The 576,716-nt window shown below is 38.8% G+C and overlaps 4 protein-coding genes and 1 long non-coding RNA gene across 12 annotated transcripts in view; 3 read left to right on the forward strand and 2 right to left on the reverse strand.

The window, feature by feature from the left end:
• Positions 1–4,499, reverse strand: part of SSBP2 (single stranded DNA binding protein 2) — a 302,155-nt gene extending 297,656 nt beyond the window's left edge. For all 5 annotated transcript variants that reach the window (XM_060295971.2, XM_060295972.2, XM_030846973.3 and 2 more), the window contains exon 1: positions 4,335–4,499. In XM_060295971.2, coding sequence (XP_060151954.1) covers positions 4,335–4,396 — 62 coding nt within the window. In that variant the 5' untranslated portion in view covers positions 4,397–4,499. The remainder of the gene's footprint in view (positions 1–4,334) is intronic.
• A 77,604-nt stretch (positions 4,500–82,103) lies between these two features.
• Positions 82,104–91,305, forward strand: LOC138842605 (uncharacterized). The gene is made up of 3 exons (XR_011377307.1): positions 82,104–82,195; positions 88,001–88,035; positions 91,282–91,305. It is a non-coding gene; the product is annotated as an uncharacterized lncRNA (long non-coding RNA).
• A 96,304-nt stretch (positions 91,306–187,609) lies between these two features.
• ATG10 (autophagy related 10) lies at positions 187,610–412,229 on the forward strand. 4 transcript variants are annotated; one of them, XM_030846998.2, is made up of 8 exons: positions 187,610–188,126; positions 202,919–203,038; positions 245,398–245,505; positions 319,108–319,246; positions 333,253–333,350; positions 407,836–407,933; positions 408,602–408,717; positions 409,042–412,229. In XM_030846998.2, exons 2-8 carry the CDS (start codon positions 202,931–202,933, stop codon positions 409,077–409,079), a joined length of 705 nt encoding a protein of 234 aa, XP_030702858.2. In that variant the 5' UTR covers positions 187,610–188,126; positions 202,919–202,930; the 3' UTR covers positions 409,080–412,229. The 4 variants fall into 4 exon arrangements, with proteins under 4 accessions (XP_030702858.2, XP_060151956.1, XP_030702867.2 ...); XM_060295973.1 differs by having other exon boundaries at positions 202,919–203,037; positions 245,379–245,505; XM_030847007.2 differs by having other exon boundaries at positions 187,610–187,883.
• A 14,519-nt stretch (positions 412,230–426,748) lies between these two features.
• Positions 426,749–428,694, reverse strand: RPS23 (ribosomal protein S23). Its single transcript, XM_030847040.3, has 4 exons — positions 428,487–428,694; positions 427,865–428,024; positions 427,068–427,188; positions 426,749–426,943 (listed from the first exon to the last, which is right to left on the reverse strand). Exons 1-4 carry the CDS (start codon positions 428,488–428,490, stop codon positions 426,797–426,799), a joined length of 432 nt encoding a protein of 143 aa, XP_030702900.1. The 5' UTR covers positions 428,491–428,694; the 3' UTR covers positions 426,749–426,796.
• Positions 428,695–429,646: 952 nt separating this feature from the next.
• Positions 429,647–486,024, forward strand: LOC115847330 (V-type proton ATPase subunit S1-like protein). The gene is given in 17 exon segments (XM_030847055.2): positions 429,647–430,348; positions 432,562–432,601; positions 439,997–440,096; positions 443,947–443,997; positions 450,736–450,782; positions 451,024–451,085; positions 452,594–452,620; positions 452,622–452,827; positions 458,046–458,096; positions 463,851–464,091; positions 468,508–468,519; positions 468,521–468,608; positions 468,611–468,680; positions 468,682–468,984; positions 476,683–476,774; positions 479,934–480,097; positions 485,245–486,024. Coding segments are annotated over 14 exon segments (1,164 nt in total). The 5' UTR covers positions 429,647–430,288; the 3' UTR covers positions 468,791–468,984; positions 476,683–476,774; positions 479,934–480,097; positions 485,245–486,024.
• Positions 486,025–576,716: the final 90,692 nt, after the last annotated feature.

Here is a 576,716-nt window from a genome sequence, read left to right on the forward strand (position 1 = left end):
AAGTTACTTTTCAGAGTCCCAGGTTAGATGCACAGTTGGATTTCTGTAGTTTCTGACAAGTTTACTTAATATCACTGTTCAGTATGTGTACCTTATGTTCAATGTTGCTTTACAGCAGATTCATCTTTCTGTGCTATTACTCAACTTTAAAGATGAAATTAGTTTAAGAAACAGCAGTATCACAACTCATCTATTTGCAGGTGCCAGTTAATCTTTCTGTGGCAGTGTGGCATACAGAGTAGCTTAAAGTTCAGCAACATTTCATACAGAAATTGTTCACAACTACAATGTCTAATTTCAAAACTTAAGTGATAAAACAAATTTCCGGAAGGAAAAATCTCAAGAAACAAGGCTTCTCCATTATTTTAGGCTCCCAACTTTCCCTCCTGAAGTTTGTCTTCCCCACACCACACACATATCTGTAATCTGTTAAAATGGAGTTTATAAGCATACGGTGCACCAATGGTTAAAACTGCATATCTGATCAATCTTTACAGTCTGTTATACCTGATTATGTAATGCTGTTCCCTAAATCTGTAGCATTCTACCCTAAATCAAGAAAGCAATCTGTGACAGTGAAAAAAAATGCATCTTTCATCTTCCACTACAGGTTTTAAGCAGAGATATCTTTGTTAGAAATCCAGCTAGTAGTGTAACCCTGGGCAAAGTTACTTAACTACTCAGAATTTTCTTATTTCTTTAATGGAGAAAAAAAAAATCACTACCTTGCAGAATTGTTGGGAGAATTAGAGAAAATATATATAAAGTGCTGAACACAGTGACTGACACATAGAACGACAAATAAATAATGATTACTGTTTTGTTGTTGTCGGTTATTTTTGAAATACACCTAGGCTAGAGAATATGGAACTCAAACTTCCAAAGTTCTTATTTTGGAGGTCATTGAAAAAAAAAATTTCACACTGAAAAAATGCCCTTGAGTCTAACATCTTCATTTATTCAACACTATTTGATGCTTTTGACATTTGAAGACACTATTCTTAATGTCAAGGATACCTCAGAGAAGAAATTGGCAGTATTATCCCTTGCCCTCAAGAAACTTACATTTTAGAGGAAGACAGACATTAACCAATTCCACAGTTACCTAATTGCAATTGGGATTACAGTGCAGTGTTACAAAGAAAACCTGCTAAAGGGGTAAATGACCTAACAGGATCAGAATTTAAATTTCTACACAAACATCCCTCCTCCCTCCAAGGGTTTTCAATCACTCTCTCTATAATTAAACCTAATCCAAACTTTTGTATAGACTTGATCTGTCTGGCTTTTAAAACAACAAAATCAGTAATTAACCTGACTTCAGCCATTTTTATGTTCAGAACTGTATAGTGAAAATATAGAACCTGTGCAAAACCTACAAATTAATTTCAAGTATTTCATATAATGACTTCTTAACAAAAGAGAAAGCAAAGATATAATATAGGTAAGGGTCTGTCTGATATTTACTATGAACTCACTGGAAAATACATTTCTTGACAGATTAGAAAACCAATATTTTTATTTTATGTGCATGCCATTATTTTTAATAATGACTCCGTTTTCAGAATGTTTTTATTAGAGTAAAATAAATATTTACATATTCATTACTGAAAAACAGTTCTGTGACTTTTAAGGCCAGTACAATTCTGATTTGCTTACTAACAGAGCATTTGTCTTCACTCAGGTACCTTTTAAAATCTGCCACCTTAAAAAAATTTTTTTTTTTTTAAATCTGGGGGCATCCATTTTAAAGACAACTTCAAGATTCCTATCTTCAGAACTTAGTAGGTTGTTTGTTGTAGAATACTGCCGTTAAAGTCCCAAGTACACATACAGGGAAAAAATGAGTGATCAGATCAACTCTCCCAGCAAAATGAAACTAAGTCTATCCCATAAAACAGAATCTATCTCAATGTTTGTCTTAGATTCAAGCAACATTCACCTAGAAATTAATGCAACGACAATTAACCCAGAACAATCATTGTCAATTCTCCAAAAGTGGCCTCTTCACCTGTATTTAGTTCATAAGGCAAACCAGTCCAGGATTCCTGCTGCCAATTATAATGAATGGAAGAAATATATTTAAATCAAATAGCACCATCTAGCAGAACCGTCACCACTTTGCTTACAAGAGTAGATGTTACTTGGTGTTCAGTTTGGTAGATTTGACAGCAAAATGGCAATATCACAGAATCAGAGCTGGAAAGGACTACAGACACACCAGGTTCAACTTCCTCATTATTGTATTAGATACTTAAAAAAAATTTTTACAAAGTTATCAGAATATAGATTAAATTCAGCCATTCCTGGAAGTTCAAGTAAAATACAAAATTATTTTAATTCTCAAATTCAACCACTCCCCAAATAAATAAGACCTCAATACACATTTCAATTCCTTCACTTCCAAAAATGTGAAATCCAAATACTCTGTAATCATTAAAACATCTTCCCTAAATGTCTCTATTTTCTCAGATATATTGCAACCAAATAATAAATGCACACAGATTAGGCTATTTCAAAACTTCAATTCCAGTAACTTGCTGTTTCTTAACCAAGCTATAATGCTAAGCCTTTTACATACTCCTTGTCACAGCAACAAGATCCTGAATATAACTCAGAAAATACCTCTGGGGGGGGTGAATACCTCTCCGTTAATTTTTTTTGTTTTGCCACATCAAGGCCTGCCTCCCCTAAATCCTATAGGAATTATGTGTGTTGCTGCCAACACGAAGATTAGGAAATGTTCCCATCCCTAGGGCACAAGAAACTTTCAGGAGACGACTACTAACTGCCTCAAGCTAGGAGGGAAACTCGGTAGTTTGCACGTTCGGTTTTTATTTACGCAGCTATTTCCGCGCGCAAGGTAACTAAAGCAGCTTTTGAGAGATGCTCTCAGACTTTTACCCAGTCTGAACCCCTAGGAAAGGCAGAGCGCGTCCAATGACAAGGATACACTTCACCCTCAGAGTGGAGGTTGTTACTGGGAATCACTGTAAGATCTGCTGTACAGAAAAGAGGGGTTCTTCCTCAGTGGTCACAGTCACTATTCGCTCTCATTGTTAGTAACAAGCAAATCACAGTTACAAGTACATAAGAATAGCAGCAAACAACCCTGCCTCGCAGCTTGCCGTGACCGTGGCATCCCAGGCCGGGAGGGGCTCTTTTCTCGCCAGCCTCCTCTGGGCTCCCACCGAAGTTAACACCTGTATCTCCCCGCCACCCCGACCAAACAACTAACTCCTCCCTGCATCCACGCTTCTACCCTTCCCGCAAGTCCCCGTTCGGACCACTGCCCCCTCCCCACCGCAGACCGCCCTCCTCGCGCCGGCCGCCGCGGCTCCCACGGCTACCCCTCCGCGCCCCGCGACCCCCGCCCGGCCCGCCGCCCGGGCCGCCGAGGCCCCCAGACGTTTGGGAGGTTGCAAGTCTCCAAAAAAAGTTCTCCAGCCGCCGCCGCCGCGGAGTTGGGTCGCCTGAGAGCGGCAGAAACGCCAGCCTACCCCAGCAGATCCCGCTTCTCGCCAGCACACTTTTCCTCACAGGGAACTCGGTCTTAGACTCCCAAACTTCAGCGGCGCCCCTGGCGCCCCCTGCCCGGGCTCCGCGAGGCGCGCGGGGATGAGAATGCCGCGTTCCTCCGCCCGCTGGAGAAAGCCCCGACGCCCACCCGACCCACGGCCGCACACGCCCTCCGCGCCCCGCGCGCGTCTCCGCGCCCGGCGGGGCCCCGCTCGGCCGCTCCGCGCCCGGCTTCCGCCCGCCGCGCGCCCGGCACCGCCGCCCTCGCCTTGCTCGGCGCACTCGGCGCACCCGGCCCCGAGTCCCGGCGCCCGAGCCCCCGCCGCGGCGCCCCTCGCGCTGCCGGCCGCTCGCGCTGCCCTCCCCGCCAAACACCCACATTCCCTCCGCTTGCCCTCCTCCACGCAGCTGCCCTTTCTCCCCCTACCCACGACCCATGTAGTCTCTCCGCTCCCCGCAGCCCCGGACCCCAGCTCTAAAGTTACTTTGTGAGAAGATGAACCCGCGGGTTATTTCCCTCAATCACCCAAACAAGTTTCCAATCCCCGCCACCAGCACCGCCGCCGCCCCCCGATACACTCGCTCCCTCCCGCCGCCAGACCCCAGGGCCGCCCGCCCCGCGCGAGCCCCTCCTGGGAAACAGCCGCTCCCCGCACCGCATGCCCCACCTCGCGTACCCCTCCCCCTGCCAGCCCACCCCAGGCTCTCCCCGGGCGGAGAGTGTCTGTGTGTCTCCGAGAGAGTGTGCGAGTGCGTGCGTGTGTGTGTGTGCGCGCGTGTGAAGGCGGAGGTGGGTGAGAAGCGGAGACACTTACTTCTCCCGGGCCTGGCTGTCGGACGGGACGGCGCTGCTGTTACTCTTGCCTTTGCCGTACATGCTTGTGCCGAGAGCAGCTCCCACTGTCACGCACCTGTCAACCCATCACAGCCTCCCCGGGAACAGCCCCGTCCCCATGGCGACCCACGCAGCTACCCCCACTATTGGCCGCCCCACGCCAAAGCTCCGCCCCCTTCGCCCAGGCAACGCATGAGACTGACAGGCCTCCCCCCCTCCCTCCGGCCTGCCGAAGCGCGCGGCGGCGGCTACAGCCTAAGCGGCAGTCTCCTCCCTCCTTCCCTCCCTCCCGGGTTCCCTCCCTCCTTCCCTCTCCGATCTCCTCCCTCCACCCGCTCTTCTATACCCCCCTCCCCCCTCCGAACCCCGGCGCAAGGGGGGAATTAGAAACTGCTCTAGAAGGATTTTAAACAACTGGCTGTTCTCTCCGTCGCCGCCCCTCCCCCCGCGCCGCCCGCGCTCGGCTCCTCACTAGAGACAAGGCGCTGGGAGGAGGGGAAAGTGCGGCCTGGAGTCTCTGGCAGGAGCCGGCGGAGCTGGAGCCTTGGCGGCCCCAGACTTCTGGGCGCCCGCCGAGTACACAGGCAGACCTACGGCCCCAGCCGCCGTGGGCCCCCCCCCGCACCAGCCCCTTTCTCCCGCTCCTCTCCTGTCTGTGACCCCGCGCCGGTACCCAGGATTGATCTCTGCCGCCCTCGGCCCTACTCCCTGTGGTGTCACCCTCCGCCCTGCTCCCAGAGGGCCGGCTGGCGAGGGACACGCGCGCCGTTCCCTCGACCTTCTGGCTAAGCAAGCGGGAGGGACTCGCCTTCCTCCCGGGGAGGGAGTGAGCCTCCGGCACTTGGCGCCGCTGGGATGGCGTCGCCTGGCCCCTGGGGCCGCGCCCTGCAATCTGGGGGAGCACTCTGCTAGGGCCTGCCTCCCAAAGATGGCCCGGTGACTCCTGGGGACTCAGTGGCCTCCACCCTGTCCCCCTAAGACCGGAGGCCCGCGGCGCACCACGCACCAGCTTCCCTGCCAGATCTGCTGCAGAAAAGGACTCCAGGTATCCCCACCTGGCCTGCTTTTCCAGCCTTTGTCGTTAATGCCAACTCATCCTGACCTTTGGAGTGGAAAGGGCCATAGAAGGCCTTTAAAGACATCCCTGTCCTTTTCCATCAGCATAGGCCCCAGCTGCGCTCCAAGGTGTGCAAAGATGTGCCAGAGCTGAAAGGCTGCCCCAGAGTATTTCTGGATCCAAGCCCCTAATCCCATTTCAGGAAATGCGCAAAAGTTTCTAAAACACACACAACCTGGTTCCCAGTTGAACTCCATCCTTTATCTCGTGGAGATCCTTGGATGTAAAATCAGACAAAGTGCAAATAGGGTTAAAAAGAAGAGATGGGCATCAAACAGGGAGTGAGAAGGGAAGAGTGGTGCAAGTGGGGGTTGGTCGGATGGGGGAAAACATCAGGAAAGGATGAAAAGACATGGAACAGCTATGGGAGGGGAGAGGAAAGGATTCAAATGGAGGAAGGTACCTTTCTATTCTGCACATACAGCTTTAAGCTTTTTGTAGTAGGGTCATAAAAATGTATATGGAGAAACGGAAATAGATGGAATTGAAAGAAATGGGCTTGTGTGGGCATTGACAGCAAGTGATAGGAATAAAACATCAACAGAAGGTTAAGGAAAGGCAGTCAGTAAAAATGAGAGAATCAGAAAAGGTACTGGCAACCAGACATAAATCAAACACTGGGAAAAATGAAGAGAAAGGACCTGCCATACTGGTGTCAAGGAAAATGGAAAAAAAATTGGAAAAAGTGAAGTGTAAAAGATAGGTAAGAAGAATAACAGAAACAGGATTAAATGAAGTAGCCATAGAATATGATAACAAAAGATGACGAAAACAAAAGAGGATTGACTGATATAAAAGATATAAGAAAAATAAGCATGCTTTTTTTAAAAGGACAAAAATTCAGCCAATAGAAGTGAAGGTAAAGTGATAAAAGTCACAGTGGCTTAAATTGATTGATTTTCAAGAGAAGTAATTTGCCATTCCTTACTCAAAATTCTCTGTTTACAATGACCTGCAATGATTTGGTGTTGGGGACATGGCATTCATGGGCTCTGAAGAACTGGAAGGAGTAATAACCTCTCTTGATGAACTTTTGTTCAAAATGCTCAAATGTTATTAGGCTGCCACTCTTTACAAACTCTACCTTCAAGGTTAGCACTGTGTAATTTGTTGTTCAATTATCTACTTCCATTAGCTTTAACCCAGAAAATTATTAGCATCTCCAGGCTCTATCTCCCATAGAATGTTCCCTATAAGGTGCTGCTTCGAGAATATTGTCAAGGAGGGAGCTCTGGCAGCTGCTGCCCACACCTAGAATAAGGTAAGGTTTCCATTTAAAACCAAGAGTGGGTTTTATACTATTATCTAAAAAGAAATTCGATATTATCTTTGCACTGGTGTTGGGATTCTCTCTGATTCTCAGTCACGGCACATTAGAATTGCCTTAGGAGAACTTATTTCTTTTTTGTTGGTTTTTGTTTGTTTGTCCCAGACTAACTAAATCAGAAACCTTGGAGATGGACCCAGGCATCTGTATTTTTTATAAGCCCCAAGTGATTCTTATATGTAACTAGGGCTGTTGAACTCTGCTCTTCAGTATCCATTTAAAGACAGCCAATGGGCACCATCTCTCAGAGCAAGATATTTATGTTGTGGCTATACAAAGCAGATGACCCTCCCCATTTTGGTATTAAGACATCTTTACAGTGGACTTTACTTTCTACCCACTGAGCCAACAAATTTGTTTTAGGATGAAAATGTATGTGTTCTTATAGTACAAGACCACAAATAGTCATGGTTTAATTTGCTGTTTCCTGAAGAGAAAGGAAAATGAAGAAAGAAAACAAGAAAGGCTGTTTGCTGTCTACAGCTGTAAGTTATTCGTTTGATTGGTCTTTACTCAGATTTGTTACGTGGAAGAGTCTTGAGTAATGGCATATTTTCTGATATTTAAAAAATAAATAAATTATAGATCTGCACAGTGGGGTATGGAATTCAAAACAATTTGGTCTTAGTATCTGGAAATAATAAAATGCCAAAAGGTCTTAGTTCAGAACTTGCCAAGTTAATGTCAGAGTTACCTTTACAAGAATGTTATCATGCAACAAATATACAAAGTGAAAACATGACTATTCCTCCACATGGTAACCTTACAGCTTAAGTAATCAAATCAATTATCATTAAAATATCTAAGCAGCTACCTGAACCATCATCTCTGTTTTATTTTTCTCTTAATGTTAACACATGTAAATAAAATGCTTCTTTGCCCTTGTTCAAATTATTTTGAGTATAAAGAGTGTTCTTTGCATCAGCAACTGTATCTCATGGGGCCAATATTGTAATTAATGAGATTTGAAACACATATTCAGAGCCAAATTTGAGATCCCAGACACAGAATTGAAGATCCATGTTTTGTTTGTTTTCATTTTTAAAAAGGGGGAAGAAATAGGAGATTTAAAGCTTCCTAGTGTAAAGAATCACAATATAATTTTTTTATAAGTTTTGGGGCTTTTTAAACCTCAAATAGGCTGATTAATTTGGGGGGCTAGATTTGGGGTAGGGGAATACTGACCACCTGAGAATATTTGCATTTGAGGTCTATTTTTTCTAAACTTTATTCTGTCAGATATAGAACACCACAGTTACTCAATCATTAGGTCTTTTTTCCCTCCCATTTTGTTTGGGCACATATGCACAATTTTCTCTTTCTGGAACCTGCATCTTATTCTTGGAAGTCCTTATCATTTTAAAACAGGCAGTTTATTATACCACCCTGCTCAAGCTCTAGATTGACTATACATTCCTTTGATTCTAATTTTTTCTCTAAAACATTAAGGTTAATAATGTCTGTATTCTTACAGTGCATGGAACATTAGAAAAGATTTCCCTTTGCTATATAGAACAAAGAGACTACCTCTTTATGTTTAAATGGAAGCTAATCATGAATTTAATTATTTGCATCACATAAAATACTTAGCATGTTAACTTAGAAAAGAAAAACATTTAGAGTAGAAAATATTTATTTAAAAAAATTAAAATAAACTATTTACACATAAAAATGGATTTTCTTGTTTGGGGTAATTTTTCCAAAGGACAAAATTATACTATTATTTATTTGTTTTATAGAACTATTTAGTTTAAGAAAATAACGTCTCCCTACTTACATTCATATCACTTTTCATTTGAAGTCATTTAGCAGAATATACCCCAGTTAATTAGATTTTCCTGACCAGCTTTTTAAATTGGGTAAACTGAGTCCTAGAAAAATTCATTAGCATGATCTGATCCATAAAGAAAATAGAACTAGTTCCAAGATGAGAACTCTGTGTTCCTGGCTGATGGTCCTGTTCCCAGACCACGAAGCCGCACCTCTTTCTCTTAGAAGTGACTATTCCACAGAGGAATGTGAGCAAGCTCTGAGATGTTTGTCACTCAAATTACCGTATGAAACTTCACTCCCAGGACTTCCCTGGTGGAGCAGTGGTTGAGAATCCGCCTGCCAACGCAGGGGACACGGGTTCGAGCCCTGGTAGGGAAGATCCTACATGACATGGAGAAATGAAGCCCGTGTACCACAACTACTGAGCTTGTGCTCTAGAGCCCACGAGCCACAACTACTGAGCCCGCATGCCACAACTAGTGAAGCCTGCGTGCCTGGAGCCCGTGCTCCGCAACAAGAGAAGCCACTGCAATGAGAAGCCTGCACACTGCAACAAAGAGTAGCCCCTGCTCGCTGCAACTAGAGAAAGCCCGCATGCAGCAACGAACACCCAAGTCAGCCATAAATAAATAATAAAAATAAAAAATTTAGAAAAAGAAACTTCACTCCCAAGCAGAACAGACCAGCGTGCTCATATTCGCAAATATGTTCACATGCCACGTTCCAAAGTAGTGAAATGAACAGAGTCATCAGAATTATAATACGATGCAACATGGTCTCTCATACCAGAATAATAAATGAAACGGGGCCTCAAATTAACATTATTTGACACACTGCTATTGGTTTAACATCAGTTAATCTGAGGCAATGACTGTTTTCTTAACCTATTGCCCTGGATTTTTAAAATCCCAATTTAGATATTCATAAACACTTACCAGTGGGTTAGGAGAGACAGTGTGCAAATCTACTGGTTCTAAATAGTTCCATCTCTAGAGTGCCTAGTTTTTTTAACACTATCAAGAATTGGAAATTTAGGAACTTGGAATAATTCTGATCCAAAGAATTGTGCATAAGCTGAAGACGAATAAAAATTTAAGAAAAAAAAAAACTGGGCTATCGTGTATGGCAATTTCTCACACTTTAGCACATTTTGCAAAACAAATTCCAAGTGTTGCAGTGTTCACTGGCTGGATTTTTATCATTAAATGTTGAAAGTTATGTAATAGGTAGCATGCCAAAGAGTGTTCTTTATTCAAAAGTATTACTATATATTTTTAGTGCATTCCGAAATCTTCACAATGGTTTTTCACCTGCTAAGGTATGCCAATATGATGTCTTTGCACTCTTGGAGTTGACAAAAGCCCCAGTCTCAAGAGGCAGGCTGTGCAACATTCCAGGTGGTATCATTTCCTTCTGTTGGGAGTGGAAATGCAGGGAAAAAAATAGCACTACGTTTGCTTTTCATAATTTTCCAACATAACTGGGTCTTCTAACCAAGTGTGGCAGAAAAGGAAGATAAAATATATCACAATTGTATTTTATTTACCTTTAAATAGTTTAAGAACAGTATTGAAAATCTGTTTAAGACAAGTGCTGAATATTGTCATTGCCAATAGTCAGCCATAAGGAATTAAACAATCCTATCAGGGTCATGTATACTTCCCAAAGATATAGAGGGCACTTTAAATATTTTATTTTGGGGTGTTCAAAAAGTCTTTGAAATCAGTTGGATTCCATCCTATATATTGCAGTAAGTTCCCGAAGATTTTTAAGTACTCTGGGGACTTCTCTGGTGGTCCAGTGGTAAAGAATCTGCCTTACCATGCAGGGGACGTGGATTCGATCCCTGGTTAGGGAACTAAGATCCCACATGCCATGGAGCAACTAAGCCCGTGCACCACAACTGCTGAGCTCATGCGCCTCAACTAGAGCCCGCGTGCCGCAAACTACAGAGCCCACGTGTTCTGGAACCCATGTGCCACAACTACAGTGCCCATATGCGCCCTGGAGCCTGTGCGCCACAACTAGAGAAGAGAAAACCCGCACGCCACAACTAGAGAGAAGCCCGCGCACCACAACGAAGAACCTGCGCACCACAACGAAGAACCTGCGCACCGCAACTAAGACCCGACGCAGACAAAAATAAAAACAAATAAATATAAGTACTCTGTGGTGGTAATTACTACCTGCTAGCATCATCATCATTAGATTATACATGTACAAACCAGATTTCTCATCAGATGAATAATGTTATAATCCAATTATCATCAGCTTTCTAAACTCCTCAGGTCTTTTTCCTTGGAACTAAATTTTTGAGGCAGAGGAGAGAAGGATCTCCCTGCCACATGTTGCTGAGCTATTGACTACTACAAGGCAAATCCCCATTAGCCTCACTCAGCTTCTAAGACAAGTTGTCTGTAGTATTGGGGGCCAGTGCTAAGAAAGTTAAGAAAGAATATATTTTTGACTTATGGTCTGCTACTCTGAGCTTACCTCCTACCCTGTAACACTCATGGGATTTTAATTCTTTGAGGAGAAACTTAATGTGTCCAACCCTGTGGACACTCCTTAGGGCTAAAGTTGTTGCTATGTTAAGGAGAGGTGTTTTTTGTTTTGTTTTGTTTAAGTTTTAAATTTTATTTATTTTTTTATACAGCAGGTTCTTATTAGTTATCCATTTTATACATATTAGTGTATGTATGTCAATCCCAATCTCCCAGTTCATCCCACCACCACCCCTCGACCTTGGTGTCCATACGTTTGTTCTCTACATCTGTCTCTATTTCTGTCCTGCAAACCAGTTCATCTGTACCATTTTTCTAGGTTCCACATATATGCATTAATATACAATATTTGTTTTTCTCTTTCTGACTTACTTCACTCTGTATGACAGTCTCTAGATCCATCCACGTCTCTACAAATGACCCAATTTCGTTCCTTTTTATGGCTGAGTAATATTCCATTGTATACATGTACCACATCTTCTTTATCCATTTGTCTGTCGATGGGCATTTAGGTTGCTTCCATGACCTGGCTATTGTAAATAGTGCTGCAGTGAACATTGTGGTGCATGTGTCTTTTTGAATTATGGTTTTCTCTGGGTGTATGCCCAGTAGTGGGATTGCTGGGTCACATGGTAATTCTATTTTTAGTTTTTTAAGGAATCTCCATACTGTTCTTTAAGGAGAGTTTTGACCAAGGATACTGACCTCTGGAAAAATCTAATTAGATTCTGTGTTTGATGCGGAGGTGCCCAGAAACTAGAGGCTTCAGGAGCACTATATCCATTTGCCGTAGCTTTTCAGCCTGGTCCAGTTTCTAGGAGGGTGGCAGACAAAGAGCTCACTCTTGTGATGGATATGGGTCGTCTGTGGAGAAGGGTAGTCATGGAAGAACCCAGCTCTGGGCACTTTCTCCCACCCCTCTGGAAGAGTTACCCCTGTACCCCAACGTTTCTGTACTGCTTCCTTTGTTTTTGCCTCGGCACTGTGTCCTTTTAGGAGCTGTCAGTTCTATTCTATGGTTTGGGCATTTTCTTTATTTTAAAGGAGCATTTATCATGTGTGGCACAAGGAGACACATCCATGTCTCAGGAATTTTCTAAAGACCTGGAGAGTTCACTAAAGGGTTGTGAGAGTGGTTGAGGGGAACAGGACTGCATCTCATCACCTCGGCTTCCAGTCTGTGAAGGTTCTTCAAAGGGCTTTACCACGTAAACTCCTACCTTCCCATATTCCTTCTTTTCCCTGTTCTTCCTCTCTCTCTTCCCTCTTTCCTTTATTTTCCCTTAACCCCTGACAAAAGGACAAAAGGTGAGAGAAATAGGGAAGTTTTGTGGGGACATATTAGATTGAAATACACGAGACTGCTATTTTTGCAAGTCAAATATGGTTGACTGTTGGCAATATTATATGGTTCAACCGTACAAGAATTTCAGTGCTTGCAAAGCATGCCACAGTCTTCTTATGTATTAACAACACTAATATTTATCAAGCCCTTGTAGTGTGCCAGGTACTATCTAAGTGCTTTACATAGAGTATCTCATGCAATGCTCTTCACAAGCATTTGAGGTAGGTGTTACTATTCGCAAAATTTTCTAGTTTATACAACTACTGAATAAGAAGAGTGTATTTCTCTCTAGCTTATACGACTACTGAATAATAAGAGTGTATTTCTCACCCAGACAGCCTGTGTCTTCAGGCCCTCTTAGGAATCTGATACATGCATCCTTCCAACCACCCCTTCCCCTTAACACTTACTCTTTCATGTACCATGATTCTGCAAGGGCAACTTCTCTATGAATTCAGGTTGGATTAAATATAGGTGGGACCACTTGAGCAGGGCTTATGGGATCTGGCTTCAGCATGGTAAGCAGCAATGAATTCTGTTCTTAAAGCCAACCCTCTGATTAGATAAAATCAGAAACACCAAGCCACGTCCTGCTTTATTATAGCCTTGTCCTTATCAAGTACATCATTTCTCCCCATTTTGACTACTGCGAAGTGAATCCCTTGGCTCACTATAGGTTATTAAAAGGAGAAATGATGTAGCATGAATCTATTTCTTTTCTGATTTTTAAAAGAGGTAAGGATTCTCCTTACTCCGACTAAATTGGTCAGTTTGTGTCTTCTCTCCAGTCTTGGCCTTGTTCATTCCTCTGGGAAATGTCAATCACATTTCCCAGATCTAGGTGGCTGTGTGATCTATGGAAGATAAAACCCCAAAACCAAGGTCTTTGTTTTTTTAATTCACATTCTGCTTAGGAAGAGGGAGACCTGGATCACTGGATCCCATCACCATCCATTCATTGATCACTGTAAATAAGTGCCCTACCTCTGCAAATGGTCAAAAATTCATCCGCTGCATCTAAATCAGCAGATTGCAATTCCCTTTGTTTTTTTTTTTTTTTTCCTGTGTGGTTTTCCTTTCCTGGTGAATTGTTGTAGTTCACTGCTACTTTTCCTTCTTCTCTTGTTTTTTTGGCTTCACTTCCTCCTTCTATTGTTGTAGCTGTCTTTTCCTCTCATCACTTTTCCTGTTGCCTTTCCAACTGGGTGGGGCCCCCATCCAGCCCACTCACTGTCTGGCTCTAGACTCTCTTGGTCCCAGGGGAGAACAGACTTGTGCCAAATAGTCCCAATCTCTGGGGCATCAGAAGAAAGATCCTAGAGACTTAAGTACCTCTAAAATTTTCTTTTATTGATTTATATTAAAATGAAATCCAAAGATGCCTAATTAGGGAAGAAAAAATACTCATCCTCTTGGCCTCCCAGCCCCAGACCATTCTGAACTCTGACAGCACCAACATCCTTCAAATCAAACAATGAAATCAACTTTGGTTACTTAGCATAATAGAAATAAACTTGTAATATTCTATTAGTGAAGGATCAATGTCTCCTGTCTTGAAAATAAGCATCAGAGCTTGGCCTCAACATTTATGTAGCAGCAGGAGACCGTTATTTTGTGGCAACATTCGATTACATTGACATCAAGACAGATTTATTAAATTAATAAATAGTACATGATTTTCAGCCTTTCATTTCCAACCCTCACCACCACCCTTCTCAAGGTGATTCTCTGAAACCCTTCATCCTAGTTTGGATTCCTCATTATCTATCATCTTTATTTCTTTTTTGTTATTTGTCAGTTTATACTCAAATTAATTTTTTAAAATATCTACTTTTTTCAGATGGAACATTTTACATGGTTATTAAGAACAAAGTTAATAATGAGAATCATTGAATTGTTAATTGTTAAAATATTTCACTGACACAGTATTTGAAGAAGTATTTCAGATATGCTTTTCAAAGCTCTGAATGTGGCTAATAGCAAAAGGCCCCGGTTCTTGCTGCTTCTTCTTCTAACTTCCAACCTCAGGGCCTTTGTTCTGGCTGTTTCCTCTGCCTGGAATTCTCTTTCCTCTGCTCTTTGTATGGCTGGCTTTTCCTTATTACTCAAGTCTGTTGGAACATCAGAGAGGTTTTCTCTGAGAGTCCTCTTTAAAGTGCTTACTCTTCTATCCTGTCATTCTTCATCCTGTTGCTCTGTTTTATTTTCTTCAGAGTCACATGTTTATGGTCTGAATAACCCTATTGGCTTGCATACTCCATGAGGGCAGCTGTCTTATTATACTTCTTCTCATACTAGACCCCTATGTCCCAAGACCTAGAACAGTACCAAGAGCCCAGTGGCACTCAATAAACAAATACAGTTGACCCTTGAACAACACGGGGGTTGGGGGTACTGGCCCCACAGGCAGTCAAAGATTTGCATATAACCTCCATATACATGGTTCCTCCATATCTGCAGTTCTACAACCAACCTTGGATTGTGTGGTACTGTAATATTTACTCTTGAAAGATATCTGTGTATAAGTGGACCCACACAGTTCAAATCCATGTTGTTCAAGGGTCAACTATATTCATTGAATGACAGACCCACTGAATGAATGGATAACTCTAAAAGGATCATACATGAATGAACTTATGTCCTAATTCTCTTATACGTTTGCAACAAACAATCTTTCCAGGCCTGTACCCAACCCCTACACCCTGAGGGCTCCTTATATTCTTAGGAACAATAGTGACTGAACAGAAAGCATCAGCATGTCTTCAGATTTTAGGCTTCAGCTCTTACTCCAATTTGTTATTCCAGCATCTAAGCCAATTTAGCAGAACTTTGGTGAGCAGGACGAGAGAGACAGAAATATTTCCTCCTCTTTTCTATACCACAGATCTAACTTACTTGGAGTTCCAAGTGGCTTAATGTTGCTGACAATGAGGAAACAAGTAGCACAAGTCAGCAGATTAAGTTTTCAGTAATAAGCTTTCATCATGTCACTCCTACTCAAAAACCTCAATTCCTCCACACTGCTTATAGGATAACTTTCTCTCCCCTCAGATTTTATTCAATCTGATCCTTCAGTACCTATAGCCTTCAGTACATTGTAGTTATTTATACATGTCTGTCTTCCCTACCAGAGTATATACTCCTTGAAAATAGCTTTTTCATTCACAGACATTTACAGTATACCTACATGTTGAGCTTGATATGGGGGAATATACTTTTGAAGACATTTTCCTACTCTCAAACCCTACAATTCCTACCTCAGTTTGTGCTTTGCCTCTGGGAAGTGATACCAATGTTTCTGGAATTAAGGTTTAGCCCCAGTAGCTGAAGTCTGACAACCTGAATTTGAATTCCCTGCTCCATCAATTGCTAGCTGTGTGATCTTAGGCAAGTCACTTAACCACTCTGTGCCTCCATTTTATCAACTGCAAACAGAGATAATGTTTCTAACTGTAAGTTAGAGTTATCATGAGGACTGAATGAGAAAACGCAGGTACTGGGCTTAGCATAGAGCTTGGTGCTTAGTGAATGTTTACGGGTGTTTTTTCTTCAGTAGAGCTGGTCTATGCCCAACATGGTCTGAAACCATACACAAACCTACCTGACACATCTGTCAATAATACTGTTTCGCGTTGTGCACGCTGTTCCCCTTGCCTTGAATGGTCTTCCCTACTCTGGCCCCTAACTCCTCTGAAATCCGCTCTCTGCTCTTGTAATCTGTATCACACATAAGAAAAAGCTGCCTTTGACTAGAACTTAACTTTTCCTATGTCTTGTCTCCCCAGTGAGATATAAGCACAAGGAGAATGCTGTGATTCTTCAGCAGAGCCTAAGACAGTCCTACATGCATAGCATGTACCCGCTAACTCTTATCTGAAGGCAGTGACGGAAGAATGTAATGCCGAATTCAACAGCCTCTTTTTTTTTGCAGGCTCAGCGGCCATGGCTCACGGGCCGAGCCGCTGCGCGGCATGTGGGATCTTCCTGGACCAGGGCACGAACCCGTGTGCCCTGCATCGGCAGGCGGACTCTCAACCACTGTGCCACCAGGGAAGCCCCAACAGCCTCTTTATTGGTGGCAGTTGGTCACTGCGATGACATCATTTCAAATTTCACAGATTCAAGGGTGAAAATGAGGATTTTGATGTCATCTAGTCACGTCTGCAAAGTAGGAGTTCCCACAGTATCCCTTAATTCCAGTGAAGAGATTCTTTCTTTACTGATACAATGTAAGTACTTTTCCTCACTGAATCAGCAACAACAATGGGAAAAAAATTAGTCATCCTCCTCCTCATGATAAGCCTACATATACTTCAAGACAGTCATCAAATAATCCTCTTCTCCCAAAGGAACATTCAAAACATTTATTTGCACAGCTAATATCACAAATGGTCTAGCAAACAGACAAAATCACTCTCCTGTTAAGAAGTCAAGCCCAATGTAGGCCTGATTATGCCTCAGCCAATCTGGCAGAGATCTCTGGAGCAAATATTATCCATCAGAATGTCCTGTGTCCTGTGAAAGGGCCTGATTTTTATACTCCAGTCTCACTCATCAGATGCGTGCTGCCTCAGAGAGGGCATAATCTGTGGAGACGTTGTTCTTAGCAGCTGCAGCAGCCCCTGAGATGCTGACACTCCCCACGGCTGGGTAGCGTGTCCTCTGAAAGGGTGTCTCTGTGTCTCCCATACCTGTACACTGACATTTGAACGGAGCTCAAAGGCAGAGCCAGGCTATCTTCCTGGCCTTAGCAGAACTAAATCTACACCACTCCAGCCACACAACTATATCTTCTACCCTTAGAAGTGCTATATTCAGAATTATAGAAATACCAAAATGGTGTTGAGAAAAGAAGAATTCAAAACTGAGTTTAAAATCATTTTTAAATAATAAAATACCACTGGGAATTAAAAGAAGAAAAGCAGGAAAAAAATATTGATTGTTCTTTTCCTTTTCGTGTGTATGGTGGAAATCACAGAAATAATACAACCTACAAGGCAATCACGTAGCCTTCATAGAACTAGAAGGAATATTAGAAAGCAACATAGAGTACTCTGGAACATAGGAGAAAACTGTGGTTTCCTTCCTCCATCCTGTCAGCTATAGCCTCATCTGAGGGACCTCTACCAAAACATTTAAACTCTCTTGGCCTGAATCACTGATAATTGAATAGTACTTGTAACAGGAATACTATCATGTAGAAATCATGGCACAAGGTACAGGATGGAAGGGGAGACAATTTTAAAAACCAACAGAATGACTAAAGAAAGAATGGCTCATCAAAGTTCAGAATATCAGTCTTTTTCAACATCATGGCAAGAACAAGGCATAGAAAATAGTGAAGATCTTTAATTGTCATTCCTGTAACTTAGTACTATGTACTGAGTTCATAAATTCCTCATCCCTTGGAATTTGTCTCTGTGGCTAAAACTCATTGATTAAAATCCCATAAATTTGTAATGTTACAGTAATACAGTTGTAGTGTGTCCTTATGGCTAAGAAAACATGGTTTATTTCTCTGAAAATAAGGGGCCTACTAATATTCTCCAGGCATGTCTTCAAATTCTGGGTCCGGCTATTATTTGCATAAAGTCAAGGGTGGTAATGATCCACTACCATGGGCCAATAATGATTTGTAATTTTTAAACAAGTTCACCTATTCTTAACAAATACTATTTTTCTTATATTATGCAAATTACTTGTAAAATAATAAATAGCATTTACTTCAAAAAAATTATTTTTCACTGATTTGGATGAGGTGTTCTGCTCCACTTTTACCCTAGGTTTATTGTAGTCCCATTGTAACCCCTCTCTCCAAGCCAACTAATGCGGTGCTGTGTTCCCACCCAGATGCCATGTGTGTACCAGAGAACCTTTTTCTACCTCCCAAAAATCGGATTAGTGCAATAATACAGATGTGAGGAGAGAGTGGAGGAAGAGGGAGAAGTTAGCTTAAAAATGGGTAAATGATAATATCCAAAGTAAATATAAACTCACATGTATCCCCAAAATATCTGAATATCTGAAGGGCAACTTTGCCACACCAGTTTCCCACAAACACTTTGGTCTTTGAGTTTATTTATCACAAGTGTTTTATTGCCTATGGAAAATAATGCACTTTAAAGTTATCTTATGAATGGATAAAGAAGATGTGATATATATATATGTATATTATGTATGGATAAAGAAGATGTGATATATATATATATATATGCAATGAAATATTACTCAGCCATAAAAAAGAATGAAATAATGCCATTTGCAGCAACATGGATGGACATAGACATTATCATGCTAAGTGAAGTAAGCCAGACAGAGAACAACAAATACCATATGCTATCACTTATATGTGGAATCTAAAATATGACACAAATGAACATATCTATGAAACAGAAACAGACTCACAGACTATAGAGAACAGACTTGTGGTTGCCAAGGGGGAGGGGGGAGGGGAGTGGGGGAGGGAAGGACTGGGAGTTTGGGATTAGCAGATGTAAACTATTATATATAGAATGAATAAACAACAAGGTCCTACTGTATAGCACAGGAAACTATATTCAATATCCTGTGATAAACCATAATGGAAAAGAATATGAAAAAGAATATATATATATATGTATAACTAAATCACTTTGCTGTACAGCAGAAATTAACACAACATTGTAAATCAACTATACTTCAACAAAATTTTTTAAAAAGTAATCATCTTAACTTTTTAAAAATTTCAACAAATCAAGTTAAACATTTTGATGCTTTGATTTTCAGAGTGTATGTATCTTATGAACAATTACATCAGATGCCTGTAATTTTTTCTTTTATTATTGCAGAGAGGATCTTGGTCTTAGGCACTGCATCCATCACAACTGCTACAGGAAGACCCCTGTGGCCCCAACCCCTTCATCTCAGTGAATACTGTTAGGACTGGACACCACATGCTGGAACTTCCACACTGTCCCCCTCCAAAGCCAGAAGGCTCCACTGCCACCATTGCCAGGAAATGGATTCTGTGAAGCACCTACTTCCTCTCTCATTGCTCTCTTCCAAAACAATCTCTCATACAAGCAAGGAGGACCGCCGGCTGAGCCTAGGTCCCAAATTTATGCTCTTGCTATAAGAGAAGATGGGAAAGTACATTTGGGGCTTATACAATGGGAGGCTAAGACTCAGGCTATGGGGAATTCCTCAGAGGTAGAAAGGGTGTTCAAAAGGTGGTAAGTGGCCACAAAAACCTCAGCGTGAAAGGCAACAAAATACAGAGCTCAGAACATCTCCATCAAGTGACTGAGAGTGCCTTTGAAGTTTCCCCAGTCACAGACCTGGGGGAAATACTGGTCTTCCCCGGGGGAGCTGGAGAGGAGACGTGAGTGCTTCTTGCTGACATCTTTCCTTGTGCTCCAGACTGTTCCAGATGGCAGGAAGTCCCTGCTCAGGCCTCTGGCTGGGCCTTTCTCCAAGAGCTGACCCTCAACTACTGCACAGAGGCAAGCTGCCAGAGCAGCAGGGAGACTCACCTACACAGGCACAGCCCGTTCTCCATAACAATTTGGAAATTTAACTGACACACAGTGGGGAAAAGAACAGGTTTTAAAGCCTCGTTACTATGCGTATGCTAATTATTAGACAGAGGGGAACATTATAATTGAGTTATGAAACAACTAAATAAAAACAGAATACCTGACAGAGAGCTGCTTTACGTGACGTTTTTATACAAGAATAAACAATGTGTTCTTTGTTGCGCTTAAAAAAAAAAAAAGATACAGGGTTAGTTTTATTCTGTAAACTACAGTCTCTTGTTGTAACTAGACTAGTGCTTGTGTTTGTTGACATCTTGATTTATAAAAACCTGAACAAGTTCAATTTCAACAATTCTTTTTGTTCAAGCAATACCAGAGGAGGGGGGAAAAGATGGATGTTCCCCCCTCCCTCCTAAAAATGGCATATGCAAAAGCTTTAGAATTCTCTTTGTTCAACTCTGGGTTAGATTTCATGAAAAAGTCATTGAAATTCTTTTTGCTCCCCATTCTTCCATGAATGTATGGAAGCTTTTGTTCTTAATGAGCACCGAGAAGCTTCCTTCCACAGAACTTATTTTTGAAAGATGAAATCACCTGTACCCTCAACTCTTCTCAATGTTGTTTCTCTGTTTTATTAACACCCCCTTCCTCAACCACAACAAAGAACATGTGCTAATTAATCCACTGTTGAAAATGTCAATCTAATGCCTAGAATTGGTGCCATGTGCTAATGGTCAAAGTAGAACCAAAAGCAGAGAAATAAAGGGTACTAGGTTCTGTTATTTTTTAACACCGAATCACTTTGGGTAAAACCAAGAGTAATTGTACCTATGAAGTGGCAAACAAGTGGTTCACCATGTATACAATTAATGAATTTGTTTGTGTAACATGTCTTGAGATCTTTTGTTAAAAAAGAAAGATAACAAATAAAGATAATAATATATAAATAAAACAATTTGGAAAAAGTCCTGTGTAAGCCATACTTATTCATAAGATGTTACTCTCTTCACGTAATATGATAAAAGCAACAAAAGAAAGGAATATTCAAAGTACAGTTGCTGGTAAGAGAAAGCAACCAGATGATTTAAAGAAAATGTCTCTAAATTAGATGATAATATGTGATATCCACAGAGAAATTCCCCTTCTCCAAGAGCCACTAAACCCAAATACATATATGACTATAAGGCAGTGCCCCTCCTTATTCATCCTTATCTGTATAATTCACCTTCCTAGAATCATCCCTGACTTCTACCATTAAAAAAATAAACAATGGAGATTGCTTTAAAAATATACTTGTCAGTATGACACATCTACTTTTGCTACAGGTTCTATTTTCAAACAAATAGAGCAAGGAATTAAATTGAATTGCTGATCCAGGCTCAACATACCAGGATCTACCAGACAAATGATACTTTATAACAGGTTATCTAGAGTCTCCCTCTTCTAAGTCAGTTCCTGAACCAAAGAGGTTGAATATTGCACAAGAATACCCAGAATGCTGTGATGTAACTTAATAGATAGCTACAATCCTGGAGCTGAAAGGGCCAAGGTACAGACCCTGTTGCTGTTGCCCATGACCCACTGGCATGTTCTCATGTGTCCATCACATAAGATGGACAATGGAGAAGTGTGATAACTGATACTTTCTGCTCTTTTGTGAAATGAAACTTATTCCTGGTGTCACAGATGACATTTTAGGCTTTTTTTTTTTCTTTTGCGATACGCGGGCCTCTCACTGTTGTGGCCTCTCCCGTTGTGGAGCACAGGCTCCGGACACGCAGGCTCAGCGGCCATGGCTCACGGGCCCAGCCGCTCCGCGGCATGTGGGATCTTCCTGGACCGGGGCACGAACCCGTGTCCCCTGCATCGGCAGGCGGACTCTCAACCACTGCGCCACCAGGGAAGCCCGACATTTTAGGCTTTGTCAATCAGAGTCAGACTCTCAGGTTTTGCCAACGGGAATATTAACTGTCAGCTAATAACTGGATCCAAAGTTACCTGAAAATCTGAGGATGGAATTTGCCCCTAGTAGCACTGTTTCCAAATCAATCAGACCCTACTTGAAGCTCAAATGTGACAATGACCTGCCTTATCCTGATTATCCAGTTTACTAAATGTCCAGCTTCTATTCCTTCCTTCCTTCTATTCCTTTCCCTTTGTCTTGGCCACTGCACTGTTCCTCCACCAGCCAGAAGAGCTAGAAAGAGAAAAGAAATAAAATTGTAATTTGTGAATTATTCTTTATTACCAGTCTGGCAAAAATAATTTGAATTGAAATGTTTTACAATCAATCAATCGATAAGGTTTAGAGGTTATCTATGGGCTTGAATCATTGATCCTAGTATAAAACCAAGTTAATTAAGAAATAATATAGTATTTTTTCCATACACTTACTAAGAAAAGCCTTGCTCTTTTTTTAAATTTAATTTAATTAATTTATTTTTTATGCAGCAGGTTCTTATTAGTTATCTATTTTATACATATTAGTGTATACATGTCAATCCCAATCTCCCAATTCATCCCACCACCACCCACCCCCCGCTTTTCCCCCTTGGTGTCGTTTGTTCTCTACGTCTGTTTCTCTATTTCTGCCTTGCAAACCGGTTCATCTGTACCATTAAAAAAGCCTTACTCTTTTTAAAGTGCTTTCATGTCATCATCTGTGAAATTCCTGTGAAATATTTTAAGCAGTTATTATTTATTTTTATTTTAATATTACCATTAAGCCCTCCATTTTATAGATGAAGAAACTGAGGCAAAATATTGAAGGTTGCTCAGGAGTACCCACCTAATAGTGATAAAATTGAGATTAGACACCAGCTCTTCTAACCTATGATCCCAGATGCTTTCTACTTGGTCATCTGCCTCTGCTTTCTGGGCAATCACCCAGTCCTTAGCTGGAAGGGTCTTGCATGCAGTTTTCCACTTCACAAACTACTGGGTTCCAAAAAATGCAGTTGAAGAAGTTAGAAAGCATTGTCCCACCAGAACAATAATGACTATATCCCTGTGTCAATTCACAAGAACCTACGCCTGACCCACAAGAGGGTTACTTTAAGACAAAAGTTATGTTACTTTAAGACAAAATATGTTTCACAGAAGAATATTCTCTCAAGAAAGCTTCAAGGAAAAAATTTTTTCAAGGAAAAAATTCCAAGGTCAAATAAGTTTGGGAAACACTGCATGTCGTATATCCCACTCAGAGATTCATAATGTACATTTGCATATTAAAAGCTTTAAGAAGTTCTGCAGGAAAGAAAACTGCTTAAAATTGTTCCATTGAGAATTCATCAACCTTCTTTGCCTTTGAAACCCTTTTATTGAGTAACAGATATTAACACCCAAAACTAGAGCTCCCCAAAACACATTCTGAAAATTGCTGCTGTAGGAAAATATGTTGAGTTGCCATTTGAGATGTTAGGAGCATCTCTGCTGCTCTGAGATTGGGGGTAACCCTGAATGTAAGACAGATACTGGTCATCACTCCTGTGAAATCAGTCTGGGCCTAAAATCGGTGATGGATGTTGGGACACAAAGCAGGGTCAGACATTGAAGGATAAGGAACAGAACAATAAAGGATGGGAATGATGCCTGGGAACACCGAGACGAGACCAGGATGACAAGGCTGGGGGCACATGAATGGTGAGCGTGATAAGAGAGCAGCTAACTTGGGGATTTCTTCTGTCTTCCTCAAATTCTGCTACTGCAGATGCTCCCCTAAAACAAACCAAGGGTAGGAAGCAGTGAGGCTGAGAGAAGGAGGGGTAGACACAAGCATTAGTGGCTGCCATGGAAGGAAGAGACAGAGAGGAGAGGCATGCCAAACAGTGAGCTAACATCAGAGTGCCCTCTCCCACATTCCTCCCTAGACTCTTGAGGGCAGAGTCCATCTCCTTGTCTTTTCCAGCTTCCAGAGGCCACCCACTCACATTCCTTGGCTCATGGCCCCTTTCCTCCATCGTCAAAAGTATTAGTGGTAGATGGAGTCCTTCTCATATTGCATCTCTCTGACCCCCTCTTCTGCCTCTTTCTTCCATTTTTAAGGACCCTTGTGATTATATTGGGCCAACCTGAATAATCCAGGTGACTCTCCTTATCTATTGATTAGTAACCTTAATTCTCTTTGCCATGTTGATTAACACATTCACAGGTTCCTGGGATTAGGATACGGACATCTTTGGGGGGCTATTATTCTGCTTACCACAGCAACCTAGCAGTCAGGTACTTCCACGATTTTGTTCCTCTCCCCACTCCCCTTTGTCCCAGGTACCTCTCTGACCCTCATTGTTGTGTATAGTGAACTTTTACTGAAGATTTGTGAATCGTGATGGGTGATCACAGTACAGTATAGAAAAGCACTTAAAATCAAATATAAGACGTCTTTGTTTCTAAAGTTTTGGGCCACCCGGAGCCTCTTTTTAGCCATTTTCTCCTCTGGTCTGCCCACTCTGTCCATCTACAGGGATCTTTTTTCCCCATTATTCTCTCTTTTCCAAGTTCTTAGCCTGTAAAAACACCTTCCTCTCAATTCTCACTGAAAATGGAAAATTCTTCTTACTTTATTATTTAAAGCAAATTAGTTTGTTTTGTCTCAGCCTTTTCCATCCAGGATATGTCCTGGGCCTTCCCTTTCATTACCAAAAATATCCATCAGCATTTTCAGAGACAAATTCTGGGTCTGCAGTTCATTTTACTTCTTTATAATAGTAATAATTTTCTTCTCCCTACATGCTATCAAAGAAGCCTTTAATACCAATTTTAGAAAGAACATTCCCTTTCCATTACATGTGGATGACCTTCTGCGGTTCAGGGACTAAGTGGACAGTGGTTTACAAAGAAATGAAACCAACTGGCATGCTGTCACCTGGGATGCTGAAATCAGCCTGGCTCTAGGGATCAGGAGACCTGGCTACTAATTCTGGTTGTGCTTCAAATGGCCTGGTGACTTTGGGCAAAGCCACAGCCTCTCTGAGTCACCATTTTGTCATGCGTAAAACAGAAAAGTTGAATTAGATGTTCCCTGGGTTCCAAAATTCTAGTTCTCTAGAATTCATACTTTGCACTTGTTTGGTGTAGACAGAGTGTGGCTCTTGGAGAAATTAGCTCTAAATGATCTGGGTGATGTGCAGCCAGTGGGTCACTCCTCAAAATTTAGAAGACTTTGATGACACGATGAAGCTGGAATTGTATATTAAAGACATCCTTTCTAGTGCCTCGGGGATCTCTGATCATAGTGTAAATACCTCATTGAATAAGTAGAGTTTATGTCTGTAGCCTGGGGAGTTTATATGACATAATAAGCAGAAGCAAACCAGTGTCACAGGAGCTCTGGGGACTCCCAGAAACTCTACTACTGTGCTATCTGGCTTCATCTTCTGGGATTACATTCAGTCTGGGGACCCTGAGCTTTTCCTTTTCTTTTTGAAAGGGCTGTTGGGATGGTAGCCAACCTGCAAAAGCCACAGTGATGGACTGAAAAGAAAAATATGACAAGACCAGTGTCTTTTGAGAAAGATTAATCTAGCTGTTAGGTATGGGATGAAATGAAATAGTGGGCCATAGGCAGCAGGAAAACCAATTACGAGACCGTTGTAAAAGTTCAGGCATAATAAAAATGTAACAGGATGCTGGATGGGACTTTTCCTGTTGTCTCAGAGTTTCCGCCAAAGCGCCCCAGATGAGGACAATAGGCAGTAGAAGTCCACACATTGTAAAGACAGTTGCTAAACACATCCAGCTAGCACTTGCTAATTGGTTCTTTGACTGTCCATTCAATTATGCTCCCATCCTACATAACGGAAGTTAGTGAATCATTATGGGAAGAATCTGGGGTGCAAGTGGAAAGCGCTACAGTCTGTGTCTCTTCTCAAATCACATATTCCCTGGAGTTTGGGAAACAGAGAATCTGATGCCTGCCTCTCACCTGGAGGCGGACAGGGACACAGAGAACAGCAGTGGGAGAGCCTGGCTTCCAGAAGGTGATAGAAAATGTGGCTAAATTTCCCATAAGCCAAATAGCATGGGAGGTAGCTGAGTTCCAGGGCTGCTTGCTGGGCACAAGTATCACTTTCTTGGGAGAATAGAGCACTGTTTGACATTCTTGACAGCAGGGAAGTGGAGGGATGAGAGTCCCAAAGAACTGGCAAAAATGCTCCTTCAAGGAAAGGGCCAGCTTTGGACATTTGCTGGGACTGAGGCCATTTGAGAGAATCTGTCAAGAGAGAATCAAGAAAGAAGTACAGGGAGCAGCAGCTACCACCTCTTCTGGTCCCCTCCACCCCTTTCACCCTACGCCCCACCCCACCCTCCAGCCTGAGGGAGCCAGAAGCAGGTGACAGAAGAAAAGAGGGCCAAGCAACAGACTCTGTGTTGCTCCCTCCACCGATCTGTGGGCCCCATGGCTGGGCCTGAACTGTGGGGAGGGGAGAAGATTTAAACTAGATGGGAAATGGATGTTTTGCTTTAGACTGGACTAGACTTTTTAAATTTTGAAAACGAGACTGTTGTCTAATATCTTAAAGTAACAGGAAAGTACACAGAGTCTGGCAGAGGTATCATCCAGGGGCAGGAAAGGGAGATAAGACAGAACATGTTTAAAGGCAACGAAATTTAAAAATAAAGCTATTTCCTGTTTGTACCTCATAGAGCCCAGCTCCTATAATATATTGGTAAGACAACAATAATAAACAACAATGATCGTAGCAGCAACAATAATAACAACCATTTGTTAAATGTTGGCCACAATGTGCCTGACTCTGTGTTAGATGCTAAAGGTGCATTATTTCATTGAATCTTTGCAACCTACCTCAAGAGGTAGATACTGTCAAATTTAATCCCACTTAACAGATGTTAAAAGTGAAGCTTTGAGAGGTTAAGTAATTTGCTGCAAAATACAGTTAATAAGTAGCTGATTTTAGACTCCACAACAAAATTAGGGCTAGAATAGCGTGGCAATTATAGAAGGTGATAGAAGCAAGGAATGAATGAATGAAATAATCTGTGTTTATCATTCTAACCCAAAAATCAATGACATAATTGATAAAAAGCAATGACACAATTTATGTACATTGATAGTATGTCAGTTATCATACAACCCACAAATAGCATTTGTTGTTAAGCATAAAACTAGTAAAGGTATACCTTAAATAACTTGCTTTTGGTGGGTTATTTCGGTTTTTTGTTTTTTTTTTTTTAAAGAAATGTTGCCTGGTCATTTTGAAGTTAGTTCTCTGGAATACAACCAATGCAGTAATCAGTCATTTATGCCACGGAGATGTTTTACTATGCTTAAGATATTTTATGGATATAACCGAGTGCATCTTCATTGTTTCAGTGATGATGTAGCTGCTTAAAACAGTCACCTACGGCTTCCCTGGTGGCGCAGTGGTTAAGAATCCGTCTGCCAATGCAGGGGACACGGGTTCGAGCGCTGGTCTGAGAAGATCCCATATGCTGCAGAGCAACTAAGCCCGTGCGCCACAACTACTGAGCCTGCGCTCTAGAGCCCGCGAGCCACACCTGCTGAGCCCACGTGCCGCAACTACTGAAGCCCACGCACCTAGAGCCCGTGCTCCGCAATGAGAGAAGCCACTGCAATGAGAAGCCCGCGCACTGCAACGAAGAGTAGCCCTGGCTTGCTGCAACCAGAGAAAAGCCCGTGCGCAGCAACGAAGACCCAGCGCAGCCAAAAATAAAATAAATAAATAAATTTATTTTTTAAAAAACCCCAAAACAGTCACTTAAATTCAAGAATATCTTCTACACTGTGTAGTCCTTGAAGCAGGGGTCTTATCTTACTAATTTTTGTGCTCTAAACCCCACAATCACAAGATAAGTATGTGGGCAATTGTAGATACTCCTTAATCGAGAACATTTTTATTAAGCACCTACTAGGTTCCAGGCACTGAGGTGAGTGTTACAATGTGTAAGACAGAGCAAACCTTTTCATAGTGTGTGTCCACAGCCCTAGCTACATCTCTGCTGCCCTCTGAAGAGAATGCTGGCTTTTGCTCCACAGCGTGTATTCTCTGCCCTCTGAGCGGAATTAGACTTTTGCCAGATTCCAGGACATTTGTAACACAGAACTGAGAGACTGGGAGCCAGAGAAACAGAACTAATGAGGAGGAAGGGGGAGAGAAAGAAAGGATAGCTCTATGAAAACAGGACTTTGAGAAGAAGACTAGGGGAGAGGTTATTCTAGGGAGCGCTATTGTAGATTACAAACAGGACCTCCTTCATCGTGCTCTGAGAAATCCAGGTAAAGGATATCATTTGCTTCTAACTGCTCCTAGCTGCTGTTTCTTCTCCAAGGTAGGAACATGGGGACCCAGAAAATATATATATTATTTCTAGTCCTTAAAACACCCTGCCAATGGAGACATTAGTGTCTTTAATTTCCAGGCGAAGAAAGAGCTTTGAGGCAGCTAAGTCATTCTCTCAGGGCTGTACAACTAAGGCCAGGACTTGAATCCTCCTCCGGTGGGCCTGAAGCCTGCTCTCTTTCTATATTGCCACACTACGTCCCCATAACCATCTGTTGAGCTAAGCCGAATCAAAAGGCTTCCCCTGTGCGGGACCTCTGTTTATTTTGGTATCACAGATAAATGGGAAAGGCTTATTTCTGATATTTGAATCAGAGGAGAAAAGTTTAACTCTTAGCCTGGAAAGCAGGCCTGCTTGCTGTACTAAGCTTGCCTGTGGGCTTGATGGTTCATTTTGAAGTCCAATCACTCAGCACCCAGGAAATTGCCTTGTTTACCGCAAAGGTTCAACTAAAACTGTTACTAAAATTGCTCTGTGGCCATTCATGCTTCTGGAAATCAATTTTCTGACCAGGTAGCTGCCTGATGCAAAGAATGAGGAGTAAAAAGTTTCTTCAAACTGCCAACCAAGTTACCCCAGACCTTTCAATGACCAGGTAGTAAACAAAATTGTATACACTTGTTTTGGCGAATTATCGTTTTAAATGGCTTGAATTAATGTTCTCATTCTCTATCACCATAGAAACTGTTATAAAATTTCTTATAAATACCTCAGAAACTGGACTACCTACCCTCATGGAAATGGATAGTGAATACAATGGACCTCCAAGGAAATAAATGACTGCTTGGCAGAAAATAATACAGCCCATTAAAAGAAATCTCTTTATGATTCAAGTTCCAATGGACAAGCTGGAAAGGGTCTGAAAGTAGTATGAGATGGTTTTGGAATAGTTTTCCGATACCACTTTCCAAAGTTGAATAAACTTTCTCACTTGTTGAGGGAACATCCCACTGAGCTGTTAACAGTGGAGTGATTTCATCTGTATTCAGAGAATACATGCCACAGAGCCATTATGGACCAGATAGGAGTTGTCTACAAATGACTTGACAAGAAGACATAGCCAGTCTGCTATGCCAAAATCCAGAGTGCTCTTCTTCAAGGTGAATCATATTCCCTTCCAAAATGTCAAGTAGATTTAGTCATTTTAATCTTTCTATTGGATTAAAACTTGATACGTTTATAACAGCTAAAGGAAATGACTGGAATATAGGCTCCACCTCTGATAAATTGTGTGATCTTGGGCAAGTTGCTTGGCCTCTCTAAGCCTCAGTTTCCCCATCTCTAAATTGAAGGTGGTGCTTAGTTTATGGCAGAATTAAATAAAATAACCCATGAAAAGCACTCAACACTGTCTTTAGCACTTTAGTGAGCAGCCAATGATAAATGTTAGAAATTATTATTTATCAAAAGGAATAATAAAAGTAATGACTGATAATAAGTTTGCTGAAGTCATCAACATATATTGTTAATTTTTACATTTTCTCCTTCCCTTGGACCCATAGACAATATGTAATCTTAAATAATTGAAAAGAGTGTGCCAAGGGGTAAATAAAGAAAACATAGATCTTAAAGGCAGAGTCGATGCAATCTCTGCACAGTTCTGACCATTCCAGTATCGATGGATCAGGAAGTCCACATGCCACGGGTGTCCTTCATGAAGTATTTCCTCCTGATGCTCGAAAAGAAAGTCTGTTTTCATAAGACCTTGGGCGTGATTTCCAGTGGGAAAAGGGCTGAAGAAATTTGGCTTCATTTCCAAGTATCTTTGCACTTTTCCCAATTGCACAGAACCTCCAAGCTTCCCCAGATTACCTCGTTTCGATGACATCCAATCTTTCAAAGGGAATGTAATAATTCCACAGAGAACTTAGCATTTCTGACAGCCTACCTCCCACTGTCCTCAGTGCTTCATAAATTATGCTGCTTCTGAATGTGAGCTGGGCATCAACGTTTTCCCGGTCCCTCATGATTCATGGTTTCTCTTAACTATGTCAGTGCCTCATCAGCAGAGCTGTTCCTTTTGGACAGAATGTGATGTGCTCTGCTTCTTAGAGGGCAGCTTGCTAATTATGCACTGATTTTATATACTGATGATTTTTTTTTTTTTTACAATTTCAAGGTAGCTAATAACTATTAACTTTAGGAATTACTTCCAAACTCAGAAAACGTTACCATTTAATTAAAAATCTGCTCTCTGCAATACACTGTGACCTGAGAAGTCACTCTGGTGGTAATATGGTGTTATCATTAAAATGAACTAACAAGCCAGAAGAATGGTGCTGTTCAGGTCAGATATGGAGAGACCATAATTAAAAGAAAGTGAAACTAAAAACAAGTATCAGACCAAAAGATCAACACAGCATGGACAGCCACCCTGCCAGCTTCCCTGTTTTGCACTGCCCAGCAATACCCTTCTGACCTGCGGCTCCCCAGGAATCCCAAACCTGGGTCCCCCTCAAGCACAGGACTGAGCCAATTTCTTGGGCAGTTTAATAATGGAGGCGCAAAGGAAATAGGAAGAAAATTTCCTGAAAATGACTTGCTTCTAGAGCACCTTCTCATGTATCTACTATCTTTACATGTAAGCATTAAAATCCATTCTTTTGGCTGTCTCATCTTTCCCTAGCCTCCAGGAATTCCCAGAAGTCTTTCCAGTTAAACAGGTTCTTCCTAACTTAGGAAACAGATGCTCAGGGAGAAATGATGGAAGTTGGTATGTGGAGCCCTTCCCAGCATTTCCCTTACCCCACCCGCCTAGCCCCTCAAACCCCCATCTACTCAGAAAGGGTTCTGCCATTGCCAGGGTGCTTCTCTGGGCTTAGGGAATGCAGAATTAGGAGAAAGGGGGTGGGAGAAGAAGAAGAAAAAAGTGCATGGGATGTGGCTAGGGAGAAAGCTTTACAGGTTTAGAGAAGGATATTCTAGAAAAACTATAGGATGAAGCCAACAGGAGAGCAAAAGGAGATTTAAGCCAAATACTTTTGTGGACTATGTATTGACAACACTGTGTTTGAGAGAGGCAAGTATTTAAATTATTTTGAGATCATCTTTTAGTTGCTGGGCCATGTTTCTTGGATAGCGTGGTGACCCTGAGATTGGATCTCTTGAATTTCAGCTTCAGCAGAATTTCTTTGAGAATGTAATGCAGACGTTAATGAATGTTAATACAGGTAAACTGCTGCTACTACTCTGTCCTCCTATGGCCAGAGCCCACCTGACTTCTGAAGCTCACACAGAAGAACCCCAGAGTCAACACTGGTACAGACTCCCTTCAGGACTCCAGCCTCCTGCTTTTTCTAAGCCTTCTCCATCCTCACGCACCAGCTCCATCCTGTGTCTCTCTCCTTACAGGGTTTTAAGAGATCCAAAGCTTATGTAGGGAATGAATGTGTGGGGATTGTGTTCCCTTAAAGGAGTTGCAGGTCAGAGGGCTAAAAGCCATAATGGGCTAAGTAGGTTTTGTTTTGTGGGCCTGAATTGATAACCTGTCATTTGAACATTGTCTCTATGGGGAAACTGTGTTCTGATTTCCAAACAATGAGTGTTTATAGGGATTTTAGAAAGACAATTCAATGTAAGGCTCCCTTTTAATGCTTCTTGGGTTATACTGGTGTTAGATTGAATTTTTAAAGAACAGACTCCCCATTTATATTTTAAAAATATGTGTATGTAGGTATGCATATAAATAAGACTATTGGATATTCACCAAGGTGCTAATAATAATTATCTTTAGATGGTAGTATTATAATTGATACTTTCTTCTCTATATATTTTCCAAAGTGAGAAAACAGTGAGGATTTTTCAATGCAGTTAGGAGGCTCTTCCTTGTCAGACCCCTAGCTACCTGTCTATTGTCGTCTTACATAAATCACCTTGTCCTTCCCACCCTTTCACTTACACTCTCAAAACACAACACTCTCTCTCACGTTCATGCCTCTAAAAAGTACAATTCCATCTGCCCAGAATTCCCCCTCCCTCTACTCCTGTTCTCCAAGTCCATCCTCCCAGGATCAGTCTGCATTCTCTGAGTTGCCTTCCCTCATTCTTTTCAATCTTGCTTGCTTTCCCTTAGGAACCTTGAATGATCATGCTGCATTACAATCTTTTATGTGCATGTTCATCTTCCCCACTAGCTCATAAGCTTCTATCTTCATATATCTCTTGCACCTAGCATTACGTCTATCACACAGTACATATTAAAAGAAAATTTAAGGGCTTCCCTGGTGGTGCAGTGGTTGAGAGTCCGCCTGCCGATGCAGGGGACACGGGTTCGTGCCCCGGTCCGGGAGGGATCCCACATGCCGTGGAGCGGCTGGGCCCGTGAGCCATGGCCGCTGAGCCTGCGCGTCCAGAGCCTGTGCTCCGCAACGGGAGAGGCCACAACAGTGAGAGGCCGGCGTACCACAAAAAAAAAAAAAAAAAGAAAAAATTTAAGTACATGCCAGAATCTAACTTATGTTGCATTTAATACTGAAATATATACTTCTCATTTACCTTTATTTCCAAATGCAGGTAAGTTTCATAATAATGCTGCCAATTCAATATTTTCCCTGGCACGAGCCTCTACACCCTAAGCAGTGCCTGTAGGAAAGTTGAATAAACAGTACTGCGATGCTATTAGTACTGTGCCAATTACTACAAGTTCTCATTGAATTTTACCTGTTGCTCTTAGCCATTTCAATTTTTAACGATTTACATGCTAGTGGAAGATTCTTAAGTAGATGATCCTCTGAAAAGTGTGTTTTTGCTTTTTACAGTGGCCTTGGCATGTAGGTTCTTAGTCAGTTATAACCTACATATGTCCAAAGGAAATATCACCTTTCAATAGCAGATACTGTTCAAAAGATGGTTTCTTTGTTGTAGAGGGCTGTGCTGTGTACTGTATGCAATTCAGTAGCATCCCTCACTTCTACTCATTAGAAGCTAGAAGCACCCCCAAATTATGGCTACCAAAAATGTCTCCAGGCATTGCCAAATATCACTTGAGACACACCATCACCCCCAGTTGAGAACTACTGCCCTTTAGTTTAAGAGAAGTGTTCCTGGAATTAAACAGACCTTGGTTCCCATTTAAGCTCTATCACCAAGGGATCCAGGTTAGGCTATTACCTCTCTAAATTGAGATTCTTCATCTGTAAAATGTGAAGTGCAGGTAAAAAATTGTGAAAGAATTTAAAAGGTTGCTGGGTGTCTTCATTTGAAAACAAGGCATGTGGTCTTACACATCCTTCTGGGTTATCTGATTCTATGGGATCTCTTACTTTTCATTGCCTTTGAGCTACTGTAAACTGTAACTTGTAGAAAAGTGATAAAAATGTAATTCTTGACGGTAAAAGCCCAAATTGTATCCGGCAGAATGCAATCAATTATTTACCTGTGGCTATTAGTCCATTTTTCCTGTTTTTGCATCTCTTTTAAAATTCATTTCAACATACATTATTTGACCACAGATGTGTGGTACCGTGAATTCTCCTTTGAATCTATTGTAACATCTTAATGGTTCCTTTATTAATTAATGAATTAAATGAAATCTTTGACATGTGTTAAAAAAAAAAAGAGATGGCTGCTTCTACAGTGATCCACTTGTTCTTTAGGAGATGAAAACATGAGACACTTGCCTAAAGACCTTCGGGAGGAGAGGTTTTCAATATGCAAACTACTCCAGCCAAATCACTCCTCTCCTGATTCCTTACAATGCCTATAATTTTTGTATGCATTAATCAAATAAATGAGGGGAATAAAGTGAGTGCTTTGGAAGCAATGGCACTGTCTACAATGCTACCTAAAATCTCTAAATTCCTTGTTTTTGCTGTAGAAATCTACTAGTTCAGATGTCAATCTATGCTATATAACACCTAACCCAGCTGGTGACAATATCTGGAAAATTATCCCAGACATCCAATAGGGGCACAACTGCCTCATTATTTGCAAAACCAAAATGTATTTCATAGGTTGATAGAAGTCATATTTCCTATAGAAGTTATTATTTATAAAAACCAGTTTTATTATTAACCATACCATAGTGTTTCATTTTAGCCTACTTATTGAAGTGAAGTGTTCCAACACGAGCCCACAACTAATAGGGCTTCAAAAGTGTAGAAAATTTACTGGAACACCAAAGGCACTGTCTTGAGACCCAGGAGAAATTGACTTTGGTTCTTTCTAGCTCTCTGCCCCTAGTTTGTATGTGACTTTGGGGAAGCTCTTGGATCTTCCTGAATCTCACATTCCTTGTCTCTGGTTGGACTAGAAAGGCTTAGGTTATTTTTAGCTTCAAGATTCTATGACATCATGGTTCCTTCTCTATGAGTGTTTTCTTGAGAACCAAGCAGAATCAATATTTTTCAGGGGAACACAAGTACAGTAAAAGTATGTTGTATTGTCAAGTCCTCCCCCTCCCAGGTTATGACTCCTTCTGTTATTTTTGGCTGGGCTCTACCTTCCTTCTTTGGTCCAGTACCAGGGCTACCATTTGGGAACTGATACTCAGGCTCCAGTTCCTCTCCAGGAACAGCCTCAGCAAGTCATTTTACCCTTTGCTGCTCACTCTACATGGGTGAGTCTCTTTGAGAACATCTTAATGAAATATTTCCTCATCACTGTGGACAAAGGGGTTTTTATTGTTGGTGTGTCCCATTATTTTCAAGCTCAGGGATTCCTCCTTTATTGTTTCCCTTTCCTCTAATTCCTTGTCCACCATCTGCTTCTCTTTCATGGCTGCATGTTTCTTCTATTGGTGTTGCAGGCTAGGTCAGCAGCTGCAGGAGAACTTGATTAGTGCCTTGCCTCTGTGCAGACGCATTTCCCTGACAGCATCGATCCTGGGTGCTTTCGCTTGGCAGGCAGCTCCACAGAGGAGGAGCTTGGACTGCAAAGGAGGTGGACTGTTGTCTGTTCAAGGTGAGTTTGGGGCAGGCTACTAATTCATTCCTCTTTGCTCAGCTGTTAACTTTGCTTAAATAGGAACTGCTTGCAAATTTTTATTTAAAATCCACTGCCTGACCGAGACCTTGTGATGTCAAGATTCAGACAATTTTTATTGCTAAGTTATTAGTCCTTTGAAAGAAGGAAAATTTGATGTTTAATATTTAAGCAGTTTCTATTTTGCTGAATTCTTTGATATCTGAATGTTAACTGTGTAACTGTTTAAGGTCCATTTCTAGAGACTCTTCCAGACATTTAGAGCACTACAGGAATTTACGTGTAATGCTCTTGCATGAAAAATTTCCATTCATTTCTTGCCATGGTGGTCATTGCCAGGAGATATGTTCATTAGGGATGAAATAAAGAAGTATTTTATATTTTGATGCATTTCAATTTGTCCACTATACTAGACTTCTCTTGAGGACAGGAATAAATTCCTTTCATCTTTAAAATGTTATCACTTCTTTAGATTTTGGAAAAATTAACAGCATTTAGCACAGGGAAATTGCATTATCTCTGGGCAAAGAGGATAACTCCAAGCATTTTTATTCATTTTTTTTCTTGATTTTTGGTTTGAGGTTCAGGAGTCATTAAAAAAAACTGGCACAAATGTGCCTGGGTATAGATGTGACTAAGGGTTCATTTCTCCATGCATTTTAAGGACATTCCCACCTTTAGGGAGTCTATGACTCCCTTAACCAAAACTCTAGCTCCACAAAACTGTCACGTGACATTTCAAAGGCATATTCTATTACTTGTACAAAATTGAACTACAATTACTCAATAACCCAAAACAATCTATTCAACTTATTCTTTTCATGGTATCCATAATTCCTATAAGTTTGTACCATATCAATATAAGAAAATGTATTCACAAGCTTCCAGCGGAGTGCAGTACTAACCATTAGGTACAACACAAAAATGTGGTATTGTGAAAGGAAGCTAAAACCCGCTGTGGTTTCAAATTAGCAAATTTATTCATGGGTGCTAATTGTGAATTAAACTGTAGATGTAAAACTGCCACAACAGCAACTTTCTTCCATAAGCTGTGTCCATTTCCATGGACAAAGAGGCAGCCTAATATGGTGGAAAGAACTGGGGCTTTGGTATCTAGTCTTGGGTCCTCCATTTACTTTGCCAGATGACAATATGGTGGAAAGAATTGGGGCTTTGGTATCTAGTCTTGGGTCCTCCATTTACTTTGCCAGATGACCTTCCCAAATCATTCAGCCAGTTGGCTATAGTTTCCTTAAGTGTAAGGTGGTGATAGATAATTCCAGATCAAAGGAGACTATATGAAAATATTCCCCAAACTATAAAGTCATATTCACATACTTTTTATTTATGGTTGGAGGTATATGTGGAATGCCTGCTTCACTGAGGGCCCTATTTTCTAGGAATCGCCCATGCTCCTAACCTTTCCTAAGGAGGTGGGCATAACAATCACATTTGTGCCTCCCTCCCTGGTGACTCTGGTGGACATGTGATCAAGGACACAAATGGCGGTGAGGAATCAGATCTATCAAAATGAAAGAGAATCAAGAGTGCCCTTAGATAGCAATCTGGTGATCATGAGGAATTGGGATCTATGGTGGCCATTTTCGACCATGAGCACACTGATGAGTAGGCAGGGAATGCTGGAGAATGGAGGAAGCAAAAATAGTGCATCATGTGGTCACAGGGGAGACAGAGGAAGTACCTTGGTTCTAGGTCTCATTCTTAACCCAGTGTATGGGCTGAACACTGATTTTTTTTCCCTAGGATGACCAGAAGATGGCCTGTTTTTACCCCACAATAGACTCCCCTTGAGTGGCTTTCTCTTCCTGTCAATAAGTAGAACTTTGGCTAAAACATTAATACCTCAATTGAAAGGTCGTTACCAAGAACACCATAGATATTATTGTACCAAAAGCAGAAATTTCCAACTGTAGCTACCAAGATGAACTTTGTAGCTACCAAGATGAAATCTTTCTAGATATGTTTTTCCAACTGTAAAATGCAGACTGCGACATAGAAGATGCAAGAACAAGTTCAATTTGCAGCACATAGATTTACTAACTAGATGTGAAAATGTAACTCAAACAATATGATGTGTTACCCTCCAAATGAATTCTGTCCTCTGGTCCTCCCTTTATGAAGCTTCACAATCCATGGAAGGTACCCCAGTATAATAAAAACAACATAAATTTTAGAGTTAGACTCAGATGGAAGTTCTGGCTCCTCTAAATATGAGCTCTGTAAATTTGGTCAAGTTATTTAACCTCTCAGCCTCAGTTTCCACATCTATACATTAAGAGTAACAACAGTTCCCTTTCAGTTTGTTGTAAGGAATAAATGAGATCATTTATGGGAAGAGCTTAGCACATGTCAGATACTCAGCAAATGTTCTTCTCCTCCTTCCCCTCACTCACCATGTAAGTCCTTTTTTATTTTTTTACAACAAACCACATATTATAACTCCAAATTAATAAGCAGGGTGTGGAAACTAGAAGGAAGACAAGCTCTTTTTGATTTCTTGGCCTAGTCAGTCAGAAAGTTTCTTACATTATTGTCAAAAAGAGGAAATACATAGGGCTTAAAATCAGACTTTAGGCAGAAGGGACTTTATTTAATTCAGATATGCATATTTCAGTCAGCAAATTACTCTTTCGGTGCAGTAACATGTGATGCCAATACATGTCCAAGCCAGTGCGTGCGTGTGTCTACATGCACTAGCAGGGCCCAGCCAACAGACTGGCTTTGTTTATCCCATAAACTCAAGCTTGATTTGTTAAGCATATCTGCTCATTTGCATGAAGAAAGCTAGAAAGCTTCACAAACCGGGCACACTGCTTCAATATTCAGTAATAAAATCTATTAAGCCCATAAGTTATTATTTAGCTTAAAAGAGGAATATTCTTGACAAGGAAGTCCTATGAGAAATGTAGTACATGATATCACAGGAAATGATTTCTGGAGGACGGCGATGAGTCTAACCAAATCTTTTTAGATTACTCCAGGCCTGTCAGTCCATGTAATGCTATAGAAAACCAGGTGCATTCATTAAAATGTCTGATTCCCTATGTGATAGATAGAGCAAATAATCTCCTAGAAACCAGACCTCAGTGACTATGATCAGTTTGCAGCCTAAGGTTTAAATTGCATGTTTTCAAAGGAGGTGCACAAAAAAGAGAGCAGGAGGACCATGCACTACTAGCTTTACACATGAATAATTATTCCTTAAGCAACCTAACAGAAAACATGGAAGAATCGCAAATACTTTTCTTTTTTTTTTTGCGGTACGCGGGCCTCTCTCACTGTTGTGGCCTCTCCCATTGCGGAGCACAGGCTCCAGATGCGCAGGCTCAGAGGCCATGGCTCACGGGCCCAGCCGCTCCGCGGCATGTGGGATCTTCCCGGACTGGGGCGCGAACCCGCGTCCCCTGCATCGGCAGGTGGACTCCCAACCACTGGGCCACCAGGGAAGCCCCACAATACTTTTCTAAAGGTACTCTCTCTAGCCTCTCTCCATCCATCTGTGTCTAGTCTCGGTGCCAGGCCCAAATAACCTGAAAGTGGACAGAAAATATAGAAAAATATTTATATTCTAAAAGAAGAGCTTTATTAAAAATGAGTTACAATATCAACTATATTCTCATACTCTAATTATTCTTATGTTAATGTTCTTTTGTGGTTGTGGAAACCATAATTTCATAAAGAATAAGAACAAAGCACTTCTATTTATATTATTATTCTTATGCTGTGTACATTACATTCTAATTCAAAACCCAAAGGAGAGGTATCACCAATGACAAATCAAGTTTAAACAGGTTATTTAAATTGGGAAATTTGATAGCATACCAAAATTAATAAAGTATAATCCACTAGTCCATAGTTTTATAACAGCCTCTATTTAAAGTCAATTTAGAAAAGTTTTCAAGCAACTACTCTAAACCTAACTCCCTTTTCCATTTTGCTATCTGATTAGTGTTTAAATAAGTTTATGATATAAGCATTATTACTCTCTAAAAGAGCACTCCTCCTCCAACTCCCCCCAACCCCTCACTAATTTAGGTTAAAAACAAAGTAATGGCAGCAAAAGTGTCTTTAAGTTTTGCAATAATCCTTCCAGTACTTTTGCATCCCAAAAGGCTCCAGATGTGACCAGCCACTGCAAAATGGTAAGTTGTTTATCAGCATTCTACACTGGGAACTGGCACCTGTAATTTTACTCTTATTTTGCATCAGCATTATTAAAACACCTAAAAAATGACCAAGTGAAGGTTTTGTGTAATCACACATACACCTTCAGGGTGAGATGCCCTGTGGGCTGCCTGCCATCCTGAAGGTGCTGGCTACAGCAAGCAGCTTCTTTCTCTGTTGTCTGCAAGCAGCTTCCTTCTCTGTTGTCTGGTTAGCGGCTATGAGCCTCCTTGGACAGAGAGTTTCTGCTGGTAGCTGGAGCTGGAAAATTATGGTGAAATGGTGTTCTGGCAGTCTTTAAGGAATCGATTGTTGATCACTTTTGATAATACAAATACAATACTTTTCTTTCATTCAGTTTTCTCTTTTTCTTTCTTTCCCCTTATTTGTTGTTAATAGTCATCTATAGCTAAAAAAGGAGGCCCCTTGCCCACCTCAGTCTAGGGTGAAGGTTTAAGAAATAAACATATCTGAATCACGTGATGACAGTTAACCACTCTGTTGAGCCATAGAGCCCACTTCCCCCTTACCTCTTCTTTTTAACCCCGGGGCTCTGTTACATCCTGCCTATGGTTTTCCTAGCTGCCTGTTTCAGCCTGCTCCCATCTTCCCAGTGGTTTAGAAACAGGACAAGCTACCTTTCGCTTGCTGGCACTTCAACAATGCAGATTCTGGGAACTTAACTTTCGCTCGACTGCTGATTTCTAACCCTGTATGGCAACAGATTGCAATTTGGTACTGATGTAAAGTCAACCCAGGCTAGAAGTTTGCTTTTCAAAAAAAGTTTCTTTTCTTTGAGCCTATAAAACGATTTCCCACTTAGATGCTTGAAAATGGGTGATTTTTAAAAAGTCTTCTTCTGCCTGGTCTTTACATACATGTTCAAGGGAGATGAGCGAGGAAACTGAAGAGTAGAGGGTTTAAGGGACTCAGGGGATTGCAGAGTGAGTCATCACTAAGCTGAAGTTGGGACTCGGAGTTCCTGACAGTTGATGGTCAACACAATATATTTGATTATGGTACTTTGGGAGTTAAAGCTCCATAAAATTCTCCTTTCTGGTTTAACTTGGGCTTTGACTAGTTTTGTTTCAGCTCCTTATTCATGGAAATTAAACATGTATTGATACATTAAAATAACCCCAAGACCAAGGACAGTCTAGATAAGGTCATGCGGGAACTTCTAACTGCTGTTCCCTGAAGCTTAGAGTACCTAAGAGTAGCCAGCAAAACCTAGTGCTATTTTTATTTCCCTGAGTTCATTGTTTAATTATCTTTAGTGTCAGTGATGGTCAAAATGTTTATATCCATCCAAATAACTTACTGCCAAACAAATCTTATACCCAGCAGTTCACCCATTGATCAATGTTAGGTAAGTCTCTTATCAAATATGTAAGACCGTGAAACGTGTAGGTGTATGGGAGGACAAAGAGATGTGGATTGGTTACACTCCTGCTCTAATGGAAGTAAGATCTCATGCATGACCACCAGAGTGACCATGGTGCCCCAGTGAGGGCTAAATCAGGACCCATTAATGTTTCATAACTTATGATATCCATCACTAAGCATGCCTCTCCTCAGTAGAGTTTGGGGGTTTGACCCTGGTCATCTGCATGTCACTTCATTTTAAAAAGCTATTTTTCAAAATTGGGGAAAACTTCCATCATCAGAGGTCTCAAAGTAAGTTATTTAATGGATGATAGAGTATTTTCTAGTAACGTTAGTTATTTTAAAGTAATAAGGTGAGACTCTTAAGAGCTGGAGCCAAAAGGTCCTTCTGATTTGGGTGCAGATGCAAAGACCCTTACCTTCCCCATCATAAGCCCTCTGTGTAGGAGAGTCCTTTGGGGGCAAACAGCAGTCTAGAGAGCACCAGGATCTCCCCCTGAAATCAATCAGAAGCCCTTGGAGGAGTCCTAGAACCACCTGTCTCTAATTAATCTCCTCTACTGTATTCCCTCAGCACTTACACACTCATAGTTATACTTATGATTGTAATTGTATTATATTACAGTTCAGATCCCCTTACAATATATACCATCATAATGAAAACTTCACTATTATAAAACAAATTCTCAGCCTTAGCCAGCAACTTACTTATTCAAGCATATTCAATACCATAAAATTCTAGTGAAATGAAATAATTGGGATGTCACGTCAATTCTGTTATAATGGAATTTGACCTTGTAACTATAACTTTGTCATATGAAAGTGTGAGGGCTCTTCTACTTGATCACAAGATCCAGTAGAACAAAATATACCCTAACACAAAGTTTCATACATAGTAGATGCTTAAGAAACACTATAACGAGTGAACAATTTACATTGTATATTGTATTTGAATACAATACAAAATATTTTGTATTGTATTCAAGATACAAAATATTTTGTATTTTGAACAATTTACATTGTATTTCAAAGCCATTATTGGTTATGAAATGGAAACTAGTTTCCTTGGTATACAGCAATGGCACTACTAGAATTGTTGAACTGCAATTAGCATGACCTTCATTCTTCATCACCATTTTTATCACTATTTGAAGGAATTAAGTGTGAAACTGCAGCCTGTGATATGAAACCTTCTAGACTCTTTTGTTCGTCCCCGATGCTTCCTTCAAAAAGTAACCAGCTTATTATCATCCAATAACAGAAGGGCTATTTGTGCTACCATAACGCTGTCTGCAATGACATTAACTGGCTGGTACTCATCTGGCCTGGGATATTTATGTTTCCATAAATCTGTAATTGTACCATTGACATACATCCTTCATTACTAGTGGAAAACAATTCTACATGGATACGGTTGGCCCATAGTATTATTTTTATATAAAAACCATAGCATAGGGCTTCCCTGGTGGCGCAGTGGTTGAGAGTCCGCCTGCCGATGCAGCAGACACGGGTTCGTGCCCCGGTCCGGGAAGATCCCACATACCGCGGAGCGGCTGGGCCCGTGAGCCATGGCCGCTGAGCCTGCATGTCCGGAGCCTGTGCTCTGCAACGGGAAAGGCCACAGCAGTGAGAGGCCTGTGTACCGCAAAAAAAAAAAAAAGCATATTTTGTCTATTTTTTCAAAAATCTACATCTTAAAAAGATAGTGCCATAGTGCCTCCACTGAAAATAAAACACTTTAAATGTGAAAAGATTAATAAGAGAAGTAAAAAGTAATTAGATTTTACCAAATGTGAGTGGGATCACTAAAACAAGGAAGCAACATGAGTACCTACACTTCTACCTCTACCTGACAAGAAAAGACAATGTTAGAAGGTAATGGAATTGTGGGGGGCTTAAGTGTTACCCTCTGGAAGGATATTTTTCTGGGTCTATGCTATACATACTCATGAAGGAAAGAATTAAACATGTAGGCTCTGCGTATTTCACAATCATTTCTTTCATCATTGGAAGTGGAGAAAACATCTAAATAGAAAGGAATATGCTTACAATTCATATGCTTACAATTCAAGCATATTCATATGCTTACAATTCATCACAATTAATATGCAAACTAAAGTGGCCTGAAGAGTAGAGCACTGCACACAGAATTCTGGATTTTTTTGCACCAGCAACTTATTTAAAGGTAAATAGATATTCAGGAAAAGTTTTGGTTTTCCCTCAGGTATATGTATTTGGACAAGTCAGAATCACTAGGTCTAGTGGTGATGGTTGTACAACCTTGAGACTATATTAATAACCATGAAATTGTACACTTGAAATGATTAATTTTTTGGAATGTGAACTGTACCTAAAAAAAGAGGGAATCACCAAGTCTTTTAGGTCATCTGGGTCCTACTGTGCCTGGGCAGGAGTAATCACCAGTTCCACAGATTTCCAGGGAGGGAGGTCTGGCTGATCCTGAGAGAAGCCTTGTGTCGTAAAAATCATAAACCAACAAACAAGGGGATAAACTTGTCATTTGTCTGAGTTCAAATGTGTGTTATATTCAGATCCTTGGCATTGTGCCTAAAAACCAACCAGCTTCCTGATCTGTAAAGGCAGATATCACTGTTAAGCACGGGTTCAAGCAACAGTGAACTGACTGAGGCCTCCAGGATTCTAGCAAACGACATCCTACTAAAAAACCACCCAGTTCTGAACATGAAACAGAGCCAAGTGGGCATCTGATTCTGATAGACACATTTTATAGGTGGCAGTTGGAGCCAGTAAACCCTACCCTCTAATCATCACTACCAGAATCACTTGTCATCCTTTTAATCAAACCTTTTCAGAAAGGTTTCATATATAATACTATGTAAGAAAGAAGAAATATTTGTGAACAAACTCTGCCAGAGCTGAGAAACCTATTGCAATAGTTTAACCTGTGGTAGCATTAGAGAAAGCAGGTTTCACTATAAGTAAAGCTGTTCTTGGCAAATGCTTGACAGGTGCCTGCAGATGTTAAGTAATCAAATCCTTAAGAACATTGCAAGGTAGGTCTTATGGGCCCCATTTTACAGATGAAGCAGCTGGAGCTCTGGGAAGTTTAATTTATCTAGGCATATACAGCTAGTAAATGACAGAGCTAGAATTCAAAGTCAGAGCCGCTTTTCACCATGTCCTATACTCCTTGCACTATAGAAAACTATCTTCCCAACAAATGAAAGCAATTCATGTTGGGAGAAGTATTCAGTCCTGCTTAATTAATAATGGCCCACAGGTTGATGAGAATAGAAAATAACTCAATAGGATAGAATTGTAAATCTAGGACAAATAAGAAATTTTGGGCCATACCCCACAGGTTTCGATAAAGGTGATGGTGATCTTGAGAGAATGGAAGGCTCTGGAAGTTAACATTAAAATTAAATTACTGGATCGCTGATGGAATTATAGGCTTATTAAATACAAGTTATCCTTTCTGTACTAGTCTTCTTCTACACATATGCTTATACTCTAGCCTTTTGCCAAGCTGGGTATCCAATATCTAGCCCAAAGGGAGGAGCTAAGATCTCCAAGATCTCTAAGCAGAGGGACTGTGGTAACAAGAAATAAAACATAACCTCTGGATAGAGACCTAGGTCAAATCCCAGCTCTCCTGCTTAATAACTATATGGCTTTAGGCAAGTTGCATAGTCTTTCCGAACCTCTGCTTCCTTGTTAGTGAAATGGGGATGATGGTACTACTAGTATGGTTCATAGGACTACTTTGAGTATTAAATCACAAAATGCAAAAATCACATTTGGCACATAGCAAGTGTTCAACATTATTTAGCTATTATTTTCCACAGTTCTTTTGTTGACAAATTAAAATCTGACATCTATTTCTATCAAATTATTTTCCTTTTCTACATGCTCAAATCTCTCTTACTAGATTCATGTTTTTTATTATATTGCTCTCATTAGAGAAGAGAAGCTATTTTCTTTTGAAAAAAGAAATTAGTGATCACACAAACTCATTCTTCGACCTTTTTGTAGGATTTTGTAGATCAGTCAGGAAATAACACTAAAATTAGATTAAGACTCCTAACATTATGATTGTAGTTGGTGATTTTCCTCGAAGTTGAAAATGTTATAATAATTTATTCAAGGAAGTTATCTTCTGGGCTCTAATATTCCTTCAGATTCATATCCCTGACAAGAAAGAAAGCCACCAGGAGCTTCAGATAAATAATAAATGGGACTGGGACCTTAGAAGATATTTGAGTAATACTGTCTTCAAAGTTCTCAAGAATTAAAGGATGTGCATTGGAATAAAACCAATACATTTAGGAGGCAGGGTATTTGCACTGCTGAAGTGTCTCCTCACTCCCCAGACCACCTGTTCTAGAAGGACTTCCTGAGCCCACCTCAGCCATGGGAGTTACCCAGCCCCTCACAGCACTTTCAAAGCACTTTGTACACAATTCAAACAGCAATGATCACACATATACTTTGTTTTGTCTTGTTTTGGTTTGGTTTAGCTTACATTTCATCCAATGAGATTTTTTTTTTCTAAAGAACTGAAATCTAAATATGCAGACTGCCTGCTCAAAATCTCTCCCACTAACTTCAGGCAAACAAACAAATGAACAAACCCAGACTCCTCAGTGTGGCATTACAGGCCATATATGATCAGCCATGCTTCCTTCTCCAGCTTCATCTTTTCCTCACTTCCCCTCCTCACTCTTTGTGCACTGCAGCCACAGTGCACTCTCCCAGCCTGGGGCAGGCTGTGTTCCTTCTCCCCTCGGGGTCTTGGACCAGTTGTTTCTTAACTGGAATGCTGTCTCCACCCTCCTTCTCCTCCCCAACACTTTCTCTGCAAAGCCTTCCTAGACTTTCCTTCCTCAGGATGCAGTGGGGTGGCTCTTGAAAGTGTTCCCCTAACAACCAATATATCCCCCAATATCACTCTGAGTCAAAAGGTGTGTTTTCTTGTCCTTCTTCCCTGCTAGACTGTAAGCTCATTGAGGGCAGGTACTGGGTCTTGCTCACTGCTGTAGCCCCAGCTTCTCACCCATTGCCTGGCAGATAAAAAACCCTTAGTAATTATCTGTTGAAGAGACGAAACTGAACCTATGTGCTGAAATTCAATAAACACAGTATTACCTTTCAAATAATAAAGGATACCTAACACATGGAGAAAACACTACCTTCTTGCCTGCTGGTGTGAGAATTTCTTTGTAGGAAGAGGCTTGCTTTGCTATAAACACTCTGATAAGTCTGGTATGGGGTAGGAGCAAGGCTTCTGCTGGGGTCCAGGCTTTCTGCAGATGATGAAGACTCTGCCTAATAAAGGAAGGAGAGCAGGCGGGTACAAGGCCAAGGGCTTCTTGGAGGAAGAGGTCAAAGAAAAGAAGATTCCAAATGTTTGCCCACCTATAAAGGGACTTGGGAGAGAATACACGATGGGGGCTTTATAAATTGTTTCCTGTGTGGTATGCAATTAAAACTCTTTCTTCTTTCCTCCTACTAAATATTTATTAAGTCTACTTTGATAATGCTTTGTGTAAAAAGTTTTGTGATTTGGGAAGCTCAAGGAGGACAAGGGGAACATGTTACTACATGTTATTACATATCTTTTTTTTAAACATCTTTATTGGAGTATAATCGCTTTACAGTGTTGTGTTAGTTTCTGCTGTATAACAAAGCGAATCAGCTATATGCATACGTATATCCTCATATCCCCTCCCTCTTGCATCTCCCTCCCACCCTCCCTATGCCACTCCTCTAGTCGCAAAGCACCGAGCTGATCTCTCTGTGCTATGGGGCTGCTTCCCACCAGCTAGCTATTTTACATTTGGTAGTGTATGTGTCCATGCCACTCTCTCACTTCGTCCCAGCTTAACCTTCCCCCTCCCCGTGTCCTCAAGTCCATTCTCTACGTCTGTTTCTTTATTCCTGTCCTCTTCCTAGATTCATCAGAATCATTTTTTTTCTTTTAGATTCCATATATATGTGTTAGCATACAGTATTTGTTTTTCTCTTTCTGACTTCACTCTGTATGACAGACTCTAGGTCCATCTACCTCACTACAAATGACTCAATTTCGTTTCTTTTTATGGCTGAGTAATATTCCATTGTATATATGTGCAACAGCTTCTTTATCCATTCATCCAATGATGGACACTTAGGTTGTTTCTATGTCCTGGCTATTGTAAATAGAGCTGCAATGAACATTGTGGTACACGACTCTTTTTGAAATGGTTTTCTCAGGGTATATACCCAGTAGTGGGATTGCTGGGTCATATGGTAGTTCTATTTTTAGTTTTTTAAGGAAACTCCATAATGTTCTCCATAGTGGCTGTATCAATTTACATTCCTACCAACAGTGCAAGAGGGTTCCCTTTTCTCCACACCCTCTCCAGCATTTATTGTTTGTAGATATTTTGGTGATGGCCATTCTGACTGCTATGAGGTGATACCTCATTGTAGTTTTGATTTGCATTTCTCTAATCATTAATGATGTTGAGCATCTTTTCATGTGTTTGTTGGCAATCTGTATCTCTTCTTTGGAGAAATCTCTATTTATGTCTTCTGCCCACTTTTGGATTGGGTTTATTTTTTAGATATTGAGCTGCATGAGCTGCTTTTATATTTTGGAGATTAATCCTTTGTCAGCTGCCTTGTTTGCAAATATTTTCTCCCATTCTGAGGATTGTCTTTTCATCTTTTTTATGGTTTCCTTTGCTGTGCAAAAGCTTTTAAGTTTCATTACATCCCATTTATTTTTGTTTTTATTTCCATTTCTCTAGGAGGTACGTCAAAAAGGATCTTGCTGTGATTTATGTCATAGAGTGTTCTGCCTATGTTTTCCTCTAAGAGTTTTATAGTGTCTGGACTTAGATTTAGGTCTTTTATCCATTTTGAGTTTATTTTTGTGTATGGTGTTAGGAAGTGTTCTAATTTCATCCTTTTACATGTAGCTGTCCAGTTTTCCCAGCACCACTTATTGAAGAGACTGTCTTTTCTCCATTGTATACTCTTGCCTCCTTTAACAAAAATAAGCCCACACACATATGGTCACCTTATCTCTGGGCTTTCTATCCTGTTCCATTGATCTATATTTATGTTTTTGTGCCAGTACCATACTGTCTTGATTACTGTAGCTTTGTAGTATAGTCTGAAGTCATGAAGCCTGATTCCTCCAGCTCCATTTTTCTTTCTCAAGATTGCTTTGGCTATTTGGGGTCTTTTGTGTTTCCATACAAATTGTGAATTTTTTTGTTCTAGTTCTGTGAAAAATGCCATTAGTAGTTTGATAGGGATTGCATTGAATCTGTAGATTGCTTTGGGTAGTACAGGCATTTTCACAATGTATTCTTCCAATCCAAGAACATGGTATATCTCTCCATCTGTTTGTATCATCTTTAATTTCTTTCATCAGTGTCTTATAGTTTTTTGCAGACAGGTCTTTTGTCTCCTTAGGCAGGTATATACCTAGGCATTTTTTTGTTGCAGTGGCAAATGGGAGTGTTTCCTTAATTTCTCTTTCAGATTTTTCATCATTAGTGTATAGGAATGCAAGAGATTTCTGTGCACTAATTTTGTGTCCTGCTACTGTACCAAATTCATTGATTAGCTCTAGTAGTTTTCTGGTGGCATCTTTAGGATTCTCTGTGTATAATATCATGTCATCTGCAAACAGTAACAGTTTTACTTCTTCTTTTCTGATTTGGATTCCTTTCATTTCTTTTTCTTCTCTGATTTCTGTGGCTAAAGCTTCCAAAACTATGTTGAATAACAGTGATGAGAGTGGGTAACCTTGTCTTGTTCCTGATCTTAGAGGAAATGGTTTCAGTTTTCCACCATTGAGAACAATGTTGGCTGTGGGTTTGTCATATATGGCCTTTATTATGTTGAGGTAGGTTCCCTCTATGCCTACTTTCTGGAGAGTTTTTATCATAAATAGGTGTTGAATTTTGTCAAAAGCTTTTTCTGCATCTATTGAGATTTTCATGTGATTTTTATCATTCAGTTTGCTAATATGGTGTATCACATTGATTGATTTGCATATATTGAAGAATCTTTGCATTCCTGGGATAAACCACACTTGATCAGGGTGTATGATCCTTTTAGTGTGCTGTTGGATTATATTTGCTAGTATTTTGTTGAGGATTTTTGCATCTATGCTCATCAGAGATATTGGCCTGTAGCTTTCTTTTTCTGTGACATCTTTGTCTGGTTTTGGTATCAGCGTGATAGTGGCCTCATAGAATGAGTTTGGGGGTGTTCCTCCCTTTGCTATATTTTGGAAGAGTTTGAGAAGGATAGGTGTTAGCTCTTCTCTAAATGTTTGATAGAATTCACCTGTGAAGCCATCTGGTCCTGGACTTTTGTTTGTTGGAAGATTTTTAATCACAGTTTCAATTTCAGTGCTTGTGGTTGGTCTGTTTATATTTTCTATTTGTTCCTGGTTCAGTGTTGGAAGGTTATGCTTTTCTAAGAATTTGTCCATATCTTCCAGGTTGTTGGAACTATATTGACATATAGTTGCTTGTAGTAATCTCTCATGATCCTTTGTATTTCTTCAGTGTCAGTTGTTACTTCTCCTTTTTCATTTCTAATACTGTTGATTTGAGTCTTTTCCCTTTTTTCTTGATGAGTCTGGCTAATGGTTTATCAATTTTGTTTATCTTCTCAAAGATTTTAGTTTTATTGATCTTTGCTATTGTTGCTTTCATTCCTTTTTCATTTATTTCTGATCTGATCTTTATGATTTCTTTCCTTCTACTAACTTTGGGGTTTTTTTGTTCTTCTTTCTCTAATTGTTTTAGGTGTAAGGCTAGGTTGTTTATTTGATATGTTTCTTGTTTCTTGAGGTAGGACTGTATTGCTATAAACTTCCCTCTTAGAACTGCTTTTGCTGCATCCCATAGGTTTTAGGTCATCGTGTTTTCATTGTCATTTGTTTCTAGGTATTTCTTGATATCTTCTTTGATTTCTTCAGTGATCTCTTGGTTATTTAGCAATGTATTGTTTAGCCTCCATGTGTTTGTATTTTTTACAGTTTTTTTCCTGTAATTCATATCTAGTCTCATAGCGTTGTGGTAGGAAAAGATACTTGATACAATTTCAGTTTCTTAAATTTACCAACGTTTGATTTGTGACCCGAGATAGGGTCTATCCTGGAGCATGTTCCATGAGCACTCGAGAAGAAAGTGTATTCTGTTGTTTTTGGATGGAATGTCCTATAAATATCAATTAAGTCCATCTTGTTTAATGTGTCATTTAAAGCTTGTGTTTCCTTATTTATTTTCATTTTGGATGATCTGTCCATTGATCAAAGTGGGGTCTTAAAGTTCCCTACTACAATTGTGTTACTGTTGATTTCCCATTTTATGGCTGTTAGCATTTGCCTTATGTATTGAGGTGCTCCTATGTTGGGTGCATAAATATTTACAATTGTTATATGTTCTTCTTGGATTGATCCCTTGATCATTATGTAGTGTCCTTCTTCGTATCTTGTAATAGTCTTTATTTTAAAGTTTATTTTGTCTGATATGAGAATTGCTACTCCAGCTTTCTTTTGACTTCCATTTTCATGGAATATCTTTTTCCATCCCTTCACTTTCAGTCTGTATGTGTCTCTAGGTCTGAAGTGGGTCTCTTGTAGACAGACAAGCGCATATGTATATGGGTCTTGTTTTTGTTTCCATTCAGCCAGTCTATGTCTTTTCATTGTAGCATTTAATCCATTTACATTTAAGGTAGTTTTTTTGTTTGTTTGTTTGTTCGTTTTTTTGCGGTACGCGGGCCTCTCACTGCTGTGGCCTCTCCCATTGTGGAGCACAGGCTCCGGATGTACAGGCCCAGTGGCCATGGTCCATGGGCCCAGCCTCTCCGCAGCATGTGGGATCCTCCCAGACCGGGGCATGAACCCACGTCCCCTGCATCAGCAGGTGGACCCTCAACCACTGCGCCACCAGGGAAGCCGTAAGGTGGTTGTTGATATGTATGTTCCTATTACCATTTTCTTAATTGTTTTGGGTTTGTTATTGTAGGTCTTTTCCTTCTCTTGTGTTTCCTGCCTAGAGAAGTTCCTTTAGCATTTTTTGTTGAGCTGGTTTGGTGGTTCTGAATTCTCTTAACTTTTGCTTATCTGTAAAGGTTTTAATTTCTCCATTGAATCTGAATGAGATCCTTGCTGGGTAGTGTAATCTTGGTTGTAGGTTTTTCCCTTTCATCACTTTAAATATGTCCTGCCACTCCCTTCTGGCTTGCAGATTTTCTGCTGAAAAATCAGCTGTTAACCTTATGAGGATTCCCTTGTATGTTATTTGTTGCTTTTCCCTTGCTGCTTTTAATATTTTTTCTTTGTATTTAATTTTTGATAGTTTGTTTAATAAGTGTCTTGGCGTGTTTCTCTTTGGGTTTATCCTGTACGGTACTCTCTGTGCTTCCTGGACTTGATTGACTATTTCCTTTCCCATGTTAGGGAAGTTTTCAACTATAAACTGTTGAAATATTTTCTTAGACCCTTTCTTTTTCTCTTCTTCTTCTGGGACCCCTATAATTCGAATGTTAGTGCGTTTAATGTGGTCTCAGAGGTCTCTGAGACTGTCTTCAATTTTTTTCATTCTTTTTTCTTTATTCTGCTCCCTGGAAGTTATTTCCACCGTTTTATCTTCCAGGTCACTTATCCGTTCTTCTGGCTCAGTTATTCTGTTATTGGTTCCTTCTAGAGTATTTTTAATTTCCGTAGTTGTGTTGTTCATCACTGTTTGTTTTCTCTTTAGTTCTTCATGATTCTTCTTAAAAGTTTCTTGTATTTTCTACATTCTGTTTCCAAGATTTTGGATCATCTTTACTATCATTACTCTGAATTCTTTTTCAGGTAGCTTGCCTATTTCATCTTCATTTATTTGGTGTTGTAGGTTTTTACCTTGCTCCTTCGTCCTTAACAAATTTTTTTGTTTCTTTTTTTTTTTTTTTTTTTTTTTGATGGGTGGTCCTGTATTCCTGTCTTACTGGTGGTTTGTCCTGAGACGTCCAGCACTGGAAGTTGCAGGGAGTTGGATAGAGCTCGGTCTTTGTGCTGAGATGAGGACATCCGGGAGGCCTCACTCCAACTGATATTCCCTGGGGTCTGAGGTTCTCTGTTAGTCCATCCATTTGGACTCGGAGCACCCACCACAGGAGCCTGGGCCTGACCTCTGGCCTGGGAACCAAGATCCCGCAAGCTGGTCGCTGGGGGTTCCTCTCATCCCCCTAGGTGTCTGTGGTCCTCCTCCAGTGCCTGGTAGGTGCCCTGGCACCAGGCTCCAAGGGCAGACTGGGCTTCAGCTGGTGGGGTCCAGCCGAGTGTGGCAGCAGTGCGACTGTGTGTAAGTTGAAGGTCGCACCACCCTCCCCTCAGGCTCTGGGGCGGCTCAGCCGTGGTGGAGAGAAGAGACACCAAGCCAGGAGTTTGGGCTCCGTGGGGACCTGGGCTCAACTGCAGGTGTCGGCGGGGGGTCTGCTCGGCCCTAAGTCTCTAGGGGAGGGGGGTGGGAGCAGCAGAGAGTGTGGGGAGTCAGAGGGAGGAAGCGGGGCCCAAGTGGGCGGCGGGGCACCACGCCTCCGTTAAGAGTTTCCACCTTCTGAAGATCCGCTGGCTACATATCTTTTTAAAGTATACATCTTCCTGTGTCTTTCTTTGGACTTCTAAACAAATTAGACTCCTAAGAGCCTATTATGTGAAGGTACCAGTAACCCATATTGTCTGTAGATCTATCTTCCTTCCTTGGGAGACAGGATTCAGCAAGAATCAGCGGGCTCAACTGGTCACATCTTGAGGAGATAAACCAGCCCCAGCCTATCATACAAGAGTACATAACTCAGGGGTACTTTGAAAGAGTTATTTTCCTGCATGTGACTAGGCAAGTTTGGAGAAAGTGGAGAAGTTTGGAGAAATGGTGATGCATAAAACAGTTTTAAGAGATTGGGAGAGAAAGGGTGGAGTTTGGAAGGCTGAGTGTTACATTAGAGTAATACGTTATTGTGGGGGAGGGGCAGAAAAGAAATGATGGTCTGCTGTAGTGTGGGTCTAAGTGGCATGCCAGAGAGACGTGGGCAGAGAAGCACTGCTGAGTAGAAAGAGGGTTTACAAGAGTGTATCATATGCAGGGTGCGGTGTAAAACATTCCTTGATCTCCCTTCCAAAAACTTTAGTAAATTTTACAAGACTGGCTAATGTTTTTGGTTTGAATGGATTATAGCTCATACCATAAGTGACTTGAGGGTGACTGTCAGCACTATACAGAAAGCTTTGCGAGGGGGCAATTGAAACAATTTACATAATTCCTTTTAGTTCTCAGATGGCTTACTGCTCAAAATTCCCCACTTTTTTTTTTTTTTTTTTTTGTGGTACGCGGGCCTCTCACTGTTGTGGCCTCTCCCATTGCGGAGCACAGGCTCCGGATGCGCAGGCTCAGCGGCCATGGCTCACGGGCCCAGCCGCTCCGCGGCATGTGGGATCCTCCCGGACTGGGGCACGAACCCGTGTCCCCTGCATCGGCAGGCGGACTCTCAACCACTGCGCCACCAGGGAATCCCCAAAATTCCCCACTTTTCAACTTCTTTTTAAGACTTTTTGGGGAAGAGCTCTGATCATCATCACCCCAGACTTTGCACTGGGGCAGTTTCAGAATCAGTACTGTTCTTCCTCCCATATCTAATACAGCATGGCTGGGTAGCAGCTAGCAGAGCTTTGATGCTGGAGTCCCTTTAGGCACAAGAGATGTATGTGCTAGGACTCGTCTGCTCTTGAAGAGGAAAATGATGCTGAATATTATGGCCTGACTTGGAGTCTATTGGCCATGAGCTTTCTCATACTCCAAATGCCCTCGAGAAGGAAGAAAGTAGACACTAACATGTTGAACATTTACAAGCCAGCTATCAGGCTAAACACTTCATACGAGTTATCCTCAGTGCCATGTATTTCCAAAGGTATTCACCAAGGAGACAAGGGGCTACGGAACTTTACCTGATTATGGGCCATTCAGAGTATTGCCTGATTCTACAGCATTCCAGACATAAAGATTTGCAGGCAGATTATTTGAGGCATGAAGACTGATTTTGTTTAGGATGTTTAAACAACCATATTGATTTAGAGATATCCTAGAGGACCCAGTTCAAGTTTGCACCAGTCCCAGAAATTCAAGGAACAGGGGTTTTCTTATTAAGAACTTCCTAATTGACAGTTATAGACTAAGTACCTTAACAATCATCTTGAAACCCACCCCCAGGATTTTAATCTATTTAGCTTGGTATCTGGGGAACAGGAAGTGTTTCACAGAATAGCACTTCTCCCTGAATTATTTGGAACCCCTGGTTTTAGGACGGGGGAAGGATAATCTAGAATTTTTTTTTGTCTTCTCGAGTCAGAAGAAATCAGCTTGGGTGTTTCCAACTGCAATAAATTGTCTAGAACCAACACCAAATGGGTTCAAATTCAAAACATCCCCATATCACCAAGTTAGTAAACAGGTCACAGGAGGTCAGGACATACTCTGCCCTCTGTGGCTGCTAACTGTATTGGTACCACTTAGGGACAAACTGATACTCCAATTTATAGAATTTGTCCAATTTATAGAATATCACGTGTATGACTTCAGTGGCAAATGCTGTTCAGAAACCAACTGAGATTTAGATTCAAGGCATATCTAGGAATGTTGAAAAAATCTTTTACCTTTCAAGAAAAAAAAAGATTACACAAGGGTTAAAAGGCTTATAAGTCGGGAAATAGCATTAAAACATAGGTCAACGTTACAACCAGGTGGACATTTACTGACGAGAAACCTAAAAGTATAAATGGTTTTGTTGCTCATTACCATTTGGGGTGAGTAGTGTTCAAAATAATTTTAATTCTTAAAGACAAGGAACATTATGCATCCAGGGTAAAAATAAAATATGATCTACTGGGCTTCCCTGGTGGTGCAGTGGTTGAGAGTCCGCCTGTCGATGCAGGGGACGCGGGTTCGTGCCCCGGTCCGGGAAGATCCCACATGCCGCGGAGCGGCTGGGCCCGTGGGCCATGGCCGCTGAGCCTGCGCATCCGGAGCTTGTGCTCCGCAATGGGAGAGGCCACAACAGTGAGAGGCCCGCGTACCGAAAAAAAAAATCTACTAAAATAATGGTTTAATGAAAGGTTGTTCGTTTTTATTTTAACATCTTAAAGCACATAGTAACCTTACCTTCAATAAACATTGTTAATACTCTTCAGCTATAAAGTGATTTTCAATCATCAGAAGAGGCATAATATCAAAGAAAATTTTCTAATACAAATAATAATGTTTAGAGAGACTACATACAAGGTGAAACTTCTTCATTGAAACAGGCCAAAGGAAGCTGCAAATTAAGAATTTACCAAAAGTAGAGTAGGAACCCATTTTATTAGAAGTAAAGCAAAATGAAGGCTTCAGCCACCCAAAAGTCTCACACCAGTGATTAAATTGGAGAGATCATTCCTTATAAACAGGATTAATTCCAGTTAATGGAAAATTCAAATTATGTTTATAAACACTAACAAAACGCTATCATTCCATAGCATATTACTCACATGGCACCTAGCCTATAAGACATTTTATAAAAGACAAAGCTTCGTTAATTTTGCTAATTCTCCATTTTATAATGAAGAAACTGAAGCATAAAGCATTTAGAAGACAAGCCACTGCAAGTTTCCAGAAAAGCTGAAAAAATTCCTTTTCTTCATGGTATTCCCCCAAGGAAAAAAAATGAAAAGCCAGCCCCAAGTAGCACAAAAATTGAAAAAGGGAAAATTTTATAAGCGTCTATAGCAGCAATCCAGAAGAGAGGTGGACCTGAAAGTAAGAAGTAATGATTTACAAATTGCAAAGACTTAAATTCCCTTTTCTCTGGCCCTTCTAATAAGATAGGAACCCAAAGTACTGCCTTTGTATCAAGGAAAAGCTTCTCGATAAAAAGCTCTTAGCTTTGTAGCTCCTGACACCCTCTTTTTTAGCACTTGGCAGACATTAGCATCCTTGAGCAAGCACAGTTTGTGCCATTGTTGACACCACCAGCCATAATATGACCTGGCAAAGTGGGGTTCCTCTATGGAGTTTTCCCTCGAGCCATAGGGCCAGCTCAGCCCCTGGCCTGCTGCACTAGGACTGAGATCTCAATTAGAAAAAGCCCACAGCCCAGCAGGTAGGGGCAAAACCTGTCTGACCAACCAGCCGAGAAATACACCTGCTGAGATTGTCTATGAGAACCCAGAAGCCATTGTTGTAAGTGATTGACCCAGGCTGTGTGTGTGTGTATGTGTGTGTGTGTGAGAGAGAGAGAACAGAAAAAGCAAACCCAAGGGACCTTTGTTGTTACTACCTGCCTGTCCTCCAGAGGACCCTCTGTTGTTAGTTACCCAGCAGAGCCTAGGGCAGGAGATGAGCACCAAAAGATGTGGCTGCAGAGCAAGGAGGAGCCAGGTCACGGGGGGCACGCACTGCTCTCCATACTGAAGAGCTCAGATTTCATCCAGAAGGCATTGGAAACTGATGAAGATTCTTAGCAGAGAAATGCACTTGAGAATGATCCTTCTGGCCAGCTGCAACATGGAGTGAAGTGCGCAAGAACTGCCTTGTTCATCACTGGAGCACAGTGTCTGGTGCAGAATAACTCTGTGGATGCTCAATATATATCTGTTGACTGGATGAGTGAATGAATGAATGAATAATTTTAGTTGGGGAGAAAGAAGAGCCTGGCAAAGAACTTACTTTGCTGAAGGTTGCCAACAATATCTTAATCATAAGACAAATGAGATTTCTTAATGTACAAGGCGGGGGGGGGGTACACTGTCTACTTTATAGGATTGATTTTGCCTTTTGGATGCTTTCATTATGGTAGAGGAAGCAGAAACAAAGACAATTAAGTAAACTATTAACAAATTATGGTTGGTATCATGAGAGAAACCAAGGGCCAAGATAGAGAAGAACAAAGGAGACCTACTTTAGAGGATATGATTGAAGAAAATCTCCCTAAGAATGTGGTCTCTAAGCTGAGCCCCTTAATTCTTCTTCTACGGGAAGAATCAAGGGAAGGGCTGTACAGGAAGAGGAATGGCTTACATAATGGCTCAGAGGCAGGAAAGAACTCGTTTTGTTCCCAAAACAGCAAGAAGACCAGAGTGGCTGGAGCTGAGAGCCTGAATGGGGAAATAACGGGGGCAGGGACCAGATCCTTCAGGGCTGGGAGATCGGCTGGGACAGCTCTGTCCTGCCAACCCCCTTCCCTGGCTCAGCAGGAGAAATGAAAGGAATCTAAGAGAGGCAGCTGAGCAGATGAGCAAATGGAAGCTTGAGGGGGATTTCAGACCACTTTTATTCTAGGCCTTCCCCAAAGGAATCACCACATTTTAGAAACACTCTGTATGAAAGGAAAGGAGTGCATGTATGAAAGATAAAGACTTCAACTCGGTCAAAGGAGATGCTTGGGAAGTCCAATTCCTGGGCACCAGTCTTTCTCCAAAGGAAAAGTATCACTCACCTGCCTGGTGGAAAGAGAGGGCTTTTTTGGTTTTTGGTTTTCCTTCGATATTTTAAATAACCCCAAAGTAAAATGACAAGAGGAAAAATGTGAAAGAAAGAAACAAGGAGGAGAAAAATCTTCCAGGGAGTTGCAAAGCGAGGGGCGGTACAGAAGCAAGTCAGCAAAGGGAGAGTTGCCCTTTGCGCCCCTGACTGAGTGCGCCCCATCATCCTCATCCTGATGGAGTCTGGCCTGGCTGGGTGTAGGATTAGGTGGCCCTAGGGAAGAGAAGTTTTTAACCTCCTTTTCTCCCTGAACTTGGTGTACGTTGTATTTTTTCTCCTGAACAAGGTATACCTGCATAGGAAGTTCCCCTTACCGTGGGGAGAATGGCCTTTTCTTTTATTCTCTCTGGTAATTGCTGATTAAAGTTCTTCAGATTTTGCCTGCAGCCCCATAGTTCCATAACTTGTCTAGGAAGAAATATTTTGTAGCTGAAAGCAGATAGGATCCCAGTAGTAGGTAGAGAAAGTGTGCATCCCATATGAACTGGGAAAGTTTGTGAGATGAAGACTGGTTGTATCTTGGGTACCTCTGACTGATGGATGGGGCTTTTCCTTCCTGGGGCTCCTTCATGCTCAGCATAATAAGTGTGGGGTAAAACCCAGATCTACCATTTACACCACATGACCTTGAGCAAATTACTTAGGTGGGTCAAAAAATAACTTTTCTATAGGTCTGTGTTCTTCCAAGATTGGTGATCATTAATGGGTCATGAAATCAATTTATAGGCTCAACAAACATTTTTTAAAAAGAAATAGAACAGAATAGAAAATAATAGCATTCTTTGCAAATGGTAAGGGTTAAGTATTTTCCATGAAGGTTGTTTCAGATGTTTGTGATGTGTGTGTGTGAGTGTGTGTGTGTGTGTGTGGTGTATGTGTATGTGTGTGTGTGGAGGGGTGTATACACACACTCATGTGTTTACTGGTTGCAATGTCAGATGTATTGCTTATTGAGGGTAGCGATTAACTTAATTTCTATCTCCCATTCCTACTCAGAATTAGGAAAAAAGGTTAAAATTCTACATTCAACACTACTCAGCATCTTTCAGCTTCCAATCGTCTATTTGGGGAGTTTTTATGTCCATTCTCCCATCCCCTTTTACTTCCTTCTTCTCTCACTTGTGTCCCTCCCCGCTTCCTTAGGCTGGTCAGTCTCCATCTTGGTTTCAATGGAATTAGAGCTTCAAGGAGACAAACTGACCAACAATAAACCTCTAACTCACCAATAGGGGGAAAGAGAGCAGAAAATGCTTTTAAAATAACATTCCACACTACATATAGAACCTATCCAAGACTCAGTTCCTTTATCTGTTAAGTGTGGTGAAGATCAGATAAGTTTAATATTTAACTGCCTGTCACATTTTAGGTTCTGGATAAACATGAAGTTGTTCCCTCTTTGGACACTTATTTGCTCAGAGAATTTCTCTAAGTTTCTCCAGGAACTTAGGCTGGGATATGGATGTGTGTGGTACATAGGGACAGCAAAATGAAAACAAAGCAATACATCAATAGAGTGGAAGGTATTTATATCATACTCGGGTCAAGTGCATTTTATGGCCCATGGCCAAGGGTCTAAGATGCCTCAACTGACGAATCCCCCAGAAAACTAGTTCAAACATATTTAGATTTAAAGACAAATACTGAATTACAACTGCATGGACACAGGCAGAGCTAACCAATCCTAAGCAAAAATGAGAGTGGTGAAATATGTGGTCCTGAGCCCCCTGCCTGCCTGCCCTGCGCCCTCATTCAGAGCCTGGGGACAGTCTTCTCACCGAGCATGTGGTTGTCCTTATGCTCCTTTCACAACCCAACCCTCAACCACCCTGAGAAGATTCTGACAGCATGTAAAATAACTGACACTCTAACAAACCCCAGTCTCACTGAAGTGTTCCTATGGAATTGTATATATATATACACACACATTTTTTTTCCCTAAGGAAATTTCCAACAGAATCAAGGGACCTAAGGAACCTTAACATAGCCCCTTAGTGTGGCACAGCAGGTGAGGAGTGGTGTGGAAGTGGAACAGAGCCCCAGTCTGGACTGCCCATAGAGCATGATCTCCCCAGCTAAAAACCCTCTGACCTGGCCCTGAAGCAATTGAGACAGAGTAAGATACCTCCACCCTCCAAAGACTGAAGTCTTGCCCACCTAATAGAACTAAAAGGCCTCAACCACCGCCCACCGCCCACCGCCCCCCGCCAGGTCTGTCCTCAACTTTACTGCTGTGTTGGTCAGGGTTCTCCAGAGGAAAAATAGAACCAAACAGAACCAAAGAAGGAGGGAGAGAGAGACAGAGAGAGAGAGAGAGAGATTGAATTGAGATTTATTTTAAACAATTGGCTCACATGCTTATGAAAGCTGGCAAGTCCAAAATCTGTACAGTTTGATTTATTTTAAACAATTGGCTCACATGCTTATGAAAGCTGGCAAGTCCAAAATCTGTACAGTGGGCCAGCAAGCTGGAGACCCAGAAAACAGCTGATGTTACAAATGAAGGCTGTCTGCTGGCAGAAACACTTCTTGTTCAGGGGAGGTCAGGCTTTTGTTCCATTTAGTCCTTCAACTGATTGGATGAGGCCCACCCACATTATGGAGGGCAATCTGCTTTACTCAAAGTCCAGCAATTTAAATATAAATTTCACCCAGAAATTTACACCCTCACAAAAATATTCAGGATAATGTTTGACCAATTATCTGGGCACCTGATGGCCCAGCCAAGTTGATAAAATTAACCATCCCAACTGCTAAAGCCAGAGTGGGCCTTGTCCAACACACCAACTTTAATCCAACTGTTTTTCAACTCAGGCACTCTTTCAAAATTCCCAGATTCAAAATGCTCTATTCTAGCATATTTTAAGTTATTAAAGAGTCTAAAGATTGTTCATGGTTGTAATTCCTTCCTCGTATTTGATGTACAGAAGCATTGTAAAGTATTGGAGGGCAGGATGTTTTCATATATACATACAGTTGTTCTCAAATTTTTTGGTTTCAGAATGCTTTTACACTTTTAAAAATTAAGAATGTAAAAGAGGTCTTGTTTTCATGGGTCATATCTCTAGATACTATGCTTTAGAGAAATATATATATTAGAAATAAAAAGTGAGACATTTAAATATATATTTATGAATTTCATTCAAAATAAGCTAACAAAAAATATGTTACCCTAACATATTTTTATAAAAAATAGCTGTTGGGCTTCCCTGGTGGCGCAGTGGTTGAGAGTCCGCCTGCTGATGCAGGGGACATGGGTTCGTGCCCCGGTCCGGGAAGATCCCACATGCTGCGGAGCGGCTGGGCCCGTGAGCCATGGCCGCTGAGCCTGCACGTCCAGAGCCTGTGCTCCGCAACGGGAGAGGCCACAGCAGTGAGAGGCCCGCGTACCGCAAAAAAAAAAAAAAAAAAAAAATAGCTGTTTTCCAAAATAAAAATAATTGGTGAGAAGTGTGTCACTCATTTACATTTTTGTACATCTCCTTAATGCCTGGCTTAATAGAATGTGGTAGGATTCTCACATCTGCATCTGCATTTAACCTGTTGTGCTATGTTGTTTTGGTTAAAATGTATGAAGAAAACCTAGCCTCATACAAAGATGTAGCTGAAAAGGGGAAGACTTGCCCAGGACTCCTTGGGCCACATGTTGAGAACCACTGGTTTTACAGAACTACACTTACTGTGAGTTCTGACTGTGGTCCCAGGTCCTGCTCTACCAGTAACCAGCTGTGCATCCTTAAGCAAGTTCTGAACTGAAGCTTCCTTACATAAACAAGGAAAGGAATTAACATATTGTTGAACACCTACTATGTGCCAGGCACCTTTCATTTAACTAAATCTTTGTAACAACCTACAATGTGAGCAGTTGTGTGGTGGTGAATGCTTAACTCTGGGGGAGGAATTAGTTCAAAATGCTCCCATGGATGTGACTTATGTTGTCGAATGGGACATTGAGCCCCATTTACCAGTTTAATCTACTGCCTGGGTGGACCAATGCCCACTCTGATTACTTCTTTCCCACAAAGGATTGTGGGGTGGTGGGGGAAGAGATGCAGTGCAAGAGAAGAACTAAAATTAAATTTGAATAATGATGTAGGGTGTGCCAGAAGGGAAGGGGAGGGGCTAGGGTTAGCCACACCATGAAGGCCAGGGGGTTAGGGTTAGCATGCTGGCCTAGGGGAGCCTTGATTTGCAGTATTTGCCAATTTCCATGGTATAAATACATACACCATGGCCAATTTAAGCTACCAACCTGACATTTGAACAAAGAGTTAGAAAGACAGGTACACCACTGGCTTTCAAGAGCCAGTCCAATAAGAACCTCTGCTTCTTACAGCAGAAATAAGAAACTGAGGCTTAAGTGATTAAAGGACTTGACTGAGAACCTGCAAGCATCCCTGGTACAAAAAAAAAAAGTAAATTTCAGATTATATTTAGTATGAACTCAGTCACATAAAAAAATTTTAAAAATACGTCTGTGTATAAATTACCTGGTTGTAAATGATAGAAAAAGTCCAGGCAGCTATACACCAAACTATACATACTGATTTATTTGGGGGAAAGAAATGAAACAGGAATGAAGATGATAAAGAATTTTTAATTCTTTACTCTCTATATTTCTGTAGGTTTTAGGGTTTTTTGTTTATTTTTTTTTTACAGTTAGCCTATAATTATGTGTTCCTTATATAATCTAAAATAAAACATTTTTCAAAGAGACTTAGGGATATGATTAAATATTTAATTATATAGCCTTAACAAGAATGATTCAATAGGCGATTTCAGAGGGGACTGGTAAGAATCAGAGAAAGAAAAAGAGATTGAGAGAGAGAGAGAGAGAGTATATATATTGATGTAGTGCCTCCTCTGTCAGGTTCCTTAGCAATTCTCTTTTCAAATAATTTCTCTCCAGTGGCTAAACTTGAAGTATTGAACATAAAATGTCTTATATTCTCTGGCTAATTGGAAAGCCCAGTAGCTTTTTGTGTAGACAAATATTAAAATGAACCTTGAATCCCATATATAAGCCAGGGCTCAGGTCTCAGTTTGTCAATACTTAGTGAACCACTTAGCTCAATTGGCTAAATCTGGGGTCAGCACACACAAGCTTCAAATTGTTAACCTCTTATTCTCCAGGGTGTGTGTGTGTGTGTGTGTGTGTGTGTGTGTGTGTGTGTGTGTGTGTGTGTGTGTGTGTGTGTGTGTGTGTTGTATGCATGAATATTAATATGTGTTGGTGGGAGTGCTTTTGGTGACTTGAGCTAAGGAAGAATAGAAAGGCACCCTGCCAAGATTGTTTTCTCACATGTTCCACAAATTAATGATTTTCTTGACCTGACAAATTCTTCTTCTAAGGGTAAGGGTCATCAATATCATAGCATAAATTAATTTAGTTAGGCAATTGTCTTGCTTTTTTCCTTTACAACAAAAACTTAAAGAATAGGAAAATTAATTAGAGAGGAGGAAAAAAGTTTTTTTGTAGTATGGGGCACTAAATTTGGGTGGAGGGAAGGGCCCCCAGAGTGGTTTGGTAGAAAAGGCAGCCTCGATATGAATCTGGGCTTTGTCATTTGCTGGTATTACTTCCTAGGGCACATTTCTTAACCTCTCAGATGCCAAATTTCCTCTACCATAAAATAGGGATTATATAAATTTCAGGATTATTGTAAAGACATATATGGATGTATATCTATATATAAAGCACTTGCACAGAGCCTGGAACATAGGGACTAGGCAAATGAATAGTAGTTATAATTTGGACAGCAAGAAAGGATAATCAAAAAGACTTGCGGGTAAGCTCTCTGAACTTCAACGCCATAAATAACTTTTAATTTAAGCACCTACCATTTAGACTGTCATTCAGGCATCAAAAGTTGGAACCAGACACTTTCTGAAAATGGGGTACTTAGTAATAGGCATACCAGGAGCTGAGAGGTACAGAAAGGGCTGTAGAAAGAAGCCAAAGGAAACCACTATTCTGGGGTGATGGAAGAAACGTACAATACCTGTTTCTCAACTGTATGCCTATGGACAAGAGGATGTAGGAGATCATGGGTGATGGCTCATCCCCATTCTCCTTTAACTCAGAAAACAACTCCTGTGGGCAGCCTAAGACGGTTGGTCTCCAATGCCATCTTTCTAGAGCAAGAACATGGCATTAATGTCTACTGTGCCTCATCCATAAACTGCAGTGATGGTACTGATACAGTTAGATGAGGGAGGCTAGTCTTTAGGAACTCTTGATTCAAAGAGAGGGCATTTACGCTGAGAAGAATGGAATATATGAAAGGCAGAAGCCAACAAACAGCAGGGAGAGAGATTAGTTTCTGTCATCAGTCATCGCTGACACTGGACATTTCTGAGATTGTTGATGGTTAAGGAAAAAGTCTTAGAGGAGAAAATGAATCTTTTGGAAGAGGTGAGGTTGCTTAATCTGGAAGACAGAGGAGAGGTTTGAAGGAGAAGAATAAGATGGGAGTGATGGGAGAGAAAGAATACTCAGAGAGGATTTTGAACTGACTGGATCAAAGAGAGAAAGGAAAATGAGTTTGCAGTAGTTGAGGTACCATGACACTGGGGAAGGCGGCGTGGTGATGGCGATGACAAAGATTTCAGAGATTATAAGAGTGTAACATTAAACTACCTTACAGCTTCCAAATTACTTTCACATTCATCCTTTTACTTTTTTCTCCCCATAATGCCCTGGGGGTAAATAGAGGTGGTAAACAAGTCAGAATTCATCCAAAAAGCTCTCAATATCAGAACTGGGAGACAGAGGATGTAAAATACCAAGTTTCTAACTACAGGTTTCCCTTGTATGTGAAAGAAGAGCGTTCCTATGAAATCTTTCATAAGCTGGAACAACATGAAGCGAAGAAGCAATTAATTACCTTTTTTAATAAAAGTGAAAATCTTTTCTCGGTTCGTGAAAACAGGTACTAAAATAGGTCTTTCCTAAAAGAGAAGTGGTGTAAATCGAACTTTTAAAAGAAAAATGGGGGATACCTGTCTTTAAGATTCATCACAACTTTAAATGTGCTCTTCAGTGTCTGAGGAAATAAAGATTTTGCTCTTTTTTTTTTTTTTTTTTTGGCGGTACGTGGGCCTCTCACTGTTGTGGCCTCTCCCGTTGCGGAGCACAGGCTCTGGACGCGCAGGCTCAGTGGCCGTAGCTCACGGGCCCAGCCGCTCTGCGGCATGTGAGATCCTCCCTGACCAGGGCACGAACCCGCGTCCCCAGCATCAGCAGGCAGACTCTCAACCACTGCGCCATCAGGGAAGCCCCCAAAGATTTTGCTCTTAAAAAGAAGAGTTAATTATATTCTTTTCCTAGGACTATGAATTAGTGTCACAAAAAGTGTCCCTTAATATCAGTCCCTTAGTATTAGTATCACAAGAAGCGTCCCTTAATATCAGTCAGGTAGAAGCTCCACATTCCAGACAGTGATGGTGAAAATCCAACCCACTCAACAGTGTTCATCCAAACTAGGAAAACTGTCTCTGTACACTGGGCATTTCCTCCCTCTACTAAACATTATTGTAAAATACTTGAAAATCTAACTTAAAATAGTTACTGTAAAAGCAGACATAAAGGATTAAAATAAAAATGGCAAGGACGACGACTAGCAAAAGCATTGTAGGGCTGGCAAATATTACATTTAACTCCACGTGAATTCTCTGAAGGAATTTAACACCATTTTTCCCATTCTAAATCAAAAATTAATTTCTGTATATTGTCCTTGAGATTTGGATTGGGAATGAAAAGGAGAAAACTGTTGAAAGTGTGAAGATTTTATATGAATTAATCAACCAAGGGTTCCGACACTGGGGAGTGAAGATTAAACTTTATAGTTTAGAAACCCAAGGACAGTACTTTTGCTTACGAGTGTACCTCACATCAAAAAAATCTCAACTGAAATATATGTCTCATTTACAACATTCAAGTGAAGAGGTAATTTTTATGACATCCCAATGAGAAGATACAAAGAGGTTAAACATTTTATAGAAAAGTCAAGGGAGAGTCAAAATTAGAACAAAATGGCCTCAGTCCTGGCACTGTCTGTATTCCAGATGAAAAGATAATTTTGTCCCTCTGTCTCTTCACATTAAAGCCTAAGCAAGTGAGACAATTCAGCTTTAATGAATCAGAGAAAGAAAGTTATTATCATCCATGGGGTATTGGTATTCAGAAAGAAGCTGCTATGTTATTTCAGGAGTAATGGTGGTGTCACAGCCATTGACCATCTCTGTCTACTGCTGACAGCTTGTTGAAGCTGTCAGTCACTGCTTGAAAGAATTCAGTCTGCAAGATAAGATAGGGGCAGGTGCAAGGTTTGCACATAGGTTCATCTGGCCTCGTCTTCCCCAGGCCTATTCAGAAGTACTCTATGGGACTAAGATATGGGTGAGCCTACATGCCTTACTGTGTGGTGAAGAGCTTACTTTTAAGAGTTGCCTATTCCAGATATCATAGACTATTTGAGCCTTTTCTAGAGAAAAAAATCTAAAAAGAAATGTATGAGCAAATGAACCTATAGGATCGGCCAGCTTTCATTGCTTTCCAGCACCAGCTGGCTTATGAAACAGTCCAGAATACCACATGCTAAAATGAGGAGTTAGGTTCTGTGTCCCATAGAGTGAGCAACCTTTTCATTTGTTTCATACAAAATCAAGTTGGTGAACTTGACGTAAAAGGTATGCCAGGGTAATTCATTCTATGCTAGACTTTAAGGCCACTAAGAACATGGTGATTTCTTTTCCCTGCACACTTCTCTAAAATTCCCGTATAGCCTGGTCTGTGGTAGATATTCTTTCGATGTATTCAATCAACAATTATTAGACACCTCCTCTGTGGTTAACCAGTTTGAAAAAAAAGTATAAGATGTGGTCTTTATCGAAGACTTCACAGTGGAACTGAGCTTGCAAGAAAAAGCTAAAAATATGTGCTAAGTATAATGTATACAAGGAAACTAGGCATCTAAAGATTAAGAGAGGGTCAGAATTACTTTAGAACTGGAAACCTTAAAAAAAAGTAGCTTCCTCTGCTTTTTAGAGCTTTCCAAATAGTCTATTCCTTCATTCTTCTTATAGGTAGAAAACCCTAAATAAAACAGAATTTGTTCACACTTGAAGATACTGAGAAATTTCCACTTCTGAGAAGATGGAGCAGACATACTTTTCCCTATTCCTCCCAATAAATACAATTAAAAACCCTGGACATTATATGTAAAACAAACATAAGAAGACTCTGAAAGGCTGAGAGAATAGGCAAACTTAATAGGGACCACAGGATCCGAGGAACGTTGCAGGGGTGATTGCCCTGGGTTTCCTTTTGGTTCATTTATCCCACACTTAGAACTGAAGAAGCCAGCAACCCAGAAATGCCAATGGGCACAGGTGAAGAAAGCTCCAAAAAAGTCTGCTCTCTCTAGCAAAAGGGCAAGGAGTGGGGCAGCCAGGAAAGAAAGAAAACTTGTGGACAGTAACTGCTCTCCTCCAGTGAAACACCAAAGAAGAACTGTGGCCCCAGCGACACTCACACAGGCAAAAGACAAGTGGGACCCTAGATTTCCACCCTCAGGAGGCTGTGATAAGCAAAACTCTTGCCAGGTGGGATCAGAGAAGACAAATAGGGAACCAAGACTTTCATCAGGGCAGATGTTCCCCTGTATCCTGGGTAAGAGATACATGGGATTTCTGTGTTATTTCTCACTGCTGCATGTGAAGCTACATGTTTCTCAAAAAGTTTAATTAAAAAAATTAAAGGAATCGAGTCATTTTTGACACTTGAGGTGTCTCTTTTGGGAAAGAAAATTTCATTCATAGGGTAATCCAAAATTGTAATCTAAAAGTTAGGAATGTGTATGTTTCCTGTGGCTGCTCTAACAAGTCACCACAAACTTGGGAACTCAAAGCAACAGAAATTTATTCTCTCACAGTTCTGGATGCCAGGTCTGAAATCAGTATCCCTGGGTCGGCAGCTTCTGGTGGCTGCTGGCACTCCTTGGCTTGTGGCCACATCATTCTAATCTTCAAATCTCTTTCTGCTTCATCTTCATGTTATCTTCTCCTCCACGTGTATGTTAATTCTCACTCTGCCTCTCTCTTATAAAGATACTTTGAGTGACCCACATACCTATAGTCAATTAATCTTCCACAAAGGAGGCAAGAATATACATTGGAGAAAAGACAGTCTCTTAGGCAAGTGGTGTTGTGAAAGTTGGACAGCTACATGTAAATCATTGAAGTTAGAACAGTCCCTCACACCACACACAAAAATAAACTCAAAATGGCTTAAAGATTTAAATGTAAGACGTGATACCATAAAACTCCTAGAAGAGAACATAGGCAAAACATTCTCTGACATGAATCTTACTAATATTTTCTTAGGTCAATCTCCCAAGGCAACAGAAATAAAAACAAGAATAAACAAATGTGGCCTAACCACACTTATAAGCTTTTGCACAGCAAAGGGAATTATAAACAAAATAAAAAGACAACCTATGGACTGGGAGAAAATATTTGCAGATGAGACAGACAAGGGGTTAATTTCCAAAATATACAAACAGCCCATACAACTCAACAACAACAACAACAAAACAACCTAATCAAAAAATGTGCAGAAGACCTAAATAGGCATTTCTCCAAAGAAGACATACAGGTGGCCAATACAAACACATGAAAAGATGCTCAACATCACTAATTATCAGAGAAATGCAAATCAAAACTACAATGAGGTATCACCTGACACCAGTCAGAATGGCCATCACAAAAAAATCTACAAATAATAAGTGCTGGAGAGGGTGTGGAGAAAAGGGAACCCTCCTACACTGCTGATGGGAATGCAAATTGGTGCAGCCACTATGGAAAACAGTATGGAGGTTCCTTAAAAAGCTGTAAGATAGAGTTACCATATGATCCTGCAATCCCACTCCTAGACATATATCCAAAGAAAACTCTAATTCGAAAAGATACATGCACCCAATGTTCATAGCAGCACTATTTCCAATAGCCAAGACACGGAAACAACCTAAATATTCATCGACAGATGAATGGATAAAGAAGATGTGGTACGTATATACAATGGAATACTACTCAGCCATAAAAAAGAATGAAATAATGCCATTTGCAGCAACATGGATGAACCTAGAGGTTATCATACTAAGTGAAGTAAGTCAGACATAGGAAGACAAATATATGATACCACTTATATGTGGAATCTAAAATATGATACAGATGAACTTATTTACAAAACAGAAACAGACTCACAGACATAGAAAACAAACATGATTACCTAAGGGAAAAGGGGGAGGAGGAATAAATTAGGAGTTTGGGATAAGCAGATACAAACTACTATATATAAAACAGATAAACAATAAAGTCCTACTGTATAGCACAGATATTCAATATCTTTAATAAACTATAATGGAAAAGAATATATATATATATCATACCTGAATCACTTTGCTGTATACCAGAAGCTAATACAACACTGTAAATTAACTATACTTCAGTAAAAAATAAAATAAACTGCAAAAAAAAAAAAAAGATATTTTGTGCGATAGCATTTAGGGCCTACCTACTAATCTTGGATAATCTCTCCTCACATTCCTTAATTTAACTGTACCTGTAAGATCCTTTTTCCATATAAGGTTACATTTACAGGTCTGGGATTTAGGACCTGATTTTGTATTATCAGAATGTATTATTATCAGAATAAAATATTATTGTGCCTACCACAGTATGCTAAGCAATCCATCATGTGAATGTGGTGTAATTTAACAAAATCTACAATTTACAGAATACTCAGGGTGTTTTGTTTTCCTTTACTATAAAGATAACAAAGGTACTTTTGCATTAACCAATTTTTTTTGAGCATTTGTGTGTCAGCTTCTCTTTTAAGTACTGGGGATAAAGCAGTGAACAAAACAGGCAAAAATCCCTCCCTCATGAAGCTTGTAATCTAGTGGGGGAGGAGGAACATGGTCAATAAACGAATGAGGAATAAGTGTAGAATGTTAATTGATGATAAGTGCCATGGAGAAAAATAAAGCCGGGAAGAGGATAGGAAGTATTAAGGAGCTGCATGTTGCAATTTTAAATAGGATGCCCAGGGAAGATCTCACTGAGAGGGTGACGTCTCAGTAAAGACTTGAATGGGACGGGAGATAAAGCCCTATTTGTTTATTTTGAATTGCAGCATGACCAGAGCGACAGCAAGGGCAAAAGCCTGGAGAACAGCAAGAAATCAGGGTGGCCAGAGTGGAGTGAGGGGGAGGTTAATAGGGGCTAAGATGTATCTCTTAGAACCCTTTTCTATTTATTTTTAGATAAGATTAAAAGAGGATTATTAATTTATGAATGTTCCCATTCTTTACCTCCCCGATAATTTCAGTCTCCTTGGGTCCTCTGCCCTTAGGAAACATACATTCTTGGTCTTCTTGGTCCAAAAGGAGAGAGGAGAGTCGCTTGAGGCTGGGGCAGAAGGAGTACTTTGGGCAGAATATTTGTGGGTCACAGCTTCAAAGTACAGGGGCAATGAATTAGGGGAGACGGTGAAAAGGGATCTAATATATAATTCTGGGAGCTCATCCTTTCCACAATGTTTGACACAAACAAGTAAAGGGTGTGAGTTATTTTGAAAGAGCTTTGAACTGTGAGTTTACTTTTCTGCATGAACTCTATATTCTACGACACCATTCATGGGTCATAGTCTTTTTTCAGGATAAATAAATTCCTATAAGCAAAATTTCTGGGCCAAAAGGAGCCCTTTAAATTTTGATACACAATATCAGATCCCCCCACTAGAAAGGGTATGTCATTTTAGATGCCCAATAACAACTAGTTCCCCACAAGCTCACCACACTGAGTATCAGCATTCTTAATCTTTGTCAGTATGATATGAGAAGAATGATTTCTCAACAATATATGAGAATTTTGCATCTTGGAAATGTGAGGGCAAAGTCTTTCTCTACGTTTATTGACCAAAATATCTTTTCCTAAGTTTATTTCCTTGTTGGTGAATTGTCTGTTCATGCCCTTTGCCCTGTTTTCTATTGGACTGTGCATCTTTCCTTATTGAATTTGTTAGAACCATTTGTATTTTCAGGATATTTTGCTTCTGCCTGTAAAATGCTGTAAGTAGGTTTCCCAGTGTATTGTCAGGGGTTCTTGGGTGCATGCAACAGAAACTTGACTGGCTCATTCCAGCAGAAAATGAATGTTTTGAAAGGATATTTGCTAGATCACAGAATCATTTGAAAAGCTAAGAAACTGGACTCTGAAAATAGAGCAGCACTAAGGGAGGCCGGGCAGAGGGCAGCCCAAGCTAAACTTAGGAATGACTGGTGAGGACCCTGCCAATACTGACACTAGATGCTGAAAGCCACTCCAGCACATTTGCCCGCACTGGCCCTGGAGTGGTCTGTTCTCTGTCCCGGATTCAGAGTGTCTTATTGGGGAGCCCCTGTCATAGCCTGCATCCTAGTTGCCAGGGGGCTGAAAGAGTGAATATGGGGAGTTTTCATCTCCTGAGTTGGAAAGTAGACCCTGTGTTTCACCTAGAGTCATACAGTGGAGAATTCCGCAAACAAAAATAGGAAGTCAGAGGCTAGGCAAAGAGATAGGGAGAGACAGAGATAGAAAGAGAGAGACCCCTATAACCAGCTTGTTGTTTAACTTTGTTTATTGTGCTCTTAGCTTTACAGAGAATTTAATTTTTTGGTGAATATAATCTGAAAATACCTTCCTTTATGATTTCTGATCTTAACAACTCTGCTCTGACCTTCACTCTCTCCAACTTTCTACACACTCTCCCAGTTGAACCAACCAGGGCTGTGTTTTTCCTTTTAACGACTTCCTGTGCCTGTATCCAGGGCTTTGCAGACTATACTTTGAGTCTGTAGGCAGCTCTGATGTCCCAGGTCTTCCTCTCATGTCAGGGACATCCTTGACTCTGAGACATGTGTGTTCCTGCTCCGGAGGCTAATTATCTTAAGTGGTGGCCCTGTCACCTTCTACTTTGGGAATCTACCACCTCTCAAAATGTTTAACATTCTGACTTTCAGACAGGGGAATTTTTCTGACCTGTTCGTCAAATATGTGCCTTCATGGCTAAGGAGTCCCTTATTTTATTACTCAGTTAGTTTCCATTGGCCTAACAAAACATCAGGGGATACTTGACATTTTGATATCTCAGACATTAATAGAAAAGCGTCCAGCTGATCATTTTCATACAGTAAGCCTAAGTTCCTCTTTCCTACTCCAAGGAAAATGTTGCAGTCTAAGGACACACTGAATACTTTTAACTGGTCTTTGAAGGGCTCAGTCATCTTCTCTCTTCTTGTCTATACCATTAGAAGCCTGTCTACACATGTTGAACAGACCGGTAACCCTAACACGTGCTAGTCCAGAGGAACTTCTGGAAGAGTCTCTGCTCAGGCAGTGTACCTTGAGAAAGCTCAGGTGCTGGCTCCCTATAAAAGCCCCTTCCAGACTCAGCTGTGGAAGGAGGGGAAAGAATTAGCGGGTGTAAAAATGATGTGGTCACTTTCTTTGTCACTCTCTTCCACGGCCAGGGCACTCCTTGCAGAGAGAAGCCCCAGCAGATCACCTTCAGGAATGGAGCTTGGGCCATTGTAGTTGGAACTATTCCTGGAGTTGCTGGAGCCCAGATGTGGAATGTCCAGTGTAGGTGAGTGAGGGGCTTGGAGACCAAAGTCGCCATGGGTGAAGGAGGGAACCCAGCCAGAAAGGCAGTATCTGGAATTTTCTGAGACAGGTATTAGGTAGCATCCTGAGTAGGGATCCAGGGCAGAGAGGCCTAAAATTGGGTGGAAGGAGCAGGGCTACTGCCCTAGGACTCAGGGTCAGCACTCCAGCTCCTGAGGACACTATGGTGAGGACCTAAGACCCCAGGCAGCTCTTCACCATAGAACTCAGGCAGACAGAACAAGTTAGAGTCATGATATTTAGAATGGGAGAACAAGCTGCAGTCTGAGACAGAGGAATAAAGGAGAAGCTTATTAGGGGGCAAGTAGTTAAGTACGTGGCCTGTACAGCCAGCCAGCCTGGGCTCAAATCTCCATTCTGTCACTCACTACCTGTATGACTTTGATCAAGTTACCTAGCCTCTCTGTGCTACCATTTCCTCATCTGCAAAATGAGAAAAATAACAATGCCTACCTCATAGGGCTTTTGTGAGAAGCAAATGGAAAACATAAAGTGCTTAGAATAGGGCTAGCACAGAGTAGGTGTTAAAAATATTAGTTATTATTGTTCATATTATCCTTACTAGAACTGGCACAAATAAAGCCAAAGAAACCACAGGGTGGCCCTGAGGTAGAATCACCAAAGTTGCTCTTATTCTTCAGTTTCCTCTGAATAAGAACAAGATTGGTCACAGGCCTGGGATGAGGCTAAGCTGACGGAGGAGGGTCAAGAGGTGGAAAAGAGCTGCAGAGGAAAGGAGCCCGGCAAATTCTTGCAAGGGCAGTTGGGAAAGGGGCATTTTCTCCTTAGGTGGACTCTGCCACACAGACATGTGCCCCCTGGCCCATCCGGCATAGGCATATCGGGGCTCTCTGGGGCCTGTGCTGGAGATGTGAGCAGTGAGACAGAAAAGCCTGGAAGGTCCTCTGCTATCTCGGGGACTCTGCCATAGACGGGCTCCCCTAAACCTCCAGGGTGTGCAGTGACCATGACAGAGATCATGCACCTCTGGCCTCACGCTGGCCCTATCTGTGGGAGTGAACCTGGAGTTGGAGGCATTAAAGTACAGACTCTCTTCCACAAATCATGCCCTTGTGGATCCTTCCCCATACATACGTCAACAAAATAGTGCCTTAAAAAAGAGTTCCTGGGGGAGGGAGAAGGGGAGGGATGGGGTGGGAGGTAGGGGTTAGCATATGTAAGCAATTATATAGAGAATGCATAAACAATAAGGTCCTACTGTATAGCACAGAGAACTATATTCGGTACCCTATGATAAACCATAAGGGAAAAGAATATTAAAAAAATAATGTGTATATATATGTATAACTGAATCACTTTGCTGTACAGCAGAAGTTAACGCAACATTGTAAATCAACTATACTTCAATTAAAAAAAAAGCGTTACTTATAATACAGTTGACCCTTGAACAACATGGGTTGGAACTGCACAGTCTACTTATAGGCAGACTTTTTTCAACAGTAAATACTACTTTACTGCATGATCTGCGGTTGATTAAATCATTGTGGATCGGTAGGAGCTATGTACTTGGAGGGCCGACTTTGAGTTCCAGCCCTTGTGTGGTTCGAGGCTCAACTGCAGTAACAATGGCTACCACTGCTGGAAAGTTTAGCATGTGCCAAGGCACGGTACTTGTACCTGAGGGCCACATATCCACACCTTATTTAGTCCCCACTATACCACTCTGAGGTAAGTCCTATTATTGTTTTGCAGATGAGGAAATGGGCTCAGGAGGGTCAAGTAACTTGCTACGGTCAAACAGCCAGCATATGGTAGAACCAGAAATCCAGCTGAAGCAGTTCAGTGCTCGAGTCTGAGCTTTTAATGAGAAGAAACAAAGAATGCTTTGGAGTTGCTATCCGAAAGGAAATACTGCATTTTTGACAGAAGTGAAATATGTGCTATTTGCTCCCTTCCTTGGTGAGCTGACACCAACTTGAACCATTTGCTCCCCCCAGCAGCATCTGTTTTGGTTCTCCAAGGACATGGATTCACTCTGTGGAGACTCTCTCTGTGAGAGGCAAAGTTCCTTATAGCTTCTGGGATCACAAAACCCTTTTCAAGAAGATTCCCTCAGGCCCAGCCCCCTAAAAACTATGTAATAAATTTACCATCAAAACAATCTCACTTGGTCCCTCTCAGACCATTATGCTACAAACAAAGGTAACACGATATTCCAATAAATATTTCTCCTGTGAAGTCATTAGGGTTTTTTCTCTCATACACTAAACTGTATTCTTCAAATTTAATATAATTTCATAGTTCCCCTAAATCATTCATGGATATATATGAACAACATTCAAGTGTTCCACATCCTGTCATTTGAATAAGAATGATTATTAAAGTTTAGGCTGAGTCTAAAATGCAAAAGCATTTTACTGTTTTTATTATTAAAAATGCCGTAATGAAATATTTTTTAATGTTACAGCAATTATCTTTTCATTGCACAAAACTGCATTGTCAACTATGCCACATTAAAATGTTAAGTCACTATTTTAATATCAAATTACAGAAGAAGCGAGAGAGAAACTACTAAAATTCATCTTCTGTACACTGCCTTCCTCTGCAAAATTCTAGTACATGTGGCCTGTCATGGCGGAGATGTGCTTCATCATACAGCAAACGCCATGGATTCTGGAGACCTCAGAGTTGAAATAATGAGGAGGTGTAGGGAATGTGTGATTCTTCACCATTTTAAAACACTGGGATATTAGGAGCTTGGGATTAACATATACACACTACTATATATAAAATAGATAACCAACAAGGACCTACTGTATAGCACAGGGAACTCTACCTAATATTCTGTAATAACCTATATGGGAAAAGAATCTGAAAAAGAATGAATATATGTATATGTATAACTGAATCACTTTGTTGTACACCTGAAACTAACACAACATTTGTAAATCAACTATACTCCAACAAAATAAATAAATAAATAAATCCCCCCCCCCAATAAATAAACACTGGGATAATTAGCTATTTTTCTGAATCCCCAAACCCAAGCCTGCAGGACATACTGGAAAGTGAGCAGAACCTGAACAGCTGGGCTTGCAAAAATGAGATGATTCACGGAACCCATTCTGCAGGTTATGTGCTTTGGGCATCAATGCTGTGGTCTGCCGTCATGCAGCCAGGCCAGTGTACTGGGTTCTCACCAGGGGAGGTAACGGCAGAACTTTAGGGCAGCTCTTGATGAGAGATGCTACACTCAGGCTCTTGCCTGCGTGCTTCTCACAATATTATCTATAAAACTGAGCTACCTGTCTGGATCACACAGAATATAGTCATTTCACGGAGGACTTTGACCTGGAACTTTGTCTATTAGGTGATTAAAAAACAAAAAGTACGTTTTTGATAGATTTCATGAGGAGCTGGTTGTATGTGACTCTGGTTGCTTACGGGAAACTACCAGATGAGGTCCACCCTGGGTCAATAACTCACTTTTAAGTTCTTGAATTTACATGGTCTTATTTTCTATGCAGTTTTAAAAACTGGGCTTGTTATCAAAACTCAAAATCAGGGCTTCCCTGGTGGCGCAGTGGTTGAGAGTCCGCCTGCTGATGCAGGGGACATGGGTTCGTGCCCCGGTTTGGGAAGATCCCACATGCCACGGAGCGGCTGGGCCCGTGAGCCATGGCCGCAGAGCCTGAGCGTCCGGAGCCTGTGCTCCGCAACAGGAGAGGCCACAACAGTGAGAGGCCCGCGTACCGCAAAAAAACAAACAAACAAACAAAAAACCTCAAAATCATCTGAATAATACCAATAGGTTATGTTATAAACAAACTGCAGTATTAATGGAGATTTTGAGTGAGAAACTAGTTATCTTATGGGTGCTTAGTAAATACTTGACTCATTGATTCATACTGGTGTTATTTACATTAATACATCAAATCAGCCTTGAGGGATACTACAGATTCAAACCAGAAAACCTAAAGGAAATTTATTAAGATAAATTCACTTGTAGTGAATTCACTTGTAGTGAAGAAGGAACTCGTTTCTACATCTCTTTCCTACCCTCCCTACTCTATATTAACATCTTTGTTTAGTTCCTTTTATAGTGTCTTAGCTTTGATTCCTCAGGAAACAGACAGAGATGAAGATAGGTGTGTAATTTTATGAGGGAAAGCAGAATGGGCAGAAAGACAAGTTGAACTATTGGTGCAGCTGGAACAAGGCTTCAGCCAGTCCCACCGTGAGTCTGAAAGTGGATGGTCCCTCAGAGAGGCCGCCAAATTGAGGCAAGGGAGCCAGGACTTGGTACCACCTCATTAAGCAGTCACTGGATGTGGGCTACCCCTGTGAAAGAAACATAACTTAGGGCAAGACAGTGCCTTTTGGCTACAGGCAATTGCTGGGGAGGGACTCAGCTGTGAGTGGTAAACATGGAACACCCTGATAGCTGGGGAAGTAAGTGCCTTGGTCCTGTCCATGGAATTTGGGTGGCACACCACAGTGCCCACTATACTGGGTAACACCACAAAGTCACCATGTGGGAACTAAACTCAGCCTCCTATTAACATGTTAAATTTTCCTTCTTACTTTCCTCTCTTTGTTATCAGCATCACCATTTTTCCTTACCCAAGGTAGCAGAAAAGAAATCTGAAGATTTCTAAAAATTGCCTTGGGTGATTTTTAACAGTCTGTCACATTTAATTTCCAGCATATTTATCCTTTTAAACAATTTTAAATAATTCACTACAAAGTGAAATCTGGCATAGGTCCTATCTGTCTTTTACTCCCTGAATTACTGAAGAAGCCAAGACAACAGATTTCTAGGCAGTTTCTAGGGCTTGGGTTGGGGACTGGTGGTATAACTAAGGAACGAGGAAGTGGCTGTCTCTTCTTCCTACTTCAGAGAAGAAGGCTTGAGTCATTGGTCAGGCAAATAAATTCTCCACTATTCTCTGGAAGTCCTACTCTGTCTATAAGAATGCAAATGAATGCCCTTGACAAAGAATGTTATTTCATGTAAAAAAATGTTTTTTCACACGAGCTAAATGTTTTCAGAGATTGAGATTAAAAAAAAAAATCTACCTAGTACTTGTGGGTACAACTTCACCTTCCACTAGTATAACTATGCTGTCAAAGACCTAGCTGCCACTCCACACACTGTCCTCAAAGTACTTGCAGAGAAACACAAGGGATATTAAATTATCATGTAATTAAATTAAATTATCACTTTGCAATCCCACCAATAAGGCTGAGATGGCACTTCTGTTATGAATCCTTGCTTGCAAATCCTTTTACTCTGAGATGAGAACTCCTTCCTGGCAGAAGCAGTTTCAGCTTAAAGGTGAAGTTGTGGATTAGATGATTGTACAAGGGTTCTTGAACCCAGAAGATTCTAAGGACAAAAACTAAAAGTTGTTTGTTTTTAAGATTTATGATCTTTAGTTTTTGAATAATTTAACTTGTCCATAACATGGATCTATATTGTACATATCGATGACTTATTCTAAATATAAAGCTTCTTGAAATCTTCAGAATGCTATATTTTGTTTAGTAGTAAAGTGGGATATTTTAATGTTAGGAACTTTGGGATATGCAAAAAAATATCTATTTCTGAGTAAATGGGCCAGAAGCCATAACTGATGGTTTGAAGCAAGAACTATGGGAGCCATGAGAGTCTGTCATCTCCACACCTACTGTATGCACAGCCCTTACGAGATACTATAATGACGACGAGCACAGTGCGGGGGAAAAACATGATCTCAGATTTCTAACAATATAAAAAGGAAAACAGGGCAGGGAAACACTTGGGGCTCAGTTTTCCTCTTTAAACCCATGAGGTTTCTTAAGCAAGTTCCACTGGGTATGTGGGAAAGATGAGGTTCATCCAAGAACCACCCTAAAGTCTCTGGGGCCACAAGGAGCCTGTATGGCTGACACCAAGTGCCCCCAGTACCTTTTAGATGTGTGTGTGTGTGTGTGTGTGTGTGTGTGTGCGCGCCTGTACAGGAAAGGGCACATTCTCAGTGCAGGAATGCTTTGCCATGAACAAGCCATATGAAAGAACAGCTTCATCTGCCCTCCCCTTATCCTTTAGACTCTCTCTGGGATCTATCTGGGGGATGCGGGTGGCGATGGATGGATGCATGGTGGCATAATGCATGGTGGCCACACATATTGGACACAGAGAGACATGTTGGGATGATGGGCCAACATCCTTGGACTCAACAGTCTTCCTTCAGTAATGTTTTGGAGAGATCACCTGAACAAGGGGCTACTGAAATGATGGCTTAAAGGAGAAATTCTCAAACTTTAACCTGCTTCAGAATCACCTAAAGTGTTTGGTTTTGGGGTTTTTTTTTTTGCGGTACGCGGGCCTCTCACCGTTGTGGCCTCTCCCGCTGCGGAGCACAGGCTCCGGATGCACAGGCTCAGTGGCCATGGCTCACGGGCCCAGCTGCTCTGTGGCATGTGGCATGTGGGATCTTCCCGGACCGGGTCATGAACCCGTGACCCCTGCATTGGCAGGCGGACTCTCGACCACTGCGCCACCAGGGAAGCCCCAAGGGTTTGTTAAAACAGATTCCTGGGCCCCATACCTAGAGCCTCTGATTCAGCATGTCTGGGGTAAAGCCTGAAAACATGTATTTCTAACAGATATCCAGGTGACGCTGATGTTGCTGGTCCAGGGATCCCACTCTAAGAGCCCATGGTAGAAAGAAAAGAATCTCTACTGTCCTTTTCTGAGGTCCTCAAATTCATTCAAGTTGCTGAGCCTGGTGGTGAGGATGACTACCAAGTGGAGGTGAGTCAATGTCCTAGGTAATGATTCTCATCCCTGCCATGAGCCAAAGATCTGAGGTGAGAGCAGGGAGTGTGGAAGAGGTCTGTATGAGGACCTTGGGAAATCAGACAAAGAGTCCATTTGCTCTTCTGCTCCTTTGTAGCAGAAGATGATACAGCCAAGTTGTATAGCTACACCTCTCGTCACAGACGCACTTGTTCTGTCTGCACGGAGAGGCATTCCTGTTCCCTTGGAGAACTGCTCTTCCCCCTTTCCAAGCATATATTTCTGGTGGGCTTAGAATCAGAGCATTATGCTCCATGACCACAGGGACGTGTGCCCTTCCCTTGGCAAATATTCGTTTGGCACATGACCAGAGCCCAGCCAATCAGAGTTCTTCCTTGGGAATTTGTAATTTTACTGATGGGGAAAGTTCTCATTCATTTCTGGTCACAGAGCTGTAAGAATGTGTCCAAGAGCTGCTGTCAGCCGTACCCTCCACAGTGTAGAACAGGCAAGAGAATGAAGAAGACGAAAGCCAAAAAGAAGGAGCAGAAGAGAACCATGGTAGCAACAAGTCTCTGCCTCTAGTCACTAAGGGCTCAGAGCTATTTGGGCTCTGCAACAATTTCTTCAGTTCTGTGGTCTCTATCAGTATCTTTCTCACTTCCATACTTCTCCCATTTCTCCATCCCACCCCTGTTTGTTTGCTGTTTGATGGCTTGCTTGCTTAAAGTAATTTTAGTTGGGTTTCTGTCACTTGCAAAGGAAAGAATCGTGACTAGTATCCCTCCTATAACCAAACCATCAAGGACAGAGGTGGAAGAAAGAAGCCTTGGAAGGGTGTTAGTGGTGGGATGCTCACATGTGCTGTCGTAGCTGCAAGAAACAGAGCCCCACTCAGGTCTCACAAGGACACATATGTGGAGACTGAAAAGTGGAAAGCCACCAAGAAAGGAGACAGGTCAGGGCCAGCTACTCTGTAGGTCTCTCTCTCTCTCCTGGCCTCTTCTCCATGTCAACTCTGCTTCTCAGAGTGTCTGTGCCATTCTCCATTTGCTCCTCTCTGATCAACACCCTCCCACTTGTCAGTTCAAATCCCAGGAGGTCAGCTAGTGACACTGCTGTTTCCACTGTGCAGAGCTCTTTTTTCCCGGCCACTGGTGAGTGAGGCACCATCTCTAGTACCATCAGGGTATCCTCTGAACAACAATAACAAAAGCTGGGGAATTTAGGACGAAGTGGACACTCCATCATGCCCATGGTAGGAGACGTGTGTTCCAGAACACCAAGAATGAAGAGTCACAGTATGAAACATCGAGCAAATACTACATCAAAATATTTGCACCAGAAAATCAAAAGTGTACCAGAGAGGTGGATATGGAGAAGACGCAGAGCAAGGATTTGATGAAGTGATCTGGACTAGAGCCAAGGGCCTTAGGCCCCAGAAAAAACAGCGAGCCCAGGGTGGGCACTTTCCAGATCAGAAGTTTGAGGCCTCCCACAGCCCCAGCAAAGTCACGGGCCTCTGCTTGGCTTGACTTCCACTACTGACTGGGGGAAACTGGAGATAGTCCCACACTGCCTACACTTGCCATCATATCTCAAAGAAAGGTCACACCCTGAGGGCTCACACACACCTAGGATGGAGTCCTAGTAAGTGACCTTGGGCAAGTTTCTTAGCTTCTGAAGCCTCCATTTCCTCATCTAAAGATGGCATTATCTGCTTTCATAGGGTTATTGTGAAGAGCAAGTAAGACAAAGCCAGTGAAACACTTAGCCTAGTTCCAGGCAAAAAGTGTTCTTGATCGCCAGTTATTGTGCCATCATCACCGTTATCCTCAGTTTCCTTATGACACTTTGAAGGTGAGTGAGTGTAGTATGACTCCCCAGATACATTTGTGAACAAAGCTTATCTCTTTGCCTGTTTGCAGATACAAGTCATTTCTCTAACAAACACTCCCCACTTACAAATAAAATTAAAATCAGAATATATTTTAATTGCACAGCTATTTGTGTAAAGTGAACACTACTTTATACTATTTAGAAGGTTTTTATTTTAAAAAAAGAAAGAGAGGAAGGAAACAAGCAAGCGGGGAGGAAAGATGGGGAGGGAAGAAAATTGCTTGTCAATGTCCTCTTTCACTTGTGAGATTTTATACTTCACTATAAGAGATGCCTATTGTTAACTGAGGTATCAGTACAACAACAACTACTAAAATACAGCCAGAAGACATACCTAAAATCATTTCACTCTGTAATACAGAATATCTGGGTATATTTAGGTGATGTAAAATCATTCATTTGGTCTGACATTCCCCTAGTATTACCAACAGTTTACTTGAAAAGGATATGAAAAGGTTGGGAGGGTGTGGTTTAAATATAATCTGCAATTTTAAAATTTAACTTTACATATTGCCATGCTGTTTCATTATACATGCAGGAAAGGGAAGAGCAGTGTTCTTCAGACTTGAAAAAATTAATCCATGTTTCTTGGCATGGACAACCAATGTTATGTTTAAAATATACATGTATAATGTGAGACATTATCTAATAAAAGTCATGCAATCTAGCTTGTTCACTTTGTAACATATAATAACTGGAAGTTGATCAGAGAAAACTACTTCCACTTTTATTACTACATTGTTCTTATTTTTATGGACAAAATTTAAAATGTATGATAAAAATCCAATATACAGTAATTGAAACATACAGTCTGACCTCACAGTGCTCTGATAAATCTGTTCATTTCTGGCCGTTTTCAGTGTTGCTATAGTGAACAGTGTTGACAAGTGGATGAAAAAAAGCTTATAAATGGAATTCTGATCATAGATAAAACTGAACATAAACTATCTCCCAACATTTCTGCATGTTGGGAGGCCCGGTTTGTGCCACAGATGGCCATCTCCCAATAATACATAAAACATTTCTTGCTGGGGCTCGGCTCACGTTGTTGAATTCACAGGTCATTTGAACAGAACAATAATTCAATTCACTTAATAATGACCTCACTGGGAACAAACACAGACACAGGATGATGCTGTTAGAAGAACAAAATCGTACTAGAGTTTTAAAAATGAAATTCTTAAAAAGCCGCCATGCTCTCTTGTCGAAATAGCACTTAAATGTATTCAGTGTTTAGCAACCAGGCAGGCTCACTGAGTTTATTTTAGTCTCTTGAATTTTACTGCAGTGTCTCTGTGCCATGTTTTCTCCATTTTCAGGCTGGTAGCTTTCCTGGGAAGGTCAGTGGTGCCCACTGAACCCTCTATTGGGTTATTGGCTGAGCTCATTGATGAAGAAGGCTTGAGTACATCATTTTTTTCTTCTCAAATAGCTGAGATGGCAGTCAATGAAGAATGACTGCAGAAAGTTTCAGAAGGACACATGGGAATCATTTAACCAGAACAGTAAAATCAGCTATTTATGTAAGTAACAGTTATTATAACCTTAACCATCCAGGCCATACTTCTCTAGAATAATTCCTAGGTTTAGGGCTGATTATATTTCTAGCTTATAAGGCTTAAATTCCAGGATTCCCTGCATTGGCAGAAATGAATGAACTGAGGAGAAATCAGAATCTAGGGTGACCTCTTTCTAGCATCTAGATGCTTGCTAACAAGATAGCATGTATTGATACCACTGGTATACACGAGATCAGGTCTCACCTTCTCAGAATTTTTAGCTATCATGTTCGCGTCTATATTAGAAAACTAAGCCCAAGTGCCACTGAAATTAGGCCCTTTACTGTCGCAGTTTTAACTATTAATACCATGTTCTCCTTTGTCATCCACATTTACTATAAAAGCACACTTAACAAACAGCAGGGGCTTTAACTATGTTTTTGCTTAATATATTTTATTTAAAAGATTTTTAACTTTTAAGATTCAAATTATAAACTTGCAGAATAGAGGGATTTTGTTTTTAAAAAGCAGTGAATGGAGATACATTCTATTCAAATTATTACTATTTTAATGTTGAACAGGGAAAAAATTTGTGTAGGACTTCCGTCAACAATCCTATAGTTGTTTATAGTTTAGCTTTATAGTTTAATTATTTTATTCTTTATCCTCCCCCACCCCTCAACTTCTATCTTAGCAGGCTTGAAAAAACTAAATCTACTTTACCACAGAGTAGTGCTTTTATGCTTGGAAAACACATTTCTTTATAGGAAATAACCCATTAGTTTACGTCTGTACCTGCCTCATCAGTATCAGCTGGGAATACCCTGTAATCGTGACAATTTATTAACCTCTGCTGTAAAAGCAGGAGAAAGAAGACTCGTGCTATTTTTCCGTGAAAATGGTGGTTAGAGGAAGGGGTGTTGTAGGGGTGTGAGGGGAAAAGAAGAGAGAGTTAAAGAAACAGAGTACATTTCCAAATACACACATGTAAGTTTCTAAAGCTTACAGAGGTATCTATAATCCAAACAAGACATCCCTTTTTCCTTCCTCATCTTCCCCTCCTTCCATTTACTGATACTTCTCCCAGAAGACAAAGTTCTCGTCTCTAAAAGAACTTACTGGGTGAAGGAAAGAAAACACAGACAGCAGATACATGGCAGCAGGTAATTTAGGGACTGTGTTGATATTGTAGGTGTTCAGAGAAATAGAGATCAGGAAAGGCTTCTTGAAGGAACTGCAAGGCATGTGACATATAATATGTTGTCTCTCAATTCCCTGTGAGGCAGAGGGGCATTTCCCTTCCTCTCCCACCCCGAGGGCTCCTTTCTCCTGCCACCTCCCGACAGGCAGGAGGTTCTTCTATGTCTACGTCCACCATTTCGGGGTAACAGCTCAGCTCCCCAGCTTACCTGAGGGCCAGCAGGGCTTGTTGAGACTGAGCAGGATGCTGAAGAGTATATGTACTTTCCTCTCAAGGGAAAAGGAGGAGGGTGGGGCACAGGAAGACACACGCCTCTCGGGGTTTAGGCACTTGGAAAGGGGGAGGAAAAATCCAGCAAATGCTACTAATAATCACAATAGTAACATTTACCCAGCACTTACTGTGCAGGGAACTGTTCAAGGAATTTACATGGGTTATTAACCCAGGTGATCCTCACAACACCCCCATGAGGAAGTACTATTAATATCCCCATTTTACAGATGAGGCACAGAAAAGCTAATTAACTTGCCTAAGATCACAGGATACTTAATTGGCATAGTTTGGACTGGAGCCCAGACTCAGCTGGACTCCAGCACCTCTGCCTTTACATGGTTGACAACTCAGGCTGCACTTGAAGAGCTGTTAAACATTATTTATACCTGGGCCTCCATCTCAGAAATACGGATTTCATTGATCTGTAGTGGGGACCAGGGCAGGAGGACTTTTGAAATTTCCCCAGGTGATTCTAATGTGCAGCCAGGATCGCCAGCCATGCTATTCCACCTCTCACCACCCTGCTGCCTCATTATCTCTGCACCTCTCCCCTCCTCCCTGTTACTCAGAAGATTCTGCCCTGACCTTAGACTCTGCCTTGGTCCTTTTTTTTGGTCCCCCACAAAATGGCCCTGGAGGTGGTTGGAAAATATGTCCACAAGTTCTTTGACATTCCTTTCTTCAAAAGGTGGAGCCTGACCCCCATACCCTTGAGTGTGGGCTGGATGTAAAGACTGGCTTCTAATGAATGGGATTTGGTGGACGCAATGGTCTGTGACTTCCAAGACCAGGTCATAAAAGACATTGCAACTTCCTCCTTGTTGTCCCTCGTGAATTGTAGATTGCTCACTCTGGGGAAAACTAGCTGCTATGTGATAAGAACGCCCAAACAGCTCTATGGAGCAGACCTCATGGCAAGAAACTGTGGATTCCTCTCAACAGCCAACGAAAAACTGAGGCCTTCCAGCCAACAACCATTGAATGAGCCAAATCGGGAGTGAATCTTCCAACCCCAATGAACCCTCAAAATGACTGCAGCCCCAATTGACATCTTGAATGCTGCCTCCTGAGAGACCCTGAGCTGGAACCATCTTGCTAGAATGCTCCTGGATTCCTGACCCTCAGAAACTGGGAGATAATGAACGTTCGTTGTTTTGTGCTGATAAACTGTGGGGTGGTTTGTTATGTAGCAGGAGATAACTAATTCAGGCATCTCCCTCCCCACCTCACGCCAGACCCTCCCAACCTTGACTTGGAGCTGGGGAAGTTGCCAGGGCTGCAAGAGAAAAGTGTGCTGACATCCCAAGGTGGAATTCTGAATGTCTTTACCATAGAAACATAGCTCCATGCATATTTATATATGTACATGTATGTATGGAAATGCATAGGAAAAGTCTGGAAGAAAGAAGCCATGCTATTAACAGTGTTAGAGGCAGAGATTGGAGAGGGAGAGGGATCAGTGTTGGAGGAGAAAGCCAAGGGGAATTTTCCTTCCTGCCTCGTAGGCTGCTGTGTTGTTTGGATATTTCACACTGAGAATGTATCTATGCATCACCTGGGTAACTAAACATATTTTTCCTATATAAAAGCAAGGGAAGTAAATAAAAAAGAAGCATAATCATACCTGAGGATGGGTTCTGTTGGAAGTTGAGTATTAAGAATATAGTTCTGGGCTTCCCTGGTGGCGCAGTGGTTGAGAGTCCGCCTGCCGATGCAGGGGACATGGGTTCGTGCCCCGGTCCGGGAAGATCCCACATGCCGCGGAGCGGCTGGGCCCGTGAGCCATGGCCGCTGAGCCTGCGCGTCCGGAACCTGTGCTCCGCAGCGGGAGGGGCCACAACAGTGAGAGGCCTACGTACCAAAAAAAAAGAAAAGAATATAGTTCTACAAGTACATTATGGATATAGTAGTACATTGCAGCCTGTTCAGACTGCCTTAGCACCAGGTAGAACACCAATCATAGGTACTATGGTGATGAAGAATTAAGAACAGCAGGGCTTGGGGCCTGATGCTCATGTGTTCTCGATTCCTGGCTCTGACACTTACCAGCTTGGCAAGTCATGCAGCTATTCTGGGCCCATTCTTTCCTCATCTGTAAAGTTGGGAGAATAATGTAAAAAAATTTAAAGCTAAATATATAAGGGGCCTCAGACAGTAAATGATCCAGAGACAGCACTCATTCAATGGTAGCTATCATCCTATGGGAGAATATTTTTCTAGTTTCAAACACGTAATGGGGATTTTTACACGTGAGTAAGTTGAGGACTCCATGAATTATATATTTTTGTCAATTCACCTCATTGGGGGGACACAAGAGGTTCATGACACAAAGCACGTTTTCCAGACACTTTTACTGTGTGAATTTTGCAAACATTGCAGTGGTCAAATGTTTGTTTTCTATGGAAAGTGGTAAAGACCTGAACAACTCATATTCCACATTTACAAGGGAGAAACTGAGGACAGTGGGTGTAAGCATATAATCCCAAAGAGTTGAAACATTGCTAGATCTGAATTCTACTGAATTTTAGCACCAAAGAGTATTGGACTACCCCATCCTATACACATACATTAGAGGTCACATTTGGGGAGCCAACCTATAGACCCCAGAAGTCAAAAAAGCGTTTTGTTTGACCCACACAGTATTGTTGAAAACATTTGAATTTGTTGCCTGCATTTAATTTTGGAAGATTTCACATAAAAACATGGATTTCAGACTGCTCGTAAAAAACTGATGTATCTGGCTATCTTGGGCCAGTTGGCTACCACTGAGTCATGGACTCCTTTTTTAGTCAGGATAAGCGTTCTCTAGGAGGTCACAATTCCTTCTTGGACTGGCCTGTGTTACTCATTGGGGTTACTTTCCTGCCCCTGTAGGCACTGAGTTTGCCCCTCTGAAACTTTGGATGTTTACTTCACTGCAATAAGAATGTTATTGGATAGGATGATCACATGTTTCTCTAATTATAAAAACTGCCTCTGCTGCAATGTAGAGATCCCAGAAACGAAGGCCATCTCTCTCTGTTTACTTTTTAATGAACCGAAGAAAAGGAATGTAGAGCTCTCTAAAATGTTTCTATGAGGAGATGAAGAGCTGCTATTTATAATCTGCTATACTTCTGCAATGAGCTAGTATTTATCAGGAGGACCTCCAGTCTCTCAAACACTGTAGAGTTGCATGTCATCATAGCCAATCTATTTATGTCACCTTTTCCATTTGACTGAGTAGGCTGGGGTTCTTTCCCTCTGCACATGCTCAAATCCTACAAATGGAAGAAAAAGCTGAACCATGATTCTTACCTTTGATATACAGAGATGCTTATCAACTTTGGCGATATTGAGTTCTTTTTTTAATATCATGGAGTCACTTGTGAATCAATACCTGTCCCATACTTGTTTAATAAATGTTTCTGTCTCACCGTTATTAAAAACAAACAAAAAAATAAGTCCTATTTCTTTAAATCTGCTTGAAGATCTCTCCGCGGCAAAATTATTCTCCATAATTAACAAAAGCAAAATGTGAATTTGTGGTGAAAAGAGTCCTTCATTTGCTAGTTATTTTTTTAGCCTAGATCATTTCCCCCAAACATTTTATTAAGAAAACTTTCATACAGAAAAGTTGGAAGAATGGCACAGTGAACACCCATACATTTACATTTTACATTTGCTATATTTACTGTATCACATATTCATTCGTTCCTCTATCAATCTGTCAATTCATCTTCATTTCTTGATACCTTTCAAAATAAGTTAAAGACATCAGTACATTTCACCCCCAGACACTTCAGCATGCCTATCATTAGAGTTCAATATTTGTTTTTGGATTTTAAAACATTTTTTTAGTGCGGTAACATATCCATAACATAAAATTTAGCATTTGAACCATATGTGAGTATACAGTTTGGTAGCATGAAGTACGTTCACCTTGTTGCGCAATCATCACCACATCCATCTCCAGAACTTTTCATTTTCCCCAACTGAAACTCTACACCCTTAGACAGTAAATCCCCACTCTCCCTTCCCACTAGCCCTTGGCAACCACCACCCTACTTTCTGTCTCTATGAATTTGACTATTTAAGGTACCCATATAAATGGAATCATATAATATTTGTCTTTTTGTGACAGGCTTATTTCACTTAGCATAGTGTCTTCAAGTTTCATCCACATTGTAGCATGTGTCCGAACTTCCTTCTTCAGGGTGAATAATATTCTGTTGTATGTACATAGCACATTTTGTTTATCATTTCATCCATCAGTGGACAGCTGGTTGCTTCCACCTTTTGCCTATTGTGAATAATGCTGCTGTGAACCTGAGTGTACAGTTATCTGTTCAAGTCCCTGCTTTCATTTTTTTTAGGTATATTTACAGAAGTAGAATTGCTGGATTGTAAGGTAACTCTATGCTTAATTTTTTGAGGACTCTATGGTTTCTTTCCTATGTAAAATTTGCACACAGTGAAATGCACACATCTTAATTTACCATTTGATGGGTTGTGACAAATGCACACTCTAGTGGATATTTTTTGTTTCTTTTTTAGGTCCTCCATATACCTAAGAAATTTTCACTTAGAATGCAGCCACTTTCTTTGGCCAAAATCCTAATGGAAAGAGTATGGGTTTGGATAACATCAGGCATCTAGTTTCAGGATCTACTGACCTCACCTGTTCACATATTTTAAAATCTGTAAAGGAACTCACAGTCCTGCAATCAGGAATTTGCAAAAAAAAGGTTATCTCCATCTTCTATTACTGACTATAAACACTTTACCCTGTGTGAGCAATGACTATAATAGTTTCAAAACGAGATTTTTTAAACAGATGAATGCATGGTAAGCTCATTTTTTTAGCTCCTGCCCATTCATTACCAGGGCTGAGATGATCTCTCCCTGCATCTCTCATGCAGATTTTCCAGAGTCTATAATGAGGCTCTTTCTAAAGATTCTAAGCAGGCAGTAAGCAATGTTTATCTTGCACATCAAGAATTTATATTATTGAAAATGAAAACAACAATGGACATAGCGTGTTTTTGCAATCAGATTGGCAAAAAAGTGATAGTAGTCCCTTTGTGAAGGGTGTGGAGAAACAGGCATTCTCCGATACTGTAGGTGGCATTAAATGGCAGGACAATTTGCTAATGCCTATTAACATTTTTAATGTTAAATCTTTTGCCAAGCCCTGGAATTTCACTTCTAGGAATTCTTCTTACAGAGATGCTTATACAAGTGCACCAAGTTGTGCATTGCCACATCGGTTCTAGTAGCAAAAAATTGGAAACAACCCAAATATCAGTGAGTAGGTAACTGCTAAAAATAAATCCTGATATACCCACATTTAACTGGTATAACTTGCTTTACCAGCTTGGACACAAATAAGGTTACATCTTTTTTATTTTTTTCAAATTACATTAGGCCCAAACATCAATGTGCCGGATTAGTGCCAGAGGAAGTCCACTGCCTGTCTCCTTTCTTAAGGCCTATTCCCTCCCGTGAATTATCCAACCACCCTGGGGCTTCACTTCTTGCAAAGTGGCCTGTCCTGCCTCTAAATATCTCATGGAGACAGAAGTAGGGAATCTGATTAGTCTATTAGGAGCCTTATTTTCAGCGTCTGTTTCTTTTGTTTGCCATTATATGGCTGATGAAAGCTGCAAAAGTAATAAATAGAGTTTAGCATTGTAAAATGAAGAATGAAAAAAAAGGTTTTGATTGAGACTTTGTTTTGAAAAAATTAAAGATTATCTTATCTTTAAATATGATTTATCTTTGAAGATATACATATAACAACTCTAATTGCAACTATGCTCTAATTTTTAGAATAAACAAAGGATAAATCAAGTGTTGATTTGGTGAGGGGCTTAATTTTTCTAGCAAAATTACTTGATAGCAAATTTTGACACACTTTACTTCACACTGACTTTTATAGCAGAATCATACAAAGGTCATTTTGAAAAAAGATGTGAGGGCTTCATCAATTTTCCTGAGAGCCTCTCTTAATCCTTTGATATTCAAATAATTTTCCTTTTGAAGAACTTATCCTCTTATCATCCTTGTTGTTTTTCTCATCTTTAATTGTTAACTGGTCTAACACTGCCGTATACTCATTTTGTTATGGAGAAGTTCTCCAGAATCACTTTCAATGACTTCATAAAATCCTGCATCTTTTGCAAGATTAGCAATTTTGCATGGCAGCTGAAATGCATTTTATTTACATTGTATTGTTGGATGTTTATAACATCTACAATCAGCAAAATTGGCTGAGTGGGGATAAATGCTGGTATTAAATCGGGAGGGCTATTTGAGTAGGGACTAATTTAGTAAGTGACCAGTTCATTAGTGGATATTTTCCTGTTATGACCTATTTCTGCTTTCCTATACAACTTAGCAACTACAGGGCTTCAGATAGTGATAATGAATAGTTGGATCACAAGAAACTTGTACTATGCAGCTCTAAAAAAGAATGAAGTGTGTGTTGACATGGAGGAACATTCACAATGCATTGTTAAATGAAAAAAAGCAAGTTCCAAAAGACAATGAACAGTGTAACCATGTTCCTATGAAATAATAATAAGTGTTAATACGTGCATCAAAAACATAAATAAATAAAACAACTTGGAAGAGTATGTTCCAAAGTATTAGCAATCATTTTCTAACAGGTATGTGGAAAATGGGGAAAGCCCATCTATGTAGACTTTTTTTTTTAAATTTTCATTGAAGTATAGTTGATTTACAATGTTGTGTTAGTTTCAGGTGTACCTAGCCTTATTTTTAATGAGAATTTATTGCACTTTCAAATATGATAAAAACCAATTAAAGGTATTTTAAACTAGTATAGTTGAGACAGGGCCAGAGTGAAAAAACAAAGGAAAAGAAAAGAAAAATGAGCTGTTACTACATTACTGACCAAACAGAATTCTCCTTGAGAAAGCCTTTATAGGCCTGTTTTGAACCTGTTTCTTCAATCTGAACCTGTTTTGTTATAAACACCCCAGAACTCTTTCTCAAAATAACCAAACCACAAACATTTGCTGAGAATCTGTTATTTTCAAAGTACTGTGTTGCACTTAGTACCCAGAGGGATACAAGGACCTATGAGACTGCTAGAGCCTGTAGTCAGAAAACTCCCAGTCTAATTGAGAAGATGAGAAGCTGCTCAGTGAATGAGGTTGGCAACAACACCTGGTCATCATTGACCACTGTCTAAGCAACTGCATACAGCTGTCTGATGGGACATCTGAGAAACTGGCTGTCTGACTTCTGAGCCTTTGCTTAGGTTTTGATGGGTCAAACATTAGATGAGAGTATAAGGTATTACACTGAGTGTAAGGTATTAACTTTTAGAGAGAAATGCGATCCTTTAGCTGCCATGGGAAAGGAAATTCACAGACTGTTCCAAAGGCCAGTTAGAGGTCCATCCAGATCTTATGAGAGCTTCGGGGTGCATTTGATGGGGATACTAATGAAACGAGATGGTGAACAATGGGTATGTATTTTTTTTTATCTTCTGCACTATTTTATGAATGAGGAACTTAAGACTGACTCAAGGTTACACTGCTGCTAAGACAGAATCAGGATTTGAACCCAGCACTGTGACGACTGAGCCTGCATTCAATTTTTATGACCGACTCCTTCCTCATTGCAGATTATAGGCTAATCGTCACCTGGAATGAAGAAATGTTCCGCATGGCACTAATTGATGTGTATATTTACTGTGAAGTTTACCCCAGGAGAAAAGAGGAAACCAGCTGCATGAATGGAATTTGGAGGAAGGTAATACCTCCTGGCAAACAACAGCAAGATCCATGAAATCTCTATAGTCCTCCTGAATAAGAGTTTGCCAAGATTTCTGTAGGCTTGGTCTTCCTACCCACTCCTGGAAATAATCCTTTTAGGGGAGAGTTGAAGCACATAAACACAGTAACACTTTCTCTTCTGCCTGTATTCTGCCTAAGCAGTGGATAATCAGAAGGGCTCTGGGTTCTGAATTCAGCTGCAACAAAAATCACTTTTTAAACAGTTGTTGTTGAGACATCTGAATTACAGACTCACTTTGTATGGCATCTTCAATATCTAGGATGAAAATGCCTTATATGTGCTATATAACATAACCTAGAGTGATAATGTAGTGTGCCATAATATTTACCACTTAATTACACCAACTTGTTCTTTAGAACTCTTTGAAATACATGGAAAGTACTTAACTATCAATTAGAGTTTAGCTTGGATTTATGACCCATTTCAGAAGAGTTAAAAACTTTAAAGAGTGTACACTGTTCAAAGAAAAAAATCATTTGACCTTTTAGGAAAAGCTTATTTGTGTTAACTTGCAAAATTGTATCATAGAAGAACCAAATATAGAAAAAAAGGTTTTAGTTCACTACTGTGGTCATTATGAAATGCAAGACAAATTGTTTAGGTCAATTCCCTTGTTGCAGAGTGAAAACAAACTGCTTCTTACATCCACTCTTGGGATAGTACATGAAATGCAAAAATACCCCTTTTATGGAGAATGGCTGGGAGTCATCGCCTTGAAAAATTTCTAAGAAGTATTCTCGACATCCTGAACTACAGGAAAATAACTTGTGGATCATGAGCTACACATTCTTTCTCTCCTTCTTTGCCTTCTTTCTCTCTGAAAGTGTGAGGATTTGGCATTGAACGTTGCGGTGACTTATGGACAACCTCAAAGCTCTATGAAAAAAAATAATTTGCAGCTTTGCTGAGGGAAGCATCAGAATCCCAAACATGACTGTCTCAGAACCAATCACCTTACTAGTGAGTGGGCCCAGCCAACCACCTGGTAGTCACATCTTAAGCACGTTCTTGTGGTTCTAATTGTCACATCTGCAATAAATCCTGCCAAGAGACAATAATTTTGTTTCTTTGTGAAAATTTTTCCTGAAAAGAAAGTCAAATGCTAGTGCAATGCTGAAAAATGATGGCATTTGTTAATTGGCATCATTATATTTAGATAATTCCACGATTATATTTAGATTATAATTAGATGCATGGTGTTGAAGACCTCTTGATGTACTTTTAAACTTGAAGACTCCCTGTGTATTTCTCTGCAGACTGGCATGTGACTTCTTTGAACAGAAATGGGAAGACACCTTCATAGTAATATTATATTGCTATGATCTTTTGGGGGCAAACACATCTGGAAAACATAGGTACTGTGTAATTGCTTGGGTCTGAGATGGCTATTTGGCAACAAAAGCTCTCTTGGGTCAGTGAAGTGGTTGCTTTCCCCTAAATTTTGCTTATTTATTTATTTATTTATTTTGCGGTACGCGGACCTCTCACTGTTGTAGCGTCTCCCGTTGCGGAGCACAGGCTCCGGACGCGCAGGCTCAGCGGCCATGGCTCACGGGCCCAGCCGCTCCGCGGCATGTGGGATCTTCCCGGACCGGGGCACGAACCCGTGTCCCCTGAATCGGCAGGCGGACTCTCAACCACTGCGCCACCAGGGAGGCCCCATATTTTAATGTTTTTTAAATTTTTTTCTTTTGGCCACACCATGCGGCATGTGGGACCTTAGTTCCCCGACCAGGGATTGAACCCACTCCCACTGCATTGGAAGTGCGGAGTCTTAACCACTGGACCGGTGGGGAAGTCCCTAAATTTTGCTTTTTTAAAAAAAAAAAATCCTCTGTGGTTGACCTTGTTGTTCACCATCTGCAGCTGAGAAAGGGCTCACTGTTTTCAGCTGAGAGTCCTATATAGTAATCACAATATCCCAGAATTTTACAAACCATAGAATTAAGGTGGCTCACAGCCAGGTATCATCAGGCTGTTGACAGGTGAAGAGCTGATGCCATCTTTGATACACAGTCCCTATGCCCTCTTCCAGGGAATGTTATTAGGCATGTTAGGTTGTAACTGGGACACTAAAACTTGAATCACTTATTATTCGGCACATGCCCCTTACTGGTAGTCAGCAAAACTCAGACGAGAATACCCTATCCAGGATCTGATTGTGATGACACATGGCAAGATGTCAAGCATCTCCAGAGGTCTTAGATGTTTGGCCTATTGCCATTTGAGAGATAGCCTCCGCTTTTGCAAAAAATTATTCTCATAACTGGTTCTAGGTGCAATTCTTAATGTTTATCTTGGGAAGGTGGTAGCATCATATAGTTGGGCCTATAGAGTCTGAAGAATATTTGCTGTCTCAGAAGAACTTAAGGAAACTTAATTTTCAGACCTGGAAGTGATCCACTTTTTAGAATCACTTGTTTAGCCTTGTTGCCTTGAGTCAAATAAAGTGAGGTACTTGGACTTCCCTGGTGGCGCAGTGGTTAAGAATCTGCCTGCCAATGCAGGAGACACAGGTTTGAGCCCTGGTCCGGGAAGATCCCACATGCCGAGGAGCAGCTAAGCCTGTGCACCACAACTACTGAGCCTGTGCTCCAGAGCCCATGTGCCACAATTACTGAAGCCCGTGCGCCTAGAGCCCATGCTCCGCAGCAAGAGAAGCCACCGCAATGAGAAGCCTGCGCACCGTAATGAAGAGTGGCCCCCACTCGCCGCAACTAGAGAAAGCCTGCGCGCAACAACGAAGACCCAACGCAGCCAAGAAAAAATAAAGTGAGTTGCTCTTTATGAAGCATGAACAATGCCAGAAACACATCATTAAAATGTTAATTTAATTTGGAATCCAGACAGTTTGGTTCACCTAAAAGTGACTGGGATTTATGATATTGTTTTTGATCTGGAATAATTCTGGTCACATGAATGAGAGTTCTAAGGGAAGGAGATTGGGCATAGTTATGAAGAATCATCACCTTTGCTGCAGGGTTCGGGACCAAAGTATGAAGCATGTTTTCTTCAGAGTTGTTGACTTCGTACTTTTGGCAAACAATAAATTCACTTTTAAGAGGAAGGTAAAAGTTAAAATCTATCTGGCTGATATGTTTGATTTTGTGACCATGGGTTTTTTCATCTGTTCTTTACTTCCCTGCCAGCTTCTCTGAACTGAAATGGGAAGAGCTCACTCTCAAGTGATACGAACTTATTTCGCCAATCACCAGCAGTTCCACAGTAGAAGTTAAAACTTTGCAGGCCCAGATATCACAAGAGTATTCTTTTTCTATTTGCCAAGATAAAATTCCAACTTTTGGATTTGGATCATGCTGTAAGATGTAAATAACATTTTAATGAGTGCTGCGGAGGAAGAGTGTGCTGGGTCAGTTGCCCACCACTGAAGGGCTGGATTTAGTGTAACTTGGGTCATAATGAAACTAGTTTGGTGGTCTTTGCCTCCCCAGTTGACATTTTCCCACATTAGAAAACCAGCACAGGAGTTCTTGCTATTCCCTACAAAGGACAATTGCAGTTCTGCCCAAAACCAGAACTGGAGTGTGGATGGGATAACTGGAGGAGAAGCTAGAGGAGAAACAACACAAACACTTTTAATCCTAAATTAAACTCTTGCCTAGATTTAGAATGAAAAGGAAAGGGGGAAAAATAATTGCATGTGTATTTTTATTTCTGTCCATATTCTGTAATCTCAAATACTATGCAAAGACATCTTGTTTCCATTTCCTTCACTGTTCATGTTCTTGACTCTGTGAGAATACATTTTCAGAAACATTGACTAAAAGCATGTGTTAACTTCTCTGTACTAATAACTCCAGCTCCTCGGGCTATAGGACTGAATGCCCACATCTCAACAAGATTCCATGTGAACTGTACTTGTGACTTTCTTACCTCTCCCTGATTTCAAATTCATCTTCTCTAATCAGCTATAACTCACCTGACTCTTAATCCAGGCACAGTCCCAGTTCTACAGGGAGTCCTCTGTCATGACAAGTGCACACCTTCATCTCTTCCTTTTTGCACCTGTCTATATGGAACAGTTAAGGCCTAATCACATACATCTGAATTTCCTATTACTGTTTCATTTGACTGATTGAAATATAAGTGAACATTTAAAAGGGAGAGAGAGAAAAAACCCTTCAAACATAAAATGCTACATTCCCGACCTCACTAAGGACCTAAGAGGATTCTTTAGGTCCTTTAAAAAAATATATTTATTTATTTATTTTTGGCTGCATTGGGTCTTCATTGCTGTGTGTGGGCTTTCTCTAGTTGTGGCGAGCAGGGGCCACTCTTCGTTGCGCTGTGAGGTCCTCATTGCAGTGGCTTTTCTTGTTGTGGACCATGGGCTCTAGGTGCATGGGCTTCAGTAGTTGCGGCTCGCAGGCTCTAGAGCACAGGCTCAGTAGTTGTAGTACATGGGCTTTGTTACTCCTCGGCATGTGGGATCTTCCCGGACCAGGGCTCGAACCTGTGTCCCCTGCATTGGCAGGCGGATTCCCAACCACTGTGCCTCCAGGGAAGTCCCTAGGTGCTTTTTTTTCTTTGGAAAGAGACACTAGCTCTAAATCCCTTAATAATTCTACCTGATTTAAATCTGACTTTAATCCTACATGATAAATTAAGATTCTGTATCTTTTCACCTTTGCTTTTTGGAGTAATTTGTCTAACCCAATACCTGTATGAGTAGATCAGATCCTCTAAGTGATAGAAAGGCATTGGGAAGGGTAGCATTAGCTTTAAGAGGAGCTCCCTTACTAAGGGGCACCCTGACCTGGCTGGTGCTTGAGGGCTTCAGGAATGGTTGCATTTAGAGACCCACCCACTGAAGGAAGGACATCTGATTCCTCTGATTGCATGTAGAGTTCACTGGACAGCCACTACAGGTATCCTCTTACAGTACTATTCCCAATTCACCAAAGTCCCCCCCAAAAAAATTCTACTTAGAGGAAGAAAGCATTGTCCCTGGGAGGATGCCAGGTAGCCAGCCAGAAGGAGGAATCCTGAGGTCTGTCCCAGCACAGTACTTCCCTGTGGCAGGATAGTGTGCCTTTCCTGGAGCTGGGCCGACTTTGCCCTAAGGTTACATTTCCACACAAAGAAGCCTTTAAGGGTGCTGTTGCAGGCCTCCACACTGGAGGTTTATGTCTGTCAATCTCAGAAAAAAAAAAAAAGGAGGCCGTAATAAAACTGCAGGAGCCAGCAGTGGGGAATTACAACTCCAGGATCGGTGGAGGTCTGCCTTACAGCCCTGCTAGATGCTAAGCACTGGCCTCTCTAAGGATGGAGAACAATAAAGCGGAAGGAATTTAAGTCAATTGGCTGCTGGATTGCATGAGCAGGACTCAGAAAAGGGGGCACTTGCAGAGGGTGGGCCACTGATTCTTGGCCGCTGTTATCATGCCAGTCCAGCTGGGCGATCCAGAGTCTGAGAGGAGAAAAGTTTACCCAAGTCAAGCAAACCAAGGAGGACTACAGACACACAAGTTGGAGGCTCAGTGTGTGCGGCAGCCAAGGCAACTCCAAGTGTAATTCAGCTGATTCAGTTAATAAGAACAAATGCTAATTAAGGTCTCAGTGAGTGACCACGATAGACAGAAAAACAGGAAATACATCAGAAGATGGACTGAAACACTTTGCAAAGAGACACAAGGAAAAACAAAGGTGGTGGCATCTAGGAGCTAGGCAGAGAGAGGTGGGGAAGCCACTGAGTGTACCTGACTGGCTGGGGGGTGCGAATGGGTTATGGTGCTGAGAATAGAGAGGGCATCACTGCCACCTGTCCAGCATCTCTGCAGCCCTCATTTTGGCAGTATGGCCGTGATTCCTGCACGGAAGGCTGGTTGGACCCAGCTTGAGAGCTTCCTAAAATATCCTTGGGTCTGATGCAGTATCACTTTGTGATGGCACTGCATTGCGATACAGTGACAGGATAACCTGGTGGTGGAGTAGGAAGGCCTTTTACGTCTTCATATGACTGTGTCTGACAGAGGCCCATGAGAGCAGCGCGTTCCCAAAGGAGAATGCGGCAGGTGGAAGAGTGGTTAAGCTTCCTGATGTGGAAGGAAGAGTTCCCAATCACCCACTCACTGCAGAGACTGGCCACCTGTGGAGGGCTCAGTCAGGGGATGGAGACTCAGGCAGACAACAGGGCACCCTAAACAGCACAGTGAGCAGAGGAAGGGCTGTGCTAAAACCAACCATCACCCCGAAAAAAGCAGAAAAAACAAGGTAGCTTCCCCTAGAGTACGCCCTCTGGCCCAAGGTGTTGGGTTGGGTAACAGGAGAGGGGACAGGCCTAATCTAGAGAAAGCCACCAAGAGCTGCAAAGAGCTGGCAGAAAGGTCCAGGTTGGCCTAGGTCTCCAAATGAAAACAATTTGCCTAGCTCTAGGCAAGTCCTTGTTCTGCATAATGATATGAATTTCGAAATGTGAATTAAACCTTGCAAAGGAAGGCAACTCTTTTCTCCCTCCCCCAGGCCATTCTACCATCCTTAGAGGGGAAGAGGTGGGTCAGAAAGAGGAACGTTTAACATTTTTGCCCTTTTACCAAAACGTGGAAAGTGTCAACCACGTCTCCCGCCATCCCTGCCCCCAATGCTCAAAGTGTTCAAAACTAAAAGCTGCAGCATCTTTTCAGCAAGTAATCAGCACAAGTTGAAAGGCACATGCTGTTGCATTTCTGATCAGATTGTATGTTAAGCAGGAAAATAGCCTCCCTCCCCCCCCACCTTTTTTTTTTTTTTTTTTTTTGGCTAAATGCTTGTCTGTTTAAAGAAGCCACCAGGCAGTGCCTCTCACTTTGTCTTGGCAGGGCACAACCATCAGACGAAGTGGGAGGAAGAAACATTAACTTCAACAGCTGTTTCTTGACCCCGGCTGTCAGTCTTCCCAAGAATAAATTTTGGAGAGTCCTATTTGAAACAAAGAGGGAGTTTTGGGGGAGAGAAAAGTTGGTTGGTTCCAGGGCGGCCGCCCAAAGGAGCAGAGACCAAGATGTTGGCAGTTACGACGCGGCCTGCCAGCCTCTGCCGGGTGTAGGGATGGAGCAAAGTAACTTGAAAGCTCCCCTCTCGGCGCCCTGTGCCTGCAGCTTCCCCCCCTAACGCGCGCCCAGATCCAGCGCCGGCGGTAAGAGCTGTAGCTCGACTACAGTAATTCCCCAGCTCGGGCGGCTTGAAACTGCTCGGGCTGAATAGCATTTGCTGTTACGTCCTGCGGCCGCCTCCCGCCGCCGCTGCCGCGCTCGCTGCAAAGCAGCTCTCATTATCCCGGAAGTTGTGCTGACACAGTCTCGCTGCCACCAGAAGTTTGTCAACATCAAACTTCTCCTGTGTGGGGTATGTTCACCTTCCACGAGTATTTAATCGAGCCAACAAGCAAACAAACAAACCCAAATAAACCTGCCCGTGATGTCATGGTCTTTTTTTCTTCTTTTGCTTTTCTGGAAGGCTGGGGCTGTTAGGAATTTGCTGGTGGGCGCTCCGAGCGCCGGTAGGTTTCGGGAGGAGATAAGGGACTGCCCCCGGGTGGGGAGTAGGGAGGGGACCGCGCAGGGCGTGCGGGAGGTTGGGGCCTGGGCGCGGGGCAGGGGGCTGGGACCGGGGTTGGCAAATGGGTCCTGCAGCCCCTGGGCTGCGGTTGGCTTGGAGGACGCACGGACGTGGTCGAAGGTTGTTGCTTTTGCGGCCCCGACCCCGCAGCAAAGGTTACCTAGACGCGGTGGCCAGGCGTATACGGCGGGAGGTGGGAGGGTTCTACGCTCCCACCGCGGTCTGCACTCCTGCAGGACGTTTCTGCAAACACCTCGGGATCTTTCGGAATAAAGGGCATTAGGGTCATGAAATGTATTTTGAGGCTTCAACTGCAACCTAAAAGAAATCCTTGCTATTTGAGGGCACAGATGTACCACCTTTTCTCTTCTGATACCTTCATTAAGCCATTTGGTCTAAAACTCCTTTCCCTAAGCCAGGTCTCCAGGTTTAGTTTGAGTTGCTGCTCGCCAATTTGGGCGTTTGTGGTTTCCAGTTGCTCGTCTGCTGAGATACTGCAGGCGCAAATGGGGGTGGAGTGGGGTGACGGGGGTAGGGGGGAGAGGAGGAAGAGGAGGATTCTGATTAACCCTTTCCGTTCCGTACTTTTATCCGGGTACGTTCAATCCTGCTCAGACTGCAGAGGACAAGGCCTGACTCGCTGAGTTGTGACCCTAGGCACTCGTGAATTAGTGCCACTTGGGGGCCACAGGTTTTTGTGGAGGAGCTGGAAACCTCAGACACTGATTAACTTTATATCTAGTTTGGGAGGCCACATACTGCCTTCAGACCCGGGAAATCCGAAAGTGGGTTGCGGTATCCCCCGTGTAATGTCAAGTCAGGTATGGGCGTCTGAGAGAGTTCAGTATCCTTAAAGCGACAGCCCGAAGTCTGCTCCCTTGAATTGGAAATGTGTCCACTTGTGGATGCAGCAAAATTTTTCTATACTCTTCAAAAATAAGTCAGAGTGAATAAATATCTCTGAAGAGAATATTACCCATTATCCCACTATGATCTTGTGGGGAGGCTGATTTAATCCATTTAGGGCGCCAGGTACTGCATTTACTCTTGTTGGTAGGCTGATATTAATCATGTTTTTAGAAAAATTATATCTACAGTCATGTATCTTTGATAACAAGAAGCAAGACGCTTTCTCCTATTTTTCAAACTACCCTAAACAGGAAAATTGTTCTAGTCCCAAGGGGCTAGCTTACCTTAAACACAAAACAAAAACAAAAAGCTAAAAATAAAATCCAAAGAAAACACACTGAGGTGTTTATCTGGCACTGGAAGTTACTTTTGACAAACACAAATCAAACTGATTCAAATACAGTTACAGAGCAGGCAGTCCTAAAAAAAATAAAAGTCACACACAAAGAAGTGTGTTTTCTTGAAAGTTTAGCTATTCACTACAGTGAATTTTCCCTTTGGCCATGCCTCAAAAAATGTCCCTGAATTATTCAGACTTCTTTTCTTTGGATGGTACTTTAATTTCTATTTATTTATTTTCTTATAATCCACAAAGTACTACTCAACATTGTTGTACCTCAGTGTGGACATGAATCAAGAAGGACATGTGGAGGATTCCATTTCCAACTCCACGTGCATGAATTTTTTGCCTTGGTTGTTAATCTGTCATGGTGTAAAAAGCCTGATTTACAAAGGCTGGAGGGCTTTTGCAGAGCAAGATTTTGTATGGTTTCTATGGCTGGGCTTATATACAAATAAAACTATTTTGCATTTCTGTCCACAATTTCCTAGTTGCACAAGGATAATTTTCAGAGTTTTCAGTTTCTAGTCCCTGAATGGGAGCAGCAAGCATGAGGAAACAATTTCTTTTTACAGTGATGTGAGCTCTATGCTCATCTGGATTTAGTTACTTCATAAGGTAAATATCACTAAATGTGCACTGAGATCTTTGGGGATCTAAGGTGGTGGACGGGTGAAAACAGTCTACTGTGAAATGCTAAAGAATGTCAAACAACAGAATTCGTTTACAGAGCTAATTGGGTCAACTATGGTACTCTTTAAAGTGGAAAGTAATTCGAACATTTAAAAAAAGTATTTTCAGTTTACTTTTGGTTACACTTAGATTATGTTAGTTACTATGAGTTTCAGAATTTTACCCTAGGAATTCGATTAAAACAGACCCTTCTGAAAAATATACACCCTCCAATGAATAATGTCTGCTAGTGAAAACGTAGGTTTTAAATTTCACGCTAATTACATTTTTAAATAATGAAGTTCTTGTAATTATTTTTATTTAAAGGCAAAAATATCTGATAGATAATGGCCAAAGCTAACCAAACAGCTTTTAAAAATAATGAATATTAATGAAGTTCATGAATAGCACAATACTGCCCCTGCCTGCCTCAGGAAAACAAATGTATTGACTTCAGTCTCCTAAAATAACAACCCTTAGTTATGGAGGGTTAAAATAATTTTATTGCTAAAAAGACTGTACATAATGCAGTTTTTGCAGTTCATAAGACTTGGCCCTGTTTACTGGACTTTACTGGATCTCTTCCCCAAAACTAAGCATATTTTATCTTTTTACATATCTGAATGTTATTTCTTTTTATTAATTTGCCGCCTCAAGACATTTTGTTTTCACTTTTCTAAGTTCCCCTCCTCTGTCATTTTAGTAGCTCACATGAATGACTCAGGATTTTTAGGCCTTTACTTATATTTGGTACATAGATAATGGCATCATTAGTCAGTGCCTCCATTCATCTACATTTGTCTAAGCATATTGGAAGCTACCCATGAAATTTTCTAATGAAAGTGACAAATGGATGTCAATCAAGTGACCCCATCCATTTCAACCTCATTTTGTATGGTGTGTAAATGTTTGTGTATAGTTCTTCCATAAAAATAGGCTATTTTTTGATCTGGACATCTGCCTGCTAAGGTAGGTTTCCCAGATCATTGATTGGCATTAGACTAAATTTGCAAAATTTAACACCAAATGAATGACAAAAGAAGAGAAACAGTATATAAAATTAATTAATGGCAGAATCCATTCCCTTAAGATAAATACTTTCTGATGCTCTAAATTTCAAGATTCTACAGTTCTACTTCAAATGAATTTATAATGAGAAAGGTAAAATCATTTTGAGTAAGCCAGCAAATTTGGGTCAAAATGAAAGCAGTTCTGAGAGAGAAAGAGAGAAAGAGAGAAGTTCCTACTTCCCAAAGGGCTGGTTGGGATTTTCTATTTTAAAAAATGTATATATATATATATATATATATATATATATATATATATATATTTTTTCTGTATGTGTGTGTTTAAAAATACGCACACACGATAGTATACTCTGGTGTCCTCCTTGTTTTCCTTTGTTTTTAATAACCAGTCCAATTTCTAGTGCTGGTAGGTGAATGCTTATTAGAACTTGATGCCAGTTTTAATCTGAGATTACTTTGCACTTGAAATCAATTGCTATTTTATAATCTGTGACATGTTTTTACATGTTTAGAAGTGCTGCTGCTGCTGCTATAAAAAATTCTGTGTTCATATCATAATGAGTTTATGTGTTTAGCCAAAAAGTATTAGTACAGTATGCTAAGATTAGACAGTAAAGATTCTAAAATCCTAAATGGTTTAGTAAGCCCTTGATAATAATTGTAGTTTTATGGATAAAAAATATTTCGAACATTTTAATACTGCATAAAAGTGCATTTTTTTTCCTAAAGTTGTTATGGAATTTCTTTGTCCATAAGGAATATTTTTTAGAAGTTTATCATTTGAAGTTATTTGATTTGGAAATGGTTTGGAGTGAAGCTAATCCTTACAGCCAGGACCACAGATTGCAATTTCACTTACCATTATCCATGGCTGGATATTTAATTTTACTCCTGTGACCTAAAGAATTTTTAGTGACTTTTTAAAAGTGGAATGTGGAACGTAGCTCCAGCTCTTTGTGAACGTGGGAATTTGGTAAATAATGGTCTAAATGACCATTTACTCTGTGACGTTGTATAATGAGTAGACATGAAAAAGAAGCTATCAACTAAACTGTGGATTTAAAGTTTAGAATATTTTTTGACTGCGGCTGTAAGTCAGAGTCAACATGGCAATTACATTTGCCATGTAATTGGCAATATGTTTTTTGGTCCACCAGTGCTTTTTTCCCCAAATTTGCTGTATATTCAGGTACAAATGAGATTTTTCTAACTGCCTATTCTGCAAACTAAACTTGTTTTCTAAAAACCAGACTGGGCATCTCTTTCTGTTTACATATGGAAACAAAGAATCCTGAATTAGAGAAAAATCTGGCTCTCTTGCTTATGATTTTGGAAACAAGAGTTTTTAAAATATAGATTTATATTGAAGGGCTAGCTGTCTTCTTTTGGGGGGAAAGAAGAAGCCTTGGTTTTGTTAATAAACAGTACAAACCCAGCTCAGAACTACTATTGGGAATTAGATATGGAAAGGTTCAAGCTGTTCTGACTTAAATTTTTAGATATGTAACATATGTGATGACCACCCACCTAGTGGCTAAATAGTATGTTTACTTTGCTACAATTTTCTGAACCCATTCAACTTTGGAGATTTAAATATGGCATAAATCTCTGTGCTCAAGAACCTGGTATGGGAATTCTGATGTAGCAGGATCCTCCAGCCTTGACTCTGGTTTGTGTCAGTCTTTTCTCCAAGGCGGTGGTTCTGGCTCCATCCCACACACTTGACTCTTCTCTCACTCTGAGCCATCCCCCTGTAGTGTGCCCCACTGGGTCTGGCTGGAATGCCCATAAGGCAGCTGCTTAAAGACTGTATAGCATCCTAGGGGTACAGTTTGACAGATTTAACCTCACATTCAAGCTCTTTAAGGCTAAAATTAGCCATGTTTTCCTGCCTTCTTCCAAAAGGCTATATTTAACCAAAGGATCTTAAGGATGGAGAAGTTCTAGAAGAGGCCTGTAAGCTGAGGTGGTGTTCAGGTTCTGGTTCCTGAAGAATCCATAGCCCGGGGCCCACAGGCCCTTTAAAATGTTTTGTGATCACTAGAGGGCTCTGAAGGAATCCCTTAATGCCTTTAGAAGTCCCAGTGCCCTCCCCCATCTGGCCAGGGCTTGCAACCACACTGGGCCCATTGCCTCAACAAGGGCATGAAGAAGTTTGGAAAGCTTGGGTAGGCTTGGAAAAATGACAAGGATGGATGCTTCTCATCCCACTGTTCCAAGGAGAAGATTGGAGGACAGGCGGCTGAAGGGACAGATACCCGGTGCAGACACTTGACAACTCCTGGGCGATGAGCCAAACACTGGGCCAAGCACTGGGCACAGCTCCAGAGCCCGGGCCCATGCCCAGGGCACTCAGTGGTTTAAAGCTGGCACAAAAAGGACACTCCTGCCGGCAGGAAACTGAGTTGAACAGATTGGGAAAGAGCAAAAACAGGCTGCCCAGGAGGCTGTCTCCTGGCCCAGAGTTTCCAGTTGTCAGCGGCAACCTAGGGTAGAGCAGATTTTGGGTTTCCTCCTGCCTAGGGGGCTGGTAGAGGTGGGATTGGATCCAGGGTGGGTGCAGTGTGCCGAACCCAGCACGGGAAGGTACAGAGGCACATATCCACCTGGGGAGAAACCCTTCATCAACGTAGGATTCCCAGTCCAGCTTTGTCTGGGTTCTGGAGTGTCCTCTGAGAGTGAGTTCTGATGCTTTAAAACTTCTGTAAAATGTCAGAACTTCCTTGTCCCAGATTTATCTCAGGAAGATTTTTTGAAAGGGTTAGGAAAAGAGCGAAATTTTCTTAGCCTTTTTCATTTCTCTTATTTAGTGCTTACCCTGTATATAAGAAAAAGGAAAATTGGAGAATATGATCAATCCTCCTCCTGTTGCTATAGTAGACTCCTTTTTTTTTTGCGGTACGCGGGCCTCTCTCACTGTTGTGGCCTCTCCCGTTGCGGAGCACAGGCTCCGATGCGCGGGCTCAGCGGCCATGGCTCACGGGCCCAGCGGCTCCCCAGCATGTGGGATGTGGGATCTTCCCGGACCGGCGCACGAACCCGTGTCCCCTGCATCGGCAGGCGGACTCTCAACCACTGCGCCACCAGGGAAGCCCCAGACTCCTATTTTTGATATGTTAAACCACTGCAGCTATCTCTTAAGGGCTAAAAGTTGGTAAGTCAGTCCCACTTCCCTACACTTGGAGAAAGGCAAAATAGTTCTGAGTTTTATTAAAGAATTTTAGACCCTGGAGAATCCAGGCATTATGTTGGAGCCAAGAGAACAAGAAAGGGAATGAAGCTTTGGGTCTGCAGAAATCCAGATGGGCTTCAGGTTAATACCAGGGGGTTGCAGCTGGTGGTTCATATAATTAGCAGAAATAAAAAAACAAAAGCAGAAAGACATTTTTTTTTTCTAAGTAATAAGCAGCACTAACACCCAGTAGTCACCTCAGACCTCCTGAACCAGCATCCTACATAGGTGTTCCGGAATCAGAAGTTTCAACAAAACTTTCACAAGTGATTTTTATACATGCTGAATTTTGAGAGCTATAGCCATACAGCTTAAGAATAATGCCATCCTTCTATGATCCCAAATCATGAAGGTAAATAAAGACGCCATCTGAAGTCACTTACTTCTCTGTTGTTTTTCTTCTTCTTCTTCCTTTTTTTTTGCGGTACGCGGGCCTCTCACTGTTGTGGCCTCTCCCGTTGCGGAGCACAGGCTCCGGACGCGCAGGCTCAGCGGCCATGGCTCACGGGCCCAGCCGCTCCGTGGCATGTGGGATCTTCCTGGACCAGGGCACGAACCCGTGTCCCCTGCATCAGCAGGCGGACTCTCAACCACTGCGCCACCTGGGAAGCCCTTCTCCGTTATTTTTGAAAGCACTGTAATCATTTTGAAGCACATTTTTCCTTCCCAGTTGCCTTCATCTAGGACAAATTTTTTTATTGGTTAATACTTGGCAGCAGAGGGTTACTGAGAGGTTCTAATCTGGCCATTAATAATCATAACAGGAAAAAATTATGCTACCCACTTTTCTGAAGTGCCTAGATACAGTAGCCCCACTTTACAGATGGGGAAACTTGACCATCAAGAGGTCAGACAACTTTCTGAAGATCAAGATGGGTGGCAGAGCCAGGTTTCAAACATAAGCTTGTGGCATTATAATCCCTGCTCCTAATCACTCTGTTCTGGGAAAACTACTTAATCTCTATAAAATGTAGTTTTCTTGTGGCTACCATAGGGACAAAACCTACTTTAAGAAGGTGTGAGGGTTAGATATTAACATAAGTAAAGCTCCTGACACATAATAGTCACTCAATAAATGGTTGCTCTTATTATTACCAAGTAATGGAGTAAACCAAACAGTGGATAATCCACATAGAGATAACCAGTGATTGACTGGGTCTTCTCAATCAGCTTCATGGTTACATTTCATGAGGCGTGCACACCTACTTCATCCTTATTTTGTATAAGGAAGTCATTTCCTGGTCTCTACTCAGTGCTCTAATTGGGGACCACAATATATGGGAGGTGAGCAAACCACAAGGCTAGAACTATATTGCTGGTTTATCTAATGACAATCTAATGAAATTTAAAAATCATTTCTAAACACTCAAGATGACTGAATTTTTCTTGACTAATGTATACAACATCTAAGGAATATTTCTTAAAGCAACTATGATGCCACAATGGAATCTCCAGAGCTTTGAAAACCCTTTCAGAAATTGATTTGGTTACATCATTGCTTTGTTAAGGCCATAAAGTCTGTCTGCCTTGCCTGGTTCATCTCCCCAGACAGACTTGCTAACACTTTCCAACATGCCTTCCCATGTGTTGTTCTCTGTGCTGGAATATACCTTTTTTTCCTCTCTTCCTGGAATGCTCCAATTCGTTCTTCATGGTCACATCTCAAATGTTACCTTCTGTGTGAAGTCCCTCCACTCCCACTTCCCCAGAAAGAATTACTCTCCTCTGTGCTTCCACAAAACACAATTACACCTCAGTTATAGCACCGTCACAAGATATTACATTGAACTGATTTGTCTTGTGAACACTTCCAGGCCAAGGACCATGATTTATGCATCTTTGTATATGTCAGCACATCATCACAGCTGATGGCACATCTTAAGTGCTACGTAAATGCTTGTTAAATGAATGAAAAGTTTTAAGTGGTACAGGCTTTTTTTTTTTTATTATTAAAGGGAATTTGATTGCACAAAGTCACCTGACTGGTTTTCAGTGGGCTGACCTAGGAGTTCTTGGTCATTCATTGTGATGGAGGAAATGAACATGAAGAAATGAACCTGCCTTCATACATGTACATACTCTCTGCTCTCATAAACTATTTTTTCCCAAAGACATTAGACATAGGTGACCCCTGAAATGGAAGGCAGCAGATAACTTGGGTTCCACATCCATTCACTGAGTCCCTCCAGTGTGCCAGACGCTGTGCTAAGTCTTAAGGATATATGATGAATGGGACACTGAGCATTGCCCTCATGGTTTCTTTCTTTCTTTTTTTTTTTTTTTTTTTTTTGCGGTACGCGGGCCTCTCACTGTTATGGCCTCTCCCGTTGCGGAGCACAGGCTCCGGACGCACAGGCTCAGCGGCCATGGCTCACGGGCCCAGCTGCTCTGCGGCATGTGGGATCTCCCCGGACCGGGGCACGAACCCGTGTCCCCTGCATCGGCAGGCGGACTCTCAACCACTGCGCCACCAGGGAAGCCCAGCCCTCATGGTTTCTTTAAATCTTCTCTTAACTATGTATAAGCTAATTATAGTGATGATGACAATGATGATAATAATGTAAAAGTGGTAGTGAATATGTGTAGTAGATTGAGCATCTACTGTATACCAGATATACTACAAGGTAGGTGCCTTATGTTCATCAATTCACCTGATTTTTACACAACGTATGAGGTAGGCGTTTATCATCTCTAGTTTACAGCTGAAGAAATAGGAGCATCAGAAAAGTTAAATTTCTTGCTCAAGATTACTCATCTAAAGCTCAAACTCATCCAGAGACTCTGGTCTAGATGACTTTTAAGACTGCATTTTTAGATATTAGAGACAGAAATGAAAGTCAAGCAGAAATGAATCTGAAATCCCCCTAAAATCTCAAACTCCAATATCCTGCTCTCTGAGTACAATGTCTTTCCAAGTCTCACTCCCAATCAACCTCACAGAGACTCTCAGAACCTCAACTTCTTACTCTGCCTATTCACTGGCCTCCCTTCAGCCCCACTTCCATCCTTAGCTTTCACAGAGGCTTGATCCCCTCATAGCCCTCTACTTTTATTACATCCATCGGTGAAATCTCAATGCCATGATCAACCTCCTCTACTCATACACAATTTGATCCCTACATCACGCACATGGAGTTGTGAAGATTAAATGAGTCAGTACATGCACTCTTTAAAACAATTCCTCACACGTACTTAGTATTATTTTTATTTATTCCTGAGTAGTCAAGCACTGTTCGATAAAGTCTTTTCTGTGATGATTTAGACAACTTCAGGTGGATCCTTAATGTTTCTGTCAACCTTCTTATTTGGCAAAGTTTAAGCTCCCATATATTTTTAAGTAATCTTCCAAATCTCTATTCTTCACAAGTCTTTGACGCAACTCCCAATAGAGTTGCCTTCAGCAAATGACCTTGGCAGTGGACACCTTTGTTGCCTGCTCAGCATCCATTCCCCTTTTATTCTGGCAATTACCACCACCCTCCTCATTGACCATTCTCATGTCTGTGGTTTGGGTGGATGACCATATCCTCTTGGCCATAGTGATCCGTTCAGGAGTAGGCATCTGATCCAATGTGAGCCAAACAAAAACTTTCCTAAGACCTTAGAAGCATGACCGTAAAACACATCTTTAGACCATTGGTAAATAGACTTCTCTTTTACTTTTGACGATGTCTATCACTTCACTTCTCAAGCTCTCTATCTAGGTCCCAAGATGAGACAGCTTTCTCTCCATCCCCCTAAAACCATTCTTCTCTATTTCCCTTATAGTTTCCTCTTCTGTTCACTGGTTTTCTCATGCTACATTCTCCTTGGGTGATCTAAATACTCCATAGTTTTCATTCTTACTCTATGCTGTTGACACTCAAATCTATATATACCCAATTCAGTGTCCTACCTGGAACTTCAAATGTTTGCTGTATATTTACACCTTGATGTTCCAAGGGCATCTCAAATTCAACTTACTAAAAACATAACTTATTATCTTACTTCCAAATCTGCTTTCCCTGCTATATTCTCTGTCTCCGTTTATAATACCACAGTCTCCCAGAGGTGCAAGCCCATTTTTGTCTTCTGACCTTCACCTCACCTGACCTGACCCAACACATTGTTGGTCTTCTAAAATATTTACTGAGTAGATTCCCCCCTTGTAGCAGATGCTGATGGCCACCTGCCCAACAAACATTCTCCCTGCCTCCTTCCCTGCTAACAGAATTCCAGTTTTGCTCAGGTATCCACGTGATTCTGTAAAGATATGTGCTTGAGGGAAAACTGGCATCAGTCTCTGTCCCAGCTCCAAAGGATGAGTCTTGATTTGTCTATTCTAAGCCAATCATGATAATTCTTGTCAAAGAATAACTCAGAAATATTTAGTTAGTTATCTGCAGAGAAATATTTGACTCATATATGAGACAAACAGTCATTAGATTGTTGTCAATGAACAAAGGCAAAACAACAGGAATTATGGGAGGAGAGGAGGAAAAAACCCAGACATTCTGGGCACATTAAATCTTGTTTTATATGTTGGATAAACTGATTAGGCAGCAGCTGCTTTTGTTCATTCTGCTGCCACTTTTTGCAAAATCCTTTTACCCTCTCCACCTTCCACTAGCTCAGCAGGTATCACATTCTCTGGAAAACCTCTCTAGTCAACTCCTAACCCCTGCTACACACCAAGTATACTAGAAACCCTTCCTTTGTTCAGGACACACACACACACACACACACACACACACACACATACACACACACGGCATTGCACGCTAGCTGCTAGATTACTCTTTCTCTAGTTAGATGGGGGGAACTCTACAGTTTAGGGGGAAAATATGTGCTGGACAATAAATATAGATCTACTTGGGTAAGGTGGGATTTTGAAAAAGGAAAGAAAAAGCCACATTCATTGCTTCTGATCAGTTGTGACTAAGGACCCTTGGTGTTCTGCAATTCTAGAACGTGGATTATCTGATGTACATCATTTCTGAAATGTGTGGTTACTAAACTCCTAAATAACTGGAGAGAGATTCCCTTAGGAAACACATAAAACTAGATGTCATTTATAGAGCATTTTTTTCAAGTGTTATAAAGTGCTTCATAATAACCTTGTTAATAGATGCTTGCCCAGGACAAGTAATAATTTACTGGACAAGGTATAAAAGTTCCTGTTTTATTCATTTCCAACTGTATATTTTGTATGAAGGGAAACAACTCACAGCACTTTCAACTTTTCCTGCTTTTTATTTTGAAAATTTTTAAGTAGAATGAAAAACTCATTATATCTTCCACCTAGAATCACCAATCATTAACATTTTGCCATATATGTTCTCTCCCTTCTTCCCTTCTACCCCTCCCCAACACGAACACACCACACTTTTTTACAACCGAACAGTCTGAAAATAAGTTGCAGACATCACCATGTTACCCCTTCATCCTTCAGCATGCATCTCCTAAGAAAAGGACATTCTCTTACACAGCCACAATATCTTGTCACACTCAAGAAATTTAGCATTAATACAATGAAATTATCCAATACATAGTCTATATTCAAGTTTCCCTAATTGTCCCAAATCTGATTTAGCTTTTTTTCTCACCTGGATCTTATCAAGAATCATGCCTTACATTAGGTTGTTATGTCTCTTTAGTATTCTTTTATCTAAAACAGTCCCTCAACTTCTTAAAAATCTTTCAGTTACAATTGGTATTTCTAAAGAATCCAGACCCATCATTTTGTAAAATGTCCCACAGTACATCTGATTGTTACCTTATGGTTGGATTCAGGTTAAGCATTTGGGAGAAAAATACTACGTAAGAGATGTTTCCTTCTCAGTGCAGAGCATGAGAAAGTAGTTTCATTATTGGTGATGTGCAGTTTGATCACTTTTCTCTTTTTTTTTTTTTTTTGTACACTTCTCAAGTGAATCATTTATTATGGGAACCTCATAGAGATGAGACCAATATATCCATTTATTGAGCATTTAGTAAAGCAAAATGGTGAATAAGGTAATTATTTCAAAAAATACTTTAAAGGTAAAATGGTCAGATTTCAATTATCTGGATATTTTCACTGAAACATTTTTAGCATCTTAGGAAACAGAATTATCTGCACAGTTGTTTCAAATCTGCAATTCTCTTTGTTCACACAGATCTGGCCAGCTAATGGCATCTATTATCTCCAATTCGCAGATCAGCACAAAATTCAAATGGCTTAAAAGCAGCCCCATATAGTGGAAAAAAGAGATTCATCTAGAGTCCAGAGTAGTCAAACTTGTCTCATAACCTTAAGCAAATCACATGCTCTTCCTGGGCCTCAATTGTCTCCTTTGTGTACTGAAGAAATAGGACTTTAAGATCTTTAAAATTCTACCATTTTAAAAGCTCATTCATATCTGTAGTTCACTACCAAATATACCGTGAATCATTGTGACTCCTAATTATAAATGCTTATGACTTGGGTAAGATCAAATTAACTATAATATTTTTTCCTGGTGGAAATAACAGAATTTTAAGAATAAGAAGGAGTTATGGAAATTATCCCATCAACCTCCCACACGATGTGGGAATCCCATCCTATTGGGCCATCCGGACAGCACTTGAACACTTTAGGTGATGTGGGAGTGATCACGAGAAGCAACGTTTCCTATGTGGACTCAAGTTCTGCCTCAGTCATTTTATGTTCTACCTGATAATTGGCGATGTCTTCACTATCTTAGTCTGTTTGGGCTGCTCTAATAAAATACCACAGACTGGGTGGCTTATAAACAACAGAAATTTATTTCTCACAGTTCTGGAGGCTGGGAAGTCCAAGATCAGATGCCAGCTTGGGCATGGCCTGATGAGAGCTCTCTTTCTGGCTCTTAGCTGGAGCCTTCACTGTATTCTCACACAGTGGGAAGGGAGAGGATCTCTCTCAGGTCTCTTTTTAAAAAAAAAAAAAAAAATTATTTATTTATTTATTTATTTTGGGCTGTGTTGGGTCTTCGTTTCTGTGCGAGGGCTTTCTCTAGTTGCAAGCGGGGGCCAGTCTTCATCGCAGTGCGCGGGCCTCTCACTATCGCGGCCTTTTTTGTTGTGGAGCACAGGCTCCGGATGCACAGGCTCGGTAATTGTGGCTCACGGGCCCAGCCACTCCACGGCATGTGGGATCTTCCCAGACCAGGGCTCGAACCCGTGTCCCCTGCATTAGCAGGCAGATTCTCAACCACTGCGCCACCAGGGAAGCCCCTCAGGTCTCTTTTTTAGGACACTAATCTCATTCAATAACTAAGGCACTGCCCTCAAGACCTAAGCACCTCCTAATACTATCACATAGGGCATTAGGATTTCAACATATGAATTATTTTTCACTTTAAAATATAGACTTTAATTTTTTACAGAAGTTTTAGGTTCGCAGCAAAAGTGGACAGAAAGTACAGAGTTCCCATATAGCTCCTGCCCCCTCACATGCATAACCTCCCCATTATCAACATCCCCCAACAGAGTAGTATACTTGTTACAATCAATGAACCTGTACTAACACATAATAATCACCCAAAGTTCATAGTTTACATTAGTTTCACTCTTGGTGTTGTACATTCTACTGTCAACATATGAATTTGAGGGAGAGACACAGATATTCAGCTTGTAAGCATTCACCTTCTCTGGACTTCAAACATTATTTCCTTCACTCTCCTTCAACAACGCACCTGCGTGTCTGTAACTGGAACTCATAGCCCAGCTCTTCTCTGCGTCTGAGATCCAGACTTCTGGTTTTCTCCCCTTTGACCACCCCTTTTCCCCTTCTCATTGCTTTTGAACAACAGCTGGATGTAAAATCCCTGGACACTTTCCTTCCTCCCCATTTAGTCCACCAGTTCCCTAAAACTCTGTTTATCTTCTGCCCAGCCTGGGCAATCACTTCAGCATTGCACTTACAACTTCCTCAATACCCATAGCAATTCTAATTATACCAGGTGTACTTGAATGTTTATTTGTATGCCAAATACTGCACAACACACTTGCATAATATAGAACAGCTGTGCAGGGAAACAAAAAATCAGCTTGTGAAGAATGCTGTAGGTTTGAGTGTACACTTTCTAGAATAAAGATATGTATTTAACTATACTGTAACCTAACCAAGCAAATATCACTGACCAAATCATAAATTATTCACATAGAGTAATAATGGCAACTTTTCCAGGTGAAAATGAGACACCTGCCAATGAAACTGAAAATATTACATATGTAATCTTTAAAAAAATAATAATTAATTAATTAATTTTTGGCTGCATTGGGTCTTCGTTGCTGCACGCGGGCTTTCTCTAGGTGTGGGAGTGGGGGCTACTCTTCGTTGCAGTGCACGGGCTTCTCACCACGGTGGCTTCTCTTGTTGCGGAGCACAGGCTCTATGTGCGTGAACTTCAGTAGATGTGGCACATGGGCTCAGTAGTTGTGGCGCACGGGCTTAGTTTCCCTGTGGCATGTGGGATCTTCCCAGACCAGGGCTCAAACCCGTGTTCCCTACATTGGCAGGCAGATTCTCAACCACTGTGCCACCAGGGAAGTTCTACGTATGTAATGTTAAGGGTCTTAAAATATTGAGGGCTGCAGACATGTGAGGTAACAAATATTCCCTCTGATGTATAGTGATGTTCTGTGGTTTAAGTTGGAGATGGAATACAGTGATCGCAGATGAAGAAATGTGACCCTGAGGGTTTGAATGGGTTTTTATTATATTTTTCAAGAGTAAATAAGTACATCATATTTCAAAACTATGTGCTTTTAATGCTAACATAACCCATGGGTGCCTTTCTTCATATTCTACTCCCAATAGATTTCTTTACAAAGTCTTTATGTGAATAGTTATATTAGAAATCAGGATGAAATATTGGCACAAGAAGGACTCTTAGAGATCATTCAGTCTGTTAGTGAGGGAATTGAGGCCCAAAGGGGCAAAATCACTTTTCCAAAGTTGTACAGCTCTGGTGATCCAGCCAGATCTAGAGCCTGGTTTTGAGGTCAAGCTACTTTCCGAGTGATTTTCAAGCCTGTCTGTCTGGGGGCTTGAGGAGTCTCTCCCTTGAAAGAGAGAGTTGATTGTTTCTCATCTTCTTCAGCTAGAACCCACTACTTTTGAGGATTTTACATACTGTGGTTCTACTTAAAAATTTGAACTAAAGAAAAGGATTCTAGTATTAAAACGTGTATTTTAAAAAATTGGTAACCAGGCCTTATTCTTCCAAATGGTGATTGAAATTTTCCCTGTAGATAATTGAATGCTAATAGTCAATATCAGTATGAAGTTCTAGATTATATGCATTTCATATATTTTAATTTAAATTGGTTCTTTAAGTAAACGCATCAAACATGTTTCTACAGATAAAGATGCAGACCAAACTGGATAAAATCTTCTCTTTTGCTCTCTTCACATTCAGCAGCCTTCTCCTTGATTTTGCCAGTATACTACCTAGCTCTTTCAAAATGAAGAGAAATAAAATAGATACCATAAGATGAAAAAAAAAAAAAAGCAAGTTTAGGTTTCTACAAACTACCCAGCACTCACCTGGTGGGAGTCTGACATGTTATGTATAAATGGCTAGAAACCTATCAGATTCATACTATTATGTAACAAGAAATTTATTTTCACAGCTCTATTCCTTCTCAAGAATTTCTTCCCTAGAAATACAAACGTTGATTGATATCAGATTAATAACAGCACACATTTTCCTAAGTTTTTTGCACGTTATGATTAGTAGTAAGAGTTCCCTTTCTAACATTATGGTGACTGTAGCCATGTTTTCCTGGGGTCATGGAATGGCCTATATTTTAGTTTCCCTGGGCTCTCTGGATTTCTAGTTAACTGATATTTCAGTGCCTGAAATTTTTCAGTGATCATTTCATCCTTCCTTAATCCTAAAATATATTTGATTATGGAATTAAATTTGAATAGACTATTAAAAAAAAATCCAAGCATGAATATTTCTTGAAATGGTCATTCTCCCGATTAGAACAAACTCAGTTTGCACAGTGATAATTCACAAGCATTTTGAATTCCAGTTATGAGCTTCTTTCCTTTATTAGAGCAATTCAGATCCATGAAAATGGAAGCACGTTTCAAAAATATCAGGAGCACAGATTTCCCTTAAAATTTTTTTGACTTTCACAGAAAATTAAGGTTTTCTGGGCTATAATTTCACTTTTTTTGACACTCTGATAGGTGTATGGCTTTCCTCAATACAGCTGTTTTCCTTCACTACCTGTGGTGATGTGGTTGCAATGTTAAAAACCAAAGGCATGCACTAAACTCCTGCAATAATATTTCTAAACTAATCCAACATGAGGAGAAAAGTGATTAGAAAGGTGACAGTTCCCAGTGGAAGATGGATAAGCTATTTCTAGAAACTACCATTACTACTGAAAAAACTAATTGCTTTCCTCCTGTTTTTGGATATTTCCACCAGTTCAGGAAGGACAAAGTGTGAAGAAACTTCACCTTGCTGCTACTTATAATGTTTCTTTCCTGAAACTGCACAGAGCTTGGGTCTCCAAAGCAAGTTTTTGAGACAATAGACTAATGTGCTTAAGAGAGAAAAGATGAAAGTGTTCCTGTGTCTATGAATGAGTAGATCAATAACTCACTGTTCATTTGATAAATATTATGGAGTGCCTACTATGTGGCAGGCACTGAGCTGGACAAAAACAAAAAATATAGAGTCTTTGCCCTGGATGGGCTTATATATTAATTCTAATGTGACATTAAGTAGTAGTAGTCAGTTGGAAAAATTACTACGGTAGTCCCAGAATAAGGAATGCCTCAAATACCACCCCGGTGCCCTTTTACGGCCTTGCAAAATTTGTTTTAAGCCAGTTCTACCAAAACTTACATTAGGCTAGCAAATAATTATGGGTGTGGCATATATATTACCTTTTTTTAAGTTCTATAAAACTCAATAAAATATACTAATAATACATCGTGAGATCTGGGAATATTTGGGCTGACAGCTGAAAGCAAGAGCCTCAAGAGCTGTCCTAGTGACTATTCTCCATGGCATTGTATTGTGGAAAGAACATAAGCTTTGATCTAAATCCAAGTTCTTCAAGTTATTAATTGAATTAGCAGGAGCAAGTCACTTAGTTTTCCTCAGTCTTGGTGTCCTTATGTGTAGAACAGAGCTAAAAATAATTTCTGCCTTGCGAGATTATTGTGAGAATGAATTGAACTAATATATGTGAAAGCACTCTGTAAAATTTGAAGTCCAGTAAAAAGTTGCTTTTTTATAGCAAATTCACAACAACGCCCATTAATCAACATGGAAACAATATTGCTATAGTCATAGTACCAACCTTTAAGATGAAGGATGCTTGTTACATCTGTCAGAAACCCTGATCATGGTTAATATTACCATATGGCTAGTTAACATTTTTAAGTAATAGCTATTTGATTTCATGGGAAGAAAGATCCTATTTCTTTTCTTGAGAAGGTTACAAACTATTTAAACGTTATATAAAACTGTACTAATAACTCAAAAGGGCAAACCGAATGAGAATCATTTCCATACTCACATGACAAAGTGATAAGAACTTATGTCCTAAAAGGAAAGGAATTGTATTGGTTGGGATGGTTTTGGTTGAAAATAACAGAAGATCTAACAAACACTAGTTTAAGTCAAAAGGATATTTATTGTTTATTTAACAAGAGTCTAGTTATACGCAATCCCAGGGCTCAATGATGTTAGGGCTCTGGGTCAGCATCTTTGACATTATCTTCATCTTCTATCATGTTGCTGCCTTATGTGCAGTCACAAGATGTATGTTTCCCTTCCAAGCATCAGTCCTTTACATCAATATCTCAGACAGGAAGAATAGGAGCACTCCAAGGAAATCAAACTATTACCCAGAAAGCCCCTGGAGATTCACTCTTACATCTGATTGGCCAGAACTGGCTCACGTGACCACCACTAACTCTAGGGGAAGCTGAGAAAACAAATATCCAGCAAAAGACCTTATGGCCATACTGTAAGGGCCTTAGACCAACCATGATTCATTTCTTGGGGCTAGGCACATTGTGACCAAACAAAATCAGGGTTTTAATAATTAGGGTAAAGCAGAGTGGAGAAAGACTGTTGGAAAACTCCCTGATGGTATCCATCTGAGATATTTTAAATGTGTGTCTACAACTAGTTAATGAGCTAGACCCTATACAAAAGAAATATTGTCCTTGCCTTTTAAGAGAGATTCTAAGAACCATAGACTGAGTTGTAACGTTCTGGTAAAGAAAGTCCAGTAAAGCAGCAAATAAAATATTATATATCATAGCAAAGAAAGTCAGGCTAAAAGCCATTTGCCTCTATCCCCCCTGAAGCATGTCGAGTCTGTGACTCAGTGGTTGCTTTCTCTCTCGTGAACTACTGATCTTCTGAAATGGTTATTTTAGTGTTTTAGCCAACAAGTTCTTACCCATTTAAGTATGAGTTCTGTGATTAATTACAAGGTGTAGAGCTCTCTTCAACCCATCAGCCTTTTCTGTTAATTTGTTTAAAATTTTGTTTCCTAGGCTGGGCTTTGATAATACAAACAGAAACAGTTAAGAACCAACTCCCACCTGCTAACTCAAATGAGGGCTGTGCAATTTGCCCTCTTTTCATGTTCTATCTCACTGATAGCTGACTTTACATCATTCCCTGTTTTGCTAAAGCTAGATCTAAGTTGTGACAAATTACTTTTTTATAAATGCTATCTCTTCAACTCCCACTGTATCTAGCCAGAGACACACCACCTTATGATTCCACTGAATATCCTCTGAGAAGGAACATTAGTTTCAGAAGGAACATTATCTGAGGACAGCCTAGAAAGGGGATGACAATGTGTATTAGTTCAGACTTCGAATCCCTACTAAATTTTATTTTTATTATTTTATATATTTTTTGCGGTACGCAGGCCTCTCACTGCTGTGGCCTCTCCCGCCTCGGAGCACAGGCTCTGGACGCGCAGGCCCAGCGGCCATGGCCCGCGGGCCCAGCCCCTCCGTGGCATGTGGGATCCTCCCGGGCCGGGGCACGAACCCATGTCCCCTGCATCGGCAGGCGGACCCCCAACCACTGTGCCACCAGGGAAGCCCCCTACTAAATTTTAAAAAGTGATCAGTCTTAGGGTTTATTTCTTTTGACACTTAAAAAAGCTTGCTTTTTCCTCCCTTACAATCTTAATAAATTGTAATAGCATTTTTGTCATACCAGATATCAGATGAAATGAACCCACTGGCAAAAAAAAAACATCCGAAATAATAAATTTGTACAATTACGACTTCTCTCTGCCCTCCTCCCATTCAGCTTACTCCATCTTTCAGTCTGGTTTCAGATATTAGTAAGTAATGGAATAATACACAGGAAATGAATAGCCCCTCCCCTGCCCTGTAAATCAGAAAAGTCATTTACAGGAGCTGAGTGATGGAGGGAGAGATATGTGGCAAGGGAATTGAACCTTAATGGCCACTCAAGAGCTATAACCATCTACCTCTCTGCCAGTCTGTCTGTCTGTCTCTCTCCTTCCCTCCCCTCCCCTCCCCATCTTTCTCAATATTGCCCCCTCCCCCATTTTCTTTCTTTCAGTTTCTTTCTTTCTTTCCCAGTTTACAAATCTCTCAGGCCTGGGAACCTATTGTCTTATTGGGAGGTGGTCTGTGTGTTTTAAACATTGAATTCTCCCAAGTGCCTAAAGTCACTCCTTAGGATGAACTTTCCCTTGACAATGGGATGCTTGGTTACTGGTGCTCCCTGGTGGACCCTGTTTTTGATCTGTGTGGTTTTCTGCAAGATGTTAATTGTGTGGTTCAACCTTATATTGTCATGAAAGAAGTCAGAGTCATGAAAATAATCAAGATTTGAAAATAAAAAAGTCATCATAACATTGTTTAGAATGTACTTCCTAGTTATATGCAAATATGGCCACTCTGAGAGTTTTCAAAATTCAAGCAAGAAAATGGATAGTTGTATCAGGTTCTGAAGCAAGAGATATAAGGAGTTACCATTCTTTTTTATCTACTTTCTAATATTTCTTTTCCTTCTTCCAACTTCAAGCTAGGAGTGAACTCTGTCACTTCTCAAGACACCAGCAGATCATCTAAACCATCTTCTAAACCTTGATTATACATTTAGAATCACCTGGGAAACCTCAAAAAATTTTAATACTTGAGTCTCTCCCAGAAATTATTATATCATTGGTCTTCAGTAAGCCCTGGGCATCAAGATTTTTAAAGAAGTCCCAGGTGTTATAATACCCAACCAAAGTTGAGAACCATTGATGGTTAGGGAAGAAGTTGTAAAACAATGATGGAAAAACATGTTTGGTGGGCAAGTCACTTTGTGAAAGACTATACAAGTTATGCTATAGGTTTGGCTGCTGTGATAGAAATCCAAAATAACAGTGGCTTAAACACAACAAAAGTTATAATCTCTCTTATATTACAGACTGAGCTAGTGGGCATCTCTGCTTTGAGAAATTATCAGAGGCCCAAGGTCTCTTTATTTTGTTGCTTTGCCCTCAATCACATGGTTCAGAACAACTTGCCACTATGTCCACATTCTAGTTAGCAAAATGGCACACTCTTTCTTTTCTTTTTTCTTTTTTTTTGCGGTACGCGGGCCTCTCACTGCTGTGGCCTCTCCCGTTGTGGAGCACAGGCTCCGGACGCACAGGCTCAGCGGCCATGGCTCACGGGCCCAGCTGCTCCGCGGCATGTGGGATCCCCCCGGACCGGGGCATGAACACGCATCCCCCGCATCGGCAGGCGGACTCTCAACCACTGCGCCACCAGGGAAGCCCAACACTCTTTCTTCTTAAGGAAACAATCTAGAGATTGCACATGTCACTTCCATGTCCCATCTAACAAACCAGAACTTAAGTCATAAGCCCACACTGTTGCAAGGAAAGCAAAGAAATGTAGCCTTTAATGTGAGCAGCTATATAGCCTGATAAAACATGGGCTTCTATTATTCTGAGGACAAAGGAGGAATACTGGAGGAAAACTGGCATTCTTTGCCACAAACATCTTATTGTCTTTCCAAGGTGAAGTCTTAGAGGTTCTGAAGTAGTTGGATTCAGCAGGAGGGAAGGAATGAGAGAAGAGGAGAGAACTCTGTGGTTAGAGAGAGTGAGTTCAGTGTTCAAGGTATTGGAGTAGGAGTCATCCAGGAGCTGGCTTGGGTGAGTCAAGTAGAGATAGATGAGATTCCCAGAGTAAAGGAAGTGCAGGGACGATGGGGCTACAAGTCTCACATGTGGAAGCCACTGTACAGAAGGCTGTTGTCACCTGATCCTCTGCTGTGAATGCTATTGCTTTTCCCACCCCATGTATTTAATAATGAAAATAGAATGGGGCTATTTATCAGGTCATATTCTGATCCGTGGAAGGGCTTGGAAAGAAATGATTTTTACAGCATAGGATTGCAAAAACTTATGCTGAATGAGGGATTTACACTTTTCTTTCAGACCCAGGCCACTGTTGGTGGGCATAGAACACTGGGTGTGTTGATTGCTAACATGATTTATTGCTGTCCCTGTGTATTCAGCTACATTCTATGACCTTTCTTTCACAGTGTCCTCTGCCTTGATAAAATCACTCTATTCTATGTCAAGTCTTTTTAATTCTTTTTCTGAATCAAGTAAGAAACAATTTCTAATGGATTCAACTCTAACTTTTTTTGCTCATTGTTTATTCCCTGAAGACTGAATAATACATTTAGAAGTTGAAGAATTGTAAGCTGCTGCTTTGTACACAGTGTCTTTAACTTTTTTGTCCAGGTTTTCAGCCTAGCCTCTGATGAACCTTTTATTTTTTTCTTTTTTACACATGAACTTTGGGTGTCCAACGTTAATCACTTGTGTCTGTGACTAACCATTTGTGTCCCCCAAATCTATGGAATCATTTAACTGGGCACATGGGGGGGATAATTGTACATACAAGAAAGAATGGTAATTAAGCAGTTATGCACAAAAGTAGTATTGCAACAAAAAAAAGGGGGGGTGTTGGGAAAGGACCTGAAACTTTATCCTCTGGTGGTCCATCCATCTACCCATCTACCCATCCATACATCATTCCATTAAAAAAATCTTGCAAAGTGTGAGTCTCTATAGAACTTACTAAGATTCAAAGATTGTTATAAAATGTTTCCAGTCTTTGAAGAGTTTATATGTCATAACTTGAGCAGACCCAGTTTTGAGAAAAGAAAGGAAGTTTGTCAGGAAGAAAGGAAGGAAAGGAGATTATGTACCAACTGTGTTCTAACTACTGTGCCAAGTTTTACATACATCATCTAATTAATCATCAGGACTAAGAAAGACAAAGGCTATATCACAATTTGGTAGAAGAATATAAATGCATAAATAACTATAACCACATGTCATTGGTACTGTAATAAGAGTAGGAGCCCAGATAAGGGACAGGCTGATTCTGCCTAGGATGGACAAAGAAAGCTTCCCAGAGGAGCCCCAATTTCATATGGGTCCTGATGAATGATCGGGAGTTGCCCAGGTAGAAAGATGGGAAGGACACTATAAGTGAAAAGAACAATGTGCACAAAAGCATAGAGATGTGAGGAGTAGGGTGGGTTTGGACACTGTTGAGTGGTTGAGTGCTAAGAGGAGAGATTGGAGAGGTGGGTTGGGATTCTGTTTGCCAAGCTAAGGCATTTGAATTGTATTCTGTACGTAATGGGGAGCTACTGAAAGTTTCTAAGCACGGGAGTAACATGATCAGATTTATGTTTTGTAAAGATGACTGGAAAAACAAGCAAAGGAGGAAAAGACTAAATACACTCATTTTCACCTTGCAAATATTTATTGAGTACTTACCATCTTCCAAGCATCTTCTAGGGGCTGAAGATATAGCATTGAGCTAAATAATCAAAAATTCTTGCCCCCATGCAGCTTTAAGGAGGGAAACAGTCTATAAACAAATATATGCATATAATCACTGAGGTGGTAAAAAGAGCTGTGGAGAAAATAAAGCAGGAAAGGAAGATAGATACATTCTTTGCAATTGGGTGAACACTTCACCCTATATATTGTAAATCCCACTGAGAAGGAAGGGAACATTTGAGCAAAGACCTGAAGGAAGAGAGAGCAAGCCATGTGGCTATCTGTAGGAAGAGAATTTTAGGCAGAAGGAATAGTGCAAAGCCCTCTGTATTATATGAGAGTTCTGAAAACCCTAAAATGACAAAAGAGAGGGATTTAAGATTTACATTCCCATATTTGTATGAAGGAGACACTGAGCCAAATAAATACTGATCATTTCTTACATATCATTCAGAACTTCTACTCATTTGTCTAAAAGTATTTGAGTTTGACAGGATCTTCTTTTATAGATCATTATGGGGCCTGAATTTTAGACAGAAGTAACTAAACTGTTTCCTTCTATCACTCAAGACCAGCAATTTTGCATTTAAGCGGTGAAGCTCAGTTATCATGCCAAAGCCAAGAGAATAGTTCTTTGTTTCTTTTGTAGTTTTAAGCTATTCATTTCATTTTCAGATGCTCAAAATCTGTACTTGATGACCACATTTAAGGGAACTCTCCCCCAAACCTAAGAGAGACACTGATTGGATGGCACATGTAGAAACCCTTCAGCAAACAAACAAGATGAGTAAAATTGGGAATGTGTCTGGCTGATCATGGTCTAGCTGAGTGCATTGCACACACGGAGTTAAAAATGAAGTCAGAATCTGGAGTGATATCATTAGTGTATACCATCCTGGAACTGTAGTCAGACCACACACATATTTAATGCACTGAACCCACCTTGAAATGCCCCTCAGCCCCTAGAGAATGAAGTATTAGAAAAACTCAAGGGGCTGGCGGGAGGATGCTGAGTGATCCATAATGCTGTCAATGTCACAAGTCATCCTGAACAGCAGAATAAAGTTAATAGGGGAAGTTCTTTACTGCTTGTTCAGCTGCCTGCCACCCAACTCTGTGGCAGAAAAGCAAGGAGGAAATAGATATATCACTATAGAATGCATCAATAATAAATTATAGAAATGTCTTATATATAAGGAGTAGTTCCCTATATTTATTTGAAGTATCAATCTTTAGGATTGTGTATTTGACCACTCAACGCCAAACAAAACAAAACAAAACAAAGTCAAGTCTTTTTTTTAAGACTATTGATATTTTAATAATAAATTAATAGTATGAGTCAAAAATATTGAAGACAAGAATTGAAAAGTGTCAAGAAAAAAGAAGGGAAGTAATATATTTTCTAGTGTTCAATAAATAAAAAATTGGAATAAACGTATCTATTTATAGCGTACGTAAAGAGCATCTCTGGATGTCAACTCTTCTATCTGAATTTTAAGTGTTATTTTTCAGCTCAGAGAATTTCATGGTTTATAGTAGAATATTTTCATTCCAAATCTATGTACCTTTACCTCTTAAAAATATTTCCTAAACTCTACCAGCATTGCACTACTTGGTTATGGAGTCAAGAACTTACACAATTCAACTAAAAGCTATCAAACATTTATTTAGAGGTTGAACACCTCCTGTGTTGAAGGTGCTGACTGGGCAACGTACTGCAGGAAATGCAAACTGAGTAAAATCTAGTGCTTCCTCCCAAAGACCATAGGAGGTAAAGTAAAAAATTATAGTAGATGACACAATATGTTCAGTGCCCTAAGGGTTCAAAGGAGAGAGAGAAGACCACGGGTTAGAGAAATCAAGGAAGGCTTCCAGGAAAAGCGACATTTGACCTAGAACCTTAATGGATGGATAGGATTTCAATAGGCAGAGATGAGGTTGGTTTGAGCAGAGTGGGGAAAACAATTCAGGGGAAGACAGAACTTATTTGAGACGAGAGTTTCCTGTTTTGCTGGAGCATGATGTATGTATGTGGGAGCAGCCAGCCTAAAGCTGGAAGGTGGGTGGCAGTCATGGGGTCTCTGGACTTCGATATCAGCCTGCAGTCTGGACTCGATTCAGTCAGCAGTGGGGCTCCATCGAAGTCGCTGGATGTGACATGATGTGACATGACACCACTCTGTTTATGCTCTGGTGCCCATGCTTCTGTACTCAGTCACATTCGCCTGCTGAAAGGGTGAGGCTGGTTCTCCAGCCCTGGGGGACAGATTGGTTCTGTACTACAGATTTACTTAGAGGGCAGAGCATGGTAGGAGGTATTTGGGTAAGTTCCTCCCACTCCCCCAGGGATAATCTAGCTGCTGAATGCGGACTGTGACCTGGCTATTTAAGTGTCGTTTGAGCTCCTGAACATTTTCAGAAGTGAGGGAAAAAAACAGCGTCATCCACAAATATTTTTTCAGTGTAAATTTAAAATAAATTAATATAAAATAAATTAATTAAATAAAAATTAAAATATTTTAAAAGATATATTTTAAATTCACCTACTAGATGAACAGCAGCAGTTTTGCCCTGTTCTAGATTGGTGGTAAAATAGCAGTCTTAGCCAGAAGCAAAATAAAAGCTTGAACTCAGAATAGGAAAGGGCTAAGGCTAAGGTTGGTGCACCCAGTAGATAGGCTATGGAATCTTTGCCTTTGCAATGCTGTTCTATTATATAATAATTTCTCAGATAAGTTTTTTACATTCTAATTTAGGAGAAGCAAAGATAATGTTAGGTATTTAGCAAGATACAAAAGAAGTGACAGCCATTCCAGAAATACAGAAATTCAAAAGAAACTTTAACCTGTTAATAATGTGCATCATATAGGGCTCCCCTGGTGGTGCAGTGGTTAAGAATCTGCCTGCCAATGCAGGGGACATGGGTTCGAGCCCTGGTCCGGGAATATCCCACATGCCGCGGAGCAACTAAGCCCGTGCGCCACAAATACTGAGCCTGCGCTCTAGAGCCCATGAGCCACAACTACTGAGCCCGCATGCCACAACTACTGAAGCCCACAGGCCTAGAGCCTGTGCTCTGCAACAAGAGAAGCCACCACAATGAGAAGCCTGCGCACCACAACGAAGAGTAGCCCCACCCGCTGCAACTAGAGAAAGCCCGTGTGCAGCAAAGAAGACTCAACGCAGCCAAAAATAAATAAATTAAAAAAAAACTCACTTAAAAAAAATAATGTGCACCATATAACATGATATGTAGTAGAATATAAAGTTCCAGAGTGTTTTCCTCTGGGTTATGTTCAGCACCTATAAACCCTGTTTAAACATCATCTTGCCAGGGGGCTGTTTGCCCTGTTTGTCCATTCTGGGCACCAGAAGATAGGCTGCAGTGGTTAGTTGGGTTTGTATTCCACATACAGACTTTTAACAGTACCTAAAAATGGTTCTTTAATCGAGATTTTTTAAAGACACAGAAACCTTAATTAAGAATGGCTGAAACCCTTGTAGGATGAGAACTTTACAGTACAAACTCTTATTTGACAAGACCAAAAGCAGTATTGTGTCAATTAATCAAAAAATTTGGTTAAAGTCCCAACTCCTAAAAAATAACAAAACATGCTTTGGCAATATTTTGATGTAGAGTCAAGGTCTTTTTTCCCCCTGAGTGCAGATCTGTGTTTTAAAGACTTTCTTACATAAATCACAACCACAATGCATCTATTTCTAGTTTCAGTTTATTTAAAGTAAAGCAGACATTTCTGAGGCAGTCTGAATCTAGAACCTGAGGGGACTTTTATGATTCCTATTACAGTCTTTTAAACATTGTTTTGCTCACCCCTATTGCAACAATAATTTTTTTAGTGGTTTGGGGTTATTAAGACTTTCCAATGCAGTCAACTTAATTTTCAGAATAACAACTACTCTCTTTTTTGCTATCCTAGTTTGTCGATTTTCATAATATTTAATTAAAATATGCTTAATTTAATTAAATAAAATACTACAATCACAATTCTAATTAACCCAAACAGGCTTGGGAACAAATACAATGAACTCTTGGTTAGTAAACCACAGTAGAAGTGGGAGCAGAAGTCCTTGGATATATTGGAGAGTAGTTACTGCCCTCATGTGCTCAGCCTGTTGTGCATATCAGAAAATTTAGTCCACAGAGGGAATGGAGAACATCTGTGAATCTGGCAAGTTAGTTAAGTGGAAGTGGTTGAGAGTTTCTACTGTATACAGTTAGTTAAGCAGTTAGTTTTTGTTAACTACTCAGAATAGCTATGTGATTCTAGATAAATATTACTAAAGAAATGGTTAAACACACACAGACATACACATACCTAAAGCAAAGGTATTTTTCTTAGGTGTGGGGAAAGGAAATGTTGGCTCTGGCCCTATTGTGAGCTTCCGTTTATATGTTGTTGGTATTCTTAAGTGTTCTACCCTGAATGTTCATCTGTACTGTAATTTCTATATATCAGGGATTTTATATTAATTACATAATTTTTAAACTCCTTAAAATATAGATAGTGATTATTTTATAGGCTTTTCTAAGAATTAGTGAAACAACGCATGTAGAGTGTTAATCACTGAGCTGATGAGCTTTACCCTCCCCCGTCATCTTCTTCCAGTTTGAATGCAATTGTCCAAAATCCGGACTTTGAGTAGAGTCTTCTTCAAAAGCATATTGACCAACTTGAAGGGGTTCCCACTGGCCAAATTTGGAATAATCCGAGCATCAGAATGAACAATGACAGGAATTAATTAAACACATTAAATTTTAAACATATCTATGAATCCATACACGTAGGAAATAAATTTAAAAGAGAGGGGAAGAAGGGAAAGCTCTTCTCTAGAAAAAAAAAAAAAGCCAATTAGTAAATGTAGAAGAAATAATAGAAATCATAAATTACCATTTTACAATCACCACAGTAATTACAATTATTTAGTCAAAAATCGTCAGTGGATGCTAAAACAATTGGGTGAAAGAACACTGGGGAATGGGATGTTCAAACAATTTTGCCTCATAGATTCTCATTTACTACAAAGGGAAAATACAGCTTTAACAATGGAGAAATCTGGTTAATACTACCTTCAGCAAGAGACTATACATAGCATCACCAATGAGGTACAAGCTGGCATCATGAGGTCCCTAATTTGTTGCACACAAAGTCATCTGTGTAGTATTCCTGCTCTGACTCCCCAAGTCCCAGTTTAGCCTGAATCTAATTATGAGAAGGCAGTCAGACCCATCCAAATTGAGAAACATTCTGGAAAACAAAACAGTATCATCAACAACAAAATATGTAAATCGATGTGGCGAAAGAGAGAAAGGCTGGGAAATGATTTAGGTTAAAAGAGACTAAAGGGACAATTGGGGAAATTTGAATATGGCCTGTATAATACATAATGTTATCAAATCAATGTTAAACTTCCAGTTTTATGGTTATGTAAGAGAATGTCTTTATTCTTAGGGGTAAAGTGTCAGAAAAACAATAATAATAATAATTGTTGTGTTTATGTGTGATGTATAAAAGCATATAATGAGAGAGACGGAAAGCAAATGTGACAAAATAATTGGGGAATCTCCATAAAGGTTATATGGATGTTCATTATACTTGGAAACTTTCTGTAGGCTTGTAATTTTTCAAAGCAAAAGCTGAGAAAAATAAATATATCTCTACAGCTCTAGGTACTGCCCTTCCTAATTTGCTATTACACAGATTAGTGCAATGTTGGATCATCCAGTGCAAATTGTACAATTGTCCTCTGTCACCCATTTATAGGTTTGCTCTGTTACATGCATTCTCTCCCATAGCCACCACTTATAGCAGAGCATACAGAACCAAGGATTTCCTCTTGCACAGTAAAGCAAAAGCATCTCCAATATCTTGAAGTAGATTATATGCAGATCTTAGTGAAACTTGATAGTGGAAGAAGACATAGCAAAGAGCAAACCTTCTGACAGGGCCTCAGGGGTGCTTGCTAGAATTCCCACTAACTGCATAGATTATTAACCTAGTCACCAAGATGCCCTATGCAATACTTTAACTTGAAGTACACGTAACTGAGACTGTTAGGAAAAATAAACAGGCCAAAAAACTGACATGAGAATTACCAGAGAAAATAAGGTAGATGGCAATCATATGACACAAGTCTCTACTAATCCAGTTAAAACTCAAAAGTTCAGCAGAAGTTTTCTGACCAAACAGGTCCAAATGGAGGCCCAAGTGGAGGAAGAGCTTGCTCCACTGAAGGTTCCCGAAGGAGATTCCAGTGAGCAAAAGCGATAGGGTCGTCCCTGCCACTCAAGCACAACAGAATCACAAGGTGTAACTCTGTGACTGGAGCAAGATAACAGCACTGTGGAAACTTTGGTCTCTTTAAGAAAGGTGTGGGCATTTTCTACGTGCATGTCACAAAACAGTCCTGTCAGCAAGATCCAAGTATAAGAAAGGGAAACTCTAAGGTACAATCCAAACAACAAGATGAGAATATATACACAGGCAGGAAGGTGTAACAGAGAGGTTAAGGGTGACTTTCCACCGATAGGGTTAATTAAGACATTCAACTCTTCAGCAGAATAAATGAGAGTGACTGTTTTAAAGACTGGCCAAGTTTGTGTGTAATAATTCTCTTCTTCAAACTAAGAACTTCCTTTGGTGGTAGTAGAAAAGGTCATATTTGTTTGAGCCAGATGTTAGTAGCCTGGAATGGGAAGACATTTTGAACAACAACAACAACAACTACAACAAAAGTATTAGGAGAAATGTGAAAACCAAAGAGCTAAAGCAGACTGGCCATGGGAATTAGGGAACATACATACTGTTGCTTCACCTACATGGATTTTCTGACCCTAGGATCAGGTGCTATAGGAATCACAAACATTCTAAAGAACATAAAACATCAGAAAATAAAAGGGGCTTTAAATATGATAATACACATGGGATAATAACGTCTGAACTTTTGAAGTTCTTGTCATGGACCAGGCAGGCAGAGTTCTAAGTATTCTAACTCATTTACTCCAATTCTCTGAGTTAAGTGCCACTATTCCCATATTACTTATGGGAAAATGAAAGCACAGGGCAGTTAAACTACGCAAGGCAGAACCAGGGTTTGAAACCAGGCAAACTGGCCCACGTGCTCTTAACTACTGTTCTTTGCTGAAATGTTATTAAACCATTACAATAATCTTTTTGTAGACCCCTTAATGCATGGTAAAGTGTTTTAAAAAATTAAAAACAGTGGCAAATATGTATACGCAGGATGCTCCCCATTTTAAAAATATGATGATTAAAGGAGAGAGAGAAACTGAGGGAGAAAAAGCAAGCATGAGGAACACCGAGAGAGAAGATAGGAAGGCAGTATGCAAGAAGTCAGTGCTAATCTCTCAATGATGGTTTCTCAGTAAATTTTATCTTCTTATTATTATGAAATTTAAATTTTTTCTATGGTGAAAATGTATCATTTTATAATTTTTTTAAAAAGCTACATATAAAATAAATATTCTGGAACTTAAAAAATAATCATGTCAGATATTCATAGAAGCAGACCTAGTCATCGACTCACTGTTCCTCGAACTTCACCATGTACCTGCCACTTTCACAATTTTTGCCATACGAGTTCTACCTCCACTCTGATTTACTTAATAATCCTTTCAATTAAGTCACTATTTTAATTTAGCATCCTAAGTAATATATATGAAATAATATTTTTGCTATTATATGGGTTTTTTAAATGTAAATAAACATGTAACTCTTACAATGTCTTGGGCCACCACAATATGAATGGCCACTTTGGGAAAGACTATGCTCCTCCAATACTGGCTTCAGAATCACTTAGGTGTACATGACAAAGAGGCAGATTCCTGGTTTATGGAAGCCTGGAAACCTGCCTTACAAACAGACTCTCTGAGAGATTTTCATCAGCCTAAAGTTAAGAACTGTCATATTATGGGTTCCCCAAGAGGATGTATAATGGTCAAGGATTTGGTACTGACTCTGAGGTAAGTAAAGAATTTAGCAAGATAACCAGGATGCCATCCAGAACTGTACCATCAGACCACCCCAGGAGACAGATTGTGTACAGCATTAGTGATAACCTGGTGATGGTAGAGGGGAAAGGCTAGTTATTGCAAACTAAATGAAATCCCTAGTTTCTTTTGTTACCAAAAACGACACCCTAGAGAGTGGCTTTGCTGTCTTGTTTTAGTGACAGTTCTTACTGCTGACAAATCTTATCGCAAAATGTATTAAGTATGTGACAGTTCAGATTAAGGTTGAGGTAGACCTATAAAAGTAGAGACAGACAGCTGCCCCAGATCCAAAGTCCAGAAAGGAGTTGCTGCAGCAGAGGGAGCAACAGAAGCTCATGTGAAGGAAACAGTTAAAGAGCTGGACACTGTGGGCAAAACAGAAGTTGGCCAACCAGTGAGAATCTTAGGTATGAGCTGATCTGAAGAACTGAATGAAGAAAGTTTTCAGTTTAATTTCCATGTTGGAAGAGACCAGGCTTTGTTGAGAAGGTACTTTGATGATCCCTCTGCAGAGTGGAAAGAAGCCTCAGAGCCTGGAGAAGAAAGCTGCTCTGCATAACCAGGAGACAGAGCTGGAAACAGCCTGAAGGGAAGGGGCTTTGTGGCAGCTGCCAGCAGGAAGAGCCGCTTGAGGCTTGGGAAGAAGTGTCTAAAAGGGGTGTCTCTGTTGAGATGCTGTCATTGGGTGAGGTGACCCTTCTCCATAAGTTACCAACAAAACCACACATATCACAAGGTGTGCAGACCAGACTCCTGGAAGCTAGTGAGGGAGGAGCTGACAGCTGCTATGTGGGTTATACAATTAATGGAGAATTTGCAGATGCGTAAGACCAGAATAGAGAATGGAGATGACTTTGTTCGAACACATAACAGAGGTCTGTGGGGTGATGAGGCCCGAGTAATCTAGTCCAGGTAGATGTGGGCTAGGAGAGAAGCATCATGTAAGGAGACATTCTTGGAGGGATTTCACACAGTGACAAAGGTAGAACCTTCACTGGGTTACTGCCAGGAGCACTGGGGCTAGGGAGTTTGTAGTTTGTTAGTATTACAAAAATCCAGAGGAAGAAACTTTGCTGTTAAGATGGACAAATACTTAAGCAATTGGGAGGAACATTCTCTGGTAACAAGAGAGGCATGTATGAGTGCAAAATCAATGTAAATGAAATCATGCTGTAATCAGAAAAGGGTTTGATAAAGATAGCAAAGAGAAAACGTGGAAAGAGGACCTGGAACAAACACTGTCCTGTGACTTGTATTCTGTTCTCCTTCTGTTGCGAGCATAGCCTGGGGCCCTCAGGACCCACTGACCTGGTTACCTCCAGCCTAGCAGCCCTTGGCTTATTGGTTTAACTATATTTCCTATACATTCTCTGAGTCTGTTATTCCTCTTCTGAAATGTGTAATTGCTATTTATTTCTAACTTTTTTTCTATTATATACACATCATTTTGAAACCTGATTCCATTCTTAATATTGGTGGTTCTCAAGAATTTTCTGGTCCTCTTGAATTCCTTTTCCCTTAATGTTCACATTAAACCTTTTATAACTGTATCTGCCCACTCCCCTGCCCCCTTTCCCGACATGCAAAAAAAAAAAATACAGGATAGCTGACCAGCAAGGTGATTAGAAAAAGAAGGGAAGGGAAGCTAGTATTCTGTGGAATTGGGGGCTCCAAGCATGGGTTAATGGATGGTTGGGACCATCCACTGTGTCACATAACACTCTGCAAATTGACTTTGCCCTTTCATATTTAAATGATACATGTGTCAACGAACATATGAGATGGTATCAAGTTTGTCATGATTCAATGAATGTGCATCTGTCTTCCCTCGTTCCACCAAGGGAAATGCATTAGGCTGGTGATGGTCAGCTGTCCAGCTAGGCTGGACAACTAGGCTGAGGGAGCACCAAAAAGGGGCTTTCACTGCATTTTGTGCCCCCTACCATTTCATCCTAAGACTCCAACCAAATTACTTTACATGGTGGCAAGAACTGCTCTGGGCTAGCCACATCATCTGGACCTAAAATTCAGATGTCAGAAACAGTTTCCTCTAGGTTATAGAACTATGTTGCCAAGCCAGCCACAGATTATAAAATAACCTCTGGGCATGTACATGAACCGTCACACCACAACACTGTGATGACGACCAGTCTGTGGGCACATGCTTTCATACATCCAGTGGGCCTTGGACCCAAGGAGGCACTGAGCATAGCAGGTCTGAACTGGCCACCACTAGTAGCTAAACCGTTTGAGGAAGGTGGGGCCTGGGCTTGCAAAGGAACTTGCAGCAGTAAAGAAAAGGGAGGCACTGGGCAATGCAGAGTTGGTGGTGTAGAGCAGCTGCAGTCGGTTCTGAGATACGTTGCAGAGAGTGTGACCAATACTGCAGGGAAATAGCCTGACTCATACCCTCAGCACCTGAGCACTCACAGTCAGAAGGCCACTCTCTAGCACCCCCATGCACTCTGCTACCATCAGCTGAATTCTATACTTACTAAGATTCAGGTTATTTGTTCCTCAGCCTGTTCCATGCCAGTTAAACGTGTCGTTATTAATAATAAATAAAATATATAAATATATGAAATATGAATGCAAAAAGAAAAGTTGTTTCTATGAAAACTTGGTTGAATATTTTGAAAACATTCAATAAAAGTAAGTTGCTGGGCACTGGTTAAAGTGGAAAAGCAATTATAAAAATTTAGATGGACTCTGCATTCAGTTTGTCCAACAGGTGTCTTTAAGTTTTTGCTTCCTTTTAAAGAAATTATAACTGGAAATAGTACTGGATATACTATGGGTGCAGTTTATGCATGAAAGATAAGGTAGAACTCCAACCAACTGACCAACATTCAAAGAAAAAGCCTTTATATCAAAAGCTTGGCAAAAGAATGCAGTTATTTTAATTTAAAATACAAATTTGATGTGTATATCCACGATATTTTTATGATTCATCTCTTTAACATCTTCCATTAACCAACCAACTCCCTGTCCTGATTGCATTTGATTAAAGGGTCTCTGTGGAACTCCCTCATTCATTATTCTGTTGAGATCCAAGGAATAATGGATGAGGAATGAATGAGGAATTCCCATGATCAGTCTCTTCTTCAAGGTACAGGGCAGTAGCATTTCATAAAGGAGGAAGTTTTAAAGATTTTGTGTAATTCAAAGCTTTAATTCCAGCCTAATCATGAACAAAAAAAGGACAGGTATTCCTAGTTATCAGCTAAAAGTGGCACCATGATTGTGTTACTGACCTTCCAGAGTGGGTCCCCAACAAGAGTCCTTCTGCCTGGTGTTGTTCGCGCTGATAGAAGGAGACTGAGTTTGGTTCAGAAGCGAAGGAAAGTTTTATTCTTTGATCAAAGAATGGAGAGGTGGGAGCTCCCGCTCTGGAGTATACACTCTCTGAGACGGGTGGTTGGCGGGACAAGTTTATAGGGTTCATCTGCGGAGGGAGGGGCAGAGTCCTTGCCCGTTGGGGCAGGTGTGTTGCGCAAGGCACACCATATCTCAGTGCCAGCATCTCTGCACTGGGAACTCCAATCCCATGTCTTAGGTGCAAGGCCTCTGCAGGGCCCCGCTACAGGCAACTGAAACTAGACTAAGCACAAAAGAAGTGGTTAGACCTTATATTGTATCATCTAGATTCCATCTTATTTTTCCCAGGACCCCAGTGGGCTTTGCTGGTGACAATAGCGATAGCAAAACCCAATTTATAAAAATCCCTAACATACCAGCTTTGAAATTGAGATTCTTGATAAATTTAGAAGCAGTTTCAGAATTTGCATTCTTTCCATTTTGTGCACAAAGACGTTACTATTTTATACTACATCATTTCAAATTGTCCTGTATCAGAAGCAACTCTCTTTTTCTGGGACAGTAGAAGTAAGCCTCCTAAAGAAGATGGTTCCAGGCAACACCTCTCTTCTTGATGACGCAGGTCTCTCCCCTTGAGCTTCGTTTTGGCATAGAAGCTTATGCTCATTACAAGCGTTGACCTTCTCTGAGCTTTTCCCTGGAATAAGTCACTTTTTTAAGCTCTTCTCTTTCTTCAGATGCTATGAGTCTCTAGCAATATCAGTGGGCTTCAGCTCATTTAAGTTCTTCTTGAAGCTTGTGAATGACTTTGCAGGTTGTTTTATTTTAAAGTATAGGACCGAGATATTTATCTACAAATAAGTTTAACATATCTAGGCAATTTGATTTCTTCAACATGTCTTTCTCCATCGCTAGGTCTCTGACCAGAATGTCAACTCTAGTCCCTTAATAATACTTTCAGATGACCTGTTAGCGTCCTTCAGGTTAAATATGAGGCACTGATACACATTATCTTGGCTTTACCAAATGGCTTTGACCAGAGCTTCTCATACTGAATTCTAGGACCTGGAAAGGTCAAGAGGCAGTTCTGAGGGCATTACAGAAATCAGAGGAGCAGAGACAAGGACTCCAGCAAAAGGAACTGTTCTCTTCCTCTGTGCCTTCTGTCTGAATTTCCCAATTTTATTCTGAAATAGCTCCTTTACCTGGAGCCCCCTTATGCAGTTACATCAATCAACTGACCTATGTGTAATGCCCAGAAATTGAGCAGAAACAAGGCCCCAGCCCCTAAACTCCCAAACTTGTTAAAAGGACATGCACGATGTTTAGGCCCTTGATTCTTTTTTATAGCAGCTTTTCTGAAAAGTAAGTCACATATCATGAAATCCAATCTTTTAGATGTACAATTCAGTGGTTTTGAGTGTATATATATATACTGTTGTGCAACCATCACTATGTGATTTCACAGCATTTTCATCACCCCAAAAAGAAACCCCAAACTCACTAGAGTCACTCCTCATACCAGCATCCTTTCAGCTCTAGACAACTACTACCTTTGTCTATATGAATCTGTTTATTCTGGATATTTCATATAAATGGAATCATACAATATATGACCTTTTTTATATCTGGTTTATTTCACATAGCATAATGTTTTCAAGGTTTACCCATGTTGTACCATATATTAGTATATCTTTTTTTTTTTTTTTTTTTTGGCGGTACGCGGGCCTCTCACTGTTGTGGCCTCTCCCGTTGCGGAGCACAGGTTCCGGACGCGCAGGTTCAGCAGACATGGCTCACGGTCCCAGCCGCTCCACGGCATGTGGGATCTTCCCGGATCGGGGCACGAACCCGGCAGGCGGACTCTCAACAACTGCGCCACCAGGGAAGCCCAGTTAGTATATCTTTTATAGCTGAATAATATTCCATTGTATGGATATATCACATTTGTTTATACATTCATCTTTTCTTTGCTTTTTTTAAACATCTTTATTGGAGTATAATTGCTTTACAATGGTGTGTTAAGTTTCTGCTGTATAACAAAGTGAATCAGCTATACATATACATATATCCCCATATCTCCTCCCTCTTGTGTCTCCCTCCCACCCTCCCTATCCCACCCCTCTAGGTGGACACAAAGCACCGAGCTGATCTCCCTGTGCTATGTAGCTGCTTCCCACTAGCTATCTATTTTACATTTGGTAGTGTATATGTATATATATTCATCTTTTGATGGACGTTTGGGTCTTTTCCACCTATCTGCTATTGTGAATAGAGCTGCTGTGAACACTTGTGTACAGATTTTTATTTGAACACCTGTTTTCAATTCTTTTAGGTATGTGCCTAGAAGCAGAGTTGCTAGGTTATATGATGATTTTATGTATAACTTATTGAGAAATTGCCAAACTGTTTTTCATAGCAGCTGCACCATTTTGCATTCCCAACAGCATTGTATGAGAGTTCCAGTTTATCCACATCCTCTCCAATACTTGCTGTTTTCTATTTCAAAATATTATTATTATTATGGCCACCCTCATAGATATGAAGTGTCATAAGGTCAGTCACCTTATTGGTGTTTTTATTTGCATTCCTGGATGACTGACAATATTGAGCATCTTTTCATGTTCTTATTGGACATTTGTATACCTTCTTTGAAGAAATATGTATTCAAGAAGTTTGTCCAAGAGATATGGGAACATATGTATATGTATAACTCATTCACTTTGTGATAAAGCAGAAACTAACACACCATTGTAAAGCAATTATACGCCAATAAAGATGTAAAAAAAAAAATTGCATAGTCTGTTGTTTTGTTCTTGAGTTGTGTGATGGTGAATTTTATGTGTCAACTTGGCTAGGCTATGGTACCCAACTGTTTAGTCAAACACTAGTCTATGTGTTGATATGAAGGTATTTTGTACATGTGATTGCCATTTATAGTTGACTTTAAGTAAAAGAGATTACCCTTGATAATGTGGGTGGGCCTTAATTCTATCAGCCTTAAGAGCAAAATCTGAGGTTTCCTGAAGAAGAAAGAATTCTGCCTCAAGACTAGAAAGCTTGCCTGAGTGTCCAGCCTTTAGGCCAGATCCCATAACATTGTGAGCCAATTCCTTAAAATAATCTCTTCATATGCATGTGTGTGTGTGTGTATAACTACATATATAATATATATGTATATATGCTTATATATATTTATAAATAAATATTATATATTTATATATATATATGTGTATACACATATATAATATGCAAACACGCTCACACAGTATACATATACATCCTATTGGTTCTGTTTCTCTGAAGAACTCTGACGGATAAAAATTGCTAAAGTTCTTTATACATTTATATATTCTGGATACTAGACCCTTATCAAATATATGAAAATAGAATCCATGTTTGGTTAAGCCACTTCAGCTGAGTTTGTTACATGCAGCCGTAAAATCCTAAATGAATCTCATAAGGGTTTCAGAGAATCACATAGGATAATGCATGTAGAACAATTAAAACAGTGCTTAATACATAACTCAATGTTATTATTATTTTCACACATCTGAATTCATTTAGAGAAATGAGCCCTGCTCACTGAGGCTTAAAGATATTATTCATTATTCAGTAAATGCTTATGAATTCCTATTATGTATAACACACTATATGATGCAAGGTCAGCTTCATAGCATGCGGTCTGTGCAGTCATACAGGGCCCTGTGCCTGGTTTAATGCTCTGTTGTCATCATCTTAAAATTCTTATCAAGTCTTGAACAAGAGGCTCTGCATTTTTATTTTGCACTGGGCCCTACAGATTATGTAGCCACTCCTGTTATAATGAATAGAAAATTCTTTTTGCTCAGAACAGTAACTGATGTTTCTAAAAATTACCATGTGTTATTCAGAAAATAAAAATTTTTGCTGAATATACTCTGTTTCAGAAGACTGAGAAATATACAGAAATACCTTACCAAACACAATGTAAATAAATGAAGTTTTGACATGTAACAGGTAAGCTTACATTATCTGAAAAATTCACTTATTTAGAACAGTCAAGTGCCTGATAAATGAAATATCAATATATTTTGCAATAACAAGAAAGAGAGAAACTGTAGGTTTTGTTATGGTAGTAGTTATTAGGGGTTGGGGAGTTTACACTGCTGAGGTTTTGGGGGTTATGAAATAAAATTTTTGAATTAGGTATCTTCTCCCCAGTTATTATTGGTTACATACAGGAGCTCGCTGAGAGACATTGGACAAGTTGCTTAACTTCTCTAAATCTTAGTTTCTCTTTCTGTAAAAATGAGGATAACATACAGCTCACAAGTCTATGCAGAGAATCAGATATTTAGCACTGTGTCATATGAGGTACAATAAATGTGCTTTTCTCTGAATTTTCTCTTTCAAAGATGTATTGAGCACGTACTATGTGCTATGCCTCATTCTAACCATTCTGGACGTGTAGCTGGGTAAAGGTCCTTGTTCTCAAGGAGATTATATTCTAGTAAAGAAGGACATGATAAGTATGAAGAGAGATAAATATAATCACTTCAGGCTGCAATAAGTGTTAATGAGGGTTAAATGGGTGGGGGGCTGCTCTAGCTAAATGGGGGGGGGCGGTCAGGGAAAAGCTCTCTGGGAAGGTGATGTGTGAATTGAGATCTGAAAGACGAAAACGAGGAAGTCAGGTGAGGATCCCAGACAAGCACATTCTTAGCAAAAGGCACGGCAAGAACAAAGGTCCCGAGAGTGAAATGAGCTTGGCTTTTGTGGAGACAGTGACCAGAGCACAGGAGTCAGGGAGCGGGGTGGCCTGTGAGAGCAAGAGGACAGACAGGTGCCAGGTCAGGAAGGGCTTTGAGGACCAAGGACAGCAATTTGAATTTTATTCTGGTTCACAGAAAAGCCTTTGGAGGGTTTCAAGCAGGGAAACTCTATAATCCAATTTTATCCTTCAGGAAGATTCCTCTAGCTGGCTGCTCTGTGGAGGACTCAGAAGGACTGAAGGTTGGCAAGAGTGGTGGCAGTGACCACTTACTGGGGGTGTTGCATTAATCCAGGAAAAGGAAGATGGGGGCTTCGACTATGGTTGTGGTCTTAGGAGATGGTAAGAGGTTGGATTTAGGATATACTTCGGAAGCAGAACTGACAGGACTTACAGTTGGACTGAATATAAGGGTTAGGAAAGGAGAGAGCTTTTCGTTTTTCCCTGATGAAAAATTTAATACATGTTCACTATAGAGAACTTGGAAAATTCAGGAAAGTATTCAGCAGGCTACCTGTTTTAATATGTAAACTTAGCTTTTTCTTGCACAAGAAGTCTATTATTATTGTTACCCTTTTGAAGATTTCAGTGTACCTTAGCTTATTAGAGGCATGGGGGATTATTCAAGTTAGAAAACAGAGAGAGAGAGGGAGAAGGAGAGGGAAAAAAAATACCTGTTTCACCCTGTTTAATACAGACTTTCCTAACCTTAGTTGAACTTTTAATTTTTTTGGTGGTTGTTTTGTATAACATCTACTATCAGCTCTATCAATGATCACCAGAAAACAAGATTTAATACTACACTGGATCTTCTCCTCTCATTTCTCACTGTTTCTCTTATGTATAGAGTTAGATTTGCAGGTTCTAAACTCAGGACCATTTACTGAGTGCACCAACACAGTTCTTGCACTGGCTTTATTCCTTCTCTTAATATTCTAGGAGGCAGGGACTTCCCTGGTGACACAGCGGCTAAGAACCCGCCTGCCAATGCAGGAGACACGGGTTTGAGCCCTGGGCCAGGAAGATTCCATATGCCTCAGAGCAACTAAGCCTGTGCACCACAACTACTGAGCCTGTGCTCTAGAGCCCAGGAGCCACAACTACTGAGCCCGCGTGCCACAACTACTGAAGCCCACATGCCTAGAGCCTGCACCCCGCAACAAGAGAAACCACCATGAATGAGAAGCCCGCGCACCGCAACGAAGAGTGAACCCCGCTTGCCACAACTAGAGAAAGCCCGTGAGCAGCAACAAAGACCCAACGCAGCCAAAAATAAATAAAATTAAAAAAATATATATTCTAGGAGGCACATGGTGTCTGGATTACATTGTTCTATAGTATTTTCAACTGTCTTGCTAATCCACTGCTATTTCTTCTAACAGTTATTCTTACAAAAGTGGTAGGGAACTTGTATAAAATTATGTTTAAAATTGACATTGTCTTCCAAATATCTTATTTTTCTCTTAATGGAGAAAGTGACAGCCAGTGGAATATGAACTACATTGATAACATACAACTAGTAGCAATGAAAGAAACTGAGTTTTAAACTTGAGAATGCACATCTAAGGTGTTTATAAATTTATACTGTCAAATGTCCTTAATTTAATGCTCTATTTAATTTGTAATTTGGGAGCGACAACACTGGGTATTTAGTGAGGTTCCAAGTATCCAGGGCAGGGGTTGGGGGAGAGGGAGATGGTAGAACAAAAATATTTCCTTTGTCTTTTATGACTTGAAATTGTCTAAAATGTGATGAAGAAAAAATACCTCATTTAAAAAATATATTTTGGGATAGGTATTGGTAATAATAATTAATAATGAGTGCTTTTATGCCCCAGAAGCAATTGGTGTTGCTTGTCCCATTAAGGTGGACATGGTGAGCCTTGATTATACTCAGCTTAATTTGAAGATTTTAATAAAGGAAAAAATTTGTAGGAAGTGTGGTATATTATCATACTTAAAACAGCCAATTAAATTAGTCTCCTGATACCGGCTACTTTATAAATTCATGTATCACACAAGTTATTCTGACCTTTCCACCTCTTCCTGGATAAGGATGGTAGCAATTTCCCAGTAGCAAAATTATTGATTTTTTTTTTTTTTTTTTTTTTTACAGAGCTTCTTTTCCAGTTTGAGTTTCCTTTCTTTCTGCACTTCTATTCTTGAATCCCCTTCTGAGAGACTGGAGTCCCATTTACACACTGGCAAGAAAAATGCTGTTTGGAAGGATATGGGAAGCTGCATCTTAACGTCCAAGCTAATTAGCCACACCTAAACAGTTTACGAAGGCATTTTGCTCAATATGGAGTATTTCCCTTATTCAATAAACAGAAGAAAGTGTTGATCATCTATTGAAGCTTGGCATACTCGCCAAGCAAATGTCAATCCTTTTTTACACCATTCAGTTTCATGGGCTCTAATACCTTTTTCCTAAATTTTAATGTTGATTCCTACATGTTAAATGATGATCCATTTCTCACATGCAATATTGACATAGATCATTCACTCAGCTAATTGAGAATGTTTCCCTTTATCAACAGTTTTTCATGGTTCAGGGGCACGACATCTCTTTCTAAAAAATAATTAGAAGGTGACTCTAGCCTTTTACCAGATTTGAGAGATTTGAAGAAAATAACTATCTTTGCAAAAATTGCATTTGAAGTCAGTCTTTCTAAAAGATAAAGAATTTTCCAGAGAAATAAGGGGGGCAGGGGTCATGGATGGAAGAGAACTTCCATTTACTGAGTACCCATTATAAGCCGGAAACTGTGCTTGGAGTTTTACATGAGTTTTTTCCTTTAACACCATGAGGTGTTTATTTATTTGCATTCTGTGCATTCTGAGGCCTGGAGAGGTCAAGTAACTCATGCAATCAGCTGATGGATGCTTGGTCTGGGCTCTAACACCAAGTCTGTTGGACTAGATGCCATGCTCCTTCCATTTCACTGTACTTTGCTGCTTCAGTTGGCAAGATCAATGGGGTCCCCATACTCTGAGGGTTGCAGCAACTCAGTGATCAGAGCTGGTTCAGATTCAGAGTTCCTTTGACTGTTTTCTCGGTGGTGTTGATAGAGGCGTGGGAGGCTCTTATCCCATGTAACTTTGATCTCTCACCCATGGTCAAAAGCAGGCAGTCTCTTAGCGTGAGGCTGAGATACTGAAAAGCTCCGTGCGCTCTTACACAAAGAAGCAAGACTATCACTGCTTCCTATCAGTGTTGCTCTTTGTTTTCTCTTGGTAGCTGGGATTTTGTTCTAAGGAAGGACACTATTATACATTTTCCTCTGTGCTACTCACACATTTGCTGATAGCTACTCAACCAAGTACATGAATTACTGAAAGGTTCAATCACCTATTATTTTAGACTATTACTCATAGTAATAAACTTTTGGGATATCTACTGAAGAGAGTCCAACAAAGCATCATAAAAGCAGCATTCCTGTGCTTATACACATTCATAAAGATCAGCGCTAAGAAGAATTTCCGTATTGCTTTGGATGTTAAATTTCCCTAAACATACATAGTCCAATTTTCTCAGGCCACCCTTCAAAGGACTATCTAGTTCTTTTAAAACAAATAAAAAATATGTGTAGCTCAGTATTGAGAGGGAAGACTGGTCTCAGGGATTCTTTTGTTTTTACAAAATATACTGGCATTTCCTCCTACCAAAATACCTATGACTTGTCCAGGAAGAAGCATCTTGATCCAGAGCTATCTGAATTATTTTTCTAGCTTCAGTTAGCACTCTTCAGGAAAAAGTCAGCCTCTTGAGCTCCAGCCTTCATACCTTGGGGCACTGTCTGAGATGACCTAGATAACCTGAGTGAGGCAGGATGGACTAGAAAAGGCAGGTTAAGGAGTTACCTCTCCTACAGGGTGAGGCAGGCAGTGGGGGTACAGGCCCAGCTGCAGGCGCTGGAAGTGAGTCCAGTCCAAGAGCAAAGGAAGTCTGCATCTGACCTGGTTGTTGTCTAGCCAGAAGGCTGCCAGCTTGGGGCTTGATGCCAAAGGAAGTATCCAGAAGCTGTCGGAGATTGAGAGTTCCAGACCTTTGCCTGAGGTTCAGGAGCAGCCTGGGGACTGAAAAATAGGATCAACGTGAGCTTTAGTTCTAGAAGAACCCATAATAGTTAAATTACCAAGGAGAAGAAACAGAAAAGGGCAGCAGTTACAAGACCAATGAATACGGTGGGAACAGGTCTTCCAAGCCTGGGTGTCAGACCTAAAGCAGACACTGAATTCCAGGCTTAATTTCCTTAAGTCAGTCCTGAATAATGTTGGGCCTGGGGAGTTCGGATGTAGGGAAGGGGTTGTCAGAATAGCTGCATTTGGAGCCCAGGGACCCCCTAGGAGGACAACATCAGGGACTGGGGAAAAGGCCATGGGGACAGGCTGTATTCACTGAGGTTGTACATCTGTGTTTCAGGAAGTCAGTCTGGAAAGAAAGGGCACAGGTACTCCAGATGAGGGCTCTGGGAAAAACATGCCTTCTTTCTATTGCTGTTGGCTCTTCTGAGGCTGTGGAGATCTACCTCTTTTGTTCTCCCTGGGACCCTATTAAAAGGTTTCTTGTGTTCAATTTGTATGTGGTTTTCCCATTCCTATGGGTTTCCTGAAAATTCGAATACAGGTTTCAGATGACCCAGTAATAATTTATAGATACCATGGCTCAATGACTTTGCCCTGGAGACTCCTACCTCTTAGAGAGTCTGCTACTTGTTGAATGTTGAAGGATCCAGCAGAGCAACACAGAGCCAAAACCACATATGGAGTTAGAGCCCCATATGGCACTAGAGTGGAATTAATTGGAGTAGCAATTGCCATTCTATTTCACATAATTTTGTGTTTTTATTCCATGGAATTTTAGCCACAAGAACGTTATTCACAGGATGTGTCTGTGGCATGTTTTGCACTGACGAACAAAAGGGAACACTGCATCGACCACGATGCAATTACACTTCCTTCTGCACAACTTCATCCATGCCTGACATGTGGAATCTGCCCAGGACTGGCTGTGAACCCTGCAAAACCGCTGTACGATAAATTATTGTCATCATGCCTCAGAAGGCTGTGTCACATTTGCCTGCAACCATTGTACAGACCTACCTTTTAAAAATAGATGTGTTTTTGCACTCTTGAAACTACTTATTTTCTTACTCTTTGTCACAACCAGCCTAGTTTAAGCTGACGGTAAAAAGAGGTTTTGGAGGTTTTCCACCACAAGGTTATTTAAAGTTCTTTGAGCTGCCGCCAGACCTTCATTTAGCATTTTAATAAACTTCCTGGGCCAAGGAGTAATTTTCCTGTATCCTCTTTGTCCTCAGCATGAAGTAATAGTACAAAAGAGGGTCATCATTTTTAGGCCAGTCATCTGCATGAATTATAAAATTATCCTTACGAATAACCAGATATAAGGTCTGGGATAGAGAAAAGGCGATCAGACTTTTTTCTGTGGTTAACATTAAAAAGGGGTGGTCATAGACACATCAAGGGTTTAAGAAAGTGCCAACAGAAATATTTTTCACACAGATAGTTAGAAGGGACTTTAAAAGAAACTGCACATACAGTCAAGTTACAGGAAGATAACTAGAATTAAATTGCCTAAACTTTTGCTTGCTGGTGGTGTCCTTATCTGGAGCCTCTCTAAAGGCAGAAGTACCAATAGACTCCCATGTTTACATGGTGATATGGAAATCGGCCTCCAAGACAGTTGTAAGGCTCCCCAGAGAATTTTTTGGAAACTGCATCTCTGGGTGCGGTGTGATGTCACTTTTCAGTGTTTCTAGGCATTGTGCCAAAACTCAGTTTCAGGAAAATAATTGCAAAAATGTTTAAATAATTTGCATGATGTTTCTGAAAGCAAAGGAAAAGCTGCCTGCTCCATTCCCAAAGGAGATTTCAAGACACAATCAATGTTGGGCCACAAAAACACTGTTTAGACAGAATAATTATCAGCCCTTCCCTTCTCTTTCATTATTAAACTGAGGTCTATTCCCTCTGAGGGTTTCACCTGGCATATGGAAAGACTGTTTTGCTAAGTCCCCTTTATGGATGTTCAAACAGGCTAAGTAAATTCAGAGTTCACTAAATTGGCTCTTTCATGTACATCATTTGACATGAAGTTGCTTCTACGTCATGATTAGCTTTTTTGTTTCTATTTCATGTTATAATCAAGTATGATGGAATTATATAGGATGGTTTCAAACTACCAGAATTCTTGAAAAGGTATCCCAATGCTGAGTTCATTTCATTCATTATTGACACCTTTAAACTGAGCTCAAAGAACCCTAAGTGACAGGGTCATCAAAACAACACACAGAAGGATGCAGTGGGTGGAATCGTATGAAGACAAAAAAGTGAAGTCGTGTTTAAATTGTGTTACAGCTTTCAATGCCCAAATTACAGTACAGTTATTTCTTTAGGGATCTACTTAAAGTACTGTTTGAATTGAATCAAAGTTATTTTTATAGAGATTCTTGAAATGACATTTTGTGATTTAAAAAGACATGGCTATTCTTTATATTGTAGTTTATTGAATTTGATAGTTTAGGAATGAATACATTGAAAAGTGGCACTGTTAGAGTGCACACCAATACAATTTTACTCTCTCCCCTACCCCCATACTGCCTATTCAAACGCACTCTGTGCAACCAGTTTTTCCCCTGCCTTGTAGAAGGCACTACAGTATTAGGATAGATAGATAGATAGATAGATAGATAGATAGATAGATAGATAGATGATAGATAGGTGATAGATAGATAGATAGATGTATATACATACTTAGCTAATAAAATGTCTTTGGACACTTTTAATCTAAAAAGGCTAATGTTACTAATTAATGCCTAGTTCTGTGTAACTGTTAAAGATATTAATTTGAAGTTAAGCACCTTTTCTTACTTCGGGCCTTTAGCGGAAAACAGGGTGAAGTTAGCTTCTTCTCTTTTGACTCTGCCTTCTTTTCCTTGCCACTCACTGTGATTTCTGACCCCACCAGAGCTGGGATGTGAGTGAGGGAAAGACGTAAGGAAACAGGCAAAGATTTACTTGACTGGTACACTCTTTTTTTAAATTTTATTTATTTATTTATTTATTTTTGGCTGTGTTGAGTCTCGTTGCTGCGTGCAGGCTTTCCCTAGTTGCAGCAAGTGGGGGCTACTCTTCGTGTGGTGTGCGGGCTTCTCATTGCGGTGGCTTCTCCTGTTGCGGAGCACAGGCTCTAGGCGCGTGGGCTTCAGTAGTTGTGGCTCATGGGCTCAGTAGTTGTGGCATGAGGGCTCTAGAGCACAGGCTCAGTAGTTGTGGCACACGGGCTTAGTTGCTCTGCGTCATGTGGGAGCTTCCCAGACCGGGGATCGAACCTACGTCCCCTGCACTGGCAGGCAGATTCTTTTTTTTCTTTTTTTCTTTTTTTTGCGGTACGTGGGCCTCTCACTGTTGTGGCCTCTCCCATTGCAGAGCACAGGCTCCGGACGCGCAGGCTCAGCGGCCATGGCTCACGGGCCCAGCCGCTCCACAGCATGTGGGATCTTCCCGGGCTGGGGCACGAACCCGTGTCCCCTGCATCGGCAGGCAGACTCTCAACCACTGCGCCACCAGGGAAGCCCATGGCAGGCAGATTCTTAACCACTGCGCCACCAGGGAAGTCCCTTGACTGGTACACTCTTGATGTGTTGACACTCTTCAGACTTGGTGAATGTTTACACCTGACTTTTTCCCTCATGAGCTCATTTATAATTTTTTTTTTTTTTTTGAGACTCCCACATCATTGGGTATCTCTCACCTGGAATGTCCAGCAGAAATGTATCTCCTCAAAGTGGTCTTTTCTGATGCCTCCATTAGCTCTTGAGTATCTAGCAGAAAACTTGTACCTCTTTATGCGAGGTCTCCTCACTCTCCAGGTGATCCTTCTGGGCAGAACCTTAGACAACTCTGGCCTGTTTTGCTCATCCATAGCTTAGTCTGGTCCACAAAACACTGATCTGGTGTCAGTTATACTATAGTTATTCCCCTCTGCATTGTGGCTAAAGGTAGCTTAAAGCTTGAGCCAGTTTATATTTTTTCAGACCTGTATCAGACATGCAGTCCCAATACTAGGAAACACATAGGATACTTTCTGGGTGGTCCCAAAAGAGGTCCTCTCACATTTGAGGTGAAGAAGTATCTCCCATCCTACCTAGTTTTTAGACTGTTAGATTCTCAGCACAACTCTCTCCAAATACATCCTCTCTCTTGACCTCTCTAATCTCTTTTTTCAGGGTAGAGTTGGTAGTTTTTACCAACTCTTTTGGAAGTTCTTCTTAGGTGGCCTCAAAACTCACTTTGGAATGTTGCTGTAGGAGGAATCCAAAACTACCGCAAATGACTATGCAGTTTGTACCCCACACAAAGATATCAAGCTACAGGGATGAGTGAGTGCTGAATTACAGCCATTCCTCCTCTAGCAGCACAGGGTGCCAGAGGGGCACTTTACTGCAATTCACCTACCCAGTGGGATTGCTTTTCTGCTAATTTGCACAAAGGCACCTATTGCCTTGGAGCCCTGGTTGAAACTGAGACAGAGTCCCATGTGAAATCCCATTTCATTTAGATGAGTTACAGGATTAGCGTTTTCTTACATGAAAACCATCTACAGATATTGATGACACCTGTGACAACTGTTCAACAGCATGTCAGAAAATTACCAGGAGGCCAAAGATGTCATCCTGCCACTTTTCATTCAAACAAAATATCATATTTTTAGAGTTTTTTTCAACAAGAGTTCCAAGATACTTCAATGAGGAAAGAAAAGTCTTTTCAGCAAAAGGTGCTTAGACAACTGGATATCCACATGGAAAAAAAAATGACCTCTACCTCACACTGTGTACAAAAATTAACTCCAAATGGGTTATAGACCTACATGTAAGAGCAAAAACTATACAGGTTTTAGAAAAAACATAGGAGCAAATTTTGAGGCCTTGGATTAGGTAATGGTTTCTCAGATATGACACCAAAAGCACAATCTACCAAAGAAAACATAGATCAAATGGACTTAATCAAACTTCAGAAGTTTTGTGCTCCAAAGGACACCGTCAAGGAAGTGAAAAAGCAATCCACAGAATGGGAGAAAATGTTAACAGGTCATAAATCTGATAAGAATATATGAAGAAGTCACAATAAAAAAAAGAGACATCCTAAAAATGGACAAAGGATTTGAATAGATATTTCTCAAAAGAAGACATTCAAGTGACCAATAAGCACATGAAAAGCTGCTCAACAACATTAACCATCAGGAAATGTAATCAAAACCACAATGAGATACCACTTCACACTCATTAGAATGGCCATTAAAAACAAAAACAAAAAAGAGATAATAACAAGTGTTGTGAGGATATAGAAAAATTAGAACCCTCATACACTGCTAGTGGAAATGTAAAATGGTGCAGCCACTTTGGAAAACAGGCTGACAGTTCTTCACAAAGTTACATATAAAGTTACCATAGATCCAGAAATTCCACTTCCAGGTATAAATACAAGAGAGTTGAAAACATGTCCACACAAAAACTTGTACCTGAGTGTTCATAACAGCATTATTAGTAATAGCCCAAAAGTGGGAAAGAACCCAAATAACTATCACTTGATAAACAAAATATGGCATATCCATACAGTGGAGTATTATTCAGCAATAAAAAGGAATGAAGAAATGATTCATGCTACAAGATGGAAGAATCTTGAAAACATTATGCCAAGTCACAGAAGTCAGTTGCAAAAAACCACATACAATATAATTCCATTTATATGAAATGTCCAGAGTAGGCAAATCCATAGAGACATAAAGTAGATTAGTAATTGCCTGGGCAATTTTAGTTTTGGACAGTTCATTGCTAATGTATAAACAAAAAATTGATTTTTGTATATTGATCTTGTATCCTGCAACTTTGCTGCACTATTTTTTTTGTTTGTTAGTCTTTTAGTGGATTTCTTAGGATTTTCTTGAATACAAAAATATTTCATCTGCAATAAAGACAGTTCCACTTCCTCCTTTTCAGTCTGGATGCCTTGTATTTCTTTTGCCTGCCTGACTTCACTGGCTAGAACCTCCAGAAGTATGTTAAATAGAAGAGGTAAAAGCAGGCATCTTGCCTTGTTCCTGACCACGGGGGGAAAGTGTTCAGTCTTTCACTATAAAGAATTATTTTGCTGTGAACTTTTTGTAGACATTCTTTTGTCAGGTTGAGGAAATTTTCTTCTATCCCTAGTTGGTTAATAGGTTTTTAAAAAAACCATGAATATATGTAGCATTTTGTCAAACACTTTTCTATGTCTATTGTGTTGAATATATGGTTTTTGTCCTTTATTCTATTAATATAGTGTGTTACATTGAATGATTTTCATATATTAAACCAATCTTGTATTCCTAGGGTAAATTCCATTTGGTTATGGTGAATAATCCTTCTTATATATTGCTGGATTTGGTTTGCCAGTATTTTGTTGAAGATTTTTGCATCTACATTTATAAGGCCTTTTAAATTTAAAATTTCTCTTAGCCTGTTTGTCCACTTAACTGACCATTGTGTCTTTAGCTGTGCAAAATTTTCCAGCTTTTATGCAACCAAACTAGTGAATTTTTTCCTCTATGGCTTCACAGTATTTTTTTCTTGCTGAGAAAGATTATTCCTACTCCAAGACCATAAAACTATTTATCTGTGTTTTTCTTTAATATGGTCATTATTTTATTTCTTTTAATGTTTAGAGTGTTAATCATTGGGAGTTTACATTTATATAAGCTTTAAATTGAGGACCCAATGGCCTGTTTTTTTTAATCATTCCTTTTTTAAAATTTTTAAATTTTATTTTATTTATTTTTTTATACAGCTGGTTCTTATTAGTCATCAATTTTATACACATCAGTGCATATATATCAATCCCAATCGCGCAATTCAGCACACCACCATCCCCACACCACTGCGACTTCCCCCCCTGGTGTCCATACATTTGTTCTCTACTTCTGTGTCTCAACTTTTGCCCTGCAAACTGGTTCATCTGTACTATTTTTCTAGGTTCCTCATATATGTGTTAATATACGATATTTATTTTTCCCTTTCTGACTTACTTCACTCTGTATGACAGTCTCTAGATCCATCCACTTCTCAACAAATGACTCAATTTCGTTCCTTTTTATGGCTGAGTAATATTCCATTGTATATATGTACCACACCTTCTTTATCCAGTCTGTTGATGGGCATTTAGGTTGCTTCCATGACCTGGCTATTGTAAATAGTGCTGCAATGAACATTGGGATGCATGTGTCTTTTTGAATTATGGTTTTCTCTGGGTATATGCCCAGTAGTGGGATTGCTGGATCATATGGTAATTCTATTTTTAGTTTTTTAAGGAACCTCCATACTGTTCTCCATAGTGGCTGTATCAATTTACATTCCCACAAACAGTGCAAGAGAGTTCCCTTTTCTCCACACCCTCTCCAGCATTTGTTGTTTGTAGATTTTCTGATGATGCCCAGTCTACCGGGTGTGAGGTGATACCTCATTGTAGTTTTGATTTGCAATTCTCTAATAATTAGTGATGTTGAGTAGCTTTTCCTGTGCTCTTGGCCATCTGTATGTCTTCTTTGGAGAAATGTCTATTTAGGTCTTCTGCCCATTTTTTGATTGGGTTGTTTGTTTTTTTAATATTGAGCTGCATGAGCTGTTTGTATATTTTGGTGATTAACCCTTTCTCCCTTGATTCATTTGCAAATATTTTCTCCCATTCTAAGGGTTGTCTTTTCATCTTGTTTATGGTTTCCTTCGCTTTGCAAAAGCTTTTAAATTTCATTAGGTCCCATTTATTTTTGCTTTTATTTCCATTATTCTAAGAGGTGGATCAAAAAAGATCTTGCTGTGATTTATGTCAAAGAGTGTTCTTCCTATGTTTTCCTCTAAGAGTTTTAAGGTGTCCAGTCTTACATTTAGGTCTCTAATCCATTTTGAGTTTATTTTTGTGTACGGTATTAGGAAGTGTTCTCATTTCATTCTTTTACATGTAGCTGTCTAGTTTTCCCAGCACCACTTATTGAAGAGACTATCTTTTCTCCATTGTATATCCTTGCCTCCTTTGTCATAGATTAGTTGACCATAGGTGCGTGGGTTTATCTCTGGGCTTTCTATCTTGTTCCATTTGATCTATGTTTCTGTTTTTGTGCCAGTACCATACTGTCTTGATTACTGTAGCTTTGTTGTATAGTCTGAAGTCAGGGAGTCTGATTCCTCCAGCTCTGTTTTTTTCCCTCAAGACTGCTTTGGTTATTCGGGGACTTTTGTGTCCCCATACAAATTTTAAGATATTTTTGTTCTAGTTCTGTAAAAAATGCTATTGGTAATTTGATAGAGATTGCATTGAATCTGTACACTGCTTTGGGTAGTATGGTCATTTTCACAATATTGATTCCTCCAATCCAAGAACATGGTATATCTCTCCAACTGTTGGCATCATCTTTAATTTCTTTCATCAGTGTCTTATAGTTTTCTGCATACAGGTCTTTTGTCTCCCTGGGTAGGTTTATTCCTAGGTATTTTATTCTTTTTGTTGAAATGGTAAATGGGAGTGTTTCCTTAATTTCCCTTTCAGATTTTTCACCATTAGTGTATAGGAATGCAAGAGATTTCTGTGCATTCATTTTGTAACCTGCAACTTTACCAAATTCATTGATTAGCTCTAGTACTTTTTTGGTGGCATCTTTAGGATTCTCTATGTATAGTATCATGTCATCTGCAAACAGTGACAGTTTTACTTCTTTTCCAATTTGTATTCCTTTTATTTCTTTTTCTTCTCTGATTGCCATGTCTAGGACATCCAAAACTATGTTTAATAATAGTGGTGAGAGTGGACATCCTTGTCTCGTTCCTGATCTTAGAGGAAATGCTTTGTTTTTCTTCATTGAGAATGATGTTTGCTGTGGGCTTGTCCTATATGGCCTTTATTATGTTGTGGTAGGTTCCCTCTATGCCCACTTTCTGGAGAGTTTTTATCATAAATAGGTGTGGAATTTTGTCAAAAGCTTTGGCTGCATCTATTGAGATGATCATATGGTTTTTATTCTTCAGTTTGTTAATATGGTGTATCACATTGATTGATTTGTGTATATTGAAGAATCCTTGCATCTCTGGGATAAATCCCACTTGATCATGGTGTACAATCCTTTTAATGTGTTGTTGGATTCTGTTTGCTAGTATTTTGTTGAGGATTTTTGCATATATATTCAACAGTGATATTGGTCTGTAATTTTCTTTTTTTGTAGTATCTGTCTCTGGTTTTGGTATCAGGGTGATGGTGGCCTCATAGAATGAGTTCGGGAGTGTTCTTCCTCTGCAATTTTTTGGAAGGGTTTGAGAAGTATGGGTGTTAGCTCTTCTCTAAATGTTTGATAGAATTCACCTGTGAAGCCATCTGGTCCTGGACTTTTGTTTGTTGGAAGATTTTTAATCACAGTTTCAATTTCATTCCTTGTGATTGGTCTGTTCATAATTTCTATTTCTTCCTGGTTCAGTCTTGGAAGGTTATACCTTTCTAAGAATTTGTCCATTTCTTCCAGGTTGTATGCTTTATTGGTGTAGAGCTGCTTGTAGTAGTCTCTTAGGGTGCTTTGTATTTCTGTGGTGTCTGTTGTAACCTCTCCTTTTTCGTTTCTAATTTTATTGATTTGAGTCCTCTGCCTCTTTTCCTTGATGAGTCTGGCTAATGGTTTATCAATTTTGTTTATCTTCTCAAAGAAAAAGATTTTAGTTTTATTGATCTTTGCTATTGTTTTCTTTGTTTCTATTTCATTTATTCCTGCTCTGATCCTTATGATTTCTTTCTTTCTGCTAACTTTGGGTTTTGTTTGTTCTTCTTTCTCTAGTTCCTTTAGGTGTAAGGTTAGATTGTGTATTTGAGATTTTTCTTGTTTCTTGAGGTAGGCTTGTATAGCTATAAACTTCCCTCTTAGAACTGCTTTTGCTGCATCCCATAGGTTTTGGATCATCGTGATTTTATTGTTTTATGTCTCTGGGTATTTTTTTATTTCCTCTTTGATTTCATCAGTGATCTCTTGTTTATTTAGTAATGTATTGTTTGGCCTCCATGTGTTTGTGTTTTTTACGTTTTTTTCCCTGTAATTCATTTCTAATATCATAGTGTTGGGGTCAGAAAAGATGTTTGATATGATTTCAATTTTCTTAAATTTACTGAGGCTTGATTTGCGACCCAAGGTGTGATCTATCCTGGAGAATGTTCCGTGTGCACTTGAGAAGAAAGTGTAATCTGCTGTTTTTGGATGGAATGTCATGTAAATATCAATTAAATCTATCTGATTGTGTCATTTAAAGCTTGTGTTTCCTTATTTATTTTCATTTTGGATGATCTGTCCATTGGTTTAAGTGAGGTGTTAAAGTCCCCCACTATTATTTTGTTACTGTTGATTTCCTCTTTTATAGCTGTTAGCATTTGCCTTATGTATTGAGGTGCTCCTATGTTGGGTGCATATATAGTTATAATTGTTATATCTTTTCTTGGATTGATCCCTTGATCATTATGTAGTGTCCTTCCTTGTATCTTGTAACATTCTTCATTTTAAAGTCTATTTTGTTGACATGAGTATTGCGACTCCAGCTTTCTTTTGATTTCCATTTTCATGGAATATATTTTTCCCTCCCTTCACTTTCAGTCTGTATGTGTCCCTAGGTCTGAAGCGGGTCTCTTGTAGACAGCATATATGTGGGTCTTGTTTTTTAATCCACTCAGGAAGCCTGTGTCTTTTGGTTGGATCATTTAATCCATTCACATTTAAGGTAATTATCGATATGTATGTTCCTATGACCATTTTCTTAATTGTTTTGGGTTTGTCTTTGTAGGTCCTTTTCTTCTCTTGTGTTTCCCACTTAGAGAAGTTCCTTTAGCATTTGTTGTAGAGCTGGTTTGGTGGTGCTGAATTCTCTTAGCTTTTGCTTGTCTGCTTTTGATTTCTCCATCTAATCTGAATGAGGTCCTTGCCGGGTAGAGTAATCTTGGTTGTAGGTTCTTCCCTTTCATCACTTTAAGTATATCACGCCACTCCCTTTTGGCTTGTAGAGCTTCTACTGAGAAATCAGCTGTTAACCTTATGGGAGTTCCCTTGTATGTTATTCGTCGTTTTTCCCTTGCTGCTTTCAATAATTTTTTTTGTCTTTAATTTTTGCCAATTTGATTACTATGTGTCTTGGTGTGTTTCTGCTTGGGTTTATGCTGTATGGGACTCGCTGTGCTTCCTGGACTTGGGTGGCTGTTTCCTTTCCCATGTTAGAGAAATTTTCGACTATAATCTCTTCAAATATTTTCTCTGGTCCTTTCTCTCTCTTTTCTCCTTCTGGGACCCCTATAATGTGACTGTTGTTGCATTTAATGTTGTCCCAGAGGCCTCTTAGGCTGTCTTCATTTCTTTTCATTCTTTTTTCTTTATTCTGTTCCACAGCAGTGAATTCCACCATTCTGTCTTCCAGGTCACTTATCTGTTCTTCTGCTTCAGTTATTCTGCTATTGATTCCTTCTAGTGTAGTTTTCATTTCAATTATTGTATTGTTCATCTCTCTTTGTTTGTTCTTTAATTCTTCTAGGTCTTTGTTAAACATTTCTTGCATCTTCTTGAGCTTTGCCTCCATTCTTTTTCCAACAAACTGGATCATCTTCACTATCATTATTCTGAATTCTTTTTCTGGAAGTTTGCCTATCTCCACTTCATCTAGTGTTTTTTCTGGGGTTTTATCTTGTTCCTTCATCTGGTACATAGCCCTCTGCCTTTTCATCTTGTCTACCTTTCTGTGAAGTTGTTTTTTTGTTCCACAGGTGGCAGGATTGTAGTTCTTCTTGCTTCTGCTGTCTGCTCTCTGGTGGATGAGGCTATCTAAGAGGCTTGTGCAAGTTTCCTGATGGGAGGGACTGGTCCCAATGGCCTCCTTTTAAAATTCATTCAGTAATTCACCAATTTATTAAAATTTGTTCAATAAATTTATTAAACACCTGAGAAGTGCTATACACCATTCTAAGCATTGTAAATACAAGTGTAAAAACAAAAAACAATCAAACAAAAAAAACAGGGTCTCTGTTCTCATACAGTTCTCATACAGTTGGAGAAGAGATTCAACAAAAAATTAAACAGGTAAACAAGGTAATTTCAGATAGCTAGAAGTGCTATGAAGGAAACAGAACAGGATGATATGATGGAGAATAATAGAGCTTTGTTAGATACTATGGTCAGCGAAATCTCCTCTAGGATGGTACATTTACCACTTTAATGATGAAGATCTAGTCATTGGAAGAGCCAAGAAAAGAATGTTCAAGTCAGTGGGGAAAGCAAAGGCAAAGGCTCTGGGCCAAAGCAAACTAGGTGTATTCAATCAGCAGAATGAAACCGCTGTGGATGGAGTGAAGGGAGTGAGATGAAGAATATTACCAAATGATTCTCAATGGTGAAAAACTGAAAGAATTTCCTCTAAGATCAGGAACAAGACAAGGATGTCCACTCTCGCCATTATTATTCAACATAGGTTTGGAAGTCCAAGCCACAGCATTCAAAGAAGAAAAAGAAATAAAAGGAATACAAATTGGAAAAGAAGAAGTAAAACTGTCAGTGTTGCAGATGACATGATACTATACATAGAGAATCTTAAAGATGCCACCAGAAAACTACTAGAGCTAATCAATGAATCTGGTAAAGTTGCAGGTTACAAAATTAATGCACAGAAATTTCTTGCATTCCTATACAGTAACAACAAAAGATCAGAAATTAAGGAAACAATCCCATTCACCATTGCAAAAAAAAGAATAAAATACCTAGGAATAAACCTACCTAAGGGGGTAAAAGACCTGTACTCAGAAAACTATAAGACACTTTTGAAAGAAATCAAAGATGACACAAGAAATCAAAGATGATGGAGAGATATAGCATGTTCTTCGATTGGATGAATCAATATTGTGAAAATGACTATACTGTGCAAAGCAATCTACAGATTCAATTCAATCCCTATCAAATTACCAGTAGCATTTTTTATAGAACTAGAACAAAAAATCTTAAAATTTGTCTGGAGACACAAAAGACCCTGAATAGCCGAAGCAGTCTTGAGGGAAAAAAACGGAACTGGAGGAATCAGACTCCCTGACTTCAGACTATACTACAAAGATATAGTAATCAAGACAATATGGTATTGGCACAAAAACAGAAATATAGATCAATGGAACAGGGTAGAAAGCCCAGAGATAAACGCACACACCTATGGTCAACTAATCTATGACAAAGGAGCAAGGATATACAATGGAGAAAAGATAGTCTCTTCAATAAGTGGTGCTGGGAAAACTGGACAGCTACATGTAAAAGAATGAAATGAGAACACTCCCTAATACCATACACAAAAATAAACTCAAAATGGATTAGAGACCTAAATGTAAGACTGGACACCTTAAAACTCTTAGAGGAAAACATAGGAAGAACACTCTTTGACATAAATCACAGCAAGATCTTTTTTGATCCACCTCCTAGAGTAATCAAAATAAAAGTAAACAAATGGGACCTAATGAAACTTAAAAGCTTTTGCAAAGTGAAGGAAACTACAAACAAGATGAAAAGACAACCCTCAGAATGGGAGAAAATATTTGCTAATGAATCTACGGAGAAAGGATTAATCTCCGAAGCATATAAACAGCTCTTGCAGCTCAATATTGAAAAAACAAACAACCCAATCAAAAAATGGGCAGAAGACCTAAATAGACATTTCTCCAAAGAAGACATACAGATGGCCAAGAAGCACATGAAAAGCTGCTCAACATCACTAATCATTAGAGAAGTGCAAATCAAAACTACAATGAGGTATCACCTCACACCCGTTAGACGGGCATCATCAGAAAATCTACAAACAACAAATGCTGGAGAGGGTGTGGAGAAAAGGGAACCCTCTTGAACTGTTTGTGGGAATGTAAATTGATACAGCCACTATGGAGAACAGTATGGAGGTTCCTTAAAAAACTAAAAATAGAATTACTAAAAATAGATTGTACATGTATACAATCCAGCAATCCCACTACTGGGCATATACCCAGAGAAAACCATAATTCAAAAAGACTATGCACCCCAATATTCATTGCAGCACTATTTACAATAGCCAGGTCATGGAAGCAACCTAAATGCCCATCAACAGACTGGGTAAAGAAGATGTGGTACATATATACAATGGAATATTACTCAGCCATAAAAGGAAACAAAATTGGGTCATTTGTAGAGACATGGATGGATCTAGAGACTGTCATACAGAGTGAAGTAAGTCAGAAAGAGAAAAACAAATATCGTATATGAATGCATATATGTGGAACCTAGAAAAATGGTACAGATGAACTGGTTTGCAGGGCAGAAATAGAGACAGATGTAGAGAACAAACGTATGGACACCAAGGGGGGAAAGTGGGGTGGTGGTGGTGGTGGTATGAATTGGGCGATTGGGATTGACATATATACACTAATATGTATAAAATAGATAATCTTCTGTATAAAAAATAAAATTAAATTAAAAAAATAAAAGGTTATTACCAGATGAGGCAGAGAGTTGGGTTGGGGCTAATTCATCCAGGGGATTTCAGACCACGTTCAAGAAGGCAGTGAGAATTATTAAACAGGAGAACATCTGATTGTTATATTTTTAAAGGGTCCCTTTACTACTGTGTGGAGAACTAATTGTAGTGGGACAATAAAGTGGGGGGATCAGTTAGAAGGGATGATGGTGGCTTGAAGTCAGGAGGTATACATGTATACGGAGAGAATTAGAAGATTTGAGATGTATTTCGAAGACAATAATAATAACTGATATTTATTGAGCACATAATGGGCATCAGCTATTGTTCTAATTTCTTAACAATTTATTAATCCCTACCATTATCCTATGAATCAGATAATGTCATCATCCTTGTTTTATATATGACAACTTGACCGAATGTAGGTAGGTTACGCAAGGTGATATAACTGGTCAATGATAGAACTGGGATCTGAACCCAGATAGCTTGTTTCCAGGGCTTATGCTCTTAAGCACCCATTTTTAATTTCTCTTGAGTAGAGCTCATGGACATGCTGGTAGAGTAAATATTGGAGGTTGAAGGAAAAGCAGAAATCAGAGATGACTTAGGTTTTGGGAAGGTTTTGGGATTATGCATTTGGTGGATAGTGGTGTTATTTACTCAGATAGGAAATATGAGGGAAGCTATAATCTAGGAATGGGTATGTATGTTTGGTGGTGGTGGTGGGAGGGTGGTAGCAGAAGAATTACCTGTTCTGATTTAGAAATATTGTGGGGGTTTTTAACATCTTTATTGGAGTATAATTGCTCTACAATTAGTAGAGCAATTACTTTAGTTTTTGTTAGTAGTTTTAGTAGTTAGTAGTTTTTGTAGTAGTTTAGTAGTAGTTAGTAGTTTTTGTTAGTTTCTGCTTTATAACAAAGTGAATCAGCTATACATATACATATGTCTCCATATCTCCTCCCTCTTGCGTCTTCCTCTCACCCTCCCTATCCCACCCCTCTAGGTGGATACAGAGCACGGAGTTGATCTCCCTGTGCTATGTGGCTGCTTCCCACTAGCTATCTATTTTACATTTGGTAGTGTATATATGTCCATGCCACTCTCTCACTTCGTTCCAGCTTACCCTTCCCCCTCCCCGTGTCCTCAAGTCCATTTTCCATGTCTGCGTCTTTATTCCTGTCCTGCCCCTATGTTCTTCAGAACAATTTTTTTTTAGATTCCATAAATATGCGTTAGCATACGATATTTGTTTTTCTCTTTCTGACTTACTTCACTCTGTATGACAGATTCTAGGTCCATCCACCTCACTACAAATAACTCAATTTCATTTCTTTTTATGGCTGAGTAATATTCCATTGTATATATGTGCCACATCTTCTTTATCCATTCATCTGTTGATGGACACTTAGGTTGCTTCCATGTCCTGGCTGTTGTAAATAGAGCTGCAATGAACATTGTGGTACATGACTCTTTTTGAATTATGGTTTTCTCAGGGTATATGCCCAGTAGTGGGATTGCTTGGTCATATGGTAGTTCTATTTTTATTTTTTTAAGGAACCTCCATACTGTTCTCCATAGTGGCTGTATCAATTTTCATCCCCACCCACAGTGCAAGAGGGTTCCTTAAGGTTTATATCAAGTAGGCAGTTTAATGTATGATGCTAAGGTGTAGGAGCTAGGTAAGGGCTAGAGAGAGTAATTTAGGACTCATTGGTAGAGAGCTGGTATTTAAAGCCAGATTCCTAGATAATGTAGATCTAAAAAAGAAAATAATAAGTCCATGTTCAAGTTTTGGTGCACTTAGATGTAGAAATAGAAGCCAAGAAATGAAACAGAAAAGGAGCAGCCAGCAATGTAGGGGGAAATCTAGTAGAGTGAGGTGTCTTGGAAGTCACGAGGCAACTATTCCAAAATACGATTTATTGAACAACCAATGCCTTTCCTCATTAATCTGAAATGCCACTTTTATCCAATTTTTCCCCATGTTTACCCAGGTTTATCTCCAGACTCTTCCACTCTACTTGTCTATTCTGCCCTAAGCACAAACAAGGTGCTGAATCAATCACTACCTTACCTTAGGCTGTAATTTTCAAAAAGATTCTGGCTGTTCTCACATATTATTTTTTCTGCATTTGCACCAAATTGTCATACTCCAAATAATCCCATTGGAATGGCTTTGAATTTATACAAGCATGTGGAGGAATATTGACATCTTCATAACAGTCAGTTCTCACCAGGAAAAATTCTTCCATTCAGGTTTTTTCCTATATCCTCAGCAACGATTTATAGTTTTATTCCTGGAGGTCTAGCTTGCTTGCTCGTAAGTTTATTCCTAGATAGTTTATGGTTCTGGTTGCTAACATATACCAGCTTCTTTTTATTGCACTCCTTAATTGACTACTGCCAGGTTTTCTTAGAAGTCTTTGTTGTAGCCCACAGACAGCAACTCTGACCAACTTAAGCCAAAAGGGAACTGAGTGGAAGTGGATGGGGGAGTTTATTTGATTAAAAGGAGATTAAAGAACCAGCCTCAGAATATGTAGTACTTTTTATAATAATAAGAAAAGTTATTTTGATTTATACATTTTATAAAACTAATAAAGTTAAAATGTAGTAAAGAAGTTTAAAATGGGAACATATTAATATCTTTATTATATAAATAACTCCTAAAACTATAAAACACTATGAACCTAAAAAGTAAATGTATAAAGGACAAAAATAAACACTTTACAAAGTAGAAAAAAAAATTAACAAATATATGAAAAATTATTCAGGCCTCACTAGTAGTAGAAGAAATGTCATATAATAAGGTATTACTTTTTGATATGTCAAATTAACAAAATTTTGTGGGTTTTTTTTTTTTTTGTAAATGATTAATTCTGGCAAGGGTTTAGGAAAATTGTATCCTTATCCATTACTGGTAAAATGTAAAATGGTATAAGAAGTGTCAAAAGCCTTAAAGATGTTCACAATTATACTGTCATCGAATTAATGGTTATATTTTCAGCGTTCTATCTTTTGAAAGTGATTCTGAATGTAGAATACATTTTATGTGTGAAGATGTCCAGTTCAGCTTTATTTATGAGATAGCAAAAAACTGGAAGCAGCTCAAACGCAGGAAATGGTTAAGGATATTATAGCACATCCACTTGGTAGAATGTTAAATGAAATTTAAATGTGAGGTTTATGAAAGCTAAATAATAACTAGAAATGCTAATGTTAACATGTGAAGGGAAAAAAACCACCCAGTTGTCTGAAAGGAATACACTCTAGTGGTTATCTTTGTTTCCTAGGACTTAGGTACCTTTTTTTCTACTTTTCCAAAATTTTTCCAGATTTTCTATTGTGAGTACATTTTGTAATATAACAAAAACACAAAAAAGTTTCCGCTGGGGCCTGTGTCTACTTTGAGGTGATTGCTCTTTTAATTCGTATTTCCTAACGCCCAGGAGCTCATACACGAATTTTTCCATTTTTCCTACTCCTTGCCTCTAAACATCAGTCTCTCTGCACCCTCTTGGGTGTCTCTCCCTTTTCAAGGCTAACTTCTCTTCTCTGGAATCATGCTCTGTCAATTTCCCTCAGTCTTCAGCATTTTCAGTCTCTTCTTCTTCATAGGCTCCTTCCCCTCAAGCAACACTATACACAGGTCTTATCTTTATTTGAAACAATCGTTACTTGACCCTTTTGCTTTTAATGCTCACAATCCATTTTCTTTTTTTACCATCACACTTCTTTCATTATAATCGTGTTTTTGCCTTTCTCACTTCTATTCAAAACACATCCTGGAGGGTCACTATCACTTTTCTACTTTGTATATATTGAAATGACAGAAGTAGAGTTTCTCTTCTGCCCTTACATTTCCCCCAAAGCGCAATCCTAGCCCTGTGCTCCCCTGGTTTGCTCTCTCCCTTTAGTCTTACTGTGTTCTGACTTCGTCTATTTCCTCCATGTGCTAATTCCCTGCCCTGACCAAGACTGCAGCTTTATATAACTCCAGGGTCGTCAAGTACCTCCTAGTCCATGTGAATGCCACCCACTGCAATTATGCAGTACATGGCCTGTGTGTCTATATGCTGTGATTCTGGCCTTGACCTCTCTCCTTAGTTGCTACCCAACATGTTAGACTGCACATCAGACATTTCCACTCAGATGTCCCATTGTCACCTCTAATTTGTGTGTGAAAAGTGATTGCCTCACCTTACCTTCCAGACTAGTGGGTTTTCCACCTTTCTATCTTCATACAGTGAAACTCCATTCAACCAGTCCTCAACCCTAGGTCCTAAACCCCAGGATCATATCCTCCCTCCTAATGTCTTATCTTTCATCCCCACCAAACTGTCAGGCAACTGAGTTCTGTTTTTGAAACCAGTACAGACCTAGAGAGAATTCTGGTTGCAGTAGCCTTAGCTGGTCCTAGAGAAGATGCTCCACTGGGTGTGAGGCAAGGGGAGTGGTGTGAATGGTAGTGATGGAGAGAATCAGAGGTCAGAATGAGAGCCATAGTGTCAGAGGGTCAAATCCAAAGTGAGAGGGATAGGTGTACAAAGGCAAGGGATTGATGTTGAAGACATCAGGAACAAGTGATGAGAACACAGAACGTAAGACTAAGTGAAAACTCAGGCTGTGAGGGGTTGGGGTCTAACCCTGAAAGGTACTTCTTATGTGGCATGGGGACTCATCCTTTAAAAAGTGGCTAGCCATTCCCACTGCCACTATCTTAATTCACTGCTTCAGTGCTTTCACATCCTATTGGATCTTCTCTATGCCTTCTCCCACATTAGGTTAATTTTCTCTATTCCTTGCTTTGAGCACCTGTCTTAGTCTGTTTGGACTGCTATAACAACAGCACCATAGCCTGGGTGGCTTATAAACAACAGACATTTATTTTTCACAGTTCTGGAGCCTGGTAAGTCCTAGATCAAGGTGCCTGCAGATTTGATTTCTGGTGGAGACTACTTCCTGGTTCAGAGACAGCATCCAAACGTCATATCCTGGAGCAAATAAACCCAGAAGGAATGGGGCCTGCTAAGTAGATAAGGGTGGTGTGTTTGTGTACTTGAGGATTTGTTTGAGATTTGCGCAGCAGCAGCCTGGACAGGCAGTGGGGTCCTGGGTGGGTGCTCACATAAGAAGGCCTACCAAGTCATTCTAGATGGGGGTCCACCAACGGGGGAAACCAAGTAGAGAGCCAGAGGGTTTATCCAAAGAGAAGCCAGTCAGAAGAAACTATATCCCAGATGAGATCAGTGTGTGAGCAAAAGTGGGAGGGAGGAGGGTCAGGCACCCTTAGTGAGGGATTTCAGGCCACTGCTGCTGTCTCAGCGGCCTTGTACAGTCACTACAAAACACACAGTGACCTTCAATGAGAATAACACCTAAGTCTGCATCTCCTTGTAAAGCAAGGGTCAAAAACACCTGGCTTTGGGCTTTTTGTGCTCTTCTTTAGGCCACCCCCACAAAAGAAAAACAGGACTTATCAATATCCACATGCCATAGGATGAACGCTCGTGGAGGTCAGGGTCTGAATCTTTTAAGGAATCGTGAGGCATATGGGAGAAGCAGCATCATCACTGTCCAGATGATGCTTTGTTAAATGCTTCCCTTTCACCAGGTCCCTGCAGTGCAGTCTACTGCCTTAGACATTCCTGGCTAAACCGTGGACTTGGATGGAAGCCAAGCAGCTGAGGGTGAGTCTAGGTAAGATGGAAGGTGATGCTGCTCAGGGGAAAACAGCTGGCTAATGGTGTTCAATTTATCTTGGCTCTTCTACCTCAGTAATTTTCCATTTTTATCAAATCTCAATATCTGATATTTCAGTATCTGGGATTGTTTCTGAGGTCTCAAATGATAGCTCAAAAGGTCAGGAATGTGATACCATGATGAGAAATGATATTAGAAGCATCACATACAAGGTCTTATGTTTGTGAGAAAGCCGGTATATATGTATATATACAGACAACTGTGTATACTTCAGGTCACCAAACCTTAAAAAAGACAACATGGATTAAAAACAAAAAAGATCCTTACAAGGACAACTAAAAAGACTAAAAGGTGATGGCAGTTCTTGTTATGAGAACAGACTGAAAAGATTAAGGCTCTTCATCCTGCAAGGGACATAGACTGCAGCCTGTAAATCAAGAAGCAATGGGAAGGCTAGTGAAAACACCACTTTGTCCATCAGATCCCATGACGCAGCTGCTGAGAGGGCCACTTAAAACTCCGCAAGGCTTCTGTCTCCTTTCAGGACACAGAAAGGTAGGTGAAAATTTACACATTAGGTAATAAGAACTGTGTTATTTCATGGGTTGTGCAGACTGATAATATAAATATGTATGCTTGATGAGAGTTTATAAGCATTGATCAATGATTCATAATGTGCAAACTAGTGAAAAATGCTCCTGTTGTAGACATTTGAGGTTGTAGAGAGGGATAAATCGGACATTTTGGCTTGGGCAGATCAAACATATGACCTAGTATGGCATTTCCTACACTATTTTGAGGCACCTCACTTATCATCATCTATATCTGTATTTTTATTCCTATATTTTTACTCTATTGATAAAACTGGTGTGCTGTCTCTTTTTTTATAGTAAAATGGTTTAAAATATATATACTTCTTTATGCCATTATGATGGCTTGGGGAAAAATGAGGTCATCTGCCAAGTAATTGAAAAGTTGTGTTTAAACAGAACGTGGGAATTGCCTGGTGGGAGTTTGTTAAAAAATGCAGATTCCAAGGCCTGCCTCAGTAGTCTGAAGTGAGATCCAAAAATCTATATTATTAAGTCAATTCAGAAAGGAACTGTGAAAAAGTAGTTAGTCCCAAGACCATGATTTGAGACACAATGAAGGAAGAGCATTTCCTTCAGCATTGTTTCTAGCCTATACAGTGCCTTAGTGATTGAATCAAACACTTGATTTCCATCTGCCAGAAATTAAATATACAAACTACAGAGGTAAACAGCACTCCAGAGCTGTGCAGTTCACAACCTGCACACACGTATGCAGCCTTGTTTTCTTTCAAGCCTTCAGTTTAAAGCTTAAACGTCCTTTGTGCACAGGAAGCACGAGAGAGCAAGTGCATCTGTCCCTGGCAGGAGGCCCTGGCAAGAGGCTTCTTATTGCCTTTTCACCCTTGTTATCATAATTGACTTCCAGCCAAAGCACGGACATGAGGAGAGACACCTCAACAAAGCAAAGGGTAGGTGAACAGAGAGGTGGTTTTAGTATGAGAGAGGTAGTTTTTTCATGAAAAAAAAAAAAGCTATAAATAGTAAAATTTATACTGATAATTTAAAAATAGTAACAAGACTGCAGATTTGTTACGTTATGTACTTTATAAATTTATTTATTTATTTTTGGCTGCATTGGGTCTTCCTTGCTGCGCACAGGCTTTCTCTAGTAGCGGAGAGTGGGGGCTAGTCTTCGTTGTGGTGCGCAGGCTTCTCATTGTGGTGACTTCTCTTGTTGTGGAGCATGGGTTCTAGGCGCACAGGCTCAGTAGTTGTGGCTCGCGGGCTCTAGAGCACAAGCTCAGTAGTTGTGGCACACGGGCTTAGTTGTTCCACAGCATGTGGGATCTTCCCGGACCAGGGATCGAACCCATGTCCCCTGCATTGGCAGGCGGATTCTTAACCACCGCACCACCAGGGAAGCCCACGTTACGTATTTTAAAAAATGATTCCAATAAAGAACTTCAAGTCTGAGTCACAAAACAAGTTGCCACTTTTACTTGACATTTCAGAATATTTGTCATTTTACATTTAAGATTTCCATCTACAAAATAGCAACTTTCAGTACGATTTCAAATACCTTATATTCTAGGCTCCACACAAACAACCAGCAGTTCACATCTCTAGATGCAACTATCCCTTCTTACAATGCAAGTTTCATCATTATCTCATCCACTTTCTCTCTCCTGTCTTGTTTCCTTCTACTCTTTGTGTATTTCTCCTTTCTCACTAGTGACACATGTTACAAGCCATGTGGCAGTTTCCCAACACTGTCACTCAGTTTCACCCACTTTTCTCCATCCCTCCAGTCGTCACCTCAGCCATCTGCCATAATCCTATGCTTGGATTACAATGTTCAGCTCTTTTTGGTGTCTCTGCCTCCAGTTTCTTCTTCTAATCTATTCTGGACATCACAGACGAAACAATTTCCTAAAATAAATTTTTCAGAGTATACTTTTCCTTGTTTAAGAATTAAGTGACCCAATCAGTTGACCCATACCTCACCTGTCCAGGTTTTCTGTTGCTATTTCTTTCTTATTGATTTCAGCACCATTTACCATGTAAGTGATTTTATCACTAGCTCAGTTCCTTTGCTCAAATGCTCTCCCTGTGAAGACACCTTAGGGAAAAGAGCTTTTCATATAAATGCATTTAAGTACACCCTTCAATGGCGGTTGCCTAACTTGGCTATGCTTTGGAATCACTGGGAGAGATTTGAAATGACACAGTACCGTTCACCAGCCCTACAGGTTCTAATTGGGTAGGGCTAGGTCGGGCCTGGACTCAGAGATGGTTTAAAAGTTCTGCAGGTGACTCTGGTCAGCAGTTTTACTCAGTGCTGGATACACAGCAAGTGTTTAGTAATTAGGGAGAGAGTGAATACATTCCATTCCTTGCCTTAAAATCTACCAATGTTCCCCATAGCTCTCAGGATAAATATCAAACCCTAGTTTAGCACACAAGACTCTTCATGATCTGGCCCTTTCCTACCTCTGTTGATTCATCTTCTGCCGTTTCCCCCATTCAGCTTTTGCCACACTCATACTGAACATTCCCTCTCCTCAATTCTTAACCATGTTCAATTTGTGCTTCCTATGGTATAGCACATCTTATTTTCTGAGTCAGTGTCTGTGCCCTTGCCTTATCTCTCCTACTGGATTGTAAACCTCTTGAGGACACTTCTCTCCCTAACGCATCTTTGTCTCTCCCGCTGTGCCAGCACAATATCTCGCACATATGTTTGTTGCTTAAATGAATACATTTCACTAAAGTCATCGCTAATAAAGCCTTGTTGTATGAATGAATGCATTTCTATTTTCCTTTCATTGTTCATTTTAGATCAAAAGTTATTGTGGAATGCAAATGTTCTTTACACCTTTTAAAAAATGCCCCTTCAGATGGCGTGTTGACATGATTTTTAGCACATAGTTTGTGTGTGAAACAGTAAATGAAGTTAACACATAAAAACTTTTCATTAAAATTGCCATTGTTGAGGATATAACTGAGAGTGAAAAAAGGAGGGCCCACGTTCGTCTCAAAGTATAATTATACTCATGGTAACATGTGAACAACCTTAAGTATGTTTCCATTTCAATTTAGGATAAATTGTTCTTCATATCTGCTTGAAATCTAGAATAATGATCCTCCAAGTGTGGTCTAGGGACTGCCTAGTCACGATTCCCTGCGGTATATTTTAAATATAAAAGGGGTAGCCCCACTCCAGATACCTCCCAGGTCAAAATTCCCAGGGTATGGGAACCTAGAATCTGTATTTGTAACAAACTCCATACATGATTCTTAATGCCACAACAGTTTGATACCAGCCTGTCTAGAATTAAAATAAATGCTCCATTGCATTTATTTAGTATAGATAATGGCTTGGTTTTAGAGCATATTCTTTTTTCTTTAATTTATTTTTTTAAAATAAATTTATTTATTTTATTTTTTTATTATTTTTGGCTGTGTTGGGTCTTCATTGCTGCACACGAGCTTTCTCTATTTGCGGCGAGCGGGGGCTACTCTTTGTTGCGGTGCGCGGGCTTCTCATTGCGTGGCTTCTCTTGTTGAGGAGCACAGGCTCTAGGCATGTGGGCTTCAGTAGTTGTGGTGCACGGGCTTAGTAGCTCCGTGGCATGTGGGATGTTCCGGGACCAGGGCTCCAATCTGTGTTCCCTGCATTGGCAGGCGGATTCTTAACCACTGCATCACCAGGGAAGCCCTGGAGTATATTCTTATTAATGAAAACTACTTAGGTGAAGATGTATTAAATTAAGGGCTAGTTTGAATACAAGATAAAAGAACAAGATAAAAAATCTCTTTGGTATTCATTAGAATGATATCTACAGCTAAAACTTTCTCCTTCTCTTGAAATTTCTGAGGTACTTTCTCAGCAAGAAAAATTTTAGAAAGGTCCCATGGAACGTATAGGTACAACAGTATGGATACAACAGTTATATTTTCAAAATATTCTCAGGAATGAGAAATTTACAATTCTTGAGTCTTTGACTGTGCTGTTGACTTCTTTAGTAGTTCTGTGTCACTGCTAAGACATCAGGATACAGTCTCCATTATGTGATGTCACAACAGCAGCAGCAGAAGGCGGTTAAAGACCCACTAAAGTGGTTTTATAAACTCTTTCTCCAGAATCCCTTTTAAGGGTTGGACTAGTCTGCCTGGACTGCCACAATAAAATACAGTCTGTGGTATTATTAAGCAACAGGTTTAAACAACAGACATTTTGTTTTATCACAGTTTTGGAAGCTCGTCCATGAGCAAGGTGCTGGCAAATTCAGTTCCTGGTGAGGACTCTCTTCCTGGCTTGAAGATTGCCACCTTCTTGCTGCATCTTCACATGGCCTTTCCTTGTGCTCACTGAGGGGTCATGGTGGAGACAGAGGTCTGGTCTGATGTCTCATCCTCTTCTTATAAGGACACCAGTTCTATCCAATTAGGGCCCCTTCTTATGACCTTATTTATCTTTAATTACCTCCTTAAAGATCCTATCTTCACATACAGTCACACTAAGAGTGAAGGCTCAACATATGAATTTGCGGGGGACATAATTCAGTCTATAACAAAGGTGTTTTCAGTGCCATTGACCTTGTTATTCAGTCTTCCAACTCTAGGCATTCACAAATATATTCCATTCATTTCCACAGGACTTTTCTTTCAAATATCAGTTCTCAGTGACCATAGGATCTTGTTGGGATCAGCTCTAGCCTTTACCTAATTTAGCTGTTTATGCTAGCTCTCATAGCTGAAGCCACTGTGTGATAACGTCTGTTGTTAGTGGGCTGTAAAACTGTTTTTAAGTGGCCTTGCATTGTAGGCTTCTTCATGGTGAGCCTTGTTTTGAAGTCAGTGCAATGATAAAATGTTGGCCTTATCTGTGGTGCAAGTTACTACGTATTTGCCTCATAGAACACTAAGCCCAGTGACATTTGCTTATGAGAATAACCCTGTTGGAGGTGGTATTAGTGGACATCTTATCTAAACAAAAAAGGGCCAGCTCCAGGTTGTTATCTCTAAATACAATAAATACAGTTATATCTAAAACAGTGCTATCCAACAGAATTATAATGCAAGCTGTAAATGCAATTTAAAATTTTCTAATAGCCACATTTAAAAATGAAAAAGAAATAGGTAAATTTATTTTTTAAAGCATATTTTATTTAACCCAGAATATCAAAAAAAATTCTGATTTCAACATGTGATTACTATTTTAAAATATTGATGAGATCTTTTACATTGTTTATTTTATTTTTTTACGGTACGCGGGCCTCTCACTGTTGTGGCCTATCCTGTTGCGGAGCACAGGCTCCGGACATGCAGGCTCAGCAGCCATGGCTCACAGGCCCAGCCGTTCCGCGGCATGTGAGATCTTCCCGGACCGGGGCACGAACCCGTGTCCCCTGCATCGGCAGGCGGACTCTCAACCACTGCGCCATCAGGGAAGCCCATACATTGTTTATTTTTAATAAGCTTTTGAAATATGATGCACATTTTACACTTACAGCACATCTCAATTCAGACTAGCCACAGTTCCAGTGCTCAGTGGCCACATGTGGCTAGTGGCTACTGTGTTGGACAGCACAGGTCTAAAGTATCCAAATCTGGATATAAATCCCACAGTTTCAGAGCTGAAAGAGAAATCCAGTATGTAGATTTCATTTTTTTGTCATGTTAAATGTATCCATCTGGTATACATTTCCACACAGTAGGAAACTTCCATCATGTTTTTTCTCCCTGTGGTATTAAGTGTCTTTCTTTTAGGTGTCAGCATTATGACTTAAGTTCCTCTTGACAATCAGTTGGTCAGGTGTCCATTCTGATATGAATCATTTCTTTGTCTACAGTGATACAGACCTCTTGTCATCTTCCATCACAGGACATCTATCTTGTCATCTGCCATCACAGGACAAGGTGATAAGGTACGCTCATTAGGGGAGCCATGTTCTTTCAGTCCTAGCCATTTAGTGCTCGAGGCAGGAACTTATTGAAAGAATTAACACAGCTTCCAAAAGTTTCTATTGACTTGGTAGTAGCTTAGGCACCAGGAGATTATGGCTCCTCATGTATAGACATGTATTTGATTTAAACTGCTTTGAATTTTTATTCATCTTTCTGAATAATAAACCTCACCATCATTCATTAACCTTTGGAAGCAATGTAGGCTTTTCTTTATTTGGCTTAGCCTCCCATTGTCCTAAGTCAGATTTTTAAAGGTCAAATTTCAAAATGTAATGGGGTTGATATTAGGATTGGTGAAATTCTTTAAAAGAAGATACTGACACTTCCCTGGTGGTGCAGTGGTTAAGAATCTGCCCGCCAATGCAGGGGACACGGGCTCGATCCCTGGTCCGGGAAGATCCCACATGCCACAGAGTAACTAAGCCTGTGTGCCAAAACTACTGAGCCTGCGTTCTAGAGCCCGTGAGCCACAGCTACTGAGCGTGTGCCACAAGCACTGAAGCCCGCCCACCTAGAGCCTGTGCTCCGCAACAAGAGAAGCCACCTCAGTGAGAAGGCTGTGCACCACAACGAAGAGTAGCCCCAGCTCGCTGCAACCAGAGAAAGCCGACATGCAGCAACAAAGACCCAACACAGCCATAAATAAATAAATAAATAAATAAATAAATAAATACACCACAACTGAACTCCTTGGCCATTGGTTTCAGGTGGAAACATGTCAATCTCATACCTGAGTAGCTGCCTCTAACTCCCCGTTGTATTTGTCACAGCTTCTAACGTACCACCCTGCATGTAACAGATGCTCCACAGATGTTTTTTGAATAAATAAGGAAATGTTTTATAGCTAGATATTCCAGTTGAGTCTAAACTGGAATGCATGCATCACTTTACCAAGTGATATGAGTGGAGAGTAAAGAAGTCCTTTCTATGTTTCGGGCCAGGGACCAAAGCAACACTGAGATGGAGGGGACAAGGAGACATCTGATCATCTAGGCCTGCTCAGTACTCAGGGCCCAAGACTAATCCCTGTGGAAAGGTCATTCTCCCCATTTCTACATCTAAAGAGCCTGGATCCAGCGTAGAGAGGATAGAAGGTGTCACTGAGCAAGTAGCCTGGCAACTACTGAATTCTAAAAGGAATTCAATTTTAGCACTAATGATATATTGAGCTGCTTGAATAATGAAGTTCCATAATAGTCATCAGAAGAGCTATTAACTTACATCAATAAAACACACTCACACACACACACACACACACACACACACACACACACATATATGTTTTTAATAGTAGAACTGAGCATGGCTAACCTGAATTGAAGGTACATTTTTCTAGTGAGGATTTGCCTTTGCTTCTGCCAGATTCCCTGGGGCATTATCGAGCTAGAAGCATTTGGCACAAACTTTCCTAGACCACACAAATTAATGTAAATACCAAACCCAGTGTGGGCAGGTTTGTGCTTTTGAATTCATCATGTAAAAAATTTTTTCTCCCTCAGCCCATAATAAGACCTGTGAGAGACAGCTTTTCTTTATGGTTCTTTTTCTCAGCAGAGCTTTTTCTCTCTCATCCTCTCACTGTAGCCCTTCAAAGCATCTCGGCTGATGTTTGTAAAGGCCTCAATTCAAACTCTCCATTTCTTGGTCAAGGTTTCTTCTCCAGTCTCCTACATCGCTTTCAGTCATGAGGCTCTAGGTTCCTTTTATTGGCAACTCCCTCAGAGTAGCCTGTGATATTTCCTTACCACTCTGGTTTCAGCTCTCTTTTCCACTTTGGTTATGGTGGATTTCCCTTTGTTATACAAAGAGGCTCAAGGTGAACACCAGCCACAGTACCTGACAAAGGCAATCACAAGTACATAGGTCCCCTGTCTCTCGCTATCTGGTGACAAGGTAAACTTGGTCTGGGGTGTGGCAGGATGCACCATGAGGCTGGGCCACAGGCAGGGATGTGGCCTTCCTTTATACCAGTTAGTGTGAAAATAGCCTTTCACAGGGTGGGGTGGGGGTGCTGCTTTAACTTGAGAATTATATTTATCTAAGTACAGAATTCTTGGTGGCAAGTTATTTCATCTCAGGCCTTTAAAATTATTATTATATTGCCTTTTGCCTAATATTTGTATTATCTCCGGCCAGTCTACACTTTATTCCTTTGTAAGTCATCTGTTTGTTCTCTCTGGTAACTCTGAGTAGTTACCCTTTGTTTTCGAGGCTCTGTAGTTTCATTATGATGTGCCTGGGTATATTTATTTTTATTTATTTTTCTTAGTATCTACGATTCCTGAATCTTAAAATTCTTATTCTGCTATTCTTAGAACACATATCCATCAATTCTGGAAAATTCACATTGGTATCTTTTCAAGTATTTCTTCTCTCCCGTTTGTAATATTCTTTTATCTTGGAACTCCTATATTGGCCCTCTTCTTCTAGTCTTCATATCTATTAACTACGGTGACCAATCATCCAGTTTGTTCAGGACTGAAGTGTTCCCCAGGATGTGGGATTTTCAGTACTAAAACCAAGAAAGTCCTAGGCAAACCATGATCTGTAATTGTAATTGTATTCTCTGTTTCAGAGCTATCTTCCAGTTCATAACCTCTCTTTAGCCATGATTGTTAAAAATTTTAGTGAGTATATTTTTCACTTCTTGAACTTTTATTTTTCAAATAACTTTTTCTTCTCAGAGTTTTTCAATTTTTAAAATAGAATTTGGATTCTAAAATATCTTTAGTATGATTATAATTTTATATGATAGTCTCTATCAGAATTTCTGTTACATAAAATTCTTAGGATGATATCTTATTATTTAGTGTGTCTGCTGACTCTAATTCATGGTGGATTATTTTCATCCATGTTTTGTAATTTTATATTTTTAAGCTCATTTTCAGAGATGTTTATTCTGTATAATCCTGGACAGTCTAGTTAAAGTGTATTTCTTCAGAGAAGTTTTGTATTTTCCCCTTTGAGATACCCTAGGTATATCAATAGCCTAGGATTAATTTTATTATAATTTCTTAATTTGAAGGGCTCCAGGAGCAGGCAATAGTATAAATTTGAACTCTATAATCGTGGGAGTCAAAGACCTATGGTTATAAATTTTTGAGGGAGACTTTTCTACCCAGAACTCAGTCCAAAGTAAACAAACTTTCTTATCCAGTAAGTGGAAATTCTGTTGACTCTTTTACAGGGGATAAAGTTTTAGGTAGATCTTTCTTCATAGGCATAAAAACCCAAGTCCTTAGATTGCTAAGACCAGCAAAGCACAGTGCCTGGTCTGGTTTTCTATTCTATTTTAATTTGAACACCTGTATATTTCCCATATTTTCTTGGAAGATAACAATATAACGATAATAACAACAATAATAAAAGCTAACACTTCTATAGAGCATATATAATGGGCCAGATATTTTCTAAGCATTCTACATTTGGTCCTCATATAACCCTTTATATAATATGTAATAATATCTTTCCAACCTTCCAGATGAGGATACTGAGCCACAGATAAGTTAATTAACTTGCTTAAGGTCACACAGCTATTAAGTGGCGGACCTAGGATTCAAATCCATACATTGTGACTCCAAGTTCTGTATTTTAATCATTAAAAACACTACCTCTCAATTATGGATTTAAAGTAATATTTTTTCCAGTATTTCTCACATAGTAGTAGCAGAGTTTTCAGTTTATTTCAACTGTCATATTTCCAGGAAAGGAAATCCCGAATCTTGATTTTAACATTTCATCATTGTGCTGGTTAATTTTATGTGTCAACTTGATTGGGCCACAGGGTGCTTAGATTAAAGCTTATTTCTGTCTGTGAGGATATTTCTGGGTGAGATTAGCATTTGAACCAGTGGACTCAGTAGATTGTCCTCCCCACTGTGGGTGAACATCATCATCCAATCTGTTGAAGGCCTGAATAGAACAAAAAGGCAGAGGAGGGAGGAATTTACCCCTTTTGCTTTCTGCCTGCTTCCTGAGCTGAGACATTGGTCTTCTCTTATCTTTGGACTAGAATTTACACCATCAGGCCCCCTGATTCTCAGGCCTTCAAACTCAGACTGGAATTACACCACTGACTTTCCTGGGTCTCCAGCTTGTAGATGGCAGATTGTGGGACTTCTCAGCCCCCATAATCTGTGAGCCAGCTCATCATAATAAATTTCCTCATATATATCTCCTATTGGTTCTGTTTCTGTGAAGAACCCTGACAAGTACAATCATACTCTATTTTTTAAAAAATAAATAAATTTATTTATTTATGGCTACATTGGGTCTTTGTTGCAGTGCATGGGCTTCTCATTGTGGTGGCTTCTCTTGTTGCGGAGCATGGGCTCTAGGCACGTGGGCTTCAGTAGTTGTAGCTCATGGGCTCTAGAGCACAGGCTCAGTAGTTGTGGTGCATGGGCTTAGTTTCTCCGTGGCATGTGGGATCTTCCCGGACCAGGGATCGAATCCATATCTCCTGCATTGGCAGGCGGATTCTTAACCAATTCGCCACCAGGGAAGTCCCAACAATCATACTCTAATTTTCCTGATCTTTCAGCTTCCTATTTATTAAGAAATTTCAATAAAAATGTATGTTTATTGCAATGGTCCATGCTATTTGTATTTCAGCATTTCTAAGGGATTCCCAAAGAGAGAAGTTTGTAAAAGAAAATCTTGAATTTTTTAAGATGAGGAGAGATGTTTAAATTTGAATGAAGAGTTGAGGGATATAATAAGTGAAATCACTAAAGCTATGGTAAAAGGTAAATGATTGCTGTAGTCCAGTTCTTTTCAATGTGCAGCCTCCCAAAGGCAGCATCAGCACACTTGGGAACTTGCTAAGAGCTACAGATTCTTGGCCTCACCCCAATTTTACTAAATCAGAAACTTTGGGGGAAGGGGTAAAGGCCAGAAATCTGTGTTTAAACAATCTGGATAATTCTGATGCACCCTAATGTTTGAGAACCATTGGTATCACCTATTTAGGATTTAATTTACTGCAAACACCATTTTTTTTTTGTAGTTGGATGTTGTTTTCCATGCGATCATGTAAGTTTCTGTGCATCATAAAGTATTAACCCTCAAGCTGAAGTTTACTGCCTCTCCAGATAAAATAGGGATATTAGATTCCTTTTCAACTTCTCCTTCCTATTATATTGCAGCATTGTAGTACTACTTCCCTTTAAACATGTGTTTTGTTTTTGTTTTTTTAAAGAAGTTTTGTCATTAGATGGAAAAGTAAACAGTTTGGAAGTTAATCCTTTTTTTTAAATGTAAAAAAATATATGAACACCACTAATCTTTTGCATTGTTATTTAGTAAGCAGTAGGTGAGTCTTTGGGTCTTTTACAACAGATCAAAGATATAACCCTAGTTTTATGACTTGACTATCCTAAGTACTGACTAAAAGTAAGCTATAGTAAAGCTGCCTCTGAAGTTTAACAGTATATTAACTAATTGTCAAGATTGGTTCTCCAGGGACTTCCCTGGTGGTCCAGTGGTTAAGACTCTGTGCTCCCACTGCAGGGGGTGCAGGTTTGATCCCTGGTCAGGGATTCTACATGCCGTGCGGCCAAAAAAAAAAAAAAAAAGATTGGTTCTCCAGCAATTATTTCTATGTCCATGTTTAAAATGTTTTGATGTTGTTCTTCCCTTTAGCAAACATTTATTTGTCACCCTGTGCTAGGTACTGTGCTAGATGCTGAGAATACAACCATGACCAGGACTGACACGGTCCCTATCACCACAGAGCGTAAAGGTTGGTGGAAAGATAAACAAGGGCACAGGTGATTACAATACAGCATGATAAGTGTTATGATAGGTGAAGTACAGGGTGCTATTGGAACTGTTCTCGATTAAAATGCAACATAACTACTGTCTGAGTGACTTATTGCTCTTGATTATAAAATATGCTCACAAGACCGAAGCTAGCTCCTACTCATCCTTTAGAAGACAGCTCAGATTGTCATATCCTCACATTCTCCACCCTGCTCCCACATTTGAGATCAGGGTCATTCCTACATGCTTCCATCAAACTCTGTATATGTTTCTTACAGTACTTCTCACAATATATTCCAACAGGCTATTCAAATGAGTCACTCTATTATACTCTAAACCCTTGGAGGGCAAGGGCTCTGTCTTATTTGTCTTTGCAATTCTAACACAGTGCTCGCACCCATATCCTTTGGTACTCTTCTTATTGCGTGATTTAGGTTTGCCTTCTGCTAGGGATCGCTGTTATATTCTTTATCATCTTGGAAAAAGAATGCACTTTTTAAAAATTGATATCTTCGTTGCTAGGAATATGAGCTCATTATAATCCCTTCCTCCCAATACTGATTGTTGTATAGAAGGTATACCTTAATATTACCCCAAAACTGATGTTTTGAGGTAATGAGGGTAGAGGGAGTGAATAATGAGAATATTATGTGGTACATCATCCCCACCCCTCCTTAATAAATATGGCATACTGAAAAGATGCAACAGTGATGGCCATAGAATCTCTTTGGGGAAGTATGGGGAAAAGAGTATATGTTGGATGGTCGGAGTTTGGACTGAAGTCACCATTTATAATTTCTTTGGCCATTGAGCATCCAAATGCTCCCCCTATTTGAGAGAAATTCCCCATTGTGTGAGTCTTGGTGAGCATTATGGTTCCAACTCCCTCTCCAAAAGCCCAGTTAGCTAGATATCCCCTCTTCCCAAATCCCAGCAGTGAGGGCATGAGCAAAACCAGGGCATGAAACCTGGTTTTGGCCAATCAGACTTGGGCATTTGAATCTGAAGTGAATCATTTGGAGGGTAAGGATGGTTATGTTCCCAGGAGCCAGTGGTTCCAGCATGGTGTCTAGCAGTATCTTTACTTTGGCGGGGTCAGCAGAAGTATCCTAACCAGACTTGACTGTAACCCTGTTGTGGTTCCTACTGTCTGATTGCCCTTGGTTCCTGCCTGTTTTTTCAACCTGGTTCTTCAGTCTTCTTGTTGATTCTATGAGCTCTTTGGTATTCTGCCAATAAATTCCCTTCCTGCTAAAATTAGCCAGTCAGTTTCTATTGCTTGTGAGCAAGAACTTCATCTTTATACTGCTTTTCTCAAAGTGCTTTGTGTTTACTGAATAAGTAGTTGTTGAATGACCAAGTGGCTGTCATTTTTTACTCCTTGACCAAGTATGTTTTCTGTGGGACCATGTTTCTGATTCTAACATAAGTCAGAAGAACTTTTATTTTATGAAATATTAATAAACATTTCCTGGAACACATAAGTTCTATAAGACAAGTGATACCAATGACAAATTTGCAGTGCAGCAGGAAGGTAGGGGGCCTCTGGCACAATCCTGTGGATGTTGGGGAGGCAAACACAGGACTGAAATCCCTGAACCCATTCTAAGCCAAATCCCTCCTCCTAAGGGAAGGTCAGCTTGTGTTTCAGCCTGGTATCTGTTCACTGAGCCTTATCCACAGTGAAACCCAAGGTGGCAAGCCTCCCACAGGCTTTACTCAGCCCTAAAAGCTTATGCTCAAGCCTCAGGTTGTGAGGATGTGCTGGGAAGGCTAAAGGGAATGGTTGGCTTCAGGATTTGAGGCTTGAACAGTTTTGTACTCTAGGAATATGAGTGTATTGTGAAAGTTTTTGTTGCTTAACATTCTTCTTCTTTTTTAGTCTCTCTTCTCTCCCACAGCGCAAGTTACAATTGATTTTTAAAGGTTTTGATGGGTTTTTTTGTTTCTAATATTATATCTTATCATTTCATTACATTTATTTATGAAAAATTTTACCTCTGATAACTTGACATTTTTAGTTTATATTTTATATTCCCGATACTATTTTTATAGAAAATTATTAATATATTGATTGTATTTATAGATTTGGTGATGTAAGAATACTTTTTCGAAATGGATCTAAAAAAATTGAATGTTAAAAAGAAATTAGATGGTTGAATGTTTATCTCAGGAATTTACTGATTATAATTGAAAAAACTATTATTGGGTAAAGCTTGCCAAGTGAATAATGATCTTACATGTCATTTACATGTCACATGTTATCTAGTTATAATTCATTTGTAGTTCTTTTCACTGCTCTTATCATTTGGTACTCAGAGTAACAATCCACAATAATGTTTCTAAAAACATCTAGGAAATTTTCCATCTTGCATGCATATATCATTTAAATTTAACTTTCATGTATATCTTAGGTATTATGTTTTAGAATAACATACAGCTCTGCAGTTGTTTTGCTACTAGAGCATTCTTAACTGATTTCCATATCAATTGATTCTACGCCTTGTTGTGATGTAAATAAGCCCTAAAGATAGAGTAAACTAGTGTTTGCTCTTTAGTAAACAGCTCTATCAGTGACTTTCTCAAATACACAGGAAGGCTTATCAACATTATCAATATCAATGCCTGCCAGACTGTGTACATATCTTTTTTTCATGTGAAAGCTTCGTTGATTTAGCCTTTAACATTCCTCCAACAACAGATCTACACAGCCTCACAACATGCTCAGGCTGAAAAGTTTTTTTCTGCTTATCTGTCTAGGCTCTTGCTGACTAAAGACTCAACTCTATTAAGGCAGGGGCAGTGCTTTGTCTTCACTGTATTTCCAGCACCTACCACGGGACCTGGCATATAACAGATTCTTGATAAATTTGTGAAAAGAATGGATGAATATTAATAGGCTTAATAGTTTCCATTTTTCATAGAAAGAGCCAGTATGAGGTAGACCTACTTGTGAAGGTTAATTTTATGTGAACTTGATTGGATTAAGAGGTGCTTAGATTGCTGATAAAGCATTATTTCTGGGCGTGTCTGTGAGGGTGTTTCTGGAAGAGATTAGCATTTAAACCTATAGACTGTGTAAAGATCACCCTCACCAATGTGGGTGGGCATCATTCAATCCTTTGAGAGCCCCTGAATAGAACAAAAAGGTGGAGGAAAGGTGAATTTGTTTTCCTTGCTTGAGCTGGGACATTCATCTTCTTGGCATCAGCCTTTAGACTCTTACTGGGACTTACACCATTGGCTCCCCTGGTTCCCAGGCTTCGGATTTGGACTAGAACTACACCACAGGTTTCCTGAGCCTCCAGCTTGCAGACAGTATATCGTGGGACTTCTTGGCCTCCAAAATCATGTAAGCCAATCTGTCACAGGAACGGGGACCCCTTCCAGGGCCCAAGAGTGAGCTCTTGTCTAACACATGGAAATGAATTGTCCGAGGAGACACACGTGCTGACAAAGCAAGAGACTTTATTCGGAAGGGGCGCCTGGGTGGAGAGCAGCAGGGTGAGGAACCCAGAACTGCTCTGCCACGTGGCTCACAGTCTCAGGTTTTATGGTAATGGGGTTAGTTTCTGGGTTGTCTCTGGCCAATCATTCTGACTCAGGGTGCTTCCTAGTGGCGCACACATCACTCAGCCAAGATGGATTCCAGCAAGAAGGATTCTGGGAGGTTGTTAGGCCATATGGACTGGCGTCTCCTCTCTCCTTTTGACCTTTCCCAAATTATTCTAGTTGGTAATAGCTTGTTAGTTCCACATTCCTTACCAGGACCTCCTGTTGTATGATAACTCATGCAAGTGGTTACTATCGTGCCTGGCCATAGTGGGCAGTTTCGGTCAGTGGTTCCCCTAACAAATCCGTCATAATAAATGTGTTTTCTACATATCTCTATATATTCTATTGGTTGTTTCTCTGGAGAACCATGACTGATATACCCACTTGTTTGAAACACAGGTCTCTTTGAGGTCCCCACTTTATTTTAGCCTGGCTCCTTTACTCACAGCCTAGAAGTACTACTTGCATTCTCCTAGATACAGAATGCCAATTCCAGATCATTTTACTTTCCTATCAAGCAAACTTTCTCTTGAGTTGGTTCTATACCACCCCATCTATACCATTTCCCATCCTCTTCATCACCATTTTTTTCTTAATCCTCCATATTCATCTAGGTTTTTGGTACCAGGCTCACTGTCTTTCTCTCCAACCCAACCACTGCAAAAATGTCAAGGCCTTCATGAATGACCCATCAACTACCACACTCTCATAGTTCTGTGGTGTATTCAATGCTAATGGCTTCACTTCAGTCTACTTCAGCAACCTACGTTGCAATGAACTTTTGGTCTTGTCTTCACCTGGAACTAACTGATATACCTGGATTCTCACACATCAATTTCTTCCTCTCCAAACATACCCTCCTATTCTGCCAGTCCTCTCCTGTTTCTGTAAACCTACTCTCTTATTGACACCATGATGATCTTTAGTTCCTTGATTCCTCTTCTTTTCCAACTCTGTTGGTCCCCTCTCAGCATCACTTCCTTACCACCCAGTTCAGACCCCAGGGAATCTCACTTTTATCACTCTCCTACTAGCAACTTTAATTAACCCTGCTCTTTCAATTCTCTTCAGCACCTGGCAAGCCTGCAATTCTGGACTCATTCACTCATCTGTGTTTTATACTTCTTCACCCAAGCAGGATGGGTGGTATTGAGGAAAAAAAAAAAAAATCACAAAGTGTAGTGTAGGAACTAGTATCTCCACAAATATAGGAATCTAGTCTGAGCTGTACTCTCAAATCCTATACATCCTTTCTCAGCTTCTCTTTTTTCCTTTAAAGACTATTACAAACTTTTGTTTTTTAAGCCCTTTTCCTCACTTTCGAAAACTGGCTCTGCTAACTTCCCATTTCACAGAGAAAGTAGAAGCTACCAGAAATACTTTCCTCGGGGCTTCTCTGGTGGAGCAGTGGTTAAGAACTCGCCTGCCAATGCAGGGGACATGGGTTCAACCCCTGGTCCGGGAAGATCCCATATGCCGCGGAGCAACTAAGCCCGCAAGCCACAACTACTGAAGCCTGCGTGCCTAGAGCCCGTGCTCCACAACAAGAGAAGCCATCACAATGAGAAGCCCGTGCACCGCAACAAAGACCCAATGCAGCCAAAAATAAATAATAAATTAATTAATGAAAAATAAATAAATAAATACTTTCCTCAACTTGGCCTCCACAGCACCTCTTTCCTCCCAGATACAAAAGCATCTGTTTCCACTCCTAGCACTACATCTTTCTCCTTTGCCCTCCTTCTAGTTAATGCATATTATTATTTGGGACTCAACCCCCTTCCTTTCTCCTCAGGGGCTGTGTTGCCTCAGTTATCTCTTTTCCTTTTAGTTCTTGGCCTATAGACTGGATCAACTCATACCCCCTTAAAAAGTGAAATACCAAAGTACCTTCCTTTGGCTCTGATTCTCTGCTGCCTTCCACCCTATCTTTGCCTGCTCTTCATAGAAAAGCTTGACATCTCCACTTCCTTGCTGCTTCCTTTTGCTGTTGTTGTTTTAAAAGACCCATATACTTTGTAATCCATCAGAAACTGACTTAGACCACCACCATAACAACCAAGATGCTTTGCTAAGTGATCAGTGTCTTCTTAAGTTCCAAATCCAACGGTCACTTTTCAGTATTTATCTTCCTTGATTTCTTTGCTTTATTTTTGATAGTTAACCACTCTCTAGAACCTCTCTTCTTGGTTTTTCCTGTCCCCCTCCTAATTCTTTCAGATCCTTGTGGACCCTTCTACTATTTTTAAAATATTGATGTTCTCTAAGATTTCACCCTCAGATCTCTTCTCACTATATATACTCTCTCTTGAATAGTGCCTTTTGTTAACATAGCTGCAACTATCACCTGTATATCAGCGACATCCAAATACAGGGGAGTGATTTTTTTTCCAGTGGGAATTACGATTTAAAGTCAGCATGAAAGGCAAAAATAGAGTAGAGTTAAAATTACCTTTGAAAAGTCTCCTAAAATACTGCATACACGATTTTAAATATATGTATACTACCCACCAAGAAATCCTACACAGCCAGTTTTCCTCTGCTATTGGAACAGAAGGTTGTTTCTTTAGTTGAACACCAGATGAAGTTGTTGGCTTGCATTTAAGGGGCCATGTTATAAGGAAAATATGTTTTTGTCTTTTTGCCAAGCACGTAGAGTAGAGCTAATATGTTAAGTAAGTGTAGGAGATAACTCCACTGTATATATTTTCAGCCTGACTTCTTTCATGAGCCCTGGACTTATACACCAAACTACCTACTGAATATCACCTTTTGGATATGCCAATCCAGCTTGTTTTAGTTAGAGTTCTAAAAGCTGAAGAAGTGAGATAAGTCACATTCAACTTAGCAAAGGCATTTATTAAAATGATAACAGTGATGTGACAAGGGTTTAACTCACATGTGGAGTGCTTTCCTATCTTCTGGGTTGATGTTCTTATTCCAGGCAGGTGTCCTTTAGCATTACACAGCTGCCGCAAGCCAGTCTGTCTGGCTAGAGCCATAGGCAGCTTCAGATTGGTGGAATCTCTAGGCCAAGCATCACACAAGCCAGTAACCTCTGGCTGAACACCTTTATTAAGACTAGTGGAATTCATAAGCATCAAGGAAGGCATTTCAATTCTTTACTGGCCCTTTCAAGTGCTGTGCTTCACCCATATATATATCACCTTAAAGACCATCCTCATGAAGCCATCATGACCCATCAGCCAAGCAAAATTCCAGCATTTCCCCATTGACTGGACTGAACATTTATAACAATTTGTATGTATTAAGAGCCAATTTTAGAGACAAGTCTATATATAGGGCAATAAGCATCACCTCCTCGAAAAGGGAACCCTCCTACACTGTTGTGGGAACGTAAATTAGTGCAGCCACTATGCAGAACATTATGGAGGTTCCTTAGAAAACTAAAAATAGGGTTACTGTATGATCCAGCAACCCACTCCTGGGCATATAACCAGAGAAAACTCTAATTAGAAAAGATATATGCAGACCAATGTTCACAGCAGCACTGTTTACAATAGCCAAGACATGGTAGCAAACTAAATGTCCATTGACAGATGAATGGATAAAGAAGATGTGGTATATATATACACTGGAATATTCCTCAGCCATAAAAAAAAGAATGGAATATTGCCATTTGCAGCAACATGGATGGACCTAGAGACTATCATACTAAGTGATGTAAGTCAGACAGAGAAAGACAAATAATATATAATATCATATGGGGAATCTAAAAAAACGATACAAATGAACTTACTTAACAAAACAGAAATAGACTCATAGACATAGAAAACAAACTTATGGTTACCAAAGGGGAAAGGAGGGGAAAAGGGATAAATTAGGGGTTTGGGATGAACAGATACACACTACTATATTTAAAATAGATAAACAACAAGGATCTACTATATGGAACAGGGAACTATATTCAATATCTTGTAATAACCTATAATGGAAAAGAATCTGAAAAAGAATATATAACTGCATCACTTTGCTGAACACCAGAAACCAACACAACACTGTAAATCAGCTATACGTCAATAAAAAGTTGTTTTGAAGAAAAAAAAAGCTTCACCTCCCCTTCATCATACACATCAAACAATATAAAGAATTAAAAGCATCATAATACAAAGCAGTCAGATATTACAACAAAAATGTAGCAACAACTTTGGCCTTTTTCAATCCATATTTAGCATTCTAACAGCACATCACTTCAATGGGACTGGACAGCTTTCATGGTGTCCTCCTTCCTGTCATCATTCATGTTCCATTATACGGTTTTTTTTTTTTTTTCTTTTTGCGGTACGCGGGCCTCTCACTGCCGCGGCCTCTCCTGTCGCGGACGGAGCACAGGCTCCGGACGTGCAGGCCCAGCGGCCATGGCCCACGGGCCCAGCCGCTCTGCGGCACGCGGGATCCTCGCGGACCGGGGCACGAACCCGCGCCCCCTGCATCGGCAGGCGGACTCCCAACCACTGCGCCACCAGGGAATCCCCATTATATGCTTTTTATTAGCATGCCTTGAGTATATATAGAATAAGGATGTCTCTTTACATCCTTCTACTATCTATGCCTACGTCTTTCTATTATCAGTACCTTAATTTGAGGAAGACTGAACCATGCAGGGACATTCAACACAGTCAACTCTGGGTTGCAGAAGGTGGGGAACTGCACATTTGGAATGTCCCATTATTATCCTTTGCTGGCCATCACATTTTAGCTTTCCTCCCTTTGAAGTTGACCTCTTTACCTCCATTGTTATTCTCTTTAAGAACAACAGGATATAATCTATATCCAGATAACATTCCTTTCTTTGTGTCAAATAGATATTCAGTAAAGATTATAAATAATTTGTTCCCATCTAAAATCACAGACATCAATTTTAATTTTTTTATTGGAGATAGCATTCTTTATTTTTATTATAAAAAGTAACATATCGATAATACATTATTTTTTCTTAAATCTGAAATAACAAAAAAGTATGAAGAATAAAAGTCATCCATAATACACTTACATAGGGATATCCATTATTAATTTTTGGTTATAATTTACCATTTTTCATTAGGACCATAAATGAATTCATACTTTAACACACTGATTTGTACCTGGTCATTTTTCCATTTTAGAAAACACAGATTACATGATTATATTAATGATTGTATTATTCCATTGCTTCTATGTATCAATCTCATAAATTTGAAAATGTATATATTTTTGTTCTCCACAGCCCTGCAAAGCTGGGATTATTACTAATTCCCTTATATAGAAATACAGATCCTGAGGTTCAGAGTGGGTAAGTGACTGCTGAAAATTTACATACCAAGTAAATGGCAGAAATAAAGGTTGCTCTAGGACTTCTTGACTCCAAATTGGTGCCCTTTCCACACAGTGTGTCTCCTGTCTCTGTAATGAGATAATGCAGATGAAGGGGCTGGGCAAGTGCACCCTATTGTTATTTATTTAAAGAGACAGCCTAAAGGGAGTCATTGCCTCAGGAACAACTTCTGATTTGGTCTGAATCTAGGGCAACTTCCCGAATTAAAACTGCGCAAAGGCTTCTAGGGCTGCAGATTGAACTCTTCTTCATGCAAAACATCATTATAACACAACAGTATCAATATGCAGTTGAGTCCTACAACAAGAATTAATTCCTGATCAGTGAACATAGCCATACAACATTAAAGAAAACAGGTCATTATTGAAAAAGGACATTCAAATCTGCAAGCTTAGCAGCAGACCCTAGGTATGTACATTGATCTTGTCTCATTACCCTTTTCCCCCCTTATTTTCTTCACCGAATGACAAGTGGAATGTCTAGCAGGGGAGGGCATCTTGCTACATTGGTCTAAGGAATCTAACCTGGAGCCTAGAAGGCAAAGGAGGTTGAACCAAAAATTTTGAAGAGTTTATGAGATTCTACAGTTCTCTATTCTCTATTCATTGCTTGCCAAATCAATGGATTCTGGAGACACAGTACTGCAAATATCCTGTTGAACTCTTTTTTCCCCACATAGTCCAAAGGTGTTACGCATTCTTTTATCACAGATAATTTGCTATTGATCTATTTTCTCATTTATGTCTTCTTGGCCCTCACACTACGCAGTTGGTCAAGATTTTGGTTTCCCTGGGGCAGCTGTCCTCTTATGCCTCCAAAGACTCTGGATTGACTTTCCCTTCAGGGTCCTGGACACTTCATTGAGACTTGGGACTAAAAGTCCACAGTGAGAACTTATTCCTATGAGGTTTTTGGGTACAAATTGCCAGGCCTTATTAAAATATAATTTTCAGAAAAAGATAAAATGATGACTTTCATACAGATATAAAAAAGGGCACATGTTAAAGAATTCATTTTACTCATATAATATGAGAGAACCAGGCAAAATGGGACAGCACTGATTCTTCCATGGGTAGGATGGGACAAATAAAATCACTACCGGAAGGACAGAAGTTACACATTTATCAATTACCCATGACTTACAAAGAACAGCAAAATAGCTCAATGAATAAGGCTAGAATCTAATAACCCAGAAGAATATGTTATAGACGCGCATAATTTTTTTAATATCCCTCCTTCAAAAATGAAAGAACATAGGGCCATCCCAACCAATTCCAGTGGAATAAGACAAGTAACCTGGATAATATCAGACCACTGCCAGAGAGATCCCTTTAGAACACTGAATTTCCCTGACAAATTTAAAACACAAGTTATAATTCCAAAATGTCCTCAAATGTTTAAAAGATAAAAATGTCCAACCAAGAATATTAGAAAATGGAGTAAATATCAAAATTCACTAAAATATTCCATAATTATTCATACCAGCTTTATTTATAATAGCCAAAAGCTGAAAATAACCTAAACGTCCTTCCCAGATGAATGGATAGATAAACTGTGGCAACCACCAATTTTTTTACTGTCTCTATAGTTTTGCCAACTATAGTTTTTTTCCTCTCATTCTTTAAGGTAAGTGCTATGTACACAGAGCTTCAAGATAAGTTTCTTATCTCTGTCGTCCAATCAGATTAGCTCCTCTCTTTCTTTTATGTAATTTACCTTTTCCTGAGGACCTCCTGGAAGGTGGTAGAGGACATCTGCCTACTACAGGCTGCAGCAGAGATAGCTATTCTCCCCCTGTATCTACTTTCCCCTTCTTCATTTTAATAAAACAATCCCACTTTGTCAAGGTTTGACTGAGCCCTTGGCTACCTAGCTAGAGACTGCATTTCCTACTTTCCATGTATCTTGGTATGGCCCAGAGGATATGTGCAGAAAGAATATGTATAAAAGTATTCATTGATTAAAGGAAAACACTAAATATAATACAGTTTGTATAACCCTATTTTGGATTTTTTTTCCCACTTTACAGTGTCTCAGCAAAATAAAATAAATGAAAAGCCAGAAGTCTCAAGTTCTATGAGGCCCTGTGGGAAACATGGACATTTAAAGTGGAATGGACAAACAGAAACCTGTGAGGGTGAAAACAAGAATGGTCAGGGAGCTAGAAGGAGAATCAAGGGATTATGGTTTTATGGAAGCTAAGGGAAGCAAGACTTTTTTTAGAAGTGATCAACATGTCCAAATGAAACAGAGAAATCCAATAAAATAAGGAATGAAAATGATTAATGATTCATAGATAATTACCTTCAGTCTCAGTTTCATATCAATAAAATGGGTATCTCATGTGGTTATTACAAGCTTAAACTAAACATAAGCTTCTGGTTTGTGGTAGGTGCTCAATAAATTTTATACCTTCCTTTCTCTCTTTTTGTGATTAACTCATTGTTTTATTCTAATACTAATTACTAGTGAGAAGCCCTGCTCGAGGCTGGGTAGGCACTGATGACAGACTGCACTAAAGTACTGTGTAGTGTACAGCCTGCCAGTACTATCCCTTGCCTGGAAGTTACCTGATTTACTTTTAGTTTCTTTGGTTTTGGCAGGTGAATCATGAAACTTAAAAACATCTCAAATGCAAAAAAAAAATTTGTTAACATGGTGTGTTGTTAATGCATGAAAAGTGTTTGTAAATTACTGAATACAATGTAAAGCAACACATTCTTATCATTGTATTAAAGCTTTATGTTTTTACTTATTTCTATTTTTTGGCCCTGCCACACAGCTTGCGGGATCTTATTTCCCTGAACCTGGGTCAGGGCAGTGAAAGCACGGAGTCCTAACCACTGGACTGCCAGGGAATTCCGATAAAGCTGTATGTTGTAAAGATAACTGCTTAAAGTTGGAGACACCCACCCACTGAAATTCTCATTGCCCTGTGATTTTTAAAAAAGCAAGTGGATAATTTTAATTGTCAGCTGTCTGATTAATTTATACCTATAGTTGCTCAAACATGTTAGGACAGTTCATCTTTACTAGCAGAATCTTTTTTAAAATTGAGTTTTAAACTATTTTACATGCAGTAAAATCTATCCCTTTTATGAGTTTTGGCAAACAAAGATCTAGAACACTTCCATTACCCCTCAAAACTTCCTCAAGCCCCTTTTTAGTCATTCCCTTCCCTTGGTCACTACTGATCAGTGTTGTCCCTTTTTCAGACCCTTTTACTTTTAAATAATTATAGGCTCACAGGAAATTCCAAGAATAGTACATAGAGTCCTGAGTACCCAACACCTAGCTTTCTCCAGTGGTGACATCTTACATAACTGTCGTACAAGATCAAAACCATGACCTGCATGTTTGAAGGCAGATTTTCCTTTCACTTCTTTGCCTGTTTACTCTTTTCTTTTGACACAAATTTAATTGTTGTGTTAAGAGGAGCAGATGCTAGTTTTCCCTTAGATGTCTGCAGTTGCATTTTCAGTATTTCAGTTGGATCACCGCTGTTACTCCTACATCTTTCTCTAGTCTTTTCATTATTCCACCTTTTCCCAATTTAATTCTCCTGCTAGATTTTTTTTTTTTCCTGAGCTTTGTGACACAGATGGTACTACTGCCAATTCCCGAATCCCTAACTTTTAACCTCGGTCTTTAAGTTTCAAAGGGGATGGTGCTTGTGCCTAATTGTTGTGTTCACAGTAATTTTGCAGCTTGCGTTATGAGAGCCGGCACGGTTCTCCAACCCCCGAGAGACGTTCTAGGGGCACTAAACGGTTCAGCTCCGTTCTTGCCCTACCTTTCACCATTGGTCATCCTTTTATTTTCCAGATACTTGGCTGTTTGTTAGAAGAGAGTATGCAGTGTCTCTCGAAACCGCTGGCAACCCCCCCTCTCCCTCAATGCGCCGCCTTTGTAATGCGCTGAGGAAACAGCCGCACTTCGGCTCTTTAGGCCGTTGAAGTGCGGGGCGGGGCCTCGGCGGCCGCCGTAGCAAACTGCAGGGAGGTCACGCCTTCCGGCCTCCGCCCCACGCACGAGGCCCACGACGTCAGCCGCCCGCGCGAGCCTAGTCCTAGGGTGTGCGGGAGGTCCAGTGCGCATGCTCTGACTGGGTCGCCTCTGGCGACGGAGGCTGAGGGAGGTGTAGAGAGCGGTCTAACTAGTGGGCGTCTCTGCTGGCTGGCTCTGCTCCTGTGCCACCGCCCTCTTGGCCCCCGGGGGCCCGTTGCTCCCCTCCCTGCTACCGCTGGCTCGGCGGTACCTCGCAGGGTGAAGGCTCCCTCTCCCCGGCTCCCCTTCCCCCCACCCCGTCGCCCCGCCCACTCTGGGCTGGGCGGCAGGGTCAGGGGCCGAGCGGAGCCGGGTGAGTATTCCCACAACCTTTGCCGGCCGTTTCTTTCCGGCTCTGTTTCCCGCACGGTCCTCACCCAACTGCCGGGGTAGAGAGGAAGGGCGGGCGCGGGTGGGCGGGAAACAGCCCAGCCCCGAACAAAAGGCTGGGGAAGCGGGGCTCCCGCCGGTGAAATGCAGGCCGGGTCGCGCTGGAGCCGCTGGCGGGTGTGGATCGCACTCCTGGGCCACCATGGAGACCTCACCCTCGATTTAGGTAGTTACAGACCTGTGTTTAAAGCCTGTACCGAGACAGAAATTCTTTGCCTCGTAACCTTGAAACAGAGGATATGAAATTACTGGTGATTCCAGTGGTTAAGTGCCACTTAACTTGAAGGAGTTTCTAATCATCAAGAATTAGGAGATTTTCTTCCAAATAACGTATCTACTCAGCATTTGAAATCACGAATGGGGGGTGGGTGGGATAAAGGAATAGTTAACTGATTTGTAGAAACAAACTTTTATGATGGTAGAAATTATAAACATCTCTGACAAGGCGAAAGGATAGCTACATGTCTTTTCAAAGTCAAAATAGAGCCTTGTCTAATAGGCCCACCTGCGAATCAATTAATTATCTAGGGGACTATACTTTTGTTTGACATAGTATCGATTAGGGCCCAAGCTTTGCAGTTACTTTTTTTTTTGTCTAATGGAGCAAATTATTTCTGACTGGGAGAAAAAAATACTACTGATGATTATAGTTTTATTGCCCTATTTCCAAGATTTTTATAATTTTTACCGTTGAGCTTGCTCCTTCATTATGAGTTCAGTAAATCTTTGCCAGAGGCTCACTTTGTATGAATCATGTTTATAACGTTTCAAAAATGACACTTCGACAGTGGCCTCACTCTTAAGTGGCAAAAGCTTAGTTTATACTTTTCAGAAGTGGAAGGCATAGGCCCTATGTAGTGTTCAATTACATTATTAGAATCCTGCATAGAATCCTCCTTGCTTCTGAAGGGTCAAATATGGACAAGAGGGGACATTTACAAAATGAAAACTTGGCCAAAAAAAAAAAAGTTGAGTATTGAGAAAGTCAAATTAAAGTTTTGCAATTACAAGGTTTAAAAATTGATATTTTACTTGAAACTAGTGGAAACAGTCTTTTCACTGGTTCTAAACTGGATTCATTGGATATACAATAGAATGTTACAAGATTATGCTTTTAAGTTTCTGAGAATGATAAGCAACCCCTTAGGAAAAACAAGTAGGGTAAAGTTTATCTAAGTAGTTTCCTTAAGACTGGGCTTGATTTGGTTATTAATATCTTTGAAGCCTAGAGACCGTTTGGGACCCTAGAGGCAGTGTTTGAAACATAAACATGCTCAGGGAACCATAACAACAGAATGCCCTAGAGATTATTTGGTGATTAACAAATGTCTTCAGAGGCCAAGTGCAGCTGCGTATAAAACAACTGGAAAATAGGGAAACAGAGAAGAAACCCTATGTAAAAGCATCCAGATTAGGGAGAGGCAGCTGAAAACGATGTAGACCCAGAGGCTCCTCTAATGTACCTGGCACCCCAGGCCTTATTGAACTTGTAGGTTTATAGGACCCAGAAAGAGTATTTACTAATATGAATTTAGCTTTGAAGTTAGGGTTATTTCATATCACTGTCATGTAATAGCTTTTCGAGAAAAACTTTTTAATCATCTTTTCTGAGTTCAAGAACTTACAATAGTTTCCTGTTGTCCTCTGTTTTAAATAGAATCTCTTTAGAGTTTTAAGGTGATTTAGAAACTGCTCCACTCCCCCTTCCCACCCCCAGTATTCCTATATTCCTTAATATTCCTAACACTCTCTATTTAGGCTCTTTACCTGTCTACTCTGCCTCATTTCAACCTGTTCCTAGATTCACTGACTGCCCCCACTCTTCATCATTTTTTGTAGCATCTCTGCCTTTCAGTATCCTTTTATACTTCTAGGATTATCTGAAATGTAACTCTTCTAGAGCAGAGGCTCTGGTTCCAGACTGACTGCCTTAGGTCAAACTGCCACATTTAACAGCTGTTACCTTGGACAAATTGCTTAACCTCTCTGTCCCAATTTCCTCATCTGTAAAATGGCGAAAATCACAGTGACTACCTCATAGGGTTGCTGTGAGGATTTAACAAGTTACTATAGTTTTGGTACATAGTAAGAGCTGAATACATGCTATTGTAATGATTATTTAATCCATAGTAATTCTTTAGACAGCGGTTGTACAATTTATCACTAATTTTTACTGTCTTTTATTGTCTAATGTTCTTTTCAGTTTGAATCTTTTCTTATAAATTTGATCTGTTGAGGGCAAAGATCATATAATCTTTTTAAAAAGTCTCTTAAAGTTCTCCCAGGATGATTCTGGGGGCTCGATATATTTTTTCCCTATCTTACTATCTAGTTTTCTATTTTCTGTTTTCCATTTTACTTCTGTTGCTTATATTTTAAAATGTATACCCTATTTTGCTCTAAAAGTACTTACAGTAGATTATAAACTATATATAATATAAAAACATACAAAATAAAGGTAAATCAGTCATGAAAATATGAAGCTTGAATAGAAAGGTGAGGTTGGGGTGCATTATACTCAAATATATACTGTGACCATTTGTATAATTGTTAGTGGTGGGATACAGACTGAGTTATGAGTTTCATGATGGTCAGAGGAAAGAAGGAAACATATCACTTGCTGAGGAAAAACATAGCTTCCTTGGAAGTATTTAGTGAGTGAAATGCACATTGTGATCACAGATTTCAAAGATATGCATGCAAAGTCATACTAAGAAACCCTAGGGTTAAGTTCTCCAACCTTGTTAAGCCTACTTCTCATTTTTTCTCAAAGGGGGCTCAACTGCCATTTTTATGGAATTGTTCCATACATTGCAGGATGCTTATCATACTTGGTCCCTGAGCACTAAATGGCAATAGCAGACTACAACCTCCACCCACCCTTTGTGACAACCCAGTGTGATCCTACTCATTTCCAAACAACCCCTTCAAGAGTGGTTCCTCCTGATGTTGGGAACCATTGGACCTTATCTGCCCATACTTTATACAACCTATGCTTCAACTACTGCCTTTTTTTTTTTCCCTTTTAACCTAGCATATTCTTTTCAGGCCCTGTCTTGCTGGAGCACTTCCATCTTTTTGACATGCTTTTGTCTCCACTTGGTAGGCCCTTATTCAAATTTCAAAATTCAATTCTGCGTTTTCCAGACTCCCTGTTTTTTTGGAGTCTTCTCTGATTTTCCCAGAAAAAAATTGACACTTCTTCCTCTGAGGACACACACATAGCAAGTGCTAGGATATTGTAGGTGCTGAGTGAATGAATGAAAAGCTTGCGGAAATAAGAAGGCACATTAATCTAGCCTTTAATGGAGACTTTGCAAGAAGAAAAATTTAAAGGGACTGTCTCTTCCGTTACAAAAAAGTCCAAGAGCTTTTTTTTTCCAAAAAATAATGATACTTGGTAATATATTTTAAAAACACATTGCTCTATCATATATTCAGACTATTTAGACCAGCACTGAGTCCATAACCTCTGATACAATGTTGATCTTTTTGTACCTTCTTATTTGTTGAATATCTTTGGCCAAGGTCATAAGCCTTTAGTTCCTGGTTCTGGTCTAATGAGCATATGTGCTGACTAGAGTTAGTTCTACAAGTCCCACTGTTCAAAGGCAGCAAAAGAGTTTGAGCTGATGGATCAGTTCAAATCATCACTGTCGGAGGAACAATTTCTCTCATGTGCATGCAGAGAAGTCTTGGTTTATGTAAAAAAATGATAATCTTCTTATAAAAGTAATGACACCGGTATCAGAAAGATTAGATGTCATATAAATCTGTTGTTTGAATGGGAAAAGATCCAATTGATGAATAGGCTTAAAAGTTTAGTTGAAGAAAGGTGCTGTAAAGAGGTAGAGATATGTAAAATAAATTCATTTAAAATTTTGAATTTTCCTTTTGTTCCTTACAATTTTTACTTAATATTTACCATGTGCTTAACTCTGTTATAGGTGCTAAGATATAAAATTATAAGTCACAGGTCCTCAGCAGTTTAGACATTGCTCTATCATCTTCCGATTTTCCTTGCTGTGGAAGAGATGGCTGAGGCTACACTGATTTTTGTTCCTTTGTAGATAAACTGTTTTTTTCTGCCTGCATTTTTGTTTTCCTTTTTGTTCTTTAAATAAAGATATTCCATAGACTACCTGTAGGCACAGGTTTCCTTCTAGCAGTTTCCTCAAACATACTGAGTCCATTCAATTTATAGAAGTAAATCTCTTTAATCTTTCTTTTACCCAGATCAGGAAAAATTTTTCAATGGTATGTTTGCTTATGATTTCAATTCAGAAATGCCAGTTATTTGTAGGTTGGATCTGTGTTCTTTGTCCTTTCTATCAATCAGTATGCATTGTTTTCATCTTGGTTCTTTTCCTTCTGTGTTTGGAGATCACCTCACGTGTATATGCTAAAATGTTAATGAGATTCTTTTCCAGCTTCTGTACTTCTCTCTTTTGCCTCTTATATAGAGTTTGTCTAATATTGGGTTGGCCCAAGTTCGTTCCGGTTTTTGCATAACATCTTATGGAAAAACCCGAACGAACCTTTTGGCCAACCCAATATTATTTGTTTGAATTCCCTTCCAGTTTTTTCTTCTTCAGTTTCCTTTTTAACCTTAGCTGTCTTTTTCCTTCTTATCTCTTGCTTTCAGTGGCTGCGTTTTTATTTTTCCTTTTTCTTTTTCAGTTGGTAAATTAGATAATTTCTAAGTTTTTCTCCTGATTCCCAGTGTAAGCCCATTATAGGAGCAAGCTTTCTCTCTTCCTCTTTATGGCAGTGCTCCTCTTTCTTATGGTGCACAAGCTTCATCTTGGCCCTGTGCTATTATTGAGGTTTTTGGTTTTCTTACCTTGACAGAAGAGGGACTTGTGTAGGGATGTTGTTGCTCATTCTTGTCAGAGTGAGTAAGCTACCTTCATCCTCCTCACTACACTTAGATGCTGGGGACTCTTCTTCTCAGTGTTAGGTTGGAGAGCATGTTGATAGATACAACCCAATTTATGAAGGATAGATCTTTCTGTACTCAGGAGAGGTCTTATTTTCCTATTGTCTAATCTTTCAGTCCTATGTCTCTAATGAGGGGAGTATTTTTCTGTAATTTGAAGTGGTTTATAGTTTTTTTTTTAATAAATTTATTTTATTTTTATTTTTTTTTGGCTGTTTTGGGTCTTTGTTGCTGCATGTGGGCTTTCTCTAGTTGCAGTGAGTGGGGGCTACTCTTTGTTGCAGTGTGCGGGCTTCTCATTGCTGTGGCTTCTCGTTGCAGAGCATGGGCTCTAGGTGCGCAGGCTTCAGTAGTTGTGGCACATGTGCTTCAGTAGTTGTGGCTTGTGGGCTTTAGAGCGCAGGCTCAGTAGTTGTGGTGCACGGGTTTAGTTGCTCCACGTCATGTAGGATCTTCCTGGACCAGGGCTCGAACCCTTGTCCCCTGCGTTGGCAGGCAGATTCTTAACCACTGCGCCACCAGGAAGCCTGGTTTATAGTTTTTTGAGTTTAGTGGTGAGACCGTATTCTTCTGAGGGCTCATACTGTTGCCGCAGCTACCTATTGCTGACACCTTCCACTTCTGGCCATGAACATTATATCATTGGTAAAGAATGTTCTTCAAAGAGAATTACTAATGGGTATTAGAAGCCAGTTGTGGCATTTGCCAATTTCTCTGGTGTAAATATTCCCACTGTGGTCAATTTCAGGCTGTCAACATGATGTCAACTGGCTCCCCAAATTCCTGAAAACTTAACTATTGATTGACTCTTTGATATAATCCAGCTCCAGCATGCCATGGCATAAAGTCCCACTGAAGGAGATGTTCCCTAAACTCTTGGAAGATGGTGGGGGTTGAGGAAAGGAAACGGTCTCATGAACTCTGTCCTCAGCCCCAAGCTGTGGGGCCACTGCAGCCTCTTTTTTTCTGAAGGAAATACAGAATTGAGAGTGAGATGCCTTCTTACCCTCTTCCTAACTGGACCTTTTGCTGCAGAGGCCATAGCAAGCATCAGCTACCAATAAAGCTACCCCACATCCCTCAATTCTAGTTTAGGTACAATGTTGTATCCTGTTTAAAGTTTGATTTCAGATGTGTGTTTCAGTGGGAAGGCAAGGAAGGAGTGCTGAGCCTGCTGGCCAACTGCTGCCAAGCCTGAACCAGCTTCCTTTCTTTTGCTGCTTCCTGTGCTATTTATTGGATTACTGGGGTCACACCTGCTGTGCCCTGCCCAGGCTGCCAAATGCCTTGAAATCCAGGCCCATTAATACCCCTATTAAAATGATCTATCTTTTGTCTCAGTGTTCTAGCATGAATCCTCCTCAAAAGTATCTCTGGTGCTAATTACAAATGCTTATTTTGGGCCCTTCAGAATCAGGTAGTTTCTGGTCTGAGCCTAGGATTCCACATTAAAATTTGTACCCTGGGTGCTTCTTTACTCTCTAAAATTTGAGGACCATTGCCCGAGGATCCTGCTAGGTAAGTGATTAACTAATCTAAATTAATGCAAGCCAAGTTCTCATAAAGATAATAGGTTGAATTCACTTCCCTTGCTAGTAATTGCATGTTTTTTTAGGAAAGAGTCTAAATCTAAAGTTAAAATGCAGAATTGCTGCAGGGAGGGACAAGTACAAGTAGGCAAGGAAGTTGCCTACTTTTATTAGTTAAAAATGATCTTTAGGGCTTCCCTGGTGGCGCAGTGGTTGAGAGTCCGCCTGCCGATGCAGGGGACACGAGTTCGTGCCCCGGTCCGGGAAGATCCCACATGCCACGTAGTGGCTGGGCCCATGAGCCATGGCCGCTGAGCCTGCGCGTCCGGAGCCTGTGCTCCGCAACGGGAGGGGCCACAACAGTGAGAGGCCCGCGTACCGCAAAAAAAAAAAAAAGATCTTTAATGTTTAAAGGTATGCATAGTACAATATGTTCTGTGATAATCACATTTTTGTAAATGATCTAAGTTCTGGGGAAATTTAGTTATATGTCTTAAAGTGTTTTAGTCTTGTTATGACTCTAATATATATTGATTTATAGATTCATCAAAAGAAATGTCTCTGACCAAAAGCACAAAACAAACAAAAACAAAGAATCAGTTCCCCACACATTAGATTAAAAATCCTATAAAAAAATGTGGAGAGCTGTAGTGAAAAAAATTGTTTTTAAAATTAAGAAGGATCATTTGAACAATGATTATATACACAGTGTTAGAATTCGTTGGGGCCGCGTTTCTGAAAAGATATTTAATAGCAGCAGAATAAGCTTCTTCACACTGTCTACTTTAGGGCTAACCTATAGTTTAGAAAGACTTCTTTCACTTGGTGAGGAAAAAAAATTATTCTACCTTTCCAATCTTTAGCCTCTGTTGGAGCACTTAAAATAAGGTTTTGATTGTTTGAGCTTAAAAACAAACAAACAAACAGCTGTTCAGCAAGGGTGAAAACTCAAGCAAAATAGATGTATTAACAGCTTACACCTTATGACATGAAAGAGCTCTGACTCATTTCTGACTTTTCCTTATAAGAGATGAGAGGTTCATTGTTTAGGATAAGATGAGAATTGGAAGTAGTCTTTTACTGTGAGTTCATCTGTGTTCTGTTGTCACCTCTGGTCTGAAGATAGCTTAAGTCTGGAAACATAGGCAGTTCACATGTCTCAGGTTTTCCATGTGCAAAATAAGGATTATTCTTGCCATTATTGCTTAATAAGCTGCAGTTGTGGTTATTTCCATTTTTGACCATAATTTCAGCCATCTCTTAATAGAAAGTTCTTAAGATTCTAATTTCTGTCTCTACTAGTCTAGGAACTTGGTAAAGGACCAGAGTATTACAACTTGAAAAGTACATATAAAAATGTTAATTGAATTATATTTTCCTTTTTAATGAGTTGAAATATTCTAACTTGAGCAAAGAGGCAATAATTACTCAGTGATATTTCATTATACCATATTATGATGATTTGAATTGAGATGGATATCATTTTAATATAGTATAATTCCTAATTTTGTAATCAAGCCATAAGTGTTTTTATTATTGTATGTAACATCCTTCAGCAAAGCCCGGTCCTTAGATAATTTTAAAAGTATTCAACCAAATATTAATTAGTGCTTTGATGTTCAGTCATCTTGCTAGTGGCACAGTGCTGTTAATTAGATAAACTATGGCTATTGAGTGAAATTTTATGTTTCGACTAACATTTTGAAGAGTTCAGTAAACCTCAAGTAACTGGAGGGCTTAGGGAATGGAGTGTTTTCACTTAGTTCAATTTTATTATTAAGTGAGGGTTTGTTTGGAATTTATAGAATGTTCCAAAATGTATTAGTATTCTTTATGAATTAAATTCAATTTTTCTTTGATTTAGTATCTCTCAGTATATGTCACAGTCATCATATAGTCGGAAAAATGATTTCTCTAACCACTTTGTTTTGGTCTTCCTATTCTCGTTCTCTATCCTCTCCCTGAGTGATCAAATGTGTTCTGTTATCTATGAAATGCTGATTTAGAATCAATATTTCTAGCTCAGATTTCTCTTTCCTCTTGAGTTCCAGATCCATCTCAAAATCCCTGCTAGATCTCTTTGCTGGGTATTCCATAGGTATTTCAAACTCAAACTCCGTAGCGCTACATTAAACCCATCTCACTCCCCAGACCTGCTTTTCCTAGAGGGATCTGTTTCAGTCAGTAGACCACCACTTAAGGCCAAGAGCTAGGACTCTTTCTTGAACCTTTTCTCCCTTCAATCCCTTACATACCAAGGTCAGCCAGTTGTTGTGATGAGTATACTACACTATCAAAATATCTTTTGAATCCGTCTCTCTTCTACCCTACTGCCAATCTTTGGCTCTGTTTAGCATTATTTCGTCTCTCCTAAATGATTGTAAGGACCTTTTAAGGGGTCTTCAGTCTGGTTAGATCTGTAGTCCCTTTTGGAAACCAGAATGCAAATCTGCTCAGTTTACTACCATTTCAAAACCCTTTAGAGCCCTCAGGCTACAAGGCTGTTTTGTCTTCATCAACTGTGGTTTTCTCAGTACCCTTCCTCTACCTCTGTATTTCAGTCAGACAAGAGTTCTTCAATTACTAGACCTTCTCTTACATTCTTAGGCTTTTGCACAGTCTTTTCCCTTTACCTCCTCCTTTTGCTGTTAGCTTCTGTTCTTCCTTTTACAGACTTCTTAGATGTCACTTTCTCAACTTGTATCTGCACTGAAGCACCTTGTTACCCAGAATTCTTTGTGTAAACTGGAGATCTCACTTACACCTTGAAACATTTGACTGCCTTTGTAGAAGCCCCTAGAGTTTATCGACTCTTCTGTACTTGGTTCTTGTACTTGGTGCTTTCTCTTCCCAAACTTGTTCTCCCACTGTTCCCCTGTTCCTCTCCATTGTGATCTCAGGATCACACATCCACAGCAAAAAAAACTTGTCTAAACCCTTAATTCATTATTTCCTTTACTACATTCTGTGGAGTAAGATGTTAAAAAGTGTTCCCAGGAAAAAGAATTTTGTGGTCAAAAGAGTTGGGAAACCCTGAGTTAATAGTTTCCCCATATAAATGTGCATTGTGAATCTCCAGGGTGGGAGTGGTGAGTGGATGTAGTGTGGATGTTTCTACACGTATCTTACATGATGTTAACATCTGCACAGGTTAGTGCTTCCACTAACTCGTTTTAAAGGAAACTTGACTTAAAAAACAAACAAACAAACAAACAAAACCCAAAAACTCTTTGAATGGAGGCTTTTTCCTCCACTCTACAAAGCTCAGTGTACTGAGATTTCTGGTAACCCCACTTCTGAAGAGCCAACTTTAGGTTACTGCTTCTCCAGCCTCATGTAAATATTCCTGCTCCTCTGAGGCTCATGAAATTCAGCTCTACCAGGTATGGCAAGGTAGACTTTTTTCTCACATGCTGTCTGTCCCTAATCACTGGTAGTTGCTGCCTTGAGGGTCATCTTGAGAAGGAATCCAAGGCTGTGTTTGGCTATCATGAACACAGGTATTGGTTTTTAGTGATTATTCTTGATGGACTTGGCATTATATACCACATATTACTTACCACCTCTGTGCTCTATTGTCTTCTACCGTTTGCCCCTTGTCATTTCTAAATCTCCTAGTTTAACTTACATATTTTTTAAAGAGCTCTCCATTCCCAGTAGCTCTCAGAATAATCCTAAATGACTTCAGTGTCCATGTGGAAGACAGTAAACATTACACGTCTTATAGTTGTTTAAACCTCCTGAGCTCCAGTGACCTCCATCTCCAAGCTACCTTATATACTTATTTCCATGGCCACAGCTGAGACCTTCTCAATTTCTAAATCTCATAGTCTTCCCATCTTCCATTTCCCTCCTTTCACTGCAGTTGTCCTTTACCCTCTTTCATATGCAGTATTTCTTGATACTGCCATATTTTCCCAGCCCCTTTAACCTTCTCTTGGCATCTTTTCTTTTTCTACATAATCTGGACCACTGAGCTGTTCTCACTAGCATATTCTGTTTCCTCTTTCATCCTTATCCTTCCACTGACTCAACCCAGCAAAAAACCTCAACTTGCATGCATATTCATTGCAGCCCTCTCTGCTTGTTCTGACACTTCAGGAGCTGAGGACTGCCGAAGGCAACCACAATACCTCACAGAGTGTTGCACTACAAATTCAGGCTCGCAACCTGTGCTGGGCCTTCACTTGTACCTGCTCATCTTAAAATGTTGTCCTCTCTTCTTCTTCACCATCAATTCCTAATCTATACTCGCTTTCTCAAACACTCTGCTTTTATCATTATCCTCTACCCCTGCATCTGAAAATCTTGTGATCATCAGACTTTGTCTTCCTTAATTTGGGGTGCCATTGAAAAACTTCTCTAATTTTTATGTTCATCCTCAAATGCCTTTTCTCTGATTGCAAGGGACAAGGTGTTAATTGTGTTGTTCAAATCCATCCTGTGCTGATGACCACATCTCCTCCTAGCCCCTTTAGGATATTGCTTCATCAGTCACTTTCTCTCTTTGGTATTTTCAACTTTTACCTCTCTCCAACCCCCTTTGCTCAGCTTAAACATATATTCATATCTCCCTTTCTTAGGAAAAACAGTATCCTCCCTTAAGCCTATGTGCTGCTTCTGTTACCAATTTGTATCACTTTTCAATCAAATTTTTTGAAAAGTAGTCTACAAAGTTTTTACTTATTTCCTCACTTGTAGTTTTCTCCTCAGCCCACCACAATCTGGCTTCTCTCTCCACCATTCCTGAAACTGCTCACTAAGGCATCAATGACGGCTTCATTTTCAAGCTCCATGGATGTTTTCAGTCCTTTTCTTAATGGACCTCTCTTTTTCTTTTGACATTGTTGGTTCTTTGTTAGCTATTCTCTACTCCCTGGGCTCTGTGGCACTGCTCTTGCTAGGATCTCCTAATGCCTGACTCATTCTCTAGCTCTTTTGTTCATTCCTCTTCCTCAGTAGGTCCCTTAAATGTTGCTGCTCTGAAGGTTTCTTCCTCAACCCACTGCTCTTCTCACTATGCACAGAGGTTCCTAACTTTCTGGTTAAGACCCCTCAAACAATCTGTTGAAAATTATAGAATCTTTCCTTTCCAAAATATAGATAGGCATATACATACAAAATTTAGTGTAAAATTTCATGACCCACCAGAAGGCTTATTAAGAATTTGCTGTATGCATTCCAGCTGGGCAGTATTCACCCTCATGGTTTCATTTGTCTCTTTTAAACAGATGACTTGCAAATCTCTTAAGTTCATTTTAGCTTGCCTCCATAACTTAAGATGCATATTCTTTCCATTTCATTTCCATTTCATTGCCTGGCTTTAGATCCTCATGACCTCTCATCCAGCAACAGCTTCTAACTCTCCTCCCTGCCCTCAGGCTGTACCCTTCAGATCCATCTTCCACAGAACCACTGATGATTTACTATTCTGACCTTTTCAGCTCCAACGTCTGATTCTCTGTTTCCTGTGGAGACAGTCCAAACTCTGGCATGGCACACAAGTGACCTTTCAGGAAGTTCATCACTATTCTATCTGGTATCTTTGAGGCCCTTCCCATCCATTTCTCCTCCACTAGTGAGGGCAGACAGATTTAACTTGCATGGGATTTGACTATCTCTGTCTTACTATACTCTCTTTATCATGTTGGTGACATCAAACTTGCGGTTCTGTACACCCTTACTTACCTTGGTTCACACTGTCCTCCCCGCTTGGACCACTATTCTAACCCTTGTGCTTCACTCACTGACAATTTGCCCTGCAAAAACTCCTACTTAACCTTAAAGGTTCATCTCCACCCTCACCCCAGACACTTTCCCACACCATCCCCTCTTTGTAAGGAACTCTTCTTGTGCCTACCATAATCTGTGCATCACTCCATTGTATATACTTTAACTCGAAGTCCTCTTTTGCATTGCTGTCAGAATTAAGAATTGAGCTGTTAATTGAGAAATCTGACTAAAGCTAGAGTTAAAAAAATACATTTGTACTTAAAACATTTTATTTCAACTTAAAACATATAAACATTCATTTGCGAATTTTCTCATGTATGACCAAGGCATTTTCTTTGAGTATGGGTACTTGATTGGAATTCATTGTTCATTCTTAATTATACTGAACCTGGAATGCATCCTGTAAATTTCTAGTTTTGGTTTAAAAGAAAGAACTCAAGCCACTTGTGCCGCAATCTGAGTGCATAATCCTTGATTTGTATGATTTTTTCCCCCTCAGCCAGTCTTTTCAGTTGTATTGTCTATAACTAGTTCAATAGTAGTTTGTTTTTTCTTATGAAGACTTACCTTTGTAGTCTTTCCAAGTCTTTATAAAGTCTACGTCTTAGAAATAACAGTTGTGTTTCTTTTTTACTTACATTTTATTGGTTTGGTTTGTGTTGCATTTAATTAAAGTATGTATTTATGATACATGAATATGGTTTGTGAAAGTACACTCAACTGATAGGAGCAGAGATGCTTCATAAAAAGCATGCTGTAGACATCAGTCATTGTTTTACAGAGGGAATAGATGCTGTGTCAGTTAATCTGGCAAGTTGAATGGAGGTTGGTCTTATAAGAGAGTTTCTGCTGTAATTATTGTTACTGGTTATCTCCCTTCATTGCAAGATAAGTTCTTTTTTTTTTACAGTTCATACTTCATTTACTTATTCATTCATCCAACAAATGTTTATCAGGTTCAGTCTAGAGCCAGGCACTAAGCTGGGTGCTGGGGGTACCAAGATGAATTAGACTCGAATCTTGTCCTCAAGATGTTCATGGTCTAGTGGGGGAAACAATGTACATCTTGATGGAAGCATCCTGGAGGGACACCTGTAGAATGTGTATGAGTTTGCCAGGTGGGTAAACGCTTCTGCAACCACGAAGGACAGAGAAGTAAGCAGCTGTAGAGTGACTGTCCCCCAGGTAACCTTTGGCAATGTCTGGAGACATTTTTGGTTGTCACAACTGGGGAAAGGGACGCTACTGGCATCCCAGTGGATAGAGACCAGGAATGCTGCTCAACATCCTACAATGCTTCATTCAAGATAAGTTCTTACAAGGCAAGAACTATACACTTTTTCATTTTTGTGTATCTAACCTTTACCTATGCACAGTGCCTACTACTTACATACAATATGTATTTGTTGGATGAGTGAACAAATTCTTATGTAGGTCATACTAAATTTGAATATTCAGAAAGAACACTGGACTGAGAATCAGCTAGTATAGACAGATCATTGGCCCTGGAGCCAAACTGGGGTTTGAACTTTTCCTCATTTGTATTCTTGAGCAGATTACTTACTCTTTTTCATTTGAGGAATGAGGGTAACAGCAGCCTTTGGGTTTTGTGAGGATTAAATGGGAATGTGAAGTGTCTAGCATAAGCACCTGACATAGTAAGCAGTTAACAAGTGCTAATTGTCCTGATGATGCTTATCACTAATGAGGAGAATGTGGGAATTCACTTGGTCCAACTTTTCTCATCAAGAGACTTGAACTATATAATCTGAGTTTCCTTCCAGCTGCTCTAAAATTTTCTTTCTATAAACAATGTTTCATGTTTTAGATAGATTTATATAACAAATATGTGGGTAATCCTTGATTTTGGCACACTTGTAAACTCAATAAAGTAGGTAATTAATTAGGTGATCATCACCTTACACCTTGCAAAACAAATACTTTCAGGCTTTAGAACATCTTTTGTTAGTGAGTTGAACTCTAATATAAGGTGTGAAGAACAGCCCAGCTCCACTAATCACTGTGATGCTGCCTATATAAGAGCTAAGGTAGGAGATAGAGAAGGAAGCGTGAGGAGGTTGTTTGGAAGCATTAGCTTAGAAGAAGTGAGATAATGAACACTTGAAAGTTAATTTATGGACAAACTAAACTTTTTGAACCATAGATACGTATTTGTTATCAATACAAAGCTAGGTTTTGGGTTTTCATGTTTTTTTTTTTAAAAAAAAATAAATTTATTTATTTATTTATTTTTGGATACATTGGGTCTTCGTTGCTGTGCACGGGCTTTCTCTAGTTGCGTGAGCAGGGGCTACTCTTCGTTGCAGTGCGTGGGCTTCTCATTGCGGTGGCTTCTCTTGTTGCGGAGCACGGGCTCTAGGCACGTGGGCTTCAGTAGTGCGGGCTCTAGATCACAGGCTCAGTAGTTGTGGTGCACAGGCTTAGTTGGTCTGCTGCATGTGGGATCCTCCCGGACCAGGGCTTGAACCCGTGTCCCCTGCATTGGCAGGCGGATTCCCAACCCCTGTGCCACCAGGGAAGTCCCTGGGTTTTCATGTTGATCACATTTTCTTCCTGATTAAAAAAGGGGGATAGGGTGAGAAAGATGGAAACAAAACACTTTTTTTTTTGGAGTGGCTCTGAGGTTATTTTCCAATATACATCCCAAATTTTTGTTTGTTTAAAGAAATAAGTGAATTAGCTGAATTCTTTTTAGTATTCATTCCACAGCTGATGCTAATAGTTTTTATGTTTCAGTTGTTATTTAGTATGGAAGAAGATGAGTTCTTTGGAGAAGAAACGTTCCAGCATTATTGTGCAGAATTCATTAAACATTCACAGAAGATAGGCGATTGCTGGGAATGGAGAACTTCAAAGGTAAGAAAATTTTATTTTCTATTTCAATGGGGTTTTTTTTTTGTTCCCCTCCCACGAAAACCTCAGTAATTGAAAGTAATGTATGAAAGCTAGTTTGATTTAGTAGAAGGCTTAAATTGAAGAATGTTTTAAAACAGATGTCCATTTTATTACTTCAGCTATATATACTCATTATAATTAGGCTAATGAAGTATTATCTACAAAAGTCCTTAGGTGAACTGCTTCAATTTAATAATAAGAGTTGTTAGCATATTAATTATCTGAATGTAAACAGATGCTTCTGTGGTGCTTCAAACCATTTGCTTACACTATTAATTTTCTTAGGAAACTACTTTTGTCCAGAGAGTGGAAAGATAATCCAGAAACCAAACCATAGTCAAATAATCACAAATTCTGAAATATTGAAGACTGTATTCACTGGGAATTTCTTAATAATATAAATACTTCCAAAACATTCTTTCTTTTGATTCTATTCAGTAGTAAAAATGTAAAAGGTCTATGTACTCATTTATTTCCACACATACATTTGGTAAGGTTCTCTGCCAAAAGCTCTTTAAGAGTTCCTTGAAATACTGTTCTTAGAGAATAAGTAAGTTTTCTCTACTTGACATTTTATCTGATCCGTGAAAAAGTGGTGAATCCTGATTCTCTGCTGATTAGCTGTTTCCTATATGAAATCTGAGAAATGAGAACAGTTTTGAGCTTATTCCTATGATTCAGATCTAGAGGCTAGGGAAATGCAGGCCTTGATCAGATCTAGATTGTCACTGGGAGGAGAAGCCATGATTCCTCTTGGGTCGTATATCAGCTAAGCTTTGACAGGGGAGCTCATGTGAGGGTTCAGAGGTATAGAGTCAATTTCTTGTGGTGGATTCTAGCCCCACTCTCTAAGCTAGTGATGGGACAGTTCATAAACTTTTAAGGCATCTCTTGCTTTAGGATAACATGACCTTACTAGCATCTTTTATTAATTTTGTTCCTGAGTATTTAAAAATTTTGTTTGCTATTGTGTTTGAATTTTTATTCATCTTATTTCTTCTATGATTATTATTGACATATAAAAGAACTGCTAATTTTTGTATATTAATTTTGTAACCATTCAGTCATCTTACTGAATTCTCCTGTTAATTTTCATAATTTTTCAGTGATTTCTCTTGTGTCTTCTAGGTAGAGTGAGGTTATCTGCAAATGAGGAGTTTTTTGTTGCCTTCTTTGTAATATTTCTCCCTACTATTTATGAACTGAGTAGAAAAATGTTAATAGTAATAACAGCTCTCTTTGTCTTCTTCCTGACTTTAATATTAATGCTTCTGATATGTAATGATTAAAACGTTGGTTGTTTATTCATTGAATGAGAATAGGTTTCTGACCCCTTTTGTCCTGTAATAATTTGTGTGATTATTCCTTGGGAACTTTCCCTTTTCCCCAGGTTAAAAAAAAAAAAAAAGAATTTTTCTTTTATCTTAAGTTGGAAGCAGGATAATAGAGATTCCTGTTACCATTTCAGTGACCTAGCAGAGTTGGGGAGCAGAAAGGTAGGAAGTTGGGTCTGTGTGTGTATGTATGTGTGTGTGTGTGTGTGTGTGTGTGTGTGTGTATGTATGTGTGTGTGTTGGGAGACTCTGGGGAAGATCTCCAAGAGACAAATTTTATGTCAGAAGTTTCTTCACTGAATTTGTTGAAACTAGTGCCATAAGAACCAGTTTTCAGGATTTGTTTTTATTCTGGCCTGGCCTCTACTTCACGGATGGGTATGGCTAAGTCTAGTTTCTTGTTTGCTGCCACTTTCTGCTGAGTTCCCTACCCTTTGGAGTAAGAATTGCACCTTTAATTAAGGGCTGTTCTCTTTAATGTGGGGGTAAGCCTGTAGATAGTATCAAAACAAAACAAAACATTCATCAGAGAAAATCTTTATAGCCTTAGGGTAAGGACTGCAAACTCAAAAGTCTGTGAAGACCTGGTTGGGTAATGTAAGTGGGTCAAGCTGCCAGAGACAAGACAGAATGGACACTGAGTCTTGGGGCCTGTGGCTGACCAGAGTGCTTGGCCTGAGACCAGGTTGGAAACATGGGCCTAGGGTTTTACCAGATCTTCCAAGAAAAGTAAAAAAGATTTGGGGGTAAAATCTAAATTTTTAAAGGTTGGCAACTAATTAAAAAAGATATTTTTTAAACACAGTGAGGACCAAACCCAGCATGCCAGTGATGTATAATATGTGGGCTCTGTGTGGCCAGTGGGTGACTTCTGGGACTGGATGTCTGCATGGTGTTGACTGTGGTTTCTCACCCAGCCCTGCCTCAGTGCATGCTGTTGATCTGAATTAGGAAAAGGGACTCCAGCAAGGAGATCCCTCTCTTCTGTATTTTGGAATATTAGTATTTTTACTACTTAATTTCTGCAGTTCTGTACCCAGTTTAAGAAGGAAATTGTGAATCAGTCACTTTATTTCCTTTAACCTTCCATCTGTATTACATCTCAGGCTTTGTGGGACTGTTTGGAGACAATACTTAGAATATTCTTTTACTTTTTAGGCTCCAGAAATTAATTTTTATATTAAAAATAGTTGTATTGATGTATAATTGACAAACAATAAACTGCACATATTTAAAGTGTATAATTTGATCAGTTTTGACCTATGTACGGACCTTGAACCTTCACTACAATCATGAGAGTGAACATATCCGTTATCCCCAAAAGTTTCCTAATACAACTTTTTAATGCCTCTCTCTGCCCCTTTTTGCCCCTTATTTTTTAAAAAACCTTTGTTTATCCCTGTATGTAGAGGCTCCTTTAAAGAGTACATATATTGTCACTCATACGTTCAGGTTTGTTCACAAATCACTTTGGTACCACCCATTTTATTTTTTAATTTTAAAATAATTATGACAATGTTTAGAGAATTGGTATAATTCAACTTTTTATATAAGGCAAAGCATCATTTTTTCCTGCAAAGTTGATGAGAAAAGCAATGTGAATTAATGAAACATGTAAATAATTTAAAATTTTTGAAAGGAAGAAGTTTCTTAAAATAATCCAAATAGTCCTAATTTTTATATCTGGAGGTATGCAGATTAAGGAGAATACTTCTAAATCAGTATTTTTTCAGTGGGGCTTAATTCTATTGGCATCTGGGCAGGATAGTTCTTCTTGTTCTCCTAGCCCCATCATCTCCAAACCCTTCAGGAAGGCGGTACACTTTTGTTGAGAGCCATTGTTTAACATGATGGTCTGTCAGATATTAAAGATAGTGGTTAAGAGCATGGGCTTCAGAGTTAGATAGACCTGAGTACAAATCCTGACTCTACCATTTACTAACTGGATTTTAGACAAATTACTTAATGTCTCCAAACTTCATTTTCTTTATCTATAAAATAGGAATAATAGTAATACTCACCTAACATGGCTATTGTATACGTTAAATGAGATTTGCATTCAAAAAGTTTAGCACAGTTTCTGGCACGTGGACAGTTATATTGTGGTTATAATTTTTAGTTGGTTGTTTGAAATTTTCAGCATCTTTTGTTATAGAAATAAAGCTATGAATGAAATTGTAGTTAGGTTTTCAGAAACCTTCATGAAAATCTATTAGCACCAAATATACCGTAATTGTCTGTAGTGTATTGTTCTGAATTCTCTACAATAAGGGGAGCAGAAGATGGTAAATAACAATGAATGCAATTGTTTGAAACACATTATAGGGTTACGTTGTTTTATTGCACTTTGCTTTATTGCACTTTATGGATATTGCATGTTTTACAAATTGAAGTTTTGTGGTAACCCTGCCTCGAGCAAGTCTATTGGTACCACTTTTCCAACAACATTTGCTTAATCGTGTCTCTGTGTCATATTTTGATAATTCTCACAGTATTTCAAACTTTTTCATTATTATATTTGTTATGGTGATCTGTGACCAGTGATCTTTGATGTTAGTATTGTGATTGTTTGAGGGTGCCAGGAATCCTGTCCATTAAGACAAAGAACTTAATAAATGTGTGTGTTCTGACTGCTCCACTGACTGGCCATTGCCCCATCTCTGTCCCTCTCCTCGGGCCTCCCTATTTCCTGAGACACAGCAATATTGAAATTAGGCCAATTAATAACCCTAAAATGGGCTCTAAGTGCTCAAGTGAAAGTAAGCATTGCCTATCTTCACTTTGAATCAGAAACTGGAAATGATTGAGCTTAGTGAGGAAGGCATGTCAAAAGCTGAGTAGATGAAAACCTAGGCCTCTTGCACCAAACAGTTAGCCAAGCTGTGGATGCAAAGCAGAAGCTCTTGAAGGAAGTTAAGTGTGCTACTCCAGTGAATATGCAAATGATAAGAAAGTGAAACAGCCTTACTACTGATAAGAAGAAAGTTTTAGTGGTTGGGATAGAAGACCAAACCAGGACAACTTCCCATAAGCCGAAGCCTAATCCAGAGGAAGGCCCTATCTCTTCAATTCTATGACAGCTGAGAAAGGTGAGGGTGTTACAGAAGAAAAGTTTGAAGATAGCAGAGTCTGGCTCATGAGGTTTCAGGAAAGAAACTATCTCCATAACATAGAAGTGTGAGGTGAAGCAGCAAGGGCTGAATGTAGAAGCTGCAGCAAGTTATCCAGAAGATCTAGCTAAGATCATCAATTAAGGTACCTACACTAAACAACAAATTTTCAGTGTAGACAAAACAGCCTTCTATTGGAAGAAGATGCCATCTAGGACTTTCACAGCTGGAAAGGAGAAGTCAATGCCTGGCTTCAAAACTTCAAAGACATAAAGGCTGACTATCTTGTTAGGGGCTAATACAGCTGGTGACTTTAAGTGGAAGCCAGTGCTCATTTATCATTCTGAAAATTTTAGGGCCCTTTAGGTTATGCTAAATCTACTCTGCCTGTGTTCTATAAATGGAGCAAAAAAGCCTGGATGATAGCACATCTATTTATAAGTGGTTAACTGAATATATTAAGCCCACTGTTGAGACATACTGTTCAGAAAAAAAGATTCATTTCAAAATAGTACTGGTCATTGACAATGTACCTAGTCACCCAAGAGCCCTGATGGAGATGTACAAGATTAATATTGTTTTCATGCTTACTAACACAACATCCATTCTGCAGACCATGGTTCGAGTAATTTCAACTTTCAAGTCACATTTTGTAAGAGATACATTTCATAAGGTTATAGCTGCCAAAGATAGTGATTCCTCAGTTGGATCTGGGCAAAGTCAATTGAAAGCCTCCTGGAAAGGACTCACCATTCTAGGTGCCATTAGGAACACTGTGATTCATGGGAAGGAGTCAAAATGTCAACATTAACAGGAGTTTGGAAGAAGTTGACCAATCCTCATGGATGACTTTGAGGGGTTCAAGACTTCAGTGGAGGAAGTCACTGCAGATGTAGTAGAAATAACAAGAGAACTAGCATTAGAAGTGGAGCCTGAAGATGTGACTGACTTACAGCAATCTCATGATAAAACTTGAACAGATGAGGAGTTGCTTCTTACGGGTGAGCAAAGAAAGTGGTTTCGTGAGATAAAATCTACTCCTGGTGAAGATGCTGTGACGAACTGACAACAAAGGATTTAGAATATGACATAAACTTAGTTGATAAAGCAGAAGCAGCGTTTGAGAGGACTGACTCCAGTTTAGAAAGAAATTCAAAATGGGTAAAATGCTATCAAACAGCATTGCATACTACAGAGACATCGTTGGTGAAAGAAGTGGTCAGTTGATGTTGCAAACTTCATTGTTGTCTTATTTTAAGAAATTGCCACAGCCATCCCAACCTTCAGTGACCACCACCCTGATGAGTCAGCAGCCATCAACATCGAGACAAGACACTCCACCAGCAAAATGATTATGACTCACTGGAGGCTCAGATGATGGTTAACATTTTTTAGCAATAAAGTACTTTTTGTTCATACAATGTGTTTTTAGACCTAATGCTATTGCACACTTAATATAGTGTATACATAACTTTTATATGCATTGGGAAACATAACTTAGTATAGTGTAAACATAACTTTTATATGCATTGGGAAACCAAAAAATTCATGTGACTCGCTGTATTTTGATATTTGCTTTATTGTGGAGTTCTGAAGCCTAGCCCTTTATATCTCCAATATATGTCTGTGTATATCTTAAAAACCCATGGGCTCATAATGTTAGAGAAGGAGGGAGGGATGGGGGGGGTGGGGAAAAAAAGAGAGAGAGAGAGGGAGGGGGAGAGAGAGAGAGAGAGAGAGAGAGAGAGTGAGTGGAGCAGAAGAGACTCCAAACCTAACTCATTGAACACCATTGGGAGTATCTAGGACATCAACTCATCAACTCCTTGGTCTGAAAATTGTTAGTCAAAAGGAAAGAAATAAGCATTTATCCTGTCTTTCCTGCATGAATTATATCTCATAGTAACTAAATAGCCTAATTTGATAAGGAAAATTGTTTTTTCCCTGAGAATTCCATCTAATAAATATGGAAAGGATGATAGAATTAGAAAGTCACCACTTTTCAATCCCTAATGAAATGAATTAGTCAACAATAATCAGTAGATGAAAATATAAGGTGAAAAATTGATGTGAAATTTACAAAAAAGGGATTGACTTATAATTACCTGAACCTAGCATTCAATCTTATCATTACTAAAAATAGAATATCCAGATATTATGTACTTTCTGAAGTTTTATAACCTGAATCACAGAGCACAGTCTATGGAATATTCTTGCCCCCAAAGATGAACCTGAATAGAACCAAGTAAGGAAGACAAGTGATAGAGGACCAAGTTAATTGACACCACAGGAAGCAAATAGAAAAATTCAGAAATCTAAAGGACATTTGACCCAGTTTCCTTAAAAAGTTAATGGTAGGATAAAGAAGTGAGGAGGAGGACTGCACTTCTAACTATTTAGAATTAAGGACCAGTTTTTTGTTTTGTTTTGTTTTTAAAATATCCTTGGGGCAGCGACCAGTAAGCTGTCCCGGTGCGCAAAACTAGTGTGCAGCTCAGATCATGTGAGACTCAATCACGGGAGGGTGAGATTACCAGCCTGGTTCACTAGATGGGTCCACTGACCATGCACTTGGGTGTGTTGGCAGTGTCAACTTGCTATGAAAGTTTCCAAGTCCTTACTTTCCTTTTCTGAATTTATCGTATTGACCCATAACAAAGAGTTTGCAGATTGAGAACAGTTTTGGGACTGGTAATTTACAATTAGTTCTTGAATTGGCACCAGTTCAGACCACATTTTGAATAGCACTACTCTAAATTAATAGAAATCAGGAGGCATAGCCTAATGTGATGTGTGAACCTTCTTTGGACCCTGACTCAAATCAACTGTAAAAGGACCTTTTTTGAGACAGTTGGGGATATTTGGTTATGGACTAAGGTATAAAATGATACTAATGATGTTAGCAAAGAAAAAAATATACCAGGGATAGATGAAGCAAATGTGGCAAAATCATGACATATATTGAATCTAAGTAATGTGTATATAGGTTTAATTTTGGTACTGTTCTCTCTACTTCTTTGTATATTACATATATGCTTCCTTTTCTTCCGCGTCATCACAATTTATTCTTCACCCTAAACTTTATTCATCATAGCATATGTTCTTAGCCTTGTCTTAGATTCAGAGCCCTTTTGGGAATTTGTGCAGTTTAAAACTTCAAAGCAACTTGCCTTCTAAAATTTTTTCTTTTGTTTTTGTGTTTTTACTCACTGGATATGAGTACATTAGTTCTGTGATATCACCTTTTACAGGTTATTGGTAAAATAATTTCCCATAGCTTTTCAAATATATTCTCTCACTTTTGTATAGCAGAAACAGGAAGAGAGACCATTCAGGTACTGAAAACAAAATATTCTATTCTATTAATACTAATTTTGAGATTAAATTTTATACAAATAACACTAGATTATTTTGTATGTTACTCGTTTTTTTAAAAAATTTTAAATTGAAGTATAGTTGATTTACTTTGATTTACAATGATATGCAGAAGAATTGTTTATTTTATTTTATTTTATTTATTTTGGCCGCATTGCACGGCATGCAGGCGGCATGAGGGACCTTACAAGACCAGGGATCAAACCCATGCCCTCTGCAATGGAAGCACAGAGTCTTAACCACTGGAACGCCATGGAAGTCCTGTTATTCTTAAAGAAGAATTAAAAGGCCTCTGCTCCCCACCCCCTATTAATCCCTGTCTCTTCAGTTAAACGTACTTGATTATATTTTGAAATTTCATAGCAGCACACTAGAAATATTTTGATTATTTCCCTGACAGCTTAGGAACCCTTCTTGAAAGGGCTTATTTCCTAATTTATATAGAGTAAAAATTTTAAATTTTATTCTTAGAAATTTAAACAATTTAAATTTCTTTTTGATTCCTGATTTTTTTTTTTTTTTGCGGTACGCGGGCCTCTCACTGTTGTGGCCTCTCCCGTTGCGGAGCACAGGCTCCGGACGCGCAGGCTCAGCGGTCATGGCTCATGGGCCCAGCCGCTCCGCGGCATGTGGGATCCTTCCGGACCGGGGCACGAACCCGTGTCCTCTGCATCGGCAGGCGGACTCTCAACCACTGCACCACCAGGGAAGCCCTTGATTCCTGATTTTTAATTCCGTTTTAATTCCTTCCTTTCAGTAGTCTTTCACTATGATTAATTCACATTGATTTTCTTAAAACCCTTCAACATTATCCTAATTACATCAAATTCATATTTTTAAAATAGATTCTAAAATATTTCCATATCTTACTTCATTCCATCTTTTAACACTATCTTGTTAGAAAACCCACCCTACCCTTCCCATCAATCCTGCTGCCGTGCTGAATTTCTCACTTTGTTTATTTGCACAGATATCTTTTTTTTAATGTCTTACTATGAAAAATTTTAAGCATACAAAAGCAAAGAGAATAGTATAATGAATTCCCATGTACCTATCACTTAGCTCCCACAATTACCAACTCACAGCCAGGAATATACTGTTTTAAAGCATATATCATGAAGTGACATGATATATTTCAATTAAGTTGACTTTCTTTTTTCCCCTTCCCCCATATGTCTTAAAATTATGGGTTTTTCAAGTGCACTTTAAATTTATTTATCATTAATATTAAAATTAATAATCTCAGAAAAAGACTCTAGAGACATAAAATATTATTTCTACAAATTTTTAGTTATTTAAAAAATTATGGTAAAATACATATACATAACATAAAATTTATCATCTTAACCATTTTTAAGTGTATAGTTCAGTAGCCTTAAGTACATTCACATTGTTGTGCAACCAAGTTCCAGAACTGTTTTCATCTTGCAAAATCAAAACTCTATACCCCTTAAACACTAACTCCTCATTCCTCCTTCCCCAGCCCTTGGCAACTACCCTTCTACTTTCTATGAATTTGACTACTCTAGGTAGTTCATATAGGGGGAATCATACAGTATTTATCTTTTTGTGACTGGCTTATTTCACTTAGCAAGACATCTTCGAAGTTCACCCATTATTTCTACAAATTTTGACTTAGGGATTTATAAAGTAGAGAACTAAACAGAGAATTGGGGGGTGCATTTCCGTTAGATTATGACATCTTGAATTACATAGCCTCATTCTGTTAAGAGATTTCATTTCTTTTATTTTGAAGCACGACATTATTAAAGAGAGTTAAAAGTGCTTTCTATGTGTGTCTAGTAAGACTAATTTTTCATCATGTCTCCAATTTGCTGATACTGTATAAATCCTACTGGCTAGTTCTATCAGAAACATAATCAAATTCGAGAGTAAATAATGGAATTAATATCTTAAATACGGTTATTTTACTTTGCCTATGCATTCATTTTTGTGGTATTTATACATTGAGTTGTTGGAAGTAAGGCTTTCTATTTTAAAGGTGAAATATTAACTATCCTCTTATACTTTTTGATCTCTATGTACACAATATCCTTAGACAGATTCTTTGCTAAAATTTAGTGACAATTTTAAGGTTTATGAAAAGAATAGACGTTTCCCACAGGTTTCTTAAGTATAATATTGCTTTATGTGAGTAACAAATAAATACATTTGTTGGCCTGAAATACTTAATTTTGCTTAACTTTTATTCTTCTTCCTCCAGCTTATTAAAAACATTTTTTATATATCCCAGTATTAATCCTTTTTAGGGTGGCTGTGAGCATGTTATTGCTATTAGTTTTAGTGTAATGCTGTATTTGTTTAAGTCATCTACTGTGAGTTAATGAAATATCATTTCTGGCCCCAAATGTCACTAGATAAAGATTAAATATATTGCATTCACATAGTCTCTTGATTAGACTAAAGTAGAGTTTTTTTAGTTTATCTTTGGAGATTAGGAGAAAAATGCACTTGGAGCAGCATGCTGTGTTTTTGTAACAAACATTGACTCATAGTTACACTAGGTTTTTCATTCATAATTTATTGTGTGTTATGATATGATCTGTCACTTAAGCATATGCAAATCTTAAGCAATCACTTCAAGAAGAACAAGTTGTATTACTTGTGAATTAAATATTTTTGAACACCATTTTTAAAGACTATCAAGAGTATCAGAAAGGAAAGCTGTAATACTTTACAAGTTTATCAATTGAACTTAAACAGTGATAGTAATTGTGCACATTTAACAATTAAAAGCACATTCTTGGCTGACAGTGATGTTTGGGTTCATTGAGCAGGCTGGCAGACTCTATTTCAAAAAGTCTCCTAGGGAGTTAACACTGGTAAGTTTATCAAGCCCAGGATCTGACCCTCAGATTCAGATAGAATAGAATGGATAGAATGGAATTCAGATAGAATGTCTCTCAAAGAGGGATCCACATCGAGCAATGTCAAATTATATATATATATATGTATATATATATATATCCTTTGACATTTGTATCCTGATATATATATATATCAGAGTCTAATTTATTAATTTATAATGAATAGAATTGTCAAATGAACTGGAATGCTCCTGTCATTGTGATGATTCATTTTGTTTTGTAAGTGGGCAAATCACAATTGCGTGAACACAGAATGAGTACAAATTCTCATGTGTAGTTATATGAATGAAATATTTAGTGGCATAATCTAAGAGTGGCATCATACATCTGGCTCTGCAGTAGGGATAATCTTACCATTTGAGGCCAAGTTGTTTAAAGTAATGATATGTAGGGTAGGAAATCTCTTTCTTGAATAGTGTAGTGGGCAATGCTAATGTTTCCTCCACTGATCTCATTTTTTTTTTTTTTTTTAAGTTTTAATGACTGACCAGTCTCTTTTAGTCACCATTTGATTATAGCCAAATCTTGCAGACTGGGGAGCTATTCTGTCTCTTTAGGGTAATTTGCCCATCTGCTCTGATCTATTATGAGTTAATTTCATGCTTGAACTCGAAAAATGCTTATTTCTAAAGCCTTGGATTGGGCCTCCAGTTACAGACAGCATTACCCTGATCTTGAATGTTTGTAGAAATAGAAAAAAAAAATCATAAAAGAATCACATTACCCTAATACAATTGTGGTTGTTTTGGTGAATTTCCCTCATGTGTAGGCTTTCATTTTTAGGTCCTCTTAAACACGTGTTGCTAAATTTCCTAAATGGGATTTTAATGGTTGTTCTTTTAAATTTAAAATATTGGAGTGAAATTACATATCTAAAACATTATCTTCCCTTTTAGGAACAGAATAGGTGTTCACTTTAAAGACTGATTCTGCTAGGTATATGTTGTAACTGGTTACCTAAATGAACTGTCATACTACTTCTAGTGCTTTTAAAAATAATTATTTGGTGCTTTCCATGTCATCTGACATAGCAAAAATATGGTTTCTTTTCCAAAATATATGGCTTCATTTTGGTCATATTGTTTTAGTGACAATTTCCAGAACTAATTGCATGCTATAGCAGCAATCACATGTATTCTTGCTTTACAGCATCCTTTTTTAGGCTGACAACACTTTGTAAGTATATGGGGCAGTCTTGTTTTCTTCATTTTGTGTCAAGATAACTTAAATAAATGAATAAACTTGGACACCGAGATAACAATTGACCTGCCCAAGTCTGAGCTACCACTGGAGCAAGGACCCAGGTCTTTGGACCACTACAGTCCCGAATTTCCATTTATTTATCTGCTTCTAAATAATAGCCTTTGTACAAAGTTTAATCACATAAGTGATCTCACAGATTAGAGTTCGGTAACCTCAAGCTCCGAAAATTGAGCTCCTCATCTTTCAACCTCCTGTCAGTTGACTTCTTTTTTTTAGTAGATGGCTCTACCATCCTTCTGGCTCAGGCCATAAACCTGAAGGCTTTTACATTCCTCTGTCTCCTCAATACCTAGACCTGATGGATCATTATATCAGTTTATTCCACCTTTAAAAATCTCTCACATTGGCTTACCTCTGCCTCCTCTGCCCTCCTTTCCCATTGCCACTGTCTTGGCTCAGGCCATTGTTTCTGCTTTCTGTCTCTGATCTCGCTCTCCGCCAATCTGACTTCCACCCTGACAGAGTGATGTTATAAAACGCATTTCCAATCCATTACTCCCTGGTTAAGACCCTTTAGTTATTCTCCATTATTTCAGGATATAGTTTAGGGTCTTTAGCTAAGCATACACAGCTCACGTCTAAAAAAGATGCACTATTTTGAGTCTGGCTTTGTTTGCTCAACATTCATTTATGCATAACTTTATGGTCAGTGATTGGTCAGAGGTTATGCTTGGACACCTGAGCATGATGGATGGAGTAAGACTTCCACCCTTCCCAAACGATCTGTATGTGGGTTGGGGAGCACATTCAAAGTTCAGGCAGGTTTCTACTCTGCCCTGCCTTCTAGTTTCTTCCATGTCCTCTGTTCATGTGAGCAGCTCCACCATCAGCCCAGGACTTGAGGACAGTATGGTTTTCTTGAGGCATGTGGGTGGAGGCAGCCAGGGTTGTTTGCAGAGTTCATGCCCCTCTGTGGTCTCTCATTTCCAGGATCTACCTATTACCTTTATGGTTTTGTTGTCAGGAGGTTGCTTGTCCCAACTGGAATGGCTACCTCAGACTTGCTCCTGAGATTGCTACATTTGCTGGCGATGCTGCTGGACTGCATATTTTCATCTTTGGCTCCAGATCAATTGAGCCTCTCTGGCCTTGAAGCTGCCCTAGCCTACGGTCCAGGGAGAACCCTATCCCTGACCACCTGACCACAGGGGAGGAATGGCAGCAGCCCCAGGCAGGAGTGTCACAGAGTCCCACTGTTCTTACCCTAATTTCAACAGTGTTTCATTAATAAGTACTTCTTACTAAGTTATTTGACTTTGGTTGATTACCAGAATCCTGAAATGGTTTTTTTTTTTTTTTTAACAATTTTGAACAATTTCCAAGTTGTTTTTTGGAGAAGATTTGAAGTCCTGCCTCCTGACGCCACAGGATGATTTTAATTTGCATTTTCCTAAAAACTAGTTCATTTGAGCACCTTTTCATATGTTTATTAGTTTATTGTACCTTCCTTTGTGATTTGTTTGGTTAAGTCTTTTGCCCATAATCACTACATATTTTTCTGAGATTAAATTTAAGCAGATAGGTAACCCCACCCTCAAGTTTGGCTTAGAAGCCTGCCCCTTCTCTGTAGTTTCATATAATTGACGCACAATTTTGTATGGTGGTTATCTGTATACTTGCCTGATTCCCCACAGTAGTCTGAAAGCTCCTTGACTGCAGGAATTTTGTTTCTGTGCCCTCACTTCTATATCCTTGGTGCTTAGTGTAGTAAGCACTCTATATGCATTTCTTTTTTTTTGAAATTTAATTAATTAATTAATTAATTTTTGGCTGCATTGGGTCTTTGTTGCTGCGCATGGGCTTTCTCTAGTTGAGGCGAGCGGGGGCTACTCTTCAATGCGGTGCACGGGCTTCTCATTGCAGTGGTTTCTCTTTGTTGCGGAGCACAGGCAGTAGGCGTGCGGGCTTCAGTAGTTGTGGCATGCAGGCTCAGTGGTTGTGGCTTGCGGGCTCTGAGTGCAGGCTCAGTAGTTGGGGTGCACGGGCTTAGTTGCTTGGCGGCATGTGGGATCTTCCTGGACCAGGGCTCGAACCTGTGTCCCCTGCATTGGCAGGCGGATTCTTAACCACTGCACCACCAGGGAAGTCCTCTGCCAGGTTTTTTATTTGTGTAAATGCATCTCATTGTATTTCATTTCATTGTATAATATATTGTTTGAAATAAATGGGTCATTGACTAGTAGTTAAAAACCTATTTGTTTTACAAGAATTTTCATTAAATAGTAAAATTCCTTTTTAGTAGAATGAATCATTGGGTCCAATGTTATTATGTAATGTTATCGGCGACCTCTAAATTTATTGCTGCTAAGCTCACTGGTAAATTCTTTGATCTTTTAGTAGTATTTGACAAGGATTGATCATTCTTTTCTCCTTGAAATACTTTTTTCATTTGGTGTCCTTACTCTCAGTTTACCGCCTATATTACTCTTCACTCCTTTTCATAACCTCATAATATTAGGGCAGCCAGGCACACTGACTTTCTTGCTGTTCCTCAAACACACCAGACAAACACTGCCTCCTGGGGGCCTCTGAATTGGCTGGGCCCTCTGTTTAGAACCCTCTTCTTCCAGATATGACTAACTGCCCCCATCCCTCTGTCCTCCCATCCCATGTGTTTCCTCACGTGTCACCTTCTTTCTGAGGCTTCCCTGACCACCCTATTCAATATTTCAAACTACTTGGTCCACCTACCTACAGCCTCACTCCTGATTTCCCTTATCCTCTTCTACATTTTCTTTTTCTCATACTATTATTCAGCTTCTAACATGCTCAGTAATTTACTTATTTATTATGTTTATTGTTTAATGTCTCTCTTTCCCTGCTCAGGCTATGAGGACAGAGATCTTTATTTTGTTTGCTGATATGCCCAAAGTAACTAGAATATCATTGGGTATAAAGTAGGTACACAAACAGGTATTTGCTAAATCGATGATTGAATATCTGATTTTCTGGAAAAAAGAAAAACCTACACTTTGTCTGAAGAATTTTATTAGACAAAAAGTTTTATTTGAAAAAATATGAGAAATTTATAAAAAATGCCAATGTTCTTCTTTTATACCTTAATTGATGAATTAGGATCCATGAAAACACCATAAAATTTACATAAAAAGTTAATAAGTAGCATTCAAATAACCTCTTCAGGGCAGTCTTTTTAATAAAACTGGCATTTCTGTAAAAATGGAATTCTTCTATAATTATATGCAGTATAGTAGAATTTAATGCATACTTTAGATTTTAAAATAACCATATAACAGTGTGTTGAGTGGGACCTTTTTATCTTGCTTCTGAATTGCAGCTAAGGCCCCAAGCCGAGGACAAAAGACTTTTGAGTAACTGATTTTCTATATTTGGATTGCTATGAATAATCTACTAGCCACTGGGGTCAGAAACCTGCCTGCAGAGACTGCTCAGAGGAACCATTCCTGAAGAACTGGGATCCCCCACCCCACCCCAATATGAGAATAGGATTCAGCGAGCAGAAGTGCAGAGTTGTACTGAGAAACGATTCCCTCCCTCACAAACCTCTCTTTGTTCTCCAAAGAACCACTTGTAAAGTATGGAGTACTTTACAGTTGGGAGAGGGGACATTTCATTGCCTAGTTGAGCATTGCCTTATCCATGGATTTGCTGATCTGCTGTTTTCTGCTGGAGCAAGGCTAAAGGGAGTTGAGAGTAAGAGTGGGAAGCAGGGGACACTGTTCAATCTGTTTAATATGGTCACTTCAGAGAATAGCTGTGCTGGACCTATTTTTCCATTGTCCTGCTCAAGCCAGGAGGTGTAAAGGGACCTCAGCAGTGGTAGAGGGTGGATGGTTACTGTCTAGATCAGATAAATGTCCCTGCAGGATATTCTGAAGAGCCCATTTAATCACTCATGAGGGAGCCAGCAGCTGCATGCCTGCCACACGCAGGAGCAGTCAGTGTCAGCCAGAGAAGCAACAGCAAACAACAAGGAGAGGACTGTGACTGCAACCAGTTTAGCAAGGGGATGATTCTCCTTCCTGCTTCCAGTTCTCAAGCCATGGGCTCCTGGAAGAAGTAGTGAGGGGCAGAAGGTTTCTCTGAGCAAGACAGTGCTTCATTTCTCCATTCTAAGCAGCAGAGAGTGTGGGTTGAACTACAGGGAAAAAAGAACTTCAAATTGATTTTGAGTCTGAAATCTTCAGAATAACAAAAAGGGCTCCCCCGGTGGCGCAGTGGTTGAGAGTCCGCCTGCCGATGCAGGGGACGCGGGTTCGTGCCCCGGTCCGGGAAGATCCCACGTGCCGCGGAGCGCCTAGGCCCGTGAGCCAAGGCCTGTGAGCCTGTGCGTCTGGAGCCTGTGCTCCGCAGCGGGAGAGGCCACAACAGTGAGAGGCCCGCGTACTGCAAAAAACCCCCCAAAAAACAAAAATAATATAAGCTTGAGTCTTAATTTTCTGAAGTCTTGAGTTCTAAAAACTGAAAGCATCTAAAAAGTTATAGATTGGGACCAAGTTGTTGTTTAAGGATCCCTAATATATCAGTTAGGAATTGCAGCATAATAAGTCATTATAAAACTTAGTGGTTTAAAACAATAACCATTTATTATTTCTCAGAAACCTACAAATTGGCTGGACAGTTCTGCTGATCTGTGGCAGGCTCAGTTGATCTCCATAGGGCTTACTTATATATCTACAATCCAGCCGAGTATTGGCTGGGAGCTGGCTAGTCTAAGAGGGCCTCATCTAAGAGGGGTGATTCAGTCTGCTTCCGTGTTCCAGCAGGCTAGCCTGAGCCTGTTCTCTTAGCAGTGGTTAGGGTCGAAAGGAAGAAAGTAGAAACACTCAAGCACTCTTTCAGACATTTACTTGAGGGGCAAGCTCAGAGTCAGTGTGGAAAGGCACTACCAAAGGACAAGATATAGGGAGGTGTGAAAAATTGGGGTCACTAATGCAATCAATCTGCCACACCTATCAGGTGGGAAAGGAGATTCCACACAGGAAAGCTAAGAGCAGTTATTGGAAAAAATAAATTCATTTCATATTTCTGCTCTGAGGAGTAGACCCCTTAATCACAGGTTACAATTGATTTGGACTGCATAGGCTCTTAAAACAGAGACTGTTTGTTCTATATATTCTTTCTAATATGAATTTACCCCAGAAGTCATTGTTTAAAGATCCTGGTTTTTAATTTGGGGGTCACACTGAATTTGAATGTATATAATCTACATAATATATCAATAGATAATATCTAAATTTTATGTATCAGGAGAAAGCTATATACAGAAAACATGGAATTTGGAGATGAATGGCAGAAGATATAGCAAGGAAAGTTACAAGAGGTTGCCTCTGGGTAGGCTGACCAAAGTATGGGGAGGGGTAAGAAAGGGGCTGCTGATTTTTGTCATAACTGCATTCTAGTGCAGTTTGACTTTTTAAATTATGTACTAAATTACTTTGATTAAAATCAGTAAAAATTTTTTTCTATAGAGGAAAGTCTATTTTCAAAGCACCATCACTGTGCTGTTATTTACATATACCTCATTTAATTTAATCCTTACAATGTCTCTATGAGTTAGCTGTTGTTATGTCTACTTCAGATGAAGCATGTGGGACTAGAGAAATTAAGTGACTTGTCCAAGGTTACCTGGTCTTTAGGTAAGAGTCAGGGTGAAGATTGGAACCAACGTGTGTCTGCTTTCAAAGACTGTGGACTTAACCCCCAACCTATAGTTTAATATTGAATTCATCGGGCTTCCCTGGTGGCGCAGTGGTTGAGAGTCCACCTGCCAATGCAGGGGACGCGGGTTCATGCCCTGGTCCGGGAAGATCCCACATGCCGCGGAGTGGCTGGGCCCCGTGAGCCATGGCCGCTGAGCCTGCGCGTCCGGAGCCTGTGCTCCACAACGGTAGAGGCCACAACAGTGAGAGGCCCGCGTACAGCAAAATATATATATATATATATATATATATATATAGAATTCATCTACTTAGTTAGAAGCTGAAGTTTAATCTGCTCTATACCAGAGACCCATGCTATTTTGTAGCCAACACAAAAGAACTGGAATATATGTATTTTTTTCCTGCTATCAAATTTTAGTTGCTTCTTAACAGCATCTAGGATTGAAATGGAAAAATAGCAATTGAGTAAATTCTTTCAGTGGGAATATGATGAATATCCAGCATGTAGAAATTTGCTCTGAGGAAAAAATATTTACTTTTATTTAATAATTTGAGTATTATATTAGATGCTTAGATTTTAGATATTGGATTATAATAACACCTATATTTAGATTTTTCTTGAAGGGTGTATTTATAGTATAAGAAAAGCATTTATAATTAGGAGTTTGATTAAGATGAACTGTTCTGTTTTCATGAATTTTCCAAGTTATCAATATCCAGCTATATTATCTTTAGGTATTGAATTTGGTACAAACTTCATACACTAATTGCCCTTAACAGTTGCTGTAGATAATTATTGCAAAATGTCATTGAAAAGACAGAATTAATATATTAGTTTAGTGCACATGGTGATTTAAAGATTAGAATATGTTAAATAAACTGTGTCAGAAATTATAAATAAACTAAAATGAGTAAAATTATCCTTAAATTGCTAGACAAGTCTTCACATTTAATGTTACATTAATGAGTTTTGTAGAGACTGTTTAGAATAAAATCCCTTTTTCATCAGATGTTGCACATATGCCTTCACTGTTTGTTTTTCTTCAAAGTAAAACTTAATGAAACAGCTAATAAAACCCAATTTTACTCCTGATCCTCAAAAGAAGCAAGCCCTTGAAGTGTGCCCACTGTTTATTCTTTTGCACTGGTTTTTGCTACTTTTCAGCATGTAAATTTTCCAGTAATGGAAAACAGTCAAAGGCCATTAAACCGTTTCTTCCAAGTCTTATAAACCCAGCGTTTATTTCTTATTTGTAAAGCAGTTGCACAATGGAAACATGCTTTGCACACATACAGAGAAGTTTGGTCTCAGATCTTCATGTTCACCTCCTGCTGACTTCAGGAGGATATAGTGCATGTGCATTTAAATGGATCTTTATTATGTAAATAATCAAGAACCAGAATAGGGATTTTAACTACCCTAAAAAAATGAGAGGTTTCAAAATGAAAGGTGTATATGAGACACCTAGACTGTGTTACTCTCATAAACCTGAAAGTGTATTCAATTGGTGAATGGCTTATGAAAAAGGATCATCTTGCATGAATTAGAAATCTATAGATGGCAGATGTGTGTATATCCCAAGTAGCTTTTTCACTAACCATAGCATATGGCATCCTCTATCTTCCTGCTTCTTTATGGAGAGGATTGTTTGGTGATAGGATGGAGGTAGATATTTGGGTTGGGATGAGAGAGCATTGCTACTCAGTGTGGTCCTAGATTGGCACCAATGCAAGGAGATAAGTAAAGAAATTGAAAACAAGTACTTAGAAACTTGTTAGTAATTTGACAGAGTAATTTTATGTCTGTCAAATATAAATTAAAAAAAGATACTGACAATGGGGGAGGCTATGCATGTGTGGAGGCAGGGGATATATGGGATATCTCTGTACCTTCCTATCAAATTTGCTGTGAACCTAAAACTACTCTAAAAAAAGTTCTTTTTTTTTTTAATTGGGGCTTGTATTTTGTATGTTTTGGATTTTTAAATTTAATTTTTATTTTTTCTAGTAATCCATTTTTAGTGTTTTTCACAAAAGTATGTCTATGACAGATTGGAAATAAAAATCCTGATATTTCGCCACAGATGGCTTGAAAAGCATTTGGTCTAAGATGAGATTTTCAAATGTTGATTTATGTCCTTTTGCCCCATTACATAACATTAGATATTAAAATTTGAATAAAAAGGAAAGACCATCATTTATAATTCCCATACCCTAACAGAACAGCTTGATGGTATTGAATGGTTAATGAGCTAAGGGCTGCATAGTAGAACCTGAGGTGGAGATATTCTGATTCCCATTAAGTGCAGGTCCATATGCTCTAGTGACCACTGAGTGAGAGTTGGTGTTGACATTCTCATAAGAAAATCTCATAAGAAAAGCCTGACTAGGATCTTGTGTCCAAATGGAAGTGGGCCATTGCCAAATAGATATCTTTTAAAATGAGGGTAGGTTTTAGGTGGAGGAAAGGAAAGAACAGAGAAAGCTGAATTACGTACTTTGTGGCACTTTTGAAGGATCAGGAATTTTGGACCACCATGGGACATTATGTGGGCCTTGACAACAAAGGGGAAGTAGAAATGGGAGAGCATCAATTGACAAATTTCATTTACTTTTCAGTTTTACCTAGCGTATCTTAGTGCTACTAAAAATCATCACGAGGCATGCCTCTTTGGTATGCATTTTATTCATTGCTGATACCTGGACAAGCAATCAGAGTATAAAGCTGAGATTTATATGTTATATAACCTCGAGTCATAAAAATGTTCATAAGTCATAGAAATAGAGGCTTACAGTTAGGAGGTCATATAATTCACCTTGTTCCGAATACTGCTTCTACTAAGGCTGCTTATGATGCATTAGTTGTTTTGTAGCCACTCTGTGGGTTCTGCCCTTGAGGGTAGGGTGTGCCGGAAGGGAGATATCCTGGGTTTATCATGCAAGAAGCACAGGTCTCAAGCCCTGGTTGAGCTGGAATGAGACTTACCCAGAGGATTGTCCAAGAATATGCTGAGCTTGGGAGAGAGATAAGCTGATCCAGGAGAAAGCTGAAAGTTGACTACTGGATCAGAGCTTCCTAATTGCCATGCCATGCACATTGCTGTGCCACACTGCTGTGCCGTGAACAGGCTACAAGGGGCCTCAGGATACTACAGTAATAATTCATTAACAGTGTTTTGTACCATCATTCAGAAATTTATAGTAGTTGAAATGATATTTGAGTATTATTTGAATGGCTCCCTATGTAAACTAAATTCAGTAATTATTTTGGACCAAAAAGCTTTAGGTGTGGTACTTGTGGCCTGGAGGTTCTCTGTAGTATCCACGTCACATTGCACCTACCCTTGACATTAGACCTTGAATCATTCCAGTATGTCTGATTACACACTTGTGATATACTTGTCATTAGTAAGCTTTTTTTTATTCTTAAAATTGTGATAAAATATATACCACAAAAATATATGTAAAACATAAAGTGTACCATTTTAAGCATTTAAATTAAAATATTTTAAAATTATGGGAAAAATACATAAGATTTACCATCTTAACCCATTTTTAAGTGGTTCAGTTCAGTAGTACAGTTTAGTAGTATTCACTACATTCATATTGTTATACAGCCATTACTAGCACCCTTCTCCAGAAGTTTTTCCTCTTAGTAAACTGAAACTCTTTACTCACAAAACAACTCCTTCCGCCCAGTCCAGGCAACCACCATTGCACTTTCTGTTTCTATGAACTTGACTGCTACCTCATACAAATGGAATCATATATTTGTCCTTTGCAACTGGTTTATTCTACTTAGCATAATGGCTTCAAGGTTCATTCATATTATAGAATGTGTCATAATTTCCTTCCTTCTTAAGGCTGAATAATATTCTATTGTATATATATTACATTTTATTTATTCATTCATCTTTTGATGGATATTTGGGTTGCTTTTATCTTTTAAAATTTTGTTTTTTAATGCATGTAAAATATTTGTATTTTAATTTCAATTTAATTTTGCTATCACCATCATCATTTTATAATTTTTCTGACAGAACTTATGTATGATTGTTTTTATTACTTTTATTATCATTTTCTGATACTAAGTGTTGCTAAATAAAACATTGAATTTTGTTGCCTTTTGATTTATTTACTTACTTATACTTAGTTTTTGCTTTTGGTGTTAACAATTAGCCAAAGTCACATTCTTGTTAGAATTTTGTAATGAATTATTGTTTTTGGAAATTATTTGTTTCTAAAAATCAAATAATCATTGAATGTAATTTAATTAAGTTGATTAATTAAAAGGCTTTCTAGTTTCAGGAAATAAATTGTCAAAATATTTTAATCATATATCTACCAGTTTATGCATTACATATATTCTGTGAATATTTCAAAGTTTTAATTTTTGGAGTGATAAATAACTATTTGTTTGAATTTTCATGAAATTTGTTTTTAAAACATTTTAATGAACACAGATTTCTCATTCCTGTAAACAGGTTTTATGTGGTTGTAAAAGCCTATTGGCCCTATTCTTCATATTTAACAAATACTTAAATTTTACAGATATTGTACTTACTTTTCCATCTTAATGGATAACTTTTTATTAGAGCTGGAAAGCCATCAGTTTCACAAAGAAACACAGTATGAAAAAACGTTGAAGTCACTAGTTAGGTAATGAAATGAGAATCATCTCAAACTTTGATGTATGTGCCTGTGACTTTTTTCCCCTTAGCCTAAATGCCTTCCTGGCAGGAGAAGTTATGAGATGAAGACACAGTACCAAGCAAACTGCACTGACACCTCACCCCCAGCTATTTCAGTTTATTTAGATTAAGCTAAATAAACCAGTTACATGGTCACATCATTAAAAGCTGAAGCCGAACTGCCTCCCACAAGGATGGAAGCCCTCATTTTACCAGCCAGGCTAGAAACTTAGGCCAGTAAAGCAAAAGAGATGGAGAAGGTGGCACTCTCAAATAATACTTGTAAATGTATTGATGATATGTCAGATGGCATAAAGACAAAATTAATCCAGATTATTATTAAATCAAACAAGCTTTTATTTCACATTGGTGAATCTACACATGTTAGAAACTGCCAAATTCTGGCACAGGTAGAATTCCTAAAGAGAAACGCTAGGAGGAATATTGGTTCTCTGTAAAGAAGTACCAAAACAAATTACCGGGGATGAAATATTGAAGGTGGTAAATTCATACTTTGAAATAAATAAGGTATTATGGAAACATGCTTGAATTTGTATTACTGGTAGAGTGACTGCAGTGACAGGACGGCATAACGGCCACACATCAAGAGTCGTGAAAACACTGAGATTCAAATAATACGATGTTTTATTCACAGAAAAACTCTGTTGTGTAAGAGTTTGCCTGTATATGAGTTTCACATAGTCTCATATATCAAAATGGTGAATCTAATGTGACTGAAGCTGCTTCACTCACATTTGTTTTTGGCTTCATGTGAAGAAATGGGATTGGAATACAACTTTCCACTGAAGGGCAGAGGATGTCCAACAAAGAGTTTTGTCAAAAGTTTATGAAAGAATTAGAAGTTGTTTTGGTAAGCAATTCTTACTTTGAAGATTTGTTAAAAGGTAGTTACTTGGCTTTAAAAAATAGCTTAGGGCTTCCCTGGTGGCGCAGTGGTTAAGAATCCACCTGCCAATGCAGGGGACAAGGGCTCGAGCCCTGGGCTGGGAAGACCCCACATGCTGCGGAGCAACTAAGCCCATGCGCCACAACTACTGAGCCTGTGCTCTAGAGCCCTCGAGCCACAACTACTGAAGCCCACACGCCTAGAGCCCATGGTCCATGGCAAGGGAAGCCACCACAGTGAGAAGCTTGTGCACCACAACGAAGAGTAGCCCCAGCTCGCCACAACTAGAGAAAGCCCACGCACAGCAATGAAGACCCAATGCAGCCAAAATAAATAAATATTTTAAAAAAAAAAAACCTTAGAGAATTCCTTGGTGGTCCAGTGGTTAGGACTCTGTACTCTTCTCACTAGCCATGCGGTGTAGCAAAAAAAAAAAAAAAAGAAAAACATAATTAGCTGAATGAATGAACCTAATTAATAGAAAATTGCCAGGACCTCATGATAACGTATTCACATGTACTGATAAAATTTATGGATTCAAGTCAAAAATTCAGCCTTGGAGGTGCTTCCCTGGTGGCACAGTGGTTGAGAGTCCGCCAGCCGATGCAGGGGACACGGGTTCGTGTCCCGGACCAGGAAGATCCCACGTGCCGCGGAGCAGCTGGGCCCGTGAGCCATGGCCGCTGGGCCTGAGCATCCGGAGACTGTGCTCCGCGACGGGAGAGGCCACAACAGTGAGAGGCCCGTGTACCGCAGACAAACAAAAAATTCAGCCTTGGAAATACGGAGTTAAAAAAGATTCACTTGTGGTATTTAGTCTGTGTCACAGTTTGAATAGTAAAGAATGATTATGAAGACAAGTAGAGCAACATCTTGTATACTTAAGGAAAAGCTGCTTCACTGGTTAAAGCAGCTTTTCATTTGTTTTTACAATTATTCATACTATCATAAGAAATTTTCACATTTCATTTGTTGATGAAAGTAAAGGAAAATCTATTTGTTTTACTGAATGATGGCACTTTTGAAGTACAGTTTAGATTTGAATTATCCAAGTTGTGGTTAGTGATGAGAAAGGAGTTTCCATCATTTGGAGAAAAGTGATAAATACTCCTTGCTGTAGAGACAGAAAGTAGATTAGCCTGGGGCTGGGAGTAGGAATGGGAATTGACTGTAATAATTGTATAGTATAAAGAAAATATATTTAAGATTTTTTTCACCAGCTTTCATATAGACACCACCAAATACCCTACAGTTTACTCCATTATACTGCTGTTCAAATATGAATTTTTATGTGTCATGATGTGAAAAGGGTTAGGAAGCACTGGACTGAATCATATGACAATCTGGAAGGCTGAGGCAGGAATGCTAACTGTGATGGGTCCCAAATTCAATAACTAAGAGATATCAGAAAATGGAGTAAAAAGCAAGGACTGGGAGAGGGTAAAGTTTCAGGAAATATATTTACCAACTGGGCATGTGTAGTGTCTTATGTCTTACTGATATGGGGGATAAGGGCCAGCAGTAGTGGGATGCATAGATGGCAGGAGGGTGATGAACCAGACAAAGCTGGATTAAGCCAGATAGCTGTACAGATGGTTTCTGAACTCTGGCAGTGTGGTTTTCAAGTCTGTGTGCTTGACTCTATGCCATACTGCTTCTCAAGTCTGTAGTAATACTAACCACCCATCTCCTTCTAAACTCCCACCCCTGGTCTCAGGCAGATTGTTCTTATGACTTGGGCCTTCTCCTGTAGAGAATGTGGCCTACAGTGGATGCTATAGTAGGACCTCCTCCTAGACTGTGACTCGGATGTTGCTGGGTCCCACTTCAGTTGCTTGTTTGGGGGAAAGCTAAAGAATATAGTCTGATCTTAAAATGTTATCAGAACATTTACTCTGCAGCAGCCCATCATTTATGTGCTGTGCCGTAGAATATGGTGGCCACTAGCCACATGTGGCTATTCAAGTTGAAATTTAAATTAAGTAAAGTTAAATAAAATGAAAAATGTGGTTTCCTAGTTGCACTCGCTGCATTTTAAGTGGCTACTGCCTACCATTTTGGACAAAACAACATTACCATCATTGCTGCTGGTTTTGTTGGACAATAGCATTCTCACTGGTCCCCTTCTTCACGTATGCTCCATCAGAAGTGAGAGCTCAATTCCTATTGGCTTCTAACTCTTCAGGCTGCCTTACTTCAGTGGCTGGCCCCACTATTTCTGTCTTTCCTCATATTGTGAAAGACAGTGATACCAGAAAATAATAGATTTCTGTGGTCATTAATTGCTGGTTCATACAAGATTTACTTTCTTAAAACAGTTCTGCGATACTGTTGACCTTGTTCTCCTTACTTTATCTTGCAAGCATAACAATTACAAACTGAGTTCTAAGAAATCCCTTCATGACAGCCTGTCACACTTTGGCTCCTATTGAACTTGAAGGCATCTATATCTTGTGGCTTAAAGGTGTGCTTTGCTGCTAAGCAGAGCTCCTGTATTTGTGTAGCTGGATTTTTGAGCCTAGCTTTAGGATTTTGCTTTTATTCATGCCAAATATCATCTCATTTTTGCCTGACTGAGATTTCTTTTAAATTAAATCTTGATTTGATCATCTGATAAACCATTATTATTATTATACCTAGCTTTTATAAGCATACCTTTGTAGGCTGGCTAAAAAGAAGTCATGTCAAACTAATCTATTTCCTTTTGAGAAGGTTACCAGATTGGCAGGATGCTATAGAAGGAGTGAGTTTGGTCTCAACCAGATAATTTAGAATGTTTTCAGGGGTGGGCCGTTAGGTGGATAAGGACTGCAGAAAACATCGAATTTGAAAAACCTGAGAATATTTAGTCTGGAGAAAAATAAACTATTTTAGATATTCAAAGGACTGTGTTGAGTGAGCACTGTTGATCAGAAGGAGAATTTATTGTTATCAGAGGAAGTTTTCAGGGTTAGTTATGAGAAATATAAAGTGTTGTTCGTATGTTCAGGGGAACACAAAGGTTCCCAAGACCTTGGAGCAGCACCACATAAGAAGGGGTAACTGCAGGATATTTCCATTCTTGCGACCACAAAAGTGAAGTGAGCCAAAAAACACAGTGGGAATTAAACGAAGTAGGGTTAAGTTTTCATTAAAGGCTGTGCTGTGCATTCACCACTCCTGGTTGCCCTGGCAACCAGGCTCCCTCACATGCTAATGACATTATAATGAGAAAAAACACATGCAAATGCAGTAAATAGTAATTAGAGGCACAGCCATACATGGAGTAGTGAGCTCTACCTTGGGAAGGTCTGAGAAGGAGCTGGTGAAGGGTTTGTACTGAAGACAAAGAAAGAAGTGATGAAAAACATTGAGTTATGTACAAAAGAGTTAAGTTGAGCCTGCATAGAGTATGCTTTAGTATTTGTCTCCTGCAAATACATGTTGTTTCTCCAAGCAGAATTTAGTCAAAGTCAGAAGTCATGCAATTGTACATCCACATTGTCTTAACAGTCTACCTGTTGGCGTCATTAACTCGAAAGAATCTTAGCTGTATTTGCTTTAGATTTGGAGCAGCTGTAGCAGCCTGCTCCTTGGAGTGCTCTCTCTGCCCACACTGGGCAGGGCTGGGCTCGCCCAGACAAGGTAGTGGAGCCAGAATATGTAGCCAAGAGTCAGTCTTGGTGAAGAGAGAGTCTTAAATGTGTTACTTCGGATGAGACAAGTAGGATCAGTGAGGGACTATATTTGGTTAATATAAGGTGACACATGCTGTCTGTGTCACTGGAAATGTGTCAGGAGACACTGGGTGACTGCCTTTCTCAGGTGTGATAGGTAGGGCTTTTGTTTGCCTGAATGGTTAGACTCAGAGTCTGTGAATCTGTGCTTGATTTCATTCTCTTCCCTTTATTTCATTATTCAGGCTCTTCTTTTCTGTCTTTTCTATTTTTATTGCCACAGTCTGTCTGTGTATCTTTCTTGGAAATGGCTAGAAAATGTTACATTACCTGCTTCACATTATCCCAATTCTTTGATTTATCTTTTTTGGTGTCAGCTGAATAGAAATTGCAATAGCTTTTGAGGTCCATAAATGTTTACTGTTCTTTTCTCTTCTCTAAATTAAAAAAAAAAGTTTAAAAATTTCATAAGAAATGCACGTATACTTTTGTAAAAATCTGCACTAGTATATTATTAAAAATGAAAGTAATTTAGACATACATGTCAAAATGTTTTAAGTGCCTTTCAGCTACCTCTCATCCCCCTGCCAATTCCCAGTCCCAAACTTCTCCTTGGAGAAAACCAGTGTTAACAGTTTGGAGAGTAAACTTCAAAATCTCTTCCTATGCACTCATATATATGGTTATTATATATTATAATGTACACTATTAAGACATTATTCATATCTAACACTTATTGAGGGATTACTATATGCCAGACACTGATCTTTTTTGTATATTAATTCATTTAATCCTTAGAACCGCCATTTGAGGGATTTTATAGAAGAGAGGAAGGTCAGAAAAGTTAAGAAATTTTTTCACGGTAACAAGCCAAATTTATATCTGAGGAAGTCTGATTTGGAGCTCATGCTTTCTCTCATCACACTGTCCTACCTGCCCTGCAGGTAACATATACATATATGTTTTCTTTTTCCATATATGTGGAATCAATCATTTCATATGATTGTTTTTAAAGTAGTTTTTTAACTTAATATCCAGAGGTTATTCCATATCAATAACTTCTATCTGCCAGGTTTTTTTAATTGTTACATTTTGTTCTCTTGTTCAGATGCACTATAATTTAAGCTTTCCTCTATTGATGGGCATTTAATTTTCTATGGCAAATGATACTTTAATAAATGTCCATGCAAAACAATTTTCATGTGTACTTATTCTTATTTCTGTAGAATAGATAAATAGCATTATTGAATGAGAGGGTATGCTCACTTGACATTTTGACAGATGCTGAAAAATTGGCACAGCTATCACTGCCTTCTTGAACTACTCCTCGGTGCCTGAGACGCTGACCTTGTGGTTTCCTTCTACCTCTCAACTATTCTTAGTGGCTTCCTCTGCTGCTTCCTCCTCATCTCCCAATAGCTCAACTCTGGAGTGCCCCAGGGCTCAATCTTTGGACTTCTCTTCTCCAATTAGACACTTTCTCTAGGAGATCTTACCCAGCTCCTTGGCTGTAAATACTATATATGCACTGATGACTCTTGAAATTGTATTTTTAACACCTATTATGTCCCTGAACTTCAGGCTTTTATATCCAGCAACCTGACATACATTTGAGTGTCTATGAGGCAGCACATTTAACTCACTTTCACTTATCCTTCCCCCTCTCCCTCACAACCTACTTTTTCCACAAATTTCCCTATTTCAGTAAATATTAGCTTCTAGTTGCTAGGGACAGGAACCTGGCATTCCCCTTGACTTCTCTCTTTCTCTTACATCCCATGTTTAATCCATTAATAAATCCTACTAACTCTATCTTCAAAATATATCCATAATCAACCACTTCTCACCACCTCCACTGCACCACTGTAGCCCAGGCTGCCATTATTTCTCGCCTGGCCTGTTGCAATAACTTCCTAACTAATGCCCATTAGGAATCTGGTCTCTAAACAGCAGCTACAGTGATCTTTTAAAAATGTGAGTACAATCATAACAGTCTGTGCCTCAGAATCCTCCAGTGGCTTCCGGTCTTTGTCAGAGTAAAATCCAAAGCTCTGACCATGACTTGCATGGCCTAAATTGTTCGCACCCCTTTCCTCTCTAGTCTTAAATTCCATCATTTTCATGCTCCTTCACTCTGCTCCAGCCATATACTATCTCTGCTGTTTCCACTATGGAGTCTAAGTGCAGCTCATTCCCACTGTCTAGTGTGTTCATAAAGGTAGCTTTATGACTTATTCCCTACTTCAGTCAAATCATCCCTCACCTTATCAGCAAGGTCCCCCTGTCTGTCCACCATATGTAAAATAGCATCTTCCTATCCCTATCACTTCAGTCCCCCTCACTCTAATTTATTTATTTTTATTGCACTAAAACCATCTACTGTACATATTCAGTTGTTATCTTCTTCGCCCTGCATCTGTTCCTCCAGAGTGCAAGCTGCCTGAGGGCAAGAACTTCTGTCTGTTTGGTTCACTGCTGTATTCCTAGGGCCTAGCACACCATGTTATATGAACTAAGTGCTAATATTTGTTGAATGAATAAATGAGTGAAAGAGAAAGGCAAAATTTCTCTCCTGACTGGAGCAATTTATATTCTTAAATAGTATACGAGTATGCCCATTTTCTCATACTCTCTAGACTATGAGATATTACTGATTTTTAAAAATTTTCATTCTAAAAGATGAAAAATGATATATTGTTTCAATTTGCATTTTCCTCATTACATTGGTATTGAGCATATTTTTATATGCTTATTGGTCACTGGTATTTCTTCTAGGAATTTCTTGTTTATGCCCTTTGTCTCTTTTACTGTAGTTGTTTATCTTTGTAATAGTGAATTGTAGAAGTAACTTATATATTACGACTATCAATCCTTCATTTCCTATATGTATTGCAAATATTTTTTCCCAGACTGTCACTTCTCTTTTGACTTTGTTAATAGTATCATTTGTCAAACAGGAGTTTTTTAATATTTAATAAATCTGCCAGTCTTTTGCTTTATGGCTTCTGGGTTGGTGTTTTGCTCAGGAACTCTTTCCTAACTTCAAATTAAGAAAATATTCTCTTATATTTTCCTTTAGACCTTTATTAGTTTATTTTTTATGTTTAGGGCTTTAATCCATCTGGAATTTATTTTAGAGATTGTGAGATGTGGTAATGTAGTTTGTTTATTTTATTTAATGGTGAACTGCTTGACTTCATTTCGTTATTGACTCATCCATTCTTCCATCTGTGATCCAAATTCTCTTTTTATCATATATTAAATTCCAACATGTAAATGTGTCTATTTCTAGACTCCATACTCTAATCCCTGATCTATTTTTCTTTTCTGTCATAATAACATAGATTTTAATTATTACTAGTGCTCTTTAGTTGGTTTTGATATCTAATAATCCTATCATTCATTGTTTTTTAAAAATTAATTACCCCATGCATTTTCTTTTAAAAGTAATTTTAGAATCATTTTACAAGTTTCATAAAAAGCTTGTTGGGATTATTTTCATGTCCTACAGTACAGTTATAGAGTTTCCTTGACATAATGATAGGTATTTTCCTGGATATTTGACAATTTGTGTTTGTACCAGGAATAGTGTATTTTATCTTTATGATTTTAACTGATTATTGCTACAGTTGTAAAGTTACTGATTTTTTATATATTGATCGTTTTCCTGGCCACTCTCTGAAACTCTCTTATTTTATTGCTTTTTCTGTTGATTCTCTTAGATTATTTAAACAAACAATGAAATCATTTGCCATTTTAATCTTTTTCTTTGAGAACTTTCTTCAGGCAGTGAGCTGGGACATTTGTAGAGCTTACCTTGTTTATTTCCTTTTCCTCAGAGATCACTGTCCTACACTGCCTGTGTCCAACATCTTCAAACCCCAATTTCATATATTTTTTGTTTGGTTTTCTAGTTGTTTAAGATGGGAGAGTAGATCTAGTCTCTGTTATTCTATCATGGCTAGAAGACCAAAGAAACACTTAGACGAATGCAAAAATTCTTGAAGGATACCAGTCTATCGCCTTATTATATGAAATGTAAATTTAATGAATACTGGTTTTAAGCTAAGATTCTGTTAGATACATGACCATCAATTCAGCTGGTCTGTTTCTAAACCTATGGTTGGGAACACAGCATGGCGAGAACATGATTAATTCATGGAAATGAGGAAAGACTCTCTAAGATTTGTAGCATAAGTGTGGGGTGAGGTGGTGAGCTTCTCCTCCTTCTTGTGTCCACCTGGCTTTCACACAACTCCTGCCTTGATGCAGAGGCAACCTGCTAATGTCAAGCTATGGGAAGCAGGAGTTCTGATGGAAGATACAGAAGGAGAGGGAATCAGTATAAGAGCTTTAAACACGCACAGGCTTGGAATGGAAATGACTATGAGGGCAGAGATTGTGACTAATTCTGGAAAATATGTCAGGAAACTTTTGTTACATCAATAAAAAAGGCTGAGTGGACAACATCCTCCCTCTCTCCTTCCTCCTCTTCACTCTTCTTTGCCAGCAGTTTGAGTTTGCCACGTTTCTGGTTTTGATCCAAGTAGTGGATATTGAATGCTCTTTTTGGCACGTAGGATGACTCCAGTAAAGTCTTCAATCTCACATTATCCAGGTCCCATGCATAAAAACAGTGAGTGTACTACTGTGCAGCCTTCTGTAAAAGCTGTCAGTACTTTCATCCCCGTTATTGGTCAAAGCCCTTTTGTTTTCCCGCAACAGCCGTGAGAATCTGGCCTAGTATCTTCAGGTTGAAACAGCTTCTGAAACACTGGCCTCCCTCAGCTGTTCTGGGCAACTACCCCTGTGTTAGGTGCAGGAGCTGTGGGACTGCCTTTCTCCCACCTCTTCCTGCCTCTTCACCTGTACTGGGCTGAATAGTGTCCCCCCAAATTCATGTCCACCCAGAACCTGTGAATGTGACTTTATTTGAAAATAGGGTCTTTGCAGATGTAATCAAGTTAAGACGAGGCCATACTGGATTAGCGTGTGTCCTCAATGCAATCTGACTGATGTCCTTCTAAGAAGAGGGAAATCTGGACACAGAGATACAGACACACAGGAAAGAAGGCATATGAATACAGAGGCAGAAATGGGAATGATGTGTCTATAAGTAGGCAACAACCAGTACCTAGAAGGAGACAAGGAAAGATTCTCCCTTAGAGCCTGAAGAGAGAGCATGGCCCTGTCGATACCTTGATTTCAGACTTCTAGCTTCCAGATCTAGACCTGTGAGAGTAATCTTTTTTGTTTTAAGCCAGCCATTTTGCGGTATTTTGTATGCACCCATGCCAGGAAGGCCTTTCTCACCTTCCTTTCCTTCTTCCCACCCACACAGCAGGATCCTTTTCTCAGTAAAACTGCTTAAGATCAGGCATCCTTCATTTCATGAAAAAATAGGAAACTTAATAAATTATTTGTATGGCTTTGCAAGGACAGTGCTTTGAAATGAAAGTGACAGTTTGCTACCCTGATAATTTGCTACTGTCTATAGAATTTCTTTCAATTTATTTTATTAAGTACAAAATTACTTTAATACTCTTAATTTCCTTGAATAATTCCCTTATAACAGGTAATTTTATAAAAATATTATTTATTAGAGGAATAAGATTTGGAGTAACTTTAAATTTAGAAATCAAGATGGAGAAGCTAGAACTTGGGTCATCTTTGTTTTCTTATTTTATCTATGATATTAGAAAAGCAGTGATAAACCTTTGAGAACATTTCATCTAGAGCAAACAAAATATGGTAAAATCTCTACAAACTTAAATTGAAAGTAGAAACAAAGAGAGAAAAAAATTTTTTTCTATAGCAGGCCCCCATCTCCTCTCCAATCAGTTATAGCATTTGTTGGCCAATCCTTGGGCACAAATAAGTAGGAATGCTCTTGGAAGCAGAACCAAATTGTTCAATATAATAAAAAGTATGAGGGTACACATGGAGGTCCCACATTTATGAACTGAAAGTTGAAAAATCAAAATGGGCAGTTTGGAAAACCTGAAAAAAAATTATTAAAATGTGAAAGAGGGAAAAGAGAATGAAATTCCACAAAAATGCTTAATAGTGAAACAACATTGTAGAGATATCTGTTGAAAGTGTTAATAAAGAAAATGGAACCAATGTGATCTAAACTAACTTTTGATGCTTTGGCTCCAAGAAAGAGAGGGATTTAGCATTATTTAAACTATAACCACTTTTTAAAAATTTGCATGAAATAAGCAGGCTGTGCAAGTACACATCAACAGGTATGCGTGTGTGCTCATCCCTGCCCCCTCTCCCCAATAAGGTCATCAAATTGGTCCAGTAACCTCCTTTTCTGGGCTAACAAGTGGCTGATTTTCTTCTGCTCTTCATTCCCTGGGGTCACTGCACTTGCTGTGCTTTTTTTTTCTTCTAATTTTTGAATTTTATTTTATTTATTTTTTTATACAGCAGGTGCTTGCTGTGCTTTGACCTGCCTTTGGGGAAGGGGAGAGCAGTGCGTTCTACTGCTCATCTAGGAAGTCAGAAGGGGTTAGAGGTAAAAAGCAGAGGGACTTGGTAGGGTAGGTCTAAGAGTCCTGTCAGGGAAAGGGAGTTGGACTATTGTAGGAAAACTAACTAAAATGAGCACAGTGCTGGGGTTTTCAATATGTCTTTATTGAATGGAATTGAAAATTGAAGGCCCTAAGTGGTATAAAACAATGTCCACTTGAGAAGCAAAGTGAAGGTATACCATAATTAGGTAGTGACCTAGGAAAGAAGTATTGGCCTTATTTTGGTTTAGCAACTAGAGGGTAAGTTTAAAAAGGAGAGAAAATAAAAGTTAATATTGTATGCAAGAACATTTTATGGTTCTTAGAGTATTATTGATTGCAGAGAGTGGAAGGAAAGCACAGTATTACATTTTTCTTTCATGGATTGGATTTTTATATTTAATTAAATAACTTTTACAAGGTAAAACAATACATGATCATTGTAAAAATTCTAATAATATATAGATATATAAAATACAGATGAAAATATTTCCTTCCCTCTCCTCTGACTCAATTTTGTAGTTTATTTTCTATGCACATGTAAATATACGTACGTTTATAACATATTTACGAAAGTGGGATCATTGTTTTGTAACTTACTTTTTCCACCTAACAGTACATAATGGACATCTTTCTTTGTGAGCATATATAGAACTATCTCATTATTACTGATAGCTACATAGTATTCCATCATATGGATGATTTAAATTTGTTTAAAGGAACCCCTATTGGTGACGAATAACTCAGTTATGCTCACAGTGATCCCTGTAACCTTTAACAATATATCAATACTTTTAATTCCTGATTTTTCATTTTTGGATAGTAACTATTGATTCCTGCTGTGATAGATGAGGAATTTAGAGTACTTATACTATATCCCACATTCCTTTCTGTTCCTCCTTCTGATTTTTAAATTAATTATATTACTATTTTTACATCATCAAGATTTATAATATTTAGATTCTGTTCAGTAACTATAATTAGTCCTCTGTGCTTTGTTTATAGGTTGATTAGAACTTTAAACCTAATAAGAGTCTGTAATGAGTATGCTAATGTAAACAAGAGTAACTGCTGAACTAAGTATTGTAAGAGAAGGCCGTATAACCCTCTGACACATGGCTGCCTTAGAGAGAATATTTCAAGTTAAAATCCCACAGATTCTCTTTTAGTTTCATACCATGACCATGCTAAGAAAAAGCTCTTTTAAACTGGGCAGAGCCAGAGAACCTCCAATTAAGGACCAATGGTCACCATGTTTTGTGGTTTAATTCCCAGGTAGTGAACCAATGTGTTCAGTAGTCATTCACACCTTAGGTCACACAGATAAAGGCAATAATCATAACGGGTTATGTTGTGCAAATGGTGAAGCAAAGGGGTATGGGCCTCTGTTGGATGCGACCACACATCCAGAAGAAGATTTAATTCTTTCCCAGAAGGACAGCTGCTGCTCCCTCAGCTGGAATTTATTATTATCTGAGGTGTATCTCCAACCCTCTCCCCCAGAAAGTATGGAGAAGGTATTGGTGGACTATTCAATAAATGGCTGTGTCATGTTTAATAAACTCCAAAATACTACAAGACCAAGGAGAAGACCAAGGTCTTTTTCAAAGGTGAAATATGTTATATACCTACTTTTACTTTTGGGTTTTTGGTTTCTTGAGTTTTTGCTCTTTTGAATTTTTGCCTGAGTCAAAGGCTGGCAGTTACCCATGAATCACTTTGACTGGATCTGGTCACTCTTGATACTGACTCAGAGGCATCAGAGTCAGCCATGGTCAACATCCACAAACATATTGGGAAGGTGTAGCAGTATCGGTTAGTGAGATTGGGTGGGGGTTGGGGCACGAGGAGACGTTTTAATATATTCAAAATTGTGTTCTGGAGGATCTCTAAATCCTTAACAGTTACCTTCATACACCATCTAACTTTCAGGCTTTAAAAAAATGAACAGATATTAGTTTAGTGTCTGACTTACCCAGTGTAAGCTTTGCTTTTCAGCAGCAGTTTTTCTTTTTTTTTTTTGACCCCAAGATTAATTAGCTCTGGGCAGTTACTGGTAGTATTGGTTTGATCTCTTACAGAGGAAAGAATAACCACTTGAGATCTGTGGCTTAGGTTTGGCCTGTTCCTCAGGGTTCCATTGGCCTTGAAGGTCCTGTTGTTTGTTCAGTGCCAGCAGTGACGTAGAAACTTCCTCTTGTCTTAATTCCTCCCCAGTGGCCTTGACAAGCCCTTCCTGCAGCTGATCATTATGGGCAGTTAACTTGAGTTTACATCCTATATGCAATCCTTTATTCCAAAGCAGGGCTGAGGCTCTTAGATAACCACCTAATTTTTTAGACAGCAGTGTTTTTCTAGAGTAGATTGTTAAAAGCTTATTAAAATTCAGCTACAAGAGCCCCATAGTTATTTGGGTAGCTCGATTCCAGCAGGCATAACATAACTGTCTGAGTGGCATAGCTTTTGACAGCTTGTAGGAAAGCAGACCTAAACATGTTCTGTTAGGAAATCCTTAGTATGCAGTCAGTACTACACTAGAAAACTTGGTTGTCTCTCTAGGGTTCTATAAGGCCTCCAGAACATTTTCTCCTGAAAAGTTCACGTTGGAATCCATTTCAGCATTGCGCTGGCCTGGAGGCATATGTTCAAAAGGCAATCAATGAAGTATTTGTTTAACATGAAGTGTTTTTTGTATATAGGCACAAAAGGGTTTGTACACTAAAAAAGTAAGTTTCCTTCCTAACCTTCCCACCCTCCTTACCCAAACCTCAGAGGTCATTACTCATACCAATGTCTTGGGTGTCCTTTCAGATATCGTCAATGTACACAAGCATATGCGTTTATATTTAAACAAATGGTAGGATGATATACATATATACATGCTGTTCTGCATATTTTTAACTTAATGATCTATTTTGGTTATTATTCCATATGAATACTTATAGTCACTTTTTTATGACTGCATAGCATTCTATTATTTGGATATACTATAATTTATTTAACCAATCCTCACCTATGGGCATTTAGGTTATTTCCAATACTGTGCTATTAAAACAATACTTTAATACATATCATTGCATGAATTTTACTTTCTACATATGCAATTGTATCTGTACGATAAATTCCTGGAAGTAGCATTTCTGGATGGAAGGTATGTGCATTTTAAGTTTAGATAGTTATTGTCAACTTGCTCTACAGGGAGGTTATACTAATTTAAACTACCCTGCCCTTGGCAATGTATGAGAGCGCCTGCCTGTTTTATCCACATCTTTGTCTACAGAGTGTATTTCACTTTGGCTTTCTGATCTTTGCCAATCTGATAGGTAAAAAATGGTATCACATAGTTTTAATTTGCATTTTTCTTATGGGTAACATTGAACATATTTTTATATGATTAAAATCCATGTATACTTCCTGTTTAGTGAACTGTCTATTTATATCATTTGCTTATTTTTCTATTGGGCTGTTCCTCTTATTGGTTTGTGAGAACTATTAATATGCTGAGGAAATTAAAGCTATTTATATATTGAAAAAATTAGTCCTTTTCTATGATTTGAGCTACAGATCTTTTTTTCACATTTTAATATTTGCCTTTTGACTTTATGGTGTTTAGAATTTTTTCCATGCAGTAGAATTTATCATTATTTTACATGACTTCAAGATTTTTATTTACTTTTTAAATATCCTTTAAAAACTTTTAGGGAATTCCTTGATAGTCCAGTGGTTAAGACTGTGCTTCCACTGCAGGGGGCACGGGTTTGATCCCTGGTCGGGGAAATAAGATGCTGCAAGCCTCACAGCCAAAAATAAAAAATAAAAAAATAAAAAAAAATAGATAGGGCTTCCCTGGTGGCGCAGTGGTTGAGAGTCCGCCTGCCGATGCAGGGGACGCGGGTTCGTGCCCCGGTCCGGGAAGATCCCACATGCCGCGGAGCGGCTGTGCCCATGAGCCATGGCCGCTGAGCTTGTGCGTCCGGAGTCTGTGCTCCGCAACGGGAGAGGCCACAGCAGTAAGAGGCCCGCGTACCACAAAATAAATAAATAAATAGATAGATAGATAGATAGGAGTTTATAATCTTCCAGTGTTTTCATTGTGAACACATTTATGGTATTGTTTTCCTCATTTAAATCTTTATTCCTTGTTTTGGCATAAGGTGAAGGGCATTCCATCTAGATGACCTGAGGAGTTTTGACTGTGAGGATGTGTTCTCTTTTTATTAGTGGTGTCTGGGTTACATACAGCACCTGCATTTCCTATTAGTTTCTCTTCTACAGTGACATTGTGGAGCAACCTGCTTCGTGGCAGTGGGCAGCAGGGAGTCCTGATGGCAGAAGTGTAGTTGGACATGGGAAGGTTTTAAGTTATGAGATTACTGGCTGTTACAGATGACCAGGTCAAGGCTGGGCAAGTTGCCAGAGAGTAGGGTTTGAGGTGGTAGTGAAGACCATATAAAAAGCAGTCTCAGCACAGTCGAAGCTCCAAGATGAGCATCCACAGAGGCAAGTTTAGTATGTGGAGTGCTCCGAGTGAGCCCTGGAATTCCTGAAAGTTGGGAGCTGTTTGTGGCCTTTTCTGCAGAGGCAGCTGCAGAGTCTGTGGTTGGCTCTGTTCTCAGAGTTCAGAAGGGGACTCCAGTGAATTTAGTGCAGTGGTTCTCTACCCTGGCTTTTCATTAGAGGCTACTGGGAAGATTCTTACTTCACCAGTCTGAGGGTGGACCCCAGCAACAGCATTTTGAAAACTCCTCAGATGATTCAGATGTGCAGCTAGGGCTGAGAACCACTGTTTAATGCAGTCAGTTTGCTGTCCCGCAGGGATTGCAGTGCTCCCTGCCTCAGTGCTTCCAAATGTGCACACAAATCACCTGGGATCCTGTTAAATACAGATTCCAATTCAGAAGGTCTGAAGTGGGACTTGGGATTCTGCATGTCTAACAAGCTCCCAGGTGACCCTGAGGCTGCTGGTCCCCAGACCGCACTTTGAGTGGCTTGAGCTTGTTATTCCATGTGCAGAGCCTGGCGTATACCAGTCCGCGAGCATAAGTAAAGATCTTTCTACCATGATCCTGCTCTCTGGCAGAACTTGCTTAGTGTAGTAGAAAGAACACAGGCCAAGAGGCTTGCCTTCTACTTCTAGCTCTGCCACTAATTAGCTGTAAGGCAGCTTAAAAGTGCTTCAGTCCTTCACCTTCTTATCGCTAAAGCAGGAGGGTTGAACTGGGTAAGCTGTAAGGTTCCTTTTGTTCCACCTCCTCCCATGCAGGTCCGGGGTGTTTTCAGACTCTGTGGGGATGAGGTTTTTATGTGGAGGACAGTCTAGATTCTAGAGTAAGGACCCTGGCTTCCCTTTGCAGCCTTTCTTTCTCTAGGGATGGGGACTAGGCCCTGATCTTAGGATCAACTGGAGGAAGTAAAACTAATCAATGTTAAAAAATTAAAGGAGGTTAATGTTAAATTGTAAGTAGAAAAAGAATGCAGGGAAGCTAGAGCAGAATGTCCACTGGAATTTTCAGGGGGAGGTTTGAGTTCAACTTTGTTTACTGGCCTTGATTTACTGTAGTGCCAGTTCAGAGGGCAGTTTTCATACCTTTATGTTTGTTGTCTCTAAAAAAGCATCCTTCAACAGCGAAGAATAAAACTTTTTCTGCCTTAAATTAAAATGATGTGGGAGAAAGGCCTACTTATGTGGAAGTAAATGTTTGAAATGCTATAAAACTCTCCTTTTTCTATATTTAATTTTTCAAGGCTAATCTTGACTATTAAGAGATTGATACTGAAAAGAAAATCACCATGACCAAATATAGGCTGAGTCAAAAACTCTTTTGCACCTCCCTATAGACACTAATAAATAGTATCAGAAATTGCCTAAAACAGAGATTTAAATTGCTTAAATTATAAATAATACTGAAAATAATGTCTCTATCTTAAAAGATACCAGATAATTTATTTAGATTTTATAACATAGGTATACAGGAATTTCTGACTCACCTCTTTGATGTCAAAGGAGGTGTATTTTGCATTGTAATTAGAGTTTTACTAAATTGTAGCTTCCCTTAGGAAGAGGTTGTATGACCAGCACTCAGGTATAGAAAATATGAAATAGAACATTTATCCTCATTTGATGAATTATACTCAGTACACACAGTTTAGCTCTGACTTTTCTCTGAATATCCTATGATTTTTTTTCTCTGTTGCTAGATTATTTTTATTTTTTTAAAATTTTTTTTGGAAAAGAAGTGAAACCATCTTTTTTTTTTTTTTTTTTTTTTTTTGCGGTACGCGGGCCTCTCACTGTTGTGGCCTCTCCCGTTGCGGAGCACAGGCTGCGGACACGCAGGCTCAGCGGCCATGGCTCACGGGCCCAGCCGCTCCGCGGTATGTGGGATCTTCCTGGACTGGGGCACGAACCCACGTCCCCTGCATCGGCAGGCGGACTCTCAACTGCGCCACCAGGGAAGCCCTGAAAACATCTTTATTAATGGATGATACAAATATTATAATTATAAAATCAAAAATAGTCTATAAACAAACTTAGCAAAGTTGCTGGCTACAAAGTCGCTAGATTATTTTTAAATTGCAGACTGTGAGTACTTTTTCTCAGAAACACATACTATTATGGTTTTATTGTATTTGGTAAATCTTTTATATAATCAGGTATTGATTATCATAATGAGAGTGATAATATAATACAGTAGAAAGTCTCATTTTAAACTACTAAATGCAATATAGGTCACTTTATAAAAAGATTATTTTGGTTACAAGTGACAGAAAATCCAACTTAAGTTGGGTGAAGCAAAGAAGGGACTTTTGGGGTCCATATAATTGAAAAATTTGAGGGTAGAGCTAGCTTCAGGTATGATTGGTATAAATAGTGTAATCAGGATCTGGTCTCTGCATATTATGGCCTTGCTTTCCTCTACATTGGCTTTATTCTCAGGCTCCATTTAATCACATGATGGCTGCCAACACTGCCAGGGTTTTATCTTTCTGGTTCAAATCTAGTAGAAACGAGAATAGCTTTCACTAGAATTTAAAACAATAATTCCATCTACAAAATGTAGAACTTTAGTGAAATAATAGAAGATGATAGTATTCGATGCCTAATAGCTTACTTTACAGGCAGGAAGGATATTCAAAATATTTAACAACCTATGGTAGTGGCATCAACCAGTCTGAATGAGTTGGCTGCAGTCAATCAGAACTAGTGTTGATCATGACCAGACAGCAGGGCGGCCCCTGTGTGAGTCCTGGCGGGATGACAGCCTAACTAACTGGGAGGTATTAAAAAGATGCCACCAGATTTCTCAGAAAATATAGTTTCTGTATTAGTTTCCTAGGGCTGCCATAACAATGTACCACAAACTGCGTGGCTTAAAACACAGAAGTTTATTCTCTCACAATTCTGGAAGTTGGAAGTTGGAAATCAGGGTGTCAGCAGGGCCATGCTCCCTCCAAAGTCTCTAGAGAAGAATCTTCCTGTGCCTTTTCTAGCTTCTGGGTAGTTGATGGCAATCCTTGGCATTCTTTGGCTTGTAGTAGCCAAATGTTCCTCTTCTTATAACTACACTAGTCATATTGGATTTAGGGTCTAGTCTATTCCAGTATGATCTCATATTAACTTGATTACATCTGCACAGACCCTATTTCCAAATAAGGTCACCAACAAAGTTCCCGGTGGACATGAAATTTGGGAGGATACAATTCAACCCGGGATAGTTACCTAATATCAAATGCTCTTACATAGTTGTCATGACACAAATTTTAAAAAATACTCAATATTAAATAGCTCACAAACACTCTAAAATTGTCTTATTTTATAGTTAAAAACTGGGTATTTTAATCTTAGTAAAAGTATTTAAGTAAATTATGAATTTTTTAGTTTGGATGCTATTTTGTATTTTTTTTTTTTTTTACTACGTCAAATTAAGTAACCATGTTTTTCTTAATTATAATTATTTTAATTCTGTTAAAATATGAATGTTAGTGTGACATTTTGGTGGAGAATTAATAATATTCATTGATATGTGAGTATGTTTGTGCATGACAAGTTATTACATTTTTATACAACTTCATTAAGTTCAAACAAGTTTTGCCTTAAAAAAAATGAAACTTACCACAATTAGATGAACATCATCCATTAGTGTATTTAACAGCAAGTATAAAAAACAGAAGAGAAATGCAACTGGTGAAGGGCTTCGAAATCATATCTTACAACAAACATTTGAAAATGGTGGTAATTGTCTTCAACTCTTTGAATAATGGCTCTGTGGAAAAGAGTTTAGACTCTAGAGGGCAGAACTAGAACCAGTGAATTAAGGTTAAAGGGAAATATTTTAGTGCAATGTAGAACTAAACTTTCTCAATGAACAATGTGTCATATGCCAAAATGGAGGTGGTAGTCATGTAAGGGAGTGAAGTGCAGGCTCCTGGAAGTGCTTAGGAAGGTGCTGAATGATTACCTCTCTGGGACCTTTTAATAGAGATCTTCCCTTGAACAAGAAATTGAAATAGAGGGTCCCTTCTAGCTTCAAGATGCATGTCCTCCTAAAATTTCTATTTCTGTATATGCCATGAACATCAGTATTAATTATGTGACAAGATATTTCTATAAGTTTAGATATTTTTAAACAGCTGCCAACCCATTGTGTTCTATGAATTCTATGCTTTGAAATGCTTGGGGAATAAAAGGGATTTAATCTAAGAGAAGAGGAAACATCATTAATAGGTATGAAAAGTAGGGGATTAAATTTTCTATTTATTGATTACGTACTATGTACAGGGATATTGGATGAATTTCTTTATCCGTATTATCTCATTTAAATATACTTAGTTTTTCATTGCTCGGTTTGGAACTTACGAGATGCTGTAGATCTTAGAATGATGAGTTCTTACAATAATTGGCATTTTCTTATGTATTGTTTGGTGATGGAACACAGGACTGTTCTGATGGCTACATGTGCAAAACACAGTTTCAAATTAAAAATGGGACTGCAGTGTCACATCGAGGAACATCTGCCCGTGTACAAACATGTCTTCCCATGGAGGTGAGTGATTTTACATGTCATGTTTTCCTTTTCAGTCTTTGTAAAGTATAAAGTAAAAATTTAAACCTGATAAATAATATATTTTAAAAATTAACTGCCATCAGATCCTGGACCTGCTGTAGGGGGAGAAGTGAACATCATTTGTAGGAGGTTATTTTCGATAATATTGAGAGCAGGAACTGTGGTAAAGTTAAGATTCACTCCGGGTCTATAGAGATTGTAGTAAGCCTTCACCCTTTTGGTTTCTCTTGCATCTAAAGACCACAGATGCCTTCTGTTGCCTGTTGATTTTTTCCCAGTAAAATCCCACCAGGATAATACAGGCCTATACCTCAGCTGCTTAATACATGGATGGAGATCTCTTTACCTAGTCTGCCTTTAATTTTTCTCCTATGTCCTTTAAAATATGCTGGATCCGGGTCTCATTCCTTAGGCAGCTTTAACCTTGACTTGAAAATCTTGCTAAATTAAAATTTAATAAGGTGCTAATAACGGCTTAATGGTTTTCTGGGATATTTTCAATTTTCTTTTTATCAAAATGCAAATAGCCTTATTGTACTTTATATTGTTAATAAATTTTTTTATATATCTATTGTAAAAATAAACAGTAGAGAAATATATTAAAAGAGTAAAAAAACTCCCATATGTCCTTCAACTGGAGGTAACCACTATTAATATTTTAGTAAGTATCCTTATACATATTTCTGTCATACACACACATACATACTTGTGTTCTGCAATGAACAAGCATAGCATGGATATCTTTTCATGTCAGTAGATGTAGATATCCATAGTTCTTTTTTAATATCTCCATTGCATTCCATCCTATGGATGCACCATAATTACGTGGAACCCATATTGAAGTAAAATACTTGAATTTTAAAATTGAGGGGCTTCCCTGGTGGCGCAGTGGTTGAGAGTCCGCCTGCCGATGCAGGGGACACGGGTTCGTGCCCCTGTCGGGGAGGATCCTACATGCCGCGGAGCGGCTGGGCCCGTGAGTCATGGCCGCTGAGCCTGTGCGTCCGGAGCCTGTGCTCCGCAACGGGAGAGGCCACAACAGTGAGAGGCCTGCGTACCGCAAAAGAAAAAAAAAGAAAATTGAATCAGTGGGAATCTAATTGCTTTAACATAAAGAAAGAACTCTAATGCTTAGAATTCTGAGTATCCTGGTAAAATGGGAAAGGAGACTTTTTTGTGAAGTAAGAGTCCTTTCTTAGGACCTGTTAAATCAGTTCCCTTGGACAATCCAGCACTAACCCCCTCTGACTGTGTATGATGCTGGCCTGGAAGTAACTCTCGCCTGTACAGTTTAGCTTGCAAGTTATTCCTGAGGGTAGGTAATAAGGTAAGTGCCCCCGAGTAGGTGTTCAAATATTGATTACTGTTTCCTGGTTCAAGTAACCAACATCCTATCTGAAGCCAAGCATGTTGGGAAGCTTTTCAGTTCATTATATATTAGCTTTAAAAAATACACATGGAGATGATGATATAAGAGATAAATTACTAGTTTTTGCCTAACAAGTTGTCAGACATTTGAAAAGCACTAAAAAGTGGTGTTGACAGTGTGAGGGAACTGACACTTTCTGGTTGATGTTTTAACTTTACAAAGTTTGAAGACGTGCACATACTATGAACAGTCTATTCCAATTCTAGGAATTTAGCTTCATAAAATATATTTTTTCAACATTTTTTATTTTCAACATTTCCCAACAAATTTCAAACACATATGAAAAAGTTGAAAGAATTTTGCAATGAACATCCATGTACTCATCACCTGGATTCTACCATTAACATTTTGCTGTGCTTGCTGTATTACATATCCATTCCTGATTCATGTATCAATACATCTTCTTTTTTGATGCAGTACTTTTACATCAAAGTAAATTGCAGACAAATACTTATAAAATAATCAGAAATGTACACAAAGTTTTACATGCAAGTATATTCATTTTACCATTATTTATAATAGGAAAAATAGAAACTAAAATGTTCAACAGTGGTGGATTAGTTACTTACAGCACATCTCTGTGATGGAGTTTGTGATTCAGTAGGTTTGGACTGGGGCCTGAGAATTTGCAATTCTAAGTTCCCATGTTATGCTGATGCTGCTGGTACAGGAACCACCACACTTTGAGAAACCACTGCAGTACTTTATAATACAATTCTTAGCATATTTGAGATGGTGTACAGCTGAGATGGTTAGCTAATATGATGTATGGTAGAGTTGATATTGCAATAATCTTGATGAGATAAAAAATGTCTTAGGTTGAGCCTGATATGGAGATTCCTGTTAAAATGATTTATTAGGGATGTGTTCTTAGGAGAAAAAGAGTGCCAGAAGCAGGACAGAACAAGGGATAAAAGCTAAGGAAGATTATGGTCTCACTAGAGACTAACTTTAGTCTGATCTCCTTGAAGCTCCGGAGTACGGATACTCAGAATTAGTCCTACTTTGTGTCCTTGAGGCTGACCTTTTGTACTCTGTAAGTTATTGGTTTGTCAGTCAGTCACTGGCTGACGTAGAGATAGACATAGCTTCCCAAGCAAGATGGCTCCAGTATTACTGAGAAATTCTTCAGAGAAGGGGGCTGCTGTGTGTTATCAGCCAACAATTACACCGGCCTTAAGGGGACCTGGGTAGGGCACCAACAGCGTCTACTACCAAAGGGTAATCTGAAGCCAACAAAATGGCAGCTGTAGGGAAATTTATGTATAAGGTCTGCATTGACATGACGGAAATTTGTTTGAGAAAGAGCGAGTGATTTTAGTTGACCATAAGCTCAAGATAAGTGAAAAGAATGCCATGGATGCTAGAGAAAATAACTGGAACCTAAGCTACACTAATGAAAGCATTTATAAATGGATTCCAAATATTGTCTGGGGACCCCTGGAGGGTCCCTGAAAGAGGGGCCCCTGGAGGGACCCCTTTCAAGGGGTCCACAAGGTCAAAACTATTTAACAATATTAAAGTATTATTTACTTCCATTCTCCCCGAGTTTTCCAGAGGCTACCTATGTGTGATATTGCAACAGAATGAATGCAGAAATAGTTATAGGAATCCAGCTGTTTTTAATTGAGTCAGACATTAAAAATATTTGCAAAATGTAAAACAATACTGCTTTACTTACTCATTTATGTTATTTTGGAAAACATTTATTTTTCATAGAAATTTGCTGTTATATTACTATGTATTTTTAAAGTGAATTAACAAATTTTTTTAAAAATTCAATTTTAATTTCTAATATAGTAAATATCCATATATATAACTCTCAAACAAAAGTTCCTTGGAATCCTCAATGAATTTTAAAAGTATAAAGGAGTATTGAGACCAGAAAGTTTAAAAATCACTGATCTAAAGGAAATATTACATTATTACATGTGAAGAGCAACATTGATAGCTAGAATGCATAATGAATGAATCCATAAATAATAGCTGAAAATAAATCATAAGTAGGGTTTATCCATTCAAAGAAGCATGCCGTGGGTGGGCTTGAAAATATATTATTATGAGGACTATTTGGGAGCTCTGAAGACCTAGGAAGGTTAGTTGTCTTAAGATATCTAGAAGGCTTTCCTGTGGAAGACAGAGTAGACTCATTTTGTTTCTGAGGATAGAATTAGTTTGTGTCTGGAAATTATTCTAGACAAGTCTCTCTACTGTTTAGAGTTGCCTATAGTGAAATTGGTCAACTTGCAAAGTTGTGAGTTCCCTTCCCTTTCATGGAGATGTTCAGCCACAGAGTAGATAACCCTTTCTCCATAACAGTAGTCACTGATGGAAATGTTCAGATGCTTAAAGCACCAGGCAGATGATGAATGAGTGAAGTGGGGTGATGGGAAGTGGTGGGAGCTGTGGAGAAGTGGAGAGGGAATGGCTCATCCAAAGGGATAGTAGAAATGCAGCTCCAGGTGGGTTTAATTGAAAAACAAACAAACTGTGCAGGCCAAATAAACCATGTGTATGGGTTCAAATGGTCCTTAGGCCACCAGTTTATAACCTAGCCTCTAATATTATAGAAAGGAGTCCTGCATTGTGTAGAAGACTGAGCCAGGGGACCTCTGAATTCTCTTTAGAATTTAAAGCCTGATCCATATCTGTATATCACCTTTCCTATTTATTTGAAAGAATGCCTCTACTAATAGTTGCTTTAAAAAGATTTTTTAAAAAATTGGCCATGTATGAAGTGCAAAGTCAACTCACTTCTTTGTTCTAACCAGAACCGGCAGTCTTGACTGTAGAAGGGTAGCTGGATTCATGATTTTTATGCCTGTGAGTTTAAACCTTTAATAAACAGGATTTTAAAAATCAAAGTGAAATATAATGGAACATATAAGTGAAGTAATTTGTGAAAATCATAAACTATGTCTTTTTTGAATTTTTAAAATATAATTTAAAATGATACTTGAAAGAGTGAGATGATATTCAGAAATCTACTAAATATATTGGGGTAACTTAGTTCTGGTTTTGGGGAGCAGGAGTTCTTATAGGTTAATCATTAGATAAGACATTTATTGTTGAGAGTAGTTTATATGATTTGCTTGTGACATTTCTGAGTTTGTGAAATAACAAGACTGTGGCAATTTTTGAACAAGATCTTTTCTTTACCAGTGACCAAGAGAAATTCATTGCTTCAATTTAAAATCTTATAAATGTAAGTGAATATTTTCAACAGGAGCCAACATAATCAACACTGGTTCTTGAATATCTTATTATACGTAACACTAATTTCTTTTTTTTTTAATTTTTATTTATTTATTTATGGCTGTGTTGGGTCTTCGTTGCTGCACACGGGCTTTCTCTAGTTGTGGCGAGCAGGGACTACTCTGTTGTGGTGCACGGGCTTCTCACTGCAATGGCTTCTCTTGTTGCAGAGTACAGGCTCTAGGCACACGGGCTTCAGTAGTTGTGGCATGCAGGCTCAGTAGTTGTGGCTCGTGGGCTCTAGAGTGCAGGCTCAGTAGTTGTTGCACACAGGCTTCGTTGCTCCGCGGCATGTGGGATCTTCCCCGACCACGGCTCAAACCCGTGTCTCCTGCATTGGCAGGCGAATTCTTAATCACTGTGACACCAGGGAAGTCCGTAACACTAATTTCTATAAGTGAATGTTCGTGCTAATACTTCACTTTATCAACTTAGGACTTTTTGGATTTAACTGAAGACTTTTCTTAGAGAAATTAAGATATCATTTAACACTAGTGAAAAACATGATTTAACATGTTAAATGCTTTAACAAATATGAGCTTATTGTGGAAAGTCTTATCAAAGACTTATTTACATAAATAAAACAATAGTTTGAGAATGGAAGTGGGAGCAAAGGCTCTATATTCATGTTAGACAATTTTTTGAGGAAAATTAGTCATTAACCTTTAAAACTCATGTGAATATTATTGCAAAATAACTACTAAACTTTAAAAATATTTTGTGGGCTTGCCTGGTGGCACAGTGGTTGAGAACCCACCTGCCAATGCAGGGGACACGGTTTTGAGCCCTGTTCCGGAAAGATCCCACATGCCACGGAGCAGCTAAGCCCGTGTACCACAGCTACTGAGCCTGCGCTCTAGAGCCTGTGAGCCACAACTACTGAGCCCGCGTGCCTAGAGCCCGTGCTCCACAACAACAGAAGCCACCGCAATGAGAAGCCTGTGTACCTCAATGAAGAGTAGCCCACACTCGCCACAACTGGAGAAAAGCCCGCGTGTAGCAAAAAGACCCAACACAGCCAAAAATAAATAAATAAGTAAATTTAAAAAATGTATTTTGTAAGGTTCTAAATTAACTCACTGGCCAATAAAGACTACAATGACTAGAATGAAGAAACAAGGTGTAAGTTTTTTTTTTATCATGTTTAACATTAAACTACTCTAAATAAAAGGAAACAATGAGATGAATATTCAACATGGATATTGATTGTTAATAATGAGTAGTAAAAATTATTAATGAATGCTTAGAAGAGGGAAACGCCTGAAAGTCCTTCCTGTAGAGCTAGCTTTTGTCTGACATTGCTTTGCATTTTATTTTTATCTCTAACTTCTTCATTTATGAAATTCTGAATCAGTTTCATAGAATAGAGATGGCCCAGTTTTTGCCCTTTGATTCATTCAATTTAGATACCCATAAATATTTACTTTAGGTTGGTCAGTTATTTTTTTATATTATTGAAGTTTGGATTCTTCTGTCTGAAGTTCCATTTCTTCCTTTTGATGAGGTATCAGAGATGGGTATTGAGAATATTTTATTTATTCATTTACTATCTTCATTACTTTAAAGCCTGAGGTTACACCTTCAGATTAAATTTTTTAAAACTATGAAAATGATAGATTCATAAAAATAGTAATAGTATGCTACTGGAAAAAGGGATTTTTGTCCTAGGGCCTTGTAGTCCACTAACTGGGACTTGCCTTAGTCCAGGGCAGGTAGAATATTATAGGGAGCCCTGAACAAAAAACAACCTATCATAAATTCCCTGAAGCGTAAAGCTGAGAATCAGTAACAGGAGATGATCTCAATTGCCAAAAGAACATATTCAGAGATTGATGATCTTCTGATGTAACCAGGTCTTCAAATATACACATTTGCCCTAAGGATGTTGTTAAGTGGCTTCTAGGATGAGTAATATTTTGTATGTCTGAAATAGACTCATATGTCAGAATATTGTGGGGTTTTTTTTTAATATATAATGGATAAATGACAAGCTACTGTTCTCAGTGTTAACAATTTCTCTGTAAAGCAACTGCTATTTTTAGACTGGCGTATAGACATGTTGATAAATGTAAATGATGAGTAATAAGCATGATTACCACTAGTATTTGAAAATGTAATTATTAAAGTAATGCTAACATACTAGAAAGTCTGTTATATTTAATGTGTGTAGATGCAAATAAAAGTACCTGTAATAGTCAGTCAGTATTTATTTATTGATTTAATGAATCTAATGCTGATAGATAAGTGGATTTTTAAAGTAAATAACTATTAATACAGCAGACCCCAATCCCACAATACCATTTTTGTGTTTTTCTTGAGGTATTATGAAAATGTTCAAAGGCAAAGTAAATTTTAATTTTGTCTAATTTAGAGTGTAAATATATGCCACAGAGTAAAACGCATGCTCCGCAGCATGTGGGATTTTAGTTCCCTGATCAGGGGTCCCCTGCATTGCAAGACAGATTCTCAACCACTGGACCACCAGGGAAGTCCTGGAAGCATGGAATCTTAACCACTGGACTGCCAGGGAAGTCCTCCTTAGTTAAGTTGAAAAGGTTAATTTAAAAAATATTTTCTGTGGCTTCCCTGGTGGCTCAGTGGTTGAGAGTCCGCCTGCCAGTGCAGGGGACACGGGTTCGTGCCCCAGTCTGGGAAGATCCCACATGCCGTGGAGCGGCTGGGCCCATGAGCCATGGCCGCTGAGCCTGCGCGTCTGGAGCCTGTGCTTCGCAATGGGAGAGGCCACAGCAGTGAGAAGCCCGCGTACCACAAAAAAACAAACAAACAAACAACAACAACAAAAAAAAATATATATATATATATATTTTTTTTTTTTTCCTGGAGTGAAAGAAATGCCCATCAGCATAATATTCTATGCAGGGCTTAAAAAGTCTAAAGAAATTGAATGTTGAAATGGGAATGTGAAATATCATGGAAAACTGCAATCTTTGGATGTTTAAAAGATTGGGTTTTTTTTTTGTTTGTTTTTTAGCTTGAATGAAATTAGCTACTTGGCAGGATTTTTTTTAAGTGTCAGATACGGACTATTATATAGAATATTGTTTTACTACAAAATTATTGCCTAGAACTAAGGACATTCATATATGTAGATTGCTACTTATATAATTGGACCAATATAGCTCCCAATATTTCTTTCACTAGTACCTGAAATGCTCCTATTAAGGAGGCTTTATTAAAAATGTGGATGGACTATTTTTACAGGGAGAGAACAAAACATTTTCAGACTGGAATAGTGGTTTCAACCTTGCTCCTAGACTCTAAGCACTGACCTGGTTAGATCACTTCGATCCCCGCTGTGTCCTTAGCATCTAGCCCAGTGCCTGGCATATTAATGCCAGAAACTAATGTAGCCTGTATCTTGATTTTTCTGGATTTGAACTTTCTAAAATTCCCTTCTCTCTGAAATACTGTTAACTTACTAAAAGTCAGCAATGTTACAGTAAATATTTTGTCATTATCAATTTTTTTGTCTGTTTATTAAATGGTACTTATTAAATGAAGTGGCCAGTAATATTTCTTAAAGTTTATTTTTGTATTTACGTGCCTAAGGGTGAAAAATAACTTTACATAAAATAAGTGGAAATATCCAAGTATTGTCTGAAATCTGTTGCTTGTAGAAGTGCCAAGGTATATTAAGATGAAATTTCGATCACCAGTTATCACAAAGGACCGAAAGTGACGTATTTGACAGAAGATCTTTTTCAAGAAAAGTTTGCCAGCTTCCACACTGGAGCTTTTACATGTAAGATGATTGGTAGTTTAGCGTTCTTTTTTAAAAATAATAAACAAATGAATATTTCAGGAAACCTCTGATAGACTGAATCAGGTGGAACTGATTTAATGTTATGGATAATTACATAATTAGTGCTGTAAAAAATAAACCATACCGTCTACTTGATGGACTGGAGCTGCTGTGAAGGAGGTATGTAATTATACAATCAGCATCCTCCTCCTATGCTGATTCTAGGTAATCCTTTTTCTTCCTTGTCTGAGAAGGGGCTTCCTGTCTTGTGTTTCTTGATGTTAATTTTAAATGAACAGAGCTGAGCATTGAGTAGTTTCCAGTCCCTTGATAAGTCTTTCCATGCTCCAGGTCTGAGTGAGAGCATCCTCTGAGACCAGTGGCTTTCAGACTTTTTTGATATATACCCACACTAAGAAATACATTTTACATCAGGACCCAGTACACTCCATACACACATACCTGAAACCAAGGTTCATGAGAAACAATTTTTATTCTTTTTGATCTACCTACTTATTAATCTATTCTGCTCTATTTTGTTTTTTTAAAAATGCTGAAGTCCACCAGTTGACTTCAGAACCTCCTAACAGCTCATGACTCACATTTAGAAAATGTTAGTTAGATCCTTGATGATTGCTAATGTCAGTGGAAGGGATTCAGAGAGTAGCATAATGGGGCTGCCATGGGCTTTAGGTAGCAGGTGGTGTGGCATGGTTGAAAGAGCAAGGGCTTCGGAGTTGGGAAAATTTGGTTTTAAATCCCTACTTTTCCTCACTTTAACTGTGTACTTTGAACATGTTACTGAACCTCTTTGAGCCTCAAATCCCTCATCTGTAAACACAGATTCCAAATATTTGAGGGAGTCAGGAAGTGGGGAGTTGGGGGCTCTATATTAAATTATGTCATGGAAGAAAGCACCTGACCGTTGCTGAGAAAGTGGTAGGTGCTTCATAAAGTTTATGTTCCTTTCCCCACTCTTTTTCAGTTTCAAACACCTCACCTGGGGAAGGGTGTGGTAATAACCCCTGCCTCACAGGGTGGTTGTGAGGATCACATAGGATAATGGGAGCCAAGGATTAACTAATGTTAATTTTTATCAGAGCATCCTTAAGGCAGCATCACTGTTTCAGAATAAATCTTGTGCAAGTGGGATAGAGAGTCCTGCAAAGGTTAAGTGACAACACTAGAAAATAAAACTGGTTCTGAAATTCTGTATTACGACTTAGTAGCAAGGATTGTTTTGAGATGTAGCGGTATTGCATGTGGATATTGGAGAACTGCTACCAAAACTGCCAAAGGATGATTTATAGTGCCTATTATAAATTACTATATACAAGTTGTTGCATTTTACATTATATATAGAATTTAAAGAAACTTAATAATTATTCACCAGAGGATTTTGCTTCATCAAGACCTGGAAAATGAACATCAGAAGACAACTAATTACCTATTGTATAATATTTCTGTCGTTTTCTTTACCTTAACTGGAATGCAGTATAATAATTTAATTGTGAGTCGTAGAAGAATGTAGCCTCCATCTCACAGCTTGAAATCTTGGGAAGAAGGAGAATTTTTATTGTATATTTGTATGTTTTTATAAAAACACCTTCTTTACTTTAAAGGTGTTATAGTTTTTACTACTTCTAAGTTAGTTCATAACTTTGAAATGCTGTTTCCTCACTAGTTTTAATTTTTTATTTTCTTGCCTGAAAGAAAACTCCTTGGTTTTGATACCGTCTGTGCTTCTCTCTTCCATTCATCTTTTCTCTAGAATTTTACTGATGTTGTGATTATTTAGTGGTAACCTGGGCTTTGTTGGTTGTGGGGAAGGGACGTAAATCAGACAAGGCAAGTATAAGACCATGACAGATACAAAGCATCTTTTCTATATCTCTTATTCTCCATGGTATTCAACTCTGGTTGTTCTGAAATATTTCACTCTCATTTTAGGCCTGTGCTGGTTGATTGCACTTAATTTTGGTTTCATTTCTATGTTTCCAGTACCTTACATTGTGTTAGGAAATCACCTAACACTTTATGTTAAGTTCAAATCACATTTATATTCAGAAGAGGTGTGGCTCCTTTAAGACAGAAGTACCTTTTTCTCTGCCAGAAAGCTCATTTGGGCTTAACCAAAAAGGGTTTCAATGTAAATTGAATATTGATAGAGAAGGGAGGTTAACTGGCCTTAGTAACTTGGTTGCTAAGGAAGCATTTTCCTGATTGGGAGGAAACTCCCCTGGGTATTCTACAGCTTCTTGTGGACCTAAGATGCTTTGTTTTATCTTACTTTCTGTTTCTGAGTTGGAAGAGGAAAGAGCAGAAAGCTATCATAGGAATGAAAAGCTGTGGGAAGCAGATGGTTGCTCTCTCTTCGCTACAGAAAGAGAGAGCTAAATACTGACTAGCAACAAGCCAATGCCAGCAAGGACTCTTTGTGTAAGGCAGACAGTTGGAAAATACTATGAAGGCAAGATATAAAGAGCTTGCATAGGAGGACATAGAGAGGTTAGACTAGGGTTTTTTCAGTGCCTGGAAACATGTAGGTGAGAGAAATTAAAGGATATTTTTAATGGACATCCAACATCCATGTTAAATAGCAGGATTAAATGTTTTCTGTATGGCTGAGTTTATTAAGAGGAGTTATTTAGTTTGTATTTAGTTATTTGCATTTTGAAGGTTTTGTACTATATTGTATATTAAATTTAATCTGTAATTATTTTAATAAAGAATGTTTAGTTACAGACATCTCTGTTACTGTGTAGTTTATTGAATAGTAGTACTAAAAGTAACTTTGGAGTAAACAAATTACACATTTTTCATTGAAATATTATGTTTCAAAACAAAAATGCCTTTGAGTATTGGTTATCCATATATGCTAAGCTTTAGGTAATACTTTAAGTAATTTGTGAAGTATTATTTCTGCATACTAAATTATGCTCCACTAACCTCAGTAAGTTAGTGCCTATATTTTTTTTAATTTCATTTTTTTAACTCACCACTTCATTCAACAAATATTTTTTAGTATCTACTGAGTGTTAGGCACTATGTTAAAGGATACCAAAAGGAATAAAACACTCCTCAGAAGCAGTGACATACGTCTCAGGAGAGTTTAGAAAAGAATATTTTTTCTGGCATTTTACGGTTTGTGTTAGGTTTTTTAGGTTTTCTCCATAACTAGTATTGAATATTATTATTTGTACTGAACATTATTATTTAGTTTTTTATGATACTTTTAAATTGTAAAATTCTTTTAAATAGTATTATTTGGATCATTTTTATGGACATACTTAAAGAGACAACCAGAATTTCTTGGCTTCTCCTATAACCCTGAAGTGCTATAAGAGGATACATAAGTCCTCCTTGGGAACCTCTCTGGAATTTATCTTTAGTTTTTGTGGTGTAGTTCTTGTCCTGTGAGTGTGACTGGAAGATCTTAGAGAAAAAGCAAAATGTGATGATCCTTTTGAGGGCCTCTGATTATAATAATATTCTCAGAGAAGCTAGTTTAACATGTATTACTTAAATATAACCAGAGGGCTAAATATATGAGTGGTCATCAGTGATGAATTTTACATTGAAAGGTCAGACGAGATGACCAAGTAACAGACCAAATTGGACTCGTTCAGAAGAATAGTATTAGAATAATATGAAGAGTATTCAATGGTCCTCTTTCCTTTTTAATTTGGATGTATAGGTACATTCTGATAGTTAAAAATATATATGTACTAAGTCTACATTTTCAGATTTATCTGCTACCTAATTTTAATCTTGCTTCACAATTCATTGGTTTAGGCTTTTTATAACCTTTGTAAGTTGGATTGTCTTTCAAATATTTGAGGTTTAGTAAATGAAAGGTGTCATTAGGCATAAAGGAGAGCAACAAATATGAGATTCAATGTTAAAAGGTAAATATTTTATAGGTTTTTGAGCAGAATGATGAATAAATGAGAAAAACTCGTGTATGTAATAATAATAATACTTAGTGACTCTTTGGATGTCACATTTATTTTAACTTAGTATTCATTAGTTTATAATAGGAGTATTGTTTATTTTTTTATAGTTGTGAAAGAGACTGCACTGAGCTGAGATTTAAAAATTTGTTTTTTTTTTAAGAACTCAACTGCTTCTATTAAGATGAAGCTCAGCTAGTAAACTCATTAAGTAAGGACCCTAGGCAGTTCTCTAGCTGAGACTGAAAGCACGGTACTGTAGATATCTTTACATTATCGCCCGCCATGAATGACCTTGAAGGAAGCCAGCACTTCATAAAGCAAAATCCTGTCTGTGCCACTTCACTCTGATTTGATTGATGCCTTAGAAAAAGCTGGAAGATTTCCTTTCCTTTATAGTGTGGGGCATATACTCCTTATACTTCATAGATTTTGCACTTGTCTGGAGTATTTTGTTGGCAGGTTCTTATGGGTTCTGATCTTTCACTGACTGCAGTACAAGTAAGCAGTGTAATCTCTCTCCTTTGATCAATTATTACTAGGGAGTAAGGTCTTGGTGCATTGGGATCATGGTTTTTAAGAATGGAAATATACTGACTTTCTAATTTGAGTGTAATACAGTCATTTTTCTTCCATCATAATCTTTCCAAGCATCTCAGTAGGTCGAAGGGTTTTAATACTGAGGTTTTATGATTTATATTATTCAAAGGATATAGATTCCTGTCTAGCCACTATTCACTGTGCTTTCTTAGATTGATAGTTCCCCTTCCTTTTAGTTTTTTACTTTAATGTGCAATGAAAGTTTTAGTATACATTTTTATACTCAAAGAAGAAGGCACCAGAAATCTTAGAAGATAAAGTGATTATTTTGTCTCTTTGGAGTTCCTTGGTCATTTACTACATAAGAAATTATAAGTAAGGATCATACAAAAGTGCAGTCATTTATTTGTCTGCTCTCACCTTGCTGTAGGAACACCAGGAGGAAACTTTTCAATATTTTGGCTCTGAAAAGTGTGTAAAAGCTACATTAGGATCCTTGAAGCTAAGTATTTAGGGATTAACACATGCATTACATTGGGTGGGGGTGAAGCTAATACCTGCTTCAACCTGGTGTATTGCAGAGACCATTTAGAGCCTTTTCCTCTCTACCAGGGAGCCTGGTCAGCCAGTGACTCCAAACCGCAGTGCCTCACTTTCCCTTTCTGAGATCTGAAACTGGTACTCCTGACCTACCTCTGCTAACCTGACTGAATTTTGCACCTTGCTTTGCTCATCTTTCTGCTTTTCTTTGTACTTGGTCCTGTGTGAATCTCCATTTATTTCTGAACTCAACCTTGTAAGTTGATTCGCGTTCCTGGTCTCTTCCTTTGTTTCACAGTTTGCTTTGATGCTCCATGGTTCTGTCTGGACTAAGCCAGTCATTCAGTTTTCTTGATAAACTGCAAGTCCTGACCCCTAAACTTCTGTTTTATGAAGATAAAGGGGTACAATGAGACTGGCTTTTTTTCTAGACCTCTTGGCCACAATGATTTATAACAATCTATACATCCTGGAATTCAGTGAAGTGACTGTGTGAGAGTTTTTGAAGAAGGTAGTAAAAATATAAGAAATACAATTTAGGAATACCTAAACACCTATTCTTTTATATCTTCTCATTTGTTGAACCCAGAAATATCTCAGTAAATAGGAACTTAGTCATGCTGAGTTTTTTTTTTTCCTTCAATTACTTGATTAACATCATGTCTCAAGGGCAGCTTCATTCTGAAGACCCTCTTGAGAGTCTTTGAACATGCTTAATTTATTCTAAATTCCTTTTATAACATATTTTCTGACTGATGAACTTCTAGATTTTCTTTTAAAAGTGCATATGAGTGCATTGGGACTAAAATAAATTCTCAGCCTTTTATCCAACTGTTAGTACTTTTTCTTTCTTTCCTTCTTTTTTTTTTTTTAACCAAGTTACTAAAATGGTTAGAAACTCATTCATCTTCATGAAATAGAAAGCAAATTAAGAAGTTATGGAAGTCTTTAAGTCATTTTGAGTTTATTTTTGTGTATGGTGAGAGGGTGTATTCTAACTTCATTGATTTACATGCGGCTGTTCCAACTTTCCCAACACCACTTGCTGAAGAGACTGTGACACCATAAAACTCCTAGAAGAGATCATAGACAAAACATTCTCAGATATAAATTGTGCCAATGTTTTCTTAAGTCAGTCTCCCAAGGCAATGGAAATAAAAACAAAAATAAACAAATGGGACCTAATCAAACGTACAAGCTTTTACACAACAAAGGAAACCATAAACAAAACGAAAAGACAACCTACAGAATGGAAGAAAGTATTTGTAAACAATGCAACTGAAAAGGGCTTAATTTCCAAAATATACAAACAGCACATACAACTCAACAACAAAAAAACAACCCAATCAAAAAATGGATAGAAGACCTAAATAGACATTTCTCCAAAGAAGAAATACGAATAGCCAATAGGCACATGAAACGATGCTCAACAGCTCTAATTATTAGAGAAATGCAAATCAAAACTATCCTATGAGGTAGCACCTCATACCAGTCAGAATGGCCATCATTAAAAACTCCACGAATAAATGCTGGAGAGGATGTGGAAAAAAGGGAACCCTCCTACACTGTTGGAGGGAATGTAAGTTGGTATAGCCACTATGGAAAACTGTATATATTGATAAGCTCCTCAGAAAAGTAAAAATAGAATTACCATATTATCCAGCAATCCCACTCCTGGGCATATCCAGACAAAACTTTAATTTGAAACGATATATGCACCCCTGTGTTCATAGCACAATATTCACAATAGCCAAGACATGGAAAGAACATGAGTGTCCGTCGAAAGATGAATGGATAAAGGAGATGTGGTACATACATATAATGTAATACTGCTCATCCATAAAAAGAACCAAGTAATGCCATTTGCAGCAACATAGATGCAACTACATATTATCATACTAAGTGAAGTAAGTCAGAAAGAGAAAGACAAATACCATGTGATATCACTTATATGTGGAATCTAAAATATGACACAAATGAATCCATTTACAAAACAGAAACAGACTCACGGACATAGAGAACAGACTTGTGGTTGCCAAAGGAGACGAGGTTGAGGGAGGGATGGGGTGGGAGGTTGGGGTTAGCATATGTAAGCTATTATACATGGAACGGATAAACAACAAGGTCCTACTGTATAGCACAGAGAACTATATTCAATATCCTGTGATAAACCATAATGGAAAATAATATTTAAAAAATGAATGTATATATATGTATAACGGAATCACTTTGCGATACAGCAGAAATTAACACAACATTGTAAATCAATTATATATTTTTTTCTCTATAGTATTTTAATAGACTTTTTTTAGAGCAGTTTTAAGTTCACCACAAAATTGAATGGAAGGTACAGAGATTTCCCATATAGCCCCTGCCCCTGCACAAGTTATGGCCCATTATCAACATCCCCCAGCAGAGTGGTACATTTCTTACAGTTGATGAACCTACATTGACACATCGTGATCACCCAAAGTCCATAGTTTACATTACAGTTCATTCTTGGTGCTGTACATTCTATGGGTTTGAACAAATGTATAATGACATGTATCCATCATCAACTGTACTTCAATTAAAAAAAAAGTTATGGAAGACTGAGGTTTTACTAAGTAGAGATATATTCATAATTTTTACAGATAGTCACAATCAAGGTTTTTTTAGAAACCAATTTTGTAAACTAGGTATATAAAAAATTAGGGTAGAAAATTTTAAATTATTAATGATACATATAGAATGTAGAATTGCAATAAATACTCAATAAAGGTTTAAGAAATTGTTATTCCATTAAGCTAGCAAAAAAAAAAAAAAAAACATGGATAGTTGCAAAAACTCGGTAAGAAGTTTGAATAAGGTTTTTAAAAAAGGTTTTTCTGGGACTTCCCTGGTGGTCCAGTGGTAGAGAATCCGCCTTGCAATTCAGGGGATGCAGGTTTGATCCCTGGTCGGAGAACTAAGATCCCACATACCGTGGGGCAACTAAGCCTGCGCGCCACAACTATGAAGCTTGCGCACCACAACTACTGAGCTTGTGTGCCTCAACTAGAGAGCCCGCGTGCCACAAACTACAGAGCCCATGCACTCTGGAGCCTGTGCCACAACTAGAGAAGAGAAAAAAATCCCACACCACCACTAGAGAGAAACCCGCGGGTTGCAACGAAAGATCCCACATGCCGCAACAAAGATCCCGTGTACTGCAACGAAGACCCAATGCAGCCAAAATAAAAATAAATAAAATATTTTTTTTAAAATAAAGGTTTTTCTAGTTTGTTCAAAAGCTATATTAAAGGACTATTGTATTTATTTCTAATTATTTTCTGTTAGGCCCTCAAATACATTTAAAATGTTAAATTATTTTATTTTTATTTATGAAGTGATTGTTGGTTAATCACAATATGAATTTTGGGGTAATAAGGGATTAAAATGGATACTATGAGTTGGAATAAAAGCTTAAGACAGTAGATGCCAAACAGTTTCTAACTGGGTCAATGGTGGATTCAGTTCATGATGTTTATTGTATTTTTCACCAAACTATCATTTCCCATCACTCATCAATTCAATTTTCAATCTTTATTGAATAACTACTATGTACTATTTTGTATAGTGAAAAAATAATCAAGACATTATCTTGACTTTCAATAAATGTTTAAAAGCCACATATTTTAATAAATAATCTGAGTGGATTCTACAAAGAAAACGTTTTCTGCTGTATTACTATTATTAATGCCAATTATAATTTCTAATACGAAATAATGGAATAAAATTAAAAGTGGCAATAGAATTAACAAAAATAAAACCATGAAAAACAATAATAGACAAAACAGTAATAGCTTTAGAGATATGATTGGAATAACATATGTATATTATAATTTTGTTTTGCATGTGCCTGAGTGATTATGTTTTAAGTATGTTTTGGTTCTATTATATATTGCTGCCTAAAAAACCACTGCAAAATTTAGTGGCTTTAAGCAATAACTGAGGCTAGAGTCACTTGAAGGTTCAATTGAGCCAGATATCCAAGATGGTTTGAGGTGCCAAACACTCATGTGCAACTGGGATGACTGGAATAGTTGAGGCTGGCAGAGCATCTCTTTCTTTCTATGTGCTCTCTCCACGTGGCAGTCTTGGGCTTCCTCTAGCATGGCTGTTTCAGGGTAGTTAGATTTCCTAGCTGGTGGCCTTCTCTCCCAGAGAACATAGTCCAAGAGACTCTGGGCAGTTGAAGGACTTCTTATAACCTAGCCTTGGAAAGCATGCAGCATCACTTCCTCCACATTCTCTTGGGCAAAAGTGAGTCTCAGGGCAAGCTCAGATTCAAAGGTAGAAAACCACATAAGGGCATGTGTACACTCAGAAGGCATGGTTTATTGTGGGGGGAGAAGGAGAGAGGGGAAGGAGGAGAGATATCTTTAGAGATTAGCTATCACAATGTGAAATATTCATTCATAAGTGGACAATAATCATTTCACCATATTTTTGATATAATTTGTATCAACATACTTCCAAAATTAAAAGTCACATTAATTTTATACATAACAGTATTTTATAGCCAAAATATACTTTCACCTGAAGATTAGTAAGAGATTTAGTTGCAATGAGAAAAATAAATCTTTTGAAAATAATTGCCTTAATGCTTTCATTTCAGTTTATGTTGAGTATGTCCTGGATACAAGGTACTGCCCAAGTCATTAGGGGAAAGATACAGGGAATTATAAGACCCTGTTTTATAAGACCCAGCACTCAAGCAACATTAGTTTTTGAGACAAGTTTTACCCATCAGGGGTCAAATAGTACTCCATAAGCACTGACAACTTTTCACGGAATGGAGAGATAAACATGGTCTGAAATTATTTAGGAAGTCTTTATAAAAGACGTTCATAGGCCTCGTATCCTGAAAACTACGAACCAGTGATGAAAGAAATCAAAGAAAATCTAAATAAATGGAAAGATACACTGTGTTCACAGATTGGAAGGTTCAACATAGCAATGATATCAGTTCTTCCTATATATATATATATATATATATACACACACATATATATATAAATTATATATTATAATGTATTATTATTATATATAAATATATATGTTTACATAGTTCCTCTTAAATTTCCAGCAAGATTTATTGGGATATAGAAAATATTGTCCTAAAATTTATAGGAAAAGGCAACGGAACTAGAAAAGCTAGAAGCACTTCTAAAAAGAAGAATAAGTGAGAGGAATCAGTCTACCTGATTTTAAGACTTCTTATGTCAACACAGTAATCAGATTGTGTGGTATTTGTGGTGGGACAGACACATAGAGCAATGGAATAGAGCAGAGAATCCAGAAATAGACGCACATAAATATGTCCAGCTCATTTTTGACAAAAGTGCATAAACAATTCAACTGAGGAGAGATAGCCATTTAAATAAATGGTGCTGGAGCAATTTGGACGTCCACAGGCAAAAAATGAACCCTTACCTAAGTCTCACATCTTATACAAAAGTAACCCAAAATGGATCATGGACTTAAAGACAAAATATAAAACATACAAAGCTTTTAGAAAATAAGAGAATCTTTGGGATCTAGAACTAGGCAAAGAATTCGACTTGAGACCAAAAGCACAATGCATAAAAAGAAAAATTGATAACTTGGACTTCCTTGAACCTTAAAACATTTGCTCTGCAAAAGACCCAGTTAAGAAGATGAAAAGAGAAGTCACAGAGTGGGAGAAGATACTTATAAACTACATATCCAACAAAGGACTACTATTGAGAATATATAAAGAACTCTCAAAACTTAACAAACAGTCCAATAGAAAATAGGCAAAAGACATGAAGAGTCACCAGAGAGGATATACAAATGACAAGCAAATGAAAAGATACTTAACATTAGTAGCCTTTAGAGAAATGCATTACACACCTATCAAAATGGCTAAAATAATAATAATTTAAAAATGGTTATAATACCAAATGCTAGCAAGGATGCAGAGAAAACAATCACTCAAATGTCATTGGTTGGAATGTAACATGCTATAACCACTCTGGAAAAAGTTTGGCAGTCTCTTAGAAAAATTAAACATGCAACTACCGTATGACACAACAATTACACTCCTAGGCATATCCCAGAGAAATGAAAATTTATGCTCATACAGAATCATACACAAATTTTTAATAATAGTTTTATTTGTAATAACCAAAACCTGAAACAACCCAGATGTCCTTTAATGGGTGAATGATTAAACAAACTGTGGTACGTCTTATACTCTGGAATACTACTCAGCAATAAAAATCAACAAAGTATTGATAAACACAGCAACCTGGATGAATCACCAGAGGACTATGCTGAATGAATAAAACCAATTTCAAAGGTTACATAATATATGATTCCTTTTATATAACATTCTTAAAGTGATAAAATTATAGATTGGAGAACAAAAAACTGATTGTCAGGGTTAAGGAGAAGATGGGGTAGGAGGGAGATGAGTGTCACAAGGGATCTTTGTTATGATGGAAATGCTCTATATCTTGACTGTATCAATGTCAATATCCTTGTTTTAATTTTGCACAATAGTTTTGCAAGATGTAACCACTGGGGAAAATTGGGTAAAGGATCTGTATTACTTCTTACAATACATGCTTATCTTACATGTGTGTTTATAATTACCTTGAGATTAAAAGTTTAATTAAAAATGATTTTAGATTTCAAAGCCAATAACGGGGAGAATGAAGGTACTTTTTAATATAATTAGAAAAATCCTACTTCTTCAATACAGGTGATTTCCATAATCTATTAGAAAAATCCAATGAAAGAACAAATTACACAAGTGTGATAAGCTCTTAAACATCTTAGAGATTTTAGTATATTTTGGAAAGAGGATACTTATTGACTGAGGTGTATTGATGTGATTTCAAGCAACAGGACCAAATCAACTGGAGCAATACTAGCAATGTGGGACATTTTTTGGAAAGGAAGTAAGGTGTAGGCAGGCTGTCTTTTCTAGGGACCCCATTTAGAAATCAGCTTCTTTGCTATTTCTACCTTTTTTAAGCTTTTTTCCTTACTCCAATTTAGTGGCTTTCATGAAACTTGCAGGAGACCTGCATGTTGACAAAGTCCTACCTGGAATTTAACGAGATCTGGGGTTTTTTGCCATATTTTTGTAATGTGGAAAAAATCGACTTGAATTTTATCCCATAGTTGTAGGTAGCAGTGAAGTCTTTTCAAGAAGCATTTTCTGTTGGATTAGAGCTGACTTAAGGTCATTTGGTTAATACATAGTCAGGGAGCTGTAGAAACCACATTACAAGACCAGGGTTAATTAGTACCAGCAAAATCATATTACAGTCAATATAATCTAAAAAGCTTTCTGAATAATAAGACTATTTCCATGACAAAATGTTGGAAAACATATGTTTCTGATTTTCTTCTTGAAATGTAGAAAAATAATGTTTATAATAAAGTATGCATATACATACTTAAAATGGAAATACGAAATTTTCGTATTTATGAAACACTACCAATTTGGCTTAATAGCTTCTGTATTTGAAGGTGGGTTTGACATTTTTCTTTTGGATTTGTCTCATTATGGTGTCCTCAAAATTTAATATACAGTAAAAGTAGCATTCAAATCAATGGAGGAAAATGGTTATTTATTAAATGTTGTCAGGATAACCAGATACCTATTTGGAAAAAAAGATTGCATACCATCTTCCTATCATATGTCAAAACAAATTGAACTGCTAAATGTACAAATTCAAGTATTAAAGCCCTAGAGGAAAATATAGGTTTATATTTTTATAATATGAAGTGGCAAGGGCTTTCTAAACATGACAGTAATAACCAAAAAATGTGTGTTTCTGATATCTATTTTTCTACAATAAACCATCCCCAAACTTAACAGCTTAAACCAACAATGATTTATTATTTCTCAAGATTCTGTAGATTGGTTAAGTTATTCTTCCATGGGTCTCACCTCTCACCAGATATAAGGCTTCTTTTATCTGGTGGCTGTGACCTCTCCCTCCCTGTAGTGTCTTATTCAGTTGTCTAGCCCAAGCTTCTTTACATGGTGGCTGGGTCTTGAGAAAGTGAAGGCAGAAGCTATGAGGCTTGTTCTAGGCTCTAGAACTCATATTCACTTCTGCCACATTTTCTTGGTCAGAACAAATTGCAAGGTCAGCCAGATAAAAGGGGGTGAATAAATAGACTCTGCCTCTTGAGCAGCAATATCACAACACAAAGAGATGCAGACATAATGAAGCATAATTCATTGGGAACCATTATTATAATCATCTCCCTCAGAATCTCTTGCTATCTAAACACTCTGCCTAAAAACAGGAACAAAGTAGATCTGGTTAAAGTTTTGGATAAATCTCTTACTCTTGTTCAGCTACTTGCTGTCTGAAACTTAAGATCTAAATAGATTTGTATAATCTGGTGACCTTGCTGTCTGCATTTCCCAACTATATATGCACTATCCTAACTTGGAAATCTCATAGCTTTATCACTGGCTTTAAGCAATTTGATTATGATGTGCCTTGGTATAGTCTTCTTCATGTTTCCTGTGCTTCAGTTTTATTGAGCTTGGACATGTGGGTTTATACCTGTATAAATATTTATATCCCGCCCCCTCCACCATTCCTTTCCTTCAGGGACTGCAATTACATATATATTAGTCTACTTGAAGTTTCCCCACGGCTCACCAATGCTCTGTTTATTTTTTTATTTAGTCTTCTTCCCTCTGTTTCATTTTGGATAGACTTACTGCTCTGTCTTCAAGTTTGCCAGTCGTTTTTTCTGCAATGACTAGTCTTTCTTTAATTCTTTCTTAGACATTGTAGTTTTAATCTGTAGAAGTTTGGTTTGGATCTTTTTTTATATCTTCAGTGTTTCTGCTTAACATGTTCAGTCTTCTAGCTCAGGGGATGACAAATAAGAGCTCATGAGCCAAATCTGTCCTAGCAAATTTGTTTTGTAAATAAAGTTTTATTGGAATACAGCCATGCCTATTTGTTAACCCATTGTTTATGGCTGCTTTTTGCATTACAATAACTGAGTTGAGTAGTTTTAACAGATTCTATGCAAGCCTACATTTCTTACTATTAGGCCCTTTATAGAATAAAAAATGCTGACCTCTGTGCTTCCTGAATATATGGGATACCATTATAATCACTGTTTTACTATGTTTATCTACTAATTCTACCACTGATGTCATTTCTGAGTCAGTTTCAATTGATTGATCTTTCCTTTCACTACAGTTTTGTATTTTTCTGCTTCTTTGCATGCCTGGTAATTTTTGATTAGATGCCAGATATTGGTGGGTTGTTGAGTGCTGGATATTTTTGTATTCCTATAAATATTCTTCAGCTTTGTTTTGGGATACAATTAGGTTTTCTGAAGGCAGTTTGATTCTTTTCAAGTCTGACTGTTAAAGTTTGTTTGTTAAGTGGGACCAGAGCAGCCTTTTGTCTAGGGCTAATTTTACCCGTCACTGAGGCATAGCTCCTCTGAGGAATTTATCCAATGCCTCAAGAATTATGACTAGTAGGAACCTGAATTATTTCCAGCTCTATGCAAATGTCAGCTATTGTTTCCACCAATCCTTTTGGATGGTTGTTTTCTTGACCTGTGTTGTTTCCTCATACACATAAGCTAATCCATACTTAGCTGAAGATGAGAGAGACTTCTTTTTCTGTGTAACTCTCTCCTCTCTGATTCTTTGCCCTGCAAACTTTTAATGTGCTTGGCCTCCCGGATTCCCAGTTCTATCTCCTTAACTTGAAACCTTGTGGGCTCTGCCTGGGTTATGGCTCTGTCCTGTGGCCCGAAAAATCTCTCTTGGCAATAAGCTGGGGCAATCTTAGAGCTTACTTTGTTTGTTTCCCATATTTCAGGGATCACTGTCTTTTGTTGCCTGATGTCCAATGTCTTGACGAATCATTCTTTCATATATTTTGTCCAGTTTTTTAGTTGTTTCAGGTGGCAAGATAAATCTCTTCACTGTTACTTCCTCTTGGCTGAAATGGTCTTCAGAAACCTAGTAACTTTAGATAGCAAGTAACATTTGTATTTTACTATATTAAAAACAAATAACAATATTGTAGAGGATACTGTAAACTAAGTTGAAAGACAAGGTTACAAACTGGGAAAAGTATTTGCAATTATTGTGCCCTCCTAAGCATTGAGAGCGCCAATATAGAAGCAAGTCTCGTAAATCAATAAGAAAAAGATGAACATTCCCAATAGGAAAATGGAAAAGGGTATTTTTGTTTGTTTATTTACTTTTGTTTGTGGGCAGTTGATAAAAGAAGAAATGAAAATGACCAATAAATACATGAAAAAATTTCTGTCACAATGCTAATCAAAGAGATACTAATTGAAATAATCAAGAGATACAATTTTTCACCTGTCATATTCTTAAGGAAGATAACAAATGATGATACACATGGATAGCAAAATAGGTACTAATACACGTAGGTAAGAATGTAAATTGTCACAATTTTCTTGGAATGCAGTCTGATAATATGTATGAAAATTTAAAACAGTTACTTGATTTAGTGATTCCAAATCTAGGTGCTTATCCTAAACAAATATTCCTGCAAGTTTGTAAAAAAATTATTGTAGAATCACCAATAAAAACTAAAAGTAACTTGAATGCCAATTATTAGTCAAATAGTTAATCTTTATATGTGCAATTATTTATTATTTTTTAATTCTACAATAATTATCTTTACTATTTTTTGCAGTTATTTCTTCAGTGGTTAAATATATGTATGTATATACATTCAGGGTATCACTATTCTTTCATTGTAAACAATGAAGTAAATATATGTTTATTAACACAAAAAGATGTCGTCAACATGTTAAGTGAAAAAGGCAGGTTATGAACTAGTACGTATAGATGATATCTGGGAAATATACACATACAAACATACATGTATATACACGTACAATATTTCTTTGAAATGTAGAATTACAGGGAATTTTTATTTTTTAGTTTCTCATTCTTACGTATTTTAATTTTTCAAAATAATAAGCATGTAAATAATGAACTTGTACACTCAGGAAAAAAAATGCTCTTTTATATTTTAAACACTAAGATATCAGAAAGGAAACCTTCACAGAGAAGCCTTAGAAGGTTCCAAGAAACCGGGTTGTAAAATGGAAATGACACCTGTGATTTGTCAGTTGGTAGATCTGGTTAGTAGAAAAAGCAGGACCCAAGTTTGAGTCCTGGCTCTTTCCTTTATAGGTGGGGTGATTGTGGGCAAATTACTAAACATCTCTAATAGTTTTTAAAGTCTTTACTTTCAAATGTAATATATCATATAATTATTATATTTATGTCACAGGTAATAAAAAGTGCTCAGCAAAGAGTAGTTTAATAAAATTTTAAAATATAAAATAAAGGAATGAGAATAGTTTTTACCAGGCATAAAATCTATTCGGATGATGGGATGAGTTTATTATTATCATGCTGCAATTAGCAAATACTAATTATCTCTGTATGAGAGCTGCTATCTTTAATTTCAATTAAGCTCAATTTTTGCCTAAAATACGATCTTCAATTAAGAGAATCACAGAGTATTTTGTTTCATTTCATTTTAGCCAGGAGTGGTATCTGTACTTACAGCTGGTAGTTCCTCTTGTCCTATCTTTCCTCAGTGTGCCACAGCCCACCGTGGCTCCTACTTCTGGCTGGGGAGAGATGGCTTTAGGCAGGAGGTGCAAAGACTTATATTACTGCTGAAGAAGTGGGCCAAGTGACTTGGTACCCTTCCTCCTGGGGATCTCTCTGCCTTCTCTCTGTTTCTAACCACTCCTTCACTCCTAGAGATAGGCTGGCTCTGAAGAACAAGAGGAACCTTGTGTTTCTTGAAACGAGGTGTATTACTTTAGTAGGAAAATTAATAGACATTAATGATTTGAACTCTTCAAATAAAAAACATTTCTTTACCCTTATGCAGCCTTATGACAGCCCAGCTTTAGAGACTTTACAGAGGCAAGAAGTCTATCAGTTTCTTTCCTTTCACTTAAATATAGTTTCTTGCCACTAATATTGTGAAATAAGAATCAATGTTTATTTCCAAAGACATTACTAATCTTTTAAATGAAAACACTGGCACATCAGTTATCACATGGATGTTGTTTTATAGTCAAATAAAGACTCGTAAAGCCTCAGTTCTACGGTCTTTCTGGGTTTGAAATATTTTTATGCACTGCTGTGAGAAGAGCAGGTGCACTCACACATCTATTTCTAAGATTTGTCTATTTTATCAGGTGATTTGGGTTTAAAATTTCTGCAGATGTCAATTTCAGTCATTTTTGCTGTTAGTAGAGCAGTTTAGAAGTTAGCTCTTATAAGTCTAGCTTCATATTTATTTTAGAACAACTTATACCTGTAACCTATTTTATCTCTCAGATATGTTTCCCATGGAGTGACTTAAATCCAAAGTTAGCTCAAAATGGAACCCTTCCCCTATTGGAATATTGCTGTTTCAATATTTTGCAGTCTTTTCTAGTCCATGGTATCAACATTGCTTTGCAGTTTCTTTTGCTGCCCTCTAGCCCTTTGGCTTCACCCTCCATTATTGTATTTCCTTGATGAGTGCCTGTGTCAGGCTCTGAGGTGTTAAGGGGAGGGCACCATAGGTTGTGGGCTAACTATGCCGGCTTTATTATTAAAGTCTTGAGAGCTTATAATGGGGCCCATCTATCCAAAATATTACAAAGTTTGTTTGCTGGTGTTAGTATCCTAGTGAGACGTGGGGGCAAGCCTGGTAACTTAGCATTTCATCCTAAAGTAAAAGTCTCTATGAACATATAATGTAGACTAATGCCCTTACTTAACAAAAGAAATCACTAATTAGTAACTTCATATACTTTCTATACTGTGTTCTGCTACACTCCACTGCCCCAATTTTCTTGATAACATCATCTGATCAAATAATACCTTCTATCCCTGTCTTTCACGTTTATATTATTATATATATTTTTCTTAAACTACCTAAAAGAAATAATTATAAAGAGATACCTATGAATTACCTACAAAGAAATATCTTCTGAGTTACCTCAAGGTTAAGGTAAATTAGCTGCATTTACTTAGTAGTTGTGTATGCTTTTTGAAGCAATAACAATCTATTTTTAACTTTAGCAAAAGTAAATCCTCTGCAAAATTATAGTTAGTTATATCTAAAATATCTTAAATTGTTATGTGTTCTGTAAAACAGAATTTTCGGTCAACCTTGACTTTTTTGGTTAAGGAAGGAATTTTCTTTCTTGAGGAAGAATACTATGTAAATACTAAAGTATTATTGTTATTATGGACGCTAATGACCTTTATCCCTATAAATATTAACATTAAAATTTTAAAATACCTTTCTTTTTGCCAAACCCGAACATTCCTGAATAAAAGATCAAAGGTCACAGAGCTATGATAATTCAGTACTAAAATATCAAAGTATTTAGAAAGTCTGTTTCACAGTTGCTTAAATTATGTGAAAAGGTTTATCTAAAGGTCTAGGACCATCTTAAATTATAGCATAATATTTGCCCAAAGAAGTCTCAAGAGAGCTTACAATAGATCCATGCCACAAGAGTTTCAACCTGAGCAACAAAATAGCCATGTTTAAACACTAAGTCAAACTAGAAACATGAATCATTTTCTTCATTTAATTTAAAAAGAAATTTCCAGTAATTTCCCATTATATTAGCTTCATTTTAATAATTGAAGATGCCAGACATATAGGGTACAAAATAATGGGCATATTTCTACTGTATCAGATTTTTTTCACTATTATTCATATCTCTCACAAAACCAAAGCAATCTTGTAAAATTGAGGTGTTGTTTACCATACCCCTGTGTTCACAGTGGTGTGGGTCTGGGAGAGAATTATTATATGGAGCTGGAGAACTAGAAGGAAGGGAATGGACATCTTAAAACTGGTTTAATAATATCAACAAAAAAACAATAAAGATGCCATATGGAAAAGGATGAAGTATTGCTCTAAGGAAATCTTGTTTCCCACTGTGACATTTAGTCTGGATTTTCTGTAGTCTTGATTGTCTCATTCAGCATGGTCAGGAAAGTTATCTTTCAGCCCCAAGCTGTCAAAAGCTAAAGCTTTTGAATACTAAGGTGTTGAATACTTTTAATTTAGATTAGTTAATCAGTTTTGAGACACAGGAATGAAATATTTAAGTCTTTTCTTAAGTTTAGTATTTTAGTATCTAAAAAAATAGAATATATGGTAATAGTGAACTTAACTTTTTAAATTGAGCTCAGCTTTTTCTTTTAAATTATTTGCTCATGTTAGTTTTAACTAACACTGTGCAAATAAAGGGATCATTGTTTCTTGACTTCCATACTTGATTTGACCTAAAAACAAAGCTCTTAGTTAATGGGACCAGTGAAAAATTTTCAGGTCACTTAGAGTTGAGTAAGATTTATTGAAACAGTCCTAGTCACAGCAAGAACAATGTGAGTTTGCAAGTGCTGTATAGTTCTCCTTTATATGGTCCCCAACAAGTCAGCCTGACCAAATTACAGGGACCTTTGCCCAGCTTACCCACAACCCATAGACTTGTTGACAGCATTGAAGTAAAATAGAAAAATGAACCATATAAGAGCAATAAAACAGCATTACATCTTGAATTTAACTTAATTTAGATTTAAGTAGGGACTTGAACTGACGTGAACCGTGAACCAAAATAACTAGACAAACCATACTAATTTGTAGATCTTCTTTCTTTCACCAAAAGGAAAAGAAAAAGCTATCTGAGTGACCAAACTGCAACTTCACCTAGATTTATATTTTCTCAGATTACTCATTGGAAAAAAACCGAAAAACCAAACTAGAACAAATATAAATATTTGCCAGCCAAACCTAAATATATTATTTAATTGGGAAAAAAAAGAGTTTAGCTCCCCAAAGAAAAGAATGGATGCAGTTTGTTCTCTATTTCATGGTAGTTAAGTGAATTTAAAAAGTACATTGATTAATAAAAATATTTAATAGTTAATTTTAAAGCAGCAATTGTTTATATATTGAATAATTTTAGTTAAGAGATAACTTATTTAAGGGATATTGGTATAATTACTAATTGACAAAGTACTGTAATTTACTTTGTATGATTATCTTTTTATATTTAAATATTATTTCTGTATAATTTTTTTATAAGTGGAATGACATTTATAGATATAGAGAATTGTTAATTTACAGTGACTACATCAAACTAGCAGGGACAATGTAGTCAAATATCCAAATGCATTGTGTATGTTAGATTGTGCCTCTTGTTCAGAAAATAGTGATATAGCTCTTTTAAAGTCAATAATAGTAATCATAAACAAGATAATCCCATCAGCACAAGTCAGTCTTACTCTGTGTGTAGTAATTTAGCATAGTATTGCACTTAATAAATTATCATTAATCATAAATACATTTTCACATGTGCATATTTAAGTTCTTTAACATTTGCTATCTTGGTTTTTCTGTAGGGCTAAGGTACAAGACACTCATTTGAAATCTGAGAAGCAGCATAATCAGTCTTTTGAAGCCCACTGCAATCAATATCTATGCAAATGAGGTGGTTATGGAATTTACACAGCTTTGTCAATCAATCACTAGTCAAGTCTCCGCCCTACACTCAAAATACTAATAGATTTTTTTCTTTTTAAAGAGACAGTGACTTCTTTCTAAGTATTTGTTATATAGGCTAGTGCTATTGCTTTGACTGCCTCCTCTCCCCTACCACCTTTTTCCTGCATACTTACCCCCTGCACAGTGAGGCAGCCCATGCTGCCCGTCTCTCTAGGTGGCAGATGTCAAGATCAGGGGCTTCCTGAGTGCCACCCATGGGCATCTTATGGCCCTGTCCTTGGCCCTGAGTTCTTGAAGGAACACATTGTGGGACTCAGAGCTGGTTGGACCAGCATCCTTAGAGTATTGATCAGGTGTTACCTGCCCACTGAGAGAGAGGTCTTCAGTGGATCACTAAAGGGCTCCGTCTTTACCTTGATCATGTCAAATTCTTACCGAGGACTTGGTGGGGACACAGAACACTTGCTAACCAAATAATCAAAAGATAGAAGCTAAGAAGGATAATTAATTAGGTAGGTTACTAAAATTGGTGTTCAAAGTTTATTTCTGTTATATGGAGTAATGGAATATCTAGATTTTTTTTGGCTGCCTATAACCACAGTATGAATCTTTAGTCCTGAGGATGGCTGAAGAAGCTAATGCGTAAGTCTGTCTCGGAATGGAAGCAAAAGGAAGTTAATAATCCCTCTGTTCTCCACTGGTTAGATCACATCTGGTGAATTGTAGAGTTCTATTCTAAAAATTTTAAGGACTCTGAAAAGCTTGAAACTGTATAGAAGAGGATAACTCAGATGATGAGGCAGCTGGAAATTTTAAGTTTAAAGTAGAGAGGATATAGGTAGAATGTGATGTTGCTCGTCAAATATTGAAAATGTATCTGCAAACTCAGTATGTGAGTTAGGAATTAAGTTCTTAAGTTATGGGTACCAAGAGTGCACACATATGGTTATTTTCTTGTGTAAATAAAGTCTGGGGACAGATAGTCCAGGGCTAGAGAAGCAGCTCCACAGAGTCATTGAGGACTCTGACTCTGGTATCTTCAATGAATGATTGTTTCTCTTTTCAAGATCACGTCATAGTAAGTTGCTGGAGCTTCTGCAATCACATCCCTATTCCAGACAGCAGGAAGAAGCATAGGTATGGTGTGGGGGAAGGGCACACCTTCTGCCTTTTAAGAAACCTTCCCAGAATTTCCGCAAACTCTTCCACTTACGTCTTTTTGGCCATAGCTTAGTCTCATGGCCACACCTGGCTGCTATCGAGGCAGAATAGAACCAGTAGGTAAAAGTTTCAAAAGGGCACCTTTTTTAGAGGTACCGATGTTACTGTTGTTGAACATTCAAAAGCAACTAGGAAATTGCCTATCAGAGAAGTTTTAGGGGAAGACCAGATAGGTACAGTTTCTTCCAATACTATGTGCCAAGACTATTTCAATATATGTGTGCATGGGCCATGCCGAGTTTTAGTTTGATTAACTTTTCTTATAAGAGATTTTGATAAAATCAGATTTCTGCTAACTACATATCAATAATGACGTGTTCCTTAAAGTGAATACTTAGTACACAAGTCTTATCATGTTATTCAGAAGCCAGCATATTCTTTAAATGGAAGGCACTCTAGTGAAGTAGGATTTTGTGGACACATAACTTCACGCATTTAGCAATCTTTCTGATACATGAAGTGTTGTGCCTTATGAATTTTGTTATTAATTAACTTGCCACAGGAAGTATTGATCAACTGATTGACCCAAATTTCACTCAGTATAGCTATAAGACAGATACATTTTAATATTTGTGGCATATGAAATGTGTAGGTTCAGTTTTATTTTGTGGTGGATTTTTATTTTCCCTTGATGTCTGAATTACATGAGTTTCTTCAGAAAATATTGAGTTGTTGATGTGATGTGTATTTTGGATTTGTATTCACAATTCTATAATTAAGAGATCTAAATATTAAAGTTATGAGTTTTGTAATTTTAGACTATAGTACCCTGCCTGGACCGTAAATCTATAAGAAGTAGACTGAAAACACTCCAGTACTTCTAGGCCAGTGCTTATTCTATAGACACAGGTAATATTCAAAAGTTATACTCAATAGTTGTTGGATAGCTGCTCCATTAGAAACAGAAGAAGAAAATCTATTGCTTGCCAAACCAGAAAAATGTCATATAAAAAAGAAACTTTCTTTTCAAGATTCCAAATAGGTAAACCAAATATCAGTAAGAATGCAATTGTAAACACTGTCAAATTGTGCTCTTTTAGAGACTTAAATGAATTTTCCAGTACATAAAAATACTGTTATGTGTACATAACTTGGCCTGTACACATTTTCAAGGTATAGTTTTGTTTTAGTTACTCTGGAAAACATTTTTGCTTCAACCTAGAGTTTTTATGGTGTAAAGCATAAAAGGACAGGGTTGGGGGGGATGCCCTGACCTGATGCATACTAGACCATGGACAGATCAGCTCTGCTTTGTGGAAGCAACTGTGGGATCCCAGCTGTTTGGTCCTCCTTTTGCTTGACATCGAGGCCTCATTTCACACCCAATTTGAATACTTTTAGTTTGAGGACCCTTAACTTGATCTTCAGATGGAATCCTTAACTAATGTGATATGTACTGCATTGAACTGACTTGAGCCAAGCCTTCTAAAGACCACAGTTTACTTTGCTGGGAGAAGGATTAAAGTGGAGGGATTGATTACCTTTGCCTCTTTCCTTCTTTCTTCCCAACTCTTCCCCAAGAAAAAAAGAACAAATCTTCTTCCGCCACTTGCTTTTTCTAAAACTTTGCACAAATAACTCAATAGGCCTCAGGTTCTTTATCTGCAGATAAGGATAATAATGCCTATTATGTAAGGATTATGGCAATTAAGTTCAATAAACATCTGAGTTCTTTCTGGGATCTTGGTCTAGTAACATGTAAAATTATTTTGTTGTAAAGCTTTTAGCACAGTACATAATGATCAACAATTGTGATTCCCTTTGCATTCTAAAATGAGGTCCTCATATAACAGGGACCCCTATGATCCTGTAGTCTCAGCTGTTATTCCATGGGCCTCTCAGTTTAGCTGTGCTTGCTGGGTTGAGATTCACTCTTACATAAACCTACCTGCCCCTTTCTCTTCTTTTTCTACAGCATGTCTATGGCTTGTTACTAGGTCTATTCCTCACCTTCCCTCCCTTGTCCTGCTTCCCATTTGTCTCCCTTTCCTGCCCCAGAAAAAAGACTTATTTTCTTTTAGAAATTCATGCTAAATTGCAGTATATGTGTGTATGCCTGGGGTGGGCTTCAGTGGCTCTCCCATTTCTTCTGCCTACAGGTTTCTAGGTTGGTTGGTTTGTTTGATTTTTAAAACTCAAGAAGTGTTTACAAGGTGATTACACCTATGTATCCAACACCCAGATAAAGAAGAACGTTACCAGAACCACAGGACCCCCTCTAGGCACTTTCAGTCGCTATCTGCTCTCCAACAGTTACACTAATCTGATTTGTGATACTTCACATTCATTTTGCCTCTTTTTCTTAACCTTATATAAATATATCATACACCACATATTCTTTTGTGTGTGTCTTCTTTTTTCAACATTTTGTTTGTAAAATTCATCCAAGTTGTATATAGTTAGTTGTTTGTTCATTCTACTTGATGTATACGATTGCATTGTGTGAATTTACCACATTTGTTTATACATTCTTTAGAATGATGGGGATTTGGGTTCTTTCCATTTTTTGACTATTACAAAGAGTGCTGCTGTGAACAATCTTATACATGTCTTTTGCTCAGTATCTGGACATATTTCTGTTGGGTTATACTTGGGTGTGGAATGGATGGGCCAGAGGGTATGTATATGTCCATCTTTAGTAGATTATATCAACACAGCCTTCCTAGGTAATTGTAATAATTTATACTCCTACTTGCTTCATAGTTTCAAAAGAGCCTACTCTCTGTCCACGAGGTGGAGTAAATTAACTCTGTCGAAATTTTCTCATTTCCTCTCTTCAAAATTAACTGTCAATTTTTAGATAATGTTAAAATGTTTCTATCAATTTGGGATCAAACTTTGAGCAATTACAAAATATCAATATATTGGGTTGGTCCAAAATTCATTTGTTTTTTTCTGTAAGATGTTTGTAGTAGCACTTAGTTGTCTTTGACTTCATTCAAAACAGTTTTGTTAGATTGTATTGTGACAGCTGTCATATCAGCATGCATTTAAAAAAAACATCAAAATTGGTGAATTTTTTGTAGCCATTTTAATATTGAAAATGGAAGAAAAACAACATTTTTAGCATATTATGCTTTATTATTTCAGAAGGGTAAAAACGCAACTGAAACACAAAAAAAGATTTGTGCAGTGTATGGAGAAGGTGCTGTGACTGATTGAACGTGTCAAAAGTGGTTTGCGAAGTTTCGTGCTGCAGATTTCTGGATGGTGCTCCACTGTTAGGTAGACCAGTTGAAGTTGTTAGTGATCAAATCGAGACGTTAACTGAGAACAATCAACGTTATACCACGCGGGAGATAGCCGGCATACTCAAAATATCCAAGTCAAGCATTGAAAATCATTTGCACCAGCTTGGTTATGTTAATCGCTTTGATGTTTGGGTTCCACATAAATTAAGTGAAAAAAAAACCCTTCTTGACTGTATTTCTGCATACGATTCTCTACTTGAATGTAATGAAAACGTTCGGTTTTTAAAACAAATTGTGATGGGTGATGAAAAGTGGATACTGTACAATAATGTGGAATGGAAGAGATCGTGGGGCAAGCGAAATGAACCACCGCCAACCACACCAAACTCCGGTCTTCATCCAAAGAAGGTGGTGTATCATGTATATGGTGGTATTGGAAGGGAGTCCTCTATAATGAGCTCCTTCTGGAAAACCAAACGATTAATTCCAATAAGTACTGCTCCCAATTAGACCAACTGAAAGCAGCACTCGACAAAAAGCGTCTGGAATTAGTCAACAGAAAACACATAATCTTCCATCATGATAATGCAAGACTGCATGTGAAGATGAAAAGTGTGTCTTTTATTTTTACATAAAAACCAAAGGAACTTTTTGCCCAACCCAATAAAAAAATTAAGTACAGGTAATCTGTTTTTCTGTATAATATTCAAGGAACTGATTTACCATTGGATTTTTCAGCCGAACTGAGTAGTAAGTTAACTGACCAGATTCTGTACTAGTTTTGGCTGCCATATTGGGATTAGCTGAAGGCAATAGATAGAAAAGAGTTATAACAATTTAATAGTTTTTTCTTAAATGCCATTGTCTTATTAAATTAACTTTTAAGCAAGGATTCGTGAGCTTTCTTGGAACACCAGCTCACAGGATGAATAGCTGACCTTTATGAAGCACTTACTGTGCAAAACAGCTCTCATTTCATCCCATGGTAACCTTCCTCGGTAGGTGTTGTCATCACTCTGTGTTTTTAAAATGAGGAAATTAAGACTCAGACAGGCTAAGCTACCTGTTCCCCAGTGCTGAGTCTCTTGGACTCCGTTCTCACCATCACACCATCCTGCCCCCAGCCCTGCCACATGGCTAACATGGCTACCGGAGTGACATTTCTAAAACTCAAAGCTGAGCATGGCACTCCCCTGCATAGCAGAGTTTGACTTGCTATTAAATTAACTTTTAAGCAACTTTAGAGACCGGCTGATCTTAAAGGAGACAATTTAACCTTCATCGTTGAAGTTCTATGTGAGATTATATCAAATCATCATAGATAAGGCCTTTTGTTATTACTGTTATTTTCTATGGAAAAAACATCTGGAATATAAAGTTATATTCATCTATATGTATTCTTGTTTCAAAATGTCTAGTGTTTATTGATGTTGTAGGTATTTTGAAATGAATGTGACATACATGAGTTGATTTTGTTATCAGTTCATGCTGCATCATAGAGTCTAGAAAGGATTGAGTTATTATGATGAACACGTAATAATGTCAGTGTTTGATGTCACACACTTGTGCATAATGACATCAGCACAGCTGGAGCTTGATAAATGGACTTCCCTGATATTTTCTCTACAGAAAATGTTCAGTAATTTCAATCAGAAATGAAATTTTCTTTACAGAAATGTTCAGAAATTGTTCAGTAGTTTACTGCACTGGTATTGCCTAATAGGAATGCAAGAAACATAACTATTACTGGTTACTACTGTTTCCATTTTGCAACAAACCACATCATAAGTTTCTTGTGTTCATTCATCACTAGGTATATATTATGTTAAATGAAAAAGAATTACATATTCTGAATATTTTTCTCCTACACTTCAAAATGTCCTTTTCAGATATTGTCTAACTGCCAGCTAATTTACAGCTCTGAAACCTTGTTGTTGTAGCATTTCAGAATAGAGTATTCAATAATTTAAAGTGAAATGAATCACTGTGTGATGAATAATTGCTGTTAAATCTTTTGTGATGTAAGTGTTTCTTTGCTACAGTCATATATGTAATTGTACATTTCAATGAGATGCCCTCTGAACATTAGAGGACATGTTCATGAGCTGAAATTCCAAAAACAAATCTAACGATTTGACAGCCCTGCTCGAAAGAGAGCAGCTCAGCATTTTAGAGGTTTCCATGTATTAGATGACAGAGTCAGGATGAGCCTGGGAACATCCTCTGCTCTCTGACCTTCTGCCTACTCCTCTGTGTCGGGCTTCCATTGTCCTATGGTCCTGACAGGGAGGCACCCACTCACCAACCAGTCTCTCACTTCAGCAATCTCCGTGGCAGGGGGTGGGGGCAACAGTCACGAATCCCAGCACGAGAATGCCAGCAGTAGCTCACTGTGGTGGCTAAACCCTTGTTCTTGTTCTCATGGTGATTTTTTTAAGGGAAAATAATTTCCAAGCTCTGCAGAATGGATTTAACATACTATTTTGATGCTCTCACAGCTGATTTCAACAAAAATTCTTAGTGCCTAAACGTTAAAAATGGAATAAATATTTTCATAAATTCTTTGAAAGTAACAATAAGCAGATCCAAATATATTGACTATTTTTCCTATTTGGTTTCTTCTGACTAGACTAGTGCTTTTAATATTACTGCACTTCATTTTTATGGATAATCAAGAATGTGCATGAAACCTTAATTTCCAGCACAGAAGGATAATTGCTCAGTGATCATTTACCTTCTTTAAAACATAACTGAGGGCTTCCCTGGTGGCGCAGTGGTTGAGAGTCCGCCTGCCGATGCAGGGGACACGGGTTCGTGCCCCGGTCCGGAAGGATCCCACATGCCGCGGAGCGGCTGGGCCCGTGAGCCATGGCCGCTGAGCCAGCGCGTCCGAAGGCCTGTGCTCCGCAGCGGGAGAGGCCACAACAGTCTGTTTCTTACTTTCTTAGTTTATATGCAGTTTTTTGTTTTTTTATTTATTTATTTTTTTTGCGGTACGCGGGCCTCTCACTGTTGTGGCCTCTCCCGCTGCGGAGCACAGGCCTTCGGACGCGCTGGCTCAGCGGCCATGGCTCACGGGCCCAGCCGCTCCGCGGCATGTGGGATCCTTCCGGACCGGGGCACGAACCCGTGTCCCCTGCATCGGCAGGCGGACTCTCAACCACTGCGCCACCAGGGAAGCCCGAAAAAGAGCTATTTTTAAACATGTCATTGAAATGGTATATGAAATCAAATGGCATATGAAAACTGTACTCACCTTGGTGTTTTTTTCTGACCTACACCTGTAACTTAAAGTGGACCTAGGATCTGGTTCACCTATTTAGTCATGGAACCATAGGAAGCACCTTGCTGATCACTAGTAGTCTGAATCCTTACTTGAGAAGTTGGGAAAGAGAGCCAATCCTGTTAAGTGATTAGCTCAATAACAGAGGTAGCTCCGGTATCCACACCACTTACATGAATTCACTGCTCTTTCCACTTGGCTGTGGTTTACTGTTGTTTTTAGTTTCAGCAGCAAGGTGTTTTAGATTAAAGAGATTTTACAGTACAGTTAAAAGCATAGAAGACATGAATTTAGTAGAAAAGACACTGATCTTTAATAGTGATGGCTCTGCTGGTCTCGAGATAATCCTTCTATGGTATCGGGTCATAATCATTTTTTAAAAATTTGTCATTAAGTCATATCATAGCGCTTGTACAAATATATGCAAAAACAACTGAATTATAGTGTGTGAATAAACATTCCCTGACCCCAAGCTGATTTTCTTACCACTGTTTCTACTAGCAAGCAGAGGACCATTTAAAGTAAGAAAAGTGGAGGGAAATAGAGAAGTATAAAGGGCAATTTGAACAGTAAATGCACTGTGGTATCCGCGGGACCCTTCTCCAACTTTATGTGATAGCGTACAGTATAGAAAAGGTTGTTTCAGCAAGTGTTTAGGAAAATATGTTCCAAAAGATCTGCATAACATTAGTGTAACCAAGTGTTCCTCTCTGTGGCTTCCTGTTTTGGAATTAAATGCCTTCAGGATACTCAGAATAACTCTGTTTAGAAACACAAGAAGAATTTAACCTCTTATGTTCCAAATCAGTTTAAAAAACTATAGGTTAATTAGAAAACAAAAATATCTCATCTTACTTTGTTTCTCAATTGTTTCAGCTAAACTTAAAAAAATTTTATACATAAAGTAGGTGGTATAGTTAGAAATCAAAGTTATAAACAAGAGTTCTTACAGGAATTATTATCACCAAAATTGTAAGATCAGTTTTGTTTCCTTATAAACAATTTTCATAGACTAAACCTTTTTGCACATAGGATTATTTCCAAATGAACTCAGTGAAAAATTTCTACTCTTGTCATCTGAAGGAGGTTCATACAGGGAACAGATAAGCTGAATCTGTGGTTACTTCTTTGTGGTGTTATTGTTCAGCATTCTTAAGTTGCTGCTGCAAAGCCAGCAGAGGGAGCACCAAACAATATTTTTGTTTAGCTTAAAGCTTAATAATGTTTTTTAAACTCTTTTCTCCATTTTCATTTAAAAATATATCTACAACTAATCTTTTATTGATTATACAGTTTTTACTATATAGATTTAACTTTCTCTGTGTTTCTAATTCTTGTTTGAAATTAAAAGACTTAAAAGGGTATTATTTATGCTATTCAATTCTACGTATATCCATTAAATGTCTAATGTATATAAGGTAAGTAATGGAGAGTCAAAGGTGAATACTCCACAGTCTCTGTCCTTTAGGTATTTATAGTCTAGTTGGATAGAGAGAATTATAAAGATCCTTCTATTTACAAGGTAGAATATGGGCCACTTATCTTGATAAAGAATCATTGGAGGTATTCTTGAGAGGATGATATTTGAATCGGACCTTGAAGGAGAGGTTTCCTAAAATGAAAATTCTAGATTAGAGAGAACAGCATAAATGCAGGGTGTATTTGGGAAAAGGAAACTATAAGGATGTGGCTTGACAGAACATGAGTGATAGAGGGGATGTACTGGGAAATGAGATCAGAAAGCTAAGGTAGAGTCAGTTACAGAGCACCCTGAAATCCATGCTTAGTAGGTTTGGTTTATTCTTTTGGCAAAGGAGAGTAAATTGCAGACGATTAAGAGGAAACAAATGATGTTTTTCACTCTGGGTAAAAGGTTGCCTGGAGAACTAAGAGATTAAAACTGGACATTTCTGTACTAGTTCATGGGAGGAATATTCTATAATAATAATATCATTCTTTTGTATTTGTATGTATACATATCACGCATGTGTATATATAGACACTGATATATATGTGTTTTTGTATATATTTTCACATACATACAATTTATACAACAGTACTGTTCCTAAATCATATATGTAAATATATATCCTTCAGAAGTATCCTGTGATTTAAAGATTTGTACTAAAAATGTAATGTGTACATTTAGCTAATGTGTACCAGGTCTCATAGAAAATTCAGAGCAAAGCTGGTACCCAAAAGAATGCCTAGGTTTTCAGTCTCTGTGACCAGGAAATTGAACAAGTTACCATTACTCCCATTGGAGATGTAAGGGATGACAGGCTGGAGTGGAGGTGGAGGGCAGGGATTATTCAATGCTGGTGTATCAGACTGGAGATGCTGGAGGGCATCCATCCTTGTAGAGATGTCTAGCACATACTTCCAGTTTTAGGTTTGGAGCTCAGAAGAGAAGCCAGAGCTAGAGTTTGAGAGTGGATGAGATTATTCAGGGCAATTAGACGAAGAAGAGGAGTGAAGTGAGAACCAAACCTTGGGGGAGGCCTACATGTAGGAGGGTAAGGAAAGGAAGAAGTGTGGGAAGAAGCCTGCACAGACACTGATAGAGCTGCGAGTAGTCAGGAAAATGCCCCATTTGTCACTCAACAATATGTGCATCACTGCTGTGTGCAAAGCACTGAAGCCTCTGTCCAGAGTGTAAAGGAGGGGGCCTGAGCAGAGTCAGCTGCTGCAAGGGACAGTTTAGGATGGGGACTGATGGGAGGGTCATTGGGTTTGTTTATTCAGGAGATCAGACTTCCTAAATAGTTCCTTTAGTTGTGTACTAAAATACAAAGTAGACTTCCACCTCACAGCTCTGTTTATGCAAAGTTAAAAGATCCAGAGGACCGCCCCTTGGCTCAAAATTTATGAACTGTAACTTTGATATCCAGGTGTGTTGTTTGTGGGTCAAACTCACTTGTATAGTTTTCAAAAGATGTACAATGCCCTTGTAGCCTTGATTACTTATCTTTATTTTATGACTACTTTGTATTTGATTTTTTATAACAGAGAAAAAAGTCATTGTCTTTGCGTAAGTTCATTGTAAAAAATTAAAATACAACGACGAAATTTTAAAAATCACCCCTTAAATAACCACCATAATACATTAGATAACCAGAAATAGAACTTCCTTCCCTTTCTATTTCCTCCTCCCTCCCTTCTTTCTTTTTTTCCTATTGCTTTGTTGATCATAGTATGCCTTTTATTTTAAATAAAAAGGATTAAATTTACTTTTACTTAAATTTATAAAAAGGAAAAGAAACTAAAGGTACCTAAAAGAGAGCTTCCAAATAAGTGCTTCTTGACTACAAGACATAGTATATATTTCGGAAGATCTGTCTACAGTTAAGAAATGAGATTATGACAAACATAACGAGGTTAGAGTTACTGTTTTATGATACACATTTCTGTTGAGACCATTTAGATTGATTGTTTTTGAAAGATTCACATGTATGCTCTACCCTCCTGTCCCCTCTCAATTTGTGTTTGTTACATTAGTTGTACTTGTTTAAGCTTTATGACATTTACATCATTTTGTAATTAAGGCCTATACTTGTTTAAATCTAGTTCTATATTTAACTGGAGTTCAGTACTCACCATGATTTTTTTTTTTTACCCTGGCGTTTCCATCCTTGAATTTTAATTTTGATTCATATTTTAGTTGTCTAGTTTCCATCAATAAGTGGAATTATTTAGGAAGGGCTATAGACAGCTCTTTCCTGTTGAGAACATATTTTGTTGTATTTATCCTATGCAGACATCTTGGTTAGGAAGACTGCTCTGGGGACATGGTTTCGTTCCTTCAGAACTATACAAACACTGGTCAGTTGTCCTCTGCTGTTGAAAATTGCTGTGGAAAAATCCAATGCTGGCTTCATTGTTCTCAGATTTGTGCGTGATTTCCTTTTTTTCTTTTCTTCTCTCTTCCTTTTCTTTCTTTTAAATTTTTTTCTTTTGGTATCCTCTGTTCAACTTTAATGTTATAAGCATGTGGAAAATGAATTAAATTGAACCTTTATTTCACAATATACCCCAGAATAAAATCCCAGATGGGCTGAATAATTAATTTTTTAATAAGACCCGTACAACTAGTAGATGAAAACACTGGTAGCCCTCTAATCTTTCTTAGAATCTTCAAGATAGAAAACATGAAGAAATGATCTATAGGTTTTTCTGCATCAGAAGGGAAAAAAAACCCTCAGAAAACAAAAACCAGCAATAAGTCCTAATAATGTGAAAGGAAAAATTGCAACAGGTAAAATATTCACAGTAAATGTTAGATGATAGATGTTTGTTGTGTACGTGTTTTATATATGATAAAACCACTGCTGCAAGAGAAAAGTGGGTAAAAGGCGCACAGACGCATTTCACAAGTGGAAAAATTCAAGAGACTAGAAGACTTCTAATAATTTCATGTAGGCATAAAGGTGAACTTTTAAGAAAGCACAAAGGAATTTCCCTATTTTGAATACAGATACTCTCATATGTAGTTACCTGTGTTGGATTAAATAAACTTAATTATCCCTTCAAGCTGTAAAATTCCATGTTTCTGACATGTGTATATCAGATCCTTGCTATTAGTTTTTCTCCTTGATAAGTTCAGGAAGAATGTCTTATGCATCTTTCTGCTCTTCACTGGTGCATAGCTCAAACCATATTATGTACTTTGCATGTACTGGTCCTGAAATAAATATTTAAATATTGAATAACAATTGTAATGAATTTTTAAAAATTAATGTTTGTTAACTTATTTTATAAAATATGAGGGGGTTTAGACTGTTTTGTGTATATACGTTAAAATTTATGGTGATTAGTCTTATGCTTAGAATTTTGATAAATGCATTTTATTACTTGAATAGAAAGATTTATTGTTTTATAGGGTAATTGTATACCTAAATCTCATTTTGCAGAATTCAGTTGTTGTTAATTTCAGTGAATGATCATATACAGAATTGTATTTTTAGACCCTGATTCCTGTGAGCTGCAAAGAATTTTGTTTGCTTTGTACATGATTTATTGGACATTAATGCTAAAATTATTTAAAAACCTTTGAAAATGATTTTAATGTGAAATTGTGGCATAAAATGCACATTGCATATATGATTAAAGGTTAGTGATAATTGATCATTTTTGTTATGTTGATTTAAATAGGGAAACTGAAGTTTTTTGCAAATAAAGGGGTATATTCAAAGTGATAGAATGATTTTATAGGCTATTTAACAGCAAACTTTCTTTGGAGAACCATATTGTGGTTAGTGATATTAAAACTGGTATCAGCCTTGGGATATCAAATATATTTATTTTTAACTTTTATGTAGATACAGTTATTTAAATGTACATTTCAAGTACATTTCAAGTGTCTTTCAAAGTAATTTTGAATGAATTCCATTTGAGAAGTGAGGAGCTAGGTTTGTTAGTTATTAAGCCAAATATAGTAATATAGCTTATTTTATTGATCTGTGATTTTTAAAATTAAGAGTGAGAAAAGTCACAGATGTAGTTTGTTGACATATTGCAATCCATATGTGTGCTTTTCTGATAAGGAAGGTATAGCATATACCATCTCTCCAGAATATTTAGCACCAGATTTATGATTTTTCTAATTTGGTTTGTAGCTTGCCAAAGAGCATGTGAGTGCATATTTGATCAGAAGCATATTTTGCCTTGAATCAGATGAAGAATACTTAATGAGTCAATGCCAAGAAGCAATGCAGAGATGATGCAGACTAGCAGACTAAAATGGCTTTAAAATGCCTTAATGTGAAATATAATAGAGATAAAGTAATGTTACATAAAAAGTCCAGTTTTTCAGTTTTTCATGCCCATCCCCTTAATAAAATTCTTCACCAAAACTATTAGGAGTGATATTTTATATTTATGTGATGCATTTTGCATTTCCAGTGGGGTGAAGACTTATTTCAAGTGTATTGTACTCATTCTCTCTTGAGGGCTGAGAAAGACAGGAAATGTACCTTTAGGTACCAGTAGCTCTGCTCTCTCTAGCAAGCCTCCCTCTAAGAGTGAGTGCTAGAGATTACCAATTTAAATTAATTTTTTTCTTTTGCTCGTTTGATAGGAAAAAAAATTATCTTTGTGTTGATTTGTATTTCTTGCCTTATCAGTGAGGTTAGAAAATTTGCCTGTTTATTCTGCCACTTGTATTTCTTCCTTTATAAATTGCTTATCCTTGTTCTTTGTCCATTTGTCTATTAAGGTTCTCACTTCTTACTGGTTATGAAATTCTTTATTTGTTAAGAAATAAACAAATACACACACTTTGTTGTGTATGTTGCAAATATTTTACCTAGTATTTTTGTATTTTAACTTTGCAGTGGTTTTTTGGCATATATAATTTAAAAAATGATTAGAGCTAAATCTAGTAATCATTTCTTTCTATGCTTTCTTTCTTTGTTAAGATTTGAAAGACCTGTACAACCCTAAATTATATAACATTTTCTTTCTTTTGAAACTGTGATGTAGGAGGGAGTAATCAGACAAAGCCTTCATATTGCTTAGTTTAAATAAGTTATAAGGAATTACCTTTGTTGGACTGTGTGATTTTTTATTTATAATGACTCATTTACAGATATCCCATAGATATGATTGTTTTTTTTTTACCTCAGGTTGTGGAGGGCCCTTCCCAAGTGAAGTGTCCAGTGTTCTGTGTTCTTAGTTGCTACCATAACACTTCTCCACTGCGGAAGAAGTGGAGAAAGGAGAGTGAGGGATTAGACCTTTCCAATGACACTCTCTTTTCTTCTTCTCTACTTGAAGAGCACTTTTACGTACAGAAATTATAGAAATGCGTAATTATTTGATTTCCAGCTAGTCCACAATAGCAATAATAGTTTTTTTCCCACTGTTCATTGTATAAAATGTCAGCCATGTTTTGAGTTAATTGTGGTTTTAAGGGTAGCCTGGGAACCTGAACAAAAAATGGTTTCAAGTTCAAAACAGGTTACAAATAAACTTTGGAAGCATAGCCCATTTGTAGCTTGTGGTTTGCTGGTCAGTCTTCTTGAGGAGCCATATCTAAGGACCCTGGACCAGGAATGGTCAGTTGATCTTGGATGACTCTAACGAGTCCTCAGTGATTCTGCACAGTAGATTTACAGTAAGACTTGTTTTGTAAGTTCTGTGAGGTGAGAGGCAGTCTAACTGGTGCATAGGTATGCCTTTTGTTTAGGATCTAGAGCAGAAATACCCAGTAGAATTTCCTGCAGTGATGTAAAGTGTGTACCATATTACTGTTCACTTCCTGATCAGAGAAATGTTCTGTATCTTTGCCATCCAATATGGTAGCCACTAGCCACATGTGGCTCTTGAGCACTTGAAATGTGGCTAGCGTGACTGAGGAACTGAATTTTTAGTTACTTCATTTTAATTAATTTAAATTTCAGTTTAAATAGCCACATGTGGCCAGTGGCTCTTATATTGAAAAGCATAGATCTAGAGGTTTATATTGAGTGGAGTACAGTCCTGAGTTTCACTAAATCACAGAATTAACAAGTCAATTTAATGCCTATTAGAGGCTTTCTCCCTTATTATCTGATAAAAAATGTCATGGAATGTGTAGCTCTTACTTGGATCCTGTTTAGAAGAAACCAACTATGAAAAGTTTAAAAGACAGTTTTGAGACAATCTGGGAAATTTGAACCTGGATCAGGCATTAGGTGGTTTTATGGAATTAGTGTTAACTTTGTTAGGTGTGATAATAGCAATGGGTTTGTATTATTAAAACACAACAGTGAAGTTTTCAGATGAAATAATATGATACCTAGGGTTTGCTTTAGAGAAAAAAGTATTTGCCGGCGAGTGGCTGAGACAAGATTGGCCAGTGTTCACAGATCTTTAGCTAGCTGAATGGCATATGATGTTCATTATACTGTTTTTATGCTTTTATATGTGGTGGAATGTTTTCATAATAAACAGTATTGAACTGGGAGAGCTCCTTGTTTGTCATAAAGTTCAGCCGGTTTTCCAAGTTCATTTACTCAGTCATTAAATGGCAGAGTTAGGATTCAGATCTGTCAATTGGCTCTAACTTCTGTTCACTTTCTATGACATTGCACTGTATCATATTTTGGACACGTGGTTCTTCATCCCACCTGCTCCATGACCCTTGACAAGTTGTCTTGCACATTTCCCTCCCATGTGGATACGGCTAAATTTGGTAGCAGAGCTGGCCACATAGGTCAGCAGAGGGTAGAGCTTTTCATAGCAAGTTGGACCCCAGATTTGAGGGCTGAATATAAAAAGTAGCTTGGGAGCAAAACCAGAGGAGCAATCCAGTAGCAGATTTGAGAGGATAGGGAGAAGCAAGGTCCAAAGAGATCTGGAATGGATAAGATGGGACCAGGTCAAAAGGCTGAGAGCATAATTTATGTAGAAAGTAAGAATGATGACTGCTAATTCTTACTGGGAGACAGCTGCATAACCTGCAAGGGCAGGTTAACTGACTTGGCATATAGCCATATTGACATTATTTATTATGAAATGTATATACCACTATACCTGATCATCTCTATTTATTTAATCTAAAATAATTGTAATAGTATAGAATTTTTATCTGGAAGGTACTGTTGAGGTCATTTAATTCAACCCATTTATTTCTAAGTGTTACCAAATTCATATTGCATTTCCAGCGGGTAGTTGGCATTGAGTTATGTACCATAAAGATTACAAAATTACAGTTATGTATGCTCTCAAGAAGATTTTGAGATGCGTAGATAATAGGTATGATTATTCAAGTAATGCAAATATTTGGTTAAACTGATTATTGATTAAAGTAGAGAAGAATAATTTTATTTATAAAATAAAATTTATTTTATTAATACAACTTATGAATTGTATTTACACTTATATTTCTAATCCCAGGGCTATTGTTGAGCAAGAATTTCTCACATCAATAAATGAACAGCCACATAGTGTACATTTTAATATTATTGCAAGTGTCCATGTTTTACATTTCATACCAGGAATGGGGGCGGGGAGGAGTTCAGCAAACAAACCATTAATGCAGGAATAAATTAGTGAGTGGAATGTTTGTTATACAGTTGCCTCACTAGGACATGAATATTTAAAAGCAAAGTAAAACAAGACATTATTGAATAGCATCATATTGGCATTGTGATAGTTTTCTAATTGTATTTATTTGCACCTTTTATGGACTATTTGAATATTTCTTTTTGAGTTCCATTTCAGAATTATTTAGTTAAAGCCAAGAAAAAATTGTTTCTCCTCCTGTACCCAAACTATTCTATAGTCAAAAGCAATAAGCTCACAAAATCAATTTCTAAGTTTAATGGCAGATATTTGAATTTATTAGGTACTATTAAGTTAGGACTACTATACTCATTTGTTCGTTCATTGATTATTTCTTTATATTTATTCATTAATTTTTTTTTTTTTTTTTTGGCCACACTGCGCAGTTTATGGGATTTTAGTTCCCGCCCAGGGATTGAACCCGGGCCCTCGGCAGTGAGAGCGTGGAGTCCTAACCACTGGACCACCAGGGAATTCCCTTTATTCATTAATTTAACAAACTTAATATGTGTTCCCATTGAGGATGAAAGTATAAATAAGACATAGCCCCTACCCTCATGCTGCTCGCATTTGAGCTGAGTAAACAGTAAGTAATTGTGATTGAGTATGCCGATTGTTATAGTGGTGGTGAATGCAAAGGGCCATGGGAATATTATGGAGGAAAGGATTAGCTAGGAGATGGAATGGGGTTGAGGTACAGACATTTTTCATGGAAAAGAACCTTGAAGAATAAATTGAGGTTGATTATATTTCTTGTTACATTAATAATGCCAACTGTGAGAATCAGGTTTTTAAGGATCAATAGGTGTCATCTCTCCTTAGCTCTGAAGGTACTTCTGCTTCCATTTTTCCCTACTGTCTGCTTCAGATGCTTTTTGTACTGCAACCTTTGATCTCTGTCCTATCTGGTTTTATTCTTTGGATCCTGGTTGACATCTGGTCCATTTTAGATTACTGACCTGACTTTCAGCTATCTACTCTTAGTCTGACCTGGCACTCTCAAAGTACTCTGCTTCTGGTAACTGCCCCTCTCCTTGACGTACTGCAGCTTCAAGCGAGAGGAGCTTTGTTCATATGATCTGGCCAGACATTCAGAATCCTACTCCAGCCAAGGACTCCAGTGTCTTCCAGCCAATTTTATTTTTTCTGAGATGGCATATTAGAAAAAAAGGTCTGAGAAAATGCAGGTGTGATATGGCTCAAGACCAGGGTGCAAGAGGATTGAGAGGGATGTTTGGAAAGGCAAGTGAAGGTTGGACTGTAAGAACCATAAAAAACTTGGATTTGGTGCTTTATTTTTCATACCAAAGGGGACCCATAAATGGTTTTCAGGAGGACTGTGACACCATCACATCTATACTTTGGAAAGAATGGTGTCATGACTGGACCATAAAGAGGAGAGATAGCAGTCAGGGAGACCAGTTAAAGGAAAGAGATGATGAAGCCCTGAATTGATCAAGACAGTAGTGATGGAGAAGAAGAAATCAATCAGAAAAATGTCAGAGATGGGACTAGTAAGATTTGGAAACTAACTGGAAATTGAGCAGGGAAGGAAAGAAAAATATTCAAGATATTTTCCAAATTTTCTGGTATGTGTGATTAGATGGGTTATTTTTTCCTTTGTCATTACAATTGTAATTAATGTAAAAATTAATTACATTTGTAGCTATTTGTTTAATGGCTGTCTTTTCCATTGGACTGAACTCCATGAGGGCAGGGACTTTGTCTTTCTTGCTTATATCCATATTCCCTAGTACTAGACATAGTGTCTGGCTATACTGATACACTCAATAGTTATTGACCAACTGACTAGTTTATTTGTTCAATACAATTTATTGACTACCAGGCACTGTTAAAGATGAATTTTAATACCTTTAACTAAAACATGAAATACATGAGGATGAGGAAGATTAGTGAAAACATAAAGGATTATATTTTGGACGCATTGAATTGAGATGCCATGAACATCTACTTGGAGATTGAATCTATCTAAACTTCAAAAGACCGATCTTAGTAGTAGGCAATTCAGATTTGGGATGAAAGTGAAACCTGAAGCTATGGAATATTTGAGATTAATAGAGTAAGAAAAGTGAGGCATAATAATGGCTGAAGACAGAATTCCAGGGAATACAAATATTTAAGAGATAAGTAGAGAAAGAAGAGTTAATTAAAGCAACTGAGAAGGGTGTCCAGAGTTTTAGGAGAAAAGTCAGGGGATAGTGTTGTCACCAAAGGGAAATGAGGAAAATCTTTCAAGGAGGAGTATGTCTTGGGATATAGTATTTGTGAAATTTGAATCCCTAGAAGAGTTCTTGGAAGTCAGGGCTTCCTGGACTATTCTCTCTCTCTCTCTCTTTTTTTCTGCCTCAGAATTTATGTCTTAACTCTTTAATTTATGGTCAAATTACTTTAAACTGTGGATACTTTCTATTACCTTATAATTCCCTCTATATGAGTATTGTTCAGGCAATACAGCCTTAAGATTGTTGCCTATGAACTGCAAGAGGAAAAGACAAAAATTTAGAAATAAGTTTGTGCTTTTAAATGAAGTGTATGTCCTAAACTAATTTTCTCTTCAAATTTTTATGGTCCATTGCTCCTTTCATTCGAATAAATTTTACTTTTCAGTTGTGATAACACTTTTAAAGCAATTAAAGACAAATGAATCATTATAAATGCTTGTTAATGCATAAGGTTATTATTGTAACATTTGTGAATACACTAATGTGTGAGGTAGAATGGGGAAGCTGTTATTCTTTGGTTTGTAAGGCTTTTTGAGTTACTATGAGTTTTATTTTAAACAACAATGAAAATCACAATCTCCCTTTTATTCTCCTGATTTTCTTTGGAAAAACAAATTATTTTAGCAATAGCCTGGGTTCTTTACCATTCAATCAGTCAGAGAGAACTAAAAGAGACAATATAAAAACTTTCTTTGGAAATTAGAAACACTTAAGAATTATTTGGCTGCAGGAATCCACTGCTTATGATATACAAGTGTATGTGCCCATAAAGATCTGTTTTGTATCTCTAAATTTATAAATTGTATGGGATGTTACTCATTTAGTATGACACATTTCCTTATAAATAGACCCCATCAATACTGTACTCTGCTTCCACTAGATGATCAGTAAATTTGGGTTGAAAGATTAATTGTTGACAAGATTTAGAAGCTACCTAATGTTTCAAAAATGCTTGACTACGGATGGGGGGGAAGGGTAAGCTGGGACGAAGTGAGAGAGTGGCATGGACATACATACACTACCAAATGTAAGATTGATAATTAGTGGGAAGCAGCCGCATAGCACAGGGAGATCAGCTAGGTGCTTTGTGTCCACCTAGAGGGGTGGGATAGGGAGGGTGGGAGGGAGACGGAAGAGGGAGGAGATATGGGGATATATGTATATGTATAGCTGATTCACTTTGTTATATAGCAGAAACTAACACACCATTGTAAAGCAATTATACTCCAATAAAGATGTTAAAAAAAAAAAGCTTAATATAAAAAAAAAAATACTTGACTTGTTGAGATTATATATTGGGTTGGCCAAAAAGTTCTTTTGGGTTTTTCTATACAATCTTACCAAAAACCCGAACCAACTTTTTGGCTAACCCAATACAAAATTGAAACCCTTCTGGTTCTCCAACAATTGTTGCACTTAGTAGAAACTATCCTGGCCATTGGTATTTTTTGGCCAGGTGCCAGGAAAGTCTTCGATAACTTCAGCAGGAAGTTTCAGAGCCTGTGGGATATACCTGGGGAAAAAGACACAAAATAAATGGATGGAATATGTATTTAGGAGTAGTCAGGCAGGCAGGGAAAAACTGTAGAAAGAACATTTGCATTTTTGATTTAGGCAAATCTTACCCAAAGTAGGATGAAAGTAACTTAATTAAGGGGGATTATTCTAAACATTTTTTCCTTGGCTTCTTGATATAGAGATTGATTTTGGTAATGGATAAAAGAAGTGACACAAAAGAATCCCTGCATTTACTTTTTCTGTTTGTTTGTTTTGTTTTTATTAGCTTCATCCATTTCCTCTAACGAATCTCACCGTCTTTGTTGATACCATACTCTCTTTTCCAGGCAACATTTTAATCTCTCATGGCTGAGCAGAAAAGTAAGTACTGGACCCCAAAGGAATGATTGTAATACAGCCAAGATTTAAGCCAAGAGGCAGTAAGGTGATTTAGAGGTCAAATGGCCTGGATCAGGCTGGAGAGTAGAAGTATTATCTACCCATTTAGGTTTAAAGGGTTCTAATATTTCTGGCAGGAAGATTCATATTTATTACCTTGAATATATTTGAAATCTTAATAACTTGTGCTCATAAGTCTTCAAAGTATTCGTTAAATGAGTGAAATGATAAAATTACATTCTGCAAGATGGGGTTCGGTAACCCTGGACCTAGGAGTAAAGGTTATACCATCCTACAGCCTTTTTCCTTGAGAGGTCACATCACCATTTCTATAGTTAATTCTTCAGATTGGTGTAAAAAGAATTGTTAATTTGGGGGTATCATGGCCATAGATGACTGCAGTCCTCTGATCCTGCTAGCAGGAGACACTGAGAAGGTGACATAGGACATAAATGCCCTCTTCAGGCATTTCCTAATTTGCGTGGGTCCTTTGCAAAGCTGTGAAATAGACTAAGTTTCTTTTGGAAGCTGGACATTTTTGCTTTATTTATGAAGACTGCTTTTTACAATTAGAAGTTGGAGGCAGTGCCTGTACAGCCTAGTCTAACCCTAAACTACTTGTTAAAACAAAAGGAAATGGTTAGATTAAAAATAGATTATCTACTTTTTGTTTTATTCCCCTGATATCTGTGGACCCTTTTTTAGTATATCCAGAAGATGAAATATTTTGGGCATGTTTGTAATAAGTATATTATCAATAAAATATTACTCCTTAAATTTTGGGATTTATTTTGGTAAGAACAGAATTTGAAGCCATCTACTGAGAATTACAATTAGAGTAGGATATAGGAATTAATAACCTGTAATTTAAATATTTTTGTTATTGAAGCCTATCATGCTTTAAAGGGTTTCTTAAACTGATATACCCAATTTGAACACAATCATTACTAATTAAGAAAATTGCTTCTGAGGGTTCAACTTTGGTGTGTCCTTTTCTTAAAGTATCTGTGGATAGTACAGAAAATGCCTGACACCCTCTTTTGGTCTCAAGTCATAATCCTAGTTTGGAAGGGGGCATAAAAGTGAAGAGATAATGCTAAATTATTATCTAAAAGTTATCAGTCACCATGTACCCAGAAAAGACTGAACAGATGAAAAAACGATTAAGCTAAGTTGGGCAAAATGCCCAGAGATGCCAACAAATGTAGCTTACTTTAGAAAGGAAGGAAGGAAGGGAGGGAGGGAGGGAGGGAGGGAGGGAGGAAGGAAGGAAGGAAGAGAGGAAGGAAGGAAGGAAGGAAGGAAGGAAGGAAGGAAGGAAGGAAGGGAGGGAAAGAAAGAAAGAAAAGAAGAAAGGGAAGAAATAAAATAATAATGAATATATAAAAATTATGCTTAAGAGTCAGGAATTTCCTTTCTTTGATTTAGTTTCTTCTGTCTTAAGGATAATCTATTTTTATAACCCAAAATTCTAATTAAGGAGTGTAATTACACACATGCACACACACACACACACACACACACACACACACACGAGTAAAGCTATTAAAAAAAATAGCATGAAAGGTCCCAATTGCCTACCAGATAGCCTCATGTTATAGTCTCAGCTCCGAGGTGGTACTGATTCTACCTTCTTGCCCTGTCACTTTAGCCTAATTTTAAAAACCTTGAATTGCCCTTAAATTTTGCAAAATGCAGTGTTTCATCATTAAATATGTTACCTGAAGGATTTTTTATATGCATTTTATTGGATTGAGGAAGATCCCTCTCTTTCTAGTTTGGTGAGTGTTTTAATCATCAATGGGTGTTGAATTTTGCAAATGCTTTTTCTGCATCTATTTGAAAACTGTATGGTTTTTCTCCTTTATTCAGTCATTGTGATGAATTAAACTGATTTTTGAATGTTGAACTAACTTTGCATTCTTGTGATAAACCCCACTTGGTCATGTGTTAACATTTTATATATTGCTAGAATCAGTTTGCTCAAATTTTGTTAAGGACTTTTGTGCTTATGTTCATGAGGGATATTGATTTATAGTTTTCTTGTATTTTCTTTTCTGGTTTTGTTATCAAGGTAATTCTGTCCTAATAAAATGAGTAGGCAAGTGTTTATACTTCTTCTCTTTTTGTAAAGATTTTGGGTAGAATTGGTACTATTTCTTCCTTAAATATTTTATGGAGTTTACCAGTGAAGCCGTCTGGGCCTGGAGTTTCTTTTGTGAGAAGGTTTTAAACTATAGCCAATTTCTTTAAAGGTAGAGAGCTACTTAGAGTATTTATTTATATGTTTTGTAGTGAGCTTCAATAACTTGTTCTTTCATGAAATTTATCTATTTCATATGAATTGTAAACTTTTTGGTGTACAGTTCAGAACATTTTCTTGTTATACTTTTAATGTCTATAGGATCTTTAGTGATAGTACCTTTTCATTTCTGATTTTGATGATTTTTGTTCTTTTTTTCTTGATCAGTTTCAGTAGGTGTTCGTGGATTTTATTGATCTTTTCAAAGAATCAGTTTTTTGGTCTATATTTCCTCTGATTTGTCTATTTTCTCTTTTGTTGATTTTGCTCTTATCTTTGTTATTTCCTTACTTTTATTTGCTTTGGGTTTACTTTGCTCTTCTAAAGGTTGAAACTTAGGTCATTAATTCTGGACTTTTCTTCTTTTTTAATATAAGCCCCTAGAGCTATAATTTTCCTTCTAAACACTGATTTGGCTGAATCCCACAAACTTTACTTTGTTATATTTTCATAAAGAATGAGGTATTTTATAATAACCTTTGTAAATTTTTTAATCTGACCCATGGATTATTTAGAAGTGTGTTGTTTAATTTCAGAATATTGAGAGTTCTCCTAGATATCTTATTGGCAGTGATTTCTGATTTAATCACATTGTAGTCAGAGATACTCTGTATGGTTTCAGTCCTTTTAAATGTATTGAGACTTGTATTGCCGAGCGTATAGCCTATCATGGTTAATGTACCATGTGTACTTAAAAAGAATCAATATTTTACAGTTTGGGGGCCATGCTATTCTAAAAATATAAGTTAAATCATAAATCCTCTATGTCTTGACTAAAATTTAGTTTAGTTTTTCTATCAATTGCTGAGAAAGAGGTGCTAAAGTCTCTTACTATGGTTGTGGATTTGTCTATTTCTTCTTTTAATTCTGTCAGTTTTAGGCTCTGTCATTAGGCACATATACACTTATGATTAAAAATGTATATGTGCCTAATGACTTTGTTGAAAAGTTGACTCTTATCATTACAAAGTATCCCTTTTTATCTTCAGTGATATTCTTTATCTTATAGTTTACTTTCTCTGGTACTAATATATGTACCATATATCTACTCTAGCCTACATGTTTATTGTTTACATGATTTATCCTTTTCTACCTAATTATTTTTCTCTTGTAGACAGAGACTGCTTTTGCTTTTTCTTTTAAAAATCCATTCTGATAATCTCCACCTTTTTTTTTTTTTTTTTTTGCGGTACACGGGCCTCTCCCGTTGCGGAGCACAGGCTCCGGATGCGCAGGCTCAGAGGCCATGGCTCACGGGCCCAGCCACTCCGCGGCATGTGGGACCTTCCCGAACCGGGGCACGAACCTGTGTCCCCTGCATCGGCAGGCAGACTCTCAACCACTGAACCACCAGGGAAGCCCAATCTCCACCTTTTAATTGAAGTACTTAGTGCATTAACATGTAATGTAATAGTTAATGTGACTGATTTAAGTCTGACACTTTTTCTGTTATCCCACTTTTGGTTTTTGTTCTTCCGTTTCCTCTTGCCTGCTTTCTTTTGGATGAATTTTTAGAATTTCATTTTAATTTCTCTATTAACTTTTGCAATAAACCTCTTTGCACTATTTTTTGACTTATTATATATTACAGTATACATTCTTAACTTTCTGCAATCTAATTAGAGTTAATGTTATGACACTTCACATAAAATGTAGAAACCTTGCAGTTATATACATCCATTTACCACATCCCTCACTTTATATGTTATCCTGTATGTTATATCTACATACATTATAAACCTCACATGATAGTGTTATAATGTTTTGCTTTAAGCTCTCAGGTATTTTTTAAATATAAGATAAAATTATACTCCTTAATATTTACCCAAATATTTACCATTTCCAGTGCTTTTTATTCATTCCTCAAAACCCGAATTCCCTATGGTATCATTTCTCTTTAGCTTGAAGAATTTCTTTGTCATTTCTGTAGTGTGGTCTGGTGACAGTGAATAGCCTTAGTTTTCCTTTATCAGAAAATATCTTTATTTCACCTATATTCTTAAAGGATATGTTTGCAAGATACAGGTTTCTTTAAAGATGTTGTTTTATTGCCTACAATGTTTCTGATGAGAAATACATGATAATTCTAATTGTTGTTTTCCTGTATGTAGTGTGTTGTTTTTCTCTTGCTACTTTTAATATTTTCTCTTTATTTTTGGTTTTCATCAGTTGATTATAATGTGCCTAGGTGTGGACTTATTTGCATTTATTAGATTGTGATTTTCTAAACTTCTTGAATCAGTAAATTTATTTCTTTCACCAAATTTGGGACATTTTCTGCCACTGTTTCTTCAAATCTCATTTTTCTGCTCAATTCTCTCTCTCAACTATTCTTCTGGTAACCCAGTTTTATATATCTGATGGACAAGCCTCAGATTCTCTGTTCATGTTCTTTCAATTTTTTCCTTTTTAAGACTGCCTGATTTCAATTTGTCTACTGTGTAGTTTAATAACTTTTTCCTCTGTTGTCTCTAGTTTGCTATTAATCTCATCCATTGAATTTTTAATCACAAATATTTTAATTTTTTTAGTTCTGATATTTCCATTTGGTGTTTTTTGTTTGGGTTTTTTTTGTTTTGTTTTTTGCATTTCCTCTTTCTCTCATGAAATATCCTGTCTTTTTAACTAGTATGAGCATATTTTTCTTTACCTTACTGAGTATCTTATAATAGTTTCTTTAAGGTCCTTATTTAGTATTGCTGACATCTGGTTCAACTTTTCTCAGCAGATTGAGTCACATATTCCCTGATCATCCTATGTTGAATAATTCTTGAGTGTATCTTGGATATTTTAACTGTTATGTTTTGGAGGCTCTGGATTTAGTTACATTCTTCCAAAGAGTGTTGATATTTCCTTTTAGCATTCAATTAACTTGGATTCAAACTGCAAACTGCCATGCCTATAGTAGGCTGTGGCTGAGATCTCAGTTCAGTTTTTTACAACTTAGCTCCCAGCTGCTTTCAGTTTGTTCCACACATTCATGCTCAGGAGTCAGCCAGAGACTTAGACTGAGTTTGAACATGGAATTTAAGGTTCTTTTTCTTTATCTCCCTCATTTCTGGGGCTTCCTCCATATTCTCCAGCAGCTGTGGTTGCTCCAGGCTTTTTCTCCCTGTTTCTCTACTCAGAGAGGTGATGGGACTTTTAGCTGACTTCCTTCCGCCAGTTCCTTTGCCACCACCACTTCCACTGCAGCTGCTTCTAGAGAAGAACAGAAAAAAACAAGTCACTTGCTCCAGATGTTGACTCCCCTCAAAAATCTGTCTTCCTTAGTTGAGTCTCCAAAGCCTTCAAATAGGTTTTCCCCCCTGGAATGTATATCTGTTATTTAGAGGAGGATTGGTCTGTTAGGCACTCTTCCGACTTTACCACTTGGGCATCCTCTGCTCTATCACTAAGTCTGAGTCTCTTAGCATCTTCAGTTCCTCCTTCTCAACTGACTCATTCCATTTAACTTCCAGATAAACCCAATTTCAGATTTACATATATATATTTTTAAAGCTCTCACTTTCACATTGGTATCACCTCAAGTTACCTATATGTTATCTTTCTGTTTTTCTATGTCATTTCTTAATAGGGTTATCTATTTTTAATACTTATAGTTCCTCACCACAAGTTTATACCACTCTTTATAGTTTTGCATTTTCTCTTAGTATGCTTTTGATATTTCTCTCTTAAAAGACATCAGTGATAACTGAACCATCAACTCAAAATTTCTCCTCAGACTATCCTTCATTTCTCTGTAACATTCAAGGCTGTTGACCATGGTCTGCTGGAAGCTTTTCCTTCTGTGACTTACATGTCATTTTCCTTTTTTTTTTTAGAAATAGCAGTATAGGCATGTTATTTATATATTTATTTTAAATTTTATTTATTTATTATATTTATTTTTTGGCTGCATTGGGTCTTCAATCCTGTGCGCGGGCTTTCTCTTGTTGCATCGAGCGGGGGCTACTCTTCATTGCGGTGCGTGGGCTTCTCATTGTGGTGGGTTCTCTTGTTGCAGAGCATGGGCTGTAGGCATGCGGGCTCAGTAGTTGTGGCTCGCGGGCTCTAGAGCGCAGGCTCAGTAGTTGTGGCACATGGGCTTTGTTGCTCTGTGGCATGTGGGATCTTCCCGGACCAAGGCTTGAACCCATGTTCCCTGCATTGGCAGGCAGATTCTTAACCACTGTGCCACCAGTGAAGCCCCCATATAATTTTCAAATCTTTATTTTTCTTCTTTATCTGTAAAGTTCTCACTGCCAGCTCCCCTTGTCCTCTATCTCTGAAATATGGTATTCCTCAAGATTTTTTCCCGGCCTTGTCTTATTTTTCAATTAGAAATCTCATCTACTACTACTGGAGTTGTTCCAGTTACTCCTTTTATGCTGATGACTCAAATCCAAAGTATATTCAAGCTTTAAAGTTATATACATGGGCAGAATTCTGGCTCTACATCTTACTAATTGTGACCTTAGGCAAGATGTGTAGCCAAGATCTTTAGGACCCACTCTGGGTAAAATACTAATACCATATAGGGTTGCTTATCACATTGGCATGCATAGTTTATAGTATACATATAATTTATGGTTAATGCTCAAATGTTGGTAACAATTATTAAAGCCATTTCTACAGTACCCGTCTCTCTTCAGACTTTTGCCCTACAAATTCAGTGGACTATAGAATCCAGATGTCTTAAATCAGCATCTCCAAAATAGTACCTAGTACTGATGTCCCTTTTACAGTTAATGACACTATCATCTTCTCAGTTATTCAGGCTCAAAACATTGGTATTGTCTAATGGATGGGCTTCATTTTGGCCCCTTCCATTCAACAGTGATTTGCTTAGACAAATAAATACTCTCTTGGACCATCTCTCTTATTTGTTCCCTCTTTCCCACTACTATTTCTAACTATTTTTTAAAAAACCTCTTATGATCTCTCTTGAGGATCATTCTATTTAGAAAGGCTTCTAACTTATCTCACCAGGTCTTTTCTCTCTAATTTCCCATTCATCCTTCAGTTTGTTTCCAGATTATCCTTTTGAAAACAAAGCTCTAATCATATTACTCTACTACATGGATAATCACCATCGTCATCATCTAACATTATTTTCTTATGTGCTAAGCAGTACCCTAAGTGTTTTACATGAACTGTTTCGTTTAGCCCTCCCAGCAGCTCCATAAACCAGATATTATCATCTCTGTTGAACAAATGAGGAAGCTGAACCTTAGAGAACTTGATTAACTTGTGATGTCACCCAGCTAATAAATGGTGCAATCAAGTTCTAAGCCCAGGTAGAGCAACTCCAAAGTCTTCCTTCTTAATTTGTTAGACTGCACTGCTTCACAACTACTTCCTTATGATCACCAGTGCCTATCAAATATAGTTTAAGTTTGACACTACCTAACACCATACACAAAACTAAACTCCAAATGGATTAAAGACTTAAAGGTAAGACCAGACACTATAAAACTCTTAGAGGAAAACATAGGAAAAACACTCTTTGACATAAACCATACCAAGATCTTTTCTGACCTACCTCCTAGAGTAACAGAAATAAAAACAAAAATAAACAAATGGGACTTAATTAAACTTAAAAGCTTTTGCACAGCAAAGGAAACCATACACAAGACAAAAAGACAAGCCTCAGAATGGGAGAAAATATTTGCAAATGAAACAACAGACAAAGGATTAATCTCCAAAATATACAAACATCTCATGGAGCTCAATATCAAAAAAACAAACAATCCAGTTAAAAAATGGGCAGAAGACCTAAATAGACATTTCACCAAGAAAGACCTACAGATGGCCAAGAGGCACATGAAAAGATGCTCAACATCACTAATTATTAGAGAAATGCAAATCAAAACTATAATGAGGTATCACCTCGCACAAGTCAGAATAGCCATTATTAAAAAATCTAGAAACAATAAATGCTGTAAAGGGTGTGGTGAAAAGGGAACCCTCCTGCACTGTTGATGGGAATGTAAATTGATACAGCCACTATGGAGAACAGTATGGAGGTTCCTTAAAAAACTAAAAATAGAACTACCATATGACCCAGCAATCCTACTACTGGGCATATACCCTGAGAAAACCATAATTCAAAAAGAGACATGTACCACAATGTTCATTGCAGCACTATTTACAATAGCCAGGACATGGAAGCAACCTAAATGTCCATCGACAGATGAATGGATAAAGAAGATGTGGCACATATATACAATGGAATATTACTCAGCCATAAAAAGAAACAAAATTGAGTTATTTGTAGTGAGGTGGATGGACCTAGAGTCTGTCATACAGAGTCAAGTAAGTCAGAAAGAGAAAAACAAATACCGTATGCTAACGCATATATATGGAATCTAAAAAAAAAAAAATGGTACTGATGAACCTTGTTGCAGGGCAGGAATAAAGAGGTAGACATAGAAAATGGACTGGAGGACATGAGTTGGGAGGGCAAAGCTGGGGCAAAGTGAGAGTAGCATCGACATATATACACTACCGAATGTGAAATAGTTAGCAAGTGGGAAGCAGCAGCATAGCACAGGGAGATAGGCTCAGTGCCTTGTGATGACCTGGAGGGGTGAGATAGGGAGAATGGGAGGGAGGCTCAAGAGGGAGGGCATGTGGGGACATGTGTATGCATATGGCTGATTCGCTTTGTTGTACAGCAGAAACTAACACAGTGCTGTGAAGCAATTATATTCCAATAAAGATCTATTAAAAATATATATATATATATAGTTTAAGTTCTATACTTCAGTCCTCTACAATCTGACTTCAGACTAACAATTCTATCATATATTAAATCTCTCATACAACTATGTTCCAAACAAACAGGGTGACTTGCTAAACTGACCATGAGTTTCATTTTCTTGTACCTTAGATCTTGCCATCTTTTCTGCCTGGAATAACCTATGCCTCATTTCTACCAGTTGGAATCATCCATTATTCAAGCTAAATGACACCTTTTAGGCTGAGACTTCTTGCATCCTTGTAGGATCCAGTTAGGATTGAGGTCTTCATTTGTAATCCCATAAACACTGTTTACTTCTTATGCAGGCATTATAACAGTTTGATGTGTGTTATAGTCACTTGTGGAAATGACTCGTGGGTTTATCTGTCATGTTTTTATTTTTGAATCTACTCAGTATACTGTTTTAGGTATACTAGATGATCAGTTAATGTTTATTGAATGAATAAAAGTTTGTGATTGTGGACCTCAATAATTAGGATTATTGCTTTGGATTTCTGAAGTATATGAGCTTGAGAGGCAGATATGGAAATAATAAATGTGTTAATTTAAGAAATCACCTTCTTAAAAGGACTGAGACCTTTCTAAATAATCATACTTTAAAATATTTGCCTCTGAGTTGGGTTTTGATTTTCCTGGGGGAGTTTTTGAAGGTGTAAAATTCTAATATTTTAAATGGGAATTTTAAAACTGTTCACCATGGGTGGACCATGGTAAAGAGAGAGCTCCAAGAATCCCAGTGAATAAAAATACTCACATAGCTGAAAAGTTTTCTAGGAACTATAACTGCCATTCCAAAATAAGCCCAGTTCACAGAGACTTGAACATACAAATATAATAATTGCAAAATTTTATTGTTAAAGAGATTTGGTCAAACATTAGGCTGATATGGTTAGTCATTGAAGATGTTCTAGGACAGAGGAATTTTAAGCCAAAATTTAATAAGTTAAATTTAATAACACCCTATGTTCTAAAGGTGAAGGGAGACTATTCTTGCACAGGGATGGATTAGACAAAGATTCAGATGTAAAATAGAGCTGATGAGTGCAATGGTGGTTATAGAACAGAGGGGTGATGTATTCCTTCTGGGTGTATGGGTTGTGATCTCCTTTTGAATATTGATAAGTGTCTCATCAGATCCCTCAGGCAGTTCTTAAATATTTCAGCCATGTGCATAGTCTCTGTTTTCTTTCTGTCTCTCCTTTATCTTTCTGTATAAAAGTTTTGGGGACTAGATTTTGGCAACAATATAATTGGAGAATAGAAGCATAAAGCTTGTTTGTGTTGTTATTTTGTTTAGTCTTACTTTAGCTTTCACTTTTTATTGATGCTATTGGCTTTTTATCATAATTTGTCTTGTCTCTCTTCTCTCTTCATTTGTCTCCCTTCCTCTTCCTATTTCTTTTCTCTCTTCCCCCCTTTACCCCTATTCTCTTTTTCTCCAATGTTTCTTTTTTTTTTTTTGCGGTAAGCAGGCCTCTCACTGTTGTGGCCTCTCCCGTTGTGGAGCACAGGCTCCGGACGCATAGTCTCAGCGGCCACGGCTCACTGGCCCAGCCGCTCCGTGGCATGTGGGATCTTCCCGGACGGGGGCACGAACCTGTGTCCCCTGCATCGGCAGGCGGACTCTCAACCACTGAGCCACCAGGGAAGCCCCTAATCTAGTTTTTGCTCAGGAATTTATTTAGTGCCTTTTGTTCGAGGAGGTCAACACACTTCTATCTATATTATTTTGTTTATGCTCAAGACAAATCTAAAATCAAACAAAGGCAGAAGGTACCAAAAACCTACATTCCTACAGTTCTTGAGCTACAGTGTGTTTTGGAATTCAGATTTGGGGGATTTTAGAATAGTAGTGTAATTAGGTAAAAGTAGGTTCTGTATTATGTTACATTCCCAGCGTTGTGTGAATGAAGTCGATCTCCAATGGTGAATTCTCTGGCTGATCCATGGGGAGGTGGTAGAGTGGTCTGGTCTGGAGAAGCCTTTTCTGGACCCTCAGATTTCATCATGTTGGGTGTAAGGCTGGGTTTGACCCTTTGTTATTTATTGCTGTAAGTGATTTTCTGTTCACTTTCTTGCAAGAATTGCTTGAGTTAAAAGTTGAAATTCGTGACACAACTTTAAATCCATTTTTTTAAAAAAAGTGAAGTTCATTTATTGAGGAACTGAAATCATTAATTATGTTGTAGCTCCTCACCTTTTTTATGATACACGTATTGCTGTGGGTATAGTGCTCTAAAACATCTGCTCAGTAGTCCGTTATAGAGGTACAAGAATGCTTTTACATGAAGGCAATAAAGTAGCAGATGCTTCTTAATGACAACTTCCCAGTTCATTTAGGAAACAAGTCAGTTCTGGATTTGGTTTTTCCTCCACGTGTGGCACCTGTGCAGGCAAACGATTCTAAAGAGGTTAGAACTGACAAATCAAGTCCCTCTATGTAATTTTTTAGGGTGCTCCAAGTTAGTCTAAAAGCCTTATCTAACAGCACTTTAATGAAATTAGCATTTTCCTTACTATGCAAATAATTCTCTACCATTGTAAGTAACCAGGAAAATACATTAATTCAGTATTACCAGCTTACGCTTCTTTTATTTTATTGTTTGGAAACTTCTGTTGCATCCTGATTTATCATTAGCATTACAAAAAGTGGTTGAATGCCTATGCTTGGTAACAGGGAGAATGGGGGTCCAGCATTTGGAAGTCACATTCCTTCCAGGAGCAATTTCTGTTACCTCAGAGACAAATCGTGAGGCTCTGGTCATGTCCACCTGCCACTTTGCACCATCCTTGTCCTTGGCAGGTTTGGCCTTCTCCTCAGTACAGTAGGCAGTCAGTCCCCTGGGTGTGTTCTGAAGGGTGCCAGGGAAGCCGCCGCTGCTGCCCCTCTTCCCCCATGTCTGGTTCTCCTTTACAGTAACTGCGTGGTCAGTGATTCATTTCAAAGGAAACTTCTTTTCAAAGGAAAAGACTCTTGGTAAGATGCACATTTCTAGCCTGTAACATTTACTGTAAATGAGTTTTTCAAGTCCCTTTCCTCTGAAAATCAGAAGGGCTGAATTTGGAAGTCTTGTGCTGAAAGAGGAAGACAAGGGCATGAAAAGCTGGATATAGGGGATGCTAAGGATCAATTTTGTCTTCTTCGTAATTTTTTAACAATGGTCTGGGCCAACGGCATAGTCTTTAAAGTGGATACATGCACCCAGGGGGCTTGCAGAACAATCCATTGAGATGTGGGAAATAATATTAGAGCTACTTTTATACTTTGTTTATTTTTTTAAATGAAGCTTTACTAATATTTAAACATGGACTCACACTGGGTCTTCACGCAGTTCATTTGTCAGAAGGCCAGGAGTCCTATATGTTACTCAAGGCATCCGAAAGGGAATGGGGAGCCAGGTGCTAGGAAGGGGCCAACATCGGTGGTTTACTCCTACAGGCTTTTGTTATGTATCACAACTTATTGTGCCCTGGATTTAGTGGGATGATCTCATCCAGTTTTAGTTAACACAACTCCTACTTGTCAGACTAGGGACTTTAAAGATCCCTGCCAAGAAACTTTAATGAACAACAACAACAACAAAATGGCAGAATGTAAAAACGACAATATAATCCAATCTTTCAAAAAAAAATTCTCTCTCCAAATTTGAAGTTAAGACTTCTTGAGATAGGATTTATATTTACTGTTATTAATGATGACCCTCAACCTGTGTGTATGTTGTGCCTAATGATCACATGAAGCTCTCTGTGTTGATTGGCAACTCACTGAAAAGCATCCAGAGCATGAAGACAAACCTCTTAGGACTTGGAGAAATGACTGAAATGTGTGTGTCATGATTTACTAGGCACAGCCAGTGATATATGTCTTCCACGTGGATCTGTGTATCTTTTTTAGCTGTTGCAACCATTAAAATCACCTACCAAAAAAATGGAGAAAAAACTGAAGCCAGACTTTTGAAATGCCATGTCATAATTAAGATTTAAAGCAGAACAAACAAAAAATTCTGTAGCGTATTCAGTCAAATTGCTGTCATCAAAATATTACTGGCAAAAAAATGTGTCTGTACCACTACTGAATAACTGTTTTTCAATAACACTTTATTTACTGTGTTGATTTACACATTTGGAACCCAGGGCTCTTTGTCTATGTGCAGATTAGAACAAGATTCTTTATGAAGAGGAAGGAGGTCATGTCTGGTTCTTCGGAGTCCGTTTTGAATTAAAGCTGTGCCCCTGTGCTGGAGAGAGAGGCAGGACTGCCGGGCAGGCAGGATCTGTGCGTTTGGTGTCTGGGTGTATGATCATCCAGGACTGTGACCAGGGCTGGGTGCTCAGCAGCACGGGCTCTGAAGCCAGGAGCCCAGTGAAACGCTGGCAACTCTGTGCTCCTTTGCATGTGATTTACATGTGTGACCATTTAGGTGCTAACTTTTGCAATGGGTACTTTAAAATCAACATTTCTGCAACTTTATTCAGCCACAGCCACTGCCCCATAAAGCTGAGGGCAAAATGGGCAAGATGCCCAAAGAGGAGATGAGGGCAAGGGGCCAGTGAAGGTCCTGTGGTGCTCAGAGCAAAGAGCAGAGCGGGACGCCTACTTCTATCAGTGCCCAGATCATCACCTAACTAAAATAATCACTGGGAAAATATTTTTCCCTCATCTTTGTCTTATCCATGAAGGTTTTCAACTTTAATCTTTTAAAATGTACATAGTATATTACACAGAAATACATGTTCATAACTGATCAGAAGGTAAATATACACACATTAAAGATGAATGCTTAAATTTTTTGATTCCAGGAATCACAATCAAAAAAGTTGAGAGACCCCTGATTTATAGGACGGAAATGATAACAGAGAGTTTATGCTCATTCCATTCACTTATTTCATTTAACAAATATTGATTGAATGCCTACTATTTGCCAGGTACTGTTCAAGATGCTTGGGATACCTTAGTGAATAAGATAGGCAAAAACCATGCCCTCGGGGCACTCACATCCTAAGGGATGTGTGTGTGCCATAGCATAGCCTTTCCCTGACCCCAGACCAGATGAGACCCCAAGATACATTCTTATATTTTTATAGCACTTGCAACACTATAATCAAATAATTGTTTATGGAACGATTTGTTTTTTCCTGCACTCTCCCTCTGGTTATAAGCTCTCTGAGAGCAAAGACTGTGTCTGTTCTATTTCACCACTAACTCTCCAGTGGTGGCACCATGCCTAGCGTATAGTAGATGCTCATTAATGGTTAGTGAAAGAATATTTGCTCTGTCTGCACACACTGTGTACATGTGTACACATGTATGTGAGTTTGCTCAAAGCTGAGAAAGAAAGGCATGGGGCATTCTCAAGCAGAAACTGTTGCTGAGGGCAGGACGTGTAGTGACAGAATGAAGTGTGCAAGGAGAATTTTTAGTGTCTGCAAGAAGGGTTTGTTAGGAAGAAGCTTGGGTGATTAGAGGTGTTCCTAAAAATCTATCTGGGTGGGTGATATGGTCATTGGACTAAAAAATAAACCTTGGGGAATGGGGATTAGGATATTAAAAGGGTCAATCCTATATAAAACTGGTTTATATTTGAAAGAGCTGAAACAAAAAAGGTAAAAACCACACATAAAAAATTTATAGATGTGGTAAAATTATGTATACTCTGGGACTCTGTGCATTTTCTCTAGTAGCACTTATTGTGATGATAATTTTAATGATTTGTGTGATTGTTTATCATATCTCTTCCCTTTAGGGCACAATGTCTGCTGTTGTTCTCCCCTCTGTTCCCAGATCCTAGGACAGAGTCTAGAGCAAGGGTTGGCAAACTGTGGCCAGCTTCCTATTTTTGTACAGCTCACAAGCTGAGAACGGTTTTTGCATTTTTATATGGTTGAGAAAGAATAGTGTTTCATGACACACTAAAATTATATGAAATTTAAATTTTAGTGTCCATAAATAACATTTTATTGGAACAAAGCCACAGTCATTAATTTACATATTGTCTAGGCTGCTTTTGTGCTGCAGTGCCAAAGTTGAGTGGTTTTGACAGAGACACATGGTTCACAAAGCTTAAAAGGGCCAGCTTACCTGGCCCTTTAAGAAAATGTTTGCGGACCCTTGATGTAGAATATAGAAAATACCCTATAGGGTATTCATTTGATGAATGAATAAATAAACTGATCAGTATACCTACTATGTGTCGGATAGTTTTATAGTTTATCTTGTTTAATACACTTTAAACAAGGAGAAAGTGCCTTCATTTAACAAATAAGGAAACTCAGGCTCAGAGGGATTAAGTGGTCTGCTCATCCAGAGAGTGCAGAGTCAGAAACTGAACCCAGGTCTAACTACAAATTCCATGCCCTTTTCCACATTTGACTATACTGTGCTTCTCTAAGATCTAGATGTTTTTATCTGAGATTTGAATATACACTTCCACTCCAGTAGAAAGATGAGAACGTTCACTGTGCTCTCATTGCTGCTGCAATAGTATTGTTTAACCACCCCTCAGCCCCTATCTTTGTCCTGGCACAAGCACGAGGTATGCACTTGTGGAATTTTTTAAGGGGTTCTCCTAGTAAAAGAGCCAACAAGCAAACAAATAAAGCCTATTCACATCCACATAATCCAGAGACAGTTTTGAGGAAAGGGAAGGAACTCAGGCTCACTTGTAGAGCAGTTCACAGCTGATTCCTAGACATGATGTTTCTTGTGCACATACCGAGACAGCCCCTCCTGAAATTACTAGTGCTTGCCTTTTGGTCTGTTTATCAAGACCTTATCAGTTTCACTCTTTGGCAATGAAATTTACTCATTTCTGGATTTGAGTGTAGACGTTTATTCATATGCTGAAGGAATTTGCAGTTTATTCATCAAGACAATTAAAAATCTCACTTGTTTAAATTAGGGTAGTGCCATCTCTTACCTTAGAAAATTACTTAAGCCAAACTTCAGCCTGTTGGATTCAATTATCATCATTCTTTGAAGGCTTAGAATTTATCATCCCTTCAGGAAATCTAATGAAACATTCTAAGATAGAAAAAAATAGAAAAGGGGGAAAGTTCACCAAATGGAGACACAGGTCCTTTAATAAGGTTCTTCTTACTACTTATAAAAATACAATAAAATGAAATTAAGGAAGGCCTTAAGATGGAAGTGGGCACACTAAGGTCTATGGACCATAGCTTGTTTTTGTAAATAAAATTTCACTGGAGTATGGCCACCTCTATTTGTGTTTGTCCCAGAACTACTGAGTTCAAAAGCAGAAGTTTGGGAGTGGAGCCCGAGAGTCAAATGTTTAACATCCCCTACTCCCCCAAATCCCATCATCTGTGCAGAGTGAAGGAATCCTGGGCCTGGAGCCTGGGGGCTTAAATTTGTGCTCTGGCTCAGTTTCTTACTTGCTGGGTGACCATGGGCCTTCCTCTAGAGCAGAGGAGCAAATGGCATAATGTACACAAATGTTCTTAGAAAAACTGTGAACTGTTGTAACTGAGGCTGGTCTTTCTTATGTAGCATGCAAAGGGTAACTCTGAATAGAAACACATTTACACTGATTCTGAAGCTCAGAATACTAGGTAGAAGTCTTTCCCTTTTCCTTTACTCAGTCATGATTTACATAAGGAATCTCTTGTTTTCATATCCCTTCTCCTGCTAATTCTTTTGCATTTAACTTCTCAGAAATCTTAAAAAGTAGATGAGAAGAACCTGAGTTTTCCTTTAAAAAGTGCTTCTGAGTCCTTATTTTTTTCTAAGAAAATGATACTTTTTATATATTGTTCTGATGTAAGGACTAATCATCATGGACATATGTTAGGTACCTCTAACCATTATTACTATTCCCTTCTGCCGGGGAACCTGTGTTCTCTGGCACGGAATCTCAGAGGCAGCCTTTTCTGCAGTCCGCCTTGCGCTCAGCTTAGTTGCTAGCTGCGCAACTCTGGGTTCAAGCTGTCTTGCTGTCTCCCGCACAGTCCTAAAGGAAACATGGCCTTCGAAGCACAATGGAGCCAGCAGTAAACATCCAGAAAACTGCCAGATGTGCTTTGGCAGGTTTCTGTGTCCCCTCCCTACTGCCTTGGCCTTGAGCATGCCAGGCTGCATCGGCTTTAATCCCACACAGGAGACAGATTCTTTCTCTCAGTGAGAACCCACATTGGCCATGCGGATGCTAATTCGCTCCCCTCTGATGGAGCTTGGAGAGCAAAGAATGGCACCCCTTTCTTTCCAAAAAAAATCAGGAGTAGTGATAGTGTTACTGGGAAAGGGGGATGCTCACTGAGATGCTATCCTTGGGATCATCTTGGTACCAGTGTCACCCCAGATGCTGTCAGACACACGCCTGCCTGGTGTTGAACTCTCTCTGGCGTACTGGATGCAACATTTACAGTTGCTAAAAGAATGCCATCACTTGCAAAGTTCTTGTGACAATCACGCACTCAAAAGCCACAGAGATCATGAAAAAAAGAGTCATTCTAGGAGTAAAAATAGTGAAAAAACCACCCCACTGTAAAATAATGAGCACGTGAAACAAAACAAAAAGGGCCTGCTTACTTAGAGTCCCACATAGGTTATTTTTATAATTCATTTAAAATGTTTTAATAATTAAAATTCTTCCTTTCTTAAGGAATTAATTTTTCAACGATTTGTCCAAAGACTTTGTCAGTCTTTAGCACTTCTGAAAATATTAAAAGGATGTTGGCTCAGGAAAATCAAGCAAAGTTTGTTACACAGTCCATCTTTCCATTAGATGGAAAGATTAGATGGTTATGTGTCCACTCGTGGATGCAGCTAAAGACTGTCCTGAACCAGTACTCTCCCTCTGTCACTCTTTGGCTTCTTGGCTACGATTCTGGCCTGTAACTGTTAGGTTTGAATTAAGAACCTGATTGGTGGAAGATAAACAAATAGAATCTCTTTCCCTCAAGGGACATTATGAATAAATCTCGTTGCTTATGTTTGCTCAGTAATAGTAATAGAGATTTCTAGTCATAGAAAAAAAGTTTTTCTTCCTCCAATTACTTTTCCCTGTAGGCTAAATAGAGATATGGATCTCATTTCCTAAGCACAGTACACTATTTGGGTTTGCTTTCAATAAAATATCTATGAAGTGTCTTTAGCATGATCACTATTTAATGAGATTTAGTTGTAAAGCTTAATTCATATCAGATTTTCTAAATGAGAGATCACTGTCAACTTATTGTTAATTGAATTCAATAAAATCAAGGTTTCTATAATTAATGTGAACTACTTAACCTTCTAGCTCTTTGAATGAATGTAATTTTCTAAACACAGGTATCTTCTCATTTAATGAAATAGCAACATTGTGAGGAAAATAAATGTACCTGTGACTCCTTTTTCTATTAACTCTTAATATCAAATTAAATATATCCAAATCCTCTTTAAAACATAATAAAAGAAAAGTAATAAAATATTAACAAACGTACTCAAAATGTTAATAGTAATCTGATGGTGTCTAGAACATCAGTCCAAATTAAGTATATAACAGTTAAGAAAGGGCATTCTCCAGTACAAAGAACAGTGGTTTCAGGATCAGTAGATGTGGGTCATAGGCCTGCCTCTGCCTCTAATTATCTGGGTGACATTGGGTAAACCACTAACCTTTTTGGGCCTTCTTGTTTGGATCAGCAAGGTGAGTGTTGGGCAAGATGGAATGATTGAAGTTCCTTTCACTATTAGAGTTCTGTGATTCTGTATCCTGTAACATGGTAGCAGAAACTTTTGTTGCCTTAAAAAAAAATTTATGAGAACTAAAAATATTCAAAAAATTAGACTGAAAGGTTTAAAGAACCTGCAGACCCATCAATCAACCCCAACAATCATCATTCCGTGGCCAACCGTGCCCCTTCCACATCTCCATCCACTGACACCTCTCCTGTGTTATTGTAAGGCTAATTCCAGACATCAGTCTCTCTTTATCAACGTAATCCCTCTGCCATCTGTACTGTTAGCCCTGAGGTCTTAGATATTGTATTTTGTTTTTAACGAATCTCAAATTGTCTAGCTATTTTTTCCTTTTCATTTTTTAATTGAAATTTTAAAATAAATACAGATTCACAGGCAGTAATAAGAAATAATCAGAAAGATCCCACGTACCCTTTAACCAGTTTACCCCAGTGGTAACATCTTGCAAAATTATAGTGTAATATCACAACCAGGGTATCGGCATTGATACAATCCACTGATCTTATTCAGATTTCCCCATTTTATTTATACTGATCTCTATGTGTGTGTGTGTGTGTGTGTGTGTCTGTGTGTGTGTGTTTGGCTGTATACAACTTTCTCACATGTGTAGGTTCATGTATCTACCACTGTAGTCAAGATATAGAACAATTCCATCATCACAAGGACTCTTCATGTTATTTTGTAACCATACCCACCTCCTTCTGCCCATCCCCTCAACACTAATCTGTTCTCTGTTCTTCATTTCTAAAATTTTGTCATTTTAAAATGTTATATAAATGGAATTATACAGTCTGTAACCTTTTCAGATTGGCTTTTATCACTCCGTAATTACCGGGAGATTCACTCAGGTGATTGTGTGTATCAACGATTTGCTCTTTTCATTGCCGAGCAGTGTGGGATGATGTACCACAATTTGTTTAACCATGACCTGCTGAGGGACATCTGAACTGTCTCAAATTTTTGGCTATTCTGAATAAAACTACTATGAACATTTGTGTACAGGTTTTTCATTTCTCTGGGATAAATGCCCAAGAGTGTAATTGGTGGACTGTATGGTAATTACATGTTTAGTTTTATAAGAAACTGCCATATGGTTTTCCAGAGCGGCTGTACCCTTTTATACTCCAAGCAGCAATGTATGAATGATCTAGTTTCTTTGCATCTTCACCAACATTTGAAGATGTCACTGTTTGTTATTTTAGCTATTCTGATAGATGTGTAGTGATATCTCATTGTAGTTTTAATTTGCATTTCCCTGATGGCTAATGATATCGAATTATTTTTTATATGCCTGTTTGCCATTTGTATATCATCTTTGGTGAACTTTTGCATTTTTACTCCTCCATTTACTTCTTTTCAGAATTTAGGGTCAGAGTAGGCTTGCTGGTAAATCACCTATGATGTTTGTTATAATATACTTAAATGGGAGGAACCAGATGTGCAACTGCTGCAGAAAATATTGCTTACCAGTGTTCTCAGCTCTGTGTTAGAGTCTCTGGGAATACAAAGATGAATAAGACAAGAACCTTGGTCTTTAAGTTCTAAAACCATGTGGCACTTTGGGAAAGGGAAGCAGAAAGTATGTAGAAGTCTGAGATTTCCAAATTGCATGACTTCACAGGATGATATTTGCATGGGCATCATGAAGGTGACCACGAATGATGGAAAGATCCTAGCAGAAACAGTCCAAGAATTCAGTTCATTTAATATGAGTTAAGGATGCAAAAATGTCTTTGCCTGTAGGTGGCTGCTCAGAGCAAGGGGCTGGGTTGACATAGCAGCACTCGCAATTAGAGGACAGGTACTCCAGCCTTCAAATCCTACAAAGTTACTCAGCTGCCAGTGAGAACAGTGACTGGAGTGAAACTTCTAATAGCTCTTGAAGAAGCTTTTTCTGTCCCCTCTCTCTTATTCTGTGGGCCTCCAAACTGTTCCAGAGAATCGGAATCTATGTCTAATTGATCACCAGTTGCAAGAACCTGGTGTCAACCCCAGCACATACCTGAGTGCTTAATTTGAGTTTGGGTGAAGGACAGTCTTTCCAGGAATTTTATCCTCCCTAGCAGGACTGAGTCTCAGGCAGACTATTTCTGAAGTTTTGTGCAGAAATTAATGACCGAATTCAATATTTATTTACAAACTGGACAGTGATGGTCTAAGAAGAGAAATAGCTTAATAGAGAAGAATAGGGAATAAATACACACATACACACAAATCTAATTTATGGTAAAAGTGGCATTAAAAATCAATGGGAAAATGATGGTCTATTAGAAATCATTTGGGAAATATTCTTACCTCACACCATACACAAAAACAAAATTCAGATGGATTAATGATCTAAATGTCAATTTAAAAACATGTATGTATGTGAGAGAGACAGAGTATGTGTGTGTAGAATAGAGGAGTTTAACATTTTTATATTTTTTAAGGATGAGGTGGGACATAGCAGGAGTCCTTCTAATGAAGATAGATAACTCAGAAGCTGCAAACAGAAAATGTACAGCTTTGACTACATGAAAGTAAAAAAAAAAATTTATGATAATATGTACAAGAAACAAAGTTAAAAAAAACTGAGTGAAAGTGTTTTATACACACATACATACCACAATATACTTGCACACCTTTGTTTTTCTATGGTACAGAGATGTATATATTTCTAGTAATAAGTTATTATTTCTAATATACAAAGAGTTTGTATAATTCAATAAGAAAAAATGGAAATTAAATATCAGAAAAATAGGAAAGGAATAAGAACAGGCACATCACAGAAGAATATAAATTATCAATAAATATATGAGTAGATGTTTACTTTCACTAGTAATCAAGGAACTAGAAACTAAAACAAAAAACTGACATTTAAAAATTCATCAAATAGGCAAAAATTAAAAACAAATAATATTCAGTATTTATGGGAAAGGGCATTCTTTTACATTTTTGCTGGTAATATAAATTGATACAGCCTTTTTCTGAGGACAAATTGGCAGAATCTATTGAAATTTGAAATGTACGTACCCCCTCATACATTAATGTCACCTTTAGGAATCTGCATCATAGAAAAACAGAGGTGTATAAAAATATATGTGCTAAGATATTCATGGCAGCATTAGTTGTAGCAGAAAATTATAATTAACCTAAAATATCTAGCAATATGGAAATGTTTAAAAAATCACACACAAAACTATGGCATAGTCATATATTGGAATGTAGTGAAGTCATTAAAAGAAGGAGCAAAATCTGCAGCACTGACATGGCAGCACGTGCTAGTATGTTCATGAGTGAATAAATCAAATCAAGGAACATATGTATATATAGCATGACTTAATTGGGGATGCAGAGGTGGGAGGGTAGGTGGATGTATGTGTATAAACGTGTTTGCAGACCAAAAAATAAAAACGACTGGAAAAATACACAATGACCTTTTGAAAATGGTTACAAATCTGAGGTACTGAAGTGCTGGGATGAGGGGAATTTCACTTTTTTTTTTTTTAATGTACTTGTGCAGTGTTTGCAGTTATTTTTAATCACAATGATTTAATAACGTTACGAAAGAAAAGAAATTAAAAATGCTAAAGAACCCAATCTTCGACCAAAAAGAAAGAATTTTGGTTAGAAGAATTGCTTTAAAAGAAGATGTATTTATCTTTGCCAATGAAAATTTAAATAAAAAAATAGACAAAACTCTTCCTTGCTATTGTATTAATTTTCTGTATCAGGAATATTTATTTTAGTGGTTTCTCTTTGGTTATTTAATTCATTGTGTTTAATTGATAGTGTTTACTGGAGTTTAGTGAAAATCTATTTTGTAAATATCTTCAACTGTGATTTACCTAGTGTAATATCTCCCCCAGTGAATTGACTGTGAGTGGGGAATTAGTAAAGCAGATAACATCTGGAGAGTAGTATGTGGCTTTACTTATCTCTACAGGAAACCTTATTTCATATTGGTAAAGTTTGAAATCTTTCCTGTAGCTCTTCCCGATTGTTCATTGTTGTTACCATTTTAATGAGAGGTAGAAATGAGCCAAACCAACCTGCTTCTTTCCTTCTACTAAATTAATGTCAAAGGAAATTCTTCAGCCCAAATAAATAAGTGAATGTGGATGGAATCAGATTCTGACTCAACATGTTCCAATTAATTACTTCCAAACGTTAAGATACATTCTTAAGAAACCCCACACATATTAAAAAATCAACCAGTGGAGAATGATTAGGTGAGAAGTGAACTAGCTTAGAACCATCTTTGTTTAAAAAACCTCATTTAAGTTGACATTAATATTTACCATCTACTCTATTATAAATCAAGATTTATTGTAGGAATGTATCAAAGATAACACAATAATAAAGAAAACAGATTCATCTCAGGTTTTGAAATGTACCTAACAAATTCAGCCTCTTGCAAAATAGCTTTCTTATTCAAAATGGAACTGGGAATTGTTCAGCACACAGTGAATCACCTTTTGGCAAGTACAATAGAATCTTTAGGGACATTTCGCAGTATCTTGTTCAATTGTTAGGATGTTTTTAGCTTTCACAGGTAAGGAAGAAGGTAGCTTGTATAGTCATCATCTTGTTGCTAAAATTGTACAGTAAAGATTTTTCAGAGTTGCTGTTGCAATAGATCTTTTTACTTTTTTTTTTTTTTCTTCCTGTTTCTTTACCCAGAGCTGCTTTGTCTCTCAAAAACAATCTGGAATTACTTAATGCTGTTTTCTGGTTTTACTATTTACCCAGGACTCAAATGTTAAACATTAATGTGGGAAACTCCCTTTTCCTTACCTCATAGTCCTATATTTATTTAACTGTTATTTTGCAAGAAGAAAACCTCATCTTTCTCTCTCTGTGTTAAAGGACTTCTTTTTATTGACAGACACATTTAGTTTTTGTATTTGCTTTTTTTCAGGAGGCTTTAGAGCCACCCCTGGATGATTTTGAGGTGACGGAGCCCACCACGGCAACCGAAGTGATTAAATATGAGTATCATGTCTTATATTCCTGCAGCTACCAAGTGCCTGTGCTTTACTTCAGGGCAAGCTTTTTAGGTAAGACCATGTTGGAAGCTAAATGTAAATTCATAGCATTTACATATAAGACAGAAAGCAGATTTGGAAAATTATTCTTGAGAGAAAAAAATAGAGTTAAAAATAAGAAAACTGTGGGTGAGGTAAGGTTTTACCAGTAAATTTTCTCATGCTTTAGAAAGAGTATCAAGACTTCAGAGTGAATGATATCATCCCAGCCTTAAGTCTGATCTTCAGATTCTTGGCCTCCTGCCCAGCGTTGACTAAGCCCCCTGGCCCTTTTTCTTTTCTTTACTTTAAACAAGGAGGAACAACTTAAAGCTACAATGTTTATTTACTTCTAACTTTACAGTAAAAATTTCTTTCAATCTCAAGTGATCCCATTAACTCAAAAGTCCCCATGTCTCCTTCCCCAAGCACAAATTATTATTTCAGGAACTGTTTATCAATCCATTTAAGCTATATTTAAAAATAGCACTAACATTTCCTTCAGCCATCTATACATCTCCAATACCTCAGCTTCCTGCGATGCTGTTACTCAACTCATCCCCCTTGCCAAGAAGGTGGAACACCCTGTCTCCTCTGAGGCCTTGGCTAATAAAGCTTATTTAATGAGCAGCCGCGTGGAGCCCTCACCCTGCAGCGCAGCCGGGACTCCCCCTCTTCATGTCCTGTGACTTAACCGGGTCAACATCTTGAGGCCCCTCCACCCTGGGCTCAGAGACAACCCCAGCCCACCCCTACCCTATCTCTCCTTTTCTGTCTGGACTTAGCAGCATTTTGCATTTTGAACAGGCTTCTAACCTTTTCTGGATAGCTAAGACATCTGAATTTAGCCAGTGATATTTTATTTTTAATTAAAAAGTAGCTTAAGCTGCTTTGGATGTGTATTTGGTAGATTTAATCACTTGCTGCCTTATATTGTTTAATGGTCTCTAATTTTGCAGTGTTGGCGGTTTAACAAGCACTTAGGATTTAAAACACAAGAACAAATTCTCATAGACTCCCTGGTGAGAAGATTTTACTCTGATGTGCAGCTCCTAAGAACTGACAATTTGGGGTAAATTTTCAACATGGAACATGGGGAGTTGAGGACACTGATAGTTCACCAATTCACAAACTCTTGCTGCAGATTTATCCGTATGATTATTACAGGCCTTTAAAACACTCACTTTATTGTAATTCTATTGGGTTTGGAGCCCAGAGGTTAAAGGAAGTTTCTTGTCAGTGAGCTGTGTTATACTAAAAAGTAGAAGGGGATACATTTATTTACCAGAGGGAAGAAAAATGTCCTTCTAGGTTTTGGTTTGCAAGGGCTCTACCCAGTACCTTCTGGATTCAAAGCCACGTCAAGGCTGCAGGTAGAGGAAATAGGACACTACTTCTTCAATACTGTACTTTCATATAATTAGTATTCACCATAAGCAGTTAATCACCAGAGAAGAGCTCCCAGAGACAAAACAAGTTGTTTAGCTTGTCAGCATTAGGGAATCGGAGGTGCTGAAACATGACTGCTTCTAGCTGGAAGTGGGTCTTGCCGAGGCCGGCGGATGAGCTCATACGTGTACTTTGCTCTTATGTGCCAACAGCTCCCCTTACAGTTCAGCACAGTAATTGTTCCTGCAAATCCAATTATATTTTAATGAAATTTGTATACTTCCTAAGATCTTTTCTTCATGACGGTTTTCTATTTCTTAAGAAAAAAAAAACAAAAAAAACCCCTAGCCTTTTTGGATCCTATTTATATATTTTTAAGATGCTCTTCATTTACGTTTTTATAAAGGAAATCAAAATGAGTCATTTATTTTGTGTGGAAGCATTTCTTGTTCTCCACCCTCCCTACTCTGTGTTCTATAGAATGAGCATTAGGAATTTTTTAATTCCGGAATTCACTTAGTGGTTTTCCAGGTACATTAAAATACCACATTTAATTTTTTTAAAGCATACTGAATGTTTTCCTGTGAAGAAACATGAAAAATGGTTCTTTCCTTTATCATAGTCTAATAATTTCTTTTCTCTTTTCTACCTAACTTAACCTAATGAGTATTCTAAAAATGTATCGGCCTTTACTCTGGTGTCAGAATTTTTCCTTCTTTCCCCTCAGTCCATTCCCTCTTTATTTGTTACGTGATTACTCTGGCCCTTCATCTCTTAAACAAATCTCTGTCAGTGTGGTGAATGGATTCCTAACATCTTCCTCTTATTCCAGGTCCAGATTTTTCTTTGTCTCATTCTAAGAGATTTCCGACCTAGAAAAAGGATGGCTATAAAATTTCTTGCTCAGGGGTCTTTTTTTGTTGCTTCAAAAATAGTTCACTTAGCCTTGTTTTTGACAGATATTTAGGATTTTTTTTTTTTGCATTTGACTCAGTAAAAATTAGTTTCTCTGCTTTGCTCTAAATTTTATTTCAGTACCTCTTTTTTTAGGTAAAGAAAGTGGTAAGTAATTCCCATTTAAATTGACATTACCTTTTCTTTTATCGACTGGCTTAGATGCCAGAGGAAATCTTTATTCTGTTTCTTGAAATGCATATCATTGGACTGTGATTACCTCTTATTCCTTGATATGTCCAGTGTCCACCAGGCCAACTACTGCCTAAGACTCAGCTTACATGCCACTTACTGTTGTCACCCCCATGTCATATCATATCACATTATATTATATATCATGTTGCACAATATCAGAAAAATATTTGTTTACTTGTCCCCTATAAAATGGTAAGCTAGAAGATAGAGGTTTAAGGTAAAAAGAGGGAGGAAGGAAATTAATAGTGAGTACTTACAATCTACAAAGTTATAAACTTTATTCATAGCTCTGTGTGTGTGTGTGTAATACATATATGACATATGTATTCTTTGTCTTACTCATTTTTTTTTTTTTTTTTTTTTGCTGTACGCGGGCCTCTCGCTGCTGTGGCCTCTCCCGTTGCGGAGCACAGGCTCCAGACGCGCAGGCTCAGCCAGCCATGGCTCACGGGCCCAGCCACTCCGCGGCATGTGGGATCCTCCCGGACCGGGCACGTCCCCTGCATTGGCAGGCGGACCCTCAACCACTGCGCCACCAGGGAAGCCCTGTCTTACTCATTTTTATACCCACAGTATCAACAAGTATTTATTGAATGAAACAGTGAGCAGGAATTTCTAACCATTTTTGCATATAGCCCAAAGATGGAAATATAGCCATCTTTGCATATAGCCCTTGTGATGGTACCTTATTTGAACTTTTCTGATGAGTTATATGGAAGGGAGTAATGCTGTTGTCTCCAGGAAACTCAGAACCTAAACCATCTATATATCTTTACTCTTTAGTCTGATGCTTCCCAGAGACAACAGGAATGCTTGACTAAGGAAAATAGAAAGTCCTGAGGACTCAAAGGTGAGCATCTAAGCTAGGTGGGCAGCCCTTCCACTTCCATAAACACATATTTTTATTTGATCCTTGAAGGCAGACAGCTAAGGTGAGACAGCATTCTGTTTCTGGGCATACGCAGAAACATTTCTACTACTTGGCCATACGGGAACTCTGTTCCCTAGGGTTTAACATGAATTTAAGAGAAGAAATAAGTCCTTCCCAGCACTCTTTTTTCCCTAACCACTCTTGCCATTTTAGGTTTAGGAGAGGTGGTGGGGCACGCTTAATACCATTTGCTACCCAGCAGTGGGTGAGAGGTAATTGCACTTCTCTCAAGTACTAATAAATAGCCTACATTCAGACAGTGCTCTGTAGTCTATGAAGTCCATTCTCACAAAGCACTCTTGTCTTCAAGGGCCCACCTTTTTTTCTCCCCCACTATTATTTTTTAAAATAAATTTATTTATTTATTTATTTTTGGCTGCGTTGGGTCTTCGTTGCTGCATGTGGGCTTTTTTTTAGCTGCGTAGAGTGGGGGCTACTCTTCGTTGCGGTGCTCGGGCTTCTCATTGCGGTGGCTTCTCTTGTTGCGGAGCACAGGCTCTAGGTGCGCGGGCTCAGTAGTTGTGGCGAACGGGCTTAGTTGCTCCGCAGCATGTGGGATCTTCCCAGACCAGGGCTCAAACCCGTGTGCCCTGCATTGGCAGGCGGATTCTTAACTACTGCGCCACCAGGGAAGCCCTCCCCCAGCTATTTTTGAAGCACACCGCGTTAAAGAATTATTTGTAGTGTGCGAAAGGCTTCTAACTGCTGCTCATCATTCCAGCACCTTTTTATGTCCCAGTGTTCCCTTTTGAGGGCTTGACTTGGTCAAAAGCTGATGGTAAGTGTTAGAAATGTGGTGTAAACCTTAGAAATATACATAATGGCTTTGGGCTTCACCAGACTCCTAAGCTTACCTAGTTTTACCTTTCATTACAACTAGAGATTTCTATATTTATTTCAGCTTGAATTCTGATTAATTTCTTCCCTGTCTCTCTTCCTTTCCTTTGTTTGCGATCTCTATTGAAAAATAGGCCAAGTGGTTCTTCTCATTTTCAAAATATTTAATTCTTTGGTGCTGACATATGGGTTCTTCTTGGGAACGGTTCTGACATATTTCTTTAATTAGTTAGAAGGGCTGCTTTTGAATAGGGAAGGAAACAACATTTCTTCCATTCAGCAACTGAATGTCTGTTCTTTCTGGAGATCCATTCTATTATTGGCCCAGGGAGTAAGAGTATAGAATTAAAGATGTAACCCAGATATTTAACGTAGAAGATTTATCCACTTGTTATATGCTTGAATGATGCTCATGGAGAAACAGGGCAAGAGAAATAGCCAGAGAATAATTCCTTCTTAAAGGCAGCATGACCAAACCAAGATAAAGCCCAGCTCAAAGGAAGAATAATGAAAAGGTTGGAATTAGAATAGTATATACATCATCAGGGAGGAGGAGGAAGAGGCTTGTCCCTGGTGTGGAACAGGAGGGAGTCTTTGGACCATATAGAAGTAAATGACAGGAAAACAGGAAAGATGGGGGTTGGAGGAAGTTGGAGAATAAAAGTAAAATATTCATAGCTCTGCCCAACAATTTTCAAGGGAACATAACAGGTTGGCTTTTCTGAAGAGGCTGGGAAAAGCACTGGATAAGGGGGAGACAGGTGAGTGCCAAGCTGTAGGGCTGGAAAGCATGGCGTATTTGGGGAACAATGAGATGCTGGTTTGAGGAAAACCTCTATTCCAAATTGTAGAAGAAATGGTTGGAAAGATATGTTGAGGTAAAATTATGGAAGAGATAATGGATGGGATGGGGTTGGAGGATATAATGAAAGGGTGAAAGAGGTTGAGCAAAAGTGAATGGGATCAAAGGAGGGGTTTTCTAGAGCAGGAAGTATGACTGAGTAGAGCAGAGAGAGAATTGATGAAGGATGAGAAGAAATTATGAAGAGTGAAATTTAGGAAAAGGAATTTGGCTTTTTTTGGTATAGTTGTTAGAAATATTTAAAAAAAAATTTTAATAGTCTCTTAGAATGAACTGGAAGGAACATATTTTCAGGGAAAATAGAGTGAGAGTGAAGGCTGCCTGTTGAACAGGAAAGAAAGGTGGATTAGAGGGGTACTTAAAGATTAAAGCAAAAATGATTCTAGTTAATTATTATAATGACCAGGAAACAGAAAATGACTTGGCAGACAATTTAGTCTTATTTGGTAGTAGAGAAGCTTTAAGGAAGTTTGTATATGCCACTTATATTTAAATAAACCATAGGTCTAGCCAAAGTCATAATAATGCAATGGAACATGAATTTTAGTGCATTAAAAAGAGATTCTAGGGGTTGAAATGAAATTTGAAGAGCAAACAGTGAAAATTATTAATAAAAATAATGAAAAATTATTTAACTAATATAAATATATTCAGACAGAAAAGTTTAAATAATAGAGGGAATTTAATGAGAATTATTTGTTGAACCAGGTAAATGTTTGAAACATTATGGGGAATTAGGGTACAAGTAGGATGCTGGGTTAGAACACATGATGGGGATAGAATCCTATTGAAAAGTCAAACCCTAATTTTAAAATGTATTAAAGAAAAGGTGCAACAAAACTACAGGGACACCTAATTAGCTAAAAGGTTTATTCAAACCTGTGTTAGTACAAAGCATCACATACACAAAAAGCAACAGATTTTACATGAATTCAGAGGACAGGAAGAGGACATGAAAAGGCAGACAAATTTATTTTCTTACCAATAAGGGACTATACTTTAGCTTTCCTGGACAAATAAATGTGTTGTGGACCATAAAGAAGAAACATTTCTTTGCTTACTCTTGACAAAACAAGCCCTGTTTGAAACATCCATTAAAACGTACATGAGTGCCCACTGTGTGCACAGCACAAAAACTCATTAGCCTATTTTAAAAATATGCTGAGGAAAATCACTGCGTAACTGGAAACTAGTATATTGGTTTTCTCCTCCTTTAAAGTCACCAAAGCAGAGTTCGTTAAGTCCATATATTAGGTGCTGTGCTGAGAAGGTGATCATGGGAAGGAGATCAAGTTGGATGGATAGTCAGGGTGCTGCTGCAGGTGTTAACAGGTCCATGTTCTGTGGGGTACTGAGATTGGAAGAAAGCCAGGAGTCCAAAATGCTGAGTACTGGTGTGCCAGAGCAAGAGGTTGGAATCCAAACCTCAGAACACTTTGGGTAGGATTGAAAGTAGAGTGCATTCTGCTTTAGAACCAGCAGACCTAATGTAGATATTCATCTGGTGATGTGGTCTTCGGAGTTCTGATGAATAGCTGTATCTCAGAGTTGGTGTCTCGGGTACCTTGTAGACCCAGTTTTGCTTCCCTTGGGACATTTTCTGATTCAGAGATTCTTCAAGAAGGTCTTGTGTGTACTTCTACTAGGTTAAGTGTTTAATTTAAATGAGAGGATATAGCATCACCTGCATTATTGTAAGTTCTTAACACAGTTTGTGGACAGTTTAAGGTGACCCCCAAATTACTCCTCTTTGTGCTGTTGGGCATATTTCTCATAAAGATGGATTGCAACATACATAAGCTTTCTCATGTAACTGAAAGATGTCTTACATTTATTTTCCACTCAAAATTACTAGACAAATATATGACATTTAAAACATTGGGGATGATAATTTTGAAAATTGATAAATATTAAGCAAGACTTACAAACCATTTATCTGGGGTGTATTAGTTAGGTTAGCATATACTTAGTTGCAAATAATTGAACCTTCCCATGATAAGCAGAAAAGGATTTATTGGAAGGGTAGATTGTAGAGTCAACTGAAGGCAAAAGTGTTAAGATGTCTGCCTCTCTTTGGCTTTAGTGGTATGGAATGGGGTTCTGCCTACCACTTATTTTGGAATTTATCTCCCAAGTAGGAACTATGTTGGGATGCTGAAAAATCAAATATTCACTCTATCTTCATCTACTTAACACTATAGATTTATATGAGTGTTTTACATAAATGAAAAGCTTTTAATCAATGAATTTTTAATCATGATTGTTCAGTCTTTATTCTTAGTAATAATTGTGCTAATTGCTCTAGAAATAATATTGAACATCCATCTATCCAAGCATTGGAAAATATTTATGCACAAGACATGAAAATGTTTCTGGAATGCATAGATGAATAAAGGAATCAGAGATGATTGATGCCCTCAAGGAGCTTACAGTCTACTGAGGGAAACAAGACAGGTTTGAAATTCACTGTAACAAGTAGAATATGTTAAGGGCCATAAGAGAGGTAAAAATTGTCACCAGGCAGAGAATAGGTTAGTGGTTGACAGAGGTTGGGTGGGTGGGTGGGGGCGGGGGTGGGAGAAATGAGTACATGTTGGCTAAAGGGTACAGATTTTCAGATATAAGATGAATAAGTTCTGGGAGTCTAATGTACAGCATGGTGACTACAGTTAACAATACTGTATTTATACTTGAGAGTTACTAAGAGAGTACATTTTAAATGTTCTAACCACATTAACACATATATACACACACAAATGGTAAATATGTGAGGGGATGGATGTGTTAACTAACTTTATCGTGGTAACCATTTCCCAGTATATACATATATCAAATCATCATATTGTACACCTTAAACTTACACAATGCTATGAATCCATTATATCTCAATAAAGCTGGGGGGAAAATTACCACCAGGCCTCAGAGGGCAGAGATTACCTTGAGCTGGAGGGATCAAGAGAGGCCCTGGTTGGACTTGGGATTTGTCCATGCATTGATGAGGGAAAGGGCAGGCCTGGCCTACTAAGAAACCTAGGAAAGGCAAAATTCTAGATACTCCTAGGTTAGGCAATGCTGGTAGAGACTACTAGTGACAACAAAAACAACACCACAGGGGCTTCCCTGGTGGCGCAGTGGTTGAGAGTCCGCCTGCTGATGCTGGGGACACGGGTTCGTGCCCCGGTCTGGGAAGATCCCACATGCCGCGGAGCGGCTGGGCCTGTGAGCCATGGCCGCTGAGCCTGCGCGTCCGGAGCCTGTGCTCCACAACGGGAGAGGCCACAACAGTGAGAGGCCCACGTACCGCAAAAAAAAAAAAACCCAACAACACCACAACTAATATGTGTGCATCACTTTATAGTTTACAAAGAGCTCCTGGGTACTGGTCAGAATGCAGAGTCTGGAGCTGGAATGCCTTGGTTCTGATTCCTCACTCTGCTAATTACTATGTGACCTTGTGGAAGTTACTGAACTTTTTGTTTCCTTTCTTTCATCATCTAAAAAATGAGATAATAATAATAATACCTACTTTATAGAGTTTTAAGGTTTGTGAGCTAATGCATAAAGTGGGGCTTGGCATGTAGTACCTTCCAGTAATGCTGGCTGAGTTCTGTGTCTTGGCCCTCACAATAACACTGTAAGATAGGAACTGTTACTCTCCTCAAGTACAGTCATACAAACTGAGTGCTCAGCGGGGTTAAATGGTTTATTTATTGAAGGCTACATAGAAAACTATGGAGTTAAGACAAACTCTTTAGCCTTTTTATTTTACTGCGCAATGCAGTAACCAAAATTTAAGAAACATTAAAGAGAAGTTGCCATAATCTATACTTTTGGAATTTTCATTCAGGTTTCCTGAGGTTAATACTCAAAATGCAAAAAATGTATGTAGGAATAAATAAAAATTACAGAATTAGCCAGCATAGTAGCTGATGTGAATGTACATGAACAATTAACACTCATTTCATATCACAATATAATTTTCTCACTGAAGCAAAAATGAATTTTCCCGTTTGATGGAGCATCATCTCTGCCTTACTGTGGAGTGTGACATGAATTTTTATAGACTTCAAAGCTTGAAGACAATATATTGAGTAATGACATATTTCATTGTGAAAAATCCACCCTTTCCTTTTTATTTCTAGTGACCACATTCAGAACATTATTCTTACATTTACTCTAAATAATTTATACTCTCGCTAATCTTCTTTTTAGGAGTTATGAAATTTTAGTGAAAGCATGCACCGCAGGTTAAAGGTGACTTCAGCATGCTTGCACTAGCGTTAGGTAGTGCTAGTGAAATATCTCATGCTGTTATTTGATTCATGAAAACTAATAGCCCTGAGAAATTTAATTTAGAAAGCTGAACATTTTGAGTAATATATAGATTACTTGACATGTAGGTTATTATTCAATTGAGAGATTTTATATGAAAATGTTAAATTAAATGCTACTGGCAGTTGCTAAAGATTGTACTTTTTAATTATTCTATTTTTCATCCAATGTCTCTGCCTCTTTTGTCATTGACATTTTATTATAGGTTGCTGGGAGAATATTCCTTTAGCTCAAATGTGTATTATCATTCCAGGTGATAGAAGCACATAGTAGGCACTCAATAAACACTTGTGAAACAAATGACCTTAATTTACCATGCTCACTTTGTAGGTTGCTGCTGAAATTATTTCAGCTTCTACTTCTGTTTTTCAAGTATGCAAGGGATTTTACTGAGCTTCTCAGCTTCAGTGTGATTAATGAGATTTCTAAGCATGTTGAAATTGGTGCTATCGAATATCTTGGGTCTGAAACTAGGGAGTTGTTGATTGAGTATGCTTATGTCTCCTCTGACTGAGGCCAGACGGAAAAAATAGACCCTATAAACAGGGCTTAAAGTTCTTGATTGAAGATAACTTCAGCTGAACATGAAGGCACAAAATAATGTTTCATGAGTTTAACCAAGTATTTGTTTATGTCCACATTTTAATTTAATTTTTATTAATTTTTATTGGAGTATAGTTGCTTTACAATGTTGTGTTAGCTCCTACTGCACAGCAAAATGAATCAGCCATACATATGCATATATACCCTGCCCTGTGGATTTCCCTCCCGTTTAGGACACCACAGTGCATTAAGCAGAGTTCCTGTGCTTTACTGTATGTTCCCATCAGTTGTATTTTATGTATTTTATACATAGTATCAATAGTGTATATCCACATTTTAATTTTAAGTTTTGGGTCTTCAGTTTTCATAAATAGATTCAAAATCACAAAATTCTTCATGTTTCTGCCATATTTAAGGTTTTATGATGTGATTTAAAAAATATATTTGACTATCTCATTTCAGTGATTTCAGTGGGATATGTGAAACCTCCATTTTGCTTTTGTAATACAGTCATATTTGAATATATTTTGCATGTCAATTGCATATGTCATGGTTTTGAAGATATTGCTGATCAGGTCAGCATTTTTTGTCTTTGAATACAAGATCACAGAACTAACTTTTGTATGTTTTTGCTCTTGAAGTTGTGAGCTATGACTAGGCAAACCGGTGATGAGGGCTTAGGGAAAAGAATCCACATCATACTTCATTAAATCATTATTGTCATATCTGTATGTGAGAGACAAAGCTATATTACCCAGATCTTCCGTAGTGTAAATGGTTGGCAGAAACTGGAGAGACTGACACTCTTGTCAAAGTAACTTGTGCAAGCACTCATTTGATCATCATTAATATGTGTGTTTTTAAACAGTTTTCTAAACACATTAGAGAATCCAATCACATCCATTCACTTAAAAAACACTCTTCTCTTTGTAGCAAGCAGGTAGCACTCTTATAGACATACATAAAAGAGTATCATGCATCTTTCTATGTTTTGAACTTATTTTTTATTCCTTGTGATTGTCTCTTATTCTGAGCTAACCAGGTCATTTTTTAATTCTTATATTTAAGGTGTTAAATTTTTTTCTCTAAATTACGTGTTGCCTGAAAACTTATGACACATACCCTTAATTCTAGCGTCAAATCTGATGAAAATATCCTATAACATTTGTTTTGGGTCTCTCCACATTGTTGCTAGGCTGCTGATTATTGCATTTTGTATGAATGTTTCCAGCAGGGTGTGCAGGGTTTTGACAGTGGTAATAGCCAAACCATTTACTCCATCCTTAGATCTTTAGCTGAAATATTTTAAGGAATAAAATTGAGATCATTACTGATTACCAGATTTTAAACCCAGCTTTCTTCTCTAGGTATGCAAAGCCTTTCCCTGTCTTAGAGGAAATAAAGTTAAGGAAAGCATCCTTTCACTTGTCATTTATTCAGTAAATATATATAAAGCATTTACAGTGTGTGAGTGAGGCTTAGAACTGCACAGCAGGGCTGCTGTGGTGAAAGGACAGATGCAGTCTTCACCCTCAGAGGCAGCACGGAATAGCAGGAGGAGCACTGAACTGTGAGTCCTGAGATTCCAGCTCCAGTGCAGTCATGAGCTGGTGCCATGATTTTGGCAGATGTATATTTCCCAAGACCTTGGTTGCCTTATCTATAAAATTAGTAATTGTACCAGCTATAATATTTTATTATCCTACAACTTGATTTCTTTTAACTTTGACACCTGAAAATTATTTTAAAAGCATGTCACCTTTTAATAATTTGATTATTTGGTTTGCTATTTGACACTGACGTCCCTAAGATGCTATTCCCCTCTTCCAACATCAATACACACACACACACACACACACACACACACACACACACACACACACACACACGTGTATGTGCATATTTTGAAGATGTGTAGTGCTTGAGATTAAAGTTTGGCCCTATTCTGTAAATGTGTTCAGAAAATAATATAACACAGATATTGAAGGCAGCTTGTTTTAAACTTGTAGCTAAACATGACATTCAAATGTTAATTGGATGAATAAATCTTGTTCATTTTACAGACATGGAAATGTCAATGGAGTAAAACAATTTATCACAAGATAATGGTTTCCTGCCACCAGATAAATGCCAAGATGAAGATACTCATTGAAAATGTATCAAAATATTCTATTGCTATTTATTGAAAATAAAGGTTGAGAAAAGTTCAACTTTTCAGGTCAAACATGAGAAATGCCCTGCCTATGGTATTAGTATATTACTGTATCAAACACAATGTGCGTGGTATAGCAACGTGAGAAAATTCTAAGAAATAATGGTCTATAAATGAACCTTTTAGCTTTAAGGTATGAGAATTACTGGAATGGTGCAATGGGGGCTAGGAGGAGATACCTAATATATATTGAACTCTTGTTATGTGCGTGACACAGTCCTGGTGTGTTCACTGATATAAACTGTTCACAAGAGCAGGATTTTTTTTTTTTTTGGCTGCGTCGGTCTCTCTTAGTTGCGGCACGTGGGCATAGTTGCCCTGCGGCATGTGGGATCTTAGTTTCCTGATGAGGGATCGAACCCGCGTCCCTTGCATTGGAAGGCAGATTCTTAACCCCTGGACCACCAGGGGAGTCCCAGGAACACGATTTGAAAAGGATTATTATCCTCATTTTTTCAGGTAAAGTTAAAAGCAAAATAGTAAATCAACTATATTTCAATTAAAAAAAAAAAAAGAAGCAAAATACCTTGCAGCCACGTACAGGATAAGTGCCAATACTAGGATTCACACTCAGCCCGGACTTCAAATTTCATGCTCTTCTCCTACACCCCACATCTTTACTTGTACTCCATAAGTCTGAATGCAATACCTTTTGGTTTGGGGGGCTTTTGAGTAGATTATTTCTCCAAGTTTTGTTGTACCTGATGACCAAATACTTCTTTGGATCTAATATGCTGATGAGTCTTTTTTAAATGACGTTGTCTACTTACCTAAAGAAAAGAGCACACCCATAGGTCTTGAGGACTTGGTTAGCTCTAAATGGGCCAAGTAGCACTAAATGCTAATTTAAGACCACCTTCTTTTCAACAGTGTGTGGTTTTAAAGTCCTTAGGTAATTCCCTCTTTCTGCTTTCTTTTCTGAACCTAGATGTCTATTTCTCCACTTTACTTACCTTGTGTCATAGTATTCTTCGTAAAATACATTATTTGGGTGATTACGAATATAGGTGAATAATCAAAGTTGCTCAAAGAAAAGGAGGTTTATTGTTCACTAAAGCTCTTACTGATCTCTTCATGCCAAGTCCTTCTCAAGTCCCTCCACCCCTAAGATCCCTTCTCCACCTGCCACAAACAGTGGGTGTTAATGTCTCCCTCCTCTGGACTCTCAGAGAACTGCAGCTTTCCTCTGGCATTGACCATTCTACCTAGGATTTTAGTATCAATATTTACTGATATGCTTGTCATAATTTCCCTAGTAAGGAAATACTCCTTACTAGCAGAAACTGTGTGCTTTCCTCCTCTCTATTCCCCATGGTACCCAACAGAGTTATTTGAACATTACAGATATTCAGCCAACAAAAGGGTGAAAGAAGCATGTGTATGGTCTCTGATTTAAGAATTAGAGGAAGTATTAAGACTTCAGAGGTATCTATAGTACACCCTTGTGAATATGTGAATCTACCTGGTCCTTTGCCGATGCTTCTATTTATCAGTTCTCTAAAACACGTTTGGATCTTATTTATTTTGTAAAAATTCCTAGAGGCAATAAATGAGCAGATAATTTAACTGTTAGATGGTTACAAAGGGGACAAGATTGAATGTTTACATTTCCCTCAGGAAGAAAATAGTAATTCATATAGCACTCTTTTGGTATATAAATAGTGTGTGTACTAGTAAAGATTTTTTTAAAATCATAATATTCTTTCAGTAGTTTTAGACAGACATCAAGCACCATTGTGTCAAATGGATTACTAACTGGCAGTCTTTACCATGCACTTTCACAGATGGAAGCCCTTTAGCTCTGAAGGACATATGGGAAGGAGTTCATGAGTGCTATAAGACTCGGCTGCTGCATGGACCGTGGGACACTATTACCCAACAGGTTAGAGAGTATTTTCATTGTATTACATGTGATTCTTTCCCTCTGCTCGTCTTTTCTTCTAGTTCTCTCTCCTACTTTTTTTTTTCCTGTTTCACTCCTCTACTTCCTTACAGATTTCAGTTCAAAGACAGTTTCCTTTAATACATCTTCCCAGATCCAGGCTTGGTTTAGCCTATCTGTTATAAGCCCTCATAGCACCCTGTAATTTTCCTTCATAGTGCATCTTACAGGTTTAAATTATCGATTTGGATTTTTTGAAAAAAATTTAATGTCTGTCTTTTCCATTATACTGTGTACTCCCATGTGGGCAGACCCTGGTTTTTTTTTTCCCTCTTCACTGTATACCCAGCACCAGCACAGTATTTATCATACAGTAGGTATTCAATAAAAATGTATTAAGTAAATGAGAATAGAAACAAAGTTGGCATATACACCAAGAAATAGGTGATTTAGCTTGTGTCACCTATAATGCTTCAGAATTTTACTAGTAAGTGCATTTGCAAAACAATTAACTTTTGATTAATAATAAATTTGCAATAGTGATCTGAAAAAGTTGAGAAAATAGATCTACAAAAGTAGATATAAAAAATAGATTTGTGGGCTTCCCTGGTGGCGCAGTGGTTGAGAGTCCACCTGCCGATGTAGGGGATGCGGGTTTGTGCCCCGGTCAGGGAGGATCCCACATGCCGCGGAGCGGCTGGGCTCGTGAGCCATGGCCACTGGGCCTGCGCGTCCGGAGCCTGTGCTCCGCAATGGGAGAGGCCACAGCAGTGAGAGGCCTGCGTACTGCAAAAAAAAAAAAAAAAAAAATAGATTTGCAAAAGTAAAGAAAAATAGATTTGTCAATCATATAAGTCATTATTACTGCCCTGCTAAAATCAGTAGTTAATTATTTTAGAAATTTAAAAATACTCATCACCTTTCAACCAATCATGTTCTCTTTAAAAATAATTTTTACTTATATCAAAAATCTTATTTTTTCCCAGCCTCTGTTAAGTTTAATCAAAGCTTCCTTTAAAAATAACTTCATCGGGCTTCCGTGGTGGCGCAGTGATTGAGAGTCCGCCTGCCGATGCAGGGGACACGGGTTCGTGCCCCGGTCTGGGAAGATCCCACATGCCGCGGAGCGGCCGGGCCTGTGAGCCATGGCTGCTGAGCCTGCGCGTCCGGAGTCTGTGCTCCGCACCGGGAGAGGCCACAACAGTGAGAGGCCTGCGTACAGCAAAAGAAAAAAAAATAATAATAATAACTTTATCAGCCACCAATAGAATTTTTTTTTTTTTTTTTTTTTTTTTTCGGTACGTGGGCCTCTCACTGTTGTGTCCTCTCCCATTGTGGAGCACAGGCTCCGGACGCGCAGGCTCAGTGGCCATGGCTCACGGGCCCAGCCGCTGCGCGGCGTGTGGGATCCTCCCGGACCATGGCATGAACCCATGTCCCCTGCATCGGCAGACAGACTCTCAACCACTGCGCCACCAGGGAAGCCCTCAGCCATTAGAATTTTTATGCCCTCTTACGTGTTTGATCACAATAATGACAGTTTACCTCCCAATCAACTTAAGAATCCTTAGCATCTCATAAGTAGTTCTTTGGCAATGACTGCAAATGACCATTTTCTAGGTTTTAATTGAGGACAAAACTAGTTTTTAAGTATATGAATCACACTGCCCCTCAAATTAATCCTTTTCTTTCTCTTCCTACTGTCACCTTCCTAGTTCAAGCCCTGTTGCCTCATCTGGAACAATTAGTAAAACCTCCTACTTTGGTCTTCTGCTCCTTTCCTCCCTGCTCCTTCCTTCTAGTCAATTTTTCCTAACAATGCTGCTCTTATCTTACCCATGTGCAAACTTGCAATAGCTGTCCAAGGGGCTATGGTATGTGGTCTAAATGCCTTGCTGGCGTTCCAGTGGCTGCCATTCCCTGGGTCCCACCAGCCCTTTCAAGCTTTTCTCCTACGTCTGCATGCTACACAGTTTCAGCTCCTGCCAATCATGGCTATTCACTTCCCCAAGCCCATTTTGTGCAGTTTGTTCTTGGAATTCTTTCCAGGTTTCATGCTTTCCCTGTTGCCTTTGTTCTATCTTTATATATCCCCCTCGTTCTTTCATATGTTCCTTTTCTCGGAAACTACTTCTGCTTACAAAAATGGCCCCCTCTGAAATGCCATTTCTGTAGACCAGGAATCAGTGGTTGCTATGAAGAAGGATAATATAATGAGATATATAAGCAAATCCATCATAAAGATTTTTGGCAAGAGCATTTTATTTTATGCATAGTGTTTTAGATTAACCTTTAAGTATGTCAAGGTAAATGCTAAGCGTTTCAACTTCCAGTGTCTTGTAAGTGACCACAAACTGTCCAAAAATGTAGAGTCAGAATCCACAGGACCCAGAAAATCTTTGGTTGTGAGAGTCAAGGAAGACGGCAAAGGATAGAGGAAGGGAGCATCCAAAAATATATATGTATTTAACTTCAGGGCCTTTTTTCTCTGCTGCTTCTCAATCACGTTTAACATTGTGCACCTGAGCCCGAATCTTATTTTCTTCTTTTTTCTGTCACTAGCATCGCTATTATTAATTGTGCTATAGCACAATTCCACGTGGTCTATGTCATTTGGGTTTTAATTCCACATGTCTCCGTTCCGGTTTGTGACATATGAACAAGATTTTGAGGTCAACCATATTTTCTTAGTTACCTAATATGATGTTGCCAATAGATTTCATTCCATTGATGGAATTCCTAAGTTGCTAAACCAACCACATGAACAAATCTGTATGCTGATAGTTTTTAATGAAATTGACTAGTATCTTTTAGTTTCCAGGCATTTAAGCATCATACAGACAGCCTGTTAGCAGATCATCTTTTTCCTACTTGTCAAAACATGGTAGTAATGATCAAATCCTATCACAATAAGCATTACGATCTCAATACCAAGTATGAGGCCCACTTATTGGGAGGGATATTTGATATAACCGAAGTACAACATAACTATAACATTTAGATGTTCCTTTGGGATTTGTCTTATTGGGATTGATCTTGTATCCCCACTTTTGATAACACACTTTGTTTAAGCTTTAGAACTGCTCATCACAGTGTATGTCCAGGCATTGAAGACCTAGCAAGGGAAACTCATTTGTTGTCATTGTACTAACTTGGTATTTGAAAGTCATTATGAATATTTACTTTGGAGGTCTTAGCTTTTAATCCCAGTTTAGTTAATGGGTTGCTATTTATGTGCTGTTCTTTGCTTGAGATCTTTGAGAGAGTGTGTCCTCAATTTTGTAAGGCTCCATGTGGAGAAAAAATAGGGTGTCCTCAGTGCTGTGAAGGGGAGGGTGTGATACAGCACTGGGGAAGAATGAGCTGATAGAATATTGGTAGCATCAAATAGTAGACACCATTTTGCAGGATTATTTTAAAGAACCATTAGGTTGCAGACTGAACATGATAATAATATCCTGTCCTCCAGAGTGGCTTAAAAACAAAAGTAGCCTTTGCATAATATAACATGCGTTTCACTTCATTTTCAGGCTTGACTGTGCTCATATAGTTTATTGCTCTTCATCTTTAATAATCACACTTCTGTTCTCTCAGCATTTGTCTTGATGATAAGGACCTATTCATGTCAGATATGAACTCTCTGTTTTGAAGACAAGCCACTCATGAATCTCATACATTTGACTATGGTGATTACTTACCTGCTTTTGTCCAACATTACGGACTACCTATTATCTCAGCCCTGCAGCCTAATAAAGAACTTCCAGAAGGAGAAAGTGAACAGATGCCTAGGTTCGATCTGCCTAAATTTGGTACAGTGAATGTTACAATAATAATCACTGGAAGGTGTGGGCTCTATGTTTTAGGTAAAGAACTCCTGTAATCTTGGCATGAGTTAAAATTAGAGGATAAGAAATCATACTTTCAATTTTACTCAAAGATATGTGTAAATACACATATCTTCAGATAAGTGTATCAGATAAGTAATTTTTTCTTACTGTCTCCTTTTTTTAACTTTATATGGAAAATTACAAACATAATACAAAAGTAGAGGTAATAATATAGTGTACTTGCAAACTAATGACCAATCTTATTATTTTGGTATCTCACCCAATCTGGAATTTTTTGGTAGCAAATCCTAGACATCATATTATCTCATCCATTCTCATCCATAAGTATTTAAGTATGTATCTTTAAAAGATAAGGGCTCAATATCAAAAAAACAAACAACGCAATCAAAAAAAATGGGTGGAAAACCTAAACAGACATGTCTCCAAAGAAGACTTACAGATGGCCAAGAGGCACATGAAAAGATGCTCAGCATCACTAATTATTAGAGAAATGCAAGTCAAAACTATAATGAGGTATCACCTCACACTGGTCATAATGGCCATCATCAAAAAATCTACAAACAATAAATGCTGGAGAGGATGTGGAGAGAAGGGAAACCTCTTGCACTCTTGGTGGAAATGTGAATTGATACAGCCACTATGGAGAACAGTATGGAGGATCCTTAAAAAACTAAAAACAGAACTACCATATGACCCAGCAATCCCACTACTGGGCGTATACCCTGAGAATACCATAATTCAAAAAGAGTCATGTACCCCAATGTTCATTACAGCACTATTTACAGTAGCCAGGACATGGAAGCAACCTAAATGTCCAATGACAGGTGAATGGATAAAGAATATGTGGTATATATATACAATGGAATATTACTCAGCCATAAAAAGGAATGAAATTGGGTCATTTGTAGAGATGTGGATGGACCTAGAGTCTGTCATACAGAGTGAAGTAAGTCAGAAAGAGAAAAACGTATAATATCGTATAATAACGCATATATGTGGAATATAGGAAAATGGTACAGATGAACCTATTTCCAGGGCAGGAATAGAGACACAGACGTAGAGAATGGACATATGGACACAGAGGTGGAAGGGGAGGGTGGGACAAATTGGGAGATTACGATTGACATATATATACTTCCATGTGTAAAATAGATAGCTAGTGGGAACCTGCTGTATAGCACAGGGAGCTCAGCTCCGTGCTCTGTGATGACCTAGATGGGTGGCACTAGGGGTGGGGTGGGTGGGAGGGAGGTCCAAGAGGGAGGGGATGTAGGTATACATAGAGCTGATTCACTTTGCTGTACAGCAGAATCTAACACAACATTGTAAAGCAATTATACTTCAATAAAAAATAAAAGTGAATAAAAGATAAGTGCTCTACAGAGATGTTTAAAGCAGCTTTATTCATAATAGCCCAAATGGAAACAACTCTGAAGTCCTTTAGGAGCATGGTTAAACAAACGGTGGTACTTCCTTAGCACGATACTACTCAGCAATACAAAGGAACCAACTATTGATACGCTTAACAACCTGGATGAATCTCCAGAGAATTATTGAGTGCAAAAAGTCAATCCCCAACGTTTGTCTAGTATATGATTCCATTTAGCTAACATTTTTGAAATGAGGAGATTATAGATTGGAGAATAGATTGCAGTTTTCAGAGGTTGTGAGTAGGAGGAAAGTGGGTGTTGTTATAAAAGGCAACAAGGGAAGCTTGTGACAGTGGAAATGTTCTGTATCCGACTGTATCAATGTCAGTGTCTTGGTTGTGATAATATACTATAGTTTTGCAAGATGTTACCGCTGGGGGCACTGAGTGAAGGGTATGAGTGATCTCTTTGTATCATTTGTTACAGCTGTGTGTGAATCCACATTTATCTCAAAATAAAAAAGTTTATTTTAAAAAGGTAAGGATTCTTAAAAAACATAACCACAATTCTGTTATCACAACTAAAGTTGTTAATAATTTCTTAATATCATTAAATAAGCAAATGTTTGAATTTCCCCAATTGTTTCCTCTTTCCTCCCTCCCTTCCTCCCTCCCTCCCTCCTTCCTTCCTTCCTTCTTTCTTATTTCCTTCTTTCCTCTCTCCTTTCCTCCCTCCCTTCCTTCCTCTTCTTTTTTTAAGTAGTTTCTTTGAATCAGGATCCAAATAAGGTTTATACATTAACATGGTTAACATCTCAAGACTTTTGAAACTAAAATTCTCATTCCTTTCTTTTTTTCTTGTAGGTTTTGTTAAAGAAAAAAGGTTGTTTTTCCTGTAGTATTTGCAGTCTGGATTTTTTTTTATTGTATCTCTGTGGTGTGTTTACTATGTTCCTCCCTATTTTTTATATACACTCCTAGTTAGATCTGGAAGCTTGATCAGATTCAGGTTTAGTATTTTAGGGCAAGAATACTTCATTGGTGATTCTGGGTACTTTTATAAGGAGGCACATAATATTTGGTTTTTGCTCTTTTTTTGTGATGTTAGCAGCCATTGATGATTATTGCCTAGACCCATTAATTCATTAGAGGGGTTGCAAAATGGTAATGTTCTAATTCTATCATTCGTTATTTATTAGCTGGACTACTTCTGTAATGACAGAGTTTCCCTAACCAGCTTAGTTACTTGAGGTGTGCTTTGTATAGAAAAAGCAGGATAAATGCTTGATTCTTTCTCTTTATGTTCTAGCTTTCAAGATAATGAGTTGGTTCTCTAGCATCCTCCAAAGGTGACCAAGAAAGTTTTTTTTATGGAGTCATGGATATAAATGTTTTATGTATTTCAATTCATTGTAGTGATTACCTTTATTGATGCTTGGTTTGTCTCATCTTTGGCCAGTGTAAGTCTCTCTCTTTTTTTGGGCTGGGCTGTGTGGCTCGTGGAATCTTAGTTCCCCAACCAGTGATCGAACCCAGGCCCACAGCAGTGAAAGTGCTGAGTCCTAACCACTGGACTGCCAGGGAATTTCCATGGCCAATGTAAGTCTCTAAGTTGGCTCCTGAGTTATTTTGATACAACTCAAGTAGCTTTGATGGCTTTTTGCTTTTTTTTTTTTTTTTGGCGGTACGCGGGCCTCTCACTGTTGTGGCCTCTCCCATTGCGGAGCACAGGCTCCGGACGCACAGGCTCAGCGGCCATGGCTCACGGGCCCAGCCGCTCCGCCGCATGTGGGATCCTCCCGGACCGGGGCATGAACCCGTGTCTCCTGCATCGGCAGGCGGACTCTCAACCACCGCGCCACCAGGGAAGCCCGGCTTCTTGTTTTTTGATACGACAAGTTGATGCCCAGGCTTGGGCATTCTCCAAGGAGGCTTGTCCCCTTCCAGAGTCCTTATCTAGGTGCTGCACCAGACAGAGTGGATTTAACTTTGGGCACTACCACTTACTAGCTGTATGACCTTGGGCAAATTACAAAAACTCTCCGTGTCTTATTTTTCCATTAAAATTAATGGCAGCATCTACATAGAGTTGGTAGGAAGAGTAAGAGAGGGTTGTATACAAAACTCAACCTGTGTCATCTCCTTTCAAATATATTCTTTCTAACACCTGAACTGTGTGCTTTAGATTTGGAAAACTAAGACTTTTGAGGTACCTTGTTTTCTGATTTTACATGTCTGGGGAAGGCTGTCCAAGTGCAGGTAAATGAATGGGTTTGGGTGGATAGAAGTGGAAAGAAACTCAATGATTATTTTTCCATGTGATCCCACACAAGTGCTGTGAGAGAACTGGACCAGGAGGAGCCTTGAATACACATTCTGCATGCCCCAAATACCACTAATTTCATTGTGAAGATTTTAGCATGTCTAAAACATGCAAAGGTATGAGAATTAATTTCAGTGAGTTTTCATATTTCCATGATAAATCTCTCAGGGTAAAAAACCAAACACACACACATACACACACACACACACAGACACACACACACACAATAAAAAATCTAAAACTCCTTAGGTACCCTTTGGTAGATAGATTGCTTTTGACTCTCAGTGATGCAGGAAGTCACTGGTTAAGGATTCTTAAATAATGAAGCTTGATATGTTGCCTGGTGATTTATAATGATGGCTGATAAACTGATGATTTAATTGTGCTTCCTCTAGTAATAATCTTAAGTGCTCAAGTGAAGTTCCAGTGATTGGCTTTCTTCTGAACTCAGTCTCCCTAGAGTCTCTAGGCATCTCTTTTACACAACATCCGATAACTGACTTTTAACTGTTCCTATTTTAAATAATACAAATCAATTAAAACACCCAGCTGTTTAACAAAACTTCTCAGTGTTGGTGTAAGTCTCGGTGGGTATTTCCTGGTGGCTCATAATGACATCAATTTAGTGCACCTGGTAGGATCAGTGTGAACTGGAAGTGGCTTAATTCTTAAATGACAAGAAAATTAAGAAGCCTCTATGGATTGCTGCTGCTGCTTCAGAATCACTGCCAGCTCCACTGCTGGCTCTTTCACGGTAGAGTTTTATTTAAATGGGACTGCAGACATCATGTGATTGTTTTCTCTGTAATTTGCTACTAATTTGTTGATTCTGAGTTTCTAGGTATTTATTCTGGACATTAATTCGTCACCTTAGTGGGTAGGTTTATAATCCTGTAGTAATTATATCTATCTTGCAGACTTTTTGTAGAAACCCTCCAATGTTTTAACAGTACTCAGTAATTCTACCACACTTCCCTGTTTTAGGAGAGTGAATGCTTCGTTGTGTGTCACTTTGTTTGGTATCCTGGGGTAATGATGACAGTGCTATTTTCCTTTGTTGGTAATTATTTTTAGATTGTCAATCTGCACATGCATTATGACTTTTAATGTTTATTGAATGTTGATGCTGTGGATTCCATACATCATCAGAGTACTTCACTCTCCATATTCATTTTTTTAAAATCAATTCAGAAATATCCTCTGTCACTCACAATCTATTGTGCTTTTCTTGTTTGGGGGTAAAAAACACATTTTTGTAAGTTTTATTTGTTCCTCAGACTTTCCTTATACTAAGGGGTACATGAAAGTTCTTTCTCATTATCTTTGAATAAATAATTAATTTTTCTCAAAATTTTTTTGACTCTACACCCTGGAGTGTTTTAGAAAATCTTAACTTCATACTAAATGCTATTTAGGCATTGATATAATATTACTTTCTCATCCAGCTTTTGATTACTAAGTTAATTTCTAGAATGTTTTATTTTATTCCATTTCAATGAGAGTTCAAGATACATAGTTAAACAAGGAATGTATTTCTTATAATAGCCAGCTTATTCATTTATATTTGGGTCTTATTTCTTTAAATTGAAATTTATTTCAGTAGACAATAAAAACAAGAGACTGGTTAGTTAATGTTTTTTGTTATATGTATATCTGGTTGAGAAGACTATTGCTTAGCTTTTTGCCATCAAAGTTGCACTTTTGACTCAGCATATGACTTGAATTTATATGAGGGCTTTCTTTAAAGAATTTTCCAGCATTTCATTGATCCTTAGAACTTTTATTCCTAAAAAAGGAGCAGTTTAAGAAATAGAGACATAGATCTAGAGAACAAATGTATGGACACCAAGGAGGGAAAGCAGGGAAGGGGGTTGGTGGTGGTGGGATGAATTGGGAGATTGGGATTGACATATATACACTAATATGTATAAAATAGATAACTAAGAATAAAAAAAGGGAGCAGCTTATAAATGTGAAAATAAAATACCATTTAAAATATTTAATAATTAATTTTAATATTACTCATCTTAACACATTTCATTTTGATAATTACCTCCCATCAATTTTTAATTTTTAATAAACATCTTAGTTCCAAAACTTCAAGTTTGAGGAATATTTATATTCTCATTTCTAGTTTTTGAGAAAGAGGTTATTGATGGGTGGGCTGTAAAGCAGCAGCTAGAAGCAGGTAGACAAGCCTGGGGGAGTGGAAAGGCAGGCACAGGACCCAGAGGGGATGGAAGATGGACTCTGCAGACAGGCTTATCCATATATCTGTAAGGGTATAAGCTTCCTAAGAAAGATGCTATTTGTTTTATCTTATTTTTGGCACAGTGGTTGCTGCACATTCATATTCTGTAATACAATATTCCACCTTTAAAGAAAATTCTGTTTCCTATCCCTTTTGCCTTTTCTTTTCACCTGTTGTTTACCTGGTTCTTTTCCATGTCAGCTGTTAAATTCCCCATATTACATTTGCAGTCTATATTTAAAGTTTAAAATTTGGCAAATGAATAGAGATACTACCAAAGTATAAAAAGTGTGTTTGCAAGTCATTACAATTATTTTATTGCATGCTGATGTTATTTTTCAGTACATTAACTAATTTCTACTTCCCTCTGTCCAATCTGAATTTCAAAAATATTTAAAGTCGTGTATATACATACACTCAAATGTAAGATTAATACATATACTCTAAAGATCAAAGCAAGTGAGTAAGAACTAAGTGATAGAGGGGAAAAGACAGTTTTACAGAAAACCTAGACTAAGGGACATATCTGAGCTTTCTAGAACAAAATAGGGAAATAGCAAAAAAGAGAAAGCCAATTAAATATGTTGCTTTCCTTCTGTTATGAAAGTTTATCAAGAGAGACAAACCTTTTTCTTATATTAAATTTTAGGAAGATAATTTTACAAATATAAAAATATAATCTCCTTTATAGATACTACTTAAGCCACCTTTAGAAGATGGAGAGGGAGTGATGTTCAGTTGTAATTGTGTGGGAGAGTTATAGTAATGTTCTGCATGTGTGTAGATTTACACTGTAAAGGTCCTTATTAGCAACTTGCCATTCAAATTCAGCCTGTAGATGTATTTTGAGTGCCTGGAAAGTTTTTTGAATTTGAAAGCCTTTGGACTGGTTATGTGCTCTGTAGTTAATCATGGTCACTTCCCCTTCCTATCGCCTTATACCCTATTTCACTTACTTTGCCCACCTGTCTTCTAAAGGCATATCGGTTTGCCTATTCCAATATTGATGCAAGATACAAAGAAAGTTTAGAGATTATGTATGATTATGAATATATGAATCTTAGTACATATCTTGGACTATTTTCAAACAAAAGTGCTATCACTTGAGCATAAAATTTTTTAATAACTTATTTTTTCTGATTAAAAACGTAATACATATGGATCTTTTTTTTTTTGCGGTACGCGGGCCTCTCACCGCTGTGGCCCCTCCCGTTGCGGAGCACAGGCTCCGGACGCGCAGGCCCAGCAGCCACGGCCCACGGGCCCAGCCGCTCTGCGGCATGTGGGATCTTCCCGGACCGGGACACGAACCTGTGTCCCCTGCATCGGCAGGCGGACTCCCAACCACTGCGCCACCAGGGAAGCCCATGGATCATTTTTAATAAAATACAGAATAGCATAAGGAAAAAATAAAAATTGCTCAATCTCAAGCATTATAAATTACCACTGTTAACCTTCCAGTGTATGGCTTTCTAGAAATATTATATATATATTTTTTATATAATTATATATATATAATATATATTCACAGATATGTATACATTATATATAAATATACACAAACACAAATGAGATCATACTATGCGTCTGGTTTTTTTTTGAAATTTACATAACAGCTATCTTTTCATGCCAATATTTAAATACATCTAAATTTTCCTTCTAATCATTGCTTAGAATTCCATTCTAAAGCTATACCATAATTGTTTTAACCAATTTTATGTTGTGAACATTGAGTTCTTTTACAATTGTATTATAAACAGTTCCTAAGTGAACATCTTTGTACATACAATTTATGCAGTTGTCAGATTATTTCTTTGGAATAAATTCTTAGAAGTTGAATTGGTGAGTCAATAAGCATTCACTTTTAAAGATTTGGTTAGGTATTCCCACGTCAATCTCAGAAAAGATGTACTAACTCCTCCCACCAGCAGTATATTAAAGAACCCTTTCCCTAAGTGCTGGCTGACACTGGCCATAATTGTTCTCTTTCACATGTTACAATCTGATGTCAACCAGACTTCTGATTGGAGACATGTATCAAACAATCGAACACCAAAGTTACTGATGAACAAAATGTAGGTTTTTCTCGCAGTTGATTGGCACATACATTTTAGACATCGAGGAAGTCGATGTATGGTCAGAATTAAAGGGTCTGCTTTGCATTCTTGCCAAGACATAGTCTTGTTTCTGCCATCCAGAGAAGCCTGTAGGAGTACCTGCCAGCAGGGCTGAGGCTTTTCTTTGTAAGCTTTATTAGGTTTGCACAAATGATTGAGCAGAATCCATGGAAGCATGGAAGTCCTGCTCCTTTAAGCATGGAAGATAAGCTCTTGGATGGCAAGATTTTTGCAAGCTGGAGTTGTCAGTCATCCACCTCACCCAGATAACAAGACAGGAGTGGAATATTTGATAGTAACATTGTATCAGAGCAGGCCAGCCAGGATGAGGTTACTATTAATACACCTCCCTCCAAACAATAAAAGGGTTAGCATTTTGAATACTTTCAAAATACTATCCATTTGGGTCCTGAAGAACATCTCCTAAAACTGACAAATTTGGTTTTGGCACAGTTGTGCTTGAGCTGTTCCCCCTGGCAGTAATTGGCTGTGAGATTAATGTATTCTTTAAGTAGAACCAGGTCATCACCATATAGACGGGTGCTTGTCTTTCTGTTTGCTATCACAGGAAATCAAGTACTCACTTCTAAAAGCTCAATCAAATTGGAAATGAATTGAAAAGTGTGGGGCATGAATGCAACTCTATTATATAACCTTTTAAGATTAGAATTTATCTTGTCTAAAGGTTTTTCAGTCCAATAGCTAACACTTAGGGAGCATTTCCCAAGTGCCAGGTATTCTAAATATTTTACATTTATTATTTCACTTAATCTTCCAAACACCCATATTAGGTTGATTCTATTCTCCGCATTTTAGAGAAGGGGAAATCAAGGCATAAGGACATCAGATAACATGCTAAAGGTCAAACGTCTATTAAGTGACAGAACCAGGATTTGAACTCATGTTCATGAACTCATGAGTTTGAGAACTGCATCATTACCACTATGCTTTAGCTCCTCCTGCAATGTTTATCTTATTCTCAAGATGTTATCATATAGATCTGATCCATTTTTGTGTCATGGACCCCTTTGAAATCTGATGAAAACTCCAGAACCTTTTCCTTGACACAAAATTTTGCAACCCTATTAAAGAAGAACATCCAAATCTTTGGAATTTGTAGTGGCTGTCGTGGATTAGAACTCAGCATCCATTCCACCCTCCTTCTCTTGTTCCTTTCCTGTATTGCAGACATTGGAAAGTTAAAACATCATTCTCCATTTCCCTCTTTAAGAGGGGTCTGAATTTGATTTAGGTTCATCATATTGGTTGCATTCGTGCAGGATTTGGAAGGCAGAAGTGTTGGAGGCTGTACTTTGTTGGAAGCACTGTGGGTCATGAGGGTTGTCTGTGTGGCTCCAGTGTCCAGTCACTAGCTTTGGGTGTGTCAAGAGGCAATGGATGGGGCGACCATTTTGCTGGTGTGAATTGCAGCAGGTGTAGCATGGCCCCGGAGGTGGCCGCAGTAGAGGCAAGTTTCTGATCATGGGAGTTGGGAATATGATTCTGGAATGGCAGATTCCTGATCTGAAAAGAGGCATTATGTCCCATGGTCTCCAGTTCTCCAGGGAGGCGCTGGGAATTGTTCCTGGAAAGTAATCTAGAATGTGTTTATTCAGCTCTCCCAGTGAGGGCTTCAGTTAGACAGAGGAGATTCCATTTTTTGCAACTGAATCTTGACTGATACAATATTATATGGCTTGACCTAAGGATAGTTTTTTCAACAGGTTGGGAGTTTGGTTCTGAATTCAGAAACATTTGGGTTCTTATTCAAGTTCTACTTATTAACAGTGTGACCAAGGACTGATTATTTGACATTTCACCTTTCTCTTTCACAAAATGGGAAATTATTTCTATATGGGGACTATTATAAGGACTACTCCATTGGGTTGTTGTGAGAATTACTTGAGTTAATCCATGTGATGTGCCTAGCATAATGCTTGACACATGATTGGTGCTAAGAATGTGAGCTCTTATTTATCATTAATCCTTAAATCCTGTGAAAAGAAAAAGCAGTGGGCACAATTTGTGTTTTGGATAAAATACAGCACTGCAGTGGTCAATAGAATAATCGTTGAGCTTCAAGTTTCCTAACGACAATATACTCACAGGCTCAAACTGATAGTTTATTGAGGAGGAAGCTGATGTAGAGTACTTACGGGTCATATTCACTTAGTTAACTAGATAAAAAGTTTGGTAGTTCTCATTCAAATAGCATTCAAAACATTCTGGTAGCTAATCTTCCACAGGAGAGACCTTCAGCTTTAGATGGCTATTTCAACATGCTGCTTTTTATGTGATGTGGTTGGCAAATCATGGAAGGGATGTCCCAAGGCTGTTAGAGCAGAAGTAGCCCATCTGGGCCTGTGAGAATCCATCCACAGTGCTGCTCTCCGAGCCATGCCGTGAGCACCTGCACTCTAGAAGCTGTCGTTGTTATTGGGCTTGTGGCTAAACCTACAGCTTCCCACAGAGATACAGAAATGTCTTAACATATCCTACAATACATCTAGAATTGATTAAAAAAAATTTTTTTTTAAAGTAATGCTGGGGGCTTCCCTGGTGGTACAGTGGTTAAGAATCTGCCGCCAATGCAGGGGACTCGTGTTTGAGCCCCGGTCTGGGAAGATCCCACATGCCGCGGAGCAACTAAGCCTGTGTGCCACAACTACTGAGCCTGTGCTCTAGAGCCCGCAAGCCACAACTACTGAAGCCTGAGCACCTAGAGCCTGCGCTCCGCAACAAGAGAAGCCACCGCAATGAGAAGCCCGCGCACCACAACGAGGAGTAGCCCCCGCTCGTCGCGACTAGAGAAAGCCCGCGTGCAACAATGAAGACCCAACGTAGCCCAAAATAAATACATAAAATAAATAGATTTAAAAAAATAGTAATGCTGGGAATAAATATTTTAAAAAATTGCTACATGTAAGAAAGTGAAGTAGATATTAAGGCTTATTTTCCAGTAGCATTAAAGGGTAAGGAAACACAATCCAGGTACAGTTTGTTCAATTATACTGAATAGCTAACAAGGCTAACTAAATTAAAAAATAAAAGAAATGTTCTTCAGTTTAAGGGCAAAATGTCTCTAGAAATTTTGCACCCTTTGTGCAGTAGAAACTGTTTCATTAAATCCTGCAATATCCCCAGCACTGCACTAGTAATTGTGGTGGAGCCAGAGGAAGTACAGGGTATCTTACGTGACTAGAAAAACTTGTGTTATATAATGAAGAGAAAAGGGTAATATACATGGACACTGTGAGATAAACCACTTCCTGGTTAAAGGAGTTAAATGGAATACATGTCTAAGTAGCTTCCTCTAATCAATATGCTCCTTTTTGCCAGGCTTTCTCCCCACCCCCACCCCCAGCCTTATTCAGATAGTCTTTAACAGCCAAGAACACCCTCACCTGGCAGTTCAGGCAGGTTTTGAAAACTTAGACTTATTAATATACAGCCAGTGGGGAACTCCACAACAGGACAGCCAGACAGTCAATGCTGTAACCCTCAGAGGGTTGCTTATGTAACCTCTTTAAAGGTTCTGAAAGCCTTCCTCCTCCACAGTGATTTGAAGGTGGTCATAGAATCAAATTAATTGCAAACAGCCGTTGAAGGAGACAATCTGTTTAATTAAGAGTCCTGTAAAATGATCACTTTGAATCCTCAGAAGTCCATCTCCTAGGTAGAAATAATCAGCAAATTGCAATTATTTTCCACATTTTATTTGAATTTCTTCAAAGACATGTTTGACATCAGTGTCACCATCAGGAAAGGCTAAGTGATCAAAAGTGCTGTTCTCTTGAATATGTGAATGATATTTCCCCTTGGACTTTAATTTAGGAGATTTAGGTTATAACTTTAACACAAGTTTGGCTGTTGTTTTCCCCATTGATCGAAGTGGCTGTCCCTAGAGGTGTGGACCATATGGAAACCATCTTCCCAAAACAGGCCCTTCTTCTACTGATGAAGCTTTAATCAAATCATTATCATTTCATACACTCCCATCTCCTAAAGTTATTGTGGCAGCTAACCTGGGTTTCACACTGGGTTCAGGGAAGTCCCATGTGTGAGTGGGGGTATCTTGGGGCTATTCTATGTGTATGTTAGGGTGTATGTGAGGGTGTGAGGGGGATGAGGGGACATATTTGGAAGAGGCCAAGTAAGGTAGATGGGTCTTTGGAGCTCTGCCCCTTACTTCAGTCAAAGCCCGTCCACTTTCTTCTGTTTTTCAGTTCCTTGTAAGGTTTTATTTTGCAAAAAGTGTTCTTGCTGCTTTAAAATGTTTGAAAACGTCTGAGCTAGAGGACATATTGCCAAGATATAATTCAAAAGACTGTCAAGTTAAAGCTGTACAACTAACAGTGCTTTGTTCCTTGACAAGGGGAATTTTAAACATGTCAAGTCTGTCTTTTGAGAGTTGAATCAGGAATATATAAGTCCATATTATTTCCAGCAGGTTGCTCAGAAAAAGATCCTTTTGGTCTTAACTGAGATCATTGTGGCCAGGCTTACCTTTGCATCTGTTGTAGTTATTTTTTGTGGAGCATTGAATAAAAATAGTTCTTAGAATCCACAGCCTTGGATATGACAGTTCATTCTGTCAAACTGAGGCAGATTCTAACAACTAACGATATGGCCCAGAAGGAAGGTGATCAGGGTATTTAAACTGAGCTCTCCATCCTGGCTCTTCATAGGAGACAAACTTTTGGCCCTCTGGGTATTTTCTGGAGCTCCTTTATAATCAGAAAATGTAGCCAGTTAACTTTGGAAACTAAGGATCTTAAGTTTCTACAGCTGCCAATAGTGTCTCCCTCGCTAACTCAACTTAACCTGTACTTTAGATAAAGCTCGCCAATATGCATACACACCAATGTAGTTCAGGGAGATCATCCAGGATGCCCCTTCTTCCTTGCTTGTGTGTAGTCTGCTTTCACCCTTGTCTCATTCATGCCTGGTTTCAAGTACTTTGTTGTGTAACCCTAGTACCGACCTTCTTTTGTCCTGTGACCTTGGTACTTGAGAGATGTCTTCCTGATGCACAAACCTCAGCTCTCTCTTGTGAACGTTGGCTTTGGTCTTGTTACTTGAAGAAAAATCCTCCTATCTTCTTCTGGCCCACAAACAACAAATTTGGCAGGACCTACCTAACCGTCCCAAACTCTTCAGCCAAGATGGGAGGTTTTCCAAACCAGTCTAAGGACAGCGGTGGCTTTCCAGGTAATGGTTTGGAAATCTTAGGTGCCCCTTATTTTATGTCTATCTGTCTGTCTATATCTATTGATAAAATGATCCATATGCCCATACCAAGTTCACATTCAGGGGTTCAGGGGACTAACCTCAGCTGAATCGAGTGCCCTGAGCACTCTTGCCAAGGGCTGGTGTTTAGCAGGAAGTAAAATCCATTTCCTAATGTATGAATGTTCTCTCAAGGTCCTGGTTACTGCATGATGTTACATGCCCTATCTATGGAAGAAGAAGCCCTCACATATTTTGGAGTGAAAAATGTGAGGAAAATTGGGAGAGAGGGAGGGACTGGGTCTGGGGAAAGTTGATTAAGGGGATTCAGCTGTTAATGTGGTATATTTCCCTCTAGGTTTTCATTTAATTCACCTGCTCAATTCTAGATTTAATTTGTAGATACTCTTAAGTAATATTAGATCATATATAAGTGAGCAAAAAGAAACCAGATTTTCATTTAATAACCAATAAAGAAGGCTAGGATAAGGATGCATATTTTCTACAGGGTTTCTGTAGTTTTGATGTCAACTTTGGACTCACTCCCAAAAGCAAAGATTCCACAACCTGAATTCCTTGTCTAAGCGTTTATTCATCTTTCATTCTGCAACATTCTAAGAACAGGCACCTATTGTATTTTTTTAAAATTTTTATTGGAGTGTAGTTGCTTTATAATGATGTGTTAATTTTTACTGTACAGCAAAGTGAATCAGCTATATGTATACATATATCCCCTCTTTTTTGGATTTCCTTCCCATTTAGGTCACCACAGAGCATTGAGTAGAGTTCCCCGTGCTATACAGTAGGTTCTCATTAGTTATCTATTTTATACATAGTATCGATAGTGTATGTATGTCAGTCACAACCTCCCAATTCATCCTACCCCTCCGTCCCTTTTCCCCCGTGGTATTCATACATTTGTTCTCTACGTCTCCAGGAGGGAACAGTACTAGAATAGTTTCTTGGGATTTGGGGACTTATTGAAACTTTAATTGCTGTTTTGTTTGACTTTTCACATTGACTTTTCTGAAGACCGAACACCCTAATTTCATCAGTGGAAGTATTACTTAATGGTTTTTCTTTTTTTAAATATTTATTATTTATTTATTTATTTAATTCATTTTTGGCTGCATCGGCTCTTAGTTGCGGCACGCAAGATCTTCGTTGAGGCATGCGGGATCTTTTGTTGCAGCGTGAGGGCTCTACATTGCCCCGAGCAGGCTTCTCTCTAGTTGTGGCATGTGGGTTTTCTCTCTCTAGTTGTGGCGTGCCAGTTCCAGAGTGCGTGAGCTCTGTAGTTGTGGTGTGAGTGTTCCACAGCCCATGGGCTCTGTAGTTTGTGGCATTCAGGCAGCCTCTCTAGTTGAGGCACATGAGCTCAGTAGTTGTGGTGCACGGGCTTAGTTGCCCCATGGCATGCGGGATCTTAGTTCCCTGACTAGGGATTGAACCCACGTCTCCCGCATTGTAAGGCGGACTCTTCACCACTGGACCACCAGGGAAGTCCCTACTTAATAGTTAATATGATTATTTTCCTTTAATGTCCTATAAGAAGCAAGATATGCCTTAAATGTTTTCAGGTGCATGTGCACATTCAGCTCACACTGACATGTTATATAGCTAATTTTCCCCTAGTATTTCCTGCACATGTTTCAGTTCAAAGCAGGCAAGTTCCTCTGATCATTTATCTTAGCTGCAGAGATTCTTCAATTCTAAATGTTAATATTGATTTCTTCTTATAGAGAAGTCTGGTAGAAATTTTGAAATTTAGGGTGGGATTAACGGATGACTTCTAGTATTACGAAAGAAAACAAGGAAAGAAATCTCCAAGTGAGACAAAAATTGTTTTACCGATTTAAACATTTTTTTTCTGAATATTTACTGACTTTTCTCAAAACATGAAAACTGCATTATTTCTTGGTAGAATTTGTGTGCTTGTGAGAGATTGTCTCAAACTTTTCTTTTTTAATTAATAAATTTCCTACATGTTAATAACTAGAATGTTCATCATTAAGATATATTGAAAACAACATAGAATCTATAGCAAGAAAGAAGTGGATTAAAGGTTGAATCTGCCTCTTACGAGTTATATGCCTTGAGGCAAGTTACCTAAAAATCACATTGCCTAGTATAATATAGCAACACCAACTTTCTTTGTCTGATAAACTTTTCTCTGCCCTTTAATTATTCATCTTTCTCTGTTTGTTGTTCTTGATAAATAGGACATTAAAAAATTATGTACAGTAAAATTCACTTTTTTTTTCTTTGCTGTATAGTTCTGTGGATTTTGACAAATGTATAGAGAAGTGTAACTCTCACTACAAAAAAGATGCAGAGCTGCTCCTTCACACCTGCCCCATATTCCCTAGTGCAGCCCCTTGTCATCAATCCTTTCTCCTGCCCCAACCTTTGTGCTCTGTACCTATGTTTTCCTTTTCCAGAATGTTGTATATAGATTTATACAGTATATAGTGTTTTAAGTCTGGCTTCCTTCACTTACCACAATGCATTTGAGTTCATCCATGTTGCTATATATCAATAGTTTATAATTTTTTGTTGCTGAGTAGCATTCCATTGTACAAGTGTACATTTTCTTTATTCCTTTACCACTTGAAGGACCTTTGAGTTGTTTGTACTTTTCACTGATTAAAAATAACACCCCATTATAAAATTCTTTAACGTGGAAACATGGTAAAATTCATTAACATGGTTTTTGGTTGATTTAAGTTTTATTTCTCTTGGGTAAATACTTAAGACTAAGATTACTAGTCCATATGATTTTTATAAGAAAACACCAAACTGTTTTCCAAAGTGTTTGAACCACTTTGCATTTCCACCAGCAATTTCTGAGAGTTCCAGTTGCTCCACATCCTTACCAGCCCTTGATATTGTCAATTTTAAATTTTATTTTAGCTATACCAATTAGTGTATTATAGTATCACAGTGTGGTTTTATTCTGCATTTGCTTAATGACCAATGGTGTTGAGTATCTTTTAATGTGCTTGTTTCGTGTGCCTATATTTTCTTTGGTGAAATGTCTTTTCAAATCTTTTGCCCATTTTTTGATTGGATGCTTTATATTCTTATTGTTGGCTTTTGAGGGTTCGTTACATATTCTAGATACAAGTCCTTTACCAGAAGATATGTGATATACAATACATTCTCCCATGTGACTTCTCTTTTTATTCTTTTAACAGTATTTTTCACAGAGCAAAAGTTTTAAAATTATGCAAAGTCCAGTTTATCAAAAAAAAATTTTTTAATGTACTGTACTTTTAGTATTATATCAAATAACTCTTTGCCTAGCCCAAGATCACAAAGATTTTTTATAGACATTTTATAGTTTTACTTTTTATACTTATGTCTATGATACATTTTGAGTTAATTTTTGAGTAAGGTGTGAGGTCTGAGTTCATGTTTATTTTATTTTTTACATGTGGCTGTCCATTTGGTCCAGCACATTTGTTGAAAAGACGAATCTTTCTTGATGGAGTTGCCTCATACCTTTGTCAAAAATAAACTGACCATATATGAGTGGCTCTATTTTTGGACTTTCTTTTCTGTTCCATTGATCTATTTTCTATTCTTTCACTAATACCACACTGTCATGCTTGTTGTAGCTTTATATTAAGTCTTGAAATCAGAGTGTAAGTCTCTCAACCTTGTTCTTTGACAAAATTGTGTCAGCTATTCCTTTGCCTCACAGCCTTTCCTAGGCTGGTTTGGATCTGTCCTGGACATGCACTGCTTGGGAGTGAGCTTGGGACTTCTGTTTTTGTGCAGAATTAGGGGATCCATTTCTCCAGCTCTCTACGGTTTCTCCCACACTCTCTGGATCTCAGAGGCTCCTTTTCCTGGTCTTCTGGCTAGAAAGAGAGGGTTTCTCTTGGAGTTTTAACTTCTTGCTCTGCGTGTAGTTTCATATTACTAGGACTACCCTTGAGACAAAGCAGCAGAAGAAAAGAGAGAAGAAGGAAAAAAAATAAACCCAGATATTCCCTCACATCTTCAGACTACCATGTCTCCTTTTCCCACAGAAATGTGTTTTTTTGTTTGGTTTGGGTTTTTTCGAAGTTTTAGGCTGCCACTGTAGTGCAGGTCCATGACTGGGGCCATCCTTGGGGCAGGACTGTGAGAGAAGAAAGAGGGGAAAAAAAATCACATAGATCTTCCCCATCCTCTTCAACTCACAGGGACCGCTTTTCCTGGCTGTCTGGCCAGTGTTTTTGTTGCCTGCACTCCTTGCACAACCCCACACTGGGCAACCCCTGGGTCAAAGCCAGGAGATAAAAGAGGAAAAGCCAGGGAATTTACTCCCCTGGAAGTTTTTCTTCAAGTTTTGGCTTCTCTTTCCAATCTGCTACTACTGTTAACTTTTCAGAGTCCTAGAGTAGTCGCTTTTAAAATTTTGGGGTTTTTTTTAGCTTTAGTCAATCGGAGAGATAGGTTGTAGTGGGCTTACTCCATCTTGGCTGGCACCAGAAGTATAGAGTCCTTATGTTTAAGTGCTATTTATATATTTTTCTCATATTGCTGTACTGAAAAAATCCAGTCTATTAGTTTTGTCTTTAAACCAGAGAGTTTAATCTGTTTACTTTTATTGTGATGTATTTCAGTTTTTCTCCTACATCTTATTTGTGCTTCTGTTTGTCTTCCTTTTTGGTTTCCTCGTATAGCATTCTTCTAATTTTAAAGAGTTATGTAACTTTTATGAGATTCCTAATTTTAATCTCTAAAATGGAGATAAAAGGATCTAACTAGAATGTTATTTTCAAGATTAATGAGGTAAAATATTTAACGTATCTAACATGTCCCAGGTACAGTAAATATAATTTAATAAGATTAATTGAGCACCTATTATGTGTTCAATAACAGAACAAATATAAATTACTGCTCTTATGAGCTTACATCCTTGCAGGGGAGACACCAATAAACAAAATAAATAAGTAAACTACATAGTCTGATAGAGGACAAAAATTGCTATGGAAAAATATAAAGCAGGGAAGGGGTTAGGGAGAACAGTGGGAAGGTAGAGTTGACAGCTGTAAACTGGCAAGTTTCCTTCTGTATGAGAAACAGTACTGCTTTGTTCTTTGCACGTTTCTTTTGCATAGCATTTTATATGTCATTTTGCAGAGCAAGTTAATATCTCATATTTTGTTTTTATTCTCATTCATGGATTCAACAAATGTAGCCCCGATTTGTGCTAGACTCTGGGGTACAATGGAGAGCAAAACCAGACCTGGCATCCCTGTGAAGTCTTAAGGGATTTTGCTACATTATTTTCATACTAGATGAAGTCAACGATGCAAATGTATTTATCTCTTCCATAGTGTTTCTTGAATTTTACTATGTAATAGGACATTGTAATAATTGATAGTTTAGCAAGATTGACATGGTCCGTATTCTCATGAATCTTATAATCTAATGAGAAGACAAATCTTTAAACAAACAACTGCAGCGTACTCTGGCTATAGTATGGAGAAGATTGGAATGGAGCAGGACCGGAGGCAGGAGACCAGTTAGGAGAAAGAAGTAACCCAAGAGAAATATGATGATGGCCTAGATGGGGGGTGGAGGTGTGTGGAGATAAAGAATGATTCTAGAGATAAAGAGAAAGTTTATTTTAGGAGGTGGAATTGACAGTGTTGGGGAAACTGGGTGATGGATGATACCAGTCACAGAGGAGGGATGAGATGAATTCAGTTTTCAAGATCCTTAAAGTTTAAAGATCATGCAAGACATCTAAGTGTCATATCGCTGAACCTCATGAGAACATATCAGGAATATATATGTGGATTTGGAAGTTATCAGTAATAAATAGTAATTGAAGCCATGGGAATAGAGGAGGTCACCCAGCCAAATGTGAAATCAAAAGAGAAAATGGCCTAAGAGAGAATTCAGAAGCATACCATTATTTAAGCGAAGAGTAGAAGACTGCCTATGAAAGGCATTGAGAAAGGGTGGCCAAAATTGTAGGAGGAAACTCAGGAGATTCTGAGACCCTGGAGCCTAGGGAGGAATGGGTTTCAGCACCTTGAGCTTGTTGTATTCAGAGAAGCTAGGTAAGAAAAGGCTGAAATGTGCCCATTGGGTTCAGTAACGACAAGGTCATTTGTGTACTTGTGATGAGTAAACAGATTATTGTGGTTTGATGCCTCAGTGGGGAGATGAGGAAGTAGACAGAGTTAATAATTGTTTCATTAATTGGGAGAGAAAGATAGGATGATTCTTGGAGAAGAAAATGAAGGGGAAGGAGGGGTTTATTTTTCATTGTAGTTGATTTGTTTGTTTTTAAGATGGAAAGGACTTGAGTGTTTTAAAAACTCATAGGAAAGAGCCAACAGAGAGAGAGGATATAGAAGGAGAATTGAGAGAGCAAAGTTGCAGAAAAGGTGGGGCTGATGGAGGGACAAGAGATGGCTCTTCCTTTTTAACAGAAGTTATAGAGAACAAGATATGGTTATGGATTCAGATGTATTTTTAGTTTGGCAAGAAAAATATATTTTATGGTTTCTAAATTTTCTGTAAAGTTGGAAGCAAACTCATCTGCTGACAGAGAGTGATTTCAGAGCTTTAGAGAAAATGGAGATTTGAATTCCTTCTATGGGGATGGAAAAGTAGACTAGAGAAATAGGACAAGGAGGAGGCATGGTGGGTCCACTTGAGATGTGCCCAGTTACATGATCTTCTCAAGCAGTGCAACCTGGATGGAAGTGCGAAATAGAGTCAGCCAGAATTGGGATTTTGCCAGGTGTTAAAATGGAGAGACAGTAGAAAAGAAAATTGAGAATACTGGTAAGAATGTGATTGAAGTGACAAAGAATAGAATCTAAGTTTAATAAGGAAAAGAGGAGGTGAGCTCATAGAAAATGTGGACTAGAGGTTCCCATGAGATCAAAGAACTGAAATCTTGGGGATCTTCTAAGAGATCAGAAAAGATAGGATATTTTGGGCTGGAAATGGTTTTAGAGGGGAAGTGACTGTTGGTGTTGATAAATTCCTCAGTGTGACTTTTGGTGTGCTTAGCTGAAGTGGAAGTCAAGAAAGAGAGGCCAGGGTGTTGCATGGATCATCCACATGGATATAAAGTCAACTTGGATGATGGCGGCATTTGAAGTAGAAGGAAAGACTGTGAATCAAATGCTAAATTCTTAGAGGCTACATCAATAAATAATAGCAATGAGAAGGGGGAACAAATATAGGAAAAACATTTAGGAACATACATAATAGTTCGGTGATAAAAAAATTTGAGATGGAGAAATTTTGAATTCTTGTGGCTATTTGATGATATTTAGAAATCAATGTTAATTTTTTTTAGATAATGTCATCATTAACTTTGAGAGATATATACTGAAATATTTATGGAAATATTTATGAAATGATGTCTGAGATTATCTACAAAATATTCCAGGTGTAGGGGATAGGGAGTGTAGAGTAGGTGAAGGTATAGATGAATCAAGATTGTACAAGGGTTTATAATTGTTGAATCTAAGTTATGGTTATTGGAGATTCCATACATGATACTGTCTACATCTTTGTGTGTTAGAATGTTTCCATAAAAAATTTTTCCATAAAAAAGGTGAAATATACAAATAAGACCAAAGGCTTCCTAAAACAAAACAAACCCAAACACTTTCCATCACCCTCAGAATATTTAAAGAAGCAAAGAAAACTCCAAGAGATATCTCTATATAAATTTTTTAAAATTAAAATGGCAAGAAATGTCCCTTACTTTTGTAGTCTTGATTTTGCTAATAAAATCAGTATTCTCCTTGTTTATACACTACAGTATTTCACAAAATTCATTTATATCCTCTTGAAACTTTCATTTCTGGCTGATTTCTTGCTATTTTTGTCTGTCCTTCTAAAAGTTCTTCTGACATGAATAACTCTGGTAGCTTGGACCTTTAACTGGCTTGCTTTTTCTTCATTCAGTGACCCAATATGTATTTCTTAATGAATGTGTATCAGACAATAAACAAAGGAGAGCAAGGGGAAAAATAATAACAGAAATGGGGAGGAGGTAGAAGGTATGAGAACCCAATGGCATGTGCATCAACGGAGCTGATTTTTAAAAAATATTTCTTATCGAGGCATAACATACATACACAGATAAAATGTATACAGATCGTTAATTATCATGTAGTGATTCTACCTGTGTACCTACCACTCAACCAAGAAATACATTCTAAAATCTCAGAAACTCCCACCTCATACCTGCTCCCAATCACTTTCGTTCCTTTCCCTGTAAATGAAGCCATTGTCTGACGTCTCAAACCTTCCATTCGTTTTGCCTGTTTTTGAATTTTATATAAATTGAATCGTATACCATGTATTGTACTCCTTTTCTTTTTTTTTTTTTTTCCTTTGGCCGTGCCGTATGGCTTGTGGGATTTTTAGTTCCCTGACCAGGGGTTGAACCCAGGCCCTTGGCAGTGGAAGCACAGAGTCCTAACCACTGGACCGCCAGGGAGTACCCAGTATTGTATTCTTTTTTTTTTTAAACATCTTTATTGGAGTATAGCTGCTTTACAGTTGTGTGTTAGTTTCTGCTTTATAACAAAGTGAATCACCTATACGTATGCATATGTCACCATATCTCCTCCCACTTGAGTCTCCCTCCCACCCTCCCTATCCCACCCTTCTAGGTGGTCACAAAGCACTGAGCTGATCTTCCTGTGCTATGTGGCTGCTTCCCACTAGCTATCTATTTTATATTTAGTAGTGTATATATGTCCATGCCACTCTCTCACTTTGTCCCAGCTTACCCTTCCCCCTCCCCATGTCCTCAAGTCCATTCTCTATGTCTGCGTCTTTATTCCTGTCCTGCCCCTAGGTTCTTCAGAACCTTTTTTTTTTTTTTTAGGTTCCATATATATGTGTTAGCATACGGTATTTGTCTTTCTCTTTCTGACTTACTTCACTCTGTATGACAGACTCTAGGTCCATCCACCTCACTACAAATAACTCAGTTTCATTGCTTTTTACCGCTGAGTAGTATTCCATTGTATATATGTGCCACATCTTCTTTACCCATTCATCTGTCGATGGACATTTAGGTTGCTTCCATGTCCTGGCTATTGTAAATAGAGCTACAATGAACATTGTGGTGCATGTGTCTTTTTGAATTATGGTTTTCTCAGGGTATATGCCCAGGAGTGGGATGGCTGGGTTGTATGATAGTTCCATTTTTAGGTTTTTAAGGAACCTCCATACTGTTCTCCATCATGGCTGTATCAATTTACTTTCCCACCAACAGTGCAAGAGGGTTCCCTTTTCTCCATACCCTCTCCAGCATTTACTGTTTGTAGATATTTTGATGATGGCCATTCTGACTGGTGTGAGGTGATACCTCATTGTAGTTTTCATTTGCATTTCTCTAATGCTTAGTGATGTTGAGCATTCTTTCATGTGTTTGTTGGCAATTTGTATATCTTCTTTGGAGAAATGTCTACTTAGGTCTTCTGCCCATTTTTGGATTGGATTTGTTTGTTTTTTTGATATTGAGCTGCATGAGCTGCTTGTAAATTTTGGAGATTAATCCTTTGTCAGTTGCTTCATTTGAAAATATTTCCTCGCATTCTGAGGGTTGTCTTTTCATCTTCTTTATGGTTTCCTTTGCTGTGCAAAAGCTTTTAAGTTTCATTAGGTCCCATTTGTTTATTTTTGTTTTTATTTCCATTTCTCTAAGAGGTGGGTCAAAAAGCATCTTGCTGTGATTTATGTCATAGAGTGTTCTGCCTGTTTTCCTCTAAGAGTTTGATAGTGTCTGACCTTACATTTAGGTCTTTAATCCACTTTGAGTTTATTTTTGTGTATGGTGTTAGGGAATGTTCTAGTATCATTCTTCTACATGTAGCTGTCCAGTTTTCCCAGCACCACTTATTGAAGAGGTTATCTTTTCTCCATTGTATATTCTTGCCTCCTTTATCCGTAATAAGGTGACCATATGTGCGTTGGATTATCTCTGGGCTTTCTGTCCTGTTCCATTGATCTATATTTCTGTATTTATGCCAGTACCATACTGTCTTGATTACTGTAGCTTTGTAGTATAGTCTGAAGTCAGGGAGCCTGATTCCTCCAGCTCCATTTTTCTTTCTCAAGATTGCTTTGGCTACTTGGGGTCTTTTGTGTTTCCATACAAATTGTGAAAATTTTTTTTCTAGTTCTGTGAAAAATGCCATTGGTAGTTTGATAGGGATTGCACTGAATCTGTTGATTGCTTTGGGCAGTATAGTCATTTTCACAATGTTGATTCCTCCAATCCAAGAACATGATATATCTCTCCATCTGTTTGTATCATCTTTAATTTCTCTCATCAGTGTCTTATAGTTTTCTGCATACTGGTCTTTTGTCTTCTTTGGTAGGTTTATTCCTAGGCATTTTATTCTTTTTCTTGCAGTGGTAAATGGGAGTGTTCCCTTAATTTCTCTTTCAGATTTTTCATCATTAGTGTATAGGAATGCAAGAGATTTCTGTGCATTAATTTTGTATTCTGCTACTTTACCAGATTCATTGACTAGCTCTGGTAGTTTTCTGGTAGCATCTTTAGGATTCTCTATGTATAATATTGTGTCATCTGCAAACAGTGACAGCTTTACTTCTTCTTTTCCGATTTGGATTCCTTTTATTTCTTTTTCTTTTTCTTCTGAGTGCTGTGGCTAAAACTTCCAAAACTATGTTGAATAATAGTGGTGTAAGTGGGCAACCTTGTCTTGTTCATGATCTTAGTGGAAATGGTTTCAGTTTTTCACCATTGACAACAATGTGGGCTGTGAGTTTGTCATATATGGCCTTTATTATGTTGAGTTAAGTTCCCTCTATGCCTACTTTCGGGAGGTTTTTTATCATCAATGGGTGTTGAATTTTGTCAAAAGCTGTTTTCTGCATCTATTGAGAAGATCATATGGTTTTTATCCTTCAACTTGTTAATATGGTGTATCACATTGATTGATTTGCATACACTGAAAAATCCTTGCATTCCTGGGATAAACCACACTTGATCATCGTGTGTGATCCTTTAATGTGCTGTTAGATTCTATTTGCTGGTATTTTGTTGAGGATTTTGCCTCTATGTTCATCAGTGATATTGACCTGTAGTTTTCTTTCTTTGTGACATCTTTGTCTGGTTTTGGTATCAGGGTGATGGTGGCCTCTTAGAATGAGTTTGGAGGTATTCCTCCCTCTGCTGTATTTTGGAAGAGTTTGAGAAGGATAGGTGTTAGCTCTTCTCTAAATGTTTGATAGAATTCTCCTGTGAAGCCATCTGGTCTGGGCTTTTGTTTCTTGGAAGATTTTTTAATCACAGTTTCTATTTCAGTGCTTGTGATTGGTCTGTTTATATTTTCTATTTCTTCCTGATTCAGTCTCGGGAGGTTGTACTTTTCTAAGAATTTGTCCATTTCTTCCAGTTGTCCATTTTATTGGCATATAGTTGCTTGTAGTATTCTCTCATTATCCTTTGTATTTCTGCAGTGGCATGTGTTACTTCTCCTTTTTCATTTCTAATTCTGTTGATTTTAGTCTTCTCCCTTTTTTTCTTGATGAGTCTCGCTAATGGTTTATCAATTTTGTTTATCTTCTCAAAGAACCAGCTTTTAGTTTTACTGATCTTTGCTATTGTTTTCTTCATTTCTTTTTCATTTATTTCTGATCTGGTCTTTTTTTTTTTTTTTTTTTTTTTTGCGGTACACGGGCCTCTCACTGCTGTGGCCTCTCCCACTGCGGAGCACAGGCTCCGGACGTGCAGGCTCAGTGGCCATGGCTCACGGGCCCAGCCGCTTGGCGGCATGTGGGATCCTCCCGGACCGGGGCACGAACCCACGTCCCCTGCATCGGCAGGCGGATTCTCAACAACTGCGCCACCAGGGAAGCCCCTGATCTGGTCTTTATGATTTCTTTCCTTCTGCTAACTTGGGATTTTTTTGTTCTTCTTTCTCTAATTGCTTTAGGTGTAAGGTTAGGTTGTTTATTTGAGATGTTTCTTGTTTCTTGAGGTAGGATTGTATTGCTATAAACTTCCCTCATAGAACTGCTTTTGGTGCATCGCATAGTTTTTGGCTGTCATGTTTTCAGTGTCATTTGTTTCTAGGTATTTTTTTATTTCGTCTTTGATTTCTTCAGTGATCTCTTGGTTATTAAGTAGTGTATTGTCTAGCCTCCATGTGTTTGTAGTTTTTACAGATTTTTTCCTGTAATTGATATCTAGTCTCATAGCATTGTGGTTGGAAAAGCTACTTGATAAAATTTCAATTTTCTTAAGTTTACCAAGGCTTGATTTGTGACCCAAGATATGATGATCTATTCTGGAGAATGTTCCATGACCACTTGAGAAGAAAGAGTATTCTGTCATTTTTGGATGGAATGTCCTATAAATATCATATAAGTCCATCTTGTTTAATGTATCATTTAAAGCTTGTGTTTCCTTATTTATTTTCATTTTGGATGATCTGTCCATTGGTGAAAGTGGGGTGTTAAAATCCCCTAGTATGATTGTGTTACTGTTGATTTCCCCTTTTATGGCTGTTAGCATTTGCCTTATGTATTGAGGTGCTCCTATGTTGGGTGCATAAGTATTTACAATTGTTATATCATCTTGTATTGGCCCTTTGACCATTATGTATTGTGCTTCTTTGTCTCTCTTAATAGTCTTTATTTTAAAGTCTATTTTGTCTGATATGAGAATTGCTACTCCAGCTTTCTTTTGATTTACATTTGCGTGGAATATCTTTCTCCATCCCCTCACTTTCAGTCTGTATGTGTCCCTAGGTCTGAAGTGGGTCTCTTGTAAACAGCATATATACCGGTCTTGTTTTTGTATCCATTCAGCCAGTCTATGTCTTTTGGTTGGAGCATTTAATCCATTTACATTTAAGGTAATTATCAATATGTATGTTTCTATTACCATTTTCTTAATTGTTTTGGGTTTGTTATTGTAGGTCTTTTCCTTCTCTTGTGTTTCCTGCCTAGAGAAGTTCCTTTAGCATTCGTTGTAAAGCTGGTTTGGTGGTGCTGAATTCTCTTAGCTTTTGATTGTTGGTGAAGGTTTTAATTTCTCCGTTGAATCTGAATGAGATCCTTGCTGGGTAGAGTAATCTTGGCTGTAGGTTTTTCCCTTTCATCACTTTAAATATGTCCTGCCATTCCCTTCTGGCTTGCAGAGTTTCTGCTGAAAGATCAGCTGTTAACCTTATGGGGATTCCCTTGTATATTATTTGTTGTTTTTCCCTTGCTGCTTTTAATATTTTTTTCTTTGTATTTAATTTTTGATAGTTTGATTAATGTGTGTCTTGGCATGTTTCTCCTTGGGTTTTTCCTCTATGGGACTCTCTGCGCTTCCTGGACTTGATTAATTATTTCCTTTCCCCTATAGGGAGGTTTTCAACTATAATCTCTTCAAATATTTTCTCAGTCCCTTTCTTTTTCTTTTCTTCTTCTGGGACCCCTATAATTTGAGTGTTGGTGCATTTAATGTTATCCCAGAGGTCTCTGAGACCGTCCTCAATTCTTTTCATTCTTTTTTCTTTATTCTGCTCTGCAGTAGTTATTTCCACTATTTTGTCTTACAGGCCACTTATCCATTCTTCTGCCTCAGTTATTCTGCTATTGATTCCTTCTAGAGAATTTTTAATTTTATTTATTGTATTATTCATCATTGTTTGTTTTCTCTTTAGTTCTTATAGTTCCTTGTTAAACTTTTCTTGTATTTTCTCCATTCTATTTCCAAGATTTTGGATCATCTTTACTATCATTACTCTGAATTCTTTTTCAGGTAGACTGCCTATTTCCTTTTCATTTGTTTGGTCTGTTCGGTCTTTACCTTGCTCCTTCATCTGCTGTGTGTTTCTTTGTCTTCTCATTTTGCTTACGTTACTGTGTTTGGGGTCTCCTTTTCGCAGGCTGCAGGTGTGTAGTTCCTGTTGTTTTTGGTGTCTGCCCCCAGTGGGTAAGGTTGGTTCAGTGGGTTGTAGGCTTCCTGGTGGAGGGGACTAGTGCCTGCGTTCTGGTGGATGAGGCTGGATCTTGTCTTTCTGGTGGGCAGGACCACATCTGTCGGTGTGCTTTGGGGTGTCTGTGACCTTATTATGGTTTTAGGCAGCATCTCTGCTAATGGGTGTGGGTGTGTTCCTCTCTTGCTAGTTGTTTGGCATAGTTTGCCCAGCACTGTAGCTTGCTGGTTGTTGAGTGGAGGTGGGTCTTAGCGTTGAGATGGAGATCTCTGGGGGAGCTTTTGCTGTTTGATATTACATGGAGCTGGGACGTCTCTGGTGGACCAATGTCCTGAGCTCGACTCTCCCACCTCAGCAGCACAGGCGTGACACCTGGCTGGAGCACCTATACCCTCTCAGTCACACGGCTCAGAAGAAAAAGGAGAATAAAAGAAAGAAAGAAAGAAAAAAATAAGATAAGATAAAGTTATTAAAATAATAAATAATTATTAAAAATAAAAAAATTTAAAAGTAATAAAAAAAGAAACAAAAAGAAAGAAGAGAGCAATGAAACCAACAAACAAATCCACCAATGATAACAAGAGCTAAAAACTATACTAAGAAACAAACAAAGAAATGGACAGAGAGAACCCTAGGACAAGAGGTAAAAGCAAAGCTATACATAAAAAATCACACAAAGAGGCATACACATACACACTCACAAAAAATGAAAAAGGAAGAAAAATATATATCGTTGCTCCCAAAATCCACTGCCTTAATTTTGGGATGATTTGTTGTCTATTCAGGTATTCCAGAGATGCAGGGTACATCAAGTTGTTTGTGGAGGTTAATCCGCTGCTCCTGAGACTTTTGGGAGAAATTTTTCCTTCTCTTCTTTGTTTGTACAGTTCCTAGGGTTCAGCTTTGGATTTGGCCCCTCCTCTGCGTATAGGTTGCCTGAGGGCATCCGTTCTTTACTCAGACACGAGGAGGTTAAAGAAGCAGGTGATTAGGGGGCTCTGGCTCACTCAGGCCTGGGGGAGGGAGGGGTACGGAATGCGGGGCAATCCTGAGGTGGCAGAGGCCCGCGTGACTTTGCAACAGCCTGAGGTGTGCCATGTGTTCTCCAGGGAAGTTGTCCCTGGATCACGGGACCCTGGCAGTGGCGGGCTGCACAGCTCCCGGGAGGGGAGGTGTGGATAGTGACCTGTGCTTGCACACAGTCTTCTTGGTGGCTGTAGCAGCCTCCTTAGCATCTCATGCCTGTGTCTGGGGTCCACGCTGATAGCCGCGGCTTGCACCCGTCTCTGGAGCTCGTTTAGGTGGTTCTCTGAATCCCCTCTCCTTGTGTACCCCAAAACAATGGTCTCTTGCCTCTTTGGCAGGTCCAGATTTTTTCCTGGACTCCCTCCCGGCTAGCTGTGGCGCACTAGCCCCCTTCAGGCTGTGTTCACGCAGCCAACCCCAGTCCTCTCTCTGGGATGTGGCCTCCAAAGCCCGATCCTCAGCTCCCAGCCCCCACCAGCCCTGGTGGGTGAGCAGACAAGCCTCTCAGGCTGGTGAGTGCTGGTCGGCACGGATCCTCTGTGCGGGAATCTCTCCGCTTTGCCCTCTGCACCCCTATTGCTGCACTCTCCTCCGAGGCTCTGAAGCTTCCCCCTGGCCAACCCCTGTCCCCGCCAGTGAAGGGGCTTCATAGTGTGTGGAAAGTGTTCCTCCTTCACAGCTCCCTCCCAGAGGTGCAGGTCCTGTCCCTGTTCTTTTGTCTCTGTTTTTTCTGGTTTCTTTTGCCCTACCCAGGTACATGGGGAGTTTCTTGCCTTTTGGGAAATCTGAGGTCTTCTGCCAGCGTTTAGTAGGTGTTCTGTAGGAGTTGTTCCACATGCAGATGTATTTCTGATGTATTTGTGGAGAGAAAGATGATCTCCATACTCTTCTGCCATCTTGAAGGTCTCTGGCCCAGGATTGTATTCTTTTAATCCTGGTTACTTAAGCAAAATATTATGTTTGTGAGATTCATCCACGTTGTTGAATATAGCAGGGGTTTATTAATTTTCATTGCTATGTAGTACAGTATTTCATTGTATGACTACACTACAATTTACAGTATTTATCTTTTACGATTGGTGGACATATGGGTGCCCCCCCTCAAGTTTTAGTTGTCTTTTGATGCATATACATATGCATTTCTCTTGGGTATGTACCAAGAATAAAATTGCTGTACCATAAGGTATGAATATGTTCAACTTTAGTAGGTAAAACCAAACAGTTTTCTAAAACTATTTTATCAGCATACACTCCTATCCGCAGCATAGGGATTTCAATTCTTCCATATTCTGACTACTGTTTGAAATTGTCAGTCTTTTAAAAATTAACCATTCTGGTGGATGTGTTTTGGTATTTCACTGTGGTTTGAATTTGATTTCCCTGGTGATTAATGAGCTTGATACATTCTTTTATGAAGTGCCTGTTTAGGTCTTTGCCATTTTTTCTATTGGGTTGCCTGTCTTTTTCTTACTGATTTGTAGGAGTTTGTAATGTATTTTGGGTATGACTTCATTGATGGATATATGTATAGCATATAGCTTCTCCTGCGTGGTAGACTGACTTTGGTTTTCCTTACCAGTATCTTCTAATAAACAGAAGTTTTTAGTTTTAATGTAAGCTAATTTATGAATCTTTCCTCTATGGTTTTTGCTTTTTGTAGCCTGTTTGAGATAATTGTCTACTACAAGGTCATGAAGATAGTCAATGTCCAGTGCTGTTCAATAGAACTTTTTGCAAAGAGGTAAATGTTTTTATCTGTACTGTCCAATGGAATAGTCACTAGCCACATGTGGCTGTTGAGCCCTAGAAATGTGGCTGGTGTGACTGAGGACCTGGATTTTAAATTTTGTTTTAATATTAATAAATTTAAATAGCTACATGTGGCTGTTAATTGTGCTACTGGGCAGCTTTGTTATCTAGATGATTTATTATTTTACCTTTCAGATTATTTTGGTGAGCCACTGGGAACTGCTTTTTGTTTATGGTATGAAGTATGGGTCAAATTTCATTTTTTTCATGTGGATATTTGATTGGAACAGGACCATTTATCAAAAGATTGTCCTTTCAACAGTACTCTGTCACCTTGATTACATGTTAAGTTTCCACATATGCATAGGTCTGTTTCTGGAATCTCTGTTCTATTCAGTTGTCTGCCTTTGTACCAATACCACACTATCTTTATTACTGTAGGTTTATATTAAGTCTTGATATCTAGTAGAGAAAGCTGCCTAATTTCATTCTTTTTCTTAGGTAGTCTTAAGTTTTATAAATTTAAACTTTATAAGCAGCTTGCCAATTTCCACAAAATCATGCTGGGATTTTGGTATTAAATTGGATCTAGAGATCAATTTGAAGAGAGTGGAAATTTTTACAATATTGACTCCTCCTATTCATGAATATGGTATATTCCTCCATTAATTTAGTTTAAAATTTTTTCCTTTAATATTATTTTATAGTATTCTACGTATAGCTCTGACATATCTTTTGTTGAATTTTCTTAGCTTCTTGCTTTGTCTAGGGCCTCCAGTACATCGTTGAATAGAAGTGGTGATATGGGTATTTCATTCTCAATTTCAGAGGAAAAACTTTCAATATTTTATTTTATTTATTTATCTTTACTGAAGTATAGTTGATTTATAATGTTGTGCCAATCTCTGCTGTTTGCATTAGGTTTTATTTTAGGTTTTTTTTTTTTTGCAAATAAATCAAATATTTTATTTTTTTGTTATCCTTCAAAATTCTTCAAATCCAAATGTTTACATTTTTATATAATAGGTATATTTTATCTGATTAAGGAAGTTTCTTCCTATTCCTAGTTTACTCAGTGTTTTTGAGATGTTAATTTTTTTAATCAAATGCTTTATCTGCATCTTTTGAGATGATCATATGATTTTTCTCTTTTATTCTTTGATATGGTAAATTACATTGATTGATTTTCAAGTGTTAAATCAACCTTACATTCCTGGAAAAAAAAATACAATTTGGTTTTAATACACTGTACTTTTAATATATTGCTTGATTTAATTTGTTAATATTTTGCTTAGGACATTTTCATCCATATTCATAAGAGAAATTGGCATTTTTCTTTCTTATAGTGTCTTGTCAGTTTTAGATATCAAGCATATGTTACCCACATAAAATAGGTTGGAAAGGGATCTTATTTTTCTAGTCTCTGGAGGAGTTTATGTTATGTTGGTGGTATTTTTTCTTTAAATGTTTGGGAGAATTAATCAGTAAAGCCATCTGGGCCTGGAGTTTTCTTCATGGTAAGGTTTTTAATAAAGGATTTGATTTTTTTAATAGATATGATATTATCCAGCTGTCAGTCTCATTGTGGCTCCTTTGAAGGTAGTCTTTCTTTTTCTCTGGATGTTTTCAGGATGAACTTCTTGGTTTTTTAACTATTATATATCTATGCATTATAATCTTTATATGTATCCTCCTTGAGATTTATGGTTCCTTTTGAATCAGTGGCTTGATGTTTTTCATTGGCTTTTGAAGTTTCTTGGCCATTTTCTCTTTAAATATACTACTTCTGCCCCAGGATCTCTATCCCCTCTTGAAGACTCCAATTACAGGTATTTAGACCTCCTTACCATATCTCGTATGTCTGTTAGACTCGTCCCGTGCCATCCCCCCAGCCCCACACACACACTTTTGCTTCTCTGTGCTTCATTCTGGATTTTTTTTTCTGACCTGTCTTCCAGTTTCATCTATGTAAATCTGCTCTGAAAGCCTTTCATTGAATTCCAGATTTGAGTTATAGTATTTTCAGTCTAGCGTTTTTATTTAATTCATTAAAAAATCCCAGTTCCCTACCAAGATGCTCAAGCTTGTCTTACATGCATTAATAGAAGTCTGAAGTCAATGTCTGCTAACACTTTTATCTGGTTCATGTGGGTTGTTTCTATTGTCTGTTTTATCTCTTGGGTTTTGGTCCAGTCTTTTCATTTATATAAGTTTAATAGCTTCTTTTTATTAGGAGCCAGATGTTGTGCATATAAAAAGTTTACAGGGGTAATTTAAGGCTCTGTGACATGTTGTTTTTCTCCAGAGAGGATTTATTTCTGCTTCAGGCAGGCAGCTAGCTTAAGACACTAGCAATTTCTGCCTATGTTGATCCAGCTAAGGACTGAGATGTTTTGAAGCTGGGCTTCAGTTGCTATATGGGCTGGTCTGTTTTCAATACCCTTAGTTTTGAAGTGTAGTCCTTCCAAATCTCATTCAAAATCTTCATGTGCTTACCAGGGCCTCTCTTCCTTAGTAGACCCTGAACTTCCAGAATCAGCAGTTGCAAAGGAAAAGGCAGCTCCAAATGCCAGGTTCACTTTGCTGAGCTTCCTTCTTCTCCATATTCTTTGTCCTACAATCCCATGTTTTTGTAACTCTGATGCCTTCAAACAGATGTTGTTAAATTTTTTCCAGCTTGCCTAGTTCCTAGTAGGAACCATGCTCATATAGAACTCATATGAGCTGGGGCTTTGGAAGATGGTTGGGAGGAACTCTTTGGAATTGTCAGTGGGGAAGGATCACTCCTGTCCTACCTCCAGGCACTGCGTTTCTATTTGAGAGGGCTCCAAGGGAAAGAGACCTTAGGGGCTGTCAGATATTACTCAGGACAAGAGTTAAAGGATTCATGCTGAGAAGAGGCTAAGGAAGTTGGAGAGCTTGGGGAGGGGCGAGTTAATATAAAAGTGTTTATTTTTTTATTTTAAGATAGGTTGGTTGAACTAGATGACATCTAAGTTTCCGTGTAATTTGAAATTCTAGGATTCTATTAAATGAGCTGGGCTTCCATTTAGGTTAATTAGAAGTTTAATTAGAACTTAAAATTTCTCCTATAGAGATAAGGAGGCTTATCATCATAAAGAAAACTTCCGGGTTTTAATTTCAGCACAATAGCTCCCAGTTGTAAATTGCTGAACCAGCTTCTTTCTGTAATGCACAATGGGATTCTAAAATCTTAAGTCTAAAGGGAACCAGTTGCAATATTATCTGCTAGGAATTTACTGTTCTGTGGATCATTGTGTAGTATACACTTACGGAAACTGCCTCATTTCCTCATATCTTATACTGTATTATGTTTTTATTATTTCTTTTATACAGTCTACAGGTTCTGGGTGTTTCTCTGCTCATGATGTAAGTGCCTCCACTCATCTAACCTCTCCTGGGTCTTCATGCTCATTATCTTCTGTCCTTTTCTCCCCTTTGTTTCCCACTGCTCCCTCTATGCCATACTTTTCACTATGCTGTCTAGAATTGCTCTTCCATAGTAGAAAGAGCTTCCAACATTCTCAGCCTTTCCACTGAATATTCCTTTCAGCTATTGTCCTCAACTGAATCCTGGCTCTCCCAAGAGGATCCTGCTGCTCCTGCAGCCTTCTCTTTCCTGCATATCTCAGACTGCCTTTTTGGCTCATGACTCCTTCTTCCTTGTGTAAAATCTCCAGCTCCTTTCAGGTCAGGGCTGATCTACTGTCTACGCTCTTGACTGCTCTCATGTACAGCTTCCTAGGACTCCCCTTCATTCACATACTTGTGGATTCCTACTCTAGCAGTCCCCCGACTTCACTGAGTCCTTCAGTCAATTCACCCCTCTACTTTTTACTGTTAACAACTCTGCACCTCAGTGTCCTCACATCTCTCCAGACCCAGTGTAGGTTCCATGGCCTGGGTCAATAATCATGCTCTTTCAAACTTTTTATCATCTTGTATCTCTCTTATGTTGTGCCCATATCCAAGCAACTGAACATCCCTGTGGAAAAAATCACACAAATACATTGTCAAGGCTCACTTCAAATTGATGACCACAAATCTCAAAAGGATGTGTAGAACTACCAGGTCATTCAATGCCACTCCTCTAGTAAATTCACTTTCCCACTCCTCAAGGGCACTATTTCACACTGTTTCCTCTCACAGCTCAGCTTCTCTTCCCCACTCTTATCTCACAGTGAGAATAGATGTAATCAGGGGAGAGCCCCTCATCTTCTCAGCACCAGTGCTTGAGCCTACTGACACTTGTACCCACACACTCTGCCTTAACTCCTGTTACCATGGGAAAAGTGGAACTACCCCTTCCCAACACTAAGCCCTGCTGTGCGCCCTGGGCCCTAAACCCTCTTCCTTCTCAAGGATGTGACTCTGGCAGTAACGCCCTATTCCTCTAGCATCATCATGTCTCCCTGCCACCCTGCCACAGGATCCTTCTACTGCTTTACGAGCACCTTTATTTTCACCCATCTTGAGAAACTTTCTCTTCAAAGATTATGAATAGGCAGTTCACAGATAGGTACAAACAAACATCTTAAATATTTGAAAAGGTACTCAAGCCCACTCACAAAAAGAGTAAAGCAAATTAAAACTATATTGAAAGGACCTTTTCACCATACCATGTCAGCAAAGATATAAAAGTTTGAAAACATACTAATGAGAAGAGTATGCCGGAAAGGGTATTTTCACACAGAGAAGTGGGAGAAAATAGGTACAACCTCAATGGAGGTCAATCTGAGTATATCTAGAAAAATTACCAAATGCATATGCCCTTGGACCCAGCAGCCCCACTTCTGGAGTTCATCCTGTATTAGACCTACAAGCGTTAGAGTGCCTCCAGGGCTTTGTGGACCTTCTGTGTCTACATTCTCTTCCTAAGTGGTTCTACCCACTTCCTTGTCTTTTAAGTACCTTTTATACGCCAGTGACTCTAAAGTCAGACCTTCAACTGAGAGATTCCTGAGCGCTCCGGACTAGCTCATCTCAACAGTCTACATGATGATAGTTTGATGGTATCTCAAACTTAAGGTGGCCCAAGTAGGATTGATTCTTCTTCCTCCTCCCTAAATCCACTCCTCCTCTCACCAAGCCTTTTTAATTTCATTAAATGACTCCACTACCCTCCCTGTTTCTCGGGCCAAGAAAACTAACAACATCTTTGATTTCACTTAATCCTGAACTTTTGGCGTCTATTTATTCCTTGACTTTATCCCATTTTTAACTTCTTTTAACTTGAAGATTTGACATTGCTTCTCACTCTCCAATTTCTGTTTTAAACTTCCTCTTTGCACTTGAGACAAGTTATAGTTTTCCAGGCTAAGAGATTGATTCCTCCTGTCCATGATACTGGCTTGTTATCTCTCCCTGCCTTGGCTGCTTCTAACTACCTCTCCCAGTCCTACCTGGTGACCTTCCTTCCTCTGGCCACCACCTTGCTTCAAGTTTATGGGGAAAGCTCAGAGAATGCCAACCAGAGTCTTAAGTGACTGATATGGAAAACTTAGAATGCCAGTGTATTAATTTATAATTATGTGTTGTAACTGCCATGTGAATGGGAAAGCTGGTGTCAGCTAATCAGCATTGAGGAAGATTATTGGAAGCCACTTTATAATCAGAATATTATATGGTGAGTCTAGAAATCTCAGCAAAGAAGAGTTAGATAATTTTAAAGGTAACAAATAGCTCGGTGTGGCCAACTCCACCATGCATATTTCTGCCAATAGACTAGTCACTTTGTCATTTGGTCTAATAGAATATAGGGTTCATGAGAGCAGAGTCCATATCTTTTATGCTCACCATTAAATCCAATACTTAGCCTGTGGATGAATATGCCCAGAGTTCCCTATCCTGGATGGTGCTACATGAGCACTGCCAAACTCTGCTCTCTGTTTCCCATTTTCCCCTGATCTCTGCTAATTCTCTCTCTTCTGTTGACACATTCTTTCTGAATCATTCAAACCAGAATTGTGCTCTCTCCACTTTGAGCCTTAGATATTGTCTTTTAAGGTAACTTTTGTACAAATTTAATCTCAAACACTTAGGGTTGATTTCACCAGTTTAATTATGAGGTTCTGCCTCACTGTCACCTAAACTACTCATTGGCCTAATTGTGCATCAGAAGCTAGAAGCATAAGACATCTACTCATACCCATGGATTTCCACCTGTTAATCTTTGAACACTGCTTCATAATCCATGGATATTTAAATATGAATGCCTTAAGATCTTTCTAAAAATGTAACTAATCTTAAAGAATAGAGATTTACCACCAAAAAAATGTGCCACAAAACCTGAAGGCAACAAGAATATAGTTGACTTTTTTGATAGGTAAAACTAGAACAAAAAAAAAAATAGGTATGATAATGAGTTAAATGTATGATATTTTGTAAGCTTGATAAGGATACTTTTGTAGAAGCAGATGAAGACTACTAATTTACAGAAGATTTGCAGTTGCATTGTTGTTGCAACAATATAATTGGGTTCCAATTATAATTATTATTATGATTAGACTAATGAGATACATTTTTTAATATGAAAAAATTCATTCAAGGGTTGTTCTTACCTTTCATGTGTAGAAGAATCTGAGTAATAAAGCATCACTATCTACATATGCCAGGACTTTTGTGGTACCTGAGAAGAAGATAATAAGCCCCTTGGAGCCAGGGATAATTGCTCAGACCAGGCTGTGGGTTACCAAAACCTCCTGCAGGAGAAGAGTGTATCTCTCAAGGTGGAGGGGCTCTCTCATAAGATGGCAGTTAACACTCATCAGAGTTCCTGTGGGGAACCAAATGCAAACTGGCAGCCAAGGAAGTGTACACAGGACCATCTTCCTCTGTTCCAGAGGACAAGGACCACGTGTGTTTCATTCTCCACAGCTTTCCCTGTACCTAGCCAAGTGCCTGGCACATAAGAGGCTCTTGCTAAATATTTACTAAATAGTATGAATGATGACATTATATATTTTACAGCTTTTATTTGTTGTTTATTGCAGTATAACAAATTACCCCAAAATATAGTGGCTTAAAACATTTGCTACCTTCCATTTTCTGTGGATCAGGAAAACAGGCATGGTCCTCTTGTTCTGGGTCTGTCACAGGGCTACAGTGGTTCCCAAGGCTCGATTAGGGAGGATCCACTTTCTAGCTCACTCACATGATGGTTGGCAGGACTCAGTTTCTCACAGGCTGTTGGATGGAGGCCTCCCTCAGATCCTTGCCATGTGGATCTCTCCATAGAGCATCTCACAATGTGGCAGCTTGATTCATCAGCGTGAGGAGGTGAGAGGGCAAGAGAGAGAGAGAGAGACAGAGAGAGACAGAGACAGAGAGAGACAGAGACAGAGAGAGAGAGCTACTACTATAGAGGTCAGAGCCTTTTGTAGCCTAATCATGGAGGTGATATTCCCTCACTTTGGCCACATTCTGTTCATTATAAGAAAGTCACTAGATCCAGCCCACATGCAGGGAGAAGGGATTGCACAAGGGAATGAATACCAGGAGATAAGGATTATTGAGCCATTTTAGAAAGCTGCCTACCAAACCTTGAGTTTCTTTAAATGATGACATTCTCAGAAAAAGAATATTAATTTTCATATGTCTTTAAAAATTGAATTAAATATGCCATAGTTATTCAGAAACATTGGTTCATTTTTTCCCCCTGAAAAAAACCCCACAAAGGTCAATACCAATAAGTACAGCACCTGTTTTGACCATATTTTTAAAAATATTTCCAGATTGTTACATTGTAATAAATAATGACCTTCTGAGAATTCAAAGACCCAAATACAAGGGAGTGTATTGCAGCAGGCTTAATCAGTGTTTAGTGATGATGAAATGTAGAATCGAAAAGCCAAGGATAGAAATCAAATTGCGTTTCTGCAGAAAGATCCTCAACAATTGAAAAACTGCTCTATAAAACTAAAGAACAGCTTGATGATTTAGAAAATAGAAACTGCAGAAATATTCTGTAGATCCTAGTTATGTCCCCACTGCTTATTAGCTTGCCTGTTTGAGAGCAAAGAGGAAGGGCAACAAAAAGAGATTCAAATTAGTGAATTTTGCTCTGGCCCTGAGCCACACTGGCTTAGGACTATTAATGCTAAGTATATCCTGGACTAAAAATAAATCTTCTGCCCCTTTATTTTCAAGTAACTTTCCTCCTTCATATCCAAACCAGAACACAGACACATATTATTAATTTATATCGAGACTTATTTGATGGATTCTTTAATGAATGGAGTTTGATGTTCTGATATGGTAAAAATTATTCATTATATCCACAGTAATGTTATTGTTTTAAAATAACATAATCAAATTAGTCACCTCAGCAAGTTCAGGAATGCTAATTGTATATGTATAGAATAATAGATCAATGACAGACTGGCAACACTTTAGCAAAAGCCACTTCTAGATACTTAACCTATGACCAGGAAATGTCTTAGCCTAGCAATAGATTATTCTAATATGTCTGGCCAATAAAACTCATACTATTAAGGGTTTTCATTAGATTTATTTGCATTTACAACTATAGGAGTGAAGATGGTACCAGCAGCTATATTCTCTTCTTATTTGAAATCCAACTCATAGAAGCAAGATGCTTAACCCCTCTATAAGATTGCTTAGATCTGTAGTGAAATTAGAAAGGTCATGGGCTTTGCAATTAGACAGACATCAGTCTCTGCCTAGTTTCTTGATAGCTGTGTGACCTTGAGTAAGTTACCTAACTTCCCTGGAAACTCAGTGTCCTCCTATATAAAATGGGAGAAATGACGGTGATGATTATGGTGATGATGATGATGATCACAGCTAACATGTGTTAAGTGCTTATTATGTACCAGGCACTGCGTTATTTTTATGTGCACTAGTTCATTCACTCCTCATAGTAACCCTACGAGGTATAAGTGCAATTCTTATCCCATATATGTCCTATCACACACACACACACACGCACACACACACGTGTGAATTCTTTCCATCTGTCCATTACATGGTGGTTTTACCATTTTCAGCGTATCTATCCTTACCCCAGAACCATAATCACAGATTTTGGCTAGACTCTGACTCTCTTCTAGTAAAAGAGGCAAATTCCTTGTGGAAGCTTATAGCCCCACAGATTATTAGGGACTGTTTTTGCTTTCTGTACCATGGTGGTTCTTTTCTGCTATAGGTTCTCAATGCTTTTTTCTCTATTCCTAATACTTCTTTTCATAATGACTTCTTTGGTGTGAATAACCTTGAATTCATATGTCTTATTTTCACCTTTGGGGCCTGTGTGTGTGTGTGTGTGTGTGTGTGTGTGTGTGTGTAGAGAATTACCATTGCTATTATAGCTTGCTTGTATTAAACAAGTTCAGTTGTTTTTGGTACAATATCCAGGAGGGAATGGTGGAGATAGACCTATCAATCACTGGAGTATGTCAGTTTCCTCCATCTCTCATTTACTATCCAGATCTGGGGTTTTTTAACATGAATCCAAAGTCTGTGCTTTTTCTAATATGTAGTTAACAATCTGAATGACACGTTCTTTATAGTACCACAATAATCCCGTCCATTACATTACTTAATTTATGGGAGTGCTAACACCAAAATCGATAAACATTATTTCTGACATGTCAAGAGTGTTAATGGTGTGATTAAAAAAGAAAAAGACTCAAAAATCTCTCTGCACAGAATCCTTTGATATACTGTTGTTGAGGCATACCTACCCAAAGCTGCGATATGGAAGACTTAAATCATTAAGACTCCGTCAACTTTAAAAATGTGTGTCAGAAGCTATTTTTAGCCACACGAATCTTTTATGCCATATTGTGGAATTCTGTTAGCAGATAGAGGGAGAGACTGTATGTCTCAGAGAAGATTGTCTCAGGTTGCTTTGAGACATATCAACAGTTGCTAAGGAACCGTCGCTAATGCTTCTGGGAAATTCTATAATATTTCACTTAGAAATCGGGAGAAATTTTTATAGAGCAAAGCTTCTTAGACAAGGAAAGCATATGAAGGGTGATATTAGGGAACAGCTTCAAACTGGTAAAAAGTATTTTAAAGTTTCCTAGAAGATTGAGTTTAAATGGGGTTTCTCAGCACCATATAATCGCCTCTTACAGAATCCTGGAAGCTTTCATTTACATCTGATTTTAGAACAAGTAGCATTTTAAAATCTGGTCACATTTTAGTTTATTTTCCGTGATTGATGTCTTAAAATGGAGATAAGCACTTCTTTTCACACAGAGAATTAATTAGCATGCTAGGGTGGTGGTTCCACTGATTCTCTTCTCTTTTACTGAAACGCTATATTAATAGTAAGCACTTAATAGGCACTGACTGTTTACTAGGTTCTACAAAGATATAGTCTTGGCATGTAATGGTTTTAAAACCCAAATAGTCCTCTCTGATTAGCTGCGGCATTGTCGATAGTGAAGAGACTTTCGTCAGCCACTTTCACTGAGGCTTATGTTGCTGGGGGAGTCAGGCTAGCAGCCTAACAGCCAACTCAGTGCACCATCCCGGTGAGGACCTGCCGCATATCAACATCCTGTTACCTGTGGTCTGCCTGGCCACAGAGAGAAGGTTTGCTCCATACAGAAACATTACTTTTAGACAAGCTGATTTGGTCTGTTTGGTCTACATGCTTCATTACTTCCAGGCTTATTAGAGTCTGGGGAAAATGTAGCAATAATTCATTTTTTCTTTTTCTCTCTCGTTCACGAACATTAAGTGAACACCTGTCATAACCAAGGAGCTGTGGTTAGTGCTGGGGTTAGGACACATTTAATATACAGTCCTTGTCCTCAAAGAACTTATATTCTGGTGAGGAGAAAATTCTGTGAACAAGCAATTGCAAAACAGTAGGATAAGACTCACCATGAAACTGTGTAAGGAGCTGAGGAAGGAACAAGTGCAGTTTTTCTGCCTGGGCAAAGGACTCATAGATGGAGTTGAATAGGAGTATGTTTGTCATACACACGGGGAAGGGGGTGAGAGGGAGCAAGCAGTGTACAAAGGGTTCCACAGGCATGAGCAGAAAGCAGCCTTCCGTCAGCCCTTGACGCTGGTGCCTGGAACCCCAAGAGAGGCTCAGAGATAGAGCAGGACAATGCACAGAGGCCCTGCCATTGAAGGCTTATTCTTTCAACATATTAAACCCCCCTCCCCTTTTTTGGTTAGAAGACCACTGCAGTGGGCCAATTATAACAGGGATGGAAGAGAATGTAGACTGTGAGGAAGGAAATAACATTAGAGGGAAATATTAGGAGGGAAAATATGTATGACTTGATGAAGGCATGGGGGCGGGGGTGCCGGTTGGGGAAATACATGACCCAACCTTCCTCCAACACATAGAACTTCTTCCTCTCGTGTTCTGCATCTCTCTATGGCCCTTTCTGTGCTCCATGCTGCTTCGTGACTCCAGGCCTGTTCTCCTGTGGTTCTCTTTGTCTGGAATACTTTCCCACCTGGCCTAGTGATCTTCTCTGAGCTAGCATGGCTTGCCCTTTTGATGCCTCTGCATTTCTCTATTTAGGATACCAACTGGAAACTGTTCAATGAGGTATCTCTCCTACTTACGTACAACCTCTTCCACAGTAGCGGCTGTGCTTTGTTTTTATTTGTGTAACATGCATAAGCAGGGTGTTAACCTTTGTGTAAGTAAGAGCTAATAAATGTTCATTGATGTGAACTGGTCTGATAGAGTTTGGTTGTTTTTTTTTTTTTTAAACTACTATATATGTTTTTTGCCTTCAGGTTGCAGATGGGGTGCCAAGGGCAGTAATAATTTAGAAAACACCCAGATGTCAGATAATCACAAGGACAGGGCAAGCCAGGCAACATGTCTTGGTGTTGCCACTTGTCTTGGTGTCTGTTCATTCTGAGGTTTTTCCAACAGTCGGAGAAGCCAAGAGCCAAGGCAGCATCAGGCCATTTGACTGGACTCAGAATGTACAATGTAGAGATGGTTCAAGGACCTGATGCTGGCCGTGTAAGATGTAGACATGCAAAAATGTAGATACAAACAAATAAAGTGAATTCTAGCTAAGTATCAGATGAATGATTCAGACTGTTATGTGCTAGAGGACTATAGAGGAGATGTGGAAGGCCAATAGCCCTTGAGTATATAGTCAGCAAATGCAGCATAATGCTGAGTCTGAAGACCTGAGTTTGCATGCCAATCAGAATATTCACCAAAGAAACATTTTGCTAGTCTTTCAGTGAATGTTGACAGAGAAGCTTGTGTCAAAGTTGCATTAAATGTCATGCTTGAAGTAGGCCAAATTGTGAACCTGAATAGTGCATTTCTTTCTACGTTAGAGAAGCAGAAGCTATCAGAGAACACAGACACGTCTGTGATGGTTTGATTAGTACCCTCTCCCCAGGTTTACAGAAAGCACCACAATATTCTTGATGATTCTGTGCTTGTTTTAGCTGAAACCATCTAATCAGACAAATCACTGGTCATCACAAAGTCCACAATACAAACAATGGCATGGAGCGTGTTTTGTTGCGAAAGTAAAGGTTCCTTGGATGTATGGAGGAGAACTCAGAATTATTAATACTAGACACCTGCCTAAGACCAGCCCATTGAACACCATATACAGTTGACCCTTGAACAACGCAGAGTTAATTCATGCATAACTTACAGTCGGCCCTTGGTGTCCACAGTCCCACCACAGCCATGGGTTTAACCAACCATGGACCATGTAACAGTATTTACTATCGAAAAATACCTGCGTGTAACTGGACCCATGCAGTTCAAACCCACATTGTTCAACAGTCAACTGCATATGGAGTCATGATAAATATCTGATACTATTTTTCCTCTGACGTGGCAAGACAGGATGTGGTTAGTGATGCATCAACTTCCCAATTTAAGAATGGAACTAAATAGAGTTCTTATCACAAGGAAAAAAATTGTTTTGTTTTTGTTTTTTTTCGTATCTATATGAAATGATGGATGTTAACTAAATTTATTATGGTAATCATTTCACAATATATGGAAGTCAAATCATTATGTTATACATCTTAAACTTATACAGTGCCATACATCACTTATATCTCATTAAAATTGGAAAAAAAAAAGAATGGAACAAAATAAATGAGAAGTAGTATTACACAGTGATTAAGAATATTTGATTTAGTGCCAAACTGCTTAGATTCAAATGCTGGCTTTTCAAAACCAGTTGTGAAGCCCGGAGCAAGGTAATAATTCTCTTTGTGCCTCAGTTTCCCCATCTGTAAAATGATGACAATAGTAGTACATACTTCATGGAATTGTTACATGGATTAAATAAAATAATAAATATAAAATGTTTAGTAAAGATTGTAGCACATAGTATGCAATCACACAATAAATATTAGCTATTATTGTTATTAATGATCTTATCTCAAGTTGATGATAAACATAGTCTCTATGAATTTATTCACCAAATTCAAAATTAACCTTACTATGTGGCTAGTATGAGACATAAGCTCAAATAACAAATATCACTATACTTAAGTAGAAATAAATTCATGTTATTTTGCCATCCAACAGTCATCATGGGGTGGATGATCTGATAGTGATTATCACTTTATGGAACTCTGTCACTGGGGTAAATAGCGACCCACATGGAGATTACCCCAGGCTCTGGGAGGTTGAAGATATTCTTCAGAATTTCAAAGCATATCAACTGCGAGGTTGCATAGGGATGAGTGGAAATGGACATGCCAGGATAACAATCAGGACACGTTGTTCCTTCAGGTTTCTAAGAAAACAAGTATCAAGCTTAAGAAATTCTATCACCCCATCTCTGATACAGTCCAAAGAATAGCCTTGTAATTTGTATGCCATCTACTTGGTTTTAACAAAGCATTTGAGTCTGGTGAGCACATTGGTAGGTTAGAAAATACTGCGAAGACAGTCTGCGTGTGGAAGTTTATAAGCATCATTTGTTTACTCTGCAAGGAAGTGATGGTGAGAGTTATAGATGCAGACAGATAGCAAATATGTTTACAGTGACTAATAGCACCAAACAAGTCAGCACATGTATACCATTATTGTCAGCTATTTTTTTAATTTGTTTGTTTGTTTGTTTTAAGATGCCCTTTGTTGCCTTCAAAGATTTCGATTCATGTATTAACATGAAGGTTAGGTCAGATAAGAATGCATCTAATCTCTGCCGTATGTAGATGGCAAAAGCAAATTATTATTTGGAATATAAACAACCTTATTACGTATTGTCCGCATGCCAATGACTGCACACAGATGTCTCACAGTCAGAATGATGAATAACAGTGGTTGGGTTGGTTTGCTTAAGTTGTGCATCACTTTGGTCATATTATCAATCTCCAAGAAGAGAAAGATTCTCTGAAATTTCTCTGGACCACCCCTGAAAGTTAGAGATAAGTTTCATCATCTCAGTGGCATCATCTTTTGCAATCAACCAGCAATAGCCACCAAACAGAGATTTAGTGGTAGTGTGTGTAAAAGGCACTGTGATAGACAGCACTGTTCGGGAGACGGAAATCTATAGCATGGTCTCCTTTTCCAAAGATGGGGCGATAATGCACAGATTACATAGCAGAATTAATTAATAATAAGTTATAAAATGAGGTAACTCTTAAGAGGTGCTGCAGGCAGTATATGAAAAAGCACCAGATCACTGATAAAGATATAAGAAGAAAGTTTGTTTATTGTAAGCTGAAATGGTTCTGGAAAGACTTCTTGAAAAGAGAGAGATAGAGATGGAAGTGGAGATGGAGATGGGGAGAGAGAGAGATAGAGAGAGAGAGAGAGGGAGGGAGGGAGAGGGTGAGAGAAAGGATTATTCTAGGTAGGTGGGACCAGCACAGACATGAGGAAACACAAGGTATACTGAGAGTAGAGAGCAAACCCAATTAATGACAGTATAAACTACATGAAGAGCCAGGTTACTAGGAATTGCATACCTTTGAGGATATGCAATAGCAGGTTAGGGTGTGACAAGACACGGGATAACTGTGAGTCTCTAGGATATGACCAGCAGAAGAATGTTCATATGAACAATGAAGCCTTCACTCTTGTCTGTGATTAGGGTACCCTGATAGAAGATAAGCCTAGAAAAATATTAATAGTCTGATGCCAGTTTGCAGGGAAACTGAATAGAGAGAGCGCCGTGCAGTTCAAACTTTATAGGTTTGGATTTTTTACCTAAGGGTCACAAATCCCCAAGCTTCAGGATATATGTGAACCCCTTGAATCATAGGCAAAAACCTGTGCATTGTTCTTATTGGATATTGAAAGATATTCATGCCTCCTGCCTCCAAATTAAGCTTCACTTAATAAGTAATGGATAATAAGGAATGATTTTGAGCAAGAGTGACATAAAATTGGTAATTGGGATGATGACTCCGGTATCTGTACAGGGTGAGGGACAGACTGGAGAGACTGGAGCAGAGGACTCCAGGCGGGAGGCTGCAGCAGGCTGGAGGGACAGATGTGGCTGTGACAGCCCCATGGGTGGGACTGACAATCTTCAAGGAGGTAGAGGGAAAAGGAGGTGTTTAAAGGAAAGCTCTCCTTTGGGGGATAATGTCAAAACATTTGTGGAGAAGATGGGGAAATGGGAGGTAGTGAAGTTCAAGTCAGTTTCTAAAGAAATCAATCAGTTAACATTTATTTATTCAAGCCTCTTGAGTCTTCACCATGTTGATGTAAAGCCTTTCATATAAAAACTCTATTCCTGTGGCAATGAGAGCTTAGACTTACCTTGCAAGGCCTGATTGGAAAGATGTATTAAAAATAAGGACATTAGGGGCTTCCCTGGTGGCGCAGTGGTTGAGAGTCTGCCTGCCGATGCAGGGGACACGGGTTCGTGCCCCGGTCCAGAAAGATCCCACATGCCGCGGAGCGGCTGGGCCCGTGAGCCATGGCCGCTGAGCCTGCGCGTCCAGAGCCTGTGCTCTGCAATGGGAGAGGCCTCAACAGTGAGAGGCCCACGTACTGAAAAAAAAAAAAAAAAAAAAAAAGGACATTAGTGAATCGTGAACTGCCAACTCATATGAATGCTGAAATTAAGATAGTTTCTTTCAAAATTACCTGATTTCAAATTTCCAGTTAAATTCGTGGAAGTTGAAATGTCTCTAAATATTTTGGATGCCTCAGTTGTTGCAGACATTTAGTTGACCAGTTGGATAACTAAGCCCTTTCACTCTCTCAATGTCACACATTCCCAAGTCATGAGATTTCAAATTTTGTAGGTGTTTCAGAAATAGAGTCCCTCATTGTCTCAGTGCAAATTAGTTTGGGTTGACCATATTTAATGAAAGAATATTAGAATTCTGAAAAATAACATATTCTAGCTGACTATACAGTAAAACAAACAAACTAACTAATACCACCTTGTACCTTCCCCTGAGGTAATACAAAGATTTGGGGACCATCACATTAGGGGAAGATTCATATTTGCTCTTGATCACCTGAGTCAGTAAGGACAATAAATCTTCTGGGCTCTGAGTTAATCCCACCCAACTGTTTGTAGTTGAGCACATCTGGGAGGCAGAGGCCAAGTGGGAACTGTGGAGAGGAGACACTGTCTTCAAAGGTCAAAGCACTTACCTTTCTAAGCCGATTTCAAGACAGTCCAGCTGCCACAAGTGGTCTCAAAACCAAAATGGCCTTGGCCCCATTATCTGACACAAATGTGACTGTGGCAGAGCCACTCGTCAGGGTCTCTGCTGCCTTAGCATATGCCGAAGCCATTTTCCGACAGTCTGGTGCCTTCCTTGACGCTTTCCACACAGCGGGTATATTGAGGAGCATCTCCGTGCCTACTGGGTGATTGGATGGCTCTTTGGCGGTCTCTGGTGATAAACATTAGATACGCTTTTAGAGGGAACAGCTGAATACTTGACTCCATTTGAGCAAATGCAAAAACAAACATTTGAATGAATCTGCTAAAATTCTCTGGTGTGAACTTAAGTCTGATACTGACTTCTAGCTATAACTCAGAAGGATCGCTATGTTGTTGATGTATTATATAGAGTGGCACCTTAGGGTGAATTATCTATGTAGTATTTAAATATTCTCTCTCTCTCTCTCTCTCTCTATCTATCTATCTCTTTCTCTCTCCACCAAAACCTCACCTTTCTTCAGTGGTTCTAACAGGAATTCCTAAGATGTGCCTGTGTACATGTCTGTGGGTATATATAATTGTGCTGGGTATAATTAATTTTTTGATTACCAGATCTTCATAGATATGAGCATTAAACCTCTTAATTATCACAGTTACAAATGTCCATTTGGTAACTTGCTATCTTGTGTCAGTAAGCGAATTGGACATACTGAGTTGTTATATCAAAGAGAGCTGGTATGTATGCCTCAACACTTGTATTTCCACACTGCATGCCACTAAGTACATGAGGGTTCTTTTCACTTCTGTTCTTTTTAATTCTTGGTAGAGCATGTATAATCAGTGACATAAACATCATCCATTAGTCAGTTCAGCCTTCCCTGAAGTATTAGTATTCTAAACAATCCTATTACCAAGGCATTATTTTGATACTTTATTAAAAGTCCTACAGCTCTAGCACTGCTATACTCAAACACAGCTTTATGCAACTAGGATTATAATGGAAGCTTTATTACAATGATATATAACTTGTATCATCCTAATAAAAGTTCCTGTACATAGCAATGCTTTAATAACATTGTTTCTGTAACAGTGATTCCTTAGTAATGGAGCTTCTCTCATGGCAACTTCATTATTAGGAAATGATGTCAGTAATAGAAATGCAAATAAAGATTTTGAGAGGAGCATTTGATGCATGGCTCTATTACTGACCTGCTCTCTTTTCATGCATTACATCTAATCATTATAAACCTACCATGTAGATTATAGTTTTGCTTATTATTCTCCTGTAATATTTTAGCATTTGTGTCCTTCCAAATTATCAAAATGGACTGCCATTTTAAAATAAAATTCAAGGGTTAAAATAATTTAAATTTTAATTAAATTTTGTTTCTAAAGCATTCTGAATGTTTCACAAAATCTTCCCTTTTATTGTATCAAAGATTGAGTGGACCAATAGCATTCAAACTGGGGTATGTGTACCCCTGAGTGGATATGAAGACATCCCAAAGGATATGTGGGTATAGAAAGGTTTAGAGGAATTAATATCCAGATCTTCTACTTCCATATGTACCGTCTCATAAAATCCGTCTGCCTCGAAGGCCCTTACGGAGATTTTCCTACCACACCTCCCCCTTTTGCCTTTCTCCACCGAGAAAGGCATACATCGCACCCACCCTATCCCTTACCATGGCATATTGCTCCACTCTCCAGACCCCAATCCATATGTGTGTGTGTGTGTGTGTGTGTGTGTGTGTGTGTATATATATATATATATATATATATATATATATATTTTTTTTTTTTTTTTTTTTTCGGTACGCGGGCCTCTCACTGTTGTGGCCTCTCCAGTTGCGGAGCACAGGCTCCGGAGGCGCAGGCTCAGCGGCCATGGCTCACGGGCCCAGCCGCTCCGCGGCATGTGGGATCCTCCCAGACCGGGACACGAACCTGTGTCCCCTGCATCGGCAGGCGGACTCTCAACCACTGCGCCACCAGCGAAGCCCCCCAATCCATATTTTTAAGAGTCAGGAAGTACAGGATTGTGGTTAAGTGCCTGGGCTCTGGAACCAGGGAGCGTTGTGGATACAGGCTCTGTGACCTTGAGAAGTCTAAGCTTTCTCAACCTCCGTTTCTGCATCTACAAAATGGGGATAATAATAATAGGGTGTTGTGAGGATTAAGTGAATTCAAGCATGTGTGAAAGAAGTATGACCTGTAGTACAAGCTAAATGATGCTATTAGCCCATGATTTCCCAAAATATTTCACTTTACATGTTTATTTATCAAATTTTATAATATATTGTTTTTGCTCAACTGAGTACTACTAATAATTATAATGACAACTCAATCACACATCTTAGTTAATACCTAGAGCAAAATGGTCACAGGAAATTTTAGAAAGTAAATTCCTTTCTGTATATATATTTTTTGTTTACAAGAATGTGATCAATAAAAAGCTTTTAACCATGAAATATACATTAGGATAAAGTTCTTTGAGAGAAGCAGACTGGAGATGAATTCAAGGAGAAAAATATAAAACATCCAATTGTTCATATATTTTTAAAATGAATGATGGTGGGGATCATAACACTGGGGCATTTATTTTTGATTGAGTGCATTTAGGAGAGTGACAATAGTATTATTTAAAATTGTATGTTTAAGTAAAACAGAATGTTTTTAAAATTGTTCATATTTACAATACCCTGGAAATTACATCCTTTGCAACTATTTAATGAAAAATTTTAGAGGTCAACTATGTGCCTTTGGGTTTTTTTTTTTTTTTTGCCTTGGGGTTTGTAGATACATATTTTTAAAATATAGGTATGTGCAAGCAAAAACATTCAGACATTGTAATAAAACTCTATAAATCAGAGTAATGGTGAAAGTAGAAATATAAAATTAACTTCATAATTTATGTTTTCTGAGTACTAGATATTAAGAATATAGATAGTAAGAATAATACCTTCCTTATCAAGCTTGGAAACTATGTAAAATTCTAGAATTTTGAGACTCCTCTGGCAGAAAGTCGATTTGACTCTGTGTAGACTAATTTGGCTGAGTATCTCTGGTGCTTCACAGTAGGTCAGTGTGAAGACTACACGTGTGCTCCCAAGTTAATTAGTAATGTCTGGGAGAGAGCCTTACCTTTGAAGAGGGAGGTGGATTTGTCCTTTGATCTGCTTATGAAAGGTGTCCTCTCAGAGTGGATGCTGTTGAGGCAGAAATGGGGAGGCTGTACTGCTGGATGGAAGCTCTGAGAACTTTACTTCATGCTGGAAAAGGCACCTGTTACTGCTACTGGAGGAGCACCAGCTCGGACAGGAAAGAATGAATGGCCCCCTTATGAGGGACTTGCTACAAATGGGCTATTTCCTATGTAAAAAAAATAAGTGTTGAAGAAAGTGTGTATGCCCTCAGATGTGTTTACTGACAATTATATTTGTATCAGTTTGATGTGCACGATTTTAGTTTTCATTCTTATTTCGGCCATAACTCAAAATGAAAGTTTAGATGCCGTTTTCTTCCTGGGCAAGTTTCAAGTCAGCATATCCATAGTTGTAACCATAATGAATATACAATTTTGTGAGCTGGTTTTCTCACTTAACATTATTTTCCAGACCCTTGCCAAGGAAAGTAGAGCTTCTTAGACGAGTGATATGATAATACTGTAGCCATATTTATACCTAATGGCACAGAATCTGAGGAGAGCATAAACTTTAGTTAATGTGATTTGTGCTGGCCTATTTTCCTGACCTTCCGAGACCCAAGTACCAGCTTGTTGGAGACTCAGGTCAGATAATGCAAGCCTGCTCTGAGAGTTTGGGCATTGGCATTCCTCAAAAGTTGCTGACCCTACCTCAGCCAATCTGGAAAAAGAGCATCCAGGGACATGACGTGTTTACAAACTTTCAAGAGAGTTACTCAACCCCATCCTGAGTCCTAAGCCTTCTTCCATATGTTCTCCTGAATCGAGTCAGTCATTCCCAAGGGTTGCATCCTATGGCCAAGTCAAAAGTGGCATGAAGCCTAAGCTAGTTGCTTAGAGTCTTTGTAGAGTCTGTGTGATGTTTTTGTGAAATATTTCAAAGGATGTTTTAATTTGTAACATTGACAGTGCTACTTGAAGCAGTGAGGGAGTAGTCAAGCAATTTGCATTGGTGGCAATATAAATTAGTTTAATCATTATGGAGGGAAAAGTGATAATATAGATTAACAGCCATGTAAATATCCCCACTGTTTCTACTCATTCCTGAAACTTTATTATACACACAAACACACACAATTTATAACAATATAAACCTGGAAAATAATCTAAATGTCTCACAGTGGAATATCTATTATGATATATTTGCCAGATGAAATGTTATGTAGCTAAAAAGAAAATTATGAGGATTATGCAAAATATAGGAAAGCATATATGAAATAATGTTGAGAGGTAAAAGGAAAATTGAATCATAAAATTATATATTCACTGTGTACATAACTATGAAAGATAGATAGGTGGGTAGGTAGATATCAATAAAATTGGAAAGAAATCAACCTTTAAGAGGAAGGAAAAATAGAACTCAAGGATGACCTAGTCTGAAGCAATCATGAGATTTATTGACTTTGCTGGTCTGAAAGGCAATGGGGAGAAAATAATGGTGAGCTCAGATAGAGGGCAGACAGCAGAAGCAAGAAGAATTACAATCCTGCAGGCTTTGGAAAAAAACCACATTCACAGAAAGATAGACAAGATGAAAAGGCAGAGGGTTATGTACCAGATGAAGGAACAAGATGAAATCACAGAAAGACAACTAAATGAAGTGGAGATAGGCAACCTTCCAGAAAAAGAATTCAGAATAATGATACTGAAGATGATACAGGACCTCAGAAAAAGAATGGAGGCAAAGATCGAGAAGATGCAAGAAATGTTTAACAAAGACCTAGAAGAATTAAAGAACAAAGACCTAGAGGAATTAAAGAACAAACAAACAGAGATGAAGAATACAATAACTGAAATGAAAAATACACTAGAAGGAATCAATAGCAGAATAACTGAGGCAGAAGAATGGATAAGTGACCTGGAAGACAGAATGGTGGAATTCACTGCCACTGAACAGAATAAAGAAAAAAGAATGGAAAGAAATGAAGACAGCCTAAGAGACCTCTGGGACAACATTAAACGCAACAACATTCACATTATAGGGGTCCCAGAAGCAGAAGAAAGAGAGAAACAACCCAAGAAAATATATGAAGAGATTATAATCGAAAACTTCCCTAACATGGGAAAGGAAATAGCCACCCAAGTCCAGGAAGTGCAGAGAGTCCCAGGCAGGATAAACCCAAGGAGAAACATGCTGAGACACATAGTAATCAAATTGACAGAAATTAAAAGCAAAGAAAAATTATTGAAAGCAACAGGGAAAAGTGACAAATAACATACAAGGGAACTCCCATAAGGTTAAAAGCTGATTTTTCAGCAGAAACTCTACAAGCAAGAAGGGAGTGGCATGATATACTTAAGGTGATGAAAGGGAAGAACCTACAACCAAGATTATTCTACCCGGCAAAGATCTCATTCAGATTCGATGGAGAAATCAAAGCTTTACAGACAAGCAAAAGCTAAGAGAATTCAGCACCACCAAACCAGCTCTCCAACAAATGCTAAAGGAACTTCTCTAAGTGGGAAACACTAGAGAAGAAACGGACCTACAAAACCAAACCCATAACAATTATGAAAGTGGTAATAGGAACATACATATCGATAATTACCTTAAACGTGAATGGATTAAATGCTCCAACCAAAAGACACAGGCTTGCTGAATGGATACAAAAACAAGACCCATCTATATGCTGTCTACAAGAGACCCACTTCAGAACTAGGGACACATACAGACTGAAAGTGAGGGGATGGAAAAAGATACTCCATGCAAATGGAAATCAAAAGAAAGCTGGAGTAGTAATACTCATATCAGATAAAATAGACTTTAAAATAAAAAATGTTACAAGAGACAAGGAAGGGCACTACATAATGATCAAGGAATCAATCCAAGAAGAAGATTCAACAATTATAAATATATATGCACCCAACATAGGAGCACCTCAATACATAAGGCAACTGCTAACAGCTATAAAAGATGAAATTGACAGTGACACAATAATAGTGGGGGACTTTAACACCTCACTTACACCAATTGACAGATCATCCAAACAGAAAATTAATAAGGAAACACAAGGTTTAAATGACACAATAGACCAGGTAGACTTAATTGATATTTATAGGACATTCCATCCAAAAACAGCAGATTACACTTTTTTCTCTAGTGCACACGGAACATTCTCCAGGATAGATCACATCTTGGGTCACAAATCAAGCTTCAGTAAATTTAAGAAAATTGAAATCGTATCAAGCATCTTATCTGACCACATGCTATGAGGTTAGAAATCAATTACAGGGAAAAAAACGTAAAAAACACAAACACATGGAGGCTAAACAATATGTAACTAAATAACCAAGAGATCACTGAAGAAATCAAAGAGGAAATCAAAATATACCTAGAGACAAATGACAATGAAAACACGATGATCCAAAACCTATGGGATGCAGCAAAAACAGTTCTAAGAGGGAAGTTTACAGCAATACAAGCCAACCTCAAGAAACAAGAAAAATCTCAAATACACAATCTAACGTTACACCTAAGGGAACTAGAGAAAGAAGAACAAACAAAACCCAAAGTTAGTAGAAGGAAAGAAATCATAAAGATCAGAGCAGAAATAAATGAAATAGAAACAAAGAAAACAATAGCAAAGATCAGTAAAATGAAAAGCTGGTTCTTTGAGAAGATAAACAAAATTGATAAACCATTAGCCAGACTCATCAAGAAAAAGAGGGAGAGGACTCAAATCAATAAAATTAGAAATGAAAAAAGAGAAGTTACAACAGTCAACACAGAAATACAAAGCATCCTAAGACACTACTACAAGCAACTCTATGCCAATAAAGTGGACAATCTGGAAGAAATGGACAAATTCTTAAAAAGGTATAACCTTCCACAACTGAAACAGGAAGAAATAGAAAATATGAACAGACCAATCACAAGTAATGAAATTTAAACTGTGATTAAAAATCTTCCAACAAACAAAAGCCCAGGACCAGATGGCTTCACAGGCGAATTCTATCAAACATTTAGAGAAGAGCTAACACCCATCCTTCTCAAACTCTTCCAAAAAATTGCAGAGGAAGGAACACTCCCAAATTCATTCTATGAGGCCACCATCACCCTGATACCAAAACCAGACAAAGATACTACAAAAAAAGAAAATTACAGGCCAGTATCACTGATGAACATAGATGCAAAAATCCTCAACAAAATACTAGCAAACAGAATCCAACAGCACATTAAAAGGATCATACACCGTGATCAAGTGGGGTTTATCTCAGGAATGCAAGGATTCTTCAATATATGCAAATCAATCAGTGTGTTACACCATATTAACAAACTGAAGAATAAAAACCATATGATCATCTCAATAGAGGCAGAAAAAGCTTCTGACAAAATTCAACACCCATTTATGATAAAAACTCTCCGGAACGTGGGCATAGAGGGAACCTACCTCAACATAATAAAGGCCATACACGAAAAACCCACAGCAAACATCATTCTCAATGGAGAAAAACTGAAATCATTTCCTCTAAGATCAGGAACAAGACAAAGATGTCCACTCTTGCCACTATTATTCTACATAATTTTGGAAGTCCTAGCCATGGCAATCATAGAAGAAAAAGAAATAAAAGGAATACAAATCGGAAAAGAAGAAGTAAAATTGTCACTGTTTGTAGATGACACGATACTATACAGAGAGAATCCTAAAGATGCCACCAGAAAACTACTAGAGCTAACCAATGAATTTGGTAAGGTTGCAGGATACAAAATTAATGCACAGAAAATCTCTTGCATTCCTATACACTAATGATGAAAAATCTAAAAGAGAAATTAAGGAAACACTCCCATTTACCACTGCAACAAAAAGAATAAAATACCTAGAAATAAACCTACCTAGGGAGACAAAAGACCTGTATGCAGAAAACTATAAGACACTGATGAAAGAAATTAAAAATGATACCACAGATGGAAAGATATACCATGTTCTGGGATTGGAAGAATCAATATTATGAAAATGACTATACTACCCAAAGAATCTACAGGTTCAATGCAATCTCTGTCAAATTACCAATGGCATTCTTTACAGAACTAGAACAAAAATATCTAAAAATTTGTATGGAGACACAAAAGTCCCTGAATAACCAAAGCAGTCTTGAGGGAAAAAAACAGAGCTGGAGGAATCAGACTCCCTGACTTCAGACTATACAACAAAGCTACAGTAATCAAGACAGTATGGTACTGGCACAAAAACAGAAATATAGATCAATGGAACAGGATAGAAAGCCCAGAGATAAACCCACGCACCTATGGTCAACTAATCTATGACAAAGGAGGCAAGGATATACAATGGAGAAAAGACAGTCTCTCAATAAAATTAGAAATGAAAACAGAAATGCTGGGAATACTGGACAGCTACATGTAAAAGAATGAAATTAGAACACTCCCTAACACCATACACAAAAATAAACTCAAAATGGATTAGAGACCTAAATGTAAGACTGGACACTATAAAACTCTTAGCGGAAAATATAGGAAGAACACTCTTTGACATAAATCACAGCAAGATCTTTTTTGATCCACCTAGTAGAATAATGGAAATAAAACCAAAAATAAACAAATGGGACCTAATGAAACTTAAAAGCTTTTGCACAGCAAAGGAAACTACAAACAAGACGAAAAGACAACCTTCAGAATGGGAGAAAATATTTGCAAATGAATCAACAGACCAAGGATTAATCTCCAAAATATATAAACAGCCCATGCAGCTCAGTATTAAAAAAACAAACAACCCAATCCAAAAATGGGCAGAAGACCTAAATAGACATTTCTCCAAAGAAGACATACAGATGGCCAAGAAGCACATGAAAAGCTGCTCAACCTCACTAATTATTAGAGAAATGCAAATCAAAACTACAATGAGGTATCACCTCACACCAGTTAGAATGGGCATCATCAGAAAATCTACAAACAGCAAATGCTGGAGAAGGTGTGGAGAAAAGGGAACCCTCTTGCACTGTTGGTGGGAATGTAAATTGATACAGCCACTGTGGAGAATAGTATGGAGGCTCCTTAGAAAACTAAAAACAGAATCACCATATGATCCAGCAATTCCACTCCTGGGAATATACTCCGAGAAAACCATGATTCAAAAAGACACATTCACCCCAATGTTCATTGCAGCACTGTTTACAATAGCCAGGTCATGGATGCAACCTAAATGCCCATCGACAGACAAATGGATAAAGAAGAAGTGGTACATATATACAATGGAATATTACTCAGCCATAGAAAGGAACGAAATTGGGTCATTTGTTGAGAAGTGGATGAATCTAGAGACTGTCATACAGAGTGCAGTATGTCAGAAAGAGAAAAACAAATATCATATATTAATGCATATATGTGGAACCTAGAAAAATGGTACAGACGAACCGGTTTGCAGGGCAGAAATAGAGACACAGATGTAGAGAAGAAACGTATGGACACCAAGGAGGGAAAGTGGTGGTGGTGGGGGTGGGGTGTGATGAGTTGGGAGATTGGGATTGACATGTATACACTGACGTGTATAAAACTGATGACTAATAAGAAACTGCTGTATAAAAATTAAATTAAATTAAATTAAAAAATTTAAAAAAAAATAATGGTGAGCTCAGAGCTCAGCCTTTAAATCAGGGTTCACTCCTGAGTTCATGTGGAAACCCTCTGTATTTGCTGCTACTGATTTTCTTTTTCGACTTTAGACTCTTTCTTGTGTCCTAGACTTTAGTGTCTAGAAAATACAGAACTTGATCCAAAGTATAAAAATCAGTTTTTAGGATTCTGACAGAAGTTACTATGGAGAAATGTTTGGTCAGGAAATAGGATTAGAGTGTACATTTTTTTACTCCTGACATTATTAAGTTGCTTATATTTTAAGAAAATATCTTTAAATATAAGAAACTGCCATTCTTGCCCATATGTATCAGCTTATTCCTCTTTCTAACACTTGTTTGCAAAATACCAGGATATAATTATTGCCTGAAAGAAAATCCATGATTATATTTTATATAGAAGAATATGATTTCTTAATACTGTAGCCTATTAGTAGCATTTTTTTTGTTTCCTGGTTTCAAATGACTAATAGTCTAAAAACTGGGGGAGTATCTCATTGTAGCTAAATTTTTACTGGTCCAATCTTTACCTAACATTTTTCATTATTAGATGAGTAACAGATTTTATAATGGGTTTATCACATCCTTAGGAATTTTCTTCATAGACTCTCTTTCTAGAGCACTTCTAAAGAGAAAAACTGATTTTAACTTAAAGAAATCACTAGGAATCTGCTTCTGGGTATAAAAAGAATATTTTCATTATCAAAACTGGGTAAGAGTCAGGAAGGAAATACCTGTTAGCTGTAAACTGGGGTGTTTTGTTAGAAACTTATGTTGATTATATTTACATAAAGAGAAGCATTGTGGTATTTTAAAAAATCATCTTAAAGATTAATCTGTATGTTGTTCTGTTACTTTAAAATTCTATTTGGCATCATCCTAAAGAGTAATTATACTAACAGACTGCTATTTTATTTTGTGTTGCTCATAAAACATCTTCCTATGTGATAGTTGCTAGACATTAATATCTGGTTACCAATAAATTAGGCTGTTTTGTGAGTTTGTTCTTGAAAATCCTTGACTTTTCTAATTGCTGATTCACCACTTTATTATACCCCAACATAATCTAAAGTGGTGTCACTGTTTTAGTGAGTATCCCAGAAATAAACTTAGCCAAAAATTGTCACCGTTATGTAACGTAGTGGAAGGGAAAAAAAAAAAGAAGAATTAATGCTTGGAAAGCACAAGCTCCCTATTGTTTTCCTTTAAGACAAAAATAGAATAAATGTAATGCCTGCAAGTTGTTTCATGCTCAAGTGCCGCATTTAGTCTCAGTAGGCTTGGTGTTGGTAGAGAAAGACTAAGTTCTATTCTTGAATCTGGACATGAGTCTTGACTCCATAATTTCTGAGTGCCAGAGAGGTGGATAAGCCACCTCTCTGAGCAGATTTGTACAAAAAGGGTGGAGGCTGAATGAAGGCTCTTCTGTGTGACCCTCCCACAACTCAGGGATTTGACCAGAGAGACAGGAAACCGAGTGTGTCCTCTACTGCCAACACCACCCATCAGGTACTTTTTAAAAATGGATGTTTCCACCCGAACAGAACATTTTAATAAAAACATTGATATGGACCATAACAAGGCTTTTTAACAGAGACTTAAAGTCCTTTTTGTCTTCATTTAAAGCTGCTTTATTTTTCTTTCTGTGGTGCTGTATAAAATCTCATCAATATACAAAATCATTCTGAGCTCAGATTTTCTCATTTTCTCTGGATGAGAGCTTTGATTAGCTTTTTGCAAGTTCTTCATTAGTAATTGGCTTGTGTTTTTGTTTTTGTTTTTGGCTGTTGTCTCTAATAAGTTTATGTTCTATCAAAGAATTATTTGAGTATGGTCTGAAATATGCTATTCCATGTTATGTTACAGAATATTACAATTTAATATTCTTTATAAAATGCAACCAACAAGTGCTATTAGCATTAAATGCTCATTTCTTCCTTTTGATGCTGATGGCTGGGGTTGGTTGTTCTGTCTTATCATCATGCCTGACCTAGTTGTGCAGCCATTCCTGTTTAATTAATAGACATTTACATAAGCTCTTTTTTCCCCCAGCAAGCTTTATAATCATCTTGTTGGTTATCTCCTTTCACCCTGTGAAGTATCAGCAGTGCTATTTCCATTTTGCATATCAAAATACAGAAAGATTAAATTATGTACAACAAATTGATAAGTGAATAAGTTTGAGAATGCAGAGTTCTGGCATATTAATGGTGTTGCTTAAAGCAACAACCCATGTATAGACTCTATAAATATATTAAAACTCTGCTCTCTAATCCAGGAGTCGCAGTTGGGACTGTCAGCAGCCCAAGGAGGGAGCCCTTTGTAGATTTATGCAGGGGTGGGAGAATTAGTTTCTGGACTTCCTCTGGAGCCATGAAAAGAAAGTTTTTGTTAGCAGAAGAGGTCGTATCTAAGGACTGTTGCTCTGGTGTCTGTAATTTTTAATAAAAATTCTAGGAAGCCGGGCTTCCTTGGTGGCACAGTGGTTGAGAGTCCGCCTGCCGATGCAGGGGACACGGGTTCGTGCCCCGGTCCGGGAAGATCCCACTATGCCGTGGAGCGGCTGGGCCCGTGAGCCATGGCCGCTGAGCCTGCGCGTCCAGAGCCTGTGCTCCGCAATGGGAGAGGCCACAACAGTGAGAGGCCCGCATACCGCAAAAAAAAGAAAAAAAAAAAAAACTTCTAGGAAGCCTAGTGGCTTCTGTGCAACATATGAATTTGAGGAACTATTTTTTTTTAAATCCACCTTTCCAAACACCACTAGAATTTTATTCCCAATTAACTGGCCACAAAATGTCAACAGGTACAGCTAGAGCAAAGCATAGCTTGTGGGGACCTTTCTTGGGTACTTCGGCATGACTTTCATTTCTTTCCACATATTTTTTTTCTTAAATATTTTCTCACTGTCTTTCTAACTATATCCTCATGCACTTATTAGGGGTAAAAATGTGTACCAGGGTATATCTTCTTTATCCCCTTTTTCCCTTTTTTTCAAAACTATAAGAGAGGATTGCTCGAACTTCAAACCTTCTTTGTCTTGTGTAGGTGTTGATTATTTCCAGCAAATACTTTGGAACTTACAGGGATTACCTCAATCATTTAACAACATACCAAAAAAACAAAACAAACAAACAAACAAAAAGGCATTTTTTTTTCTTCTTCAGTTTACCAAACTTGTTAGTCTTACTCAAAAGATGGAAGTCTCTGTGCCTCTCACTTAACTCCCTTCCCATTAAACTTAGAGAAGCCTCTTTCTGTCTTCAATTCTACTGCCATACTCTTCCCCTGCTCCAAGCCCTGCCCATCCTTTAGGGTTTGGACCAGGTTAAATACCACATCTTCAGGAAATCTTTGCTACTCGCTCCTCCTCCCAGACAAAACTGACCTTTTCTTTCTCTGAGTTCCTATATTCCTGGGTTTGTGTCTTTTAAATGTTGTGTATTATAGTGATTTCTGTAATCCTTGCATTGCAGCTGTCCTAACAGGAGCATGGGGAGAAATGAGGAGAGGAGATGACGTATTTCTTTTGACTCAAGGTCGCTCTCAGCTCATGGAGATTTATACACCCTGTGTTCAGTTTGGTGTTTCCCATTGCAGAGCACTCAACATAGAACTATAGGAATCGCACAACTACAATAAGCATTAGCTCTGCTGGGTGAAAATAGTAGTTGAGTTCCAGGCATCAGGATATCATGATACCTGGATACCATGAGTATCATTCCAGGGAACAAGCCTTCTTTCCACGTGTGGGGTCTCAGGCTTGGCCACCTGTGCATCGTGGTTTTCCTTTAGTTTACTGGTGAGCTCCTCTATGGCCTCAGGTACTTATATGTCTTCCTTAGGAAACCCTCCATCCTACAGTGGGGAGCATCTCATTCTATGCTAGTGCCACTGTGATCACCTACACAGTTTTCTGTGGAGTGTGAAGCCTCCCCATGCCTTCTTTCCAAATGATGAAAAAAAAAAAATCCCTCCCACCGAGGGCGTCTCTCTTGCCAGCTTTTCTTGTTACTGGTCACAAGTCCTATTATTCATCTCCCATCATTAGACCAGGTGACACTGCTATTCTCCCTGGGGATCTGCTTTTCCATTCTGTTTAGAAATCCTAAGGGAAGGGAAGTGAGTAGTGACAAACTTACTTTACCTTTGGAACTCTCTGCCCTTGAGGTGCGATCTGGGACTTTCAGTCCTGGGCATGTAACTGACTGTAAACCTTAGGAGTTGAGATAATAGGATGTTGTTTTATATCTTTCTAGTACTTCAAACTAAAAGTAACCTCTGAGAAAGCAGATTTTGCTTCTGTCTTGAGTGTACTTATATTTCCAGTGCCTAGAACAGTGCCTGGTACATAGAACAGGCTCCATAAATATTCATTGAATAAATGAGTGGGGAGGTGGATGGCTAGATGGACGAATGTTTAGCATAGAGTCTTACCCACATTAGGTATTCAGTGCTGTTTATTGAATGCATGAGCAAAAATTGCATGAAGTAATGAAGGAGTGAGTTAAGTAGAAAGGCATGAGTTTATTACATATTTTAGTAGTATTTGATCTGCTTCTAAGTCTGAGTAACAAACCTTAGGGGAATAGGGTGGCATGGCAGAGGGAAGGCTAATTCACAGAACTAAAATATGCATCTTGCATCAGTTTTTTAAAATGATAATGAAAGATATTATTTTTATGTAGAAACCAGTAGATTTTAGAATATATTGTATAGTAGACATAAGTTTTTTACATAGAGAGTTATTCCTAACCATACCCTCAAACTCTCCTTTGTTCTTAGGTACACTTTGGAGGAAATATTTCAGAAAACAGATATTGAATTTCTTATCTGGGGACTCTTATAAATGTACAGGAGGTGCTGCCCCTGGTTTTGTGCCAAGGAGAGAGAATGGTTTGGTCTCTTTCGTGGAGGCCATTGGTGATTCCTGCACAAATATTCCCCTTTATGGAACAGGCTGCGTGTGCCAGTAATAATTTACTTTGGCATAGTAGGATGTCTTTTTCTATGCAGTAATTCCACAAATTATTGTTGAGTGCCTACTAGATGAAACGCACTGTCCTGGATGCTGAGATTAAAATAGTAATCAGAATATTTCTTCTGCCCTCAAGAAATTATAGTAGAGGAGGACTCCTGTAAACAGTCAATGTCCTATACAGAACAGTGAGGAATTAAGCAGTAGGCTTAAGCATGGGTGCAGTGGGAACACAGAGGGAGGGAACCTGATACAGGGTTGCGGTAAAAGAAAGCTGAGATCTGTAGGGAAGAAAAGGACATTAGTAGGTGAGGGGGGTTGGGGAGGGTGTTCCCGGCAGAGAGAACTGCATGTTCAAAAGTCTGGAGGTAAGAAAAAGCATTGTGTTCGGGGAACAGCAAGAAGTGTCATGATAAACTGTACATAAATATAGGTAAATATCTGGTTTTCTGATTCTGAAGAGGATTATTTTTTTTATTGGAGTATAGTTGCTTTTACAATGTTGTGTTGGTTTCTGCTGTACAGTGAAGTGAATCAGCTCTATGTATACATTTATCCCCTCCTTCTTGGACCTCCCCCCCCATCCCACCCATCTAGGTCATCAGAGAGCACCTAGCTGAGCTCCCTGTGCTCTACAGCAGGTTCCCACTACCTATCTATTTTATACATGGTAGTATATTTATGTCAAACCTAATCTCCCAATTCATCCCACCCTCCCCTTCCAACCCTGTATCCACACATCAGTTCTCTATGTCTGTCTGAGTTTCTATTCCTGCCCTGCAAATAGGTTCATCTGTACCATTTTTCTAGATTCCACATATATGTGTTAATATATGATATTTGTTTTTCTCTTTCTGACTTATGAAGAGGATTTTTTAAACATAAAAATGATAAAAGAAATAACAAAGGAGAAAAATTATTGATTTAATTATTTAATAATACATTTCATATCTAAATCATCATGAAAATAATTTAATGACAATCTGGAAATAAACAATGTTTTGACTGTTTCAGCAACTTTTATGAGAGCAAGGGTAATCTGTTTATGTACCATTGTATTACTAACATTTGACCCAGTGCATGGCTCACAATGGTGGTTGAATAAATGAAAAGAATCAATATCCTCAAAAGATACTAAAGAACTGATATAAATGAATAAGAAAACCAAACAAATTATATGAAAGGAAATAATAAAAATAAGTGCAGAAATTAGTAAAACAGAAGACAAAGGACTGATTGACAAAAGACACATATGATGGGACTGGCACATAGTAGGCACTCGATAAATATCTGATCAGTCAATAAAAAGCAACAGAAAACTATAAACGTGTATAAAAGATCTGAAAGGGAATTCACCAAATGGAATAAATCTGAGTTGGGCAGTTTTAGATAATTCTGTTTTTATTCATTGTTCTTTTCTGTATTTTCTGAACTCTCCATGTATTGCTTATAATTTTTATGAAAATACATTAATTTGAAATTTGAAAATATATATTTTTAAAGAAGTGGACTGGAGAGGATTAAAACCAGGGATGATCCTTGACACCAGCTCTGGTCAATGGAATGAGGAGGTACGGTGTATGAGCATGCACTTTGGATGCTCACTTGGATGACTGTAAGGCATAATCTCTTGGAACTTGTTCTCCAAAGTGGCAGTAATAAAGCCTATCTCAGAGTTATTGGGAAAGGGGACCCCTGCAAAGCTCTTAGTACAGTGCCTGATACTGTAGGTGCTCAGTGGCCATTTTCCTTTCCTAGCCTGAGGAGGCAGGATGAGGGAGATACCCTTCTCCATTTCTAAGGCATGTGCCCCGAGTGGAAGGCAAATTTGATCAGTCTGGAATGTGAAACTGGATGAAAGCTTAGCACGTGAAATTATATTTGTGCCGTCCTGGAGAGCCAAGAAAATTAAGAAATGAACCAAGTAACTCATCATATTTATGAGATATAAGAATGAAGGTGCAGTATTATCATTTCCTTATGATAGTCATATCTAATAGTTCTGAAACCAATTCACAGTATTCATGTCAGACTTATTTTATGAGACATTTAACCATTGCTAAATTAAATTTCATAAGAGATTGTGCTAAATTAAATTTCATAAGAGAATGTGCCACTATAACTCCTCTGGAGTTACAGAGATAGAAATCTGACCCATCATTTCTACTTTCACGGAAAACCATTTAGCAGAACTTTGTTCCAGTAGAAGTGTTTATTGAGTTGTAAGCCTAACACAGTTCATTGGCTGCCTGCATTTACACACTGACATTTTTCCCAGCGCAGATTTGCATCAGTTCATTAGTACTGACAGCAGATGGTAGCACTTTCACACAAATTTACCTTCTGAATTGATCTAAGAAATGTCACTAAAGCGATCCTGACAGTTTTGATGTTCTTCCATTTCTGAAAATGGTATGTTAAACAAATAAGGTGTAGGATTTTAGATTTTTTTAACTCCAGCACATAATTCCTAAACCAAGTAAAGATGCTTTTATCTCTGATTCTGGCTGTCTGAAGGAGAAAGTAGAAAATACAGATAATCCTTCCTGATAGTGTAAACCTTAAAAAATCTCCATTGCAGAAAAAAGGCTTTTGAAGAATATTATCCAGATTGTCTACACTGATCAAATGCCTCAAATTATTTGTAAATTCTCTACCTTACTTTGTCTGAATACAAATTGCTTGGCTTACAGGATAAGCTCATTGAATGTGACTGAAAAAAATAGTATTGGCTCAAGTCACAAGGCTAACTTTGATTAATAACATACTTAAAGGATTTATTTAACAACAAGAAGGACCTTTTGAGTTCTAAATGCTCTCAAAAACAATACCTTTACTAACATTCTAATGGCAGGAGCACAAGTTAGTACTGACTTAATTTGGCTAAAATACAGTAACTTTGTTCCATATAGTTTTATCTCCTCCCTTCCTTTGTGCTATTATTGTCATGTATATTACATTTATGTATGTTATAAACCCAACACTACAGTATTATAATTTTTGCTTATATAATCCTATGTCAAAGTAATTAAGAGAAGAAAATATACTTAGCTCGTTTTTTATGTTTACCATTTATGATGCTTTTTATTTTTTCCTTTGGATTTGAGTTACCCTCTGGTATCTCACTAATACCCTCTGGTATTATTGCCTGAAGGACTTCCTTTAGTATATCTTATAGGCAAGTCAACTAGCAAGGAATTCTCTCAGTCTGTTCCTTGAGAATGTATTTACATTACCTTCATTTTTGAAGGACAGTTTTGCTGTATATAGAATTCTTGATTGACAGTTCTAGGGTTTTTTTTCCCCAGGACTTGAATATGTCTTTCTGCTGCTATGAGAAGCCAGCCATTATTGTATTCTTATTCCTCTTTATGTGATGAGTTCTTGCTCTCTTTGCTACTTTTAAGATTTTCTCCTGTCTTTGGCTTTCGGCCATTTGACTATGATGTGGCTAGGTGTGGATTTTTGTGTTTCTACTTAGGGTTTGTTGAGCTGCTTGTATCTGTAGCTTAAATGTTTTTCATCAAAGTTTAGAACTTTTCAGCCAGTATTTCTTCAAACATTTTGCCTGCCCTTTTCTCTCTCCTTTCCTTCTCAGACTCCTACTACAGGTATGCTGGTATGCTTGGTATTGTCCCACAGGTCTCTGAGGCTTTGTTCTTTTTTCTTCATTTTTATTTTTCCCTTCAGATTGAATAATTTCTATTAACATATCTTCAAAATCATTAATTCTTTTTATTGCCATCTCATATCTACTGCTGAATCCATCTAGTGAATTTTTTATATCTGTATTGTACTTTCCAACTCCAAACTTTTATTTGGTTCTTTTTATAGTTTGTGTTCTTTGATTGAGATTACCTATTTGCAGAGTCATTATCATAATTTTCCCCTTTTAACTCTTTAAATATAGTTTTCTTTAATTCTTCAAACAAATTTATAATAGCTGCTTTGAATTCTATGTAAATCTGATAACCAGGCCCACTCAGAGTCAGTTTTTATTAATAGATTTTTTTCCCTTTGTGTGTATCTTTTCTGTTTCTTTGCCTGTCTCATAAATTTCTTTGAAAACTAGACAATTTAGGTAATATATTGTAGCAATTCTGGATTCCTATATTTTCCCCTGAGGGTTGTCTCTTTGTTATTGTTGCTGTTGTTTTTGTTTGTTTGTTTTAGTAGCTTTCCTAGGTTTTACCTGCAGAATTTGCCTACTCTGTAAGTGTGGCCATTCATGTCTCTATTTTGTCTTTCATTCTTATTTTCATGTTTTTGCCTGACTTCCACAGGGTCACCAGCTCTATCTGCATACCTTGCTGGTTAGCCAGTGATTGGACAGAGGTTGTGCTTATATACCTCAGGCCTATAAGCCTTCCCTCATTTGTTCATGGATGTGTGTGGGTTGGGAGCACATCCAAATTTCAGTTAATGTTCAAGTTGTCATCAGCTTTTACTTTTCATCAGGCCTTCTTGTACCTCCCCTGAACATGTGCTTAGTTCCCATCAGCCCAGGATACCTGGAGAACTTACCTAGCCCTTCTACAACTGTCTCACCTCCAAGATCTCCCTATTAGATTCTGTTGCTAATGCCACCGGGCAGTAGTTTTCTTTGACTGTTGGAAATCAAGTCAGCCCTGCTAGCAGCACAGCTACTGATTCTCATGGCCAGCTCCACTCCCATAAAACTTCCCTGTTGAGGAGCCAGGTGGAGGTCGGGGAGAGTATGAGAGTATTTCTAGGCAAGAAGGCTGAAGACTCTCTCTGTGTCTGACTTGAGGTTCTAGCAGCTTTTCATGAGTTAAACACTTACCAAATTTTTTATTTGCCTTTGGTTGATTTCCATATCCCAGAAGTGGGTTTTTTTGGACAATTTTGTTCAGTTTTAAACTTGTTTTTCAAGGAAATTTGTTGACCTCTATATCATTCTGCTATAGCTAGAAGTCTACTCCTATTGTTATTTATTTATAAAACTTTTCTCAAGAGATTACACAAATGTCCCTTATTATAATTCCTATTGTAAGGAGATCAACATCTCATAGCTTGGCTTTTTTAAACCAACGCATCTTACCAAAACAATATAATTTTCATGTTTAAAATACAATTTAAACATTTGATTTTTAAAGGCAGTCGTTGCTTTAAATATATTCTATCTAATTATATAAATATAAGTTCTTAACATAATAAAAGACAAAGAATTTTTTTTAATGTCGCCAAACCTGTATTAAAGAACTGTCCAAGCTGATCTAAAAGCTCTTCTAAGGCATGAAAGTCCCTATTATTTAAAAAAGTGTTTCACATAAGCATTACCATGCATTTTATTAGAATATAACCTTAAATGCTAATATAACTGTTTTTATTTTGTTTGAGGAAAAATGAATATTAAAATGCTGTAGATTACTGAAGGGTTTTTGAAGTGCCTGAACTTGTATTTTAATTTAAATTCTTTAAATTATTTTCCATTAATTTGTCCTGAATACCAATATATTGATAATTCTAATTGCCATATATATTGTACAAAGACTTTTTAGTAATTTAGAGTTTTCTTGCCCTTGGTTATAACCAGTTGTCAAATGTTCCTAAACATTTAGACACTGGTCAGTGATATTTTTCCTGTGCTGCATAACTCTATAGGAGCTTTTTGTTTTTACATATTGAAATTGGACTTTGTTATAGGGTATTATAAGACCATATTCTGGATGTCTGAGTGCTACTATCCTTGTCTGTTTAGATAACAATGGGTTTAATAATAATAGCCAACTAAGTGCTTATTATATATGCCAGGCACTGTTTTGAACAGTTTTCTGGCATTTTTTCATTGAAGTAACACAGTCAGTCTATGAGGTAGATACTATCATTAGTCCCAGTTATCAGATAAGGAAACAGAGACATGAAATGATTAAGTGGTTTGCCTCAAAGCTCACAGCTACTGAGTAGTGGAGCAGAACTTAAGTCTTAACTACAGATCCCAAGCCTGCTCTTATCTACTTGCTATATGGAGTGAGCAAAAGATGACTTGTAGACATGAAGTCCAAGTCTTTACTAAGGAGCATCCAATAAGCAGAGCTACAATGTGACATGGGCCGACATCTGCTTAGAAAATGGACCCCTGAACTTTAAGTGTGTCTGTAACTCTCAGATGTATGTTATACTCTGATGTGGTTATTCTTCTGAGGTCTTGTAAACGTTAGGCCACAGACCTGTAAGGAAGAGGCAAGGTCTTGTCTATATGATGAAGCCATTCCTTATGAGAGTTACCATCTCCTCAAGGAGACTGAATTATTAGGGGTTAAGATCCTTGGAGGACACTCTTGCATAGTGGTTGTGAGTGCTTCCACCCACCATGCAGGCCAGAAAGGGAAAGCCCAGCCAAGATCTCTTCCTAGTGTCCCCCATGACTCAAATGGGCCTGGGAGCCCCAGTATTGTAACACTCTGGATCTTTTAGAGCCCTGTTGCTTAGTGTTCTGTTACCCTTTCAGTATTCCCAGGCTTTCAGAAGAGTCTTGTTTGACTAGTCCATTCCACCTCAGCTACAGGAAACTTGGGCTCAAGTGTTTAAAGTTGGGGGAGTTTCCCCATGAGCGTGAAAGTGGCCATGGGAAACAAGGGCTGCCAAGGGGAGGGTGAGTCCTGGAGGAGTGGAGGCATGGCTGAGCTGACTCTCCCCTTCATGAGTGTTCCATGTAATGCCATCCTTGGAGGTCTAGGTTTCATTTTATTAAAGAAGGTAACATGTCTTCACAGATTTGGTTCCTGCTCTTCATTCTTTCCAGTGTTTACTACACAAGTAATCCAAAAAGAATTTAGACTAAATTTAACCTTTTAAATCTCAGCTCTATAAGCAATAATTATTTTAGTCCAGGATGATTCTAAAATTCTTTCACATTTCCTGTGTACATTTCCCATACTCATTTCCCTTTATGGTCTTCTGTATCCATCAAGTTTCTCTGCACGGTTGGGTTTTTCTTGCCATTCTGATCTCTTTTTAAAGATCACCTCTTCAGTAAGGCCTTCCCTTTCACCAAATCGAAATTATTACCAGAGTTCCTCCAAAATCACATTACCCTGTTTGGTTTTATTCATAGCACTTACTATTATCTAGATTATCCTGTTTACTTATTTGTTCTATGTGTTTATTGGCTGTCTCCTGCACTGGAATGTAAGTTCCATGGGATCAGGGACTTGGTTTATCTTAGAAATAGTGATCTCTGTAACTAGATCCAGAACTATTCCTGCAAGACACATAAGAGATGATCACTAGATATGTGATGAATTAATAAAATATTAGTTTAAGGCAGGTAAGGGGAGCCAGAGTCAAGTTGGACAAGAGGACTTGTGATAAGCATAACACATCTGGGGCTGTGACCCCAGCATCTGGTTAGGGACAGAAATGAGGGGTAGGGAGAGAGCAGGAGATGGGAGCTCAAGCTCTGTGTGAGAATCAGGACCCTGGGCAGAGACATCCAGAGGTGGCACTCAGGGAGACATACTCCAACCTACTCCCAGTGGATAGCTCAGCCCTCACCACACGCGCACACGCGTGCTCACAAACACATGCATCTCCATGCCCAATGTCACCCATACAAATGGAACTATTCCTCCCATTTCTTATGGTTGGGTGTGTTCACTTGTGCACAGCCATGAATGTTTTAGGGTTGGACAGTGGAGGCAGCAGGATACAATTCTTCCCATGGACAGCTCTGAGTTCAGCTTCTCCTTGGACTGACTGAGAAGAGAAGAAGCCAGGAGAAGAAGCTAGGCAGCCCCTAGTCGAGATCCAGCCTACAGGCTTGTTTTATTTGGCCCACACCATGTTTTTAAAAAAATGTGCCCATATTTAAATTTAGGGGGTTTTGCATAAAAATCTGGATTTCTAGGTTATTTTGACAAATGGGAAGACCTTGCACACCAAGCCTGCACCCCACATGGCACAGCTGGCTGAAGCAGAGTGGCAAGCACAGCCTCTGCTGGGCTCTCCAGGTCCCCACAGTCCTTGTCACCTGCTGGTGTAGTTAATTGGCCTCACCCCTTCGGGTCACCTGTCTGGTCTTCATAGGTAGTTGTCTTGGTCTCTTTGGGCGGCTATAGCAAAATAACACAGATTGGGTAGTTGATATACAACAGAAAGTTATTTCTTACGGTTCTGGAGGCTGGAAGTCTGAGACCAGGTTTAGGTCTCTGTGTCCTCACATGGCAGAAAGGGGCAAGCTAGCCCTCTGGAGCCTCTTTTATAAAGGCATTAATCTCATCATGAGGGCTCCACCCTCATGACCTAAGCACTTCCCAAAGGCCCTACCTCCTAATACCATCACACTGGGCATTAGGATTTCAGTGTATGAATTTGTGGGAACACAAACATTCAGATCATAGCAGCATTTGGGTTTGCAATCTCTGGCATAATGGCTAATGCACAATGTAAGCAATTGATAAATTTATCAACAATAATTGTTTTTGCATTGGTAGAATTTCTGCATAGATCACTCACTATATAGAAACCTTCTAGGGCTCCCCAATGCTTGCCAAATTATGTTCACATCCCTAACTTGGCAGCAGTCTGACCTGTATCTTACATCCAGTCATTCTCTCATAAAGGCAGTGGAGTTCCGTCTTACGGACTTTGAACTTACAGAAACAACCCCGTAGGCTTGGGGGAGACAGAAGGAGAGACATAGATAAACAGAGAAACTCAGGGAGAGACAGACAGACAGACAGAAGCAGTGCAATTTAAATAGTGCCAGCTGGTCCCTTCTTCCACACCACCACCTATCCCGTCTACTCACTGGACATGTGCCCACTGGCACTGGATGCAGTTATGCCTGAAACAATTAACATGTTGACAAAATTTATGTAAGAAAATATGTGAATGATTTTGGTCCCCTTACCATTGAAAAAGAGATGAATGAAATGCATTGTTCAGATGGTCAGGCTCCTGGACTTCATGGATATCCTTGAGTTAAAACTGAAGAATAATTATAGGCCAAAGGAAACACTAGCTAAAGAACAGTTAGAGGGAACTGATAAATGTATTTGCAGCTTGTATTGAGTGTCTGTCCTTTATCGATAGTTTCTTCTCACCAACTTTTTCTCATGTTTGGGTCATGAATTATATTTCAAAATAGAAATCAATCTGTATCTTAATTTTATAACTTGAAATTTAAAACAAACCTTTATCTTAAAGGAGTAAACCAGATTATGGATTTTAACTTTTTCAAGGTAACTTAAGCTGGCAATCCTGGGCCAACTCTGATTCTTACAGGAGCATCCGATACTTGGACAACCCTTTTTTGTACTTCATCCCTGCAAGACGAATGAATTCATGACTCCTGTGTTAAAGAATTCTCAGAAAATCAATAGGTAAGAAACACCATCAAGCTACATTGGCTTTCACTCTTATTTTAAAAGTGTAAATCTTTTTATGTGATTCTAAAAGCTAAGCTAAAAAAGAAATATTCTTTGTAATAATAGTAATGGCTAACATTTATTGATTTTTTTTTTTTTTTTTTTTTACTGTGTGCTAGGCACTGTTCTAAGTATTTCAGATATAGTAAAGCACTGGATTCCTGTAACACCCCTCCGAGCTAAGGACCATTATTTTGCCCAGTTTGCAGAGGAGGAGGCTAAAGCACAGAGGGGCTAAATGACTCCGCTAAGGTCACACACCTAGTTAAGCAGTAGAACTGGCATTTGAACCCAGGCACTTTTGCCTCCAAGCCATGCACTTAACTGCACTCTGCTACCTTAGCTAATGTTGTCAATTGCATCAACTTGGAATCATCGAGGGAAGTCAGGAGCCCCAGTGCCTTGACCTTCCCTTTAACTGCTTTAGTGAGGGATGGATCCTCAGCCTCTTTGGCCCTCGAGTCCCTGTTAAGCAATGGGCTGGCATTTGGAAATGCTGAGATTCCAGGTGCTGAGCGCACGTCTTTGAAGAAAGCCTCATTTCTATGATTGTTGGTAACTGATTTTCTACCACTCAAACAACTACAATGGAAACAGTTTTCTGTGTTTCACTTGTTTCCCAGGAATGTCAACTACATCACGTCATGGCTGAGCATGGTAGGGCCAGCTGTCGGGCTGAATCTGCCTCTGAGTTACGCCAGAGCAGCCTTTCAGGATGAAGGAAACGTCGACAGACAAGGTAAAAAGAGAAGCCTGCGCTGCATGTTTCACTGTTGCAAAGATCCTGGTGTCTCTTCTGCACTTGGATATGTCGTCCCTGCTGGCACCACCGTGTATTAAGTCTGCTTTCATCTTTAACGGACTGGGCACTGACTTGTTTGTTTAGTTTTCCAACCAATCAGCACCCACTCATTTAGGAAGCTTTTGGCTTTGCTATAATAACACTCACCCAACCACAGAGCTGAGTGGTTTTATTTTAGAATTGATATTCTTGAAACAAGTCTTTACTGCTCAGTTAACCTTCTTTTATTTTCTTGGCTTTTGTTTTGTTCTTGTTCTTCAGATTCTTCTATTGAGCCAAAGAGCTTAGAAGAACGCTGAGAGTTTACGTGGCCGTCCCTGGTTTTAATGGGACCAATATGGTGTGAGATTCAGATCACCGAGATTTTGACGTGGATTTTTTTCCCCTTGGAAGCAAATGTCTGCAGCAACTGATGTACTCTATGTTTAGAAGACACACTGCAAAGACACAAATCACTATAAATAGCAAAAAAGGAATCTAACTTGGTAATAGAAATACTGACATCATCAGGGCACTTCCAGGTCGTTCCCTCATGTCTCTGAGACTCATTCTCTTCACCTTTAATTTGAGAATAACAAGCTACCTCACAGGGTTGCTGTGTGAAGCACATGAGAGCCTTAGTGTATGAGAAAATACGGTAAAGTATTATGCAAATATTCATTAAATGGTCACCTTTCTTATATTTGATTGTCATTCACCTAGGCTGTCAATAAGTTTAATAGTCAGTAAGATATTAAGATGAACCATAGAATTTTTGGTTTGGGGTTGCCTGTTTTGTTTTTCATTTTAACTTGCTAGGGTCTTAAACTAAGAGAAAAAAGTAACTGACTCTTTAGAGCATCTAGATTAGTGTCTGTCAGTGGGGGATGCACTTTAGAGTCACTTGAGGATCTTTTACAATTACAGACGCTGGGGCCACCTGCTGGAACAGCCCCTCTGGGGTGATTCTGATGCACATGCTCCTGAAGAAGTTCTGGTCTGGATGTACCTTTCAAGTGGCATTTATTTGTGTTGCTTTGGTCTCCCAGTAGGTCTTTTCCAATTCTGTGCATAGCTCCTGCAAGATGGACTTACTTCCTAACATTGCCCGGACCTTGCCCCGAGAATCTGTATAGCAAGGAAGTCTAGGAGGCATTTGGAGAGGCGGCCTACTTTGGAGAAGCAGTTAGGATGAGGGGATTATCTGCTGGCGAATAGCAGAGGACAGCGACAGCCCTGTGAGTCTCTAGGTTAAGGGCTGTACTCTCACGAAGGGAACAGAAGTAGAGAAAGGGTTAATCAAACTGCTGGAAAAGCTAAAAGCAAATTTTAAAACGCTGAGCTGCACATATTCTTGCTGGGATGAGAGCCTGCTTACATGCTTGTTGGGCATTTTGGTATTTACCAGTTAACATCTTTTCAGCTTCTGCAAGGGATTTCCACCTCCCACCCCCGACTCTCCCTAATGTAAACACAGATTTCTCAGCAAGTCATTTCTCAAGCCATGTCATTTCTAGGGTAAAAAAAAAATTGTAATAATGTGTCATCTGGATGATGTACTCGTCTGGAAGTACTAGTTATCCTTTTTGAACAGATTCTGAGATGATAGTAGTCTGTCAGTTTGGGGGCAGTGTGTAGTGTCTTTTCTTTTTTTTATAAATTTATTTATTTTATTTATTTATTTTTGGCTGTGTTGGGTCTTCGTTGCTGTGCGTGGACTTTCTCTAGTTGCCACGAGCGGGGGCTACTCTTCTTTGCGGTGTGCGGGCTTCTCATTGCAGTGGCTTCTGTTGTTGCGGAGCACAGGCTCTAGGCAGGCGGGCTTCAGTAGTTGCAGCACATGGGCTCAGTAGTTGTGGCTTGCAGGCTCTAGAGTGCAGGCTCAGTAGTTGTGGTGCATGGGCTTAGTTGCTCTGCGGCATGTGGGATCTTCCCAGACCAGAGCTTGAACCCATGTCCCTTGCATTGGCAGGTGGATTCTCAACAACTGCACCACCAGGGAAGCCCTAGTTTCTTTTTTTTAAGTTAATTTTTTTTAATTCCCTGATTGATGAAGACCTAAAAACTCACCAGTGGCAGAACAAAGTTCTGAAGAGCTCCTGTAGGTTGTAGAGACCACCCTCCCCAGACAGATGCTTCTCCTCAAGCAGCTCTATTTTTTTCAGAATTTTTTTCACTTAAACTTTTAATTTTTGGTTGATAAAAATTTCCCTTTTTTAAGAATACAGTTAAATAACAGACTGTTATCCCAACTGTCATAAAATTAGAAAATATTTTGTTTTGTCAAAGTAACAGTTCTTTCTCTGCAACATGAGGATTTTTCTTCTTCGGGGTTTCCTCTCCAGCCAATACAATGCAAAGCCCCTTCAGTGAGGAACAAGACTGGTTAAAGCTGCTACAAGTCAGTCTCCTAAACTCTACTTTTGTGTGGTCTTGGAAAAACCATTTCACCTCTTTGGTCCTCAGAGTCTTCATCTGCACCATGAGGAAGCTCAGCCATGTGACTTGTGAGGCCCACCTGACTCTTGGGTCTGTGAAATTGGGAGAAGTCTAGGGAGCTGGACTGTGAGGTTGGTTTGCTACTAGCTGCATGGCTTGAGCTAATTTTCTTAATCTCCGTTAGTCTGTTACCACTTCTGTTTTAAAAAGTCCGTTAATATCAATCCCACTCACCTAACAAGGGCACAGAGATCGAAATGGTGAGTGAGTCTGAATGCGCTGCATAACTAACACAGTGCCGCACGGAGTCAGCGGGAGAGGGTAATCTGCCCTGCTGCCGTCGAGGCACATGCCTGCTCCTTCCCACCTCAGTTTGGGCCTGACTTCTCCCCAGGCGAATGGGCTCCTGGTCGGGCGCCTTCTCTGCCCACAGCCTGACTGTCCCTCATGCTGGTTCTCACCTGGAAGTGTTTCCCTCCCCATCTCTCTGCCCAATTCTCAACCCGCTATATGTGATCCACTCTTTACAAAGCCATCTCTGACCACCACAGCCCCCCGTGTTGGACCTCTCCCTTTGTTATCCCTGTACTTATTCATAGAAGCATTTAACTCTCTCCTTTTCACTCTGATTTGATGGATAATAAGTAACTTCTTGAGCCACTTTTTTGGGTATGTTGTAAGGTGGCATTCAGGAAGGGTTGCTGTCTGCCCCTCGTAAGTGATCCAGGGAAAGCTTTCAGTCTGGGGACCCGAGTGTGTGGGCTAGTTCTTTGAGTAACCATGGAAGAGTCAGAGGGTGTGCTGATCATCAGGTACTAGCCTACAATCTGGAGGTTAAAAAAATGAAACTACCACCCCCCACCCAATATGTATAAGATAAGGAGGAAAAAAAAGTCAGAAGTGGGTTTTTGCATCCATTTCTCCCAAGATAGGTATAGTTTTTCTTAATACTCTAAAGATATTAGGAAACAGAGATCTGCATTATCAAAACTAGTTCTTCACATATATATGGAATCTAAAAAAAAAAAGTTCTGAAGAACCTAGGGGCAGGACAGGAATAAAGACACAGACATAGAGAATGGACTTGAGGACATGGGGAGGGGGAAGGGTAAGCTGGGACGAAGTGAGAGAGTGGCATGGACATATATACACTACCAAATGTAAAACAGCTAGTGGGAAGCAGCCGCATAGCACAGGGAGATCAGCTCGGTGCTTTGTGACCACCTAGAGGGGTGGGATAGGGAGGGTGGGAGGGAGACGCAAGGGGGAGGAGATATGGGGATATATGTATATGTATATGTGTAGCGGATTCACTTTGTTATACAGCAGAAACTAACACACCACTGTAAAGCAATTATACTCCAATAAAGATGTTAAAAAAAAAAACAAAGAAAAACTAGTTCTTACATAATTCAGAGAGCTGATATTCCAGTGAGTTGGAGTTTTGGGGGGATTAAAATCTGAGAGTAAGAATATGCAAAGATTCACTTCAGCAGATACTTACTGAGTTCCTCTTGTGTGCTGAGCCCTAGGCTGGGTGGCAGGGGCAGCAGACCGAGAGCCCTGACCCGGCTCATACGAATGCCCCAGTCCAGTGGAGAAGACAGACAAGGAGAAGATTGATGGCACGACGTGTGTTGTAGCGGAGGTGTGGAAAGCAAGCACCAGGGAAGAGTCACAGAAGAGGAATGTGAGTAGAGTTGTGAGAAACTTAGGATTTAGCCAGGCCAAGAATGGAGGAAGGAAAGACCTTGAAGTTGCATGTGGGGAAGTGGTAAAGAGTGAGGCTGGCTAGCAGGACTGGGGCCAGGTCTGGAGGAGCCTTTATTGCCACACTAATGATTTGTATTTGGCCTGAAAACCACAAAGAGCTGCTGAGGGAATTCAAGTAAAACAGTTAAGGTGATCATATTTGTATTTCAGAAAGGACTCGTATTTTTAAAAGGACTAATCACACATACACTTTGTTGGTTTTTTCACCAGCAGGCACTGGCCCACAAACTTTAGAAGAAACAGGAGTGCAGAAAGGGCTGGGAGTATGTCAAGGACAGTTTTTGAATTTTGCCTAGCACCTTTCAAAGCAAAACCTGCCAGTGTCCTGAAAAGTCTGAGTCCTGGTTTACTGTGTTATTTGGGGCAAGTCACTGCACCTCTCTGAATCTCTGTTTCCTAACGTATTAAATGGAAGGAAGGGTATTAGATCAAGTAAAATCAATTTACTGGATTATGACCAGTATTTTTTTTATGAAATAGAATATGTCTAGGAAAAGCATTCCCTGGGTTTCCTTTACTGTCACAATACTATCATACAGCACATCTGACACTAGATGTTATGGGTTTTCCACACATCAGACAAGTCTGCAACACCAGCTAAGTGTTCTACAATTTAGTTCAGTTCTCACACCATCTACCTGAAGTTAGCATCAGATCCTCCAGGTTAAGTGTTCAGTCCCATAAGACTGCCCCACTTAAGATACCAGTTGCAAGTCCCAGATTGTCACCTGTATTTCTAACTGACCAGCTATAAATCTGGGTTCCAATGACCCCCCTCCTTGGGTCCAGTAATTTTCTAGAATGACTCACAGTACTCAGGGAAACACTTACTTATGCTTATCAGTTTGTTATATAACAAAGGATATGATAAAGGATACAGAGGAGGAGCTGCACAGGTGAGGTCCGGAAGGGTCACAAGTGCAGGAACTTCTGTCCCCCTGTGGTTGGGGAGCACCACCCTCTTGGCATGTAGACGAGTTCACCACCCTGGAGGCTCTCTGAACCATGTACTTTTGGAATTTTTATGGAGGCTGCATCACATAGGCATGATCAATCATTAACTCCACTGCTAACCCTTCTCCCCTTCCCGGATGATGGGGGATGGGGCTGAAAGTTCCAAGCTTTTAATCAGGGCTTGGTCTTCCTGGCGACCAGCTCCCATCCTGAAGCTATTCAGGAGCCCACCAAGAGTCAACCCATTAGAACAAAAGCCACTTCTATCACCCGGGAAGTTCCAAGGCATTTAGGAGCTCTGTGCTAGGAACTGGGGCAAAGACCAATATATGTTTTCTGTTAGTTCACAAGTACATAGAAAAAAGTGCATTGCACATAGTGACGGTACCATTGTTTTGTGAAACTTTGATTTCAACTAGAAGTAGAAACACACACATATAAAATCTGTGTCTATGGTGTGTGTGTGTGTGTGTGTGTGCACTAGGTTGTGATGTAAACGTATCTCTAACTCCAGGGAGCAGAGATTTGAAAACTAATAGGCAAATAAACTCCCTTCCAATTCTAAGACCTTTGATTCCCTTCTTATGCTGCTGACCAGTAAGTTGCTAAAGGTTGTTCTGGAAGGTATAGGGAATACTTAACTATTAGCATGCCCATGGAACTGGGCTACTTTGATATGCACATAGGTTCTGGAAGCGCCCCTTCTGGGTTTTTATAGGGCTTGTCTGTAAAAGTGCTTTCACATTTTTATTCTTAAATTTCTTAGTGTTCTTTAAAGCAGTTCTGTAATGTAAACCCCTTGCTTTTGTCTAACTTTTGTGTTGTCAATAGCGACACCTAGTGGTAAAAGAGTCCTATTGCAAATATCTTGTACAGACTTAGAGCTGAAAAGTGATTTTAGAGATCACCAAGTCCCATTTTGTAAATTATTAAAAACAAACTGGAAACTCACATGTATTCCTACATTCATATAAACTTTACATGAGAATAAATAAAACCTATGGCTAGGTGGTGATTTCTTGGGTTACTTTAAAGCTTTTCAAATACCCAGAGATCACTGTTAGTAATAACAGCGAAGCAGAAATTTAACAAAGCATGCCCTGATAGGCTAACAGGAAGTCATAGTTCAGTATATCTGCAGCCGTTGGTGCATTGGTATTTACACATGCATGCCAGATCTTCAGGGTTTAGTATGGTGCCTGGCACTTGGTAGTACTCAATAGATCTCTGTGGAATGTTTGTGTATGTGGGTGATCACTGAGCCCAGGGGACGCCTCTCATGGTTTCCATTCTGCAGACGCTAAGGACTGGACCTGTTTTGCTCCTGGGAACTGACACCCACTCCTCTATCCTTTGAGAAGATTCATTTCCCCTGCCACCAGCAGCAGAGTGGGAGAAGGTTTCCATAGCCCCCTCCTTCAGTAGGTTCAGAGAGAGAATACCCAAGCCCTTTCCTGCGTAGTGAGAGGGAGATGGTTAAATATAGTAGCATATAGTAGTTAAGGGGAGTGAATTCATCTCCATGTATCAAAACAGGCAATTCTCGGGGCCTCCCTGGTGGTGCAGTGATTAAGAATCCACCTGCCAATGCAGGGGACACAGGTTTGAGCCCTGGTCTGGGAGGATCCTACATGCCGCGGAGCAGCTAAGCCCGTGCGCCACAACTACTGAGCCTGCGCTCTAGGGCCTGCAAGCCACAACTACTGAGCCCGCACACCTAGAGCCCATGCTCCTCAACAAGAGAAGCCACCGCAATGAGAGACCCGCGCACTGCAACGAAGAGTAGCCCCCGCTCACCACAACAGCAACAAAGTGTGTGTGTGTGTGTTGCGCACAGCAGCAAAGACCCAACGCAGCCAAAAATAAATAAAATGAAATAAATAAATTAAAAGAAAAAAAAACGGGCAATTCTCATAAAATGTTAAAACAGAAAACAAAAACTAGAGGCTAACTATGCATGCCACTTAACACTATATAAAAAATACACTAATACTACACATTTTCTGTAGTACATATAAAGTATATGTATCTAAAAACATTAAAGTGGTCAGAAGGACACACAAAACTTGTAAGAGAGGTTACCTCAGAGGTGGAGAGTGGGAACTTGGACTGGAAGTGATCAAAGAAGACTTGGGCTCTTTTTTAATGCAGTATACACATCTATCCAGAGACTGCAAAACTAAAAATTCACTAAAAAAAAAAGATTTTCGTCCTTATAGATAATTTGGAAGTCGCAGAAAAATTTGAAGGAGAAAATTTAAAACTTACTTGTGTTTATAACCCAGGGATACTACAGTTAAAATTTCGATATATTTTCTTGTTGTGGTTAAACATATTTAATTAGGATCATTCTGTATATGGTTTTACACCCTGATTTTTCCCACTTAACATTTTATGTGCAGCATTTTCCCATCATTTAACATTCTTTGAAGAAAAACAACTTAAAATGACTAGTATTTCTTTTAAATCAAAATGTACCAAATAGTTTTAGGGCTTTTGGGGTTGTTTCTAATTCTTCACTGTTTATTTAACATGCATTCAACTAGCACTTATTTCCTGCATGGTTAGGAGGACCTGTGCTAGGGATAGAGTGTTCAGTAGGGTCCCCCTCCCCCCAGGGCTTTCAAATGTAAGATATGTGTGCAGAAATAGTTGCTCACATTATGTTTCTCTGGGTTACACTGTTACTAAGGGAATGAAGGGATCAAAGGATATGGAATGTTTTAGGATTTTTGATTCATGTCGCTAAACTGTTCTACCAGTAAGGCTACACGAATTTACATTCCCCAAAGCAGTCTGTGTTTTACCATTTCCTAAAATCAATGAAAATGATTTTAGTTTATTGTGCTTTTATTATTGAACTGATCATTTTTCTCATCTAGTCTTGCTAAAATTTGCATGGATTCTCAGCTTTGTTCCTTCCTGATGTGTTACATATGTCTCAGTGCTCCTAGGGTTAGTTTCCAGCTTCTTTATTGTCCACTTGATTGTTCCATATCTTCATTTTGCCCCTATCAGAGCTGACTGTACTGGTTCTACTATGACCAGAGAGAGTATGGCAGTTAAGCAATTAGGACATGTATGTAATTTAAAAAAATTATTATGGGAAATTTCATACATACCGAAAAGTAAATAGTACAATGAACTTTAACATACCTATAAATCAGAATCAGCAGTTACCAAGATTTTTGCCATATTTGCTTCATTTAACCCTTTTTTAAAACTTTATAGTTGCTTAAATATTTTAAAGCAAACACAAACGTTGTGTCATTTGTTTTTACAGGCACACACTGCACATTTTTTATTTGATCTATTCTGTCAAGTTTTACTTCAGTCTTAGGTGTTAAAACATCTTTGGGTTTTTGCCCTCTGCATTTATTCCTGAGGTTGGGGCTTTATACACCCTCTTTCTGATTCTGTATTTACCAGTGACATTGTGGAACTTTTCTCTAAAATGGCCCACTGCTCCATAAGTAGATTAGCTGGTGCCGTCAAAGCAGTATGTGAAATGTGCAGGTTGCAGGTTCTGCAGCCTGGATCATGCATCCGCATATCCTTACCACTCTGGGGACATTTCATAAATGATGTCAAATCACAGGCAACTTCTCACGACTGTTCTCAGCTGTGATTAAATTGGAAAATTATGTAATAATCTGCTCACTGATGTACAAATTTAAACAGTAGCTGGTTTCTTGGGAAGGAACCATTCAAAAATCTGAAAAATATATAGATCCCTTTTCCAGAAAAATGTATGTGTTGGGTATGTGTGTGTGTGTGTATGCATACACGCACAGGTACATATTTATATCAGAAAATTCTACATACAGTTTCAGGAGATTCCTAGACCCTCTAAAATATAATCCTAGATCAAGACTCTTAATCAAATCGTTCAAAATGGCTTTCTTCTATTACACACACACACATACACACACACACCCATACATACACACACACATCTATGTTATGTCATGGGCAGGAGGAAAAGGGGTATGGTGACAGGGGGAAAAAAACTACCTAATTATAAACATAAGAAAATGTGTAAAATATAGAATAAACAAAGTCAACTATTGTATATACTGGAATTAAAATTCTAAGGAAATACCTGGAATCTATCAGGAACCTAAGCAGGGGCAGTGTGGTCCAACTTACCTGCAAACACACACAAAAAGAGAATACCTGAAGCTGTCAAGCTATATAGAGAAAACATATCTTCTTATAAACTGGATAAACAAATTCACCAAGCTGTTGGGGGAGAAAGATATGACAAGACAATCTATTTCATGTCATTGTTTCCAAAGCAGGTGTTAATGGACAAAACGTGTTTCAACAAGTAACATTTCCCTCAACTGTTCTCAGCTGTGATGGACATAAAAAAGAATTATTTAAAATGTGGTTCACTCTGCCCCCTATTGTACAGGTTTAAACGTTCACTGGTTGTTAAAGAGGTAAGAAAGCATTATAATATATTTATCAGCATCTAACCTCATCTTATTTGAAAATTTGGGTATGCTCAGCATGTCCTACACTTGTAACCCAGCCAAGTAACATGACCCACTGTTCGACTTCTACTTAACTACAGTCAAAGAGGTTTAGAAAGCTAGACTTAAACAAAAACTCCTACACTGTGAGTACATTAGACTATTCATGTCAATAATTTATTACCACAAATAAGCAGATCACTGGTAAGGACCTGCAGAGGAAGCTGACACTTCTCAGACTGCAAGGTCTGAAGGGGTGATCGGGGGCCACAATTTCCTCCTCTCCCTCCTACAGGAAAAGCTCTCCTTATCGTCAGAATTGCTGTTTGAAAGCTTCAGATCCTCTGGGAAGCAAGGGAGGTCAATGATGTTCATCAAGCCTGGCTCAAGTTCTAAGGGCTGTATGTGAGTGGCTCCCTCATTTTGAAGATAGACACCACATACTGAAGGCTTAAGTGACAGTCTGAATGAGGTGGCAACTGTTTGTGTGCATATTTGGAAATGTTGGTTATCTGTCACTCCTGGGTCCCCTCAAATGATCACTCTAAAATATTCAGTTGTTAAATGTTTTAATACTTTGCTCTAAAACTCCTGTGGTGACAATACCATGACAATAAGCTTTAAAAAGTCCACTTCTTTTCCTCACATACTAGTAAATATAACATCATTTTACCAAATAATATGGATAGAAATTGTGCTAGAAACTAAGAATGCTTAGTACATCCTGCCAAGGCAGTCCCCCAAGTACAATATCATAAGAAATGTGAGTTAATACTTGGATGATCCATTTTATTTTAGACTTTATAGGTCAGAATAAAGATTATACAAGCAGCTGTTAGTGAAAATTTTATAGTAATATGGTAATTTATGACCTTAGTCTCTTTTCTCAACTTTGTGTAAAATCAATAAAGACATGTTAGCTACTTTGACAAACGTGAAACAGGCTCCAGGAATGTTACCCACAGATGACTATTATAACAAAATCCAGACATTTACCTGGAATGAATTCATCTACACAAAGATATACATTCAAATTTGCACAGCTGTCAAATTAGAACTGTCTCTCAGCTCTATCAAAAAATAAAAGGAAAAAAACCCCATATAGTTGAGGTATTATGTATTTCCATAATACAGTTTACAACAAAAACTCTTATTAAATACCCAGCATTATGTATGCCATAATTCACTAAGGAGCCACCTGTAAGGTAGTGTTTATTATTTTGCTATGAGGTGCATCTCCTACAGGAACAGTTTAGTTTAGAGGACAGATTATTTTTCTAGTTTCAGCTATGCCAATTACTTGGGCAAATTATTTCAAAAATACTTGAGCTATTTTTGGCTTCTGACTTATAAAATGAGGTGGCTGGAATAGAGCAGTAGTATCCCCATAACTGCGGAAAGCAAGGGGATAGCTTCATAAAGACTGCCTGATAGTTTGTCGATAAGACAGATTTTTTCCAGAAATACTGTAAAGATTGTTTTCCAGAAGATCAGGAGAATTTGTATAATCTAACAAATACCTTAGGGACTCTGACGTTCTGGATTTGGGAACCACAGGACTAAGTGATCTCCAGATTCTTTCTGCACTAACAATTTCTGATTTGTTTGAGGTTTGCTAGGCAAATGTAAGAGGTCACAGAATTTAAATATTTACTCATCCACAATTTTTAAACCTTTTAATTTGTAACTAAGACTCACAAGAAGTTGCAAAAACAGTATAGTTTGTATACTTCACCCAACTTCCCTTAATAACATACTTGATAACCAGAGTATATTTTCAAAACCAGTAAATTGACATTACAACAGTATTAACTAAACTACAGAACTTGCTTTATTTCATCAATTTTTATATGCACTTTGTGGGGACTATGAAATTCCATCACAAGTATTGATTTGTGTAAATGCCACCACAATCAGGACACAGGACTGTTCCATCACCACAAAGACACTCCCTCCTGCCAGTCTTTTATAGTTTGTCTCTATCCCCATCATTCATCCTTGGCAGCTACCCATCTCTTCTCCATTGCTATAATTTGTCATTTCAAGAAGTTCATATACATGAAATGATACAAGACATATGTAACCTTTTGAGATTGCCTTTTTGTACTTGGCATACCACTAAGATCCATAGAAATTGTTGCACGCAGCAAGTGTCTTTTACGACTGAGTAGCATTTCATTTATGGATGCAACCAGTTTATTTGCCCACTGAAGGACATTTAGGTTGCTTCTAGTTCTTGACTATCACAAATACAGTTGCCATGAACATCTGTGTACAGGATTTTGTGTGGGCAGACATTTCATTTCTGTGTGATAACTACCCAGGAGTGCAACTGCTGGATCCTAAGCATATGTTAACTTTGTAAGAAACTGCCAAACTTTTCTAGAGTGACTACCATTTCAGAGTCCCACCAACAATCCAGTTGCTCCACAGTCTTTCCAGTGCTTGGTATTGTCAGTATTTTTAATTTTAGTCATTTGCTAGGTGTATAGTGATATCTCCTTATGATTTTAATTTGCATTTTCCTAACGGCTGATGTTAATCATCTTTTCATGTGCTTGTCATCTCTTCAGTGAAATGTTTGTTCATTCGTCCATTTTGTAATAGGATCGTTTTCTTACTTTTGAGATTAGGGAGTTCTTCGTATATTTTGGATACAAGTCTTTTATTGGATATGTGACTTGCAAATATTGTCTCCCAGTCTGTAGTTTCTTTTCATCCTCTTGACAAGATATTTCACAGAACAAAAGATTTTAATTTTGATGAAGACCACTTTATCCTTTTTTTCTTTTTGTGGAACGTGCTTTTGGTGTAATCTCTTAGAACTCTTCACCTAACCCTAAGTCATGAAGATGTTTTTGTCTATAATTTTTACAGCTTTACTTTTTATATTGATATATGATCCATTTTGAGTTAATTTTTGTAAAAGGTGTGAAGTTTAGGTTGAAGTCCATTTTTCTGCTAATCAAAGTCCCCACTATCTATTGAAAAAAGTATCTGTCCGCCCCCAATTACTTTTGTATCTGTCACATAGCTGTTGGTCATACCTGTGTAAGTCTATTTCCAGTCTCCTAGTTTATTGATGTGTCTGTCCCTCCTCCGACACCACACCCTCTTGATTACTATAGCTACAAATTGTCTTAAAACCAGTTTGTGATTCCTCCACCTTTATTCTTCGTTTTTGATATTGTTTTAGCTATTCCAGTTCTTTTGCCTTTCCATACAAATTTTAGAATTAGCTTTTCTATTTCTACCAAAAAGAGCTGCTGGGATTTTGCTTAAATTTTGCACCCAAGGTTAGTGCCTCATTTCCCTCTCTAGAACTTCGAGAAGGATCCAAGAATGAAGGGGCTTTATTCACAGGTGGTGGGGGAGTAGGAGGTGGGATGAAGGGAATACACAGGAGGCAGAGGCAACTCACATCAGGGTCAAACATTTGGGTCTGAGGCACCTGTGGTGGATTTATGGGTCAGTCGTCACAGGACAGAGGCATCCTGGGTGTACCCAGGAGACAAGTGCGAACCATTGTAGCAGGGTGTCTTAACTCCCAGGCTTGTTCATCTTTATAGGTTTGGCTGAGGTCTCAGCGCTGCAGGAGCGAGACGCGGGAGTAGGTGGCTGTCTGTTCCACCCGGCCTTATAATCCGACCCCTCCTCCCTTCTGCGCGCCCGCCCCTGAGCAGAGCTCCCTACTGCCAGGGGCCCACCCTCCCGCAAGGGGTGCCCTCCCAGCACCTGAGCCCGGGGGTTAAACTGTGACCCTCAGCAGCCTCTTCTGTTACAGGCAGGCGAGGCCCAGGGGCTCCCCATTTGGCTCAATTACACCCATCTGGAAGCATCTGGTCAGCATTTGGGAATGGCTTAACCAGTAACTGTGCAATTAGAGGCACTAGGAAGCACTGGGACGGAAACCAAGAACTGCCAGTCCAGTTACTACATACAAATGTACCAAATTACTAACACTGCAGAAATACAAAGGATCATGAGATATTACTACAAGCAACTCTATGCCAATAAAATGGACAACCTGGAAAAAATGGACAAATTCTTAGAAAACCATAACCTTCCGACACTGAACCAGGAAAAAATAGAAAATATAAACAGACCAATCACAAGCACTGAAATTGAGACTGTGATTAAAAATCTTCCAATAAACAAAACCCAGGACCAGTTGGCTTCACAGGCAAATTCTATCAAACATTTGGAGAAGAGCTAACACCTATCCTTCTCACACTCTTCCAAAATATAGCAGAGAGAGGAACACTACCCAACTCATTCTATGAGGCCACCATCACCCTGATACCAAAACCAAACAAAGATGTCACAAAGAAAGAAAACTATAGGCCAATATCACTGATGAACATAGATGCAAAAATCCTCAACAAAATAGGAGCAAACAGAATCCAACAGCACATTAAAAGGATCATACACCATGATCAAGTGGGGTTTATCCCACGAATGCAAGATTCTTCAATATACGCGAATCAATCAATGTGATACACCATATTAACAAACTGAAGTAGAAAAACCATACAATCATCTCAATAGATTCAGAAAAAGCTTCTGACAAAATTGAACATCCATTTATGATAAAAACGCTCCAGAAAGTAAGCATAGAGGGAACTTCTCTCAACATAATAAAGGCCATATGACAAACCCACAGCCAACATCGTTCTCAATGGTGAAAAACTGAAACCATTTCCACTAAGATCAGGAACGAGACAAGGTTGTCCACTCTCACCACTATTATTCAACATAGTTTTGGAAGTTTTAGCCACAGCAATCAGAGAAGAAAAAGAAATGAATCCAAATTGGAAAAGAAGTACAGATGACATGATACTATACATAGAGATGACATGATACTATACATAGAGATGACATGATACTATACATAGAGAATCCTAAAGATGCTAACAGAAAACTACTAGAGCTAATCAATGAATCTGGTAAAGTAGCAGGATGCAAAATTAATGCACAGAAATCTCTTGCATTTCTATACACTAATGATGAAAAATCTGAAAGAGAAATTAAGGGAACACTCCCATTTACCACTGCAACAAAAAGAATAAAATACCCAGGAATAAATCTACCTAAGGAGACAAAAGACCTGTATACAGAAAACTATAAGACACTGAAAAAAGAAATTAAAGATGATACAGATAGATATACCATGTTCTTGGATTGGAAGAATCAACACTGTGAAAATAACTATACTACCCAAAGCAATCTACAGATTCAGTGCAATCCCTATCAAACTACCAATGGCATTTTTCACAGAACTAGAACAAAAAGTTTCACAATTTGTATGGAAACACAAAAGACCCCGAAGAGCCAAAGAAACCTTGAGAAAGAAAAACTGAGCTGGAGGAATCAGGCTCCCTGACTTCAGACTATATTACAAAGCTACAGTAATCCAAGACAGTATGGTACTGGCACAGAAACAGAAATATAGATCAATGGAACAGGATAGAAAGCTCAGATATAAACCCATGCACATATGGTCACCTTATTTTTGATAAAGGAGGCAACAATACACAATGGAGAAAAGACAGCCTCTTCCATAAGTGGTGCTGGGAAAAATGGACAGCTGCATGTAAAAGAATGAAATTAGAACACTCCCTAACACCATACACAAAAATAAACTCAAAATGGATTAAAGACCTAAATGTAAGGCCAGACACTATAAAACTCTTAGAGGAAAACATAGGCAGAACACTCTATGACATAAATCACAGCAAGATCCTTTTTAACCCACCTCCTAGAGAAAAAGAAATAAAAACAAACAAATGGGACCTAATGAAACTTAAAAGCTTTTGCACATCAAAGGAAAACAGAAACAAGACGAAAAGACAACCCTTAGAGTGGGAGAAAATACAAATGAAGCAACTGACAAAGGATTAATCTCACAAATTTACAAGCAGCTCATGCTGCTCAATATCAAAAAGACACACAACCCAATCTAAAAATGGGCAGAAGACCTAAACAGACATTTCTCCAAAGAAGATATACAGATCGCCAACAAACACGTGAAAGGATGCTTAACACCACTAATGATTAGAGAAATGCAAATCAAAACTACAGTGAAGTATCACCTCACACCAGTCAGAATGGCCATCATCAAAAAATCTACAAACAATAAATGCTGGAGAGGTTGTGGAGAAAAGGGAACCCTCTTGCACTGTTGGTGGGAATGTAAGTTGAGACAGCCACTATGGAGAACAGTATGGAGGTTCCTTAAAAAACTAAAAATAGAACTACCGTACAACCCAGCAATCCCACTACTGGGCATATACGCTGAGAAAACCATAATTCAGAGTCATGTACCACAATGTTCATTACAGCTATATTTACAATAGCCAGGACATGGAAGCAAACTAATTGTCCATCAACAGATGAATGGATAAACATGTGGCACATATATACAATGGAATATTACTCAGCCATAAAAAGAAACAAAACTTAGTTATTTGTAGTGAGGTGGATGGACCTAGAGTGTCATAGAGTGAAGTCAAGTCAGAAAGAGAAAAACAAATACCGTATGCTAACACATATATATGGAATCTAAAAATAAAAAAAATTGGTTATGAAGAACCTAGGGGGAGGATAGGAATAACATGCAGACGTAGAGAATGGACTTGAGGACACGAAGAAGGGGAAGGGTAAGCTGGGACAAAGTGAAAGTGGCATGGACATATATACACTACTAAATGTAAAACAACTAGTGGGAAGCAGCTGTGTAGCACAGGGAGATGAGCTCAGTGTTTTGTGAGCACCTAGAAGGGTGGGATAGGGAGGATGGGAGGGAGACGCAAGAGGGAGGGGATATGGGGATATATGTATATGTATAGCTGATTCACTTTGTTATAAAGCAGAAACTAACACACCATTGTAAAGCAATTATGCTCCAATAATGTTTAAAAAGAAAAGCATATGCAAACTGACAATGTATTTAGCTCCTGCTCTAATGAAAGAGATATTTCTCATCTCTCCAAATCCTGTGGAATTGATTAGAGAATGGTACTATGTGTGTACGTCTATATTTGATATCTTTGGTTGAAATTTTCAGTGGAGATAGCCTGTTAAAGATATAACATGTCTACGAAAACCAACTTGCTCACGGGTAATTTGGTACACCCCCCTGGTATTATTCAAGTTGTGTGTGTGAATAAAAGCTTTCCCCCTATTAAACAACAGAAAAAAGTACCAAATTAACATGTACGTCTTAGTAATGTCAAATATATTTCAATCAAAAAACAGCCTGTCTCCACCCTCGTGGAAAGACCATCACACAATTGCGACAAGTATAAGCACAGAGAGTACAAGTATAAGCACAAGTATGAAGTGTGAATTTGGGATCAGAGAAGTCTGAGGTGGGAGGAGCAGCAGGTGACCTGCCAGGCACTAGCTGAAGCTGGCTGGGGAATGCAGGTTTGAGCAAGTTGAGAGGTCGTGCTGCTGAGCAGGCAGAGAAAAGACAACACACAGGGTCTCCGATGCCAGGTATGGATACTGGTCTTGATCTTAATGGGAGATAGTAAGCCAAAAATTTCCATTTTCCAAAGATCTTAAACATAACTCAGAGAACAAATTAACTCATACCTACTAATGCTGCCAAAAGCAGTTCTTCAGATCACAGATTTCATAAGGCTAATAAACTTTTTAAGATAATTTTACCGTTTTTTCCCATCAAAATCTTCAAGCAATTTGTGGACAGAGGACCCCTATGTACCCAACCAACACCCACTTCAATTATCAAAAGACAACCGACCCATCTGGACCATTTCTACCTAGTCACTTCCACTACTTTGTGTGCCTCGAAATAAATCTCAAGGTCAAAATCTTTATTACTGACAAGCTCAAGACAAGAGTACTTAGATCAATCTTTCCATAACTGGTCTCCCTTACGCCTTAATTTGCCTGGGATACACTTCCATTAACTCCTGTCTACTAAACTGTGTAGTGCCTAAGTTTTGCTATCATAAACACAAAATTACCAGATGGATCCTGGTGACCTTTAGATAAATGAAAATCACCAGAGCAGGGAGTAACCTGACCATAGTATCTATCATATTGGGTCCCTAAGGAGATGGATCCAGGAATGTACATTTCTCAGGGATCCCAAGATGATTCCCACTAGAAGCTCAAAGAGTTTTTTAGGCCCTTACACAGGAACACTGTATATTTATTTCAGATTTAAGCAATATTGTTTATTCCACGGAGAAGGGGAAAATATCTGTTATCAATTCCATTTACTCTAGAAAATCCTGAATTAACTGTTTTCTCAATCTCCTAAAATTGGTAAAGCATACAATGCATCTCTGTGGTGAGAAAAGACACAAAACATATTTTTGGCATATGGAAATTTATTACTATCCTGCTTTCATCATCAAAACTTATGATCTTGGTCTTTCCTTCTTGCCTTTATATAAGGCCAAAAGAGAGACATTGGCTACTTTGACAACCTTAAAGCGGACTCCAGGAATGTCACCAACAGCATGACCTTTGCGACCAAATCCAGCAACCAGAACTTCATCATTTTCCTGGAATAAAATCAACAGTTTACTTCTGGTGTAAGTGGCAATCACCAAAAATACCCATTTATCCTATAAACAACTGAGGGAAACAGCTGCTACCCCCAAAACAGAAACAGACTAAAACACTTACCTCAATAAAATTCAAACAACCATCATTGGGTACAAAGGCGGTGATTTTTTTGCCATTCTTGATTAGTTGAACCCTGACACACTTCCTGATGGCAGAATTCGGTTGTTTGGCTTCAACCCCTCTGAAACATAAACAGCATGTAACACAGTAAGTTGGCTTTCTGAAAAGGGACACATTTTAGTTCATTAAGCATAAAACTTACTAGAAATTGTAGTATTCCTACCTTTTCAACATAATCCTAAATTGCTAAACTTAAACGAAGTTTTTCTTTAGTCTTAGTTTCATTAGACCAATAGGGGAAACTTCTGGCCTCTTTATAGTTGTAAAACACGAACCAAGAAATAGAGCTAGAAATCCTGGATTCAAATCAGTACCACTAAATTTGATGGGATCATTTCGTAAAGTCAAAAAACTGTTGAGTGCTTGCAAATTCATGTGGCTCAATCTTAGCTGTAGAACATCAGGCAAGAAACTTCTCCATATTAGTTTTCTCACCGGGAAAGATGTAATTGTAAAGATGAAATAGTTGATGGGTGCGAATTATTTAGAATAGTTTCCACACATATTAAGCTCTCATAATGTCCCTTGTTTCATTATCGCTACTTTCTCCCCTCCGATGCCACCCCAATTCCTTCCAAACTAATGTTGAAAGTTTAAAAACCTCTGGAAATTATTTAACTTCCCAAAAGACACAGACACATAAAGACCTAGAATTTACATCAAGCCTTCTTTAAGCGCATCTATCCCGAGTTACCATACTAAAACCATGAAGTAAACAGCGATGGACTTTCACTTACACTTTTTCAAGCACAATTCCCTTGGCATGCGAAGCACCTCCAAAAGGGTTGGCCTTCAGGGCTGTGCCCAAATGGGCTTTCTTGTACTGCTTATCATGCCACTTCTGGTCTCGTCGGTGGCTACGGAGCTTCCTGGCAGTACGAAGACCGCGACACTTGCCTAAAATTGAAAATCACCTTAGATGCCCAGTAAAAACACCCAAATCTTATTTTACATTATCTCAGGTACTAGCCTCTTCTAGACTACAGGCCGGTAGGCTCTGACATCACACCCTGGCCCTAATACGAACCGCAAAGTTTCCCTTGAACCATCTAAGACGTGGACACAAGCGCTCCAACAGGTGTGCTCTCCCCAACGAATGAAGCCCCGCGCCAAAGCTCGGGGGGAAGCGGCGCCCTCCCCAACGCCCCCGCGTCCCTCTCGAACTCCGGCTCCGCGGCCTCCGAGCAGCCCTGGCCCTTTCCCGCCCGGCCATGTGCCTGCGGCAGCGGCGCTCCCCTGGCGCTCCCCATCTGCACCCCACCGTGGCTCTCCCTCACCGTTTTGTTTCTATCTGCCCGCCCGTCCCCGAAACCCCAGTTTGCTCGCGCAGCCCCCTCACCCCGGCCCGGGACACCTCACCCATGCTGCCGGCGCCAGGGACCTGAGCGAAAGAGAGAAGCAGCGCAGGAAGGAACCACAAACCATCGCGAGCAAGCCCCGCCCAGATGAGGACCCTTGCGGCTGTCTGCGCAGCGCCTGGTCCGGCTGGCGCCTCGCGGTAGAAAACGAGAAGTCTGCACAACTTTCCAGAATCTGCGTCGTGTTTAATTTGTGCGCAATTCAGAGATATCTAATTTGCACTGGGGTTTATTTCTTTTTATGTGAATGCCTTAGACAGAAGGAACAGGTACTACCAATCCCAGAAGCCTTTGCACGAGCCCCGCTCATGACGCAGGCGCCCTGGGCAAACCCACAGGGCGGGCTTTGTGGCGCTGGGTCGGAGGATGGAGAGGTCAGGCGTGTGGGTCTACGTGCTGTCGAGTGGAGGCCTTTTGCTTATAGTTTGGAAAATTAGACCTCGGAGCCTTAACTCCTACTCACAAGAAGCACAGTAAATTGAAAAACGTTTAGTGAAGGAAGGTGACGTAGTATTTAAAAACCCATGCTTTAGTGAGAGACCCGGCCTTAAACCTCAAAGCTGCCGTCTTGGTTGTGGAATCTTGGGTGATTCATTTAATTGAGTCTTTAAACTTCAGTTTCTCTTGGAGAATGAAATAGATATGAAAATTTTCTGGGATTTTGGTTCATTCCACAACTAGTTTTTAAAATGTATTCTCTGTTCCCGGCACTGTTCTAGGCACTTGAGGCTACAACAGTTAACAAGAGAGTGAAGGTTTCTGCTCTTATAAAGTCTATATTCTAGGTACGAGAAGACAAAATATAAGTGTATTTAAAATAAAAAGATAGTTTTATATATGGATAAGGTGCTATAGAGAAAATGCAGTTGGTTAGGTGATAGTGACTTGGGGATGTAGGTGGCTACCTTGGGTAGGGTGGTGTTAGAAGGTATCTATGTGGCGATTACATTTGAGCTGAGATCCTAAAGAGAGGGAGCCATTCAGACAAGTGTATGGGTAAAACCTTCCAAGAAGAGGGATTCTCCATAAGTAGAATGGGCTGGTGCTTCTCAAGAACTGAGGGATCAGGGAGGGGGGAGCTGAGTGCTTGAAGAGTAGTGTGGTAATAGGTGAGGTTTGAGAGGTGCACAGGGTCATATGGAACCTGTAGACCATGGTCAAGACTTTGTTTACTCTTCCTGTGATTGAATGCCTTTGGAAAGTTTTCAGCAGGGGAGTAACAAGATAGGGTTTATATTTTTTATAGTTTCACTCTGACTATTGTGAGGAGAAAAAAACTGTAAGATGAATCTGTGAAGCCAGTTGGGAGGGTGTTAACGCTACTTCAGTTGGGAGATGATACCCTTCTCAGTCCAAGGTGGTAAAAGTGGTTGGATTAGATTTACAGTTTGATGGTAGAGCCAACAGGATTTGCTCAGGACTGTAGGATGTGAGAGGGAAGTTAATTATGATTTGTGACCTGAGCAACTGAATGACTTGTGTTATTTACAGAGTGGAAAATACTGGGAGAGGAGCAGATTTAGAAAGAGATATTAAGGGTGCTGTTAAGGATGCATTAATTTTGAGAAGCTTGTTAGACTTCCAGGTAGGGATGTGAGGTGGGCAGTTGGATATACGGGTATGGTGTTCAGGAGAGTCATCAGTGAATAGATTGCATTGAAAGCCATGGCTCTGAGTGAGATCGTTTAGGGGATGACTGTAGGTGGAACAGAGAGAGGTTGGAGGCCTGAGCCTTAGGCACATGGAAACTTAGTGGTATGAAGAGAAGCAGATGAAGCGAAATAGACTGAGAAGGAGTGGCCAATGCCGTACTCTAATCAAAGCCAAGTGAAGAAGGTGGAAGTGAGCAAGTGTCAAGGAAGGGTAAGATGAGGACTGAGAATTGTATTTTGGATTTGGCAATGTGGAGGTTGTTCGTGCCTTTGTCAAGAGGGGATCCCGTGGAGTGGTGAAGATGTAAGCTTGATTGGGTTGGAGTCAGAATATGGGAGAGAAGGAACTATAGACAGCAATTATGGACAGTTTTTGCAAGGAGTTTTTCTATAATGTGCAGAGAAAGGGGGCCATATCTGGAGAGGATTGTGGAGCCAGGATGGATTTAAGAGGGCACATTTTATGACATTTTTGTATACTGATGGGATTATTCCAGTAGAGAAGTAAAAAATAGATAATTCATAGAGAAAAGGGATGACTGCATGAGCAAGTCCTTGAGTAGACTAGAGGGGTGCCTAAGTGGAGGAATTTTTTTTTTTTGGCTGCGCATGTGGCCTGTGTGATCTTAGTTACAGTCCAGGGATCGAACCTGCACCCCATGCAGTGGAAGCGCAGAGTCTTAACCACTGGACCACCAGGGAAGTCCCTAAGTGGAGGAGTTGACCTGAGGAATAATAACAATTTATCTACAGTAATAGAGAAGGCAGAGTATAGGGGTACAACTGCAAGTAAATTGGAAGATCTTTTGATAAGAAGACGTGGAACTTCTCTTTTGACTACTCTTATCTCAATGAAATTAGCAGGGTCATCAGTGAAGAGAAGGAGTAGGGAAAAGAGGTTTGAGTAAAGGGGGTAAGATGTGAAATCACGTAGGATAACAATGCTAGCATTAAATAGTATTTACTGTGTGCCACATATTTTATGGGCCTTATATATATTAACTCATTTAATTCTCATAATTCTGAAAGGTAAATACTTTTATTACCTCTTTTACTGAGGGATAGTGTCTTAATCCAGTCACACTACTGTAACAGAATACCATAGACTGGATGGCTTATAAACAGCAGAAATTTATTTCTCACAGCTCTGGAGACTGGAAAGTCCAAGACAAAGGTGCTGGAAGATTTGGTGTATGGTGGGAGCCCGCTTCGCGGTTCATAGACTCTTTTGCAATAACCTCAAGTGGCAGAAGGTCCAAGGCAGCTCTGGGGTCGCTTTTATTTATATTCTGTTTTTTTGTTGTTGTGTGTTTTTTTCCAGTTTTATTGAGATATATTTGACATTTTGGACCCTCCTTATAGGAGTACTAATCCCATTCATGAGGGCTCCACCCTCATAACCTAATTTACTCCCAAAGGCCCCCCACCTACTAATGCTATCACATTGGGGATTAGGTCTCAACATGAATTTTGCCTTCTAATTTAGAAGTGTGGGAGGATAGATTGACAAGAGAATGTAGGATTGTTGAACAATTTTGAGGACCCATTTGAAACCGTAGTTACAAAGTTACATCAGTTAGCATGGTTTTGTGTATTGTTCAGATTCATTCAGTGTAGTGACTGAGTAGGTAGAGAGTTAGCTTTTAACATGCCTGGGAGTGGGATCTAGTTAGGTGAATGTGATGGAGGAAGGGCAAGGGAGTTGAGAGTATAAGGAATCTCTCTTTCCATGAGATTGAAGCTGGAGGAGTAAAGAGCCAGAGATAGGCAAAACAGTTCTGAAGGCCTGGCCCTACCAGATGTGAGAAATTTCTATGAGGCTAAGTAAGATAGTGCAGCATTAGTACAGAAGTAGATAAATTGACTAATGAATAGAATAGAGAGCTCAGCAAAAGACTCCTATAGAATTAGTATAGAATATTATTAAATGACAGAATTAGATGTCAGATCAATGTGTAAAGGAAGGATTGTCAAACAGATGGAACTACACAAAAAGTGGTTACCCAAAGTAAATTGAATCACCATCTCAGGCTAAAAACAAAAACCAACTCCAGGCAGACTTGAGGGCCTGTATGTCAGCAATACAATTTTAAAATTCTTCATAGAAAATAAAGGTGAATATCTCCATGAACTTAGGAAAGGAAAATATTTCTAAAGAAGAAGAAAAGAATGATACATTTGACCATATTAAGAACCTTTGTTCAACAAAAACACCTGAAAGAAAGCAAAAAAACAAGTTACAAACTGAGTTGATATTCACAGGAAGTGTTCATATAAACTTGGGATGGTTTGTTGCTTGAAAGTTTAGTAAAACATCCTGTAAAATCATCTGGGCTGGGTGTTTTCTGTGTGGGAAGGTAATAAACCTCAGCTTAAATATCTTTAATTAAATCTCTCATTTAAACTAAATCTCTTAATTTACAGAACTATTCGAGAACTGTGATTTCTTCTCGAGTCAGACCTGGTAAGTCATTTTTTTAAGTTTGTCTATTTCATCTAAGTTTTCAAAATTGTTTCATAAAGCTGTTATGACATTCTCTTATGCATGAATATATGTATTTTTGTATATATGTACATATGTATTTTATATATATTTGTTTTTGGAAGGTTTTTAACAGTGAATATATAGTACTATATATAGTATATAGTACTATACAGGTTATCTCTTTCATTTTGAGTGAACTTTGGTAATATGTGCCTTTCAAGGAATTTGTCCATTTCATCTAAGTTGTCAAATTTATGGACATAAAGTTGTTTGTACTATTCCTTTATAATCTTTTAAATATCTGTAGATTTATAGTGATGTCTTATCTTCCATTCCTGATATTGGTAAGTTGTATCTTCTTCCTCTTTTTTTCTTGGTCAGTTAGAAGTTTTGTAATCTTATTGATGTACTCCAAGAACCAACTTTTGCTTTCACTGATTTTCTCTATTGTTTTTCTGCTTTCATTTTTATTGATTTCTGGTCTTTTTTATTATTTACTTTCTTCTGCTTGTTTTAGACTTAAATGGAAGCTTATGTCATTGATTTGAGGTCTTTGTTCTTTTTTAGTATATGTAGTATGGCTATCCTTCTAAGTACTGCTTGAGCTGCATGCTGTGTTTTGATATGTTATATTTTAATTTTAATTCATTTCAAAACATCTGCTAATTTCTCTTTTGATTTTCTTTTTGACCTATGGATTATTTAGAATTGTGTTATTTAATTTCCAAATATTTGGAGATTTTCTAAATATCTGTGTTACTTATTTCTAATTTAATTCCATTATGGTCTAAGAACATCCTTTTTTGATTGCAATATTTTTAAAATGTGTTGAGGTTTGCTTTATGGGCCAGAATATAGTCACTCTTGGTGCATTCTGTATGTACACTTGAAAAGAAAGTATATTTTGCTGAGGAAGAATGTCCTATAAATGTTAATTAGCCCCAGGTGGTTGATAGTGCTGTTCAGGTCTTCTGTATCCTGTATTCGAGATGATAGTGACATTATGTGGAGAGAGTGGGGATCAGAGTTGGATGTTGGGTTATGTTTACTTTAGGTAGTGGGTTTAATTATTATATTATTATATAAACCAACAAGTAAATAAAGCATGAACCAATGGTCAGAATGCGTTATGAACCAAGGATTTTGATTACTATGAAAATTTTTTAAAAAGGATTTAATTTTTGTTTTTGGAGCTTTGAATTTTTTACTTCGTGATAAAGAACTTATTATGTAATTTGGAGCCTGAAAGGAGACAGAATTTCCTTTGACCTTGGACGCTGAATTTTCTAAAACAGTACCCAAACAAGAATCAGCTTGAGGAGTTAGAGGAAAAGAAAGCTGCCATGGCTAAAGTGTAGTGAGCCAGCTGGAAAACAGAGGAAGGTGAAGTCCAAGAGGTGGGCAGGATCAGCTCATGTCCAACCTGTAGGCCAGGATAAGGAGTTTGGGTTTTATTCTGAGTGTGATGAGAAGCCACTGGAGGCTTCAGGTGAAAGAATGACAAGATCTGATCTGCATCTTAAAAATATCACTGTGTCTGCCATGGTAGGCCACCACAGAGGGACAAGAGAGGACTAGGGCTATCCAAGGAGGGGACTGTTGCAATAGAATAGGTGAGAGATCATAGATAAGTAGCATTGGAGGTGGAGAGATGTCATAAGGGTCAGGATATAATTTGGAGTTAGATCATGTTGGAAAGAGCAAAATCATTGACATCATCATCATCACTATCACCACCACCACCATCATGAACATCTAACAGATATTGAGTACTGTTTAGTGTCAGGCTTAGGATTTCACATGCATAATTTCTTTTATCTTCAAAACAACTCCTATGTGGTAGGTGCTGTTATTAGACCCATTTTACCATTTAAGTTGAGACTTAAAGAAGTTAACTTTCTTAACCAGAACACATTTGTTGGTTTCCAGATTAGTTATAAGACACAATTTTGATTTTTAAAGAGTTTAGAAAAATTTTTGATGAATGTAAAGTAAATGTGGTGCAAAATTGATGGGAAGTAATTTTCTAGCCAGTAAAACACCAGGAAATCTAAGGGGTATAGTTGTTAAGATTAAAGTATTCTTAATATAAATTGCAACCCCATATCCATGGGTTACTAGAGATATGTGAAAACCGACAGACACTTTGTCACAGAAGATCCTGTTTGGTAGTTCATAAAATGTTGGGGGGAACAGGGGCAGGAAGGAGAACAAGTTTTTCCTAGTATTTCCTCCAAGTAGAAGGTGTTAAATTAGTTTAACTCCTTATTTCTCTGCCAATCTACTCATTCCATGCCAGGTGAGATGAGGTGACATCTCTCTTCATGTGGTAAATTTAGAAAAAATAGTTTAGGCATGTTCAGTTCTTCCTTTTTTCCTTTTTGGGACCCAGCCTGCCATGGAGCACACATTTCCTCCTGTTTCTTCTGGGGCAGGCCTCTCTTCCCTATTGAGAGCCTAGTGCTGCTGTGATAGGCTGCCATGTCTGTCTTCTGCGGGGAGGGGTTCAGTTACAATCCATTTTGCTCCTGCACTAAGCTTTGTCCTCCAACCTGGCCTTTCTAATAAAGATGGTATTTGGGCCTCTGCTTGTCTTACTCCTTGTTTTATATCTCAGTTTAGCACTCAGGTGGGGCAGAAGAGTATTATTATTTGACTTCTCTCAGAGCCCGCCAACTAAGAAGAAAGATTGATCTTCATAAATTAGATCAGTTGATGAGGAGACTTAGGTCAAGGGTGATGCTGTTTCTTTGTTCTGTATGGGCAAGAAGTTAGCTTTGGGGAAGAATGGCTAAGAGTTTTAACAATGTTGACAATTGATTCTGGAGCATTTGGAATGGTTAGAAGTTACTCCTAGTGTTTTAGCTATAAAAATGGAGGCATTAGTTGCTGTGGAAGTGTGACAAGATAAAATAACAGCTTTATGGGGCTTCCCTGGTGGCACAGTGGTTGAGAGTCCGCCTGCCGATGCAGGGGACACGGGATCGTGCCCAAGCGGCGGAGCCGCTAGGCCCGTGAGCCATGGCCGCTGAGCCTGCGCGTCCGGAGCCTGTGCTCTGCAACGGGAGAGGCCACAACAGTGAGAGGCCCGCGTACTGCAAAAAAATAAAAATAAAAAAAATAACAGCTTTAAGTGGGGAAGAATAAGCAGTAAAAGTAAGACCAGTGAGTATACGCTCTGTATAACTACTATTAATAAATGTTGAGTGCTTCATTTTACCTGATTAAATTATTAAACACAACTTTTCCTGTATCCAAAATTAATGAGATTTCTTATCCTCTCATTCTAGCTACTTTTTGATGTAGTTGTTTCTTCTCATATACCTATTCTGTGGAACTAAAGAAATATGTGTATCGCCATATAATCTTACCAACATTCAAGCCTGATCTTTAAAATCTTGTTATTTAATTAAACCTCTGTGTAGGATCTAAGGGGAATTGACAGTGCTGTTCTTTGATGCCCTTTGTGAAGTTCCTGGAAGAGAGTTATCATTTTAATATGCATGTTAGAAGTTATTCTCCAGGTGTTCTCTAACTTGGCTGAAAACCAAACAAAAGAAAATAGGCCTCTATTTCATCAGGGACCTTTGAATTATAAGAAATGAAAGATAATTTTTCTCACTAGGAAAAGAAAATAACTTTCTTCACTCAATGGAACATTAAGTTTTAGAATCTTATTCCCTGGAGAGGTTTAAGAACCTGTAGATGGGCCAGATCTTTGCTGTCTGAGTTCAGTGGGGACCAGTTGATGTTTGTGATGGAGAATGGCTGGTGTCACTCTTTCTGCCTTTTCATTCCATAGTAAAATGAAGTTTCACCAGGACTATTTGTAGATTATTTAAATGTAATAATATTATAATATATAAATATAAAACTTTTATGAAAGTAAATGTGTAAAATTTTGAGCATTTTCTGTTACTAAGATTTTTATTGTTTAAAGGACTTTAAATAAGGTTAAACAAGATTTTTTTCCATAAATTGAAAAAAAAAGAAAAAGAAGGAATGAGGAAGTGGAGGAAGAGAGGAAGAAAAGAAGTGAGGGGTTCTGGGTTTTTATAGCTACACAAAGGACAGAGGTAATTTTTCCACTGCTCTAAAACATTACTTTTTGATCTTGTTGGTTCTAGCAGTCATTACTGATTATGAAGATAACCCAAATGAATGAATCTATAACCAGTTCATATATAAGATAATTTTTTGTACTATGTGCCAATGAATTTTGAAATTTACTTATATAGGTTTTCAGTTAAAATTTCCAGGCTTATGTTAATTATGCAGCAGACAACATCTTGGATTTTACCGAGTAGTTGTACATAATGCTCTGAAGTATTAATTTTTGTCCAAAGAATCCATTTTGCTCTTTCTATAAACGGCAGCTTAAAGTATAGGGCAACATCAAAAAGCACATATTCTCAATGTGAGTTTTATTTTATGAATTAAAACTCTGATTCCTGTCTGTTGAGGTGAGGACTGTGCAGGTGCCTGTGAGAGCATTTTTGAGAGTAGTAGAGGCATTTTCTTCCCTAGGAAAGCTGCTTCAACTCTTCAAAGGAGATAGTTATGACTCATCTCTTATCTCTTTATCTATTATATACCTGCCTCTCTCCCCCTCATCTAATCAGCCGTTGCTTGGAGTGGAGGTGCGACTTCAGAGAAGTTTGCTAGGTGAAACGTCCCCAAAGTGTTTACCCCAGCAATTATGTGTTCACATCTCTGCATATCACTCGTTTGAGATCTTTTTTGGGGTGAAGACTAGGTCCTTTTTACCTTGTATACCTGGCATCTAGCATATGACAATCAATGTTTGCATAATGGACAGATTTATGAAACATCAGACCTCCTGGTTCAGTTTAGCTTGAGAAACGAGAATGTAAAAGTGTGCCACTAATTTGGCACATTATCCACATTCCATGAAGTCAAAGGGGGATCTCAAGTAAGAAACATTAACATTTAAATCAAAAGCACTTGTGTTTCATTTGCTAACCTGATTCTAATCAACTCAAGTTGATCTGATGAAAATTGGTAGAAATCATGGCAGCAGTTAGGCTCTGAACTGGATAAAGAGTCCGTATTAGTCTGGATTCTCCAGAGAAAACCAATAGGAGATATATACATATATATGCACACATATGAATATGAATATATGATTTAATATAGGAGTTGGCTTTTGCAGTTATAGAGGCTAAGAAGACCCAACATCTATAGTCAGCAAGCTAGAGACCCAGGAGAGCCAATGTTGTATAGTTCCATTTGTAGTCTGAGTCAGACAGGAAAAGACTGATGTCCTTGCTACAAGACAGGTAGAGAAAGTGAAGTCTCCCTTACTCTACCTTTTTGTTCTGTTTGGACCTTCAGTGGGTTGGATGAGGACCACTCACCTTGGAAAGGGCAATCTATTTTGCTCAATCTACTGATTCAAAATGTTCATCTCATTCAGAAACACCCTGAGAGACACAACCAAGTATCTGGGTACTTAACAGCCCAGTTAAGTTGACACACATTAACCGTCACAGAGTCATACCCCTGACAAGGAGCAAGAAGTACATACATAATATGGTATTTTGCTAATAAACTAATGTAATGTGGGTTTTGTCCATTTGCATTTTCAAGCTACTGAATTTGATGGAATACTTGAATTAGTTGATTTTCTAGCTACAATTGCCTAAATATTCGGGCGCTAGGAGTCACAGCCATGTGGCATGAAGTGGGAATTAATTATGTAACATTTTTGATAGGTTTATTCATTATTCTGTACACTTTATTTAGCACCAACTTGGACCAGCAGCGTCTTGGTGTACATCAGTTAATTAGACATGTTCCCTGCCCTCACGGAGCAGGCCTTCTTATGAGGAAACGCAATGCAAATAAGTAACAAGAAAATAAATGTCTTGGTACCAATTGTGATATATGTTATGATGAGAGTGAACAGAAGGCAGGGAGAGCTAGAGGGGTGTGAGGTGATCCCTACAGAAAGAACAATATGTGCAGAGTCATTGAGGTGCAAAAAAGCTTGGCATATGGAGGGTGTTGAGAAGCTGAGTGCAAGCCAGTGTGCTGGAGCATGGTGGAAGAAGGGTGGCCATAAATGAGGCGAGAGAGACCAGCAAGGGCCAGGCCATGCAGACTTTGTAGGAGGTATATGGATTTGGATTTTGAATCAGCGTGCAAAGACCATTGTAATTGATTTGAACATTTGACTAATGCGATTTTCAGTCTGAGAGCATTTGGATGAATAGAGACTGTGGTCTGACAAACGCTAGATGCTCCTTGAAGTAAATATTAGAATTAAGATAGATCCATTTTTTTCCCATGAGAACTCAATTCTGTATACTTATATATGATTATGGAAGATAGATTTTTGATATTCATATTTTCAGGTAACATTTTGTTTAATAATATATAGTAAATCAGAAGATGAAGCAAATCCAAGTATTTTCAGTTGAAAAAAAGGCAGCATGGATGTACAACTTCCTGTTCTCTCATGGAAAATGTTGAGGGAATATTTTCCATGCACCTCTGTATTTTCTGTTTATCTTGTAAGTCACTAATTGCTCTTCGTTTTGGAATATCTTTAGGATGTTTGTATAGCGAACAGCCTTGAAAGGTAGAAATAATGTCTTTCTCTCTAGCAGAGGGGCAGGTTTGTTTATAGCCTTGGAAACTCAGGGTTTTTCTCCTGAAATGAAAGCCACCGTGTGTACAAGCATCCATCTGGGCCCGCCTATATTGCTTTATGGGCAAAGGGAACTAACACAAATAGACTGATACTCATACTGCTTGTTCTGTGGTGAGTAGTAAATAAAGTCCTTTGTCTCTGACCCATGAGTCTTGTCTTCTGCTAGTATGCATGAAGCCATAACAGGCTAACCTGTTAGCTCCCAAGTTGGGAAAAACCTCAGACCTTCAAAGTTTTGGACAGAGACCCCTTAGCTGTCTGAGCAGGCAGGTACAATGCCACACAGGTGATACCCTGTGCTTTGCAGTCTGCAAGCTATCATATTAGCATTTTTTTTGTCACTGATTTTCTCCTCCAGAGTCACAAGATGAGCTATTCTCAGACAATCACATCTTAAGTGTGACTTCTATTCTAAAATACATGTGTGAAACCTACTAACTACTAATTATTCTGCCTTAAATATTCTTAACCAAGTGGGAAAAAATTTCGACACCAGCAAGAATGCTATATTAAAATTTTAGAATCATCCAGTCATAAAACACATTAAAATGATACTTGATTTAAATAAAAAATGTTGTATATGTGTATGTGCCTGAAAATATAAAGGAAGCGTATTTTCAAGAAAGTTTGTTACATGATAAGCACTAAGGGACTAACACTGTGGTTTCTGAGTGTTCACAGAACCATTATTATCACAGTACAGGATCACCATGGGCTTGGGCTCTCACCTCCTCCTGACCAGGCGTTTGAGGAGCAATGTGATCAGCTACTCCTTCTACTACTGTGGGAGACTATGAGGTATTGCTCGGGCAGCTGGAGATGTTCTGTGTTTGCACTGTCCAGTACAGCAGCCACTAGCCACATGTGGTTATTGAGCACTTGAAGTTTGGTTAGTCTGAACTGAGATGTGTATAAGTGTAGATTAAATCAATATACCAGATTTCAGACTTAAGGCAGAAAAGGAAGGTAAAATATCTCATTAATAATTTAAAAAATTACTTATGTTTGGAATAATATTTTAGATGTATCAGGTTAAATAAAATATATTATTAAAACTAATTTCACCTGCTTATTTTTAATTCTTTCAATGTGGCTACTAGAAAACTTTAAATTACATATGTACAATAGCTCTTATTTTATTTCTACTGAGCAATGTTTTAGATCTTTGCTACTCACAGAGCAGTCCTCGGCAAGCAGCATCAGCATCATCCGGAAACTTGTTAGAAACAAAGAAGCTCATGTCCCACCCCAGACCTACTGAATCAGGATTTGCATTTTTAGAAAATCTCATGTGATTTGTATGCATGTTAAAATTTGAGTAGCAGAGAGTCCTTAAGACTAGGATTGCCAGATTTAGCAAATAAAAGTACAAGATATCCAGTGGAATTTAGTTTTCAGATAAACAACAAATAATTTCTTAGTATAGTATGTCCCAAGTATTACATGGGGCATACTTAGTAATAAAATTATTTGTTTTTTTATCTGAAGTTCACATTTAACCAAGTGTCCCGAATTCTATTTGGCAACACTGCCTATGACAAAACTCCTCCTGCCCAGACCTGTCTTGCTCCTTGAAATTCCATGGAATCAGGAAGAGGACAGAAAGGTAAAAGAAAAGGCTAAGGGTGGAAGTTGGGTGCAGTGAAAGAACAGAGAAGAAAGGAAATACATGCTGAGAAGTAGGAATAAGATGGGGCATGGACAGACCTTTTGTATTTTATAATTTTTATTAGCAATTTTCTTCCTTACTTCTGTTTTCTCCCACTTCTCCCAGTCATTGTGATTTAATCTCCTCATTTTCTATAGGGCTCCCTAGAGCCATGTTAGAAGATGGTATTTGTGCAAAGTGGACAGTGAGGAAGGTAGTATCTCATCAGGGTCAAGTCCCAAGTCTTCCTATAATGCATCCTCTCTGAAATGCCACTTACAAATAGCCCCTTTCAGCTACCAGTAGTTTGCCATTAAAAAGATCAAGGTTCTTAAGTGTCAAAAATGCTGACACTTGGGCTTCCCTGGTGGCGCAGTGGTTGAGAATCTGCCTGCTAATGCAGGGGACATGGGTTCGAGCCCTGGTCTGGGAAGATCCCACGTGCCGCGGAGCAACTAGGCCCATGAGCCACAACTACTGAGTCTGTGTGTCTGGAGCCTGTGCTCCACAACGAGAGGCCACGACAGTGAGAGGTCCGCGCACCGCGATGAAGAGTGGCCCCACTTGCCACAACTAGAGAAAGCCCTTGCACAGAAATGAAGACCCAACACAGCCAAAAATAAAAATAAGTAAATTAAAAGAAGGCTCAACATTAAAAAAAAAAAATGCTGACACTTTCATTTTGGAGGATTTTCTTTATTGTGACTTTTTAATTGTATGTTTTTATACAAAACAACTGTTAGGAATTTTGTTGTTTGTTTGATGCTTTTTAGGTGGTGGTGGGTTGAAGTGGAGGCTGGCAAAGAAGGAATAACAATAGATATTCTTTATTTAGCTAGGCATTGAAGTAAGAAAAGGCTTTCATCTGTGTTAATTATTTAAAATTTTATTATATTGTGATAAAAACACAATATGAGATGCAGTCTCTTAACAAATTTTTAAGTGTGCAGTACAGTATTGTTAAATATAGATGCAGTCTTGTACAGCAGATCTCTAGAATGTATTAATATTGCTTAAATGAAGCTTTGTGCCAGTTAATTAGCAAGTCCTATTTCCTCGTTCCCCAGCCCTTGGCAACCACCATTCCACTCTTTGATTCTATGAATTTGCCTGTATTAGACACCTCATATAAATGGAATCATATAGTATTTGTGACTGGCTTATTTCACTTAGATAAATGTCCTCAAGTTTCATCCATGTTGTCACATATTGCAGAATTTCCTTTTTATTTAAAGGCTGAATAATATTTCATTGTATGTATATATCACGTATTGTTTATCCATCCATCCATGAACAGAGACTTAGGTTTTTTCTACCTCTTGGCTATAGTGAATAGTGCTGCAGTGAAAATGGGAGTGCTAATATCTCTTTGAGATCCTGATTTCAATTCTTGTGGATAATGATCCATAAGCGCAATTGTAGGATCATATGGTAGTTCTATTTTTAATTTTTTGAGGAGTCTGCATATTGTTTTCCATAGCAACTGCACCATTTTGTATTCCCACCAACAGTGTACATGGGTTCCGATTTCTCCACATCCTTGCCAACACTTCTTTTTTTGATAATGACCACCCTGACAGGTGTGAGATGATGTCTCTTTGTGGTTTTGATTTTTATTTCCCTGATGATTAATGACACTGAGCACTTTTCATATACATGTTGGCCATTTGTGTGTCTTCTTTGGAGAAATGTCTATTCAAATCGTTCACCCACTTTAAAATTGTGTTATTTGTTTTATGCTATTGAGTTGTAGGAGTTCCTCATATATTTTGGAAATTAACCCTATATCAGACGTATGTTTTGCAAATACTTTCTCTCATTCTATAGGTTGCCTTTTCACTCTGTTGATTGTTTCCTTTGCTGTGTAGAAGCTTTTTAGTTTGATGTAGTCCTATGTCTGTTTTTGCTTTTATTGCCCATGCTTTGGGAGCATAGCCATAAAATTATTGACAAAACCAATGTCCTGAAGCTTTTCCCCTATGCTTTCTTCTAGGTTTTAAGTCTTTAATCCATTTTGAGTTGATTTTTGTATATGGTGTGAGATAAGGATCCAATTTCATTCTTTTGCATGTGGATATCCAGTTTTCCCAGCATCATTTGTTGAAGAGACTGTCCTTTTCCCATTATATGTTCTTGGCACCCTTGTTGACCAGTTACCCTTATGTGCATGTATTTATTTCTAGGGTCTCTAGTCTGTTCTACTGTTCTATATGTCTGTCTTTATGCCAGTACTATTCTGTTTTAATTACTGTAGCTTTGTAATGTATTTTGAAATCATGAAGTGTGATGCCTCCAGCTTTGTTCTTCTTTCTCAAGGTAGATTTGGCTATTCAGGGCCTTGTTTAATCTTCACAACAATTCTTTGAGTTAAGTAACTTTGTCCCCACTCTGCAAATGAAGAAAAGTAACTTGCCTAATATCAGATAGCTAGTAAGAGCTGGAGCTGGGAATGCACTTGAGTGCTGTCTGACTCCAAAGCCAGTGTACTTTACCATTGCATTTCATGCCTCTCAGCAAATGGAGAGTCATGAATTCAATAGGACACATACATAAAATTAGTTTAGCCTCAGAGAGTTTTACTTAGTTATTCACCTGAAAAATGCCTGTGATATTGTATACTTCATAGATTTTTGAGGAGAATTTGTTTCCTGAAAAGCATTATGAGATTCTGAAGAGAGTACCAAAACTATGCCAATTTCTAAAAAGAGCTTAATAATCTTTCATTGCGATGAATAATCAAACAACCTAAACAGACTCATTAGTTTCACTCTGTACTCTAAATTAAGCAGTATCAGGCCCCTCCTTCCACCCTCTCCCACACATAATACATCGTGGAAAGCTATCTTTTTATTGGTTGAATATACTAGTCAGTCACAAGGCGTAAAAAGTACTGCCTCTGCTCTATTTGCATTTATGAATTAACAGATGTGCCTGGTTTGAAAAACGGATTCATTTCTTGATGGGAAGAAAAATCTTTAGTTTTTCACTTTATTTTTTTAGTATGGGATTTTCACTAACCTTGGACCAGTTACTTGCCAGGAAGAACGTAAGGTGAGTAACTGCACATCTTTTAATATAATGCATCTGCAAACTGTAGTGCAAGTATGAAATTATGTGGTTCTGTAATTTCTTTATATTGTTGCACAGCTACATTTGTTAACAATTCAAAATGGATATACTAGATTAGATCATTTGGTAGCTACTAAAATCATTGAACGAGAGTTTATAAATAAGAGATTAAAACATAATCTTTATTATAAGAGGGAAGAGTTAATTTATTTGTTCAAAATATCCAAGAAACATTTGTATTATGTACCAAAGTATATCTCTATGAGAAAATGACTCAAATCAGTGTTCATGTTTCCTTTATACTTATAAGTAAATGTTAATTTCGGTTTCTCCTGCTGTTTTTATGTGAGAAGAGAGTAAGAAAACATTTAAAAACCTCAGAAATATGTTACCTGTCCCCCAAAGAACAGGTATTAAATCATTTTACTAGTAGGAGATGGTAATTGTGTGGAGTACATACTATTTAAAACTAACAAGCAAAATTTCTATTTCTATTTCCTTTGTCCTTTTGGCTTCTTTCCATACTGTATAAGGGAACATATAGAGATTTCTATATAAAGAAGAACATGCAAAATCTGAATAGCAATTAACTTATGTCATATCCCCCAATTACTCATTATGTGCTCTCACAACAAATCCATCAGGGGATTTAGTGTGAGCACAAAGGAAGGTGTCAAGCAGGATGATCTGCCAAAACTTGTGTTAAGGAATTCTTAAGTCATCAGCTAATAAAAACAGTAAGTACAGGTATTTTTTATTTGTTTCCAAATCAGTTAGTGCTTTCCTTCAGGTTCACTTTCAAGTAATAAATGACCTATACTCCTTAGGTGGTTAAAGCTTAGTAATGTTTCCTCACCTGGTTTATACAGAAATGACTGATTTATGTATTACACTGGTAAAATATACACCAAGAACTGTAAAAATCCCAATTCTGTTTTTGAAGCAAGATTAATGGGTTTAAATAATTTTAGTTCCAGAAGAAACCGTAGAAATCATACAAATCAGTGATCATTTGAATCTAATAATATGTCATATTAATTCATTATGAAGGAAACAACAGTTGCTGTTTTGTGAATGTTCTTTCATATCATAGATCTGGAATTTAAAATATATTTCAATTCTATGAGTAATTCAAGGTTCTTAAGTCTCTAGGAAGGGTGATTGTATTTTAAGCCTGATACATGTTACCTGAGCTTAGAGAAAGTAGGGGTCATCACTCTTCATTTACATAGTCCTTCCTCAAATTGGGTTTATACTTAAACAAAAAGGAAATCTTTTCCCTCTCACACAGCACCCCCCGTGATCTCCCATTTCCCACTTGCCTTTCAGAGTTTGTTCGTTCATTAAATTGTTAGTTCATTTATGCATGTAACACATAGTTTTAATACTTGATACTTTTAAATAGGCACAGTGCTAGGTGCTGGTTGTACAATGGTGAGCAAAACAGATATAGTCTCTGCCCTCATGGACCTTTAAATCTAGAACAGAGGTGCTCATTAATCAAATGAATGATATTGTTACAAATAAACTGTGAAATGTGCTTTGAAAGAAAAGTATGGTAGACTGTGAACACATATAATAGGGGGATCTGAACTAGTCTGAAAAGTTAGGGACAGTGTTTTTGAGGAAGTTATATTTGAGCTGTGATATGGAGGACATGACAAGGAGGTAGGGAGAAGGGCAGGATGGAGAACATTCCAGGTAGAGGGGACAGCAGGTGCTAAGACTCTTATGAGGGAAGAAGGGAACATGAAGCATTCAGGGAATTGAACTAAAGAACGCTAGTGTATCTGGAGGAGAGAGGGGCGGAGGCAAAATGAGCACAACTAGCAGGCTGAGGCCTTTCAGGGCCTTGTAGGCCTTGGTAGAACCTGATCTTCACCCTGAGCAGAACCATGAAGGAGCTACTTCACCTTCATCTTCATGAAGGCATACTTGGGAGACTCATGATGGAACACCTGGTAAATCAAAAATATTTCACCAGCCACTGCAAGCCTAGGGCTCTTGATTACTTTTCATGTATTGCAGAGTTCCCTTTTACTGGAAAAGGGTCTGAATATTTTAGTGCTAATGTAGGTTTACTTTTTTTACATTAAAAATCAGTGTTTCTTAGTTTATTCACATGGATAATTTAAACCAGATAATCCTTTAGTTCTACTTTAGTTCAGAGATCATGTAGTGATGTGAAAATGCATGTGTACTGTATTTTGTCTTTGGTTGAGATTATGGCTTCCTTTAAAACCTCATTAGTTTAGGCTTATGGGTGTGGGCAAGGCCTATCCAAATTAGGGTTTATTTGAAAAAGAATATAGCAGCATTATTGTATGTCCATAGATTCATTGAAATGAAAGTAAGCCTATTTTGTGTGCTAAAAGCTTTTCATTAGTGAACACGTGGCAATTTTTAATTAGTAGAGTCTCAAGCCAAGCATATTAATGATATGATAACTCATTCATTTATTCATATACTTTTATTCAGTAAACATTAAACTCCTTTGCTGACTAGATATTTTCAAATGACTTGATATATTATTATCTTATTTAGGTAAAATATATCTCAATTTTATGTTTTTGTTCATTAAAACATTTTAAAATTGAATCCTTAACCTTGTATCATGAATTACGATTTTTGGATAAAGTTCAAATTAAAAAAATTTAAAAATCTATTTGTATATGGTGATATTAGAAAGCTTGAAACTTTTCAAGAAATATTTCTGGAGTATTAGTCTTTCTTTCATGTATTCAGTTACTGTTTAACTTGTACTATAGAATTTGGAGTTTAAGTAGGTAGAGATCTTTCGGCTAAAGCATATCTCTATTGTGGTTATATGATTATTTTGATCGGAGCCTCACGCTTGCTGCTCAGGAAATTTAATTTCTTAGTGCTCCTAGGTGTGATTTGATTCAGAGGACTGATTAATGCTAACCATACTCACAAGAGACATAGTATAAATCAGAATGCTAATTTATAAATTTTTAAAGTAAGGCATCTTTTAAAAAAGAATAAATTAGAAAAATTTATCAAAGTAATACATATACATGGTTAAAACAATCAAATGGTACCAAGACACATAATAAATTATTAAAAAACTGTCTCCTATTTCGTCAGCTTTTCTCTAGTAACAAACAACTGCAAAATTCCAGAATCTTACAATCTCAAACATTTATTTCTCACCCCTGTTACAGCTACAGGTGGGCTGCCATGGCCCTGCTCCAGCTCTGTTTCCATGTCTTCTCATTTCAAGACCCAGACTTGAAATAGCAGCCTCTATTTGGACATGCCATTATCATATCAAAGAGAAAAGGGCAAGGGGTGGTAGACGCATGTAACACCTCTTAAAGTTTCTATGGAACTGGCACATTATTGCTTCCACTCATATTCCATTGGCCCATATTCCAAGACATATAGCCAAGCCTGATGACGGGGCAGGAAATATTCCCCCCACAGGGAGGTACTACAAGGAATATGGCCAAAGACAGAGATACATTCATCTCTGGGATTGCTGTTCCTAGGGAGTTAGTTGGGAACAATCATACAGTCCACGACTGTATGTATTAAATATTATTATTTAAATGATATATGCAGATGATTTCTCAATTTATACATTTTAGATTTTGTGTAACAACTTCCTTTTATCAACAGAGTATTTAACATATAACATGGTCTCTCAGATCCTCCTTTTGCATAGAGATCTCCCTCTAGGTTTCCCTTCTTCAGAGCCCTTTTGTCCTGTTGCTCCGATCTGGATTGATTCTCTCTAGGTCTGATGTGCAGTAGTCATCCTTAGGTTTCTCTTCATTGTTCTTCTGAGTTTGATCCACTGTTTATTAGAACGTATGCTTTCCTCTTTCTTGGTTTTATCCCTTACTTTCATGGAGCATGTCCTCCATTAGCTTTTGAAAGGGTGTAAGAAATACATTTTCTGAATCCTTGCATGATTCTTGTTTTTTATTTCTGGAAGCTTATAGGACATTTTCTTTCTTCTAGTCTTCAAAATGTTACAAGTACCATATCTCACAACTATCAACTCAGAATGGATCCTCACATAGCTAAATGTAAATGCTGAAACTTTAAAACTTCTAGGTAAAATGCAAGAAAAAATCTTTGTGACCTTATGTTAGGAAATATTTCTTTTAGACACAAAAAAATGGACAATAAAAGAAAAACAAATTCATTAGACTTTTGAAATTTAAAACTTTTGCTTTTTGAAAGTCACCATTAAGAAAATGAAAAAGACATAGAATGGAAAAAATGATTTTCAATGCATATATCTGACAGAGAACTTGTATCTAGAACATACAAAGAATTCTTTCAACTCATAAGAGGACCATGAACTTATTTTTAAAAATTGGAAAAAGTTTTAAACACATACTTTACAAAATAAAATATATGAATGGTGTTAGACACAAGAAAAGATGCTCAGCATCATTAGTCATCAGGGAAATGAAAATTAAAACTACAATGAGATAGCAACCCACACCCATTAGAATGGCTACAATTAAGCAGACTGACAATACCAAATGTTTTGTCATAAGAATGTGGAGCTACAGGAAAGCTCACATGCTGAAACTGATTGGCAGTTTAAAAGTTAAACAAACTTATACATTATGACTCAGCCATTCTACTTTGGGTATGTATTCAAGAGAAACAAAAACGTATTCCACAAAACCCCATAAATGTCCATCAGTGGGTTCATAGACAAAATGTGGTATATCCATACAATGAAATATTTCTCAGTAATAAAAAGGAATGAAATATTGATACATGTAACAAAATCAGTGAATTTTAGTCATTAAAAATCTGAAAGAATCCAGGCACCAAAGAATATATGTTACAGGTTTCTGTTTATAATTGGAGAAGATACAAACTAATCTAAAGTGACAGAAAGTAAGTCTGTAGTTGCCTGTGGCTGAGGTGAAGGAAACATCACTCCACTGCAAAAGTGCGTGAGGAAACTTCTGTGGGATGTAAATATTCTGTATCTTTATTGTGGCAGTGTGTCATAGGTATATGTCTGTGCCCAAATCCATCAAATGGTACACATTGAATGGACTAATGCAGTTTACTATACTTAAATTATATGTCAATAGAGCTGATAAAGTGAAAAAATAATTGCATGCATATATGAATTTATTAACAGCATCTAGTAGAATTATAGTTATCAATTTATCATCTTAAATTCTCACTAGCTGTTAGAGGTTGTATTACAAGGAGAATGGTGCATTTAATTTGTAATTGGTTCCATATAATTAATTCTAAAGCATTTCACTATAATATAGATTTAGTAACTCTTTAGATCCAAAATTATGTTTTGCATATAGATAATAATGTATAATATATATATTTCTCTAATTGTAAAAGTGTTGGGTTTATATGATAGTTATATATATAGGTCTTGGATAGGAATCTCTAAATATAGAATTTGATCTGTATTCTCATATATTACAGGTACAACTTATGAAAAATTAAAAATATGCAGTAAACTAAAAACTTTTATGACATGACACAATTGGAGATTTAAACTGATGTGATATTTAATATTAAAGAATTATTAATATTTTCTAGATATAATTGGGCTGTTACTTTTTAAAGTCCTTATCTTTTAGAAATACATACCTAAATAAATATAATTTCTGATATTTTCTTCATAATAATACTAGAGTGGGGAAGTGGGTGGGCACATAGGTAAAACAGGATTGGTTATGACTTGATAATTACTAAAGCTGGATGATGGGCACAGGTACTTGGGGAGGGTGAAGGAGCTTATATTTTTCTGTTTAAATTTGTATATGTTTGCAATATTCCACGATAAAAAGATGTATATATCTTCTAACATAGCAATTTCACTTCTAGGAATTTATCTTAAGGAACTTCTCAGGAGTATGAACAAATAATCCATGATAATGTTCAATGTAGTATTGTTTATTAATTGGAAACAACTTAAATACTTAATAAGTTTTTAGTTTAAATAAATTAATACATTTGTATGATATAATACCACATGGAATTCAAAATTATGTCAGAAAAATAAGTAATAACATGGGAAAATATTTGTGATATATTTTTAAGTAAAAAAAAAATTACACACTTTAAAACGGGATGTTTATAAAAATCTGTTTAAATGATATAAAAAATAAATTATATTTGTGTGTAGGGTGTGTATGCATGTATGTAGAGTGAAACACTGGAAGGATATATTATTATAATTTATATCTTCATAATTTTCAGAAATACCTTTTTGGCAATAGAGTCTGTCTTTTTTTTAAATAAAAAAGGTTGAATATTTTTGCTTTAATATGTTGACAGTACAATGTGGTATAAAATTTCACTGTAAAATATTTTATTATGTTTTATTATTTGGTTATTTGATTTATTATTTGGTTATTATTTATTTTTGGTTGAACCTCAGTGTCTAGCATACTGCTTGGCACATAGTAAACTCTCAGAGTAGATTGTTTATTCAGTGAATGAACATTAGGGTTGATATTTAAAAATTTTTTCTACTTTAAAATTTTCAGTCTTTTCCTTATTTTCTTTGAAGAGCATATATAGTATTACTTTTTAAATCAGAAATTCACTATTCAAAAGTGAACAGTTTTGACAGGCAAAGGTTCTGCTCCTCTACTCTGAGATGTAACAAACCAAAATGTCCTTAAAATTACATATAAAATCTAAAATGTAGATATTTGTTCAGCATCTTTTTATTTTTGTTTCTTCTAGTTTCAGCTCTCCAACATCTTCAAATAAAGAAGTGGTTATGAACAATGGTAAGACTTGTGATTTCCCTTATGATTCCTTTGGGGGTGGAGGAGGGGTTCTGTCTGTGATGGGCTTCCCTGAACACCAGTACTGGCATCAGCAGTCTGATATGAAAATCTCTGAAACTACAGTATTCTAAATTATGAGCCAAAAGAGACTTAAGCCTGTACTTAGCATATTATTGTCACTCAATTACATTAATAAATATATGACACTTAGCCTTCGTACTCATATCATTTTATTTGACAGATCAGCAGAATAATGGAGGAATGAAACCAGTGCAGGATTTCACAACAATACGAATCACACAGGTATGAACATGTTAGGAAACTAGATTGTATCATAAAAAAAAGTAAACACATTTCAATCAGGTCAGAGCCACTGTGAAAATATAAGTAATAATTTTATTAATAACTAACATTCTTGCTTGAACTTTAGGTAAGGAAATGTATTATGGTAATCTTATAGTTGAGAAAACACTAAAGTTTCACTTGCTGTCATATACAGTATTTTCATTACAATATTCAGTTTTACTTTTGTTCCTTTCCAGATAGGGTCACTATAGTAACAGTTTATCTTTGGTTACTGGTAAACTTGGGTTGTTGCTGCCTGTTCAATTTCTCTTTTATCTCTATTTACACTGGAGTAATTGGTATGGAATACTTGCTCTAGATAAGTGGATCTTCTTTCGGATAGAGACCTGCCTTTATGATCTCCAGAGTGACATACTGAAGTGCATTGTCTTGGGCTTCCTGGAAATCTGCAAAGGTTTCATAAGATGTAGAATAAGGTTAGAATACCTTGCTAGTTTATGTATATTAAATGACCTGGAACTACACTGTCCAAGACAGTAGACACTAGCCACATGCTGCTATTTAAATTTAAATTCAAATTGGATAATGTTAAGTAAAATTAAAAATTAAGCTCCTCAGTTGTACTGGCTACATTTCCAGTGCATAATAACCAATATCACAGGAAGTTCTGTTGGACATTAACGGTCTGGAGAATTACGCTTGATTTTCAGAAACCTCTTGTTTTCTTTGTTTAACATATTAATGAATTTATTTAAAGTTCTGAATTATTTGGGTTCTTATGATATTATTTTTTGAAAAGATTACCGCCATTAGTTTTAAGGCATGGTGAACTTTAAAAAAAAATTAATAGACTTTTTTTTTTAGTAGTTTTAGGTTTATAGAAAAAACTGACCACAAGTACAGAATATTCCCATATACCTCTCCAGTCTGCAGCCCCCACCCCTGCTAATTTCCCCTGTATTTAAAATCTTTCATTAGTGTGATGCATTTGTTAAAACTGATAATCCACTACTGATACATTATTAACTAAAGTCCATAGTTTACATTAGCATTCATTCTTTGTCTCGCACATTTTATGGGTTTTAACAAGTGTATAATGATATCTATCTACTATTACAGTATTATACAGACTAATAGTTTCATGGCCCTAAAAATCTGGTGCACTCCACCTATTTATTCCCTCTTCCTCCCCCAGCACGGTGACTGGTGACTTTTTAAAGTCATTATTGCTAATATTATTACTTTCAAAGTTGGTTTTTGGTTTGTTTGTTTTTATAATTTGGTCCTTTACATTTTTGGTGCTTTGTGGAACTGGATTCATGTGCCTTTCAGGTATACTATCATTTTTAGGCTTGATAGGTCCACCCATCTTTTCCCCACAATAGCATGGACTCTGAAGCTAGCAGAGTTTCAACAGGTTTTGAATTGGCTCTTTTACTTCCAAGAAGCCTTTTGTACCATGGATACAAATTCGTATCTTAAATTTCATTTATTTGGTTAATTAGGCTCTCAATTACAATCTGAGCAGACAAAGATTTAGAAAAAGAACCTTGGAATGCATTCAGCCATCATAGCCTGGTTAATGTCTCTGTGGATGGAATTCCTTGCATTCTCTTTTGGGCCAAAAGAATAACAATTAAATTTAAGAATCAGACCTGGCTGGACCTTACAGATGAAGCCATTGGCCACAAGGCGACAGTGGACGCTGGCAACTCAAACTGCAGTGAAGGAAGTGCCATGTAACTTGACTGCTTTGCCGGAGCAAGCCCTTAGGGCGAGTGTAGCCTGTTAACTGGGTGGTCCAGTTTTCTGTCATTTCGGAAAGTAGAAGTAGCTCCTTTGTACATGACCCTGACATACATTTCTGAGGAAACGTCTAATGTCTAAAATGAAAGAACAAGTCAGAAATTAATTTTTTTAATTTCTTATTTTTTTTCCCAATAATTTTCTTCTGAACACTTTAGCTAATTGTCATAATACTTTGTGGAAGTTCAGGATTCTGAAAATGAAGTTTCCCAAACTCGTTCTGAAAAAGAGAAAGGATTCCAGGCTCTATGTCAACTCCAAATGTGAGGTGTCAAACTACTTTTGTCCTAGCAGGAAGGAAATTGCATATCGGTGAGCAGAGTCATACATATTCTAGTGGGTGAAACAAAGAAAGCTGACTCCATCTAGCCAGGGCAGATATTTGATTCTAGGAAGTGTTCTGAAGTTATGGAACATTGCCTGTTTGCAAATGTGCAAGGGTAACTTTGAATGGCCAAATTTCAGAGAATTCTTTAGGACATTTAAAAAATGATTAGAATAATTATTTTTGACTTGAGATAAGCAGATTAAACAACTATCCCTATCGAAGAGGAAGTCAATTTCCAGTGCCTTTCTCTGCTTTTCAGCCATCCAAGCAGATATTTTTTGCTTGTATTTGTTTTGGTCCAGAGGGAGGAAGTCTGGCATGTCCCACTTGCTTTCTATAAAGCTCCTTGCTTTCAACATTTGTTGGCATAATGGAGGCTTTTGGAAGATTCTCTGCATTTGTTCTGGCCTGGTTTAGATGGGCAGAATGCTTTGTATAAACCATAACATGCTCTGTGTTTGTGGTGTGTGTGTGTGTGTTTCTCTGTATTATTCTTATATACTTTGGTGGGAACACTTCTTTATTTCTGAACTTTACTTCTCATTTAAAAATTATTGATGATGGGTAAAAAATGGATTATATTCATGTATGCTTACAAGTTACATTACAAGTTTTAGTAAGTATGTTGCTATTCACAATGACTGTCTCTTATCAGAGAGCTAGGGAATTGTAAGCAAAATCCAGAGTCCTCCCGGATTTGTTTATTCTGTTACAGCATAACTATCAAAGAGACTCCAGCATTGCTGAGAGCTCAGGACTGTTTCCTCAGCCTCTAATTAATTCCCTACAGTGCTCTTTATTTGTGGTCAGCTGCGGGGAGAGAGGCTGATTGCCTGGGGATAGTCTTGCCTGTCCATGGCTGACTGGCCCTCCTTGATTCCATTTATCCTGACGCCAGGGAATTTGTGGGGTAGATCAGGGCACCACAGCTTTTTGCTGGACTTTAGAAACCTTGATTATCACTGGGAACCTAGAGACAGAAAGAATGAAAACTTAACTTCTAGGCCCACTTCTGCCAGTGAGCTCTGTGACTTTATAAACAGGAGCCACTCTAAGATCATCACGTGTGAGATGGAGATGGTGGCATCTATTACTAGCAGCTAACAGGACTGGAGCACTTGGAATTGGCCAGGCACCTTGTGAGGACTTCACAGGTATGTTATCTGTTATTCCTCACAATGCTATTGCGAGTTAAGTCCCTGAGTCACAGGTACAGTTATCATCGGTGTTTCAGGTGAGGGTGAGCTTAGGAAACTTGTTAAGATCATATAGCCTGTATGGTAGTAGAGCTGGGGTCTAAAACATCTTTAACAATGCCATTTTCCCTCCTCTCTCTTGGCCCTATCTCATTGCAGTGTGAAAATCAAATGAGGAAATGTATGCATGAGAACTTTGCCAAGTGCTACTCAAAGTATAAGATACTAATGACAACTAGAGTAAAATAGTGTCTAGTTACCTGGTAGAGAGGCCTAAGGAACCTTTGGTTTTCATAATACACAAGTTAATGATTTTTTTTTTCTTTGTCACTGCCCAAGAATTCTAGTGGGTGAGTTCTGAGCGTGTATCATCCACATTTTAGAGTCCTGCTCAGGTGAGTGTGCAGGCATCCTGGAGAGCCCTCCCAAGGGCATGAGGGGGAGGCTTCCCAGGATGTGAGGCATTCAAGGACCAGCTGCTGAGACTGTCCCTGATTCCTGTGAATTGCGTAGATTAGTGAGATGCCTTTGTTATGCTGGCAAGGAAATCTTATATTCAAGAACCAGAAAGGGAGTTGCGGAAAGAACAAACCCAAGCTAAGACATAACCATGTAAGGTCAAAAGCACAGATTTTAAAAAAATGACCATATTTTAGTGCTTGGAAACAAAATGTTCAGGGAAAGGCAAATTGTTGGCAGACAGATCTGCTACAGAAGTCTTTTTAAATAGTGAAAGCCTTACAAACAGAGCATAATCCCAGCATCTGTGTGTATTTTGAATTTAGGCAATTAAAGTCTCAAGAATTCAGAATCTGTTTTAAACATGGGAGGGTAGGGCGCTTGGAAGAGTAAATGAAGCTCTTTTTTGAGTGACTCCCTAGGTTGTATTTCCCCTTTATGGTGCAGCATGTGGTGCAGTGCTTGGCACATAAAAAAATCTCACTGAATGATTGCTGAATTTGCTTTGTTGAAATTGGGCCTCATGTTCTTTACTCCACAGCAGAGCATGTTAACAGCTTTCATTGAAACCAGGACTGCTGGAGAAAGCTCTTGGGACATCAGAAGCATGGAGGCCATTGAGCTGCTCCACCAGAGATTCGGGTGGGCGCAACGTGGCTTTGCTTGGAGCTTCAGTTCATTAGCTGGAGAGCCAATTTGTGGGTAACTAAGCTATTCTGATTCCTTGGAAGAACCAGAGAACTTCTGTTAGAGTAAGTGACCAGTCAAATTTATAAAGTACAATCCAAGAAGTGCACTTCATTTCTTTAAAGTATTTTCAGTAATTTGTAACATTATCAGAATATTGTTAGAGAAAAATCCTCTTGAAAACTTGCTTTACCGAGTAAATTAGCTTATAAAGTGTTTGTAAATGAGTGCTTCTAAGGTACCTAAGCTTATGATGTTAGGAAATAAAGATATTTCTTTTAGTGATCTTATTAATATGGTTAATTTTGTAAATACTCCTTCCCTTTCTCCATAAGTAGTAGGAAGATAAATGAGCTCAGTCACTGACATTTCTATTTCTTGATAAGTGGGACCAAATTGATGAAATTATATTTGTGTGATTTTTTTCAAATTTGTAATTGGACATTTTATAACCACCTACTTTGGCTTTTTTGTTTTTATAATGTATATTGAGGTGTTATAACTTCAAGACATTATAATGTCACATATCAGCGTCATCCTTTATATATTTAAATTTCTCACATTTTCCCATTTCAATTGTATTTAGCTTTTCATCATTCTTATTTTTCAACCTTTTTGAAATTTAAATGAACTATAATAAACTGCACATATTTCAGGTATACAATTTGGTCAGTTTTGACATATGTTTATACCTGTGAAACCATCATCACAAGCAAGACAGCAAACATTTTCATCACACTCAGAAGTTTCTTTGTGCCCCTTGGTAATCCATCCCTCTGCCATTCCCACCTTTCTAGGTAACCACTGTTCTGCTTCCTATTGTTATAGATTAGTTTGCATTTTCTAGAATTTTATATAACTATAATCATACAGTGTACGCTCTTTTTTAGTTTAGCTTCCTTCACTTAGTATAATGATTTTGATATTCTTCTACATTATTGCATGTGTCAAAGGAGTATTTCTTTTTACTGATGAATAGTAAGTATTCCTTTGTATGGATATATCACAACTTATTTATCTTGATGGAAATTTGTTTTTCCTCCAGTTTTTAGATAACTTTCCAAATAAAGTTGCTGTAAATATTCATGTACACGTCTTTATAGGAGCATATATTTTCATTTCTCTTAGGTGAATACCTAGGAGTGGAATGGCTAGATCATATGGTATGTGTATGTTTAGCTTATTAAGAAACTGCCAAATGGTTTTTTAAAGTGGTTGTAGCGTTTACCTTTCTACCAGCGCTGTATGAGAGTTCCAGCTACTTCACATCCTTACCAACATTAGGTATGATCAGTGTGGGACTACAGAGAAAATATTATTATGTTTCTGTATGGTTAGCAATTTCTAAACAAATTTTGCTCGGACCTGGGTTAAAAGATAAGTCTTGGAGTTAGTAAGGGATGTACCTCCTCACAGGAATGTGATTACATGTCAAGGAGTAATGAAACTCAGCACCATTGAGATATTCCAGGGCTTGGAAACCCAGAGAAGCTTCTTATCGTCTCCTTGGAGACTTTATTTACCTACATGGGTATTAGACATGCACCCATTTGTTTCCTTTATGGTGAGCTGTTTGCTCCCATCCAAAGGCTATTAAAATTCATACACTTTTATTTTTCCAAGGAAAATTTCTGACACTAAAGAAGCAGATGTCTTTCTCCTTCTCTCAGGAGTTGAAGGAGGAACGACTGTCTCCTGTATGAGCTCCCAGGTTCATAACTTTAGTGTTCCTTACCTGTGTTGTAAATCCCAGTATGTGTAGGATGGCATCTGGCTTTCAGCAGGGGAAGAATTCGGCTAAAAGGGGAACCAATGTGGTTATTGCTCTGGGTTAGTGATAATCTATCTCCCCTCCAGGAAATCTTGTGTTAATGTTCCAAATAATGTGAATAAATATAGATACTAACAGCTTAAGAGTGTTTTTTTTTTTTTTGAAAAAAGTTTTAACCATACTGATTACTGTACTATGGCATCATATTGTGGTTTCATTTTATATTTGCTTGATGACTAATGATATTGACATCTTTTTATGTACTTACTGGTTATTTGTATATCTTCCTTTGTGAAGTGCATGTCTTTTGAACACTTTAAAGTTGGGTTTTCTCCTTATTATTGAGTTGTTAGTGCTATTTGCTGTATTTTGGATACAAATTCTTTGTGTATATGTGTTGTGAATATTTTCTCCCATTCTGTGACTTGCCTTTTTCGTTTTCTTAACAGTATCTTTTGAAGAGCAAAGGTTTTTAAAATTTGATAAAGTGCAATTTATCAGTTTTTTATTTTATAGTTCATACTTTTACATTTTTTCAAGAAGCTGTTTCTTACCCCAAGATTGCACAAATGTTATTTTATGTTTCTTCTATGTGTTTTATAGTTTTAGTTGTTACATTTAGACCTGTGATCCATTTGGAGGTAATTTTTGAGTATAGTGTGGAGTAAGGGTTATTCATATTTTGATGGACTGTGTTTCTGTTTTCTAAGGTTGTCTCTGAAGTTTGGTGATGCTGAAAATCCCAGAGGTATTGATATAAGGTAGGTATGGATAGCACTTTGGAATGTCATAGGTTCAGCACTTCAGATTAGCTCCATATAATTTATTCATTCAACATGTAAGTATCAAGGGACTGCTGTGTGTCCAGTATTGTGACACATGAAATGCCACATTTATCTAATTACACTGAAAAGTCAGTGATGTTATGATGGGATCCTATAGTAATACTTTCTTTAGTTTCTACCAAAGCAACTATACTTTTTCCCTCTTCCTTTAGCGGCCTAGAAAATACATGAACCTGAGAATGTGATACCTCTTTCCTCTGAGCAAAGAATAAGATATGTTTAAAGCTCCAAAACTGAGGCTCTAGTTTGAAGTTATTTTCTGTATAGCTCCTTACAACTGAGTCACACTTATCATTTAACTGTAACTAAAAATTCTCTGTTAGCTGAATTCCCCAGCAGACAATCAACATAGGCCTGCATTTTTCTGTTTATGTATGGAATAATGCATCTGCCAACGTTGGCTTATCCAAGCAGTTAGGAACTGCTCCAGGGGTGGGGAGCAATCTGAAAGCATTAAAAATTTTTTCTTATAAAAATATAATGTTTCCTTTCCTATAGGAGCAACCTTTTAGTGGAGATAAGCAGCCGTGTCTTTAACATTTCTTGAAAAACCAGAAGGATGTGCTAGGGCAGTCTTTCCTAAGCTGTGTTCTATGGAACACTTTTGCTCTGTGTAAATGTTTATAATATTTCCAGAAAAGGGGTCCTGTGGTGAAACGTGTTTGAGAAAGACTGCACAGCGTGTCCTCTTGGAGATTCACGGTATAAATCTGTATGTTGAAGTTTCTGTGAAGACGCGCTCTTAAGGAAGATTGCTGCACTTGGTGACTTTGATTAACCTAGCATTTCCTGTCTTTTCTTGTTGTTGTTGATGGTTGTTCAGCAGTTAGTTGTGATTTTGGTGTTTTCGTAAGAGGAAATGAGCTCAAGTCCTTCTACTCTGCCGTCTTGTCTCCAGTCCCCCTTTCTTTCTTTTTTTTGCCTCTAACCTAGCATTTCCTATGTTTAACCTTGGAAAGCTCTTTCCTCAACATGTGCCTACATATCATGGGATACGAGTGTTTCACTGGTCATAATTTAGAACATGCATGCCATCTTCTTTCAGAGACACGTTATAGAATCTCACAAGGTGACCAGACACATATACATATTTGTTTGATATAGGAATGGGGAATATTTTTGATTCAAATAGCACCTGTTAAAAATTTTTCCCTAGAGGAAAGTAGCTTTTTGATTATTATTTTTTCTGATGGTAAAGCTGTGTGGCTGACATTGTCAGTGTACCTTGTCTATATCCTCTTGGGCATTTCCATTTGAGTGCACTATAGTCCACCAGCTCAACTTTTTTTTAAAAAAATGATTTATTTATTTATTTAAAGATTTATTTATCATTTATTTATTTATTTTATTTATTTTTGGCTGTGTCAGGTCTTAGTTGCAGCATGCGGGATCTTGCATTGCGGTGTGTGGGCTTCTCTCTAGTTGTGGAATGCAGGTTTTCTCTCTTTAGTTGTGGAGCGCAGGTTCCAGGGTGCATGGGCTCTGTAGTTTGTGGTACGCGGGCTGTAGTTGAGGCGTGTGAGTTCAGTAGTTGTGGCGCACAGGCTTAGTTGCTCCATGACTTGTGGGATCTTAGTTCCCTGACCAGGGATCAAACCTGCATCCCCTGCATTGGAAGGTGGATTCTTTACCACTGGACCCCCAGGGAAGTCCCCACCAGCTCAAGTTTAAACTTCCAGCCTTTCTTTGCCTAAAAGCTTTCTCTGGCCAAAGGGGCCCACTGCCTCCCATCTGTACCCCAGCAATGACTGAAAGAAGTCTGTAAATATCCTAGCTCCCTCACCCTCGGGTGAGATAACTCAGAGGTGTGTGTTCTACGCTGTCTCCCAGGATTCCCTGTGGGCATTATGCCCCTGTCGCTCATGGTGGAAGCTTGCTTACCTTTGTCCTTTGGGGCTGCCTTCCATTCCTCTGTCATTTCTCTTCTCTCTCTTCTACATACTTTTGTTTGTTTGTTTTTATTTGCAATACTTCATTTAAAAATTTTTTTAATTGAAGTATACTTCAACTATAGTTCATTTACAATGCTGTATAAGTTTTGTACAGCAAAGTGATTCAGTTATACACACACACATATATGTGTATGTATATATATATATATTCTTTTTCATATTCTTTTCCATTATGGTTTATTTCAGGATACTGAATGTAGTTCCCTGTGCTATACAGTAGGATCTTGTTGTTTATTTATTATATATATAGTAGTTTGTATCTGCTCATCCCAAACTCCTAATTTATCCCTCCCCACCCCTTCCCCTTTGGTAACCATAAGTTTGTTATTTATGTCTGTTAAGTCTGTTTCTGTTTTGTATCAGTTTTTAGATTCCACATATAAGTGAGCATTTGTAGAGACGTGGATGGACCTAGAGACTGTCATACAGAGTAAAGTAAGTCAGAAAGAGAAAAACAAATATCGTATATTAACACATATATGTGGAATCTAGAAAAATGGTACAGATGAACCAGTTTGCAAGGCAGAAATAGAAACACAGATGTAGAGAACAAATGTATGGACACCAAGGGGGGAAAGAGAAGGGGTGGGATGAACTGGGAGATTGGGATTGACATATATACACCAATATGTATAAAATAGATAATTAATGAGAACCTGCTGTATAACACAGGGAATTCTACCTCACTTTGCTGTACAGTAGAAACTAACACAACATTGTAAAACAACTGTACCCCATTAAAAAAAAAAAAAGAATACTACTCAGCCATAAAAAAGAATGAAATAATGTCATTTGCAGCAACATGGATGGACCGAGAGATTATCATACTAAGTGAAGTAAGTCAGAAAGAGAAAGACAAATGTCATATGATATTCTACGTTTTTTGGATGACTAAATTCCCCAATAAATTTGGGATCACCTCCACAAAATACTTGTATTCACATCCTTGTCTCAGGGTCTACTTCTGTAGGAGCCCAAGCTAAGACAAGGTTATATATATATCTGTTGAAAACTGAAAGATTGGAAAATACTGAGCTATAAAAAGAAAATGAAAATCATTCATAATCCAGCCACCATTGGTCATCACAATTAACATTTGTTTTTTCTATTTTTACTTTTTTTTATTGTGGTAAAAGTTACATAACATAAAAGTTACAATTTTAAAGTGTTCACGTCTGTGGCACTTAGTACATTCACAATATTGTACAACCATCACCTCTGTGTAGTTCCAGAGCATTTTATCACTCCAAAAGGAAACTCCCTACCCCTTAGCAGTCACTCCCCATTCCCCCTCCTAGCCCCTGGCAACCACCAGTCTGCTTTCTATCTCTGGATTTGCCTGTTCTGGACATTTCATATAATGGGATCATACAACATATGACCTTTTATGTCTGACTTTTCCAACGTATCCTTTTAAAAGAGCAACTTGGAAGGGCAGGAACAGAAGTAGGCACTGAGCTGTTCCATCCACTTCCCTCCCTCCCTCTCCTTGTTTAACAACAGGCACCCTGTGTGGTTGCCAGGGGCTCTCCTGGGCTGCTGGAGCACCCTTTGCCTGCATGTCCACCAGAGGGCCAGACATCCCCCAGGGCAGCCCTAACCAACAGGCGTTTCCAGATATCCCAGCAGGACAGAGCCAAAGTCGCCCTCCAGGGACCCTGCTGGATGCACGCCCTTACTTGTTCTCCCCTCCCTCCGCCTATTTCACATCTTTCCTCTCCTGTCCTCCTGGGATTTTCTTAAAAAATCACTTGCCCACAAATCCTTGCTCAGGCTCTGCTCCAGGAACCAGCACAGGTTTGAGAGGCCAGGGCAGAGGGTTTCATGTCCCCCAGGCCCATGGGCGTGCCATTCCTGCCCTCAAGTGGGCCAAGAGACACAGAACCAAAGACCCTGTGGGCTGGACAGCTGTTTGGCAAAACGACCCGGTGTTTTCACCAGGAAGGATTTTTTCGAGCAGTTCCGTTGGTGCATTAATGTTCCCACCGCACTGAGGCTGTGTCACAACAGCCTCAATCTCAGGCCATTATCTGAAATAGGGCTGCAAACAATGTGGCGGGCTCCACCCCAGCCCTGAGCACAACAGAAGTCACTTCCAGGGAATCCAGAGCCAGCCTGCCCTTTCTGGGAATGGCTTGTCTCTCCCATTGCCCTCTGGAACAGCTGACTCCAGAGTCCAGATCTGAGATGTCCACCACCTCCATCCTTCTGGCCTTCAGCATTCTCGGTGGTTTGTTGCAGTGGGCGGGGATGGCCAGACTCAATTGCATCCCTCAAAAAACCTTTCTGTATCTGAGTCAGGAGCCCAGGGTGAGCAGGGGCTGTCCCAGATAACAACGAATGTTTTATAACACCAGGCCAGCACAGAGCATTCTATTTAAACGAGCACAACCTATTTTACAGATGAGGAAAGCAAGGCCCAGTTGGGTTGTTTAACAACACTTACCATACCACTAATAAGAGCTGTATTTCTGAGAACTCTTTTGGCTGCATAAAGTCAAAAGGTAACTGATTAATAGGATTGAAAGTGTTAGCTTCAGACACTTAACTTACCTCACCAGGGCAGCATCTTTCTCCATCTCTTGGCTCTGCTGTCCTTGTGTCAGTTTCATTCTCAGGCTGGAAAGATGGTGGCCAGCTGACAGTTATCCACTTAAGCAACATAAAAGAACTCTGTTGTAGCACAGCTTACATCTTATTGACCCAGCCTGGGGCATATGCCTCTCTCTAAACCGATCACAGTGATTAAAGGGCCACAATACACTGATTGACAGGGTCTGGGAGACCACTGAGAGGGGAGAGGGTCAGCCCTATACACACCAAGATGCTGTTCCCAGAAGGAGCAGGAACATAACCTACAGGTGGGCAGAGCCAGGATCAAAACCCAAGCTTTCACCCTGAGCTATACTGATCTCAGCTGCTTTCTTTTTCTTTTTTCCATTTAAAAAAATTGAAATATAGTTGATTTACAATGTTGTTAGTTTCAGGTGTATAACAAAGTGGGTAATCATATTAACATTTTGATCTGTCTTTCCAGAATTTTTTTCTATGCAGTCACACATTTTTAATGAAAAAAGTGATCATGACATATGCATGTTATAACTTTTTTATTGCTAGAGAATATTCCATTCCAAAATGGCTAAGAGTAAGGGCTCTGGTCTCAGATGGGATTCTAAGCCCAGCTCCAGTGCTTACTCTCTGAGTAAACTTGCACAAGTTAGTTACTTAACCCTTTTGTGTCTTAGATTCCTCATCTGCAAAATGAGGATAATAATATTCTCTATCTCATGGTGTTGTAGTGAAGATTAAATAAAATATACATAAAGAATTTAGAGAGATGCTTGACACATAGTAAGAGCTATTTTATTTTTGACCATTATTTATTTAGCTACTTCTATATTATTGTCCATTTAGTTTTTCTCAGTTTTTTTGCAATAATAAAATTATTTTAATTTTAAAAAAGAAAAAATACCCAAGCTTTTTGTGTTTTTCCTTTTGTAGGAATTTGTATTGCTCACTTTGGGGCGTTCTCCTGTTACTTGCTTTCATTCCCACCCATCAGGAGGCTCTTGTTCAGAACTAGAAAGTAAAAGCCTCTCTCTGAGCCAGTTCTACTACCTGACAAAAGAGGGCGCACTTGTACTGTTCGTCAACAGTGTCCTGCATCAGCAAATGTAAAAGTGCTTTGGGGGTAATACTGTTTTATAATCATTGTCAGATTCACCCTTACCAGTTACAACAAATTGTCCATCCAGAGCTGGTTTAGTTTGCACCGAGTCGAGGTTATTTTCAATAATTCAATTCCAATAACTTTTAATGCAACTGGCATGTTTGCTCCATCAAGTTACTCCTACCACTGCCAACGCGTCAGCAGCCTGCAGTGGTATGATGCCCTTTTGTTGCCCAGCGACACCAATGATATGTCAAGCCTGTGGGAGGTCACTTTTGTTGATTTCCAGGTAATAAACTAAAGCATATGCTCAATGCACCTGTGTGTTTGGTGCCAAAGAAATTCTGTTTGTTTGAAAACATAGATGTTTAAGGAAAAGAGAGGAGTAGATATCTTTAAAATTATATTGGTATGAATTATGTTCTTTATCTTCTAAGGTATGAAATAGGATAGGATCAAGTATTTCCTCTTCCTGCACAGTGATCCCCCTGCCCCCCAGAAGGACTTTCTTTTATATAAAGGTTTATCCAGTCACTCATAATTATCAGTGAGGAATGCCAGCAATGTAAGCCAGAGTGAAGCTGTGGCATGAGCCCAGTGACTGACACTTCCTGGAGCAAGAGGCCCTTCTGGGGAGAGGAATTGTCGGACAATTATTTTATTTCCTTCAGGGAGAGGAGCAGTGATCCTATCAGGGCAGATACGAAGTACATCTAAAGTGTGAGTGACAGCTTTGGCATTTAGCATAGGAATGGAACTGTCAGCCAGGGAGTCAAAAATATCCTAAAGATCCTCTTGAAAGTATTTGGGGAAAGGCATAGAGGCATAAGAAGTTCCTTTTCACCAACAGAATCTCGGGCTGAGAGACATCTGTCAACTTCCTCTGACCTGTTTACCTGTGAAAAAAGCTTAACTTGTTCTTCCAACTCCCTGAAGTAGGCAGGGTTTTACATGTCCCTTTTATGGGTTCTTCCCAATCTTTTCCACATAAATATATATTTATTCCCCTTCCCCCCAGGTTGGAGAAGTGTGGTGAGGTAGTTTGGGGTAGGGAAGGAGTTCGCATTTTGGAGTTCGAAAGACATGGTTTTGAATTACTTATCAGCCACTTGGGCAAGTTACTCCACCCTCTCGATTTCTGACCTATCTTTATGGATGTAAAGAATTCATGGCCTAATATATATGTGGCAACACCCAGGACCGTGTTAGGCATGGATTAACAATAACTAATACTTATGAGTCCTCTTTGTGTGTTGGCACTGTTGTAGTTATTTTACATATTTTGTCTTCAAAACTTATCATAATGCTGCAAGATAGCTGTTATTATCCCTCTTTTATAAATGAGATGACTGAAACTCTGATGATTACATAATTGTTCAAAGTGATATAATTGGTAACTGGTAGAGGCAGAATTTGAATTGTGGACTGGCTCCAAAGACAATTTATAATACATGTAATATATATATATATTTATATAATATTTATAAAGTATATATTATATCTATTTCTCTCACACTTTTAAAAGAGAAGTAGGTGGAAAGGGAAATGAGGAGGTAATAATGAAAACAAGGAATAATCCACACATAATCTTGCCTAACAGATGAATTGACTGATTTATATCTCTACCTTGTTCCAGAAATGACTTACAATGACTTATAGAAATACTTCAAGAAAAATAACTTTGAAAAATGGGCAAACCACTTCACACCCATTAAGTTGATCATTATAAAAAAAAAAAAAATCCCCCAAACTGAAAATAACAGCTATTGCAAGGATGTGGAGAAATTAGAACCCTTGTACATTGCTGGTGGAAATGTAAAATGGTGCAGCCACTATGGAAAACCGTATGGTGGTTCCTCAAAAAATTAAACATAGAATTACCATGTGATTCAATAATTCCACTTCCGATTATATACCTAAAAGAATTGAAAACAGAGACATGCACATATATTTGTGCATCCATGTTCATAGCAGCGTTATTGACAGCAGCCAAAAGATGGACATAACCCAAATGTCTGTCAGTGGATGACTGAAAACAAAATCTATCATGCACATACAATGAAATATTATTTAGCCTTAGAAAGGAAGGAAATTCAGATAAATGCAACAGCATGAATGAACCTTGAGGGTATTATGCTAAGTGAAATAAACCAGACACAAAAGGACAAATATTTGTATGATTCTACGTATGAGGTACTAGAGTAGTCACATTTGAAGACAGAAAGTAGAATGGCAGTTGCTAGGGGCTGGGGGAAGAGGGGACTGGAGAGTTCGTGTTTAATTGGTACAGAGTGTCAGTTTTGCAAGATGAAAAGAGTTTTGGAGATGGATGGTGGTGACGGTTGCACAATGATGTGAATGTACTTGATGCCCCTGAACCGGACACCTAAAAATGGTTAAGATGGTAGATTTTATGTGTATTTTACAATAAAAAGTATAAACCAAAAAATGGGAAGACATGGGATTAAGGAAAACAAAAGGAGGAAAAGATCAGCTAAACCACTAGTGAAGTTGGTACACAAAACCATGAGACCATCTGTCTGCCCTGACTGGAAGCAGCACAGTAATTTCACTCTGAAGCTCTTGAGCAGCCAGCATAAGAAAGAATCACCCTTTACGTGTTCATGGGGTTCATAAGACTACTGAGAATGTGCTTGTGAGGAGCACATTCATCCCTGGTGTTGTGCAATGCGTGACAGCATCCTCAGCAGCAGCCTCATGGGGGACAGAGCACTGGGTGTCAGAGGTGGACCTTGTAAAACACTCTTCATGTGGACAGATACAGAATCAAGCCCAGTCCAGGGAAGAGGTAGTGCTGGTGGTGATGGAGGTTAAGGTATGCATACAAAAGGCTGCGTTCCACATCTACAGCTTTGCTGATCTATCTGGTTTATTCTAGGAATAAAGTATAGAGTGATGTCACATGCATGGCAAACTCAGGTGCCTCAGGTGAAAGCTCACATGCCTCAGGTGGGCCAACTGGGGACTTTGGCAAAATGTAGCCGGCATCACAATAGGTATATTTTATAAAACTTCAGCTAATTTTTGCTTTATAGGAATGCAGGCCCAATCTTGCTGGATCTTCTGACTTTTCAATTAAAGATAGAAATGTAGATTCCTGGGGGAGGTTTTCAGGATGTTCAGAACTCTGGGCCAAACAAAACTTACCTGTGGGCTGGATACAGAGTGTTTACAATCTCTAGTCCAGAACATGGATAGACAACGTGTCCCTCAGGCATCCTCCACAGATATTGTTCTCAGTCAAGTCTTAAGAGGTAAGTGGCAGTCAGCGTGAGGACATTCTCTTTGGCTGGAGTTGTAGCATCAGATGAGGCCATCTTTTGTCATTGAGGAGCTTGACTCTTCAGGCTAGTGCCTGAAGAGAAGGCCACTTTGCCTCTTCATAGAGTGGGCAGGCCAAGTATCCTAAAAGCCAGGCCAAGAGTCTCCTTCAGCAGTTGTTTTGGTTCAGTCTAAGCACAGGTAGTTGGGCAAGCAAGGCCCCTAATGTCTACGGTATGATGGGTGGCTACAATCATTTTAGCATGGAAACATGGTAAAGTGCCCACCTAAGTCTTAAAAATGAATCCTCTGTAAAGCATTCATGGATAATTCAATTTTCTGATGTACCCTTTTAAAACCAACTAGGTGACTGAATGAGTTGTAGGGTTATATTCTAAAAGCTAGCTGAATGTGGAAGCTGCCTTCTACAAATGATTGTTCTCATTTAGAATCATTACTCTGTAGACTCTGTACTCCCTGTTTCTTTATTGTGATAGTATTTAGATAATGGGGCCAGTTGTCGATTTGAACCTCTCCTAGTTCCAAGTAATTAAATCACTTCATTGCACATATGAGAAAGCTTTTCTTTGAATTCTCTGAGCAGACTGCAAGTGGTATACAGGTCTTCCAAAAACAGTACCAAGTCTGCATGGTACATCTGATAAAGAAGGAGAGTTAGTGATGGGGGGAAAAAGAGACACAATATACCAGGAGTTATGGAGTTGTAAACTGAGAAGTGCCTCTGAAACCAGACTGCTAAGGTTTGAATTACAGCTTCATTGTACTTAATACTGTGTGACTCTGGGCAAGTTACTTAACTTTTCAGTGCCTGTTTCCTCATCCATAAATTAGGATAAAATAGTAACTTATTCATAGGCTCTTGTAAGTATTAAATGAGTTAAGGCAGTGTCTGGTATGTAAAGAAAAAAATCTTCAATAAGTGTTAGCTTTTATTATCTATATTTTACGTCACTGGGAATCATATCTTCCCTTAAAAGACTCTTCCTATCTACTTCCTGTCAACAGAATCAAAGGCAGAGAAAGTGAGAATTACTATTCTTTGCGAAATTTATATTAACACATAAAATTTTGAGTAGGCTTTGAATTTTAGAGACAACAGACGTGGTTTTAGGTGAACTAAGGATCAGATAAAAGAGGTTTTATTTCAGAGCCTTGAATTTCTCTGGCCACTTAATTATGACAACCATATATCCCAGAGTTTCTGGGTCAGTCTTGATTTAAAATTAAGTTTCACTGTCCCCACGAGCACACTCACATTTGTTAGATAATGTGTTTAAATTATTCAGCAAGTATGGCCCCAGTATTTAAATTTGACTGATTAGGGCTCTAGAACCCCTAGCCCAACTGTGAAGCAGATTTTCAGAGGAAAGAGTATGTCACTTCAGCTCTTTTCTCTTGACAGATCCAAGGCTTTACCATTAAAGGGGGGACAGTTTTCCAAGGCCCGAGACTGCACCTCTTCCTTCTCACCAGCCATTCCAATCAGCCTGGCAATGTCCCTGATCCTGCCCTGCACATGCTCATCTACCTGTGCTATCTGGACTGGCACTATGATTTCATCGCCTCTCTGGCTCACGAGCCAGTTGAAAGCTCGAGATGCATCAGAAGAGAAGGAGCTGCTGAGGAGCCAGGGAGTCGAATGCTATGAACTGAGAAGCCAACAGATCTGCAAAATTTATGTTTAACAGCACAGGTCCCTCTTCCTCAGGAAGTCCACGATAGGCTCTGAAAGGAGGTGTTCCTGTTGTGTGCTGTTTGACTTGTGATATAAGATTTTCACCAAAAGGCTTGATTTTCTTTTTTTAAAGGAAATACATGCAAAGAATACATTTTGGAACATCCACTGGCCTTCTTAGATAGACTTGGAGCAATGATAAAGGTATCTCAGGAATCCCACGGAGATAAAAATGATTGCTGCCCCAAGGTGTCTTGAAAGTAAAAGAATATTTCAAGTTAGGGACCCCCCCCCCAAAAAAAGAATGATGCAATATAAAGAAGGGAAAACACACTTGGTCTTCCTTGCCTTTGTCAGTTTGGATGTGATAAATATAGAAATGATAAATATAAGGTTATCTGGAAGTTCAGAATTTAAAGTATTTTGTAACATAGTTTGCATTTTTCAGAAGTTATATCCCAATTTTGTTTTAAAAAATAGTCTTTTTTTTCTCTGTCACAGAACTGTTTAGGGAAGACTCCTGTCAATATGGTGGAACACTTTATTCAAGGGCATTCTTGTCTTTTTCTTTGCTATTCAGAGGCAGCCCAGTTCAGTTTCTGAAGGAGCAATAATAGTCTTGGCAGTATCTTACCTTTCTTATTTCATTGTGGTGCCAAGACTTGCCTCGTGTGTCTGATTTAGACTTCCATCAGCTCTCCTAGGTACCACTTAAACAGCTAAGCTAAATAAAAACAATTTGCTTACTATGCAAATACATCTCCAAGTCCCCTTCCAGTGAGATAGCATTCCCTAAAGAAATTCTGGAACCACCACTCATCTTCTTATCACCATTTTCTTCCACATGGATTTCCCCATAATCCTTTTCAGTTCTTGGCAGATACTGAAGAAAGGCTCACTCTGCATCCTCACCAAAGCTTCTCTAGTATGACTTCCGTGTTAAAGAGATCTTATGTGTAAAAACTACATTGCGTTTCCCTAACTAGGGTTTCACACATGAGCTAGGTTCTACTAAGATATCCTGCACAAAACCTCGAAAGCAGTTGAGAACAATGCAAGATAGGGGGTCATGCACAGAGAAATTGGATCCTCTGGGCAGCTGTGGTGATGGGTCTGTAGTCTGGTCTCATCTTTGATGACAGGTGTGACTGATCATGACTCTGGGATTTCTGATAAAACAGTCTCATGTTGGACATTTCTTTTGGCTGCAGTATTCTTGGCTGTGAATGTAGATTCTCAGAATTCTGTAAGCTCCTATTAGTCTGTAGTGAATTCCTTTTTGTTTTTTTTAATTGAAGTGTATTTGATTTACATCCTTTCTGTTTTAATACCTGGAGCAGATTCTATAGCCTGCAACTAAGAATCTTAATTTATGTACTTATTTGTAGCAAAGATGGTTGCAGGGAGCACACCCTCAAGAAAATGGGAATCTAGGATTGATTATCTGACTCTGTTTAGCTTAAAATTATAGGGGACTTTGTTAGCATTAGAGGATGGAAACTGAGAGCCCATGCCATTCCATAAAGAAATATTCATTGTGGTTGCTTTGAGTGTCCACTGGTGGTATAAATGGTTGCTGTGAGAGGCTGTAAGTACATGAAGGGTCAACATAATTTACTGTTCAAGCTGGGACACTTGAAAGTAAAAGTGAATGTCATTGACCATTCTAAGATAACAGACGTAAACGGGATGGCTCCAGGCAAACTGGGGTATATAGTCACCTTAGGTATGGTGGTAATCCTGTAAGGTAGGCTAGCTCTTTCTAGCTGTGCTGGAGGGTTTACAGAAAGAAAATGATAGCTCAGGATTTTAAATTCACAGCTCAAGGCATGGTTAAAAAAAATCCAGGGAGTTTCTATAACTGATCTGCAAGGATCTCTTACCTCTTGTCAAAGGGCTGACATAGTTGAAAATCAGACACAGGTCTGATCCTGCAAATTGGTAAACTGCATTGCATGTGGAATTCACAGCCTTGCCAGGTCTCTTACATATACATGAGAACATTTGTTTCAAAATAGAAGGAGACTGAAATAGGAATGGTAACTGTTGGGAGAGTTTAGACGACTTAAGGTATATTGAATCCCAAACTCCATTAAGTTTTTCTTGCTAGCAGAAACATCCTCTCTGAGATAAAATGATTCTTGCCTTGCTTGAAGGTCCTGTGATGACCTCATCAGAGACAGTTACCTTGCCCATTTTCCTCAATGCCTCTAGACAATTAGTGTCATATTCTAGCATATTCCAGGGAACCAATTGCAAAGTTAAATATGGGAGAATAAAATTGCAAGGTTTTGCTAATTTATGCAGCATAAGACTTGGGGAATATATTTGTGAATGGATTCTGGAGGTGCTAGCTCAGAGAGTGAGGTGTATAATTTTAGATCAGGCTGAATCTTTTGAGATAGGTTCTCTTACCAGATTTTGGATTAATTGTGGTGGTTTGAGCAGCTGGGAGTATTTCTAACAGTTTCCTCAGTTGGTTGCTTACAATCTGAAACTCAACAGTGACAGACACAAAATAAAATAGGCCAGAAATTTCTTGGTATACTATGGAGAAAAAAAAAATTTAAACTTAGAAAATTGGGATATAGGAATGGATTTATCATGTATAACCTGTTCTCCATCCTTATAACTATTTTCCTCTGTGAAGGACCAGAGGATACTCCTTTTGTCATAGCACTGAGAAACACATTGGGAACATGGTATCAGCATTTTTGAAAAGTGTTCCAGTAACTGTCCTCTGTAGTCTATGGGTGAAGGTAAGAGGTGCTATCCTTGAACTAAGGATTCCACTTAGTCTCATAGGGAAGCTGGGATCCTGGAGTGGCAGGGGTCAAATAGCAGCAGAGCAGCCTTAAGGGGCTGAAGAGTGGAGTGTTAATCAGATTAGTTATGTTTATTAATGGTATTCTATGGTAGATTTGTCTAGACAGTCCATTGGAATACTTATTTATCTTAATAATAATAATAAATGATCTAGTTCTGGTGTAAAAAAGACCTTACTTGAGCCATCATGGTGGACTCGGAGCTGAGTCTGTTCATGACTTAAGAAGAGAGCCCTTGACTGAAGAAGAGACCTATTAAAAGAAGGTCTTTGGTCTTCGTATCTAATGTTGAATATTATGAACAATTTTATGTTTATCCATCAGGTATCTGTCTTTTTGTATCACTTCTGGTATGTTCTGACTTTTAGGTAAAGAACTGACACTATTCCCATGGGTACTTTTATTATTAACCTAGTATATATGTGATTATTGTCCTGTAATTGTTAGTGATGCAGGAGCACAGCCTAAGAGATGTCTGTCTTCCTGGGAGGTCTGGAAAAATATGGCAAAGAAAGTGACGTTTGACATGAGTAGCAGTTAACCAGACAGGTAACATGGAAAAGGACACATATGGCAGAAGGAAACACATATGCAAAGATTGGACCTTATCATGTGCAGGGAACATGATAGATACATGTATATGGGTTGGCAATACAATGTATTTGGAGAGTGAAAGAGAGATGCAGCTGGAAATGGAGAGAGGAAACAGATCACTGTGCTCAAGTAAAGACTTAGAATCATGACTTGAGTTAATGGAGAGGCCATTGAGAGGATTTTGGAGGATTCAGAGGTTGGTTCAATAAGACATAGTGACCAGGTGGCAAGTCAGAAATAACTGGTAGATAACTTATTTTGGGTGCTGGTGGAAGGTGATGCCGATCTCTGCAATCAGGGAGAAACAGGTGAGGGTGGGAGTGGGAAATGGGAGATTCCTCTAGGCAGGTCCTGTAGTAGAGGTCCAAGTAGGTGGTTGAATGTATGAATATGGGGTACAATGAAGAGGTCTGGACTAGAAATAGAAATTTGGAAGTGTAGTAGCTGCTGTCAGTGTCCACCTTTGCACCTTACCATTTCAGTGCATCTTGGCCCATCTCTCCTTCTTCAGTAACTGCCCTCAGAGGCTGCTCTGCCTGTGTTCATGGCAGGCTGGAAGTGCTGAGGAATTAATGTCCCCTGGGAGTAACCTTCATATAATGACTCTCAGGAGTTGTGTATAAATACCCCAGCTCATTTTCCCCTTGACTGGAATAACTAGAGTGTTTACACCATTTCCTGGAGCTCCTCAAAAACTATGCTCTTTTGCCCATTGGGGCATCTTTGCTTGATAATGTTCATTTTATTAACTCCCTTCTTTGCCCTGTCTTACTTTCCTGTTTCCCTAATGATGTTTCCTGGCATCACCTCCAAAATAAACTGCTTGCATTCAAATCCTTGTCTTGGGATCTGCTTCTCAGGAAACCCAAACTAAGACAAGCAGTAGTGGTCATAGGGGGAAGGTTGAAAACAAGGTGGTAGTGGTGATGGAGAAATGAACGAGATCAGCCAAGGAGAAAGGGTAGTTTGATAATGGATCTCTGGGGAATGCCATTATTTACAGAGTAGGATGAGAAAGAGAACTCTGTAAAGGAGCTAGAGTAGGAGCAATCGGAGAAGAAAGAAGGCAAACCAAGAAAAGGACATTGTCTTAGAAATTAAAGGGAAAAAGGCTTCCAGGATGAGGGGAGTAGTCAGTTATGTCAAATTCTGGAGACAGATCAAGTAAGAAAAGAACTTAAGAAGTGTTTATTCCTTGGATTGATCAATAGGAGGTCATTGATGAACATCAAACTTCATGGAAAAAGATTAGAGATACTCTGGGTATTTATTGCCCCAGTTTTCTCCTGGAGGGAATACCTTGGACTGGTTGTATCCCTTGTCTGAAGGGCACTGCCTCTTTTAACATGGCCTCCTACACATGACTCTCTCCTGGCTTTCAGTAATTTCTTATTCCCTTGTCTCTTTGAGCTCAGAGGTGGTAACAACGCCATTGATAGTAGCCCCAGGTTACTGCATTGTCCCTTATGGATCTCCCGTACCCTACTGGGACCTGCGTAATGTTTTCTTTGTAAATAAACCCTCCTTAAATTATCCTATTTTGAGGGTGCCTGCTTCCTGTTGGGAATCAGACTTATACAGAGGTTTAGAAAAATTAAAATTTATTTGTTGCAATTTTTTATAGCTAGCAGTTTTTCAGAAAGAATTTTAAACATTTTAGTAAGATAGAAGAAACTTGAGTTATGTTGTAGGGTAAGTTAGCAGTTCTGAGGTTGTGGTGGATTTTTTTTTTTTTTTTTGCCTCCTGTGACATTATGAATGATGATGTTCACATGTGTAATACTCTCCCATAGACATACCCACATGTTGTTACTCTGTGCACCAATTTTCAGGGCCCTATAGCCTGGTAGTCTTCTGAGATCCCTGCTGCATAAAGGTCCATGGGTAACAGAAATAGGTAGCTACAGGCTACAGACAATTTCCAGGTAACAAACTGAGGCTTTCTTACTTAAAAAAGCATATTGGAATGTGAGAGTGTGTTATTATAGGGCAGCCCTTGACTATTCTCTGATTTATGCAAATAGTATAAACAATCATTGCCAACAAGTTGTATGGGCACCCCATAAAGTTGATTGCCTCTATAGTTGGGAACCCCTGGACTGGAAGGAAGGATATAGAGTCCAGGGTGTAGAGAAAGGTTAAAAATATATACTCCAGAGAGGGGAGAAAATTGGTGGAACAAGGTCCTCTGTGTTACAGATTTTCTTCTGGGGATGGGGTGGAGAAGGTACTTGTGCTTCTTCAGTGGAGACACATAGAAGGAACAGCCTTCCAGGGAGAATACTGAACAGTTGTCCCTTCTGTCTCTATCCCTGCTTGTGGTTTTCATGACCTCACCTTTAAGAGTTAGACGGTAATGAAATGAACAGATCCAGTTTTCCTGTAACTCTTTGGGACAATCTGTCTTTATTTCAGATTCCTCTTTTTATGGTAGAACTTGCAGTGTTTGCTATATGATACTTTCAGTTACTGAGATGAGATCAACAACATTTTATAAGGACCGAAAGAGCAAAACCTCTAGTTCCAAATAAATGGAATTTAAAATGTGCTTTGGACCTTCTGATATTTTATGAAGGACAAATAGGACAAATGTTGGTAGTCAAATTTAGTTGTTCTAATGTTTATTATTTTGTAACACATGTAACCCTGATGGTGGCCACCTGGATGTCCCCAAACCCTCTGGAATCATCCTTTAGTTTACTCTCCTAATAGAGTGGCTTGAGTCTCCTTAATATGAGAAATAAGTCTGTTCCCCAAGATAGCTGGGAATTCAGCAGGAGGGTGGATTTGTGGCATGAGCAGTAGTGACTTGTATTCTTGTTGTTTCTCCTAGTTCTGATTCCTTGCCTCTTTTGATTTTCAGACACCCCCTCGGTGGCCTCACCTTCTCCCATTGCTCTCAGTTCCTGGAGCTGCTGTCTGACATTGACACGAGTGTCACAGACTTTTGCTGAAAGTTAGGGAATGATATATGGTGTAGCTCTTAAGGCAAAGAGCCTTTCTCCCTCTTCAGAATTCTTTCTTTTTAATCTACCTGGATTAAACTGCAGTCAGGTTTAAAATAACATCTCTTCATTTATTGACCCATCACTCTCTCTCTTTCCTTTATCCATCCATCTGGTACATATGTAAGATGAATGTGGTTTTACAATGTTAAAAAAACTTGAAAGGTGTTTAAAAAGTCTATATGTTTAGGCTGTAAAAGATGCATACTAGCTCTTCAAAAGTTATCACAGAAAAGCTTAGGAAATATGAAGCAAAGAAATTTTTGTGTTCTTAGTAAAATGCTTAACTGTAGAATGCATATTATCACAGTTTTTAAGAAGCTAAATTTTATTTCCAACCCTATTACAGTGATAAAGTGTTCATTTTTATCCAGCAATGGCATTCTGAGCAAAGCTCATCTTTGGCCTTAAGAGTTTGTTGTCACATTTATGTGAGGCATTGGATTTAGAAACCTACTCAGTAGTCTCAGTTCTTCTCCTTAAACAAGGCATACTCTTGTTCCTACTTCAATGAATCATTTCAATGAGTTTTGAAAATCTCTTTATGTGTTACAAATTTTTCTGCTTTTTGGAGGATCCAAGGACAAGGAGATTATGCTTGTGGAGATTTGGATTAAATGTTCTAACCTTAATTAGTCTTTCCCCCCTTTCTGCAGCTCCTGTGCCCTCGATTCCATCCCTCTTCTTGTTGAGGATGTGCATGTTCCCAAGACTGAGCCTGATTTTCCATTACAGCCCCTTCTTACAGTGATGTTTTCCTTAATGCAGACTGAAATGAGTTCACTTCATGTTTAAATGCCTTGTGGTTAGAACTCAGGACTTGCCAGCCTTCTCCATTTGTTTGCAGTTTGCATCTACTTCACCCTGCAGCTGCAAAAGGGTTTTCTGATTTGGTTTCAGGGAGATCAATTCTGAACTGACCTCGAGTGCAGGAAAACCTCTGCAGGGACAGATGCAGATTTTGAAGCACTATTTAGAAGACCCTCTTTAGGAAAATGAATATAAAATTATAAATATAAATTAGGCATAAAGGTGATTATCTATTTAGAGAAAACAATAACAAAAAATTTAAGAGTTGACTGAGTTTGAAATAGTTTATTTTTACAACTTTTTCAAAAACATACTTTCTGAGAATGTAATGCTAAGGACCTTTCTAGGGCCATGGAAGAGACCTGTATAAATTGTGTGTGTGTGTGTGTGTGTGTGTGTGTGTGTGTATGGGATTTTTACAGAGATTTGACATTATACACAACTGTGGATGCTGGTTAAATAGTCTCTCTAGGCATGTTGTATTCATGTCACATGCTAAAGCTTGAAGTCTGCATAGCAAACAATTGGGAAGGGAAGATGGATGTAAAGTGGGGGAGAGCAAGGACAAGCTAGAATCCACGAAGAGGAGCCAGGATCATGAGAATGAACTGGGACCTGTGTCAGTTTTCACTGCCTTCATCTTTATAAAATAGTGCCCTTTTTTACAGAGCTAAACAAATGTCTCAGGAAGATGTTGAAGGAGGATCCCAGGAGAAGGTGGAGCAGCTGCAGGTCTGGGTGCTGCCCTGTGGCCAACAAGGTAAACCAGCAGATCAATGATAATGTGCTTGAGCTAAAAATGTACCTGACTCCACCTTTTGAAGGTTAAATATAATATGGCTGCTGCTTCACTTCCACCTTCTAAATCTCATGCAAATAGGTCTCTCAGATATGGTTCACCATAACCAGAAACATACAGAGAAGAGAATGCTAGGAAACATGGTTCAGCCTAGGTATACTGAGGTATTACAAAACCACCATAGTCTGCCCATTGTCACCTTGCCACCCATATACATCTCTGTAAACTATACTTATTTTAAAAATAAATACATTAACAAAGTCATACTTCTGCCTAACCTGATACAACTACCCTACGTACAACTGAAAATATGCTAACCCTTTCCCCCCTAAGTGGATACTAATTCCCTTTTGTGTTTTTGATAATGTTCATTCTTAAGTTATTCAAACTCCCCCTTTGTTATCCTGTAACTTAAATACTGAAATATAAGGTTAACAATTATCCAGATATCTTATGTTAGTTGCTCAGGAAATGGGAGTAGAAAAGAAAATAAAAGTATTTGTTTAGTGTATAGTATTTTGATATGATAAATTCATGTCAAAATAAGGAAGAAATACAACTACGATACTTCTCATTTCTGCACTTAGTTACATGGTCTAGCTGGTATTTATAATTGCCTTCTTCTGCTGGTTGGAGTTCCTCTCCTGGTGAGGTAACCTAAACATTTATTCCTGAAGTTTCTGGACCATTAGTAGTCTTGCATGAATTGACTTGTTTTAGTTTTCCATTGACTTTAATCACATAACAAAGGAATGCTGAAAGGCTCCCAGCGTTTCCCTCTGCCCCCACTGTACAGTAGCAATCCAATTTCCTCTTGATAGTGAGGATCAATCACCAGGATGATTTGAGCAATCCAGGATTTCCATACTATTGGCATTTTGGGCTAGATAATTCTTTGTTGTAGTGGGCTGTTCTGTGCATTGTACGATGTTTAGCCACATCCTTGACGTCTAACCACCAGGTACTAGTTCACTCTCCTCCTGCAATTATGACAACAACAACAAAAAATGTCTCTAGACGTTACAAATGTCCTCTGGACAAAATTGCCCACAGTAACCCTTTTCTTTTGCCAGTCAATTCATAGACATAAGGACCCCAAAGTGGCTATGTGAAAGTCTCAATTTCCGGTTAATGGAATCACTGTTTTGTCTCTTGCTGAAAGCATTGCTCTTTGGGGAACTACAGCCTCCAAATCAGCCGAGCCTAAAGTTGCAGGGATGGAAAGCAAACACTTTGTTAGTCAATCACTAGAGGTATTAGTGAGAGCTGCTATTCCTATTTCTATTCCTTGATTCCTAGATTCATGAATCCTGGTTATGGGAGAAACAGGACTGTACATTTGTTGTCAGGTTATAAACTACCTCCTGGTCCATATTGCCATAGCTTTGAAAGGTACTGTCAACTATCTGGCACTATAACTGAGTGTTCAAAAAGCCATTCCATTGTTCTATCAAGTCAGCTACTTCAGGATGATGAGCATCATGGGAAGACCAGTGAATTCCATGGGGATGGGCCTATTGGTTGCACTTCATTTGCTGTGAAATGCTTGGCTGGAAGCAATGCTGTATTATACCATGATGGTGGATAAGGAATTCTGTAAGGCCACAGACAATGGCAGAAGCATTGTGGGCAGGGAAGAGAAATCCATGCCTATGGTAAGTGCTTATCCAGTGAGAACAAAGTGCAGCTCCTTTCATGACAGAAGTGGTAATGTAATCAGTCCACCATCAGGTATCTGGCTGATTGTCCCTAGGGAATGGTGACATTTTAGGGGCTCAGTTTTGGTCTCTGCTGCTGAAAGATTGAGTACTTGGCAGTGCTGTATTCAGATAAGCCTTGATGAGTAGAAGTCCATTTTAGTAGGTTCATGCATTACCTCTATCCCTGCCAATATGGCCATTATATTTGAGTCCATTTGACAATAACAGAAGTAGATAGAGAAAGAAGTTCACCGACAGTCCCAGAATATCTCATTCTATCCACTCAACTATTAAAATCCCTCTCTGTTGAGGTCACACTTTGGTGAGCATACACATGGGACACAAAACATTTTGCATTCTGTGCCCATTTAGAGATGTTTATCCAATACTTCTCCAGATCTTTATGTTACCAATTTTCCAATTGTGTTTCATCTAATTCCTCGACCACCCAGCCAAACCATTAACCATACCTCAAGAATTACTGTAGACCCATACCTCTGGTTAATTTTCCTACCAGGAAAAATGAACAGCTAGGTACATCATTCAAAGTTCTGTCTACAGGGAGGATTTCCCTTTACCATGGTTCATGAAGGCCATCCCAGCATAGGGCTATAGTGCTATAGCCACCCATTTTCAGGTTCTGCCTGCACATATTAAGTAGAACCATTTGTAAACCAAGCCTGAGTTTTTTCTTTTTCAGTTAACTGTTCATAGAGAACTCCCCACAAGGCCATAGGTGTGGGTTGAGAGAGAAGGCAGTTAACAAGAGTGGGGGCATGGGCATCTCGGCAACTTTCTCATGCAGCTGACTTGTGCCTTCAAGACCTTATTGAGCCTGCTTTCTATCTACCACTTTTACTTGATGATGGAATGCCGCAACTGTACATGCCTAGCTTTATGGGCTTGGTGAGTCAGACTATCTACTTCATGATGGGCACCTCAGGTCACATGGTAACTTGGTGGCCCATGGTCAAGTGTTCAGGTCTACTAAGGTCAAGTAGAAAGCCAAAAGCTGTTTCTCAAAAGAAGAGTAGTTATTTGCACAGGATAGCGTGGTTCTGCTTCAAAATCCTAAGGGTTTTCATTGTGATTCACTAAGAGCAAGGCTGCATACAACATCCTTATCCATCACTGACACTTCAAGCTGACTCTTTATGCACAATCTCCCAGGATTTCAGCTTTTGTTTCTCATTACTCCTAATTATACTTACTTCTAGGGGAAGGATATATAATTCCTAAACTCTTGGTGTGTGTGTTTGATATGGACCCTGGGGTGAACAGAATAATGCCCCTTCCACGAAGCTGTCCATGTCCGAACCCCTGGAATCTGTGAATGTGTTAGCTTTCGTGGCAAAAGGGACTTTGCAGATGTGATTAAGTTAAGGGTCTTGAGATGGGGAACTTACTCTCTTTTATCCAGGTGGACCCAATGTAACTGCCAAAGTTCTTATAAGAGAAAGAGGGAGACAGGAGAGAGACAATCAGAGAATAGGATATGGATGTGACAATGGAAGTGGAGGCTGGAGTGATACAAGGAAGGAGCCATGAACCAAAGAATGCAAGTGGCCTTAAGAAGTGGAAAAGGTAAGGAAATAAATTCTCCTGTAGAGGCTCTAGAAGGAATACCACCCTGCTGTCACCTTGATTTTAGGACTTCTGACCTCCAGAACTATAAGATAATAAATATGAGTTTTAAGCCACTAAGTTTGTGGTGATTTGTCACAGTAGCAGTAGGAAATCTTGACATGAAACTGGACCCAAAAGGAAAGGCCAAGTGTCTGGGTAGAGTCCTCTCCCTCCCTGTGCACTCCTCCTCCCCTTCCCAGTCTCCATCATTCTCCACAAGACTGGCTCCAGGCAAACTATTGAAGGACACAAAGTCATTGCAAGACTCTTCTTTCTACCCCTTCTGTACCCTGTGTCTTTATGTAACCCCCTGGCTACCTGAGGTTCCTGAGTTCTTCCTCTGTCCCATCAACTTTTTTTCATCAAGCCTTTAAAATTCTTCTTTTGCTCAGGATTTGAACTCTAATAGAAAAATGATAAATTGTTATTGAATCCGTGACTTCTATTTTCAAATATATCTGAAACACATTTATATTTCTATAGTGGTTTCTTGCAGACTCTAAGTCACAGAAGGAGTTACTCTAACGATGAAAAATTTCAGTTTTGTGGCAAGCTAATTCTGGGAAATTTGGAGTCTTTCAAATTACTTCAGGTAAATGCCAGTCTACATGCAGGGCATTTTCTGACTGCTTATTGCTTATCCCCAAGTGTCCATTAATGTTTCCTGTTGTAGCATAATTACCATATCTTTTTTGTGGTGAGATCACTGAAGATGCAATCACTTAGCAACTTTCAAGTATACAATACAGTATTATTAGTTATAATAAACATGTACATTAGATCCCCAGAACTTATTCATCTTATAACTGGAAGTTTATAGTTAAAGAGATACTTTTTTTTTTTTTCATTTTGGTGCTGGCATTTTATTTTTATTTATTTATTTATTTATTTATTTATTTATTTATGGCTGCACTGGGTCTTTGTTGCTGCATGTGGGCTTTCTCTAGTTGCAGCGAGCAGGGACCACTCTTTGTTGTGATGCACGGGCTTATCATTGCCGTGGCTTCTCTTGTTGCAGAGTACAGGCTCTAGGTGCGTGGGCTTCAGTAGTTGTGGCATGCGGGCTCAGTAGTTGCGGCACACAGGCTTAGTTGCTCCACGTGGCATATTCCCGGACCAGGGCTCGAACCCATGTCCCCTGTATTGGCAGGCGGATTCTTAACCACTGTGCCACCACAGAAGTCCCTAAAGAGATACTTTTAAATTGCCATGGTCACAATGCACCATCTCCACCCTGACAGAGTTTGCAGTGCTGTTCTTTGGCTAGAGTCTTCTCTTAGACTATTAAAAACAGCTGTCTAAGGCTTTCCAGACTCTAGGCTTCAGGCTTGCAACCATCCCAGTCCACAGTTCGGCTTTGTGAGCCCACGCCCTGAATTTGGTCCTCTCCATCCTATGACTCTGTATATAACAGGAGGAAGCCAGTAGGGAAATGGAAAATAGCTTTTCTTCTGGGGCCTTAGGGCAGAGATGGACTAAGCACCATTCCACATCTCTTTTGTTAATAGACCCTACCCTAGGCCTGGGAGGCCACCTGTGGTGGACTTTTTGCAAAATGGCCACTATTATTCCCTTCTCTTTATCTGCATCCCTTGTGATGTAACTGTGCAGTTGCTTACCTTAAGAGGTGGAGTATATTTCCCCAGCATTTGAATCTGGGCTAGCCTGATGATTTATTTTGGAATGCAGCAGAAGTGTTGCTGGGTCGATTCTGAGCCCAAGGATCTACCTGTTCTCCTGGAACACTGCTCATCTGCCAAGTAAATAATCACGGGGGCAAAGCTTGCTAGAGGGCGAGAGACCACCTGGAAGCGAGAGAAGCCATCTGAGCAGAGGTCACCCTAAACTAGCCAGTGCCGAGCTGTCCCAGCCGCTGACCGCAGATGTCTAGTGAGCCTGGCTGAGACCTGAAGAACTGCCAAGCTGAAGTCAACCTAATTGCCCACCTGCAGAATTATGGCTAAAATTTGGTTGTTTTCAGCCACTATGGCTTGGAGTGGTTTGTTATGCAGCCAAAGTTTATTGACTTGTCATCAAGGTTAGAAGCATTTCCAAATTACAAGTTACATGCACTGCTGAATTATCACACCTGCCACATAAGAGGAAAAAAAAGGCAAAGGGTGAACCATATATGGAAGAGAAGAGATATAAAAGGAGGAATATATAGGCAGGTTGCTATTACTCTCAGGTAGTTCTGATTATAATCCAGTTTCTTCTCCCACTAAATGGATCACTTTACAATTCAACTGGAATCTTTTCTTTACAGGACTCAGAAACTCCCCCACACTGGCTTAAGTAAAGGAAAATTAGTCTCAGGGGTATCTCATGGATTCCAAGTATCTGGATCCCAAGACCCAGCTAGGTCTTCTTGAGTGACTGGCCCTAGAACTGGAATATAGTTTGGAACCAAGCGAGCTACTTTTTCTGCCTTGTTTTTTCCACTTCTTTCTCAAGATCTCTCATCGCTTCTGTATGTTTGCTTCACTTTTTCTCTCTTCACTTCTCTGCTTGCACATAGCTTCATTGTGCCCATTCCAAAATAGCAGGCTCAGACTCCAGTCCTCAGGACCTTCTAGCTCACCTTCCATAAATTCAAATTCCCATTCAGAGAGAATCCTATTTGGTCCACTGTGGGCCAGTCAGTTATGCTTGAGTGGTGGTTGGCAAGGCCAATAAAGATACCCTTTTTTTTTGCTTTTAAAAAAACACATTTTTTTAAATTATTTTTTTAAACATCTTTATTGGAGTATAATTGCTTTGCAACGGTGTGTTATTTTCTGCTTTATAACAAAGTGAACCAGCTATACATATACATATGTCCCCATATCTCCTCCCTCTTGCATCTCCCTCCCACCCACCCTATCCCACCCCTCTAGATGGTCACAAAGCACTGAGCTGATCTCCCTGTGCTATGAGGCTGCTTCCCACTTTTTTGACATTGGGCAGGTATCTTTTGTAAGAACCAGAGGACTGCATTAATATTCTTAATCTCTACTACTGGCAGGAACTACACCTTACTTTCTGGAACTCCTTTTTTACCAAGTTACCAAATAGATTTTTACCTTTGCTTTCCAGTGGAGGATCAACTTCTGCATCCTTCCATTGGAGGAATATGAATGACAATTATCAGCAATCTCCTTTCCTGATCAGGCTGGGGCAGGGCTTGGAAAGTCTTTCTTAGCCCTGAGTCCTTCCTCATATGTCTTTATGATGCTCCTGGTGTCCCAAGACTCAGGACTTCCAGCCTCTCCTTCCTATGAAGCTAGCTTCCAGTGTCCTTAACATTCTACTCAGCATCTGGGTCTGCTTTCCTTTTTTAAAAAAAATTGTGTTTTGTTTTGTTTTATTTTACAGTAGTCAAAATCTAGAAGCCTGCTGATCGAGACACTCTCTAATAGCAATTTATAGTTATATGGATTTTATGGAATAGAAAATTTTCAAAAATAAATCTGGGTACTGACATATGGTTACCAGGTCTATATTTTGCCACAGAAAGCCATTATAAGCTCCCATATCCAATCATCATCATTTAATGTTAGATTGAAACCAAGGAAATTGCCATTTTTGTAGGTCAAAAACAGTTGAATATTGGCAATTTCCTGTGGTTCAATGTAATATATTGAAGCATATTTTAACTTGAGAACTGTAGGAAGGATATACTCTTATAATAAAGAACTGACCTTTACAGTGAGCTTATTTAACTTTATGAAAAATGCACTACACTTTCCTTAATTTTCTTATTTCATCATGAACCATGAACACTTTAAAATGGTCTGGCACTAGTTTTTGATGTGTCCTTTTTTTAAACACAGGTCTGGGGAAACACATCTGTGTGATCCTCCCAGGATCACTCTAATTCCTAAGAATGCTTTTTTCCTAGCCTCTGAGGCAGGGTTCTGGCCTTTTTTTGATTCAAAGTCATTTTCAAAGAGCAGTCATCTTCTCTCTCAGGCCCTCTCAGACTGTTGTTGGGTGAATTCTTCACTTGCACCAAACTTGGGTATTTAGGGGACATGTTTTCAGCATTCAATTCATTGTCACATTCCCCCTCATGAAGAACATGGTTACATTTACGAAAGGAGCCTCAGTAACCTCCCATGGTTCCGCAGTGAAATATGCAAACCAGTTTTTCGATCAACCATGAGTTAAAGATCTTCCCTTTGGATTGTGTTTCTTGCACAACTTTTCTATCTCAGACAACTCCCCCATCACCCTCTATTTCCTACCCAAGGGATCTTCATCTCTTACAAGCAAGATCCAGACAGATTGTATGACAAACTGGCTTTGGTTATTAAAAACATCTTTTTAGCTCTTGGCACAATAAGCAAAACCACCCCTGATGAAAAGAAAGTCTCTCTCTACCATATGGTTCTTGAAAGAAGTACAATTTTCTGAATTTACTGTACATGTGAAAACAATAAACAATTTGCATTTCTTTCTTTTTCTAGTAACTCAAACTCTAACCTGAGGGTTTTTAAAGAATGGATTTTGTAATTTCAACATTGTACCACTTTCTGAAATATTACTGATTCTCAGCAAAGTAACTAAGCCTTAGCCAAATGTTTCAGTTTATCTCTCTTTTTTTTGTGAATCTGTAAATGCGTCAGAAAAACGTTTACTGTAATGTTAGAATGTGCATGTGTTGGCATTAAAACTGTGGTTTTGTCCCTACGGGGAATCAAATGGAAGCAAAATTACAGTTAATTCCTGGTATCTATGGTAATGGGGAACAGACAGAGTTTGTACCAGTAATATTTGAAAAATTTATTTTAGAAATTAGGTTGAACCTTGTCCTACATTAAACCTTTTGCCAGAGATCCACAAGTAGTCAAGTTGTTCTTTTCCCTCCTTCTCCTGGTTCACCAGACTCTGGGGTAGAGAAATGGCCAGCAGGAAAGAAGGGTAGAATCAAAAAACTTATTCACAAATCTCATGATCATTAGATTTTTCTCAGCATGTTGACTATGGCTCTTTTGTGGGAAAAGGAAACTATAGGAAAAGAGGATGACAGTCTTTCTGTTCCTTTAGTAAGGTGTCTTGTCTTTCCTTATGATTTAAAAGATAATCATACACCGAAACTCATGTTACCTCCTTTCCAAATTCAGTTTTCAGTTTGTAACTGAAAAAAAGAAGTAAAAGGATTTTAGAGAATTCTGAAGCCTCTTTGAAGCTATTCTCTCAGAAAGGGAAGATTTGAAATATAGCTGAATGGGAAGGAAGAATGCTACCACAGAGCCTTCTACATCTGGCCAGTAGCCTGCAAGAGAAAGGATTTATTTTATCTGGTTCAGTCTCTGACTATTTGAGAGAAGGAGATGATATATAAACTCTTTATGGCCTCATGGCTCCCACAAGGGTTTTCAATAGACTGGAGGGGCAGGGTCTCACTTTTTCTGGATCTGGAGTGTTTCTTGAATGCAAAAGCTCATACACTTGTAGGGACAAGAGTGCATTGCATTTGTGGTGTCCAGATGTAATGCTCTAATGATGTAAACCACTAATTTGTTCTGGAAGTATTATTGCTGGAACTATTATTGTTATCCGTTAAAGAAGACTTGGAAAATGACTTCCAGTTTTAAAAAGTCCTGGAGGACTTTCCTGGTGGCACAGTGGTTAAGAATCTGCCTGCCAATGCAGGGGACATGGGTTCCATCCCTGGTCCAGGAAGATCCCATATGCTGTGGAGCAACTAAGCCCATGCACCACAACTACTGAGCCTGCGCTCTAGAGCCCATGAACCACAACTACTGAAGCCTGCGTGCCACAACTACTGAAGCCTGTGCTCCGTAACAAGAGAAGCCACCCCAATGAGAAGCCTGCACACCACAACAAAGTGTAGCCCCCGCTTGCTGCAACAAGAGAAAGCCCGTGTGCAGCAACAAAGACCCAATGCAGCCAAAAATAAATAAAAATAAAATAAATAAATTGATAAATAAATAAATTAAAAGTCCTGGAGAATTTTGTAACTCACTGCTATTCATAGCGGTAATCCTTACACAACTCTGCAAAAGCTTTGTGTGTGTGTGTGTATGTGTGTGTGTATGATTATGGTATGGTAGGGATAGGGGAAACCTTAATTAACTACACGAGAAACTCAAAATACAAATGAAATGATGGTTTTAAATAAGCCTGGATATCATAATTAGTCCCAGATGGTTCCTTTGTAGTCAGGAGAGTTCTCCCAAACAGCTACATTTCTTTGTTTGAATGTCAAAATAGAAACTGAATTAGACCCCTGCACTGTGTCCTCACACTCACAGCTTTTTGGGGGTTTTGCTGCATAGACTTTGGGAGATGTCCATTGAGACAAAGAGATTGTGTCCTCCATAATATATTCTTTAGAAGGCAGCAGATGTTCTCTGAACCAGCTTTTACAATCTCAGAACCAAGGGTTTTTCTTTCCTACTGGTTTTCTGGTTTGGAAAATGGAAAATATTTTCTGTTTCTATGGTTCATCTGTTCAGTAGACTCACTGCCCTGGGGGAACAGGCCTCATAGGCCTCAGGGTATCAGCTCCATTTGCTGTAGGAAACCAGATTTATCATCAGATAGGGAGCTCTGATTCCCATGGAGAATAGTCAGGCAGAGCAGGGAGAGGTGTCTTTAAGCAAATACTGTTTGCTACGGAAAACCAGGGAAAATCAAACCAAAGAAAACACACAGCTGATGCCAAAGAGGGTGTTGTCTTTAGTTATTTCCAAGAGACATCAGTTGTTCCTTGATATCTCTAATAGAAAACTTGTCAGAATAAGTAAATTTATTTCCAGTTCTGTCCTACTAACAAGTTTTGCCGATTAAATTAATTGGTTGCAGTCATCAGTAAGGAAAATGTAGACACACCCAGCCTTTTCCTATAAACGATTCCCCCAAATCTGCATTTATTTGTTTTTGGGATTCAAGGTTCCTTTTTGAAAATCTTCAAAATATTTCCCTTTTAAGTGGATGGATTAACACACTCATTCTGTTTCTTCCTCACTCAGAGAAGACTAAGTTAATGATTCGTTGCTTGTCCATCAGCTGGTATTTGATTCACAACAGAATGAAGTAGGCCTTATTTCTCATGATGTAAATTGTGGAATTCTCAAAGTCCATGTGACAGCAAGGAGTGGAGTTAGGCATTTTGTGTCTAGTCAGATTCATTTGTATTTAGAGTCAAAAAATGATACTTATTATGTAATATTTGGGTGAATAAACAATGGTATTTCCTCCCTCTCTCTAGATTAATATATTCATTTTACCTTTTTTTTTTTTCTTTTTTTTTTGCTGTACTCTGGCCTCTCACTGTTGTGGCCTCTCCCGTTGCGGAGCACAGGCTCCGGACGCACAGGCTCAGTGGCCATGGCTCACAGGCCCAGCCGCTCCGCGGCATGTGGGATCTTCCCAGACCGGGACACGAACCCGTGTCCTCTGCATTGGCAGCCGGACTCTCAACCACTGCGCCACCAGGGAAGCCCAATATGTTCATTTTATATGCTCTTTTATTTTTGATTAGTAATATAGTAACAGTGTAGTATTATATTAGTAATATAATAAAAAGTAATGCATTTTGTAATAAATGTAACACGTAGGTGACCAGTGACTCATACTAAAATTAAGTTTTACTGTGGAATAAAGATTACTCATTATGTGTAACTACCAGCTTTTCAGGAGCAAACTGAGACTATTTCTCCGATCAGGTGAAATAAAACCATCCCCTAGTTTTGTATGAGGTATCTAATGGAATGAGCAAAATATATTTCCCCTTTTGCAATAGGTGGATAATTGCTGAAATTCTCCACTCTCCTCTGTAGTGAGTATATTGAATTCTGCATTGAATTCAGTGCATTGAATAATTGAATACCGCAATTTTGAAATAGAAATATGTATTTCACTTACTGATATAAAAACACCTTATTTGTTTTTAATCACCCCATTATTTGTACTTTTCCCAAAGGACATCTTGCTTTTACAGCAAATTTGAAACAAATGATCAATATGCAAACACTGACTAACCAGCAAAATTGTCATCAGCTTGGCATTCTCTTATCAATATCAAGGTGATATTGATTATGCATTCAGGAATTATCAAATGCTTGAGTATCATAATACCATCTAAATTATAGTGCATATGTTAAGTTAAATTATAGTACATCTTTTATTAATATTTATATATCACACATACTGTTGATCTTGGGCTTTGTGCCTATAAGCTCATATAGATTCATATAGCCCTATTATTATATTTAATACCTTCTTGGTGGAGCTGATTTCCCAACTGTGGCATTTTTTTTTTTTTAGATTAGGAGCACTGAAATTTTGGTATTAGAATTGTGAGAAACTGGGCAAGTCATTTAAATTAGTTTTATATTATTTAAGAATGAAAGTAAGACTGCTGTAAGACAGTAAATATGAAGTGTCTGTTATTAATGCTATATAGCATTTGTCATCCTTAAAATAGATATTTGGAATAAGTGATCTGTCATTTATTCATCATTCATTTACTTATTTATTTGTTCATTAATTCAGTAAATAGATATTGAGCACCTACTATGTGCTGAGATACATGGATGAGAAAATTCAGATACAGGCCTTGCTTAGAGTTTAGTGGAATAATGGGTAACATTTATTGAACATCTAATCTCCAGTTACCTTCAGAATTCAGACATTCCACAAATCTAAGAACCATTCAATTATATTATAGAATCTTTAATCCTGGTGGAAGTCAGGGTGATAAAAGTGAGAGCCTGCCTATTCCTTGCTCACACCCTTAAACGTGGAGAGCAGAGGGCTTGGAAAGGTGACATGGTGGGAATGTGAGTGGAAGAGTAGGTAACTACCCTTGGGAAGCCCATGGTAAGGATGGCTTTATTTTTGTTGGAGGGTGAATGTAGCTTTATGTGTTTGTTGGGTACATGAAGGTGATGATTGTGTTCAGATTAAGGACAAGCAAAGTGCAAATCTTGTCTTTTAGTGATTGAAGGAATGTCCACACCAGCCTGGGAAATACACACTGTGGAAAAATACCTCTGAGGTCTTCTGTTTTGAGGTCTTTCCATTTCTTCTGTTGTCTAAAAAATTGTGTTTTCTCTGAGATCTTTATTGATTTTACTCCTCTATGGAATGAGGAGTAAAAGAGATGCCTTAAGGCCAATGAAATAAAGGAAATCACTTTTCTGAAAGGAATTTATGTGTTAACCCCTCTCTAGTCTCTTGAATTTCTTGGGCTTGCCACTAATGGATTGGATATAATAATCTTGCCCATAGTTGTGTTTCTAAATGAACAACTCTCTGGATATGCTGAGTACTATTCTTTGTACAATAGATTTGTTAGGGGACTGAAGAGAGTAACAATAGATTATCTGACTAGATTTTAGTGCAGCATCTTTTTTAGGATTTGATGAAATATGACCTATGAAGCGAGTTATGGATGTGCTGGACAATATGGGTTTTTTGACCTATGGGTGAAGACAGACTGCGAGAATCAAGGGCTGAGGCTATATAGATGTCTACCACATTGTGGAGAGACAGATGTCCTAGGCATTGAAGAGGTTGTGAGGTGCAGGCTCATTGAACATCTTTAGAAATATTTTGCTGAAAGAAGACAATAACACATAACTGACATTGGGTGAAGAAGCGTATTAGGAGAGCCTTCCAATGCCAGTGAGCAGAGGCAGCCAGAAAAGTCTGAAGCTTGGTAGGTGATTTTTGGCAAGTGTAGCTCATTTGAGAAAGAGGGGATAGAGGTTAAAATTTGATGAACTGGACACAAAACTGATGCTTATGTTGACACTGATGAATGGCAAACTCTATGTACTGGGAAAATGACTCTTTTAACCTGAACCTTGATTCTCAAGAAAAGCAGATGGACAGAGAGAAGTTCTAGAAATGAGCAGTTCCGATGGGGAAAGTGAGAAATGTTTGAAAGAAACAAGCAAGTAGAAGAACTAAAGGTGATAAGGTGAGCATAAGGAACTCATTGTCTACCTCAGTCTATTTTATATATTATAAAGAATTATTCCTGCCAGGAAGAATTATACTTCAAATAGGGTAAGTATGTTGAGAAGGAGAAAGAGCAATAACTCTTAAAACTCAGAGTAAAGTTCCTTAAATAAGAGGGCTATTTTAGACCATATGATAGGTAACACTGCCAGGGGTCAAGGAATCCAACATGTGTAGGGTACAGAGCTTTGCCCCTAACTATCTCAGGAGCAGTGACCCCCCTGACCCCTCAGGTTGTACACTGAGTGACTTCTTTTGGGGGTGTGTCCTGAACCTTGTATTCTGACTATTTCATCCTCTCAGATCTGAGGCTATGAAGGACCACATCAAGGCTGCCATTTCCACCATTGATGGTGTGATGGTACACAGAGTCTGAGATGAATTAGATGCAGGATTGAGCCCTGCCAGGTGACATGCGGGATGCATAATGAACATCTGCAGGAGAAAAGAAATAACCATGAAGGCTTTTTAATAAATTGGTTTGACTGAAAGTTCATATAAAACTTAGGCACTGAAAATAAATTTCAGAAGTGTTCAATTAATTTTGAATAACCATACAGGTATTCAATAAATATTTGAAATGAATCAGTTAGGAAGCAGTGTTTATTACATGTCTAGTGTGTTCCTAGAACTCTGATAGAACTGTAGGAAAATCTTTAAAAAGCTCCAAGGAGTTTATAATTATGTTGATGTTTAAAAATAGATGTACTAAATTCTTAAAATTTTTATTTAACAAACATTTATATATATAAAGAATATTATATATATATATAATATATATATTTTTCTAGGTGCTTTATAAATATTAACTCCTATACTCATCTAGATTAAAGGACCCTTTATTGAAGTGAATTTATGTAGGACTTTTATGTGTGAGTCTTTTGAGCAGAGGAATATGAGAGGTTGGATATGTACTGTGAATTTGTGAAAGCCTAGAAATGGACTCTGATCTATTATTTTTCACGTCCAGAGTGCACTCCACGTACATTTGTCAAGTAGGCAAAATTTGCCTACATGTTATTCTGCCTTCTGATGTCAACTGAGCCCTAAGGTTGTTTTTTTTGCTTCATAAAGTCTCTCTCTCTGGTTTCCTGATTGAGTTTATCTACCTGTGATGTCTAAGACACTGGAGTAGGCTGCACACTGATGCCAGTGTTGGGTGCCAGGAATTATGGTAAGCTGTTTAGGGAGCTATGTGGGATGTGTTTTGGGAAGGTGTCCAGTGATTATTCTTGTGTCTGAAGTTTTTGTCTTTCAACAGTGGAAGATGTAGTGAATTTAACCAATTAACATGATGGTTTAGGCTCATGCTGACTGGAAGTACCCCTCACCTTTCATGAGAAAACTCAGAGCTACGGGTAAATTATGTTGAGGAATTGGGTTTCAGGAACTTCTCTTTACCCACAGGATGATTTAAAACGTTCAAACTGAAGTTACAATCCCCATGCTCCGTCCTCACCAGAGCAGACATTCCTCTAGTGGAGGCGCCAACCTGATCCCATCCAAATTCAGTGTCATTCCTAGAATAGCTAACAATCACTGCTAAACATTTCCCAAGTAATCCTAGCTAAGAATAGTGTCTTATTTCTAGAGCTCTAACACAAGGAACTCAACACCCTGTTGGACTCAGATAAGCCAAACTTTTTTTTTGAGAGCTTTGTCCAAGTGAGACTGAGAAGGATGGAGCCTGAGAAAGACTCAGGTTGATGGAGTCTAGTAAGACTCTCTGTGTCATCTGTGACATGGCATTGAGTGATGCTATATGAGACTAAAAGTGCCTGTGGGTCTGCCTAAATGCTAAATCGACTATCTGTCAGTGCCTTGGGCACCAAAGAAGCATTCATTAACTCTGCGCAACAATCAAATTAAAATTTCACTCTTACTATCTTGCAGTTCTTAAACACTAGTTGGTACGTCTGATACCTTACCTACTTGTTCTGCTACAGTTTGTTAGAAAGCTGAAGCTCTATCTTGCTTTATTAAGCCAGAAAGACATATTTCTTTTTTAAGAGGATTGGGGGCTTATTATTAGTCCCCAAATTTACTATCACCTTGTAATTGATATGGTACTTCATCCTCCTGAGGACTTTGAGAGAGCAAGAATTATCATCGCGTTTTTATTAATAAGAAGTAGAGGCTCAGACAGGTACCTACTCATGGTTCATATTTAGCAAATGACATATATGGAACTAGATACCAGGTCTTTGGACTTTTCTTGTGTGATATTCTCATTACTTTATCCCATCTCTGCTCACATGCCCTAGTGTCCAAGGCCTGGTCCCCCACCTGCTCCAGCTCATGTATCTGCTTTAGTTTGGCAAGAAAAAAAGGCTTTGGGACTAGGAATAGGTCTGTGCCCACAGCACAATGTTTGAGGCAAATGCTCTAATTTTCTCCAGTACCAAAAAGGATCATTTCTATAATATTTATTGTATGATTTTTCTGTAACCCATAAGAAAATCACAATATCTTTTTGTCTGAAGCACAAATTATATTGTTTCAGCATGGCTGCATTTGTTTAACATAGATGGTTTGCATACCTTGTGCTTTCTTCTTTGGCCTGAATTCTTCTTTCCAAGTTAGAATGTTTTTTCTTCTTTGGCATCCATTAAAAATCATCAGTAACATGGCCACCCTCCAGAAACACTTCTGTAATGCCAACCACAGGACTCAGTGTCTAAAAATAAGAATTGAAAATGAGATTTAAGTTAATGCTCAGAAAGAAATCTTTCCACGTGTCTTTATAAAAATTTGGTAAAACCTATACTAGGGAGAAGTGTGAAATACATGAACCCTTTATTGCTACTTCCTATAAAAACTTTGGCTGAGTAATTAGTGAGAGCTTGTCCTTTTTAATCTGGTTCTCTCCTATTAGCTGCGTTTCATTCTTCAACTTAAGGTTATGTAAATTCAGAGGAGATTCTTATTCTCATATCCAGAGCCCACAGCTGCACAGGTTTCCTGGGAAGAAGCATGACTCCTCAGTAATGATTCCCAAGCTCTTGAAGTTTATATTTTCATTTGGCCATCATTTGTTTCTTCCTTTATGGAACTGATTAAACTCACCAAATGATGAAACATGAAATCAAATAGTTTTGGAATGGTGTGAGCAGTTTAAAATGTTTTAGAAATTTAGTGTGGAAACTGTAAAATTTACCAAAAAAAAAATCAAAATTAATTAGCTGGGATTTCTACCTTTTCTTCCATCTAAAACTCCCTTCTGGTTTGTTCCATAAGAATAATTATATCCTAAAACAAATCATTCATATTTACTTTTTATATGCTTTACTTAGTTTTCCCCTATACTTTTCATCTTACTTCTGATTTTGAAGAACACAGTCTAATGATAAAGCTTTAAGTTCAGTCTAGTCACTTATAATTCCTCAAATGCTCCAAATCTGGTGTGTTACTAGCCCTTCCTTCCTCCCTTCCTTCCTTCACACAAACTATCATAGAAATTCTTAGGGCAGACTGTTAGGTATTAGTAAGTGTTATGATTACCTTTTCTAGAAGATATGAAAATAAAAATCAGGCTGAATCCAAAGATGAGACAGTAAATCCATTTAATATGTAACAATTCCTGACTTTTTTCTTATTGCATTTTCACAGCTTTTATATGTGTTTGGAGAAGTGTTAGGGACATTAAATCTGGAGAATAACAGGACAATTCTGCAGCTGTTTTTTGCTCTTCAATAGTCTATAAACCTCGTGGCACGGCATCTCATACCTTCACCCAGATTTCACTTTAGATTAAGATATTTAGTCACTCATCCAGGTTTGTAATGTGTCAGCCTTATTGTTACTTTCTAAGAAACCTTAGTTTGTTACTTTCTAAAGTTGACTGTTTTGTCTACTGTGGATTGATACAAACCTAAAACTTATTTTTTCCCAGAATAATTTTGTTCCCTATTGATTTTTTTGGACTCAGATATTTCTGGCAGACCTTCTCTTGTGTACATAAATTATGATGTCACAAAGTTATGGATTTTAAATTTATATGGCAGCCCTTAGGGCGTATCCATATTTTTTCAATAAGACAGTCTTTTGTCCCAGGCTGAACCTAGACTGATCAGCTTTCAAAATGTTTTCTCTTGAGTTTCTGGGGTCATGCTAGGACCCATTGAACCAAAAAAAGGACTAACAAGTCTATGGTTCATAGCCCATAGGGGTTTTTTTTTTCCATTTAATTTCATTCCAATTTACTTCATCTCATTATTACCTTTAATATTATACTCCTACTGTTTTTCAGCTTTATTGAAGTATGATTGACAAGTAAAATTGTATATAAAGTACAGTGTGATGATTGTATGTACATACATGTTGTGAAATGATTACCACAATCAGGTTAACATATCTATCTCCTCATATGATTACCTTTTTTTTTTTTTGGTGGCAAGAATACTTACAATCTATTCTTTTAGCAAATTTCAACTATACAATAATTATTAACTACAGTCACCATACTGTACACTAGGTCTCCAGACTTTTTCATGTTATAACTGAACTTTTGTACCCTTTGGCAAACATCTCCCCATTTTTCCCATCCCCCAGCTACCATTCTTCTCTTTGCTTCCGTAAAAAGTTCTGTTCAGCTTTTTTAGATTCCACTTGTAAGTGACACCATGCCATAATTGTCTTTCTCTGGCTTATTTCAGTTTTCACAATGTCCTCTAGTTTATTCGTGATGTTGCAAATGGCAGGATTTCTTTCTTTTATTAAGGCTGAATAATATTTCATTATATACATAGATTTTAGACATTTTATTTATCCATTTTTCTGTTGACACTTAGGCTGTTTTCATATCTTGACAGTTGTAAATAATGCTGACGTGAACATGGGAGTACAGCTATCTCTTTGATATTATATCCAGAAGTGAAATTGCTAGATCATATGGTAATATAGTTCTATTCTTAATTTTTTGAGGAACTTCCATACTATTTTCCATAAAGGCAGTATGAATTTACATTCCCACCAACAGTGTAAAATGGTTCCCTTTCCCCACACTTAGCCAAAACTTATCTTTGGACTTTTTGAAAATAACCATCCTGACAGGTGTGGGGTGATATCTCACTGTGGTTTTGGCTTGTATTTCCCTAATACTTAGTGATGTTGAGCATCTTTTTATACACCTGTTGGCCATTTGTATGTCTTCTTTGGAAAAATATCTAGTCAGGTCCTTTGCCCATTTAAAAAATCTGATTAGTTGTTTTTCTGCTATTGAGTTATATGTGTGCCTTATATATTTTGAATATACCATATCAGATATAGGGTTTGCAAATATTTCCTCCCGTTACATAGATTTTCTTTTCATTTTGTTGTTTCTTTTGCTGTGCAGAAGCTTTTAATTTGATGTAGTCCCTCCTGTTTACTTTTGCTTTTGTTGTTTGTACTTTTGGTGTCAAATCCAAAAAATCACCGAGACCAATGTCAAGGAGCTTTCCTCCTATGCTTTCTTCTAGGAGTTGTATGGCTTTAGGTCTTATGTTTAAATTTTTAATCCATTTTGAGTTGATTTTTGTGTATTTGTGTGTGGTGTAAGGTAAGGTCCAATTTCATTCTTTTGCAAGTGGATATCCGGTTTTCCTGGAGAAAAGGAGATGAGTCCACCTGTGATGTGTCCGATTGAGATGTGTCCACCTGCAGGCAGCATGTGTCCTGTGGGATGGTACACAATTGGGCCTCATGGATGATCTATCACATAGTCTGCACTCATTTGGTAAACTGAACATGTGACTTGTCAGGAACATTTTTCTTCAGTGCTTTAGCATGTGCCTTGTAAGGGAAATTTAATCCATATGTGTCAAAGATTAATTTACACTTAAAATCATTAAAGCACTCTTCTGAGTTTTTGATGTCTAACAAGTCTTTTGACTTTTTCCAAGCAGTTCTAAGTGCTTTAAGGAGGGTGAACCTAATGCCCAGCACCAGAAAATTCAGGTTTTCTACTTGAGTCTAAAATTCGTACTTCCATCTTACAGAAAAGTTCCTTAGTTTCCTAAGTTAGGAAATAAGTTCCTACCTGCTTCCATTTCTAAGTGACTCAGAGCAACGGAGCTCTGGAAGAGCAAAATATGATATGGCGTGATTTACACATCTGGCCCCTATCTGGGCCTGTTTTCTAACTTGGCAGGAAGTACAGGATGTATTTTACTTTCATCTACCTCTGCTTCATTGCATACATTGTGCAACACAAACACCAGATGATTCTGAATTCATTTGGTCTATGGAAACAGAAAGGAAGAAGCCCTTTTTCATTGCAAGGATTTGGGACAAACATATTAAAGAGCGTGAATACTCAGAGAAGAAGTATTATATTTTCATTCTTTCCAAGACTAAAGCTACTCTGGTGGATCTGTGTTTTGCCAACAGTCTTATGTTCCTCACCTTACTAATAACTTCAGTTATCTTGGTTGATCCTAGGATCCTTGGGCTGATCCTAGGACGACGTGGCCATGCAGGGAAGGCTGCTGCAATAAGGCACCTCTTTCAGTATCTCTTCCTTCTTTTTCCCTTTTGGCATTTTTCTTTAACTCTTTCCCTCACTCATCTCTTCTTGGAGATTGTCCCAGGTCCTTCCAGTCATCTAGGAAAACATAGATAAGTTAAGTCCTATGAAGTTGTTTCTGAGAATATGCTACTCTCCTAGGACTGGTGACAAATTGAGGCAGGGATTATGTGCCTTTCATTTCTGTGTTCCTGGTGTCTTGGACAGCGTCTGGCATACAATTGGTACTTAAGTCATGTTTGCTGAATAAATATAGTATCTTTGTACATGAGACAGTCAAGCGAAATTCAAAAGACTGAGTACCTGACCATGAAATTTCAGTTGTTGACCTAATCTCAACAAACATCCTCTTCTTTCTGTATCTTGCCTAGTGGCTTCACCCATTCAAACCTTAAATACACAGCAGAAAATATACCAACTAATGACAGCCCATGGGGCAGTGTTTTTGAGTGGAAGTCTTTCCCCTATCCTTCAATCGCCCCTGGAAGTGTAGGAAGTGTCCTACCCTCAGGACAGAGTGAGGCTGACCCTTCTCAGCCAATTGGCTTGCCCTTGCATGCAGTATGTGGGGCTATATCACTTGCTTTCTGGGAGATTCTGGTCTCTTCTCTGTGAGTTGAAGTTTTCACCTCTATAGTGGGAGGGTTAGGCTACTTCAGTCATTCCATACCTTTCATTTTAAAAAATTAAAAAAATTTTTATTGCATAGTTAATGTACAATATTATACAACTTACAGGTGTACAATGTTGTGATTCACAATTTTTAAAGGTTATACTCCATTCATAGTTATTATGAAATATTGGCTATATTCCCTGTGTTGTATAATATATCCTTGTAGCTTATTTTATACATAATAGTTTGTACCTCTTAATCCCCTACCCATCTCTGGCCCCTCTCCCTCCTTTCCTATCCCTACTGGTAACCACTAGTTTGTTCTCTTTATCTGTGAGTCTGCTTCTTTTTTGTTATATTCTAGTTTGTTGTACTTTTTTAGATTCCACATATAAGTGATATCATACAGTATTTGTCTTTCTCCGTCTGACTTATTTCACTTCACGTAATACCTTCCAAGTCCATCCGTGTAGTTACAAATGGCAAACTTTCATTCTTTTTTACGACTGAGTAATATTCCATTATATGTATGTACTGCATCTTCTTTATCCATTCATCTGTTGATGGACACTTTGGTTGCTTCCTTATCTTAGCAATGATAAATAATGCTGCTATGAGCACTGGGGTGCACGTATCTTTTTGAATTAGTGTTTTTGTTTTTTTCAGATATATACCCAGGAGTGGGATTCCTGGGTCATATGGTAGTTCTAAGTTTAGTGTTTCTGAGAAACCTCCATACTGTTTTCCACAGTGTCTGCACTGATTTACATTCCTATCACCAGTGTACGAGGGTTCCCTTTTCTCTACACCCTTGGCAATGTTTGCTGTATTCTTGTTGATGATAGCCATTCTGACAGGTATAGGGTGATACCTCACTGTGGTTTTGATTTGCATTTCCCTGATGATTAGCGATGTTGAGCATCTTTTCATGTGCCTACCTTTCATTTTGTATGGCAATTTTTCTGAGCATAGTTAGGCTTTAGAAAGGATTCGGCCTCAAGTTATTTGGGAGAGGGACATGGCCAGTCTATTTCTGGCTATCCCTACTGGTCTCCTTACTACCATTTTGAGAACTCATGTAAGCCAATTCACCCAATGACAGTGTCAACTTATTTTGGTGATTATTGGTAGCCTCCAACAGTTGGAAGTAAGTGGTAACTGGAAAGCTCCTTCCCTACACCCCTAGCCACCAGGTGTTAGGAATCAGTGAAAGCAAGTCTCAGGCAGAATTCTACTGTAATCCAGCATTTACTAGCAGGCAGTCATGCAATTGGCTTCATGAGGTTTTTGTGCCTTTTAGGCACTTGGGCTGAACACGTTGCATGAACATTCACTTTAAGGCAGTAGAACAATATTCTTGGAAGGGAAAAATCCTTTTAGTTTAACAGGCAACATGGAGGACTGGACCAGACCTAGGGTCTCACACTGAAGGTGAATGTGGCAAATTTGTATACTTTGTTCATGCAAAGGTTGGGGTGCCTGCATACAATTTTCATTTGACTGCAGATCTAGAATAATTCTTACTTCACCTATGAAAATTTATCTAATATCTTTATTTAAATTAATCTTCTGGTGCAGATTTGGAAAGCCATATTGAAAGCTGCTTGCAATAGACTCCTCGGAGAATGACCGATTGATTAGGGTCTTTTAAATTCTAACTAATCGCCCCTGGAGAGTTACATTAGTTAAGGTTCACTTACAAATTCCCTGTTTGAGGGCAAGTATTTTAGAATAAATTAGACACTGTAACACAGCATTGAGAATTGATAGTCTTTACAATCCTATCAATAAAGGTGAGATTAGGCTCCTTCTAAATATATGTACACAAAAGACTAAAATGTCAAACTAAAACAATTTTGAGCCCAGGTTAGAAAGTTTTGCATGGCTTTTTTACCTTAACATCAAACGATATTCAAAATGATCTCAGGCATCTGTTGTTTTTAATGTGCTTATTTTAAATGAAAAATTGAAGTAATGCTTTTTAAAATGAAATTATTTATGTAATCAATTTATTATTCACTACACAGTCAACATAGGTATTTTTTTAGAGTCTTGACATATTGTTGAATAAGTCATTTTGATAGTTTTAAAAATTATATAATATGGTACCTTTGTGAAATCACGTATTTGTATAAGGGAATGCATTTTAGTCACAGCAGGGAAATTTCATCTGACTCATTCAAGCGTGACTCTTACATTTGTTAGGAATGTGGTCATTGTATTCTCATAGTAAAAAATTTTTTTATTTTGCCATTATATATTGCAGTTTTAGATACAGAATTAATTTCTGTCATATCTTGCCAAAATAATTGGCCCTATTTCCAAGCAATCCACATTATTTATTTATACTCTGAGCATTTTTTCTAATATAGAAAGGTTTCCCCTTTATCATCCATGCATAAATCCAGACCTCAAAATCCATCACTGTATATACATGATGGTTAAATATGGCAGTGGGATGTCTTGCTTCATTCAGTCTATAACTCTCTCTGAGTGCCTACTATGTGCCGGGCACTGTGCTGAGCACAGTATTGGATGTGTGTGTGCAGCAATAAGCCAACAGGTGTGTCCCCAGCCTCTTGGAGCTACAGCCATATAACAAAGGTGTGTCGGATTAATTGGCCAGATAACAACCTTGTGTCTTCCCACTCTGAATTTCATTGTGAGGTCAGCAGTTTTCTTGCTGATTTTGTTTCAGGGTATGTGTGTGTGCGAGGGGTACCAGAGAAAAGTAAAATATGATAGCAATTAATTCTGTATGTAAAACACTATCATTCTCAACGTTTTAATTGCTACCCATATACTGATAACTCTAAAATATTAATCTATAGTTCTGATTTTCCGTACTTGTATATGCAAATGCCTTTTGGGCATCTCCACACAGACATGCTTCAAGAATCTCAAATTCGAGGTGAACCAAGGTGTTGCCTCTCTAGAACTGTGTGTCTCACCCTCTTTCAGTCAGTGGTGCACCCAATGCTGTGACAGAAATTTGGGGAGTCCTTCTGGACTTTTCTCACTCTTTTAGCTGACATCCAACCCAAGGGCTATTGATGTCCTATTGCTGTGTGGGGAGCCCCAATAGCGACTGGGTTACATCTCCTGGGGGCTTGAGTTGGACTCAGGCTGATTTAAAGAATATGGAAGAAGTGTTCCCTCTTACCCACCTAGGTTCGTGGACTAAGTTTTATGTCTGTCATATTATCTTTTTTTGGCTTAATATTTGATATATATTTTTTCTTATCCCATTAATAGCTGACATTGATATAAGTACCTTGTGTACATCAGCTCATTTAATTCTCACAACAGTTCTTATAGGGTTGACCCCCATTAGTATCTTTAATTTGCAAATGAGAGAATAGTGACATAAACAACCTGCCCTAAATTCTGGCTAATGAGTGATGGGATGTGGATTTAAACCCAGGCCTACTGGATCTGGAGTCTGTACTCTCACCCCTGCACCACCCATCTCACCTGTGCTGGGTTGTGGGTAGATGCCATCCATCCCTTTGAGGACCATACCTCGTGCTTCTGTCCTCCTCATAGGGCTCTAGTCAGTGAGGAGCATCAGAGGTGATCAACGAATATGAGTTAATTCACTGGTTGACTCATTGGCACCATAAGCACTTACCTTCCTATGGAAGGCGTCTGGCTTCTCAGTCCTGGTCCGCACCTGACGTTGTTTGGCCAAGAGGAGAAGGGTGGTTTGAGATGAACTCCTTTCCATCTTGATCTCTCAATTCTCCTGACCTTTCTGCTGCTTGCCAAACCATGGGGAGAGCAAAAGCCGCATTATCCACCAGCTGACTCTGTGTCCTTTCTATGGTTTTGGTCTTTCAGAATGTGTGTGTGTGTGTGTGTGTGTGTGTGTGTGTGCGCGCGCACAGTGGAGAGGTGAGGGCATTCTGAACCTCTGAATGCCACAGCTACTCTCCTTTCTCTGACAAACTCGGTGGTTTTACTCCCAGGAGTTTTCTTAGTGCTTGGCAACAAGAGCCCAGAGGAGCCTCAGATGAACAGCAAGGATGTTTGGGGCTGTGGTGGTCAAAGAGGCAATCCCCAAGAAAAAATTTGCTTGTGATCTTTGTTAGAAGACATTTAAAAGTCTCTTCCAGTGCAGAGCGATAAGGCCCTTGTGGAGAGCCAGATTCCCTCTCAAACTCACACTCTTATTTCCTGGGGAAGAGGTCACGTCGGCTTTTGTGACTTGATTTGAAACCACTGAAATTGAATGTGCCAACAGACAGAAGAGCTCTGTGCAGGGCTGTCGGCACAACAAGGGTGACAGTGTGAACCCTCACGGCACACCACGCCAGGGCCTGGCCAGAGACGACAGAGGGTGATTCATGCCCATCTGGGGCCGCTCCGCTCTGTGAACTTTGGCAGGAAGTGTATGACTGAGGGCTTTTGTAGCTCAGGGGCTGGAGGATGAAACATGAACCATTTCTGTTTCCCTGCCTTGTTCTCATCTAAGCCCAGGAAGTGGAATGGGCTGAGGGCTGAGGAGACAGTGGCGCAAGCTGTTTCTGGAAGGCTCGTGCTGGCTTCCCACAGGACCATGGGACATTTTCTGCTGACCCCTGTCAGGCTGACCCTAACCCACTCAGTGTCGGGAATGTCAGACCTCCTTTCAAAATCAGAGCAACTCATCAAACACGAATGACCACAGGCTGAATTGGCCTCTCCCCAAGGATTCAACCTTGGTTGTTTGGGGTATTGAATTTGGTGGTTTCTGAAAAGTGCTCGTGGAGCTGTAGAGGATGCCGGGGGGTATCTATCCCAGCTACATGCTGAGCATTGAATCCTGTAGCCTGTGTGCTGGCCTGGTTCCCAAGCAAATGAAGGAGTATTATTAATAATAGGTTGTGTCTAAGAATTGCTGGAGAGAGGGAGCCATGCACTAGTTTTCTCGCCTTTGCTTTGAGTTCCATATTTGTTCAGTTGCACAAATCTACCCCCTCCCCAAATCTGATTAGAGGGCCCAAGAGAGCCTTTGTTTCTTTACAATTACACAACTTTTTAAACTTGAGCATAGAGCTGCTGAGCCCTCATTCACAGAACTCCAACTCTGTGTCCAGAGGCCATTCATAAGGTAACTGTTCCCAAATGCTCAATTGGCCTATAGCAGGAGGATCCCAGGTTTGAGGTTGGGTACACTGGTCATCCTGCTGCCCTCCCCTACCCCCAAGGAAGGACACAGGCTGATAGCCCCCTCCTTGGTTTGGTGCCAGGTAAGCCCTTGAGACCTGTGGATGGAGTGGTGGGGGAGACTCACACCCTCATCTTTGCCCTCTTCCCCAGCATGCGACTCTACTGTGGCTACTGCATGGTGTGCATTTCTGTAGATGTATCTTTGGCTCTCAAGATGCAGAGTGTTGGCTGGTCCAGTGCTGGGGGCTGCCAACAGGGGTGTCATGTGCTCTGCGTGTTTTTGTGTGATTTTAACATTTCCATCTGGAGTTTTCCTGCTCACTGCAATAAGACCTCTCTTTGGTGTACGTTTAGCTCTCTTCTATCTGTCTTGGTGAGGAAGAGAGATGGTTTTAAAGTAAGAAGGGTAGATGTTCTTCACTTTCTCCCCCACCATCAACATTCCTTTTGCCCTGTTTTTTTCTGGCAGGACCCAGCCCTGCTCTGGGCAGTCCAACCCTGTAAACTGGGCACACCCAGGATCTACATGAGAGCTCAGCCCTGGGCCACCTGGGAAGAGCATCCCTCAGGGGAGCAATGTGATCTCCCACCCAGTGGCAGAGTAGGGTATGGTCTCTCTGAAGGGCAGAGAATAAATACCTTCACCAAAAAGGGGTCTGAGCCCTGCCTCCTTCATGGCATCTCGGGCTATATTCCTGAATGATGCAATGAGTGAATTACAGGGGAAAAAGAGACATACATGAGCTTGATTTTTCTGTAGTCCCATGGGCCTGCCCTTTGTCCCCCAGACAGTGTGGCTAAGATGAGATGTGGAGCTGAAGGGCAGGCCCTCCTTGGACCTGTGTATGTGTTCATTTTGTAGTCATGCCTTGTAGCCATGAATTCTAACCACTGGTCCATGCCCTGCTTCTGACATAATCTACTTGCCCAGGCTGATAGTAGCTTCTCTCATTTAAGGATATTTCTTCTTATGGGTAATCATTTTCTAGTTAATCATTTTCTCTTAATTTTTTGATTAAAGGAGACCTGTAGAAATGAACTTTTGTCAGAGATGATCTCCTCAGGCCTAAGTCTAAACTGTTGATCTTCTCAGAGAATGAGGGCTGGTTCTTGAATTTCAGACACTTTGGCATTTACTGGGGAAACTAGGAGAATGGAGGGAGTGAACATCAAAGCACTGTATTGAATATAATGGTGGGCAGACTTGCCAAAGCCTGGAAATGATTTTCTTCTCCTAGCACTAAGACAATCGGTCCAATTTGCCAATTGTTGAATGACCAATTTGCTGAATTTACCGAATTTACTAATTCACCAAATTACTTTTACGCATTTATAAAGACTTGAGCAATTGGCGTGGGCTGGGTTGGCAGGGCCTGAAAGGGCTCTGGGGAGTCTGAAACAATGGTCTCTGCAAACAGCCCTGTAGGCAGGCAGGGCACAGGGGACTCCAGGGGGCGCCACTGACCAGATGGCCATGTGGACTGGGTAAATGGGTGGGGAGTTAGATGAGGATTCACTGCTGAAATACAAAGCATTTGTGACAACTGCTCAGTTGTTTTTAAACCAATTCTTACTTTTTTACCATTCTTGTTTTTGAAAGTTGGCTCACCAGGGTGGACTCTTCACTGGCTACTTTGCCTTACACATTCCCATCCTCCTACCATGTGTCATTGGTTTGGCTCTGCATCTCTCCTCTTTTCCCCTCTCAGTCTGGAGCGATACCAAGTCCCTCTCATTTTCTCCTGTGGAGCTCTAGCAGGACAGTTTAGCTATCTCCTTTATTGCTTTTGTTCCTATGACCCTTGTACCTTCAGGGTCCCTCTTCTACCACAACAGACTGTCCAAAAGAAAAACAGTTTCTTCCCTAAATGCAATCATAGTGTCAAATCTTCAGCTAATTAAAATATTTTTCCTACACATAAGTATGCTCTTATGATTTTGGAAAATAGAAGGAAAATAAAATTTTTGCAAATTCAGTGTGATAACCTTCATATATTAGGCACTCAATAAATATTTTAGGAATTAACAAATAGTTGGTTTTTGTAATGAAATCATATAATAGTTCTTTACTCTCTCCCCTCTGAAGTTGTAGGTTTGGAAGGGTGCCAGGAGATGGACTTTCAGAGCAGACTGCCTCACTTGGTTTCACCCTAGATCTTAGGTGAAAAAGAGGAAACTGAGCTCAGCAGACGGAGTCAGATTAGGGGCTAGACACAGAAGCTCTTGCTAGGAAATAAGAATTTTGTCCAGAGTCTCTGCTGACTTCTCAGAATCCTCAAGTGTGGCACCTGGGGCTGGGTGGTCATGGGCTATAGGGTCTTTGGACGAAAGGTGAGAACACAAGACAGCAGGTCTTATATTGCACAATTAAAATGCATATATATAAAGGGGATTTGAAGGAATGACTTAAGTTTTAAGAACAAAGGCAAAATGCCCCAGGGGAGAAGGTACCTAAGTGAAGAAGGGATCTAGATCAGTGCCTCTGGTCAGTGGGAATCAGGTCTTGGTGGGATTAACTTCTAGACTGGTAGTATATGCGTTGTGTATAAAATCTTAGTCTGCTTGGGCTGCTGTAACAAAATAACATAGATTGGCTTAAATCACAGAAATTCTGGAGGCTGAAAGTCTGAGATCAAGGTGCCAACATAGCCAGTTTCTGGTGAAAATTCTTTTCCTGACTTGCAGACAGTCATCTTCTTGCTGTGTCCTCACATGGAGCGGGGAGAGAGTACCAGCTCTCTGGGGTCTCTTCTTATAAGGGCACTAATCCCATCATGAGTGCCCCGCCATTATGACTTCATCTAAACCTGATTACCTCTCAAATACAAAATCTTCAAAGGCTGTCATATTGGAGGTTAGGGCTTCAACATATGAAGTTTGGGGAGACATGTTTTAGCCCATAGCATTCCGCCTCTGGTCCACCAAAATTTATGTCATTCTAGCATACAAAATACATTTGGTTCATCCCAGCAGCTGCAAAAGTCTTAACTCGTTCCAGCATCAATTCTGAAATTTAAAATCCAAAGTCTCATCTAAATATCATCTAAATCAGACATTGGTGAGACCTGAGGTATGATTCATTCCTGTGGCAAAATTCCTCTCCAGCGGTGAACCAGACAAAATACAATTCCTTCCAAAATGCAGTGGAAGGTCAGGCATAGAATAGGCACTCCTGTTCCAAAAGGGAGAAATTGGAAAGAAGAAAGGGGTGATGGGTCCCAAGCATGTCCAAAACCTAGCAAGGCAAATTCCATTAGCTCTGAATACTTGAGAATACTCCTCTTTGGCTTGATGTCCTGCTTCCAGGCCCACTGTGGTGGCAGTGTCACCCCAAGGTTCTAGGCAGGGGTTCCACCTGCTAGGCTAGGGTCCCAGCCCATGACTCTGTCATGCTGGGATCCTGCCCCCAAGGCTTTGGGAGGCCCCACCCCTAAGGCTTCAGGTATAGGCCATCTGGCCTGTGAAACTGAAGCCGGGGCTCTGATGATCTCTGGGGGTCATTTCCCACTCTTCTTGAAGAATAGCACAGTTAAATAGCTCTGTCTTCCAGTCCTGTCAAGTGCAAGAAGTTCAATGGCCTTCCTTCACTTCATCCTGTCTCCATGCCCTTCAGTTCAAGCTGATGGTATTTCTGCTCATAAAATCTCATAAGCTATTTGTTGATAATCTAGCTACATACTTGGTATTTTCTAAAGAACATGCTTTCTCATTTTTTGTAATATGAATCGGCTGAGAATTTTCTAAATCTCAAGGTCTAGTTCCATTTTGCTTAACAATTTCTTCATCTCTCTCCTTTCGCATTTTACTATCAGCAGTCAGGAGGAGCCATGCTGTTCCTTCAACAGTTTGCTTAGAAATCTGCTCACTTAAACATCCAAGCTCATTGCTTGCAAGTTCTATCTTCCACAAAACACTAGAACACAGTTCACCAAGGTCTTTACCACTTTATAACAAGGGTTGCCTTTCCTCTACTTTACAGTAACATGTTCCTCGTTTCTGTCTGAGACCTCACCAGAATCACCTTTAACATCCATATTTCTAGTTTGCATCTCAAAACTTATCCAGCCTCTACATATTTCCAAGTTCCAAAGCCACTTCCACATGTTTAGGTATTTGTTGCAGTAGCACCACACTTCTCAATACCAAAATGTGTCTTAGTCTCCTTGTGCTGCTGCAATGAAATACCATAGACTGGGTGGATTAAATAACAGAAACTTATTTTCTCACAGTTCTGGAGGCAGGAAATCCAAGATCAGGGTGTCAGCACAATTTGTTTCTGGCGAGAACTGTCTTCCTGAGTTGTGGACAACTGCCTTCTTGTTGTGTGTTCACTTTGTGAGAAGAGAGAGAAAGAGAGAGAGGGAAACTCTCTGATATCTCTTCATGTAAGGACACTAATCCCATCATGAGTGCCCCACCCTCATGACCTCATCTATACCTCATTATCTCACAAAAGCTCCATCTCTGAATAGCATCATATTGGGGACCAGGGCTTCAACATTTGAATTTGAGGGGAACAAAATTCAGTCCACAGCACTGATTGAGAAACTAGCTTGCTTTTACACAAAGATCATGGTCCTAGGTTTTGATATCCATGATAAAGATATTGTCAAGTGTTGTTCAGTTGTCTCTGCTCTTTCTAAACTGGGTTGAGCTAAGAAAGCAAACCAAAGCAAAAGTCTACCTGCTTCTCTTTTCCCCTCCTCTTAACCCTTTGATTAAAAAGCTCTCTGACACCATAAATGTCTGGGACATGACTCCCCATTAATCAACCATTTATAACTATGAATATGTTTATTTTTTGGACCAAACATGATAGATTTTCTGGGAAATCCTATGCTTCTATGAATGAGAGGAAACTGCCCAAAGATGAGTCCAGATTAAGTAGGTTCTTCTGGGCCTGTTTCTTCTATCACTGGCTTGACCTATTCAAATCCAGACCACTCAGAATTGAGAAGGGCTTCATCTGACGTGGTGAATTTTAAAAATGAATTAGAGGAATGTGTTTATGATCTTGGACTAGAACTTCAAGGCAAAGCAAGAGCTCAGTAAGATTTATAGGTGATGTGTTTGCAGCCCACACACCATTCCTATCGAGGTGATCCACCTCTTTCTATTACTGAGATGTGATTAGTTCAAAGCCAAGAGGAATTACAATCTAATTCTAGAGAAATGTCCTTCTAGTACATATTGGTCAGTATATATTTTAATATAAGATATATATATATAATTTTAGTAGTTAGATAAGAAAATTTGGAAGAGTAAAACAAAATTTAGGTATAAAAAGTATACCAAATAAAGCATCAGGTTAAAATAGATACTTATATTTCTTTTACCACAAATCTATAGAGATTATTTTTATTTGTTGGGAAGGATCATCTCTGAAAGAAAACTTAGCTGTTTCTTTTTTTTTTTGAATGTTTAAAAAAAATTTATTTTATTTTTTGGCTGTGCTGGGTCTTCGTTGCTGCACGCGGGCTTTCTCTAGTTGCGGTGAGCGGGGGCTACTCTTCGTTGCGGTGCACAGGCTTCTCATTGCGGTGGCTTCTCTTGTTGCAGAGTATGGGCTCTAGGCACACGGGCTTCAGTAGTGGCGCCTGGGCTCAGTAGTTGTGGCTTGTGGGCTCTAGAGAGCAGGCTCAGTAGTTGTGGCGTCCGGGCTTAGTTGCTCTGCGGCACGTGGGATCTTCCCAGACCAGGGCTCGAACCCATGTCCCCTGCATTGGCAGGTGGATGCTTAACCCGCTGTGCCACCAGGAAAGCCCAGCTTCCCTGTTCTGTTTCCTGAGCTTCACAATGAACTGAGAAATCCAGTCCTTTGTGAAACTAAAACTCAGCACTTAATGTTGAATCCCTTGGGATAGTCCACTTGATGCCCCTGAAGAAACACTCTCCTGGCAGAAGAAGGGTGAAAAATCAAAGGCAGCAATAGCATATTCTTGTATTTATCTGAGAGTACATGTTGGTATGTATGAGAATCAAGTAACAAAAGACCAAGTGAATGTCAGGGTGAAGCAAGATGTAGGAGCCCTTTGAATATATGAGAGAAACTCTCAGTTGGATGCTTTGAAGGGCAAGGTGGTTTTTGTTCTGTGGACAACCCAGGTAAAGCAATGAAAATGGACAACAAGGGCCCAGTAAGGCGCAGTGCCCTCAAAGGCACATAAGGCAAATGGGATTATAACACAGATCAAGAAGAGAAAGAATAGAGAAACAAAAGTAGATGGAAAAGTAAATGACTCAAACTGTCCATTATTGAAAGTTCCAAATGTTTCCTTAATAGAGATCACCAAATTGTAGGTCTTAATTTTGCCCCATTAACATTCCCTCATCTTGCTTCATTCTATTTATTACAAAAATGAGTTCCTATTCTGACCGCTTGGGGTCTCTAGAGAATCACCGATCAGTTTCTGAACCTGATAACCTGTTGGTTTTTATCAACCACTCTAGGAGGTGGAGGTGTTTGTTTTTCAAACAGGAATAGTCACAGGCAATCCAGGGCCTGAATCTTAAATTTCCAAAGAGTAAAAAACATTTATAGTTAATTCAGTGGGTAGCTACCTATTCAACTCCAAGCTGGCACAGACCATCATCCCTCAAGCATATCCCTTGCTATATTCATGATGGAAATTCCACTCTTTCACTATTATTTCTTAGAGTAACAGCACTGCTTCTTATGAAAAAGGCAATGCCCACAGGGGACTAACTTGTACAATCATTATAAGTAATTTATACCTTAGTATGAGTTACTCTGTTGGAATTTCCTCAGTGTGATTACTAAGGACAGACAGATCAGGGTGGGTGAAGAGGCAATGAGGAGAGCAGTAAAAGAGGAGGTGAAGACAAATTTCATCTACTTCACACCACTGCAGAGGTCTGACCCTGGGTCCTCTTCCCACTTCCTGCCACTTGGTGAGTGCTAACCCTGGGATCAAGAGAACAAACTGCCCTCAGCTTCCTTAAGCTCTCATATTTGAGACGATGACTTCCAGACTTTCCAGGGACACTGACATTATCGCCTCCAGAGTCCTCAGTGTGTCTCCTTTCCTGGTCACACAAACTATAGCTATTTTGGGTATGACTGACATTTCTGGTAGTGTCAGTGATGACAAGGGCACATTTCAACAGTCCATTATCTAGAATGCTCATGTAATTATTTGAATTATTTGTAATGAATCACTGATGAAATCTAAGGAAGAATGAAGTCACCCCAGTGTTTGGAGGATTCACATGGGAAATTTTACTTTGATGATCTCTCTCATTTTTATCTCAAGAATTTTGGATACTATTTCCTGATGTATTCTGGTGTACCTTACTTTTTCATACATTTATCCATCTATCAAACATTCATCGAGAGTTACTTTCCACTTATCCTGAAGTCTCTATGAATAAAAAGGTGAATAAGAATAGGGCAGGGGTTTTATTAAGTCCATCAATCAATGGGAGAGGCAGATGTGTAAAGGCAATTACAAAGTGCATGATGAGTATGGAAGTACTAAGTGCTTTGGCACCAAGAGAAAAAAAGACTTAGAAAAGTAAAGATCTTTTTCTCAGCTTTTTTGAAAGCAGCCATCTGTTGCTGTTGTTGTTGTTATTTTCAGGGAATACTAGTCTTCCTGATAACTTACCTTGATGCCTTTGATACATTTTTTTAATCGCTCCCAGATGCTTTAAAAGGCACTGACCACAGCCTTGTAGGGTAGAGTATATGAAAAGCAATCTGGCCAGGTCCTGCTGATATAACTCATTCTGCGGGAGCAACCTCTTATCTAATTCAAGGGAGACCAGTGACCAGTGGGGCTGCCCATATTCATACAATGGATGTCTTGCAACTCCTGGGTCAGTAGTGCTGGCACGTGGACAACTCCCTACTGAGGGGAATGTTATAAAGTGCATTCGTTCTTCACTTCTACAGTTTTTCAAGGAATGTGGCCATCCATCTCTCAGCGACCTAATCTTCCTCTGGAAACTTGCTTACAAAACAGACAGTTAGGTGAGTGTCTTGAGATTTGGAAATGTGTATGTAAAGAAGGGAAGAGAATAAACTGTCTTTTGAGCAGAGAGGTGGAATGGAAGCTCACCACCACCCTGGGTCCAGTAATCTCAGTAGGCTGTCTCTTCTGCTGAGGATAGTTTCCTGCAATTTGGTATGAATATGTTTTATTTCTGACCCAAGTAGCATTTGCACTCAGTTCTTCATGTGAGAGCAGGAAGAAAAAATTTCATCTCTTTGTGTCTTGGGTGAAAACACATATTTTTTTATAATGAAGTAATCCATTTGGCTTTTTATTTTTAGGTGGGCATGAACTTCTATTAATGCCAGACCATCCTTTTTCCTTGGAGAATCACTTCTGTTTTTTCTTAAATTAAATAGATACATCGTTCTGTATTTTCTTTTCTCTGATACTCTTACTGGGAAAAATATTATTATTTTTCAAGCCTCCAAACCACAAAGTGAAACAACAGGAAACAGTGTTCTTACAACTGGGAAGAGGTGTGTGTGTGTGTGTGTGTGCGTGTATGTGTATGGGGGAAGGGGGAGAGGTGAGCGGTAGATAAGCATAACCAGCATGTTCTGATGTCATGTACAGCAAGCTATTAAATAACTGAATATATATGAAGACCTAAGTGGGAAACTCACCAACCAGGAATTAAAAAGGATTTCTGAATCTAAGCTCTAACTTATTTTCAAAGTACCAATGTAGGTTGGTTGACATTTACCACATGCGCTTTGTATCAGGCATTATGAGAGCAGATTGTGGAGAATGTGGGAACCTGAGATGAACAGTTGCCAAGTTAACATCTTTATGTCCCTGAACAGAGGAAGGGATGAGGTTGTCATGAGATTACTCGGGGAAGGCTCGTGCATCATTCTCTCTGTCTCCCTTTCACAACTAACATGACTTAGAAATCCCAGAGGCCTTTTCTTTGTCTTTCTGCTTCTGTGCTTCAGGGGACCCTGTGTCAGGCAGTCATCACATGGATGCCCAAAAAAGCCCAGAGTGTGTAATTATCTGTGCATCTGGTGGACAGATATTTACATAGGTTGCTATCATCATCTTATTCCTCCCTCCACCCCCTAGGGGCTTTGGAGCTAAGACTACTCATCACCATCTTCGAGGAACCAATTTTCCCTCTTTGATACCTTTGGATGCTGGGGTCTTAGAACAAATCTATCTCTTGTGAAAATGACAAAGTCTAGAGGGGGATTGGAGAAGAGAATGAGGCCATTAGCAGCTTGATAACCCAAGAGCAGAGAAAGTTATTTCAGGATAGGTTTTCTTGCTTTGGACGTCATATGTCTGTCCCAGTTTTAGGAAAAGGAGCTCAAGGGCTGCATGAGGCCTGGACAGCCCTCAATTTGAGGTCTTTAATCCAGGCCTTTGTTTGCCATGCCTTAATGTCACCAGGACCAAGGGTGATGGAGCCAAGTTCAGATCAGCATTGGAGAGAATGCTGTCCTCACCCTGTCCTCTGCTCGAATTTTCTCAGATCCATTAGAGGGGCAGGGTAGGGGGCCACTGGGCTTTAGGTTCACATAACTGATGGGCCTCAAAATTTGACTTCTGAAGTTATCTTCAAAATAAGACATATATGTGCTTATTAAAATTATTCTTGGATCAAAAGCATTCATTTGCTAAATGTAAACATATTAAAAATATAATTTTTGCCACCATGTTTCAGCATTTATTCATTTTTAAATATATTCATTAAATTTCCAAATTTGGAATTGGCTCAGACCTCTCTCAGCCTCTGAGAGGCCCCTAATTTACCATCAAACAGAAGCCAACATTTGAGGTCCCTGGGGCTTTTGTCCCATGCCAAATGACCCAGCTGGTTCCTCTGCTTATAGATCCAAAGAACAGATTAGATTCACTACAGCTCCTGATTTTCCTTATATGAGTACTTCAAAGTGGGTCTTGGACATCAGTTTTTAAACTTTACTCTGCACACTTATAGAACTCTAGCACTTTTTGACTCATGAGAATTAATATTTTACCAGTTGAAAATAGTGCCCTAATTGAGGATATTTCTAACTATTTTAAGTGGAAAAATGGTTGAAATTTCCAGACTACACCAAGAAAAAAGTGACATTGAGTCTGCCAATATCTATCTGGTACTCCATAGGAACAAAGCAGGGGAAATGAAACCCAATATTTGGGTTGTGTTTATGTGTGTGTGTGTGTCTGTGTGTGTGTGTCTGTCTGTCTCTGTACAGGTGGCAGATCAACAGGTTTGTGTGGCCGAGGCTTCATGCATACACATATGGAACTAGCTCAGGTGGTGGCCTCCAACTGCAAAAAATTATTTTGTCTTTCTCTGAGCTGAAAATACTACCAATATTATTTGAGCAATCCATTTCCATTTGGATTTGGAGACTTAAGGCTCTAAAACTTTCCAAAAGAAATGTCCAGTTGGGCCAGTAGGGAAAGTCATGATGCAATCATAGTGTACTTATTTACTGTTTGATTGCAGTTTCCTGAAGATACTGTGTTTATATACTATAAGGCATATTTTCCTTAAATGTATGATATATGTATTTTTTGTTCTAATTTTTCTGATCATAAAATAATGCATGCTTCTTGTAGAAAAGTTGGAAATGTAAACTATAAAAAAGCTAAAAAATCATGCATATTCTCAGCAAGTGTTGTTATTTTAAGCTAACTTAATTCTAAAAGAAGTTTTATTCTTATTACTTCCTATGCATGCAGTCATTTCATTGAAAATAATGATAACATAAGCATTAGAGTTTTATGCTTGACCGTCTAAACCTATTTACCGTGACCCTAAAATACTACGAGGACCTGTTGAGATGCCGTCTAACATCCAGAAATTATGTGATATGTGTCCTGAATCTTCTGTTTCTGTTTTAAAATGAGCAGTGGGATTAATACTTATTGCTTCCTCTGTATCTGCCACTGGACTTAATTCTTTACATGGATCAACAATTTTAACACTTACAACAACTTTATAACAAAAGTGCTATTGTTAGATTTCCATTTTACAGGTGGAAAAGTTCAGATAAGAGATATTAAGTAACTTGACCAAGGTTACTCACTAGTAAGTGGTAGATGGGATTCTGACCAGCCCCTGTGTTCTGAAACCCTCAGAATCCTTCTCCTAAACTTGAAAGTGCTTAGTTTCTTAAAGAGATAAGGGCCCAGCCACGTCAGTCAGGACATATTTGAGAACATGAAAGGGCAGCAAAGCACATCCCTTCACTTTGATTTCAGCAGAAACACGTCCCCTGTATCAAGTGATGACAAGCCCCATGGGGGCTGTGCTCAGGCGACAGGCTGGAAATGCATGTGTGTGGCAGGCAGCCTTGTGAGATCACATCCGAAGACTGGCTGGACTCATTTCAGACCTTTGGAGTGTTGATTTAGACAAGGGGGAGAAGACGCAAACCCCTTTTCTTTGGCTTAGAAGATTATGGATCTGCAACTTCAAAAGCTGTTTGCAATTTTATATTCACATCTCACTGCCAAGGTGCTTGTCTCATCTTAAGTCAATTAGCTGGGGCTGCTCTGAGTAATCTGGGCGGTTTCCTTCTGCTTTTGGAAGGCAGTAGCAGGGGCAAGAAGAGGGGCAGGCTGTGGAGAGGTACGCATGGTTGAGAGGATGATTCTAGTGAAGGAAGCGTACTAGGCTGAGAGGAGGGAGTGAAGGAGGAGCAGGGAATGAGAACTGATGCGGGGGCAGGAGAGGAAAGGAAAGGCCCTTTCCTAATCTGTGCTGCTGTGGGAGGGGCGACGATTCAAACAGAAGTCACACAGAACCCAGGGTCAGACAGAGCTGGTTAGAGTTCTGGCTCTCCAGCTTTGTGACCTTGGTCAACATACTAAACCCCTCGAGCCTACATACCCTTTTCTTGCACTGTTTGTTCTATTGTCTCTGGTTTTTGCTGGGCTCAGGTGGTAATGTTGCCCTAACGTTACATGCCCAGCTTGATCTAGAAGGAAGAACGCTGGTCTGGGAGGCAGGGGTTCAGGATTGATATTCTGTCTTTACTCCTCATCAGCTCTCTTACTCTGGGCAAGACAAAGCTGCAGCAGCTTCCAGTTTCGTCACCTGTCAAATCTGTAATGTACATGCCCTTCTCACCTCACAAGGTTTTTGACTCAAAAGGGATCAGGTATTTGAAAAGATTTTGTAAACCTAAAAGGATTATACAGTCATCTCCTATTATCTCTGAGGGATATGTTCCAAGACCCCCAGTGGATGCTGAACACTACATATACTATGTTTTTTCTTATACATACATACTTATGAGAAGGTTTAATCTACAAATTAGGCACAGTAAGAGATTAACACAATAACTAATAATAAAATAGAGCAATTATCACAATATACTATAATAAAAGTTATGTGAATGTGGTGTCTTTCATCCTCTCTCTTAAACTATCTTACAAATTTAATGCCTTTTCCGTCTTAGCTGTGGCCATAACTTCTGTTTTTTGAGGAGTGATAGCAAAACTAGCACAAATTTCTTTTTCCTTCTTTACAATTTCACTGATCGAAGATTTGTTCCTACCGTGGATCTTAGCAACGTCAACATATGATTTTTTTCATTTCTTAGTAAGACGAGAACATTCACCTTTTCACTTAGGAAGCACTTTATAGCTTCTCTTTGGCATATCCGAATTGCCAGCATCATTACTCTTGTGCTTCAGGGCTGTTATTAAATAAGGGTTAAGTAAAACAAGTGCTTTTGTGGTAACATACCATGACAGTGGATCTGATAACCCAGATGGCTGCTAAGTGAACAATGGGAGGCATACTCTGGACAAAGGGATGATTCACATCCAGGGCAGGATGTAGCAGGATGTGGTGAGATTTCATCATGCTACTTTGAGTGGCACACAATCTAAAATTTATGAATTGGTTAGTTCTGGAATTTTCCAATTAATATTTTCAGACTGCAGTTGACCACGAGTAACTGAAACCAAAAGGCAAAATCGCAGATAAGTGGGGACTACCGTACAATGGAGCTATTCTAGGTGCCGGGCTAACGGTGCAACTGAGCACAAAAGGTTGTTGGGCTAGTTGATTCGCACTCAGGGATGGCAGATAGGTTTCAATTTATAAGCCAGCTCTCACTGACTGGTGGTGGCTGCCTGGAGTTCCACATGGTGAGGAATTCTGAGACTTTGGCTAGGCTCAGTGGAAGAGTGCTTGTATTGATTATTAATGTCTGCCATGGACAAAGGAGTAGAAGTGACTCATGTGCCATATGTTTGTCCTTTTGCTCTAGGCCAGTGATTCCTAAATCTGATTGATCATTAGATTCATCTAGATACTTTCCTAAAACCGCCTCAGGCTGCAGATTTCTGATTTAGTAGGCCAAGTGTGAGACCTGGGGTTAGGGCAGAGAACCTTCATTTTTTAAAAAAGACTTTCTTTCCAGGGTATTCTGATAGTTGTGCAGTTTTGGGCACCCTCACTCATATCTAAATTAGGGGAGGGGCGGAGATTGAGTCTCATGGAGCTCTGAGAGTTGAAAGAACAGGGCAGAGAAGAGTTAAGCAACTTTTCTTGACATGGTCAGAAGTTTAAAAAATGTAGATCAGGCCTGTGGTTTTTAGTAGGTTGCCTAACTCCTTCCGCATTAAACAAATTGGTTGCATTGTCTGTTGCGATGATTCTACCGCTGGCTTCAGGCCAGATACTTTCTCCTTGTGTTTCAGGCACTGGCTCCAAAAGGGCCAGATCCTGAGACCCATTCCCCACCCCTGTCTCCTACTTTGAGTCCACATCAGTTTGTGACTAGTTTTCATAAATCAGGAAAAAGAAAAAAAAGATGAAATTAGCTTCTATGTTAACTAGATGTGCTTTGAGATGTCTGCATTATATTTAATCATGTTGACTTTAGCTTTTATTATGAATCAAAACTGCAAACAACATTATACTTGCATATGTACCTCCCAAACGTGCTGAGGAAGCAGCCTATATTTCATCATATGAGAACAGTTTGTGTCTTCAAGTGACAGAGGTGCAGGAGGAGAACAGTAAGGAAAGGGATGCCTTTGTCCCATTCCTGTTCATCTTCATTATCTGAGCTGACAGATGGCCAACATGTTGGCTGAGAAAACTTTTGGAGAGAGAAGAAAAATTTAAACTTTAATTGAAAAAATGAATTCCTTCTCATTCAAGTCCACCATAACTTTGGAGGCTCTGGTGCTGTTGTCAGCCATTTTGTTAGAAGACCCAGGCCAGCCTTCCCTAGAGCTTGCCATAGTGGGGACCCTTGGCCTAATTCGAGTTCTGCAGAAGAGCTCTTGGAAACGGTCATAGCCTTTTCTGAGTAGGAGTAACTACATCTCTGGTTGCTTGAGGAGTAACTAGGGAGAGTAGTAGTTCTGAGTAATGGAATTGTTTTAGTGCTCACAGAGTGGAGATGGGGGCCAAGTTAAAAGTGTTTGCTACTGTAGGAATCTTGATTATCAAGGAATATGGGTGCAGGAGCTCTTTTTCTTTTTGCAGAAGCTGACGCCTCTGAATCCTCCCTGTATGAACTATATATAAACTAAGAGTCAGTATTCTTTTTTCTACCCTTTCTCTTTCAATCTGAAACAAAAATACACATGTGCCCATAGGAGAGAAAGGAGGAGTTATAATACACAGTACATATACTGTGTGTGTACTAAACCAGGGGTTGCAAACTGGCAGCACAGCACATGCTGTGAATTTGGCCCTCAGATGTGCTTTGTTTGGTTAGCACAGTGTTTGAAAAACTGAGTGGGGATGCACACCCCAGTTTCCATAGGCTCCGACTTTCTTACACCTAGGATTTTTATAATTTACATCAATAATTCTGGTCACTGAAGCTATTGGAGTTTGGGACCAGTGGATTAAATCTTTGCCTGTCTTGCACTTTCTGAGATCTTGTGTAAGAGTGAAAAGAACAAACCCCAAAGCATTCTGACGTGAGGCTATGGCATTCATTTCTCTGAGGCAGTGTATCATTTTATAGCATTTAATTTCCTATGTAAGGGATACATTAGTTGTAACAAATGAACCTTCAAATTCCAGATACTTGAGGACATGTACTGACTCGAACTTTGAGGGATTTTAATTTTTTGCTTTATTTATTTATTTTTTTAAGGATGGGAGTGAGAGGAAATTCAGGGGCACCTAAAGAGGCAAAAGGGCAGGAATGATTGATGGCCATAGAAAGTCCTGACAAATTTGTAGTCAATATTGTTTGTCTAGAGCAGCTTGTATGACAAAAGAAGTGTCAGCAGCTGCCTGAATTCTCATTCTTCAGGACCTGGCCTTTGAGTAAAAATAGGCGGCTTGAGTGAAATGCCTGTCGTGGTTAATTGGAAAAATCACTCCAGATGAGTGAGGGAGGCTGACAGTTATGCATTACATGAAGAATTGAGTGTGTCTTACAATGTTGATACAGGCACCAAAAGTGACTGGGTTTAGTCTTTCCCTAGTTAGGAAGGCCATGGAAGGATAAAACCTAAGAAAAGAAGCAACGTATTATTGCAGATTCATACACCCTTGTAAAAGACTTCTAGCCCCATTTGCTTCATGGTCACCCCCAATCTTTGCCCCAATTCCTTTCTTTTTTTAAAAATTTTTATTCTGTTCTTGCTTTCTAATGACTCCATGGAACAGGGACCAAGGACAATTTTAGTGAACTTGTGAGAGGAAATGATAGACTGATATTCTCTCTGCTCCCTCCCTCACACTTTCTGAATGTGAGTATTTGCTTGGCTCTGTGGAACTGGTCAGAAACATTTCCAGCTATTGCTCCAGTGCACAATAGGCGAAGCTCACTTTGTCATTTAGTAACTTGTTTATCTGTCAACATTTCTCACCCTCAAATGATGTGGCTTCTGAGAGAGCTGTGGTTTCTCATCCAGATGAAGTCTGAGAACTTATGATTCTGTTAGGGCTGGAGAGCTTGGTGGATAACTGGTTCTCTGAGCTTCCAGGAGCCTGCTGTCTCAGGGCCATCACCACCAACACTTGGATGTGTGGGTACAAATCGGTCATGGGCCTCTTCAATTTAATTTTCATCTTTGCATCCTGCGTCTTGGCATCGTTCTCTGTAGTGCCATAGATTTTTGAGAAGCAGAGGACAGCTTTTTGGCTTTAGGCTTCTGAGTCTGTTTAGCCTCCAAGGCTTTAACCATCAAGCTATAAAGTAATGTTTCATTTGTGTTGTCTTGTGGTGATGTGTAGAGGCTGGTGGCATTTTATGAAAAGGATGTGGCCCTGAAGACTTTGCGTAATTTAAAACTTGCATAATTTAGGCAATAGCCTCAACTCAGTTTTACAATTCATTTGGCTTGGCAGCTTTGAAATTATGTGATCCTTGAAAAGAACTTAAATTTGGGAGATTTACATTACTTCAAATTTTGAACATGAAGAGATTTTATTAATTTTTAAATATCGCACATTTCAAATTTGCATGAAATATAACCAATCTAGGGTATTCTATTGGGGTTTATGTTTGGTTCTCTTATAATTTTTTAGAGCATACTCTCCTTTCTGGGGCCAAGTATCCAAAATCTGCTTATATAGAAATATAGGTCTAAACCTTTTGTAAGAGAGAGGGTAACCTAACAGGACTTGGAAAGAAAATTTGAGATCATTTTGGGGGCTCTTATTACTACTTTTATATGTGGCAGCTTGGAAATGCCTCAGAAACAAATCAATTTAATTGAATTCAATAAAGATTTATTTAGTACCTACTAAAGACCAGGCAGTGTAGCAGACATTGGGGCTGCCATAAGGATCAGGAGTTGAAATGAAGTCAGTGAATTGAAACTAAATGTTTCGAGAATTTTAAACTAAAACCAGCCATGCGTGGCCCTGAACATTGCTTAATTTTTCTTATTCTCTACATTTTTATCCTATTCTTTTATGAAGATGAACATACATTGCCAGTTGATGTGAGGAGAAATCTAAAAGTATTTAGGACATTTGGGGAATGCCCAGAGAGGTAATGGAATATCTATAAATTATTTTATTTGAGTTTTAAGTATAAAACTTTTAATTTTCACTATGGGGGCTCCATGACATTTCCTAGCTGTGTGTCCTTGGCCAAGTCACTTAACCTCTCTGTGCCTTCATTGTCCCTTCATTCAAATGAAGGAATAAAAGCAACTATCACAAATAATTGTTATGAAGGTTAAATTGAGTTAATATTTGTAAAACTCTCAGCACATGCCTGACATATTCTAAATGATATATTACTTTTGATAAATAATATCTTTTAAAAATGTTTTCATTCAATATTTAAATTTTGGTATGTATGGAATGCTTGTACAATGGAATCTTTGTCTATGATATAGAAATCTTTCAGTGCCAATTCAACTTTCATTGTCCAGAATGACAGCTCTAAAAGTTCTAGAAAGTGGAACTTAATATGTACTGACTATAGAACTCAACCCAGGTATCAAATTGTTTTAATGAGATTTATTTCTCTGGTGAGAGGGTGATTCAGAAAACATTCCAATCCCAGTTAATGCAGTTTTAAAGTGTAATTGTAGTCTGGAAGTGTAGGATTAAGTGGTGTTTATACTCTCATAAATTCTGAGCTCTGTGATGGCACTGATGGTCCTGAAAATGTATTTTTGTCAAGTGCTTTTAAAAGTGAAAAAAAATGGAGCTAAAATGTCGATTCTTTGTTCAAATCTGTTCAAAATTTGCTTTTTTGGAGGAATTTTTCATTTTCTGAAAAAAATCCTATCGAGCTTGTTGGCACATATAAATATGGATTCACTAAATGTGGGTTTACTTAAAAATAAGATATGCCCAACTAACCTCATTTCCTTTTTTGATAGAGTGGGGAGACTGGTGGGGAGGGGAAATGCCACAGACAAAATGTGTCTGGATTTCAGGAAGACCTTTGATAGAGTCTCTTATGACGTCCTTGTGGTAACGATGAAGATATATGAGCTGGGTGATAGTTAAACTAGGAGGACTCATGGCCAGTTGACAGTGATATGCAAAGGGCATTTGGGAGGGAGGCTGCAGGGCTCTATTTGTGGACCCCACCTTTTGAACATCCTGACCTGAGATTTGGATGATCTTAATAGAAAAGAAACATTAAGAAATGAGAATAAAGAAAAATATGAAGTTTAAAATAAATAAATTCTTCCTTTTGGTTAAACATGTAGTGTGCATTTGTGGTCTGGGGGAGGTCTCACTTTCTGGATGAGGAAGGCTGAGAATTCTTGCTGACTGTGAGCTCTGCCTGAATATCAATTGGGTGTAGGCGGCTGTGAGAATCAAGGTCATCTTCAGCTGCCTTTAAATTAGAAATATGGTTTTGACAAAGGAAGTAATAGTCCCACTATGCTTTGCTGTAGTCAGACTACATTTAGAGTGTTGGACAGCACTGGACATTAGATTTGTATTTTGTGGGGAGAGGTGATAATAAGCTGGAGTGAACCTCAAATGTGAAAAGCCTGGAAAACTAATTATACAAGTAAGAGTTGGACGACTTAGGGAGGGTTAGGTTGGAGAAAAGAAAGCTGGGAGATGGGGCTGGTGACCTGATACTTGATTTCAAATATTTAAAGGCATGCCAAGTAGAACAGGGATTAGCCTCCTACATAGTTCTAAAAGACAGAATAGGACCAAACGGTACAAAGCATGGGGCGACAGGAGTTCTTTAAGCAATAAGGGCTGTCAGATAATAGAATGATTGCTCATTGTTGGATAAATTCAAGGAGAGGGGACAGGACAGATGTTTAGGAGAGTTATGGAGGCCATATGTCAGGATGGCTAAAAGCACGGGCTTGCGGCTTGAACTGGTTGATGTTTGAGTTCTGGTTTCCCTAGTGGCTGTGTGAACTTGGGCAGTTTATTTAATATCTCCATGCCTCAGAGTTCTCACCTGTATAATAACAGTTTCCTTCTCCTGTGGTTGTTTTGAGGACTTAAATTAATCCCTGTGAAGTGCTTAGCACATTACCTGGCACCTAGCAAATACTTGACAAATGACAGTTATTACTATTAGTAGTCCTGCTGTGAGGGAATGTTGAAATGGATGGTCTCCTTTCCAAACCTAACATTTTATATTTTGAATCCATATAAGGTATTAAAGTGTCAAACATATCTAGGTCATAGTTGTAAAAAACCTTTCATTGCATTGGAGTCTCCCTTCTTCCCATTGCTTCACCTCAATGCTCCCTTCAACTTTTTCAGGGGTATATCCTGGAGCACAAGCATCAGTCTTCTTTTTCTTAAATATATATCACCATAAATGAGGTGGCAGTGGCCTTGAGAAGATGGGTTCCATTCCAAAGACCTAGGGGTATGCTTTTGTTCATTTTCTTGGGAAATGGTGATCACATTATACAGCAAACTGGAGAAGGATATGCCTAAATTAAAATTGTGTTAGAGAATTTTATGCCTACCAATTTGTTATTGTTTCTATGCCTTGTATTAATATGAGTTCATAAGTATTGAAATAATTGTGTAATTAAAAAGAATTATAGTCATTGTTAGAGAACAGAAGACAAATACCACAGAGGCGTAACCATGTATTATGTATTTACCTTACTTCCTGGTTGGATACTGCCACAGTTTTCTCATAGGACACCCATGCGACAGGTGTCCATTTCCAGGAGTCCAGCTTCTCTGTGTCCTTTTCCATAGTCACCTCCTGTCTCTAAATTGCCTGAACACGCAGCAGAAAGTCACCAGAGGGCATTCTCAGACCATCTGTTATCAAGGGACTCCAGCTGGGAAGTACCAGACAATTCTCACTTAGGTCTCCTTTTGGATAAAGAGGCAGTTTCTGACTCTCACTTGGAAACACTTGGAGCCTGAAGGCTGCCTTGCTAAATAAACCAGCACCCCACTCTGGGGTATCAGCAGAGACATTTTACTGAGTCACCACAGACTTCACATCTTTCTGTTCCTGTACTGATACCAACTAAGGCTATCCTCAAAATCTGGACAGCCCACATGTCAAGCAGAGAGACCTCTGGCCGGAGGATCCAGAGACATGAGAAATTTGGTTCCAGCTTTGACTGATTTCTTGACCTTCAGCAAATTACTTTTGTGCCTCAATTCTCAGTTTTCTCCTCAGTAGAACAGAAGACTAGAAAGAATGCTTGAAGATCACTTCAAGTTCTAACAATCAATGACTGAATTGCTTCCTTTCTCCTCCCTCCCTCCTTTCCTTCCTGATTAAAGGAGAAACTGGGATTTACTGACACTGTGTTTTGGGCAAGTGTGTTATGAGCTTGTAGTGCTGAAGAGATAGTCTCTAAAGGAGACTGGACAAAGCATACCGGACATTCTGGAGTTGGAGGCTGAGCATCTAGGTTCTGAGTGTAGATTTCCCCCACTCAGGATTACCAGACTGGGGCGTGCATGTCTTCAGGGATGGAACAGCCATGGGACCATTATAGTCCAGGACCTTGGAGCATTGGAGCATTGATTCTACTCAAGAATTCTGGGGAAAAAAAAGAAGAGATGTTTTATGTTAAACACAAATATTATGAAATATAGTTTAAATGTTTGCATTTTTATTGTGAAATAGATTTCAAAATGTGGGGTTTGTAGTTGAACGCTTTGGGTTACACTTCTGGGTTTCCTAGAATTAGAATTATTTCCTCATTTCATTAGAGGTTCCTTGGAGGCAAAGTTTAGGAAAGCTTAACCCTTGGAGTATGTTACGAAAGTATCTTAGGTTGGCTTTCCTAGAAGCAGAGCCTGAGGTAGGCATTCTGCTACATGTAATTTACTAAGGTTATGCTCTTTAAAGAAAATAGCCTTCTAATAAGTGAGGGAAACTGAATAGGAAAGAGGAAACAGCTGAACAATGATATAGTCTCAAGGAACATAATCTGATTTATGGGGGTAAGGAATAAATCACATCATAGAATTGACTACGCTTGAGGCAAGAGGGCTGAGATTTTGTATCTCCATATCAGTTAGTCATTGTCTGCAGGCTATCCCTGCATGAAGACTGAGAGGTGACTCCCTTCAGTGGGAGTAGGAAGGAAAAATGGGGGGCATTCCCCAAAGAATGGAACAGCTGTGTGCAGCCATTGCAGCCAGTGGTGTGCTGGAGTCAGCTCATACAGCTCATAAAAGCTGGCTGTGTGCACTGCTTCCTAACTCCCCATTCAGTCACCTCATCCTGGTAGTTTGGAATCAGCATAATGGGAGCATTTGCATCATGAAAACTAACGAAAGGTACAAATCAAGAACTTCTACACCCCCACCAAGAACTAGTTGTTAAACATTTACTGGCACACCCCTGGCCAACACTCTCAACTAAGTGATGGTGCCCTGGCTGGTGAAGGGCATCTGGGCAGGACACTGACATCATCTATTACAGAGGCGTTACTGAAGACCTACCCACAAATGATCTCCCCAGCTAATTTGTCAGTTGGCAAGCCATTCTTTTAGGCTTTCCCTAGCCTCTTTTAAAATGTACACAGTATTGGGAGGCATAGAACTAATAATTCACAACAGGCTGGTCAAAACAACTGATCATGTTTACTAAAGTGCAAGAGAAGGGTAGAGTAGAGGTAAGGAAAGAGCATGTAAACTGAATTATCTGCAGTAAGGGACAAGGAAGGACTGTGCTATTATGCTTAGGGACAGAATTTAGGATAACTATGGCATATAGTATTTTCTGGAAGATATTTTTCAGAACTTATTTAAAATACTACACAGGGGCTTCCCTGGTGGTGCAGTGGTTAAGAATCCGCCTGCTGGTGCAGGGGACACGGGTTCATGCCCTGGTCCGGGAGGATCCCACATGCTGCGGAGCGGCTAGGCCCGTGAGCCACAACTACTGAGCCTGCGCGTCTGGAGCCTGTGCTCCGAAATGGGAGAGGCCGCGACAGTGAGAGGGCCGTGCACCGCGACGAAGAGGGGCCCCCGCTCGCCGCAGCTGGAGAAGGCCCGCACACAGAAACGAAGACCCAGCGCAGCCAAAAATAAATAAATTGATAAAATACTACACTTTCCTGAGATGATGGAGGGTGAAACGTTTTATTATGGAAAATTTATTAGGAAAAATTTCAAATATACAAAAGTAGACAGAATAGTATAATAAACTCTCATATACTCATCATTCAGATTCAATAGTTATTAACTTATGGCCAATCTTGTTTCATCTATACCCTCATTCGCTTCCCCCTGGGAGTATGGGATGTTTTGAAGACTTAGTTAATTGGATAAATGTTGAATGTGGTCTAGAAAAAAGCCAAATTCACTAAGGACAGGGGGAAAATTTTTTGACAGAATGAAGCCCCAGCAGCTATGACCACTTTTCCTAACATATTGGGATTTTGTAGGAATCATTAGAAGACACACGAAATGCATTATATGGGAACTGTATTCTGATTAACGTCAAGATTTTTTGTCTCCAATTCCTCCTGAAATGAAGAGCTGGTGATGGAGAGAAAAGAGGAGAAGAATTACAGGGTTTCTATCAAAGGAACTCAATACTCTTTGCTGTCTAAATATTTCTTACCCTTGGGCTTTTTCTTTTTGTTCAGATATATAGGAGCAAAATATTAGGACAATTCTAAATGATCTCCCAACCTAAGAGCAAGGCTTGTCACATCACAATAAGGTAAAAATCTTGACTCTTATTTGATAGGCAAAGAAATTTCCATAGAAATAGAAATAAGATTGGGCCTTCTTATAATAGTTTTACTATACTTACAGGGGTGGATTATAGTCACTGTACTTTTCGTTTTCTTTTTTTTTCCTTTCATTGTCTTTGAGGATTTGGGGTAAGAGATGGCCTCTGACCGTTTTCTAAGAATAGCAGGTTTCCTTCTCTCTGCTTTCTGACCATTCTACTTTCCTTCTCACTAGTTGTAATTCCAAAGATAATGCATATTTGAGCCCTTGACCAGCTGGAATTGAAAGAATAAGTAATGGGGGCCCAGGAAGAGCATGTTTGGAAAATTAATAATTAATTCACCATGAATGAATGAGTTAAGGAAGACTTGGTTTAGTCATTATGTGTTTATCACTAGAATCTTTTACTAAGGTTAGTTGGAAGTAGACAAAGGACTTGAAAAATGAGACCATTGGGAACTTCAGGAAGCCAGTGCTGAGGGAGGAGTAGATGTAATAACAGCAGAGAAACAGCACTGTCTAGATTACTGTCTTGCTATTTTCTAGTAAATTGGTTGCAGCTAGTTTATTGGAACTGCTCATGATAAAGCCTGGTCCTTTGTGCCAGCAGAGAACCTGAAAAAGAAGCTACTCTGATGCTGTAGACACGTGTGTGAGCTGTTTATCGACAGAAGATTTTCACTTGCTGGTTGCTTGGAAGAGGTTGTTGACAGGTTGTAAGCCTGGGCCTGTATGGATCACAGGCAGAAAATAAAAGAAAGCATTCTTTCCTAAGGGATGGTTACTGCCAAAGATTGAAAAAGGCTGTGTAAGTTATCAATTCCTACCCATCTCTTCTAGCTAGTAAATCTTGATGATATGTTTGTTAAATTAAAAATTGATAATGTACTGGCTGAATTTCTGTTGAGGTTTTCCCACAGTTATTGGGAATCAGACTTAATTCTTTTAGTGGATTTCTTGGTGTCTTTCTTGGAGCCCGCTTTTTATTGTTTTCTTTATACTGAAATGTCATGATCTCAGAGTAAAAACAATGCAATCAAGCTGCATTAATATTTCTTTTTTTTTTGACTGCGTTGGGTCTTTGTTGCTGCACACAGGCTTTCTCTAGTTGCAGCAAGCGGGGGCTACTCTTCGTTGCGGTGCCTGGGCTTCTCACTGTGGTGGCTTCTGTTGTTGCAGAGCATGGGCTCTAGGCGCACGGGCTTCAGTAGTTGTGGCTCGTGGGCTCAGTAGCTGTGTCATGCAGGCCCTAGAGCACGCGGGTGTCAGTAGTTGTGGTGCGCAGGCTCAGTAGTTGTGGCACAATGGCTTAGTTGCTCTGCCGCATGTGGGATCTTCCCGGACCAGGGCTCAAACCTGTGTCCCCTGCATTGGCAGACGGACTCTTAACCACTGCGCCACCAGGGAAGTCCCAAGGTGCATGAATATTTCTGACATCTCATCAAACAAAAAAAATGTTTCCTAGAACATATGCATATGTGTATGTATAGTAAGAGAAGTTTGATCTCATTTTTTAATAGGATTTACTTTTTTAGAGCAGTTTTATTTATTTATTTTTATTTTTGGCTGTGTTGGATCTTTGTTGCTGCACACGGGCTTTTCTCTAGTTGGGGCGAGTGGGGGCTACTCTTCATTGCGGTGCGCAGGCTTCTCATTTCAGTGGCTTCTCTTGTTGCGGAGGATGGGCTCTAGGCACACGGGCTTCAGTAGTTGTGGCACGGGGCTCAGTAGTTGTGGCATGCGAGCTCTAGAGCGCAGGCTCAGTAGTTGTGGCACACGGGCTTAGTTGCTCGGCGGCATGTGGGATCTTCCCGGACCAGGGCTCGAACCCATGTCCCCTGCATTGGCAGGCAGATTCTTAGCCACTGCACCACCAGGGAAGCCCTAGAGCAGTTTTAGATTCACAAAAAAATTGAATGGAAGGTAAAAGATTTCCTGTATAACCCGTACCCCCATATATGTGCAACCTCCCCAGCTATCAACATTTTGTGTCACAGTGGTACATTTGTTACAACTGATGAACATATACTAATACATCACTATCAAGGACATGATGATGCATCATTACCACCAGAAGTCCCTATTTTACATGAGGGTTTATTTTTGGTGGTATACATTCCATGGGTTTTGATAAATGTATGATGACATGTATTCACTACTATAGTATTATTCAGAATAGTTTCAGGATTTTATTTTTAAAAACCTAAATTCTTACATAACTTTTTTTCTAAATTCTAACATAACTTTTTTTCTCTTTGGCTGCCCCAACCTGTCCTCCAAACAAGCAGTATTCATGGTGATTACATGTTACAGTCTGCATAGAAGTACATGTTATAAAAAGTACAATTAGGCAAAAAATTTTTGTCAGAGCATATACTTAGTGAATAAGGGGGTAAGAATTTTGAAATGTAAAGTCGTTATCCCAAACAATAATTCCCTGAAAGAATGAGGATGTTGGTGTGTATTTAGTCAGCCTAAGAAGAGGGCTCCTTCAATTCAAGATCATCATTGGGCATTGATTCTGGTAGAGGCCAGCAGACAACAGGTCTTCTTCAAAAACTCTTTTACAAGAATCTCCTTTGAGTTCCTTTTGAACTTCTGTCACCCAAACTCTTTCAAAACGCAGAAAACATACTCACCTGGGAATGAGTTCCCATCAACTTGATTCATACTAGTTTATCTTTATGGTGGAACAAGCAACCAATACCTTTAATTTCCTCAAGTGGTCCTGGGATAATCTAAGGCAACCTAAGTGATCAAGTGCTAAGTCCTCTTGACCTTAGATACATGGTAATGGCTTTAGTCCCCTTAAAATTCTAACAGCATAGTGAATTTATGACCTAAAGGCCAAGTTAAAGAAATTCACAGCCCTTATTATGCATTTAATTTGTTGTGACAGGGATAAACGGATATAGAGGATTAAGAGTAAATGAAGGATAAAAAATGTAGATTAGGAAAGTGGTGGAACATAAATGTCAAAAGTGTAGGGGAGAAAAAATAAATTTCCCCCTAACCTTCATTGTTCTTTGCTAAAAGCCCCTGTAAAAGAGACAGACTTACAGGAGGAAACAAACAAACAAAAACTTTAATGACATGGGTACATACAAGAGCCCCACAAAGATATGAGACTCAAAAGGCAGCCCAAAGATTGAGGCGCATATACCATCCTGAGCTAGGGAGAGGGATAGGGTCCGGGATTTCAGAGTGAGGAAGGCAGTTCATGGGACGGTGAGAAGAGGAGATGATTGGTAACCAAAGATTACCCTGATCTTAGAAGTTCTCATCACAAGGAAAAAAAAATGTAACTATGTGAGGTGATGGATGTTAACTAGACTTATTGTGATCATTTCACAATATATGTATAGATATCGAATCATTATGTGGTACACCTGAAACTAGTATAATGTTATGTGTCAATTATATCTTAATAAAAACAAATCAGAGGTTGTCCTGCCCTGTAGATAAGTCTCAGGTAAAAAAGTGATCTCTGGTAATAGTTTCTTCCTGGTACATGTTTCCTTTCTAATGTAAATTTTCCTTACAAAAGGGTAACTTCTACTCTGTTTTCAGAGCTTCACTTGTGTCTGCAGCTCAAAATAATCCTTATGCCAAAGAGACCATATTTTGGGCTGGCATGTTCTGCTACCCTTCAAAAAGCGTATGGTTAAAGAGAAAATGTGAACTGCTACCAAATGTACATATCAGTTCTTCAGCCCATGGACATGTGTATTAGTACTAATTACCAAAGGGCAGAGCAGCAGTGAGATGAAGAAAGAGTTTGGCTCTGAGGCTCACAAAACTAGGCAGATGCAGATCTACCTACTTCCTGGGGTTGCTGAAAGGATTAAAGGAGGTAACATTGTGTGAGAAAAGTACTTTGTGATCTACAAAGCTCTAGTTACAAGCAGATATTTTAACATAAGAATTGGCACTTATTCCTAAAGATCTTGTGACAAAACTAAGATGAATGAAGCAAAATGACATATAATCAAATTCTAAATTAGGTTATATATGGAGATGATAATTACTTTAGGAGACCAGGCATGAGAAAAATCCAAGTTAATTGAAGTGCTTAGTGAATGTTCCATGGAAGAGAGCAGACTTGAGCTTGTCCTTTAAGTGCAGGTGAAATATGCCATGAGAAGTATGGATTTGGGGAGAAGCATTCCAATCGGGGAGAACTTTAAGATAGTATAGGTTGGAATGGGGAAGCTGTGTGAGGAGATCTGTGAAGAAATCTACAACAAACAGTATCTATTTATTCATCCAATAATCACTTATGGAGCTCCAACTCTGTGCCAAAGACAATAAACCAAGGTCTGTGGCCTCAGGGACTCGTATCTGGAGTACCTGTATTGAAAATTGTTGGACAGTATGGCAGAGGTAAGGTTGGAGGAATATAGGAAAGCTAGTCAGTGATGAAAAGTGAACTTGAACTATGTGATTATGATCAAGGAGCATGAGAGGAGAATTCAGAGCTAGGAATAACACTAAGGTAAGAATGAAGATTAGTTTCTAGACTGAACTCACTCCCTACTAGCAGTGGGTCCTTGAAATTTGTTGCTTAACTTCTCCCTAACTTCTTAGTTTCTTTAAGTGTAGGCGGGGATGGTAGACAGTATGGGCAGACCACTTGTCTTTACCTGATATTATTGGTAAGGTGAGGGTTTGGAGTCAAGGGGAAAGCAGTTGGAAGTGGAAGGTAAAGAGAGTATAAAGAAAGAAATGTAGAGGACTGGGAAAATAGAGAAAACAGAAGCATGAGGAAAGCAGGGATAAACAGGTAAAATCCACAAGAAGATGATTTCAAAAAGAATAGAGAGCACATTCAAATGAAAAGTAATAGGAGGCAAAGCCAGGGGAGAAAATGGCTCTCCGTATAGTGGGTGGCAGCTGCAATGTCAGGGCAAGGGCTCGGTCTGGAGCTTGAATGGCTGCGCAACTACCTGATCATTTAATGACTTAGAGCAAGTTACAGCCTCATTTGGTTCGTGGGTATAATGCAGCAAGAAACACCTGACACATAGTAGGCACTCAGCAAATATTTAAACGTGTAATCTATTTATACTGTAAATACAGGTACTTATGAGGGTAAAACTAAATAGCATACAAGTTGAACATAAGGGACAATAAACAAAGTGAAGCAAACAGGATACTCAGGGTGGTGTAGCTGTGAGGCTAAAAGTCCAGGATTTTGACATACCTTGGCAAAGGGTTATTTATTTCTTCTTTCTCCAAGGCGGTGATATTTACTGATGAGGTAAACCTAATGATCATCTACTAGATTTTCCTGCCAGTAGCTCACTGATGTTGCCCACCTGTTGCCCACTCACTTCATTAAGGAGTATTTTTTATATGACACCTCATTAGGCTCTCCATACCTCCAGGATGCCGTATGAGGGAAGCCATTCAGCAGGAACCCTGGTATTTCCCGAATACACGAGGGTGGCTGCGTGGGAGAGATGCTCCTGACCAAAAAAGACCCTGCATTCAGCAGCCCTTTGAAGGCGAGGTCTTTGTGGCCACAAACCTGGCCCTTGGTCCAAGTAGCTGATGCTGTGGTTGTGCTTTGAGTTAAGGCATGAGAATCATGAAGAGGTGTGGGTTTGAGGGATGGTAGATCATAAGGCTCTGTGGCCACAGCAGTGGTTTGGTAACATATGTCTGTGACTGAGCCAGAGGGCTGACAAAGGAAGAGATATCCTCGCACTTGATACTGGAGGGAGCTTGAGGTCTATAGATGCAGCTGTTCGCGGACTCTGAGAAGCAGGGTAGGTTTTTTTTTTTTTAATCTGACTTTTAATTAGATTATTTCAGCTGAAACTGGAAGTCAGATATTGAATAAATATCTCCAAACTTAGTTTAAGTAATATGAGAACCTATTCAACCTAGCTGTCTGGAAGGCTTGGACTTGAATTTTTTATTTTATTAACAATTTTATTCTCTACTATTTGCCAAGCTTTGGTTCAGGCATTTTGCTGAGTTGAAAACTGTGGAAATTTGTTGTAATTGGAGGGGAAAGAATCACATGCGGTTTCTTCCAAAACTTTTTCCAATTTTTTTTTTGTTGTTGTTGTTCTGAATTCCATGGGAAAATTACCCAGAAGGGTTATTTTCTCTTTTAATGATGCAACAATGTTTGGTTTGCTTTGCCTGTTTTTATTTTCTAGCTACATTATAATTACGTTTTCCCACACAAGTTATTTTCTTTCTTCCAAATTAGTAGATATAAAATTCTGATGGCTCTTTAGGGAGCTAATCTTCAGATATTCTCTCCTTGAGGTGTCCTTTGTGTGGGAATAGATGATGCTGGACAGCCAGGCCCTAGTCTACCCGCTTAGCGGTAATCTATCACCCCAGGCTTTTTAATTAGCAGTTGCAGGTGAATCACTAATTGGTCTCACATTTGCATACATAAGCCAGAGATCTGCAGGTTTAGAGTTATAAATCTTAGTCATTAGGGCAGGGCATAAATGTTAGAATTCATTGTTCATCCCTTACAATTGCCTCATCAGCTCTGTACAAAGTGTTGTTTTATATTGGTAATTTTAAGTGGGTGAAAAATGACTTGCTGTATTCGTTAGAAAAACATGGTGTTTTAAAGAAGAAAGTAGTAAAAAAAAAAAAAGCAAAGGCACTTATACAAGGCTTCTTGAGATAGCGGCAGTGGGACATGGTACTTGAAAAACGGCACTTGGTTTAATTTTGTTATTGCTTTGAGTTCTTTGGTGGCATTAGCATGCTAAACATGAGCAAAGAGAAGGCTCGCAAGGAGTTTATACTTTCTGAGACAGATCAGTTTAAGAAACAACAGGGAAGGCTTCTTTACCGTGGGCCCATATTGACTTCTACTTTTAGGAACCTGAGAGCAATTCAAGTTTACTCACATTGTATCTCATCAAAGGTCAGTCTATTCTCAGAACTCATCTTGACTGCAATCAGTGAGGATGCTGTGGGCCTTCAGGTGGCTACTTGACTCATCAAAGTTTATGATCCTCCATCTGTCTGGAGGCAGAGATGCTCTCAGCTCCTGGTCATTTCTGAGAACATCCCAATTGATAATTCAGTTAAAGACATAATTACCAACATAATATCCAATACTGTTTACCAAAAGAATCACATGTGTTGAGAGATAGACTATTCATTATGTTCATAATGGAGCTAGGCTCCATTATGAATGGAGTCTTCCAGAAATGGAAGTAAATTATTTGAGTTACTTTAAAAATTACTTTTGGTATTTGGACTTTATTTTCTTGAATGTAGTATTACTCCAATCTTGGACCACATAGGTCTCCTGGATTTTATGGGTTACATACATATTGAATAAAATTTGGTGGCAGACCTGTGGAGGGTTTGAAGTGAATTAGCACCATCACTGACTTGTTTGTGAATATTCTCACTCATCTTCTGGGCCTATGTTATTCACTACTGTGCCCATTCAGTCCTTGGAAAAGGGAATGTGATTTTTACTGGCATATCAATTTGGGTTTCTCTATGGAGTTATGCACAGCAAAATTATTGGCAACATTCTGATTTCTTACAAGCTTTATCTTTTAGTCAAGAAGTGTACCACTCTACAGGCATATTGAATATATGTGTTATAGTTTATCAAGTGCTCTTTTAATATAAGAGGTATTTGGCAGTTTACCCCCAAAGAGATTAGCCACATTGAATAAAACATTTCCAAATTTTATTTAATTCCAAATATTCCAAAAATTTAAATAGTTCCTGACTGTAAAATTTTCTATTTGGAAGTTGCTTTTGCACTGCAGAAGAACTGGTTAATATTGCCAATAAGTTGACTTCTGTGGCATTAAGTTGTAAACAACAGCTGACTCTGAGTTGGGCTGGTTGTGAACTTATACAGATTACTCTGTTGTCACTGTTGGAGGTTGGGAGAGAAACATCTCTCTTGCCCTCTCTGCAAATTCTTTTTATAACATTGGTGATTCTTTGGACATGATATTTATTTCCCATGAAGAAATAGCATTTCTTGATAAGCAGACTTGTTTTCTCCATCAAATACCTTCTTTTTCAAATTAAAACTGGTTCTTTATTCTATTATAGTTATTCAGTAAAAGGATGGAAAGAAATTTTGGTGAGTCAGTTGGTAGTAGTCAAAATTGTCTGTTTCGGACTCAAAAAAACCTGAGTTCCTCTCCATGATCTACTTTTTTTTTTTTAATTTAACATCTGTATTGGAGTATAATTGCATTACAATGGTGTGCTAATTTCTGCTTTACAACAAAGTGAATCAGTCATACATATATATATGTTCCCATATCTCTTCCCTCTTTATATATTGCATGTTCTTAGTAAGTTGACTTCATCTCCATGAGCTTCAGTTTCCTCCTCTGCAGGATGTGGATAATAATAGTAAATATCTGACGGAGTTATTGTGGGGACAAAGTGAGGTTATGATCACAAATTACTCAGCACAATGACTAGCTCATAGTAAATGTTCAATAAATATTAGCTACTAATATTATTATTAATAATTTTATTAGTGCCATAGATAATAAATGGACATGTGAACCTGAAAGACTGACATTTGAGTCATTTAGCTGTGAACTTTCTATGAACTTCCTTTTTCTTTGAAAGAAAAAGATTAAGGTTTTTAAAAAACTGACACGATCTATAACATACAATATAAGTGATAAAAGAGAAATAACCATTGTAACCTATTAACTGAACATCATGTAATTTTTTTCTTTTGGTTGTATGGAATTTTAACTAGTGTATTTTCTCTCTTTGTTGAAGTTATCTGGAAACCCTATCTAGGGTTTTTGAAACTTATGGAAATTGCAAAAGCTCCTTGTCCCTTTTTTGTATCCTATGTATTCACTCCTATTCTACTCTCATCTCACCGTTTAGACCAGTAGTTTTCAACCATGGATGAATTTCAGAATCACCCAGGAGAAAATATTTGCGAATCATATTTCTGATAAGGGGTTAATATTCCAAAATATATTTAAAAACTCATACAACTCAATAGCAATAAAACCAAACAATTCAATTAAAAAATGGGCAAAAGATCTGAATAGACATTTTCCCAAAAAAGACATAACGATGGCCAACAGGCATGTGAAAAGATGTTCAGTGTCGTTAATTATCAGAGAAATGCAAATTAAAACCACAATGAGATATCACCCGACACCTGTCAGAATGGCCATCATCAATAAGAACACAAATAACAAATGTTGGCGAGTATGTGGAGAAAAGGGAACCCTCCTACACTGTTGGTGGGAATGTAAATTGGTGCAGTCACTATGGAGAACAGTATGGAGGTTCTTCAAAAAACTAAAAATAGAACTACCATATGACCCAGCAATTCCACTCCTGGGTATATATCTGAAAAAAACAAAAACACTAATTCAAAAAGATATGTGCACCCCAGTGTTCACAGCAGCATTATTTGCAATTGTCAAGATATGGAAGCAACCAAAGTGTCCATCAACAGATGAATGGATAAAGAATATGTGGGGTTTATATACAATGGAATACTAATCAGACCTAAAAAGAATGAAATTTTGCCTTTTGCAACTACATGGATGGACTTGAAGGGTATTATGATAAGTGAAATAAGTCAGACATAGACAGATAAATGCTGTATGATATCATTTATATGTGGAATCTAAAAAAATGCAACAAACTAGTGAACATAACAAAAAAGAAACAGACTTACAGATACAGAGAATAAACCAGTGGTTCCCAGCAGGGAGAGGGAAGGGGAAAGGGCACAATAGGGGTAGTGGATTAATAGGTACAAACTACTATGTATAAAATAAATAAGCTGCAAGGATATATTGTACAACACAGGGAATGTTGCTAATATTTTATTCTAACTATAAATGGAATATAACCTTTAAAAATTGTGAATTACTATATTGTACACCTGAAACTTACATAATATTGTAGATCAACTATACTTCAATTAAAAAAATATATGAAGAACTCATACAACTCAATAGCAAAAAAAACAATTCAATTAATAAATGGGCAGGAGATCTGAATAGACATTTTCCCAAAGACAGATGGCCAACAGGTACATGAAATCATGCTCAACATCTCTAATCATCAGGGAAAATGCAAATCAAAAACCACAATGAGGTATCACCTCACAGCTGTCAGAATGGCTATTATCAAAAAGACAATAAATACCAAGCATCGGAGAGGATGTGAAGAAAGGGGAACCCCTATTTACTGTTGGTGGGAATGCAAATTGGAGCAGCCACTATGGAAAATGGTGTGTAGATTCCTCCAAAAATTAAACATGTTTGTGAATGTGATCCAGCAATTCCACTCCTGGATATTTATCTGAAGAAAATGAAAACACTAACTTGAACAGATATATGCACCCCCATGTTCATTGCAGCACTATTTACAGTAGCCAAAACATGGAAACAGTGTAGATGCCCATCGATGGATAAAGATGATGTGGGGTATATATACAATGGAATATTATTCAGTCATAAAAAAGAATGAAATCTTGCCATTTGTGACAATGTGGATGAACCTTGAGGGCATTGTACTAAGTGAAATAAGTCAGAGAAATAAACTGTATGATGTCACTTATGTGTGGAATATTTAAAAAAAAAAAAAAAGCATATGGTTACAGAGAACAGATTGGTGGCTGCCAGAGGTGAGATGTGTGAAATAGGTGGAGGGAGTCTAGTTATAAAATAAATAAATCATGGGGATGTGATGTACATCATGGCAACTACAGTTAATAATATTGTATCGCATATTTGAAAATTGCTAAGAGAGTAAATTTTAAAGTTCTCATCACAAGGAAAAAAATCCAGAAAAGGCAAGAAAAGCATGACCAGGTGTTGTCAAATAGCGCTCATCTCTAGCACATAGGGATTTGTCATTTCATTACATGTTACTTTGAATTTTAGGTCTGGAAGAGCCCTTAGAAATCATGTGGTTTAACTTCCTTGTAGACTTTGGTTCTTAAAACTAAGGTGGATTCCAGTTTGTTTATTTTTAAACAAAATGATCAAAACAACCAATGTTGTCAACTCATTTTTCTCAACGAAGGACAAAACAAACTTATTGGTGTGGAGAGCTACCGGGAGGAAATGCATTTCTGCATCTAGCTGCTGCTGAGTGCATTCTTTTTTTCAGGGGGCCTATGTTCACGGCACATTTGCAGAATGGTTACCTCTTATTCCGTGTTGGCCTTGTGCCTACTTGTACTTTAGTGATATTAACAGCTACTAAGGAAATAAGACTTTTGGAAAAAGCTTTATAATCCTGGTCGTTCCAAAGTTTTATTGAGTACATTTTTACCATGAAATAGCCTCGAGAGTTAGGCAGACTAATAAACCAGACATGATAATCACTTCACGTGTATAGCAGAAATTATGCTTATTCCCCAGTGAAATAAGACTTCTCAGGTCTCAGTGGAGACAGATGAATTTATCATTCTGTAGCAGCAGGGTGGGTCATAGCCTGGGTGGCAAGCTATGTAAATATTAATGGAGATTCCAACTCAACTGTGTTTGCAGTAATTTCGATGTCATGTTAGCAGCTGAGGGTCAAGGCCAAAAAAGAGAGAAAAAAATGGTGTGGGAGGGACTTGGATCTTTTCTAATGTAAGGAAAACCCTTCTGTTTATTTTTTAAAGTTCTTTTTGTCTCTTCAGTGTCTGTGGCCATCTTAAAATCTCAACATGATGCTGGGAGAACACTTTACTCTGGAAATCCACTGACACTTTTGCTATAAGGTTATTTGACCTCTTTCTTTCTAATTTTACAGTGGTCAGTCTTTGAGCTGAATAATTTCAGACAGATTTGCCTCCCAAGAACCCTTTTCTTTGTGGAGCAAACCATGAAGAAACACTTGACTAGTGGGTGAAATGACAAATACTCTCAACCTCAAAACTATTAGAAATCAGTTTCTCAGGCATCAGATCTAATTATTCTCCCTTCCCCATTTCAATGCAGGAATCCCAAGGTTAAGGAAAAGCAGCTGAGAAAACAATATTCTTGGTTGATGTTCATGTACTGCCCATTTTTTATGTAAGTAAAGGATAGGATGGGGAGACAACTTCCAAGATATGCCCCTTTAATTGCCAAAAAAGACACAGAATGTTCAGAGAAAGAAAATATCTCTGCTAATATGCAGAGATAACAATGTTGATAGGAATATTGGAATTCCACTTGTCTAACGGCTCTCAGAATGTGCTCTCTATTGCCAACGCCAGGTATTCTTTTAGTTGGGAGGAACCTAACACGGAAGAGCTGGAGGTCCAGCTGATGTGGCCGCCCGGATGGCCAGGAGGGAAAAAGGGGCTCACCTAGGCTGCTGTGAAAAGGCACAGTGTCTGGGTGACACTGGAATGTGTTTGTATGTGTGGAGGCGCAGAAGTAGCAGAATGACAGCATGTAGAGGGCATTTGAAATTAGAAGGCAGGAATAGGAAGTTGCACTGCTAAACGGGGTAGGTGATCTTTGGATCATTACAACAGACCCCAAATTTGTAGAACAAATAGTTTTGAGAATTAATCTTCCATCCTAGGCCCTGTTTCTCTGTGTTAAGTTATTCAAGTTATCCAAGATAATTTGAAGATGAGGGATAGTTTCCATATATACACTTTATAGCAAGTTTAGTGTTCAAGCTCCTTTAGAGTCAAATTTTTTTTTTTTTTTTTTTTTTTTTTGCGGTACGCGGGCCTCTCACTGCTGCGGCCTCTCCCGTTGCGGAGCATAGGCTCCGGACGCGCAGGCCCAGCGACCATGGCTCACGGGCCCAGCCGCTCCGCGGCATGTGGGATCTTCCCGGACCGGGGCACGAACCCGCGTCCCCTGCATCGGCAGGCGGACTCTCAACCACTGTGCCACCAGGGAAGCCCTAGAGTCAAATTTTATACATAATATAATAGTCACATTCATTATGTAACTCTTGTTGAAGTCTAAGACTATTTCTCTTGTCAGGTGTTCTGGAGATGGAGAACAACAGATGGAGTAATTAAGACATGTTTTGATTGCAAGTGACAGAAGCCCAACTCTGCCTAGCTTACCAAGAAGGGAATTTATTGGCAAACATAACCAAGCTATGGAAAGAGCGGGGTATGGCCTACCTCAGGGCCCTGGAAGAAGAGCCTACAATGCTATTAGGTCTCTCTCTTCACTCTGCTTCTCTCAGTATGTTGGCTCTATTCTCTCAGCCTGGCTTTCTCTGTGAGCAGCAGCAATTCCCACTGATAGTTCCAGCCTTGTGCTTCCCAAAGTTTTCCACTTGAGAAGAAGCATCTCCCTTGAACTTCTATATAAAAACCATCCAAGGGCAGGACTGTGATTGACCCAGTTGGTGTCAAAGTCTACCCACCCCCCAACCCGCCTCTTACGGTCTGGAGGGAATGAATACTGTGATTTGGCAGCCCAGCTTCAACTACAACATCATGTTAGAGTCAGGCAGAAGTTTCTCTCTTCAAAAGGGGAATATTACAAATGTCCCTTCAACTGATAAAAATCTTTCTTTTCAACCTGAAAACTCTCAGTTATCTGTCGGGCTTTAGTTTTCTAGAATCGTAATCTTAAGAATTAAACTGGAATGGATAATCGATTAGAAACTCCTTGAGGACAGGGGTTATATTTTATAAACTTTTATCCTCTGCTTTTGCTCAGGAGAATTTTGAAAATATGCTAAATATTGACTTGGTTTGGATTACTTGTGATAATAAATAGATTTGTAAAATTAATAACAATGATGGTGTTGGGATTACTTATGGGAAAACTTATGAACTAAATATTAAAAAGGGACTGGGTGGGCTTCCCTGGTGGCGCAGTGGTTGAGAGTCCGCCTGCCTGCCGATGCAGGGGACACGGGTTCCTGCCCTGGTCTGGGAAGATCCCACATGCCGCGGAGCGGCTGGGCCCGTGAGCCATGGCTGCTGGGCCTGCGCGTCCGGAGCCTGTGCTCTGCAACGGAAGAGGCCACAACAGTGAGAGGCCCGCGTATCACTAAAAAAAAAAAAAAAAAAAAAAAGGGACTGGGTGAGGTTGTGAGTAGGTTGGGTAGTTAGAGAAAGTTAGCAGTTTCACTTATGTTAGACCTTATTTAAAGGTTTTTCTTTTTGAGGTGGTGCTTTTTAAAAATTATTTTTAGAAGATAAAAGAATCTTAGATTTTGGACAACAGATTTCCATACATGATATACCTCACTTGAGATTTTCAAAGTCTTTGTTAAAAGTGCCTTTTATAATTTTTCATATCACATTGTAGGAAGGGCCAGTGTCATTTTGAACATTATTAACCATGCCTGATACCCCCTTTCCACCATAAATTAAGGTAGAATGTTGGTTGAAGTGAAGCTAGATGGATCAACCTGTCAAAAGCACCGATTTATAATTCTGCTACTCACATTTCTTACACACTGCTGCCCTCCCTCTTGTTGGCTCACACAACTTTGAAGTACACAGGGAATGAACTAATATGGTAGCTCCTATACCTCTAACTAATCCTGTCTAAAGTGTCTCTACTGGAAGTATTTGAGAGACGTATTTATTTTCCCAGTGTGATTTATGTAAACTTTTGTCCCATTTGAAAGTGGCATATTAATGCCTAATTCTGGAAAAAAAAAAGGAGGGGGGAGGTAAAAACCTTCTCTGCCTGTCTAGACAGAGCCTTGTTAGTGTATGTCTGATCATACGGGGGCTCATGGCGGTAATATTAATCGGTGGGAAATGAGCCAAGGAAAGACAGCCCTATCTACCAATTAAATTTACTGAGCTTACAGGGTGGTTTATAAAGTCAACATGCTGGGCAAGGTTTACATCTGACCAGGGTAATTGTTGTTTTCTGATCCCCAGTTGGCCGTCAGCCACTCCAAACACAAGACAGATGTTGGCTTTACTAGGGTCAGGGTTATCACAGGGTGGGATGAATAATCATTGGCTCTGGAGTTTGCTACTTTTCCTTTGCTGATGAATAAAAGCAAATAAAATTATTTCTGAATGTCTTGTGGGGTGGGGTGGGTTGGTTTCATTTTGCAAAGCTGGATTGGGGCACTGAAAATCAACATCACAGCAGCAAACTTCTCGTGTCTCTGACATTTCTTAGTTCAATTTGATCTGAGGACAACTGATTCACTATCTCGAAGGGCAAAGGTTAATGCCTTTTCATAAAGATAATGATAAACACAAACAAGGTATTCACTCTGATATATTGGTTTCTTATCCGGGGTATCAAGGCAAAAATGTGGGAGAACTGAAAACACAGAGTTTGAAGTAGCATCAAAGTAATTTGTTGGTTTTTGAAGTAGGAACTTTTTAATTAAATGTTTTCTTCTAATACAATTCAGGTGTATAATAGCATGAAACCCAATGAAAACTGTGAAATTCGGAGATGTTTTCTGTGTTTGCTATGTGTCAAGTGTGCAAACCCTGCACATGTGATTCCTACCCACTTGTGTTTGTCTTTTGGGATGGTTTCGTTTCCATTAGGTGCTAGGAAAACTAGCCATGCACCATGGTCCCCCCAGGATGAGAGCCAGACTTGAAAGAATCCTGTCTGTGGAAAGGCACACTTGTGGTGGGAGCAGAGTGATGAGCCCCAATGCTGGGGCTTTGGGATCCATGTTGGGGGCTGCCAGGAATGTCATCTGACACTGGGCAGCAAGTGAGAGCAGGAGGCTGCAAGTTAGTAAAACGTTGGGTGCACTTCTGGAAGAGGAAAATACACACAGCCTTTAACGAGGCTGGAAATATATAGCTAAGTTGACATAATTTATTCTGGGAATTGCATGTTAAATTGTATTCCAGATACCAGGTTATATTTGATGGTTGACTAGAAAATAGTATACCGTTTGTCTGTTTAAGGCTAAAGATCTCCAACATTGCCTTTTAAGCCTACAATTGCCCATGAAAATAAACAGATATTTCCCTCCTCGCTTGAGCTGCCTTTCTCATCTGCTCATTCTGGAATGCTCTTATAAAAGTTATCTGCCTCTCTGACCACATTTATCTTTCAAATTCTTTTTCATTCAATGGCGGTTCCTCTCATCACCTCATCCACGTTATGCTCCAGACTTCGCCTCGCTTTGGCTGCACCCAGATTTTCCGGGCCTGGCCTCATTCCTGTCCTCCTGGCTCTCAGTGTGTGGTCACCCCCAGGCCAGCCTCCTCTCCCTGAACTCCTCCTCCTAAGTCTCCCTGGTGGCTTCCTCAAAGCTCCTGTGGTCTGCCAAGCTGAGCGCTGACCCCTTTCTTTTGGAAGATTCCTTTGCTCCCACATGCCCATTGCTCCCTGAATTGAGGGCTCTTAACCTCTGACTTTTCCAGCTGGAGCCTCTCAGCCTAACTGATGCTGTCTAATCGTGCTTGCATGCCTATCGGGTGCTTTCTTATTATCACTTCCATTTATCAGTCATAATGTTTTGTGGTCATTTTTGGCGATTTCTTCTTGCTGCTTCTCAGCCTACATTAATGCGACTTCAGCATTAACATTTATGAGATGCTGCCTGTGCTGGACGTGAGGACCCAACACAGTAACCTTCCCTCTGCAGGCTGTCCTCCTCACCCCAGGGTGTGGTGGACAAGCCCATCTGTTCATGTTGGCTGGGCTGAGGCAGACAAGGCCTTGAGACCATTGGTTATGTTTTGATGAAGCTATTTGAAAAGTCATCATTTCAGGCAAGTTTCCGCCCTCCACGTGCTCCTTCACAAAGTGATTAAAACACAGATCTGACGGTAAAATGATGAGTCATTAGGTTTATGGAGACGTTAGGCAGCAGAGATGTAGTTATGGAACTCCAGGTCACAACTTTTTATCATTTTTTTGGTTTTTTTTTTTTTTTTTTTGATCCTGTGGCATCACTGCTGTCTTCTGGAAAATTTTATTTTGGGAAGTTGTCTGGCTGTGAGTCAGTTTCTTTGCCTGAGAATGTTGTCTGGGACAGTAACAGAGCTGTATTGTATTTTTCCTTCTATCTCCCTTTTTTTTTTTTTTTTTTTTTTTTTTTTGTCCAAAGGAAAAATTTGGCCAAAATAACCTGTGCGTTAGATTCTGAGTTTATAATTGGCTGAAGGAAACTCTCCTGTCAGAGAGTGGAAAGGAGAGTGGGAGAGGATGGATAGAATTTTGGCTGAGAGGCAGTGTCCCCTACTGTCCAGAGGGACCATAGGTAGTTGTTCCTTTCTCATTGTTGCTGGGACAGTGGCTGACTTGGTATATATGGGCCCTGGCCATTCTTTCTGTCTTTTCTGTGCTGCTTGATGCCATAGAGAATGTGGACTGTGGAAGGCCTTTTACCCTGTTCAGAAAACCAGAAAATTTCTATTTCTGTATCGTAATTGGGCTACATGTGTTTGTTAAATACAAACAAACAAGCAAACAAAATAGAAATCCCAACTTCAGAAGCATCAGGGACCCTGTATTCAGGAATTGGTCTCTTATATTCTCCCTGTGAAGCTAAGTCTGAGAGTTATATACACAGTGAATGAAAAATGAAGTAGAAATAAAATATTGTAAATCTCATAATGTCCAGAGATTTCCCATACTATATGGGAAATCTGCTTGGCATTCATTCATACTTGACTTACCTGAAATGAGCCTGCCATTGATGTTCAAAATCAAATTCTATTTCAGATTTTTTCTTACATAATGTCATCATTCTTCTAAGACTCACTGAGGAACCTAGTACTTTTATGAAAAACTATCCCATGATGAGAACTGTGTAACACAGTGTTTTCCTTTCTGGCCTGGCCATTGAGAGCTACCTTTGGGGCTTAGTGGTAACATATCCTCAGCATAGGTTTTCTAGTACATAGTAGAAAGAATAAATGCCTCTCTACTATGTGACCTTTTTTGACTTCATATTAATGATCATTTGCATATTTTTCTTTTATTATAACATATCTCAAATAATTCTGAGAGAATTTCTGACTTAGAGATCACTTAATGACAACGAAGAGACACAAAGAGCAGTGTTTATCAACCTCAGAGCTGTTGACATTTGGGCAGCTGGATTCGGCAGGAGGAGCCAATCAGGTCACGATGCAGATATGAATGATGCCTCTGCCAGACCACTGGGGGGATTCTGGACTGAAGTGTGCCTGTGGAGGAGTCCTGCACTGGGTGAAAATGGCTAAGCCCTTGTTCTGTCCGTTTGCTTGGTCATTTGTTGGGTTATCAAAAGAAATGTGATTTTGGTCACCACCACTAATCACTGGCCACACCCTAAGAGGAGTGTGGGCTCAGGTGGCACACTGAGAGGTTGCTGAGGTTGCTGACAGTTGGAGACTATCAGCTAATCACATTCTTTGAAGCTGGGCAGGGAGATCTGCCAAGGTTACTCTGCCCATTGTCTTACATCTCTGTTTTCCTATGAACTCCTTTATACTGCTCTGTCCATAGACCCTCTTCCCCCTGTTTTCCTATGCCATTGAGCTTAACAGGATGGCTTTAAGGAGCCCTATTTTGTTAGTTGAAATATTAACAGAGTCTGAATAGACTTAACTGGATACTAGTTGGGGTTAGGTGTCCACTCATGGGCCAATCTACTACAGTGTCACAGAGAAGAAACATGGCTGCAGGGCACCACTTTGGTGGGTAGAAGTTCTCAGGGAAGGAATGCCTCGAGCTGGGATGATACCTCCAAAAGTCCCTCCTGCAAATGTGTGATTATGTGCAGAGTTGGAACGTGAAGCCAGGCCCTGTACCTTTAAGTGCAGTACGCTTGCTAAAAACATGGTGTCTTTCACTCTGTCCATCCTTTCCTTGATTTTAACCCATCCTGAACATGGCTGCCAAAAAGAATCTTCTTCCAAACCTAGCTACATGTTGTAGAACCAGGCTCACCATGGCTCCATGGCTCACCATGGCCAATATGATTAATTCTAAAATAATTGAAAACCCTTTAAGACTTGCTCCATTGAGCATTATAGACTTAACACTAATCAGCTACTCTGCTAGAGCATAGACTATAATATCCCTTGAACATGCCAATACATTCCTTAGTGGAAGAGCTGTGTGACAGAACCTAGTTCTGTCCAGCATCAAATTCAGAGTATTTCTACTTTTCATGCTGCCTCTTCACCTTGTTAAGTTCTACATAACTAAAGGTCAAGTTCTACTATATCTACCTAGCTCTTTCTGATAATTCCAGTGATTAATTATGTTCTCTATTTAATCATAACACTCAATTAGTATTTAATGATATCATGCTTTATAATATATTTAAGTGATCATGTGACTATATTTTCCCACTAGACATAAGCCACTTGAAGTCATGACCATGGATTCAGTGCCCCATTCAAAAAGTGGATGAGGGACAGCTCCATAGGTTTAAGGTTCAATAGAGGCAGAAACAAAGTTCACTAAAAACCAGAATAAGCCCAGAGCAAGCTGTCAAATTACAAATAAACAGAAAATGAAATATGATAGGAAGTTATGAAACAAGGATAATTAAGACAAGATAGGAATATATTTGTAAGATGGAAGTAAAATTCTAGAAATAAATAAGCAAGAATAAGTATCTTGTTTTTGATGTGTTGACAAGACTCTTGAGTATACTAAACGTACGCAGCAACATGTCTTGATTTCGTAGTGAAGTTTTGTTTCCCTGTATGAAACCTTTGTTAGAATGAATTCAGATTAGCTTTAAAATTATCTCCCGAAAAATATACAGAAATGTATTGAAAAGAGAAGGGATTATTCTCTATTATTTATTTTACAAACAAGCTTTAATTATATCAGAGCCTAGTAATTTCAAGTTGATAATTTAGATGTATCTGGAATGAATTATGGCATATATACAAAGCACATGTGTAACATAAACATGATGATGTACAATTTAACCTATTTAAAAGATATTCTAAATACATTAAAATAATCAATTAGCATATATATTTAGGTATTGTTCTTCATTAATATAGTTCATGTTAATAATTGTAGTTGAAAACACCAAATCATATTTTAAAATCATGTAATTAATATTGTTGGATTTATAGAATAATATTACTGCTGATTAATTTGAATGAATGATAAAATCTTCAATAAATCAAATATGTCCTAAGTCTTGTCATATGCAAAGTGCTGTGGCAAATAAAAAGAAACATAATTTAGCTAGGGAAGGTATTTAATAATAATTAAATTTGAGTAACAAGAAAAAAATTACAGTTGATGCAAACATTGCCAAATGAGATCAGCAGATGGAAAGAGCAATGTAGGTTGAATGGTGTCAAAAGGTTATAAGGAAGCACTTTGAAGTGACTTATAACGATCATAAATGTGGTCAGGTAGAGGGGATGGATCCAGCATGCTAACCAGTCTGGCAGTCTGTGAATAGAATCTTTTAGCGTGAATTAAGATTCCTATAGGAGGAGAGTAGGAAGGTAAATTGGAGCTATATTATGGAGAAGTTTGAATGGTAGACGAATAAATTTGAACAATGATAAGTTATTGAGCGTTACTATAGTCATTTCTCACCAGAAGGTTTATCTACCTTCACTCAAAGTACATTCATTATCAGCCATTTGTAAGAGGCACTGTGCTAAGTATTATAGGAAGTTAAAAAATTAGCAATGATGACTTCTGCCCTCAAGCAGTTGATGGTCTACTACATAGGAGAAAATATGTGTATATAAACAACTATTGAATAAGTCAGAATATGACAGGAGTTACAAGAGAAGTAAGAGAAGTGTAAACCAAGTATTAAGATAAAACAGGGGAAGAGAAATTAATTCCAGCTGGGAGGATTCAGGAGCACTTGAGGAAAGAGCAGGCATTTCAGTTGGTCCTTGAAAGATGGAAGAAATTTTGACAACACCTTTTCTCCATGAGGGGAACATGCTTTTTAAATAGGAAAACCAAGGGCACAGGAGTAGGAAATTACAGACAAATTAAAGGCCTAGAGAGTAGTTTAGCTTGGCTAGAATCCAAAGACCATAAGGAGGAGGAATGAGAGGTAAGGGCAGAAATGCAGAGTGGGGCCTGGATATGGAGGGGCTTTAGTGACAAGCTTAGATGCTTGCACTTTATTCTTTCCTCTTTTATTTCTCAACCACGAATGGTTGGGGAGAGGGTGAGTCTTAAAAAAAGACTTCCCCTGAAGTTCTCATAAGCACCTCCAGGGATTCATGTCCTGGTGACTGATACACACATGATGAATGATAAGAACTGTACTTTGGGGTAATTACTAGGGAAGGAGAACAGTGGTGGGATGAATTAGAAAGGGAAGTTACAGGCAGGAAGAAGTTTTGGGAGCTGTCACAAGGTGACAGGTGGGTCTATGAGGGTTAGAACTACTAAGTTCTTTCTTTTCCTTCCCCATCTTATTGAGATATAATTGACATATAACATTATGTAAGGTTAAGGAGATTTGATACATGTATATGTTGTTGAATGATTACTGCAGTAAGGTTAGTTAACACATCTGTCACCTCACATAGTTACTACTAAGTTCTTAATTGGCCTCTCATCAGTCTACACTTTCTGCATGGACAATGGAAATCCAATGACTGACTAGATGTGGGGATCAAAATTAAGGAGGAATTAAGGATAATTTCATGATTTAAGTCTTTGTTGACTAAAAGATATCTGTCTTAAAATTAAACAAAACATGGAAAAAGCAGAGTAAGAAGAGTTATTTTCGTTGCCTGCAATATAGTGCATTTGGATCCAAGATTTCAAGCTGGCAGACCAAGCATGTTTATTGACTTGCCCTCCATCTCTAATCCAACTGATGTCACAGTAAAATGGTTAGGCTAGAAATTCATAACAACCAGGAGAAAGGGAGGCAGAAGTTATAAGAAAATGAGAGCTTAACAAATTTCTGGAAGACAGAACACAGAGAAATGTGAGGAGGGACACAGAATAGAGGAAGTAGCTGACTGCTGGGCATATGGGAAATGGAATGGAAGATGACTGGGCTCAAGTTGGCAGATGTGGAATGCAGAAAACCAAAGTGATGGTTTCAAGGTTGGTCAATGCAATATGATAGGTGCATCCTTCCCTACCTCCACGCATAAAACTGCTAGGAAGCCTGAGAGCTGTGGAGCAGCAAGAACTCCTGGTGGATCTTCTCTGCCTGGAAGCGGTCCAAATGCTCCAATAAAAATATCCCTTCCAATATATTTGTTGGTGTGAAAGAGTTTTGCAAGCAGTGTTCTGCTGAATTAAACTGTCTGAAGAAAACCAAGGCTTCTAGAGAACTACTGTCCTCACTCTGACCACCAGTTTCCCTCTTGCCCATTCAACACTTAAAAACCTCACAACCCATGAACACATAATTTATAGTCAGTCTTCCTGCTCAGGTGAAGAGCCATGCCTAAAAACAGTGCAGAGGAAACCTCAATCAGTTATCTAGAATGATAAACACACATCTTCATTCTTAAACATAAATGGAATCCAAGATTCCAGACAGTAGAGAAAAAATAGTAGTACTGAAAAACATTGAGATAAGAAAATATATTAAAATATGTTACAAATATATAAAAATATATATTGACTCTGGAGGAACTAGAGGTAATTTAGGGAACAGAAGAGAACTTTAAAAAATTCTGTCCCGTTAGTATTGCCATTAAGATTTGAGAAGATATTACATCCATAAAACGAAAGCAGGTTGCCATGAAAAAAGAATAAGCAAAATGAGAAATGACTTTTATAAACTACAAATGATTGCTGAAAAGTAAAACTCCAGTAACATCAAGCAAAAACAGACAAAAGCACCAAAATATTAAAAAGAAGATATGATAAATCTGGAAGGTCCAAAATCAGATTAGCAGGAGTCCCAGAAATGGAAAGCAGAGAAAAGAGAGAAGAAGAAATGAACAAAATAATGAAAGAAAATTTCCCAGAGCTGAATGTAAGATTAGGAGAATTCATCATGTGCTGTTAAGGATGACTAAAAATACCCCCCACAGATACATTCTTATGAAATTTCAGATCATTTGGGATTCAGATAGGAAGTTTTCAGAAAGAAAAAATTTCCCTTAAAAGGATGAAGAATCAGACTGGTATCAGACATCTCATCAGTCATATGGGGTGTTTGAATAAAATAGAATTATGCTTTCAAAGCTCTGAGGAAGTTATTTTGACACAAAATTTCCATAACCAATCTATGAATCAATTAGGGTAGAAAAAAGACATTTTCAGACATGCAAGGATTCAGAAAATTTGCCTACCATGTATCCTTTTGAAGACATTTCTCAGTGATAGCAAAATGAGAAAGGAAACCCAGAAAGAAAACATAGTGTTTTCAGCCAGATGTGCAGTGTGGGAGAGCCCAGGATGAGAGCTGGGGTGAGGTGGAGGGCCCAGGTCTACAGGAAAATGTCTCTTGGAAAAAGGAGATTTTGTTATATGGTTGAGAGTAAATTTCAGGATATAGTAGAAGAATATATTTCTTCTATTTACAAGAAGAAAACAAGATAATTAAACATCTCCTCCTCTCTGTCCTCCAAACCAGATCAAATACAAACTGTATAAGAAAATCATGGACCAAATGTGGAGCAAACAGAAATTTGACAGGATTTGGTATAACTGAAGCCACACAACAAAATAATTCATTTGACTCTTATGTAGGATTGCTGTCCTTGGGGTCATGCAGCACAGGCACATGGGACTTGAGAAATAAAGGTAAACTAGCATATTTCTTAGTTCTGCAGTAAATAATATTTAGATAGTTACAATGACATAGATAACTGTTTATTGGTTTTTAATTTTTAGAATCTATATGCAGACCATTAAAGACAATTACAGTTACAGTACAGAACATAAATTATAAAATTAAAGGTTTAGATAACAGGACTTAGAAGAGATAAGGAAGAAGGAAAAGTGAAGTAAAGGGAAGGGGACTAATAATATCTTTAACTCCTGATACAGTGGGAAGTTGGTAGATCAGGTCAAAAGTTTACAGAACAAGAATACAGATTTTAAAATATTTAAAATTCCAGATGTGACAGGGAGAGTAATTAATGATGATAATCAACAGCAACAACATACAGGGAGGATGAGGAGGGATGAATTAAGTGAGCTAAATGGTCATCATTCATAAGCTTATCTTTGATTAAAAAAAAGAAAGAGGTAAACAACAGAGGAAACGAAATCCAAATGGTTAGAAGTGCTTACCACTAGGGGAGAGATGGTGGAGGCCATTGATTTCAGCTAAAAAAATAGTGCAGTTTAGTAAAACTAGACACCTGAAAACCAGAAGAAAGAAAATACCTGAATATTCAATGGTAGATAGGTCTGAAAACTTTCTTATGAAACAAACAAACAGGTATATTTATAAGACCGAAATCTGCCTAATGGGCAAGGACTGAGGAAACAGTCGACAAAACGTTCTAGTAGGTGAAATCAAGAGGTCAAGTTTGAGAATCAGAAAACTGAGTTAGGGTGTGTATAGAAGTTAAACTTCGAGGGAAAGATGTTTTCAAGTAGTTTGCTGAGTTAGGAAGTACTGAGTTCTGTGGTAGTTTCTTAGATGTGTGGTAGTTCCCAGCTTAAAGAGTTTAAAAATGTGTTGTTTTTCTGATTATAAAAGTAAATAGATGTTCTTGCAGAAGATTAGAAAATTAAAGTATAAAGGAACCCCAAACGTAATTAGTATGTGGCACCTTACCACTCCCAGTATTTTCACTTCTTTTCTTGAGGTACCAAATGAAATAAACTCCCTCCTCCAACCCCACTACCAGATCAAAATCACTTACTAGTGGCACGGCAAGAATCACTAGCTAAGAGGGTAAAGTAGCTTAGCTTAGCTTGCTCATGGTATTCGCGAGTTCATGATGTTCCTGGCCGCGGAATACTTCTCTTGCCCTGCCATTGCTGGTTTGGCTGCGGTAGGCAGCTGTCACCGGAGTAACTGACTGATGTAGACTCAGGTGTTACTCTCCCAGGGGTGGTAGAGTGAGCAAACAGGAATTTAGTATGCATGAGAATCATCAGAAGAGCTCAAACAGTACAATTTCCATAGCTTCAGCTGGTCAGGAGTGGAGACTAGAAGGCTGAATTTTTAAACAAGGACTCTAAGTAAACTTGCTACTCCATTGCGGCCCATGGGCCAGCAATGTTGACATCACTTGGGAGCGTATTAGAAATGAAGAATCTTGTATCCACCCCAGACCTACTGAATCAGAATTTACATTTTGATAAGATCTCCAGGTGATTTGAGAAGCACTGGGCTGGGTGATCTTATAATTGTTCTGGGAGCCATTTTGTGTAAAACACCACCTAGCTGCTTTTAATTAAAGCAATCCACTGAGAGCCAGCGGCAGTAGCTTCCCATCACCATCTCCTCTCCGTCCGTCTCTTCCTCTTTGGGGCTTCAGTCTTTTCACTGATATTCAGGAGGATGCTAACCACAACTTTTTCGGGTTTAACCTGAGTCTGAATCAAAGGAAGGAGGCCCTGAAGACTCCTGAGGACTTTCAGGATGATGGGTAAGCTGGGGCGAGGGAAGATGGATATTCACAGTGAGAGCAGCTAGCAGGGACCTGAGGGATCCTTTCTAGTGGGGTCTTCCTTTGTTCACTGCTGAGGAATAGAGCAGGTATCAGAGTCAGATATCTATGTTTTGCAAGGTCTGTGGTATTCTGTGGTACTTTTACGCATTGCACACAGCAAGCAAGACAATTAAGTAAATTAGCACTCGTTCTTTTTTTTGTTTTTCAGTTTAAATAATAATTTTATTCCTGTTATGAGTTGAATTGTGTACCTCTCCCCCAAATTCATATTTTTAAAACCTAACTCCCAGTACCTCAGAATGAATTAGCACTTGTTCTTAGGTTTCAGCTCCAAGAGAAAACAAGCTATAAATAATCACAATTCAAATTCACAGCTGAGGGGTTTTAGTAGTTGATCAGAGGTTTGACCTCCAGAACACTGATTATTATGGGAAAGGTTCGTGCAGGCCAGAAAATATTTAAGTGGGACTAACGTTTTGAAACTATAAAATAGGAAACCTTTGATGTAGTTATTTTGGGGAGTGAAAATTTAAATTTGTGTTTTCTTTACATATTTTACTTCCTTTGAAAGTTGATTGAAAACAGTCTGGGGTATGTGCATCAAAGTTATATTTTATTTGTTGCTGGCTTGTCTCTTGCCTCTGGGCAAGAGTATGTGGGGTTCTTCGTGCTCAACAATATGAGATTTCTTTCTATGCTTAAAACATTCTTCCTCAGAATGGACTGTAGACCTTATTGTAACGTGTGATGATTCAGTTGCTTAGCACACGGTTCATTCTCTGGCTGCTCTGGTTATGGGTACACTGTGCTTGTCTTGGGTTTGAGCCAAGTCTGAGCCACGTCTGTCTGCACTGGCTGGCCGGCTGTGCTCTGACTCTGGTCAGCACTGGCTGTTACTCTCCTAGTCATCTTTTTATCTTTCTGGGTAATCTTGGGCTTAATTTTGTTCCTGCCTTTAATACTCCCATGTGGCTTCTTTCTTCATTTCTTTTTTTATAAAAACATCTGTCTGAAACTTATATAGTCATCCTCATGACCCCTTGGTTATTTACAGTAATGTTTCTCTTCTTGTGTGGAACTGGGGTCTACGAAAACTCCTTATATAGAACATGAAAGAAATTAGCTGCGAGTTTGTGTAACTCTTTAGATGGCTGTGAGGATGTTCAGGTCATTTTCTTCTTTGGTCTCTCTGACTGGTACCTGTACAAAGGAGAAGTTACCTTGGGGACAGAGAGTTTGTCCTCCCTCCCCCTGAAAAATATCCGTTGTCTCCGAAGACGATAATATTGTGTAGGCACTTTGATCAAACTGATGCAGATAAAAGTAAGACCTATTATATAAATTAACTGTTAGATTACTTTTCTGGAGGAAGTTTATCTTTTTGCCTCTCTGTTTTTGTTAAGTATCACCTCTTGATTTTTGTTAAGTATGTTTTTGTTAAGCATCACCTCTTGATTTTTCGTTATTCTTCGTGATACATTTACTGAGGGATTAATTTAAGAGATCTCAATTAGAGTTAACAGCGTTTGTCTTTTGCTTACCTTTTGCTGGTTATAAGATTAGTGGCTAAATTTATTAACCTCAGTGCTTGCTTTAAAACATAATTTGAAGTAAAATGGACATGTGGAAATTTTCGACGTGATGAACTTGTACCGTACATTGTGTTGGTCATTAAGCTACTGTATACATTTGTCAACACTCATCAAATTGTACACTTAAAAATTGCCAAATTATGTGTTATAAATAGTACCTCAGTAAAACTGATTAGAAAGAAAGAGTGCTAAGTAAAAATGATCCAAATCTTAGACTTTCCTACCCCGTATTAGCACTGCTTCCTTGAAACCACCCCAAGTTATCTTCTTCCTTTTGTTCCTTAGGTATTGTATTAAGTCTGTTTGGGCTGCTTATAAAAGAATACCATGGACTGGGTGGCTTATAAAACAGACAGAAATTGGAGCCAAGAAATTGGAGTGCTGCTGTAACAAATAGCAAACAAATGGAAGCAGCTTTGGAACTGGACAATGGCTGGAGGCAGGAAGAGTTTAAGTGTGTGTTAGAAGGAGCCTACATTGTTGTGGGTCGACCTTTACAGGAGATTCTGGTGAGAGTCCAAAAGAAAAGAGGAAAGCTGTAGAGAAAGACTCAATCTTAGAAAATACCGAAGTAATCCTAAACAGAATGTGGGTAGAAACAAGGACAGTAAAGGCCATTCTGATGAGGTTTCCGTTGGAAATGAGGAACGTGTTATTAGACAGTAGAGGAAAGGCCATCCTTATAAAGTGGCAAAGAACTTGGCTGAATTGTATTCATGTTCCAGTGTTTTATTGAAAGTAGGACTTGAGAGTGATGACATTGGATATTTAGTTGAAGAAATTTCTAAGCAAAGTGTTGAAGGTGAGCCATGGCCCTTCCTGACAGCTTATAGTAAAATTTGAGAGAAATGACTTAAAGATGGAATTGTTAAGCAAAAAAAGAACTTGAAGACTTGAGAGTTCTCAGCCCATTCATACTGCAAAAAATAAGAACACTGAAGGCGTGGCCAAGTGACTGATTGACTAGATGAGTATGGATCAGCCATCTCAACGGAAGCCAGGAGCTATTCTCCAAAGCAATAGAAGAATGACCCAGAAGGTGATTCAGAGAGAACCAGCGCTGCCAGTCGCATCACAGGCCCCTAGTGCAGGGAGAGGGGGTTGCAGTGGCAGGCAGGGTGGTTTCAGAGGAGGGGCTGCTGCGCCTGCGGGCCTTCGGCGTGTGATGCCAGCGCCGCCTCACGTCACAGGCTCTACCCCCGCCCTCTGGTTCAGTGCTCCTTGCTCCTGGCCCATCCCAGGCATGGCTGCAGTGGGCCCAGCACAGCTCAGCCACTATGGCCAGCTCTCCAGAAGGCACAAGCAGCAAACTGCGGTGGCATCTGCATGGCTCTGTCTCAGCCGGCATATGCAGAGTACATGGCCGCAGGGGCTTAGCAGCCTCCACCTAAGTTTAAGCGTAGAACTGCCTAGAGCCTTGAACCTGACCCCAGCCCAGGAGAACTGTGGCATCGGGAGGATGGGGGCATCCCCACCAAGCCGTGGGGATGATGTTGCCACCCTAATGGGCCTGGAAGGCAGAGCATTGAGCCAAAGGGGATTATTCTTGAGCCTTAAGATTTAATGTTGTCTGCCTTGTTAGGTTCTGGATTTACCTGAGGCTGTTACTCCTTTCTTCTCTCCATTTCTCCCTTGTGGAATCGGAATGTCTCTCCTATGCCTGTCCCACCATAGTTTGGTTTCACACGTTCACAGGTGGGGAGGAATTTGCCTCAGGATCAATCATGCCTCAAGTCTCACCCAAATATAATTTAGATGATATTTATTTATTTGTGTAGTTATTTATTTATTTATATTTGGCTGTGCTGGGTCTTGCGGCACGTGGGATCTTCGTTGCCGTGTGTGAGATCTTTAGTTGCGGCATGTGGGATCTAGTTCCCTGACCAGGGATTGAACCCGGGCCTCCTGCATTGGGAGTGTGGAGTCTTAGCCACTGGACCATTGGGAAAGTCCCTAGATGATATTTAGATGAGACTTAGGACTTAGACTTTAAAGTTGATATTGCAACAAGTTAAAACTTTTGGGGCTATTGGGATGGAATGGATATATTCTGCATGCTAGAAAGATAAGGATTTAGGGGGGTCAAGGGAGGAATGCAATAGATTGAATGTGTCCTCCCCCAGATTCATATGTTGAAACCTACTCCCCAACATGATGGAATTTGGAGGTGGAGCCTTTAGGAGGTGATTAGGTCATAAGGGTCAAACCCTCATGAATGGGGTTAGTGCTCTTATAAAAGAGGCCCCAGAGATATATGTATATGTATAGCATATTCACTTTGTTATAAAGCAGAAACTAACACACCATTGTAAAGCAATTATACTCCAATAAAGATGTTAAAAAAAAGAAGAAAAAAAAAAGAGGCCCCAGAGAGCTTCCTTGCTCCTTCTACCAGTGAGGACTCAGCCGACGTTCTATAAACCAGGAAATGGGCTCTCACCAGACACTGAATCTCCAAGTGCCTTGATTTTGGACTTCCCAGAACTGTGAGAAATAAATGTTTGTTGTTTAAGCCACCCATTCTATGGTATTTTTGTTACAGCAGTCTGAATGGACTAAGATATGTGTTACATTCTTGGTTTCACCACTCAGTGCTGGTCATAGGAAATGGGTTCTCAAGGTCCTGTCATTTTCACCAGATTTGTGCTGATTTTTCTTAGAGAGATTAGGTAAATCTAGTATGAAGCAGATCCTTGTTAACTACCACTCTTGCTGCTTATAAGGAATAGTCAGAGGAGCAACCCACTCATCACTGATCAGATATTTGTGTGTGTTCACTCATTGAATAATTATTAAATGCTTATTGTGTTCCAGGCTAAACAGTAATACGTGTGCTTAATTGCATTTCTCTGGCCCTTGTTCATGAATCCATAGCCTAGGCTGGCTTTCCAGAATCAAGCCAGTCTCCTGATTTTGCACTGCTCCCTTGTCTTTCTGGAGTTAAAAAAAAAAAAAAAAAAAAAAAAAGATCAAAATCCTAATCCCCTCCCTGCTTCAAAAAAATGCTTGTGTGTTATTTCATTTTTATCTCTTTCTATGTATTATGTCTGCCAAATAAGACTGTAAGGTCCATGAGGGCACACACCGGGTATCCTTCATGCCAAGCAGAAAACTTGCCATGTGCTGAGTAGGTTTTAAATTTATGTTCTTCTAGCAGCTGATTGCTTCTGTTATAGCATTTACCACACCTGACTAAAATTATCAACTTGTGTGGGTGACCTTGTGAAATTATAAACTCCTAAATGGCTTATGTTTTTTTTTTATTTTATTGTATTCTCAGTGCACAGCCTAGAACTTGGTAAGACATTCAAAAACCTTATTGAAAAAGCAGGTTTATTAACATAAGGGGTGCTGAAAGACACAGCTAACCAAAATATTTACCCCTTTGTTCTGAAAAGTTACTTGAAATTGCTACCTCAGATTTCACACTTTCATTCTGAAATTGTATTGTGACCTATTGGGGACCACATGTTATCTGCGTGGAATAATAACCCTATGAAACTAACAGCCACGTTTAATTTGGCTAGTGTTTCTCAAATGCTTTTTGGTGGTGATCCATTTAAAAAAAATATTTACCCTGGGCTTCCCTCGTGGCGCAGTAGTTGAGAGTCTGCCTGCCGATGCAGGGGACATGGGTTTGTGCCCCGGTCCGGGAAGATCCCACATGCCGCGGAGTGGCTGGGCCCGTGAGCCATGGCCGCTGAGCCTGCGCGTCCGGAGCCTGTGCTCCGCGACGGGAGAGGCCACAACAGTGAGAGGCCCGCGTACCGCCAAAAAAAAAAACCAAAACACAACAACAACAACAACAAAAATATTTACCCTGAAAACAGGAAATAAAATATAGGTACACATGTACAGATACATATATACAGAATATGTATATACAGAGACCATAGTTACACCTACCTTTAGCCTTAATTACTACTGTGATGTACTCTGATATTTTTTTCCTTATGTTCTATTTATAGTTTTGAAAATACAGGCTGTAGGATCTACTTTATTGATTTCATGCTCACTAATGCAGTTTGAAAACACTGGTTTGGTTTATTGCTTAAACCATTGCCATTATCACACATCTATCTGTGCTAGGTGTTGAAAAGAAAAAAAAGATTTCTGAAATATAGGTCTGAACATTGAGTGTTGCCAGGGGAGAGATGTTAGGCAAAGAAAATATCCTGGGGCCCTGGATTGGATGAAAGGAGGGCATTCAAAGAAAGGGAGATGTGAGAAGAGGCTACTAAAGATAATTTCTCCTATATCCCATTGCATTTTAAGTCCAACATACACCTGTCTTTCCAGCTGGATTGCGAACACTTCTAGGACAGGAACTATACGTTATTCATCTTCATAACTTCATTGCCTAATAAGGGACCTGGGCTCAAGGAATATTTACTAGGTTGAGGGTAAAATAAAGAGCTAATATTTATCAAGCACTTACGATGTGCCACACAAACATGTGAGTAGATGCTGTTGTCTCCCTGCTCAAATCCTCTTACCTGCTAATGAGGACTGCTTGTTAATGCTCACAGCTACCCTCTTCTTCACAGAATTACCAGTTGGCCCTTCCCTCCCTCCCTTTCCCAAGCCTCTAGCCAATGACCAGTGACCGACTAACTCCAGAATATGAAAGCCCACCCCCTGCCTCAAGATGAGACCAACTCTGTAGTATAGTTCCTGCTCCAGAGCTTCCCATGGATCAGGCTAAAGGTAGTCTCCAGCTGAGACCACATCCTTGCTCAGCTTTCTTACTCTGCTCTGTTCTACTTCTCTTACTCTCTCAAAAAATCACATTCATGAGAAGCCCAACCTGATACTCTGCTTCTAGGGAACCATCCTAAGAACCTGGTTCCAAGCAATTTATAGTATTGTCTATTTATTTTGTCCTCAGAGCAAGTCTTGGAGATAGCTATTTACTGATGAGGAAACAGGCACCAAGCAGTGAAGTCACACAGTGGTGCCCTGAGATACACACAGAGACAGTCTGATCTGTGCCAAGGCTCTGCCCCATCACACATACTACATCCAGGCTTGGGACTGTGTCTGGCTGACAGGACCAGTGGGCACACCCCTGTTGGATGGGCACTTCAGGAGGGGTGGCTGGTTCCCCAGTTCTGCACATTGACTTATTTTATTAGCACTATTCCAGTTACAGATAACATTATTTAAATTTTTGAAAAGTACAACATAGAAATATTTATTAGTTTATTCCAAATTTTGCAGGTAGATAGAGGAAATCTCAACTTCCATCCTATCAATTCAGCAACAGAGAATTCATTTTAAAGGTAAAACTAACATGAGAGGTGATATTTGTATACTCTCAGTTTTTCACTGAACTTGACTAATCCACAGACATCTGACTGAAAACTTGCTAGTGCTGGTGGTTGGAATCCAGTTTGCAGTAAGTCACTTGTTCATTGCCAAGGTTAACAGTTTCTAAGCTACAGAGAGATGAGGAAAGTCTTTGTAGTCAGTAAATTACCATTTGCCCCTTTTTGAAAAACATGATTCTAGGTTTCTGTTTCATTTATTAGCTCTGTGGTTGCTGCTGCCTGTTCTTCTATAACTAGATTATCATTCGCTGCAGCCAACACCACATATACTTATCACAGTATAGGAGTTTTTAGGGTTTTCTTTTTAATATTGACATTTTGAGTATCGAGCACTTGGTTATTTACTGCCCAAAGTTAATAAAAGATGCAAAATACCATAGCAGTTCAGCACATTTTTGGTATCAGAACATGCTTCAATTTTCTAACTGTGTGACACAGGGTATGTTATTTAATATATCTGAGCTCCATTTGGTTTTTTTTTTTGGAATTTTATTTTATTCTTTTATACAGCAGGTTCTTATTAGTCATCCATTTTATACACATCAGTGTATACATGTCAATCCTAATCTCCCAATTCATCACACCCCCACCCCCCGCCACTTTCCCCCCTTGGTGTCCATACGTTTGTTCTCTACATCTGTGTTTCTATTTCTGCCCTGCAAACCAGTTCATCTGTACCATTTTTCTAGGTTCCACATATATGCGTTAATATACGATGTTTGTTTTTCCCTTTCTGACTTACTTCACTCTGTATGACAGTCTCTAGATCCATCCACGTCTCTACAAATGACCCAATTTCGTTCCTTTTTATGGCTGAGTAATATTCCATTGTATATGTGCACCACATCTTCTTTATCCTTTCGTCTGTCGATGGGCATTTAGGATGCTTCCATGATCTGGCTATTGTAAATAGAGCTGCAGTGAACATTGGGGTGCATGTGTCTTTTTGAATTATGGTTTTCTCTGGGTATATGCCCAGTAATGGGACTGCTGGGTCATATGGTAATTCTATTTTTAGTTTTTTAAGGACCCTCCATACTGTTCTCCATAGTGACTATATCAATTTACATTCCCACCAACAGTGCAAGAGGGTTCCTTTTTCTCCACATCCTCTCCAGCATTTGTTGTTTATAGATTTTCTGATGATGCCCCTTCTAATTGGTGTGAGGTGATACCTCATGTAGTTTTTACACGCAGGCTCAGTGGCCATGGCTCACGGGCCCAGGCGCTCCGCGGCATGTGGGATCTTCCTGGACTGGGACACGAACCCGCGTCCCCTGCATCGGCAGGCGGACTCTCAACCACTGCGCCACCAGGGAAGCCCACCTCATGTAGTTTTGATTTGCATTTCTCTAATAATTAGTGATGTTGAGAAGGTTTTCGGGTGCTTCTTGACCATCTGTATGTCTTCTTTGGAGAAATGTCTATTTAGGTCTTCTGCCCATTTTTGGATTGGGTTGTTTGTTTTTTTAATATTGAGCTGCATGAGCTGTTTATATATTTTGGAGATTAAACCTTTGTCCGTTGATTCATTTGCAAATATTTTCTCCCATTCAGAGGGTTTTCTTTTTGTCTTTTTTATGGTTTCCTTTGCTGTGCAAAAGCTTTTAAGTTTCATTAGGTCCCATTTGTTTATTTTTGTTTTTATTTCCATTACTCTAGGAGGTGGATCCAAAAAGATCTTGCTGTGATTTATATCAAAGAGTGTTCTTCCTATGTTTCCCTCTAAGAGTTTTATAGTGTCCAGTCTTACATTTAGGTCTCTAATCCATTTTGAGTTTTTTTTGTGTATTTTTGTGTATGGTGTTAGGCAGTGTTCTAACTTCATTCTTTTACATGTAGCTATCCAGTTTTCCCAGCACCATTTATTGAAGAGACTGTCCTTTCTCCATTGTATATCCTTGCCTCCTTTATCATAGATTAGTTGACATAGGTGCGTGGGTTTATTTTTGGGCTTTCTATCTTGTTCCATTGATCTATATTTCCATTTTTGTGCCAGTACTGTATTGTCTTGATTACTGTAGCTTTGTAGTGTAGTCTGAATTCAGGGAGTCTGATTTCTCCAGCTCCGTTTTTTTACCTCAAGACTGCTTTGGCTATTCAGGGTCTTTTGTGTCTCCATACAAATTTTAAGATTTTTTGTTCTAGTTCCGTAAAAAATGCCATTGGTCATTTGATAGGGATTGCATTGAATCTGTAGATTGCTTTGGGTAGTATAGTCATTTTTGCAATATTGATTCCTCCAATCCAAGAACATGGTATATCTTTCCATCTGTTTTTATCATCTTTAATTTCTTTCATCCATGTCTTATAGTTTTCTGCCTACAGGTCTTTTGTCTCCCTAGGTAGGTTTATTCCTAGGTATTTTATTCTTTTTGTTGCAGTGGTAAATGGGAGTGTTTCCTTAATTTCTCTTTCAGATTTTTCATCATTAGTGTATAGGAATGCAAGAGATTTCTCTGCATTAATTTTGTATCCTGCAACTTTACCAAATTCATTGATTAGCTCTAGTAGTTTTCTGGTGGCATCTTTAGGATTCTCTATGTATAGTATCATGTCATCTGCAAACAGTGACAGCTTTACTTCTTCTTTTCTAATTTGTATTCCTTTTATTTCTTTTTCTTCTCTGATTGCCGTGGCTAGGACTTCCACAACTATATTGAGTAATAGTGGTGAGAGTGGACATCCTTGTCTTGTTCCTGATCTTAGAGGAAATGTTTTCAGTTTTTTACTATTAAGAATGTTTGCTGTGGGTTTGTTGTATATGGCCTTTATTATGTTGAGGTAGGTTCCCTCTATGCCCACTTTCTGGATAGTTTTTATCCTAAATGGCTGTTGAATTTTGTCAAAAGCTTTTTCTGCATCTGTTGAGATGATCATGGGTTTTTTCCTTCAGTTTGTTAATATGGTGTATCACATTGACTGATTTGTGTATACTGAAGAATCCTTGCATCCCTGGGCTAAATCCCACTTGATCATGGTGTATGATCCTTTTAATTTGTTGTTGGATTCTGTTTGCTAATATTTTGTTGAGGATTTTTGCATCTATATTCATCAGTGATATTGCTCTGTAATTTTCTTTTTTTGTAGTATCTTTGTCTGGTTTTGGTATCAGGGTGATGGTGGCCTCGTAGAATAAGTTTGGGAGTGTTTCTTCCTCTGCAATACTTTGGAAGAGTTTGAGAAGGGTGGGTGTCAGCTCTTCTCTAAGTGTTTGATAGAATTCACCTGTGAAGCCATCTGGTCCTGGACTTTGTTTGTTGGAAGATTTTTAATCACAGTTTCAATTTCATTACTTGTGATTGGTTTGTTCATATTTTCTATGTCTTCCTGGTTCAGTCTTGGAAGGTTATACCTTTCTGAGAATTTGTCCATTTCTTCCAGGTTGTCCATTTTATTGACATAGAGTTGCTTGTAGTAGTCTCTTAGGATGCTTTTATTTCTGTGGTGTCTGTTGTAACTTCTCCTTTTTCTTTTCTAATTTTATTGATTTGAGCCCTCTCCCTCTTTTTGTTAATGAGTCTGGATAATGGTTTATCGATTTTGTTTATCTTCTCAAAGAACAAGCTTTTAGTTTTATTGGTCTTTGTTATTGTTTTCTTTGTTTCTATTTCATTTATTTCTGCTCTGATCTTTATGATTTCTTTCCTTCTGCTAACTTTGGGTTTTGTTTGTTCTTTTTTCTCTACTTCCTTTAGGTGTAAGATTAGATTGTTTATTCGAAATATTTTCTTGTTTCTTGAGGTAGGCTTGTATAGCTATAAACTTCCCTCTTAGAACTGCTTTTGCTGCATCCCATAGGTTTTTGATCATCGTGTTTTCATTGTCATTTGTCTCTAGGTATTTTTTGATTTCCTCTTTGATTTCTTCAGTGGTGTCTTGGTTATTTAGTAACGTATTGTTTTCCCTCCATGTTTTTGTGTTTTTTACCTTTTTTTCCGTGTAATTGATTTCTGATATCATAGCATCATGGTCAGAAAAGATGCTTGGTATGATGTCAGTTTTCTTAAATTTACTGAGGCTTGATTTGTGACCCAAGATGTGATCTATCCTAGAGAATGTTCCATGTACACTTGAGAAGAAAGTGTAATCTGCTGTTTTTGAATGGAATTTCCTATAAATATCAATTAAATCTATCTGATCTGTTGTGTCATTTAAAGCTTGTATTTCCTTATTAATTTTCTGTTTGGGTGATCTGTCCATTGGTGTAAGTGAGGTGTTAAAGTCCCCCACTATTATTGTGTTACTGTTGATTTCCTCTTTTATAGTTGTTAGCAGTTGCCTTTTGTATAGAGGTGCTCCTATGTTGGGTGCATATATATTTATAATTGTTGAATCTTCTTCTTGGATTGATCCCTTGATCATTATGTAGTGTCCTTCCTTGTCTCTTGTAACATTCTTTATTTTCAAGTCTATTTTATCTGATATGAGTACTGCTGCTCCAGCTTTCTTTTGATTTCCATTTGCATGGAATATCTTTTTCTATCCCCACACTTTCAATCTGTTGTGTCCCTAGGTCTGAGGTGGGTCTCTTGTAGACAGCATATAGATGGGTCTTGTTTTTGTATCCATTCAGCGAGCCTCTGTCTTTTGGTTGGAGCATTTAATCCATTCACGTTTAAGGTAATTATTGATATGTATGTTCCTTTTACCATTTTCTTAATTGTTTTGGATTTGTTTTTGTAGGTCCTTTTCTTCTCTTGTGTTTCCCACTTCGAGAAGTTCCTTTAGCATTTGTTGTAGAGCTGGTTTGGTGGTGCTGAATTCTCTTAGCTTTTTCTTGTCTGTACATCTTTTGATTTCTCCATCAAATCTGAATAAGATCCTTGCCGGGTAGAGTAATCTTGGTTGTAGGTTCTTCCCTTTCATCACCTTAAGTATATCATGCCACTCCCTTCTGGCTTGTAGAATTTCTGCTGAGAAATCAGCTGTTAACCTTATGGGAGTTCCCTTGTATGTTATTTGTTGTTTTTCCCTTGCTGCTTTCAATAATTTTTCTTTGTCTTTAATATTTGCCAATTTGATTACTATGTGTCTCAGCATGTTTTTCCTTGGGTTTATCCTGTATGGGAATCTCTGCACTTCCTAGGCTTGTGTGGCTACTTCCTTTCCCATGTTAGGGAAGTTTTCAACTATAATCTCTTCAAATATTTTCTCGGGTCGTTTCTCTCTCTCTTCCCCTTCTGGGTCCCCTAAAATGCAAATGTTGTATTTAATGTTGTCGCAGAGGTCTCTGAGGCTGTCTTCATTCCTTTCATTCTATTTTCTTTATTCTGTTCCACCACAGTGAATTCCACCATTCTGTCTTCCAGGTCACTTATCCATTCTTCTGCCTCAGTTATTCTGCTATTGATTCCTTCTAGTGTAGTTTTCATTTCAGTTATTGTATTGTTCATCTCTGTTTGTTTGTTTTTTAATTCTTCTAGGTCTTTGTTAAACATTTCTTGCTTCTTCTTGATCTTTGCTTCCATTCTTTTTCCGAGCCTGGATCACCTTCACTATCATTATTCTGAATTCTTTTTCTGGAAGGTTGCCTATCTCCACTTCATTTAGTTGTTTTTCTGGGGTTTTATCTCGTTCCTTCATCTCATACATAGCCTTCTGCCTTTTCATCTTGTCTTTCTTTCTGTGAATGTGGTTTTTGTTCCACAGGCTGCAGGATTGTAGTTCTTCTTGCTTCTGCTGAGCTCCATTTGTTAATCTTTAAAAGTAAGAATACTTTCTGCCTTATAGGATTGTGGTACTAGTTCAATAGGATGCTTAACATGGTACCTAATACTACAAAAGTGCTCATTAAAGCCAGTTCCTGTTGTCATTATTATTATTATTACTATTACTACCTGTTGTTGTATTTTAGCCACCATCATTCATTCTTTTTCTTTCAGTAACACTGCCCCAATTTCCTTTTGGTGAATGGCCTCTCTGCTATTCTGGGCAATCTTGTTCAGATTGTAATTTAAGGATATTTGACCTTCCTTAGTTGAGGGGTCATATGTGTCCTAAAATAGGCTATTAGACTCTTCTGGGACTTTGGTGCCTTAGAGGGAAGATGCAAGAATGGAGGCTAAACTAACAAAATAACTAGAGCAGATTCATCCTCATGGCAGCTTTGTTGATATGGGAAAACTCAGGAGTAGCTCTGGTCCCTTCCCTTCCTGAGCCTGCTTCTTCAGGCCTTTGGTTCTCTGAGCCATACTACATCTTGAAATGAATTCTCTTTTGCTCGAATTACTCAGAGTTGGATTGTTTTTCTTGCAACCAAAGAATGTAAGAGGATATTAATTATATAAATATGATTAAGGCCAATTTTTCAAGGCAGGAGAACTGCTGTGAGTCTGAAATACATTATTTCTTGGACCTACTATTATACTGTTCTCCTTACTGTAGGCATCCATGAGCTGCAAATATTTTGAAGACTTCCCTGTGGTAAGATCCTTACTCTTGTTCACTGTTATACTCCTAGTAGAGGACCCAGTGCTCAGTATTTGCTGAATGAAAAGAGGAATATTCTCAGCCTGGCTTCTCAGTTAACATCATTCTTGGGGTTAGAATGGTGTTCTAATTCTTTTATGGGATGTAGACCTTTTATATACAGCTTCTTCTGAGTATAGAGTTAAGCATTATGCTAGTACTCAAATGTAGTACTCAGCTAATCCTTACAGTGATTTCAAGAGGTGGGTGTTTTTCATTTCCATTTTCCATTAGTAAACTGTCTCTCAGATAATTTAAGCAAATCACCTGAGGTTACACACTTAGTAAGAGAAACAGTCAGGAGTTGAACCCAGCTCTACCTGATTTCCAAAGTTTAATTATTTCTCGGCATACTGTGGAAACCTCTAAAATATTTCCTTTATATCATTTCCTTTTGTTTCCTATTCTTTTCATTCAGAATTGTCTGGCATCCTCTTTTTGTGCATTTCCTTAGGGTAAATACAAAGAATGGTGTTATGACTATCAAGTAATGAAACTGACATGTAACCAAGTATGTTAAAACTTGCATGTTCACATGAGTGTTGTCCCTTTCGAAGTGCTCATTGTGGGAAGTTGTGCTTTCTATTATTAACATATTGTCTGCAAGCCTGTGTCTCATTCTTTTGAGTGCCCTTAATGCAACAATTCTTTGTTCTTTGAGAATACATTTGATCTTTAAAACAGCCAAAGACATTTGAAGGGCAATCTAGTGAAGAAGATGGGCAATCATGTTGTGAAGGACCATTTTTAGTGAAAAATGACATATGAGTGTTAAGTGTTGAGACTTGTCCATTGTGGCATTTGAATTGTTCTGAAGGTTGCTCTCCAGGAGGGATCCCTAAACTCTTTTCTTTCATCCATCAAATATTAGGACCTGTGCCAAGCACTGGATATTTGGTGATAAACAAGACAGACATGAGTCTGGTCCTCATGGAGCTCTTAGTCTAGCAGTGAACAGATATAACAGCAAACAATGGGTTTTCATTACTTTGGGGACACATGCACCAGGAAAAGCCCAGGACAGGATGAGCACCCCATCTCTGAGGAGTCAGGAAGGCTTCCCTGAGTAATTGCTAGGTGGTAGGTGAAGAGAGCACAAGGGTAAGGTAGGGTTTCTCAACCTCCACAGTACTGACATTTGCACAGGATTCTTTGTCGTGGGGCTGTCCTGTGCACTATGGGCTGTTTAGTAGCATCCCTGGTCTCTACCAACTAGATGCCAATAGCAGCCCCCTCCAGCTGTGGCAATCATCATAGTCTCCACACATTGTTAAATGTCCCCTGAAGGGCAAAATTACCCCAGGTGAGAACCACTGGCGGAGGTTAGAAAGGAGTGTTCTGTGCAGAGGCAGCAGTATGTACAAGTCCCCAAAATGGGAAGGAGGAAGGGAAGCATATTGAGGAACTGAAAGAGTGCTAGAAAATTATTGGTGAGACAGTTGTACAGTTAGAATAGTTTGTAGTCTCCATAACAAAGTCAGGCATCCCTGTCCTATTTGAAAGATAGTTTCATCTCCTACTAGTTGCTAGAGCAGTGCTGTTGGCATCCTGCCTTTGATGTGACCCATTGCTATTTGTTACTGGAAAACACTTTGACATTCTCAGGTGAATGGCATCATTCCTTTCAGTGGGAAAATCATCCACCATAGCTTTCTTATTCCTAAGGGGACTGATTTTAAGCCTCTATCAGTTCATTTTTGTTGCTGTATGAGCCCCAGAGTGTGTGAATGTCCCAGTTTGAAGCCTGTCATCCTCACGAGACTGGAAGGTAGGAACAGCTGCATCTGTTTTGCTCACATAGCATCTTCACTGCCCAACAGGCATGTAATAGACTCCCTGTAACATTTATTGAATTATGATGGTACAGTTTTCCCTTGTATCTGTGGAAATTGGGTCTAGGACCCTCCACGGATACCAAAATCCGAAGATGCTCAAGTTTCTTACATAAAATGATGTAGTACAGTTAGCCCTTCCAACCCACAGATAGGAGGCCCAACTGTACTTGGTCATGGGAAGGGGAGGAACCCAAGGGAAGAAGACTAAAAATAGTAAGTAGGGAAGTGAGAGGAATTAGATTTTTTTTTTTTTTTACTGGACATAGGATGGAATCTTGGGCACTTTTTATGTACCCCCTTAAAGGTTTGGTTGACTTCAGCTTATATGTGGCTTAGACAGAGGTTAGATGTGATAAGAATTTGCTTATAGTTTACGAAGATTAAAAAATACATTTTAAATTGTTTATTTGTACTGAATAGGTGCTCTACTATATTGGGAGAACTCATAGTTCATAGTCTGACATTTCAAATCAGTGTATTTGTACCTAGTTGGCTTTGCAGGAGAAACAATGAAGAAGGGCTGGGTAAAATAAGGAAACTTTCTTTCCTTTAGTCAGCCTGAATTGTTCAGGAACCTGACCTCCTTAAGATGGAAGTTGTCCCCCTGGCATGAGGTGGGGCTGGAAGTGTGGGGCTTGCAGCTTCCTCCTCCTCTGCCTAACTCACATTTATTTTCTTACCCAGTTTACTTTTCTTTATGTTTCACTGCCTTTCCCCCCTTCACTGAAAAACATGTCTGAGATAACAGAGAATCTTGGGTGGAATTATATTTAGGGCCAGACCAGTACTAAAAAACAAGTTACCTTGAACAGTAGCAAATTAGCATTTTGTGGACAGCAAAGGTTTACTTAGGAAGTTATGCCATGTAGTCAAAAGCTTTTCCACAGGTATGAATGTAGGTTGGCTTGAGGAGAATATTTCTCTAAACCCCAAAGCACAGTCACTGATGGTTAGTGAGTCATTCTCAGATTCATGTACAAGACCTTCTAGGTTGGGTTCAATAGGGCAGGGTTTCAATTTTCTTCAGCAGCCGCTTGTTGAGCAAGACCCGTGTTTCTATTGGCTCTGCCCCATATATATGAATTGCTATTGATTATGCATTGAGGTCGTATGAGGAGTGGAGAAATTGTTTTTGACAAACATTACTGTTTGGAAATACTTGACCTAAGTAGGTTCAGGTGTTTTCTGAGAGTTCACAGTTGTAATGAAGATGGAACTTGAGTTGTGTATCAGAGAAAGAGAAATAGAGAGATACAACTCATTGAATTTATATATATTGATATTTTCTGTCCCTGATGTGATTACATTCTTTAATTCCCCCAGTTAATATTTTAAACCATTTGTAGGGAGGAAACTGGGTTTAACTAGTGTTTCCCAGCACAGATTGTAGCATAAGTACCTTACAGACACTTGGTAAATTCTGACTGAGGGCAAGTGTGTACTCCTTGGTACTTGGTATTTTCCATGAGAAGCAAACCCAGTGTTGAAGCATCGTTCCTCTAGATTGGGATGGTTTCCCGAAAGCTTTCAGTACGATGACACAGATTACCTGCAAGACTAATTGCTCTACCACCAACCTTGTTTCATAGGCAACTCATGCCCAAGGGTAAAATAACACGCACACTGAGGCAAATTTTCCGACATGTGCCCCTAAACCTTCCCCCTGAATGGAGAAACTGACCTTTTGGTGAACAGATATTCTTTCACCTTCACTGTTTTAGAAGTTGTTAACACTGGGCCAGCTACATGATTGATGCGCGAGCTTTCCTCTTTTCTGTGGAGTAAGTTCTACTCTTTCCCCCTCAGAGCTGTGAGCTTTTTATATTGTTTTCCTTTGATAAGGTGGCTGGGCTACCCATAAATTTGAATGTATTTTTTAATGACCTGGTGGCGCTGAAAGAGTGTTATTCTGCTTTTGTAGTCTTCTGGTTTTTCTTCTGCAGCTCACACTACCGGTTAAACCTTTTGTGAATGTGCCCTTCTATTAGTAATCTGTTTGAAATTTAAAAAAAAAAAATTTAAGATGGGTTTCTTACTTATGGTTTAGTTTGTCTCAGGCAAATGAGAATATCTTTTTTAAGTCTGTTAAAGAGGGCAAATCTTTTGAAGTCACTCTTTCCAACAAACTTCAGAGTTTTCCAAGTGGAGGAAGTATTAAAAGGATAGAAAACCCAGTGCCTGTACCAGTTTTCTTTAATAATTTTAAATTTGGAGGTATGAGGGTGGATACTTCCTCAAAGCTCATTATTGCACACTCTGACAAAGGGGGAGATTGAGGCAGTGTAGATGCGTGATTAAGAATACGTATTCTGGGGTGAAGTGTTTGACCTTGGGCAAATTACTTATGCTGTCTCTGCCTCAGCTTCCTTGCCTGTAAAATGGGAATAGTGGTAAAAATAGTACCTACCTCATAAGGCTGTTGTGAAGAGTTAGTGGGTTTAATATATACAAAGTGCTTAGGTCAGAATGCCTGGTGCATTGTAAGTGCTTCCTGAATGTGAGCCCTTATAGGGTCTCCAACAATTCTGCAATCCCAATAGCTCTGAACTCAAACAATAGTTATTTTCTATTTTAAAAATAATTTATTTTGTGGCAAAACTGAACGTGAAACAATATGAGACTATTTTTGTCTTTATTCCATTTAATGTGAATATTTATAAGTTTCTCTGTGGAAAATGTTAATGTGTTTGATGTGGAGTGCTGTCCAATATACTAGATGAGTTACATATGTAAGGTGAATGCACCATATTAGATTTCCAAAGTCAGAAAAATTCTGAATTCTGAAATACATCTGACACAAAGAACTGGACATATGCAGAGATAGGACAATATATTGGCAAAAATACTCCCTGTTTGATCACCCATCCTACTTCTTGGTTACATCCCTTGGTATTTTCTTATAGGAATTAAAGAAAATAGAAATTTCTCAGGCTATTCACTCATTTACTAAATAGTTATTGAACCCCTACTATGTGCCAAACACCCCTACTTTCAGGGAGTTGATTGGCCAATGGTAGCTTTACTTCACTGAGGGCCTACTATGTTCAAGGCTTAATCTAGATCCATGATTAAAATCATCTCTGATCCTGTAGAATAATCAGTTCTACAAAAGAAGAAACAGAGGTTCAGAATTGCTAGGTAACCTGCTCACAGTTGGTGAATGCCTGAGCTGAGACTTAACTCTGGTCTGAGTGGCTCCATAGCCCCTGTTCTTTCCACTTCACCATGTTACATTTGACTGGGAGCACTTGGAACTAATGGCTCTTAAAGAGGGTCTTGTAGATTTTTATCTCTGTGACATGTCATGTTCTGTAAGGCCTTGCAAACAGGAAAGGCCCAGCCCAAGGGTGGGCTCACTAGTGTTCTTACTGCTTGACCTCCCTGGAAGGGTTGTGTCATGACCTGCAGGAGGCGTGTGAGCAGCCAGAGGGCTAGTCAGCCAAGTCACAAATGAAAAGTGTGCAGTGGGGTATACATGAAATATTGGAAAACTACAAAGTCAGTTTTGTTTAACAACTCTTTCTAACATTTTTATGGAAGTAAAATATGTATACCATGAAAATCACAGATCTTAAGTTTCCAATTCAATGAATTTTGATAAGAATTATACATGCATATCTAAACCCTAGAAAGTGTCTTGCCCTCTACCAGTCAAACGTCACCCTGTAGGCACCACAGTTCTGATTTTTCCCTCCATAGTTTGGTTTTGCTTGTTCTTGAGCTTCATATAAATGGAATCAAACAGGATGCACTGTGCTGTGTCTGGCTTTTTTTGAATAATACACTTTTTCTGAGATATATTTAAATTGTGGTGTTATCAGTAGTTCATTCTTTGTTATTCTGTGTAGTATTGTATTGCCTAAATATCCTGCAATTTATTTTTACATTCTCCTGTTGGATATATGGGTCGTTTCCAGTTCGGAGCTATTGAATAAAGCTGCTATAAACATTGTACAAGTCATTTACGGACAAAATTTTTCATCGTTCCAGGGTAAATAACTAGGATTAGAATTGCTGGGTCACAAGACAGGTGAATGTTTAATTTAATAAGAAATTGCTAAACAGTTCCAAAGCGGTTGCGCACATTTTATACCATTAACGGTCTGAGAGTACTAGTTGTTCCTCATCCTGGCCAATCAGGTACAGTCAGTCTTTTAAATTTTAGCTATTCTAGTAGGTGTGAAATGGTAAATCATTGTGATTTTAATTTGTACTTATTTGATGAGTAATGATGTTAATTAAGTATATTATTACGTGCTTATTGGCCATTTGTATATTTTCTATTGTGAACTGACTTGCAAGGCTTTGTTCATTTTTTTATTGGATTCTTTGTCTCTTTATTATTGATTTGATTTTAGGAGTTCTTCATATACTGAGATACAGATCTTTCTCAAATGCATGTAGCAAACTTTTTTTTCCCCATTGTGTGGAAAACTACAAAGCTTTTTTTTTTTACATCTTTATTGGAGTATAATTGCTTTACAATGGTGTGTTAGTTTCTGCTTTATAACAAAGCGAATCAGTTATACATATACATATGTTCCCATATCTCTTCCCTCTTGCGTCTCCCTCCCTCCCACCCTCCCTATCCCACCCCTCTAGGTGGTCACAAACCACCGAGTTGATCTCCCTGTGCTATGCGGCTGCTTCCCACTAGCTATCTATTTTACGGTTGGTAGTGTATATATGTCCATGCCACTCTCACACTTTGTCAAAGCTTACCCTTCCCCGTCGCCATATCCTCAAGTCCATTCTGTAGTAGGTCTGTGTCTTTATTCCTGTCTTACCCCTAGGTTCTTCATGACATTTTTTTTTCTTAGATTCCATATATATGTGTTAGCATACAGTATTTGTCTTTCTCCTTCTAACTTTCTTCACTCTGTATGATAGACTCTAGGTTCATCCACCTCACTACAAATAACTCAATTTCATTTCTTTTTATGGCTGAGTAATATTCCATTGTATATATGTGCCACATCTTCTTTATCCATTCATCCAATGATGGACACTTAGGTTGTTTCCATCTCCTGGCTACTGTAAATAGAGCTGCAATGAACATTTTGGTACATGACTCTTTTTTTTTTTTACATCTTTATTGGAGTATAATTGCTTTACAATGGTGTGCTAGTTTCTTCTTTATAACAAAGTGAATCAGTTATACATATACATATGTTCCCATCTCTACTCTCTCTTGCATCTCCCTCCCTCCCACCCTCCCCATCCCACCCGTCTAGGTGGTCACAAAGCACCGAGCTGATCTCCCTGTGCTATGCGGCTGCTTCCCACTAGCTATGTATTTTACGTTTGGTAGTGTATATATGTCCATGCCACTCTCTCGCTTTGTCACAGCTTACCCTTCCCTGTCACCATATCCTCAAGTCCATTCTGTAGTAGGTCTGTGTCTTTATTTCTCACTTACCCCTAGATTCTTCATGACATTTTTTTTCTTAAATTCCATATATATGTGTTAGCATACGGTATTTGTCTTTCTCTTTCTGACTTACTTCACTCTGTATGACAGACTCTATGTCCATCCACCTCATTACAAATAGCTCAATTTCGTTTCTTTTTATGGCTGAGTAATATTCCATTGTATATATGTGCCACATCTTCTTTATCCATTCATCCGATGATGGACACTTAGGTTGTTTCCATCTCCTGGCTACTGTAAATAGAGCTGCAATGAACATTATGGTACGTGACTCTTTTTGAATTATGGTTTTCTCAGGGTATATGCCCAGTAGTGGGATTGCTGGGTCTTATGATAATTGTATTTGTAGTTTTTTAAGGAACCTCCATACTGCTCTCCATAGAGGCTGTACCAATTCACACTCCCACCAGCTGTGTAAGAGTGTTCCCTTATATCCACACCCTCTCCAGCATTTATTGTTTCTAGATTTTTGGATGATGGCCATTCTGACTGGTGTGAGATGATATCTCATTGTAGTTTTGATTTGCATTTCTCTAATGATTAATGATGTTGAGCATTCTTTCATCTGTTTGTTGGCAGTCTGTATATCTCCTTTGGAGAAGTCTCTATTTAGGTCTTCTGCCCATTTTTGGATTGGGTTGTTTGTTTTTTTGTTATTGAGCCGCATGAGCTGCTTATAAATTTTGGAGATTAATCCTTTGTCAGTTGCTTCATTTGCAAATATTTTCTCCCATTCTGAGGGTTGTCTTTTGGTCTTGTTCATTGTTTCCTTTGCTGTGCAAAACCTTTGAAGTTTCATTAGGTCCCATTTGTTTATTTTTGTTTTTATTTCCATTTCTCTAGGAGGTGAGTCAAAAAGGATCTTGCTGTGATTTATGTCATAGAGAGTTCTGCCTACGTTTTCCTCTAAGAGTTTGATAATTTCTGGCCTTACATTTACGTCTTTAATCCATTTTGAGCTTATTTTTGTGTATTGTGTTAGGGAGTGTTCTAATCCCATACTTTTACATGTACCTGTCCAGTTTTCCCAGCACCACTTATAGAAGAGGCTGTCTTTTCTCCACTGTATATTCTTGCCTCCCTTATCACAGATAAGGTGACCATATGTGTGTGGGTTTATCTCTGGGCTTTCTATCTTGTTCCATTGATCTGTTTTTCTGTTTTTGTGCCAGTACAATACTGTCTTGATTACTGTAGCTTTGTAGTATAGTCTGAGGTGAGGGAGCCTGATTCCTCTAGCTCTGTTATTCGTTCTCAAGATTGCTTTGGCTATTCGGGGTCTTTTGTGTTTCCATACAAATTGTGAAATTTTTTGTTCTAGTTCTGTGGAAAATGCCAGTGGTAGTTTGATAGGGATTGCATTGAATCTGTAGATTGCTTTGGGTAGTAGAGTCATTTTCACAATGTTGATTCTTCCAATCCAAGAACATGGTATATCTCTCCATCTATTTGTATCATCTTTAATTTCCTTCATCAGTGTCTTATAATTCTCTGCATACAGGACTTTCGTCTCCTTAGGTAGGTTTATTCCTAGATATTTTATTCTTTTTGTTGCAGTGGTAAATGGGAGTGTTTTCTTGATTTCACTTTCAGATTTTTCATCATTAGTGTATAGGAATGCCAGAGATTTCTGTGCATTAATTTTGTATCCTGCTACTTTACCAAATTCATTGATTAGCTCTAGTAGTTTTCTGGTGGCGTCTTTAGGATTCTCTATGTATAGTATCATGTCATCTGCAAACAGTGACCGCTTTACTTCCTCTTTTCTGATTTGGATTCCTTTTATTTCCTTTTCTTCTCTGATTGCTGTGGCTAAAACTTCCAAAACTATGTTGAATAAGAGTGGGCAACCTTGTCTTGTTCCTGATTTTTCTTAGTGGAAATGCTTTCAGTTTTTCACCGTTGAGGACGATGTTGGCTGTGGGTTTGTCATATATGGCCTTTATTATGTTGAGGAAAGTTCCCTCTATGCCTACTTTCTGCAGGGTTTTTATCATAAATGGGTGTTGAATTTTGTCAAAAGCTTTCTCTGCATCTATTGAGATGACCATATGCTTTTTCTCCTTCAATTTGTTAATATGGTGTATCACATTGATTTGCGTAAATTGAAGAATCCTTGCATTCCTGAAATAAACCCCACTTGATCATGGTGTATGATCCTCTTAATGTGCTGTTGGATTCTGTTTCCTAGTATTTTGTTGAGGATTTTTGCATCTATGTTCATCAGTGATATTGGCCTGTAGTCTTCTTTCTTTGTGACATCCTTGTCTAGTTTTGGTATCAGGGTGATGGTGGCCTCGTAGAATGAGTTGGGGAGTGTTCCTCCCTCTGCTATATTTTGGAAGAGTTTGAGAAGGATAGGTGTTAGCTCTTCTCTAAATGTTTGATAGAATTCGCCTGTGAAGCCATCTGGTCCTGGGCTTTTGTTTGTTGGAAGATTTTTAATCACAGTTTCAATTTCAGTGCTTGTGATTGGTCTGTTCATATTTTCTATTACTTCCTGATTCAGTCTTGGCAGGTTGTGCTTTTCTAAGAATTTGTCCATTTCTTCCAGGTTCTCCATTTTATTGGCATAGAGTTGCTTGTAGTAATCTCTCATGATCTTTTGTATTTCTGCAGTGTCAGTTGTTACTTCTCCTTTTTCATTTCTAATTCTATTGATTTGAGTCTTCTCCCTTTTTTTCTTGATGAGTCTGGCTATCAATTTTGCCTTCTCAAAGAACCAGCTTTTAATTTTATTGATCTTTGCTTTCGTTTCTTTCATTTCTTTTTCATTTATTTCTGATCTGATTTTTATGATTTCTTTCCTTCTGCTAACTTTGGGGGTTTTTTTTTTTGTTCTTCTTTTGTTCTTCTAATTGCTTTAGGTGCAAGGTTATCGTTTATCCGAGATGTTTCCTGTTTCTTAAGGTAGGATTGTATTGCTATAAACTTCCCTTAGAACTGCTTTTGCTGCATCCCATAGGTTTTGGGTCGTTGTGTCTCCATTGTCATTTGTTTCTAGGTATTTTTTGATTTCTTCTTTGATTTCTTCAGTGATCACTTCGTTATTAAGTAGTGTATTGTTTAGCCTCCGTGTGTTTGTATTTTTTACAGATCTTTTCCTGTAATTGATATCTAGTCTCATAGCATTGTGGTCAGAAAAGATACTTGATGCAATTTCAATTTTCCTAAATTTACCAAGGCTTGATTTGTGACCCAAGATATGATCTATCCTGGAGAATGTTCCATGAGCACTTGAGAAAAATGTGTATTCTGTTGTTTTTGGATGGAATGTCCTATAAATATCAATTAAGTCCATCTTGTTTAATGTATCATTTAAAGCTTGTGTTTCCTTATTTATTTTCATTTTGGAAGATCTGTCCATTGGTGAAAGTGGGGTGTTAAAGTCCCCTACTATGAATGTGCTACTGTCAATTTCCTCTTTTATGGCTGTTAGTATTTGCCTTATGTATTGTGGTGCTCCTATGTTGGGTGCATAAATATTTACAATTGTTATATCTTCTTCTTGGATCGATCCCTTGATCATTATGTAGTGTCCTTCTTTGTCTCTTCTAATAGTCTTTATTTTAAAGTCTATTCTGTCTGATATGAGAATTGCTACTCCAGCTTTCTTTTGGTTTCCATTTGCATGGAATATCTTTTTCCATGCCCTCACTTTCAGTCTGTATGTGTGTCTAAGTCAGAAGTGGGTCTCTTGTAGACAGCATATATATGGGTCTTGTTTTTTTTATCCATTCAGCCAGTCTGTGTCTTTTGGTGGGAGTATTTAGTCCATTTACATTTAAGGTAATTATCAATATGCATGTTCCTATTACCATTTTCTTAATTGTTTTGGGTTTGTTATTGTAGGTCTTTTCCTTCTCTTGTGTTTCCTGCCTAGAGAAGTTCCTTTAGCATTGGCTGTAAAACTGGTTTGGTGGTGCTGAACTCTCTCAGCTTTTGCTTGTCTGTAAAGGTTTTAATTTCTCCATCAAGTCTGAATGAGATCCTTGCTGGTTAGAGTAATCTTGGTTGCAGGTTTTTCTCCTTCATCACTTTAAATATGTCCTGCCAATCCCTTCTGGCTTGCAGAGTTTCTGCTGGAAGATCAGCTGTTATCCTTATGGGCATTCCCTTGTGTGTTATTTGTTGTTTTTCCCTTGCTGCTTTTAATATGCTTTCTTTGTATTTAATTTTTGACAGTTTGATTAATATGTGTCTTGGTGTGTTTCTCCTTGGATTTATCCTGTATGGGACTCTCTGTGCTTCCTGGACTTGATTAACTATTTCCTTTCCCATATTAGGGAAGTTTTCAATTATAATCTCTTCAAATATTTTCTCAGTCCCTTTCTTTTTCTCTTCTTCTTCTGGAACCTCTATAAGTTGAATGTTGGTGCATTTAATGTTGTCCCAGATGTCTCTGAGCCTATCCTCAATTCTTTTCATTCTTTTTTCTTTCTTCTGCTCTGCAGTAGTTATTTCCACTATTTTATCTTCCAGGTAACTTATCCGTTCTTCTGCCTCAGTTATTCTGCTATTGATCCCTTCTAGAGTATTTTTAGTTTCATTTATTGTGTTGTTCATCATTGCTTGTTTCATCTTTAGTTTTTCTAGGTCCTTGTTAAATGTTTCTTGCATTTTCTCTATTCTATTTCCAAGATTTTGGAAATAGAATCTTTACTATCATTATTCTGAATTCTTCACCATCATTATTATGAATTCTTTTTCAGGTAGACTGCCTATATCCTCTTCATTTGTTAGGTCTGGTGGGTTTTCATCTTGCTCCTTCATTTGCTGTGTGTGTTTCTGTCTTTTCATTTTGCTTATCTTACTGTGTTTGCGGTCTCCTTTTTGCAGGCTGCAGGTTTGTAGTTCCCGTTGTTTTTGGTGTCTGTCCCCAGTGGCTAAAGTTAGTTCAGTGGGTTGTGTATGCTTCCTGGTGGAGGGGACTAGTGCCTGTGTTCTGGTGGATGAGACTAGATCTTGTCTTTCTGGTGGGCAGGTCCACGTCTGGTGGTGTATTTTGGGGTGTCTGTGGACTTATTATGATTTTAGTCAGCCTCTCTGCTAATGGGTGGGGTTGTTCTCCTGTCTTGCTAGTTGTTTGGCATAGGGTGTCCAGCACTGTAGCTTGCTGGTCATTGAGTGCAGTTGGGAGTTGGTGTTGAGATGGAGATCTCTGGGAGATTTTCGCTGCTTGATATTTCGTGGAGCTGGGAGGTCTCTTGTGGACCAGTGTCCTGAAGTTGTCTCTTCCACCTGAGAGGCACAGCACTGACTCATGACTGCAGCAGCACCAAGAGCCTTTGATACATACGGCTCAGAATAAAAGGGAGAAAAAGTAGAAAGAAAGAAAAAGAAAGAAAGAAAGAAAGAAAGAAAGAAAGAAAGAAAGAAAGAAAGAAAGGGGATAAAAGAAAATAAAATGAAGTAAGATAAAATAATGTTATTAAAATAAAAAACAATTGTTAAGAAAAAAAAATTTTTTAAGTAAAAATACAAAAAAAACCCGGAAGGGTAGAACCCTAGGACAAATGGTGAAAGCAAAGCTATACATACAAAATCTCACACAGAAGCATACACATACACACTCACGAAAAGGGGAAAAAATCATAAATCTTGCTCTCAAAGTCCACCTCCTCAATTTGGGATGATTCGTTGTCTATTCATGTATTCCACAGATGCAGGGTA

Source organism: Globicephala melas, chromosome 3 (assembly GCF_963455315.2).
Source record: "Globicephala melas chromosome 3, mGloMel1.2, whole genome shotgun sequence".
In the NCBI taxonomy this organism is placed as follows: Eukaryota; Metazoa; Chordata; class Mammalia; order Artiodactyla; family Delphinidae; genus Globicephala; species Globicephala melas.

Bases quoted from the DNA above. Each gene is read 5' to 3' on its own strand.
- ATG10 (XM_060295973.1), top strand. From the start codon at position 202,931: ATGGAAGAAGATGAGTTCTTTGGAGAAGAAACGTTCCAGCATTATTGT. The intron at 245,506-319,107 runs GTGAGTGATTTT...GCTTTTTTTCAG, and splicing joins AAACATGTCTTCCCATGGAG to GAGGCTTTAGAGCCACCCCT. The intron at 333,351-407,835 runs GTTAGAGAGTAT...TGATTCTTACAG, and splicing joins GGGACACTATTACCCAACAG to GAGCATCCGATACTTGGACA.
- RPS23 (XM_030847040.3), bottom strand. The intron at 427,189-427,864 runs GTAAGTGAAAGT...TTTATGTTTCAG, and splicing joins GGAATTGTGCTTGAAAAAGT to AGGGGTTGAAGCCAAACAAC. The intron at 426,944-427,067 runs GTAAGTGTTTTA...ATTTTATTCCAG, and splicing joins GTTGTTTGAATTTTATTGAG to GAAAATGATGAAGTTCTGGT.